At 44.3% G+C, this 520,059-nt stretch overlaps 6 protein-coding genes, 1 long non-coding RNA gene, 1 other non-coding gene and 2 pseudogenes across 37 annotated transcripts; 6 read left to right on the top strand and 4 right to left on the bottom strand.

Annotated features, from left to right (window-relative positions):
* Positions 1-24,550: 24,550 nt before the first annotated feature.
* DYRK3 (dual specificity tyrosine phosphorylation regulated kinase 3) lies at positions 24,551-36,196 on the bottom strand. Of its 7 annotated transcripts, none has more exons than XM_078357012.1 (5): positions 35,969-36,196; positions 35,690-35,804; positions 34,786-34,879; positions 34,013-34,121; positions 24,551-26,339 (listed from the first exon to the last, which is right to left on the bottom strand). In XM_078357012.1, the coding sequence occupies exons 4-5, from the start codon at positions 34,091-34,093 to the stop codon at positions 24,783-24,785; spliced, it is 1,638 nt and encodes a 545-aa protein (XP_078213138.1). In that variant the 5' UTR covers positions 34,094-34,121; positions 34,786-34,879; positions 35,690-35,804; positions 35,969-36,196; the 3' UTR covers positions 24,551-24,782. The 7 variants fall into 7 exon arrangements, with proteins under 7 accessions (XP_078213138.1, XP_035136523.1, XP_035136518.1 ...); XM_035280632.3 differs by lacking the exons at positions 34,786-34,879; positions 35,969-36,196 and adding exons at positions 27,191-27,307; positions 30,289-30,473 and having other exon boundaries at positions 35,690-35,771; XM_035280627.3 differs by lacking the exon at positions 35,690-35,804.
* An 11,626-nt stretch (positions 36,197-47,822) lies between these two features.
* On the top strand, positions 47,823-68,304 carry EIF2D (eukaryotic translation initiation factor 2D). 3 transcript variants are annotated; one of them, XM_002760731.7, is made up of 15 exons: positions 47,823-48,008; positions 48,915-49,105; positions 50,550-50,633; positions 51,603-51,693; positions 54,341-54,448; positions 56,629-56,882; positions 57,378-57,495; positions 59,437-59,482; positions 59,905-60,008; positions 60,129-60,278; positions 60,649-60,738; positions 62,393-62,488; positions 63,886-64,006; positions 66,165-66,339; positions 68,101-68,304. In XM_002760731.7, the coding sequence occupies exons 1-15, from the start codon at positions 47,953-47,955 to the stop codon at positions 68,169-68,171; spliced, it is 1,755 nt and encodes a 584-aa protein (XP_002760777.2). In that variant the 5' UTR covers positions 47,823-47,952; the 3' UTR covers positions 68,172-68,304. The 3 variants fall into 3 exon arrangements, with proteins under 3 accessions (XP_002760777.2, XP_078213136.1, XP_035136981.2); XM_078357010.1 differs by having other exon boundaries at positions 47,823-48,175; XM_035281090.3 differs by lacking the exon at positions 60,129-60,278.
* Positions 68,305-70,633: 2,329 nt separating this feature from the next.
* On the bottom strand, positions 70,634-152,127 carry RASSF5 (Ras association domain family member 5). Of its 2 annotated transcripts, XM_002760730.5 has the most exons (6): positions 151,599-152,127; positions 121,497-121,618; positions 76,473-76,583; positions 75,207-75,504; positions 74,567-74,682; positions 70,634-73,067 (listed from the first exon to the last, which is right to left on the bottom strand). In XM_002760730.5, the coding sequence occupies exons 1-6, from the start codon at positions 152,050-152,052 to the stop codon at positions 72,915-72,917; spliced, it is 1,254 nt and encodes a 417-aa protein (XP_002760776.1). In that variant the 5' UTR covers positions 152,053-152,127; the 3' UTR covers positions 70,634-72,914. The 2 variants fall into 2 exon arrangements, with proteins under 2 accessions (XP_002760776.1, XP_008983813.1); XM_008985565.4 differs by lacking the exons at positions 121,497-121,618; positions 151,599-152,127 and adding an exon at positions 102,007-102,535.
* A 54-nt stretch (positions 152,128-152,181) lies between these two features.
* On the top strand, positions 152,182-156,916 carry LOC144580405 (uncharacterized). The gene is made up of 2 exons (XR_013529865.1): positions 152,182-152,793; positions 154,434-156,916. It is a non-coding gene; the product is annotated as an uncharacterized LOC144580405 (long non-coding RNA).
* On the bottom strand, positions 156,802-189,641 carry IKBKE (inhibitor of nuclear factor kappa B kinase subunit epsilon). Of its 3 annotated transcripts, none has more exons than XM_054248215.2 (22): positions 189,578-189,641; positions 188,404-188,493; positions 185,894-186,012; positions 185,101-185,241; positions 184,577-184,706; positions 183,199-183,380; positions 182,588-182,748; positions 181,576-181,686; positions 181,100-181,279; positions 180,319-180,509; positions 179,506-179,570; positions 179,330-179,421; positions 179,091-179,177; positions 174,648-174,723; positions 174,415-174,527; positions 171,355-171,431; positions 168,413-168,452; positions 167,502-167,603; positions 165,828-165,924; positions 165,574-165,686; positions 164,967-165,038; positions 162,139-162,914 (listed from the first exon to the last, which is right to left on the bottom strand). In XM_054248215.2, exons 3-22 carry the CDS (start codon positions 185,978-185,980, stop codon positions 162,881-162,883), a joined length of 2,151 nt encoding a protein of 716 aa, XP_054104190.2. In that variant the 5' UTR covers positions 185,981-186,012; positions 188,404-188,493; positions 189,578-189,641; the 3' UTR covers positions 162,139-162,880. The 3 variants fall into 3 exon arrangements, with proteins under 3 accessions (XP_054104191.2, XP_054104190.2, XP_008983811.2); XM_008985563.5 differs by lacking the exon at positions 189,578-189,641 and adding an exon at positions 188,944-189,161; XM_054248216.2 differs by lacking the exons at positions 162,139-162,914; positions 164,967-165,038; positions 189,578-189,641 and adding exons at positions 156,802-160,278; positions 188,944-189,161.
* Positions 189,642-194,763: 5,122 nt separating this feature from the next.
* Positions 194,764-466,328, bottom strand: SRGAP2 (SLIT-ROBO Rho GTPase activating protein 2). 11 transcript variants are annotated; one of them, XM_035280593.3, is made up of 25 exons: positions 466,218-466,328; positions 463,787-464,404; positions 365,306-365,498; positions 326,830-326,992; positions 274,423-274,485; positions 265,729-265,944; positions 264,963-265,091; positions 256,312-256,536; positions 252,616-252,717; positions 251,419-251,616; positions 242,749-242,833; positions 239,408-239,435; positions 237,212-237,236; positions 228,557-228,617; positions 221,442-221,519; positions 220,383-220,517; positions 218,408-218,513; positions 212,425-212,649; positions 208,283-208,362; positions 205,740-205,920; positions 204,121-204,267; positions 200,782-200,820; positions 200,243-200,567; positions 199,511-199,605; positions 194,764-198,154 (listed from the first exon to the last, which is right to left on the bottom strand). In XM_035280593.3, exons 2-24 carry the CDS (start codon positions 463,851-463,853, stop codon positions 199,516-199,518), a joined length of 2,961 nt encoding a protein of 986 aa, XP_035136484.1. In that variant the 5' UTR covers positions 463,854-464,404; positions 466,218-466,328; the 3' UTR covers positions 194,764-198,154; positions 199,511-199,515. The 11 variants fall into 11 exon arrangements, 9 of the variants coding, with proteins under 9 accessions (XP_035136484.1, XP_035136480.1, XP_035136485.1 ...); XM_035280589.3 differs by lacking the exon at positions 199,511-199,605; XM_035280594.3 differs by lacking the exon at positions 200,782-200,820.
* Positions 301,821-306,224, top strand: LOC118149441 (melanoma inhibitory activity protein 2-like; annotated as a pseudogene). The gene has a single exon (XR_013529863.1). The product of XR_013529863.1 is annotated as a melanoma inhibitory activity protein 2-like (transcript).
* LOC118149607 (small nucleolar RNA SNORA19) lies at positions 352,180-352,309 on the top strand. Its single transcript, XR_004737179.1, has one exon. It is a non-coding gene; the product is annotated as a small nucleolar RNA SNORA19 (small nucleolar RNA).
* Positions 465,381-495,837, top strand: FAM72A (family with sequence similarity 72 member A). Of its 8 annotated transcripts, none has more exons than XM_035280603.3 (5): positions 465,381-465,468; positions 467,869-467,993; positions 470,582-470,659; positions 474,452-474,576; positions 483,028-484,046. In XM_035280603.3, exons 2-5 carry the CDS (start codon positions 467,929-467,931, stop codon positions 483,120-483,122), a joined length of 363 nt encoding a protein of 120 aa, XP_035136494.2. In that variant the 5' UTR covers positions 465,381-465,468; positions 467,869-467,928; the 3' UTR covers positions 483,123-484,046. The 8 variants fall into 8 exon arrangements, 6 of the variants coding, with proteins under 6 accessions (XP_035136494.2, XP_035136497.2, XP_035136493.2 ...); XM_035280602.3 differs by lacking the exon at positions 465,381-465,468 and adding an exon at positions 466,852-466,951; XM_035280601.3 differs by lacking the exon at positions 465,381-465,468 and adding an exon at positions 467,250-467,355.
* A 14,759-nt stretch (positions 495,838-510,596) lies between these two features.
* On the top strand, positions 510,597-513,136 carry LOC100391783 (large ribosomal subunit protein eL22 pseudogene; annotated as a pseudogene).
* The last annotated feature ends 6,923 nt before the right edge of the window (positions 513,137-520,059 follow it).

The following is a 520,059-nucleotide window of genomic DNA, read 5'->3' as shown; positions in this document are numbered from 1 at the left end:
AAGCGTATTCAATTAGGAAAGGAGGACATCAAATTGTCTCTATTTGCAGGTGACATGATTGTATATTTAGAAGAACCCATCATCTCTGCCCAAAATCTCCTGAAACTGATAAGCAACTTCAGCAAAGTCTCAGGATACAAAATAAATGTATAGAAATCACAAGCATTCCTATACATGAATAACAGACTAACAGAGAGCCAAATCATGACCAAACTCCCATTCACAATTACTACAAAGAGGATAAAATACCTAGGAATACAACTAACAAAGATGTAATGGACTTCTTCAAGGAGAACTACAAACCACTGCTCAAGGAAATAAGAGAGGATACAAACAGATGGAAAAACATTCCATGCTCACGGTTAGAAAGAATCAATACTGTGAAAATGGCCATACTGCCCAAAGTAATTTATAGATTCAATGTTAACCCCATCAAGCTACCTATGACCCTCTTCACAGAACTGGAAAAAAAACACCTTAAACTACATATGGAACCAAAAGAGAGCCCATATAGCCAAGTCAATTTTAAGTAAAAAGAACAACGCTGGAGGCATCATGCTACCTGACTTCAAACTATACTACAAAGCTACAGTAATCCAAACAGCATGGTACTGATACCAAAACAGAGATATAGACCAATGGAACAGAACACAGGCCCCAGAGGCAACATCACACATCTACAATCATCTGGTCTTTGACAAACCTGACAAAAACAAACAATGGGGAAAGGATTCCCTGTTTAATAAATGGTGTTGGGAAAACTGGCTAGCCATGTGCAGAAAGCAGAATGGACCCCTTCCTGACACCTTACACTAAAATTAATTTAAACATAAGATGTAACACCATAAAAACCCTAGAAGGAAACCCAGGCAAAACCATGCAGGACATAGGCATAGGTAAGGACTTAATGACTAAAACACCAAAAGCATTGGCAATAAAAGCCAGAATAGACAAATGGGATCTCATTAAACGCCAGAGCTTCTGTACAGCAAAAGAAACAATCATTAGAGTGAACCAACAACCAACAGAAGGGGAAAAAATTTTGCAATCTACCCATCTGACAAAGGGCTAATATCCAGAATCTACAAAGAACTAAAACAGATGTATAAGAAAAAAACAAACAAACCCATTCAAAAATGGGCGAAGGATATGAACAGACACTTTACAAAAGAAGACATATATGAGGCCAACAAACATATGAAAAAATGCTCATCATCACTGGTCATTAGAGAAATGCAAATCAAAACCACATTGAGATACCATTTCATGCCAGTTAGAATGGTGATCATTAAAAATAATCTGATGACAACAGATGCTGGAGAGGATGTGGAGAAATAGGAACACTTTTACACTGTTGGTGGGAATGTAAATTAGTTCAACCATTGTGGAAGACAGTGTGGCAATTTCTTAAGGACCTAGAAATAGAAATTCCATTTGACTCAGCTATATCCATACTGAGTATATCCATTACTGGGTATATATCAAAGGATTATAAATCATTCTATTATAAAGAGACATGCACACATACATATGTTCATTGCGGCACTGTTTACAGTAGCAAAGACATGGAACCAACCCAAATGCCCATCGATGATAGACTGGACAAGGAAAATGTGGCACATATACACCATGGAATACTAGGCAGCCATAAAAAACGGTGAGTTTGTGTCCTTTGTAGGGACATGGATGAATCTGGAAACCATCATTCTCAGCAAACTGACACAAGAACAGAAAATCAAACACTGCATGTTCTCACTCATAAGCGGGTGTTGAACAATGAGAACACATGGACACAGGGAGGGGAGCATCACACACTGGGGTCTGTTGTGGGGGAATAGGGGAGAGAGAGCAGGGGATAGGGAGTTGGGGAGGGATAACCTGGGGAGAAATGCCAGATATAGGTGATGGGGGGGATGGAGGCAGCAAACCACATTGTCATGTGTGTACCTGTGCAACAATCCTGCATGTTCTGCACATGTACCCCAGAACCTAAAGTGCAATAAAATGTATATTTTTTTAAAAAGATGAGGTTCTTTAGTTCCCTACCTCTTTTCAGGGCCAGTTACTTCATTTGCAGGCCCCAGTGCAAAATAAACATGCAGAGCACCTTGTTCAGAAATTATTAAGAATTCCAAGTGAGCATTAAAACCAACACAGGGTCCTTATAAGTGCAGGTCCCTGTGCAACTGCATGGCTTGCGTGCCCATGAAGCTGGTCCTGCATCGAACCTCCCTGAATCCTTGCACAGAACAATTGTGCTGTCTTCTGTTATCCCACCTGGTGCATGCCCAACTCCTGCACAAGGAAATGGGTGGGAGAATACACACCCTACCCCAAATACATGGGCTGTGTGTGGATGGCTTTGTTGAAGAAGTTATTCCTCAGCTAAATGAAAGTTTGAGAACCATGATCTAAATGAGTTTTTTCTTCTTCTTCCTATCCTCCCCACACACCTAGAAGATAATACAGAAGATTTGTTAAGATCTCTCTCATTGTTGTATCAGGAGGTTTGTCTTTTTATTCACCCCTCTGGCAATTCTTGCTGACGCTGTCTCAGCAAGGCCTCCTGTATCCTGCCCTCTTTTCCTTCTTCCTGGCCACTGCCCTAGATTTCTCTCACCTAGAATATCTCACTAGCTCACTAACTGGATTCCTTGCCTTCAACACCCTGCTTGTCCAGCCATCCTTTATGATGCTTGTCATATGTGGGCTTTTATTCATCACTTTTGAGGACTTTTTTCCTTCCAGGTTGTCAATTTCTCAAGGGCAGATATTTCATTCCCAGTCACCTACGCCCTCCTCAGTTGCCCCAAGGGGAGCAGCCTGTGCTTGCCTAGTACCCCTGCAAGGACTCCCTTGCAAATATCCCTCCTTTTCCATCAGGCTCATGTTCTAGACAACAGCTAGACATCCTAAGTCCTATCTTAAAAGCATGACATCCTAAGTCCTATCTCATATTACAATCACAATGCAGCCAATTGGAATGATTAGGAAGATTTGCTTCCCAATGGATCAATAAGGCATGGTAATAATTATGAGAAGCTATGGAAAGGACTAATGGGTGTTTCTGTGCTTGGAAGGCTGCTTTGACTTGGCTTCAACCAGAAAAGGCAGAGAGGCCTGATTTCCATAATTTTCACTACCCATAGCAAAGTAATTGGTCTGTTTAAACAATCAGGACTGTTTTGAAGAATGATGGCCTTGAGTGCTACTTTAGGGAAGAAACCACAATCAAAGATGGTTTACCTCAACATTTCAAAAAGTCTTACTGGTACCCTAACGTCACTTTAAAACAAACCTGGATCCAGAATATGAGAACCATCCTATATCAGTTAGGATGCATGCAGCTTAAAAGATACCTGGCAATGGCTTAAACCATAAGAAAGCTAATAGGTCCTTAATAAGACTAAAGGGAGGTGATCTCAGGTTGTTCAGCAGCTCAACAAAGTCCTCAAGTTCCATCAAGGATCAGGGTGTCCTCTGCTTTGCCGTGCTCAGCAGACAGGCCCTCTCCACAGTCCAGATCAGTGTATCATTTCACTGCTGCAACAGCTCTAGGCCTCACGTCTTCACATGGCATGATTCAACAGGGCAAGAAAAGAGGAAAGGGTGAAATACAAAAGAAAAGTAAAATTAAAAAAAAATTGAAGTCTCAGTTGGGCGCGGTGGCTCACGCCTATAATCCCAGCACTTTGGGAGGCTGAGGCAGGCAGATCACCTGAGGTAGGGAGTTCAAGACCAGCCTGACCAACATGGAGAAACCCTGTCTCTACTAAAAATACAAAATTAGCCGGATGTGGTGGTGCATGCCTGTAATCCCAGCTACTCAGGAGGCTGAGGCAGGAGAATCACTTGAACCTGGGAGGCGGAGGTTGTGATGAGCAAGATCACGCCATTCCACTCCAGCCTGGGTAACAAGAGTGAATCTTCATCAAAAAAAAAAAGAAAGAAAGAAAAAGAAGTCTCAGCTGGGAGCAGTGGCCCACTCCTGTAATCCTGGTCCCTTGGGAGGCTGAGGCATGAGGCATGAAAATCACTTAAGGCTAGGAGTTCAAGACCAACCTGGGCAACATAGAGAGACCCCGTCTCTATAAAATATAAAAATAAATCAGCTGGGAGTGGTATTGTGTGTCTGTTCCCAACTACTTGGAAGGTGCTGAGGTGGGAGGATCGCTTGAGCTGTGGAGATCGAGGCTGCAGTGAGCCGAGATCGCACCATTGCACTCCTGCCTGGGCCACAGAATGAGACCCTGTCTCAGATAAATAAATAAATAAAATTTCCTCCTGTAACTATCTTATTTACCAAGGGAAAAATATGTCCCAGAGAACTCCAATCAGCTTCCCATAATGTCCCATTGGCTAGAAGTGGGTCACATTCCCACTCCTAAACCAACAGCTCACAAAAGAACAGGAATGTCTCCTGAGTTGGGGAGGAACCAACCTTCCCCTGGCACTTCCCCACCCACCTGCTGAACCGGGTAAGGGTTCTGCCACAGGGAAGGAAAGGGGGATGGGTTTTTGGTTCTGGTATTTTTTTTTAGAGCAGAGAGTCTCATTAGGTTGTCCAGCCTGGACTCAAACTCCTGGGCTCAAGGGATCCTTCTGCTCTACTTCCCAAATTACTGGGATTACAGACACATCACCAAGCCCAGCCAGCGAGGGGATGGTTTTGAGTATAGAACAGCATTTCCTCCATTTCTCACTCAAGTGGCACCTTCCCCTGAGTCTGTAACATCTTTAATATTTCTTGCCCGCAGTCCTGCCTCTCCCTGACACCTGCCCGGTTTCCTCTTTCTAGTTTCCCTTCCTAGCAAACTCACTGCAGGAGCAATGTAACTGTACTTTCATTCTTCACTTCAACCCCTGAGCACTCAACCCTTCTGAAATCCAGCTTTTGCCTTGGCCACTTGCTCCTCTGACCTCCTTATCTTAGCTCCCCTTCTCAGTTTAGATCTCTTTGCTGAATTTCCCACTTGGCCCCAACCCTTCCTTCTTCCTTCAGACTCTGTCCTGGGCCTGTTTGTAGTGCCCCTTCATTGTCAGGAGCTCACACTCTGAATTCTGCTCCTGCATCCCGGCACACTTCCGAGGTTCCTCCAGTCGCTCTTCTCCCCTGCCTCCCCCTCAAATGTCGAGGTTTTCCAGGGCTCCTCCCTTGATTGTCTTCACTAATCATTTTATACTATTTCTCAGGTTTCAACTACCAGTTAATCTACACCCTGTGACCCCCAAATCTACAAATTCAACCCAAATACTTTTCTTAAACTCATACCCATAGTGGACTTTTACTACTATTTTCAGACAGCTTAAATTCAATAGCTACAGAACTGACTCATTATCTATAACACACACACACACACACACACACACACTCCTTCATCCTGCCACTCAGAGCAGGTACCACTCTCCATCTGGTTGCCAAAGGCTGAAGCTCGTGATCTCTCACTGTCTCTCACCCAGTACTCAGTCAATTACAGTTCCAGCTAATCTCACCTCCCCACTGTTCCCTTCCCTCCATTCCCATGCCACTGTCCTGCTTCAGGCAATCACCAGCTTCCATCTGGATTATGGCACCAACCCACTGACTGGCTTCTGGTCTTCCCCTTTCCAATCCATTTTCCCAATATCACCCCAGTAATTTTTTTTAAATGAAGATCTGATCACATGATTCCAGAAGGCTTAAAAATCTTTCAATAGCTCTGCAGAGCTTAGAAAAATGGGCTGAACTCCCTAGAGTACATGGGACTCTTCACAGTCTTGACCCCTAAGTAATGAGTACTATTTATATAAACAGATAGTGTTGTGTAGATTAGATTGAGGAGGGGACAAATGGTGACTAGGATATTAAGAGACTATTCTAAAATACGATTTTAAGGTCTCTGCCATCAGATTTGCAGGTTTCATAAGCCCATATTGCCCCAAAGCTTTGAATGTTCACAGCACCCAGTGAATATTTACTGGTTTGACATTGAAGTGCATTACTTTCCTCTGGGCTAACTTTTCCAGCTACTTCACATGATAGACAGAGTCATACATCCAACGGGGCATAGACTTGAGCCAACTCACTTAATTTCCACAAATTATTTACTCCATGCCTTTAGCTTAGAATTTGGAGGTGAGAACAAATGTGCCAAGTAATTGGAAGGAAGGGGGGACTCAAAGAGGCACTGTGAATGATTGATACTTCCTGGCTACTGTTAAAACCTGAGGGCCTATAGTAAGCACTATGCCCTCTGTCCCAGGGGAATGTGGCCAGCTTCTTGGATTTGGAAATAGTAAAAGACATGATAGTTTCAGTTCAGTGGATAAGAGGAGTGTCCTGTGCCAGTGATTGTGCATTGGAGGCAGGAGTGGGTGGTGAGGGTGAGGGCAGGGAGAGAGAGGAAAGGAACACATAACATGCATAAGAAAACACAAATCCAGCCAGGTGCAGTGGCTCATGCCTGTAATCCCAGCACTCTGGGAGGCTGAGGTGAATGACCAGAGGTCAGGAGTTTGAGACCAGTCTGGTCAACATGGCAAAACTCCATCTCTACTAAAAATACAAAAAAAAATTAAATAGCTGGACACAGTTGCTCATGCCTGTAATCCCAGCACTCTGGGATTCAGAGCAGGCAGATCACTTGAGGCCCGGAGTTCAAGACCAGCCTGGCCAACACAATGAATCCCTGTCTCTACTAATGTACATAAGTTAGCCGGGTGTAGTGGTGCATGCCTGTAGTCCTAGCTACTGAGGAGGCTGAGGCAGAGAATCACTTGAACCTGGGAGGCTGAGGTTGTAGTGAGCCGAGATCACACCACTGCACTCCAGCCTGGGCAGCAGAGTGAGATCTGTCTCAAAAACAGAGAGAGAGAGAGAGAGAGAGAGAGAGAAAGATAGATAGATCGTTGGGTGTAATGGCACACAACTGTAATCCCAGCGACTTGGGAGGCTGAGGTGGGAGAATAGCTTGAACCCAGGAAGCGGAGGTTGCAGTGAGCCAAGATCGCACCACTGTACTCCAGCCTGGGTGACAGAGCAAGACTCCAGGTCAAAAAAAGAAAAAAGAGAGAGAGAGAAAAGAAAACACAAATCCATCCAATACAATAGAAATTGAGGAAGCTCAATTTCAGACAAAGAAAGTATCGTTTCCCTTTCACATTTTAAGAGCAGTGGAATCCTAACTTGAAAAGGCTACGGTTAGAGTTCAGACCATAGGGAGGATTCCCTTTCTTAGGAACTGACAATAAATGAGCCAATCAGAAAAGGAGCTGGCATTGAGAAGAGAGTCATTTCTGGAGACGCATCTGTGAGATTCTCTAGCAGATAAAAGGGAAACAGAACTAACACCATTGAGCTTCTACTCCTCTAAGGTAAAGTACCTCATGTACATTGCCTCATTCAAACTGCACACCATACGGTAAGAATCATTATTCCTATTTTGTGGCTCAACAACAACAAATGAGTCACATATTTAGTAAGGAATAGGGCCAGCACATGCACCCAGATCTTTCTGACCCCAAAGTGCATGCCCTTGTCAATTCATTGTGACCATGAGCGGCCATAAAGTTTCCTTTCCCAGGGATGGCAAATCTATCTGTCCAGATTCATTTATCAAACAAATCTTTATTAAGTGCCCATTATATGTCAGGCCCAGAGCTAAGCTATGGGTTGGCTCTGGTTCTGCTTTGGGGAGAGGCATTCAGGACCCCTGGAAGCACATATCTGGCCAAAGAAGTCAGTACCTATAGGAAACTGAGGCAGCCCCAGCCCCCTTCTCTGCTGTATTATCTGATTAATTCCCCTGGAGAAGGGGCCAGAACACAACAGCCACTAGTCTTGTGCCCAGTCTAGGGAGACCAGAAAGAGAGAATGCAGTTGAAAAGATAATTAGCAGTGGCTTAAGCCATAAAGAAGGTAATAGTTTCTTTATGGTTGTTTAATAGTGGCAGCCCAGTACAGAGTTTCTATTGGAGATGATGAAACAGTTCTAGGCTGGGCGCAGTGGCTCGCGCCTGTAATCCCAGCACTTTGGGAGGCCAAGGCAGGTGGATCACCTGAGATCGGGAGTTCAAGACCAGCCTTCCCAACATGGCAAAAACCTGTTTCTACTAAAAATGCAAAATATTAGCCGGGCATGGTGGGGCCCACCTGTAATCCCAGCTACTCAGGAGGCTGAGGCATGAGAATCGCTTGAACATGGGAAGCAGAGGTTGCAGTGAGCCGAGATCACACCACTGCACTCCAGCCTGGACAACAAGAGCGAAACTCAGTCTCAAAAAAAAAAGTTCTAGAGACAGATGAGACGGTGATAGTTGTACAACATTGTTAATGTACTTAATGCCAATGAACTGAACGTGTAAAAATCATTAAATTGGTAACTTTCATATTGCATATATTTGGCTACAATAAAAAAAATCAAGGTACACCCAGCAAAACTCTTGAAAATAACTTCTAAACACACAGTGCAACATTGCTTCCAAAGAATTGACCTTTCAGACCATTGAGACCACTCAGGTCACTTTTGTTTTGAAGCCAGCAGTACAAAAAAAAAAAGAAAAGAAGCTATACAAAGGCTCCACTAACTGACCGGTGGAAAGAGAGTGACAAGCATGGGCAAAGTATTTCCCTTAGGGAAAACAAGAACTGGTTCTCTGTCTTGTGTCCCACCAATAAGATCCAGCATCTGATAGACAAAGAGTCACAGTGCATAAAAGAAATGTCCAGTAAGATGTCTAAAAATGAATGGAAATAATAAGACTGTGAAGTGGCAACAACTAATAGACCTGTGACTCCTCCCCATGTCTTTCCAGCCTGAGTGCCATAATCATCATGTCACTAAGTCCTCCCCTGGCTGTCAGCCGGGGCGGCTGGAAAGGTGACTTTCTGACCAGAATGGAAGAAACCTGGCAGCCATGAGGAGCTGAGCCTTGTGGGGTACCTCAGGACCAAGCATGGGTGACGATGATGCTGGCTTCTGACAGGGAAGACCACCCCAGCCAGCAATGGAACCAACTGGGTCCTGGGACCAGGATGCATCCCTCTTCCCCTGTCTGTGATTAGTGGTTCACATTGGATCTCACAGCCTCCCTGGGAGGCAGACAGTGCCTCCAGCGTCATCTCCAGATTACAGATATGGAAATGGAAACCGCTAGGCTTAAATAAAGGAATTCAAACTCAGAGCACAACACCAACGCTTTCGAAACACTGTGCCATAAAGTTGATCCATAAAGCTGAAAGCCTCTGGCTAGGGAGCATAACTGCCAACAGGAGAAAGAGAAAGGAGCTAGAAAGAAAAGGAATCAGCCCTGAACTCACAGCACAGGCTCCCCGTCACCTTTCAGAGCCCTGGGAGAGAAATTGCAAGGCCAAGTGAGGGCCAAGTCAGTCGCCCCGGTGTAACCTTATCCCGATATTCACCACCAGGGGGGGTAGTTGCTCCACATCGGTGGTCTTTCTGTGGCGCTAAGGAGGTATTTGCTAAGGGTGAAAGACCCTCGGGGCTCTAAGGGGTCTTTTTCTCTTTCCCCCTGCCCGAGTGCTGCCTGCATTTGCTTCGCACGCGTCACCCTGTTTTAGATATGGAAGGCATTGCAGAGATCAGCTGGTCCCAGGCAGCTGGCCGTTCCCCTTACTCTTAAGAGCTCCAAAAATAGACTCCAGCACCTCAGTTGGCTGCTGCCACCAGGCTCCTGGTGTGGGCTGTTGGCTGCCCACAGCCCTGAAACAGGAGCCAGACTAGGGCGGGTGAGCCCCAGGCCACCCTGCTTTCGCCCTTGCGGAGGAAGCAGCGGTTCCTCCTACCCTAGAGACCCTGCGCAGCGGCCCCGGCACCTGTTCCCACCCTTCTGGCCTCCTCACTGACCATGCCAGCTCCCCTCAGTGCCCAGTGCCTGAGACTCTTGGCTTGAAAGCCAAAAGGCTGCAGCCCCTTCGTCTCCTCTGGGCTCCTTGCTCTGAGAAGCAGCCTTGGTAGAGCTGAGCCTGGGCGCATAGAACCCCATTTAGCAACAACTTCTGCCTTTCCTTGCCCACATGCATCTGCTCCTTCTTCTCTCCACCTGGCGTCCTTGGAGGAAGGGCTAATTAAATGGAAAAGAGCTGGCCTATATATTTTTTTTTGGACGGGGGGGTCGTTTTTCAGCTAAGACCTGGGGGAATTGCCACAAAATGTGGAACGAGCCCCAGGGAGACTGACAAGCTCTGGGGTTGGCTGGTTCTTCTAGGATTGGCAGGTCCTGGGTCCCACAGACCGGCTGTTCCACTTAAGGTTTCATCCCATTCTCTCGGTCGTCAAATTTGGGAATGGGGTAAAAACTGGAGGAAGGGAAAATGTCCTTCTGGGTGTTCTCAACCCACACTGTCCTAGGAGGGGAAATACACTCATTTATTTGGCCCTGTTCTTTGATTGCAAAGTCAGGATGGCAACAGATTTCAAATAACTGTTCTCTAGAGAACGATGGGAATGGGGAGGTGAGGAGGTAGGATATGGGGTGGGTCCCTGAAAGGAGCAGAGGAACTGATCCCTGTCTCAGGTCCCAGTGCTTGTATTTGAGCAGTGTCATCTCCTCCTAGAAAATTGCCTTCCAAAAAGAAAGCTCATTATGACCCTCCCTCGTGTTAGAACATCTTCAGTTCCTTATCTGTCAGCTTAACTGGTGAACTCTGTAACTGGAGCTGTAATATCCCTTTAAACCAGCCCACATCTTTTTCACTAGACTCAATTACTGCCATCCTAGGCTCTGGCCACCCTGAATTGTTCATCATCCTTTCTCACCTTCTTGCTGTTTCCACACATTTCAAGTCCTCTGCCAGGAATTCCCTCCTCTGCCTAGCAAGTCCTGCTCATTAATGGAGCTGCAGCGCAAATATTACCTCTCTGAAGCTTTTTTTTTTAACACCTCTAGGTGTTAGTCACTCTCTCCACTGTATTTCCCCAGAACTTTGCTCATACCTCCATTACACCTCCTACCAAACACATTTTCATCATTTCTACATGCCTCTGTTCTATTAGAATATGAGTTCATTGAGAAGAGGTGTGGCCCAAGTTCCCAGTGCCTCCTACTTATGAGGCCAGTGAATTTTTATTGATGGATTACTTGATTAATTAGGACATCACTCTTGGAGTTGGAAGAAAGCTGTTGTCCAGAGAACCCAGCAGGAATGACAAGCATTTAGGCAAACTGGTCCTTCCCAGGTGAGGTGAGAAGTAACACGTGGAGTCGCATGGCTACGGTCAGTTGGGTATCTTTGGCCATCCCAATTATGTAAAATCTCAGGGATGGAAGATCTGAAAATCGACCTTGGGGTGGATCGAGTTGCTGAATGACATTCTGCTACAATGAAGGAAAGTACTCCCAGCGCCCTGCTCACTTGTCCTCCAATCCAATCCCCCACCTGTCCATCTCACATTCCCACTTCCTCCATGAAGCCTTCCCTGAACACTCCTGCTTCTGTCTCCCAGCTGGATACCAGGTTGCTGAAAATCCATTTCTGTGTTTTATCTTTGGCAAAATATGCCCGTGCATGGTTTGTGCTAAAAAAAAAAAAAAATGTTTATTGCTGGGTGGGTGCAGTGGCTAAAACCTGTAATCCCAGCAATTTGGGAGGCCAAGGTAGGAGGATTGCTTGAGGCCAGAAGTTCAAAACTATCATGAGCAACATAGCAAGACCCCATATCTACCAAAACAAACAAACAAACAAATTAGCTGGGCGTGGTGCCACGTGCCTGTGGTCTAGCTACTGAGGAGGCTGAGGCGGGATGATCACTTGAGCCCAGAAGTTCAAGGTCATAGTGAGCTGAGATTGTACCACTGCACTCCAGCCTCGGAGACAGAGCCAGACCTCATCTCTAAAATAAAGAAAAACAAAAAATGTCTTGATGCTGATGAAATTGCCTGCTTAGGATCATAATGACTTGCTGTACCTACTCCTTGCCTCTCCGGGTTCACTCTCCACCCTTCTACACTGTGCTCCATGTGCCAGGGAATGGCATTTTTTTTTTTTTTGAGACAGTGTCTCTCTCTGAAGCCCAGGCTGGAGTGCAATGGCATGATCTCAGCTCACTGCAACCTCTAACTCCTGGGTTCAAGTGTTTCTCCTGCCTCAGGCCCTCAAGTAGCTAGGACTATAGGTGCCCACCACCATGCCTGGCTACTTTTTGTATTGTTAGTAGAGATGAGGTTTCACCATGTTGGCCAGGTTGGTCTCGAACTCCTGACCTCAGGTGATCCACTCGGAGGATGGCATTTTTTTTTTTTTAAAGAGATGGGGTCGCACTCTGTTGCCCAGGCTGGTCTTGAACTCCTAAGCTCAAGTGATTCTCTCACCTTGGCCTCCCAAAGTACTGGGACTGCTGGTGTGAGCCACCTTGCCTGGCTAAGAATGGCATTTTTTGATGGTGCCAACCAGACTCCCTTGTCTACCGGCTTCTGATTAGGTTAGGCCAATGGGAGGCACAGGAGTAAAATAAGCTGGCACGAGGGTGAGGCCAGCACACGCATTCCCTAGTTTCTTCCCACTGACCGCAGGTTGCAGTGCCTGCCTTCCTCTAGCAAAAGCCACAGCTTCTGCTGGGCAGGCAGCAGCCCTCTCCCATAGCCTTTTCCACAGCTATTGCATGCTAAGATTTAGCAACCACTCCCTTCCTTCTGCCCCATGTGCTATCCTGGGTGTACCTTACTGTCCCTCAGTAGTTTCCCAAAACCCCGTCCACACTTTATAAATGGTGTCTTCATGCAACTCCCCAATTGTACCACCTTGAGGGGGATTAGACCCAGTACCCTCAGGAATGTCTCTGACCCCCACGCCTAGCTCCGTGCTGTCAGAGCTCCCAGAGGCCTGCTTGACGTTGGTGCACTGAGCCCAACTTGGCTCAGAATCAAATGTGTTGATTATTTTCCAGGAAGTCAGATGCTTCTGCACATGGCCCAGTTCCACCATGATTTCTTAAATTTCCCAACAAGAGAAAATGGACATTTGTCCCCAATGTGAGGAGTAATCTCCGTGGAATTTGGAGTTCCAGAATAGTACTTGAAATTATAAATGATACTGGTTTCCCTCCCTATATGTCCAGTGCTTTTCTAGACCAATTATATATGCAAACTTGCAGTTGTTTTTTTTTATACGGGAGGGACAATTTCTCTCCTGAAAAATCTATCGGTCAGGGGCGGTGGCTCAAACCTGTAATCCCAGCACTTCGGGAGGCCGAGGCTGGCAGATCACTTGAGGTCAGGAGTTCGAGACCAGCCTGGCCCAATGGTGAAACCCTATCTCTACTAAAAATACAAAAAATTAGCTGAGCATGGTGGCACATGCTTGAATCCCAGCTTCTTGGGAGGCTGAGACAGGGGCATCCTTGAACCTAGGAGGCAAAGGTTACAGCGAGCCAAGATTGTGCCATTGCTCTCCAGCCTGGGTGACAAGAGCACAACTCCATCTCAACAAACAAACAAAAAACTATCACCTAGTTGAGAGCTGTTGAATGTGTCCTGCCTGCCCACACCATGGCCATCATTCTAGCTCAGGCTCTTGGAAGTTCAGGCATCTCAGGGCCTACAACAGCTCCTGTTCCCTCCGCCTCCCCATTCCGCAGCGCCATATCACCCACAGAGCAAGTTTTCTGTCCCCTGAGGATCCCTAGACGCCCCCATCCAGCCAACCCACTGCGACGAACAGATGCTCTGGGAGTTGCGCTGGTCCAACCACAATATATGTGGTACTTTTCTCACCAGAAGGATCTGAGCAAATGAGCCTCTCGATTCAAGGTGCCCCAACATCTCAGGGAACTCAGATCTGAACAGGGAGGTCTTCAGCTTACTGAATCCTTTAACCTAGTTCTGGGACTTCAGTAAAAAGAAGTGAAACTTCTCCCAGGAGCCTCCCACTGTCTCCTGGCCTAAATTGCCTAGAGGGCCCTGGGAGTGGGATCTGAGACATGCTGCCTAAGGGGAAACTGAGGCCTAGAAAGGAGAAGCTGCCACAGGCCTAAGTCCCCAGGAGGGGTGTGGGAGGAGGGAGAAGTGTCTGTGTTGTTGGAGATAGACAGCTGCTAGCTTTCGGAGCTGGAAGGGGTGGAGGAGGGGGCAGGACTGCAGGAAGGGGGTCAAAGCTATAGGAAAGAAAAAGATATGCAGTGTGTGTGTGTGTGTGTGTGTGTGTGTGTGCGCGCGCGCGCGCGCAGGGGGTGGAAATAACAGCTTTGGCCAAATTAAGATTTAGTCCTGGAGTTTCTGCCAAGCTTTTTCTCCCTTCCAGTCATCTGCCCTTACCAATGTTTAAGCAGTCACAGTGTCCTTACCAATGTTATCACCCTTTCACAGTGCCCAAAGCTGGAGACTGATAGCTGGAGGCAGACCGGCACCGGGGCAAAGTCTGCCTGTCCCACTCCCTTCCTGGCCCACTCCCTCCCTGTCCCGAATTGCCCCTGCCCACTGGGTCTCCCTGTCCACCAGGCCCTGTAAAGAAGAGCTGGCACCCTCACCCCACAGCTTCTAATGCCGGGACAGATACCTGAGCTGGGAGATCACCCGAGCTCTCTTTTTAACTCGCCTCGGCTCATGTGATGGGCTGGAGTCCAGGCAGACATATGCAGGCCAGCCATCCAGGCAGGGTACACAGCGCTATTTATTTCCTACTGGGTTCTCTTCAGGCAGAGCTGGCAGAGTGGGACTTTCTCATTGTATTTAAGTCCCAGCTGGCGCCACAAAACTGCCCCAGCTGCAGCCTTTGCCCCTTTTCCAGCCCAGTAGGTAAAAATAAACCCATCTGGCAGCTTTGGGGAGTAGGATGAGGACTGCTGAAAGTGCACTGTAAACACAGCAGTGGGGGCAGCAGGGGTTGGTCGCAGCAGGGAGGGGTCTGGCTGGAAACTCTGGCTCTGCTGTGAACTAAAAGGATGGGGTGTTTGGTCTCTCCAGCTGGGTGCTCTGCCTCCCACTTCTTCAGCTGGGAAGAACCTGGGCACCATTCATTTGTAATCTCTGAGGCAGGAGGCACTGGAGATAGTGGGTGGCCACTGCTGCTGTGGGGTGGTGGATAGGGTAGAAATAAGGGAAACACAGGAGAGGAAATGCACACGTGGCTGGCGAGGGACCCTTCATCCCAATGGCTCTTTTGAGGAACACTTGGTTTCTAGGGCACTAGTCCATGTCGACCATCTTATGTGTCTCATGGTATCTCAATTCTTTACATGTTTGACCTCCCACTAAATCTTTAGTTCCCAGAGAGCCAGGACATGTGTGTTCTTTATGTTTGAATGGATCCAGCACAGCGCCTGGCCCACTGAGTACACTGGGCATTTACTGAGACTGAAGAGATGGCAAAGAAAGGTGGAGGCTGGGCCTGGCGCCCCCTGGGGGAGCCCTGTGGAAGTGCAGCAGTGGGGGTTGGGGAGGGAGGACACTTCCCACCCAGGAGGCTCCCACAGCTGTTCCCTACCAGGTTTCTAACTTTACAACTGTGACTCTGTGGTCTGGGAAATCTCTGCCTTGTGTCTCCCTCCAGTCCCAGCCCAGCTTTCCCAGCAAAAGCAGTGCCTCCCCTTCTGAATGTAGTAGAATTTAAGGCTGGGACTAAATAAAGAACAGAGGGAAGCCCTCTCTTTGAAATGCAGCTGCCCCAGGCCAGGTTGGGCTGGGAAGGGGTAGCAGTGACTTGTGTGACACAGCAGTTGGGAAACAGTTGTGCCTGCAGGAAGACCCACCACGGAAGCGCCTGCCCCTTGTTATTTTAGCAGCATTGAGGGGAAGCACCTGTGTTCCATCTGCTCCTCTTGGTCCCCGAAAAAGCTCTGAAGCCTCCTCCCTCTCACCCATGCCACTTTGCCTGGACATCTCGCTGGCATTTTAAAGGAGCTAGTGACTTCAGTTCTGAGGGGAAAAGGGATGAACGAAGAGTGTTTACTGAGAGGGGAATGGAACCAGGACAATGTGGGATAGTGAAAGATCCCACTATCCCACATTGTTTTTCACCTGAAAAACTCGGGTGAAAGATCTCAGGGATGAGGTTTTTGAAGCCATCCCGCATATTCACCCTGGTCTCAGGCTCTGGCTGGGATTGTTGGTGGGACAGAAGTAAGGAATGTTTATCTAGCAACCAGAGAAAACAGCGATGCAGCCTGCTACTTGTTGAGGGAAATGAGGGAATCAGGGAGGAGAGGTAGGGAAGCCTGGTCTGCTGTTTCCTCCTCGCCTGAGAGCCTCTGGATGGCTAATCTGGGAGATAATCGGTTTGATGAGGGAGCAGAAAGAGCCAAACTTCTGAAGTCATGGCAGAGAAACCTGAAGGGTAGCCCTATCTCATCTTCAAGGTCAGACATGGTGGGAGGGGAGAGCCATGTTGCTATGGATAGCATGTCTTTCATGCCTTTCAATCCTGCCATCTTTTCTCCTCCACCTTCAACTCAGGACACAAGCCCCTTACTACCATGCACAGACTCAGAGAACATTCTCTTCTGAAACCATCTCCCCTCCCATCCCATTCACTTACAGAGAGTTATACAAATTTTAAACCAGAACAGTGCAGGCAACTTGCTGGCAAGTTTTTTCCAAAGCCACTGTCTAGCTTTTGTTAAGTTCTAAACATATGGTCATCAATGCTGCTGATGCTCCCATCCTTGACAAATGCCACTAGAGTGCTCTTTTTGCACACAACAGTTGCTCAATTAGTCACTGGTGAAAGAATCAATGTACCAACCAAGGCCTATATAGACATGCTTCAGAACAGCAGAGGTGAGTGTAGCTTGGCTCTGGGCTCCGCCCTGGGAATGATTAAGAATTCTCTGCAGTGGTTCAGATTGCGTGTGCTGGATCTGCTCCTCAATCAGATCGACAGCCAGATTCAAAGGCAGGGCTGGGCGGCCTCTGCAAAACAAGGTCAAATCATGTCCAGGCTCACTCTACTGGAAGGTCAAAGTCAGTCCTTAGCATCTGCACAGACTAACTGCAGTCACTTTACATTTCTGCCTTCGAACTGAGAAATTCCTTCCTAGAAAGTAAAAAGCAATGGGCAATGCACAGTAACCCTCACTGCCATCTTCAATGCCTTTTCTAAGCTCTGTTAGTTTTTGTCTTAAAAGGCATAAAAGACCATGGGAGTATCCTGGCTTGTGGTGCATTTGATCATGGGTGAATTTTAACAGTCATATTGCAGGCTGAATGTTCTTTTAAATTCTGCCTGGCCTATAGTTCCTCTAGTAGCAGCTAATGTCTCTAACGTGGAGTTGCTCCATGTGAGTATGGGAAGGTCCATTTCTAGCTTTAGGCTGGGCTCCCACAAGACAGAAACCCTGTTCAAGAATCCAGGGAAGGCTGGACACGGTGGCTCATGCCTGTAATCCCAGCAGCACTTTGGGAGACTGAATGGGCAGATAGCTTGAGGCCAGGAGTTCGAGACCAGCCTGGTCAACATGGTGAAACCCCATCTCTACAAAAAAGAAAAAAAAAAAAATTGGCCAGGCATGGTGGCTCACATCTGTAATCCCAACACTTTAGTAGACTGAAGTGGGTGGATAACCTGTGGTCAGGAGTTCCAGACCAGCCTGGCCAACATGACGAAACCCCTTCTCTATTAAAAAAAAAAAAAAAAAATTAGCTGGATGTGACAGTGCAGACCTATAGTCCCAGCTACTTGGGAGGCTGAGGCAGGAGAATCACTTAACCTGGGAAGCAGAGGCTGAAGTGAGCTGAGATCATGCCATTTTACTCCAGTTTGGGCGACAGAGTGAGACTTCATCTTAAAAATAAAAATAATAGTAATAAAAACAAAATTAGCTGAGCATGGTGATACATGTCTGTAGTCTCAGCTACTTTGGAGGCTCTAATAGGAGGATGAGCTGAGGTCAGGGAGGTTGAGGCTGCAATGAATTGTACTCATGCCACAAGAATCTAGGGGACAACTCAAAGGTAGCAGAGGGCAGACCCTGTTAGGTATCCAATTAGCTCCTGTTGCCAGGGCAATCATGGCTCAGGGCCAGATCAGAAGCACGCTGGAGCAGAGCCCACAGCCCCTAACATTTGTTTTCCTCTTTCATTTGCCCTGTTCCCTCAGGCTTTCAAAGTCATCCCATGGACAGAGGCCCCCGCCTAAGAAAAACACCCAAACTTTCCTAATAAACTATATTCCTCAAAGTGAACTGTATTCCTTAAAATAAATTGTATTCCTTAAAGTTGCCTGTCAGGTTTCATCCTTAAGCTCAGCTTGGGCCCCCAAGAGGGTAAATGGGAGAGCTGCTGGTTCGGGCTCCTGGAAGACTGTCAGCCCTGAGAACTCCACATGGTTTCCTATGTCCCTTCTCCACAGCAAGCGGGGAGCTCACAAACCAGACTGTGAACAGAAGCTCTGGGTACTGAAGGAGGGATACGAGCGGAATCTCTGTAAGGCTGTTTCTCATGGCAGCGTTTTCCCGTCCCAAGATTTTCTTTCTCTATCATTGTCATCAAGTGAGACAGGCTGTACCTGCAGCACAGCCCTAATTGCCCAGTGACTGGTGCTCACGTCCTTCAGAGTACCATCCCCGAGTCCTGGCCTGGGACAGTTCTCAGCCTTGGTTTTCAAAAAATCAGGAGATGCCGAAAGATTCTCAAAGCAATTCATTTTTATTTTTTAAAAAACCACTGATTCATTCATGCCAAACTGCACTTTCCAGAGGAAGCATGTCAGCAGACTCAAATGAACAATGACAGAATCCCATGACACCAAAGTCATTCAAACTCGGTGCTTTAGAGGCTGACATTCTGAGCTGAAATAGCCACAGGTCACCACTTGGCCTGATCTGGGGCTCTCCTTTCTTTTTAAGTCTATTCGTGTGGTCACAGTGTGAACTCTTTCTAGTCTCCAGTCAGGAAGGCTTCTCCTGTTACAGAAAAGGATTCGAGGCTAGGCTTAAGTTAGGGGTGGGCGAGCTCTATTAAGAATCATGTCCTGCTCCCTCAGCGTCTACATGATGTGCTTGTAGTTCTGACTTATCTCAGGGGTCGTGAATCTCAGCCACCAGAGAGCTTTTAGTCCTTTTATGGATGGGTTCACTGTGACTCTTAAAATCTTTTCTCATTGAAATTAGCAAGCATAATTTGACAGACGCTCAGAAAAACACTCTAATCATATTAGGATGAAGGCCAGGTCTGGAAGTCAATTCTTTAAAAGTTTGGGCTTCAGGAAGTATAGGTCAAAAGTGAAAATGGGATATTTAACAAAATGGGGATGTCAAAAATATTATTTAAAACTGGGAGGCTAATCCCCGGCAGAGGAAAACTCTTCTTTGATTTGCCAGTCCCTGGCCTTTTCTTGCTCCTTATTTGTCCTGACTCCAGGTTCTCCATAGCGTGGATGCCTGCTGCTGCTCTACAGACCGGTCATCTAGACTGAAGACATGGAGGAAAGCATGTTCTGGCAATTCCACCTGGCTCAAGGGATACGTACAGATTTTTAATTCTCAGAGAAGCAGCAGCACACAGAGGCAGTCTAGAACAATCACTGTCACCCTTCCAACTTCCGTGCTGATGACATCAATAACAGATGCAAAAGAAATAATTAAAAATAAAGGAGAGAGAGTCTTCCATGATTCACCAAAGTAGTAGGAGTATTCTGTCAGTGAAGCTTAGAACCACTTATCAGCTGCTACCTAAAATTTAGCATTTAACTTTAATTATGCCTAGTTATGAATTAGGCAAAACAAGAAGTATTCTAACATGACCAGCTGCTGCAGATCGAAATAGTTTCACAGTAGAAATTTTTATTTTTTTTATTGTTCTTTTTTTGATTGTGTAATAAGCCCCTTCTTAACAGATTAAATGTCACAAAAACTAAAATGTAATGACATTAGCCAGCTAATCTGTCTGCCCCAACTCCCTTAAACACCTAGGAACAAAGCATACTAATATGGTCATAAGCCAAACTTCCTCTGAGAAGCCTAGACTCTTTCAGAGCCCCTGTGGGGCAGAAGCAGAATTCTTATATCATAGTTAGGTTTTGGTGGTATTCACTTTCCTTTTCATTATTATCAAGGTAACTGTGTCTAACACTGAACCAGAAGAAAATGTCCTCACATGATCCTTATCTGATTACCCTTTCCCAAAAAGAAGACATCAGCGATTGTGTGGGTTAACTTAAAAGAAGAGGTGAGCATGCTCCTGGTTCATGAAAGGGAATGAGCTTTCATCATCTGCACATGATCAGCAGGCATCAAAATCTGTTCCTTCAGAACATTATGAAGACATGGGCCTGCCCATTTGAAGCTTACTTTTTAATCTCAGGAGAAGTCATATAGTACATGATGAAAGAGTGCATCAGTCGCTCAGAGGGTAGAAGGTAGGATAGAATACAAGATGAGCAGGTGTTAGCTGGATTAGCAAATTTTCCATACAGAAAGAAAAAATGAGGCTGGGCATAGTGGCTCGTGCCTATAATCCCAGCAATTTGAGAGGCTAAGGCACGTGGATCATTTGAGCCCAGGAGTTCAAGACTAGCCTGGGAAACATGGTGAAACACCTTCTCTACAGAAATACAAAAAATTAGCCAGGCATGGTACTGTGTGCCTGTAGTCCCAGTTACTTTGGAGGTTGAGACGGGAGAATAACCTGAGACTGGGAGGTTGAGGCTGCAGTGAGCCAATACTGCATGACTCCACTCCAGCCTGCATGACAGAGTCGGGCTCTGTCTCAAAAAGAAAAAGAAAAAGCGACTTGGGGAATGAAATAAAAATTCTAACCCAACTCTCGCCATGTCAGAAGCAATGTGAAAATTCATTTTGTCAATTTAGAAATCAGTAAGTCACCCAACCCAACCAGTTTGACTGAAATGACTAGAAGAACAAAAATGGCTAAAGAACAATCCAGTAACTGAGGAAGAGAGAGTCTCAATTTCTGCTCCAACTCGGATCCAGTTCAGTCGCTCATTGCCATGGCTGGGCAGGGATCCAAGTGGAACTTTAACAGTGGCCAAAAAGGTGGCATAGGGTTACTGCCTCTAAAAACCACAACTTGTCCCTAAGCTTGAAACTCTATGCACATAAACTCCCTCAAATCCATCTGCACAAGCACCATGTTTTAAAGCAGCCCACTCTCCTCAAACTTGAATTGGCCTGCAGAAGACAGGCATGCCAACTTCAATGACTCTGCTCTGCATCACTCTCAAGGTTGCCAAATTTAGGCAGAAACATCCATCCGCCTTCCCGTAGCCTTCTAAAATCTGTCTACAGTGTAATGAGTTGTCTTTACCCTTTGGCTTGGCCCAGTGTTGGTAACCTTATTGTCTATTCGATGCACAGAAATAGAGCACACACCAACCTCAGCCATAGGCTCCTGTCTCTGCCTAGTTCAGGCACAGTACTGGCTAACTGAGATCTCTCATTAAAAACACAAACACCAACACCCAGTGTACGTCAGATGCGTTTGGGCTGGCAATCCTTTTAACACAGTTGCTTACAGGAGCAGTTCTTCAACACTGATAACAACCAGCAAAACAACCTCAGCATATGTTCCGCCCAGATAATACAGGAGACCCTTAAATTTCTCAAGTTAGAAAACTCAGGCCAACAGCAAGATGGTGTTAGAGACTGAGATCTGTGTCAGTCAGATATCAGCCTTGCTGCACAGAAAGATGTGCTTGCTGCCTCACACGTGGCTTTGGTGGCAACTCCAAAGGCCAACACATTCACTCTCGGAAGACAGTGTCAACTGTCCTGACACTGCTGCTGGCCACATCTAACCAACTCTGTGTTGTGGTACCAGAGCCCAGGAAATATATCAAGCCAGATCGTTCTGTCCAAACTTCCCAAAGAAACATGTGCCTTGGACAGCACCCGAGTGGGAACAGGCTGCTAATGTTGATACAAAATGCAAAATAGTGAAAGCACCATTTTCCCTAATTTACTATTCAGTGAGAATCCCAAGCAGAAATCCAACATAGCAAATTGTAGAGGTTCAATGCTCCCTTATCTGCAGTTAAGCCAGGTGTGCCACCTCCTTCATCTGACTTGGATCCTGCTCTGGACTTTAAGGAAACACCTTCCTGGCTAGCAGTTCAAGGATTCAATATAAAAATAACTCATGCTTTGTTTCCCCAGCTACTCGGGAGGCTGAGGCAGGAGAATTGCCTGAACCCGGGAGGCGGAGGTTGCGGTGAGCCGAGATCGCGCCATTGCACTCCAGCCTGGGTAACAAGAGCGAAACTCCGTCTCAAAAAAAAAAAAAAAAAAGTCACTGTCTTGACTAGCAGATCATGAGGTAGTAGACGAGGCAGTCTCACGACCTCCCGTCAAGAAAGCCGTGATGAGTAAACAAGACGAGCATGGGTTATGAGCAGCATTTATACACCATGTGAGGAGATCCACATGGCACTACCGGAGAAGAAAACCAATGACCAGACCAATTTCACACAGCTTCTTCAGAAATGGAATCAAGAGACAAGATGCAGACTTAGAGCGAAGAAACTTCTGTAGGAATTAGAGGGATCTAAAGGAGTTGTGTATTTATTGCATTCTGTAAAGCCGGAGTAAAGGAGATAATTAAGGTCTTAAATAATCCAGTTTCTTAGTCACCAAAAGTACCAAGACTTCCTCCTATTGATGAGGCTGAAGGCTCAGTTTAAGCTGTTCTCTGCCATCCGGCCCCTGCACCCGGGAGACTGAAGCCACTCTGGACATTTATCATGCTACCACCAGTGAGATTTGCGCTCATTCTTTACAGCCTATGCTACAGCAATCATGACTGCTTTTGGATAAGGCAAACGTTCCTTAAACAATATACCCATGGTATTTTTCTTTTCTTGTTACTACATTGCCCAACAAAAAGAGCCTCTTTCCAACCTCACTGAGTTTGCCCTCTACATTCTAGAATAAGTGAAACTGGATCATTCTGAGAACTATGTTGTGGAAAGCAAATATTCTAAATTTTAAAGAGCACACTTTTTTTTTTTTTTTTTTTTTTTTTTAAGACAGAGTCTCACTCTGTTGCCCAGGCTGGAGTGCACTGGCATGATCTCAGCTCAAGTGATCCTCCTACCTCAGCCTCCCAAGTAGCTGGGACTATAGGCATGTACCCATACTCAGCTAATTTTTGAACTATTTGGAGAGGCAGGGTTTCACCAGGTTGCCCAGGCTGGTCTCAAACTCCTGGGCTCAAGGGATCTACCCACCTCAGCCTCCCAAAGAGGACACATTTAGGATAGAACCTGAGCATAATTTTGTTCTGGAAAAGGACAGAAATGGAGGAAGGGACAGGAAAAAAAAAAAAAAAAAAAACAAATAAAACCCAGCAGCTGATGAACTCACCAGCAGCAGTGAGTTAGGTTCTGTCCCACCTCCACGCTTCTAAGTAAATAAAATTTATTTTATTTTATTTTGAGATGGAGTCTCACTCTGTTGCTCAGGCTGGAGTGCAGTGGTGCAATCTCAGCTCACTGCAACCTCTGCCTCCTGGGTTCAAGCGATTCTCCTGCTTCAGCCTCCTGAGTAGCTGGGATTACAGGCATGTCCCACCATGCCCAGCCAATTTTTGTATTTTTGGTAGAGAAGTGGTTTCACCATGTTGGTCAGGCTGGTCTTGAACTCCTGATCTTGTGATCCTCTCTCCTTGGCCTCCCAAAGTGCTGGGATTACAGGTGTGAGCCACCGTGCCCAGCCTAGCAATTAGTTTTATTATCAGCCCTCACTGTTTAAATCTTATCAGAGAAAAAGAAAAGCTGCCTAAGAGAATAAAATTAAGGAACATAAAGGGGAAAACTTGATTATCACTGGTTTCTGGATTTTTAGTTTTCTTCTTCTACCTGAAGTTCACTCAGATCTAGGGAATAGCATTAAGCTTAAAGTGAAAGTGGGAAAAAAGGTGGCACATTAAGGTGGCAGGTAGCTGTAACGAAAGGGGAAAAATGTAAAAGAAGCGTTTTTAAACCGTAGTAAGCTTTCCCTGAGAGTGATTCCTTTTATAAGGAAGAGACTCCATGAAAATGCAGCAAGGAGGCTGGTCCGTGGAGCACCAGAAAGCTGGGGAACTGCAGTTTTCATGCTTATTCTCTGTCTTTACCACTCTGGCTCAACTGGGGCAGAGAAGCTGTTTTATCTTCCTTGGGCATGGGAGAGGGAAGAAGAAGGGGTGAATATGACTGAGTTTTTAAATCAGCACCTTACAGGGTTATTTGGTAAACTGGTATGACATCTGTAAAATGCCTTGAGTGACTAGGAAACAAATCAGAGGCAAAATAAAAAACATGATAAAAAAAATAACACCGAACATCAGAGAATTGAAGGGAAGAGGAATGAGTCATTGAAAAACAGTGACACCAATTGTCCAGGTCACCAACAGCTTCCTGGTGCTCCCTCACCCCACAGTCTGCTGTAAGCTCTTTCACCTAGAATGACCCTAGAGGATGGCCTACTGGGGCAAGGGACCTAGCACTGGCTCTTATTCACAGCTACCACCACATCCCAAATTACCCCACCAGAACAGATGCCAGGGGACACTAGAAGTGAGTACTTAGGATACATTTTTTGAAACACCTTCTACACTGAGAGAAAGAGATTTAAACCAATAGTATATCAGTTGAAATATATCTGACAATAATAACAAAGATGCATTGACCTATAAAAAGTCATTTAATGCATATTCCAGATAGCCAATACAAGCTGGTTAGGTAATTAGCCCTTGAAGGATTCTTTTATAGTCATATAAAAATGTTTTGTCTTGTTAAAAAAAAAATCTAGTCCAACAAAATCATATCCACCAATGGGCTTGCATTTTTTTCCATTTGCAGGTTTGCGAGATCATAAAAATACATACATATGCATCTCTGGGTATATCTCTGTCTGCTAGCTAATCAGTTTTGGCAATACACTGCATAGAGGTATACTACCATTGGTTTCTGACATTAAGTTAGCTTTAAGCTTATTGGCTATTCCAACGACCGGAGGCAGCTTAGAACCCAATCCCTGGAAAGCACTTGTAGGATTAACTACACGTTTCCCTGACACCTTGTCTATGGTGGCGAGAGGTCTGGGGACAGACTTGCTAATCCAAGGGTGTCTTAACGCTTGAGCTGGGGTCAGGCGGGCAGAGGGGTCCCAGTGAAGACACCTTTTCAAAAACTCTATAAACAAGTAGTCATCACATCCTTTCAGTGCTGTCCCCCAGTCTTTGCTGCCTGGGGGACCCCGCTTTTTACCCCTACGTGAGCGACCCCCCACAAGCACAACCCTTCCATCTGCCTGAGTAGTCACGGAGCAGTAGCGAGGTATACCCTTGGAGTTAATAAAGTACTTGGCACGTTTGGATTGCTCCAGAAGTTTTGGTGGTGGCATCCCTAGAAGCTCCATCATGCAGGCCAACTGGTCTCCTTCATCCTCTCCAGGGAAGAGAGGCTGTCCTGTTAAAAGTTCTGCAAGGATGCAGCCAAAACTCCATATGTCAATAGGTGTGCTGTAGCGGCTTCCTAAGATGATTTCTGGAGCTCTGTAGAACCGAGACTGGATATATGTGTAAAGCTTCTGGTACTCAAAACAGCTAGACCCAAAGTCAATGACCTTAGTCGAACTGCGCCCGTGGTGTTTCAGGAGAATGTTTTCTGGCTTTAGATCACAGTGAATAATCTTATTTTTGTGGAGGGCATCCAAGGACTGCAAGATGGACTGAGCAAACTTGCGTACTAACTGGACGCTAAAACCCTGAAACTTGTTTTTTTTAATCAGCTCATAAAGGTCCATGCTCAGCAGTTCAAAGGCCATGCAAACATGGTTTCGGAATGTGAAACTTTCCAGCATGTGGATAACGTTCATACTACCAGTTTTATCCTGTTTTTTAAGATGCTCCAAAATCCGGATCTCCTCGGCTGCTTGGCGATGAAAGCGCTTCTCGCTGCGCACCATTTTTAGGGCCACGTACTGTCGGAGTTTGTGATCATACACCCGGGCCACCTGCCCAAAGCTCCCCTTACCAATAATCTTCAGCACCTCATATCGATACGCTAGATGGTCTCGAGGTACATGGATATAGGCTCCGTCTGCATCGTCATAACCCCCATTATTAGGACCACCAATAACTCCGTGTCTTTTTTTGGCATTTGGACCTACAAAGTAAATTTCCGGATAATTAGTGATTTCCAGCTTCTCATAGGCAGTGAGGTGGTTTTTATATTGCTTCAGGGCTTGTTCCGGAGTCAGAGGCACCACTTTGGGTGCCTTGGATGAACTGCTGGGTTTTACTGTTTTCAAGCTAACTGTAGGAGAGCATTTTTCAGAGTCACTGATACCATCTGACTGAATAGTATTGGATTTTCTGTTGCCAAATTCTTGAAACAGCTGTTCTACCTTCATCTCACCTCCATCCAAACAGTGCTGAGTATGATCTCTTGTAAACTGCTCAGTGGTCATCTATTAAAGAGAAAATGAATCCAATGTTAAAGTCATTAAAACATGAGAAAGATGGAATAATCCTCCCTCCTCCGACTGAATAACAAAACATGTCCAGTCATGTTTATTTTAAAGTTGAGATGACTCAAAAAGGAGTTAAGAAAAGCAAGAGTCTCTAGCAACTTGTGCTATTTAGTTTTCAGACTCCCTGAATACTGCAGCCATCCCTGATCCCCATACACGCCTTGCTTTGTTCAAAACAAGATGGTCTTCCCACGCCCCCAACATGCCAGGTTCCTTCTTATAGATGTGTCCTTGTACTGAGAATCCTTCCACCCCCTCATCCCCTCAACTTCTACATTCCTTCAAAGCCCAATTCAGTTCCTCTCTCTTCCACTTAGAACTACTCTGAGACCATACTAATTAACTTCACATCCTAACTGCAGCTTCTCCAGCTTGTTCCCCATAATTTGGTATTTGATTATGTATAATACATGCACTGTCTTGTACTGTTTACTAATTGCTTTGAGTATCTTCCCAAATCTTAATGGCATGTAGCATGATCAAAATAATGCATACGGAAGTGTAAACAAGAAGGTACTATCAAGTGACAGAAGCAGAATTTGAACCTAGGTCTTCTGGCTCCTATTCCAGGGTCCTTCCCATTGACATAGCTCAGCACCAGGTTCTCCTAGTACCTGTAGACTAGCAGAGCTGAATGCTCACTATGGCCTGGAATCAACAAAGTGCTCAATCATCTACTCCCAGGCCCCCATATAAATTACTGCAGCCTTTTAACTCAGTTCATTGAGTCACAAAAGCTCTAAGTTAGAGAGAACTCTTGGGGTCATGTGGACCAATTCTTCAAGTACCTGATAACAGTGAGGATCCAAGTTCCTGGGGTGCTTCTTATAAAACTCTTCCCCAGCAAGAGCCTCTTTGATAAAGGAGTACTACTCCTTAGTGAATAAGTTCGGCACAACCTTTTCCTAGAAGGGATAGTGACCCACAGAAAAAAGCTCTACTTACTCCTGTGAATTAAGATTCTTTTAATTGAAACAAAGTTTTTTGAAATAAGACAGAGGAAAAGAAGGACAAAAACAACCAAACACCTAAGTAAAATTAGTATTAAGAAAAAAGGGTAACTATGTGACATGATAGGTATGTTTCATTGGCTTGACTGTAGTACCATTTCACTGTGTATATCAAAACGTCATATCGTACACATTACAAAATACAATTTTTTGGTCTCACACCTATAATCCCAGCACTCTGGGAGGCCGAAGCAGGTGGATCACCTGAGGTTAGGAGTTCAATACTGGCCTGGCCAACATGATGAAACCTTGTCTCTACTCAAAATATAAAAATTAGCCAGGCATGATGATGCACGCCTGTAATCCCAGCTACTTGGGAGGCTGAGGCATGAGAATTGCTTGAATCCGGGAAGTGGAGGTTGCAGTGAGCCAAGATCATGCCACTGCACTCCAGCCTGGGCGACAGAGAGAGACCCCATCTCAAAAAATACATAAAATTAAAAATTAAAAATTTGGTTAAACATGGTGGTTCATGCCTATAATCCCAGCAGTTTGGAAGTTTGAGACCAGCTTAGCCAACATGGCAAAACCCCACCTCTTCTAAAAAATACAACAACAAAAAAAAAGCCAGATGTGGTGATGCATGCCTGTAATCCCAGCTACTCGGGAGGCTGAGGCAGGAGAATAGCTTGAACCTGGAAGGTGGAGGCTATAGTGAGCCAAAATCAGGCCACTGCATTCCAGCCTAGGCAATGAAGTGACAGACTGTCTCAAAAAAAAAAAAAAAAAGAAAGAAAGAAAAAGAAACAAGTGAAAAATATTAAGAAGGGGCTGCAAAGATAAAAATGTTAAATCTGTTGTTAAAAATAAAAGGAAGCGTAGGATACTTAAAAGAACAGCTATTTTTCTCAATGGACCCTGAAAAATGTCCTTTGTCTGTCTGATAATTTTAGAGAGCCTATAGTATGAGGAACAGATAATGCTGGAGGAGCTCTGGGCTGCAGTTATAATCTCTAAAAATATAAGCTAAAAAGTGGCCAAACCTTGAAAAACTAGAAATTCTAATATAACCTAAGCAAAACAAAAATTGTGTTTATAACTTACCAAAAATAAATAACAAAAAACAATATTAAAAAACATAAATGAGGCCGGGTGCAGTGGCTCACATCTGTAATCCCAGTACTTTGGGAGGTTGAGGTGGGAGGATCATGAGGTCAAGAGTTGAGACCACCCTGGCCAATATGGTGATACCCTGTCTCTACTAAAAACACAAAAATTAGCCAGGCATGGTGGTGCAGGCCTGTAATCCCAGTACTTGGGAGGCTGAAGCAGGAGAATCACTTGAACCCAGGAAGTGAAGGCTGCAGTGAGCTGACACAGCACCATTGCACTCCAGCCTGGGTGACAGAACGAGACTTTATCTCAAAAAAAAAAAAAAAAAAACATAAATGACAAAAATTTAAGTATAGGCATACCTCAAACAGCCCCCGTTTCAGTTACAAAAGTCCTGCTTGCTCCTTTTTAAAAGTCATTTGATCAATTTAGATATTTATAGAACACTTATATGATCTTAAATAAAGTCACAGAGCCAGTTCAAATGCAGCCATGGCCTTAAAATAGTTTTAAAATAAAGGGGCCAGATACAGTCTCTCTGATACCAAAGTAGAAAATTATCACTGGTCAAGAAAATAAACAGGCCTGCATATAGAAGCTACATATTGGCCGGCCGTGGTGGCTTACTCCTGTAATCCCAGCACTTTGGAAGGCCAAGGTGGGTGGATCACTTGAGATCAGGAGTTCAAGACCAGCAAGGCTAACATGGCAAAACCCCATCTCTAATAAAAATACGAAAATTAGCTAGGCGTAGTGGTACGCATCTGTAGTACCAGCTACTTGGGAAGCTGAGATGGGAAAATCACTTGAACCCATGAGGCAGAGGTTGCAGTGAGCTGAGATTGCACCACTGCACTCCAGCCTGCAATCTATTTGGAAGTAAATTTGGTGGAACTAGGAAAATATTTTAATTGTTTGGTTTTAATTAGATTTAGTTAATAAAAACAAACATCTGCATGCATCTTGGCTAGTTTTCCTAAAAATCGTTACTAACTTTAATACATCTAAATATTTACTGCCTAAGTCTTTGAAACACATCCTGAATAAACAAGAAGTCAGAAGGCCTGGGTTTGGGTCCTGGCTACACTACTTGACGCTGTAGGTCCAGCTGGGTGTGGTGGTTCATGCCCATAATCCCAACACTTTGAGAGGCCAAGGTGGGCGGATCACCTGAGGTCAGGAGTTTAAGACCAGATTGGCCAACATAGTGAAACCCTGTCTCTACTAAAAATACAAAAATTAGCCAGGCATGGCGGCACGTGCCTGTAATCCCAGGTACTTGGGAGGCTGAGGAAGGAAAATCACTTGAACTCAGGAGGCGGAGGGTCGCACTGAACAAGATTACATCACTGCACTCCATCCTGGGAGACAGAACAAGATTCCATCTCAAAAAAAAAAAAAAGAAAAGAAAAAAAAGCTGTAGGTCCCTGTTGCCTTCCTGAGCCTCAGTTTCTTCATCTGTAAGATGTGGAAATTAATACCTACTTGCAGGATGTTGTGTGGCTCACATTCTAATTAGTAATTCTAATTTTACCAACCATAAAATATTTAAAAGACACTGATTACATTTTGGCAAAATTCTCAATACATTAAAGTTTAAATTCTTATACACCCTTCCTCTTCCCCTTCTCTCTTCTCTCTCTGGTGGCTTCCTCCATTTCTCTAGTCTGAGCTCCCTCCAGCAAGCGTCTAGCACTAACTGTGCCTTTTGCTTAATGACGACACCCACAATAGGCCTTCACTTAGGATACATGGAATTGCCTCACCCACTTTCTTTCCATATAAAACATGCTTTCCACCCGCTATTCAATTTACTGTGTTACCTCTCCATGGATAGTTGAACTTCAACAGAACATCAATGCCCTAACCCAAAGGAATGCCTCTCTAGGAACCGCAGTCTCCGGTGGCAAGCTGCTAGGAAAGGTATTAGTGGTGCAGGGTCTGTCCCTGGGAATTTCCTCTATTCTGCCGATGTGTAAGGCTGTACTGGCTCTGGAACCCTTCATTTCTGTTTGTGATAATAAGAACGTCTCAAGTACACAACATTAATAAGAACAGATACACCAGAAATGTAATTTCCACAGAACTATTACAATAATATTAAATATGCCATGATTGGAGTCCATGATTCATGGTTTTTCCTTAAAGTAAGCCTAAATTTCTCTCCTCACAAAATAAGTCTGACTTTGCCTTTCGGAACTAAACAGAAGTGTCAAAATTTCAAGCAGAAGACCTGTGGATACCTAAAAGGGGCCGTGCTGTGCCTACCACCACCATTGTGTAGGTTCCCCACTACACCCCCCTTACCTCACCCAACATGTCAGGCTCTCTTACTCTCCCGTTGACATTCTCAACATAGGCGGCACTTTATGTCTCTCTTGAAGCCTGCCTTCCAGAACAGAGTATGCTACTTCAGTGTAGTACACTATCGAATCATCCTCTCCAGTGAAACTGGAGAATTATGGTAGATAATTTTCTACACAGGGAGGGGTTCTCTTCTTAACTTTCTTTCCTTTCCTACAAATAACCCAAATACTGGCCTGAATCAATTACACATCAAGTCTGATGTGCTATAAATAAAACCTTCCTTCCATTATTCTAGAAAACTCTACAGTGTTCATACATAGTAAAGTCTAATTGTTTCAAAACACTAAATATTTCCCCAAAAGTCTATCAGTCAAGGAGTAGATAAATTATGGTATATATATACCATGGAATAAGACTTAGCCATAAAGGGAATGAAATAATGGCATTGACAGCAACCTGGATAGAACTGGAGACCATTATTCTAAGAGCAGTGACTCAGAAATGGAAAACTAAACATGGTATGTTCTCATTCATAAGTGGGAGCTAAGCCATGAAGAGGATGCAAAGGCATAAGAATGATACAATGGACTTTGGGGACTCTGGGGATATTGTGGGCGGGAGTAACAGAAAGACTACACACTGGGTCCAGTATACGCTGCTAGGGTAACAGGTGAACCAAAATCTCAGAAATCACCACTAAAGAACTTATTCATGTAACCCAAACACCACCTCATCCCCAAAAGCCTATTGAAAAAAACACTAGATATTTCTAGTCTAGGGCTATAATCACATTATAATCACAATAACCAAGCAATGTATATGATTGACTCTACCAAGTATTTACTTAACCCTATAATTATATTCAGACAGATGAATAATGTCAAATTTATCACATTGTATTTCATAAGAGTGCTTCCTAATTTCAACAGCTTGTGGCATTTCAAATAGAATCTTCTACTATATTAATCAAGTCTTAAAAATCTTATTGAGAAATTCAAAAGGAACATCCTTCTCATCCAAATTTAAAACCCTACCTTTTCCCCTGCTCCCAAGCCCTAAATCCCTGTAATGCAAAACTTAACTCAATAAAAGCATATGGGCAAATGGTTTATAGTTTACCCTGAGAACATAAGACCATCTTGAATAAATAAAGCTAGAAGACTTTGTAAAAAGAGCAACAGGATCTCAGGATAGAGTCATGGCACAATGGAATGTATGTGGTACCAAGAGGTCAAAAGACACGGTTTTCCAGCAAAATGAGTAAAGATGGCCAGGCATCGTGGCTTATACCTATAAACGCAGCACTTTGGGAGGCTGAGTCAGGTGGATCACCAGAGGTCAGGAGTTCGAGACCAGCCTGGCCAACATGGCAAAACCCCATCTCTACTAAAAATACAAAAATTAGGCTGGCATGGTGGCAGGTGCCTGTAATCCCAGCTACTCGGGAGACTGAGGCAGGGAGAATTGCTTGAACCCAAAAGGCGGAGGTTGAAGTGAGCCAAGATTGTGCCACTGTGCTCCAGCCTGGGCGAAAGAGCAAGACTCTGTCTCAAAAAAAATAAAAATAAAGAGTAAAGACATCATTGAGTTCAAATCTAAAGTCTTCTTGCTTCCCCACAAAAGTGTTATTCTGAACACCATTCATTTTGATCCTGAAACAAACAATATAAGTGACCTACTGGAAGGGAAATAGCCATGGCTAACTCTGAGTCAAAGTTAAAATGACTGAAAGTCAGATGCTAACACTTCAACCCAATTGCAAATAGTTTCCTACAGAGGTGAGCCAATTGGCGTAAGTAAGCAAGCAATCTGATGGTCAACATAAGGTGTATATGGTTCTGAAGTTCTTAGACATTTTGATGTATTAACGAAATAAACTTGCAAAGAATGGAAAGAAACCCCACTGCACTCCAGAAAGGGGATGAAAAATAGGGTTATCAGCCTTTAAAATATTTTTAGCTCACACTTTGTATATTAGTGTTCAAAGTGGGGAAAGAGCCGGACATAGTGGCTCATGCCTGTAATCTCAGTTGCTTTGGGAGGCCGAGGGAGGTGGATCACCTGAGGTCAAGAGTTCGAGACCAGCCTGACCAACATGGTGAAACCCTGTCTCTACTAAAAATACAAAAATTAGCTGGGCGTGGTGGCAGGCACCTGTAACCCCAGTTATCTGGGTGGCTGAGGCAGGAGAACTGTTTGAACTTGGGAGACAGAGATTGCAATGAGCCAAGATCACACCACCGCACTCCAGCCTGGGTGAAAGAGTAAGACTCCATCTCGGAAAAAAAATAAAAAGGTGGGAAAAAGGTGGCTTTTAAGCAAAAATTGTTGAAAATGGGGGAAAAAAATTAGCCAGCTATGGTGGCACATGCCTGTAATCCCAGCTACTCAGGAGGCTGAGGCTGAAGAATTGCTTGAACCCAGGAGGCAGAGGTTGCAGTGAGATTGTGCCTCTGCACTCCAGCCTGGGCAACAGAGCGAGACTCCAACCTGGGCAACAGAGCAAGACTACATCTCAAAAAAAAAGAAAAAAAAAAAAAAAGAAGAAGAAATATTACAAATGAGTCAATTCGATTATTCAGTTTGTTCATCTGATGACATACGCAGCAAATTTTAAAGTCATAGGATAGTCTCTCCTTGTTATGGAAGCTGGCCAAACCCTGCTCTGCCTAGTACTCTATCTATGCATGCTGAGGGAATGTGAATTAATTTTATCTTAAGTTAGAAAAAAAAAAAAGCTAAGTTGTCTGCAGCCCCCAAAACGATGCATCAAAAACCAAACTGTTTTATTTATGATCTAGCTATGAAATGGTTTGGTTCTCTTTAGCATACTAATAAACAAGGACTACATTTCCATCTTGCAGGGGGAAAAAAACCCTGCAGATCTCTGAATTCCGAGACGTTTTCTATTTCTTATTTTTGATAAAAGGAGCCTTCGTAATACCAGGTGTATATTATCCTATACACAAATAAGCATTACCTACATTTAAGTAGCATACTATTTTTTTCCTAGTGCTGTATATTTATCCCAGTGGAGACGGAAATAAAAGGGTGGGTTCCAAATCAAAACCATTCTGAAAAGCTAAATTTGGACTACAGACATTGTCATTCCAGAGTCAAGAGAAATCAAAAAGAAACAAAGTCTGGTTGTCAGTGAAACATAAGAGTACCTTGAGCATTAAGTAGCACTTCCTCCTTTTCAAAACAATTCATGTACAAAGAATTACTTCTTTTACTTACATTGAGTCTTCTGGGTGGAGGCGGTTCAGGATTGCAGAGTACATTTGAACAGGGTGGGCATTTGGTTTCATCTATTACCATGAAGGTATCATAGACACCATCCCCCAACCTAATTGAAAGGATTGCAGATAAAATCTGTCAGTAACTGAAGAATACAAATTTGTCTTTCCGAAACATCCTGTGTCTTAACTGCTTCATATCTGCTACAAGGAACAATAATAGAAATAAATGTCTACACTACATTTTGGCATTGAATACAAACAACCGGGGTATTTGGCAGAGGAACTGAGGAAATCCAACTTTTGTTTTTTAAGGACAACATTTCTAGGTTTGTATTTTAAAATAGTTAAGACAAGTTTTTCTGAATGTTGTTAAAAACAATAAGCACACAGAAGGATCTCATAATAATGTACTACTTGAAAATAAAGGCTAGTTTGAATCTGAAGCTCATAGAGAAAAAAACAGACCAGAAAAAAACTAACACAGGTAATCGTTTTTCAAAGTCAGTGACTTGGATTCTAATCTCAGCTCTAACACTGGCTGTGCTACCTTCTCCTCTGAGTCTGTCTTCCCCATGTTAATGGGAAGACTAGCTTCGGTCTACACACTTCTGGGTCTTACAGGCAAGAAATAAAAAGCCCTTTTCTGCCTGTCTTCTCTTTATTCATTTACTTACTTATCTATTTACGTCTACCTAACTTGTAGAAAAATACAGTAAGTACTACAGCAAACACGAAAAGGATGCTCTAAATCATAAAATGTATTGAATTTACTTCTCTTTCTACTTCATTCTCTGGTGGATGGTGGAGGCAAAATTCTAAATGATTAAGGACCACTTCTCTGTTCTTTAACACTGTGGCTCCACCACTGTAAGGGAACACAAAAGACAGAGAGGATTTATTTAATCCACAAGATGGCCCTGAATAACGTATTTCATCTGCTACCAAGAACACGGATTTCCCAGTTACATCAGCATTTCATTGTATCATTTGACATGATACACTATGAATATAACAATGACGATGTTGCAGAGGAATAATTTTTTAATGTCTTTTAAAATATCCTGGAATATCTTAGTCACCTTTAAAAGCTGTTTTGTGAAATTCGTTCTAGAGTTTTCTTTATAGATGTGTTATAAAAATACAAAAGGAAAAAATCGCTACAAATAATTTTGGAACGCTCTTTTAAAAAACATGCTCGCATTCTGACAGACTATATCTATATTTTTAACAGGGAACTGCTTCACCGACAGAAACCAAATATTCTGGATGTGACTGACCCTTTGCCATAAGCCTGATAAAACAAAGCAGGACAGGTGTCCACATTTATAAAGAAAAAGAAAATCTGCACGATTGCCTAGTGACTAACAGCCTGAGGAAATTAAAGAGTCTGTGTGCAAATAAAGCGGATAGCAGAGGTCTCTTCTCTCCATTTAGGTGTAAAATACAACGCCAGGTGGGGAATCTCTCAAAATAGGATCTGGAGAAAGCTGTACCCAGCACAGATCATAAACTGCACATCCGAAGCCAGACCGCACCCCTCACAGCAAAGCCCCAAGAGTTCAGCTCTCGGTTATCCGCTCTAAGCAACAGGGCTTCTTTCCAAGGTATTGCTCCCGGGCTCTACCGGTTTGCTAAAAAGCCCCACAAAAAGTCCTAGATTTTCGGAGCTCCTTACCATGATCCGCGATCTAGGGTTTCAGAGGTAATCCAGGGGTGGAAATTCTTCTTGCTCTAACTCTGCTCTAGCCCCCTCTCCCGCACCCAGTGAGTCGGAGGTGGCGGGGTAGGCCCTGATGGAGACGAGATGGGGGTGGTCCTGGGGAGTTAGTCAGACCTATGCCCTAGTCCCTTCTGCTAAGGGCTCACTCTACCTCCTCTCCGTCCCCAAGCTTCGCCTGCCAGCGCCAGCCGCTCTCTGTGGCGCCCCCAGCCCCTCATCCCGCGGCGCCGTTACCTCCGCTGCTGGGGCGGGAGCCCGGCCCCAGGCGGCCCCGCATCCTTCCGCCCAGGCCCGCGAGCTGTGCCTCCCATCTGCTAGTTCGGGACCCCGCGCGGGAGGGGCGCCAGTTGAAGAGTCCGGCCGGCCACGCCACCTACGCCGGGACGGCTGCCTCAGCGGCGCGACGGTCCCACGGGGACTGTCGGCCAGACACTGCAGCTCCGCGAGCCTTCGATCCCGACTGGCCGGGGCTGCGTAGTGGGGAGACGCAGCTGCAGGGGCGGGAGGGGGAAACGGTCTGGTCGCCTAGCAACTGCGGCAAGCCCCGAGAAACGCCTTGGCGCGGCTACGCGCTGACGCACGGGGGCGGGGCCCGTGGCCGGTGTAGGCCACGTGGGGTTCTAGCCGGAGCTAGCCCTGGCGCTGGAGGCGGGAGGCTAGGAGCCCGCGGCCTAAGCGGCTCGGATTCCCTGGCGGGAGCTGCGCACTGAGAATGGGGTCCGGCGGAGGAGGGGTGAAAGTAACAACCCGCGATTTCTGTCTCAGAAGGGCTGCCAGCCCCTTACGGTCCGCGGTCCCTTAAGTAGCACGTTGCGTCCTGGAAGTTCTAAAACCTCCGGCTTCAAGATGAATTTTAAATGAATGAAAACATGTGTATTATTTTAGGCTTTCCCACCGCGGGACGGCCCTCCGAGGGTTGGTGAATTACAGGAGAAAGCGCTGATAATAAACCCGTTTATTGACACTGCCTCCGATTATGAGCATTTGATCTCAGTAACCGTACCAGACGACTTTCGTCTTTTAGACTTAGCTGGGATCCAGAATAGAAGCTGGGCTTTGATTCCCCTACAACAGTCAGCCACAGACGGGAGGGCAGTAAACATGACCGTGAAGCGGCAAAACCTGGACTAGAAGCTTCTAACGCCTAACCGCCCTCCTGCCACATCTGGACCCCTGGCAGGCCCCTCCTGTCTTTTTCCTTAGAATCTGTGTATGTGTCTTTTTCCTTTTCTGATGCTAAGACACCTCAGAAACACCAATGTTAAGCAGATTTCCATCGTTGGAGGTTAAAACACCCGAACCCAAGTGTTTTCTTGTGGCATCCAGTCAAATGTTTTATAGGTTTGTTTGTTTGTTTTAAAAAATTTCCTAGAAGATGGGTAGTAAAAACCAGTCCGAGCTAGTAAATCTACCAAGCACGAGGCGGTCGGACCGTCCAGATTCCGGAGTCCAGAAGACTGCAAACGTTCTCGAAATGCCGAACACGGGCGCCACCTGCTGGGACTAGGACGCTCATTGTCCCAAATCAGCTTAGCACAGTTCCCATAAATCTTAAAAATTCCCATCCAAGGCTCATTTCCGTGTGACCGAAAGTCATATCTCTGTTCTCATGACTCCAAGTAAAAATGTCCGTAAAGAATCAAAGTCTCTTCACGCTATAAATTAAAAATCTATTGGTTTGGGAAATTTTATTTTTCGTGATCAATATTAACTTTAGCCTCCCTATGATATACATATAAATATAAAAGTTTTCTTCCATGATGATTTTTTAAAGTTTTCTAATTTTATAAATAATTTTTTGTTTCCCCCTCCCCCCACTCTGCAACCAGAGCAATTCTGCTTTCATAGGGGTTTATATTTGTGCTCATATGAAGCTTTTGTTTGAAGAAAGAGTTCCATGGCAACACAGAGACTGGATGAGGTGGCTGTTGAAGTCCCTCCCAGCTCTAAGATTGCAAAATTCTATTAAATTATCCCCATTCTCAGTACTTATGTGGACACCTCAGACCACTTTACTGCCCTCCCTAAACAGTTAGATGAGACACCCCCACCTGATTTCTTACCTCATTCTGAATCACTGCTTATGAGAGAATTGCATCCGCAGTTTGTGTTTAAGACACATCTTCCAGAGTCAAGTGGAAGCATTCCTGCTCCCCTTCTTGTTCCTAAGGTGGGAAATACAGAGGCCTCCATTATCGTTAGCCTGTTGTTCCCATGGTCAAGGGAAAGAGGACTGTTTGAGGGTGCTGGAGCTTCATAAATCTCTGACCTTAGTGACCCAGTGTTTCTTCAAAGAGCTTCCTAAGGTGGGAAATACAGAGGCCTCCATTATCGTTAGCCTGTTGTTCCCATGGTCAAGGGAAAGAGGACTGTTTGAGGGTGCTGGAGCTTCATAAATCTCTGACCTTAGTGACCCAGTGTTTCTTCAAAGAGCCCCTGTGTGGTAGGGTTAATGTCCCATAAGGTATCTGGCAGGAGCCTCCACACCACATGAGCTGCCCTGTCCCCTCCAGCTCCCTAGCAGCTTCCACATCATTCATGCCCTTTCTTTCCCTCCAAAGCCTCATTCAGGAGTAGTTTAAAGTCACTACTATCGTCCTCCATGCAGTTAAAGTCAGATTTACCCACCATGAATTAGCCAAAAGTCATATAAGATGCGTGTCTGTCCTTTCAAGCCAATTCTAAGAAATCTGAAAAGTAAGGTATCTGCCAGTTCTAATACATTGACAAAGTGAGGAAATAAACAACCACAAAAAAGATCCAACTATTCCAGGATCTTAAAACCCACTGAGACATTCACAATGTGACCACAGTTTCAAATGCACAGATGAAGAAAACATCCCTGTGGCCACATTTACCTGGAATTTTATGATAAAATAGCTGTTGGTAGGTTATGCTAAGTTTGAACGAGTTTCGCTGGTATACATTTCTATACAGCAAAATGTGCCATAATGTGTACTGTGACATGTGCATCACAAAATTGGAAAAAATATTTAAAAATCATCTGGAGAGAACCAGTGAAACTTACTCTTTCCTCTAAGCTATATTAACCTCAATTTCACCTGTTCTCCTGAACATAAACTTGCTGTCTTTTTCAGAAACACTGCAAACTAGCTCACTGGAACACTAAAGCCGTGGCTTATTTTTCTGGAGCCTCAGAAAACTACTCTCTTCTGCATTTCAGGCATCTCCTGTTCTTACGCCCTCCCCTCTCCACCAAGATCTGAAATATACCCCTTATTAACAAAGCAAACAAAAGCCGGGCCCGCAGTACTGTATTGCAGTACTGCCTCTTTCCACTACTATATATGCTTAGTTCTGTGACTCCTAAACCCGGAAGGTTGTCCTTATTATCCCAAACCCCTCACATATTTTATTTTCCAAAACTTTTTACCATCTTGTTCTGCTTGCTCCTCCTAAGTCAGAGTGACCAGTTCCACTTACGGCCCTGAGGAGTCCTATGAAGGTTCATTTCTAAAATCTTTTTTCTTTTTTTTTTTTTTGAGATGAAGTTTTGCTTTTGTTGCCCAGGCTGGAGTGTAATGGTGCAATCTTGGCTCACTGCAACCTCTGCCTCCCGGGTTCAAGCGATTCTCTTGCCTCAGCCTTTCAAATAGTTGGGATCACAGGCATGAGCCATCATGCCTGGCTTATGTTGTATTTCTAGGAGAGATGGGGTTTCTCCATGTTGGCCAGGGTAGTCTCGAACTCCTGACCTCAGGTGATCCACCGGCCTCGGCCTCCCAAAGTGCTGGGATTACAGGTGTAAGCCACTGTGCCCGGCTCATTTCTGAAATCTTCAAACCAAACCAGGACTCTTTGTAATCATCATTTGCTTTTATTATGTTCCAAGCACCATCTGAAGCACTTTAATATATTTGCTCATATAAAACGTGAGATAGGTATTATCTCCATCCTACACTCCAGAAAACAGTCTCAGACATTAATAACTTGCCCAAGGTCACCCAGCCACTAAATAATGAACCAAAATTCAAACCCTGGTCTGTTTGAAAAACCCAGCCTCTTGACTGCCTGTATTCCATCTGTATTCCCTGAGCCTCGCAGGCTAGCCCAGGCTAGACCACTGGACCCTTTGAATTCTGTGACATAGTTTCGCTTGATTTAAGATTCTGAAGGTGGTAAGCAGAATAATAGTTTCCCAAAGATGTCTGCATCTTTGTTTTTTTTTTTTTTTTTTTTTTTGAGACAGAGTCTAGTTCTGTTGCCAGGCACCAGGCTGGAGTGCAGTGGTGCAATCTGGGCTCACTGCAACCTCCGTCTCCCGGGTTCAAGCAATTCTCCTACCTCAGCCTCCCAAGTAGCTGGGACTACAGGCACACGCCACCATGCCCAGCTAATTTTTGTATTTTTTTAGTAGGGATGGGGTTTCACCACGTTGGCCAGGATGGTCTTGATCTCTTGACCTCATGATCCGCCCGCCTCGGCCTCCCAAAGTGCTGGGATTACAGGCGTGAGCTGCATCTTAATTCTAAGAATCTGTAAATATGTCACTTTGCTTGACAAAAAGGGACTTAACAAATGTGATTAAATTAAGGCTCTTGGGGAGATTTTCCAAGATTATCTGAGTGGGCCCACTGTAATCACAGGGGTCCTTTCAAAATGGAAGGGGAGGCCAGATGCGATGGTTTACACCTGTAATCCCAGCACTTTGGGAGGCCGAGGCTGGCGGATCCCCTGAGATCAGGAGTTCGAGACCACCCTGGACAACATGGTGAAACCCTGCCTCTACTGAAAATACAAAAGTTAGCTGGGCGTGGTGGTGTGTGCCTGTAGTCCTAGCTACTCTGGAGGCTGAGGCAGGAGAATCACTTGAACCCAGAAGACAGAGGTTGCAGTGATCCGAGATCACGCCACTGCACTCCAGCTTGGGTGACAGAGTGAGATTCCATCTGAAAAAAAAAAAATGGAAGGGGAAAGCAGGAGGGTCAGAGAGGAAAATGTGACTGTGGAAGCAGAGGTCAGAGAGAGTGATTTGAAGATGCTGTTGTTGGTCTTGAAGATGGAGGAGGGGACCATGAGTTAAAGAATGAAGGTGGCCTCTAGAAGCTGGGAAAGGCAGGGAAACAATTTTCCTCTAGAGTTTCCACCTTAATTTAAGACTTCTGACTTCCAGAACTATAAGATAATAAATTTGCCTTGTTTCAAGCCAGTAAATTTGTAGTACTTTGTTGCATTAAAGCTTAGGAACCTTGGGTACTGTAATAAATTAAACATGGCACATCCTTTGCAGTTGCTCCCAGGGAGTGGAGGGAACTATTTTCCTGGTTCTGGAAGCTGACTGGCCACGTGACTTGATTCGACCAATAACACATGCCGGAATTGGCAGTGTGTGAATTAGGAGCTTAGGCCTTGGGAGACCTCCTTACAGCTTTTGCTCTCCTGCCATTAGATGCTGCCACCATGTGGACAAGTCTGGGCTGGATTTCTGTAGTCCCCAGCTAATACCAACTGCCAGACAAGTGAGAGGCCACCCGGCTGAGTTGCCAGCTGACAGCACCCACGTGAAAGCTCCACACAAAGTTAGCGGAAGAACCTCTTGGCTGCACCCTGCCCAAATCAACAGCCCCTTGAGAACTGTGAACAAATAACATGATTAAGCCACTAAGTTTCGCTGTACAGCAATAGATAAATGATACGGGTACTTTTGAAAAATACCAATCATGCCTACCCTCCATCCCACCAGATCTAATGATGAACAGTTTCTTGGGGAGAAAGACAGCAAATCACACTGCCATGTGTGTACCTATGCAACAATCTTGCATGCTCTTTATATGTACTCCAAAACCTAAAATGCAATTAAAAAAAAATCCCTTGTAAAAAAAAAAAAAGAAGTTCTGCTCATCTTTTTATTGTGTCTGCTGTTTATCAGCTAGGTTTCGAAATCACTAGTGTAGACCTTGGAGACCAAGTCCTATTGGGTCACGTGGCTCTTGGAAGACCACTCTACCTGGCGGTGGCTCATGCCTATAATCCCAGCGCTTTGGGAGGCCAAGGTGGGCAAATCACCTGAGGTCAGGAGTTGGAGACCAGCCTGGCCAACATGGTGAAACCCTGCCTCTACTAAAAATACAAAAATTAGCCGGGCGTGGTGGTGGGCGCCTGTAGTCCCAGCTACTTGGGAGGCTGAGGCTGGAAAATCCCTTGAACCCAGGAGGCGGAGGTTTCAGTGACCAGAGATCGTGCCATTGCACTCCAGCCTGGATGACAAGAACGAAACTCAAAAAAAAAAAAAAAAAAGAAAAGAAAAAAGAAAATGTACCATATACATTTTTACAGTATTTTTTTAAAGCAGTAAAGCTAAATTTGGGTACGATGAGTGCCCATCATATCGTCCCATCTCCGTTTCTTGTTTCTGTATTCCAACTGGCTAGTTTCATTCTCAGAGTTCTTTTGTACAAGTAAGATGGCAACTGCAATTCCAAGTTCAACTCAGTAGAAAAGCTATCTCAGTCTCACTGTAATTCACTAGCTTTGACTGGGTCACAGTCTCACTTTAATTCACTGGCTTTGACTGGGCCCATTCTTAAACCAAATCTGCAGCCAGGAAAATGTAATAATACTCTGGTCAGGCCTGTGCCTCCTGGACCCAGCAGTGGAAACATATTGGACAGAAAGTTAGGAAAACAGTGACTTTCAGAGGAAAGTTGCAATAGCGGGTCCCCCAGAAAAGGTAAGTGAATATGGTACAGCGAAAACAACAGATATTCACTACCGCTGGGTGTTGGAAATCAGCTTTATCTGTGTTTTAAATCCTGAAAGTCCACATCAGGTCACCAGGCTACTGGAAGTCTTTAAAATTACCAAGTCTCAAAAGCCTGGACACCAGACTTTGAAATGCAACTCACCATGTCCCCCAAGTGATGGAACACAGGTTTCCCTCTGCCTCAAAAATGGCCCCCAAGCTCTGTAAAACAATTCATGAAGTACTTCCATGCATGCTAATCACAGCCCAGCAGCTGCAGGTCCTACCGCCATGCCTCTGTGTTCCTAATCCTCAAATTTCATTCACCTGTCTGTACTTTAATAACAGCTGGATTGGGGTGTTCCAGTCAAACATGTTTCCAGGAAGCTAATCCATTAGGGTAGTTGAAACTCAGTTGGAAATGTAAGAAGATGGAGAATATTGTGTTTATTTAGATTACATTCATGGAGACAACCATATGTGCCTAGAAGAAATGCTTGGTGAAGTGCCTAGTGGAAACAGCTGGGGGATAAGGGTAAGGCTCCCAAGAGACATTCCAAAAAAAAAAAAAAATTCCTGATGATCCCTATACTGCCTTAAAGCAGGGTAAGTCCGGTTGTCCGCAGGATTGGGAAGTCTCAAGCTCTCTGCCCTTTCCTCTGCCCAGCTCAGCCCCTTCTCTAATAATAATGAGCAAATGTCTGGGTTGGAGGGAAATTCAGGTATTTCTATGGGCACTGATTAGGATGATGTATGCATGGGTCTGTCTCACTCCTTGATTATTTATTAATAATCTTCGTATTCCCCATGCCAGACACTGTGGTTCTCAGCAAGGATGCTGATGTCAGCAGAATTTAGAAACTATTCTCCAATACACGGACATCTCTGTCTTCATTTGTCCTACTCTCCCAACATTTTGCTTGCTGGTCACCTTGGCTTGAGAAAGTCTTCACTTTGTTTATGTGCTTGCTTGCTGAGTTGCTTGCTATTTAAGAGAAAAGCCTGCTTTTGTCCTGGAAGCCTGGAAACACACACAGCCTTCCTAGGCTGAGACCCCTGCAGGCACTGCAGAGATCAGGAAATACGTCTCCACTAGCCCCTGGAAACCAGCCTCTTGCCTTCAGTATTCCCAGGCCTCCCTTAGCTTTCTCTGTTGTCTGGAGCTCTAGGAGCTGCTCGCTCCCCTCAGGCTCTAACATGTGTTGCTGCTTCTCTTCTTCTTTTTTTATGTGATGGTTTTAATAGTCGATACCAATCCAATTTTTTAAATTATGCTTTAAGGTAAAGGGAGTTGAGAGGATATCTTTCTGTATTCTAGCTTTGGATTGAGACCGGGATTTCCAGAATCCTGTAAAACTTGGTGGCCTCCAGGTTCCAGGCTCCTTTTCACCATCTTCAGAATCTTAGTACTGTCACAGGCTCTTGCTAATATCTGGAAAACCCCTAATAAGCTCAGCTGCACCAATGTTTAGAGATTGAAGTTGCTGTTCCTCCCAGGAGCATTTGTAGCTTTCAGGTTTTTAAGTGCCATTAACTCATGCCAGCCCGTGTCTGATAAAGACTCTGTGATCAGAACATTCCATCAGATAGCTGTAGTAGTTTGTTTTCATGGTGATAATAAAGACATGTCTGAGACTGAGTAATTTATAAAAGGAAAGAGGTTCAATTGACTCACAGTTTCACATGGCTAGGGAGGCCTCACAATCATGGTGGAAGGTGGAGGAGCAAGGCATGTCTTACATGGTGGTAGGCAAGAGAGTGTGTGTAGGGGAACTCCCCTTTATAAAACCATCAGATCTCGTGAGGCTTATTCACTATCATGAGAACAGCATGGAAAAGGCTTGCCCCCATGATTCAAGTACTTCCCACCAGGTACCTCCCATGACATGTGGGGATTATGGGAACTATAATTTAAGATGAGATTTGGGTGGGGACACAGCCAACCACATCAATTGCATTCTCTTTGGCTTGCAGTAAGGATGAGAACTCTTTACAGGTATCTGCACAGCCTTTGTTTGCTGTTTTATTATAAAAGATATTACAAAGAATACAGATGAAGAGATGGCTAGGGTGAGGTATCGGGAAAGTAGTGTGCAGAGATTCCATGCCCTCCCTGGGCATGCCACCATCTAGGAATCTCCATGTATTCAGCTATCTGGAAGCTCTGTTCTGCTCTTCTGAGATACAGATAGCACTACTGAACTAAAAAATCCCAGTTTTCAATGAGGCAGACACCTTTAAAGAACTCTATTTTTATCTGGTGTGTACTTCTTAATGATATTGAACACGAAGTTCAAGAAAGGCTCACTGAAGTAAGAGCAATATGTCCTCAGGTCATCTTTCCCCAGAGATGTCATAGCCCCAGGAACTGGAGAGAACTGGAAAGGAAATTTGGCTTTTTAAAAATCCAACCTCTGAAAGAACAATGAGACTGCGAGACATTGCCTATATTCATACAGTCTTTGATTAAACAAATAGCTAAACCTGGTACCGTGGCTCACACCTGTCATCCCAGCACTTTGGGAGGCCGAGGTAGGCAGATCATGAGGTAGGAGTTTGAGACCAGCATAGTGAAACTCCATCTCTACTAAAAGTACAAAAAATTAGCTGGTGCCTGTAATCCCTGCTTCTCAAGAGACTGAGCAGGAGAACCGCTTGAACCCGGGGGACAGAGGTTGCAGTGAGCCGTGATTGTGCCACTGCACTCCAGCCTGGGCGACAGCGCGAGACTCCATCTCAAAACAATAAAACAAAACAAAAAGACAAATAGCTTTACCTGTAGGCTTCCTGAACTTCGTAGGAAATGCCATCAACATTGAAGTGATCCAAAAACCATAGTTTCAGCTTGTTTTCTTCCAGATGTGTGCACCAAAATCAAACATATTGTATTTAACAAGTGTTTTCTTATAGGCGAGGCACTTTGCTAGGTTTACAGAAGGATAAATGTCTTTCGTAGGCAAAGCCCTTTGCTAGGTGTGCAGAAGGAACTAGATCCTCATCCACACCCCACGACCTCCATGGAGCCCCCGGCTTTCTCTTGCCTCTTTGTTTCTCACTCACAAAGAATCGGGTTCTCAGCTCAGTCACTGAATTTGTACCGTTTACAGGAACCTAACAGCTTCCATCCACTTTTTCTGAACGGTTCTCTCATTTTTCGGCTGTACCTGCCTTCCTTGGGCTGGACCTCACAAGTTTGGCATATCCCCACGGTAAGACTGGGATGTGTGTGGTTGGGTTGCCAGAAAAAAATACAGAATGCCCAGTACCTAATGTCGGCATGATCTTTTTCAGATTGGTGTCTTTCACCTAGTATAATAATATACATTTAAGATTTCTCCACGTCTTTGTTTATTTATTTGAGACTGAATCTTACTCTATCGCCCAGGCTGGAGTGCAGTGGCATGATCTTGGCTCACTGCAATCTCCACCTCCCAGATTCAAGCGATTCTCTATCTTGTGCCTCAGCCTCCTGAGTAGCTGGGATTACAGGCATGTGCCACAACGCCCAGCAAATTTTTGTATTTTTAGTAGAGACGGGGTTTCTGACATTGGCCTGGTGGCTGGGATTCTTCAGAATAAAGGCCTAGTGGGTTGCAAGTTTAGGAGAAGTTGGGGCTGGTCCCTAGGCTACTATAGGTGGTGGGCAAACATTGCAGAAGGCCTAATTCTTGGAAAGCCAGCGTGGAATCCTCTTTTGTGCAACTGTAACTGAATCAATTGGGATTTTTTATTGGTGAATGGGACACTTGGAAGTTTTAATATGCAAAAATTAATTTACTTTTATTATTACTTAAATTACATCATGTAATTTTAGTACACAAGATTTAATTTACTAGGAGCCAGGATTCTGGGTGTTTAAATCCTTGCTTCCAGGGAACACAGCTGTCCCTTTGAGGAAAACCTAATTTCTCTTCCCTGCCTGTGTAACTTTGGGGCAAATCTGGGACAATAGTGAATTCTCTATTACTGTCATTACCATCCATGTAAATTAAATATCAGGGACAAGAAAAATCTTACAGAAAATTCTAGCTGAGGCTTCTAGCTTATAGTACAATGAAAAGACCTTAATCGTAGGCCTTTAAGAAAAACATTTAGGGCCAGGTGCGGTGGCTCACGCCTGTAATCCCAGCACTTTGGGAGGCCGAGGTGGGTGGATCACAAGGTCAAGAGATCGAGACCATCCTGGTCAACATGGTGAAACCCCATCTCTATTAAAAATACAAAAAATTAGCTGGGCATGGTGGCACGTGCCTGTAATCCCAGCTATTCAGGAGGCTGAGGCAGGAGAATTGCCTGAACCCAGTAGGCGGAGGTTGCGGTGAGCCGAGATCGAGCCATTGCACTCCAGCCTGGGTAATAAGAGTGAAACTCCGTCTACAAAAAAAAAAAAAAAAAAACATTTAGGCCACTTGTGGTGGTTCACTCATGTACTGTAATCCCAGCACTTTGGGAGGCCGAGGAGGGCAGATCTCTTGACCTCAGGAGTTTGACACCAGGCTGGGCAACAAGGTGATACCTCTGTCTCTACAAAACACACAAAAATTAGCCGGTTGTAGTGGTGGGAGCCTGTAATCCCAACTACTCGGGAGGCTGAAATGTATAGATCACTTGTGCTCGGGAGGTGGAGGCTGCATTGAGCTGAGATTGTGCCACTGCACTCCAGCCTGGGTGACAGAGAGAGATGCTGTCTCCAAATAAACAAAATACAATAAGACAAAGAAAAATATTCAAAAGGCCTGCAAGGTCTTTTTGTTTGTTTGTTTGATACGGAGTCTCGCTCTGTTGCCCAAGCTGGGGTGCAGTGGCACCATCTCGGCTCACTGCAACCTCCGCCTCCTGGGCTCAAGCCATCCTCCTGCCTCAGCCTCCCCAGGCATGCGCCACCACACACGGCTGAATTTTTCTTTTCTTCTTATTTTTTTATTTTTTATAGAGATGTGTTTCACCATGTTGCCCAGGTTGGTCTCGAACTTCTGGGCTCAAGCGACCCGCCCCGCTCGGCCTCCCGAAGTTTGGGATAACGGGCTTGAGCCACCGCGCCCGACAGAGGGCTTAACTCATGTTTATGAGTTAATAAATGAACCAAACCGAATGGAATGGGAGCTTGCAGAGCTTCCACTCTAGGAAATTACTAGGCTGACGGACTGGAAGGAAATAAACCCAATCGCTGTTGGCGTGGCTGAGTCTCCACCGAGGCGCAAACACCAGTAGCTCGCGCAGGCGCAAACCCAGGCCCTCGAGGGGATGGGACGGAGGGCGGGGGAGGGGCGTTCCCTGGGCCCCGCCCCGCCCCGGCCAGCTTTAGTTCCCGGCATCGCCACTAGGGGCGGCCGCGGCCTCCCCAGCGGCAACGGCCAAGAAGCTGTGTGGCCCAGGTTTCCAGCCGGGCCCTTTTCGCTGCCGGGCCCCAGCATGGCTGCCTCCAGGGCTACGGGCCGGGCAGGCGCTTCGCTCTCGCTTTCTTGACATTCCTTGGTTTCTGTGCTCTCCTCTTCCCCAGACCACCCCAGCAGACATGTTTGCCAAGGCCTTTCGGGTCAAGTCCAACACGGCCATCAAAGGGTCGGACAGGTGAGGGAGGAAAGGGGCCTGCTCTGCCCACCAGAACAGCCAGACATCTCTTGGGCCCGGCTGGCCCATAGCCCTCGCTGGTCTCTGCCGACATCCTCGGATGAAGGCCGAGGGATATGCCAGGGAAGGGACCCTAGGAGGCACGGGTGGTTTAGATACATTTTGAGGTAAGAATGGAGAGGGGACCTGACTCTCTTTTGGATATTCTAGTGAGTTCTAAAGAAAACGTAGTTAGGTCAGCGTTTACTGACTGTAGACTATTTAAGGTGTTGTGGAGGATGCAGAAATGAAGGAATACAGGGTTCCTGCCCTCCCAAGAGCTTAGTGTCCCTTGGGAGAGATTGGATGGGATACCAATAATTAAAAGTGTGAGAGAAAAAAATGACCCGTGATTACTTCTGGCAGGAGAGACAGCTGGAAACTGAGGTGGGAGAGAATAAGGCACACATGGTAAGGAGAACTGTATCTGTTCAGACGGGGTCACAAATGGAGATTGTGTCTGGAGTTTTGTAACCAGTGCTTTATAGTTGTTTATAGGTGTCATGGTATAGTTATTTAATCGTAAACTGGCAGATTTTCAAAGCATATATGAGAAAGGAGTGGGCCCAAGGGCTAGGCATGCAGTCAGGAAGGCAGGGCTGTTTCCTGCGTCAGGCTAACTTGTGTTGTTCACTGGGGCTGTTTTCTCACCCATAAAATGGAAAGACATGCCCCAGGAATGAGTGAAAATAAATGACAATGGATGAAAACGGGTTTAGGATGTTTCCGAAGAGTGTGAGACTAGGACATCTTAAACCAGGAAATCTTTCTTTGGCCCTTGTGATTTTATAGGGAGCTGTTTTGTGTTCTTGATATTTATTAAAGCCCATCCAGGCAGGATTCACAGTGCTGGTGTGCTTTCTACAGGAGAAAGCTTCGAGCTGATGTGACAACTGCTTTCCCCACCCTTGGAACAGATCAAGTCTCTGAGTTAGTACCTGGAAAGGAGGATCTCAACATTGTGAAGTTGTATGCTCACAAGGGGGATGCGGTGACTGTATATGTGAGTGGTGGTAACCCCATCCTCTTTGAACTGGAGAAAAATCTGTATCCAACAGGTATGACAACAGGAAGAAGATGGCCATTATCATTAGGTAGTTCTTGCCTAACCTCTCCTTCTGCTTCTTCCATTAACCTGTCTCCCATAAAATAAGCACAAAATCTCCTAATACCATCCCCAAGGATCTTTATGGACCTAGGATTCCTAGAATTGGAACTTTCAATTCTATGATGCAAAAGGTTTTCTCCTATGCAAAACCACTATAGGAGGGATTAAAAAAGGGTTAACATAAAGGGTGGTTGCAAAGGGAAGTTCTGAGATGAAGGAACAGTGACTGAGAAGTTTACAGTGGGTCAACTAGGGATAGAGCAGAGGTCTTGAAAAGGATGGAATTTCACGGCATGTAAATACACACACACACACACAGAGATAGAGAGAGAGAGTTAAGGTCTTACTCTGCTTACTCTGTCACCCAGGCTGGAGTGCAGTGGTGTGATCATAGCTCACTGTAACCTCAACTTCCTGTGCTCAAGGGATCCTCCCACTTCAGCCTCCTATGTAGCTGGGACTACAGGCATATGCCACCATGTCTGGCTACTTTTAAAATTTTTAGTAGAGACAAGGTCTCGCTATGTTGCTCGTCCTCGTCTTGAACTCTTGAGCTCAAGTGATTTTCCTGCCTCAGTCTCCCAAAGTGTTGGGATTACAGGCATGAGCAGGGTGCCTGTCCTAAAAAATGTTTCTTAAAACTCTCTGCAGCAGGATTTTCCTAAAATACTGAAAAGAGATGCTGTGATAGGAAAGAAGCTGGATTGATAGGCTACATACCCTGCTGTTTTCATGATGTACTTTAACCAGATGTCTCACAGGGACTTTTTAGGCTGCCACTGGCTTTCTAAGATTCTTTGCCTTCTCTGTCACAAATCTCAGGGACAAAGTCTCCTTTTCTCTTTTCCATAGCTGCTGCACCTACTTTGTAACTTGGGGCTTTTCATCCTCCAGGGTTGGCTGCAGCCATGCAATGCAATATCCTTAGGCCACTCCTGCCCCTGATCTCACTTCCTTGCTGTACCTGAAGACAACCACAATGCTTTTTGACCTAGGAATTTTACTGCTAATCACTATGGAAACAGGGGATAAAAATTTTAAACATGGGAAAGTTTGAAAATTTTGTATAGCTGGCTCCCTGTTCTTAGGTTACTTGCTTCTGAAGCCATACATAAAAGCTTCATTGGTTCTTTGCTCTCACTTTTTTGTCCACTGTGGCCATTGCTGCTCCTGCAATCTAGGTACCTCCAAATCTCAAGTGACACCAGTTTCTTAGGTTTTTTTCTTCCTCAAAAATGAAACCTCTCTGGGCATTCCCTTACAACCTTCTCTTTAGCTTTGAGTTGAGTTTCTTTCCTTATTCTAATTAAAGCGACCATAGTGTTAGACCTTTCCATTTCTCTAGAAGATTGGATTTTTAAGTGGTACTATTTTCTGGATCTCTTTTTGGGCAGTGTACACGCTGTGGTCCTATCCTGATCTTCTGCCAACATTTACAACATGGCCTCCGGTACTTGAGAAACTGGTAGGGGGAGCAGGTAAGAGGATTTTCCTATGTTCTGGCTATTGGCTGGAAACAACTTAGCAAAGGCCAACTGATTTAATAAACTTAGCCAATTCCTGGTTTTGTGTAGTCGAAGAATGTTTTCCCCTGTGTGTTTTATGTTTCTCACTTGGCCAGTTCCACAGATCTCTGGGCCTCTCTGGCCCTGTTGTAAGGCTTAAATAAGGGTTGTAAAAGTACTTTGTGAACCACCATATGCTGTACTGTAAATCAATAAGCTGAGTTTAGGAAACTAGGACAAGACAGATCATGTTATAGGATACTCAAACTTTTTTTTTTTTTCTGAGATAAGGACTCACTCTGTTGTCCAGGCTGGAGTGCAGTGGCATGATCTTGGCTCACTGTAAACTTTGCCTCCCAGATTCAAGTGATTCTCCTTCCTCAGCCTCCCAAGTAGCTAGGATTATAGGCGTGTACTACCATGCCTGGTTAATTTTTATACTTTTAGTAAAAATGGGGTTTCACTATGCTGGCCAGGCTGGTCTTGAACTCCCAACCTCAAATGATCTACCTGTCTCGGCCTCCCAAAGTGTCAGGATTACAGGCGTGAGCCACTGTACCTGGCCAAGAGTACCTCTTTGATGCCAGAAGACTGTTTAGGAGCTGAGTCTGGAGAGGAAGTGAAGGTTCCCACTCCTGGCTTAGAAACCATCATTTGAATCAAAACAAATATCCTGCTATTGGATGGGCAAAGTGGTCATTAAAGGCGTAAGCCACAGGTGTGAGACACTGTGCCTGGGCCAGGACACTCAAACTCTGACCTTTAGACCCCTAAGGGGAGAAGGTCTGATACTGAAGTTGCCATTTTTCATTTTTATTGTGAATAACATCGTTGATACTTAATAACTATTTTTTTGTTGAGTGAGTGAGGAAATGATGAAGTAAAACAGAGTTAGGTGGAGGTTCAGTGCAGGTTGTGATGTTTTTGTTTTGTTCATTGCAGATTTGATGCTGCCTGGACTAGTGATGCCCCCTGCTGGTCTGCCTCAGATACAGAAGGGCGACCTCTGTGCCATTTCCTTAGTGGGGAACAGGTACTGTGCCAGGCCACCATGCCTCTGGGGGAAAATCTTACGTGAAAGAGAAGTTGGAGGGGAATGATAACTTGTAAAGCATGTGAAAAAAAGAGTGAAAGCAAAAATTGGTTCTGGAAGAAGCAGAGAGTGGGTCAGCAGGGGAATGGCCGCGAGCCTATGGGAAGTCCATGAGTCTGGGCCGAGTGTATTTGCTGTTTGCTGTTGCTGCTCTGTTTTCTTAGAATTTTCATTTTTTTAGATTTACAGAAGAGTTGCAAAGATAGTACAGTTCTGACTTGCTCTTTACCTGGCTTCTGCTAATGGTAGCCTCTTAAGTGACCACAATATATATTATTGCAGCTAAGGAATTAACATTGGCACAGTACTGCTAACTAAACTACAGACTTGATTCACATTTCCCCAGTTTTTTCACTACTGTCTTCTTTCTGTTCACGTATCCGACCTAAGATACCAAATTGCATTTAGTTGTCATTCTGTTTGTGACCTTTTTTTGGTCTTTTCATTATCTTTCATCACCCTCACACTTTCTCCCTATATCCATATCATCATCCTCATCTTTAAATTATTTTTGATAGCTTTATTGAGATACAGTACAGTTGACATACAGACAGGATCTCACTCTGTTGCTCAGGCTGGTCTCAAACTCTTGGCTTCAAACGATACTCCTGCCTTTGCCTCCTAAAGGGTTGGGATCACAGACATGAGTCACTGCTTCTAGCCTCCACTGCCTCTTTTTAAAAATAAGAAGTAATTGTATGAATCACTCTGAAAAATCAAAAGCCCCCCCTCGCCCCACAATCTTTTTCTCCTAGAAATAACCGTTTTCAATTTGATGTGTCCTTCTTGCTGTTGTTCTACACATATATACCTGTGCATATAAAAATATATGGCTTAGGGTATGTGTGTTTAAAAATTCAAGTAAAATTATACTGTGTATGTGGTATTTTTTTCACTTAATATAGTGCAGACATTTTCTTTTTATTTTTAAACTGTTACATCTTAGTATTTAAATATGGCATTTTCCATGTCAGAGGAAACAGATCTGCCAAATCTTTTGACCTTCTGTGTGATGATGGAAGAGGCCCTCTCCTGGTGGATGTTGAGTTGCCTCCAGTTTGTTTCTATTACAAACGTTATCTTATTGATGCCTTTAGGGACACCATTGCCAGTATTTTTCCAGAGTAGATATTAAAATGCAGAACTCTTAGGTTGAAGATCATGTGTATTTTCTGTTTTCCAACAAACAAGCTGTATCAGTTTTTACTCCTACCTGCAGTATATATAGAGCCTATTTCCCTGTACACTTGCCAATACTGGATATGATGGGTCATCTTCATTTGTGTTATGCTAGTGAGTGAAAAACGAGATCTCACTTGTTTTTTTCCATGGAGATGACCAAGATGGACTCATTATATTGATAATTTCTTCTTTGAGAGAGAAAGAAAGAGCGATGGTAGGCATGAGAGGGATCAGTGTTTAAAGATCTTATTTTTGCTACTCATATTCTTCTATTTTCCTTGAATGCTTTGAAACCAAGCATCTAGAAACTTTCATTTACCTATAGCAGAAATTACAGTTGAAAAGAATGATGGCATCACTGTTTTTCTCCCCTAATATTCTATCTGAGGTAGGAGGAAACTATGTAAATGGATATTTGACCTGTTCACTTTAGCCTTTGGAGTGTATACGGGGGTGGAGCTGTGGATGGTTTGTGTTGGGGCTAAGGGTATGAGGGGTTGTTAAAAATACAAGTCATGTTCAAGACTGGAGTTCTCAAGCCATTGACCTTTCAGGGGTAGAAGAGAAAAACCTTCTTTTAAGAACTGGGAAAGAAGCCAGATTCAGATTTTGTGGCAGGAACTGACCTATAGGTACGTTAGCACAGCTACCAGGTTTAGAGTAAGTTTAAGTGTTGGAAACTCCTACTTGGACCTTGGCTACCTTGCCAGGCTTATGTATTCCCTGACTGTTATCCAGCTAGTCACCCACCCTTACAGGTAATATCTGATTGATCAGTACTCGAGTAACAGAGATTTACTCATCTGACAGAGATTTCTCATCTAGGCTTTGGAAGTTACTGTAGTTACTATTTATGTGGTTGTTTTTGATATACGGGAAATATCCAGTTCTTAGATACACAGTTGCACTGAGCAACCCTCTTATAAAGTCAACTCAGGAGGAACTTCTCCACTTTGCCCTGCTGTGTGTCTCTTCTCTCTTCCCTGTGGCAACCCTCAGCCTAATTTATGATATATGAGTTGCCCCCACCTTAAAACTTCCTTATGGGATTGCTATGACTTCTTTAAGGTAGAGGAAATAATTTATATTTTTGAAATTAATGAAAGGGAACATTAAATATCCTTCCAAGTCTCACCTGGATTTAATTCACAGTAGGAATAAAACAAAGGCAGTGATAAAGTCAGCAGAAGAGTTGCTAACACAGAAGTTTAATGTTTGGTCAAAGGATTTTTGAAATTTATAGGTAATCTGAAGAAAACTGAAAGTGGACTGAGTTTGGTTTTATGATACAAGACCTTCACATTGGCAACCCTGGTATTTCTACCACATGTGTCAGAAGATGATCCTAACACGTGCCCTTCCTGCAGACGTTCTTGACCCTGGTCTCTGGCTTCTTTCTTTTTAGAGCCCCTGTAGCCATTGGAGTGGCAGCCATGTCCACAGCTGAGATGCTTACTTCAGGCCTGAAGGGAAGGGGCTTCTCTGTGCTCCACACTTACCAGGACCACTTGTGGTGAGTATAGAGTTTCTTCTGTTTCACAGACAGCCAAGGCAGGTGGGGAGAGGATGGGGCCTGAGATTCAGGAGTGAGAGTTTTGGTCCTAGCCATGTCATTAAGCAAGTTGCTGACTCCAGACTTTTATTTCCTTGCCAAATATAAAGAAAATAATTTTTTCCCCTGTTTGGACAAGTAATGAGAGAGAACTTTGGTTATTTTCTAAGTGAATTATAGAATCTTAGACCTGAAAGAAGACCTTAGGAATTGTCTGCTCTGCCCCTCTACAGTGATATTCATTTTTTTTATAGCCTTGGTCAATCTGGCCCTAGCTGCTGTGCACATTTTAGGCATCACATAGCCCCATGATGAGTGCTTCTGAATCCAAATCATGGCTGGGTAGACCTTTAGGCACCAGGACAATAACCTGAATACTTTTATGTTATTCAGATTTCACATTCCAGACTCCTCCCCGTCATGGAAGTAAAGCATTCTGACTGTAAAGGTTGCATTCTTGAGACATGTACCTGTTCGTTTTTCTGGTTATCTTCTTGTCAGTTTGCCAAAACAGTAAGCAACACTTTTCTCAGAAAACACATTTAGTCAAGTATTGTGGCCTGTTGGTACAGTCATTCTTACGTTTTATAACCCAGTCTTGGAATTATTAATTTTTTTTTTTGAGATGGAGTTTTGCTCTTGTTGCCCAGGTTCGAGTGCAATGGCGTGATCTCAGCTCACTGCAACCTTCACCTCTTGAGTTCAAGCAATTCTCCTACCTCAGCCTCCCAAGTAGCTGGGATTACAAGCATGTGCCACAATGCCCAGCAAATTTTTGTGTTTTTAGTAGAGACAGGGTTTCACCATGTTGGCCAGTCTGGTCTCAAACTCCTAACCTCATGTGATTCACCCATCTAGGCCTCTCAAAGTGCTGGGATTACAGGTGTGAGCCATCGCTCCCGGCCGGAATTGTTAATTTTACAAGTACTGGCCAAGTCCTCCTTTGCTGGAGATATAACCTCATTTTAGCCTGCTTTTAGATATTTGAGGGCTGGTGACTGATGTTTTCTTAGTACCTTGGTTTTTTTGTTTTTTGTTTTGTTTTGTTTTTGAGATGGGATCTCAGCTTACTGCAACCTCCACCTCCCGGGTTCAAGTGATTTCTCCTGCCTCACTCTCCCGAGTAGCTGGGATTACAGGCACCTGCCACCATGCCTGGCAAATTTTTTTGTGTGTGTAATTTTAGTAGAGACAGGGTTTTACCATGTTGACCAGGCTGTTCTTAAACTCCTGACCTCAGGTGATTGGCTGCCTCAGCCTCCCACAGTGCTGGGATTATAGGCATGAGCCACTGCGCCTGGCTGTCCCTTGTTTTTTAACTATCAGTCTGGGCAGCAGCAATCAAGGTCAAGAGTTTGTTTTAGCAGCAGCTGCTTTGTTTCTCTCCCTGCACCTCGAAAAAAATATTTACGGTATTTACCTGATCAGAATAGCCCTAACATACCCTTCGGCTTTCCTGTGAACAATACTGATAAGCATTGCCATATTTATTGGTTAAAACTTAGTTTGATTTGCAGAATGTTGGCTGAGATAAAGCTTTTTGCTTCTCTGTGTGCTTTGCTCTGTGGTATCGCTTTTTCCCTGTCTTCCTAAGGCTTCGTGGCATAAAACCATGATAACCTCTGCTTCCCAAGTTCGACTGCATTTGATGTAGCACAGATGCCATTGATTTTGCAGTCCTTGAGCAGTCCACGTGTTTGTGTTTTATTACATATGCTGAGCCTGGGTTTGCATTTCACCAAACAGATATTACAGATGCATTGGCGATCTTATTGTTCATATTTAATTCAAATTGGTTTTTTTATTAACTCAGATGGAGGGAACATTTTTGGGAGTCCATCGTAAACTGTTTTTTCTTTAATCTTTGTTAGTCCTGGGGTGTCTATTAATAGTATTCTTTTGGGATAGGGAGGGGACAAGACTTATTCTCTCCATCTCAGAGAGGAGGAAACTGAGGCATGGGACTTTTGGGGCCCAGAATTGAAAATGCACTTGAGATGAGGGCACAGGCTCTCTGCCCCTCCTGGCCACTCCTGCATGTTGGCTCTTTGCTATCTTTGACGTCACCGCTGTCTCTTCTGTGGCCAGGGTTGGAGAGTATTGTGGCTGCTGTTGGTGTTTCTGACATGAGATTTTTCCAGGCGGTCTGGAAACAAGTCCTCTCTACCTTCCATTGCTCCACTGGCCCTGAATTCAGCAGATGTCTGTGAAGAGAAGGGGGCTGTCCAGGTGGACTCCACCCTGCGGGGAGACATGAGGCACATGACTCTGGAGGGAGAAGAGGAGAATGGGGAGGTTCATCAGGTGTGTGAGGAGAAGTCCCTCTCAGAAGCCTCAGAAGACACCAGCATCGGGGGCCTGAACCAAGACTCCACAGATGGCAAAACGCTTCAAGGTATACCTCTGGGAGTAGAAGGGTCCATCTCCCTGCCTCTCAATTTGGGAGCCTGATGAGCTCCCCTTCACTGCTGACTAGAATGGCCCTGAAGCTCCGTGGGAGGAGGGGAAGGTACTTATCTTCTATGAGGGTGGTGCAGTAGCCCTTTCACATCTTGTTTTTGAGTCCTTTCCACATAAGTCACGTCTTCCTGGGCGCTAATCTCCCCTGGCATTTGCCTGTTTTCAGCTACAAGCCCTCCAAGGTTTCTTCTGGGTCGACTTCTCTGGGTGAACACTCCTAGCTTGGTGGGACTTTGTAGCTTGACCCCTTCTCTGGGGTCAACCCTCTTCAAAGGCTCAGTGCTCAAGAGAGTCTGGGAGCTTTGGTACCTGGGAATGGGTTCCTTTCAGAGCCAAGGGTGTGAGGTAGGGATGAAGCTGGGGGTCAGTTTCTTTTACCAGGTGTGCTGTATCCCTCAGGAAGGATGTGGCTCTTGTCTTTTCCCTGCAGAGCAAATGGATGAGTTGTTACAACGATGCTTCTTGCATGCCTTGAAGTGCCGAGTCAAAAAGGCTGACCTCCCTTTACTCACCAGCACTTTCCTTGGCAGCCACATGTTCTCCTGCTGGTATGGAAAGCACTGATGTGGGCTGGAGGATGGGGCCAGGGTCTCACGTGTGATCCTTGGCAGTAGGACAGAATGAGGCCGATGTGGGAACTGGCTGAGGGACATGCTGTGGAAAGAGTGGAGGGAGTGGCTTATCTAACAAATAAATTCGTTCTTGGGTTCTAAAAACTGAATTTTTAGCTTGCCAGGCTGTTAAAACAAAATCTTAAATTTTAACCAATGAAAGGATATTGAGGACTGGTAAGTTAAAATTCCTGATATTCCATGAACATTTCCTCTGCTGTGGGGGTTCTGGGCAACCTCACAAATCTGGCAGCCTGTCCTGTGCAGGAAGTGTCCCAGAGCAGCCTCTTTGTCAGGAGGTTTCTTCTAGAGCATTCAACCTCCTCACACTTCTGAAAAGTAGGTGGGGGCCCAGATTAGGTTTTATTAGGTGGATGAATTGGTGTGATCACCCCCCTCCATCCTGGCCCACCCCATCCAAAAACACAAGCCACCAGGAGAGGTAGTATTGCATGTGGATGGAACCTGGATTTTGAAGACAGCCATATGGGCTCAACTGCTAGCTCTCCAGGGTGTTTGAGCAAGGTGCGTTTTAGCTAGTTACTGGGCTTCTCTGAGTCCTAATTTCCAATAATCATGGGATTGCTGTAAAGATTATATAGCCTGACACATAATAAGCATTCAGTAAATCATATCAAGAGGTTTGCTTATTGATTTTTACCCTGAGATTTAATTAATTTATTTATTTTCTTTCTATTATTGTTTTGAGACACAATTTCACTGTCACCCAGGCTGGAGTGCAGTGGTGTCATCTTGGCTCATTGCAACCTCTGCCTCCCAGGTTCAAGAGATTCTCCTGCCTCAGCCTTCCCAAGTAGCTTGGATTATAGACACATGCCACCAGGCCCAGCTAATTTTTGTATTTTTAGTAGAGGCAAGGTTTTACCATGTTGGCCATGCTGGTCTTGAACTCCTAACCTCAAGTGATCTACCTGCCTCAGCCTCCCAAAGTGTTGGGATTACAGGCGTGAGCCCCTGTGCCCGGCCTGAATTTATTTATTTTTGAGAATCTGGCTGTGATTTTTTTAAAAGTGACTTTTAATGTAATCTCTTCCCATTCATACTTAGGCTTCTTTAAGCTATTCTGTGCAGGTGTGGTATCTGGAATGTGTGGAGGGATACTTCATTATTTGTCCTGACTTTCTTGAGTTACAAATAACTGAGAAAGGAGCCCCAGAATATTCTGTAGGATAAGATTCTAGGGTGGATTCTAGAAGGACTCCTTGAGAATCCACAGCACACTCTTCTGTAAAGGACCAGGTAGGAAATACGAATATTTTCAGTTTTGCAGGCCATACCATCTCTGTTGCAACTATTTGATGCCGCCATTGTAGCACTAATGTGACCGTAGACAGTAGATAAGTAATTAGTGGGCCGGACCTGGCCCCAGGATGCAGCTTGCTGGGCCCCACTTTGGGCCTGGCTGCCCACAGTGTGAGTTTGCTGTTGGAACTTTGGAGGCCACAGAAAGTTGTCTGGTCTGGGGGGAATCTAAGGCTGAATCCAATGCAGTAGCCACTGACCACATGTGACTATTTTCAGTTTAAATCAATTTACATATATAAAATTTAAAATTCAGTTCCCTTGGTCACATGAGTCACACTTGAAGTGCTTACTACCCACATGAGGCTAATGGCTGCCCTGTTAGACAACACAGAGAACATTCCACATCTATGGAAAGCTCTGTTGAACAGCACTGGTTTAGAATGTCCCATAGTCTGCACCCCTCTCTGATGCCACCCCTAGGTAGAGAGTGGCCTGTGGCCTCTCTCTGAAGGTGGGGGAGGAAGGCTGAGGAAAAAGGCCCTCGTCTCAGTGTCAGGCAGGTCCCAGCATGACTGCTCGTTAGCTTAACTTGCCTTTTCCATCTGCCATCAGCCCTGAAGGACGACAAGTGGACATAAAGAAGTCAAGCTACAAAAAGGTAAGCAGGAATCTTCTTTGCAGACCCGTGCAGAGAGTTGTGTAAGGGGCACGTACGACACAAGCCAGATGGATGCTGGGGAAGCCCTGTCTACCAGGGCTAGAATTAAGCTTTTTGGCTCCAAGTATAAGGGGGAAGAAAGAAACTCTCCCTGGGCTGAGGCAGTTGGTGGCACTCACTCTCCTTTCTTCTTTGAGTCCTTTATATCTGATTAGGGTTCTGAACGGCCTCACTGGTTAGTCTCTAGCAGCTTCTTGCTCCCTGGCCCTCAGGTTGGGGGCCTCCCAGTTTCTGGTTGATAAAGGCAGAGGCTGTCTCATATCCCTGCACAGTCCCTGCCTAGCTTACTCTGGCACATCCTGGGTGCTCAGTATGTGTGTGGAATCAATGAAGTCCCCTACCACTGGCCCTCTCTCCCTTAGCTCTCTAAGTTCCTGCAGCAAATGCAGCAGGAGCAGATTATACAGGTGAAGGAGCTGAGCAAAGGGGTGGAGAGCATTGTGGCTGTGGACTGGAAACACCCGAGGTGAGTGCAGGGGGCCTGTCACTGTAGCCCAGCTGGCCCCAGGGCACCTGGGCCACGGACTGGGGATTGCTGAGATGCTAGTATAAAATGTGTTTTTTCTTTCCTTCTGCTGGGTTTTAGGATTACATCTTTCGTCATGCCCGAGCCCTCCCCGACCTCCCAGACTATCCAGGAGGGTAGCAGGGAACAGCCCTATCACCCTCCAGATATAAAACCCCTCTACTGTGTCCCAGCCAGCATGACCCTGCTCTTCCAGGAGTCTGGCCACAAGTGAGTTTTTGGAGAGCAGCCCTTCTCTGCCTGCTTGGTGTTCCGGCCTACAGTTCCTCTCAACCTGAGTAGTGCTCTTTTGTGACTGGCAAAACCTGCTCTGCCCGTGTTCTCCCCTTCTCCCAAATCCAGCTCCTAGCCTCCTTCCCTGGGGAAGTTCCTCTGGACTAAATGAATGAGTAGGTCTCACCCTTTTCTGCCTGTAATTATTCTTTGTGTGGTCATGCTCACTTCAGTCAGGAAAAGGGAAGAAACTAGAGGCCGAAAGCTGAGGACAGTCCCCGGCTCAGCAGGGCGTAAGTCTGGGCATCTGTAGTTTGTCTCATGGTACAGCGTGAACTAACCCCCGGGGTCACTTCTCCTCACCTAGGAAGGGGAGCTTTCTGGAGGGCAGTGAGGTCCGATCAATCATCATTAACTATGCCAAGAAAAATGACCTGGTTGACACAGACAACAAAAAGTGAGTACATGAGAAGGAGTGCTAGATCTGTCTTTTTGGGTCTTCACCTTTATCAGACATAGACACATTTGGGGAGGATGTCAGGGAGGGGAATAGAAAACCATAGCATCTTAGAAGTAACCAAGAGCAGTGGTTTCCAAACCACATGCAGTGGATCCCCAAAGCTACTGTCTGGGGTGTTCAGATCCATGTATGCGGTCAACATCGACTTTAAACTAAGTGAATATTCTCTCACAAATACCCAGGAATCATCTTTAAGTGGCTATTGTAAGGAATAAAACGCAAGCTTAAAGAGAATTGACTGGAGTCATCATAGCTTTTAGTGTTTTTTTACTGATACATATTTGTACATATTTATGGGGTGTGGGTGTTATTTTGTTACATGCACAGAGTGTATAATGATCCAGGCAGGGTGTCTGGGGTATCGTCACCTCGAGTGTTTACCATTTCTATGTGTTGGGAACATTTTAAGTCCTCTCTTCTAGCTATTTTGACATATACAATACATTGTCGTTAACTATAGTCACCTTACTCTGCTATCAGAGATTAAACTTCTTTCTTCTAACTGTATGTTTGTACCCATTACGGTATAATTTTCTTTAAGGGGGATATAGATGGTAAACTACCAGATGAGCATTCCATTAATTGTTTTTTACTTTAACGGCTGGGCACTGTGGCTCATGTCTATAATCCCAACATTTTTGTAGGCCAAGGCAGGAGGATCGTTTGAGGCCAAGGGTTTGAGACCCACCTGAGCAGCATGGTGAAACCCTATCTCTACAAAAAATACAAAAATTAGCTCGGCATGATAGGGCGTGCCTGTAGTCTCAGCTACTTGGGAGGCTGAAGTGGGAGGATTGCTTGAGCCCAGGAAGTTGAGGCTGCAGTAAGCAGTGATCATGCCACTGCACTGCAGCCTGGGCAACGTAGTGAAACCCCATCTCAAAAAAAATTTTATTTTTACTTTAAAAGAACATCGTTATGATAATTAAGTTGAGACCGACCAGCCTAACACCTTCATTTTATTTTATGTTTTATTTTTATTTTTGAGACAGAGTTTTGCTCTTCTTGCCCAGGCTGGAATGCAGTGACACAGTCTCTGCTCACTCAACCTCCACCTCCCAGGTTTAAGTGATTCTCCTCCCTCAGCCTTCCGAGTAGCCTGGGATTGCAGGCACCCACCACCACGCCCAGCTAATTTTTGTATTTTTAGTAGAGACAGGGTTTCACCATGTTGGCCAGGCTGGTCGTGAACTCCTGACCTCAGGTGATCCACCTGCCTCAGCCTCCCAAAGTGCTGGGATTACAGGGGTGAGCCACTGTGCCTGGCCAACACCTTCATTTTTAAGATTCCCACTTCCTTTCATTCTTCCTCACTAGCCAATTGTGATGCTAAGCTTAGAAAGCTGTGGTCACTTCGTTAGTAGCAAAGGATCCTGGTTTTCGAATTTATCCCATCTCACTTTCTCCTCCACTTCCTGCTTTTCCTAGGAAAAATGTACCCATAAGGTACATTGCCGACTGGACTGTGGGCCCATAATTGGTTCGTATCCTGAATGACTGTAAGCGACATATGAGAGATGAATCCTGAGTTAGCCTTCAGGTCAGAAGAGACAAGTCTAAGATTTCTTCATTGCCTCTTCTTTCCCTTTAGTCTTGTGAAGCTGGATCCCGTCCTATGTGACTGCATCTTAGAGAAAAATGAACAGCATACAGTCATGAAACTTCCATGGGACAGTCTTCTGGCCAGGTAATAGGCATTGGCAGTTTTCTATCTCCAACTTTTCTATCCCCTCCCCTTAGTATCGATCACACTGAACTTAATACTGTCACTATCTTAGTCTTTGATTTTCTTTCTGTAATTCATACCAAGCCAGTCTATATAAACACAGGCTTGAGGAACTCTGATGTAGGGGGGTCTTTGGAACAATTTGAGCCAATATAACATAGGAGAACTTGAAAGGAACAACAAAAAGGAAATCAATTAAAAATAAGAACTTCAGGCAGGTGCAGTGGTGTACGTGCCTGTAGTCCTAGCACTTTGGGAGGCGAAGGTGGTAGAATTGCATGGGCCCGGGAAGTAGAGGCTGCATTGAGCTGTGTTCACATCACTATACTCTGGCCTGGGTGATAAGATGAGATCCTGTCTCAAAAAAAGAACTTATTCTGTTAAAGTGAGGGCATTTAAAAAAATAAGAAAAAAATAAAAAACTTCAATAAGATTCAGAAGCAAAAGAAGGCTGGGAAAGTTTCTTAAAGTCTTTAAAGGAAAGATTCTTAATATTCCTTCTTTTCCACCTAACCGAAAATAGTGTATTGTGAGGAGTCAGTGAGGGCATTTAAAAAAATAAGAAAAAAAAAACTTCAATAAGATTCAGAAGCAAAAGAAGGCTGGGGAAGTTTCTTAAAGTCTTTAAAGGAAAGATTCTTAATATTCCTTCTTTTCCACCTAACCGAAAATAGTGTATTGTGAGGAGTCAATAGACTACAGCCCATGGGTCAAATCTGGCCTGCCACCTGTTTTTGTAAATAAACTTTTATTGGAACACAACCATATCCATGTACATGTTATCTGTGGGCTGCTTTTGTGCTATGACAGCAGAATTGAGTAGTTGTAAGAGACCAGGTGACCGGCAAAACCCAAAATATTTACGGTCTAGCCCTTTATAGATAAAGTTTGTTGATTCTGATATATGTGATAGCAAGAGAAAACTTGGTTAGAGAAAAGGTAGAAATACCTCATGGTAAAAGTATTCTATAAAACATGTCAGAAATGTGAAGCAGCACTCGCAGGCAATAGGCTGCGGAAGGCACATTCTTGAAACAGGTAGTAGCCTCCACAAGGCAGACAGCAGATTCTCAGAAGGCCAGGTCACTGGACAGTTTCCGGGGGCTCAGGTCACTGATGTTCCTGTCTTTGAATCGGCGCGTGTCAACATTGGCTGCACTTTAGGGAGCTTTAAAAAATACGTAGCCCTGGTCACAGATACAGATTTCACTGATCTGGGCTGCAGCTCCCTAGGGATTTGAATGATTCTAATGTGCAACCAAGGTTGTGAACTTGCAGTTTCAGCTTACACCTAACTGCCTGCTGGTGGTCAGGTATGAGGAAATGCTTTCTGTTGCAACTCATAACTTCCATTTCAGGTGTTTGGAAAAATTACAGCCTGCCTATCAAGTGACCTTTCCTGGACAAGGGCCCGTTGTGAAGAAAGGGAAAATCTGTCCAATTGACATCACTCTAGCACAGAGAGCTTCTAATAAAAAGGTAATTTACAAAAGACACAATGTTCGAGGATGGCGATTTAATGTTCCTGCCAAGTTCTGGGACCTAATGTGATCGGAGGTTTTTAGATTGGCCTCAAATACATCAAAATTTTTAATGAAACACTCATGTTTGTCTGTCTGGACTGGGCTCTGTATGAAACAGGTAAAGCTGACCCCCCTTACTCACTGCCCTCTAGGATTTTGTTCTAGGAAACTTGCTAGTGCCTGATTACAAAAGTAAATAAGATTTTATTTTTATTTTTTTCTTAGAACTATGTTATGGGCGTTCAGCTCCCATACATGCTTTCACCTCTTAGGCTTTGCTCAACGAAAATAACTCGTAAAAAACTTGCTAAAGGAACTGAGTGCATTTAACTTAGCAACACAAAGTTGTGGGGAACCAATGATATCTCTCCTCAAATATGTGCAAAGCTGTCCCCTGGCAAAGTAGGGCACTTACTCTATGTGCCTTGAGAAGACAGAAATAGGATTATTAGATGGAAATTCCAAGAACACAGACTTGAGTTCAAAATAAAGAACTTTGTAGTAGTAGTTATGAGCATGGGCTTTGGGTAGAACCGGGTTCACATGCAACCGTTGACTCGCTGCCTGCCTTCAGCATGTTACTTAATCTCTTTTTGTCTGAGTTTTACTGTGTGAAAAATGGGGATAATGTCCATGGCTGAAGCACTTGGTATAGAAATACTTGGTTCTCAATCATTGAGAACCAGTAATGATAACCTTTATAATAATTAGTAATAGTATTTATTGAGTGTTATGTGCCAGACACATAATTTAAACAGTAATTTCCTGTTAATAATGAAAAATAGAATTGTCCAAAATTGAAGTTATTGCTTAATAAAATATTGAACATTTTTTCTGGAGGGTCTGCAAGCAAATATTAGGTGGCCACTTATTGAGGGAGGATGTAGTTGGGGCTTCATGCATCAGGTGAGCAGTTGGAAGAGATACAACCTCTAGTCTTATTGATTCTAAGATTCTCTGGGTCTGGAGCCCGTTGACAAGCATAAGGCTAGTTGAAGCTTTTTTTTTTTTTAATTGCATTTTAGGCTTTGGGGTACATGTGAAGAACATGCAAGATTGTTGCATAGGTACACACGTGGCAGTGTGATGGAGCTTTTATAATCTTTATTAATAGCAATCATCTCCCACGTATCTGATAGTAACACACTTTACCATCTGTAGTCATGAATGAGAAAGAATTTGTTTTAAAGTAACAAGGGGAAGAATTGTGATATTTTAAAAGCACTAACGTTTTTCTATTTTATTTCAAAGTCACATACTTGTCATTTGTGAAGTTGAATAACAGAAAAATGCTTGAGTTGCTGACTAGATATTTGATATTAAGGAACAATTGTTTGTTAATTTATTTTTAGGTGTGATGATGGCTTTGTGTTTATGTTTAAAAGAGCCTTAGGTTTTGGAGCTACCTACTGTAATATTTATAGATGAAATGGTCTGATATCTGGGAAGGTTTGCTTTAAAGTGATAGAGGAGTGGGGAGTAGACAGGGATATAGATGAATTGAGGTTGGCCATGAGTTGATAATTGTTGAAACTGGTGATAGGTGCATGTGGGTTCATATACTATTATACTTTCATTTATGTTTTAAATTCTTCATGCATCAGGTGGGCAGTTGGAAGAGATACGACCTCTAAAGTCTTACTGATTCTAAGAGTCTCTGGGTCTGGAGCCCATTGACAAGCATAAGGCTAGTTGGAGCTTTTATAATCTTTATTGATAGCAGTCATCCCCCATGCACCTGATAGTAACACACTTTACCATCTGTAGTCATGAATGAGAAAGAATTTGTTTTAAAGTAACAAGGGGAGAATTGAAATGAAAAAAATTTCAAATGAAACTTGAAATGAAAAAACTTAAAAGAAAGTAGACATTCTATGTGATACAGAGAGTATCTGTCCCTCTAAATATATAACATGTATTGGATGGGGTAAAGAGAGAATCAATTTAGAGGCACAAAAATAAATAAGTGATTTGGATTAAAAAAGTGCTATTATAGGAATGGTGAGCCATCAGAGAACACAGGGGCGGAGGAGGCTGCTGAGGCTCTGGAACGCCCTCTGGAGGGAAGGGAATGCAGTCACCACCGTCAGTCTATGTCCCCACTGTCCCCCCAGGTGACCGTGGTCCGGAACTTGGAGGCCTATGGTCTGGACCCATACTCAGTGGCTGCCATCCTTCAGCAGCGATGCCAGGCTAGCACCACCATCACTCCTTCCCCTGGGGCCAAGGACAGCCTTCAGGTGCAGATCCAGGGAAACCAGGTCCACCACCTCAGCTGGCTGTTGCTTGGTGAGCATTCCCTCTGAAGAGCCGGAGGCATTGGTCTAGCTCAGCAAAGACCTTCCTGCCAACTCTACTTGCATAATACATACACCACACACACACACACACACACACACACACACACACACACACACACACTCCATTTAGTTTTTAGCAGCTAGCAAGAAGATGGAACCAATGTTTGAATCAGATCCTTTGGCCCCTTCCAAATTCAATGCATTCTCTTCCCTATTAGAGTAGTTTTCTTCCTGGTTGGTCCCTTTTTATAAACATTTGGTGAGCACCCACATTTTTGTGCTAGGCCCATTGTTGGGGTTTTTGCAGGCATCTCTTTTAATCATAATGATGCTGCAGAGCTATTATCTGTTTTGCAACTGAGGAAACTGAGGCTCAGAGAGGTTCCGTGCCTTGCCCTGAGATCATCTGACTTGAGTGATACCACTGGGCATGGAACTTTTTTAGACTCCAGAGTCTAAGTTCTTTTTTTTTTTTTTGAGACAGAATAGTGCTCTGTCACTCAGGCTGGAGGGCAGTGGTATGGTCTTGGCTCACTGCAGCCTCCGCCTTCCAGGTTCCAGTGATTCTCTTGCCTCAGCCTCCCGAGTAGCTGGGATTACAGGCATGTGCCACCATGCCCAGCTAATTTTTGTATTTTTAGTAGATAAGGGGTTTCACTATGTTGGCAAGGCCGGTCTTGAACTCCTTACCTCAGGTGATCCACCTGCCTCGGCCTCCCAAAGTGTTGGGATTACAGGCATGAACCACCATGCCCAGACTAAAGCCTAAGTTCTTTCTACTAACTCTGGGTAACCCAGCCTCCAGTTTGTCCTCACTTCAAACCAGCCTTCACATCTCTACCTGAGTCAGCTTTCTTAAACAAATATGATCATATCACTTCCTTCTAAAAATCTTTATACGCTTCTTCAGAATTAACTCCTAGGCTCAGTAAGCAAGACCTCCCAGCCTGACCCCAGCCCAACCCCAGCCTTACTCCAGCCTTCCCTATAGGCTCTCTTTGTCAGGTCCTACACCCCTGTTGCAGGTACCAGCCGCTCTGGTGTCCTTGCAGTTCCCCAGATTCTCCTTGCCTGTTCACCCATGTGTGCTTCCACCTGGGCTATTCCTTTACCTAGCATGCCCTCCCACAGCAAGCCTGCCTGGCCTCACAGGCCCACTGGCCTAGCCCAGGGGTCCTAGGAAGCCTGTCCCTAAATTAGCATTTTAAACATTGCTAATATAGCATTTTCCACTTGTGTTTGTATTTCCAGTTAATATCTGCAGCTTGGCTAATTTTTTCTAATGTCTGAACTTCCTCTTACACTGAGCTGCTTGAGCCAGAAACCTTGCCTTTTTCTTCCTCAGGCCCTGGCATATATTAAGTGCTCAATTAGGCAAAGGTATTCCATGGCCTATGGCAGTCAGTACCTGGCAGTTAACTTATAGAGTTGAGCCCCTTTATGTGAAGAACCCTATACAAGGTACTGAGAAGAAATGTTATGAGGAAGAGAGAGGAGCATATGACTGAACAGACACGTTCTCTCCCATGGAAAAAAATTATAAATGCCTGAAATACATCCAGAAAGTAGCTGTCAGTGTGAAAATTTCAGAAATATACACATCAGCCTTGAGGTGTAAGGATAAGTGGTTAGTCCCAAAGTTGAATTTGAGCCGGGTGGAATGACATTGTGAGACAAACGGAACTGGTGAAGGGCCAGCCGGGGGCCAAGGTCGTGCTCCACTGAGGAGTGTGTGCTTTTTGGATTATAGAAGAGTATCAGCTCCCTCGAAAACACATCCAAGGTCTAGAAAAGGCCCCGAAACCTGGCAAGAAGAAGTGACAGACTCTTTTGTCTCACGTGGTGAATCCAGTGGAAATCCAAGCTCTGGGCTGGTAATTTTTATGAGCATTTTCAGCTTTTGCACATACAAAATATAATTCTTTACAAAAATAAATTTTTATTCTAATCTAAATCTGACTTCCCTCTTGTTTCCTCCACTTAGCTAAAATGTTGTACTAATTTTTTAAGTCGGAGTATTCTAAATGAACAGAAGAGGCTGCGTTGGCTGCCTTTGTGCCCATGTGGTTTCAGTGGTTTCATTCCTTCCCTGCTTTTCAAGTAGGCCAGCCCATTCAAAGTTCGGGCAGGTGAAGCCTTCCTGTTTTTAAAGACCTTCTACTAAATATCCTACTACTTAATTAACTTCCTAGCCCCAAAATAGTTCCTTCACATCTCTGAAGGGTTAGTCACATAGAAAACAGAACCCAGCTGTTCTCTAAAGCAACATAAGAAAGAATTGACCCTAAATTGCAGCCCAATTTAGGCTAGACAGAAATCAGAAACAGTACAAGCATATTAGGACATGGGTTTCTATAGGACAGTGATTCTAGTTTAGGACACTGCCGCTAACTGGTAAATTTGTGAAAAAACTCCAAGATGACAGTTTTGTTACAGTAAGAGTTTCATCCAACACATGCCCTCCTCAGCCTCAAATTCTTAACGTGGAGATCATGGAAGAGGTCTTTAGTAAGTCTTTAGAGGATCCATGAACTCCCTGAAATGGTGCCCAAGATTTTGTACGATCATTTTCCTGAGAGATGGACCATGCTTTGTCAAATTCCCAGAGAGATCACTTGATGCCAGAAAGGTACAGAACCGCTGCGCTGGCCCCTGCTCAGTCTGTGGAATCATTTCTCTGACTGGATCTCTCCTTGTAAAATAGGAAGGAGAACTGGGCTAAATTCCTTGAGTTCTTGGGTTTTACCATTAAGAGACAGTTGCACTTGAATTTACTTCCTTGTTTCTCTTCTGAGTTTTTCTCGAACTGAGATAAGAAAGCCTTAAAAATATCCACAGTATCCACAAATTGCCCATTTGAGGCTTCAAAAGGAAAAAAGGAATGGGTTTGAAAATGTGTATATGGCGCCTCCTACTGTCTGTTATCAGGCCCAGAATAGGCCTTTTTACTCGTGAGTAAACTCCTTAATTTCACCAATCATCTCTCTACTGGCATGAACTAGGAAAGGGATTTCCAGAAATTGAGCCTAAACAGGATCCTGTTAAAGCCTTTGGCCTGCCAGAGTCTGAGCTGAGGGCGCATGATCTGTATAGCAGTAGTGAACTATGGTCCTATGTGAATACAAGTGAAATGTAGCACTGTGTAAAGTTCTTTCACAAACTTGATTTGTTTTGCATGACCTTGGAGGGGGTGGAGGCTAAGAAAGGTCATGTCCTGCCTTGTTGATCTCTGCTGAAGACATAAAGCCAGTAAGTGGTAAGGCTGGGTCTAAAATGAACATCTACCCTTAACTGTGGTTTGACCCAGAATTCTGCCATGACACAGTGCTGTCCACATCTGTGCACGGAATGGTTTTCCAGTAACAGTGACACATTTGCATTGAGTCATCTTCCCCTTCCCCCTGTGAACAGAATAGGGACATGTTCAAAGGCAGAGTAGAGTCAGACTGTGTAACAGGTTATTTTTCCTATGTGCTAAGTCAGATAATCTTTATCACTGTGAAACATACAACTTTGAATATATTAATCCTATGCTGTAACCACAACCGTTTTACAGAAAAGCAGAAACGGCTTCATTTTTAGACTTTGGCAAAATCATTGAAAGATACAGTTCTTGGAGGTCTAGATGAACAAATGTTACAGATGTGCCCCATTCTGGGGTAATTTTAAGGATGTTTGTTGGACATTCATTCATTCTTTGGACCCCATTTATTGCATTCTGTGTGATCAGTACTGGAAGGCAGGCAAGAATTTCTTTTTAATAACTTTAATGTGGTTATTTCCATGATTACTGAGATGTTCCTTTGACGAAAGTCAGAGAAGCCTCAAGTGAAGGACTGTTTGAGCTAACCCCCTTCCTCCAGGTGAAGTGATCTTAAATTTTTAAAGAACTATTCCTTTCTACCTTATTGTTAAATAATTTCAGAAGTAGAAGAATCATGGCTCAGCTCAGCAGCCTGTCCTGGTGTCGAATTTCTTTTAGTTCCAGAAGGCCTTCCTCTTTCCCACCCTCAGCATCTCCGCCTGTAATCAGTCTCCTTGACTCTCCTGCTCTGTGGAGATGTGGAACAGCTGCTCACCCAGGCAGCGAGCGCCCTCCTGCCTACGCATTTGGACAATTTCCTCCAAATGATTTGAACAGTAGCCTTCGTTCCTCTGCTCACTGACAAAAGAAAATCTGACTCCACCAAGAAGCGTGTGACCATCTCTGTTCTCACCCTCTCCCCGACTCCCAATTTCCACAAGATGGTGAAGTTCAAGGGAGACATTTCTAACATGAGTCATTTTTGCAACAGGCTTTTATTACTTTTTTTTAAAACCCCTATAAGAAAGACATTTAAAAAGAAAATATCCTTGAAACAAACACTTACACATTGAGCAACACAACCAGAGAAGGCACTACCAGCAATTATTCCCACTTCTGGGAGGGAAGGGGTACCCTATACTATACATTTTTCAGAGGCTTAGACCTCAGCATAGGCCTTGGGTCTAACTGTGCTTTAGATAAAGTCTGAATTGTCCCATAACTTTCTCATTTCATAAACACCCTTATTTCTTTATATATAGCTATATGCCTTTATGTGTCTATATACATAACTTTTTTTATTCCTTCTCAAAAATAAAATAGCCATCCCCTTAGAGGGAGGTTCTCAGCAGCATTCACAGCGGTTGCAGCAGGAGCCATGCCTTCTATTAATGTTAGAGACATGCAGGATGAAGGGAAATGACTCTCCACCTGCTCCCTTTAATATACAGCAGGGAGAGGGGTTTTTTTAAGGGAGGGAAGTGATAAGGCTGAGCATGAGATGACTAACCAGGGTTTTTGTGGTTTAAAAAAATCTTAGAGTTTCGAGCTTGTGTTGTCTTTGTAGCTCTGGAGACTATGCACAGTTCATACGACGAGGGTCAGCATTCCTTCTGGGATTAGGGGCAGTATGGACTCAGCCTGGGTCAGGGAGGGAACTTCTGAAGCTACACAAACAAGCTTGGGCTTGATCCCACCCAAGAGGTACTTGGGAAGGCAGAGGATAGCCAAGAAATGGTTTCTCGGGGCTGGATTGGAAAACCAGCCCTGCTTTGAAAATTACAAGTCCTTCTCCCTCTGCGTTGGCGTGTCTTTGCAGTCCTGGCTACTTGTTGGAATTGTTTGGCTAATGTACTTTAGGATTCAGCCTAAACAAGGAGCCAGTACAAATGTAGAGTCAGGAATCTGATCCTCCCTGTCAATGTGGTCTGGTGTCACTGATTGGAGTCAAAACTCTCCAGGTACCCAGATGGGAGGGAGGTCTGTGACCCTCACCCCATGCTGAGCACAGGCTCTCCCGGCCTTGTCTCCCACACCGCGGCCATTGTCCACTTCCTGACAGGAGAAGCCAGCAGCAGAGCTTCAGGCAAACTCACTCTGCTCCCGTTTCTCTATGAAAACAAAAAGGCACTGAGGTTGACGGGGAGGACAGGCCCACCAGCTCTCTGCGTGCAGTGCTGGGGCCGGCCCGTGCTTCAAAACAGAAAGGACTCCAAGTTGGCTGAATTGGAGGCTCCCCTCTTTGTAATCAAGGCAACTCCTTGGGCAGCACCGGGAGATCCCAGAGTCCCAGTGGGAGGAGGGAGGCAGTGCTGGAGGCCGAGGGAGAACCCAAGCAGCCCAGGCCCTCCTCTGCTCTCTAGCTGGGGGAAGGCTGAAGACAGCTTGGACACGTTTCTCTGCATCACTTTTTGGCTTTCTCTTACTGCCTGATTTTTGTACTCAGCAGGAGACTTTTTAAATGGTCAATGGCTGGCTTCCCCTTGGGGAAACACTTGAGGATGATGACAACATTAAATTCAAATTTGTAACTTAAAAACAAACAGTTTGTTGACAAAGATGTGACTAAGTACCACACATACACAGATATATGCCTTTGGGTTTCCATGTGCAATATGGGCCAGGGCCAGGGCCAGGGCAGGCTGCAGCTTCTCCGGAGATCTCTGAGCCAGCCTCAGCTTTGGGGCTCCTTACCCTGAGCATCTGGGGCCAGTAGCTTTATAAGCTTCCCTTAAGTGTGAACAACAGGCACCGTGGGCCGTGGGAACAGTCCTTTTATGAGCATTATCCTGTTTTCAGGGGCTTAGCTCAGACCTGCAGAAGGAATGTGCTACAACTTTTTAAATAAAGGTACTGTAGGTGGCAAATAAGAGAACTCAAAGAAGAATCAAAGCCAGAGAAATAACACATCGCTTTAAAACCTTCCTTCCTTTGCCGGCTGGTGTGAGCTTCCAGTTTGGTGACAAGAGAGGCAGCTATTTGGTTGGTGAAAGGCTTGTAGACAGGAGAGGACGTTGGCTGTTTGTTTCACATAAGTTCTGATCCTTGGCAGAGTCTGGTGGGGCACAGTCTGGGGGCGGGCACAGCTGAACCCCCATGCAAACACTTGTCCATGGAAGAGACTTTTGCCACATCTGGAACTGCTTGGCAGGCACAAATGCACCCGCCAGAGGTGTCCTGAGAAGAAGTGTCTGTTGCAAAATAATAATTAATAATAAAAATAAATCCGAGTGTACCGGGAGGAGAGGAAGCAGGACCGGTTACCCAGGTTTGCCCTGGGATTCTCTTAAGGCCTCCTCCAGTTTCTGCCTAAACTTGTCATATTTCTTATGCACTTGTTGGATTTTGTCCTGCTCCTCTTTTTCCAGGATTGTTAGGAAGTTCTGAAGTTCAGGGATGGAGAAGGCGTCCCACTGTGAGGCGAGAAGGAGATTTGTAGGGAGAAACAGGAGGGCAGACAGGTTAGAAGTGGACATGACCCGAGAGCCCCGCTGCCTCCTCCTTCCCAGTTCACATCCGTGACTCACACACAGTTCACTACTGAACATACCGAATCAGTGAAGCTTGGGCTTTTCATGCCTGTCGTAGCAGCAACAAAATTCCAAATGCTGGCATCTCGTGACCGAGAGTTGCCAGTCCATGAACCATGTTTTTATTCTAAGACTCAATAATCTTAAGTTTGTGTCTAGCAGCTGAGATCTTGACAGTGATGCTGGAACCACCCAGGCTTCCGATATGCAGACCCTCAGAAAGCAGGTGGAGGAGTGGAACATGGACCCAGGAGACCGGAGTTGGGCCTGACTCCACCTCCTCCCAGCGGTGTAACCAGAGCACAGCTTGCCACTCTTCTCAGCCTGTTTTCTCATCTGGGAAATTGGGGTATCTACCTCCCATGACTGACAGGTCAGATAATGAGAGCTTGGTTGGCTCAGCCTCCCCTGAAAGGACCTGATCTCTGAGGGCAGAAGGCAAGTTGGACTTCTGGCGGGCTGACCCAAGAGCACAAGCCCTATTGAGACTCCTGAGCTCTTTGAGCATAATAGAGTACTAAGGTTTTATCTGGTGTGGTCCTCACACTCGATAAGTGAGAAACCTGAAGTTCACACAGGGAAGGTGGGGTAATCACAGAGCTTACTGCAGCGGAACCGGAACTAGAGCCCAGGCTGCTGCACTCCCAAATGCCTGAGCTTTCCCCAGGGCCAGCTGTGCTCAGACACTCTCTGTGGAATACTGTTCCAAACACCATCCTGCACAGTGCCAACAAATAAAGCAGATGGGAGCAGAGCTGCCTTTGTTGACACGGGGAGAAGGGACAGAGTCCCAGCTGCCTTGATCCCTAAATCTCCACAGTGACTCCCAAGACTGCTCCTTAAAACTCTAGGCCTCTACTGCACACAGTGTGACGAACACTGAGACCTTCCCCCGTCAGTCATTCTCAGGCCATGGGTGGCACCAGCCTGGTTTTACCACCGTTCATGTCACAAGACTGCACACTGGTCAGCTTCCCTTGGGGGATGGAGGTCAGTGTTCAAGAAAGGGGAGGACTAATGGCTCAAAAACGTCTACACCCAGTGAAGCCCAGAGGTGGAGCTTGGTAGGCCAAAGGCCATTGCTTAGAGCAAAACCAGCCTGGGCCTGAGCACAGGGAGTTCCTTGGTCCCCCTCCTCGCGGAGTTTTCAGAAATAAAACACATGAAATCCTTTCTTTCCACAGGCCTTGCCACACACAGGCCCTAACATGCTACTCCAGGGTGCTCAGAGGCCTGGCTGAAACACTGACCCCAGCCCCGTCACCCACCCCTGCTTACTTTCTCAACAGTCATCTTCCTGACCCTGTTGCATAGGGCAACACCCACCTGCACCCACCCAAGGTGCCCTGAGGGCTGGGTTTGCACAAGGGGCCCAGACCTACCTCCACCTCTCCGGTTTCATTCTCCTTTAGCACAAAGCTGAGGACCTCCGTGTCAGGCCCAGCGAGCAGGCGCAGGTAGAGGGGGCAGTCAGCAATTGAGAGTTTCTGGAAGAGAACTGCAAACCAAGAGACGGGGCTGGGAGCTCATCCCAGAAAAGGAGCGCGGGGCCCAGGCTTGGGGAAAGGACTGGAAACACAGAGGTGGGGTACTTATAACTGGAAGTAGATATAGGGGCCTTTTCATGAAATGGACATGACAATAACAAACAGGGTAATAACCTTTTATCTTGGGTGTCTGCTCAGTTTAAAGCATGATTCCCTTCACATCATCTCCTGAAAGATTAGGAATGGTGGGCAGATTCCTCCCATTGCACAGAACAGGAAATGGGAGCCTAGGGTGCAGTCTTCCTGAAGCCACCAGCAGAGTCAGGGACATAGTGAGCCAAGTAAGCTGCCCTATCAAGCTCTCTGCTCTTGCCTCCCTGCCCGGATTCCACAGATCTGAACACCATATGGGCAGCTGGACCCCTGGTGCTCAGGAGAAGCCTACAGCTCCTATCCAAGGCCGGTAGGAGTTTTAGTGGGTGGGCTTGCACACAGGTAGGAAGGGAATGGTCTGGTCGGGTGCACTTTCTCCTACCTTGTCCATCCTTATGTATCCGTTTAAAAAGTGCAAACTTCTGGGGATTGTCCACGACCATGAACTTCTTGAGCAGCCCCTGGATGACCTCACTGACAGTGGTGGTGCTGCTGATGTGCAGCTGCTTGATGGCATCGAGGGGCAGGTAGAAGGATGTCCGCTTGTCCGTGGCGGCTGCCAGGTTCACCTCCTTGATGGCGTCATAGATGGATGGGGGCCGGATCCCAGCAGGCACCGTCACAGGCCGCCGGAGCTTCAGATGCACTTTGATGAAACCCGTGTAGGTGCCGTCTTCACTCTGCCAGCGGGGACATGTCATGTGGGGTCAGGGCTATCCGCCTTGCATGATCATACCTGCCACTTGGGGCCATTGCCCCAGCAACACCCATCTGTCTCCTTGAGTTCTTTCCTGCCTCTACTGACCTGGGAGAGCTAGAGGAAGGAGCAGAGATCCCTTTCCCCACAGTGGGCTGGGAGAAGACCCTCAGGATCCAACTACGGAGACCTGTGGGGCTGCAGTGGCTTTCCCTCCTAGGAGGCTCAGACCAGCTCCCCCAAACCTCCTGCACCCAGGCAGACACCAGTTGCCTTTGGTGAGTCCCCACTGTAAGAGGCAGGGTGTAAGGTAGCCACTCTAGTGTGTACCTCTGAGCCAGGCAGGAAGCAGGAAGGTTCTATAATGACGGCCTTGGAGAACCAGCCCACTAGGTTTCCTCCTGCGTCTCTTTACTAAGAAACAGCCTTTAAGACTTAAACCCAGGACCATCTGTGACTGGATTTTCTGGTGCCCCATCTGGCTAAACCCTGAAGAGCCAGTTGGTGCCAGCCACCAGCAGGGGGCAGTGTTTTTCTACCTTCTCCCTTCCTTTCCCAACCAGGTACGAAGTTCTGTGCCCTCTCGTCTCTGAGCACTGCACAATCGAAGGGGTAGGAAGGGAAGCAGCTGAGTCCTATTGTCCTGGCTTCCTGGGGGCCACGCTGTACCAGGCCCTTGGTCACTGTATATCATTTAATCACTTAGTTTACGTCGAAGCTCAGAGAAGTTAAGAGAGCTTCCCAAAGACACAAGCAAAAAACGAAAGGGTCAGATCTATTTCCGTAAAGCACGTGGAAGGCACTGAGGGCCCTGGCTTCCAGACCCCTGAGGCCTCTAGAGGCTGGAGGAAAGGGAGGACCTGCCAGGCAGTAGCCACAGAATTTAGAGGGCGGGCAGAGGTGCCAAACCCTAAGCAGGTGGTGGAGTGGGGGCGGTGAGGGGGGGCTCACCAGCTTCATGCCCAGGCAGTTCTTCTCTCGCGTGTTGTAGCTGTCGATCTTCTGCTTGATTTCCTGCAGTGTGGGTGGACGCTGTGTCTCCTCCACAGGTTTACAGACATTCTAGAACAGACACAGAGTGGAAGTGGGGGTGCAGTGGTTCTCAGGGTGAGAAAGGGAATGACCACGCCCTCCCCAAAGCCTCTCTAACCAAGAAGTGAGCACCAGCCCTGCAGAGTTGAACTAACTGCACGGACTCAGAGTGAGACAATGAGAGGTCAAATTGCAGCTGTGCCAGCATCTAGCTGACTCTCCTGGGAAAGTAACTCAGATTTCTCTAAGCCTCAATCTCCCCATCTGTGAAATGGGAACAATAACTGCTTGTCTTAAGTGTGAAAGTGTCTGGCACTCAGGCACTGACTGTGAATCTGGTGAACAAGCAGAGCTGCATTTGCTTACGAAGGGTTGCTAAAAGATGCTTCTTTGATGCTGTGGGAGATGCAAAATACAAGCCATGCTGTCTCCTCAAGGAAGTACCAACACAGCTGGAGGGACAGGCATCTACCCGTGATGCCAGTATATGCTGCTGATGGGAAGGACAAGAATCCTTTTAGATCTAAAGGACCAAGGACACATGGACGCCAGTTCAGGCCCCACATCACTTGCCGCAGTGCTTTTCACATAGCAAGAAGTAAGTATCTATTTGTCAAATGAATGAGTGAACTGGCAGGGATGAAGGGGTGGAGCCCTCCACCATAACAGAGGAAACAAACCGCTACTGAGCACAGGGACACCCAGCATTTACTTAGCACCTCCCCTGTGCCAAGTACTTGGCATACATTCTCTCATTTGAGTCTCACAAACCAGAAGTCTGCAAGATCGTTTATTAAGATAGACCCCATCTTACCCTATCTTACAGGTGAGACTATTGAGGCTAAGAGTGTGTACAGAACGAAACAGAAATTCCAGGTCTGTCCTGTTGAAGTCCTTCTGTGAGACCACGTGTTCATTCTCCTCATATGTTCCCAGATGCCTCCTCCTCCCACCCCCTGGGAAGGATAAGTGAAGAATGAAGTTGAGGAGATGGAGGTCAATGCCCTCACCTTGTAGAGAGAGTACAGGGGTGAATTCTGGGGTCAAAGCCACTGTCCCTCAGTCAGTTCTCTGGATCTCCCTCATATTCACTGTTACCCACTTCCCGGTTTTATCTTCACACTGTCCCTGAGTGGCTGGGAGTGTTGGAACAGGTTGGTCGGAACCCACCCAGAATTTGCCTGATATTAGAAGTATAGCAGACTTGGGGTGGATCAGGATTCTTTTTCAGCAAATGAGGAAACTGAGGCCCAGAGAGGGATGACTCTAACACCATCTGACACTGTCCTGTGGGTGTTTGGGTTTCGCTGGGGAATTTCAAAGCTGCTGTGACATCATACCACCACCCCGCAGGACACAACGGGGCCCCCGTGACAGAGCTTTGCCCTACCTTCCTCCCTTCAGCAAGCCGTGTGAGAGACACACCACCCTGACAACCTGCCATCACTTCCTTCTCACACTTTCCAATCCCCACAGAACCGATACAACATCAGGCTCTGGCTGTCAAGAGGAGCTGGCATGGCTCCAGCCTCCCGCCTCCAACCCCTCAGCTCAGCACAGCTGACATCCTCTTTTTTTTTTTTTGAGACGGAGTCTCCCTCTGTCACCAAGGCTGGAGTGCAGTGGCACAATCTAAGCTCACTGCAACCTCCACCTCCCGGGTTCAAGTGATTCTCCTGCCTCAGCTTCCCAAATAGCTGGGATTACAGGTGTGCACCACCACACCCAGCTAATTTTTGTATTTCTAGCAGAGATGAGGTTTCACTATATTGGCCAGGCTGGCCTCAAACTCCTGACCTCAAGTGATCCAGCCACCTCTGCCTCCCAAAGTGCTGGGATTACAAGTGTGAGCCACCGTGCCAGCTTCTGATGTCCTCTTTCCATCATGGCATCATTCTCTGGCCTGTTGCTCCTTTGTACTCTTCCCCAGGACTCCTAATCTATTAATAAGAGTCTGTGCTGGGTACTTTCACATACAGTCTCTTACATACTATGTATGTCATTCTTATTTTACAGATTACAAAACAGGCTCAGAGAGGTTAAGAAACATGCCTATGGTCACCTGCTAGTAAGTGGCTAAGCAGGAACTGGAATCAAGTCTAAAGCCCATGTTCTCAATTCACCATGTAGCCACCATGGGACAGCATCTTTTGCTGAAGGGGCTGGCCTGCCACACCCATAGTGATCATTGAAACTCCATGCTGCAGGGCTGGGATGAGCAGCTGTTAAACCAAGGCCTGTAAGTTACCTGATCTGTGAAATGCTCATCTAAGATATGTCTAAGCCATGGGTCAGGCCCCAGAGGCACCATGTCACCTGTGATGGTGTCACCTGTGATGGTGGGAAGGAAGAACTTCCTAACTTGAGTGAGATGCAGCCACCAAGAAGCAGGGCCCAGCCTTCTCCTGTGTGTCTTCCCAGGTCTCTGGAACTGAACCTTGATTCTGTTGCAGACCACACAAGGGCAAGCAGCCCTGGCCACTTGCTGGAGGTGAGTAGGAAGTAGTGTGAGCCTCATAGACTCTCTTCATTCACTGTCAGCCCGTTAACCCAGGGACTCTCACAATGAAGCCTCTCATTCCCCATCCCTTCCCTTGGGTAGCTCCCAAAGCTTCCCAGCCTCAGTCCTCGCCAGCTGAACACGTGTCTGTGGCACCAGGTGTGCCTGGCCCTGGCCTTACCCCCATCCCACCTTCCCTCTGGAAGCTTCCAGTTGGAAAAACACCGTTGTCTGATTACTATTATACACTCCACTCTCTCTGAAGCACATAGGCTGTTGCTCCTCAGGAGCTAATAGCTTTCTCATACTTGTCTATAAAAAAGAAGAGGTAGAAAGAAAATTTTAGAAGCGGCTGGGCACGGTGGCTCATGCATGTAATTCCAGCACTTTGGGAGGCCAAGATGGGCAGATCACCTGAGGTTAGGAGCCTGACCAACATGGAGAAACCCCATCTCTACTAAAAATATAAAATTAGCTGGGTGTGATGGCTCGTGCCTATAATCCCAGCTACTCGGGATTGCCAGCTGAGGCAAGAGAATTGCTAGAATCTGGGAAGCAGAGATTGCAGTGAGCTGAGATTGTGCCATTGCACTCTAGCCTGGGCAACAAGAGAGAAAACTTCATCTCAAAAATAAATAAATAAATCTAGAAGCTCCTGGAAGATCTCCTTTCATAGTTTCCAATGAAGCTGGAGCCATTTCCCCGTAAGAAAAGGCAGCTGTGCCAGGGCTTTCAGAGGCTTGGTTTTGAATACGGTGAGAAGCAAAGCTGCCTGAGCCTAGGGTTTCTTCTTCCTGTTCCCCTTTTCTTCAGCAGATAGACTCATCTAGCTCTCCCTTTCCCACCACAAACCCAGGGAAGTGACGAAAGGGGCCACAGGCACCTCCGCCTTCCAGGGCTGATGCAAGACAGCAGCCCTGACCTCACCATTCTGAGGCCTGGCACTTCTGGCTGGTGATGGGGAGCCCTGTCTGGGAGTGCCAGGAGCCCCGTGTGTAGCCAACACCACGAATGTCACAGACATGGAATGTCAGAAGCTGGGTCTGGGATGGCTATTGCCCACAAAAAATCTGGCAGACAAGATATGACCCATGGGCCGAGTGAATCACCTCCCGAAATAGGCCAGCCAGCCAGCCACAGCCACGATGGCTCACCACTGGTCTTTTTCCACCCAAGAGCTGGCATAGGATCTAGACCAGTGGTTCTTAAATTTGTCTGCACAGTCCAATCATCTGGGGGATCTTTAGAAACTTAGCTGCTTAAGCTTTATCTCTGGAGATTCTGATTTAATTGGTCTGGGGTGCAGTCCGGCGATGGAATTTTTAAAATCTCCCAGTTGATTCTAATGCGCAGCAACATTTGAAAAGTACTGAAATAGACAGATGCCTCACAGCCATTCCAGACCTCAAGGGTCTTCATCCAGCTGCGGAATCAACACTTGGTGCCAAGAAACACACAAACACCCCAAAGGTTTACCTAACAGGCAGTATCTGCCTCGTGAGCAAGATCGATACCATAGCAATCTTCAGAGGCTGAGACAAAGACTCTGATTTCTATTCACCTGCCAGATTCTTAAGTCTTCCATCCACAGGTACAAAGCAAGAAACCAAGCAGACAGTTTCGCCTCTTGGGGTGGCCCAAGATAGAGACAGAATGGGGAACTCTGTTATGATTTAACCATTACAGACAGGTCTGTGACGTGTCTCTCCTAGGAGGCTCACACATCTCAGTGCATCTGGCGTGGAATTCATCTGCTCTGATTAAGCCCCTGGCATTGGTGGCAGATGGCTGAGCTGTTCCCAATGCACCAGGGCACTGGTGAAAAATAGGTTTGTGCTCACATGTCCTATGCGGTGGAAAAGGGCTATGTCCTCTTTCAGCTCTGGAGGTGACTGGGGAACAGTCAAGTAAAGAGGCTGGGTGCTAGGGGTTCACAGCAACACCCCCACCCTGAGTGATTCTCTAACGCTTCCGTTTAAATATTCCTAACAAAATAATACCCCTGTCATCTGGGGCCTAACTCAGAGCAGATTTGCCCTAAGTTATTTTGCTTTATCATTAAAGCAACAGCAACAAAACCCTGACTACTGCATTGTAATCAATGACATATGTAGTCTTAATTTTGGTGACTGGGGAATGACCCAGTGCCCTGAGGAGAGGCTCTGAGTGAGTCACATGGCTTCTGGTATTCCCAGGTAGGCACAGGGCCCCCAGGAATGCTGTGGCAATGAGAGGGGGCCCCCAGGATGAGGGTGGACTGAGAAGGATGTGTGTCCCACCTGCTGGGCCGCAGCCATCATATACATTTGTGCTTACTTTCTCTTGACCAAAATCACAAACCTCATTTTTGCTAAAAATTTCACTCTCTCCCTCTTTTTAAATGTGTCAGTCTTTTCAGCCCATGACTTGAATCATCTCACGCCTGTCTGCCCATCAGAAGTCCCTTCATTTGTCAAGCCCTTCCTGACCACTCCAGCCCTGAATGATGACAGCGATTCACTACAGCTAATATGTGGCATGCACTGTTCTACTCACTTAGCATGCATCAGCTCATTTCATCATCACAGCAAATGTATCACAAAAAACGCGATGATGATGCTCATTTTACAGTCAAGGAAAGTGAGCCACAGTAAGATTAAAGCCAACCTACATCTAAAGCCAGCACTATACCATCTGGCACTTAAGTCTCTGTCACCCAGCCGAGAGTGCAGTGGTGCAATCAGAGCTCGCTGCAGCCTCTACGTCCTAGGCTCAAGTGATCCTCCTGCCTCAGCCCCCCATGTAGCTGGGACTACGAGCATGCACCACACTCCTGGCCAATTTTTTTTTTTTTTTTTTGTAGAAATGAGATGTCTTGCCATATTGCCCAGGCTGGTCTCAAACTCTGGTCTCAAGCAATACTGTCACTTCATTCAGCCTCACAAAGTGCTGGGATTACAGGCATGAGACACCTCACCTGGCTACTTACATTACCTCCAAGTAAGTAGACCATCTGTCTCAGATTAATGACTTACATCATACTTAAGTTTGTTCTCTGTGCCTGGTGGCTTTGAGCATGAGGAAAATAGGAAATACTTGCTCAAGAATGTTTTGTGGTCCCCCATGGCCTATAGTTGATAAAAAGGTCTTAATTTCTCCTAGGAATTACGGTGCTGTGAGCCTTGCGTTTCCATTTAGACTGAGTACTGTGAGAGAGTGCCTGTCTTGCCCTCTCTGGCGCCAGATCCCAGTGCCAGCTTGACACATAGCAGAGGTTCAGTAAATACCTGCAGGATGAACGCAGTGTGTGTTTGGCTCCTGACTCCCAATACTAACTACGTGATGTTGAGAAAGTCAGATAATCTCTAAGCCTCAGTTTCTTCATCTATAAATTTGGGATAAAAATCCTTTATTGCCTCACAGGATTGATGTGAAGGTGAAAATCGAATGAGATAATGGGTACAAAAGTGTTTTGAAAATCACCAAACCCATCCAGAAGCATGCACTGTGACTATCATCCCAGGAAAACAAAGCCCCGCCCCTCTGAGCCAATCTCAGTTTGGATTTTTCTTGAGTACTTCTTCTGATTGGCCACATGCCCATAGAGTTCATTCATTCATTTCTCTGCACCAGTGGTTGGCAGACTTTTTCTATAAAGGGCCAGATGGTAAATACAGTAGGCTTTGCAGGCCATGCAGTCTGTTGCCACTATTCAACTCTACTATTGCAGCACAAAAGCAACCACTGGATGAGTGTGACTGGGTTACAGTAAAACTTTATTTATGGGCCTGATGTGGTGGCTCCCACCTATAATCCTAGCACTTTGAGAGGCCAAGGCAGGATGATCGCTTGAGCCCAGGAGTTCGAGACCAAACTGGGCAACATAGTGAGACCCCGTCTCTGCAGAAAATACAAAAACTAGCTGGGTGTGGTAAACCTGTGGTCACAGCTACTCAGGAGGCTGAGGTGGGAGGATGGCTTGAGCCCAGGAGTTCAGGGCTGCAGTGAGCCATGATTGTGCCACTGCACTCCAGCCTCGGTGACAAAGCAAGACCCTGTTTCAAAAGCAAAACAAACTGTATTTATGGAACCTGGCCATAGGCAGTAGTTTGCTCTACATTGTTTGTGCAGAGTCTCCTGAAGAGAATATTATTAGCCCTAGTTTCATCTTTTCTATGTCATTTCCCAGTGAAATTTCTCTCGTTTATAGCCATCTCTCCACTCTCTGCTCTCTTAATGTATCAGATCCCTGGCATTTTGATTCCCACATGGAGAAAGGTATGCACAGTTTTGTCCTGGTCTCCTTCTTTCTCCTGAACCATACTTCCTATGTTTCCTGTGCATTTCCTCACACCACCAGTTAATGGGCCTTTGTAACTTCACTCTCATTTCACGGACACTCTTCACGAGCAGACAAAGGCTTGGGCACCTCCCTGGATGTTGCTTACTTTCCTCCATTCTGTGACGAGGAGGCACCAAAGCTGGCTGGGGTAGGGATGCAGATAGATGGCTAGGATCACTCCCTTGCTCAACGACTCGCTCCCAAACACCAGCCCCATGGCCTCAAAGCCTCAGATTCCTATTGCAGCAAAAGTACCGGTTACCATCATCACAGATCTCTGTAGCTGCTGGCTAATGTTAAATCCATACTGCAGGAGCCTATCGAGGTGATTTCGGCGCCTGTATGGCTACAGTTGGCATCTAATTATATGCTGCCTTTTATTGTTTAATAATTATTTTACATGTTAATCCCATCTCCTGGTGAGATGCTCTCTGGAGGGAGACAGACATTAGTCTGGTGCCTAAGCTTTTTGGCACCCCTGTGGGGCATGGCTGAAACCTGGGCCGACCTTCAAGGAGGTGTCAGATAAATACCTGTTGACTGGGAGGCCAGGGAGGGCAAGGCAGCCTGGGGAGTCTCAGGCCAGAGCCCACCCCAGACCCCAGGTCACACTTGGCTGCACCCTGAGGGTCTGACGCCAAGAACACACATGGGGCGTGGGGCTTTGTCTTTAGCCCTGTGGCTCAGCTCTTGGCAGCTGGCTGATGCAAGACCATCGAATGACCTGTGACCTCTGGGGAGTTACTTCCCCTCTCAGAGCCTCAGTTTCCTTATCTGTGAAATCACGAAGTGATACTGGAGAAGCTCTAAGGCCCCTTCTCAGGACTAAGGTTTCACACATAAGATAGGGTGGTTTGTTGTTGTTGTTGTTGTTGTTGTTGTTGTTTTTATCATTGCTTCCTCTTCTATTTCAGAAAACTGAGTGTGGAGATGGGGGCCTCTTAGAGGCTAAATGGCTGAATGGCAGCAGGAATAACCAGTCTAAAGGACCACGGACATTTCTAATGGCTACAACTTTACTTTTTCACTCATTTTTCAATGACTTACTTTTTCATTGTCAGCAAGACTCTACCTTAGCCAAGCCCAAGCCAGTCTATGCATTCTTAATGCACACAACTCAAGAAAACAAAACAAAAAATATCCCGGAAGCCGTTCACCATTCGCCTTTGCCACATTTCCTCTTTCTCAGCTCTTAGCAAATCTGTCAGCAGCAATTCTTTCTCCCCTTAGATGGAAGCCATCTCCAGGCTTAAGTCAGGAGGAAAGCCTCAGGCCCCTCCCACAGGAGACTGTCCATTTGCAGTTGCCTTCCAGACCCTAAACACCCCTGCTTCTGCTGAACCTGCCCTAAAAGGGCACCTCTGCAGGCAAGGGGCAGACACGTATCTATCTGGGCTGGATTTGAAATACCCTGCTCAATGTCCAAACCACATTAAAAATGTGAGGTCAGGAGTTCAAGACCAGCCTGGGCAATATAGTGAAACCCCATCTCTACTTAAAAAAAAAAAAAATAGTTGGGCATGGTGGTGTGTGCCTGTAGTCCCAGTTACTCAGGAGGCTAAGGCAGGAGAATCACTTGAACCCAGGAGGCAGAGGTTGCAGTCAGCCGAGATCATGCCACTGCACTCCAGCCTGAGTGACAGAGTGAGACTCTACCTCAAAAAAAAAAAAAAAGTCATTGGTCCCTTTGCTTTGTGATGGTCTTAACCATATGAGAAAGCGGAAGCCCTATGGGGCCTCACTGCAGGGTCCCCTCCTAGGTCTTCAAGGGCCTGTGTTCTGAAATGGACTCCACAGTCCCACCCACGTCAGTAAAGGGGTTGATTTCCACAGGTCCCTCTATGGCACTGTCCATTGTCCCAAAAATAAAAGGGTTGGGAACTCCTTAACTGTGTTCTCTCATAGGTTATTTGCAGCAGAGCAAGGAGGGGGCTTTAGCATGGAGCTTGCTCCATGTGGAATTTGAGCAGCTCTGGTAGGGTGTGTTAATAGAGCAGAGGGAAAAAAGAGGTGACGGGTGGAGGTTGAGAATGGAAAGAGACGCAGGTCCCCAAAGACAAAAACATGGAGCAGATGGTCAACGTCGACAGTCCGTCAATAGTAACTGAATGAATTGCCTATGGGTGAGGATTGTGAAAGGCAACTTGGGAGATGAAGCAGATGGGGTGTGACACTGTCCTTGGGAGTCTGCAGGTGACCTGAGAAGGGAAGACAGAGATGCATGCACTGTGGCACACCAGAGCAAGCACCATGGATCTGGGGCAAAAAGTCTCAGGCAGCCCAGATCAGGCCACTCCAGCAGACTCCCTGGGTTGCCAGCATGCCCCAGAGCCTGGACACAGGCTCACCTCCTCTTTGAGGTGACCATCTCAGTCTCTGCACAGGAGCAGCTCAGCTAGAGTGGGTCATACTAGGGAACAGTAGCTCCCTTATAGGGACCTAGGTTCAAGCCCTGCAGGGCCTCATTATAATATTAAAAATCACCAACAGCCAGGCCCTGCCTTGAAGGCTTCAAGGTCCTGATCTCATTTAATCCCCTAAATAACAGGGAAGATGCTGTTACTTTTCATCATTAGACTGCGCTGACTTACACACTGGGCCACAGGTGGCCTGTGCTGGCCATGCCCTTGGTCTTCTGTGAACTTGAGCAAGTCCACCTCACTAAGACTCAGATTTCTATTTTGTTAAGAGAGGGGGCTCTCATTATATTGCCCATGCCAGTCTCAAACACCTGGCCTCAGTGAGTCTCCCTCTTCAGCCTCCCACAGTGCTGGGATTACAGGCATAAGCTACCACACCTGGCTACTGATATTAACCTCCAATAGACCATCCATCTCAGGTCTTCCCAACTAGACTGAAGCTCTTTAATGACTTACATCCACTACTACCTCTTCTTTGTGCCTGATGGCTCTGAGCATGAGGCAAATAGGAAATACTTGCTCAAGAAACTTGACTAGTACCCTATGGCCTACAGTGGATAAAAAGTCTTAACTTCTCCTAGGAATTACAGTGCAGTGAGCCTTGCATTTCTGTTTAGATTGAGTTCTGTGAGAGAAGCACCCATGCCTGTCTTGCCCTCTATGGCATCCCAGATCCCAGTGCCAGCTTGACACATAGCAGAGGTTCAGTAAATACCTGCAGGATGAACACAGTGTGTGTTTGGCTCCTGACTCCCAATACTAACTACGTGATGTTGAGAAAGTCAGATAATCTCTAAGCCTCAGTTTCTTCATCTATAAATTTGGGATAAAAATCCTTTATTGCCTCAGAGGATTAATGTGAAGGTAAAAATCAAGCAATCCTCCCACCTTGGCCTCCACAAGTGCAAGGATTACAGGCATGAGCCACCACACTGAGCCTGATTTCTTTGTGAAATGCAGTTTATACATTTGTGGTGAAGATGAAATGAGATCTCATGCCTGAAAGTGCTTAGCACAATGTAAGTACACAGGAAGCACTCCATAAATGCTGGCTAGTGTGTCCTCATCCAAATCATCATCACCATCATCATCATCATCATCTTCAGTAGCCATTTGACCAAAGCTTGGCCAGTGGGGGCCCAATATGAGACCTTGACCCCTGATAGGCCCTTCAGCCAAGGCCATATTATGACTTACATGGGTCCTAAGCACTTTTGTCTTTGGGGCCAAGGGCCCCTTCCTCCATTTAAAAAAAAAAAGAAAAAAAAAACACTGAAAATTATATTCTATGCTTATAGTGATATAAAGACAAATATATCAATATCCTATATTAAAACACTTTTTTCAACCTAAATGTTCATTTTGTTCTCATGATTTTAAGAAATTAAAACATTTTTATGGGCCTCTAAAGTCTTGTGGGGCCCTGGCACTATGCCTACTGTGCCTCATGGAGAAGTTGGCCATGCTTTCCAGCTGTTCGGTCCTGGGGGGCGCGACTGACTGTCCCAGTGTGCTGGGGCTGAGGGTTTCCTCAGGATGCAGGGCTTTCAATGCTAAAACCAGGACAGTCCTGGGCAACCCTAGCCCCAGGTCTAGACTCTAGACTTCCTTCCTCTCTGCTGCATCCCAGGGGCACTGTGTGCTCTTCTGTCCTCTGTAAAGTTGCACCCATGTACTTGATTCTGGAGGTTTTTCTGACATCCCATCAGCCATTCCAAGGCCAGGGCACAACTGTGGCCTAGGACCCAACTGTGTTGGCTGTTTCTGAAGAAGCTCCCTCAAGGCAGGCCTCTGGCTTGTTCACTGAGGCAGGTCCCAGAACAGTGTCAGGCACAAAATAGGGGCTCATTAAACATTTGCTTCATGTATTGAAGAAAACACAAAGACATAGTAACACACATGCACCCCAAAACCCAAAATAAATACAAGGTAATTAAAAGCTTCCAGAATTATATAAAGGTCTTGCAGGATTGCTAGTCCATGGACCTATTTACTTCTGAGACTGCTGAACATCAGACGAGAATTCTGCCCTCTGCTTCTGAGAATGAATGACCCAAATCCTTTCCATTTCTGTTCTCTCCTGCTCTAGGTCTTCATGAAGCCCTTCTTCTCACCTCAGAGGTCTAAAGTTTGAATCCAGACAGAATATGGTGACACTCATTCTTCTGAGATGGCCACAGGAATTTTTTCCTGGGACATCTTATGCCCTCAAGAGTTTCTAGAAGGTCTTTCTTCAGGTGTGTTTTTCTCCTTGGACTTCCGGCTAGGTCCCTGTCCCCTCCCCCAGCCTCACCTAGGTCAGCCTCCTTTCAGTCTCCCTGAGCCCTGCATCTGACCGGCCTGAGAAGTCTTTCTCTACATCTGACAGAATTGGCCTCCTGCCCCTGGAACTGACAGTGTCTTTTGGCTTACCCGCTTTTATCTAGAATTAGTGGATTTTCTAACAACATCAGCATATGCGCAATTATTCCAGCATTGCTTTGACCCTCTCTGTACATTAGTGTTAGTGGTACAAGTCTGTCTCTCTCATTAGCCTATGAGCACACCAAAGTCAGTGCCTGCACCTTTTCCATCTTTGTATTCCCCAAGCACCCTGAACCAGAGTACTGTGGAGTGAATTAAGGATGGATGATGGGTAGATGAGTGGGTGGGTCCCAATACCCCATCCCAGGCCAATTCTCTCTTAAGTTCTTTCAGTTCTTTCAGGCCAATTTAGAGAGTCTTCCTTTGTAAAGGATATATGCCATAAGGGATTGACATACAGAATATATAAAGAACTACTACAATACAACCAAAAAAAAAAACCTGATTAAAAAATAAGATAATGGACATGAACAGACATTTCTCCAAAGAAGATCGATACATAATCTATAAGTACATTAAAAAGCTCCGTATCACTCATCATTAGGGAAATGCCAATCAAAGCCACAGTGAGATGCCATTTCATGTCAGGATGCATATGAATAAAAAAAATGAACAACAAAATGACAAGCGTTGGCACGGATGTGGGGAAACTGCCACCCTGTGCATTGCTGGTGGGACTGGAAAAGAATGCAGTCACTGTGGAAAATGGTATGGTGATCCTGAAAAATTAAACAGGATTACCATGTGATCCAGCAATGACTCTTCTGGGCATATACGCAGAAGATGTGAGATTGAGGACTCAAATGTCAGAAAACCAGTATTTGAACAACCAGGTTCACAGCGGCTTGATTCACAATAGCCAAAAAGGTGGAAGCAACCCAAATGTCCACTAATGGATGAATAGACAAAAAGTGTGTTTTATCCATAAAACGGAATGTCATTCAGCCTTAAAAAGGAAGGACACATGCTATAACATAGATGAACCTTGAAAACATTAAGCTAAGTGAAATAAGCCAGTCACAGAAGGATTCGTACTATATGATTCTATATGTGAATCATACAGTATGAGGTTCCTAGAATAGTCAAATTAATAGAGACAGAAAATAGAATGGTGGCTGCCAGGGGTAGGGTAGGGGAAAATGGGGAGTTACTGTTTAATTGCTAAGGAGTTTCAGTTGGGGAAAACAAAAGTTCTGGAAATGGATGGTGGTTGCAAAACATTGTGAAATTATACTTAATGCCACTGCACTATATACACTTAAGAATGGAATCTTTTGGCTAGGTGCAGTGGCTCAAGCTTGTAATCCTCAAACTTAGGGAAGTCGAGGCAGGCGGATCTCTTGAGGTCCAGAGTTCAAGACCAGCCTGGCCAACATGGTGAACATCTGGAGTTCAGAGATGTTCTAGCAGGATCTCTAGGCCTCGAGAGGAGTGGCTTTAGGAGTCTAGCTCATAAGTTCTGCCTGCAGCCTGCATGGGGCTCCAGGTGACTGCGAGAGTTTTTTTTTAGTGGCCTGTCTCTACTAAAAAAAAAAACAAAAAACAAAAAAAACAATTAGCTGGGCATGCTGGGTCTTGCCTGCCGTCCCTGCCACTTGGGATACTGAGGCAGGAGAATCGCTTGAACCTGGGATGCAGAGGTTGCAGTGAGCCAAGATCACGCCACAGCACTCCAGCTTGAGTGACAGAGTAAGACTCTGTCTCAGGGGGAAAAAAAAGAATGGTAAATTTTATGTTATGTGTGTTTTACCACAATAAAAAATAAAAAGGGCAGGGAAAACCTGGAGGCCATGTCACTGGCTGGTTTTATCTGGTTCCCATAAAGTTGGGAGCTTCCCTTACTTTCTATATTCCAAGCAAGGAGTCAATTCCACATCTAAGCAAAGGGACCTCTGTCACGCCAAGCCGTCTAAAACCAGGCTCTATTCCTAGGACTAGGCCACTCTCCTGGGGTGCAAAATGAACATGAAAAATGACCTGGACAGCCCAGCCCACCTCAGAGGAGCTGCTATAGGCATAGCGGGCATGCCTGCTCAGAACCTCCCTGGGGACTGCCCGGAAAGGTCGGGGGCACAGAAACCTGTGATCAGGAAGGGGCCTCAAGATGAACTGGTCCACCTACCCAGATTCTAGAGCAAATTGAGTCATGAGGAGTGAAAGAAATAAAAACAGGTGACCCCAGAATACATTACTTTGACAGAATTTGAGATGGCTGCCACAGGGCCAGCAGACTGAGGCGGCCCTACAAAGCTGTCCTTTCTGGGGGAAATTTGCATCTGTTGAGAATCTCCTTTAACGCAGCCAGGCCTTCTTCCCTTGTCCAGATCTAGGAGAGATTAATGGAGTCTGACATCTTTAAAGATCTGAAAGAAACATTTACTATGTCGTCTCTCTGAGGGTTGCTACCTGTGAAGTTTCATCTACGTAACAAGACCACCTTGGCTAGCCAAGCCTCTTCTGCTTCCCCTCCCAAAACCTGTGTTGCCACTAAAACCTGATTTATCAACTATAACCTATTTGGGGCCATGCTCTAAGCCCACATGCTTTCTGTAACCTCAGGATGAGAATGAGCTTCTGTACTCCATGGGGGTCGGGTCTTCATTCGAAAGGCTCTCGCAAATACACGTTAAATAAATTTGTGTGCCTTTTTGCCCACTCATCAATTTTCCTCATACCAGCGATTTGCAGAAACCTTCAGAGAGCTAAGGGGAAGCTCTGCTTTCCCAGCCTTCTCCAAATGTTCTCCCACTACCCTGTCACGTCAAGGTCAGGTCAGGTCGACATCTGGCTTTCCAGGCTCATGCATCTAGAGAGATGGATGTGCCCATAGAGTCATGGCACACTCTTGGTGCCCCAGAGCTAGGAGCCACGTATTGGCTAACCATCGGAGCTATCCATCCCCACCTCCAAATCACGCCCTTGCCCTCACATAGTGGACTTCCCTGCACAAGAATGCTTTGAAAAGAGGGTTCCTCAGCTTTATGTAGAGTTCCAGATGCTCTGAGAGCCACAGAGTGAACTCAGCAGGATCTCTAGGCCTCGAGAGGAGTGGCTTTAGGAGTCTAGCTCATAGATTCTGCCTGCAGCCTGCATGGGGCTCCAGGTGACTGCGGGAGTTCTCTCTGCCTCCATGTCCTGGGTCCAGTTCTAGCTGGAGCTCCCTGAAGGAGAGGGCATTCAGCCCCATAAATGATTTAGATCATTCAGAGGTGGTGTGTGGGAGCCGAGTGGTCTCCTGAGGTGAGCCAGTACTCAGCACCACGCATACCCACACTGCCCACGCTTGCTAGGAGAGGAGAGGCAGCTTGAGACTTGCACCAGCAGCCGGGACACCAGCCTGTGCTGCCCACTGGAGAAGTGCAGCCCTTGCTGGCTTTCCTCCGCCTGTTGCTTTTGGGGCTGGGGTGCCTCTTCATCAGCCTACATGAGTCCCCTCCTCACATGCTACCTGCCCTGTTAACCCCATCCCAGGCTGGCAGTCTTGGCACCCAGGAGCTCAGAGATTAGTATGTGATAACTTAGTTATCCACTTAATAACTAACGTGTCCACTTAGTTATTAACTAGCTCTGCATCTTTTAACGTGTGTATCCACCCACTGTGCCAGAAAGGCCCAGGGGCAGGGACGTTTGATCTCCTCTGTCCCCTAAATGGCCTGGCAAAGGGTACTATCTTTAGTGACTCCAAGATGGTAGTGCTGTCATGAGGCTGCATTTGTGGGCATCTTTTGGCCCCACTGCTGGGCTTCGGCTACTTGGAGAATTCCGGAAAGAGCTACAGCTTAGTGGTTAGGAGCCCTGGCATTAGGATACTTGGGTCCAATTCCTGGATCTGGCACTTACTACTATGTGACCCTGGGCACATTATTTGACCCCTTCAGTTTCCTCTTAAGTGGCAACAATAATATACCTACCTCATATAGTCGTGAGGATTAAATTGAGTGTTTACCCATCAGGCATCTAGGACAGTACCCGACACATAGCAAGACCCAAGCACCAGCCATTACTATCACACATTCCAGCCATTTCCCCGCAGGCCCTGTGCCTGCCCTTATCTGTGAACACAGCCTTATACCTCCATACATCCCAGTCGTGAGCCCTACCTCCAGCACCTGTGTTTCCCAAAATGACCTTTAATATTCCCAGCCCCAGAGTTCAGCATGGGTTCTCACAACTGGATGTTTATCACCTACTCTCCACTGGCAGGGCAGGTCTTCTGGTCTTATGGAGGTGAAAGGTGAGGCCTAGAGTGGTGGTTCCCCGAGGTCACACAGAGTAAAGGCTGGGCGTGGGTTCTCAGGCCCAGGGACAGGCTCCCTTGAGGCCCAGGGCTCCAGCACAGCCTGATCCTGCCTGCTCCATCCATTGACTGTGGGTGCCCAGACCAATGGCACTGCCAAACCAGGACCTTTCGCCCACTCAATATTAAATTGGGAAAGTCAAATAAACAAAAGATTTATTGGTTTCTTCCTCCCCAACCTGCCATTCCTCCAGGCTGAAAGGCAGACAGGGGGAATCTGTCAGAGCAGGCTCCCCTGCCTCCTCCCATGGCCCCCTCTGCCCACCCCTCTCGGAGGCCCCACTTGAGGAACACCCAGACTGACTCCTACCAGCAGGTGCCAGGGCTTGGTTGCTTAGTGACCCAGCCCTGCCTACCCCCATCCTCCAGGGCAAACAGCTGAACAATCACAGCTGGGGTAGAGGGGGCTGTTCTAGGTTTGAAAAGTTCTCCTTGCATTTTCTGCTCACTCAGAGGGATTTTCCATTTCTTGGTAAGTGGAAAAATCCATTTATTCCACATCCAGAATCTTAGCAAGCTTCCCTTTAAAATAGTCCTGAGATCAACTTTCACAAGCCTTGTCCTAAAGTGCTTGCTCATATGTCCCCTGGGAAAGAAGCTCCAAATCCGCTCCTCCTCTGTCAAACCCACATTAAGCACCTACCACATGCCAGGGGACACAGTGATGAACAGCTATGGTCCCTGGTCCAGAAAATTACAGCCTATTGAAAGGAGAAACGAGAGAAAGAGAGGCCAGGTGTTTGGGGAGCAGAGAGAAGGGGGCATCCAAGCTACAACTGGAAAGGCCTCTAACATCTCGGCTCCACCAGCTCCCACATTCTCTTCCTCAACCCACATCTTCCCAGCCAAGTGAGACTGTCGGCATTCTAGGTGCCAAGTGTTTCTTCACTGTGCTCTGGCTGACAGAGGGGACAGTGCAGCTTCAGTTCTGGGGTGAGAAGACTTGCTTCATCCTCCCCGCTGCAAAGCAAGTGTCCTGCAGAGTGCCCTGCGTATCATCCACAGCAAAGCGGGGGAACAGTTGACCACTCAGCAAAGTGGGGGAGAGCCTGGAGATGAGGAGGATAATAAGGGGTTCGTGAATTGGAGGCTGATGAGATGATTATGGTAACAAAGTACAGTAATCCAGATTTCCCCAGACAGGAGAAAATGGCCTGAATTTCAGCATCAGGAAACTGAATGAGAAAAACAGCTTCCTACAGCAGGACATCAGAGCTTGAGAGGGGTGAGACTGGAGCTTATTGGGAGCCTTTCAAAGCTGGACTCTCCCCCAGCTGTACGTGTGGTGGGAAGAGCATGTGCTTTGGAGCTGGACAAGCGTGGGGGCTGGCAACCCTGCCCTTGGGGCTCACCCCCTTTCACGTGTTACCTCGTAGAATGTGTCAACCTTCTGGCTTGATGGCAGCAGAAATTCTGCCAGTGACATCTGTCAGCCATGAGCACTCTGCTGCCTCCCTCCCTGCTTTTCTTGCCTGGGATGGTACCCTAACTTAGCAGGGGTCCAACCAGCCTGAATCACATGGTATAGTGCCCTGGACAAGGGGGGATTGGTACATGGGTTGGTGGAGGATGGTGGTAATGAACACACCTTTCTCCCGCTCCTGTCATGAGTTAGGTGCAGTCCTGCTTGGGAACAGATAAATGAATGCCTGTGATAACCCCTAACCATCTCCTCCAGCTCCAGGAGGCTCTGCTTTTCAGAAGTGAGGTGAATCCCCTCCATCCCCCTCAGTGGTGGTGCAGCTCTGTCACTGCATCTGCTGGCAGCCTGTCCCCAGCTCCTCATGGGCAATTCCTGTTCAAACCCTTTGACTCTAGGAGTCAGCCCCTCTATCCTCCCTGTCTCAGGAGCTGCTGCCATGTCATGATAAAGGCCATGTGGCTGCAAGGCAGATGCTGAGAACATCTTCCACTAGGATGTCTCCCTGCTCAGGGCTCCCACCCAAACACTTGTTGGATGGGGAAGGGGAGCAACTAGGGTCTGTTACGCAACATGGCTGGGGGCCCTAAGGCCTTTAAGTGCAGAGACCCCATCTCATCCATCTGTATGTCCCCCACCTGTGGTGCTCAATGCTATACGAAAGTTAAAAACACAATGTTCTGACTGAGGCTGGGTGCTGCAGAGTTTGGATGCTGTACTAAAGAGGAAGAATCAAGTATGGGCTTCACTCTGGAAGCAAAGGGACCCTGGGAAGACTTTGGGATATGGGAAAAATAAGCCCCTGACAGTTGCAGGCAGGATACACAGAGGGGGAAAACACAGGTTGGAAACTGAAGGGTAACTGACTTACTGGAGCATCTCAGTGAGAGGCCATGAGCACCCAACACAGTGGGGCAGAGATGGAGAGAAGAGGCCTGACCTCTGTAGCACTGTGGGGAAAGATGTAAATAGAAGACCCCTGAGGTATTGAGGGTGGGGGACTAGGAGGGGTGGGGCAGAGACAGAGAGATAAATCAGTTATGGGCAAAGGAAATGAGTTAGTTCTGGACATACTAAATTTTAGGTATCTGAGACCTACAGGAGGCCGTAGAAAATATCATTCTAGAGCTAGGAAGAGAGGTGGGGCAAGGGATGTAGGCTGGAGATGATTAGCTAAAGCTGGGTGCTGTGGGAGAAGAGAGGAGATGAGCCCCCAGGACAGAAGCCTTCTGTGAACAGAAGCCACAGACAGGCTCATCAGTTCAAGCCTGAAGCCATCTGTCACTGCAGCTCTTTCCTTCCTCCTGGCCCTGAAATCAAGTGCTCCTGATTTGTGGCACTCATCCTCTTATCCCTGTGGAATATGCCAGGCTAGCTCTGGATCCCCGCCCCATGCTCTTTGGGGTAGACTGAACTATGAAGAAGAAGAAACCAAGGACCTGCAGACAGGGAGCTCCCAAAGCTGGAAGGTACATAGGTGTGGGTTACCTATGTAAGAGCGGAAGAGAAGAGAATTCAGGTCCCCAGGCTAGGACCCCTTCAAACTCCTAGGCTGGGAGTTGGATCCAGAGCCCAATCTGACAGTATGCAGTTAGACCTGGGATTCAGGGTTTGATACTGTCATAAAATCTTTCTTCTTTTCTCCCTAAACTGCTTGAGTGGGTGGATATTATGTGTCCCAAACTGTAACTGAAATTGCTTTATAGGGAAAAGCTAATTCTGGATAAACCATCTAAACTTGTGAAGAAAGACGGGAGGGCAGGAGGGGAGGAAGCGGAACAGAGAGTGAGGGATGTCTGGCCTAAGCGGCGTGTGAACGAGGATGTCTTGGGTGAGTTCCTGGTGTTCCTGGAGGAAGTCGTCTTTCTGACCCCTCAAGCCCTTATGGTTTAGAGAACTTGGGAGCCAATATCTAGAATCCCTATCAGGTTCATGAGAAACTAGTAAAAAGGGTCTGTTCCCATGCAAAGAGGCAAGGGACTCTCAGGGGGGAAGATAAGGCCAGGCTCACACGACAAGAGCGCTTGCTGAGACGGACGGGATGAAATACCTGAGTGTGAGGTTGAAGTGACTTGGCCATAGCCTCTTAGTGGCTTGAGCTGGATGAGAAGGCAGAACTTCATTTACAGTTAGTGCTGTCTTCCCTGACATCATGTGTCATCAAGATCTCAAGGGCCTGTCACCGAAACAGCCTTGAAATAAGAGTTCAGCATGTTGTGATGAGACTAGCAGAGAAAGCTCTAAGCAGGACCCAGGGGGCTTGACTCCTCGGATCTGTCGCTCCTGAGCTGTGTGACTGGGGATGAATTCTCTTCCCACTCTAGGCTTCAGTTTCCATCCTAGGAACCTCTCAGGAATCTGTGACACATTCTCATCTTGCATTCCAATTGGGGTAAGCAGTCAGTTACCAAATATTTCCTAAACAGGTGGTTCCTAGATTGCAGTATATATGAGAATCACGTGGGAAGAGTATTAGAAAAGCAGACTCCAGGGTCCCATCTCCAAAGAATCAGGAGCCAGAAGCTCCGGAGTAGGGCCCCTGAAACTCCATTCTCAAAGAGTAATTCTGGTGCAGGCGGCTGAGGCCACCTTGGTGCAACACTGAAGGTTTCAGATGCTACAGAGAAACCAGAAAAGTGCTGAGTGAGGAAAAGCATCCGTCCTGAAAGCGTTTCCAGTTTAGATGGGGGAGACAGGACCCAATCCCAAGAACAGAATATCCTCAGTGACAGATGAGAGAGAGGTACAAGGTCAAAGAAACAGAGGCCATGTCCTTCCCCAAGCAGGGACGAGCAGAGCTTCCCAGGTACCTGGCGCAGAGAAGATGGCAGGGGGCATGCGTGGCAGAGACAGCTAAATGCTCACCACAACCTGCTTCCTTTTCTGCCAGGGCTCACAGCTGTACTTCACTTCCCAACCTCCCCTGTGGTTAGGTGTGACCACATGGAGTTCCAGCCAATGGCCTGTGGGTGCAAGAAACATGCACCATTTCTGGGCCTGGCCCACAAGCCTCCCATGTGTTATCCTGATCCCCACCTGCCAATCTAACTTTAAGTGAAGGGGGAAATAAACCTCTGAGTACATTAAATGACTAAAAAGCAGGGGTTGTCTGTTTCAAGTTAGCCTATCCTGATTGCACAGGATGCAAGAGAGAAGATGCAGCAGTTCAACCCGAGCAGCGTTTAGTCGGTACCAGCTTTTGTAACCAAGTACTCGGTGTTGGACCTGAAGGAGATGCGAGTTCTGATCTTACAGGGCTGATGATACTGGGAAGGGCCAGAGGAGGCAGCGGGCAGTGAATCCCACTGGTGTGGAGTTTGGACGGTATCTCTAAATGAGTCTCTCCAGAGACTGTGCCAGTCTGAAATCTCTTTTGGAACTAGTCTTGAGCCATGTAAGCCTTTGAGATACCACACAAAGAACAGTCAAATGGGCCAATGGTTCCAAAGATTCTTGTTTTATTTTTATTGCTCAAATTTGGAGCTAACTTATTTTTAGTATTCTTTTCTTTTCTCTCATGCCAAGGTGGTGAAGGGCAGGTGCCATGCCTGAGGCCTGGATGTGCCTGCTGCTAGCAGAGAGATGGGAACCTCTCCAACTTGTCCCAGGGCTGTGGGGTTGGCTGGGGTCCCTAGATTACCACAGGGACCCTGTCCGGCGGGGGAGGAGCTGACTGGCCAGGCAGGAGATGAAAGGGAACAGGCAGGGAACAGGGAGTAGAGTAGGATCTGACCTCTAGGACCCTCTTCCTCTTGCATCTTCCTTGAAGAAAAAGAATTTAATGGTGTCACTGTAGACCAGAGAAGGCGTAGGTGGATGGAGACATGGGAGTGTGTTCTCTATGCACTTAAATATAACATTTAACTATAGGCTGGGTGTAGTGGCTTACACCTGTAATCCCAGCACTTTAGAAGGCCAAGGCAGGGGGATCACCTGAGATCAGGAGTTCGAGAACAGCCTGGCTAACATGGTGAAACCCCATCTCTACTAAAAAAATACAAAAATTAGCTGGGTGTGGTGGTGGGTGCCTAAAATCTCAGCTATTCAGGAGGCTGAGGCAAGAGAATTGCTTGAACCCAGGAGGCAGAGGTTGCGGTGAGCCAAGATTGCACCATTGCACTCCAGCCTGGGCGACAAGAGCAAGACTCCGTCTCATTAAAAAAAAGAAAAAAAAAAAAAAAAAGAAAAATATTTAACTATAAATATAGTCAACCTTTTGTTCTTCATATCCACAGACAAAAACACACATGAGGAGGAGTCTCCATTGGGAAGACAGATGTTTATTCAACAACATATTTCAATTGTAGGCCATATACCAAGAAGAACTTTAACAGTTCATAAAGTTGTAAGATGACAGGGCCCCCTGCTAGTGTCAAGTGTAGGGTAGATGTTCCCTTAGCTAGTGTGCCTTAAGGAATGGAGGGATGAGAAGAACCTTTCAAGACCTGACCCAGCCTGAGGTTGTTTGAGTGTTCTATTTTGCAGAAGGTACTGAGAGGACAAGGCCTGCAGTCTATCCTGGGTCACCTACTGAGTAGGAAACGACCAAGAAAAAGAGCACTTGACAAGGAGTCCTGAGGGGTTAGTCCTGTCTCTACCCAAGCAGATGTGTGGCCTGGTGACGTCCTTCCACCTCTCTAGGCCTCAGTTTCTCTCTCTGTAAAGTGAGGTGCTCTGACACTCTGCAAGCAGCAGGTTGTATGTCCTCAGAACACTCACCCCAACGCTCTGGGCCGGTGCCAGAGTCCTGGGGTCCCGGAGCCTGTTTAATAACATGCAGAGAGAGCTCAGAGCACCCATGTCCCTGCTCAGATGTCAAAACCCTAAATGGCCACCACCTGTAGGCATTTGGGAAATTGATGGGAATGGAAGGTTCTGGAAGGTACAATGGAATTGATGGGCATGGTCCCACTTCCAGGGTCAGATCCCTGATAGGAAAAAAAATGAACAAACGGCAGGGATGGACAGAGGACCTGGCCTGGCTTCACCAGTCCTACAAATCACCAAACCCTGTCTTTTATGGGGCCAAGGAAGAAAATTCTCTGGGCTAGGAGGCAAGAGAGTAAGTTCTAACCCTGGGTCCATCAAAACCTTGTCCTGTAACCTAAGTTTCCTACCCATCTAGCCAACACCTTAGATTGAGGTAACTATGCTGGGCTTACTGAGACCTTCTGCGTCTGCACTGCACAAACCCACAGGCTGGCTCTCCCTCAAGCCCCATTCGTGACATGCATGACCCAGAGAAACACGATCTAATTGTGCTGGCCAAGTGGGAAAGTACCACCTCAGCCTCCTAAAACTGTGATGTGACTCAAAACCAAGTCCCCAGCCCCTTTCAAAGGAAGCACGTGGCCCCAGGAAACTGCCATTTTCCTAAAGGAGAGACCAAGCTAGAGCCCACGGCCTGGTGCCCCCACCACGTTGCTGTCTCCTGACCTTGAGGCACCCCCTTCCTAGGAAATGAGGAGACTTTCCTCACCCCTCCAACCTCTCCCCAAAGGGCAATGGACAGGAGGCTCGGAACTCCTGGGACTGACTGGCGACAGCTCCCATGCGGTGGCATCGCACGGCAGTGAGGCTTCCCTGCAGCACCGTTCCAGCCAGGCGCAGACTGAGCAGGCACACAGGTTGTTCTGACAAGGCTATTTATAGAAGCAAGCTCAGCCCTTCCCAAATGAGAGCCTCAGTCTCTCAGCGACCAGGAAACACAGGCATTCCTTTCCTTGGAGACAGGAAAAAGAAATTCTCTGAGGAGCTCAGATGTGATCTTTCTTTGGGGAAGAAAAAAAAAGGACTGTAAGAGGTCAGAATGGGGTCAGAATATGGCAGAGCTCTTTAAAATCCCTTCCAGGAGTGATCCAAGGGAGAAGAGAGAGTTGAAAAGCGTTATTGAAGGTAAAAAGACACCTAGAAGAAGGAAGGACTGAAACCTTTAGAGAATGCTTCCCCAGCTCAGTCAGCCTCGCCCACTTCAGTCCGCCCTGCACTTGCTCACCCAGCCCTGCTCCTCCCTGGAGAGTTCTGTGCTGAAGGCCAGCCTGGTGCTGAGGAACACTGCCCCTGACCCCAGTCCTGAATATCCAGTGAAGACGCTTCCCGTAAGGATAAGAGGTGCTATGCCCACCACCCTGAAGCATTTATTCCTTATCGCCCTGTCTGGGGTTCAGTAAAAGGAGTTTCTTAGAAGGGATTCCTGTCTTCTGAGGACTCATAGACTCTGGCAAGATGAGGCAGGAAGACACATGGAGGCCCCAAGATATGAGGTGGATTCATAGGAAGTGTTTCTGTGTGCACCAAACCAAAGGTGTGTTTTCTGGAGCCAGACGAGGAAGGAGAATTGGGGGGAGGAAGGAAGAGAGATGGCTGTTTAGGCCATGGAGCAAGCTGTCCCCTGGCACCAACCCCATCCCAGTGTATTTTCTTGTAGGATATTTCGATTTCTCCCAAGAAATATCAGAAACAGGTATCTTTTCCACTGCCAAGTCAAAGAAACCCGTTTTTGCAGTGCCCCTTCCTCACCTTATTATGCGAAAATCTCACCCTCGGAAACCAAGGGCTTGCAGCCTGGCTGGCAGTGAGCGGCAAACACAGCAGCTAAACTTCGGTTTAACAGCAGGAACCATTTCCTTCCCAGGCAGCAACAAAACGCTCTAGAGACAGTTCAAAACCTCAGCTGTCTGTCAGAATTACCTGGGGAGCTTTTCAAAATCCTGATGCCCAGGCTGCACCCCAGACCAATTAAATCAGATGCTCTGGGCATGGGAACCAGGGATCACCAGTATTTTCGAAAGCTTCCTGTTAGTCCAGTGTGTAGCTAAGGTTGAGAACCACTGGTCTAAATACCTAGCTAGCTGGAGTATCTATGGGGGAAGAGGAGGACTTACATGCTGTGGCAAGAACCCACAGGAGGGTGGGACACCTTCCCTCTGCAGCCATGGTGTTCTGCATGAGCCCCCCACTACAGCCAGGGAAAGGGACGCCTGTCCCTTTGCCTCTTACCCTCCAGAACATCCCCTGCTCTCCAGCCTCATGACTGGTGCCCCAGAAAACAGGTGCTAGTTACAGAGGCCTATTTCAGTTGATTCCTTCAAAGGTAAAATCACAACCTCTCCTTTGGTTCTTGGGCCTCTTCTCACAATTGGAAGGTCCAGTGCATTTGCCTGACTTCAGAACCCAGGAAAGGCAAGGGCCTACAGGTAAGATGAATTATTAACAACAGAGGCTCCAGAGTCAGGCCTGGGAAGTTTTTGGTTCATTTGAATTGGTGTAGCACTGTTGAATTAATGATGAGCCCACCACACACCTGTGAAATGTAACAGCTCACTTCTGTCTATAAACAGCCCCTTCTAGGTAACCTCTCTAAGGACCTGGCTTGGAGCGCTCTCATCTAAGTAGCAAAACAAATAAACAAACTCAGCTTTGCCTCCACTCCCACCAAGATACTGACAGGCATAAGGCCTGCAGGCAATTGGGAGAGTGGCCAGGGCACCCAGGCTTGCTGGGTGTCTAGAGGGGGACACCTTTAGGAAACACATATGCCACATGCCATCAGTAAACACACACAAGCCCCTTTAGGTGACCCAAACCAACCCAGGAAGTTAAAGTGGTAGCATGACAGCAGCTTGGGCCACAAGTTTTCGTTTGCTTCTATAAACACCCCGGACTTCTGCAAAGTTGCAGGATTACGACTTAAGGTGGTTTCTGGCCACTTCAAATACGGAAGTCTCTACCGATGAATGTGTGTTGACGAATGTTTATCAACCAATGAATGTTTAGCCTACTGAGAGACTGGGTTCCATTCAGTTTCCATCTGGAACTTCTTAAGCTAGGATTTGGGGAGGGGGTTGCGGGGTGAGACCCTGCACTCAGGCACAGGTGAACCTGCAGCCAATCTACCAGCCAGGCGCAGGCCTCACATTCTAGAGAGCCATTTTGAAGAGATCTGGGGACGGAACTGCTGCAAGGAGGTCTGACCAGTTGAACAGTGCCGGTCCCTGAAGGCTCCAGGAAAGTGCCTGGCCACTTTCCTGACATTTGGCTTTGTCCCTTTGCTGGGAGCAAGGTTTCCCCTCTAGACCACAGAGGTTATTCCCCGCCACGAAAGGCTCCTGCATTCCATTATTATGTTTACCTTTGAAAGACGTTTGCTCTGCGCATTTCTGAAAAAGGTGGTCTTAGCAGTGAAGAAGCAGTCTTCCAGCTCCTGGTCCAGGCTGCAGTACTCACTGCTCATGCTGCTGTCCACGGTCATCTAGCCCGGAGCTCCCGCCTGAGGCCGCCAGCGCATCAGAGGGGGCCGGGCTCGGGATGCGGCGGAGGGAGGTGGGCGCCCCTCCCCGGGCTCTGCCCCAAGCCCTGAGCCCCAAGCCCTGAGCCCCGAGCCAGGAGCTGGTCGAGTACCTGGCCAAGCAGAGCCGGCTGGCTGCCTGCGTTTCCTTCACCCGGTGCGGGCGAGCGGCCGGGTAACCTGCTCCTGTCCCCGCGCCGCCTGCGCCTGTAGAGCCCCGGGTGCCTGGCTCGTACCTCACTCCCTGACTCGCCCGGGCTCTGCGGTTTCGTGTCCCCGGCACCAGCTCCCTCCTTCCGCCGCCTTGCAGAGCGCCATCTCCGCACCTCCCCCGCCTCCCGCGCCTTTCCTGCCCCTCGCGCACAGCAGTTCTGAAGCCACTTCCTCTGCAAGGTTCCTCAAAGCCGGCTGGGCTGTCACTGTCCCCCCTTCCCCGCCGCCTGGGTGCCACCCGCCCCCGGTGGCAAGTAGACTCAGGGAACCGCAGGTCCCATCAGGGATGCAGGGAAGGAAGGGACCAGGATGGACCCAAGGGGGAACATTCCCTCTGTTCTTTCTTCAACATGTACTTGCTTCTGGAAGGAGCCCATTCTCATCAGCTCCCATGACTCAGGTTCCACGGACTAGAACCTGTAGAAGGAGCTAGCTACAAGAGCAATACCCCCATCCCTCCTCCGTTCTCCCTAGTCCACTTCCTCATCCCCACCCGCCACCTCCCCCATTTGCCGGGTCATTCGGAGTGGCTAGAGAAGAAAATCAATATCTGCCCTGCCTGGGGAAACAGCAATATTTTAAGTTGGAAATTCCAGGAGAAACTGCAGGGTCACCACAAGCACATGGAAATCAGATGAAGAGTTATGGCAACCTGGAGAGCAAGCTGCCTTCCCACCCATAGAATTTGGCCCTCAGGATACACAGGAGCCTGCAAACACCGCCCAGGTTTTCTGTGCACCTTCCTGATAGTCTGGTCTTGGCCAGATCTTGTCACTTCTAACACTGAGGAGGGCTCAATTATACTTCCCCATCTGACTGGATAAAGGAACACCCAGGGCTGAATCCTTCAAAGCAGTTAAGACAATAATCCCACAATAGACCAATAGTAGTTATAGCTATCATTGTGTGAACAACTGTATGTGCAGGTGATTTACATGCACTCTATCACTGACTCTTTCCAACGGCCTTGAGACAGAGACTGTGTACAGATGAGAAAACTGAGGCTTGGAGTCACACAGGTAGCACTTGTGTGCTGGGACTCAGCCCAGGTGTGTGCGCCTTCCTACACTCCTAGTCACTGTTATATACAGACCCTCAGCAGCAATGAGGCTATTTGGGTGGGCACTTTGCTATCCTTTTTTTTTTTTTTTGGAGACAAAGTCTCGCTCTGTTGCCCAGGCTGGAGTGCTGTGGCGCGATCTCAGCTCACTGCAACCTCCGCCTCCCAGGTTCAAGCAATTCTCCTGCCTCAGCCTCGTGAGTGGCTGGGATTACAGGTGTGTGCCACTACATCCAGCTAATTTTTATATTTTTAGTAGAGGCAGGATTTCACCATGTTGGCCAGGATGGTCTCGATCTGCTGACTTTGTGATCTACCCGCCTCAGCCTCCCAAAGTGCTGGGATTATAAGTATGAGCCACCGTGCCCGGCTGCCATCTTTAAATACAGCAGTGGCTGGATTCCCAGTGGGGAAACAGGCTTCAGAGCCTGGCTTTGCTACCATGTTCATGGAGTCTGATGCCCCATGGACCCCAGAGCACCCTGGACAGTGGCTAAGAGGGATTATCAAGACTCTCTCCATGTCTGTATAGGTTTGCCTATAGTTCTGAAACAATCCAGTCCTGGGAAAGCATAAGCTTGGTGGAGGACTAGACTCAGCCCCCAGACACCAAGCTGCCAACTCCATGTTAAGCTCTGGCTTAAGGAACCAGAGAGGAGAGGTTTCAGGAGAAACCTTCTCCCACTCCTACCTAAGCCAAATTCATCAGTGCTCAGAAAGGTTTCAAACTGCAGCCCAATTTGGCTTCATCCTCCCACATAGTCTGCTTCCCAGAAGCCTGAGAGTGCCTGACAGGCACAAACACAAGAGAGCTGAGAGTCAGCACCCCAGCCGGCCGGCCGCCCTCGGTGCAGGAGAACTGTCAATACCAGTAGCTGTCTCATCTGGCAGGCAGAAAAGGGGAGGGAGACGGCCGGCGCCAGGGGCTGGGGTGAGCTACTGGGTGTTTGCAGGGGAAGATCTCACATTAATGGGGTTGAAAGTAGGTTCTGGCTTTGTCTGGATCTGCAGCAATCTTTTTTTTCAAATGGGTATTTTAGAGGCTGTTTTGGGGGGTTTTCCCCAGAGAGGTGGTTTCCTGTGACCCGTGGGCCATCAACAACAGCCCACCTGCTTTGTCCGGCCAGCTAAGAAACATGCTTTTCTTCATAAAAAGAGCCTCCATGCTCAGTGGGAATCTAATACTTAGGGGAAAAAAACAGGCCCCAGATTCTCTGTGGCTGCACTGTGTGTCCTTGGAGTCACATGGGGAAGCTCTGCAATGCAACGGCAACGACATTCACAATGTGCAGTCTTCAAATACAGCTAATAACCTATTCAAACACCAAGCCAAGGTACCCCGGGAGTCAGCACGAATCTCTCCTTACAAGCAACACCCCAGATGCCAGCCCTGGTTAGGAAAGTTCTCAGGGACGCTGTGTTCTTTCAGGGTGCTGCTCTCTGCCATTCCAAACATTATGAAAATCTGACATCTGAATAGGGCTTTTCAAACCCTTTTAGCATCCATTATTTCACCTGGGCTACTCTTTTACCTTAAGAGCTGGTACTACGCCCATTTTATAAATAAGGAAACTGAGGGAAGGAACTTGTTCATCACGGCTCATTACTTTAAAAGCCTCTTGACTTCTAGTTAATGTCTCTTCCCCTGCTCTACCCCAGCTGTCAATGAATCTAGGTTTGGAAGAAAGGTTTCTTCATGTGTCAGAAGTCAGCAAAACAGAGACTGTGCTGGCAGGGACTTTAGGACTAGAAGAAATACATAAAGATCATATATAACATACCAAAGTTGGCCAGCCTCCAGGAGGAAAAATCCAGACTGAAGCCCCAGGGTCTCAAAGGAAGGAAGACAGGACTCCCTTCAGCATCTAATGGCCCTGTCTGAACCTCTGAACCTCTTCCCTATGAATAATCAGTAACAGTGATAGCTTGGCCAGAGTAAGAGGGAGGGAGCACGGAAGAGTCTGAACAAGAGACTGTATCACACAAAGGAGGAAACTGGCTGTTCTTGTGTCTGGACTTAGGAAGAGGAGGCTGGATCTAAAGTTGTAGCAGCCACAGCCTTAAATCCATGGCACCGTGCTGGGGTTCAGAAAGCTCCATTGAAATGATGAATGGGCCACTTTCCTAAGTCAAAGCGTCAGATGATGAAAGATACCATTTTAAGCTTTTTTCCTTTCTCAAGTACAACCCTGTCATGTGGCCAGATCCTCTTGTAAGATCCACCCTGTAGTTCTGCATGTACCAGAAAAGCCGTGATACAGGCCTGGAAGTCAGGAGCTTGTATTCTCGTCCCAGCTCCGACTCCAGCTTGATATATACATATATCAAGCAACCTTGGACATCAGGTTTCCTCATCTATCCAATTGAAGGGTAGCAGGGGTGGAGATCAGATTTAGGGCCTATGACCTTATGATCAGATTTACTGGCATATAGAAGAGGTTGAAAACCAGGGTAGGTGCCACCCTACCCCGGAGACATATTTTGAAGTCACTCTTAGCTAGTATGTGCAGGCACTGTGCTAATCATTTGTTCATAATTTAAGCTCTACAACAAACCTATGAGGAAGCTACAGTTACCATCTATATTTCACAGAAAGAAAAGGGAGGTTAAGGCAAGTAACTTGCACATATCCACACTGTTAGTTAATGATGGAGCCAAATATCAATCCGGCTGTGTCTGAGCCCAGAACCCAAGTCCTTGAACTCTATACTCTGCGGCCTCATGGTTTACCTCTGTGATTACTCTATGATAACCATATTTCTGAAATTATAGTCCATTATAAACAAGTTAGGAACCACTTTCTCCATCCGCCTATGCCCACCTTCATTTCAGCATCCTGGGGTTTCTCTTCTCCTGCTGTGTACCCTTGCTCTCCCTGGGGGGTAAGTTTCACCTAAGCCAATGGTATCAACCACATCTAACAGACTCAGGGCTTATAATTCTTTCTCTCCCCGGTATCTCCAGGTGGGTACCTGCAACAGCTCACTGAGTACCCAGCCCTTCCTATTGAAGTTTCACTCTCAACAGGCTCAAAATTGAGTCTGTTATTCCATGCCTTGTCCTCTACCTGCTCCTCCTCTTCCTCCTTAAGTATTTCCTATCTTGATGAATGTCATTAACTGAGATTAGTGCAAAGCCTTCCAAGAGTTCCCCTTGTTCCCGCCTCTGCCTCCTCCAAACCCCTCACCTCCTTGTTGCCACAGTTATCCTTCTGAGATGAAGATCTATCTGATTGTGGTACCATAACAACTTCTATTCAGATTTAAATGAAAAATTATTGAAAAATGACTCTGTATCAAGTTCTACTGGCTTATTCTTTCATTCATTCATTTAACAAATATTTACTGAGCACTTTCTGCAGGCAAGCACTAGTCTGGGTGTTTGAGTTTGGGCATGAATAAGGCACTGGCTTCTAATAATGTACAGTCTAGTGAGAACAACATTGAATAAGACGGTCTCCTAAAGTAACTGAATGCAAGTTACACATTTCATTATCTCACTTAATCCTCAGAACCCTGCAAGAAGGCATTTTGCATACGAATAAACAGATTCAGAGTAAACTTGCCCAAGCGAGTAAATGGTAGAATCAGATTCAAATCCAGAGCCCCCATCACTTTCCATCACAATTGTTGTCCTTTCTCCATCAGCTCCCAGTGCTTATTCCAAACTCTTGAGCAGTCCTCCAAGACCCTTCACGGTGCACACGCAGCCAACAGTTTACACCTGCCTCCAGGTGCAATCAAGCAACCCTCGTTACAGCTGCACAAAATTCGATTCCCATTGCCAGAAGCCACCCTGCCCTCTTGTGGCCTAGCTCTTGCTATTCCCTCCTCTGAAGTCAAAATCATCCTCCTCCTCTGTCCTCCCCACTTCCTGACACATATTCCCCATGACAACCATACCTCTCACACCTTCCATGTGACCCTGAGAAGCATCCTTAACCAGATGTCCTATCTGAATTAAATCTTAAGATGCTGCCAGTCATCCCTAGGGTAGCATTTTTCAGCATTCAATGGCTGTGTACAGCAGAGAGCTGAGTGTCTCCCCTGATGACTTCCTGCTGTAAGAGGTGAGTAGCGGCACACCATTTAGGTTAGGCTCACCCTGGAGTCGCTTTCTCAGCCGTGCTCACCCACACCACACTTCTGATTGGCTGCCAGGCTAACAGCTTCAATAGGCCTTGACACTGAGACTACTGAAGATAGTTGAGTTACCCTTGTTGTCCACACCCTCAAGAACTCATGGCAGGGTCTGAGTCAGGCCCGGGGGCTCTGCCTTCTAATTTTCCTCCCAGTGAGAATAGAGAGTGACAAACGATGTTTCCGATCTACAGCTGTCTCCCTCATGTGCCCCTCTCCAGGCAGGGCCAATCCTCCAGCACCCCGGGCAGTATGGTCAGCAGTGTGAGACTTGAACAACCCTTGCACTGCTACATCTAGCAAGGAGGGTGTTGCTGCCTCTCGCCGCAGAGCCTCAGAGCTGACCTAGCTGAGCTGGGGGTCATCTCAGGCTGGAGGAGCCCAGAGAAAAGTCTCAGGGTATAAGGATTTCTAGAGAAATATGCACCAGAGCTCTGTCCCCTCCTTGTGGCCAGGACTTCAGGTGCCTCCTTTTTGGGAGGCATTTCCACTCTGCCTAATCAGAAGTACATCTGCATGGGCTGGCCCACCTGGGGCTGATCAGATCGGCCTTGGGGAGGCTCCTGTGAGGGCGGCTGTCCAGTGCAGATGAACACTGACAGCTTTGGCCAGCACCCTGGCTTCCAGAGTGTGGTGGGAATCTGTGAAGGAGCCATGGAGAAAGCTGTCCCAGGTGAGATGGCCTAGCCAGGGGAAAGATGAAGGATGTCCTAGTCAGGGGAAGGTGGAGGGAGTAAGGGACTGGCTCCTTCTCTTGGCTGGTGTGCATCTGGTACCTCTGGAATCCCCTGGGAGCAATCATTAATTCTTTATTAAGGGAAGGAGTCAGAATATAAATCAGTGCCATATTTGGGGTTTAGAAGCTAGGGAAATATTGACTGAGGGGCTGGGTGGGGTCTAGTGTATTCCACTCCCCATCCTCACATCTACCAGGAAAGAATGGATGTGGGACCCTAGTTTCTGACTTTTCTGACATCCCTGCCACGTCAACTAAAGGTGGTGAGTCTCTTCTCATTTCTGGTGGCCAGAAAATAACAAAAGATGCTGTGAGTAACAATTGATTGCTAGATCATAAAGTTATTCAGCTATCGAAAGCCAGACTTTAGAACTGGGAGCGCTAAACTTGCCCCAGGGTGGTAGAAAGGGGCTGTCAGCAGCCTCAGGACTGGGCACCAGGACGGGCACAGTGGATTTGTGACTGTGTGCTCAGGGACAACACAAATCCCATTTTGGAGTGTTAACATATTTTAAGACAATGAGAGCAGGCATAGTCCACATCCGTAGCTATCTTGAGGATAATGTGTCTACAGAGGGCAGGCAGCCTGCTAGGCTGAAGGCTCTCAGACACCATGGGGGCAGGGGGAACTCTGCTATGTGTGACAGGTGCTGGGGACACACTGGTAACAAGACAAACAAGGCCCATGCTCCTTGGAGTTTATAAGTACTTTTTACAGTTGCCACAACGACCACACTGGTGTCCCCATGTAATAGCTAAGAGAGGTTAGGTACTTTCCTAGGGTCATAGTAAGTGGGCGAACCAGCATTCTGAATGTAAACCCTGCACAAATCCAAGTTCAAAATCAAATGAAATGAAGGACTTCTTGAGCAACTACTATGTGCAAGGCCCAGTGCATTATGAAGAAGACTAAATGGCAGAAGATAGGATCCCTGCCCTCAAGGCATTTACCTAATGCATCGGTCAGGGTATTAAATGAACTCATAGGAATTAGTATTAGAACAGTGCCTGGGGGAGTTCTGCTCCTGGCAGAGATGAGGTAATAGGATTCAGATATATCCTCCTGATTCAGATATATCTATCCCCTAAACTGTGATACAACTTATGAAATTGTGGTTTTTAAAATGCTGGCCATCAGGCAGTGAGGAATAATAATCCCTGAGAGACAGGAAACAAATGAGTTGATCCCTAGATTTACTCCCAGTTTATTTCCAGGTGTGAGGTAGAGGGGGTACTAAGGTGGAGCCTGGAAAACTTCCTGAAGCTGAGGAGATGCTGCTCAGAGTCTAGGGGGACCAAGGCAGCCCAGGTTCACAGGACAGAGTAACTAAATGGAGACAGCTGCAGAGAGACAGAATTGCAGAGGCCCCCTGAGATATTCACCTGGGTACTGATCGGTGTGTGCACGGAAGAAAGACTCAGGCTAGAGAAAGGCCACCCAAAAGGATTACAGGTAACAGAGTAACTAAATGGAGACAGCTGCAGAGAGACAGAATTGCAGAGGCCCCCTGAGATATTCACCTGGGTACTGATCAGTGTGTGCGCGGAAGAAAGACTCAGGCTAGAGAAAGGCCACCCAAAAGGATTACAGGTAACAGAGTAACTAAATGGAGACAGCTGCAGAGAGACAGAATTGCAGAGGCCCCCTGAAATATTCACCTGGGTACTGATCAGTGTGTGCACGGAAGAAAGACTCAGGCTAGAGAAAGGCCACCCAAAAGGATTACAGGTAACAGTGTCTGCCCTCATACAGGGCAGGAAGAGTACCTGTTCCTATGAGCCATACCAGAAAACCTCATGATTTATGAGGCACTGGGTAGAATGCAATGGCACAATCCCGGCTCACTGCAACCTCTGCCTCCTGGGTTCAAGAGATTGAGTCTTAACTTAGTGGTAGGAAATAATTAGCTTTAGACTGAGCACTGTTCTAATCCCGACAAATCTTAAAGAGAATCTTAAAATCTTAAAAAGGATCGAACCACTTCTAAGTAATTGAACTGAGTCCTAGAACAAAACTCAGGAATATTTCCACAGGGCTGGGTGCAGTGGTTCATGCTTGTAATCCAAGGACTTTGGGAGCCTAAGATGGGAAGATCACTTGAGGCCAGGAGTTCGAGACCAGCCTGGGCAACTTAGCAAGAGACCCTGTCTCTACTACTGATCACAGCTGACACAGATATTAGCACTGGGCAAAGACACTACCAGCACTTTGGGAGGCCAAGGTGGGTGGATGGATCACGAGGTTAAGAGATCAAGACCATCCTGGTCAACAAGGTGAAACCCCGTCTCTACTAAAAATACAAAAATTAGCTGGGCATGGTGGTGCGTGCCTGTAGTCCCAGCTACTTGGGAGGCTGAGGCAGGAGAATTGCTTGAACCCAGGAGGCAGAGGTTGCGGTGAGCCGAGATCGCGCCATTGTACTCCAGTCTGGGTAACAACAGTGAAACTCCATCTCAAAAAAAAAAAAAAAAAAAAAAAGACACTAACAGCTATACGTATATGCTATTTATTCAAAAAGTTAAGTAGAGACATGGAAAATATAAAAAATAACCACATCAAACCACTAGAGATGAAATTTGTAATGCCTTTGATGGATAATATACTAGATGGAGATTAATGGCAGATTAGACTTTGCAGAAGAAAAGATCGTGAACTTGAAAACACAGCAATAGCAATGATCCAAAATGGAGCACAGGCCAGGTGTGGTGGCTCACACCTGTAATCCCAGCACTTTGAGAGGCCGAGGTGGGTGGATCACCTGAGGTCAGGAGTTCGCCACCAGCCTGGCCAACATAGTGAAACCCTGTCTCTACTGAAAATACAAAAATTAGCTGGGCCTGGTGGCTGGCTCAAGCAATCCTCCTGCCTCAGCCTCCCAAAGTGCTGGATTATGGGCATGAGCTACCAAACCCAGCCTGCTATTTGTTTTCTATGCATATTCTATGTGTTCTTGGTTCCCTTTTTCTTTTATTTCTTGACTTCTTTTGTATTAATTGAATAACTTTATGACTGCATTTTATCCCATTTGTTGCCTACAAGCTTTAACCCTTCATTTTGTTATTTTAGTGGTAACCCCAGCTACTTGGGAGGCCGATGCAGGAGAACTGCTTGATCCCAGGAGACAGAGTTTGCAGTGAGCCGGGACTGTGCCATTGCACTCCAGCCTGGGTGACAGAGTGTGACTCTGTCTCAAAACAAAACAACAAAATGAAGCACAGAAAGACAAGAGAATTTTTTAAATGAACAGAGAAGTACGCTGTGGAACAAATTCAAGCAGTCTAATATACATGTAAGTGGTGTCCTCAGAGTGGGGGACGATACAAATATTTGAAAAAAAATAATATTCCCGATGTTTCCAATTTTGATGAAAACTATAAATCCACAGATCCAACAAACTCAATGAACACCCAGTACAAGAAACATAAAGAAAACTACAAAAGGCAAGTTGTAATCAATTGTTCAAAACCAGTGTGATATGTTTGGATATCTGTCCCCTCCAATGAAATGTTAGAGGTGGGGCCTGGTGCTGAAATGTTAGAGGTGGGGCCTGGTGGGAGGTGTCTAAGTCAAGGGGTCAGATCCATTATGAATGTCTTGGTGCCTTCCCCATGGTAATGAGGGAATCTTGCATTGTTCCTTCATGTGAGAGCTGCTTGTTCAAAGGAGCTTGGCACCTCCTCTTCTCTCTCTGGCTCCCTCTCTCACCATGTGACATGCCACTGAAAGGTGAAAATATATTAAGTCAAAAATGCATTTAATACACCTCACCTACCAAACATGATGGCTTACTCTAGCCTGTCTTAAATGTGCTCAGAACACTTACATTTGCCTGTAACTGGGCAAAAATCATCTAACACAAAACCTATTTAATTACAAAGTGTTGAATATCTTATGTAATTTGTTGGAGGCTGAACTAAATTTTGGTTTCTATCAACTGTATATCTCTCTAGCACCATCTTACAGTTGAAAAATCGTAAGCAGCGCCATCGTAAGGAGGGAATCATCTGTACATCTTCAGTTCATCACAGTCTACCTGTCAAGAGATACTATACCATTTGAGTGACAGATCATCAGACATTAGATTCTCATAAGGAGCTCGCAACCTAGATCCCTCGCATGCGCAGTTCACAATAGGATTCAGGCTCCTCTGAGAATCTAATGCTACCATTGATCTGACGGGAGGCAGAGCTCAGGCGGTAATTCGAGCCATGGGGGGTGGCTGGAAATACAGACAAACTTGGCTTGCTCTCCAGCTGCTCACCTCCTGCTGTCCAACATGGTTCCTAAAAGGCCATGTGTGTGGCCCTGGGGGCTGGGACCCCTGACTTGTAGTGTATATATAAAAATAAAATACAAGACAAGAAAGGTCCATAGAGGAGAAATGCAAGGATACTATTATGAGGTTTTTCTTTTTTCTAATTATTTTTTATATAAAATAGAGAGAGGGTCTTACTGTGTTCTCCAGGCTAGTCTCGAACTTCTGGGCTCAAGTGATCCTCCTACCTTAGCCTCCCAAAGTGCTAGGATTACAAGTGTGAGCCACTGTGCCTGGCCAGGTTTTTATACTATACATGAAGAGGTATAACATCACTTGACAGGTAGACTGTGATAAGCTAAAGATGTACAGATGCTTACCTCCTTACAACTTATGATTTTTCAACTGTAAGATGGTGCTAGAGAGATAAACATTTGATGGAAACCATAATTTAGTTCAGCATCCAATAAATTACGAGATTTCCTATACTTTGTAATAAAATAGGTTTTGTGTTAGATGATTTTGCCCAATTGTAGGCAAATGGAAGTTCTGAGCACATTTAAGATAGGCTAGAGTAAGCCATCATGTTTGGTAGGCGAGGTGTATTAAATGCATTTTCGACTTAACATATTTTCAACTTTCAGGGGTTTAGTGGGTGTACTCCCATAAATTAAGGGGCATTTACATATTGTAAACGCTAAGACAACCACTAAAATCACAAAATGAAGGGTTAAAGCTTGTAGGCAACAAATGGGATAAAATACAATCATAAAGTTATTCAACTAATCCAAAAGAAGTCAAGAAATAAAAGAAAAAGGGAACCAAGAACAGATAGAATACTCATAGAAAACAAATAGCCGTCTGGGTTTGGTAGCTCATGCCCATAATCCCAGCACTTTGGGAGGCTGAGGCAGGAGGATCACTTGAGACCAGCCTGGGCAACCTGGCAAAACCCCATCTTTACAAAAAATACAAAAAAGTTATCCAAGCATGATGGTGAATGTGTAGTCCCAGTTCCTCAGGATGCTGAGGTGGAGGATCTCCTGACCCTGGGAAGTTGAGGCTGCAGTGAGCCATGACTGTGTCACTGCACTCCAACCTGGGCGGCTGAATGAGATCCTGTCTCAATAAAATGAAAAGAAAGAAAGGAAAAAATGTAGTAAGAAGATAGACTTAAAATCTAGCTATATCAATAATCACACTAAATGCAAATGATCTAAATACTCAAAGGGTAACGATGAGGAGGTTGGTTAAAGAAAAACAAGGTCCAACTATCTGCTGCCTATAAGAAATGTTCTTTAAACATGAAGACACACGCAGCCTAAAAATGAAAGGGTGGATTAGGGAATACCATGCTAACAGTAATTAAAAGAAAGCTGCAGTAACTATGTTAATATCAGACAAAGTAGGTTTCATAGTAAAGAATGTTAACAGGGATGAAGAAAGTCATTTCATAATGATAAACAGGTCAATTAACTAAGAAGACATAATAACCCTAAAAGTAGCCATATGTGGTGGCTCATGCCTGTCATTCCAGCACTTTGGGAGGCCAAGGTGGGAGGATCGCTTGAGGCCAGGGGTTCAAGATCAGCCTGGGCAACAGAGAAAGATCCCATCTCTACAAAAAATTCAAAAATTATCCAGGCATGGTGGCACACACCTGTAGTACCAACTACTTGGGAGGCCGAGGCTAGAGGATCATTTGAACCCAGGAGTTCAAGGTTACAATGAGCACCACTATACTCCAGCCTGGGTGAAAGAGTGAGACCCTGCCTGTTAAATAAAAAAAAAAAAAGATACAAAAAGTTTATGTACCTAATAATGGAGCTTCAAAACACAGGCATATTAACCATAAAGAGAAATAGGCAAATCCACAATTATAGTTGGAGGTATACCTCAACAAATGTCAGCTGCTGTTGTTACCAGTCACAGTTCAATTAACATGTGTTGAAGCTTTCAGAAGAGACCCAAGACCCTGCACCTCCTGAGAGCTGTGCAGGTAGGTCTATCACGCATGTTAGGGAGCCCAGGGCCTCAGGCAAGGACTCATTCCCCCACACCCAGCTCCTGCCCTTTTAGGCATATGTCTTCTTGCTCTCCAGCTCCCCCATGTGGTCATCCTGGGTTCAACACGTGGCTGTTGGGCTGAGGGACAAGGGAGGACTGGCCACAGGAGCTTCCTTTTCTCAAGGGTCTGGAAAGGCAGGGACCGGGTTAATGGACAGTGGCATGTGTGCAGGAGGCTGGGAGCCAGGAAACACAGAACTCCAAGCCAGCTGAGTCACCACTCTGCTGCAGGGGCTGAAGAATGATTGCAGCAGGGGCCCTGCTAAGGCTTGACGGTGGCCAGGTGGGTATTTGTGGGTGCTTGGGGTTGCGGGTGTAGGCAGAAAGGCAGCAGGGACCTCCAGGGCCGAAATGCTGGCTGCCCAGGCCGATCTATCCTGGAGCCCTGGAAGCCATCTGTCCCTTTGGTGAGTGGGGACAGGGCGTCATCCACAGGGTGGAAGAGTGACTTGGGGCCTCAATGATAATCATAAGCCTTATAGCAAAAAATGTCCACCCAAACCACAAAGTCAGAGAGTCATGGTTTTGTGTCCAGGACAGGAACCCCACTTTCTGGTGTTTTGGAGAGTTCACAGAGCCAGACCATAATGGTTGTATGTACTAATCTAGATTTAGACTCATTCTGAAGGCAATGGGAGGCCACTGAGGGTTTTCATCACAGGAGTTACAAAGCTTAAGAATCCAGTAAGCCCCTTAGAGGTACCAGAGATGGCCCAGGACTGTAACCTAGAATACTGCTTCTGACCACTCACACTCTCACAGACTTCTTCTCACCGGAACCTCACAGGGTCCCATTTCTCAGAGGAGACACCTGAGGCTCAGAGAAACTAACAGCCTTGTCCTGTCTCATCTATCAAGTATTTCCTCTACACAATGTGGATTAGAACCTAGCTCTTCATTACCCAGGCCAAGGTCTGTGTTTTAAGAAAACAGCTACTGACTTTTGAAAATATGACACTAGGAACACATGAAAAGCATTTGGCATTCAAACAACATGGAAACAACAGAGCAAGATCCCATCTCTAAACAAAATTAAAAAATTATCCAGGCATGGTGGCTCACACCTGTAGTACCAGCTACTTGGGAGGTTGAGGCAAAAGGTAAGAGTCTCACTCTACCACTTTCAACATCCTCCCAGGGTGAAATCTCTTTCAGTAGTTAGCTGAGCACTGCCAGGCCCTCATTCTGCATTTACACACACACACACACACACACACACACACACACACACACACGTATATATGTATATATACATGCAAAATACAAATGGCCTTGTCCTATATGTACTATGGAGGGACCTGCTTGCTTGCCTGCCTTCCTTCCTTCCTTCCTTTCTTTTCTTTCTTTCTTTCTTCCTTTCTTTCTTCTTTCTTTCTTTTTTTTTTCGATATAGAGTCTCCCTCTGTTGCCCAGGCTGGAGTACAATGGTGCAATCTATGCTCACTGCAACTTCCGCTTCCTGGGTTCAAGCAATTCTCCTGCCTCAGCTTCCCAAGTGGCTGGGGTTACAGGCGTGTAGCACCACGCCTAGCTAATTTTTGTATTTTTTTTAGTAGATATGGAGTTTCACCATGCTGGCCAGGTTGGTCTCGAACTCCCAACCTCAGGTGACCTGCCTGCCTTAGCCTCCCAAAGTGCTGAGATTACCAGTGTGAGCCACTGCACCTGGCCAGGGACCTGCTTTCCCTCTGCACAATTCTGTATCAGTACATACAGATCCATGTCTCCTCTGAAAGGGCACCTTGGTATTCGTAAGAACAGCTGGCAGTTCCTTCTCAGCATCCCAGGAGTTCTCTCCACTGCTCACACTGCCCCTTAGACACCCCTTGGACCCAGTGTCCTGGCAGTCCAGGCATCAGATGGCCAAAGAGAGTGGCCTCTATAGGGCAGCATTTCCCACAAATGACACCTGAAAGGACTTTAGAATGGTGTCTGGAGTTTTTGTTTAGACAAGGTCTCACTCTGCCACCCAGACTGGAGTACGGTGACGTGATCATAGCTCACTGCAGCCTCCTTCTCCTTGGTTCAAGCTGTCCTCCCACCTCAGTCTCCCAAGTAGCTGACACTACAGGTGCACACTGCCACATCTGGCCAATGTTTTTAATTTTTAGTAGAGACAAGGCCTTGTTATGTTGCTCAGGCTGGTCTCAAACTCCTGGGCTCAAGCAATCCTCCTGCCCTGGCCTCACAAAGGGCTGGCATAAAAGGTTTGAACCACTGTGACTGGCTTCATAAGTATTTGTGGAGTCAATCTGAGGAGCCCTTGGACACATATTAAAAGAAATTATAAGTATTCATTTAATAAGTCCAGAGAAAAAATTCCTAAGTACATCATAACAGTGATTCAAGGATATTTTAAATTTTTCTTTAACATAAGTTTATTTAAATTTAATAAAATAGGTCTATTTGAAGAGAAATGTTAAGTAAATAGTAGACAGGTGGAATAGTAGCCAGAGTTCTGAGTGTGAAAAGTGCCTGAGTGCGGTCTGGGAACAGCCGTAGGAGGGGCTGGCCTTTGGGGCTGAGGGCCTGGGAGCCTGGTTTCTGAGGTTGCTGCCCAGGACTGCCTTAGTCCATGTTGTGTTGTTATATAGGAATACCCGAGGCTGGATAATTTATAAAGAAAGAAGGTTTATTTAGCTAGGGGTTCTTCATGCTGTACAAGCATTGCACCAGCATCTGCTTGGCTTCTGGGGAGGCCTCAAGAAGCTTTTACTCATGGTAGAAGGGGAAGGGGGAGCAGGTGTGTCACATTTGAGAGAGGGAGCAAGAGTCGGGAGCAAGAGAGAGATACTAGGGTCGTCTTAAGCAACCAGCTCTTGTGTGAACTAACAGAGCGAGAGCTCATTCATGATTGCAAGGACAGCACCAAGCCATTCATGAGGGATCCACCCCCATGACCCAAACACTTCCCACAAGTCCCACCTCTAACCCTGGAGGCAACATTTCAACATGAGATTTGGAGGGGACACACATCCAAACCGTATGAGGGACTCTGGAGGGTCAGGAGGAAGGGGAAGGACTCTGGGCCTGCCGGCGTAAGATCTCAGAACTCACTGCAAGGGATGGAGTGGGAGCAGGAGTGCTTATGTTTCTCTCTTGTGGTCTGTGCATTCCATCCAAGAAATGTGGCACCCAAGGCCAGAGGGACAGAGCTGCCAGGACTGCCCTGGGCTCCAGTGGGTGATAATGAAAATCCACAGCGGAGGGCAAGGACAAAGACTTCTCTAGGGTCCACCTTCTCCACAGGCAGCAAAGGGACTGAACCAAGCCATCAAAAGTCTCACTTCATCGTGAGAGCACCAGGAGCCACTGAGGGCTTTTTTCATTCCACGGGTAGTGACATGAGAGGAGTACCTCTAAGACCAGCAGAAGTACAAATTCTTTGGGGTGTAATCCTAAGTAAAAGAACTGCAGCTGTTGGGGTAACTGAGTGTGGTCTTTAGCCAATAACAATCATGTTCCCTCGCAAATGAGGCTTAAACTGGAAAAGGTGTCTAGGGTAGACTTGAAGGAGATTTGCTTGGTCACACATGGGTGTTCAATGAAAAGTCAGACATCAGAGACCTCAGAGATCTTTAAAGAGAGACTCCGAAACCACTGGTTCTGTGGTTGACGAGAGAACAGGCAGCTTCCAGCAGCCTTCCTCAGTTTCTGATGCCTGTTTCCGATGGCCTTGTGAGTTTGCCACTGGGGATTCTGAGTTCATCCCTGCCCCCTTCCACACCTGCCCCGCTTTCCTTCCCAGCTGCCTCCCTCTGGCATGGCAGAGACAAGACAGTTAGAACCTTGGGGTTGTTGCTTTTAAAATGTTGAGGCCAAATACTTATCTATAGGATGATCTCAACCATTTTTTGAAAAATGTATGAATATTCAGGAAGAACATGTAAAAATGTTAATAAAGAATGGTTCTGTCTGGATGGAGGAAAATCAATGATCTTTTTTTTTCCTTAAAGAGCAGAGAGGGCTGGGAATGGTGGCTCACACCTGTAATCCCAGTACTTTGGGAGGCCAAGGAGGGTGGATTATTTGAGGTCCGGATTTTGAGACCAGCCTGGCCAACATGGTAAAACCCTGTCTCTACTGAAAATACAAAAATTCGCCAGGCATGGTGGATGAAGCACCCTTGTAATCCCAGCTACTCAGAAGGGCTGGATGAGGCAGAATTGCTTGAACCCAGGTGGTGGAGGTTGCAGTGAGCTGGGATAGTGCCACTGCACTCCAGCCTGGGCAATACAGTAAAAAATCAGGGAAAAAAAAAATCAGAGAGGAGAAATGCCACCAAGATGAGACCCCCTAAGCCATATATACCTGGAACTAGCTAAGTGCAGATGTGAGCCCCTGCTCCCTTAAATCCCCCAAGAAAACAGCACTGGCACATGATGTTAGGTCGGCCCAGGTGATGACGTCAAGGTGAAAGCTCCATCTTGAGATTCAACAGAAAATCAAGCCAAGGCGGAAACAAGCACAAACAGGCTTTTTAGAAGAGGCGAGTGGGCCTGGAGCGGGGCCCAGGTTTTGTTGATAGAAGGCTGGGTCCTGCCCCAGTCCTCTTGAAGCACGCTGTCAGGCCTGTCCAAGGCAAACACAGCAGCAGCCTGATCCGGCCGGCCCAGGAGCAAACCCCACACCAGGCTGTTTGCCGACTGGGGGCCGTTCAGCTCCCACGCGGGGTTACTGGCTCCTTCCTCTGCAATATTTCAGTGGTGTTTCTGCTCTAGACAAGCCCTGATTTCACTTGCCAGAGGGTTCCAAGGTTGACTCCTCTCTCCAGCAGCAGGAAGGGGATCATTCTGTTTCTAAAAACTCAGACTTAAAAGCACCTCTTCACTGCAGATTTTTGGAAGAGGAGACAATGAGTCCAGCCAACTCCAGGCCTTCCCCGGCCTTTTGCCTGCCACACTCGGGAGCTGGCTAACCCGCTCCAGGGCGGAGTTTCTTAGTCGTGGCCCAATTGGCATTGGAGGCCAGATAATTCTTTGTTGTGGGGGCTCTTCTATGCAATACGGGCCAGCTAGCAGCATCCTTGTCCTTTCTAGAAGTCGGCAGCATCCCCTAAGTTGTGACAACCAAAATTGTCTCCAGACAAACATCTGGGGGGGGCTAGTAAAATAGCCTCCTTTTGAGATCTGCTGCTCTACAGGAAGGAATAGAAAGAGACTCAACAAGGAGACCCAGGAAGTAGTGGGGGCAGCCGGGCTCCAGGGCGGGGCAGGGGCAGGGCTGAGAGCAGGAAGGAGACACTTGGGAGCTCCCAGAGAGAAAAGCAAATTGGAACCAGAAAAGGCTGTTTCAATAAGATTTTTAGGCAATGTTGCCGTGCTGTGTAACTAACCTCCTCCCTCATCTTCTGAGGAAAACTTTCAGGTCACATCTGCATCACCTGCCAGTGCTTTTAGGGACCAGATGTGCCTCCCCTCCTTTCCCTGTCCCCAACCCTAGATGGACAGGTTCCTGCTAAGGGCAAGGCCCTTCCACGTGGCCTGGTTACATTCAGGCTCCACCAGAAATAGTTACGGTTCCAATGTTGGTAAAGGATGTACAGAATTTTAAAATATACATTTGGGAACCAATACAGTACACCCTTATAAAAACATATGTCCTTCTTGCTTTCTAATAATTCCTTTTCCAGGGAGAGAGAAAGGCATGGGGAACAGCTGGGAGGCTGGTAACACCCGTGGTGAATCAGGCGTTTGAACACTGTTGATTGTGTTCCAGAAAAATCACATGAAGGCTACTCTGGAGACCTGGGGCTGCTCGTGAGTCCCCATCCAGCACCTGGGCCCCCGGTACAGTTTCTCAGAGCATCCTGAGATTTTCCATCAGATACACAGGATATATCCGCTTAAAGTGTCACTCCCCTACCCGACTGTGAGCACTGGATGCACAGAAGCCATGTCCGGTCTTTTCATCATTAGCCCTCAGCCTTCCTGGGCCCTGGTACATGGTGAACACGCAAAACTTATTTGTTAAATGAGTTAAAGGATGATATTCTAGGAAACTTCTTACTTCCCTCACCAGCAACCTTCAACTCACACAGTAAGGCTTAGATCAAACATCACCTCCTCTGGGAAGCCGTCCCTGATTTCTCCCAGCAGAAACAATTGTAGTATATATCCAAACACTCGGTTCATACTTATATTGCAACATGCATCACAATATATGGTATTAGTAGGCATTCTGCCTCCCTTGCCAGAATATAAGCTATCCGAGGACAAGGACTGTGATGTATCATTTATTACCCCAACTCTCACTCATGCTTGGTACACAGTACACACTCAATAAATACCTGTTCAATGCAAGAAGCAATAAACACACTCCTCTGTCCCCATTCTAGATCCTAGAAATCAAAGTTCAGATACATGGCAGTTCAAGGGTCTTTACAATACCCAGAACCAAAAGTTGCTTTCGACACCAATTTTCTGGTTCTTTAACACAGGGAGGGAACATTTGCTCAGTCCCTCTGAAGGTTGGACTGGCCTGGTGGGACAATGTGCTAGTGATGTAGCTCAGCCCCAGCATCTCCACTGTCCCATGGCTATGAGGCCTTTAGGGACCGTCAGAAGGCTTCTCTGGAAGCCACCCCACTTCGTACCCATACCCACATCTCTGGCTCAGAGCCCTAAGCCACAATAGGCTCTGTACTTAGGGAGAACTACAGGGGACTTCTGAGCATCTTCAGAGTTCCCTGTGCCACTGCCCCTAGTCCCCTTGGAAAAGGGTATCTGCAAACTCCAACCAGTGCACGTGGAATCTGAGGCCTCATGCCACCTCCTGCTCACCAGAGCTCCTGGGAGAGAAAGTGGAGCCCGGGGCACCTGCAGAGGCTGTTTCCATCGTGGTCCCTGAGCTTTGCCACCTACCTGGCTGAAGGTCAGGGTGAGGGTGCTTTCTGGAGAGGATCTGTCCCGGAATGAGCCCTCCTGCTGACTGCAGTCCAGCTGGATCAGGCTGCGGCACTCTGGGTGACAGGTGAATTTACAGTCTGGAGGGAAAACACCAAAGGGACATTAGGGGACAGGCAGGACTCCTCCCCACTTTCACCCAGAAAAACAGCCCGGGAGATTGCATTTGTTCCCGATGGGAAGAGCAGCGCAGGAGAGAAGTGGAGGGGCAGGAGACAGCGTGAGAATGCCGCCCTGCCCTCGGAGCCTCCAGGAATGATCCAAGTTCAGTGCTTCACATGTTTGCAAACTGCCTTTGCCCACATTGCTTTGTGTGACTCTGTGATCATTATTATTTCCATTTACAGACAGAAAATTGGGGCCTAAAGACTTAGTGACTTTCCTGAGGTCAGATATTCTGGCTCCCGGACTGGGGCTCTTTCTCCCACTTCACATTAATCATCGGGGGTCATGAATCCCTGGGAAAGGACTTGACTTTTCTGGGCCTTGTATTGCTAATCTATAAAATACAGGTTGCGCATCCCCACGCTGAACATCAGATCTCCCAGATGCTCCCAGATCTGAAACTCTTTGAGCACCAACATGACATTCTGAGGAAGTGCTCACTGGAGCATTTAGGATTTTTGATTTTCAAATTTGGGACACTCAACTGGTATCATACATATTCCCAAATCGGAGAAAAGCCCAAAATTGGAAGCACTTCTGGTCTCAAGCATTTCAGATAAAGGATATTCAGCCTGTATGGGTAATAAATAGCTGCCCTGCCTGCTTCTGGTGATAAAGGAGGACACATCTTGAAGAATTAAGTGCTTCCAGAGACAAAGGCATTGTCATCAGCAGGAAGGGCTCTTACCCCTCTCTGACCTGGCCCGGCTAGAAAGTGGGGCTGCTGCTGTGAACCCCGCTGAAACAGCCCGCAGACCACATCCCAGATCAGGGGATTCAGCGAGGAAGCACATTCCATCGACACTGTTCACTCCCATGGAGGCAGAGGCTTAGTGACCAGAGTTGAAAAGAGCCTTGGGGACTACCTTAAAGATGGGGAAACTGAGGCCAGAGAGAAAATGTGAGGTGCCCAGTGACACACAGCTCATCAGTGGCAGCACCAAGACTGCTACTACTTTCCAGCTTTCTCAAGGGCTCTCTCTGGAGCCTCCTGGCAGAAAGGAGCTGGAGTCAAAGGGGGCAGGAGACATGGAGACTCAGCGAGGAGAGGGGAGGGAAGGGGAGCAAGGGTGGGGGGTAGTGAAGAAGAGGTGGCAGCAGAAGAAAGTAACACAAGTCCATCTGCAGGTAAAATGCTTGGGTCTGAGGTCTGGTCCCCACAGGTAGCTGCCCGGTCAGCCGGGTGACTTGTCCCGGAGATGCCTCAGCTTAACCAGAAGGCCCAGCCTTCCAGGTGCTGGACCATCATGAATTTTCCTTCCTGATTGTGAAGGCATGTCATGAGGATGGGCTGGGGTGGGTGGGCTTTTGTGGAAGGGGACATAACAGCCTGGACTTCATTGCATACCCGGGGATTAGGGGACCACTTTTGGTTGATAGGGGCTCAGGTACCCCCAAATGCTTTTCCTTCCTTCTAACAAGCTCCAAAAATTCAGTACCTTTGGTGTCTATTTTTAAAAGCCACCAGCACACTCCGTCTTGGGGGAGGGGTGGTGGCCCTTTTTCCCCCTGCTTTTGGGGAGCTTTGGAACGACACCCCCCTCCCCAGCTGCCCCTTCCCTCAATCCCCCAAACATAAGCACCTGGGCTATGTTCCTTGCACAGGTTTTGCCACTAATGTCTGCAGTGGAGCACCCTGACAAATGTGGGGACAGGCAGAGACCCCAGAACCTTCTTACCCGTGGCCTGGACCACCTTTCTGCAACAGTGTCTGGAAGCTCCACTACTCGTCTCCCTTGTGCTCAAAAGCAAGGCCCACTGATATCCTCTCCTTCAGATCCCACGCTTGTCTTATCCTCGAGACAGAATGAATGCAGTCAATTCCCCGGGGCGTGCACCCATCTACCTGCAGGTACCCACGTGCATTTCTGGGCCCTCCGTGGGAGACCTCTTGCTCAGCACAGAACAGCCTCCCCTTTAATAACGTGAAGGGTACAAAGGGAAGTGCAGGCCAAACGTCTGCCCGCAGTGCCCAGAAACACCAGGGCTTTGATAAGGGAGCACTGAGGCCAGAGCCCACAATGGGAAGCATTGTTCCCGGTGCTGGCCCTGGGATACACCTCTGTGGCTCTGGTAGAGCTCTGAGTGATGAAGAATGCTCTGGGGATGCCAAGAAGTGGGAACAAGGAAGAGGAGGAAGATTGAAAGCTCACCCAACCCCACGGTGATGAGAGATGCCATAACTCAGAAATGGGAAGGCACCAGGGAGAGGAGGAAGTTCTCTCTGCTCCTTTCAGCTCCTTGTCCTATTGGCACAGGCAGCCTATGTCCCTCTATGCATCGGAATCTCTCAATTTCCATCTCTCTCTCTCTCACACACACACACCCTGAAAATAGCACCAAAACCTCAGAAAGATCTTTTTACAGGTCTGATGCTGAGCCGGGCAATGCTAAGGAGCAGAAGCCTCTGAGAAGTGTTCTGGGATTTTATAAGAAGCATGTTTGAGCACTAAAGACTTTGTTCCATGGGACCATGTAATCACAGGCTGCAGCAAAACCTCTGGAGCACATTTTCATACTTCCTGGTCCTGGAAATGCCAAGCCCAGGGCTTTTAGGCCAGCAGAGATGAAGTCAGAGCCCCCATGCCTTTCTTCAAACCCAGAAGCAACCGCGTGCAGGCCTGATGTGTTCAGGGACTGGGAGACCCATGAGTTCCAAAGACAGGGCCACATTCCACTAGAACCCAGTGGTTAATCCTCCACAGACCACAGTTCTCTTAAGGCAGCTCATCACCAGCCGCTGCCAAACCAAACCAACCCTGCCCTTGATATTCCACTGTCCTCTGCAGCCTTCAGCTTGTGCTCAATTTATGTTTTGTCTTTTCTTTCTGAGACAGGGTTTCACTCTGCCGCCCAGGCTGGAGTGCAGTGGCTCTATCATGGCTCACTGCAACCTCCACCTCCTGGGCTCAAGCAACCCTCTCACCTCAGTCTTCTGAGTAGCTGGAACTACAGGCACTCGGCACCACACCTGGCTAATTTTTGTATTTTTAATAGAGACAGGGTTTCGCCATTTTGCCCAGGCTGGTCTTGAACTCCTGGGCTCAAGCGATGTGCCCACCTCAGCCTCCCCAAATGCTGGGATTACAGGTGTGAGCCACGGCATCCTGCCACGGTGCTCAGTTTGGATGAGGAAGGAGGGAGGGAAAAGGGAAACCCTGGGTGGCGGGTGGCTCCCAGGAAGGAAGGGTTCAGCCCTTCCTAGACAGCTAGTGCCATCATGTCTGGCAGCAGCATCAATGTCTGGAGCATGGGGATTTCCTCATGCTCTGTACTAGCCTGAGGGTGAAGATGAATAAGACAAAACCCCTGGGCAACCCAGGCTCGCTGTGCAGATAGGACCAAAATGGGAAAAGATGAACAATGGAGACAGCCCAAAGCAGGGGCTTGGCTGCTGCGCAGACCTTGGGAGCTTGCTCAACTAGAGATAGTTGCCAGCCAGAGCAGGCAGGGAGGGCTTCAGGGTGCAGGCATCTCTGGGGAGCTTCTGTAGGAGATCAGACTCCAGGTAACCTCTATGACCTTATCACAGGGGCCAAGAGGAGTCAGGGGACTCTGTCATCACTGAAGAGTTAGAACAAGGATCTCTCCAACAAGAGGGAGCAGCAGATTAGGGAGCAACATTTGTAGGTTCTAGCTGTAGTTTCTCCGGGAGAACAGGTATTTCTTGGTATTGACATTGCCATCTGTAAAATCAAATGATCCTTTCCTCTTTCTAGCCTTTCCTTCCAACGACAGCCCCTATCCCTATTCCTAGGGGATGCTTTGAGGCAAGTACATGTGCTTCCAGGTTTTGGAAGAGGGGCCTATGGAAATACATAAAGGGAACAACTATGAAGAGAAATGAAGGAGACCAACCACAATAGGCGCCCCTCTCCCCAGGAGGGAGCCACAACCAGGAGCCAGGAACGAAGGCCCAGGACCTCAGCGCCCAGGACCACTATAACCAAGTACCATGAATGAACCAAGTGACTTAGGCAGAAAATGACTGTCTTGCAGTTCTGGAGACTACACCCAAATGAAGTGTTGGTGGGGCCAGGCCTGGTCTGAAATATGGAGAGTCCTGCGTTGCCTCTTTCGAGCTTCTGATGATCTGCTGGCATTCCTTGTGACTTCAGCCTCTTCGTCCATCGCCATGTGGCGTTCTCCCTGTGCTTCTGTCTTTTTTTTTTTTTTTTTTTTTGAGATGGAGTTTCACTCTTGTTGCCTAAGCTGGAGTGCAACGGCGTTTTCTCAGCTCACTGCAACCTCTGAACCTGGGTTCAAGTGGTTCTCCTGCCTCAGCCTCGTGAGTAGCTGGGATTACAGGCACGCATCACCACGTGTGGATAATTTGTATTTTTAGTAGAGACAGAGTTTCTCCATGTTGGTCAGGCTGGTCTCGAACTCCTGATCTCAGGTGATCCCCCTGCCTCAACCTTCCAAAGTGCTGGGATTACAGGCACGAGCCACCGCACCCAGCCTGTCTTCTTATAAGAATACCAGTCATGCCAGGCGCGGTGGCTCACACCTGTAATCCCAGCACTTTGGGAGGCCGAGACGGGCGGATCACGAGGTCAAGAGATCGAGACCATCCTGGTCAACATGGTGAAACCCCATCTCTACTAAAAATACAAAAAATTAGCTGGGCATGGTGGCGCGTACCTGTTATCCCAGCTACTCGGGAGGCTGAGGCAGGAGAATTGCCTGAACCCAGGAGGCAGAGGTTGCAGTGAGCCGAGATCGCGCCATTGCATTCCAGCCTTGGTAACAAGAGCGAAACTCCGTCTCAAAAAAAAAAAAAAAAGAATACCAGTCATTACCCTACTCCAGTGTGACCTCATCTTACCAATACCTGCAGCTACCGTATTTCTGAATAAAGTTGCATTCTGAGCTACAGGGGGTTAGAACTTTTTTTTCTTTTTTGAGACAGAATCTCCCTCTCTCGCCCAGGTTGGAGTACAGTGGTGTGACCATAGCTCACTGTAACCTCAAATTCCTAGGCTCAAGTGATCCTCCCACCTCAGTATCCTGAGTAGCTAGGACTACAGGTGCATGTCACCATGCCCAGTTGATTTTTGTTGTTGTTGTTGAAACAGGGTCTCTCTATGTTGCCCAGGCAGGTCTCAAACTCACGGTTCCAAGTGATCCTCCCACTTCAGCTTCCCAAAGATTACAGGCATGATTCGCTGTGCCCAGCCTGGGCTTCAGGACTTAAGTGTATCATTTTTGGGGAAAGCCCAGTTCGATCCACAACACAGACCCTGGGCCATATTAGGAACACAGAGCCCTTAGGCCCAAACAGATGGCGGTTTCTAGTGGAAACCTCCTCCAGAGATCACAGTGGGCTGTCAGGACAGGACAGGGAGGCTAGAGAGTGATAAAATGAGGCCAAGACCGTCTGCCTACCTCTACCGGACCTGCTCCTGGCCTTCACAGTCCCTGTAGGTTACTGCCAAGGTCACCGCCTCAAACATGGCCCAGAGGCCAGGGTGGCCTGTGCTTGGAGATGGCGTGACTGCTTTCACTTTAGCCCTGAAGAGTTAAAGCCAGCAGGTGGAAGTACATAAGAGTTCCACAGCTAGGGAGACTGTTTCTCCAAACTTCAGAAGCTGCAAACCTCCCCTTAATCCCCAGGGCTGCCAATGTTAGTTTTTGCCCCACCCCAGTGGCCAAATGCGCGCGCACACACACACACAGGCACACACATGCGTCCTCTGCCATGTGGTTGCATGGCCCGAGTGGCTGTTTTCTGAACCAGAAAACGGGTATGTTGATAAGAACTTATTCTGTTGATAAGAAACCCTTAAGGCCCCTTCACCCTAGAGTTGCATGCAAGATAGAGAGACAACATAGACCCCTCCACTTAACTCTCCCCCTCCTCCAGCCCAGGCAAGGTGGGGGTGAGGGCAGGGCAGGCGCTGAGGCTACTGAGCCCAGATGACAGCAGAGCTACCAGCCTCTCCAGTGGTCAGTCCCAGGTCAGTGAAGAGCAGCTTCTCACTCTGCACAGACAAAGCAACTTCTGATGCCTGAGGGGAAGCAGGACAGCTTCAGAATCCAGGAACCTATGCCCATTCTCTGAACACCCCTAGGCCTTTTTGAAGAAAGCCAGTCTCATAGTAAACCTTCCCACCTGCTTCCCCACTCCCCCTGAGGACCAGCAGCCTGGCCTGTGCTATGATGTCGTGGAAAGAGAATGGACTTTGAAGAAGCTGTGGCCTCCAGGCCCTGCTCAGTTAGTTCTGTGACCCTGGGTAAATTCAATTTTCTCTACTGTAAAATAGGAATCGTAATAGCCAGTTCCCAGGGCTGCCATGAAGATCAAATGGGATCTTGATGTCAAGAACTACATAGACGCCCTGGAAGGTGGAGGCTTCCAGTTAAGAGTTAATGACCCCAGCCCAGTGGCTCACACCTGTAATCCTAGCACTTTGGGATACTGAAGTGGGCAGATCACAAGGTCAGGAGTTTGAGACCAGCCTGACCAACATGATGAAACCCCGTCTCTACTACAAATACAAAAATTAGCCAGGAGTGTTGGTGCATGCCTGTCATCCCAGCTACTTGGGAGGCTGAGGCAGGAGAATCGCTTGAACCTGGGAGGCGGAGGTTGCAGTGAACTGAGATCGTGCCACTGCACTCCATCTCAAAAACGAAAAGCATATAAGCTCAAACTGATTGGCAAAAAACAAACAAACAAACAAACAAAAAAACAAAAAGCAACACTCCATCTCAACAAAATAAAAAATAAAAAAAAATTTTCAAAAATGATCCATCCCCTACCCTCTTCTTCTACTGCTCTGCTATGTGGATTCCCAAGTCTCACCAACCTTACTCCCATAGTTATTTCCGAAACAAGCACACAAATCACTTTTAAAGATAATTTTGTTCTTAGGCACTACAGGGAAATCTGAAAAAAATAATATGCATTGGAAAATTATAATTTACCAAAGTTTTAAGAAGGCAGGTGCAAAGGGTATTCTGATCCTCTTGAACAAATCAGTGGGGACTGTTGCCATTTCATAGTGCCTGTCTTCACTCCCTTCTCAAGGGATTCCTTTAAGAATCCCCCATTTTTGCACTGGGGGTTGCCCCACTGGAGCTTCTGGGTTGGACCAGCTATGGCAGCTCCAAGACCACCCAGAGAGGGTCTCCAACACCCTCCTCGCACAGATCATCCCACGGCAGCTCCACCACCTGCAGTGCCCTGCACCCTCACCCTGCAGCCTCTACCTTGCCAGCCCCCCCAGCTAGGACATCCCCTCAGGCTCTCATACAATAGACACAGTCGTTCCCACTGCAACCTCATCACCCACTCTAGATCTCCTCAGCTCAGTTCCTGAATGCGACCCTTTCCCCAGCCCTTTGCTCTGGGCTCTGCTCCGAGTTTGGAAAGCCCATTCACTAGCAAGCACTCAGAAAGGGACTATGACAAATTGGTTGAGTGAATAAAGGAAGGAATAGTTCTCTGCCTTTTGCTGCAGTGGAGGGACCAGAGTGCGAGTGCTGATCCCACCCCAGGCCAGTGTCCTTACTGCTACTGGCCTGTTTCCTCATCTGTTAAATGGAGATCATAGCGATACAGTTGCTGAATTAAATGAGGAAGTTATGGAAATTAACAACACAACACTTGCTACGCACTCAGAGTTCAGTAATATCAGCTTTTTTTCTTACCTTGCAAATGTCTAAGCCTGTCTGGCCCCTTGGCCACAGCATCAGACATCCTCATCTCGAAAGCCCATCTGTGAACATCCCAACAGTGTCCACTGACCTTAGGATTGAAATGGAGGCACATCTCAATCCTAAGGAAAAGGTCTTGATCATCCTCAGACCTTCCACGGCTCCCCTGTGAGCAAGGGAAGCCCCAGGGCTCAGCTCGTTACAGCAGGGAGGGGCTAGGTGTACTTGGAGTCTGTGAGGGGCAACCCTGGCCCACCTCACCGAGAAACCTCTGTCAGCTCCCTGGGGAGGTCCCTCCTCCCTGCCTTTCTACTTACCTCTCCTCCAACATTTGAACTTCTAAAATGTCCCTCTAGTTTTAGAAAAGAAAATTGTTAACCAAAGTTAATAACTTCCAGTATTAAAGAGGATGTGGGGAAATGAGAAGGTACTACCTTACTGGTGGCATCAATTCCCTGCAGGAATTTATTCTGAGTGTGTATTTACTCATATCTAAATGTATTGTCACTAAAATGTTCATCACATAGTTGTTAATGCAACAAAATGCTAGAAATACCCCCATATCCATCTACAAAAGACTAGTTATAATTATATTTAAAAATGGAATACTATGTAACCATTACATAAGATAATACATATCAATATTGGTCAGTATGAAAATATGTCCACAGCATATGTATGAAAAGGGAAAAAGGTTGTGTTTTATGATTTCAATTATATAAAATCTACACATACATATATATACGTTGTGTAGAGAGAGGTCTGGAAGGCAGATTACATGTTTGCTCTGAGTGATGGAATTTCAAGTGCTTTATAGTTTCTAAATTGTTTAAATTTTTAGAATAAAAACTTTTTTTTGAGACAGAGTCTGACTCTTGTTGCCCAGGCTGGAGTGCAATGGCGCAATCTCAGCTCGCTGCAACCTCTGCCTCCCAGGTTCAAGTGATTCTTCTGCCTCAGCCTGCCGAGTAGCTGGGATTATAGGCATGCGCCACCACACCCGGTCAATTTTTGTATTTTTAATAGAGACAGGGTTTCTCCATGTTGGTCAGGCTGGTCTCAAACTCTTGACCTCAGGTGATCTGCCTGCCTCAGCCTCCCAAAGTGCTGGGATTACAAGAGTAAGCCACCTCGCCCGGCAATGTATTCTTTACCAATGGAAAAATGCCACAAAAAGGGAAGAAAGAAAAATCAGGTCCCCACATTGTGATGCATCTGGAACCATTACTCGCTACCACAATGCACCAGGTATTCTACATGCATTATTCCATATAATCCATACTATGACTGCGCGGTACGTATTTCTACCCCAATTTTTAATTTACTGTATTTCTTTTTTTGAGACAGGGTCTCACTCTGCCACCCAGGCTGGAGTGCAGTGACATGAACACGACTCACTGCAGCCTTGACCTCCCAGGCTCAAGCAGTCCTCCCACTGAGTAGCCAGGATTACAGGCACACACCACCAGGCCTGGCTAATTTTTAAATTTTTTGTAGAGATGAGGTTTCATCATGTTGTCCAAACTCCTGGCCTCAAGTCATCTCCCTGCCTTGTATCCCCAAAGTACTGGGATTTACAGGTGTGAGCCACTGTGCCTGGCTACCACTAATTTTTTAAAAATAGACTCCTTTTGAACAGTGTTGGTTCACAGTAAAATGAAGCAGGAAATACAGAGAGTTCCTTTATGCCCCCTGCCCCTACATAGGCTCAGCTTCCTCTATTATCAGCATCCCCCACTAGAGTGGTACATTTGTCACAACTGATGAATCTACACCGGAGCATCACTATCCCAGAGTCCACAGTTTACATTAGGTTCACTCTTGGTGCTCTACGTTCTCTGGCTGTGGACATACACATGCCATTATAGCACTAGACAGAGGAGTTTCACTGCCCTAAAACCTCCCCGTGCTCTGCCTATTCATCCCTTCTTCCTCTCTAACCCTGGCAATCCCTGATCTTTTAACTGTTTCCATAGATTTATCTTTTCCAGAATATCATATAGTTGGAACATAAGGTATGTAGCTAATATTCAGACTGGCTTGCTCACTTAGAACTGTGCATTCACTTAGTTTTACCTCCCTGTCTTTTTTTTTTTGAATTTAAGAAAATTATGGGTACATAGTAGATGTACATATATTTATGAGGCTTCTTGTCTTTTCATGGCTTGACAGCTCATTTCTTCCTATTGGTGAATAATATTCCAGTATCTGGATGACCATTGTTTATTTATCTCTTCACCTACCCAAGGACATCTTGGTTGCTTCCAAGTTTTGGCAACTGTGGATAAAGTTGCTATAAACATTAATGTGCAGATTTTTTGTGAACATAAGTTTTTAACTCATTGGGTCTATTCCTATTTTAGAGATGGGAAAATTGAGACTTGAAGAGGGAAATGACCTGTTGGCAGCCTCGTAGCTGGTGAGCGGCAGGGTGGAGAGTGAAGACGCACCATTCCTGGCTGCTCCTTGACAGCCCATTCCTCAGCACTGTCCCCTCCACTTGCTCCTGGTCCCCAACTCTGCACTGCTTGAGGCCAGGAATGGACTTCATCGGGGATGGGAGTTAGGGTGGCCCAAGGCTAGAAAGAGCGTAAATTGAAGGGATTTGGGCAAGGAGTGCTTTTTCCTCTGTCCTAGCAGGGAGCAGGGAGAGTGCCCCCCCCCGGGGGGGCCTCTGCCTTGTCTTTGGAGGGCCTGGGATGTGCCACTTCACAGCTCTCCTCCCAGCTAAACCAAGCCACTCGGCCTTGGAGGCTTCCAGCATCCCAGGGGGTTCTGAAGCCACCCATACTGTCTGCCTGCTCTGAACTGGTCCTCCATCCATGATCCCTTTGTCTCTGGGACACCACATCTGGGAGACTTGGAACTACCCAGACAGCAGACAGAGGTTCTTGTCCTGAGATCTCAGGACAGCTTCACCAGAGAGGCCAGCTCTGCAGTCAAGTTCAGGCTCCACAAAGCAGCAGGCTCTCAGCCACCCCAACTCAAAGAGGCCCAGCCTCTCCGAACCCACTCCCTACGACAGCAAAATGGACACCAAGTTCCCAGCACCAGCTGCCTCACTGATGGGTACCAGAGTGCATCTACTTACCAGCCATAAATCAGAAATCCTTACCCAGACGGCATGATTCCTTGAAACACACTGCTTAACACATGTGGTAGAGGCCTTGGAGAATGCGTAGAAAAGATCGGACACTCAGTCGGCTGCTAGGGCGTGGAAAGACTGGACTCTAGAGTCACATGAATCAGGGTTTGAACCTGAGCCCTCCCTCTAACTGACTATGAGACACCTGGACAAGTAACCTCAGTTATATATGGAATTTACTTAGCCTCGATTTCCTCAACTGCAAATGGCGGTGGTAATATCTTTCTTGCCAGCAAATTTGTTTCCAAAATTAGCAAGAATGTATGTGAAGCATCCAACAGTGCCTGGCATATGGTAAGTGGTCAATAAATGGCAGCTGTCAATTTCAACATTATGAGATGTCCAAGTCCACCCAGCTTCCCGTTGACTCAGCCTGTAATGCCAGCCAAAACCCTCTCAATGTTCAGGTCCTGGTCTAATGCATTAGGGTGAGAGGAATTGTGCAACTTTCCTGCTCCTCTAAGTTCCTCCCACCTGCTCCCACCTCCCTCCAACTTCTGCCTTTAACAGGTCCACAGGAGTAGAGCAAGGGGCTGGAAGGATAGGTCATGTTGGTGAGTGGGAGAGACAGTGATAGTCAAGCCTGGAGGTCTGCAGCCGTTGCCAAAATCAACACGAGCTATATGTTTTTCAAATGCCTGGCTAAACTCCTAGTGAGGCTGGCAGCAAGTGAATGGAAACTCCCCACTCCAAGGGTCAGGCAGCCAGCTCAGGACATCTGCATCCTTATGTTTGCAGGAAGACATGTGAACTCCAGCGCTCTTGAGACCACTTACTGTAGTTCCTTGTTTTAGAGGACAGACCACCCTGGGGGTATTCAGCATCCCCCACCCAGCCCAGCTCAGGGGACCTGGAGGCACACAACTCCTCCCTCCCTCCTTCCATACAACCCTAGCCCCAACTGCAACACACACACACACACACACACACACACACACACACACACACACAGTGCCAGAAAGCAAGCCAGGAAGCAAACAGGAAAGGTCAATGTCATGGTAAGACAAGTGACCTAGAACTCTAAGGTCAGAGGTGACCAGCCCCTCGCGTGGACAGGCAAGGTGGGCAGCTGACGTGCAGGGGCTGCTGTCTCTGTGGGAAGAGCCAAGAGGGGATGTGCCTGAGCACACTCCAGTTTGGCTCAGATGCTGACTTCCCATGTGAAAGTTGGGGTGGAGGGCTTTATGGAGGCAGGCTCATCAGGCCGACTGAGGAGGGAAAGTGCTGGAGAGGTGGGGTGAAGCTGGGAGCCTCTGCTGAACTGAGGCACGGGGGAGAGAGCTACCGACTACCCCAAAAGACCATCCTTTACTCTCTTCCAAAATGACTGTATGAGTTTTCTGTGTGGTAGGGCTGGGTGGGGTTGACACACATTTGTGAGCAACCATTTGGTACTAAAGGGAAAGGCAGAAGATCTGCTCAGATGTTGCTCAGAGACCAAAGCAGATCCTAAAATTCTCTGTGGCCCCTCAAGGTAGCTCACACCTGCAATCCCTGCACCTAGAGAGGCTGAGGCAGGAGGATTGCTTGAGGCTGAAATTTGGGACCAGCCTGAGCAACATAGTGAGACCCCATCTCTACAAAATAATTAAAACCTTTGTTGGGGGGTTGGGGGGGGCACGTGCCTGTAGTCCCAGCTACTCAGGTGGGTGAGGTGAGGGGATGGCTTGAACCCAGGAATTCAAGCTTGTAGCGAGCTATGATTGGTCCATGGCACTCCAGCCCGGGCGACAGAGTGAGACCCTGTCTCTAGCAAAAACAAACAAACAAACAAAATCTTTCTGGAACCTGGATCCTGGATCTAATGTATCAATAATATATTCTCCAGGCCACATTCCCAGGCAGGCTGGATGTGTCCCCTGTGCCCTCCTCCCAAACACACCCAGCCTGCCTGGCAGAAGCTGGGTGCCCCGGCTGGCCCGCAGGGGCACCATCCTGTCTCATGTGGGTGGGTGTGGGTGGGTGTGCCTCTCAGGCAGGCACATTAATCATCCATCTCCAACACAACCACGCACCCCTGAGCTGAAAACACCAACAAAAGGAAGGTACCATGGCCAGGCCAGGCTGGGTGTGCTGAGGTGGGGGTGTCTTGGGAGGAGTGGGTGGAGGAAGCAAGAGCAGGACAGTTCACAACAAGTTCAGACAAATGATGCAGGAAGTAAGAGCAGCCCCTGCCACACACCCAGGACCCCGGCACCTTTTCCACATGGCCTGTTTCCCACCACTTTGTTCTTTGCGGGTGCTAAAGCCTGAAGCATGTCCCCACTCTGCCGTGTGTGTGTGTGTGTGTGTGTGTGTGTGTGTGTGTGTTATAAACACATTTAATAGGGTTGAGTCAATTTTAACAATCCGTGCTACAACTTTAGACTGCATTAACTGATTCTCTGCTAGGACAATGTGAGAGCTCTCCTTCCAATCACTGCTGCCCCTATCCCCTGATGTTTTTACATATATACACACTTGTGTGTGTGTGTGTGTGTGTGTGTGTACATATATATAGAGAGAGAGAATGCGCTTTTTTCTTTTGTTTTTTTTTTTTTTAAGATGGAGTTTTGCTCTGTTGCCCAGACTGGAGTGCAGTGGCGTAATCTCGGGTCACTGCAACCTCTGCCACCTGGGTTCAAGCAATTCCCCTGCCCCAGCCCCCTGACTGGCTGGGACTACAGGCACACATCACCACACCCAGCTTTTTTTTTTTTTTTGTATTTTAGTAGAGCTGGGGTTTCACCATGTAGCCAGGATGGTCTCAATCTCCTGACCTTGTGATCTGCCTGCCTCAGCCTCCCAAAGTGCTGGGATTACAGGTGTAAATCACCATGCCTGGCCAGTTTTATTTTATTTATTTATTTATTTTTTTTAGGCAGAGTCTTGTTCTGTCGCCCAGGCTGGAGTGCAGTGGTATAATCTCAGCTCACTGCAACCTCCATCTCCTGGTTTCAAGCGATTCTCCTGTCTCAGCCTCCTGAATGGCTGGGACTACAGGGGCCCACCACCACGCCCAGCTAATTTTTATATTTTTAGTAGAGGTAGGGTTTCACCATGTTGGCCAGGCTAGTCTTGAACTCCTGACCTCAGGTGGTCTGCCCACCTCAGCTTCCCAAAGTGCTGGGATTACAGGTGTGCACCACTGCACCCAGCATATATTTTTTTACACTTCCAATGTTTATAACATTTCTGTTGTTTTAACCATTGCCCACTGTTGTCTAAAATTAGCCTTACTTTTAAATGGATCCAGTCTTCTTAAAATAGCTCACCTATTTTAAATTTTAATTTCAATCCATTTTTGGCTTGACTACATTGTAGGGGATTCTTTGCATTTTTTATATACATCATGTTTCCTGATGACGCTCTCTGCCCCTTGAAGAGATGCCCCTCTGTTTGATGGACCTTCTTATACCACAGCACTGTGGCCTCCTGCAGTGCAGCTTGATGATGTCAGGAGAAAATGTGGAGGGAGCAGAAAGAGGCAGAAAAGTCTGCAGTTCCTCAGTGTACATCACAGAGCAGCCCTGAGTATCCCCCCTTGGCCAAGAATGGTAAGAGGCAATCTATTTTGGGAGAAAGGATAAAAGTCGATGGTTTGGGGCAGGGTGCAAGCATGAGCAAGCCAAAGAGACCTCATTCCTCATGTGCAAGTGAATGTGACAGATTTGTCACCTGGACCCTCCAACACCGTATCGGAAAAGGTTCAAGCTGCATTTGGGGTATGGCCATGCAGAGAGAAGGCCAAAGACATGGCAATTAAAGGTTTTTGAACAGGGCAATTAAAGTCTGTGTGGCCATCAGGACATATGTACTCAGAGACACAGAAAGAGACAACTAAACCTTTTTCTATGGTTCCGTCTCCCCTCCTCCCACATCCCCCAGCTCCTCACCAGTTGTCCATTTGTGCATGTGTGGTCTGAATTCACTCAACATGTACCAACCGAGGGCCTGCCAGAGCTCAGCACTGTTACAAAGCACAGGCGGTCACAATCAGGACCCGTGCGACCGGAGAAGGGTATGAAAGGGCTCGAGAGAGAGAGTTCAGTAAAGATATCTACTGGTTTGATCATCACCACGGGAAAAAAGAAATCCTATTGCCAGGCCCCTTAAGAAAAGAAAAAACAATTTAAAACACTGTAAGCAGCTGGGTTTAAGGGAATTCAACAAACAGCAACAAGCCTGTGGTATCCAAAGTCAGCACGGAGCTGCCAAATACCCTCTCGGCCCCAGCCCCGCTCAGGAGGGGCCTCCTCTAGGCGCCTGTCACTCTGCTCTGGGTGTAAGAGAGACAAAGCAGCAGAGGTCCCCCAACCCGGGGCTCTCCCTGGGGCCCCTGAGAAGACAGATGGAGTACCCTGGGTGGCTGACAAAGCGTGTGGGCTCTAGAAGTGAGGGGCGCATATGGAAAGAGGAGAGGAGGGTTGTTTTCATTTGTTTGATGTTGTGTGTGTATGTGTGGGGGTGTGTGTGTGTGTGGTTTTTTTTGTTTTTTTTGTTTTTTTTTTTTTGAGATGGAGTTTCACTCTTGTTGCCCAGGCTGGAATGCAATGGCATGATCTCGGCTCACTGCAACCTCTGCCCCCCAGGTTCAAGCAATTCTCCTGCCGCAGCCTCCCAAGTAGCTGGGATTACAGGCATGCACTACCACACCCAGCTAATTTTGTATTTTTAGTAAAGATGGGGTTTCTCCATGTTGGTCAGGCTGGTCTTGAACTCCCAACCTCAAGTGATCCACCTGCCTCAGCTTCTCGAAGTGCTGGGACTACAGGCATATGCCACTGCGCCTGGCCGTGTTTTTGTTTTTGAAGCAGATATCTCCGAGAAGGGGCAAAAGGGCAGCCTAGCCTTGTTAACCTGGAATATATCCATGGTAGTATCCCACAGACCCCAAAGATAAGGACAGCCAAATAGGATTGTAAGGAGACCTGCCTGGGCAGATGCAAACCGCAGGATGGCAGATGAAGCTCGTGGAGAAGTACAGATATGAACGCACCACAGGTGTGCCTAGTTCTCATGCCAGGAGGTCACAGGAGGCCAGGAGTAGGCAGGTTCAGCCTGTCATGGGACAACCAGCCTACTACATCCAACTGGTTTTTCCACACCTGCTTCGATGTCACTTGCAGCCATTCAAAGTGCCAATCACCAACTGGGCAAATGCAGACTTTTTTGCAGTGAGAAGGAAAATAAATAGACTATGTCAGAGCCCCTCTCTACTGGAGACACACAAAGGCTTCTTTACAGCTGCATTGCTACAGCCAGGACCACCAGAGATTTCTGGAGAGACCCAGGCCTGTTTTCTGCAGACCCCCCCAGCAGCCTTTTAAAATGACATATGACATGCTCCTTGATGATATGCTTGCCTAGCTCCTAAAGATACCCGGTGGGCTAATCTAGCTCTGCTTGTAATCGTGTGATGTGGTAACCTCCGTGGTAGGAATTTTTCCAGGGAATGTGTTTTTGAATTTAGGGCTCTCCTCTACTTTTACCTGGGCAGCCTTCAAGCCCTGTCTCTCCCACTGAGATGCAGGCAGCGCACCCTAGCCCAGGAACAATGGAGGAGCAGACAGCTGTGCTGCAGGCTGACAGGAGCAGCTGTGAAAAGTCTTCCTGGGACCACTCAGCAACAGTAGCTCCCAATGCAAAGCGTTCTATGCACCAAGCATCGTGTCAACTGCTTGTCATTTAATCCAACCCATACCGGGCTGAGGTTGAGATTTTCTGTCTTACCTTATACTTGGAAAAACGAGGCCTAGAGAGGTTAATCTGTAGGAGGAAGGCCCCAGAGCCAGAAAATGGGAAAGTGGGAACTCCAGGATCCTGACTTGATGCAGGCCTGGAATCTTGCTCTGTCACCCAGGTTGGAAAGCAGTGACACAATCTCAGCTCACCGCAACCTCCGCCTCCCGGGTTCAAGCAATTCTCCTGCCTCAGCCTCCCTACTAGCTGGGATTACAAGTTCCCATCTCCTTGCCCGGCTAATGTTTGTATTTTTAGTAGAGACAGGGTTTCACCATGTTGGCCAGTGCTGGGATTACAGGCATGAGCCACCGCATCCAGCCACCAAGCCTGTTTTCTTAAATGCCACACTCCAGGCTGCTCACGGAGTCTTGCAAGTGAGATGAAGATATTCCAGATGTTCACAGTCTACAGTCTACCTTTTCCATGATCTTCAGCATCCTGTCTTCTCCCCGTCTCTTTAGTCAATTAAGCCCCAGTACTAACACAAGTTAAGCGAGCCAATCACAGTCACAGTGCAGTATGTGCGCTGACCTTAATGCTGCCACTTCAGGCCTGATTGATTTTACTTAAATCTATAACTCCTTGGGCTGAATAGCAAAGGAGCAAGGCAATGATCTGTTGAATAATTCTTAAAGTGAGAGAGAGGGAGGGGGAAAGAGAGGATGAATACCAACACGCTGGTGAGCATTTAAATTGAGGAACTCGGTGTCCAATTCTCTTCTCAGTGAAGGTCACAGTATGTATTAGGCTATTGATGAGGACATATTATTCAGGCTGGCCGAGGAGAATCTGTCTCCAAATGGGGATTAGGTCTAGTTCAATCAAAATTTCCACTTCTCAAGAGGTAATGCCTTAATCAGAAAAATCATATTTTTCATAATCAAGATCCTGTTGTTTTTTAAAACTCTGCTTCCAAAAACTTAGCCCAGAGATGGCACTTCATTCTAATCCCATCCCTGTGACTCATGATGGGGACCTGCCTAGATCTCCACTGATTCTTCAAAGTACATGATAGAATTACAGAGAAAAATGGAGACAGGGGCCCTAAGAAAAGTATGTATGCTCCAAAGAGTGTCAACCATTCAAGAGACACAGGTTCCATCCTGGCCAGATGACAATGACCTTTAACAAGAGGCCTTACATGTCTGAGCTGTCTCATCTGTGAAACAGAATAATCCCCTTCCCATTCCCACCACACCAGGATCTGGAGGGAATAAATGATATTAAAAGCAAACAAACAAATGCTCCGGGTCTTTAGCAGAGTGCTATAGAAATGGAAGATGCTGCGGACACCATGAGACAGCAGAGGGAATCCCAGGCTGGAAGGCAGGTGCCCAGGGTTCCCAGCCCTGGCACTGCCACCAGCAGGACCTTTTGTTGGTCCCAGCTTCCTTTCATTGAAAAAGGGACATGGGATGACCTCAGATTCTATGATAATTTGGATTACTATGGTCTCTTGTCTCTCATCTTTCACTCACTGCTCTGCTGTCCAGTTATCTTTCAGGTGAGAACTGTTCTTGCCCTAGTTAGTGCTCAGGAGAGGAATCACTGACCTAGCCACTTCCCGAGGCCAGGGGTCCTGTCTAGCTATGCTCCGCCCAGTAGCCTCCAGCCCCATGCAGTCTTCACCTTCACTAACTCTGCAGGTGAGAAGCCTTTGCCTGGGAAACGTCACTGCTCCCAGGTCCTCATAAGGCTGACTCAGCAGCTCGGCAGGGTCTGAAGGGCTAGAGGATGAGCAGAATGAAAAACAGTGGCCATCCTAGGTACCCACATTCTGCCAGCTCAGGGACCCTGATTAAGACGACCACTTTGCTCTAATTCTCAGCCAACAAAAAGTTGTTAAAATCCACCACAAACTCAAGGCCTCTAAAATAGGCAGACCATGTCATCCTTTGAATCTGGCACCCGATCCTTTGTCCCTGTGGAGTCAGGAGGGGCAAGGAGCGGTGCTGAGCTCAGCACTAACTAACAGGCTGCCAGAAGGATCCTGTACTCCTTTTCCATGGGAAAGGCCAGTAGCAGAGGCCTCTGAACCCCAACTCCCCCAACCAGATTGGCTTGGACCTACCCCGAGCCCTCCGGGCCTCGACGCGGAACCTCTGCAGGATCTGGTGCCTTTTGGAGACCGAGTGGCTCTTTGGGAGCCTGCAGAAGAGCCGCTGGAGCTGAGCAGTGACAGTCCCAAAGCAGGCAGTGGTGGCCTTCTCCTCCTGGCCCTCGGTCATCTCCATGCAGGAGATCAATAGCTTTTCTCCAGGCTTGGCGTCAGGGGTGGAGTGCCGGGTAGGGGAGGGCTCTGGGGCAGGCCCCGGGCCTCGTATGACCCGGACAGTCACCTGGGCCCTCAGGCTCTGGCACCTGCACTGACTGACTGATGCCTTCTCTCTTCCCACTGAGGTCCCTTCCCCTCCACCTCCCCCAATGGAAAACTTTCTATTCTTGGGGCTTTTGGCTTGATAAGATAAAAATACCCCCACCAAACAGGCTGCAGGGAAGAGCCTGCCCTAAGCCTCACTTCTCAGTCTGTGAGTCTGAAAATCAATGTCTCCAAAGTTTCCGACGACAGAAGTGATCGGTTACCTCACACCACGTGCCCAGCCCAGGAGCTCATTAATGGATTTCTTTGGGGATGGTGGGTTAATAATGCTTCACCAGCTGTACAGGCTCCTAGGGGACAAACTGGGGCTAATTCACATCCTCCCATCCTAAGCCCAGGGTGGGGGAAGGGCCCATCAGGAGGTAGTGTTGCTTTGAAGAGGGTCTGGCCATTCATTTATCTGAGACCAGATACCTGAGCAGAAACGGATGTGACCCTAAGAGTGTAGGGTGGTGAAAAAGAAGTCTCCTGCAAAAGGACAGAAATGCCCCAAAACAGTACTCAAAGAGTATTCCTTCACTCTGACTCCCAGAAGCTGCCAAGACCTAGTAGAAAAGTTCTGAGAGGCCCTGTTGCCCAGTCCAAGACAGAAGACTGGCACCAGACAGGCAGCAGAGCCTTCCAGAAAAGCCCCTAGAAAGTGGTGCCCCTCCTGGGCTGCCCAGAGATGACAGGACTCACCTGCCAACCACCCCACCGGCTGGGACCAGTTTAACATGAAGAAGGGACACTTGTTCTTTTTTTCTTTTGAGGCAGGATCTCACTCTATTGCCCAGGTTGGAGTTCAAGGATCCAGTCATGGGTCATTGCAGCCTCAACCTCCTGGGCACAAGCGATCCTCCCACCCCCCAGCATGTAGCTGAGACTACAGGTGGCACCACCACACCCAGCTAATTTTTATATTTTTTGTACAGTTGGGGTCCAACCGTGTTCTCCAGGCTGGTCTTGACTCCTGGACTCAAGGGATCATCCTGCCTCAGCCTCCCAAAATGCTGGGATTACAGGCATGAAGCCACCATCCCCAGCAGGGACACCTGTCCCTTAACCAGGGGAAATGCACCTCAGAGGACTCACACACTTGCAGACTCTCTGGTGGAAGATGCACTTAGGTCTGTGCTCAGGTCAATGTTAGGTCCAGGAAGTCCACACTCAGGAGTGCAGGCAGATATGTCATTCCCTGTGCACTCGCAACCACCAACCTCTGGCCCAATTCCTTTGTGCCGTCATCTTCCCTCAGGCCAAAGAGACTGCTGAAGTGCATCCTATCCCAAAGGCCATATCCCTGGGCTTACTCAGAGAAGGAATTGTTGGTGGAACAAATGTAAGCTACACTCTGGTCCTCCAACGAGGCTCCCCATCACCTGCCGCCCTCCTAGAAGGAGGAAATGGGACCAAGTCTCCATTTCGGTCACCCTGGACTACAGAGGGCCTTCACCCACACTATGGGGAGGGGGCTAAGCAATACACACACATTGTTTGTAAGTCAATTCTTTAATATAGAAACCCCCAAAATGCCACCGTTCCTCAGTTTTGGACTGGTTCTTTCTCCCTGATGCTTCCTCGGGGAGAAGGGAACTGCCTGTGGCCTTCATGGTAGCCTCTGTAGTTCACCAAGAACCTCTGGACCAGAAGAAGGGCAGAAGCAAGTCCAGGTCCTGAAGTGATACCTGGGACCATTAAGCAAGGGGTAGGAGCCAAGTTCCTTGCCCCACCGCAACTCTGGTCCTTGCACCCAAGATCTCCAAGAGGGCCCAGGAACTCCCTCCTGGCTGAGCACGGAAAGGGTTCATTCCCATTCCCACCCACAAAGAAGAGAGCATGGGGCATCTGGAGGAACTTTAAAATATGTATCACGGCCTGGCACGGTGACTCACTTCTGTAATCCCAGCACTTTGGAGGCCGAGGCAGACAGATAACAAGGTCAGGAGATCGAGAACATCCTGGCTAATGTGGTGAAACCCCATCTCTACTAAAAATACAAAAAAAATTAGCCAGGCATGGTGGCATGAGTCTGTAGTCCCAGCTACTCGGGAGGCTGAGACAGGAGAATTGCTTGAACCTGAGAGGCAGAGGTTGCAGTGAGCTGAGATTGCACCATTGCATTCCAGCCTGGGCAACAGAGCAAGACTCAGTCTCAAAAACAAAAAACAAAACAAAACAAAATGGGTCACATGTAATGGGGGGAAATCCCTTGCAAATTCCCCATTTGGGCTGGAGAATATGCTGACCTTAAGAACTGGCAGAGTCTGGGGATGGGGCTTTAGGAAGCTCTAGGATCTTCATTCCTGACCCTTGGAAAACTAAATAAATGGTCCGGGAGGAGCACTACCTAGAGGCAGGAGAATGCCTGCAATGACCTCTTGCTGTCTCTGACATGTAAGCCATGGCTCAATGACCTCCATGCTGAAGGGGAGCCCAGCCAAGGCTCAGCACAATTTGAAGCAACAGCCTTCACCATCTTCATTGCTGGGGTACAATATATGATCACCCTATTTTATATAAAGGTACCTCCAGATTGCTTTTAAAAAACACTCATCAACAGGATAGACATTCAGAGACAACATGCTCAACCTTTCTCTCAAAACTCTCAAGTTACAGCTAGAATATGTTGTTCCATTTGAATAATAAGGCATCTCTGAAGTTTTATTTTTTGAGGGGGGTGCTTAGTACTTTCTTCAGATGTTTAAAAAAAAACCCACATAATTGTTTCAGTAGAAACCACAAAGTCTCCAACTTCCATTCAACTTGGATGGAAAAAACAGCCTCCTGCAAGTTAGCAAGAGAAGTAAGAAATGGTACCTGTTTCCAAATGAGAGACAGTCCTAGAAGAATACACGGAGTCAGAGCTGGGTTGGGGGTGGAGATTTCCCAAGATGTACTGTTTCTCATGGGGCCACATCGCTGCCTGAGATTAGAACCAGAGGTCCATTAGGCGACCTCAGTTTATCGTCCAGTCCCATCCATCTCTTCTTCACCCTAGCTGTCCTCTTTAGGATCCCACTGGGTTTTTTGTTTTTGTTTTTATTTTGAGACAGTCTTGCTCTGCTGCCCAGGCTAGAGTGCAATGGCACAATCTTGGCTCACTGAAACCTCTACCTCCTGGGTTCAAGTGATTCTCCTGCCTCAGCCTCCAGAGTAGCTAGGATTACAGGCATGTGCCACCACACCCAGCTATTTTTTTTTTGTAGTTTCAGTAGAGATGAGGTTTCACCAGGTTGGCCAGGTTGGTCTCGAACTCCTGACCTCAGGTGATCCACCTGCCTTGGCCTCCCAAAGTGCTGGGACTACAGATCTGAGCCAATGTGCCTGGCAGATTCAATCTGTTAATTTCACTTTGGTTCCTGGCTAGTCCTGTGTCATGAACTCTGAGAGCTTGGCCATGGCAAGGAGGAGGAGTGAACAGAAAAAGGTCTTCTACCTGCATTTCCATGCCCACCCTCTACACACACTGAACACCTACGAGGTGAGGTGGGAGTGGGGAGAGACACACTTGTTTCTTCATCTTAGGATACAGAAAAACTTTACCCTTTGTCGAAAGAGCTCTTGATTTACATACGCTGATATCAATTTAGAAACTGATTGTTGAAAATTGGCTCAGTGGAGTCAACTCTCAATTGTCCGGCACTAGCTGATTCTCTAGCATGTATGTGGCTCAGTTTTTGTTTTTTTTTTTTTTGCCTGTACCTCCTATTTTTGGACATTTCAGCATTCACTGGCAGAAGGGCGGCAGATGAAGAAGTAAACTCAACTAACTTGTATCATCAATGATGTTAGCCTAAGTCAAAATCCCATGCTGGGTTCTGGTGCTGGTTTTGCTGCTAAGGATCTGGGTTATCTTAGTGAAGTCATTCGACTTCCCTGAATGTGCCGTTTCCTCATCTGTGAGATGGCCCATGATTAAATCAGCCCTACCGCCCTCACAAGAGAACTCCAGACCGGTCAGAGGCAGTTCCCATGGAAAGGCTTTCCTGACAGCCAAGTGCAATGGAATTTATTTCTGCTCCCACAATTTCTTTGCCATTCTGAACTCTTCCTATACTACGTGAATATTCTCATTCTAGCAGGTTCACAGAATGCCAGCTTTGCATCTTCAGCAAACACAATGATAATTCTTTTCCAGATCTAGCGTCCAGTAGAAACAAAACATAAAAGGATATAAAAAAAATAAAAACATCACTCTTCTTTTTGGCTTGACTTTCATGAACCTGGAGTCTAATTTCTTAAAGGTCCACATAAGCCAAGTTTTAATTTCCTAGCAGCCCCAGCCAATGGCCACGGCAGACATCTAAATAAGACCTGCCCTACTCTGGAGATACGTTTTTTTCAAAAACATATGGGGAGCAGAGGGAGAAGAACACAGGCCCTCCACCAAAGAATAAACCTGTCACAGGTAAATGTCATTCTCAGCCATCGGCCTACCTGCCCAGTGTCACACAACAAGAAATATACTGCACTTCCAACGCCACCCCTCTTATAGACCCTCGGCACAGACATCTGGCACTCCCCCCAACCCTCCACCCCATGCCCTCAAATGGGGCCAGGGCATTCATTATAGGTAGAAAAATCCAAAAGAAAATCTTGGAACCTACTACAATTCTCAGGGGTCACCAGACCCCTCAGCCAAAGTGGGGCATTCTCCCCTGGGAGGCTGGAGACATGCTACGATGCCAGGAGGGACCCCACTGCTCTTCCTCCTTCCTCTCCAAAAAGGGCAAAAAAAGGAGAATTGAACCTCAAAGATTTCCTGATGAGTACATCTCTCACAAACCTTTGTGTATGCTAGAAACCACAGATACGCTAAAACAGGCCCGGCACGGCCTTTGGGGCCACTTTAGCCAAAGACCACATCACGGAGAGTTCTTAGGGTCCACCAGGCTCGGCCCAGGTCTCCTTAGCATGGTTATGTGCTTCAGAAAATACCCAAATGTCACTTCCCCAGGTCTGAGTCAAGATAGTCTTGATCTTGGGGGCGGGGCAACCCGAGACTGCTTCCAAGCCTGGATTTTATTCCACTTAAACCAGTGCCCCCAGGAAACCCAGCCTCCTGCCTTGTCTAACATCATCACCTCCACCCCTAAAGCTCCAAAACTGGCTCTTCGTTCCTTCTGACCCTGAGAACCAGCCTGGAACATGTGGAAAGAGGCTTGCCAAAACTCTTGGAAAAAAACTGAAAATGACTAAATGCAAAACCATCTCCCCAGTCAGGCCCGGCCTTCCCAGCTGCTGCCAGCCATTCCCCACCCAGCCATGGAGAGTCAGAGCAGAGCTCTGCAGGAGGGGCAGGTGCCCAGAGTCAGCAGAGACCAGCGAGACCCTGCGGGGAGGCCGAAAGCTTCCTGCCACCAGCACAGACCCAGGTCTGCAAGCTCATGAGAAGGAGATCACACCAGCTGGTGCTGACTGAGCCCCGGAACATGGTTCCCGCAGAAGGGCTGGGTGTGGGGAGCCTGCATGCTTTGTATACCCACAAATACTTATTCACCCAAGAATACTCACCTTGCCATCTAAGGAATGCGAACAGGAAGGGCATTCTGGTGAGGCTAGAGATGTTTTTACACGTTCCTAGCAGCCTTCATAGTAAGCCTGGGTAGGGCAAGAATGCCAGCAGATGCCCTCCATGGGAAAACTGAGGAATGAGGGGCAGTTGTGGGAGCCAGAGAGAGCCCTGTGGGAGAACACTGGGGTGCAGGGGCTGGGACCCACCCATGACCATCCCATCTCAGGTAGGTGCCTCTCACACAGAGGTGCTGGCTACAAAGCCCAAAATGGGGGAAATGGCTTGAGGACCTTAGATGGCATCAAAGCCTTAAAGACCTGTCAGAATGAGGCCTACCTGAGACATTCTAACTTTACCACTGTCCTTGGCAAAGTCAGCAGGTAACTCCTGGCCAGGTAACTCTTTTTTTTTTTGAGATGGAGTTTTGCTCTTGTTACCCAGGCTGGAGTGCAATGGCATGATCTTGGCTCACCACAACCTCTACCTCCTAGGTTCAAGCAATTCTCCTGCCTCAGCCTCCTGAGTAGCTGGGATCACAGGCATGTGTCACCACACCCAGCTAATGTTTTATATTTTTAGTAGAGATGGGGGTTTCTCCATGTTGCTCAGGCTGGTCTCGAACTCCCAACCTCAGGTGATCTGCCTCCCTTGGCCTCCCAATGTGCTGAGATTACAGGTGTGAGCCACCACACCCAGCCAGGGTGAGCTCCCTTTCAATGTGAGTTAAGTATGAAGCTATTTTAAGCATGAATATAGCAGTGGGCATGAAAACACTTTGGGCTCTTCAGAGAAAAGGCACTACTAACATGCGAAGAATTCCTCTTATGCCCATTCTCAGACCTGGGCTCAGCCTGGCAGCAGCTTCTCCCGAGCCTCTGGCTCCTGACCTGCATATACTTCACAGGAGGTGGCTCCCTGACAGGATAAATTCACTCTCCCACCCAGGCAGGGCCCATGGGACTGGGCTGGGGACTGTCTTTTCTTTGTCACTCAGGGACTACCTACCAGGCTGGCACAGGCTGATTCACCAGTAGAATTGGGGAGAAGAGAGGGGATATCAGACCAAACCCTCATGCTGCAGGGAGATGTCAATTCACTTCCACCTAATAACTCCACAGGATCAGCAGGCAAACACACATGTTCATTACCAAGTCTAATTAGGCTGGCAGACAAGTGGCATTAATCATTTTTGACTGTACCTGGGATTCAAGCCCCCCACACTCCATAATCAGAAAATTTCATGCTCTGATGAATAGTGGGGAAAATTAAGCCCACATTTAATCCTTTCACTTTCATCTTTTGATAAGACAGGAAGCAGGGAGGAGAGGAAAAATGGGCTGCAGTGTGGGGAGCTGAGAAGGCCTCTTTGAAAGCATTCCAGGCTCGTTCCCTGGCCCCTAACACACACATCCTCCAATAGGACCTTACCCAACAAGAACCCAGTTACAGTCAGAGGTAGGAGAGGGCTTGTAGTGGGGGATCCCCACAATCTTGAACAACAAAATATCAATTTTTGTGCTTCATTTTCTTAAACTCTAAAGGCAAACACACTCAGTGCTGCTGGGTGCACAAATACCTTCCAAATGCCCAAGGCAAATAAATACAGAAGCCACCAGAACCACACAGGACAATTTCCAAGAGGCCTGCCATGAAGACCTTTCTCTGCTAGAGGAAGTCAATGCAGCGTCTGAGGGCTGTCACGCAGGTGGCTCCAGCTGTGCAGAAAGTGGGGTTGAACCCAGCCAACAGCACAGCAGCAAGACTAGAGAGACCAGAGTAGAGGCCCGGGGAGACATCAGCCATTCTCAACAAGAATAGTCCCGGTGCCCTTCCCTGAGGGCTGCATGGCAGGGCCTCGTATTCACAGCGTCATTAAAATCTACCACAGAGTGGGGAGGTTAGAAATGATGAGCCCTAGGCAGGGCCTCCCTTTCAACCATGTAATTCCAATCACTTAACACTTCGCAGCTCTGAATAACCCCCCTCTGGAGAGAGACTCTGACTCCAGGAGCAGACAGGTGGCATTCACTGACAATGGCCACAGTGTGTCTAAGCCCCTCCAGGAAGGTTTGAGTCAGGCTTGGGTTCTCCAAGTGCCAGACCATCCCCTGGTCCAGGATAGCTCATGTAGCCACGAAAATGAGATGAAAGGTAAAAGGCCACCTCCATGTGCCTTCTACAGAAGGAACAGTAAGGAACAGAATCAGCAAGGAAAAGTCCCTGAGAACAAAGCCAAAGGGCAGCCAGTGAGTTTCTCTGGTTATTCGCTGTTGACCATTCCCTCCTAGAATGCTAGAAATGGATTCTCACCATCACCACCCCCACCCCCACCCCAAAACACACACATGCACTCACACTACCTTTCTTTCTCTCTCTGTCTTTCCACAGATCCCCACTGGATTTCCTTCTCTATCTAACAACTATGATTTCTTTCATGCTAGAAATTCATATTGACCCTGAACTTCCCTGTTCACAAATCCAGCATTCACCAGAGCTTGGTTACAGATCTTGAAGTAGGGTAAGCTTAGGTTAGATGAACTTTTGCTAGAAAGGTAGACAACGAGAAGGGTGTTTCCAAAATGCTTTCCTTGCTAAAAGCCCCTTCTGCCAACATGGTTCCCACCCAGTGTCAGCCCCCTATTAAGACAGATATCATTCACAAACCTACTGCCCTTCTGCTTGTTTCCAAGGGCAGGGATATTCAATAGCACAAAGAAGCCATCACTCTCATCAGTCACTGCATAGTGAGACCCTGCTCTGTGCCTGGCACTCTGCTGGGTGCAAGAAACACAAAGACAAGGAAGCAACGCCTTTGAGGCCCCTAAGCCAGGCACAGAAGGGTCTCCTCAGCCACAGCAGGACCTTGGGTAGGAGTGGCATTCCTAGAGGACACCTAATAGCCAAATTTTCTGGGATGCCTATGGCAGTCACTTCCCCAGTGAGCTCAGCAACCAGGCAGAGTTTGCAAATTGTTCTCGCTGCTTAGAAAGGTAACCCTAGGAGGTGTCATGAGCCCAGACTAGTTGTTATAGCTGTTGGATGGGAGGTGACAATAATATTCCTATTGAATTAAAGATTTGTATTGCAGTTTGCTGGGCCCTGTTCTGAGTGCCTTATGTATATTAATCCATTTAATTCTCACATTAACAAGATGAAGTAGGTAATATCATCTTTTTTTAAACAAGGAATCAGAACACAGAGCTGTCCAGAGGTCACATGGGGACTAAGTGTTAGTCAGGATTCAAACCCAGGGCTCTGGTTCCAGTCTATACTCTTCATTACTGCGTGGTATGGCATTTTAAAAGTTCTCTTTCTGACTGTTGCTTTTAAAAATGAAGACAAAGCAACCCCACCACGGAATCAGACCTTCAACTTAAAGAAAGATGCTCAGCGAGTTTGGCCTGCTGTGACTCCACCTGCCAGCCCTCATCTACACATCAGAATATTTCTCAACTTTTGCCATCCAGCCATAGGTTCACAATTAGTTAAATATTAATAATGACAAACAGAGACTTCTTTCTGTAACCCTCGGTTCCAGTTTGGCTTCCTCTCCAGTGTTCAGACATCGATAGCATTAAACCAACTATGTGGGGGCTGTGAGAACCCGGGAAAGTAAAAAGACCTCGCCAAGTCACACGAAGTCAGAGGTACTGCACGGAGGGCCTGGATCTTCCTGCCACTAGAAACGATGTATGACTTAATCAAGGAGATCGACGATTCTGACGTCACATGAGAATAAATTCACTTAATTGTGGAGTATCACACACAGGCACATGCAAATACACACAAATGCACCATTATCACCAAACCAAAAAAAAAGGAAATGACAAAACTGTGCTAAATCTTAGTCCCCCAAAGTCTAAATACAAAGTAGAATGCCAATGAAACGGATTTCCTGGGATTCCAGCTGTAATAAAACCCATTGTAGTGAGGTTCCCACCTCTCTCCCTGTGTGTAGGGTTGTTGGATGCAGTAAGAGAATCTTGAAATTGCAAACGCTGCCGACACGTCCAAAGGCAAGTTGCACTGGATTCTACTGCAGTCAAAGGCATTTACTGAGGGACGACTACCTCTACACAACAGCCCCTCTACCCGAAACATATTCCTCTACACACCTTTGCTCCTTCCTTCTTAATGAGCACCTGAACTGGGGGTTCTGGTGGAGGAGGAAAGAGCAGCCCCCACTTGCCCTTCCACTTGACCCAGGCTTAGACTCTGAGCTCTATTTCCCTGCAGCCAGCTGCAGTGGGTGGCACACCAAACACCGAGCAGCCTTGGCTGCAGACTGCAGGCAGAAGATAGGGTTTTCCTGACGTGGAAATCGCTGCTGCTGCCCAACGCTGCAGTGGGATGGGAGATGTGAGGCTGCTGTCATGGGGGAAGGGCCTTTGCTGAAAGATGCAAACCACAATCCATTTCCAGAGATGCTTGTTAGAGGCTGTACCATTGTCTGTGCTTTGGGCTTCAGATATTTGAAATGTCCATGTAAACACATGAACACATGGCTATGGATAGCCTTTGCTAATCATGCAAGAGCAAATACCAGGGCAAGGGTGGAGGGTGGACATCTATTAAAGGCATACACACCCCTAACTGAAGGAGGAGAAAAATAATAAACCCCCAAGAAGACTGAAGATTGGCTCAGAAAATCTATACACTGGGAGTCCCAGTGTTTCCTGGCTTTGAGAAGAGCCTGGCTCAGGAGGTGACTGGAGGACCCTGAGAGCTGGGGAGAGGAAGGGACCCTGTCAGGAGTTGAGTAATGTTAGAGCATGATGATGGGGACAGGAACCCAGGAGGAGGAGGGGGAGGAGGCAGGGGACAGCCAAACATCGGAGCACAGTCCAAAGGTTTGAGGGGCCAGAGGTGAAAGGCAGGAGGGGGTACAAGTTCAGGGTGACTTCGGGCTCTCTTCAGCCTCACAGCCTGCCTTTATCCAAAGCCTAACTAGGTCTCTTCTCTGTCCCAATAGGTCCCCCTGGAAGATAGGTCTGAGCTTGTACCATAGGAGGACAAACAAGCGTTTTGTCATTAACCCTAATAAGCCAGGGTCAACCGCTCATCTCAACAGCAGCCTCACAATCCACTCCCAAGAACTCACAACAAAAGCATGAGGATGCATAGGTAGATGACATAATGACCTTGCCGCCGAGGCCAACACCCCACACCACACAACCTGCGTGCAAGAGTGTGTGTGTGTGTGTGTGTGTGTGTGTGTGTGTGTAGGGCGGAGGCACGCACCTGTCAGGAGACAGGTATCTATCTGTTAAATACCGCATAACCATACCGAGGCAGTGGGCAGGCGCTAAAGGATACTGGCCAGGGAACTAAGGAGCAGAGTGTTCCCAGACATTACCTCCTTATGGTCGGGGCTCCCCTGGAGCCAGAGAGGGTAATGGCCCCTCCCTCCCTGCCCCAGGGCCCTCGCAGTCCTTCGCCCCCAGACTGCGGTGTCCCCGCGCGCCCCTCATCTGCTCTGACACTTACTAGTGCAGCGCAGCGCCTGCCGCAGCACCTCTCGTCCGCACAGGTCACACCAGCCGGGGCCTACCGGCAGCACCAATTTGGCGAAGCTGTGCCCCTCGCCTCGCTCAGCCGGGACGCGGGGATCCTGAGGCTGCTCGAAGATGCTCCGCACGTCGCGGGGTCGCGCTCCAGGGCGCCGCCGCAGTCTCTGCTGCAGTCCAGGCCGGAGCGGGCGAGAGGGTCGGGAGGCCCGGGGTGGGGGCTCCAGGTTCCCCCGGGCAGTCCTCCGGGCGCTGCGCCCCTCATGCGCCCCGGGCGCAGTGGAGAGGGGCCCCGGGACACAGCAGCGCGAGGACCGGTCGTGGGGCGGCGGCGGCGGCTCCGGGCCGCTCAGGGTCTGCAGATAGCGCGGCGGCTCGGGATCCAAGAGTAACGGGTATGAGCGCTGCCCGACAGCCGGGGACGCCATGGCCATGCCCGGCTGGTGGCTGCGCCTTCCGCAGCGGCGGCTTCTGCAACAGCGCTACTCCCGAGCCAGCCCCGAGAGAAGGGGCGGCCCTACACCACCGCGCCTTTAAAGGGACCGCAGACTGCTGGGCGGGGCGGGGGCGGGGCGATTCGGAGTGGCAGGAAGGAAGACCCGAGGGAACCCCCGACCGACAGAGGGGTAGGGTACGTGCGGGGCGACCTCTGCGCCACTGTGGATCTGGGGGCGTCTTCACTGGGAGCAGCTGTAGGATTCCGCAGAGTAGCGCCTCGGTACAGTAGAGTTCAGAGGGCGCATTTCTGCTGGGGGCCCTCGGCCTTCAGCCCTGCCTCTTACCCGGGGATCATTCCCCGCAACACCAGGTCCGCGCCACCCCCCGCACCCCCACGCGCCCCGAAATGGAGCAGGTCGGAGGAAAAGGCTTGGGAATTGGCTGGATGGGGTCGGAGGAGGGCCCCTCCGTCTAGGCGTCCGCCCGCCCCGCTCCCGCTGATCACGCCGACTGCGGGCCGTGATCCTCCGCCCTTCCATTCTCCGCTGGGCGCCGCCCGCCGCCCCCTCTAGAGCCGAGCTCCACGCGGACCTGGAATGCCCCGCGCGCGCTCCCACAGCCGCTCCTGGTCCCAAGGCTGGACCGCAGGAAGTCGCCAGCGCAGCCGGGGCTGGCAGAGCTGTCCACGTGCGACTTTCGCTCTGATTGGATTTCCCCTCCCTTCGCAGCCCTGCCTGGTAAGGAATTCCTCTTTCCCGGAAGACTGGGCCCCCCCCCCCGCCCCCCCGACTGAGAGAACACTCCCGCGCCCCAACAGCTGGGGGAGCTTTATCCTCCTTAGCCAACCCTCCACTCCCCACAGCTGCTCGAATAATTACTGTGGAGATACCGCTTCCCCTAAATGCCCTATTGGTACCTGGTATGGACGGTTCACTCGTGGGACCCAAAGAGAGAACTCCTTTCTCCCGGCACTTTGTCCCATGGATTTGCTTCAGGGACCCCTGTCTGGTTTATTGCTCTGTGGTTACCATCTTGAAAGTCACTTTTTGAACAAAGGTCTGGGCGTTTTCTTGTTGCACTGGTTCCCACAAATTATGTAGTTGCTCCCACAGACAGGCACCTTTGCCCATGGAAATTGGCCCATCTCATGGATAAAGAGGACTCCTGGAACTCTGAACCCCAATTTCCTTAACTGTACATTGGGCTGGAGGTGGGGACACAGCTGAGTGGTAATGTGGGCACTTAACACCGGTACGGTCTGGTCCGTCTAGCATGGTCGCTCTTTGGAAGAATAGTCGAAATTCTTCTGGACCTCGTCTCTCCGGTCTCTTCCCAGACCAGAAATGAGTCTCCCTCTAGTGCTTCCTAGGGGAATCTTCACTTTTGCTTTTGCCTTTTCCCTAGGAGGTAATTCCTAAAATTTCCAGAGTCCAGTAACCAGGGAATTCCCAGCCAGCTTTGCTCCATGGCTTCTCCCTCGTGGTACTCATAGTCCTCTGCCTCCCAAATCTGTAGCAAAGGAGAGGTTCCTGGGGTTCTGGGGCTCACCAGAGGCCGGAGCTCACCCTACGAGGTGGTTTCTGAGGAATGACCTATAGGACAGGTCAACCCCACAGTGCTACCAGAGGAGCTCCGATGACGGATAAGGTGTGTGAGCCACAGGCCACTACCTCTGCCCCACTCCTCCTCTACCTTTCCTCTTCCCTCTCCTAACCCTGCTTTTGCTACATCAAACCTTGGTATACATCACAGTCACCTGGATTATTTAAGCCCAGTTAAGACTATTGGGCTCCATCCCCAAAGTTTCAAAATTTATAGGTCTGGGGCTGGGGTTTGAGAGGGCTCCGTTTTAGCAAGTTCCCAGGTGTTGATGCTGTAGATCCAGGGCCCCCACCTGGGAAACCATTGCTCCGGGTCTGAGGTGGTGATCAGAGAATGGGCTTCTCTGTTCCTTCTCCCCAGGATGAGTGTACTTCAGTGGACATGACAGAGAAAAGCCCAATGGGGGCTATTCCTGAATACTTTCTGCTGAAGGTATAAAAGGGAAAATACAATTTGCCTTTGTGTTCTCATTTCCATCTCCCACTTTTTCTGCAAGCACTTCTCTTGGGGTTGTTGCAGAAAACTGTATTCCATATGAATATTTGCTGGGTCCACACTCTGTTGCCCATCTCCACACACTTGAGACTCATTCCCTCCCAGGAATGCAGTGGATGGGTGAGGTCCTGGGCATGGACCCAGTTTGAGCTCTGAGTGACAGCCTGGTGGGGCAAGAAGCAGCAGAGATCTGACAACAGGTGCATCCCTGGAAGATCGGTTTTGAAATGCCATTTGTGAAATAATTGCTAACAGTCTCCATCTCTGTCCTTCCTGGCAGCCTCAAAGCATGGTTTGGGCAGTCCAGCCCAGATTTCCTGGATAGAGAGACTCATGGAGAGAAGCGTCAGCTCTGGCCATGGGAAACTGAGGACTATCTGGAAGCATCAGGCATAAAACTCTTCTCCAGTTGTCTGGGCTATACAGAAAAATGCTCTGATTTTTGTTTTCCTCTTGCAGCTCTGGTTTGGGAGTGGCAGTGGCTGCTCTCAGCATGAATGTGGGAGGAGATTGTGCAGGGCCAGAGCCCTGCATTTGGCTTCTGGGGTGGGAAAGGAGATGAAAATGGAGATATTAATAATGTAATTTCATGTAACCAATCCAAAAAGTTTATCATAAAGTTTATCTTAAGGTTCATCTCCCTGAGCCAAGAAATTAGAGTCGGGGCAGGTAGTTGCCCTCCTCAACCTCAGCATGAGGCTCCCTGGCTGGGAGGTGTCTTCTCCGATGCCAGTTTTCCAACCCAGTCTCCTTCTTCCCTGAAATAGCATTCCCCCCTCCCACAACACACACATAGACCTCTCTCTCTCTCTTACTCTCTCTCTTTCTTTCTCTCTCTCTCTCTCTCTCTCACACACACACACACACACACACACACACCCTACATAAATAGCAACTTACTCCTTCTTCCCCAGGGAAAAAGTGCTAAATAAACTCTGGTCTCATTATAAGCTCAGGACATTGCTGGGGTAGTGTCAGATACCTGGACTTTAACATTTTTTGGATCTGTCTGGTCATCCAGATGACAAAGGTAAGACTACAGCATCTGCTGAAACACCTCCACTGGGAGTTTTCCTTCTTGTTAGTAGATCCCCTTGGCTCAAACCCATCAACTTTTTTCTGTTTGTGACTCACTCCCAGCAGAGTGCCTGTGCTGCTTTTATTTTTGACCAAAGGGAAGGATTACGACCATGAGTTTGGAGTGTGTGGTCAGGGGTGAGGTCACTTCAGAGGTGGTCCCAGATTGTGTTGGTTTTCCCGTTGGGTGAGTTGTTTTATTGCTGTCCCCCAGCCTCCCTCCCGAAGTCCCCCAGTAAGAAGGAAAATGGAAGGACAGAACATGTCCTGACTTCCTGAAGGGGAAGTTTTGGTTTTGTTTGGCTTTGAGGCATTTGAAGTTGTCTGAAATCCCCGAAGCTTTCAGGGAACTCCCAGGGATTCTGACAGTTGCACAACTGTCTACATGGAATCCCTGTAAGAGTCAGGACAAGTTAGGCTACACCACAGTAATAAGCGCCACAGCTCAGTGCCCTGAAACAACAGACTCCCTTCTCGCTCACGTGACTTGCCTTTCGAAGGTTGGCATGGGCTCTCTGCTCATCAGACTCACCACGTCTAATATTCCCAGTCACTGTGCCAAAGGGAAATTGAGAGCACCTGGAGGATCCCACCTCAGCATTTATAAGCTCCAGTCACTTTCGCTCACAGCTTATTGGCCAGAACTAGTCATATGACCCCATCCTACAAACAGGAGCAGAAGTACAATTCTACCATGTGCTCAGAGGGGGAAAGAGCTGGAAACAGTTGGCAATCAGCCTTAATGACCGGTGCAATCTTTGAGGGCATAGAGCGGTTATTCATTCATTTAATGAGTAGTTCCTTGATATCCACTATGTATCAAGCGCTGTTCTAGGCACTAAAGGTGCAACAGTAAATGAACATGTTCACAAAGCTTACTTTTAGTGAAACAGCCAGATGACAGACAAACATAGGAGTAATATGATGTCAGGTTGTAAGTACTTTGATGAAAAATAAAGCACATTAAGGGGATGAAGGTGACAGAGGCTGCTCTATGAGACTGAGTAGTCAGGAAAGACCTTCCTGAGGAGCAGACATTTAAACACAGACCTGAATGAAGCAAGCCCTTCGTCTGTCTGGGAAAGAGTGTTCCAGACTAAGAGAACAACAGGTGCAACAAACTCCCAACACTTTCCAAGTTTTATGAACCTGAGTTTGTGCAAAATGCATATTCTTCTACCTGATCTTCTGATTCAGTATGTCTGGATTTTGGCCTGCATTTTGCAAAAAATTTTGGTTCACATGGCTCACAGACCACCTTTTGAAAATGGGGTTACAACAGTGAATAGTTACAATTGTGTGACCCCGCCCCCGGCCCACAGACATTTGAAAAAAATGTCCTTATCTTTGTTAACTATGAAACACAGGTCTCCAGCGCCGCTTCCTTTCCTTCTGGGCCAGCATGTTGCATGTGGAACTTAGCTTTCCAAATAAGTGAGTGCTGTTTGCAATGTGTGATGGGGGTCAGTAATACTTTACATTACTAGACTGAGACAGGGACCCTGACAAAATGTTGTGGGAGGATCAAAATGTGTTTGTGAAAGAAATCCCTTGTAAAGCGCTCCATGTTACATGTATTTGCTCAAGAAACATTCATTGAGCATTTATTATGCACCAGGCACTTTTGGCTTGAATGATTTCATCTTCATGGCAACTCCATTAAATGGCTGGCATTCCCATTTTACAGATGAGAAAATCAAGGCTCAGAGAAGTCATGTGACTGGCCCAAGGTGTCACAGTCTGGGCTCATATCTACTCAGATCCATGAATTTGCCTTTGTCCTGCCCAGGTGCTATGGTAGAAAGGGCAGGGCTCAGAATCTCTGACCTCGCCTTGTAGGTGCAGTTTGAAGAATCAGCAAAATCTTTCTTCAGTTTCCTCTCCCTATGGAAAGCCCACTCTACGCCAAAGGTCTAGTCCAAATACCAGGCCCTCCAGAGCATTCCCAGAATCATCCAGACCTCACTCATGGCTCCTTCCCTGGGATCCCACAAGAAGTCACTTGTGCCTCTGACATTCGATCATCCTCACGAGTTGCCGTTCAGTTTGTACACGTTCGCTTCCCTCGCTTGTGTCTTAGCGGTCGTTCTGATCCCCTTGTGCAGGGCTAACTGGAGGTGCTCATTAACCTGTGCCTACTCCAGGATTTTTTTCTTCACATCTCTTCAAGCCATGGCCCCTGTATCCAGGGATGGGGAGATGGAGGAATCGTTTGGTTTGGGGACCATGGAAAGTCCCCAAGGACCTGCTAGGTAGAAGTTGGGGTAGTATTGGGAGCTCCATTTAAGACTCATGTAATTCCTCCAAGATGCTGGTGAATTTCCTGCCTCCAGATGTTTGTAGCTGGCCAGGGCTGAGGTATGGGGCACCATCTCCACTCTTGGTGAGATGGGCTTTCTGTGTGTCACCAAACTCTAGTGTCCCCAAGGGGATCTCCTAGGTCCTTGACAGTACTTGGGGACAAGAAAGGCAGATCAAGGTGAGGACAAAAGCAGGGAGGGATACAAGGGCTCCAGGAAAGGTGTCACCATGTAGAGTGGGGGCAGGTGGGGCTTGTTTTCCACCAGTTTTAATGGCACCTCCTCCATCTACATCTCAATTATAAAATTTTTCCATCCTGAGCTGCTCTGCCAGGCTTATGATAAGACTGCGTGTGTGTGTGTGTGTGTGTGTGTGTGTGTGTGTGTGTGTGTGTGTGTTTTCTTTCCGTGTTGGAAAAACTCAGATATTCCAGGCAGATTTGTCAGCAATTTTTTCCCCTCAGCCAGGGGGGAGGCTCCAAGCCATGGCCACTTGCATTCCAGCACTAAGCCAGCTCTGGGCCCACTGCAGTGGCAGGAAGCCATGGACTGCATTATGACAGACCAGCAAGAGCAGGGTGGCCTGGGTGACCTCATGGGCTCTCCCTGCCCCACCTCGGCCCCCATCTGTCTCCTCCTCTGTGTCTCCCTGTCTTGCCACTCTCCTTTCCGCTCCCTCTGTCTCACCCCTCCTCTGTCTCTGGTGGAGAGTGAAGGGAAGGAACCCATACGGCTCCAGCGGCAGTCACTCTGAGCTTCCAAGGAACATAAACTGCAGCTACTTCAGGTCAGCCTGGCTCTTCCCTTAACACTTCCTATGGGGGTTGCCTGACTAAGGACCCTTTGTGAGATGGAGGGAAAAGAAGCCAGAACTCCACCCTTTAAAAAATCATGAAGCATGGCTGGGTGTGGTGGCTCACGCCTATAATCCCAGCACTTTGGGAGGCCGAGGCAGGCAGATCACCTGAGGTGAGAAATTTGAGACCAGCCTGGCCAAACATGGCAAAAACCCCATCTCTATTAAAAATGCAAAAAGTAGGCAGTTGTGGTGTTGGGCACATGTAGACACAGCTACTCTAGAGGCTGAGGCAGGCGAATCGCTTGAACCTGGGAGGTGGTTGCAGGGAACCGAGATCACGCCATTGCACTCCAGCCTCGGTGACAGAGTGGGACTGTCTCAAATAAATAAACATAAAGAAAAAATCAATGAAGCAGTTTGGAAGTGAATCCAAAATGACCAGTTGCAGCAATCCTTTGAGGACACTGAAGCAAGGTGGCTCCACAAAAGCAAATGGCGGTTCCAGTAGGAGGGTGGCCAGGCCATGCTTGAGATCCCTCCTGTCGTTAGACTGGCTCCCCTGGGCTCAGCTCTCAGGGTGGGTGTGGGGTGGGGTGCCTGGTCCAGTGTACCACCCACTGCCAACTGGCCTCTGTTGGGGCACTCACACGCCCTCTGTGGCATCTTTGTAAACTCTGCCTTGGTGTTCTCAGACTTGAACTGGTGTGAGACTCACCAGGGAAGCTCATCGATAATGCAGATTCCTTGGCCACACCCTTACTGATTCAGGCGCTGAGTGGGGTCCCAGAATATGTGTTTTGAAACCAGGACACCAGTCTCAAAAGAGGAAACTGTGTGGATTCTGGGAGAGAAAGAGAGATAGCCCTGCGCACCAGGCCCTCCAGAGCTGACTACTTCCGACAGGCCCCCTCGTCCTTCCAGTTAGGCCCCCTTTTCTCTTGGATCGGCCTGTTTTAAGAGGCTGCCAGCCATGAATCTGAATGCCACGTGGAATCTTCCCAGATATCTGTGACTGATCTGAGCCCCTGATTTGCCTCATCTGAGACAAGAACTTCTGTTTCCTCTATCTACCCTGTGCAGGCACAGCTAAATGAGGTGGGGAGGGGGCGGGGAAAGTGAGCAGAGTCTGCAGAGAACTATCGTGTTAATAATATTGTGTTGTAGGCAATTTTTGGACCTAGCTAATCTATTACTACCCATAACTTTCCACTCACCATAGGGCACCAAAGAGTAGTGCCTTTAAAATACCAGTTGGACTTGACTTAAACCTGTCTGTGGTCCCCTGGGGTAGAGCCCAAGTTGCTTAGTGTGGCCTGCAACGATCTTTTGGGCTGGCTCCTCCCTTTCCATAACACTAACTTCCACTTTAACCTACTCTCCAGTAATACAGAAATACCTGTAGTTCTTCCCACCCTTGTGCTGCTGCGGCTCCCACAGCCAGGAATGCCTCCCAAGTCGTCTTTGCTATGTATCACCTGCTCACCTGCTAAGACAGCAGGAGTCACCTGCTGTCAAAGTCATTCATTCCCTGACACCTTCCCCTGTGAGGAGGGTCACCTAGTGCCACACTTGAGGTTTGCATTCCTATCCTGGCACCTCCTCCGTGGTGGGGAGTTACCTGTGGCATACCTGCCTTCCCCCATAGAGGTGAGCTCCCCATGAGCCAGAAAGGTGGCTTAGTCGCCTCTGTAATTCCCACACTCCATGGGCCTGGCACACTGCAAGGCCTCAGTTCACATCTGATGAACCGAATGAGCTCTCTTCATTTTAAGTGTTATGTTAGCAATCACTGCAGAGAATGGAGAAGTATATTTAAGACGTCTTCAGACACCTGAAGATCTTATGGGTCATTCTGGGCCATAGTCCAGTCCCTCATTTTCTACTGAGATGGAATCAGCAGCTCTGCAGAAGCTCAGATCCGGGGAGGCACGGATGTCAGCAGCTCTGCCCTGTGTAGAAACAAACTGGAGGCACTGGGCGCAGTGGCTCATGCCTGTAATCCTAGCACTTTGGGAGGCAAAGGAAGAAGGATCACTTGAACTCAGGAGTTCAACATCAGCTTGGGCAACATAGTGAGACCTCATCTCTACAAAAAAATATAAAATTAGCTGGGTGTGGTGGTACATGCCTATAGTCCCAGCTACTTGGGAGGCTGAGGCAGGAGGATTACTTGGTCATACAGTGAGCAGTCACTACAGTGAGCCCATGACCTGAGCAACAGAGCAAAACCTTGTTTTCCAAAAAGAAAAGAATAAAAAAAAACCTGAACTGAAGCCTTTGTGTGAGTTTGTCCGCCACATCTCATGGGCTTTGCTCATGAGATCATACAGCCTGGATCATATCATCTCCCAAAAATCTGCATTTGGCGTTCATGAATCCCTGGCGCTTTCACTGAGCTCCACCAAGCACGTAGGGTCCAGAGCAGCTGCTGTTGCCAGGGAAAACCCACTGTGGGACTTCCCTGAAGGGCCACTCATGGGCCGGAAGTGTTGGCCAGAAATTCAGGCCAGCAGAGTGGACGAGAGGTAGTCTAGTACCCAGGCACTTCAAGGCTGCAGCAGGTGTCTGAGGCCACAGGACGTAAACACATGGGATTAAGTGACTCCATGGGCCTGAAGCCCAAATAGCAAACATGAAGGCACTTAGGCCTCATGCAAGGAAACAGCCTCCAGCCACCTTCCCCTGGGCCTTTAGAGTGCTGGTCTTTCCACAGAGAAGCAGCAGAGAGGACATCAGCCTCCAGGACTCACCCTTCCTCATTTCTGACCCTTCCAGGTCAGTAGAGTGGCCTCAGAATGTGGGGGCTCCCGTGAAGATGGGCAGGAAGGATCTCTGGGGTTATCTTTGGTCAAGCATAATGCTATCTTCATGCCTCAAAGCACATACTGGGACTTCCCCACTCATCTTTCTCTCCTACTGGGGCTACCTTACTACATTTCTCCTTCCCTTTCCTTCACTCACCCAGGCAGGTGGGTAGTCCAGCTCTGGTTTTGGGAAGGCTGGAGGTAAATTTGCAAGCAGTTTGCAAAAATCAGAATGCCTTGCTCAGGCACCACTCTGGATTCTAGACAAAATGAAGGAATGCTTAAAATAACCCATAATAGGCCGGGCGCGGTGGCTCAAGCCTGTAATCCCAGCACTTTGGGAGGCCGAGGCGGGTGGATCACAAGGTCAAGAGATCGAGGCCATCCTGGTCAACATGGTGAAACCCCGTCTCTACTAAAAATACAAAAAATTAGCTGTGAACATGGTGGCGCATGACTGTAATCCCAGCTACTCAGGAGGCTGAGGCAGGAGAACTGCTTGAACCCAGGAGGCGGATGTTGTGGTGAGCCAAGATCGCACCATTGCACTCCAGCCTGGGTAATAAGAGCGAAACTCCGTCTCAAAACAAAAATAAAGAAAAAAAATAAAAATAAATAACCCGTAATACTATTCAAATCCACTGTTTAGGACACAGCGTAGGTTTTGAATAGTGGTGGAGATGGGGAAAAGGCAGTAGCCACTGAGATGGTGAGTTTGAAGCAAAAAAACACCCTTCTTTTTCCCTAAGTTCCAGGCCACTTACATGGCTTTCAAAATGATGGTGGGGGAGGGCAAGAGAATGGAAGGAATGGGAAGGGCACCCCTTGGGTTCTTCCTTGAAATTAGGGCCCATTTAGGGAAACGGCAGAAACCAGGACATTACCAATTCCCACCCCATTTCCCAGCACTCCTCACAGATCCCCACCCAGGCCTCACTGGTTGCTGAGCACACCCAGCTGAGAGCTTTCCCCGACTTGCAGACACACCCCAGGGAGAGCCACCAGAAACAGAAATGAAGGCCACATTTATTCCACTTCTTGAAGGTGCAGGCCTTGGATCTGCCTGAAGTCACAGGCCTTTTGCCACTGGCTGCATGTCCCAGGACTGGCCAGAGCCTCAGGGAGGGAGGGAGAGGAAAAGGGGGAGCCCACAGCCCTGGCACTGGCCCTGGCCACCCATTTTCTCAACATCAGACCAAGCCTAGAAAAAACAGGAGGCTCTATGTTGCCTGGGGCTGAGAAGGGTGACCCTCGGAAATCACAGGGGAACAGAGACTGCTGTGTTCAACATGAAACGCTTGAAGGGGAAGGAAGATTGTGACGAGGTCACCTGACCTAGTACCCTGGGGACTCCCCAGGGGCCACCTCTCCTGCTGGCTACGGAGTGAAGCTCTACAAACCAGAGGGAATGGGAGGGCGTATGGGAGCCTCTTCTTCCCATGGCCAAGCCAGGGGCACGGAGGAGCAATACCTGCGCCTGGATGAGATGGAAAGGTCAGCCCAGGCAGTGTCTGTCATGCTCTCCCGTGGGTCCCAACAGAGGTGGCCTGGTGCCCAATCTCAGCTGTGCCACTTCCCAGGGAGAAAGGCAGTGGAAGGTAATGCTGGCGACATCCCAGCCAGCAGCCAGGAGGGAGGTAGGCTGATGTGATGGGACAGGATCTTGTCCTGGGTTGGTCTCACAGTGCGGGAGAGCAGTGTTCAAGTCATTCTAATGCTTCAGGATGCCTCACACGCCCCATGGAGCTCAGACATCAGGAGCTGCTGGGACTCTACTTAGCCTACAAGGAAAAGGTACAGGCTAGCAGTGCACACCTGCTGGAGAAGCTGCAGACCGCATTCCAGGGCCCAGCACAATTAGCTCTCAAGAGCACTGAGCCATTCAAGTCCTCAGCTCTCCCCTTGTAGCACCCTCGTTCCCTGCCAAGAACCCACTGGCTCTCACCTCTGACTATAGATTAGAATCACTTGGAAAGCTTATAAAAATCCTAACCCCAAGCTGCACACAGAGTCTCTGGGGCAAGACCTAGGCATCTGTACTTTTAAAAGGTCCCCTGGTGATTCCAACGTCCAGCCAAGGTTTAGGAGGAGGGGAAAGGAGTTTCAATTGGTTCATTTGGCCCTTTGGCTACAGCTTTGAATAAGAAAGTGAAAATTCACTAAAGTTTTGAGCTATCTATAAATAGATTACATATCACAGCAAGAACAATTTATGTTGGCACTAAAATTAGAACTTCCTGACCAAGAGGGCTGTTTTGGAAAATCTTTCCAAGAAGCTGTCAAACGTCCTCTTTATGGGTGTTTAAGAGGATGAGTTCTCTTGCCGGAACAGAACAGGGAGGAGCTGCCTCCCCTACCCAAGGACCCTCTGAAACTCTGGGGACAGACCACAAACTCTGCTCCTGGTGTCTCTACTGCCTGGCCCCACTGCTAGTATCTCAGATTAGAGTGGCCCCTGGAGAAGAAGTAACATTTAGTGAGTCCTTCCCTCCACACCCCGCTACCTGCAAGCACCTTGCATATCTCATTTTATTCAACCCCTACGTCAACACCATGGGGTAGAAATCATTACTCCTGTCTCCCGGGGAGGGAACTGAAGCTCGAAGTGGAACGCATCTCCCAGGGTCACGCGGTTGGTAAAACGCAGTCAGGACTGAAGTCCTGTAGGGATCTCTGCCGACTCTACCTTGCCCTTGGTTCCCAGATAGGAAAATGACAGACACGAGGATGACAGGGGAGTGGGAGATGTGTGCACGTGTGTACATGTCTGTAAACAGGGCTGCTGGCCTTCGGGACAAGCAAGGACCTTTCTTTATCCCGAGATTATCTCTTGGGTGGTAAAAGGCGCTTTTAAAAGTGGGGTTACTAGATGGCAGGGCTTTCTTTTCCACTTCTAATGTGCCTGCTTGGTTACGTGAGCAGCTAGTAACTCCACGGTTTTCCAGTTTTCTTTTTCTCTTTTCTTTTTTTCTTTTGAGATGGAGTCTCACTCTGTCGCCCAGGCTGGAGTGCAGTGGAGCCATCAACCTCCGCCTCCTGGGTTCAAGCGATTCTCCTGTCTCAGCCTCCCGAGTAGCTGGGATTACAGGCATGCGCCACCACACCCGGCTAATTTTTGTATTTTTAGTAGAGATGGGGTTTCACCATGTTGGTCAGACTGGTCTCGAACTCCTGACCTCATGATCCACTCACCTCGGCCTCCTAAAGTGCTGGGATTACAGGCGTGAGCCACCGCACCCGGCCTCCAATTTTCTTTTATCTTTTACTGGTATGCAACATCCCAGAGTCTGAGCCCTGTTGTGTTCCCACACCAACCTCTCACGACCCCTCAGCACCCCAAGGAGGGGAGTCAAATCAGGAGATGATCCTGCAGCTGCTGCTGGCCCATGAGCATTGGCAGGAAGACGGGAGCCCCACAAGGCCAGAGAAACACCGGCCTTGGTCATCCTACCCAAGCGGTGTGTGCTGTGGCTTCCTGGGGTAGGACATGGGGATGAAAACAGCACTGACCCCGATGATGGCTGTAGGTCAAGGACGTCTGGGGCAGCTTGGACAGAGTCCATGTGGAGTACAGAGCTGGACACAGGCACAAACGCCACGCCTCCAAGGCCCCCAGCTCCCTGACAGCACGGGGATTCACCTTAAAACCTCAAAGTGAACCCTATACCTCCTGAGGATGTCAGCTCACTTGTGGACAGGGCCCTTCAACAGGGCTGCTCGGAAAATGGACAAGCGCCATCACACTGGTATGGGCAGGCTTGGGGACTCTCCGCGCCCAGGCAGAGGGAGCTTGAAGACGCAGCGCTGCCGCACGCAAGGTGAAGGCCCCTCACCGTTCGATGGTGCGGTTGTTGTCCAGAAGGTCAGATGCCAGCAGCTTCATCCCCTGGCAGAGCTCTTGCATGCTGCCAAGGCAGAGGCAGGGGAAGCAGCTGAGGCTGGAGGTGGCGATGCCTGGACCCCTTTCCTGGGAGGCCCACCCTCCTCTGCAGCCCCACGGAAGCAGCCTCTTTATTCTTGTTTGTTTGTTTATTTGGGGCGGAGTCTTGCTCCCTTGCCCAGGCTGGAGGGCAGTAGTGCCATCTTGGCTCACTGCAACCTCTGCCTCTCGGGTTCAAGCAATTCTCGTGCCTCAGCCTCCCGAGTAGCTGAGATTATAGGCACACACCACCGTACCCGGCTAATTTTTTGTATTTGTTGTAGAGATGGGTTTCATCATGTTTGCCAGGTTGGTCTCAAACTTCTGGCCTCAAGCTGATCCACCCACCTTGGCCTCCCAAAGTGCTGGGATTACAGGTGTGAGCCACCACACCTGGCCAGTCTCTTTATTCTTGCCTCCTAGGCCTGGCATGAGGCAAAACTCCTCAGGCGCCAACCTCAGCATGCTCCCTGAAACCCCCTTCCACACAGATACACACCCCCTTTCTCCCCAGCACTTACTGGAGAAGCAGGTCCTTTGGTGTAGGGCTGGGATGAGGAGATATGGGCGGTGAGGAGGTCAGAGCCCCCCGTGCTCGGTCCTGAAGGAGCTGGTGAGAGAGCTCTTCCAGGATCTGCAGGGAAGCCATGCTTTGGTCAGCAAGTAGTAGCCACCTTCTGTGTGGCTGGGTAGGGGAGTGCTGAGGAGGGGAAGACACGGGTAACAAGCACCCCAGCCTGCATCCCCCAAGCACCTGGAATTCTGCCCTGCCCACCTTGCTGAGACTCTCCTGGACCCCCTGGGCTTCTGTGTTACAGGCAGCCACAGAACAGCCAACCAGGCGCAGGTGGTTCCTGGTCTCGTGCACCACCCTAGAGAGCAGACAGAGACTTAGAATCACAGCAGGACTCAGCCCGCTCCCAGGGCTCCCCTAGGATGTCGGGTCTGCACACAGACACAGGTGGGTCCTGGGTATTTGCCTCCCTCGCTGCCTCTGCCCTGCCAGCTGTGCCCTCCATGCTTGCTCACCCCACTGCAATAATGCAGATACACACAAGGGCCTGAGGCCAGGAGGGGCCCTTGAGAGCCACAGTGGAAAGCACCACCATCGTGCCTGTGGCTGGGGCTGGGTGACGCACACCAACTCTGGTGAGTGTGGCACCAGTCAGGCTGTAGAGAGGCAGCCCACACCAGGACTCTCCATGTGGGGAAATGCCCACACTCTCATTTCCAGTGTGAATTCTCTTCTGTCTCTAAGTGGAGGGAAGGAGCAGGAACGTTTTCCCCAAGGCCCAGAGCTGTTCCACCAGGGGTTGGTACTCAGCCCTGGCCACACATGAGAATCAGCTGGAGGAGCTGTAAAACCCCAATATCCAAGCCTACTCCAGAGCAATGACACCAGGATTTGTGGTGGGTTGAAGTAGGAGAGGCAGGCATCAGTGTTCTCATATGAGGGCAGGTGAGTGCCAGGTCTCAGGCCCATAACAAGCTGAGGTCCTACAGGCCACCGAACATGGCAGCACGTGGGAAACTGTCCTCTCTTCTCAGGTGGGACGGATGTTCACACAGGCAAATCACGGAGGGTGGGCCTGATCTGAGAAGGCAGAACCCAAAACTCCTGAAGGGGACAGTGTGACAGAGGGTTCTATGTAAGGGTCACTGCCACTGTCCTTATCCTGGGGGGCTTGTGTTCTCCTAAAGAGATTTCTCAACACAACTAGCTGGATGGTGGAAAGCATCCAGATTTGATTTGATTTTACCCTCAGAAGCCCTGAGGGATCCAGATTGTAGAGGCAGAAAGAGCCACATATGAATCTTGGGTCTGCCACTTACTTACTAGCCCTGTGACAGTGCGGGAGAGGCCTGTTCTCAGAGCCTCAGTTTCCTTATCTAAGAAATAGGTGGATAATATCTCCTGCATAGGGCGGATTTTGTGGGATTAAAGCTAAGGTAGAGAAATCTCCCAGCCAGGCCGGGCGCGGTGGCTCAAGCCTGTAATCCCAGCACTTTGGGAGGCCGAGGCGGGTGGATCACAAGGTCAAGAGATCGAGAGCATCCTGGTCAACATGGTGAAACCCCGTCTCTACTAAAAATACAAAAAAATTAGCTGGGCATGGTGGCACGTGCCTGTAATCCCAGCTACTCAGGAGGCTGAGGCAGGAGAATTGCCTGAACCCAGGAGGCGGAGGTTGCGGTGAGCCAGGATCGCGCCATTGCACTCCAGCCTGGGTAATAAGAGCGAAACTCCGTCTCAAAAAAAAAAAAAGAAATCTCCCAGCCAACTGGTGGACCCTGCCTGGTCCACCCAGGGACACAAAATCACTCATCTTCTCACATCCATTTGCTCACTCCTCCCTCTCCCTTGGGGTCCCACAAAGCCATGAGTCCTCTGAAGCTTCAAAGTACCAGGCCAGGCCCTGGGCTCCATGAGCTCAGGAGGGGCTGTTACCTCATCCTCTTGCCGTGCGTGACTAGGGACGCTTGATACTTCTGCACGCACTCCTCTTGGAACACCTGCAGAAGCCTTTTGGCTAAATGACTGAAATTCACCCTAGAACAACAGGGACCAAGGTACAGATGCACCGCCAGAACCACCTGTGCATAAGCCCACCATCCCTCGGTCTCCATCACCACCTCATCATAAGTGCCCAGCCCTGCATCCACAACAGGGCTATGTCTCCGGGAAAGGAGGAAGGATGGTCACACACTTGGATTGTAAAGGCCGATGTGGCCAGCAAAGCCCACATTAGCAGGGACACATGGGAGACGCACAGCGAGTCCTCAAGAAACACACACGTGCTCACGCTTAGTCCTCAGGAAACGGGAGGAAGGTGAGGCAGCCATGGAAAGCAGGTAGAGGTGTGTGTGTGTGTGTGTGTGTGTGTGTGTGTGAGTGTGAGTGTCAGTGAGAGAGAGAGAGAGATCAGCGGACTTGTAGAACTGGGGGAGTGAGTTCCCACATAACCATTAAATCAGGGAGGGCCTCCTGGATGTGAGAGTGTCTGGGAAGCATGGGAGACAGAGGAGCAGTGGGGAGGCTCGGGGAAGGTTCAGGCAGAGGTCGGAAGCAGGAAGTGGTAAGTGGTCCATTAGTACAGTTAGAAAAAAAAACCCCTGCAAACAGCCTCATGCATACCAGAAGTAAATCCAGTTACATCAAGATTGCATCTGAGAAGCCTCCCTCCCACTAAGCTATTTACACTCCCTCCCCTGCCCCAGATAACCTGTTAGCCCCAACTCTGCGCAGCTGCAGCCGGAGCTCAGGGCCCTTCACCACCTCTCCTCTGGCCTTGAGGATAGCTCTGCCCTGCGGGCACCCACCCTCCTGCCCACCTGCCTGCTGGCAGACAGGCAACTCACTTATCCAGCTTGTGAATTTGCTCCTCGTTGTAGCCGAGCCCTGAGGAAACAGATAGGAAAGATGTCAGTGAAACAGAGTGCTGCAAGGGCTTGGAGAGAGTTACAAAGACAGACAGCCCAGGCTGCTTTAGGGGAACTCATGGCCCAGGGGAGGTAGGAAGGGCAGAAGAGGAAAGCCAGCACCCAAGTTGCTGATTAGGACAAGGCCGGGACCTCAAGAAGCTGTGGGGAAATTGCGTGAGGTCCCCTGGGGGAAGGCAGCCTGCAGTGCAGGGCCAGGGTGGGGAGGGGGGGGATGCTTAGGGGGCCTGGAAGGAAGCTTGGTCAGTCATAGCCCCTTATCCATCACCCTCCCAGAGAGGCTGATGCCTGCAGGTGGGTGGTCCCATCCCTGAATATTCATGGTCTCTGCCTGCAATGAGCTAGAGAAACCAGTCTGCCACCTTTTACCTACCCACTCTGCCCAGCTGCTTTAGCCAAAAACGCTGAGGTTTTCATGGCCTTGGCTGCGTCCTGAGGGCCCTAAGGCTCATTTACTAGAGAGATGCTGCCCCCTCCTGGTCTTTGCAGGAATGGGCCTCCAGCGTGGCAGCAGCCCCAAGATGAAATGATGCCGGTTCACTCTGTGAGCCTCCCCATCCCACTCCCCTAATGGCAGAAGCCCCCTCCTGGGCCCTGCACCCGGCCAGCTGAGAGCATGTGTGCAGTCCGAGAGGCCTAGGACAAACCTCAACCCTTCCTCCTGTTGGCAGGTGGCGCTAGGCGAGTGATTTCACCTGGCTCAGCCTGTCTCCTCAACCATCACGGGTGCCACCTGGGAGTCCCATGAGGCTCAGCAAGACAGTGCCCTGAAGACCACTAGGCATTTTAAAAGATGGTATCTTTCAACACACAGGGTTTTAACAGTTAGGGGTTCATTTTTAATTTTAATAAAGGACTCTGAAAGACCAATAGAAGGAAAACTCCTTTGAGGCTGTAAAATGGGATGGTTAAGAGCAGTTGGACCTAGATTACTTGGGCTACTTAACCTTTCTGTGCCTTGGTTTTCTCATCTATAAAATGGGGAGGGTAACGATGCCTAGAGGTGTCATTGTTGTTGTTGTTCGAGACAGGGTCTGGCTCTGTTGCCCTGGCTGGAGTCCTGCCATGGTGTCATCTCAGCTCACTGCAGCCTCAAACTCCCAGCTCCCAGGCTCAAGTGATCCTCCCACCTCAGCCTCCCAAGGGACTACAGTCACGTGCCCACATCCAGCTAGTTTTGTTTATTTTTTGTAGAGACAGGGTATTGCTGTGTTGCCCAGGCTGGTCTTGAATTCCTGGGCCCAAGTGCTGGGATTCAGGCATGAGCCACTACACCCAGCCTCATGTACATGTACATGTACATGTATATGTATATGTATATGTGTGTGTACGTGTATTCACACACATATTTATAACACATCTCAATTGGGAAACTAAATTTTTGCCAAAAAGAAATATAAAACAATAAAGCAGGCTGGTTGTGGTGGTTCACTCCTGTAATCCCAGCACTTTGGGAGGCTGAGGGAGGCAGATCACCTGAGGTTAGGAGTTCAAAACCAGCCTGACCAACATGGAGAAACCCCATCTCTACTACAAATACAAAATTAACTGGGCAAGGTGGTGCACGCCTGTAATCCCAACCACCTGGGAGGCTGAGGCTGGAGAATCACTTAAACCCTGGAGGCAGAGGTTGCGGTGAGCCAGGATCACGCCATTGTACTCCAGCCTGGGCGACAAGAGTGAGATTCTGTCTAAAAAACATAAGTAAAGTAAAAAATAAAAGAAAGCAATGGGAAAGCATCCTGTAGTCCCAGCTAGTCAGGAGGCTGAGGTGGGAGGGTGGCTTGAGCACAGGAGGTTGAGGTGACAGTGAGCAGTAGTGATCCTGCTATTGTATTCCAGCCTGGGCGACAGAGAAAGGCCCTGTCTCGAATATATATATTAGCATGTAATCATTATGAACAGATCGCTAAGGAAATAATTGATGTATTTATGTGTATATATACACATGGGATTTGGAAGACGCCACACAAAAAGAACACAAAGTATTTCTGTAGTGATTTTGTTTATATTGATTACATGCTAAAATGACACTGGATATATTGGGTTGAATAACACATTAGAATTAGTTCCACTTGTTTCCTTCTACTTTTTAAAAATTGGCTGCTAGAAGACTTAGAATTACCTGTGTGGCTGGCGTTCTATTTCTAGTGGACAGTGGTTTTTAGATAATCCCAAGGAGAGAAGAGAATTTGACAATCAAGCCCAAGACCTTCAGTCTACGGATTAGGAAATGCTTGGGGCCTGGGAGGGGAGAGGGGGGTTTGGTTCCCAGTGTGTTTGTTCTTCAACCTAAGAGTCAACCGGGTCCTCCACAGGCTCGCTCCAGTCCCCATCACTGGCCCTCCCTGGGTTCCGCCCTTGCACTACCCCACAATGACAGTCACTTTCTCGAAGCAGCTTCTCACTTCCAAGCCCCTGCCACAGTGTCCTTGTGAGAATGAAGGAATCATGCAGCCAAAATCCCTGGCTCAGTGACTCAAAATGGCACCTCTCCTGATTCCCCACTTTTCCCAAGGACACCGTGGTTAGGGACACTATATTTTAAAGTGCCCTGCCAACGTGAGGGATCTCTTTCCAGGGCAACTTCTTCTAGAGCACCCAGGCCCCAGCCCACTGCATCCCCCACTCATGTGATCCAAGCCTCTCACGTGGCACCAGGCAGGTGTGTGAAGGTTTCACATCCCCCACTGGCCTGCAGGCAGCTTGCAGACACGGTCCCTGCCCTGGACCAGCTGAGCAGAACCATCCACTTAGCGGGCTTCCAGCAATACCAGCTGGAGTAGCAATGACTAACCAGAGAAAAGGAAGAAAGAAGGGAGACAGGAGAGAGTGGGGGCATCCTGCCCTCCCGGGCTCACCTGGCCTCATCCTAGACTTCTTGAACTGTTTGTAGATGAGGTTCATCTTGTCCACACAGCACTGAATCTGCTGGATGCTTTGGTCAGGGGACAGAGAGCAGGTGTTAGAAGAATCTAACAGCACAGAGCAAAGAGGAAGCGAGGGGAGGGGTGGCAGTGAAATGGGGGAGGAGCTGTCTCCCTGCAGGAGGAGCCTCACTGCCACAACTGTGGGGGATCAATCTGGGAGTGGAGGCGACTGTTTTGTCTCCAGGTTTATTTGAGACCTTGCCATCAGCCGGCCATCTCTCATTCTCATGGCTTACTCTCCCTCTCTCTCACACACATGCACTCACAGCATGAGTTAAACAAGAGATAAGAGAGACAGGAAGCCAAGCAGGACAGGCAACAGGCACGCGGCCTTTACTACGCGAGAAGCTGTGACACTAGGCCCGGGGAAGGAGCCTAGGCCCCTGAAACCTAAGAGCATGTCTGGCTGTGACAGCTGGGGATGGAGAGGAGCTGAAATCTCTCTCTGGTCATCTGGAAAAAGCAGAAGAGTATAGCTTCTTGGTTTACCCAATGCCTGGCACAGTGCAGAAACTTAACATAAATAATGAATCAATAATCCTTGTTGAAAACAAGAATGAATCAACAGGCTCAGCCCTGCCCAGAGGCAGGAGAACCAGGGAAATGTTCTCCCAAGGACCTTCTCCGTCTGGGGTTGAAGGTCATTATTATTTCTTCCTTCCCCTTTTCAGGCTGGATACAAACACTTTGTTTGAGAAGTCAGGAGTGTGGTGTGTGCGGAAAGTTCTTCCTTACCCACAGGCCTATGTAGCTCCACCTCCTCCCTGCAGCACCTCCAAGTGACCCCATCTCTGCTATTTCTGGAGCTGGACTCTGAACAGACCACAAGCTCGTTCCAGGGCTCTGTCAGTTGAAGGAGCTTGCCCGCCAGGAACATGCGGGTGGAAGATGAGGTAGCTGGGATGGGGCCTCAGATCCACTGCCTTCATCCGAAAGGACGGGGCCTCGGATCCTCAGCCTTCATCCAAAAGGACGGGGCCTCGGATCCTCAGCCTTCATCCAAAAGGACGGGGCCTCGGATCCTCAGCCTTCATCCAAAAGGACGGGGCCTCGGATCCTCAGCCTTCATCCAAAAGGACGGGGCCTCGGATCCACTGCCTTCATCCAAAAGGACGGGGCCTCGGATCCACTGCCTTCATCCAAAAGGACGGGGCCTCGGATCCTCAGCCTTCATCCAAAAGGACGGGGCCTCAGATCCTCAACCTTCATCCAAAAGGACGGGGCCTCAGATCCTCAACCTTCATCCAAAAGGACGGGGCCTCAGATCCTCAACCTTCATCCAAAAGGACGGGGCCTCAGGTCCTCAACCTTCATCCAAAAGGACGGGGCCTCAGGTCCTCAACCTTCATCCAAAAGGACGGGGCCTCAGGTCCTCAACCTTCATCCAAAAGGACGGGGCCTCAGGTCCTCAACCTTCATCCAAAAGGATGGGGTCTGGGATCCTCAGCCTTCATCCAAAAGGCTTGGGGTCTGGGATCTGCAGCCTTCATCCAAAAGGACGGGGCCTCAGATCCTCAACCTTCATCCAAAAGGATGGGGTCTGGGATCCGCAGCCTTCATCCAAAAGGACGGGGCCTCAGATCCTCAACCTTCATCCAAAAGGCTTGGGGTCTGGGATCCGCAGCCTTCATCCAAAAGGACGGGGCCTCGGATTCTCAGCCTTCATCCAAAAGGCATGGGGCCAAATGTACTCCAAATTCAAGATTGTCTTCTGATATTAAAAGGCAGTCTGGTACCCGCCCAGTGTATTGTGCAACGCCCCGAGCAGGGCAACAGCTTCTAATCAAACACATTCCCGTCTCCAAAGAACCACAAGAACCTTCACTCTAAGTGGAATAAAGTCTACAAAAAGCTTCATTCGGTTTAGGTCAGGTTTTATGGCCAAAACAGTTAAGAAAAACTCCTGTGGTGTTCAGAGCTGTTTGAATTTAGAATTGAGGGAATGGGATGATGGTTGCAGATAGGCCCAGATTACAACAGGCACCAAAGAGAATGGGAGGAGGTCTGCTCTGGGCACCACCCTCTCCCTGGTCAGAGGTGGCAAGGGAGGCAGCAGCTCCACACGGTCAGCTGGGGGTGGGTGGGGCTTTTCGTGTCTGTTAAAAGGGAGAGTGGCGTTTTAAAGGTTGTGAATCCCTGACTGGTGTAGGCCAAGAACATCAGCTTTGGAGGTGGACAGACCTGACCTGAAGCCACTTCTGTCATTTGTCTTTTACTGGCTGTGACTTGGGTAAGTTAACCTCACTGACTCGGCTTCTTCTTCTATAAAAAGGGCTTTAGCAGCTGGGTGTGGTGGCTCATGCCTGTAATCCCAGCACTTTGGGAGGCTGAGGCAGGCAGATCACGAGGTCAGGAGTTCAAGACCAGCCTGGCCAATATGGTGAAACCCCGTCTCTACTAAAAAAAAAAAAAAAAAAAAAAAAGAATTAGTCTGGTGTGGTGGTGCACACCTGTAATTCCAGCTACTCGGGAGGCTGAGGCACAGGAATTGCTTGAACCCGGGAGGCAGAGATGGCACTGAGCCAAGATCGCGCCACTGCACTCCAGCCTGGGTGACAGTGAGCCTCCGTCTCAAAGAATAAAATAAAAATAGCTGATTTTATAAAAGGGCATTATCGTAGCATTATTATTGTTTTCAGGATTCAACGAGATGCTGTACATGAGAGGACCTACACAGAGGACCGACACAGGGAAAGGGAGCTAAACTCTTCTTTCATTCAGAATTGTTGCACCTGCTATGATTCCCAAGGCGTTCCTCAAACTCCCAGATGGGGGCAGGACCCCAGATCCTTTTCTCCTGGCTGGTGTCTGGGGCGGCGGCGGTGGTGGGGAGGTTCATTGCAGGATCTCCCTCCATGCCCCCATGCCCTTACATTCTTGCCAAGAGAAAGGAGAATGCCAGCTGATGTCTATAAAAGCTAAAGGCTCCTGGACCTTTTGAGCCGCACGCTCCCCCGCTCCCACCCCACAAAGAAGGAAAATCCCACAGACCTTCTTTCCTCATGTACCTGATCCCGGCTCTTCACCAACTCCAAGCGCAGGCTGCTCAGGCTCTCCTGGGTCTCTATGATATTTTGGGAGCATCTGGAGAGGACCTCAGCTAGCTGTGGGGCAAAAAAGCAGACCCCCATGGAGTCTTCAGCCTGGGAACAGATGGGCAGGCTGGCTGGACCACAGGCCCCAGCTCTGATCCTGTTAAGCCCTTGCCCTCCAGCTTCACTCACAGTCCGCAGCCTGGACCTCAGTTCTGTGGCTGCCTTGAGTTCCTGGATCTCAGGTGTTCCAGCCATGCTGCTGAACCTTGAGAGAAGCAAGGAGAAAAGCCATATTTGGGGGCTTAGGAACAGCCAAGGTGGGAGGCAGTGAGCTCTGTGGGCACCTGCTGGGCACAGCATCTGCAGGACAGCCTTGCTGGCTCTCCGGGTCCCTGGGGAGTTTTGTGTTTGGGACAGAGGCACCGTCCTGAAGAGGGCCCCACTCACCCAAAGTTGTGACATGGTTGAGCACTGCAAAGAATAAAGGTTGAGGCAGATTGTAACACCTTGAGTCTATGAAAATTCATGGGCCCGTGATGCAAGGCTGCTATTAATGATCTCCTTACCAGGAAAATTTGTAACTAAAGGGAAAGAATTCAGTTTCTGTCCAGTAGAATCTGTATTTCTTGATAACCAATAACTTTCTGATGAGGAAAAAGATATCTTTGGTAGACTACTAGGCAATGATGTGTCAGAGGTGAGAGCATTGACACCCTGCGGCCCACTGAAACTGTTCCCTAGGGCACAGCACTACTAGCAATGATGAATGACAAAGGGGTGGCCATTTGCACGGTGACAAGGCCACAGCACTCTGCTTCTTTCTTCTACAAGGAAAATACAACTGTACAACTGACTCCGGCTGCCACCAGCCAATGGTTATGTCAACATGCAGTACCCGGCATCAGCCGGAATGTATTCTCACAAAAAACATTTGGCTGGAATCCATCTAGCCTGTGCCCTCCCAGTTTAGGCCTGGCACAGTGGTTCACGCCTGTAATCCCAGCACTTTGGGAGGCAGAAGTCTCAGGACTGCTTGAGGCCAGGAGTTTGAATTCAGCCTGGGCAACATAGTGAGACTCTGTCTCAAATAAATAAATAAATAAATAAATAAATAAATAAATAAATAAATAAATAAAAGTAAAAAACAAAAGCATGGCACGGTGGCTCATGCCTGTAATCCCAGCACTTTGGAAGGCCGAGGTGGGAGGATCACTAGGCCAGGTGTTCAAGACCAGTCTGGTCAACATAGAGACCCTGTCTTGAAAAAAAAGAAAAGAAAGAAAGTAAAATACTAAAAAATTTTTTTTAAAACCTCCCAGTTTACAGGAAATGCTGATAAAGAAGGACAAACAACTTCGAGGGGAAGCTCTAGATGAGTCCGGAAGGTGGGACAGTGGACGTGATCCCAAAACAGGTTATAAACAGCAGATACGCTATACTCTTACGCTGGTTATTGTTTACTCACAGCAGAAAAATATCTAGAAGGATGTTTACTCCTAAGGTGTGATAACCTATCTCTGGGTAGTAGATACGGGATTTTAATTTTCTTATTTTTGCTTATCCGTTTTCTAACTTTCTACCATTAGCATACACGTTTTTAGTAACAGTCACGATGCTTTACAAGCATCCTGTGTGTTTTGGCTTGGGAATGGAGAAGCAGGGGAGGAGAGAGGAGCTGAGCGAGGAGAGAATCGGGAATGAACTGCAGGCTCCTTGAAGACGGGGTGCTGCCGCCTTGCTCCTCCTGCCTCTCCAGTGCCCAGCCACCTGCTCAGTACACAGTAGTTCTGCAGTGCACAGATGCTGAAGGCGTTACTGAGTGTACAAATGGATTTTAAGGCATGGGATTTTTTTTTTTTTTTTTTTTTTTTTGAGATGGCGTCTTGCTCTGTCACCAGGCTGGAGTGCAATGGCACAAACTCAGCTTACTGCAACCTCCATCTCTCGGGTTCAAGTGATTCTCCTGCTTCAGCCTCCTGAGCAGCTGGGACTACAGGCATGTGTCAGTATGCCTGGCTAGTGTTTGTATTTTTTTAGTAGAGATGGGGTTTCACCAACTTAGGATGGTCTCTATCTCTTGACCTCGTGATCCGCCCACCTTAGCCACCCAAAGTGCTGGGATTACAGGCGTAAGCCCCCGTGCCCAGCTGGCATGGGATATTTGACAGCAGAAGAGGGTGAGGCTAACCCAGCCCATCTCCACAGGGAGTCAAGAGACCTGGGTCAAGCCCTAGTGCTGAAGCCACACTTGCTATCTGCATGATCCTGGATTAGTCCTTCAGCTCACCAGGCCTCAGGCTCTTCATCCATAAAACAAGATGAATTTCCTTCCTGCGACCTAATAAGGTGTTCACAGGGATCAAAAGGGACCTCAGAGAGAAAGTCTTGCCTGCAAAGTCTTGCCTGGCGATGGGGCTAGGGAAAGCCCTAGGATCCCTGAAGTCAGTCCTGGCTGCCTGAGCAGTGCCTCCGGATGGCAGCAGCTGCCAAAGAGGGCCAGGGAGCTTTGGGACAAAGGCAGAAGTTGCTCTGTCAAGGGAGCTGTCCTGGGGAGCCTGAGGCAGGAGGAGCACACCGGGGCAGAGGCGAGTCACCAGGTGGGGCAAAGGTGCTGGCCTCCTCCAATGTGACATTCAGATAATGGAAATACCTGGTCCCACTGGGGGCGGAGCTAGTGTCTTCAGACCTTAGGAGAATCTACAGGCCTGAGGATATCCAGGCAAGAATGGAACTGCAACATGTGAGAGGCCTCCAAGATCATCCAACCCTCTGGTTTTGAAAATGAAGACGCAGAGACCCAGGTAGGGGAAGGTAACAACAGGCTGGAGTCACACCCATATGAAGAGAAGAGGCTGCGCATGCCCTCTGGCTTGCCTGCTCTCAACTCTTTGCTTCCCATCCTCCTCCTTGATAGGAGGCTGAAATGGGCTTCAAAGCAGCTGCTTGTCTGACCCGTGCTCGACAGACACACCATGGAGGCCACTTTGGAGGAGGCTGCAGAGCCAAATGGGAACAGCAGCCAGCAAATGCCAGGATGCCAGACCCAGGCCAGTATGCCATTCCACCTGCCTCATGCATGTCCAACCTGGGCAAGTGGGCAGACACACCCAGAAAGCTTCTCAAACACATTTTTCCAGATCAAGCATCCACAATGCCTCTCTATTGTTTGTTTTATTGGGGTCCAACCTCCCTCTAGCTGGACCCCTCCAGGGCCTCTATGCATTCTTCCCTCCCCTCTTTACCCCCACCTGTGTCCCCTCTGACTTCACTCTGGGGTATCTGCCATCATGACTGTGGCTTCAGTAAGCCTCCCCAGCACCTCTCCTTTCCCCATGAACAGAGCCCTAATCTCTGTCTCTGCACAGACCTTCCTGCCTGAGGTAGTCTCCTTCCTTCTGGCCCTAAAACCTCATCTTTCAGGAAGGCCTCCATGGTTGCTTCTATCCATCTTTAGTCTCCCCTTCCCCAACAATCCCATCGGCCCTCACATGTCCAGGAAGGGCTAGCTGCTCCAGAGGAAGCATGGGCCTCTCTGTATGACACAATGCCACATCTACCCTGGAACCCCCTCTGTGCCCTGGACAGAGCCCTGCTCAAAGGTGAGTCACTTGCAGTTCTGCTGACTGCACCCTGCTCTCTGTCACCGTTTGATGGGAGCTCAGCCTGGATGGAGACTCCATCCCTGTCATCTGGAGATGCTCTGTTTCCCCCTCCCTGCTCCTCCACCTCCAAGCTGCCCTATCATCTGCATTGCTGCTGCCAAGCAGAAGGCGTATGGGGCTGCATAAGTCAACGCACAGCTGGGAAACTCCCTAGAGCTCCCTCAGGGCAAGGACTGGGGGATGGTGGGAGGATGGGGCCTTCCGGCATATATGGGCAGGCTCTGATCTTCTGTCTCCAAAGACTTCTGCCACCAATGGCATCTCTAGGCTGCAGAGCTCCCACTCCTCACCTGCCTCAGCCATACCATGGCCTCATGCCTTCCAGGATTTGGGGTGCGATGCCCACTTCTCAGCCATGCTCTGGCCAATGAAGTCTTCCCACATTCCCCATCTCTAGATGCTTCCACTTGGCTTCCTCCTCCCTACTCTCTCTCCTTTTCCAACCCATCCTCCCTAATATGCCTGGAGTGGAGGGAATGGGGTTCCAAGGATTGGGGCAGGGAACCCAAGGAAGGCAAGGGTGAGTTGAAGACTCAGAGGAAGCAGGAGATGGGGCAGGAGAATACTGGATTCCCATTCCCGGTTACATGCAGGGACTGTGTAACAAGGTGTGAGTCCTTCCCGAGTTCTGCTGGCACTTGGCATAGGGTGATTATTCTAAATCATTCAGAGAAGGACTTGGCAGGATATAAGCCCCTTCGTGGGAAAGGGCAGCCACCTTGGTACCTGGAGAGTCCATGCCCCAAGGGGCCCCTTCTCCTGCAGGTGAGGGACTGGGTTTAGGAGGAGCCATTGCTGTTATTTGGTGAGTGGGGAGAAGGGATAGGACGGGTGTGCCCTGTATTCTAGTAGGGCAGAGAAGGCAGGAGCTCTGGGTTGGAGAGGAGAGGTGCATTGTTGGAAGTATCGAGAGTGAGGAGCAGACAGAGCAGTGTTGAGAGGTCCCGGCTGGCCCGGGCCAGACACCCACCTCTCAGTGCCCAGGCTGCTGCTAAGGAAGAGGAGGGATGTCCTCGCCACCTCCAGAGTCCGCCTGCATGTGGCCTGGAGCACCTCCCTGTCCAAGGGGAGACTGAATCAGAGCTGCTTTGATCAGGGGACTCAGAGCACCGTGCATGCAGACAGAGACCCAGGGTGCCTGCCTCCCCTCCTGCCGGCCGCCACCTCCTGCCCACCTCCTGCTCTGTGCCCGGCCCTCATGGTACTCACAAGACCTGGTGCAGCCCCTGCAACATCAGCTCCTGCCCATCCAGCAGGGCCCGCGCCAGCCGCAGGGCCTGGTAGCCGGCTCCCAACACGCCCTAAAACAGAGGTGCACAGGACCAGGTCCCACACCTCCTTCCCTAGGCCACACTCCTCCCTGCCACCTGGGGGCTGCCCCTCACCTTGGCCGTGTTGTAATCTGCCTGCAGGTCCACTTTGGGGACGAACTTGGGGACATCCAGAGCAGCTGCAAACAAAGACCCTGTCTGAGGGACCTGCCTCTATGGTGCTGGGTGGACTCAGAGCCCATCTTTCATTATTTCCAGCTCACACTCACCCCTCACTGCCCATCTCCCACCTCAGGCTTCGAAACTCACCCTGAGCCCCGAACCTTGCAAGCCTCAACCACACTTAAGGTTGTGATCCCTCACTGCCACCTTGTGGCCACTTTTGAGAACTACATCCTCATGTCCACGGGCTGAAAATGAACTAAACTATCCTCTTGCCCACAGGTTTTGAGGTTAGTATCTCTTCCTAGCCTCAGAGAAGGAGGATAAAATTGGCATTCTTCAAATGAGAAGAAATGACACTTTTATGAGAATTTATGGAAAGGCCAAAGCTCTGGACCCCTGACCCCCTTCCCTTCTTTCCACGAGCTCATATTTGCGCTTCTTACAACACAAACTGCCTAAGGCTTCCCCACAAATCAGAGATTATGGAAACTGTATGAAATTCAGATCTCCCTGTTTCCACTGGAGTTCTTTCCACAGCTCTGAGGATGCTGGGAAGCCCCAGGGAGGTCAAGCCACCAGCCCACGTCACCTGGCATCTGAGGCATCTGCAGAATTAATTAGAACCCACATCTGCCTCCGGCTCCCTATAGCCCCGAAGAAACACCCACAAGGAAAAGTAACCCATGCCCTGGATTGCAAACCCCTGTCTCTCGGAGGAAAAAGCTGGGAGGAGGAAGATCCAGCCCAGGTGGCTCTACTCACGATCCCTGAAGGCCAGCCCCTTGAGGATGGCTGTGCTGAAGAGGGTCAGAGGGCTGCTTGCTGTTGTGTGGGCGATGTGCTGTGCTGAGATGCTGGGCTCGAGGACACAGAGGTGACCCTCAAAGAGGTACTCCTGGTGCCGGGGGGCCACGCTGGTCTGCTTGTGCACAGCCTCCTGGAAAATGGCTATCCTAGACACAGCGGTGGTGGGGGCAGAGAGCAGGGGGTGTCAGCAGGCAGGACGAGGGGCCAGGGTAGCCTAAGCCCCAGCCAAGTGTTGCCCATAGACAGGGCTCTGTTTTGCAGATGGAGGGATGTGGGTGGTTTTCTCACTCATTAAGGGTAGAGAGACCAAGGGGAGAGGTTGTGAACTCTTGTCTTATAGTGGATGGAGACAGCATGGAAACAGGTCCCAGGAGTCCCAATACCCAGCCTCTGGCTCTGCACCTCTTCCTGTCACACTGCCACTGAAATTTACCTGTTCCCTAAAATTCTTCAGGAATCAGGGGTTCCATGAGCAGTACGTTTAGGAATGTGTGGCCAACATGCACCGTGCACACGCTTCTCAGATGTGTAATGCATATCAGCATAGAGAAGGTGCTCGCTCTCTGAAGTACGTGCAGGAAAACCTGTTTAGCTTTAACTGTGTTGAACTAGTATTTTTCCAGACTGCGTTTGGACCCAGAACTGCTCCTACGTACGCACGCCTCAGAACATACTTTGGGAGATGCTGCTTGGGAAGAGAAGGTTCTCACTGCTTCCCTCCCTCGCCCCTGCTTACGTGTTGTGGGCATGGATGTAGATGTGGTGCAGGACTGCCTGGGACAGGGAGAAGACATGGACGACAACTCGCTGCAGGATGTCACTGGTCTCCGCAAAGAACTGGTCGAAGCCCCAGCACTTGGCCTGCTCCACCTCCAGGATGTTGGCCAGGATGGGTACCAGCTGGCTCTGCAGCCCCCTGCCCTCCCAGGACATGGAGACTGTCAGGGTCAGGCCCAGACTTGTCCTCCATAAGCAGGCAATAGGGGCATTCTAGGAGAATGTCCTGAAGAGCTAGGGCCAAGGCGGTGGGGCAAGGTGGGTTGGGGAAGAGCTGGAAGAACTCATTCCAGCATCCAGATGGGAAGGTGCTGTACCCAAGCCCGCGGCATGCCTAGAACCTGCTGGAACAGGCCTCAGAAGTCCTGACTCAGCAGAGAGAAGTGATACCCAGCCCAGACTCCAGCATCACCCACCCAGTAGGGTCCCACTCACAGTGACAGCTGGCAGGTGATGGGGAGGGTGTAGCTCCACTCCAAGGGACCGTTCTCCCGCCTCTGAGTACCAGCAATGGCCCCAGCTGGCTTCTCTGTGGTGATCCGGTACCTGGGGGAGCAAGACTGGGTCAGCGGGATTCCCAGCCATCACACTGCCAGGCATGGCACACTCAGCACAAAGGGCTGGGAGCACAGGTTCAAGTCACCCAGCCACCCCAAGGTAGCCTGAGAGAGGGAATGTGAGCCACCTGGCTCTCAGCTATGACAGCACCTTGCCTCAGCATTCATCCCAGAGCTCTTTGCTTCAGGTAGAGACATCTGTGCCCTGTCCACTGCCTCTCCCCCGCCATACTTCCCCCAGCCTGGCCAGCCTCCACACCTTTGCCCAAGCTGTGTGTGGACCCAGTATCCTCTCCTCCTCGTTCTCTCCCTCCAAGAGTCCAGCCTTCCCTGACAGCCCCCGTCCATACTGGTCTCCTTCCCCTTTTGCAGGCCTGATATAGGTTCCATACAGCGGGACCCCTGGGCTGAGTGGGGGTGCAGCAATGTTCCTGCTACGCCAGCTGACACCTCCTCTGCTCTGGGCAGTGAGCTTAGAGGGAGCCAATACTGCCTCCAGCCACTTGCTACTTCCCTGTCAGACAGCAGGAAACCATGGAGAGACCTTGGACCTGGGAACAGGAAGCGGCCACCTCTACCCCTGGCAGGCTCTGCCACCATGGGCAAGTCGCTCTTTGAGCCTCAGTTGAGAAGAGGAGAGCAGTGAGCAGAGGCTACAGCGAAGCACTGAACTAAGACGGGGAGTATTGGCAGACTCCCGTCAGCCTGGGCAGAGCTCAGCTGCTTGTCTGATCCAATTAACAAAAAAAAGATCTATAAAGAGCCTGGGCGGGGGTGGACCAGAGGGGGGCCATGGACTGTGAGGGGGCCAGGAGACACAGCAGGGACCGGTGAGGAAGAGCCAGGTGACTGCCAATCCACCCCACTTCCCTGCCCCGCAGTTGACGTACATGATCTCCTTGTTCCGACGTGGCCCACCAAAGGGAATAAAGGGCAGGCTGCCGGTGGCTGCATGGTACAGGGTCACGCCAATGCTCCAGAGATCCACAGTCACCCCGAATGCTTTTTGCTGGGGCTTTCGAAGCACTGCCCGCTCATACATGTCCGGGTGCTGGCAGAGAGGACCAGAATGTGGTCATGGAGGGGGAGGGCTGGCAAGGGCCTGAGACCCGTCACACCACCTTCCACCACCTGCAGGTGAAAACAGAACTGTTCAAATCCTTCTCCTTTGTCATCTTAAAAACAGGTGTTGTGTTCACCCTACCCAGAGCGTTTCCATCGGCCCACCCTGTGCCCTGGGGAAGGTGGAGACCTGCACGCCCCATCTTCCCCAGTGTCCGGCAAGGAGTTAATTGCACAAGCCCGGGTGGCCTGGCCAGGCTGCAGCCTTGCCTTTTCCATCATAGAGAACAGAATGCATTCTTCTGGTTGGGGGACAGGGGAGAGACATAACCCTGTTGGAAGCAGGAGGTGGCCAGGCCCTCACATGGGGGCTCTGAGGGGTTCACAGGGCAACAAGAGCCCTCAGCGTGGGGCAGCGGGTCCCCAGCAGCTCACCCACCAGGTACTCCTCAGTCCCATAGACCGAGACGAACTTCTCATCATCATCCAGCTCCCGGGCGGCCCCGAAGTCGGTCAGCTTGTAGATGCTCTGCCCCTCCTCCCCCATGAGCCGCATGATGTTCCCAGGCTTGATGTCGCGATGCACAATGCCGTTCTCCCGCAGGTGGTTCATGCCTGCCACTGGGGACAGACGGCGGGGGGGGGGGGGGCACTAGCTGGCTCTGGCCGGGGACAGTCTAGTGTCTGAGGCTCATCTTGGTGGGAAGGGTGTCCTTTCGTTTAGAGAGACAGCAGGTCCCATGGGCTGACAGAGCCGTGGGACAAGCAGAAGGGCAGAGATGGGCATGGCTGAGGAGGGCGTTCCAAGGACACTAGGGTATGGAGGTGCCATCTGGATTCTCTAGGAAACTGAGAGGGATGGTGGCTCTGCCTCCCCAAGGGTGGCACCCCTCTGTCTATTACCTCATTTTATTATGTATTTAATTGTGGTAAAATATGCATAACCAAATTTCCCATTTCAATCAATGTTAAGTGTACAGCTTGGTGGTGCTAAGCACAGCCATGCTGCTGTGTGACCAACACACCATCCATCTTAGAACTTTTCTCATCCTCCACTTTCTTCCTTTTTTTGGCGGGGGCAGAGTCTCACTCTGTCACCTAGGCTGGAGTGCAGTGGCCTGATCTCGGCTCACTGCAACCTCTGCCTCCCAGGTTCAATCCATTCTCACGCCTCAGCTTACCAAGTAGCTAGGACTACAGGCATGCACCACCACACCTGGCTAAGTTTTGTATTTTTTTAGTAGAGGCAGAGTTTTACCACGTTGGCCGGGCTGGTCTCAAAACCCTGACTTCAAATGATCCGCCCACCTTGGTCTCCCAAAGTTCTGGGATTACAGGCATGAGCCACTGCACCTGGCCTCATTCTCCAAAATTGAAACCGTGCTCATTAAACAACCCCATTCTTCTCTGCCCCCAGCCCCCGGCAACCACCATTGTACTTTCTGTCCCTGTGACTGCATGAGCGGAATCACACAGTTATTTGTCCTTTTGTGTCTGGCTTTTTTCACTTAGCACAATGGCATCAAGGTCCATCCATGCTGTGGCAGGTGTCAGAACTTCTTTCCTCTGAAGACTGAATAATATTCTGTTTTAGGTTCTTCCCACCTTTTTTTTTTTTACACAGTTAGGCTATTTCCACCTTTCGGCTATTGTAAATAATGCTGCTATGAACACTGTGTTCTTTTTTAGATTGAATTTTTAAGTTGGAATTTTAAATGGAATGATTAGCAGGAGTCAGATGCCTGTGTCCTGCCCATGAGCATCTGTCGCAGGCCTGTTGCTGGTCTAGAGGGGAGGCAGGGAGGGGAGGGGCTCACCCACACAGCGCAGCACCACCAGGAATTCATCCTCCGGCAGCCCGAAGGCATTCTCCGGGCTCTCCAGCATGCTCAGCAGGCTCCCACTGGAGCAGTATTCCATCACCAGCACCTTCTGCCGGCTGCCCCCCTGTGGTGGGACAGAGAGGGGCTCGGGAGGACGGCACTTCTCCTCCCCACTCACTAGAAAGAAGTGGCTCAGCCTAGAGCTCAAAGCCCCCACTCTCCAGGTCTCAGCTTCTGGCGTGGCCTTTGCTCCGTGGCCTCATAGTGATCCCACACACCTGAATACACAGTCACCTCTTCCAAGAAGCCCTCTCTGCTTAGGCACTGATTCTGTCCATCACTCCATTCCTGTGCACTGCCTCCAGCCCCGTGCATCTTTTGCTTCCTTCGGCAGTCTGCCTGCTCTGCCTGACCTACTGACGAGCATGGGACCAAGTCTCTGCTATCGTGTGGCCTGACACTCCTCAGACCATAAGGGTAAAGGACAAGACCATCCTCTGACCAAGCACCGGACCCACCGTCTCCTCCACTGCAAAGAGCTTGACGATGTTCTGGTGGTTCAGCTTCCGCAGGACCTCAAACTCCCTCACCTGCACCTCTCGGGGCCGCAGGTAGCTGACGGTATTGAAGACCTTCACAGCAACTAGCTCCCCGGATTTCTGCCATTGGGGAGGGAGCAGTGGGAGACAGCACGGGGATTAGGGCAAGTCCCACTCCCGCAGGGCAGCAGCCAACCTCTCCTGGGCCTCCATTCAGCCTCTCTGGCCAACCCAACCCCAGAGATGAACCTGGTTGGATGGAGGCGGCTCCCACCCACACCTCCTTCCCCTCTCAAAGGGTAGACAGTCCAGCACTGGGAGGTGACGAGGCACCCTGACCTCCTGCAGGGGACGGCTCGTCGTTATTACTACAATCCCTATTGACAATCACCAGGGGCAGCTAGCACTCCTTGGGGAAGCGAGCAGCAGGGAAGGGATTAGAACCTGGTGTGTCTGGCTCCCACTCTTAAGTAAGGCAGAGTGGGTATCATCTCATATATTCCCACAGGATAAATCCAAACAAGGCTTAATTACCCCCCTGCTATTCCTAGATCCCATTTGCTGTTACCTCCCTCAGATGTGTGTCTTGTGACTTCATCTTTCTCTTCCCCTCCTTAGGGAGCCGTTTTCAGCTCCCCATTCTCTGCTCAACCCACCGTGTGAGTGTGCCGCACAGCGCCCAGAGGTCCCTGTCCCACCACCCTCGAGGCCCACGGGGCGCTGACTGGGCCAAGGCTGGGCTGGGCAGGGCCTGGCCGGGGCTGCTCCCTACCTTGTTGCGGGCCTTGTACACACTGGCAGTGGCCCCCTGCCCCAGCAGGTCATCTGTGTGCCACAGGTAATTGGCGGTGCTCTGCATCTCCTGCCCTGGCCTGGCTGGTCACCTTCCGCCTAGAAAAAGAGCATGCTGGGGCCCCGGATTCCATTCCTGGTGTGGGGTGGCCACAGGTGGCCTGACTGTAACTGTCCCCCAAGACCACCCTAAGAAGGGCTCCATGTAGAAATTCCACACGCAAGGGAGCGGGGGACGTGTGAAGCACAGAAAGGTTAAGTAACTTCCCTATAAGGACACACAGCACAAGCGAGCCCCCACTGAGCCCTCAGCCCACAGCTGCACCTGTTCCACCTGAGGGGCCTGGCCTTCTGCCTGTCCTGGCTCCCCAGGTCCCCTCGGGGCCCCTCCCCAGGCAGGTCATTCTGCAGAGACAAACCTCTTGTCTTTGTCACCTCTCCCCAGCCCTGAGGATTCTGGAGTTCTGGCATCCAGGCTTGTGATTGTCCCAGAAAGCAGAAACAGTATAGGAGGAAGGGCCCTGGGTCAGGCAGCATCTCTCACACCACAACAAATCTCCAGGATTGCAACATGAGCCTGGAACCACTCCCCCAGCCCCCACAGGGCCTGCCTGCCAGGCCCATCACTTCCTGCTGCTGCTCCAAGAGGGACAGGGCTGCTTCAGAGTGAGTGTGTGTGTGTGTGTTCATGTGTGTGCATGTGTGTGTGTTGGGGATTAGGGAGGAAGGTGTGAGTGCCTGTGTGTGTAAGTGTGCATGCATGTGTGTTGGGGAGGAAGGTGTGGGTGTGGGTGTGAGTGTGCGTGTGTGTGCCTGTGTGTGTTGGGGAGGAAGGTGTGGGTGTGGGTGTGAGGGTGTGTGTGAGAGCAGGGTATTGGGGAGGGAACTTCATCGCTCGGCCGCTGGGAGAGGCTGGACCCCCTACAACTCTGCTTCTCATGTTTGTCCTCATCTTTTCTCCAAACCCTGATTCTCCCACAGCAGTTAGTATCAGAAAGTATAGCCTCAGAAGTTACACTCAATTTCTCTCTGAAAAATAAGGCCAGGGCTGGCCTTTTTGGGATACCTGGGGACAGAAGCATTAGAAGGGCCACCATCCTTTAAATACTTCCTTTGTTTGTTTGTTTGTTTGTTTGTTTGTTTGTTTTTGAGATAAGGTCTCTCGACATGTCACCCAGGCTGGATTGCAGTAGTGCAATCATGGCTCTCTGCAACCTCCACCCCCTGGGCTCAAGCAATCCTCCCAGCTCAGCCTTCTGAGTAGCTAGGACCATAGGCATGTGCCACCACACCTGGCTGATTTTTCTATTTTTTGTAGAGATGAGATGGGTTTTTGCCATGTTGCCCGGGCTGGTCTTGAACTCCTGAGCTCAAGCAATCTGCCCACACTGGCCCCCCCAAAAAGTGCTGGGATTACAGGTGTGAGCCACCATGCCCAGCCACTTAAGTACTTGTAAATAATGCTAGACTAGAAAAGGTGTCTTCTTGTTCTAACATTCTGTAGACCTATAACGACCTAGAGTTCTCAAACTGAGGGCTGTCATGCCTGGAATCCTACATTCCTTCCCTGTGAAACTTTACTTTGTGTAATCTTATTTTTTCTTTCTTTTTTAAGACAGAGTCTCTCTCTGTCACCCGTCTAGAGTGCAGTGGTGTGATTTTGCCTCGCTGCAACTTCTGCCTCCCAGGTTCAAGTGATTCTCCTGCCTCACCCTCCTGAGTAGCTGGGACTACAAGCACGTGCCACCACACCCAGCTAATTTTTGTATTTTTAGTAGAGACAGGGTTTCACCATGTTAGCCAGTTGGTCTTGATCTTCTGACCTTGTGATCCTCCCGCCTCGGCCTCCCAAAGTGCTGGGATTACAGGGGTGAGCCACCATGCCCAGCCTGTGTAATCTTTTTTAAAAATACAAATCAACAAGAAAAAAGAAACAAATTTTAAAAAAAAAGCAAATCCTTGAGAATGTCAGTTCATTGATCCAGAGGCCCCTTGAAGAGATTGGTGGTCTACTCCTAGTTTCAGGCCAAGTCGGAGTGTATCTTACACAGAAGCAAATGAGGTACTGATAGGCTTCCAGTAGCTCAGCATGAAATAGGGGGTCCGGTTTTCCCCTCCAAGGCTTTAGCCAGCCAGCAGGGCTGGGGGCTGGGGCTGGAGCAGAGCATGCTGAAATCAAGGCTAAGGGCTCTGATACTGGGGCGAGGAACAGCTGAAGACTCTGGGGTAATAGGCAGTGAGGTGCAAAGGACAGGCGGCGTGCCCCTGGGTTCTGTGCCTGCAAGCTCTGGTTGTGACACATCTGGCTCAACTCTGCACGCTTGGCCTCTTCCCAGTACCACCCCGTGCACCTGGTGCTTAGAAGGGCTCAGTGGCCCTCAGCTAGTGGTTGGATGAATGAGCAGTGGACAGTGAAGCATGTGAGCCGACACCAACCCACACACCCCTCCCCTCTCTCCTCAGGGCTCTGCCGTGGCCAAATGCACTTACCCCACACTCTGAGCCGCCCTGAGTCAGGCAAAGGCTCTTCCTGGCAAGCGTGTGTTGTGTTTTCTGTCTGTGGCACGTCCAGGCACAGAGCTACACCGGAAAGAGGAGGGCGGATGAGAGGCGCCCCTCAGTGCAGCTGCTTCTCAGCCTCCATCAAAGGCCACTGGCCCTAGCCCTTTAACCCTTTCCTGTTTATCACTTCCCTCACAGGGCTGGGGTTTTCCAGCTTTATCCCCAAACTGTTCAGGGAGACTTTCCTGGCATCTCCTACTCCTGAGATTCCTGTCAGGGAGAAGGATCCTGGGAAAGGTGAGGGCAGACACTGGGAGCTGATCGCTGGCTTCGGGTGTTGGTAAGCGGAGCCCAGGGAGGGCTTGTGGTTGGCCCAAGGTGGCTCACCTCTATGCCACACACAACCCTCTATATGAGAGCACTGCTGCCAGCCTGCCCAAACCCCTGTGCCCGGCTGAGCTGCCCTGCAGCTGCCCCTTGCCTGCCCTCCTCATTCCACCCCGCTCCCTCCACACGATGCACACTCACCCCATCTCCACTGCAGGGGATGCAGGCTTGTGGAACTGGGTGGCACCCCCAGAGCCCTCAGGGCTTGCTGTCATTCATGGGCAGTATTCTTAGCCTCCTGGTGGCCAAGGGCCCCTAGGACCCACAGACAGGGCCAGTTGCGATGGCCTGTGCCACCGCAGGAGCTGGGACTAGCGGGTTTCTTCCCTGCCTCCCTGTGGCGGTGAAAAACCAAGCTCAGTCCTGAGTCCTGGCTCTCGGCACTCTTATACTTCCTGATTTCCGTCTCTTGCTCTCTCTTTCTCTCTTAAAGAGACAGAGGCAACTCAGTGCAGCCACCACCTCAGCAGAAAGGAGAAAGAGGATGCACAGAGTTCCCAAGTGTAGGCGATAGGACCAGAGTCTGAGCCACAGAGAAGCCAGGAACTGGGGCCCTTCTGGTAATTGTGGTGGGCAGCCGGGTGCTGTTTTGGCATCTCCCACAGTTCGCTGGAGCAGGGAAGTTCAGGCAGGGCTCTGCCCAGAGTCGACAGAGCAGGTTGGGCAAGTTAACTAAGTGGAAAGCTGCCTGGGAAGTCCACGCTCCCACACCCAGGAGCCCCAAGGAGGTCTGGGAGCTATGCCGATCCAGTCCTAGAAGTTGGATCTGACTCACCTTCCCAGGAGGACTGCAGAGGTCCAAGAGCAAGTGCAGGGACCCAGCTGATGCCCTCCAGTGTGACCTGAGCACAGCACGCAGCCCCTCCCAGCCAGCTTACTCAGCATGAATGAAGAGGTCAGGTTTTCCCCGCTGAGGCTGGAGCCAGCCAGCAGGGGCTGGGGTCTGGGGCTGGAGCAGAGAACGCTGAAATTAAGGAGCAAGAGGAGGAGTGGAACAGCTACTCCATGGGTTGACTGGATGGCATGAATGTATTTGGAAGTGTTTGGGACCCTAGAAAGCATTTTACAGACAGGCATTGAAGGCATAGAGGTCCACACACTTCAATAATTTACTCATGCTCTTCAGAGACTGCTGGGACTGGAACTCAGGTGCCAACTTCCCAGCCAGGACTCGATGCCCCAAATCAAATGTCCTAGGAGGCTGGAGGGGTCTGTGCTGCTCTGGTCAGCTCTGAGATGGCAGGTTGGAAGTAAAATGGTTAAAACCAGGAAATTCCATGTTTCTTTAGAACGTCGGAGGGACTTTCCCATGGCCACACCTGGTGGTTTCCTCTGCCAGCCCTGCTCCTCCCACAGTGACACAGAACAGCAGCAGAGCTGAGAACTTCCTAGTGCCCAGAAAGAGAGACCTGCCCATAACACCGGCAACTGAAGGCATTGCTGTAGCTTCTCATAACAGAACCAGGAGGAAGGTGCCCGAGATCCTGGTGTTCTACCCAGCCGTCACAGCTTTCTGCCTGCCGGCACACGGGACAACTTCACATCCTAGTTACCTTGTGATGGGGGAGCATGTGAGTTCCCCACCAAAGCATTTAGTTCCTGATGCAAGACCCTCCCAGAGCTCTGCTTTCTGGCAGTGTGATTCTGTTAGTCTGGGTCCCTGAGTGACTGTTCTGAACAGAGTACCCCTGCTGGTCCACAAAGGACATTTGGCTTTGGTGAGAAAGCAACCTTTTCGGCCTTAGAGCACTGAGGTTTGCTACAGAACCTAGACGATCCATAATGTTTACCCACTTTTTTCCCTGATGAACCTGCTGGGTCCTCACTAGCACTCTCACTTTCCTCTCCCCAGCAATCTCTTTCCCAGTGTATACTTAGCACATTCAAAGGCAACTAACATGTGTCTAGCACCTACTATGAGGCAGGCACTGTGTGCTAAGGATGCAAAGGCTGGGCATCCCACCAGGAGCCTGGAGGTCCAGGACAGCATGGCAGATGCTATGAGTGGCAGGCAGGCAGCGGGGAGGAAGATGATCAAGAAGTGCTTGCTAGAAGGGTTGCTCGACCAGACTCTAGAAAGAGGGGAGTTAGGCAGAGGAGACGGGGCTGGGGGAATGGAATTCCAGGCTGTGGGCACATGTGCCGAGGCACAGAAGCACAAGAAGAGCCAGACTGAGGCTGAGAAAAGGGAGAGAGGCAGAGGTGGCTTGGAGCCATGTGCCGTGACAGATCAAGTTTCCTTGAGCATCCTCTGTGAGGTCACATCCTCTGTGTGGACAAAGTGAAGCAATGTCTTGTCTGTGTCCCAGCCAGGCAGCACAGCCAGTTTCACTCGGGAAGGTGCAGGGGGCTGGTGGGCTCCAGAGGGAAGAGGAAGTCTGTACAAGCCTCTACCACATGTTCCCAAGCGGCTCTGAGGAGCCCTAGAAACAGAAGTGGCAATCTAAGCGTAGTGCAAGGACCAGAGGTGGAAGAGGGTGGCTCTTGACAGCAGCTGCCAGAAAGAAAATCTCTTGTGACTTCTACAAAGAGGCTGAATGTATAGTGGGAAGGGCAGGGGCTAGCTCCAACACAGTGGAGCTATGGGTTCAGACTCTACCACTACTGACGGTGACCCTGAGCAAGTCACTCAACGTTCCTCACAGGGCTGGTTTGAAAGCAAAATGAGATGAAGCTCCTGGCACCTGGTCTGACCTGAAATGGTATTAGTGGTTTTTGATGCCCCTACAGGGCCTGCCCAGTGCCTTAAAGGGGAGGGACTAGGGTGCTGGTGGGGGTGTATATGGAAGAGGCTGAGGGCATTGCCAGGCAATGTGTGTTTGCTATGCTCAGTCACAAGGGTGAAGGGCTGAGCGATGAGATCTCGGAGCCCGGCTCCTTGTCACCTTCAGGAGTCAGCTCTGGCCAAGAGCTTTGCATGTGGAAGGAGGGTCAAACACTGCCGCCAGGCCTGCTGCCATGGCCCCAAGCACTGGGACAAACTGTGGGGCAGCATCCAGGCCACTGAAGGAAGTCGGCGCCTGTGCCAGCATCGCCTCTCTTCGAGGAAAAGCAAGTGTTTCACTCATTGTCCTCACTCTTCAAACCTCCTCCACACCATTCCCTCCCACACTGTCAGCTAGGGACTTTGTCTTAAACCTTGCTGAGATAAAAGAAGCAATCAGAAGGGAGTTCCCTCATTTCCTCTCCCACATCCACTGCCTGCCCTGTGTCTGCACACACCGGCCTTCCCTCCCACGTGACAGCAGGAAGTGCCTCTTCTTGAGCCTCTTCTAGTGGCCATGGCTGACCCTCCCGCTTGTGCCCTGTAGCTCCCCTTCTCCTCTCCTGCACGTTCATTGTTTCCGTTCTACTGCATCCTGCCCACCCCACGGAGGAAATGCGCCTCTGTGCTGTCTGAATTACCCTTGTCTCTCCACGCTCCCCATTCAATGAGCTGTCAAGTTACTGCCTCTTCTTACCTTCCCATTTGCCGCCTAGTCCGCTCCAGTTGTACTCACTCCCTGTCCGCTGAAAATGCTCTTGTCTAGATCACCAGATTCCCTTTCTACGCCAGCCTCACCTTACCCCACTGGCATTCAACAGCAGATTCCCCGCTTTGTTGAAGCATTGCCATCTCCTGCTGTCTGTGACCTTGTGCTCTCCCAACCACCTACCTCATTGCTACTTGCTCATTCCACCTTCTTCACTGGCCCCCTTCCTCTGCTGCATTTTCTTTTATTTCTTGAGATTGAGTTTCGCTCTTATTGCCGAGGCTGGAGTGCAATGGCACGATCTCAACTCACTGCAACCTCTGCCTCCCAGGTTCAAGCAATTCTCCTGCCTCAGCCTCTCAAGTAGCTGAGATTACAGGCACTCACCACCACACCTGGCTAATGTTTTTGTATTTTTAGTAGAGATGGGGTTTCTCCATGTTGGTCAGGCTGGTCTCGAACTCCTGACCTCAAGTGATCGGCCTGCCTTGGCCTCCCAAAGTGCTGGGATTACTGGCATGAGCCACCGTGCCCAGCACCTCTGCTGCATTTCTAATGATCAGGACCTTCTCTTTTTCCAATCTCCATGTTCTTCCCAGGAATCTGGGTTTGAATAAATCTATAATGTAATAATAGCTTCTAATAGGTTTTTAGGCATTATCTCTCCTCAAAACTCCAGATTCATACATCCAAGCGTCTACCTGATATTTCCACTTAGATGTCTACCAGTCATTTAAGCCTTGCCAGATCAAGCAGAATTCTTCATTTCCTGAACAATTCCTATTACAGTTTCATTTTCAGAGTGATACTTATTTTGCTTTACGTCCTCCCTGATTAGAAAGCTCCATTACCTGTTTTTTTTCTGTTCAATACTGTATGTCAGTGCTTGCACAGAAAGAGGCTTAATGTTTGCTGATTGACTAAATGAGTGTCTTTGGTATATCTAATATACCATGGTTGCTAACTCGTGAGTAAAAGGAAACATCATATACCTATGAATTTAAACCAGGGCTCTCCAGTCTTTTGGCTTCTCTGAGCCACACTGGAAGAACGGACTTGGGCCACACGTAAAATACACTAACATTAATGATAGCTGATGAACTAAAAGAAAAAAATTGCAAAAAAAATTTCGTTTTAAGAAAGTTTATGAATTTGTGTTGGGCTGCATGTTGGACAAGTTTGATATGAACATTTAGATTAGATAATCTTAAAAGACTGTTTCCTAAATTCACATACATCTGGTCTCCATTTTTGGTTTCTGATCTAGATGGGATGGGCTTGTGTTTTGAGTGTCATTGCCACTAGTTTCCATCCAGCCCCCATCAGGACATACGAGATAAAGAGGACCACATATGGATAAAGAAGACCTAAAAAGCACAGCCTGCCTTTGCCTCAGGACCCTCTGAAAAGGGGCTTTTTGTCCCCTGCTCACGGCCTACGAACTGGCTCCATGTCACAATTATTATGGGGTGCTCCCGGCCATCCCCATTCTCCCTGCACTCAGGGAGTGAGAACTCACTGCTATCACAGGGCGGCATAGCAACCTTGGCCTTGACTTACCTGAGGCAAAGGGCCCAGCAAGAGATGCTCAAGATGTAGCTTTTCCTTGAAAACGGGAAGGGAAGAGACAGTAGGTTGAAAGGACATGGCAGAGCTGAGTAAGATTTACTAATAACAGATGGGAGTGATCGACCTAATAAGGGTTGTGAAGTGTCCTGTCTAGAGCTGGGGGTAGGATTCCTTGCATTGCCACTGAACACAGGGTACCCACTTGGAGAGGCTGATCCATCCCCAGGGGCATCTGGTATTATAACAGCCTGTTACAAGTAAGTGTGGGCCCTAGGAGCATTAGGGTTTGTTTGAAGTTGTTACCTTTGAATAACTTCACCCTTTTAACTTTAAGGTCTGCTAGACTCACAATCTGTAGAAGAAAAACATCACCTGTGTCCCCCACTCCCAGCAACAGCAAAGCATATTGGTCAGCTTTTCTTCCAGAGGCAGGGGGCTGCCAAGGACAGAATGACTCAGGGCATTGGTTGTGGAAGAAAGAGAACCTCTGGCCATCCTCAGTTGTATCTTGCCAAGTTTCTAAGCAACTTCTTAGGCCCCACTCCCTGAAGTGGGGAAATCTGACTAGACACAGAAATGAGAACAGTCCTTATTGAAAACAGGGAAGGTGGATTCTGTGAAGGAAGTGGTTCTCATGGCAACAGGTGGTTCAACGGTAAGCTGGAAGACTCTCCACAAAACCTACGAGAATCCACATATAGGCTAAATAGAAATGCTGGCGAAAAACTTCCCATTCTAAATGCAAGTGTGCTGTGCCTCGGTGGGGAAGGAGAAGGTGGCTGGCTGTAAGACCGTCTCGTTGCTGTCTCTGTTGCCAGGTAGGGCTCTGTCGGCACAGACGAATCAAAATCCCTCCTGGACAGGGGGAGTCCTGAATCAGAGATTTTAGAGAGGAGAGAAGGGATATGAACTGCAGCACTGAAACCTAAAAATGTATTTTATTTTGAAGTTGTGCTTTGGATTTTCCTCAATCCAACATCTGTTGAGTGACAGTCTTAGGTTCACACAAAGCATCTCCAAGCATACATACAATATTCCAGTTATCAACACTATTTTAAAGAATATACCATTTTACACAAATGTGACATACAAGTCGGACGCCACAACATTGCGATTCCCTGGAAGATCTGACTTCTCTTCTGCATGGGAAGTAGGTCTACACCAGCCCTTCCAGTGCTCTGCGCATCCCAGTGCTGGCATCACCGCTCCTCATCTCCTTGGGGAGAAGCCAGGGCGCCCTGAGGAGGTTGGCTGAGACCAGTGTTTCCAGTTTACAGGCTGCTGGCTACAAACTCCTCTATTTTCTAAATGGGGATGCTGGTAGCCCCACCCCACCTCTCTTCCCCAAAGACTGACCCTTCAGAGTCCATGCCAGGAAAAGGATCCATGCCATGAGGGGCGGAGCAGGGCTCTTTGAAGCATCATGCTGGTTTCGGCAAGCATAGCTGAGGAAGGCTGGTCTCCCTGGGCCCTGGGTGGCCAGCTCCGTTTGGCTTTTCGGTGTAAAAATCAGTGTGCAACCTCAATTCCAGTTGTTTGCAGTGAGCTCTGCAGAGAAGGACTCTCCTCCTATCGGTTCCTAGTCCTCTGGACAGGACCATCTCACAGGTGTCGAGAGCACCAGAGATGGGGAAGACAGCTCTGCCCCTAGAGTTGGGTTTAGTAGGTGACCACTCACACACTGTTCAGTTCATGATGCAAATTAGCGCGGATGGACACCGATCAGGGGATGGTGAACACAAGTCATGTACGGGGTTAAAAGAGAAATAAGGCAGGAGCAACACCACAGGCCCAAAGCATTGTCATTAAGAAAGGTTTGCTTTGACTTTCTTAGAGGGGAGTGTGCCGGAGAGAGGGAGAAAGGGCAAGTGTGGGTACCAGTTTTGATAAGTTGGACTGAAAGGAATGTAAAATGAAAGATGGGGTTCCATTTTCAGCAAGGAAACAGATCCTTGGGTATGAAAGCCCCCTGTTGGCTCAGAACCTGTGTAGGCCCAGGTGACAGACAAGAACGGATCAGGAAACAGAGCAACAAAACCCGAGAATCCAAGACTGTGGGTTGCCTCTTCTAGGCTGACTCGCTTCACTGATGGGGTTCTTCAGTCCTCCCTTGTAGCACTTGGAAACGTTCTCTGGTCCTGCAGGTTAGCCTTCTCATGAGTAATTTCCCACAAAGCTCTTTTCCTTTGCACAGGCTAAAAAAAAAAATCCTACACTTTCCATAGATCCAACTACCACTTTCGCATGTTGGTCCCAAAAGAATCTCTTCTAGGTCAAAGATAAGAAAACTCAGATTTTTCTACCTGAATGGCAACCCACCATCTTTCCTGCACTATAGAAAACAATAAGGCTAAAATGTAAGTGCAGCTTTTAAACCAGAAAACATACAGAAGAAGGATGAGTTTCAGCTTTAACTTGAGTTGCAGTCTGACGCCCGTGAGCCTGGCTGTGGATGACTCTGGTCCTGGCACTCCCGGGGTAACACGATGCCAGGGGGGCCAGGACCAGGGGCACCAGGTTTGGAGACTGGATTGGAGCAGACAAGGGTATCATTTGTGCATTTTGGAAGGGAACCAGAAAAAGGCCAGAGTAGAGTTAAAATATTCAGTGTTCAAATTTTAATTTTCTTTAGATTCTGGCCTCGGGAAGACTCGAAAGCCTGTGGGGCCAGAGCTCCCTTAGTTGTCCTTGTTTGGATAAATGAAAACTGGTCTTAAGAGGCAGCGTCTCCCCTTAGTCTAACCAAGGCTCTCTAAGTCCCTGTTGGTCCCTGAAGAGAGACCTTTAAAATAACCAAACTAAGGGGTGGACTTAAAACACGTTTCCGTTTGGGAACAATTTTTGGGTTAGCAAAGCTGAATTTAATTTTTAATAGGATAATGAATTTTATAAGTGCCAAAAACATTAGGAGGAAAAAGGACCCATTTCTTACCTTTTCCAAACCTGCCACAGACACAATAAAACTCTCTTAAGACTCTTTACCCTTAAAGGAACCAGCTATAAAACGGTCTTATACAGGAAAATGTCTTAAATGGAAAACGGTCCATCAGAGACAAAGGTAGGAACCCGAGAAATGTCTATACATTCAGAAAAACTTGAAAACCTTCTTAATAAGACTGGGGTGTATTTCTAGAGGATGGAGGACACCAAGAGCAAACACCAATGACCAATTCACATCAATGGAAAGAACACAGAGAGAAAGCCCCCAACCCCAAAGAAGTTACGAGATTGTACCATCCCGCAGTATTTCATATGATGGAGAGATTTCAAAGGCTAGGTTCTCTGGCCCAGACAGGACAAAGTTTGTAATGGAAACAGAGACCCCTGGTGGCTGCTGTGTGAACTGCCACAATAACTTACAAAGAGACTGGTCTATGACCAGGAGAGGCTCAGTAAGCCAAAGACTAGAAAAACATGTGTGTGTGTAAAATGAAGATGAAGTCTGGACTATATATGATTCTCTATAATTGCGTGTGTGTGTGTAAAATGAAGACTGGACTATATATGATTCTCTATAGTCAGTACCCAAAACAAGACGCCACTGAAAGCTGGATGGCAGTAGCCAACCATCTGGTCAAGGCATCCACATGGTCTGAGGGGACTGAGACTTGAGCCCACGTCCTCAGCACTGCCTTACCAGATTTCACAGTGACCTGATAATGAAAACTTGTCTCTGGCTAACCTAAGAACGGTATGGACTGCAGCTGGCTGAATTACGATGACTGGAGGAAGCAGAGGGCAGTGGGAAGGGAGAGGCGATACCAAGGGCTTCATTCTCAAGGTTTTGGGAGACGGGGAGGCTAATTCCTGCAAGAACAACTTAGAACCTAATTTTCAACTGAAGTCCCCAAGCTAGTTAAATAGGAAGATTTTAATAACAGTCAGTCCCTATAGTCCCCTTGTCTACAACAATTAAATTATATCCCTCAGACAGTACAAGACTTGTCAGTGGACTGTGGGGAAGTTGATGAGTTGACACCAGGGCTAGTGGCATTTGTTTTGGGGAAGACAGCGGGCTTGGGCCGTGTGGCTGGTGGTTTGACCGGGGCAGCCATCTTGACAGATTTCACAGGCCGGAAGGCGCAGGCGATGTCCCCAGCAGTACTGGCGCTGCGCTGGAAGGCGGGCTCGGGGTCCTTGAGGAGCTGGGTATGCAGGGGGCTGGAGGGCTCCGACGTGGGGGCCACCACTGGGGAGGTTTTGAGGGGCTCCAAGGTGTCCAGAACCACGTCAGGGGTGTGCTTGACGCTACTCTGCCGCTCTAGCTCCCGTAGCTCGTTCAGGGCTGAGTTCATTGTTGCCTCAATATCCTGCAAAACAGGAAAAAGGAGGAGGTGAGGCAAATGAAGGGTGATGTCCCCAAGGGGCCAGTTTCAACAACACAGGCCAAGGCATGAAGAAACCGACAGTAAGAAGATGTCCAGATTATTGTACTTGGCCCAAATCCTCTAACATATAAATGCTTAGAAAGGGGGGAGAAGGGGACAGAGGGATTTTCATTGTCATGAGATTTTTTTCTTTTTCCTTTAGAAAAAGTAGAGGTTTTTTTGTTTTTGTTTTTGTTTTTGTTTTTAGAAACCCTAGGTTTTAGAGAGAGATATTGAAATACTTATTGATGAAGTGACGTAAAATCTAGTGGGGAGGAGAAACGTGGATGGAACAAGAGTGGCCAGGAGTTTGGTCGCAGGGATTTGTTATCCAGTTCTCTCTGCTTTTGGGCAGGTTTGAAATTACACATAACAAACATTTTTTTAAAAAGTGATAGAGATGATGTATGGTCTTTATCCCCTTGGGTTTCAAGGCCAAAAGTTAAGAGGGTTAGTCTTTCCTCCTCAGGGGCTGAGGAAAGTTTCAGGAGCCCAGGACCCCTTCTCCAGCCCCTCCTCCCCATCTTTGGGCAGCGTCCAAATTGAAACTATTTGTTTCCAGCCATCACCACCGAGGGGACCAAAGAGTGACCAGGAGGGGGAGCCAAAGCCCACATAGGTGAATCAATCGCCTGCAAATCAATGGAACACTCTAGATCGTAGCCAACAGCAGTCCTAGCCCAGGGACTCAAGGCAGAACCAAAGAACCTTTGTATGTAAGCCAGCTGCCTCCCAGTGAGACTTCCCAGCTCCCCGCTCCCTCCCCATAAACCTGTGTCTGGCACCCTAAACTACCAAAGGACTTCTTAAAATTAGACTCACATTGAAAGATTTTATATATTCCAAGCAAAGTCCTCTGGTTAAGGTTTCTTTGTCCTACAGAGCGATGCATGCTTTCAATTTCACTCATCCCTATGACACTCTCAAACCTTTAAAATGCCCAGGAAGAACTCCATCTCTCTCCTCAGTTGCACTCTGCAGCTAGTCTGTCCCAGCTGTCTGCCTTTCCTGACATTCCTATTAACACCGGGCCAAGGAGGGAGCTGGGAGGATTCCCGTAGCGCAAGCCAGATTGCAGCCAAGAGCTTATGTAGAAGCACAGAATAGAAGGCTAGCAAAGCAAGACATCTCAGGCCTGTAGCTCAATACAGGGCTTGCCAGGTACACCTCCTTAAGCAGAGAACCACAATTAAGCCAATAGAGACCATACCCAGCCTCTATTGCCCCCTGGAAGACGGGGATAAGGAGAATCTCAACTTAGTTGAGACAAGGGGGCAACAACGAGCCCTTAGTTCCTACCTGGTCTAATGAAAAGAATATAGTTGGGAGAGACGTCTGAATGAACTGCTTGGAGTGGCCCCGGCAGTTGGATTTTTAGAGGTGGGGTTGGATCTCTAATATTTCATGGAAAACAGAGAGGCATCAGTGTGGTGCATACACAGAAGGAAGACCCTGCAACCAGGGAGCCCATCTCCACTGCCTCTGGAGGCTTGGGCTGCAAATCCTTTCGGTACCAGAGCTCTCTGCAGCCAGAGTATTTTTTTAAGTCTTTAAGACCAGGTGCAGGTTGTTAATTGATCATCTGCCCACTTAGTACCAGAGACCAGCCTTAGGAATTGAGATGATGCTGATGGGCACAGAAATATGAAAATGTGGCCAGGATTACATCTGAGCCTCAACAGTCAGACAGTTTCACTAAAGTCTAACAGGGTCTTGAGACCCAAAACTTGGGCTATCAAAATACCCTTAATACTGGCTTCAAAAATTACAACAGCCTTCCAGATAGCCAGTGTATGAGCAAGAAGCTAGGTTTCTTTTATTCTGTCTTTAGGTTCTTCCCGGGGAGGGAGGGACAGGCAGACTGCTTACTAAGCTGCCTTACCAGGTCCACATGTCCAGAATGGGCATGTACTCAGTACATGATGTACAAAACAATCATTCTGCTTCAAGCCCTGTCATAATTAGGTAGGTGGCACTAAGAGGTGGTGATGAGTGTAGACTCATGCTGTCTGTCCAGGGGCCCACAGTTACCTGAGCAATGACCTCAGGATCCATGGGCCGATGGTTATTGAAGCTTTTTGACCTTCCTGCTGTGGCAGTCTTCCGGATCTGTGGACTGTCCAGCCGATTCTTCAGGGATGAGTGGCGACTGATGGAGTTGAGGCTCCCATGCCCACTGATGGAACACTTATCTGACCCTTCCTTGGGGAGACTCTGGCTCATGATGGGCTGGGAGGATGGGCGGCAGCTAGCCCCCACCCCTGGGGAGGAGGAGTCAGTCAGGGAACTGCTCAGCCCATGGCTGTCACTCCGAAAAGTTTTCCGGATGCTCCCAGATTCTGGACGCTTCCTTTGCCTTCAATCACAAACAGAAAGGGCAGTGTGATCAGGGAGCCCTGGCTCCAAGGAAGCTAGGACAAGTGGGAGGGGTCAGATGTTGGCACCCAGGGACTTCTGGAAGGAGAGGGACACAGAACACGTTCTCTCCTCGGCTTCATCTTCTCCCACATTCTCCATGTCTTCATTCCCTTGCCACCCCCAAGCTGGGCAAAGGAGAAATGGATACTTACTTATTGGTCACAGGCTTTGTGTTGTCAAGATGTAAGCTGCTGTCAGAAAAAAGTGTCTGATTAAGCGAAAGTTTCTAATGCGAAAGAGATTCCTGGAAAGGCCCCTTCTGTGACCTGCTATGCAGAGAAACCTAAGGCCCCAGGTAGGAGAAATCTCACTATCATCAAGGAGGTCTGGAATTGCTGTAAGAGGACAGTAAAGTTTTCTAAATTAAAGCATGTCTCTTCTTCCAACAAGACTGGAACTATTCTGGGCTCTGGCAAGCGGCTGTTGTTGCTTATTCTGTAGGCATGGAACAGAATAGCTTTCAAGAGGCAGCAATGCTGCAGAGTTAGGGCCCAGTTTGTGCATTTTCTTAGTGTGGAAATACCTCTACATGACTCCCGAGTCACCGAGCACTGGGCTGAACCCTGGATCTGGGTGAATTTGTTTCAGACCACTTCGGGCTCTCCTACAAAATGGCTTGGCAGAATCCCAGTTACATGGGTGTTGCCTGCTGCTGGATAATTTCATTTTCTCTTGGAATCAGATTTGAAAAGATCTAATCTAAGAGGCAATGAAACTTCTGATTCACATGGCCACTAAACAGCTCTGATCTTGAATCTAAGGGAGATGGGGACTGAGGCAGGAGCTGAGGTAGAAGGAGGGAAGGGGTCAGACTCTGAAGATAACGAGCTGGTCTATGAAGTGGGGACAGTGCTCTAAGCCAGTCCTGGTCCTGTTCACTGCTGAGGTCTTCTTCATCTTTCTGCCTGCAGGGCCTGGCCCAGGACCTTGCATGTATCAGCCACTCCATGAATCTGTCCATTTGGCAGTTTTAGGCTTGTGAGTCAGCCTTCTCAAGTGGAAAAAGAATGTTCTCAGAGTCTTCTAAGGCCTTGCTGAAATGATCCCCCACCCCGCAAGGATTTCCCTGGCACCACTTACTCCAAATGCACTGGCACCACTACACCACTTTGCAGGAACAATGGACCCCTCCCTCCTCTGTGCCTTCAGAGCATCTGACACTACCTTTCAGTTACCTGTCTATAGGGTCTTTACCTTGCCAGACTGTGAGCTCTGAGATCAGGGATCCCATTTTTTTCATCTCTGAATAACCACCAGCAGTGCTTGGCACAACAGTAGATACTTAAATGTGTAGAATTAAATGGAAATGCCACACCCATATAGCTCTTTGCTGATTTCCTTTTTCCGCTTGAGGTTGGCTGACTCACAGGCTGAAACTGCTGAGAAGGCAGATTGATGGGGTAGCTGTGGTGTGCCATGTCCCAGGCCAGGCTCTGGGGATGTGAAGACAAGGAACACATAGTTCCTGGGTTCAAGGACCTCAATCTGGTAAGGGATCCAAGTACAGTGTGAGTACCAAGAGGTATGCAAAGTGCCTTGGGAATATAGCATAAGGGTACCTCACTCAGCCTGGGGAACTCAGGGATGTTAGAAGGGCTTCCCCAAAGAGGTAGTCTTTGGACTGAGTCTTGAAGGGAGAGGAGGAGGTGACCAGGTGAGAGGAGACAGCAGGCGTGAGGGCCTAGTGGTGAGAGAACCTGGGCACTCAGGAAACTGAAGGAGCTTGGGAGGAGGAGTGGTGTAGGGGGCAGGAGGCAAGACTGAAAGGCCGACTCATTCCTAAGGGCCAGACATGACCAGGGGCTGCCGCTCACCCACCAACCAGCTGTGAAGTTTGTCCCTCAAGAACCCATTACAAGACTCCTGACACCAGCAAGCAAGGAGTTCCAGGGAACCACCTGAACTTTTTTTTTTTTTTTAACCATTTCAGCTATTACTCTACAATTTCTAGGCACAAATGGCGTCACATACATGCTGGCTTAAAAATATGTACTAACTAATTACCTGACTTCCTCCACCAACCCCGCCTGGGTTTCCGGGTTAATTATAAGCTTACAACTTTAGATTGTAGGGTTATAATTAACATACGCTCGTAAATAAGGGAAAAAATGTGATTAGCCCACAGTTACTTGATACTGGCTTGCCCTCCCAGCTGGGTAGTGTGCTGGAGGGAAACAGAAATGCCTCAATATTTTTAAAAACTGGTCTGAATTAAATTATAACTACACTGGGTAAGTGATCTGAATAAACGACTTTACTAACTTGAGGGTGAAAGAGATGGAAAAGAGCCACGTGCCCCAACCACTGCCCCTGCTACCATCTGAGTGGAAAAAAGCCAAGAGATCTGGGAAACCTGGTATAGTTTAAAAACAACAAGCATCCTTTATTCTCCTTCCAGTCTCAGTGTCCAGAGGCTACGGTTAACAGGTTTTCAAAGTGCAAATCATTTCATTCCTCCAAAGCCAGAGGGGAATAAAAACTGTACATCATCTCCAATCCATATTCATCAGGAGCGCCCTGGGGCTTGTCATCCTGCTGGCACGGGGCCAGGTTTCAGGGTCTGGCAGAAAGAGGTCTGTAGGCTTTGGGACTTGGTGTCTGGCCCCTTGAGATGAGATTAGTTCTCCAATAACCTGAATGCCTCTTGGGGAGGCGGCAGCACGCAGGCGTAGAATCCCTCTAGACAGCCAGATCAGGCGTGGGTGGAGTTAAAACCCCAGGATGTTGCTAACAGCCACAATGAAAGCTGGGGGTCAGAGGTAAGAGCCTGCTAAGCAGGAGTGGGGACCTGCAAAGGGACTAAGGGGGTAGAATAATACACAGGGCCAAAGCAATAGGAACAAAATGGAAAATTATTTCTCCTGGTGTGAAAGGGCAGAAGAAAAGGGAGCTAGGGGTTAGGCAATGAATGAAGAGCTCAGGACAAAGCTTTCCTTAGGGACATTGTGACCTCCTTTCCTCCACGGGAGTGAATGCGGGACAGCGGGAGGAACAGACACATGATATCTCAATAAACCCACCTGGGGTAACATCAGCCTAGTAGAAGCCACACACAGACTTTGAATCTTTGCACGAACACAGATAAAGGAAGACAGACATCAAAGACTTTATCTGATATGGATTGGAAAAAAGAAGGCACCCCTGAGAAACAGTACAAAACCAGGTTGCATAAAGTGACCAAAGCGTTGGCCCAAGTTTTCGCTGTAAGACTGCCACAAAGGTCTGGGTGGACAGACACTGCGGGAACACACAGTAAAGCACCCTTCCACAGCGTGAGGGCAGCTAGCTGGAGACCTGGACCTGCCCCGAGGCCTGTAGCAGCATCCTCAGCCCCGTCCGCCCTGCAGCAGCAATGACCACGTGCAAACTGTTAGGCTGGGGAGCTGGGCGCCCTACGTGCAGCACAGGAATGGAGATGGGGGTTAGGCCAGAGGGTGAGGCTGGGTGTTGCAAGTCATTCAGGGGAGCAGAAAATGAAAAGCAGAGCTTACTTGTTGATGTTTGCAAGATAAATATCGGCTACATGACCCCCACTGGGACAGCTGGCCCCCGCTCTGGCTGTCACCTTTTCTTCAGGTGGCTCAGAAATGACCTCAATCTCAGACTTGGGGCTGGACCTCTCCACGACACCGTCCTCGCTGGGGGAGAAGGGGCAGGCAGGCAGGGAGGAGGGAAAACAACAACAACACAAAAAGCAGCGTTAAATCGGCAAGATGGCCCCCCGACACACACGCGACCCCACACAGCTCTGAGGCAGCAGCGACACCTGGCCGGACTAGTTCTGTGAGCAGAGGCAAGGAAACCTAAGGGCCTTTGAAGGGTCGTTTAAATAAAAATAAATAATCTGCTGAGTTCTGCAGGCTCCTCAGCTCCTCAGGAAAACGTGGCTAGGGGACACCTGGGTTCCAGGCATCTGCTTTCTACCCCATGCTGCTTCCCGGGGAGGCCATGCTGGGGCGGCCTCCTGGAGAAGGAGGTGCCAAGTCCAGGTTGTGGTTTATCAGCTGAGGTCCTGAGCACAGTCAACTGTGTGGTGGCTCTGGAGATGGTGGCGTGGAGGCAGGATACCGCCACACACTGTCGTAGCGCCTCTAGCCCCGCTCAGAGCATCCAAGCCGGTCCCAGGTCTCTCCACTGCTCTCCTGGCCCCTCTGGCTACTGATGACAAAGAAAGCCCCTTCTCCCCCACAATTCATCTTCTCTTGATCCTGTAGTGAAGTCATAATGCTAAATTTGGGAGGGTCCTGTCCACGCACAGATTGCCACCAGGTTTTCGATGCTATCAACAGAGGGAGGATTTCCCTGCAGAACGAGCCGGGAAGAGGCTGGGAGGGTGCAGACTCACTCAGGATATCAACCTTTAAAAAATAATATTAAGGGAAGGACTAAAAACACTGGCAGCATTGGATCCAGGGGAAGGGAGCTGGGGACAGAGGCAGGGCAAAGGGACAGGGGGCAGGCTTGGGTGGGCCCACGGAACAACTGCTTCAAAGTGTGAGAATCAACCAACAGCCTATCAGATGAGATCTCTCTGGGACCAGTTCAGGTTTCCTTTGTTCCGTGACATCCTTTTCCCTCCTCCCCCCATCTCACCCCAAATCAAACCTCCTCTGAGTTGAATGAACTAGGTCACTTCCATAAGGCTGCTTAAGCCAGATTTCTCCTAGAAAACTAGTCATTTCAATTTGCAAGTGGAAGAGTGACTCAACAGGTTGGGGTGGGCACAGTTGTTTAAAAAAAACGCAGAGAAGCAAAAATGTTTTCCCAGCCTGATGTTTTGAGAAAAGAAATATAGGTGGTCAAATAAAAACCCCTTGTTATCACTCATCAGGTATAAATGTGGATGAGTACTGGCTGGCTGGCAGGTTTCTAAAATGACTGGATCAGGGAGTGATTTGCGGGGGCACAGGTAGTGGAGAGATTTAAAAAAATTTTCCACTGAGTGCAGGGAGTGGAGAGGGAGGCTTCTTCAAGGAACTGTGTGAGCCTCAGGACTGCACTGGTACCCCCAGGGGCTGGTCTCTCTCATAGTCCTATGGCTCCACAAATGAAGTCTCATTCCCACAGAGTAGTTGGGGACTACCCCCAAGGTGCCAGGGGCCCAACGTACGTGTCTTGGACCACGATGTACTGATGGGGGATGAGTCCGTCGATGCCATTGTGCCGGCCTTCCCACCAGTCGTCAGAGGCCCGCTGGTAAAGCAGCAGGGATGCTCCCTTCTTAAAGGACAGCTCTCGGGCTGTCCGGCCCACGTAGTCAAATTTGGCAATGGCCTCGATGGGCTCACATTCTGAGAAGGGTGGAAAAGAAGTAAACACATGTTCTTGGGACCTGCAGACTCAGGAAACTGGGTGGAAAAGCTGAATTAGCTGAACTTATAGCGGTGGGAAGATAACTTAGTGGGAAAACAAAGTCATGGATAATCTATAAAGCAAGTAATTCACATGGAGACTGTGCCATTATCTTGAAAGCACTGGTATCACCTTTTACCTGCCTTTGCTCACACTGTTCCCTCCACCTGGAATCCCCTTCTCTCTTATCTGCCTGATGAAACACATCAAAACACAACTCAAGCATCCCGTTTTCTACAGTAACTTCTTTGGTGTTTCCAAAGCTCTTCATGCTTTGATGTCTATTCTCAAACTTGCCATACTATCCTATATCTTTAAGCATTCTTTTCTGTTTATGTAATAATTCTAATAATTGTAGAGAACATATCATACTGTATTCTAAATTGTTATCCATTGTACATAGTATGTAGAATATAGGCATTTCATCTCTATAAAGAGAAAATAACTTGTGCAATCAACTTTCCAAGGAGCAAAATGTGAAAATATATTTTGTGACCGACCTATGAAAAAATGCACATGAAAGTCATCTGAAAAAGTAAAAAGGGTTTACAGATGCAGTGTATCTTTATTTTTGTGTGGGCTTCTGTTTCCTCATCTGTAACATGGAAACAATACTAGTGTCTTTCTCATGAAGTCGTTATGAAGAGTCAATGAATCACAATTTGTAAAAGTGCTTAGAACAGTGTCCAGCCCATAGTGAGTGATATGTGTGCATGAGTTATTGTTGTCATTATCTTCATCTGTGCTAGGCTGCAGGCAGAGATCAAAGAGCAAAAAGAAGGCTCCCTGAAAGCTGGATCCTGAGATGAAAGTCAGCTATTCTGGGTAGCAGAGAGAAAGGCTGCTTAAAAATAAAACCATACCTAGACAGCCCTAGCTGGTGGGTCTGCTCCCGAATAGGAGGGGTTGGAGATTTCATGATAGGAGGCTGGTCAGAGAAGGCCTGTCTAAATATACCCATGTCAATTCTCTACAGCCTTGGGTACGTTACTCGACCTCTCTGACCTCCATTTTCTCAACTGTAAAATAGCGGCCATATCTCTTTCACTAGGGATTAAGAGATAATATATAGAAAACCTCTAACAGAGCTGGCCGCAAGATAGGCTCTAACCCACTACTCATTTCCCTAGTTCACCTACCCCCCTCCTCAAATGTAGCAGATGATTATATGGATCCTTATGACATCAGGATCTAAATAAGTAGTCCTAATTTTTTTTTCTCCTTTAAAAGCTGGCTAGAATTGCAGAATTCTCAGCAAGGCAGGGAACAGGGAAAGCTCCACAGACTGTGGCATTTCATTCTTGTGCCCAGAAAATTCTGAGGCCCCTTGTCAGCTGCTGAGACTTCCAGAGCCCAGTTGATCCAGAAAAGGAGGTGTGGAGCTGCTGGAAGGAGGAAAATGTGCTGGCTGGACAGACCCTCATAAAGCATGGGCACTGCTGAGGGGCCTGAGGATGACAGCTGAGCATTCCTCCCCTTGATGCACGCCCACCAGCCTGCTCAGCACTCGCATGTCTGTACTTTGGAAAGGGTCAGTTTTTCCAGTTGGTAGGCGTGAAAGCATGTGGTTTCTGCATCCTCATTCCCTCTCCCTCTGGCTTGCTTCTATTGGGTTCTGGGCACCCAGCTCTGCTATTTCCCACTCCAGGCTGTTTTTTTTAGATAGTATCTCACTCTCTCACCTAGGTTGGAGTGCTGTAGCACAATCATATCTCATTGCAGCCTTGAACTCCTGGGCTTAAGGGATATTCCTACCTTAGCCTCCCGAGTGGCTGGTACTACAGACGTGTACCCACTATGCCAGACTGGGTTTTGTTTTTGTTTTTTTTGAGACAGTGTCTGGCCATGTTGCCCAGGCTAGTCTTGAACTCTTGAACTCAGTCATCCTCCCACTTGGGCCTCCCAGTGTTGGGATTACAGGCGTGAGGCACGGCACCCAATTGCTGTTTTTCAAATGAACTTTCCTTCACTTTGTTCTCCAGCTGCCTGGCAGGAGTCTAGGCTATGATAAGGGACCAGCATCACTCAGGCCAGACAAGGAGCTGGGAGGTGGCGCAAGAAGGCTGAAGGGCTATGGAAGGCCTAGTTCTTCGCCTCTGATTTAATGCAGAGACCATTCTATTTGAGAAGGTGGGCTACCTTTCCAAGGAAGGAAGGGAATGAAATTGAGACAGGGGAGCTTCCTGCCTGTCCTCAGGGGACTACTGGACAGACAGGTTCATCAGATGTGCAGGATATATAATCACTCTCCTTCTGCCTCCCCGCTGGCGTCCCCACTGACCAGGAAGCAGGGCCTCATACCATCATCGCTCGTGTGGTGCTCTGCAGTCACATCCTGGGTTGAGTCTTCAACCGAGGTAGTCTCTCCATGAGGGCTATCACTGCAACAGAAGCAAGAGTGACTGGAACATGAATATTTGCTTATAAAATTCTCATCGTCCCCTTCATACAGCCTCCCTGAAGTGAGGGCACTGACTCCATCTTATGTTCTCTATATCCTAACTACACACAATGGACAAATGCTTATAATGAAATACAAAGTTCTGAGTTTCTCCAGTCTATCTCCTGCTACCGAAATCACTTGAGACTACTTGGATCTTAGAGTATCTCGAGACAAAGGGAAGCCCTTATGAAGGTATAAAGTAAATTCTTCAGCAAATAGAGAACAACTCAACTCCTCAAGGGTTGATTCTCTACATGAATTCAATTCTGTTTCTGTTTGTTTTTTTTTGACATGGAGTCTTACTCTATTGCCAGGCTGGAGTGCAGTGGCGTGATCTCGGCTCACTGTAATCTTCACCTCCCAGGTTCAAGCGATTCTCCTGCCTCAGCCTCCTGAGTAGCTGGGATTACGAGTGCGCACCACCACACCTGGCTAATTTTTCTATCTTTTGCAGAGACAGGATTTCACCATGCTGGTCAGGCTGGTCTCGAACCCCTGACCTTGTGATCCACCCACGTTGGCCTCCCAAAGTGCTGGGATTACAGGTGTGAGCCACCGCAACTGGCCATTCCTGGTTTTTAAGGGGGCAGCATGATGGAAAGGAAACACTGGGCTTCGGCATCAGATAAAACTGGATCCGAAAACCACCTCCGATACTTGGTAGCTGTGTGATCCTGGGCAAGTTATTTAATCTCCTTAAGCCTCAGCTGCCTCATCTATAAACTGAAGATAATGATCTATATCCTCAGTTGTGTGAGAATTTAATAAAGCACTTTAGGAACAAGTGTGGCACAGAATGGGTGCTTAATAAACAGTACTTCCTTTCCTTCTTTTTCATTTTGCTCGATGCCTCTAGGTTGCTTTGCAGTTTAGACTGTGTACTGGTGAAAAAGTGGAAGGTGAGTCACAGGAGTGGGTAGGAAAGTAAAGTAGAGGAATAAGAATCTGCTATGGGCTACAGGGCAGGGGATAGAAGCTGGGTCAGGTTCTTGAAATAATTCATAAAATGGAAAAGGTCAGACACAGTGGCTCATGCCTGTAATCCCAGCACTTTGGGAGGCTCATTTGAGCCTAGGAGTTTGGGACCTGCCTGGGCATCTGAGTGAGACCCTGTCTCTACAAAAAAAAAAAAAAAGCCAGGGTGTATGCTGTGGTTCTAGCTACTCTGGAGGCTGAGGTGAGGTAGGAGGATTGCTTAAGCCTGGGAAATTGAGGCTGCGGTGAGCCATGATCGTGCCACTGCACTCTGGCCTGGGTGACAGAGCCAGACCCTATCTAAAAAAAATCATCCAGTGTAGGGAATCAAGAAAGGATAGGGAGGGTACTAGAAAAGTCATTTCTATTCCTGATCTCCTGGCTCATGGACTTCAGAATTTATGAGGATGGGTACCAGGAAGTTCTTATTTCCTAAAAAGTAGAGAAACCGCTTATTTCTAACGTTCTTTCTCTGGCAGTAGGAAGTAACGGGTGAGGCTTTCCAGGCAGCTGTGTGAAAGCACCATCACCCACTCAACTCCGTAGTCAGGCCACACAGTTTCCACCTTGGAACCCTCCAGCCTCTCTTCTCCATGGGATGGATCCTACACTCCCGGGAAGTTCCTCTAACACTGGGTGACCAGGTTCAGAACTCGCCCTATGTAGAGCAAGTCAGTTCCAAGGAGGTTTCTCAGGCTCCAGAGACATTCTAGAAGAATATAAATGGAGATTCCTCTTTGTCAAAAAATGTAGGCATAATTTCTCACTGTTTTCTAGGCTGTTGGTCCAGGGACCTCACTTTGAAAAATAGTGCTTTATGAGAGAGCCAAGAAGATGCTTTCTGAGGTTTCTACTAGCCCTCAAATCCTATGCTTCTCTTGAAACACACCTATCCCCAGCCTTTGCCCTTGCACACACACCCAGGTCCACTAATACCTGAGGTCTCAGAAGCAGCCCACCATGCCACCTTGCAGGTAGTTCTAGAAAACTGAGTTTCAGTTTCAGGGCTGGAAAGTGTGGTGAAATGGATTTGTCTCTCCTCTCCACAGCTGTGGGACACCATGTGGCCTGGTGCTCTCCTTTTTATGGCTGTTTGGGTCTCCTGGCCATTCTCTAGGCTTCTTAGGGCTCTAACTCCTCTTCTACCATCCTCATTCACCTCCTTCAATGCCTTAGCTCCTGGGGCTAGCACTTCTCTCGCTTCTCAAAGAAGGGAGAGGAAAGGCCATGAGCCTTCCAGGTGGGTATGAATCCAGTGGTTGGAAGGTCCTTCTCAACCCAAAGGCGCCGACTCTTGTTCCTCGGGTGCTCTGGCCTCCCACCCAGTCTGTGGATAGTAATGCTCCCTGACTAATCTTGTGGTTTTTCCAGAGGCTGCTAATAAATGCCGAGTGCACAAGAAACAGAGGTGGGTAGGTTCGGAGAATACCTTGGAGAAAACTGGAGGAAGGCACCCATCTGCCTGTGACCGTGAGCCACACCCCTCCAGGACTGTGCTCCACTGGGCTGGAACTCAGGGGCCAGGGCTGAAGGGGTCTCTGTGCCCTGGGCACCAGGCCAGAGCCGGCAGTGGTTTGATATTTGAGAAGTGAGGGCAGAGGTTCTGCCTGACTTTAGAAGGAAGGGAATGCTATTCTACAGCTTTTCATCACTCATGCAAGGGGGGAAACCAGCGCTCTAAGTCACATGCACAAGGACAGCTCCCTGGAGCTCATCATCCAGTAGGCTGAGACCTAAAGTGACCAACAACCTCGCCAGTCACTACCAACCATCTGTCAGTGACAAAAGGCTTCCTCTCCCAGCTGGCCAGAATAGGTTCCTCCAGCTTGGACCCAGACGCTGAAATCTGCAGTACAGCAGAGAGGAGTGAACCCAGGGATGTCTCTGATATTACTGTGTTCACAGAACACAAATGCCACTTTCTTTACTCCTTGGGCAAGAGGCTCTTCTGTGGGGGTCAGGGAGAAGCGTGGACCAATTTGCCTTTAATTAAGTAAACAGCCTCCCCTGTCCTCCCCTACCTCAGTCGATAGCAATGAGGCTGGCCGAATTGGTTCCAGATGTTGAATTCAGACAGAATCTGATTTGGGCTGGCTTGTGCTTTCAGCTCAGGCTGAAACATTATTTAGGGGAAGAAGGGAGGGGGAGGAGGATTGGGAGGTAAGGGAAGTTAGTGATTAAAAGAGAGAGGCAGTTGTCTTTGTGTTTAGTGAAAAAATGACACTGTATATGGTACCATGGCTGGTGGCATGGGGCATGCCCTGTACTAAGAGACAAGAGATTGGGGTTAAATCCCCATCACTAGAGTGGCCTAAAATACTTTCACTGGCCTCTCTGCATTGCACCAGCTTCATCCATAAAATGTAAATACTGATCTGTTCTTTGTCTAATAGAGGGGTCTAAAAAAGATATATCCCGAGGATTCCTTTTAGATCTCTCTTCCAAAGCTAGGTCATGGAAAACCAGCCCCACAGAACTGAATGCTGCTTCAGGGGAGGACCGTCCCTAACCTGCCATAAACAAGGCTTACCCTTCTTTCTCTTCACAAATTTCTAAAATCATTCTGAAGTGCCAGCTTACAAACTCACAGTCAGGAAATTACACCTCATATCTAAACTCTTCCCAATAAGAAGGAAATTCCCTGGGACCCAGGATGTTTTTTCTCACAGAGCACAGAGTAGAAGCCCGAGAGACACTGTTGTTAATAAAGATCACTTCTAGATGCAACTTTATAAAAAATCCTTTCCTAGAGATTATTTGTGTCACAATTAACACTGTCAAATATCTTTCAGAATAGTCCTTTGCCACTCAGAACTCATCAAAAAGGGAGGTGGCAAGAAGCGGCATTAAGTTTGTGGGTCGGGCTGAGGTGGGGGCTGCCTATACCATTCCCAGACCTGGCAGCCTGGGAGTGAGGGGTTGGGAGGATCTGGGTGTTTCCCTTTGGTTTTTGTGTGGCCATCTGGCCCCCATGCCAGTATGTGCTGGTGAATCCCTCCTCTCCTCCAGTCCCAAGCCCCCCTACCAGTAATCTTCCATGCTTCCTCCTCTGCTGTAGACAGGGCCCTCCAGCTCTCTGGGGCTTGGGAAGATGTTCTCATGCTGGATGATGATGGTTTTGATCAGCTCATTCACGTGGGCTTGGCAGGACACTTGGTCATGACCCTCTGGCACTGACATCAGCGAGGGCCCGAAGCAGATGGCGAGGTTGTAGGGGTCCATCATGTTCTCTTCACTGAACTGTGATAAACTGGAGGAGAAGGGAAAGGGGCAAGCTGCAAAGCCCTTGCATGAATGCCCAGAAAACACAATCACAGGAGGTGCTGCCAAGAGCAAGATCAGAAGGTCCACAAATTGCCACCTGCCTTTCTGGGTGTCAGTGGCTTTCCAGAAGTTGGGAAGAAGAGTGATCACCAGCATGGTCATTCAGGAGCTCAGGAAAATAAAACTAGAGATACTTGCTTGCAGCTCTGACCCCTTCTCTCTTTCCAGCTTCCATTTCAAATTCTACTTACCACCCCATCCTCATCTCTACCCCCCAGATCTTATCTACCAAAGGCCACATGACCTTGAGAACATGTCACTCTGCAGAGCTGAATATGGCTCCTACACACCAACACACTAAGTTGCCAAGGCAGATGGGGACCCTTAGGCTGCCCTGTAATGATATGGTCAGAGGCACAGGCACTGTGCATTGTGTACCTTCTTGCATAACAAAATAATCAAATGATCAGGGATATTCCTTTCTAGCCTCTAGACTTACTAGAAAATAGCCAACTGATTAGCTTCTGTATTCCATCAAGCCAGTAAATTTCTTCCTAGAATAGCGAATGCAATTGTTTCTTGTGTTCGTAATCTCCTCATATATTATTACACTCAGGATTTATTTAGGAAAAGGTCAGCACGCCATTTGGCTTCTGCTCGGGCTTCCTCTGATTGCAGGCTGACTTCATTCTCGGGTATTTATTTATTCTGGGAACTCTCCCCTTCTCAGCCAGCAGCTGTTCCAGCCACAGCTCCAACCTTGGCCAAGGACCCAAGGCCTTTAATGAGCCACTGCACCTGATGAGTCCCATTGGGCCTTGCCTGTCCAGGCACAAGGGCTGGGCCAGCTCTGGATACCTCCCCTACACAGCCTGCAGAGCTGTGAGCTCTGCTGAGGAGTGTCCCTTATGGGCATCGGCAGGATTTGATTCTGAGAAGGAACCAAAGGTCCTCTGTTGGGAAACTAGAAGTCTGAGACTCAGCTGTCTCCATCTGAGTAGCTGTTCTTCAGAACTGATTTCTACAGTGTACATCCAGTCTCACATTACAAAGTCCATTTTCCTCTGATTCAATAGTTCTCTCCCATCCTGGAGATTCCGATATGCATCCCCTGCCCCTTTGCGAATCACTGCAGGATTTGAGGAGTGGTACTACGGATGTGATGGGAAGAAAGGTTGAGAATCACTGTTCTCTAGGGCCTAAAATCAAATGCAGGAGAGGCCAGCAATGGGGGAGGTTACAGATCTCATTGGACTGCTTCACAGGAGTTCTTAAAGATTTAAGTGCATAATCCTTCTCTGGATCCTGAGTTCAAAGAAAGCAGAGATTTAGAAAAAAAAGGGGAAAGTTTCTAAGTCTACTTCCTAGTCAAATTAAAACTGGGAGAGACAGGAGCCGTAATTACCTTGGTAACCTGAGAGGGGAAAAACTGAGGCATGATGTGCCACAAGGCCTAAGCTGTAACTAATCTAAGGCTGGCCAGTTCCTGGTGTCATGGAGGGACAAAGAGGAGGAAGGCCTTGATTCTTTAAAGTGATCTGACAATGTTTTGGTAACATAAAGGAAAACCAGTAGTGTCTGGGAAGCCTGATGGTCAAAGGGATACCAACTCTAGCCCTGAGGGTCCTGAGTCAAAGCTCTGTGAAAGATGAGAAATGGTGGGAAGCCTGCTAAGGTAAGGACTGTTCAATTCATAGGTGACTACAATGATCAGGAGCTTGAAGAGGACTGATCTTCGTGGACTGTGGTCTTTTCTTACTCCCATCAAAATATAGACTAAAATCCATTTTTCTTTTCCAATGTATAGTGAGAACATCTAAGTTTAGGGGCTGAAGCAGTGGGTTTTTTTGGACAGAGTCTTGCTCTGTCACCCACGCTGGAGTGCAGTGGCATGATCTCGGCTCACTGCAGCTTCCACCTCTTGGGTTCAAGTGATTCTCCTGGCCTGGCCTAAAGCAGTGGTTCTTAACTATTTGGGGGACAAAAGCTCCTTCAAGAACTTGACAAAAACTTGGGATTCTCTCTCCAGAAAAATTCATATATGTGCACATACAAATGCACAAAGTTTTGTGTAAAATATCATGGTGTTAATAATCTTTGAAGTCCCTGAAGGCTGTGTCTAGTGTAAAAGTATTAAAAAACTGGATTTTTGTTTTTGAAGAAATATCTAGACCAGGCACAGTGGCTCACGCCTGTAATCCCAGCACTTTGGGAGGCCAAGGCAGGCGGATCACCTGAGGTCAGTAGTTAAAGACCAGCTTGCCCAATATGGTGAAACCCTGTCTCTACTAAAAAATAACAAAAAATTAGCTGGGCATGGTGGTGTGGTGGGTGCTTGTAATCCCAGCTGCTTGAGAGGCCAAGGCAGGAGAATTGCTTGAACCTGGAAGGCAGAGGTTGCAGTGAGTCAAGATCATGCCATTGCACTCCAGCCTCGGTGACAAGCAAAACTTTATTAAAAAAAAAACAAACAAAATAAATAAAAAAACAAAGAAATATTTAAAATGGATAACATTAGTAACAACTCCCTGCTTTAAACTTTTTGGTGTCGCCTTATATTCACTCATGTCATTTTCTCAAAGAGTTCTACTGTATTTCTGTAGTTTCATTTCATATTATTAGTGAATTCTCCTAACTTATTTGAACTCACCATCTTTTGTGCTTCATAAACATGTTCAGCATTGTGGTCAGAACGGAGGCTTTTGGGGGGCACCAGGATTGGTGTGGGGAACTTGCTTTTTAGCATGTACTTTTCTGGATTTTTAACTTTTTTATGATGTGCAATTACCTCTCCAGAGGGCCCCAGCTGAGCCGTACTTGGATTCCCGACCCACAGAACTGAGATACTGGCTTTTTGGGTTCCTTGAGATTAAGAATGTGTCCAATCCAAGAACAAACCATAGCCAGGAATAAAGTCCACACACATCCAGGACCCACAGGCAATGAAGAAAAAGGATCCCACAGTCTGGGCTCAGGCAGAGTCTACATTAGGAGCTACCTGCCAACTATTGCTATCCCTGTCCGGAAGTGGTCTGCTTTATCATATGCGTCCTGCATTCTATTTATTATTTTAGGAAACACTTTCATTATTAATGCTGCATTTTTTAAAATGTTAACTTTGATGAGCAAATCAATCTTGTTTCAATCCGAAAAAAAACCAATAAAAATAAAACAAAATGAATAATTGGAACTGGTGCAAATCCTATGCTTTCTTCAATAGTGGCTGCCATTTCTGCACCATCTCTGCAAGCACCAACTTGCATGATGCATATTCTATTGTTTCTCTCCATTGTACTTTCACACACAGTCCCACAGCCCTCCCTGTTTTCCCCTCATCCCCATTTGCTCAACACTGTCAGGCTCCTAGCTCTGGGGGCACAGACTAGGCTCCTGTTGAGGGCAGGTATTGGTATCTGAGGGGAGACAAAGTTGGTGGCCCTGAAGGGACTAACTTGAGAGTAATTAGCAGAGTTTCCAGGCTGCATGCCAACATGCTGTGTGAGTCACTGGAGTATTCAACCCAAAGGCAGTGGGGGTGCTTTGTCAGGGCCTGGCCAATGAATGGAGCAGACACAGCCATGTGGAAGAGACAAGCTGGGGAACAAGGATGCTCTGTAGCTCTGCAGGGCCAGCAAGGGGGCTACATTATAGTGTGGGTGCCCCAGAAAAGGTCTCAATCTGTGACCACTAACCTAGATACCTATACGGTCAGGCTGACCACGAACTTGGAAGCAAGGTGACACTTAGGAAATGGCCTCTAAAGTTGTATTCCTTTTAAGCCGAGACTAACCTTGTAGGAAGGCTCTTCATTTTCACAAAGAAATAGGTGTGAAAACACCTTGGCCACTTGGCTTATCTTTAGTTTCCCCCACTTTGATAGATTCACGGATCCAGAGAAACATTTTTGTACTATATGAAAGCCACAAAGCAAGGGTGATGAAAAATGGCAACTGAATTCAGCCACGAGACTGGGGGGCAACGGGGAGGGCTGAGGATTATGGTGAATTGGGGAGTGCCTACACCATCTAGGGGGCAGCCCTTACTCTATGGAGAATTGCTGCCACCTGGGACTTCAGAGTCAGTATTGCCAGATCTAACAATTTTCCAAAAGCAGCTAAAATCTAGATTTTCAAAAGTGACATCTCCCCAAATGTAAGTATGATTTCAATGTTTTTGAGACACAACAGATGCCTGAAGGGAAGGCATCTATGGCTTTATCTGGCTCTCAGGGTGCCCATTTGTAACCTTTGGTCTAGGTTGTTGAGGGTGAAACTGCAGCAAAGGCAGAGTGAAAAGACAGTGGTGCCTCAGAGGGAAAGAATCACATGTCCTTGCTTGGTGCCTTTCCTGCCATGTGGGGACCCCAAAGCTTGCTCCACACAAGGACAAGCTGCTTGGACAAGAAGGAATGCCCCATCCATACCCGTGGTCCCTCTGCTCTTCAGACCTTTGTTGTAGCCACACCCATTCCCTAGGTGATTAGCTAAATACCACCAGTACACAGGCGACTCCCGCACCGCATCTCCGCTCTTGGTTTCTCTCCAAGGGTTGGATTCTAGGTCCAATTGTTCAAAATCTCCACTTGGACATCCCACAAGTGCCTCAAATGACCATGTCCACATTGACACACTGTTTTGATTCCTTCTCTACACCTTGTCTTCTCCAACTCCATAAATGACCTCCCTATTTCCCTGCTGCTCATGCCAACAATTTAGGATTTCTCTCTTCATATTCAATGTATAATCCATGAGCAAATCCTGTTAATGCTACATTCAAAATGTATCACAGACCTGACCCTTCCTTACCACCCTCCAGACTAAGCCACTAACACCTCTGGCCAGACCACACAGTAATCTCGGGATAGGGGCTCCCTGTTGCTCTTCACGACCCTCTCCAGTAACTTATCCACAAAGCAGTTGGCTTAAACACACACACACACACTCACACACACATATAAAAATCAGATAATAACATGCCAGGCCTAGTGGCTCACACCTGTAATCCCAACACATTGGGAGGCCAAGGCGGGAGGATCATGAGGTCAAGAGATCAAGATCATAGTGGCCAACATGGTAAAATCCCGTCTCTACTAAAAATACAAAGATTAGCCAGGTGTGGTGACGTGCGCCTATGGTCCCAGTTACTTGGGAGGCTGAGGCAGGAGAATCGCTTGAACTTGGGAGACAGAGGTTACAGTGAGCCCAGATTGTGCCACTGCACTCTAGCCTGGCGACAGAGCAAGACTCTGTCTTAAAAAAAAAAAAAAAGATTCCAATTGCTTCTCAAATTCAAATCCAAATCCAAACTCACTATTATCACGACTCTGAGGTTTTGAATGGCCCCATGACTCACTTCTTTTTCCTTCCTCTGGGCTGCTGCGTGTACATTGTCTTCACAGACAGGCCTATGCTGTCTACCTCAAGTACCGTGGTTCTCCTTCCTTTCATTCACACCCCTGTACTCTCTCCCCTTTCTTTACTCTTTTTTATTTTATTTCTAACCATTTATTCCCGCTGATATATCTGTTATTGTCTGTTTCCTTCCTGGGAACAGGAACTAAATGATATCAAGGCTTTCACCTTTAATTTAACAATGTACTAAATAAGCATAGCACTGTGGCTAGCACACAGTAGGTGCTCAATAAATATTTTGTTGGGATGGATGAAAAGGCATAAGTCCATAGAGGAACTTCCAGTAGCCCAAGCCAAACAACTTCCCAGCTGTTCACTGGGAAGGCTACTCACTGACTGAGGAAGGCAAAGAGGTATCTCATGATAATCAGAGTGGTTTTGGGCAGGACCAGGAGGACCTTCCGGATGTGCAGAGCTCTCTCCTGCAGGTTGTCCATTGCTGAAAAGAAGAAAGCCATCTGTTATCCTCCACTGTGACTGGGATCTCAAGGATTAATGATCAGAAGTCTCTACTACCAGCATGAACAGCACAGACAGCGTCGGATCAAGCCCACACACAGCACTGGTGCAGCGACAGGAGTGTCATCCCTGTTGCTCCTTGGGATAGGGCTGCTAGAAGAGGGCACTTGCTGGGCTCCAGATATTTATAATACAGGATGTAAGGTGTATACTTCTTGGGCACAAGGAACTGTGCCAAATCCAAATCCAAACTTGTTATTACACATTATTAATATTAAACTGAACTAGGGTTGTTGTAATCTTGTTATTAATACCAGGTTTGGATTTGGGCACAGGGAATGGGGTTAGAAATGTTCCTCACAGCATCTACCACCCTCTTATTCAAACAACCACAGATAGGGAGCTGCCACCAACCTGCTACAACTGCTCAATACCCAGCCTCAGAGGGCCTACATCTCAGGGGGGCGGAGAGGCTGTGCAAGTCCTGTCCTGCTCACTCCACATGTCACCTCATCCTCTGGACAAGTCTGGCTTATCTTCCACCTCCCTTATCTGCATTACAAATGAGTAAAAAGTGGCTGGATGCAAGAGGTGGCAGGCTCCTGGGTATGTAGTGATATTGGGAAGGAGATCTGAAACGTTTTCTTGTGCTGTGGAGAGGTTAACTACAGGTCAATTACAGGTCCTCCATCATAGGCAGCCCCTCACTTCCACAGTGTGCCAGGTAAACTTTGCCATTTTCTCTGAGTGCCTTTATGTGAAAAGAGATGCAAAGTCCTGGATTAGGAGGAAGAGTGTATCTGTAGGCACGACCTGGGCAGCCAAGGGATCTTGAACTGTCTTGGAAACTCCAGTTCAGTTTGAGATACTTCACCTAGGTCCAGTCCTGGAAAAAGTCACAAAGACATGACCCAAGGGAATCATATCCTTAACCTCCCATGTAACTCACTTCTACTAGACTCCCACAAACAGAGGTCAACAAACCAAACCAGAGAGCCAGCTTCCCTAATACCCTGGGCATTTCTCAGGATAGCTGAGAGAGGGACAAGTACTCAGGGCAGATACTGAGTAAAACTGGAAACTCAGCAGGTATAACAATCTGGTCAACCTAGGAAGAAGGATCTTTTCTCCATTCAAAGGCACCACTCCCCCCAGCCTCTGGAGCCATCAGTCAGATGGTGCCTGCTTCCAGGCTGACCTGCATTAATCCAAGTTTTCATTAATTGTTTTCCCTGTCAAACAAATGAAAGGGTGTTCCAGTACCACAAACTAAACCAAATGACTAGGAACAGCTTTTCAAGACCCAGATTTTAGAGTAAGAGGCAGAGAACGTCTGAGAGGATAAAGTAGAGAATATATCTTTGTCTTTGGGAAAATATCCTATTACTACTTTTAAATGTGCAGAGAGCTTTTGTTCCTAGAACACATATTAATACATTTAGCAGGTAAGCCATGTCTTGTTTAGTGCAATAAGCACGAAATATTTGCAATGCTTGCTTATGCTTTTCTCCCTTGTACCATTAAAAGTACAAGCACTGTATTGAAAATAAAAGGTATTTTACTAAAAGAAGACAAAGTCCAGAGAAGCAAAAGTATTTAAGACTGAGGTGAATCAGAAGCAAAAAAAAAAAGCCAGGAATCCTGACTTGGGGGTCCTAGATTCTTACTGAAAAGTCACTCCTCCTCCTCTCCCACCAGGGGATGAAGGAGGATGAGGAGAAACTTCACTGGGGAAAAGAAATCTTTATTGAAAAGCTTACAAGAACACACAGACCCTGTAAAAACTTTTTATCTCTTGCTACCATGTGCTCTGACCCAGAAGTCAATCTGAAGCCAGGATGGTACTTACTGACGCAGGCCATCAGGTCATGAAAGATGTCCTTGGGGAAGAGAGGGTGTTCCAGCCCCCGGAAGTAAAGCTTCAGGACGCCAGCTATGGAATCCATGTCATGGTCATTCTGGTCCCCAGCCAGGGGGTCCTCTCCTGAGGATAAGCAAGCCCAGCAAAAAGGAAAGAGTGAGGGAGGCAAAAACACACAGGACAAACAGAGGTGGTGGGGAAGGGGTGAACCATTTATGTCCTGGTCCCAGTCCATCAGCTCTCTGCCCAGCATGGTGGCCATGAGTGGGACAGATCAGGGAACAGGTAAAGCAAAGACTGCTCCATTTCAGAGGCTCCAGGACCAAAGGACAGGAGATGAGCCCATCAATATAAACTCTTGTGCCAGCCTAGCTCAGGGACATTCCCTATCAGCTGTGGATGGGACACAGCAACTATCTCTCACAAGAATCGTAATACCAGGCTGGGACTAAGCCCCTGGGGGGAGAAAAATGAGGTCAAGGAGGCCAGCTCCTGAGACGGGCTCTTAGGTCTCCTGGACTGCGACCAAGAACACCTACGTACAGAACAATCATGATGGAGCTCCCTATGGAAAATTTCCTATCAGATGTAATTAGATTTAATCATAGGACCAGCCTCAAATTGAAACTATATATATCCATTACAGTGACGGAAATTGCCAACGCTTGTCCATTACCTTAATAGCCCACAAGATAATAAATGGGCTACAATGAACAAGCGCATTAGCCTTGATATTAACTGCCACCAAGGGTTCCGGATGAAGCCATAAACCGCCCAGATATCACAGTTAACTTCTTGGTTTTGGCAGATCATCCGCATGAGAGAGGCAGGATGGGTAGGGCCACAAAGGAAGAAGGAAACTGGGACGTACCCTGGTATTTCCCTGCATATCCATGGGGTGAATGTGTACAAGAAAGCAGGTGCCCCCTGAAGAGACAGGCAAGCTGGCTTCCTGACTTCTGGGGACCTCTTAGGGAAGAAAAGGTGGAGCCAATACCCCAGGGGGCTGGCAAATATTTGGTTTTATCTTCAAGACTGTTTCCTTACCTCTCTCAAAGGCATTTTTGATGTCATTCACTTCTACCTGGGATCCGGACACCCGAAAAATTCCTTCATGCTGTAGTCCTGGAAACGCACAGAAAAGTGATCAAGAAGAAAAAGCAAATTCACAAGCATAGTGCCAAGCTTAGTTGAATGCCTATCTCCTGCAGCCAGTATGTATGTAAGCACACTGTCTCTCTTCTTCAGGCCAAAGGAGAAAAACATGTACAAGGATATTGGAAAAGTCACTGGAATAATCTTGAGGCATTCATTTTCATTAGAAAGCACCAAGTTAGAGATTCCTTTGACTCCAAGGGCAACTATGAGGCAGGTTCCTTCCCTTGTCTTTGCCTCTCTGCTCTCATCTGTAAAGCAAGGAAGTGACCCATTGGTACTTTTTAAAAATCATCTAGGGTCAAGAACAGAAAAATGTACTCAGGAAACTGAGGCAGGAGGACTGCTTGAGGCCAGGAGTTTGAGACTAGTCTGGGCAACATAATGAGACCCCCGTCTCTACAAAGTGTTTTAAAGTAGTCAGGCACAGTGCTTGTAGCATGCCCATAGTCCCAGCTACTCAGGAGGCTAAAGCAGGAGGTTCACTTGAACTGGGCAGTCACAGGCTACAGTGAGCTATGATCACACCACTGCCCTCCAGCCTGGGTAAAAGAGTGGACCCTATCTCAAAGAAAAAAAAAGAATGGGAAATGGGTCAAGGCGTTAGTTCTCATCAGAGGAGTTTCATAAGGTCTGAGATTATAATATTGCTTTAGCTGTTCTAACATGGTTTGATTGTTCAAAGGGACAATGCTTTCAATACTTACGAAAAAGAAAGGACATGAAACTAAGTTAGGAGCGTCCGTCCAATCTTTCGGCTTCCCTGGACCACATTGGAAGAACTATCTTGGACCACACATAAAATACTCTAACACTAACGATAGCTGATGAGCTAAAACACACACACACACACACACACACACCCGTAATATTATAAGAAAGTTTATGAATGTGTGTTGCGGCCCATGGCCCATGGCTCACGGGTTGAACAGTTTGCTATAAATGATCAGTCAACAGATAGTATTGCCAGACTGCGCTAGGCACTGGTTCCTGACCACAGCTTTAGTCTAAAGACAAACATGCGTGAATGTTACACTATGATAATGTGCACAAAAACTTCTTAGTTTTGTTAGAGTAGAAAAAAATCATGAAAAAAATGCTGGCATAGTGACTGCTGCTAATCAATGCTGTCATAGAAATAAATTACTTGGTCCTCACAAGTAATGATGTCACAACAAGGTAAAGGTTAGCAACAATCTCATTTTCTGGATGAGGGGATTGATGAGTGTTGACCAGCCTTAAGTTGTACAGGAAGTAAGAACCAGGGCCAGGACTCAAACCCAGGCCTTGGGGCTGCAATCATACTCAGTCCTCAACATCAGGCTTGTGGAGCCTAGTGGAGTGAAACTGCAGAGTTTGGGAACCACACTGGTCAGTCTGAGCATGGACATGGCTTACAGACAGCACCACACACACAACTGCAAAACTGGTCAGAAATGCAGGAAGCACATCATCAGTGCCAGCCCCAGGGGTTGGACTGAATTAGCATCTCTGATTGCATCAGACCACTCAGTTTTTCTCAGGATCCCTGGGTTTCAATCTTAGGTATTTTGTCAAAATCCCTCTGTTATAGCACAATCTTTCAAAAACCTTGACATGCTAGAGAAATCTCAAATTTATTTTAGGAAAACAAAATAGACTAATGCTACATTTTGCCCACTGTTTGAGGGTCTCTCAGTGACGGGGCAGATGAATTCTATCAGTTAGATCTTTGGAGGTAAACCATGTAGGCTGGGACTGAAATTTTGAATCCAATTGAAACAACATTAAGAAGTAAGCAGAGGAAGTGTAGTTACCTGGCTTGTAATATGTCTTAAGTTGTCTGCTCCTGTAAGGGAATCTCCAGAATATTCCTCACAGAGTGGCAGGCAACATTAAAATCTCATTAGTACCAGTGTAATACGACTACAATATTAGTTACAAATGGGCTGTAAGAGCCAGATAATGTTGTTTAAATATAATATGTAAACAACAAGTGCTCTGAGAGAAATAGCCACATGTCACAACATGGTATAAGCAAATGCCATCTCAGAAACCAGGCTACTCACTATGTTCTGGTTGGTGAAGCCACTGCACAAATTCCTGAAAGAGAGTCACCATCTTGATACTTTTTGGTAGGTTAGAACACCAGGGAAAAGCAGCCTTGGCCTGGGAGTCCAGGACAAGAAGAAATGAGAGGAGAGCTCACTGGAAATCAGGCAGCAGGCCTGGAACACACGGAGCTCTCTTTGGGTCTGGTCTCTGCTTCCTCTTGAGAACTTAAGCTTTGGAGGGACTACCATATGTTCTTGCTCAACAGACAGAACCTCTAGATTCTGGAAGCAGAAACATTAATAAGTGGCTGGTTTCCAGAAAGTAAAGGGAAAAACCAGTTGGCTTTTTATTATAATGCAGGTGAATCCTTGCATAACCAAAGTGACACATCCATGATCTTTCAAATTTTTTCTTAGTTCACACTAAGATGAAAGTATAAAACTCATCGGGCTTGGAGAAGTTATTTGGAAATGGCACAAAAACTTCCATTATGCACTAGATCCAGCCATTGCCAAAAGCTGTTCTCCTGGAGAATTCTTGAAATGATTTCTACAGCAGTCATCTCATGTTCATGTTTTGGTGCTCCTTTCCTCATGAAAATGGTGGTTTGCTTTTTCCATCATGTTTCAGTTTCAATTGTTCCTCAAATCCCTTCTCTTCCTTTAAGCCCTCCTGGATCACCCTCACCTACCACTGAGCTTTCTCATCTATATAATGGGGACTATAATGTCTACCTCTCAAGGAAATTGAGGATTGTTAGGATGTGAAAATCCCCAGCATTCAGTGGGCCACAGACTCTTTCAAGGCTGACACAAGTTATAAGCTCTATTCTCATTAAACGCATATACACAAAAATTTTTACCATGGTTTTTTAGGGAGTTTATGAGGACCTTAAGCCCCTATTTGGGAAAAATCAATTTAGTGGGACAGATGTTTTTAAAACAGCTACTATGTGCTAAATTAAAAAAAAAAAAATCCACAGTAGGCCGGGCACGGTGGCTCACGCCTGTAATCCCAGTACTTTGGGAGGTTGAGGTGGGTGGATCACGAGGTAAAGAGATCAAGACCATCCGGGCCAACATGGTGAAACCCCATCTCTACTAAAAATACAAAAAAATTAGCTGGGTGTGGTGGCACACGTGTGGTGTGGTCCCAGCTACTCGGGAGGCGGAGGCAGGAGAATTGCTTGAACCCGGGAGGTGAAGGTTGCAGTGAGCCAAGGTCACGCCACTGCACTCAGCCTGGCACCTGGTGATGGAGTGAGACTCCGTCTCAAAAAACAAAACAAAAAAAATCCACAATATACTTATTTGCTTAATCCTAGAATATATATTAAAATACTTTTAGAATTGCTAATCCATATCTACGTAATTAAAAATTACTAATTACTGTAAAATATTTGTTTAGAAATCTTTTTACCTTCAGATTCATATTATATATCAAGGCAAATTTCTTAGGTTATTTTCTTCTTCATTCTCTTCATTGTGGTTATGTTATTCATTTGTAATACAGTTAGGCTTATTTACTACTGTTTGCATTCCACTTTGGGTTGTACCCTCACCCTGCCTTTCTTTATTTATTTGAGACAGGGTGTCACATGTCGCCAAGGCTGGAGTGCAATGGTATGATCTCACCACAACCTCTACCTCCTGGGTTTGAGTGATTCTAGTGCCTCAGCCTCCCAAGTAGCTGCGATTATAGGTGCCCAGCACCACGCCTAGCTAAGTTTTTTGCATTTTTAGTAGAGACAGGGTTTCGCCATGTTGGCCAGGCTGGTCTAGAACTCCTGGCCTCAAGTGATCTGCCCACCTCAGCCTCTGAAAGTGCTAGGATTATAGGTGTGAGCCACTGCACCTGGCCTGCTTGTTTATCTTTTGAGTATGGGAAATACTAATGTTGTTCTAAAAGTCAAAACTATACTAAGATATGCCAAGAGAAATGCCACTCCTTACCATTTCCCATTGCCCCATTCTTTTCACCTCTTTTCCATCCATCCCTTATAGGTAACCAGTTAAACCTTAGTTCCTAGATTAATCCTTCCTGCATTTCTTTTTGCAGAAATGAGAAGATACATGGATATTCATATATATTCTTCTCTCTTACATGAAAGGTAATAAAATGCAAAAGACTATCTATATAGTCCCTGACTTAGAATGGTCTGACTTAGGATTGTTTGATTTTATGATGATGCAAAAGTAATATGCATTCAGGAGAAATGCTTCCAATTTTGATCTTCTCTTAGGCTAGCAAAATGTAGTACAATATTCTCTTGTGATGCTGGGCAGCAACAGAGAGCCACGGCTCCCAGTCAGCCATGTGATTACCAGGGTAAACAACCCTCTATAGTGTATTGTGTGCCTGATAATTTTGCCTAACTGTAGGCCAGTGCAAGTGTTCTGAGCACATTCAAGGCAGGCTAGGCCAAGCTATGATACTCCCTAGGTTAGGTGTATTGACTATATTTTCAACTTAATATGGGTTTATCTGTATGCAACCCCAGCAGAGGTCAAGGAGCATCTGTAGTAGGTTACATGATGGAGACTCTTTCATATTTTGTTTTTTTCACTTAACATATCCTGGGGATCTCTCCACATCAGTTCACGGAAATCTTTCCCATTCTTGCATCCACTGAATGAATGTACCATAGTTTTTTCAATCACTCCTCTAAGTATGGGCATTTAAGTTGTTTCTAATATTTTGCAATTACAAAAAATGCTGCCATAAATAACCTTGTGCATATGCATTTTTGTACTGTTGGAGATATAACTTCATGGCAAATTCCTAGAATCTGCTAGATTGGAAGTTAAATGCACATAAAGTTTTGGCAGATACTGCCAAATTCCCTTCCAAAAGAAGGGAATCAGTTTGTGCTCCCATCAGCAACATAAAAGTGTGCCTGTTTCCCCAGACCCTCACCACAATAATGTTCTACATTTTTGTCTCCCCATGCACTGTGCCTGTAAGGGGCAGAAACAGGTACATTCAGCCACAGTATCTGGAACTTGTCCACTTTTCAGCAAATACCACAGCTAAAACCCTGGTCTAGGCCACCAGCATGTCCTCCTTGGGTTACTGCAGTAGCTTCCTGTCTCCTTCTTGCAGTCTTATCTCCATAGAGCAGCCAGGGATCCTTTAAAAAGATGACTCCCTGTTCAGAATTCTCCAGTGGCTTCCCCTGTCCCTCAGAATCCAATCCAATCCTAGCACATGAGGCCCTAAGTGTCTGGCTTCTGGCCTCATCTCCTGTCACTTTCTTCTTCACTTGCTCTGCTCCAGCTATGCTGGCTTCCTGCATATGGCAAGGGTCTCTGCACTTGTTCCCTCTCCCCAAGATACTCTTCCCCAAATATCCACAAGGCTTACTCCCTCACAACTCTGTCCTAACACCACCTTAGGAGAATTGTTTTCCCTGAACCAGCTTCAAACAGTGTCCCCTCTCCCTTTTCCATCCCCTCACCTTGCTTTACTTTTCTTAATGACATTCAACAATACCTGACATATTGCATTTACTGGCTGATCAACTGGTCATCTGCTTATCCACCTTTCAGTGGAATGTGAGAGTCAGGAAGCCAGAAACTTTTTGTTGGCATATAATAAGCAGTCAATATGTATTTGCTGAATGAATGAAATGTATGCTGAATGAACAGTGGCTCAGACTTGCTTCTTCCTATTGTCTCTTAGGCACAAATAATTTGTCCTCCCCTGAACTCAATTTGGACTTATCTTTGCAAATTGCTTGACTATTAATCATTACTATCTTGTGAAATTTCTTATACTCCTCTTCTAAATTACACAGCTTATCTCTTTTTATTTAACTTATCACTTGCTTACTTATTTTCTCCCAACTGTATCATAAAACCACTTACAGACAGGGAAAGTATATTAGTCCTGTTTCTGTTTTCCTACTTGGCAATGCATGGTGTCCAGCATTGATCAGGGACTTGATAAATTTGTTGATTGTTCAATACTGATATACAATGCTGTTACTTTAAATGAATGAGGATAAGATTAAAAATTATAGCTGATTAGAATGAAATAAATTGTAACCATGCTATAATAATTACTATTCCAAAAATGAACCTGAGCAATGTCCCAGTTTACAGGGAGAAAAAAAGGCAAGGGGAGGGAGAGAGAATAGCTTCCTCTGAATTTAGACAAGATTTATATAGTTTCTTAGCTCCAGAAAGGTCACACTGCCCTTTTTACTATCCAGAAAGGATAGCATCTAAAAACAATTTCTGATGCCCAGTTCCTAGAAATTTTCATAACACTAGTTCTGTCCTTTCTAAACACTCTAATCCTTGGGAAATCAATTCTCTGGCAATTATTTCCATTGTTAAATTCTGTCCAATGAGCCCAGTAACTGGTGAGGAATGGCGTTTATAAGATTCACCTTCATCCAAGTAGAAGAGAATAAGATTTCACTTAGGTCAAGAAGGAACCTGCCTTTGCAGATTCTCAAAAGCTGGATACAACTTTAAGACCAGCTACTAACTGAGCTCTTGGCCACACTGTATCCAGTGAGACCAAACCAGAACAAAAACTGATTATAAGGAATCACTGCAACATTGGGAAAGAAGTTGTTTTCCAGCCAGTCTCGTATAGAAAGTGACAGAATGGTCAGGCTGTACAATGGGAGATAACTCATACTTGCCAAGACTGAGTAACGGTCTGTTACCATGTAAGAGCAGCTGTATTTATATAACAGCTGTAATTTAAAACTGACTCTCAGGCTAAATAAATGCTGTGTGATAAGTGGCTGAGGCATTTTGGGGCAAAATATGTGATGCCTTTCTTTCAATGTCTAGGTGTGGCTATCCTGAGGTATCAAACATTATATGGACAAATAAGAATTTATTCCTTTCTGGAAATGTCAGGATGGAAAGTTAATCTCTATTCTTACTTTATAAAGAATTCCTGGAAGTTCTTTCTAATCTTTGCACAAATATGGACAAGGCTGTCATCCTGCTTACCGTGTCTGCTGATAAACCGGATACAGCTTTCCACCACCAGAGGAATTGCCTGGCTGGAGTCCTGAAAAGCCAAAGGGAAACAACATTAGAATCCTTGAATAGGTATAGCCCAGGGTCAGAGAAGATGGGCCAAACTGTGCAGAACTGTCTCAGTGGATCAGTGGTCAGTCTACAAAGAAGCACCTGGCCTGTCCTCCAAGTTCCAGAGCACAAAAATACAACCATCTACATGGAATGCTACCCAGATGCCTTGAAGTCCGCATGTCCTAAATAAAATCGATAATCTTTTATCCCAAACCAGTTTCTCACCGCCTTCCCCACCACCTAATCAATCAATGCATTCTGTCACGTCTGGCTTCTAAATATCTCTCAAATCCATTCACTTCTCTCTATCTCAACTGCCACCAACCCAGTTCAATCTACCAGTACCTCAATTCCCATCCTTGCCATCTTCTGAGCCACATTTCTCTTCCTTCACATAATGATTAGGTAATCTTTAAAAGTGTACATTTCATTATCTAAACTCTTTCAAAGACCTCTCATTGCTCTCTTTTATACAGCCTTGCATGTCGAGATCCTGCCTTTGCCTCCAGTTCCACTGTCTGTCCTCTCCCCTAGCTTCTGCTACAGCCATGCTGGCCACCTTTCTGTTCTGCAAAGTCCTCCTTTCCCTCGTGGCTCTGCATGAGCTGCTCCTGCTGAGGGCATATTCTCCTCAATCCTGATTGTGACTTCAATGTGTGGATGTAAATATCTGTTGGCACTTGTCACCACTACAGCTCAAGCTCCATAAGGGCAGAGATCCTGTGTCAATTCCTGGGTGTCCAGGGTTGGCCATGATGCTCTCATATAGGAGGTGCTCAATTATTTTCAGTTGAAGGTAGCAGGATGAACTAACAGAGGCTTCAGAAAGAGGGTTTGTTTGTTATAAAGGTAAGAAAGAAAAGGAAAACTAAATAGCGGGGACTGATAGGTACTAAGCAAAGAAGCAGACCTCCCAGATGTCAATTGTTGCTCTGTTGTTTTGCTTCAAAATCTGGCTCATGACACTGAACTTTTTTGGGACTCAATTTGCCTTCTACAGACTGAGGAGGGGACTGGAGGCAAAGAGAGTAATATTTCCTATTAGAACATGAACATTAGTGCCTACCATTTGTAGAGAAATTTAAAGAGGTGTGGGACCACGTACTAACTCCTTTAGATGGACCAATGCTGGTAACAATCCTATGGAGTAGGTATTATTATTATTATGCTCATTTGAAAAATGAAAAAGTGAAGCCAGGTGTGGTGGCTCACATCTGTAATTCCCACACTTTGGGAGGCTGAGGCTGGCAGATTGCTTGAGATCAGGAGTGTGAGAACAGCCTGGGCAACATGGCGAGACCCTGGTTCTACTAAAAATAGCCTGGCATGGTGTTACACGCCTGTGGTCCTAGCTACTTAGGAGGTTGAAGTGGGAGGACTGCTTGAGCCCAGGGGCCAGAGGTTGCAGTGAGCCAAGATCAAGCCACTGTACTCCAGCCTGGGTGGTGGAGTGAGGCCCTGTCTCAAAAGAGAAAAAGAAAAGAAAAGTGAAGAAATGAAAGCTTAGTGAGGTTAAGTAGCTGCTATGGTCACATAGCTGGCAGGTGGTAAACCCAGGATTCAAACCCAGGCAATCTCCCTCGAAGACCTAACACTTTACCACTACCCATACTGCACCCTAGGAGTTCAGCAAATGTTGCCAGGTGTGCATACCAAATATTACACAAAACTAGTAGGGTTTTATTTTATATTTTAAATTAATGTATTGTTTTTAGAGACAGCGTTTCCCTCTGTAGCCTAGGCTGGAGTACAGTGGTGAGACCATAACTCAATTTAATCTTGAGCAACTAATCTCAAGTGATACTCCTGCCTCAGCCCCCTGTGTAGCTGGAACTACAGGTACCCACATCACACGCAGCACATCTTTAATTTTTTCATAGAGATGGAATCTCACTATGTTGCCCAGGCTGGTCTCAAACTCAGCCTCAAGCAATCCTCCTGCTTTGGGCTCCCAAAGTACTGGGATGAACCATCGTGCCTGGTCTAAACCAGCAGGGTTTTATAATGCAGCAGAATCTACAATTATTCAGCTGTGTGGAAGAAAGATCAGCAAGAGGGGCCCAAACTTAACTAGAAAGGGCTTTAGACGTTAGGACAGAGATTGGACTCTCAAGTGGGATGAGTCCGTGTGGCTTCTGCCTGTTTGACAGGTTTGCGTGGATCCCTACCCTGGCTCTGAATTTGCCACTGCAGCCATAGGGTTTGGCCACTATTAGGCAAGCAGCTGGGCCTCACAAAGAAGTCAGGCTGAGAGAAGAACTGGCTTAGCCTCTAGCTCTCAAGCTTTCTGGGAACCAGGGATGAAGCCAAAGGGGAGTTGGTGTCGGGATGGTCTCAGCGACCCAAATGCTCATCTTCATGACCCCTAAACCCATCTGCCTTCTCCAGCTTTCCAGCTATAGCAGCCAGTGTCTGCCCTCTTGTTGGCATCATTGACTGGCCAATTAGGCTAGGGTGATCTCAGGGGAAGAATCTTTGTCTTCCTTACTCTAAGGAAGAAACTGGGTTCCACTATAAAAATGCCAAAAAAGCTCAATTTGGGAGAAGTCTTTTTATGTTTACAGACTTGTTATTATATTTCTCATTTATAAATAATGGCAGCAGAAGAACAAAACTAGAGCCTTATCTCTCACTATATAGATAAACAAATCAAAATGGATTAAAGACTTAAATGTAAGACCTGAACCATGAAACAACTGAAAAAACCCACTGGGCAATGCTTCAAGAAGACTGGTTGGGGCAAAGATTTTTTTGAGTAAGACTTCAAAAGCATAGGCAACAAAAGTAAAAATAGACGAATAGGATTATCTCAAGCTACAAAGCTTTTGCACAGCAAAGGAAACGATCAACAGAGTGAAGAGACAACCTTAAGAATGGGGGAAAGTATGTGCAAACTATCCATCTGATAAGGGATTAATAACCAGAATATATAAGGAACTCAAACAACTCAATAGCAAAAAAAAAAAAAAAAAAAAAAACCAAAAAACCTATCTAATTAAAAAAATGGGCAAATGATCTGAATAGGCATTCTCAAAAGACACACAAATGGCCACCAGGTATGTAGAAAAATGTTCAATGTCACTAATCATGAGAAATGTAAACTTTTAAAAAACACAGTGAGATATAATCTTACTCCAATTAAAAAATGGCAATTATTAAAAAGACAAAAAAGTAAACACTGGCAAGGATGCAGAGAAAGGGGAATGCTTGTACACTGCTGGCAGGAATATAAATTAGTACAGCCATCCCAGAAAACAGTATGGAAGCTCCTTGAGAAACTAAAAATAGATCTACCATATGATCCAGCAGGCCCACTGCTGAATATATATCCAAAAGAAAATAAATCAGTATATTGAAGTATCAGTATAACTGCACTCTCACATTTATTGCTGCATTATTCATAATAGCCAAGATATGGAAGCAACTTAAGTGTCCATCAATAGATGAATGGGTAAACCTTAGTATACACACACAATGGAATACTATTCAGCCATGAAAAAGAATAAAATTCTGTCACTTGCAGCAACATAGATGAAACTGGAGGACATAGTGTTAAGTAAAAAAAGCCAGGCACAGAAAGATAAATACTGCATAATCTCACTTGTATGCATAAGCTAAAAAAGTTGATCACATGAAGGCAGAGAGTAGAATGATGTTTCCAGAGGCTGGGAAGGATAGCAGGGAATGGAGGGGTGAAGAAGTGAGGTTGGGCCAGGTGAGGTGGCTCATGCCCGTATCTCAGGAATTTGGGAGGCCGATGCGGGTGGATGGCGTGAAGTTAGGAGTTCGAGGCCATCCTGGCCAATGTGGTGAAACCCCATCTCTATGAAAAATACAAAATTAGCTGGGCATGGTGGCAGGTGCCTGTAATCTCAGCTACTCAAGGGGCTGAGGAAGGAGAATTGCTTGAACCTGAGAGGCAGAGGTTTCAGTGAGCCAAGATTGCACCATTGCACTCCAGCCTGGGCAACAAAAGTGAAACTCTGTCTCAAAAATTAAAAAAAAGGTTGAGTTTGGGCATGGTGCAATGGTTCATGCCCATAATCCCAGCACTTTGGGAGGCCAAGGCTGACAGATCACCTGAGGTCAAGAGTTCAACACCATCCTGGCCAATATGATGAAACTCCATCTCTACTAAAAATACAAAAAGTAGCCAGATATGGTGGTACCTGCCTGTAATCCCAGCTACATGGGAGGCTGAGGCAGAGAGAATCGCTTGAACTGGGGAGGTGGAGATTGCAGTTAGCCAAAATAGCTCCACTGTACTCCAGCCTGGCCTAGTGATAAAGCAAAACTCGGCCTCAAAAAAAAAAAAGTGAGGTTGGTTAATGGGTATAAAAGTACAGTTAGATAGGTGAAGCAAGTTCTAATGTTTGATAGCACAGCAGGGTGACAACAGTTAACAATAATTTATCGGATATTTCAAAATAGCTAGAAGAGAAGATGTGGAGTGTTCCCAATACACACACACACACACACACACACACACACACACACACACACACACACGATAAATGTGAGGTGATAGATACCCTAATTTCCTTGATTTGATTATTACAAATTACATGCATGTATCAAAATAGTGTACGTACCCCATAAATACATACAATTATTGTGCATTAATAAAAATTATTAAAAACAGTAGCAGCAGTAATAATAAAGACAGGGATATGAGTGTCTGCATAGTTTTGTTGATCCTAGATTTATGTATGACCTAGAGCGAGGAAAGTTGGAAAGCTTACAGGCTACTGGCTTCAACAAATTATGTGAGTATAAAATTTGGCCTTCATGTGTAGAAAATGGAATGTCAGTGGTAGTTAAAGGTAAGTACGAAGGGTTGGAAGGAAGCAGGGCATCAAAAATATTAACCTGCACGTCCGTGGTTACCAGCAGCACTCACAGGCAGCCCCCCATTGGATAACCTGTGGCAGACGAGGGTAGGCTAGAGATGACCTGTCCTACTGCACAAGCACCTTTCTAGTCCCCATTGCTCCAGTGGAGTCTAAGAGTCCAGTAGAGGCACAAAATGGACAAAGTCACAAACAAAGGCTTTGAATGCTCCTGCCATCCTCCTCTCCCCTTGTAATGTTTCTGAGCAATGAGTAAATTCATTTCCCCAGGATTTGCCTGTGAGCTCCTGTGGTGCCAAGAAAACCTGCACTTCACCATTGTCCTTGCATAGACCTGATGGAGTTTGGTTTGTTTGTTTGTTTATTTAGAGATGGAGTCTCACTCTTGTAGCCGAGGCTGCAGTACAACGGCATGATCTCTGCTTACTGCAATCTCCACCTCGCAGGTTCAAGTGATTCTCTTGCCTTGGCCTCCCGAGTAGCTGGGATTATAGGTGTCCACCACCACGGCTGGCTAATTTTTGTATTTTTAGTAGAAACTGAGTTTTACCATGTTGACCAGGCTGGTCTCGAACTCCTGACCTCAGGTGATCCGCCCGCCTTGGCCTCCCAAAGTGCTGGGATTACAGGCATGAGCCCAGACGGAGCAGTTTCTACATTTTTATGCACTATGTCTCTTCCTTTTTACCTTCTCTTAAATTCTTGTCAGTTTAATTCCTTTACACACTTTGTTTTTTTTGGTCATGAAATCTCAGGTTTAAAAGGGGCCTTCAAGGAATCAGGCCAAATTCTCACCCAATCAGATAAAGGGAATTTTAAATCAAAAGTGGAGGGAGAAAGGTAGGGCCTAAGCTAGAAAACAGAATAAAGCAGTGGTCCAGTGATTTGCAGGAGAAAGCAATCAAAAAGGGCCAGCGAGGTGGCTTGGGCCTGTAATCCTAGCCCTTTGGGAGGCTGAGGGAGGGTGGATCATTTGAGCTCAGGAATTTGAGACCAGCCTGGGCAACATGGTGAAACTTGGTCTCTCTTAAAAAAACAAAAACAAAAACTAAAATTAGCCAGGCATGGTGGTGTACACCTGTAGTCCCAGCTATTCAGGAGGCTGTGGTGGGCGGATTGCTTGAGCCCAGGAGGTGGAGGCTGCAGTGAGCCAAGACTGTGCTACTGCACTCCAGCCTGGGTGACAGAGCCAGACCCTGTCTCAAAAAAAAAAGAAAAAGAAAATCAGAAAGGTGGCCAGAAAATGTCTGAATATGCATTATCTGACATAATTTCACATGAGTAAGAAGGTTAGAGTTTTTGTTAGGTACTAATTTGTACATTTGTCAATTTTCATTTTCACCAATGAAGAAAATACAAATCCTGACAAATTATATGTGAGTAACGAGAAAAAAAAGCATCAAAAATAAGATTTGGAGCCTCAGAGACTATGACAAATGGAGTCCCCCTGAACTTTAATCGAGACATGAGGGGAGGGTCTATGCAAATCGAAATGTGATGCGGGAAGGTGAGACCGATGCTGAAGGCAGAAGGTGCTTTCACAACTTTCAAGCATAAATGTCTAGTCGATCACTGAGGAGTTATACCCAAAGACTCAAAAGGACAGCATTATAGAACAAAAGAATGCTTAGGGGAGAAGAGAAAGATTCATCTAAGGGAACAAGAGTGACAAGGGAAAGAATACAGAGAGACATCATGAAAGGACAGAGCCCTGGAGAAATGCCTAAATTTAGAGAAATGGAGAAAGAAAGGCCAACAAAGAAGATATGAAGTCACAGCCAGGAGAGAAATAATGCTGAGCTTACAGGGAGCAGGGAAGGTCTGGAAGCAGCAGTAGAAGTGTCTTCTTCTTAAAAAAGATCTGGAACGGTTTAAACCTATTCTTTGACAGGGTCAAAAATGACTGGAACCCATTAGGGACCCTCAAAAACAAAAGTTACTAGCTTCTTCCTCTTGTTTGCCTGATTTGCCATAAACAAACAAACACACAAACAATTATCTCCTGCTTACTTATACGAGATGACTCATCATCTAAGTAACTTACTATTTTACCTTCCTGACCATTTTAGGAAAACTTTTTGCTGATCCACTAGTGATTCGAACTGCTAGAGAGAAACTGGGGCAACAGAATGAAAACAAAGTCTTTATTTGATTGGGGATTTTGGCGTATCCTGTAACTGCTATGCAAATCTAGCACCAGGCAAACACACTTTGCCTAAAACTGCTTAGGGGCAGCAGGATGCAAACCAGATGGGTGCTGTTCTCTTCCAATGGTGAGCCTAACCAAGGACACATATCACCTGCCAAACTGTGGTCTCTGGCACTCCTGCAGCCACAGTGGAGGCTGCAAAGCCCTTGCACACATGCTCCATTGATAAGCAAGATGTCTAGTTTCAGCCTAGGAACTGAAAAGAACCTGGCATCTTTCATTTCTTTTCTTAGTGTTAAAGGGAAAATGGCTTGCTCCCTCTACAAGATATGCACCTATTAATTTTAAATGCAATAAATTATCCCTAGAAGTCACTCCATTCCTCTCTAGTTTTAAATGAAATTATGGGAGAAAGAGGAAAAAGAAAGAGAGAAACAAGAGGAAGGAGAGTTGCAACTAAATTTTTATAATTTAAAAAATGTATAATTGCATCTGATGGCATTTGCATTAAGATAAGATCCAAAGTAGAGAAGGGGAAAATAATGACAGCAAAGCTAAGAAAAGTGAGGCCTGTATCATCCAAGTTCCCCAGCTTAATAGTCCACCCCATCAGAGCAGTGAGATGAGCTGAAGAAACGCTGGGGCTGCCGATACCACAGAAACCATGTGCCCTCTTTATTCGATTATCTCCCTGTCGCTAGAGCCACTGAGAATTACCCAAAATGATTTTTTTAAAGCCTGGATTAGCTTTCCCCTGAGCAGACACAAAGATATTTCTGAGCTCTCTCCACCTGCCCTCCTTGCTGTCTACTGCATAGCTGGTATGAGCTTAGGGGACATAAAATCATTTCAGTGTTCGCCATAAAGTATAATTAGGAAGTCAAATTTGCTACTGCAAAAAATACTTCAATTAATGTTTTTTGAACAAGCACAAGTGCTGTTTAGATTATCCATCGATGTGGATTATCCATGCCACCACCCTCTAAGATCCTTCCTAATATGGGTAAAGAGAGCTGGCTGCCCAGTGGCAGATTTTAATACAACACTGAAGATCATGTACCAAATTGCAGAGTTGAACAGCTCTTGCCTATCATTCCTAGACTGGATTTAATCTTTGCATTGTTAGCATATCTTAGGAATCCATCTAGAATGACTACACCACCAAAAACAATCAAACAAAATCTGCCAACTTAAAGCGAGATTGTCTGGTCTAGGTAATTAGGTGCTGAGTTACTGATATGTTAGCACATATGTAGGAAGTGTCAAGCCTCTTTTGCGGTCTCAGAAAAGGATGCCATGGGCAGTTCTGGAATAATCTGCACCAATCAAACCAAACCCTTAGTATGCAAGAGGATAAATGACCAGAAAAGAGAGGAACAAGACTACGGCCACTTCAACTACGAGTTAAATCAATGATGCTGCCACGGTATGAAATATACTGACTAAATGATACATTCCAAATGCAGGCATGAAGTCAGAGTGTCTGTCCTGCACACAGTGGTGCTCAATAAATGCCTGTGGGATGCATTATCTTTTCAGGCCAGACCAGCCTGGTCCTGGTTGGGCTCTTACCTGTTTCCTCACAGTTGAGCTGCGCCTGTGACCAATCCCGCCGAATCAGAGTGGACCAATCCAGTAACGAGGAAGAAAAAGAGAAAATTGGGACAACTGAGATAAACAACCACTTTTAAACCCAAAAGTAAAGTTTTCGATAATTAAAAACAATCTGTGTGGTGGCTAATGAAACATGTGACATTATTCAGTTCAGTCCCAGAAATGGCTAAGAGACTTGATACATTATTTCCACAATAAAGCTTTTTTCCCCCACAAAAGTACAGACGTCCCTGGCATTTGATGTCTACCACTACTCAGAATTAGAATAGGAGAGAACTGGTTCAGTTTGTAGTAAAATATATTTGGGTTAGACAGTAAGAGTATTTTTTTGTCTGCAAGGAAGCACTGGTAAACACCAAAGGATGCTACAGTTTTCCTTTTGTTTTGTTTCTCTAGGAAATCCTTAAAGATCGCTATCTTTACACAGGGCAATTTTTCTGGATTTAGAGTGTAGAATATCCAGTTTGGAAAGAACCTCAGGGATCCTCCAGGTCAATGTTTTTCCAAGCTGCATTTAGCCTCAGAAGACTTTTCTCAAAGAGAATCTGACTCAGAGGCACAACACCCAAACCAAGGAAGCCAGGGCTGTGTTGCTCCATGCGACCAGAGGGATGGGACCAGAACCTGGCTGCTGGTCACTGCTCTGCCCCTGCCACCAGGCCACTCCTGGGGAACCCCTTTGGAATCCTAGAGCTCCCTGAATGTGGTGAAGTGCTCTGGTCTTATAGAAGAGGAAACCAGAGTTCAGAGAGGGGAAAGATGTGGCCCAAGGTCTCACAGCAAAATAACTCAGCATCAGGAAATCCAACTCAGCTCTTTTCAGTCCCACAGAGCCTTCCGCAGAGTCAGGACCTCAGGTGAACTTACACCAAGACTCTAACACCAAAAAGATGTGTTCCAGAGAATCCTATTATCCTGGTTCCCTCCCATCATCAAGACTGGTATAATAACGGCATCTTTATTGTAATTCACAATGACAAAACAATGAAAGGCAAATGAAGCTATCTGTAAATAATGAGCCTATAATTGTAAATGGCCTCATGATTATTGTGTGTGTTGGGAGATATAAGTGGATGATATAATGGGCTAATCCAGGGTCTCTAAGGAGTCTAACCCATTAAAGCCCTTTCTCTAGTTAAATCAGCACATTTCTAGGCATCTGAGAACTGCTGGCTGAATGAATACTTTGCTCTCCACCAGTTCACAAATCTCATAGCAGCACCATGAGTGAGAGGGAAAATATTTGGCTGGGGTGGAGGAGGAAGGGGAAGGTGGGGAAAGATTGGGAGGGGTGCATACTTGTACATCAAGCAAATATTTCTACCAATGCTCTTTGGCAAGCCAATGCAATGTAATATTGCATTATCCAGCAACAGTCACTACTAATTAGAGGCTGCCTTCTTTTCTGGGCATAAAAATAATCAAATGCCATCTCCTGATCTTTTTTCTCTGGGTCAGAGACTTCCCAAAGCCCGTATGTTGAAGTTTAGCAGCTAAGGTTAGGTTACCAGGATCCTCTATAGTTGAATGCTATGTTCCTTGCAATGCACTGGCTTTTGGGGGTCTCTGGGACTATTTCAGCAAATGATAATTCCTTTCACTCAGTTCTGCTTAGCTCCTTCTCAAAGTCCCATAAAACCCCATTTCTTTCTTTCTTTCCTTTTTTTTTTTTTGAGATGGAGTCTCGCTCTGTCACCCAGGCTGGAGTGTAGTGCAGTGGTGTGATCTCGGCTCACTGCAATCTCCACCTCCTAGGCTCAAGCGATTCTCCTGCCTCAGCCTACCGAGCAGCTGGGACTATAGGCACGTGCCACCACATATGGCTAATTTTGTTTTTGAATTTTTAATAGAGATGGGGTTTCACTGTGTTAGCCAGGATGGTCTCAATCTCCTGACCTTGTGATCCACCCGCCTTGGCCTCCCAAAGTGCTGGGATTACAGGTGTGAGCCACCACGCCTGGCCGAAAACCTCATTTCTATCTGAAATCAGACGGGATCAGCAAGGCAAAGGGAAGGAAACAACCTCCACCCCAAGCCGTTGCTTTGCAAAGTTATTTGATGCCCTCACTCATTCCTTGGCTCTTTCCCAGACTGATTGCTCTACCCCTTCCTAGGCCTCCATCACTTCCCAGGCCTGTCCCGGGCCACACTCACCTGGCTAGACTGCAATCTGTCCTCTGACCTGTTGGAAAGACAAAGGCAAAAAGCATTATGTTAAAGGAGAAGGAGTGAAGGAGGGAGACCCACTCCTAGTAACTACCACGCCCATCTCCCCTAGACAGCCATAGTATAACAGTGTGTGGCAAAAGAGAGGAGAGACAGAGAGAAGAGAAAGCACCAAGATCCTCTTTCTGGGCAAGAAGTGTTTGTGATGCTGATTCCCAGTCCAGGGTTGTTGGTCCCCCTAAACTTTAGGGTCTGCTTCCCAATGGGATAATAGGAATAGATGTAGGGGAACAACAGCAACACAGATCATACTTAATAGAATAAATGATTAGAAGCTCTCCCAGAGATGAAATTTAGCTTCTCTTATGTTGGATGTGCGTGTGGAGGGGTGGAAAGCCAAGTTTGTTTGCTCCTAGTATATGAATGTTCACGTGCACATATGCACACACACATACACAGCTGGGGCATGGGAGAACAAGTAAGAGGAGTTGTTTATGGGAGAGAACAGAGAAGACATGGATGTTCTAGTTTTAGATTCATAAGAAATTCTCCTGTTAGGTTTGACTGAGGTGGCAAGGGAGATAGGAGAGACATATTGATACTGCTATCAAATCACAGTTCTCAATCCAATAGTAGACCTTAAGAGTTGAATGGGTCACTGCTAGCTTTTTAAAAAATGAAACTGAAAATCTTCAAGTTCATAAGAAGTATTCTCATGTTTTAAACAAATATACATATACATCTATATGGGTATTAATGAAATATGTATTGCTTTCTTTGGGCCCACAGTTAATGAAGCTTGATCTGTTCTAGACCTGCATTATTTAAACCAGGGGCAAACCCTAGCAGGTGCTGAGCTGGAGAAGTAGAAATCAGCTCCCACATTCCTCCTCATTCAAGCTCTTACAAAGGCAACTCCAAGGGCTGGGGGAGGGAGTGCAGGGCCTTTCCTCGCCTTTAAAGGTTCCTAATTGTTGCTTACGGTTCAGCCAATCTTAAGTAATGCCATCCGCCACCCCTGTCTCTCATTACCAAAGGCTCAGCTCTTACGTGCAAAAATATTATTCTGAGCCATTATTTTCAACATCTGTTCCATTTCCATTCCGGAATATTCATACACATCAATTATCCCTCCATGGCAAGAACACGGGGCTCTTGCATTATGGTGACAAATACATTCAGAAGGCAGGGACATGATGACTTGGACACAGGAAGATTTATAGTATTTTTTTTCTTTATTGCTAGAACTTTTCATCTTTAGATTATGGCAATTTGCAGTGCTAATGAATGGTCAACCTTAGTGCCTCCACAGTAGCACATTTGGCACATAAATGTGTGAGTAAACCCATTCACTCACACACACAAATGTGAGCGTACATGCACGCATTTGTATGACCCAACACTCTGATCTCTGTCTTACTTATGGACTGTGCTTAGATTGTCTTGATTCTCCTGGAGCAATCTGATAACCCAAGAGTAAAGATTTTCTATAAACAAAGTTTGGCTCTCAATGCTCAAACTTGTTTAGTTTGAGTCCTTTTGGTGGTGAGGAAGAGAAAATAGAAACTATCTAACAGGCTTTTGTCACATAAAAGAAAATACCTTAAAAGTCATAAGATCTGGCCGGGTGCGGTGGCTCACACCCCTAATCCCAGCACTTTGGGAGGCCAAGGCAGGTGGATCATCCAAGATCAGGAGTTTGAGACCAGCCTGGCCAACATGGCGAAAACCCATTTCTACTAAAAATACAAAATAAGCCGGGTGTGGTGGTGCATGCCTGTAGTCCCAGCTACTCAGGAGGCTGAGGCAGGAGAATGGCTTGAGCCTGGGAGGCAGAGGTTGCAATGAGCTGAGATTGTGTCACTGCACTCCAGCCTGGATGACAGAGTGAGACTCCATCTCAAAAAAAAAAAAAGTCTTAAGATTGGCCAGGAGTGGTGGCTCACACATGTCATCCCAACACTTTGGGAGGCTGAGGCAGGTGGATCACCTGAGGTCAGGGGTTTGAGACCAGCCTGGCCAACATGGCAAAACCCCATCTCTACCAAAACAAAAATTAACCGGGCATGGTGACACACACCTGTAATCCCAGCTACTCAGCAGGCTGAGGTGGGAGAATCGCTTCAACCCAGGAGGTGGAATTGGCAGTGAGCCAAGATAGCACCACTACACTCCAGTCTGGGCAACAGAGCAAAACTCCTACTCAAAAAAAAGAAAGTCATTAGATAAAAGATTAGAGAAAAATTAATCATCTGGGAAATCATGCAAGTCATGAAAAAGACAGGGCAAAAAAGGTGGGTAGGCGGCTCTGGTATAATAATAAGTGAGGTTCCAACTCCTGGGGCCAAAGAGCCAAGGAATATTACACATTTTCCTAAACTTTGCAGTTTGTCTAGAGAGTGCTCAAGAATTTATTTTAAAATGTTGGATATCTGTGTAAGTATAGGCTTGCCTGTAGCTGATGTTAGCACATATTCCCTGCAGCTTCTCCCTTCCTCTCTGTAAGTGAGGAGATTAGTGGGGCAGGGAGGAGTGGTGGGACATTCAGAGGCATCCCCAACCTGGGAATCCCATTAATCATAGGATGCTGAGAGCTAGGCAGGAAATCTGGGCAGGGTGCCAAGAAACCCTGGGGAAGCTTCTCTTTCAACCTCCACCTTCTGTTTGACAGCTGAGGAGAAAAAGTCCAGAGTGCCAGTCCAGTTCTCTGCCTCGCTACTTTCCAGGGTCTGGTTAAAATCATTGTATGAGACAAGACAGTCCATTCAGCACCATGGCCTCAGCATAGCCACAGGAGAGAGGGCTGCCACTTAAACAGCATTAGAAGCTTTCAAAGCAGAAGGAAACTGATGCTCTTTCTGGAAGCTATAGAAAGCAGCAGTCTGTCCATCCCTCCGGCATTTGAGAATTCTCTCCTCTCAGAGCAGCTGTGTATCTCATCTCACAGCTCCGTAACTTCTTGCTGCAGTCTCAATGCTGCCACAGATGAGGTAGGAGTTTTAACAAACTGTCTGGACAATAAATAACCCCTCAGCCTCTCTACCCTACTTGTGGCAGAGGAGGCGAAAGCAGGGAGACTAAGTAGAGAGCTGGCAGGCTCCATTTAAACAAATAGATGATGCATGTTAGTGCTTCATTAAGCACTGGTCTTTCCCCATTACTCAAGCATTCATTTGGGGCGTGTGCTTCCACATCAAACAGGCCAGGAAAAGAAAGGCATTCATATAACAAGATCGGGTCCACTTGGCTGAGGATGGAGGCGTGTGCTCAGCAAGAAAGCTCCAGCTGACCTCACTGCCAAGCCTCCAGCAGAGGGTTCCCACACTCACTTTCTCCCAGGGTTTTTTGCAGAAGGTCATGCTTGGCTTGTAACTTGGTAATGAGGTTCCTGCCCTCCAGGTACTCTTTCATTTTCTGTAAGAGAGGAGGAGGAAAAAGAGCAATCAGACTCCAGAAGAAGAAAAAAATCATAGATGCTTAGTTGGACAATTCCCCTTCAGAGAGGTCATTTTGTTTCTGACCCAATTTCCACCAGTCCATTTTTTTATTTCTTTAAGGCCCTGAGTATATGGGAAGCTGTTGATTTTCATGGTGGATTAATATCCTCCTCAATGTTTTTCCTGGGAGTTACATGATCACCAGTGTAAAGAAACTGTTTACTAGAGCCCGCCTGCAGTTTCACTGAGGAAGAGCAGGGAGGGCGGATGAACTCATCGAGCCCCGGTCTTCTTGGTGTGAGGACACACACCTGCTATCTGGCACCTCCACTGACATCCTGCCCTTCCCTGGCCCTGAAGGGGGGCATTCCATCACACCAGAAGCAGTGCCAATGGCAGGCTCAGTCCCTGCCTCAGCTGCAAGCCCGGCATGTGGAGCATCTTTGTTTGAGCCATATCCTCAACAGCTTCCTTCTCTATTCTGCATGGAGTCTTTATGGAAAGCTTGTGATTTCTGAGCACTCAGTGGAAGGGGCTGCCATCCCCCACTTGCAAACACACATCCAGGCCCAAATGCAAGATGAAGTTTTGGAAATGTGATCCCATCTGTTCTGACAGTCAAAATACGATTGCTGTGCTGCACTTTCAGATTTGTTCTCACTCAACCCTTGTCTTCCCAGTGAGAGACCATATGTCCCCAGACAATTCATCAAACCTACAAAACAACCCTAGAACTGTTATCATCATCATCATCTCTATTTTACACATGAGAGCACTGAGGTTTCGAGAGTTTAATTAAGTTGCTCAAGGTCAAACAGTAAGTGAGCGGTGAAGTCAGTACCCAAATGCAGGCAGTTTGACAATACAGTGTGTACTCTTAACTATTATAACAAAATGCCCCATCCATCATGGTACAGAGCAGAAGGAGAGAAGCAGAACTAAACTTCATAGTATTAACACTCTATACATGCAGCAACATAGGAGGTTTTAAAGCACTCTAGCACATATTCTCTCATTTGACTCTTATACAAATAACTCTGTATGGCACATAGGGAAGATATTATTTCCTTATTACAGATAAGATGATCTCAAGGAAGGGGAGGTATCAAATAAATTCCTGATAGTTGTAAGCTAGCGAGTGGTAGTGTCAGGCCCTACCCAAGGCCTTTGGACTCTTAACAAAGTATCTTTTCCACTCTCCTCCACAGCCACTCTTGGGGCCTTAGTTTACCTTGACTGTTTGCTGCTGCAGTGGTTCATCCTCCAAATCAGGGGCCATCTGCCTATGTCTGAACGCAGAAGTCAAATGGCTGGGTATTCCAAAATGATTCATGAATTACTGATGATATGTGAGATCATGGAGGTAGTTAGGTAGATACACCATTTTAAATTGTAATAGTTCCGTCTTTTAAAGTATAAAATTTGTTTTTAAGCAAAACACACAATTATACATCAAACCTTTGATTTCATGGATTACCACTTAGGATTAAGAGTGATAAAAATAAAAGGTAAATAGGGCCAGGTGCAATGGCGCAGGCCTATAATCAAAGCACTTCGGGAGGCCAAGGCAGATGGATCACTTGAGGTCAGGAGTTTGAGACCAGCCTGGCCAACATGGTGAAACCCCATCTCTACCAAAATAATACAAAAATTAGCTGGGCATGGTGGCATGCGCCTGTAATCCCAGCTACTCAAGAGGCTGGGGAGGGAGAATTGCTTAAACCTGGGAGGCAGAGCTTGCGGTAAGCCAAGATCATGCCGCTGTACTCCAGCCTGAGCAACAGAGCAAGACTCCCATCTCAAAAAAGGAAAAGAAAAGTGAACAAATATGAGTTACTTTTTACTCTATACTCTTCTGTACAGTGTGAACTTTTAGATAAGAGCTTGGATCTCTCTCTCTTGTTTATAAACAAAAGAAAAATCTGCTTTCTCTGGGATGCAGTCCCTAGCCCTCCCATGTTCACCCAGATGGTCCTGTGTGTACCTTGCAAATCTCCAGGACAGCACTTCTCATACAGCCCTGTCACGGAGGGTTTGTTACTCATATGTCTTTTTCTCCAGACTGCTTTCTCCCTATGGTCAGAGACCATGTCATTCATTTTTCTTTGCATCCCTTAGTACCACGCCTAGCAGATACTCAATAAATGCATGATGAATAAATGAATGAGCAGTCTCACTCTCCTCTGAGTTGACCTTTCCTCAGCAGTTACAAGCCAAGCCCGTAGTGTGCCCGTCCTCTCTAAATTAAAAATAAAACAAGCCAAAATCAAATCTTAAACTAAATCATTTCTTCTGCCTTATTCATGATCTGTTCCCTCTGTCCCTTTATGCTTTTCCATAAGAACATCTGCAAAAAAAGACACTCTGCTGTCACCTTCCCTTTCCCATCTGCTCCAGATGCCAGTTCACCTGCTGTCATTCTTCCCTGGGTGATATCTTAATCCCCAACCAATACCTAATTGTGGGCTTGGAACAGTACTGAGGGCCCAGAGGTGGAAAGCCTTCAGGAAATATCCATTGCCAACAATGCAAGCCTCAAAAGCTTCTCTTTGGAAGGTTATCCCAGGGGACTCTAAAAGTTTCCTAGAGAGGAAAAGTCACTGAGAAGTCTTAACCTTCAAAACAAGACCAGACTGCTCAGAAAACAGCCACAATTCTAAAAGGATATGGATGTAAATTCCTTCCTCTTACTCCTGTTTTCACTTGTTATTCTGGAAATCATATTTTTAATTCATGTTCACAATTCACTAGTTAACTCTGGCTGTCACTTGATGAACCATTAAAATAAATAACCTGGTAAAGAGGTATGAGGAATTACCTCTCCAGGTTCCATTAAATCCTGAAGATCATAACTGTGTCAAGGTATGAACTGCATCTCTAATACTGGCATGGAAACCACAGTTGGGAGTTTCCCATCCAGCCAGATATGGAAATGTAAAGGCATCTCAGAGTCTGCATGTATGTTATTTTATCACTCCCCCATCCCATCCACAAGTCAGCACTCATCCATATGAGAGATTCGCTGGGGCTAAGTGACCTTATCTTTAATTGTTGAAAGTGAATTAGAAGGCTTCTGTTCTGTTGGACAGACACACAGAGAAAGGAGGTGAGACTGCTAAAGAAGGCAAGGGAAGAACAGGTGGTTTTCAGTGATTTCTGGAGACCAGGGGGCCAGGAAAAGGACTGCATCTCTAACCTCCAAATTCCTTCCTTGGACAACATGGATCACTTTCTTTACTAAAGGCATGTTCCAACAATAGGTAATTCTTTTTCGTTCCATTCCCTACACCCAGCTTCCTTTACCAAACACCTAAAACTTCATTTTCCTCAATGAAGAAGCAAAAGAAAGGGTAATATTTTATTCTAGGTATCACCAAAATAAAATCAGGTTCCTAAAACACAGTCTAACCACTGCCCACCCCCAACAACTTTCATACTTAAAATAATCAAAACTGAGAATTTCTTCAAAAAGTAGGAAGGGAAGCAAAAATATATTGGATGTTTTCCTTAATGCCATTGTGAAATTTCAGTTTTCCATTTTTATGATCTCATTAATTCATTTCCTAATAATTCCTAATTGGTTATTAACTGTCAGCAGTGATCTTTATTTATTGAAAAGTATTACTATAATAACTTTTCTTTCTGCACCTTCCTTCCTTGACAGACAATTTAGTTACATTAAAATGAAAAAGCATGAGTTGGAATATTCTAGTCTTACCACTCACCAACTCTTCTAACCTTGAGCAAATCATTTAACCCCCTGAGTCTTAGTTTTTCCATCTGAAAAATGAGAATAATATTTTTTTCACAAGGTTGCTGAGAACGAAATTGGTTAACAAGCATTACTATGATTAGCACAGGGCCTGGCATAGAGCAGGCACTCAAAAAGATGTTCCTTATACCTGAATCACCTCCTCAGTGAACCTCAAAGCATCCCTTTCCTAAACTTCTTTGCTTTGTGCTAAAATAAAAACAGCATGAAAGCAGAAGGTTTGGGGCCTTAAAAAATATAGAGACACTAGAATGCATTTCAAATTTCATTTTTAAAAACTTCTTCCCTTTAAATACACTCTTACCATGGGGGTATAAAACTCACTGGACCTTGCTTATGCCTTGGATTTAATCTGTATGAACCCAAGACCCTAAGTATCCACTGCAGCAAGGCAGGAGGAATGAGTACACCTACCCAGCCCATGCTCAGAGATACACAGATGTCATTAAAGTGGCTGTTTCCCCACCACACAAGCACGCTGGCATTTCCCCTCCTCCCGTCAATTTTTAAAATAGGAAACAGCTGTCAGATAGAATCCATAATAGAGAAAACCTTAAATGGAGCACGTCTCCCCGGTTTAATTGACAACACAGGGGCATTCACTCATTTGCGCTTGCTAGCACACATTTACCAAGGGCCTGCAAGAGACTATCAAGATAAAAAGATCTCAGACCACAAGTTCTAAGTCTAGTGGTCTCTCAGTGCCCCAGTGGCCAAGGCATTGCCTCCTCTCCTGTTACCTTCCTCAAACCTGTCCCTAAGAATTCAGACTGTTTAGCTTTGTTACTTGATTGGTCATAATCCTTAACCCCTTCACTGCTCTATCCCCCATATAAGAACCTAATTCTTCATCTCCCCATAAAAGGAAATACTTAGGAGAAATGCCAGCCTTATAAAGCTTTGGTAAACCTTGGCTAAACAGCAAGCATCACCATTTATGAGCAGTGAGTTTGTTAAACGAATGATGGCACATTCATGCAGTGGAATTCTGTCCGGTCATTAAAAAAGGAGGAAGATCTTTTTGGACTAACATAAAAGTAAGATAAATAACGTTACAAAAGTAAAGAATTGTGTAAGATTCCTTGACATGTACAGGTTAAAAAAAAAAGGTAAGAACTGTATAAGTAGAATACTTCTATTTTGGCTTCCATTTTTTTCATTACATTTCTAATGTAATTTATTGTATTAAAGGGTATTTACAGATATGTCAGTTGTTGTCCATGCATAGAGTATCTCTGGAAGGACACAGAAGAAACTGGTTTGTTTCAATCACCAGCAGAGAGAGGGGAGTGAGGAATGGGAAGAAACATTATAGTACACTTTCCTGTATACCCTTTTGAAATCTTTGCATCCTTTAGAAATGTCTATTTTTAACAATCACAATAAAAAAGACAATGGGTAAAAAGTAGACATTGCTGAACTATGTGTTACAGAAGATAAGCGATAAACAAAAAGACAAGAAGATCAGGAAACATGTCCCCACTGAGGGCAAATAAGAGGCGAAAGTTGCTAAGCTGTTCTTCAGCCTTTCCCTTCACCTCTGCTTCTTCCACAGGGTGTAGAGTAGCAGCCTGTGACCAGAGACCCTGCAACCAGAGTGGTGGGTACAGCTTTTGTGAGCTACCCATCCTCTCTGGATTTTTTTTATTTCTTTATTTCCTTCCTTCCTTTCCTTCCCTCCCTCTCTCCCTCTCTCCCTCCCTTCCTCCCTCTCCCTCTCTCCCTCCCTCCCCCCACCCTCTCTTTCTCTCTCTCTCCCTCTCTTTCTTTTGACAGAGTCTCACAGTCACCCAGGCTGGAGTGCAGTGACATGATCTTGGCTTACTGCAACCTCTGCCTCCCAGGTTCAAGTGATCCTCCCACCTTAGCCTCCTGAGTAGCTGGAACTACAGGTACCCACCACCACACCTGGCTAATTTTTGTATTTTTAGTAGAGATAGAGTTTCACCATGTTGTCCATGCTGGCCTCTAACTCCTGGCATCAAGAGACCCACCGACCTTGGCCTCCCAAAGTGCTGGGATTACAGGCATGAGCCACCATGCCTGGCCTATTTATTTTTTTAATCTTTCAAATGAGAAGGTTGGATTAGATAATTTTTTTTTAAATCACTTAAAGTTTCTTAACTCCACAATTATTTTCCTGAGACTCTTGCAAGCAACTTTATAGGTCATGTCCAAATTCCCAATTGATGTTATCTGGGCAAATCAGTCCAATGATGGCCACACATGGTCAGAAAGCTTTCCTAGCAGCGCTCTTGATCACTAGGCACACTACCTAGGAGTTGAGCTGTGACAAGGGACCTCTTCCTAACCTTCCAACAGACAGGATCTTCCAGGATGCTCTGATGTTTTTGAAGGGCATAGAGAAACACATGGGCAATGTGTGCGGTGGCAACAGACTAAAGAAAGCACATCTGCAGTTGTATTGGCTTTGTATGGGTTGTACGATAAACAGGCAGTTACTCTGCTTAATGTGGGTATCCCATTTTCCATATATGTCTATTTCACCACCCAAAAAAACCCTTTTATCATAAAATTAATCATCTGATGCACTTCAAGCACCAGTCACAGAAATGATGAACTCGCACAGAATTCCAGTGCTGGGCAAGCCCAGACAAAACTGTTCTGTTAGGAAATTTGCACAATTTTGAGACAGGAAATGGGTTAGAGGACATCTATGTATTGAGACCGAAAGTGAAAGGATGGGCAGGATTTGAGAGGTTACCAGTTTGAATATGGCCATTCCTGCTTTACTAAAGGTCAACTTTGAATACAAATGTTACAGAATTCATTTAAGCCAAAAAGCAATTCTGACAAAGACTATCTTAAAATACAAGATTTTTAGTTCCAAAATTTCTTAGTTAACCTAAAAAATGGAAATCTTAGCAATATAATGAGATTGGGTCATTTAAATAGTGTTATATCTAAGCAGTCCAGACAGACCAGCTAAACAATCCTATTATTAAAAGCCTCTAGAGAGTGTTCAACAAGCTCCTTAGATAATGAAGCTTGGGGCAGCGGCACGTCCCTCATTATAGTCAGAAAGTTCTCTTAACATGTGAGCCAGGTTTCTGTGTGCATTTATATTTTCCCACATGCTGCTCTTTCCTCAAGGAATGCCATTCTCCTCCCGACTCCCTGCCTGCTTCACTCATTCTTCAAGAACAAGCACAAAAGTCACTTTGTGTGTGATGCTTCCCCAACTCCACTCATCCTGGCTGCCACAAGTGTATGCATTTTTACATTTTACATTTTTTAAATTACAAAAATCAACCTAGTATAACTGTTTAGATACACATGAAGTAAAAATAAGTTCTCCCTTTATATGACCTATCCCCCATCATGTCCCTCTTTATCTTATACTTGCAGCGTTCCCGGCTTGTAGCACAGCGTCTGGCCAATAATAAATCCTCAAAAAATGATCAATGAATAACTTAATAATGATTAATAAATATAATGATGATGGTGAAGATAAATTTTTAGCATTTATTGAACACTACAAACCAGGCAAGTCTGTCAAATATTTTACAAAAATGAAAGAATGAGCCAAAATGGCATTCTATTATTTTTTGGTATAGGTTTTAATATTTTACTCATAAATATGCTTAAAGAGTATTATATGACTTAGATTGTAAAACAATATGTATAGCAGTATCCTATTTTTTATAATAAAATTATAAATGTATGCTCACATATGTGTTTGTGCACACATAGAAAAAAGATGAGAAAATAATATATTCTAATAGCATTATCTCTAGGAGGTAGAATTATGGACAGTTTTTATTTCCTTCTTTTTGCTTCTAAATTTTATATAATGAGCATATTTGGCTTCGTATCATAATTTTTAAAAAGTTGTTTTAGAAGAATAGTACTGACAAATTACTATTACTAAGAGGGATACTATTACTATCCCTTTTAGCAGTTTTTGCTAGGATTAAAACAAATGAGGAAGTCTAAGCTTAATTAAAAAAAACAGATTTCTTTAAAAAACATTAGCAAATCATTAGTGTTCTTTAAATAGAGAAAGGGCAGTGTTCAAAGAAGAATTAAACAAACTGCTCCAGTTGCAGGAAAAATTCAATTTACTGCATGCAGACTGTTTCTTGACTGAAAAGTTAATTCCTTTCATTCAGAATCAGTATGCATATTCACTGGCTATATTTCATGTCACATCTACAAACTTAATTTTTCCCTTCTTGGTCATCAGAAGATTAGGAAATAAGTTTTAGTCCAGGCAAGATCCTACTTGGCAAGCTCAAAATAACTCAATTATTAAAAAGCACCAAAGACCAGTAGCAACCTCCCAAAGGACTGTTAACAATACTTAAAAAAGAAAAACAGAAAAGAAAAAAGGGTCCAACTGCTAAAAGAAGACTAGAGACACATGAGTAAGAAAATACGATGTTTTGGAATTATGTGCAAAACAGTAATGCTGCATATGACCCATCCTTTAAGTTCTGGCAATAATCAGAAGTTCCCCTTTCACAACCCACTGTGCCTGAGAAGGAAATAATGAAAGCCTACTAACTTGTTAAAAATTTCTTAAAAAAGAAAATCTTCTTAGTGGTATACTTGGGAGCATCTTTCTCTGTAGGGGCCATGTTAGTCACATACAACTTGTAAATGTTTGCACCTTTAAGTGCAAGGATGGCCTCTATGTATGCCCACATTCATATCTGAGATATTCAACAACTGTCCGTTAGACACTTAACAAGGACTCTGAGTTTCAAATCTCCCTTGTGCGCTGCAGTACATGCTGACACTCTTTAAAAGCCATAGCACCCCCTTACTGTGAAATAAAACTGCTCTGTCTCTTGCTGGTTGGCTCTCCTCTTAGCAATGCTGGGCTTGCTCATGAAGGTTTCGGACACCGTGGACTTGACAGACTCCATGGAGTTGCTGTACTGGAAGCAGTCAGACACATCAAAATCCTCGACAGTCACAATGTCCTGGATGGTCTGCAGGGTGGCCTCCATTGTCTTTTTCACCTGCCATGACAAGGGTCAACAGAATGCATGAAGGGTTGCAAAACAGCAGGTGATGGAGAAGCTTGAAGAGAGTGGGCTGGGGAAGGCCAGAGGATGCCATCAGAGTGTGCAGCTTTGCTTCCCATTGGACAGTGCTAAGTGAGAGATAAACATCACGTGGACTCTGCTACAGCATGCTCCTCTCTACAGTGAAAACCTAAAAGCCATTACAACCTCTCATGCTATGTACTTGACCCAGATCTTTTAATGTTTACTTTTGAAATTTAATATTAGCATTATAATACAAGTATTAAGGGAAAGGGAATAAAATAAATCTGAACCAATCCCATCATATAAACAGCTAACTAAAATGTGTGATGAGCCTAGTATCGCAAAGCCTCAGGTTCTGTTTCATGACCTTCAACAAACTGATGAACTTGTTTGCTCATTTGCAAACTAAGTGACCTATCCCTATTTCTTCCTGATCTTCATGGGGAAAGTAAGATTTACTGAGACACAAGGTAAGAAGCCATCTGAGCTCAACAGAAAGCTGGATCACTTGCCCTTTTGAACTGCCTTCTGAAGGCAAATACACTGAGTCCCGAAGAAACTCACCCTTTCCTAAGAGGACGGAGATGTTTGAAGTGACAAAGTCAAAGGCCTCTGTTTGTTTGAACATGTTGGAAAAAGCTAGGCATGAGGGGGTGGTTTCGGAGACACAATATTGTTCACACAGCTGCCAAGTGCCATTTTGATTAAATGTGTAGAGGGGAAAAAAAGCACTTTGCAAAAGCTCAAAATAGAGCACAACCTTTGGCAATGCAAGAGCAACTTCCTGAAGTTCAAGGGCAGGATGTAGCAGAGGGGGAAAGTCCAAGCCTACATTTGGCTAGGAAATGTTTGCGGCCGCCCGGACATTCTCTGCATGCTCCTTCCACCTGCTCCCAGACGGGCAGCAGCAAAAGTTTCAACAGGGAAACTTAAGAGTGTGGCTTTGAACCTCCTAAGCAGGAAACTCACCTCTTCGTTTTCAATCTTTAGAGTGGATAAGCGAGACTGCAGTTGTTGGCATCTCTGTACCAGCTCGCTCTGGACAGGCTGCTGGGCACAGAGCTGGGAAGCCTAACAAAAGAAAGCAACACCAGGTCAGAAAAAGAATACAGTTCCTTTGGCAGTTCCAGAGTTCCTATTACTGGCAATGAAACTACCCATATTCAAGGTATAAGGCTTGTGGTTTCTATGCTGAAGCAAAATCCAAAGCCAACTTATGTGAGCCTCTTCCAGGACCAAATAGTACATGAAAGGAATGGGGAGGAGAATCTGTTTGGAGCCCGGCAGGAGTAGGTCTGTGCAGGGTTGGCAGCTTCATGGAAGGCCGAGGAGGCTGGAGAAGAGTGCCTCAGGCAGCCCCAGCTCCAGAAACACAATGCTTTGGCACAGTGAGGATTTCCTGCCAAAGGTCCAAGTGGCCACCTCTCTGGCTCCTCCCTCAACCCCCTTCCTACACCAGAGTGAAAGCAGAAGAGAAGTAGGTCAGGAGGCTAACTTGTCACTGCTGGCAGCCAGCATGTGTATATAAATCCAGGCCATGCATGAGAGCTTTGATTCAATGAGAAAGTGTGAAGCCAAGAACAAGTTCGTTGCCTATGCTAGAGGGACTGAGAGGGCATGGAATCTGGAGGAAGTTGGCATTTTCCAAAGTGCCATCATTTTACCCCAGGCCTTCCCTAGATCTGTAAGAGAGAAGTCTGCCCTTAGCTGAAGGATTATTGCCAATTAGCTTTCTCCTGTGTGAGGGAATGGCTATTCCACTGTCTCCTGATGGGGATGTAGTTAAGGGATGAGGTCATCCACAGTCCCCTGGATGACAGATGAGGAGCAGAAGGCTGAGAGAGGTGGGAGGCAGGACCCATGTGGAGGCAGCTCCTGTCACCTTATTACTGTTCGTCCTCTAGCCTCTTGTCTGCAGACAGACATCTGGATAGAAATGGCCTCCTTCCTCCTCAGCAATGAGTGGGCACATTCACATGCCCACGGACCATTCCCTTGCTTGAAAGGACAAAACCTCTCTTCACATGGAGGGGGCTGGGACTTGACCTTTTCCTCCATTGGTTTTTAAGCTCTCAACTGACTTGACCTCCTCCCTCAGCTGAGAGGCTAGCCTGAGCCAGCTCTCAGATCTGGAGAGAGCTGACTTCACTCTAACTCTTGGACAAGTAGATGCAATGGAGAAAGCTCAGTGGCCAGAACCGGTTAGCGCCAAGAGTGAAACTCTCTGGCTGCCTGATGTCACTGGTCAGGCATCCAGAGTCCCACAGCTTCTGAGGGCACCAAAAATGGAGCCAAGCACCTCCTCCTAGTACATCTGAGAGCACTTGGCATCAATTCATGTGCTGTGCACCCCAGAAAACCAGTTAGTGTGGGATCCTGGCCAATTTCAAGGCTTCCAGTCAAAATGCCACCCAATCTTTGGCCCTATTTCAACAACTTCCAGGCAGCTCCCTCCTGTTGCCTCCACAATCTGCAGACAACCCACACTGATGGGGATAGACTGGCTGTAGAGGCCAAGAATGACCCACCCTCTCTTCTCTTTCTATTTTTCACTCATATGAAGGCTAGGCTAGAATGTGCAATCTTTACAAGCTCCAGGACTGGTCCTGGCCCCTGCCTCGCTCAGCCACTGATCAGCTATATCACACAAAGGGATGGCCCCAGCAGAGGAGTAAGCTATTGATTTTTAAAGTAATCCAGACCTAGCAGAGAGGAATCATGGAGGGAAAAACCACCTCCAAGCCTGTTCCTTTAAGAAGTAGCAGAGCTGATGATGATGCATGCTTTGGCAGTGGTCTGCTACCGGGGTGCAAGGTAATACATTCCAGCTGCACTCTGGAGTATGAAAATAAGGCTCTGACAGTGGGAGGAGGGGGCCTGAGCACCCAGCATCTGGATTCCCTCTTTATGAAGACAAGCTGTTTGGCTCAGAAGGCAACTCAATCACTAACACCGGAAAATATATCACTCCACTCAGCTGGTCCCCAAGTTCCATAGATACCTGGGAAGGAATCTCAGTGACAGCTGGAGAAGGGGCTTGGAAGGCAAGTTTGACCAGAAGCCAGGGCAGGTGAGGAATGGGGCTTCCTGAGGCTTGGTGACACCCCTTCCCCCAACTCTAATTGCACATGCTGCCATCTCACTTCTCCATCTGTTCAGACACTGACAACATTTCCTAAGCCACAGCAATGGAAATGAACTGTAAATGGTTTGATTTTCCCCAAGAAGAAAAGGAAGGAAATGATGTCCACGTTTCTGTCTCTAGGACAGAGTCTCACTCTCCATAGAGGCTGACTGATGACAGCAAATCCTCTGGTTCCACTGCCACAGCTGTCATTCTGGAGCAGGGATTTCTAGACTCTGGATACTAATCTTAAGGGAAGCATCATTCCTGAGTAGTACACATGTTGCTGTTTTTTGGTCCTCTGGCTTCCACTCATCTCTTTTTGGTAGCTTTGGTCTGACTGTCCTCAGCGGGGGGAGCCTCCTACTCTACAACTCAGGTCATGTGCTCTGCATGGATGCAGGCATAAGCACTTCACCCAATCAAAACCAATGAGACACATGAAACTTTGTGGGGGCTTTGAGGAGAGAGGCAGATACTCTTTCCACTAGATTTCGTCCTACCAGGAAAGGCTGGAAATGCATTCACCTTGCCTCCATGGGAGAATGGCTTGTCTGAGAATGGAACTAACACACAGGAAGTGGTACAGAGACAGCAAAACAGTATCTTGGTAAAATTCCTCCTCCTAAAACCAACTATACCCAAAGGTCCATCTTGATCTTTTCTATCACATAAGCCTATACAACCTCCTTCTGATCTCACCAATAGGTGAAATGATGGCTCTTACTCACAGGAATGAGGTTCACTCTGACTTGTACACACAACCACACAAGTAGAACCAAAAGATTTAGAGCAATGAAAACCCAGGGGCTTCTCTTGCCTCTCACTTTATTTAGGCCCTTCTTAGTCTAGTCACTGGAGGCAGAGTCCAAAACAAAGCCCCATGTTCATGCTTCCCCATCTGGGCAACCAGCATCAGGCCTTTGGGATGGCATCTTAGCTCCTGTCCTTCCTGCAGGTACCTATTCTTTTTTGTTCAATACCCCAAGCAAAACTCTACACTTTATCACAATCTTCTAACCTCTGGACAGTAAGATTCTTCCGAACTCTGCCAAATGGCAAAAGATCACAACATTCCCTGCCTAGCCCTCGCTTCCCTACTAAAGCCTCTAGGATGTGGGCCCACCTCAGCTCTCATTTTTTCTAGCCTCACCACTTCCTCACTTTCCTTTCACCATTCTGAACTGTTGGTAGTTTTTAGAACACACCTGCTATTTTTAACCTTCGTTGATCTTGCTGGGTCCCTTTGGATGCCCCCTCTCTATGCATAGTTCTAACTCTCTCCAAACCTTAGTGACCTTATTCCCCAGACTGTAAGCTCCCCGAAAGCTTTAATTCCTCGTATCTGCAGCCAAGCCAGAGTGTCTGACAGCAGGCACTCACTAGCTGTTTGCTCAGTTAGTGGAATGTGCCTCACCCACCTGACAAGAAGCCAGGCCCAGGCCTTTCCCACCCCAGAATAATGTGGCTTCTGTGTAATGAATTTAGACACGAGTCCACTCAAGCCCCTTGAGGATGGGGGTATAGGAAGAAGGCCTCACCATATCCCCCATGTGGGGCTGAAACTCAAACTTCATAGGGGGGCAGAAGACATTGTTGTACATCTCCATGAGGCGCTGCTTATCACTGGTGGCATCCAGGTTTTCTACTGCATTCTCGATGGCATCCAGACCCTCGTGCTTCGACTGTTCCAGGTTTAACTCAGCAGAGAGGAAGGTGCGTAGAGCCCGGTTCAGACTTGCATGGTAGCCTAAGTCACAACACTGCTGTGGGAAGGAGAAGGTACATGAGCACACCATGGACAGCCCCAAGGCTTGGTGGAAAGGGAGGGTGGTCCAGAGGGCAGATCTGACCACATCAATAGGCCTGGCTGTGCAGTAAAAGAGAGTTGACATCCTGACTTCTAAGGCCTAGGTGAGAGTTTTCCATTCTTGACTCCCAATTCACTAGTTAAACACACCATTTGAGGGCTGTGAGGTGGTTAGAAGGAAGAAGATTCATAAGGATAAAATGGCATTATTTAATTAAGTGCAATTTCATAAACATGAGAAGAATTGAGAGTTAAACAGAACCCTCTTCCAGTTTTAGGTTTATCTGGGGTTACCATTATAACAAAATTCAACAATAAAAATACAACCTGCCACTCACTGAGGGTTACTGTGGTTAAATCACTATACAGCAACCAAGCCAGGCCATTTCAGGGTTCTGAAAGCAGGAGTGTTGCAACAGCAGCTAATGTATGCAAGCTCAACTCTAGGTGGGAGAAGGACAGAATGGGGAGCTGACTCTGGCTCATCATCCCCACCAACTCCCAACATCTTAGGATAGGCCTGAACTGCAGACTAGGATTTCTGACATGCCTCCTCCTTCCTGGCATCTGACAACAGATGCCCCTGCACTACAGAAATAGCATTTATAAGACTAAAAAGCTCTATGCATAAATATTACTGGGGAAATTCATGCCATGTAAAGGATTCTTGATTTTTTACAACAAAATGCAAAAAGAAAAATGGTATGAAAGAGGCAACTGTATTAAAAAAAAGCACTGGTGGCAGAATCAAGCAACCTTAGAAAAGCCACTCCCCTTCTCTGAACCTGTTTCTTCCACAGTAAAATGAACAGATTTGGCCAGGCCAGTGGCTTTCAAGCAGTAGACCAGTGCTGGCACTGAAGCTGCCCTGGAGAAGTGGGTAAAAGGACAACCCAACTGCTAGGACTTGGAGCCTTCTATTCCTCCTTCAACCAAGCCAGCTCTGCTCTTTTTTTTCTATTTAATATTTAGGGATTCTATATAAGGTCTGGTTTGAAGAAAGAAATCTTCTGTTAGAGAAAAGTCTGAAAATCCCTGGACTAAATGTAAACCTTAAGGCCTTCTTCAGCAATGGCATTCTGTAACGCTATGATAACATTCCCCATCCCTCCCAAAGGACCTAGAGATCCCAATTCCTTGGCCATCCATCACCATCCTCTCTATTGCTAAGCAGCTTTGAGGTCCAGGTCCTGAGAAGAAACATCAGAGAAGAATCCATGCACAGAGTAAGGCCATCTGCCTGATTGCCATTTCATTGCACAAGCAAGCATCAAATTGACCCTCCCCACAGCCTTTTCCTCTCATCATCATCACATTGGAAGCAGCCACTATTGGGGAAGAAAAGGCATATGACATGCCTCCTCTTTCCTGGCATCTGACAAGAAGCTCAGTGAGAGCATCAGTTGGGCTGGGCTCTGGGTTTAGTGCCAACAGGCCCTGGCAGCTGCCTGGCTACAGCAGAATAACAGCAGTTACAGCTTAACTAGAGGCATAGGATGGAAAGATATTAAATTCAGTTGGGAGGGAAGAGCAAATCGAAGCTAGACAAAAGTGGCTGATTAGGAGGCTGCACGTGCACGGGCCCTCTGGGAGATGCTGCTAGTCTCACCAGGCTGCCCTTGAACCTGTAAACCTTCCTGACTAGCTCTATGTAGACCATGTTGATGAGCTCTATGCCTGTAAGACTAATGAACAGAAGTAATACTGCCCACTGAGTATGTGTGTGGGTAAAGAGGGTGAGAGCAGAGGGTAGAATCTGGGAGAGGAAAGGTGCCCTTCAAAAAGCCTTTAACTATTTTTGGTAATTCCCCCTTCCTCTCTATTCTCAGTACCTCTACCCCTATTCATACCCTTACTGTCTTACACCAGTGCTATCTGCTTCACTGTCCTAAAATGTGACTTTAATTATGGCACTTTCCTGTTGAAGAATCTAAAATACCTTTCATTTTTTTCCCCCAAGGTAAAATCCACCTTCCCCAGTTTTAAAATTAAAAAAAATGCTTCTATTTCACTAAGTGTGCTGACTATACATCAGTCCATGTGCTACGGGCTTTATATACATTCTACATTTTAATCCTTATAATAACCTCAATGAGGTTGATATTATCTAATTTTCCAGGTTCGAAAGCTGAGGCTGAGTGAAGGTAAATAATTTGAGAAAGCTTCAGTGGCCAGAACAAATTGCAATCTGTCTTCAATCTACCATCCTACGCCAACTCCCTTTATTTTCTTCCTCAGATTCATCTGCTCTAATCCAATAACATACTCTCTGTTTAGGGCAGAGTTCTGGGCTTCAAATCAGCTACATGGCCATAAGCAAGTTACTTAATCCCTTTGGGCCTCAAATGAGGATAACACCAGCCTCATAGGTTTTGTAGGCTAACAGGCAATATATTTACATATATTTGGTACCATGTAGACACTTAAAAAAATACTAATATAGCTCCAAATCCACTGATCTCTCCTCTTCAGCTCCCAGAATGTCCTCTTCCTTAAATGCTTCCTACGCCTCTCACCTATTGGAATTGGACCAGATCTTCAAGATCCAAATTAAAATTCTCAGCCTCTGAGAAGCCAGCCAGCTCTGCAATCCTGGACTCTAATGACCCTGGCCTCTACTTAGAACCATACTAACCTGTAGCTCTCATATGACAAGGAATGCTTCTTCATTCTATGACTTGCCATGTCATATCACCCAAACCAGACTAGCTTCTAACCCTTCTTTACGTCCCTCAGCAATAGGCCTTGCTCACAGTAGGCACTTAATTTCAGTGACTGACAGCACAAGTACAAATTCCAGCCTCTCAGGAAATAAAACACTTAGGTTGAATACTGACCTAAGTCAAGTGGGTAGATGGAGCCAGTGAAGCCTTTTGTTTTGCTCACTCTCTGGCCAAAGGAAGGCTGGGAGTTTTCTCAGGCTGGAGCACTGTCTCTGTTTATATAACTGTTCTGTAGCTTCTTTGTGCCAGTGAATGAGGGTCTGAGTCACAATGTGCCCCTGGCTCCTCCACACCACTAGCCAACCAGGCAGATTCAGAAGAGGTTCTCCAGAGCCTTGACTATCTACCTACCTGCAAGGGCAACAGCCAGAAACCCAGCCTTTAGCAAAGAAGCAATATCTGGCAAGGTTAGGTAAATGAGATTTGAATATTTCATCCTGTTCCGAGGAGAATCCCAGTAAGTAGAGGAAGCACATTATTTTGCCCACAATGGGGACAAAGCATGCTTTCCATGGCTTCTGATGAGTTCTGTGGCCACGCTGGGATCCCCTGGCCATTTCTGAGTTATATAAATGTTTGATGAAAAATCTCTCAGGGGAAATCAAATTTTTATAAGAATTTAATGACCGCCCATCCAGATGTATGATGACTTGAGTTCATAGCTCATTAACCCTTTCCCAGCTGATATCCTCACCCAGAGACTCCAGAAGTCCTGGAAAAGAAAAATGGATGCTTCACAACAGCCACTTCAAGTTCATACAGAAGAGAAAAATAACTGCCCTTAATGCTATTTCTCACTGAAACAGCCAAGTTCCCTCATCTCAGACTTGGGTGCACATGGCGTCACAGACCTTCTACACATGTACACGGCACTCACAACACTCCAGCTATGCATGAGGACAATGCCCTGTTCTTCATTCATCCATCTGCTCCTGGGTTGAGAGATCCACAAGAGTACGGGGGAGGAAAATTACATTCCAGTGAGCCTACAGTTCTTAGATGCTATCAAATGAGCTCAGAACGTCTTTTTGGCCTGAAGTCAAGGTTTCCCCAATGTGGCAGATGCCTCGTGGATTCCTACAGTCTGAAGTTTAAATCTTACACTCTACTATAAAAAGAAGTCAGAGGCTAGTCCTTGGTCAATGTAATGACATCAACAAAAATAACTTCTTTTCACTTATCCTCAATGCCTTATGCACACATTTGGCTTCAAAACCACTAGGAAGGAGGCAGAAGGGTGTACATGACACAGATGGCAATGGACTGAAACAGGATTCATCCCATGTGTAAAAGCAAGTTCTGGATACTGTTAAGATCAGGATGCCAATATCCCAGGCTCCTCACTTAGTCCTGCTCTAACTGCATCCTTTTGGCCCTTTTTATTGCATAGATCAGCAAGAAAAAGTAAGAAACTACTGAGAGATGCAAACAACATGGACCAAGTTCAAAAACATCACGCTGGGCAAAAGATGCCAGGTCCAAAAACGGATAATCCCATCTTTGTGAAGTTCTACAACCGGCAAAACTAATTTATGTTGAAAGAAATCATAACTGGTTGCCTCAGGGTGGGGGATTGACTGGGAAGAGACAAGAGAAACCTTCTGAGGCAATGGAAAGATATCTCTTTTTTGTTGTTGTTTGTTTTTGAGATGGAGTCTTGCTCTGATGCCCAGGCTGGAGTGCAGTGGTGCCATCTCAGCTCACTGCAACCTCCGCCTCCCGGGTTCAAGCGATTCTCCTACCTCAGTCTCCCAAATAGCTGGGATTACAGGCACCCACCAAAGTGCCCAGCTAATTTTTGTATTTTTGGTAGAGACAGGGTTTCGCCATCTTAGCCAGGATGGTCTTGAACACCTAACCTCGTGATCCACCTGCCTTGGCCTCCCAAAGTGCTGGGATTATAGGCGTGAGCCACTGCGCCTGTCCAGTGGAAAGATATCACTTATAAAAATATTTATTCTATATCAAATATTTGACAAATTTGTCAAAACTCTTGAAACTGCAATACTTAAGTTTACTGTATATAAATTATACATCAAAACAATATTGAAAGGTACAAAAAGAAAAACCAATCTTAGCTTAAATGATCATCTTCCTTCTCTTTCTATTCCTTTCTTTCTTCAGTAAACACACTATGTGCTCAGCTAAATATTAAGCAGTGAAGGCTGCTAAGCTAAAGAAAACTCCTGGTTCCTGCTCTCACAGAACTTAACAGAGGAGACTGAGAGCTTCCTCTGTTCATAGAACAGTGGCTCACAAGCATTTTTTTGGCTCCCACTCACAATAAGAAACACATCTTCTATTGTCACACACCTCCCACAGATGTGCAAGTGTGTACATACACATCTAACATAAAAGTTTCACATAATCTTACCGATGTGACATATACTCTAATATTTTCTTTCTTATTCTGGTCTTGTCTAGTCATTGAAAAACACAGGTTAAACCAATAAAAGTGATTTCCTGACTTCCCTAAGGGATCTGACTGATGGTTTGAAAAATGCTGTCTTAGTGTCTATGAATACCTCTAGGGCAAGAACTACTATATTCCATTTCTACCCCTGATACTGAGCACCTGGCCTCTCTCTAAACAAATACTTTCTGAACATTTACAGAGCAGAATAATACAACTTCTTTTTTTAAAGTAATGAACGTATCTTCATCTCAGGAAAAACAACAACAGAAACCCAAGCAGCCAACAAAATAAAACAAGACACACTAAAACATAGCAGCAAAGAAACATACGAAACTTTCTTACCACCTGTGTAGTCTTTCGATCAGTGATCTAGACCTGCACCTGCCAAGCACTAGGGCAGCTTCTTTTTCAGTGGCATCTCATACTATATCCTGTGAAATTAGGCTCTTAACAGACTTTTTTTTTTCTTTTTAATGATGGAAGTACAGTACAAAATACCTCGCTTCTTGGACTGATTTTTTTTTTTTTTTTTTTTTTAGATGGAATCTCGCTCTGTCACCAGGCTGTAGTGCAGTGGTGTGATCTTGGCTTACTACAATCTCTGCCTCCCAGGTTCAAGTGATTCTCCTGCCTCAGCCTCCTGAGTAGCTGGGACTATAGCTGCGTGCCACCACTCCCAGCTAATTTTTGTATTTTCAGGAGAGATGGGGTTTCACCATGTTGGCCTGGATGGTCTCGATCTCTTGACCTCATGATCTGCCCCCCTTGGCCTCCCAAAGTGCTGGGATTACAGGTTTGAGCCACTGCATCCAGCCACTTCTTGGACTGATCTGAAAATACTTGCTTATACCTGATGGAGAATCTATGCTTTGAAAAGGTGGTGGCTGATACAGCAGTAGCCCCCTCCCTTTCCCTGAGATCAGCATTTTGATGAAAAAGGTAGGGAAGTTGCTTGAGGGCAAAAAAAAAAAAAAAAAAAAAGAGAAGAGGGCAAACCAATAGTAGAGGTGTGGCAGACGACACAGTCTGAACTTTTACTAAATGCGAGATAAATAGCTGAAATTGTACATAAGAAAGAATGGACTGTCTTCCTCATGCTGAGAACAGGCCTCTCTCTCCCAACAATGAGGAGCTGCTTCCCTGAGGAGGAAAAAGGATCTTGTTTAGGGCTTTGACCTCCATTGAAGGACAGTGTTCAGATTGTCATCAACAAGCAGAGAGAACAAAGAGGTACCAGAACCAAGGAACAAGGCTCCACTAACCCAGTGAGACAATGACAACTGGGGCATTAAGTGGCTGCAATCTACTGAATCAAAAATCCTTCGCTAAAGGGAGACTGGAATCTGTATTTCATAAAAGTTCCCCAAGCAACTCTTATGTGAGGCCAGATTTCAATACTAGGAAATTAGTACAATTCTTCAGTTAGCTAGAGGAGGTTGGGAGTGGGGTGGGAAACAAAGCTGGCTTCCAGAACAATTCAGTGACAAGCTTAGATGACCCAGGCAGTGATGTTACAGCAAGACTCGGATCCGAACCCTATATGATGTTGTGAGGTGTAGTAGGTTTGCTTGTGGAGAAACCAAGGTGGGAAAGCATGAGTGGTCTGGCCAGAGTTTTGCAAAGCCCAACTGCTGCCACCAAGACTCTGAAACAAATGGCAGCCCACAGAGAGGAGATACACTTAAAGCTCCAGAGACTGGGATGCTAAATCAGCAGGCACCAGATGCCTCACTTTGATGACTGGAGGGAGAGATGAGAAAGGGTGTAATTACATAGCTTCAGTTAGGTGTGGCTGAGGACCTGGGCCAGATTGGAGTCTGCAGGTGAGCGGGCTTAGAAGACCTAACTGTAAGGGGAAGCAGCAGGAAAAACAAGGCCAAGAATAACTTACAGGCCAAACACAAAAAGCACAGTTATCCCTGTGCTTGCCTCTTGCAAAACACATGTGCCTATTAACCTGCTTTCCTCAATCACCTTTGCATTGCATATTTTTAAAAATTGGCCAGATGTCGGGGCAGCTAGACACCTTCCTGACTGGACCCTAATTTTCAGCATAACCTTGGACAGGTGAGTCTCATAGTCCTCTGGATCCCGAGCTTCCTTATTCAGCAAATGGAGATAGCAATGCTTACCCATAATGGTGATGTGACGATCAGATGAGAACACTGAGAGAACTTAAGTGCTATACACATGTAAGGTATGGCATTGTAACTCTTTTTTTGAGACGGAGTTTCGCTCTTGTTGCCCAGGTTGGAGTGCAATGGCACATTCTCGGCTCACCGCAACCTCTGCCTCCTGGGTTCAAACGATTCTCCTGTCTCAGCCTCCCAAGTAGCTGGGATTACAGGCATGTGCCACCATGCCTGGCTAATTTTTTGTATTTAGTAGAGACAGGGTTTCAACATGTTTGCCAGAATGGTCTCGATCTCTTGACCTCGTGATCCACCTGCCTCGGCCTCCCAAAGTGCTGGGATTACAGGCGTGAGTCACCACACCTGCCCTGTAACTCTTTAGTTAAGTTCTTGCCACTCACTTCTGTGCAAGAGAAGCAAGCTGATGTAATCAAGTATTTCCTAGGCCGGGCACAATGGCTCATACTAGTAATACCAGCACTTTAGGAAGCTGAGGCAGGTGGATCACCTGAGGTCAAGGGTTCAAGACCAGCCTTGCCAACATGGTGAAACCCTGTCTCTACTAAACATACAAAAATTAGCTGGGCATGGTGGTTAGTCCTAGTTACTGGGGAGGCTGAGGCAGGAGAATCACTTGAACCTGGGAGGTGGAGGTTGCAGTGAGCGGAGATGGCACCACTGCACTCCAGTCTGGAGGCAGAGCAAGACTCTATCTCAAAAAAAAGGAGAAAAAAAAACAATAGTATTTCCTGGCAGACAGACGAGCATAGTGGTTATAAACCTGGGTTGAGTAATCAGACCTAGGTGCAAAGGTACAAATTTTGCCTCTTTCAGAGGCAAACCGATTCAGAGTAAGACATCTAAACTCTGTTAATCTGTAAAAATACTGATAATAATGCCTTTCTCCCAGAATTGCAGTAAGGATTGAATAGTGTGAAGTGTTTCACCTGGTGCTTGGTACATGGCAAGCCCGCTGATGGATCATGGCTGTTATCTTTACAATTGTTCTCAAAATGTCCCAGATTCCTGAACAACAGTATCGGAGAATGTCTGACCAGGATTCTGAAACTAGAAAAGAGGTGCCCTCAGGCCCTCGGCTTTAAGCACTTACATCAATAAGGTCAGATAGGTCGTGGATGTAGTACTTGAAGACAGATGCATTGGTGGCCTCCAAAGCCAGTAAGTACTCATTCCGGGCTTTAATGGCCTTCAGCTTATTCTCCGTGTACTTGGCTTGGCGCTAAAAAAGGAACAGAGGTTCAATTTTACTTTTTTTTTTAAGGGGAGACTGTTCTCTAAAACATAAAAGTACAGTGTTTTCAAGAATTACAATTGTGCTGCTACTCCCTATGCACATCTGCCTTAAATTGGGTTCTAATTCTGTTTAATGAGATTCAAGGGCATAATGTAGATCAATTCAGGAAAGGTTAATGAGGCTCCCTACTTAAGATGCGTGCCCCACTTTGATTCTGTCTTCAAATACCAGTCTTCATTCTTGCAGTGCCACTCTGAAGGAGGTACCACTCCTCTTGCCCCCAAACACCTGACATCTGAAACCAGACCCTGGTCTACAGTCACCCCAAACCCCTCCAAAGCAATAGGATATTGGGCTCTATTTGGAAAATGTATTGGGAAAGGTGACTACAGTTTCTTTGGTTTCTGCTAGAGGTTAAAAGCATGGAGTTCACGTGCCCAGTTCTTCCAATACCTGGTATTCCTGCCAAGGCACAGAGCAAGGACTCATTTTTATTCCTTAGGCACTAAAAGAACCCAGAGCTTCCTAGTCTGCTCTTCCTGGTGCCTACTGGGAAATTCCTGTCAGTCATGTCTGACAGAATGCCACTTCCCAGCATCCACAGCTGTGGGAGCATACGCACCTTCTCCTTCATCTTTTCAATCTTCTTCACTGAGCTCCTCCGGACATGTTTCTCTTCAATGCGAACGTTGGCGGTGGAGTCAGGGGAGCGTGGGGTCTGCCGGTCCTCCTGCTTTACCGATTTACCAATTTGCTTCTCCTCCTGCTTCTCCGCCTCCTTTAGTTTGCTCTGAGCACTGATGCTGTCGGCATTGTACATGTGATATGTCTTCATGACCTGCAAGACATCGCCCACCCCCACCCCCAGAGGTCAAGCCAATCGGGTCAATTCTCTACTTTACAAACTAACAGACTCAGCTGGACCTCTCCCCCTTGAAGCAATATCCTCACAACGCTAAGGGAAAAATTCAGAAGTGTTTGGTTCAGCAAATACAGATGAAAGACCTCTCAAAGGACGGGAAAGCAATATGTGAACTGAACCAACATTTCCTCTTACTGAAATAACTTTGTTTATCCATCATGTATTTATTTACTTCTATTCATTATCATTTGTAATAATGTCTCTTTAATATAGGCCAGGTGATTTCTATCACTTAGTCACCTCATAATACCAAGTAGATAGGAAACAACACCACCATTCTCAGACCCCAAGGGCAAAGTTCCCAGACTGGTCAGGAACCCTGAAGAAAACAGTGCAGCCTATGGAGTAGCCTATGCTTTCTGTACCTTTCAGATATAAAACAGGGAAGAGGAAAAGGTTCTAAATGCTCTTTCTACTGACAGATTCTGGTGATCTGTCAGTTCTGCTTTATCCAGATCAAACACTCTCCCTCGCAGAACTAGAGTATCAGCAGCAATCACAATGCCAATTATCATTTACTGAGCACTTAGAATATTCCTGGCTTCATGCCAAGTACTACACACACAGTTTCTCATTTCATCCTTATGGCAGTTCCACAATCTGGACAACAACCCTATGAAGACTGTAAGCCTTCAAAACAATTCAGGTAAGAGTCTATGAAGGAATAAAATCCATATCAAGTATAACCGGAATTGCCGCAGGAGGGAAGTAGTATAAAAGGTGAAGGATGTAATTTTCAAATTTTCCATCAAAGCAACTGTCTAGGAGTCCAATCCTTTATCGTAACAGGGAAGCCAGGAAGTCCAGAACTCAAGCTTGTTTCCAGTCCTAAACATACTACTTCCAGCCACCTAGTGCATGCTCTCTACTCTGTGGGGGCTTTCTGTTTCCACACAGGGAGTTAAGCGTGCTCAAGCGTGATGCCTTAAGATTTCTTTGAGATAGAGAACTAGAGAGTAGAAGTTGGGTGGATGTGTGCGTGTGTGTACACGTGTGTGTTTGTTTGGGGGGGTGAACAACTGAGGAGTGCAAAGGTATGACATTATTAATCTCTACCACTTAATAAATGCTGTGTGCCAGGGGCTTTATGTACATTACCTCATTTAATCCTTACAACAACTCTATGAAAGACAATGCTATTATTTTTATGTCTAAAGATAAGGAAATAAGGCTCAAAGAGAGTAACTATTATACCCAAGGTCATGGAATGAGGAAATGGCGGAATGAGGATTCAAACCCAGGTCTGTCAGACTCCAAAGACTACATTCTTACCCACCAAGCAACACTGACTCTCCTTTGGATAGGAATGGAGCTGAATTGGTTGGGAGGAAAGATTAAGTATGATCAAGATGTTCCTGAAAAGAGAAACTGGTTCCATTTATGAACTTGAGTTTAGAGCAGTGTTCCAACTGGGGACTATGTTGCCCCCAGGGGAAATCTGGCAGTGTCTGGAAACATTTTTGATGGCCACAATTTGGGGAATGCTACTGGCATCTACTGGGTATAGGTCAGGGATGCTGCTGAACACCCTATGCACAAGACAGCCCCCCACAACAAATAATGATCTGGCCCAAATATCAATCAATGATGCTGAAGTTGAGAAAACCTAACTTAGAAAGACTTCGTGGGTATACTAATCTAGCCCCTATGATCAGCTGGAGGCAGACGAAGGAATAAAGAATATGGGAACACTGACAAAATCAAAGTACATTAGAGCCTAAATTATGTCTCATTTTGGATGCAGAATGTTTTAAATTAGCTTCACCTTATTCTGAACCTAACAATACTTCCCATAAATTTTACCAGGATAATACCCTTCATACTTTCTATACAGAAGAAACAATATTTAACAACCAACGGCATTTAAAAGCCTTTCTAAGTAATTCAGACAGACCCCCGGCTTTCCAGGTTGATTAAGAAGTGGAAAAGAGGCATCTGTTATCCCAGGTGAAGTGTATAGGAGGCTCCTTTTTTTCTCTTCTTTTGCCTGACCCTGACCATGGGATTCAAAAGCTTAGTGAACAGTTACAAAAGTGAATGCTTTTTCTTTTTTTAAAGTGATTTCCTATTTAATGAAGGTGCATGATAAAGAGGAAACACTATGAATAAACATGAGATAAAAAAGAGGTCAAAGAATAGTGCCACCAAGTCAACAAATGAAGTAACAAAAATCAAAAACGTACGTTGTTCCTTTTCCCTAAAAAAACTTAAAGAACTGTCATGTTAAAAGAGAGTAAAACACTACTTTGTCTAAGAAACTCTACATTCTTCAGGGTAAGCTCCACTTCTTTTGTGTTCTCTTTTCACAGTGGAGAAATATGTCACATACACAATGGTGGTTTTACAAAGTGGTTGCCCAAATGACTGAGTGACACTGAATCTCTCTTCTGGGTAAATATGGAAGAAGCATTATTAGTGCCTTACAGCTCAAGAGAAATCTGAGGAACCCAGAAGCTGAAGCTTAAATAAGTGATGCCAAAACAACTGGGAAAATAGGAAATTCAAGATAGGACTTAGAGAAATATGTATGTATATAAAGATATACATATATAAAATATTTATATTTATAAATATATATTTATAGTCAAGATAGGACTTAGAGAAATATATATGTATATAAAGATATACATATATAAAATATTTATATTTATAAATATATATTTATAGTCAAGATAGGACTTAGAGAAATATGTATGTATATAAAGATATACATATATAAAATATTTATATTTATAAATATATATTTATAGTCAAGATAGGACTTAGAGAAAGTTAAGGTAGGACTTATATATATCTATATAAATATATAAATATATGTGTTTCTACATATCTATGTCTTAGACAAAGCTGTACATATATGTATATGTATAGTAAGTGTACAGATAGATATACATATACATACATCTACATATAGATAGTGAGGCAAATACAAACTATGGGGAAAAATCAAAAAATCTAAATTCTCAATTCTACTTTACTTCAAAAACTAAATATTGAATTCATGTATTTAGCTCTGCTCCCTATGATGGCCACACTAAAATAATAGAAAAAAAAAGGTTTTAAAATTATCTTTTAGGTATAAACTGAGCAAAACTAAAAGAATAAAAGCAGAAGCTGAAAAGCAGATGGGCAGGTAGTAACTGATCTACTTGAGTCCTAAACCAAAACTAGAGTGAGCCAAGAAGCAATCAGATTTAGATCACAGAAGCCCAAAAAGAAAGAAGTGGCAGTGGGATTAAGGTAAAGCTAAACACCGAAGAAGCTATCAAAAGTCTGAGAACAGTGAGACCCCACATCCCCTCTCCCACTGCAGTGAAAGACTACATGAGAGGTTTATTTTATGAGAGAGTGTCCATGGACTAGGGGATACAAGGTTTCGCTGAGGATGGGGTATACTGAACTTCAACAGGAGGATTAGCTGAAAAGTCTATGTTAAATGTTGAGATGGTCCAGGCCTCTTTACAACTCAGCCCCCAGACATGAGTGGGAGATCAAAAGTGTGTTCTCTTGGCAATATGACCATCCAAGTTAAGAGACCTAGAAATACTGATGTTGGAGCTTCCACAAGGACACAGCCCACTTAGAACACCCTATTGTGAAGGCCACAGCTGATACACAATCTTTTAGTGCCTCACTTTAAAGTGTGAACAGGCAGCAAAGGATGATCAGGCATTTAAAGGAAATGTCTAATATGAAAGACCAAGACTAAAACTAGCAATTTAGAAGAAATATTATACAGCAAGAAGTTTGAAAACAGTCTTTCAATAATAGCCCTGGACAGCTAAACGAGAGAAAAAATGATACTGCCTCATTAAACAAGAGTTGGATGGAACCAAAAAGGGAACATGTAGAGAACAAGAAGAGATTTCTTGGCAATTAAGATTCAATTTAAGTATCTCTTCAAAGATCCTGACTTCATCCCTGTCCTCTGTGCAGACATGTAAATGAGTTCTTGTCACTTCACTTTTCACTTGATGCTTTACTTTTCTGTCTCTCCCTATCAAAACGAAATGCCTTGAGTTTAGGAACATCTCTTATTTGTTCTTGTCTCCCTAGTGCCTATGCCAGGGTCAAATAAGCAAGTAGAGTTGAGGGACTATTAAGTGCCATTGTTTCAAGGGAACAGATGCTAAATACCAGTCTGAAATAGCTCTGCCAGCAAACAGCTGCTGCTCCAAGCCAAGGGGATATATATTCAGGGGGAGTACAGAAGCATAAGGCAGATAACATCAGCTTGAGAGTGTCCCAATGTTTCTTCTTTCTCAATTCTAGAGTTTCCTTGACTCTTCACACTCAGCCAATCCACATTGGCTTCAGTGCCTCCATGTATACTCCTTCCTGTGGGGGGTTGCTGGGTTTTTCCAGACACGACCTCTGAGTACAATTGAGGCAGAGAATCTCAGAGTTCTTTGGGAAGCAGTGTGTCCTGACTTCAAAGGCATTATCAGTGCATGAGTCAGAAAATGAAAACCACTTATGCCATGGCTTACATACTAGCCAGCTCATTACTAGGGGAGAAACACGTGGAGAAGAATGCTTGCTAGGATTGCTCTCTGAATAGCAGCTGTGGGAAGCCGTCTCTGGCACAGAATGCCAAGTCAGGGAAATCAAAGGCCTTTCAGGCAGAAAAGAGGAAGGTGCAGAGGGGCAGCTGGCCACTTAGAGTGGCATTCTGGGCCTCCTGCCCAAAGGCATCTTTATTTGGGAACACCTGGACTGTGCTCCTTGGATCATCAAGGTTCGAAAGTACTAAAATTACCAACCCTTGGATAACTAGTCCCCTAAAAAGAAGTATTCATGGGCATTAGGGGCAGATGTGAAGTAACAATGACACTGAAAAGACTGGGTGGGTTTCTTACATCCTTTGTTTCCTTTTTCCAGTGCCCCCAAAGAAATTCTATTGCCTACAATGTCATTGAAATGAGAGGCCCTTTCCTGCCTTCCTGACAAGCAAATAATGGGAAAGCTACTTATAAGAAACTCATACGGGTCGGGCATGGTGGCTTACACCTGTAATCCCAGCACTTTGGGAGGCTGAGGTGAGTGGATCAACTGAGGTCAGGAGTTCGAGACCAGCCTGGCCAACATGGTGAAACCCTGTCTCTACATAAAAAAATAAAATACAAAAATTAGCCAGGCATGGTGGTGCACACCTATAATCCCAGCTACTCAGGAGGCTGAGGCAGAAGACTCACTTGAAACTGGGAGGCGGAGGTTGCAGTGAGCCAAGATGACACCACTGCACTCCAGCCTGGGCAACGAGAGTGAAACTCCATCTCAAAAAAAAAAAAAAAAAGAAAAGAAAGAAACTCTCCCTTGTTCTCTTGACTCCTCAAGGTGTGCATGCAGCAAGTAGCTTCCCAAAGCTAGCATGTAACAGTCCCAGCTTTCCACCTGATAAAACCACTGTCCCATGCAAGGTGACCAATTACCCTTTTTAACCAAGAACTTTTCAAGTTTCAGCATTGAAAGTTTCATTTTCCAGGAAACTCTTCAGCAGTAGCAAACAGGGACAGCAGTCACCCTAATCCCCTGGCGCATTATTCAGACCAGTCCTAAACTTACCTTAAACTCCAGAAGAAATAATTCTGTTCTCTGAATTTTCTTTCTCTCTCTCTCTCTCTCTCTTTCTTTCTTTCTTCCCTTTCTTCATTTCCTTCTCTCTCTCTTTCTTTTTCTTTGACAGAGTCTCACTCTGTTGCCCAGGCTAGAATGCAGGGGCATGATCTCAGATCACTGCAACCTCCCCCTCCCCATACAAATAATTCTGCTGCCTCGGCTTTCCAAGTAGGTGGGATTACAGGCACCCACTACTAGGCCCAGCTAATTTTTCTATTTTTAGTAGAGACGGGGTTTCACCATTTTGGCCAAGCTGTTCTCGAACTCCTGACCTCAGGTGATCCACCTGCCCAGCCTCCCAAAGTGCTGGAGTTACAGGAATGAGCCACTATGCCCAGCTATTCTCTGAACTTTCTAATTGACTACAGAATCTGGAAACCTACTTGATCCTTAGCCATAGTCTAGTATTTCAGGAAGTATAATTCCCCCAACTACTCCACCCACCAGGATATAGAAACACCAGTGCATGGAGTGTATGTAGACACCAAGGTCATAGAGGTCTGGGGTATCCAAGTTCATACAGCAAGTAGTTAAGGCAGGGGTAGAATCTAGGTTGTCTAATTCAGAAGACTCTGGTTACTACACCAGCATTTCTCGATCTTGGTATATTGACACTGTGGGTCAGATAATTCTTTGTTGTGGGGGGCTGTCTTGTGCACTGAGGATTTTAGCAGCATCCCTGGCCTCTAGATCATTAGATGCCAGTAGCACCTTCTACTCCTCCAGTTGTGACAATCAAAAATGTCTTCAGACATTGCCGAAATGTCCCTTGGGATAAAATTCCCTCTGCTTAAAACTCCATCTGGACCAGAATGCTCAGACCTCTCTGAAACTTCCTAATGTACTCTAATCTTTTTTTCCTCTTTCCACTGCCTGCTACAGGAAAACATCACATTTTAATTTTGGCCTTTAATACATTATGAGGATGTATTCCAATTTACCTCTTGGCAGGGGACACCACACTCAGGCAATTCTCAGTTTGAACATCAATGGGAAGATGTTATGCTGTTGACTGTGGCCTCAAAATGGCCAGTAAAGCAGTTGGCCAATATTGGGCTGTCTTAAGTCTGCAGTTAGAGGTAGCAGGCCGGCCCTCTGCAGACCAGAGAAATAAGTTCCAGGGTTTTTTTCCTCACTACAACACAGCTTATGCTATCTCACCTATTTTGTTTTAAAGCACAGCACATGAAGAGTCATAGGACTCTGGGTAAAAGCTAACAGATCCTTAGACACTAGTCTTCTGCTGCCTTGAGTCCCACTGCAAAGTGGCAAGGTTTGTTGGTTATCCAATCTACTCCTCCCCAGAAACAGCTGCAAATAGTACAAGGTCAAGATACTTACAGGAAATAAAGGAATTTATATAATTACTACATGTGTCACTTTCTATCTTAGGGAATTCTCTGCCAGGAGAAAGGAGTAATAGCTCTTCTTGGTGCTGAGAAAATGCTCTAAAAGAGCAGAAGTAAAGCATTAAAAAGACAGAGTTCAGGAAACCCATCCAGTCTGAAAATGGTTAACATCGATGTGTTTATGTTCTTAAAAACTCTTAACTTCATTTGAGAGAAATGAAAACTTGGGAGCTGAACCAAAGGTACCATCTATCTATACTTGGCTTCAGAGCAGAAGAGTCACAAACTAGAAATTCAAAACAAACTGAACATCACTGGAGACAAGTCAAATGACTACTCTACCCTATTTACTTGCTTAAGAGTTGCCATGACAATATGGCCACACCTAGGCTTCTGGATCAGCAACATGGAATTCTCTGATCCCAAACGCCTGTCACACATGTCACCACTGCCTGTACTTTCTGTGAATCAAAAAAAAGGAAAGGAAAGGAAGGAAAAGGAAAGAAAACGGAGAAAGAAAAAAATGCAGCAAATAAGCAAGTAAACACCAGAAATCAATTATCACCTCCAAACAGGATGGAGAAACCCTAGAAAATGACACAGAAGGCTGGCACATCCACGCTGGAGAAGGGGCCTTTGAAAGGCATGAGCTGTACAACTTAAGTATTCCCTGTATAAAAACAGGAATTTTCTTGGTGTGTATGTGTGTGAGTGCGTGTTTGTTTTCATTATAATTAGAAAAACATGGCTGGGGAACCACTACCACCACCTCTCTGTGCATGAATTAACACACACCAGCCACAGGCATCACGTGCCTGAAGCACCAGTCATCTCAGAACAGATTGTGTTCTCTTCTCCAAGCCCGCAGCCTGTCTCGTCACTGAGGTTTGGCTGTGTAAAACTCCAAGAAGCCAATGCAAAGCTCTTTCTGCCGGAACTGGTCCCTCTTATTAGGGGCATTTAGGACTCCGTGCTGCCCTCTAGAGCATTTGTTCTAGTCTCAAAGCAGATCAATCCAAGATCTGATGTAAAAGCTACAACGATAAAGTCTTTCTGACAGGCACATATTAATAGTGCAATGCAGGCTATGTTCCTTGCTGTTAGATTCAGGGTCCCTTGTTTGCTGCTAATGGGGTCCGTTGTGCCAGTGACCTAGACTTTGGCTGGTCTCTAGCAATTATGCGCCAAATAAAGTCAGGGTGAGCTTGCACAGCTGAGGAAAAAACTTATTTTGAGGAAGTATTTTTTGACTCATTCAGTTTTGAAAAGATGAGTGTGAAAAAAGAAGATGGGTGGGGTCACCCCCAGTGGGGACCATGCACTTGTCCTCAACCTCAGTTCAGTTCTGCGCTGACGTACTGGCTGCAAGCTGCCAAATGCTGCTTCCTTCTGCTTACTAAAGAGCCAAGCAACCCATCTGATTTACCGAGTAGAGCTCGTTCAGGACCTTCATCAAATCATCTTGGAGCTGCTGGCCGACTTCTTTACTCTGCAAGGAAAGTGAAATGAAGGTTAATTGGGAAACAGAAGAGAGAGGAGGGAGCAATGAAGGCAAAAGCCACACTGGCTCTACAAATAACCCAGACTCAATTAAGGCCCATTATTTAACCCAGCAAATCAGATAACCATTCCAATCAGACCCAATTATGGTCAGATTACTCAAAGAGTTTTAATAAAATGAAATGTGCCCTTTCTATAGCCTAGCAAAGGCAATTGTGTGGAGGGAAAAAGGGTGGTAGCCTTTGATTTTTATACTGGGCCCCAAAGAGGAGGCCTGAAAGCCACATCCTACCTAGCAACTTTTGTTAGGTGGAACACGGTTTCTCAGATACTTGCAGTCAAGCATTCCAGAAGATTTCAAAGGAAAGCAAGATGTGTAATAGGAAAAAGTATGTAAACATCCAGGGACTTCTAAGTCCCTACCTAAATAGAAAGCTCCAAGCAGGATGGAACTATATTTCTTACTTGCTTTATTTCTACCCAAAATTCCCAAGGCAGTGCTATCTCAATATTGACTGCTGAGAGATTAGCTGTTATTAGATGCTGATCATATATGTTAAGGGGTCTCCAATTAGTTAATCCTGAGAAGTGGTGGCTCCTGAGTTCCTTGCTGCTGCCACCCAGGGCTGACATCTAACCATATATCTAGTGAGCCTGAGCATTTTAAAAACTGTTTATCAGTCATTTTCATTTTTCTTTTATGATCTGTCAATTTTCTATTAAGGTATTCATTATGGAATATAACCTATGTGTGACCCCTGTCGTGAGTAGGCATGAATTTTTATACCCGATAGTGGGGAAAGGGGTAGAAGGAGCCCTAAATTAGCAATCACAAGATTCTCTTTCTATTCCTGGCTCCTGCATTACCAAAGAGACAACTCTGGACAACCTGGTTAACCTCTCTGGCCCTCTATTTTCCCTTCTATAAAATGAAAACCTTCAGCTAAAAAACATTTCTAAGGTCCTTTTCCACCTCTGCCATTCTATGATTCTACATGATCTTCTGCCTGGCTTCTAGAGTTCATATCAGCTTCAAACATCACTCTGGTTAATGTACAGCTGGTTGGCTCAGAAGATGAGTAAGTTCTCCTTGGGGACCCAGATACTCTACAAAATGGACCAGTTCAGGGGCATCTTGCCAGTCTTAAATTTATCATTTCCAGGGTCTCTCATTCAATGACCTCAACTGCTAGAAGAAGCCACAAGAGGGAATGCCTTTCATCTATGATCTCACATACTAGCCTCTCCTTCCCATTGAGAGGAAAGCTGAGCTCAACTGAAGCAACAGAGGCCCAAGGAGATGAAGTGAGGCAACATGACTCACCTCCAGCCCCAGAGTCAGCAATAGGGTCAGGAAGTGACCATGAGTATCACTTCCTACAGCCCTGCCCTCCTGCCTCTGGGCCAGCTCCTCCTGCCAGCTTCCTATCCTTTCTTAACTCCTCCTTATGTTTGAATCGCAGAGGTTAAAGGAGACCGCTCCTATCCTCTACCTTGTTGCTTACTCACGACTTAAATAACTTAGCCCCAGAGTGGGAATGGGGGAAGAAGAAGAGGGAAAAGTGTAACGAAAAAAAATGGCAATTAAGCCCAGGCAGATGTTTCCTTTCATGTCCTGATTAGCTGGGAGGACCACTCAACTATTATCCCTGTTTATTTGAACAGGCTGCTCAAGTGATCTGACTTACCGCTCCCTCTGGCTGAGGGTTGGGCTGGGAATACATGTGTAGTGAGCCCACTTAAAATGTACAATACAGCCTCTAGCAATCAGGAGAAATTCTGACACAAGGCCAGAGGCAGGAAATTGCCAGTGTCTCCCTTTTCACAGATGATAAAAGGCCATTAATTCATTCTCTGTTTCAGAAACCTTAACTGTGTGCCTTTGGGGAAAAGCGTGGCCCCAAGAAGGGCTTCCGTGCTGGCCACTACAGCAGGGTTGACAGAGCTAGTAAGCCACAAGGGGGCCCCCACCCAAAGACAAGGGGACATTTATTCCTGGGAACAACAAAACCTGATGAGGTGGAGTATGTGACAATGAAGACTGTAGAGCTTTTCCATTCTCTATAAAAAGCCAAGGGGTTTCTAGACAGGGAAGAAAAAGAGAATTACAGAGCAGTCTTTGTGTACTAACATACAGCCTGGATCTCTTTCCTTTAAAATTTCTTGGAAGAAAATGAGTCATCTAAACATTGCAGGAAACCAAATAGAAGTTGGGGGGAAAAATCACTTTGGGCAAAGTTTTTCTTTTAAATGTTTGCATAGTAATCTTTGCCCAGGAAAAAAAAAGATGCCTAAATTTAGAATAGAGATGTGGCACAGTTAACAATGCTGGTTCTATGGGATGGGAAGTGTGATGGTGCACTCAGGCTGAGCTCTCTTATTTTGAAACTTACCACAATGTGTTTCACGGGGCCTCCACTCTGATGGCTGCCAAGGAGGGGCTGATCGGAAGACAATGAGATTGCAACAGCTCCTACCAGTTGTATGCTTACAAACTGGGTAGGAAAGCTTCCTTTTCCGACAGATAACAGCATTGGAAACAGGACTGAAATGCACAGTGTCATCTCATCTCTCCAAGACAAGGCTGCAATGTTTCAAAGCCTTCTTGCTCACAGAAGGGATGTAACAGCAGAAATGTATGGAAACATGAGACTCCTAGGCATCTGGGATGCCTGGCCACTGGGTTGGTCACTCCTCCTTGGACCTCATTAAATCAGTACATTTCCAAAGCTTGGATGGGTTTGTCTATTAGCGTTTCCCCAAGAACACAAATTATGAAAGAGGTTTCAGACCTGTTCTCAACAGGTAGGTTACTTGTTACTGATTCTCTAATTATTCAGATCAGCACTCATGTGCTTTCCCAGTTGGGGGTGGGACTATTGTTTATTGATTATCTATATTTCAAAGCTGTATTTTTTGACAGGCACAAAATTACTCCCTATTTGTATGAAAGAAGAAAAAATAAGAGGAAGGCATGTCTCTGCCATGTGGTGAGGGCTAATTTCAGCCCCATCCCAAGGCTGAGTCTGTGAGCAGGTAGAAACAGTAGAGTCATTTAGTTCTCTGTCATTTAGCCTGTGTCAGCAGTTTTCCAACAAAGAATCCAGTTTTCAAGGGCACATATCTACCCCACAACCACTAGTATCCCCTCCTCACCCTAAAGATTGTTCCGAGTCCAATTGTTAAAAAAAAGTCCAGTTTAAAACTGAATATACATGACAGATTTCAGAGGAAAGGAGCATGACCCCGTAACAAACTCTGGCAGCAGGAGAGGCACCACCATACATAAGGTGGTGGTTTCAGGGGCACTCACTCACCACTTCAAAGAGGCCAAGTTTCATGAGCCGGCGCTTTGCCTGAAATGCTTTTGGTGGGGAACAAAGGTCTAAAAGGAATGACTGTTTGGTAGCAGGGCCAGTGCTAGGTGATGGTGGGCATTGTGTCTGGTTCTCTCCCTCACCTAACTTGGACCACCAAAATAGGTGGTACAGTGTGAAGCTGTATGCCAAGGCTTTGGGGGTTCAGAGGGCGATGATCCAGCAGGTCAGAACTCAGAAATGACGTCTAGATTTCCCTTCCACCACACTACCTGCATATATGCAAGCAGGGCTCTTTCTGTTCAGCATTCATTCATGTGTTAGGATACCATGTGATGGCTCTGAGAAAGACTGAGCTCCAGTTAGGACCTTATGCTATGGGAAATCCAAGGATGTATAAAACACAAATATATTGAAGTGCAAAACTTTTATAGAGAGGTGGGCTAGGAGATGCCACAATAGGGACACCAGAGGTGTCCTTCTGAAGACAGGTAGAGTAGGATGGTCAAAAAGTACATTTTTTATTGCAATACAGCAAAATATGTGCCTATAATAAAAGTACTTATGTGCTGTGCATTCTGATATTTCCTATTCTTTTATCTTCCTTCCCTCCCTCCCTTCTCTCTCTCACTTTCTTTCTTTCTCTCCCTTTCCTTCTCTCTCTCTTTTCCTTCTCTTTCCTTTCTTTCTTTCTTTTTTCTTTCTTTCTTCTCTTTCTCTCTCTCTCTCTTTCTTTATTTCTTTCGAGGCTGGATCATGCAGTGGCATAATCATAGCTCATTGCAGCCTTGAACTCTTGGGCTCAAGTGTCAAGAATCCCCCTCCCTCAGCCTCCCATGTAGGTGGGACTACAAATGTGTAGCACCATGCTGGCTAATTTTTTACATTTTTATAGACATGGGGTCTCACTATGTTGCTCAGGCTGGTCTCAAACAATCCTCCTGCCTTGGCCTCCAAAGGAGCTGGTACTACAGGCATGCCACCATGCTTGGCTAGTTTTTAAAAATTGTTTTTAGAGATAGAGTCTTGCAATGCTGTCCAAGCTGGTCTCAAACTCCTGGCCTAAAGGTCCCCCCACCTCAGCCTCTTGAGTAGCTGGGATTATATTCTTGAGTGACTGTGCCTGGCATTTTCTATTTTTTTTATGTAGGATATAACTCACTACATTTATTTTACACCTCATTAATAAGTCATTATACACAGGTTTAAAAAGACTAGATACATACAAAAGTCTGCAATTGAGGAATTAATAAAGAAAATAGTGGTTTAAGGACTGGAGCCCACTAATTTATTTAGACAGGAGCTAAAATAACTTGCCCTCTCGAGGTGGCTGATCGGATGTTTCAAAGCAAGTTCAATTACTGAATTCTGGCAAGGAAGAAATGGCTGGATTTTAGGGACTGAGCAATAAAGAGTCCATCAGCAAATATTTATAGAACATCTATTAAGTGTCAGGCACTTGTGGTCTGAATGCAAAACAGAAAGTTTAAAAGTTTACAATCTGCTGAGAAATATGGACATTAATCTGACACCTGGGCCCATCAGAATGTAATTCTTCCACTCTCAAAGATATTACTAGAAATGGAATATCTTAAGTTAGTTTTTTAGTTTAAGATCAATTTTTTTCCTATCCCAGGCAAGAGGTTTCTACACTATAACCTAACTCCACAGCAAGCTAGATACTGAATCCAGCTTACCAGAAAAAAAAAAACAAAAAACACCTGATTTCAAAAAAATCCAGCTATTACATAGTAAATTCTTTTTCTTTGAGTTTGCCTTTCTAAGTTACTAATGGATATTTCAGGTTATAATGAGCCAGCTTCGGTATTAGTGACTCCCAAAGCAGACATGTTCCAGTTTTTAAAGAACCCCTTGAGCTTGTAAGCACCATGAAAACTAATCTTACCAGAAGCTCCTTCACTCAGTAGTTAATGGATATAAACTATCCTAGTGACAAAAGTTATATTTTAAAAGAAATGTCAGAAATTTGACACAGTCTAAGCCCCAATACCTATTTCAGGATTCCTCTTCTGGAATATTAATCGTTTTCCAATTTGATTCCTGTTTAATTATCTGAAAGACTTTGTCTAAACAAACTCAAAGCAACTAAAATATGAAACCATCTAAAGCTAATGAAAGAGATAGATTTTAACTTTTTAAGCATTTTTCTGAACCCTCTGTGGTACCCAGTCCATTGTTTTGTGCACAGTGGACATAAAATAATCAGTTCCTCAATCAATGAGATCAAAGTTTAAATACTATGTCTTCACATAATGACAAGAACTAAACAATATAGCTGCATTTCATCATATAAATTATTAAAAGTGGAAACTCCATCAGAGGTTAGCCACAATGAACTCCCTTTGGTTGCGGTTCTCTGATGAGTCCTAAAACTTGTTGAAATGACTTTTCCAGGGTCACTATTCTATCAGGGACCACATGCAGTATTAAAGGAGAGCTGAACATGCAGGCTCTGGAGCAGGAATTGAATCCTACTTCTACTCCCCAACTGATGACCTTGAGTAAATTCTATTTCACTCTTTCCTTCAGCTTTCACATCTGTAAAACAGGATAGTAAGAATAGTGAGATAATCCACGTAAAGTACTTTAAACAGAATCTAGCACCTAGCCTGTTCAATAAATGTTAGCTAATATTGATATTAGAATCCAGCCCCCTCAACACCCACTCAAGTGTTCTTTCCACCGCACTATGCTGCCTCCTTATACTCTCAAACATGTTAAAAGTGTTACATGGAATTGCGAAGGTCCTGGAAACTACTTCCCAGGCAGGAGTGTAGCTGAATCCCTCCAGTGAGCTCTGTGGGCCCAAAGGGAAGAAGGTTCTCTGTTTTTCCTTATGCCTGCTGTTGCATAATCTTTTTCCTCCCCAGTTTCAGTAAGAATCAAATGATTCTATAAGAAATAATTCAGCTTTCCTGAGGAAAGAAAGCAAAAATAAATAAATAAATAAATTTTTAAAAACTCCCAAAACAAAACAAAGAAAGACGATAAAAAGCGCTTCGCAGAAAGGAAGAAATGATGGGGGGGGGGGGGGGCAGAATGAAAATAAGGAGGATACAATTACCTTCTATTTCTTCAGATAGATTAAACAGAAAAGCTCTTTCTTGGCTGTACAACTAGGATATGGTATGACTGTGGTCATAAAGAAACATCCAAAGGTAGGAGCTCCCCACTACCTAGGTCACAGAATATCAAACCCACCCATCTAATTCTGGTTCAGTGAAATCCAGGACCTCTCTCCTCTAGGATACTTCTTTCTGAAAGCCATTTCCTTAAGGCTTTTCCAGAAGCTCTGGAATGTGTGAGCAGTAACACTTGATAACTCACAAGTAAAGCTAATGGCCCTGGGAGAAAATCTATTCCTTGGCATGACATGAACTCCATGGACTCAGCTTCTACCCTCTGTGAATGCTCGCTAACATCTGACCAAAGTCTCTTCTCAGCAACAGGCATACTCAGGACAAGGGTGGGAGTTCAGAGGAGTTCAGGGTGGGGTCAGAAAGAGGCTAAAGCTTCTGCTCTCCCAGTCTGAAACACAGTCCTATAACAATCTGAATGTTTCTCAATGGTTGTTCCAATCTCTTTGAATGACCTATGCTAATACTAAGAAGCTCAAAACAGCATCTTTTAAAATAAAACAGACAATCAAATCTAAGCTTTCATTTCTTAAACTACCACTGTGATCTTTTTCTTGGCACATTTCCATCTCTTACTCTTTTGGATAATGATTTGGGTGGGGGCGTAATGTCTTAGGCCCTGATCGCTCATGCCAAAGCATTTCTTGAGGTCATTCTGAAGATGAGTAATCACCCCATTTTCCAAGCAAGATACTAAAAGCACAGAATAGAAATGGTATCTAGGTGACTGTGGGTATCCTTAAGTAGACTGGGATATAAGACTGGGATAAAAGACACAAAAGCAAACAGGCAACATGAGAGCACAAATCTCTCAGCAGCTGTAAAATGAACTAAGAAGGAAAAGCAATCAATGGCTTGGAACTGGGAGAGAAAGGGGGGGGGGAAGAGCCAGAATGATAAGGTATTTGAAAACATATGCCCTCCTACAATAAGAAAATCTAGGAGCTGGGGGATGGGAAGAATGCCTGTGTGGCTCCCAGATGGCTGGGCCAGGAGGAGGCTGGAAGAACAGGAGTTAATAGAGCTCATCTGAAAGTTGGAAGTGTGAATACCAAGAGGAGGAGGGCAGCCTGGTAGGAAGTAAAGCAGTCAGCAGCACTAGTACAGGAAATGCCTGGGGCACTGGGAAAATCGCTGATTAAATATTTTTAAGAAAGAGGAACCCAGCAGCAAAGTCAATTCATCGAGAGATCTGTCTAGTTTTAGAACTCTTGGGAGTAGCCTTCAGAATCAAGAGAGGAAGAGGCTCCAGAGGGTTATGAAGATAGCATTTTCTTGACAACTCAGGTGCCAGGGTTGGACCTAAGAAGAGCACAAAGCAAACTTTGGGGGACTGAGTAGAGCCCTTTACTGACAGAAATTAGAATGCATTGCCTAGGGATTGGGATGGAGATTTGAGCCTGGATCAGCTTTCTTCAGCTACCATGGTGGTTTGCAGCCTCTTGTCTTTGTCCACAGTAAACACATGAGCAGCCATTCCCATTAGTCATGGCCCACATATAGTTGAAAAAAAAAGATCAATATTCTTGAGAGAGGGTACCTTCCCTCTTGCCAGTACCCCACTCCTATTGAAAAATCACTGAATCATGAGAAGGAGAATTCAGACTTTGGAACTGGAGCTTTCCCATCTCCAGCTCTAATTTCTCACCTAAGCTCTTCAATTTGTCCTCCCCATTTCAGGCTTAAACCTTATAAATGTTCCATGCACACTTGAAAAGAATGTGTATCTACCCACAGTTGTCAGGCACAGTATCCATACACATCATTTAGGTCAAGTTTGTTGTTTTTCAACTCTTCTGTATTTTTACTGACTTTTTTGGTCTAGTTGTTTAATCATTCACTGAGACAGGTATGTTAAATCTCTCAATGGGGCTGATGATTTATCTAGTTCCCATTTTAATTCTGTCCCATTTTTTGATTTATATATTTTAAGGCTATGTTATTAAGTATATACTTCTTCCTGGAAACTTGAGTCTTTATTAGGAAATGTCTCTCTTTATAAAGAATAATATTTTTTTTGCATTAAAATCTACCTGGTCTGGCTGAATGCAGTGGCTCATGCCTGTAATCCCAGCACCTTGCAAGGCTGAGATGGGTGGATCACTTGAGGCCAGGAGTTTGAGACCAGCCTGACTGACAAGTGAAACCCTGTCTCTATTAAAAATACAAAAATTAGCTGGGCATGGTGGTGCACACCTGTAATCCCAGCTATTCGGGAGGCTGGGTTCAACTGCTTGAACCCAGTAGGTGGAGATTCCAGTGAGCTGAAATTGCACCACTGCCCTTTAGTCTGGGGGACAGAACAAGACTTCGTCTCCAAAAAAATAAAAAAAACAAAAACAAAAACAAAAAGAGAGAAAAGAAAAGATCTACCTGGTCTGATTTTATTGCAGCTATCTTTTCTTATCACTTTGCTTTAAATCTTTCTTTATCCTTATAAAGTGTATCTGTTCTCTTACAAGCAACATACACTCCAGTTTTGCTTTTAAAAAAATCTGCCTTTAATTTGCGTAAGTCAACTTACACCTTACATTAAGGTTTAAACTCACCAACTTGTGAATTGCTATCTATTTGTCCTATCTCTTCTATGTTCCTCTTTCCTCTCCTTTTCTACCTTCTTTTTTTCTTCCATTTACAAAACATTCAGAAAATTCACTCTTGTTGGCATACAGTTCTATGTGCTTTGGCAAATGCACGGAGTTGTCTAACTACCACAATTAAGACACAGAACAGTTCCATCACCTGCCAAAAATCTCTTGTATCCTGCACCTTTGTAGTCAAACTCTCCTCTACCTTAACCACTGGAAGTCATTGATCTGTTCTGTATCTCTATAGTTTTGCCCTCACCAGAATTTTTCTTTCCTTCTTTTATTTTTTTATTAATTGAATTTGTCCCTGTCTTAGATTGGTAGAGATACTATTCTTTGAGTGGTTACCAAAAATTAACAACACATATTCTTGAATTGCCAACATCTAATACAAATTACTACTTTTACCATGTTCTGAAAATAACTTTAAACCCATTTCCCTACCCCCACACAGACACAGATTCTATTGTTGATTTAATTGTTCACACGTATATTAATTTTAGATATATTTAAAACCTCACAGAGTTGGCCTGGTGTAATGGCTCATGCCTGTAATCCCACCACTTTGGAAGGCCAAGGCAGGAGGATTACTTGAAGTCAGGAGTTCAACCAGCCTGGGCAACAGATAGACCCTCTCTATAAAAAATAAGCCAGCCATGGTGGCACACACCTCTTGTCCCAGCTGTAATACTTGGAAGGTTAAGGTGGGAGGATCATTTAAGCCTAGGAGTTCAAGGCTGCAGTGGGCTATAATTGTGTCACTGCAGTCTAGGCTGGGCAACAGAGCAAGCCTCTGTCTCTCCCACCCATACCCCTAAAAAAAGGAAAACCTCACAGATGATTATTAGTGTTGTTTTCAACTGTGATTATTCATTTAGATTTATATTATTACATACAGTTTCTGTTGCTCCTCATGCTTTACTGCATTTCTAAGCTTCTATTTGGGATCATTTTCCTTCTGCCTAAATAATGCCATTTAGTATTTCTTTTAGTGCAAGTCTGCTGGTGATCCATTTTCTCATATTTTTCTTGTCTGAGAATATCTTTAGTTTACCACTTTCAAAGGCTATTTCTTTCTACACTTAGAGTCCATCGTCACCTGCCTTCTATTGCTTTTGTTCAGAAGTCAGCTGTCAACCATGCTGTTGCTCTACTGAGGATAGTAAGTCTTTTCTACCTCTAGCTGTTTGTATTTTCTTTGTATTTGTTCTATTTGGGACTCATAATACTTCAGTCTGTGGCTTTAGGTCTTTTTTAGTTTAGGGCAATTCACAGCCATTATCTCTTCAAATATTGCTTCTATCCCATTCTCTTTGTTCTCTTCTTCTGAGACTTCAAATAGAAGCATGTTAGGCCTACTCACCATATCCCACAAGTCTCTTACGCTCTTTTCTGTATTTTCCATCCTTTTATCTCTCTGAGGTTCAGTATGCATTATTTTCTGACCTTTCAGGTCATTAATTATTTATTCAGAACTATCTAATTTGCTACTTGATCTACACATTAAATTCTTTTAATTACTGCATTTTTTGTACTAAAACTTGTTTACATTTTTAAATTATTGAGATGTAATTCACATACCATACAATTTACCACCTCAAGGTACACAATTCAGTGGTTGTTAGTATATTTGCAAGGTTGTACAACCACCACCACTATCTAAGTCCCAAACATTTCATCACACCAAAGAAAACTCAAACCTGGGAGACGGATCCAAGATGGCCGATCACTAACATCCCGGGATTGCAGCTCTCAGGGAAGGCGCGGAGAACTAGAGGACGCCACACTTTCAGACAAAGTCTGGTCGCTCACGGAGCAGGAGATCCCCCAGTGGAGGAAACACACGGGTGGCCAGCGCGAATCTCGTGGCCGGTGCAGCGGTTCTGCTGGCACCTCAGCGCGCAGCTCTCGGAGCAAAGTAAACAGGTTTGGAGGACCCGCACGGGTCCCCAGCAGGACACCAGAGCCCGGCACAGCCGCTGAGACGGCACCTCGGCGCGAGAGCGCTCAGCGCAGAGTAAACAGGACCGGTTTCCCTTCTGACCGAGGTTTGGAGCCCCGGGAAGGCAGAGTCGCCTACTACGGAAACAAGAAGGAAACCCGACAGGAGAATCCTGGGCAGAAAAGCACCATCAGTTTTAACGCCGCTGCTCTGGCCCTGGGAACTAACAACCTGGACATCCACTCAAGAGACCTAATCTGAAAGTTGGTAATTTCAAAGAGACAGGAGGATAAATTTACAATGACGGGAAGAAACCAGCGTAAAAAAGCTGAGAATACTCAAAATCAGAACGCATCTCCCTCTAAAGATGATCACAGTTCCACATCAACAATGGAACAAGGCTTGATGGAGAACGAGCGCATCCTGATGACAGAATCACTCTTCAAGGAATGGATAATAACAAACTTTGGTGAGTTAAAAGAACATGTTGTAGCCCAACGTAAAGAAACTAGGAACTTTGAAAAAAGGTTTGATGAAATTCTATTGAGAATAGACAACTTAGAGCGGAGTATGAGTGAATTAATGGAACTGAAGAATACAATACAGGAACTCCGAGAAGTATGCACAGGTTTAAACACTCGAATTGTTCAAGCAGAAGAAGGGATATCAGAGGTCAAAGTACAACTTAATGAAATAAAACGTGAAGAAAAGATTAGAGAAAAAAGGATAAAAAGGAATGAGCAAAGTCTCCAAGAAATGTGGGACTATGTGAAAAGACCAAATTTACGTTTGATAGGTGTACCTGAATGCAACGGAGAGAATGAATCCAAGCTGGAAAATACCCTTCAGGATATTATTCAGGAAAATTTTCCTAAACTAGCAAAGCAGGTCAAAATTCAACCCCAGGAAATACAGAGAACACCACAAAGATATTCCTCAAGAAGAGCAACCCCAAGGCACATAATCGTTAGATTCACCAGGGTTGAAACGAAGGAGAAAATACTAAGGGCAGCCAGAGAGAAAGGTCATGTTACCCAAAAAGGGAAGCCTATCAGACTTACAGCAGATCTCTCAGCAGAAACTCTACAAGCCAGAAGAGTGGGGGCCAATATTCAACATTCTCAAAGAATAGAACCTTCAGCCCAGAATTTCATATCCAGCCAAACTAAGCTTCACAACTGAAGGAAAAATAAAATCTTTTATGAACAAGCAAGAACTCAGAGATTTTATTACCACCAGGCCTGCTTTACAAGAGCTTCTGAAAGAAGCATTACACACAGAAAGAAACAACCAGTATTAGCCTTTCTAAAAATACACCAAAAAGTAAAGAGCACCAACATAAAGAAGAATTTACACCAACGAATGGATAAAACAGCCAGTCAATATCAAATGGCAGTAACCCTAAATTTAAATTGACTAAATCCCCCAATCAAAAGACACAGCCAAAACCCAATGGCATGTTACATCCAGACCTGTTTCACATGCAAGGATACACAAAGACTCAAAACAAAGGGATGGAGAAAGATTTACCAACCAAATGGAGAGCAAAAATAAATAATAAATAAATAAAAAGCAGGAGTTGCAATTCTCGTATTGGAGAAAATAGATTTTAAAGCAACAAAGATATAGTGGTAAAAGGATCAATGCAACAACAAGAGCTAACGATCCTAACACCCAGATAGGAGACTTAGATTCAATGAGACAGAAAATTAATAAGGATATCAAGGACTCGAACTCAGATCCGGAACAAGTAAACTTAATAAATATTCATAGAGCTCTCCACTTCAAATACACAAAATATACATTCTTGTCAATACCACATTACACCTACCCATAAGTTTAAATGAAACATTGATTGGCCATTATTAATACTCAATCTTTTTCAAAATAAAGCAATATTTCCATTTATTCTCCCTCTTTCTCTTCCTCTTTCTTCCTCTCCTTTACTTACTTTTTTTTTTTTTCTTTCCTTCTCTCAAAAAAAAAAAGAAATCAACTTGTAAACCTCTAGATCCAGGTCGGCAATGTCTCTCTCATTGCTTGATTTCCTTCCTTCCCTTCCCTGCCTCCCTCCCTCCCTCCCCGCTTCCTCCCTTCTTTCCTTCCTTCCTTCTTCCCTCCCTTCCTCCCTACAGTCCTTCTTCCCTCCCTCCCCCCTTCCTCCCTTCCTTCCTTCATCCCTTCCTTCCTCCCTACCGTCCTTCTTCCCTCCCTTCCTCTCCCCCCCCCAAAAAAAAAAAAAAGAAAACTCAAACCTGTTAGTAGTCACTCCCCATCTTCCCTTCCCCCAGCACCTGGAAACCACTAATCTACTTTCCGTCTCTATAGATTTGCATACTCTGGCTATTTACTATAAATGGAATTATATACTATGTGGCCTTTTGTTTCACTTCTTTTACTTATGTCTTCAGGGTTCATCCATATTGTAGCATATATCAGCACTTCCTTCTTTTTTATGACTAAGTACTACTCCATTGCATGGATACAGCACATTTGGCTTCAATTTTATAGGCATGCCATACTTTGTTTAGGTTTGTTCCATAAAGCACTTCATTAACATTTGGGTGGCTTCTACTTTTTGGTTATTTTGAATAATGCTGTTATGAACACTTGTGTACAAGTTCTTGTGTGAGCATGTTTTCAATTCTCTTGGGTATGCACCTAGGTGTGGAATTGCTGGGTCACGGGGTAATTCTATGCTTAAATTTTTTAGGACTTTTCAGTTTTCCACAGCATCTGCACCATTTCACAATCTCACCAGCAATGTATGAGGGTTCCGATTTCTCCACATTCTCTCCAAAACTCTTCTTTCCTTCTCTCTCTTCCTTTTTAAAATTATAGCCAACCGAGTGGTAGCGAAGTGGTAGTTCACTGTGGTTTTGATTTGCAGTACCCTAATAAATAACAGTGTCAAGAATGTGCTTGTTGGCCATTTGTATATCTTCTGTGGAGTAATGCCTATCAAGTCTTTTGCCGATTTTTAAACTGGACTGGTCACCTTTTTGTTGCTGAGTTATAAGAATTCTTTGTATGTTCTGAAATTAGACCCTTATGAGATATATGTTTTGAAAATACCTTCTCCCATTCTATAGCTGTATTTTCATTTTCTTGACAGTGTCCTTTGAAGCACGCAAGTTTTTATTTTAATGAAGTTCAATTTATTTATATTTTCTTTTGTTGCTTGTGCCTTGGTATCCTATCTAAGAAAACACTGCCTAATCCAAGGTCATGAAGACTTACACCTATATTTTCTTCTAAGAGTTTATAGTTTTAGCTCTTACATTTAAGTCTTTGATCCATTTTGAGTTGATATTTTTATTATTTCCAGGTTTGTTTTTATCATTTAATTTCATAAACATTAAACATAGCTAATTTAAAGTCTGCATCTGAGAATACCATTACTAGGATCTCCTGTGGGTCTAGCTGTTTCTCTTAGCTTTTGGTTACAGTTCTGACTTCCTCATAGGCCTAATTATTTACAACTGAGTGCCAAATATCATAATGAAAAATGATGAAAGATATATTAGGCCTAGGATGACAGTATCTTCCATAGTATCTTCCTCTAGAGAGGATTTAAATTTCTTCCTAGCCACTGGCTATCCTAAATCACCCTAATCCAATTAGAGCTTAAGGTAATGTGAAGCTAGGCTTTAGTCTCTATGAAACTGTCTTAGTCTGTTTCTGGCTTATCCGTACTTCTTAATTGTATCCCTTTGGTGTCTCAAAGCCTGGGGAATTTTACCAAGGCTACCCCTCCTCAGCCTTAAATTCCAATATTTGTCCTGCTAGCCCTACAAGTCTATTAAACACTCTGCTCAGCTTTTTGACACTCAGTAATATTTTCTGGAATGGCAGAAGCCTCTTCAAGAGAAGCAGCTCCCATGAAGCAAAAGTGTTGGTCTGAATTTGCTTCTAGAAGAGCTTCCATTTCTAGAAGCATAACTCTAAGCTTAAACTTTGAAAACAGATTGTCTTTTGTTTCTTTGTAGCCCTCACCAGGCCCAGTGCAATTCTGAATACCTAATAAGAACTGAAATATGTTTTGATGATATAATGAACAGATACTGGTGATAGTGAAGGCTTGACACACTTATGGTTTTAAGTTGTTCATTTCCCAGGACATGGTAACTGAAGTATTCTGGTAAAACAAAAGAGAAGCAAGCCTGAGGTTTTAAATATGGTTTCACATTACTTCCTTAGGGACTTTTCAAAAACCACACTCCAACAAAGAGAAAAAGGAGGCTAAATCTACCTCAAAGAACATCTCTGAAATTAGCTGAGTGATTAAGAATCCAGATACTAATCTCAGAGATCCTCTGGTGACTACCAAAAGGAGGAACTCTATAAGAAACTCTAAAAACTGGCACATATAAAAGCTCTATATGGGGCCATCTGGGGTCTGAGGAAGATTTGGGCATCTAGTTCCTGAGACATATGTGAAAATGTCAGCTTCACCAGCCACCTCAAATTCTATAACAGCACACTGGCTTTTTCTAAGTGGCACTAGCATAAAAAATGAAAAGAAGTAATCACTGACTTGAAATTCTCTTTCCAATAAGTGGCCATACGCTGTTCATTTCTCCTTCATGATATATCTGGCATCTGTCTTCTTCTTTTCATTCCCCCTGCCACTGCTACCACATCTCAGGCTCTTATTACCCTGTTCTGGAATTAGAGGCCCAGGCTTTCAGAAACAGCAGCAATATTTTATCATTTTTCTACAAGCAGATCTTTCATCGTTCCCTCGCGCTCTCAGAATGAAGTTCAAACTCCTTAGTCTGGCATTCGAGGCTCTTTACGGCTTTGTTTCGGCTGCTCTCCTCATTAACACTCTGATTTAGCCAAACTATTTTTACTCACCACCCTCTGAATAGTCCTCACACATTCCTGTGCTCTCCTTCATACTGAAGCCTGTTCCTCCATATGGAATGTCCCTTGACTTCAGCTCCCCCTCCCTGCTCACAAACTCCATACTTTTTCATCTTTAATTTCATCTCATTACTGAAATCATTTTCATTCACTAAAAACCCAGCTCAAATTTCACCTCTCTACAACTTTCTGCACAAAAAGCACTTAGTACTTATAGATGCTAAAGCTCAGAGAGGTCAAGCAATTTGTCCATGAAAACAACTATTAAATGGCGAAGTTGGAATTGAACTCCTAAACTCCTTCAATGCTATTTTGTCTTATCTGTAGTCTCCTTATCTTGTATAATGCCTTGCATATAGTAAGTACCTAATAATTATTGGGTGAAGATAGGGAAAAGAGAGGCCATAAATTTTCACAACAAGAAAGAGATTATACAAAAGAATATTCTTGATATATCAGTTTTTAAATTCCTCAGACGTATACTGCTGAAAAGGTTGTGATTCCATCTGTTAAAAAAAGAATCATATAAGCAGGGCTATAAAAATAAGCTGCTAGAATATTCTGGTTAAAGGAAAGAAATCTAAAACTTAATCAGCTTTTAAATCCATTTGCTGCATTGGGATTGTTGGCAGTTCAAAGGGCAAATGGCAAAAGCATGTCTCACCAAGCACCCTGGCCACAGTGCAGATGGCACTCAGCCAAGGGGGTTATCCAGCTAGAAAGCATTACTGCTTTCTCACTGACCCAGGCAGTCCTGTGGAAGCCTTCAACAGTCCATGTGTTCTTTGCTTTGGTCTTGGGACTTAAGGATAAATGAAATGAGGATGGTGGGTAAATGACAAGGGCGGGCACTGTCTTGGGGGCACTGCCTCTCATTCTTGCCCTACAGAGTTCAGGCAACAATCTTCTTGGGGAGCCCCGAGGAAGGGGGTGGAAAGAGGCTGAAGACAATGGGTGCTTTCAGGAGTCCCCTACTACCCAGAGAAACAAGGATCAGAGCAAAGGTTCAAATACCCAGGGGAAAGGAAACCACTTCTTGATCCCTTCCAAACACAAGGACCATAATCAAAGAATTGCTTGCTGTAGTTATAGCAAAAATAAAGCAACAGCAGGCCTTCCTGCATTCCTGCCTTTCCATGCCAGGCTGTCCTCTCCCCATGATCATCCCCACCCCCCAAATCCTGGGGACAATTGAGCTGTGTCTCTGGCATGTGTGGAGCTGCAGGTCACAGCCATATTTAACGAGAACATTCATTCTCCACAGGCGCTACAGAGCTCCTCAAAACACCCTTTGTGTCACTGTGCCTTTCTCTCTACCCGCCTTGACACTGATTTAATCAAGATGTTCTTCTAGCTTGTAGATGGGGCGGACTCGTCAGTTCCGCATTCCTCCTGGCATTAGGTTTTGCAGCCAAATATTTAGAGTTGAAACCAGCAAGTTGAGAAGATGGGGTCAGGGTGTTCAAGCCAGAGCAAGTGGACCTTTTGGGTAAATCCTGGGCATGAAGAGTGCACTAGGTCTGTGGTATGTTTTTATAATTTTTAGTTAACCTAAATATTCCAGAGGAGCTGAGAAATATTTTCTTAGGCAAGTATACAGAAAGTTAGAAGCATTTTTTTCAAAGTAAGAAAAAACAAGATTTTATCCATATATTTTTGGACTCATCAGCACTGTTTCTAGAATGCAACTAGAAAAGAGAGCTCCTCTGCCTGTCCTTTTTCTCCTAGTCTGTACTCTATAATTTTGCAAAAGCTGAAAACTTCAGTTCTTTCTCAAGAACCAGATTTTAATTCAGATTTGCCTTCCTTAGCTGTTCTCTGGACCATAGACAGCATCCAGAAGAGAATGTCAAAACCGTGGTAGGGAATTTAACCAATAAGAAAAATAAAGAAAGAAACCATCTGGAGCCCTGGGTCCCTACCCAGGTTACCTGATTCTTGGTCTGATGTTCATTTCCTATGCTGTGGTATCTCCCAAAGAGGGCATCACTGCCCATCAGTAACCCCACCTCACCCTGAGTTGATCTGTGGATGCCAAGCCAAACTTTCGAAGCGTAAGTATTATGGGCCAGAAGGAGTCAAATGCATTTGAGAAGGGAATGAGGCAGGCCCAGGGAACTCAGACAATCTATCTTAGGAGCTGATTTGAATATGTGTTGAAATTCCTCTGTCAACCATGTATCCAACTGTCATGACCTCCCGCCTGGGACATGTAACCATTCCCTCCATCATCTGCCTGCCAATTTAATCCGCTCACATCAGCAGCGGCAGAAATACATTCAAAGGGCTATTGTTTCATGACCCACAAGGGCATTTTCAGAAACCTAGTAAGGCTCCAGAATGTAAGAGGGGTATACCCTCTGTAGCTTTTGGAGCAAAAAGCTCAACTCCCTGTCCTTAACTCCTTCTTCTCTTGCCTAGGTCAAGTAGACCATTGACCTGGGGTCAGGAACAACCCTAAGTTCTTAAACCAATTTCAAAGTTATCTTCAAGTAATTTTACAAACCAAATTAAACTCCCAGTAATGAAAAACTGAAAGGCTCTTCCCAACTTCCTCGCAGAGCTATACTACAAAAGTTCACCACCCTTAAATAAACAAACATCTCCTCCATTTTGTTTCTTAAAGTAAGAACTGAGCCACTTCCCTTTCCCCTCTCTCTTTTTGCTGGCTTCCTTATTTGCTCTCTTTCTCTGGAAAAGTCAATAATAAATGCTTCCCTGATACTGTCAAATCATAAGAATGTGGTCTACAGATCCAGATTTTGTATTAGAGCAGGCATTCTGAATGCAAGAGAGGATACTAGCTAAGCCATAAAGTGGCGAAAATTTAGGGAAAGGGCTAATGGAAGCAGCCTATGGGCTAGGCAGAGCATCATCTCATTTGCTCACATCCTATAACCAAATGATGACACATCCACATTGGAGATTAGAAATAGCTATCAGCTGAACAACAGGAATTTGTCCAAGAGAAGCAACAGCTTGTGAAACATCATTTAATGAAACCTACGATATGTTTAATAAAGTCAGGTATTCTTAGAAGAGCAACCTGGGGCCAGGCACAGTGGCTCACACCTGTAATCTCAGCACTTTGGGAGGCCGAGGTGGGTAGATCACCTGAGGCCAGGAGTTCAAGACTAGCCTGGCCAACATGGTGAAACTCCATCTCTACTAAATATACAAAAATTAGTCAGGCATGGTGGCACATGCAATAATCCCAGCTACTTGGGAGGCTAAGGCAGGAGAATCACTTGAACCTGGGAAGGTTGCAGTGAGCTAAGATTGCACCATTGCACTCCAATATGGGTGACAAGAGCAAAACTCCATCTCAAAAAAAGAGAAGAGCAATCCAGAGGTTATATAGATACCTGGTAATCTATAAAAAAATGTAAGTTTTATCACACTGCCATGTGTGTACCTATGCAACAATCTTGCATGTTCTTCACATATACCCCAAAACCTAAAATGCAATTAAAAAAAGAAAAAGAAAAAAAAATGTAAGTTTTTTCCTATTTAAGAATTTTTCCAGCATTTAAATCTATAGCACAAAATATAAACCCTGCTTATTCTGATTCCAAATATAGCCTAAATGGCTCTCCCATCTTTCTTCTGTACTCCTCCTCCTTTCACTGCCTTAGATCAGGACCCCTTTCTTAAATGAACTATTGTAGTAACTTTTTCCCTGTTCCCGTAGTAACTATTTCCCTCTTCTCACATCTCTCTCACATCCAAACATTTCAGAGTAATCTTTCTAAAAGGCAAATCTGCCCATACACTCTCTTGGTAAAATCTTCTACTAGAATTGTTTCAGTTAAAAAGCATGCTAAAGATTAGTAAGCAAAGAATGAGGAGAAATAGGATATTGACATAATACCTTCACAAGACACTTATTACAGTGCAAAGGGGAAGGTAGCAACTGTACAGTAGATAAACTCGGGAGACACCCATCCTCACTGAGTAATCAAAATTATCACCATCGGTAATGGGACAAATCAACAGCAAGTGCCTCCTGATATAAAACACTAAGAAAAATATGACATTGCTTCTATGATGTTCTTGCCAAAATTGCTTAAACTGAATCCAATCATGAGGAAACCAAACAAACCAAAACTGAGGAACATTCTACAAAGTAACTAGCCAGCACTCTTCAAAACCATGAAAGCCAAAGTGACACAGAGGAGGTCAGAAATTAGAGGAGGCGAAGATGACAGTTCACCTCAACATCATATGTGACCCTAAACTGGGCCCTGACCCAGAAATTTGAATTCTCTCCTCTTCCTGTGCTTCACTGGAAAGAACCCACCCAGAAACAGCAGTCTGTGCTAGGCTACTGACTTGTTAACCAAATTCAGAAACTTGAAGAAAGTCCAGAACCACCCTACTAAAGCCTGCGTACTCATGATCAGAGTGAAGAAGGCATTAAATCCACATGTTTTTGCCAGTGGGAGCCTTAGCTTAATAATGAGTCCCCATTTGGTACCTTCCATCTCTGACTTGAAAATGCAAAGTAAACATTGGAATCATCCCATTCTACTGTCCCCACCCATCTTCCTTCACACACACACATACACGCACGAATCCTCTGTGCTGACTGAGAAAGAATGGAAATAATTACAAGTATGAGAAATTAGTCATCACCACTTTGGGAAGTGAAATATGAAGGGGGAATTTGATGGCAATAATAATTTTAAGATAGGAAATTATTTCTAAGTTTTCTAATGAATGGGGTGTGTCTACAGCCATAGCACCCTGAACATATCTGATCTAATGTATGGGGTGGCTGACTTATCCTATAAGACAGCAAACTAAATTAGTATTCTCCAGTAAGTCATTTCCTTTGTCATTGATAGAATAATGGATGGGACAGGTTATAATCATTACAACAGAGTAGGCATTTGGTTTGATTTGCTTTAAATTAAGCTGCAGGTTGCTGAAGGTGAAACATACACATATAATACAACTTGATATTGGGCCGAATGCAGTATTTCAAGGTTTGAGTGATATTACCAGGAAGTTTTCTGGCTAGAGGCCCCTGAGGGAGCATTCGCTAAGTCAGGGTGGCATATCTGCAGTACACAGACCCTGAATTTCCTGCATGAGTTCAAGCAGTCATTACTAATCAAGCACATCATTCTGTCAAACTAGTCGCAGATATGTCCCTAGGATCTTGCTCAGCACAGAACCTTTTCTCAACTGTTAATGTATTGAAGTTAGCATATAGATTAAAATCTACTTGGCATCCCTGATGGAGGTGAATTTACCTTAATTCAGAGTCTTGGTTCTTGGTTTTCTCAGTCTCCCAGACTCAGACTCAGGGAGAGTGATTCAAGTTCATCAAGTTACTGGGGACCAAATAAATGAATATAGTCATAGATGAATCGATAGATAGATAGGAAGTGGATATGATTTTTCAATGGCAATAACTCTTCGATATTGGGGGGAAATGCTCCCTTCTTGCTGTTATAATCCTTGGGAAAGTGGTTTCATGAATATGAAATGAGAGCAAAAAAAAAGGTGAAGAATTTTAAAGGCTTTTCCAACCAAATGTGTAGCCTAATCTGAAATATATTTCCTTTCCCACAAAAAATATAAAAAGTAGAAAGTGCTTCCTGCAGCCATCATCTAAGGGACCTGAGAACCTCTGGCTCTTGGATTCCCTTTCCAGCTTCCTAGGCCCATGTTTTTCAACTTTGAGTGTCTGGAGGTGAGCCAGGCAATACAAGAAGCCACAGGATAAACATGGTGACATAGGACATCAGTGTTTTCTTAGGATCTGGGAATAGGGGAAGAAGAAAAGGAAAAACTATTATATATATATATATATCAAATGCCTTTTACATCTGCGAATTAATATTTAAACTGTTTTAAGTTGAGATTTAGTTAACAAACCATAAAATCCATTCCTTAAATTGTACAATTCACTGGTTTTTAAGTATATTCACGAAGTCATGCGACAATTATCACTATCTAATTGCAGAACACTTCTGTCACCCCTAAATGAAAAGCCATGCACGTTAGTAGCCATTCCCCATTCTCCACTTTCCTGACACCTGGCAACTATTCATCTATTTTTCTCTGCATGAATTTGCCTATTCTAGACATTTCATATAAATGGAATCCTACAGTAGATGACCTTTTGTGCCCAGCTTCTTTCACCTAGTATAATATCTTCAAGGTTCATCCATGTATCAGTACTTGATTCTTTTTCAATGACTGGATAATGCCATTGAATGGATATACTAACACGTTAATTCATTCATCAGTTGATGGACATTTCGGTTGTCTTCACTCTGGGGCCATTATTAATAATACTGCTACGAACATTTGTGTACAAGTTTTGTAAGAACATATGTTTTTATTTCTCTTGGGTATATACCTAGAAGTGAAATTGCTAAGTCATATGGTAACTCTATGTTGGACTTTCTGAGGAACTGTCAAGTTATTTTCCAAATCAATTACAGTTGCACTAGCAATGTATGAGAGTTCCAATTTCTCCACATTCTCACCAATATTTGTTATTACCTGTATTTTCAGTTACAGTGATCCTAGTGCGTATAAAATGGTATCTCATTGTTTTAATTTGAATTTATTTAATTGCTAAGGATATTGGGCATCTTTTCTCGTGCTCATTAACCATTTATTTATCTTTTTTGGAGAAATGTCTATTTAAATCCTTTGCCCAGGTTTCAGTTGGGCTACTTATCTTTTTATTGTTGAGTTGTAAGAATTCTTTATATATACTAGATACTAGACCTTTGTCAGATATATAATTAGCAATTATCTTATTCCATTATATGGTTTTCATTTTCACTTTCTCAATAATGTTCTTTGAAGCACACAAGTTTTATAATTTTGATGAAGTTTTATTATGCATTTTTTCCTTTGGCTGATTGTGTTTTAGCTGTCATATCTAAGAAACCATTGTCTAATCCAAGGTCATAGGATATTTTGTAGCTTCATTGAGGTATAGTTGATAAACACAAAACTGCACATACTTAATACATATTTTGTTGAGTTTGAACATGCATACACATGGGATACCATTTAGTACAATCAAGGTACTAAACATATTCATAACTTTCAAAAATTTTCTTGTATTCTTTTATGTGCGTGGTCTTTGTTTATTGTTATTTTTGTGTATAGTAAGAAGACAACAAGAGATCTATCTTCCTAACATGTTTTTAAGTATACAATGCCATATTTTAACTGTAGGTACTATGTTGTACAGCAGATCTCTAGAACTTTTTCATCTTGCATGACTGAAACTTTATACCCAGTGAGCAACAATTGCCCATTTTCAACTCATTCAAGACCCTGGTAATCACAATTCTATTTTCCTCTTCTGGGTGCTTATTTTAAATATCTCATATAAGTGGAATTACCTAGTGTCTGTCCTTCTGTGACTGTCTTATTTCACTGACCTTAATGTCCTCTGTGTGCACTCATGTGACTGCAAATGGAAGGATTTCCTTCATTTTTTAGGTGGAATAATATTCCATGGTATGTATATGCCCCCACTTCCTTTATCCATTCATCTGTTGACAGACATTTAGTTTGTTTCCATATCTTGGCTATTACAAATAATGCTATGGTGAACATGGGAATGAATGCAGATAGTGCTTCAAGATCCTGATTTCAATTCTCTTGGATGTATACACCCAGAAGTAGGATTGCTAGATCACAAGGTAGTTCTATTTTTAATTTTTGGAGGAGCTTCTATACTGTTTTCCATAGTGGCTGCACCATTCTCTACATTCCCACAACACAGTAAAAATGGTTTCAATTTCTCAACGTTCTCGCCAACACCTGTGATATGGTTTGGCTCTGTGTCCCCATCCAAATCTCATCCTGTAGCTCCCATAATTCCCATGTATGGTGGGAGGGACCCAGTGGGAGATAACTGAATCATGGGGGCAGGGTTTCCCACACTGTTCTCATGAAGGTGAATAAGTCTCATGAATTTGATGGTTTTACAAAAGCGAGTTTCCCTGCACAAGCTCTCTCTTCTCTTGTCTGCTGCCATATGAGATGTGTCTTTCACCTTCTGCCATGATTGTGAGGCCTCCCCAGCAATGAAGAAAACTGTGAGTCCATTAAACCTCTTTCTTTTGTAAATTACCCAGTCTCAGGTATGTCTTTATCAGCAGTGTGAAAATGGACTAATACAACTTGTTATCATTTGGCTTTTTTCTTGATAATAACCATCCTAACAAGTGATATCTCATTGTGATTTTGATCTCCATTTTCCTGATGATTAGTGATATTGAGCACCCTTTCATATACCCATTGGCTGTTTGTATGTCTTATCTTGAAAAATGTCTATTTTTATAGACAGCAGGCACTACATTTACCATCAGAAATCTTCATTTTGTATTTTTCTTTAAAATTTTTATTTTTTATTAAAATTGCATATATTTAAGGTGTGTGACATGATGTTCTGATATACATATACACAGTAAACTGAAAGTATACTACAGGCACTACTTAATGTATTCCTGTCCTCACATAATTATCCTTTTTTGTGGTAAGAACACTTACAATCTACTCTCTTAGCAAATGTCAAGAAAGGTTATTAAGATTTATGCCTATGCTTTCTTCTAGGAGTTTTATAGTTTTATCTCTTGCGTTTAGGTCTTTGATCCATTTTGAGTTAATTTTTTAATACAGTATAAAGTAGGGGTCCAAATTAATTTTTAAACATAGATATCCAATTTTCTAGCACAACTTGTTTAAAAAGGGTGCCAAGATAATTTAAGGAGAGAAAGAGTCTTATCCAGCAGAGAGAAGTGAGTACTAAAAAAGAGATTAAAAAATAACCCCTTAAAATGTGAAAATTCAATTTCTACAACACATGGATTCTTTAGAAAGGCAACTTAAAAATCCCCACCAAGCAGAAGATGAATGAAAATGAAAGAAGACTCTGAACAATATTTACTTGGGGTTTGTCTAAGAGCCAAAGGGGGCAAAAATTTGAAAAGAACAAGAAATACGAACATTCGCCAGGCGTGGTGGCTCACGCCTGTAATCCCAGCACTCTGGGAGGCCAAGGCAGGTGGATCACTAGGTCAAGAGATCGAGACCATCCTGGTCAACATGATGAAACCTTGTCTCTACTAAAAATACAAAAAAATTAGCTGGGCATGGTGGCGCGTGCCTCTAATCCCAGCTACTCAGGAGGCTGAGGCAGGAGAATTGCCTGAACCCAGGAGGCGGAGGTTGCGGTGAGCTGAGATCGCACCATTGCACTCCAGCCTGAGTAACAAGAGAAAAACTCCGTCTCAAAAAAAAAAAAAGAACAAGAAATACGAACATTCAAGAAGACAAAATTACATATGTAAGAGAAAAAAATTAAAATTAAAACAATTAAATATCTTAGAAATGACAAATATGGTCAATATAAATAAAAGTAAGAAATCTCAATTGATAAAATAAAAATATTAGACTAATGAAAGTGAGAATGCATAAATATGATGCTAATTCATTAATAAGAAATTAATAAGTTAGCGACAGTAAGATATAAAAAACATGAGAACACTTATGAAACTTGGAAGATAAACTAATAGACTTAACAGGATTTTAGCTAATAAATGTTGACAAATAGCCAAGCAGAGAAAGACAGTAGAATAGTAACACTCAAAGTGATAATGACACAGAGTTTACTAGAAATTAAGAAAGAAATGTCTCTAGATGGGAAATTAGCTGTAAGTGTTGATAATAATAAAATTAAGTCAGCTACCAAAGTAAAACTGCAGAGCATCATGAAAATGGGAAAACCTTAAGATACTACCAGAAGTAGGAGACACTATCTACAGAGGGAAGACAATGGTATCTAATCAAACTTCTCATCAGCAACAAGAGTAAAATCTTCAGACTACTAGCGTAATATATAATTCTATAACTGACTAAATTATTAAAGATGGAGGGAAATGATGATTGTTTTAGAAATATAAAAGCAGTAATGGTATATCTATATGGTCTCACTAATAAAAAGAACATAAATGGAACAGTTTCAAACTTAGAATAGTGGCTTCAAATGCCTGAAATTCAAATTAATGAATTTTACATTTTACATTGTAACTTTGTTTTAGTTTCAGCAAACAATATGCTTATTTTGTAGTATGCATTCTGATGTTTTGTTTTAAAACATAGCATAGAGATTTTTTAAAAAGCAAACATTGCTTAATATAAATTCAAAAGGCGTTCCTGCATTCAGTGACCAATTAAGAAACGTGATTAGGCTGGGAGCGGTGGCTCATGCCTGTAATTCTGGCACTCTGGGGTGCTGAGGTGAGCGGATCACTTGAGACCAGGAGTTCAAGACCAGCCTGGCCATAATGGCAAAACCCTATCTTTACTAAAACTACACAAATTAGACAGGCATGTTGGTGCATGCCTGTAATCCCAGCTACTCAGGAGGCTGAGACATGAGAATCAGTTAAACCTGGGAGCCAGAGGTTGCAGTGAGCCAAGACTGCACCACCATACTTCAGCCTGGGTGACAAAGTGAGACTCTGTCCCCCCCCAAAAAAAAAAAAAAAGATTAAAAAAAAGCTATTCTTAAACTAGTAATAAAAACAAAGTATGTACAAAACATTAACATAGAAAATTACAAAATGTTTGTGAAGGACACAAAAGGTAATCTTAAAGGGGGAAAATGTTACTTTCATGATGCAAAAAGTCTATTTCCATAGCTATAGAAATTTATCTTAAATCATCTGTAAATATAATGCAATTCAAAATGCCAAAATGTCTCAGTGTGGTGGCACACACCTGTAGTCCTAGCTATTTGGAAGGCTGAGGTAGGAGGAGCTCTTGAGTCCAGCATTTTGAGTCTGTAGTGAGCTATGCACCACCGCACTCTAGCCTGGGTGACAGAGTGAGACCCTGTTTCTAAAAACAAACAGAAAATAGCCAAAATGATTTTTTTAATGAAACTTCACATGTTGATAGTAGAATTCACATAGAAGAGAAAAATGTCAATAATGGCCAAGGTAATTTTGAAGAAATATAAATTTGCAGTCTCTCCTTGACAAATAATTTTATTACTAAAAAGCTAAAGTAATTAATACACTATGATACTACCAATAAAAAAAACAGTTAAATGGGGGTCAGGCCCAGACCTGCACCGCCTCAAGATCTACAGTGTAACAAGGGTGTCGGGGTGGGCAGCGTGGGCCTGTGAGGCCTGTGGGTGTCCACATCCCCCAGCTCCCCCCGCAGCTGGCTCCACAGTGGTCTGCTCCAGTGGCCACGTGTGGATTCGGGTTCCAGACTGAAGGCTACCTGTTCTCTAGTGCCCTCTACCGCCCCCCGCCCCATGTCCACAGCTCCCCGCGCAGCCAGTTCCACAGTGGTCAAATCCAGTTCCAGACTGAAGGCTAGTATTCCAGGTGCCTACTGTGACCCCAACAGGCTGGGGTTACTGCGGCGACAACCAGAACAGCCTTGGCCGTATGTAGGAGCCCGGAGCTACTCCTCAGCCCTACTTGGGGCTGGTCATGGAGAAGCTACACAGGATTGTGGCAGCACTGCTGGAAAGTATGGTATCAAATTCTAATGGTTTTCCATGGGAATTAGTGATATGGGCAGGTGCTACTGGATTTTTCGCTATTCCCCTTTTTTTGTGGAGAAGTTTTACATCAGTTAGGAGTTGGCTATATGTGGGAAGACAGAAAAGGTTTGCTGTAGTGCTTTATGAACAAATTAAAGAAAAATGTAAACTACTTGAAAAATTTAGTTTTGTATAAAAAAGCTATGAAGGCTATGAAATAGAGTCATCTTTAAAGGATGTCAACTTTGAGAAGGAGGCAGCAGAAGCACAAAGTTTGGAGGCAACCCGTGAAAAGCTGAACAGGTCCATTTCTGAAATTGAAGATGAAATACTGTACCTCACAAAGGAGTTAAAAGAAGAGAAATATAAACATTCTATACACGATGAGTTGATGGCAGATATTTCAAAAATGATACAGTCTCCAGAAGATCAGTCAAAATCCCTAAATCACAAATAGCTGAAGCCAAAATGCCCTTCAAGATATTTCAAATGAATGGCAAACAACTGAAGATAGTGATAAAAGATGCTTTGAATGAAAATCCTCAACTTCAGCAAAGCCAGAAACATCTTTTGTAGGAAGCTGAAGTATGGAAAGAACAAGTGAGCGAACTTAATAAACAGAAAATAACATGTGAAGACTCCAAAGTACACACAGAACAAGTTCTAAATGACAAAGAGGAGCACATCAAGACTCTGACTAAACACTTGCTGAAGACGAAAGACTGGGCTGCTATGCTTGGAGAAGACATAATGGATGATAATAACTTGAAAGTAGAAATGACCAGTGAATCAGAAAATAGCACTTATTTAGCTGATCCTCCAAAAGGAGCTTTGAAGAAACTGATTCATGCTGCTAAGTTCAATGCTTCTTTAAAAATTTTAAAAGGAGAAAGAAACTAAATTTATATTCAGTTGTCCGAAATTGATAAAACAAAGAAGGAGCTTATGGGGCATATTAAACATCTTTAGTCTGAACAAGCATCTTTGCAGTTAGAAAACACATTTTGAAAGTAAGAATCAGAAGCTTCAACAGAAACTTGAAGTAATGACTGAATTACATCAAGAAACTACAATGAGACTTTACAAAACACTAACTGTAGAGGAAAATTACCAGTTAGAGAGACAAGAGAAACTCTCTGAACAAGACAAAAAGGTCAACTATACCACTGACCAGCTGGCAAAGTATAGAAAGCAAGTCAAATATCTTGAAGAAGAATTGGAAAGAATGATTCTTTCTTATCAAGAGCAGATTTTACTCCTTAAAAAAAAAAGCAGATGACAATTGTTTGGCAGCTTGGACTGCTGAAAGAAACCTCAATGGCTTAAGGAAAGAAAATGCTAAATACAGACACAAATTAACTGACACAGAGATTAAACTCAAATTTTTACACAAAGATCCTTCTGCAGTTGATGTTCCAAACACAGGATTTGGCAGAGAGTATTACACATATGTTACTGATATGAGAAGAGGAACTCCTTTCCCCCAACCTCCTCCAGGAACCCTGTTTGGAGTTTCTCCACATGATTTTCCACCAAGCGACTTCCCAGGTCCACCATATGCTCCATTTGCAATGAGGAGTGCCTATCCACCCAGGGGTTTTCCTCCTTATCTTCCACGAAGACCTGGATTTTCCCCCCAACCCCCAAATATTGAAGGTAAAAGCGAGTTCCTTTCAGGGTTTATTCCATCTTCTAATGACCCTGCTACTGAACAAAAATAATTCTGATTGATCTCGAGTTCCCTTCAAGATGCTTCTGCCTTCTGAGAAGCCTGCTATTGAACATCCAAAACAACTTGGACAGCTGGCAGTCCTTGTGTTCTCCAAAGTAGTTGTTATTGACCTTGAGTCTCCATCAAGATTGATTCCAACTTAGAGTGAGCCTGCCACTGAACATCTGACATCACAACAACAAAGCTGGCAGACTTAGTGTTCTCCTCCCAAGTAGTTGTGACTGATCTCAAGTTCCCATCAGGACTGACTGCCTTCAAGTGAGCCTGCCACTGATCATCCCACAACACAGCAAGAAAGCTGGCAGTCTTTGTGTTCTCGTCCCAAGTAGACGTGACTGATCTTTAGTCCCCATCAGGGTTGACTCTGCCTTCAAGTGAGCCTGCCACTGAACATCTGGCACCACAGCAAGAAAGATGGCGGTCCATGTGTTCTCTCCCAAGTACTTGTGACTGATCTCAAGTCCCTGTCATGGTGGACTCTGTCTTCAAGTGAACCTGACATGGAACATCCAGCACCACAGCAATAAAGCTGGTGGTCTTTGTATTCTCTTCCCAAGTAGTTGTGACTGATCACGAGTCCCCATCAGGATTGACTCTGCCTTCAAGTGAGCCTGCCACTGAACATCTGGCACCACAGCAAGAAAGATGGCGGTCCATGTGTTCTCTCCCAAGTACTTGTGACTGATCTCAAGTCCCTGTCATGGTGGACTCTGTCTTCAAGTGAACCTGACATGGAACATCCAGCACCACAGCAATAAAGCTGGTGGTCTTTGTATTCTCTTCCCAAGTAGTTGTGACTGATCACGAGTCCCCATCAGGATTGACTCTGCCTTCAAGTGAGCCTGCCACTGAACATCTGGCACCACAGCAAGAAAGCTGGCATCTTTGTGTTCTCCTGCCAAGTAGTTGTGACTGATCTCTAGTTCCCATCAGGGTTGATTCTGTTTTCAGGTGAGACTGCCACTGAACATCCGGCACCACGGCAAGAAAGCTGGTGGTCTTGATGTTCTCCTTGCAAGGACTTGTGACTGATCTCAAGTCCCTGTCATGGTTGACTGTTCCTTAAGTGAGCTTGCCACTGAACATCCCGCACCACAGCAATAGAGCTGGTGGTCTTTGTGTTCTCCTCCCGTGTAGTTGTGACTGATCTCGAGTCCCCGTAGGGTTGATTCCACATTCAAATCAGCCTGCCACTGAACATCTGGCACCAGGGCAAGAAAGCTGGCAGTTTTTGTGTTCTCCTCCCAAGTAGTTATTACTGACCTTGAGTCTCCATCAAGATTGATTCCAACTTAGAGTGAGCCTGCCACTGAACATCTGACATCACAACAAAACCGGTGGTCTTAGTGTTCTCCTCCCAAGTAGTTGTGACTGATCTTGAGACCCCATCAGGGTTGACTCGGTCTTCAAGTGAGCCTGCCACTGAACATCTGGCACCACAGCAAGAAAGCTGGCGGTCTTTGTGTTCTCCTCCCAAGTAGTTGTGACTGATTTCAAGTCCCCATTGGGGTTAACTCCACCTTCAAGTGAGCCTGCCACTGAACATCTGGCACCACAACAAGAAAGCTGGTGGTCTTTGTGTTCTCCCTCTAAGTACTTGTGACTGATCTCGAGTCCCCATTAGGGTTGACTCTGCCTGCAATTGAGCCTGCCACTGGACATCCGGCACCACCACAAGAAAGCTGGCAGTCTTTGTGTTCTTCTCACAAGTACTTGTGACTGATCTCCAGTCTCCGTCAGGGTTGATTCCATTTTCAAGTGAGCCTGCCACTGAACATCCAGCACAGGGCAAGAAAGCTGGTGGTCTTTGTGTTCTCCTCCCAAGTAGTTGTGACTGATCTCGAGTCCCCGTCAGGGTTGACTCTGCCTTTAAGTGAGCCTGCCACTGAATATCCAGTACTACAGCAAGAAAGCTGATAGTATTTGTTTCCTTACTTACTGTGGTTGTAGACAAATGTGAATGTAACTTCATGCTTAACGAAATAAATTTTTGTTGATTAAAAAAATAAAAAAGACTCTTTCTCCCATTAAATTTTCTTGGCACCCTTGTCAAAAATCAATTGACATCTGGATTCTCAGTTCTGGTCCATTGACCTATATGTCTATTCCATGCCAGTACATAGAATCTTCATTACTGTTGATTTGTAGTAAAATTTTAAATCTAGAAGTGGGAGTACTCCACTTTGCTCTTCTTTTTACAAAATGGCTTTGGTTATTCTGAATCCTTTCTATTTCCATATGAATTTTAGAGTCAGCTTGTTGGTTTCTGGGAACCAAAGCAACTTGAATTGTGATAGAAATTGAATTGAATCTGTAGATCAACTTAGGGAATACTGCCATCTTGATTATATTAAGGTTTTCAATGAATTTTAAGTATTGTCAACTTGATAATACTAAGTTCTTCCCGTATTAAAGAACATGTGGTGTACTTCCATTTGTTTAGGTTCTCTTAAATTTCTTCCAATAATCTTATTGTTTTCAGAATATATCTTGTGCTTCATTTCTTGGACTTATTAGTATTATTTTTTTCTTTTTCATGCTGTTATAAATGAAATTATTTTCTTAATTTCATTTCCAGAATGTTCATTTTAGGGAATAAAACTACAATTGCTTTGTGTATACATAGTTGTGCATTGGTATCTATGGGGAACTGGTTCTCAGACCCCCACAAATATCAAAAGTTGCACAGACTCAAGTCCTGCAGTTGGCTCTTTGGAACCCATATATACAAAACATCAGCTCTCTATCCACAGGTTTCACATCCGTTGAATTATGCATTTTGATCTGTATTTGGTTTCAGAGGTAGAACCTTTGGATATCAAAGGCTGATTGTATTTGTATATTGAGAGAAAATGGACGTTCCATTAAGACTCAAACATACTAATTCACTTCCCAACGATACTGATGTGAAAATGCAAGAGATACTCATTTTGATTGTTAATTGGTAGACTATTTGGATAAAGCAGTAAATGCTATAGGATGCCTTTGGGAGGGAATCAGCATTCACTGCTTATTGCTACGGAGCTGGGCCTACGCCAGATGCTCTGCATAAGTGGTCTTAGAATTTAATTAGCAACGCAGACAGAACTCCTTAGTGGCTGCTTATTGTCTTGAGGTTGAAGATCTATCATTAACACAACCCACAAGGTCCTGCTTGGTCTGGTCCCTCCCTGCTTCTTTTGCCTCATTTCTCATCAAGCTGTCCCTTGCCCTTTGGTTCCCACTTCCTCTCAGTTCCTTGGAAATGTCCTGCACCCTCTAGTCACAAGGAATTTGCCCCTATCTCTCTCTGCCTGGAGTACTCTCTGTGTGCCTCAGATTTTTCCTTTAGCTGTGTGTCCTTGATCATGGAAGCCCTCCTGGACACCCGGTCCATTGCCTGCTCATAGGCCAGGTCCACATTGTGCCCTCTGTGCTGTGCACTCAGCACCCTGGCTCTTCTGTAGAGCGCTTATTCCTGTGAAAATTCATCACTGACTGGTCTGATTATTACCAGTTTGTTCCATTGCACTGTAAACTCCATCAGTGCAAGATCACTGCTGATTTTGCTCACTGTTTTATCCCCAGAATCTGCCATGCTAGTAGTTAGCACATAGTGAGCACTCAATAAATTTTACTTAAGTACTTTGGTTTTCAAGCTTATTCCCCTAAGTTCCCCCACAGTATCTGAATTGTCTAAGAAATCAATTAAAATGAAAAGAGAGAGAATTAAATATGTTCATCACTTTCTACTTTGGGATATTAGGAAAAAAATTTAAGTATTTTTACCTATTAAGCAACTAGAATACAATGTGATGTGTAAATGGCAGTTTAAAAAATAGCATTTTTATATCCCTGTATTTAGAGAGACTATATTTGTGTGTACATTCTCACCACTGCGCCACGTTATTTCTCACTGTAAGCTCAAAGGCTTCTCATGTCTACCTATGTGTTCCTCCCTCTCAGAATAGTATTGCTGCATTAGTAACTACTCCATAAATGCTAGTGGAGCTGATTTTACTATTTAAGAAAAATACAGTTTTTTGAGGACTGGATGGTATAATAATTACAGATCATATAACTTATACTTTAAGATTTCAGAAGGATGCTTTTGTATCATATAATAGGGGGCTTAAAACCTGATTAGGGGCTGGGTGTGGTGGCTCATGCCTGTAATCTCAGCCCTTTGGGAGGCCAAGGAGGGTGGATCACAAGGTCAGGAGTTTGAGACCAGATTGGCCAATATGGTGAAATCCCATCTCTACTAAAAATACAAAAAATTAGCCAGGCTTGGTGGCAGACACTTGTAGTCTCAGCTACTCAAGAGGCTGAGGCAGGAGAGTAGCTTGAACCTGGAAAGTGGAGGTTGCAGTGAGCTGAGATCGTGTCACTGTACTCCAGCCTGGGCCACAGAGTGAGACTCCAGCACAAAAGAGAAAAAAAAGGCTGATTAAGGTATGAGGACAAACAAAAGAAATAGCTTAAGAGTCGGGGCTCGGGATCAGAGCAGTGGTGGGCATTCTGAAGGGATAAGCCTCTGGTCTCACTTGGGATCACTCTATCATGACATATTCTAGGAGGGGTTGGGAATCTATGTACCAGAATGGTCAGGTGACAGAATGCCAGTGGAATTTGCACTGAGGATAACAGAGCAAAATAGAGAGGGGCTAGAGAAGGGAGGTTGGGGGTGAGTTTCTCCCCATTGCTGACTAGCATGGAAAGATGATGAGTACCATTGGCCTCTTCTACATAGAATGAGAAGTTGCTGCTCTAAATCATGCTTTTTAGTGGCCCAGTAGTTGACTGCTATTTTTTTCACACACCATATCAATCAAGCAGCAAATATTATTGACTCCATCTTCAAAATATATCCCAGAATTTGACCACTTCTCACCATCTCCACAGCTCCACCCTGCTTCAATCCACTATCATCTCCTGCTCTAATTATTTACAGAAGCTCCCTTAATTGGTCTTCCCTTGCTGCTTCCACCTTGCTCCTCCTAAAGTTGTCTCTTCACACATAAGTCAGAATAATCCTATTTAAACAGGAGTCAGACTGTATCATGCCTTTCCAATTCTCCAATAGCCTCCAAGGCTTTTCCTGATGAGACCTGCTCCCTGCCCTGACCACATCTCCCACCACTCTTTCTCTTGCCTACTCTGCACAAGGCCTCCTTACTCTTTCTCTTATCAGATAAGTGCATTCCCAAGACATAGACAGGATTGAGTGGCCTTAGACATTCACTATTATCTCATACTGAAATACCTTCCTTAAGGAGCTAAACAGCAAATCCCTCATTTCCTCCAAGAATCAGTTCAAATGCCAGTTTATCAGTGAGACTGTCTCTGACCACCCTATATAAAAGAGCGAGATCCCTTGTACCCCCATCCTCTTTACTTTGTTTTATTTTATCATCATCTGATATACATTTATTTTTTTATGTATTATCTGTTTCTACTATTAGAATATAAGCTCCATGAAGGCAAGAACTTTCTGTTATCTGCTATATTCCAGTGCCTAGCACAGGGACTGGAACATGGGAGGCACACTGTAAATACCTGTTGAATGACTAAGTGAACTGTCGAATGACTAAGTTGAATGACCTCCTCCCACCTCATGTCAGGCCACTCAATCCTGTCTATAATGTCTTCCCTCTGTCTTTTGGTAAATCTAATTCTTTTAGTTCCCATTGCCATTATCTAGGAACTAGTTTCTATTATCCCTCTGAATTATTATCAGCAAGCTCCCACATAGTTTCTTCCATGCTAAACCACACTGAGTACTCCTACCATTGCCACTGGAAATCATGGTTTTCAAGATTTCATTGCCCTTCCTAAAATTGTCAGTGGCTCTCTTTGACCTGTAGTTTGAGCTCCTTGAGCTGGCATTCAAAGCCTTCCACACTCAGGCTACTGGCACTTTCCACGTATTTCACCTACTGCTGGTCAAAAGGAAGTCTCTGTTGTCAGACTGGTCTCATGAGTGACATTTCTAATGCGGACAAGGAGTCAGGAAAGGAACTTGTAATCAGATAATATGGAAATCTTCAAAAGATATTTCTGTAAGATATGAAATGGATCGCTAATTGAGAATCCTGGCAGCAGGTAATTAAAAGAGCATTGGCCCAATTCTTTCCCCTCTATGAAGCTCTCCTGACTCACTTCTCATGAATCTTTTACCAAGATCCTACAGACAACAGATTGTCCGTACCACTCATGACATTGCTGTCGAAATTGTAACCTGCTTCAGGAGTCTATGGCCTGTCTTTCCAGCTGAGATGTAAGAAATCTAAGATCTTGAACCATGTTTTAAGCTTGCTCTGTAGCCCTTTTTTACTGACAACTTGAATATTGAGCAAATATAGACAATCAAATAATATTATTAAATTGAACTGAATGGATTGGTAGTGGTTACTTGTGCTCCTAAATTTGAGTAAAGCAATACTTTTTTTTTTTTCTGGTCCCTGACTATGTGGTTTTCCTTGCCTGACAACTGAAAGGTCCAGAAAGACCACTGACTCTGAGAACAGCAATAAGAGAATGCTTTTTTCTACTTTCCACCCTCAAAACGAACATCAAAAGGAAAACAAGGTCATGGGAAGAGGCAAGGCAGGAAGGGATGCAATGCTTATGTGGGCAGAAGGCTTGGATTACCTTGGCTTTGGAGAAGAGATGATTAAAGTTGGAGACTGGATCGCCCAGTTTGCTTTCTGTATTTTCTTTCTAGCCTATATGATAACACACTGCTAAAAAAGATTAACTTAGAGGGTGCAAAGACCACCCTAGCTGGGTGAAGGTACAAGACACACACACTCTTCTACATGAATACAACCAGACACCATCTGACCATAACTTTGCAGAGCACTTTGTTTCCAGATTTTACTGATGCCTCTAACATTCTGAGAAGGAAGAGTGAGGGTATGAGTAATTTCATTAGTGTAAAGATGAGGAAACTGAAACTCAGCTGAGCCAGACAGGGCTCCAAGCCCAGGCTCAGGCGTAACACTGAAGCCCAGAGTCTCAGCTAAGCTCAAAGACAATTATTAAGACTGAAGAAGGAAAAGCAGCAGGGGAAAAGCCCTCTCTCCTTGCCTTATATTAAATGGAAGTAGGGTACTTCCAAATGAAAGCATTGGCCAGCCACCAAGTCATCCTAAAAACAAGTGATTTCCAAAAAGATAACAATGAGATTTTTAATTGCTTCTGGATGTACAGAGAGTACAGGTCCGGGGAGAGTGAAGATAACAGCCGGCTGGGCGTGGTGGCTCACACCTGTAATCCCAGCTACTTGGGAGGCTGAGGCACAAGAATCACTTGAACCTGAAGGGCAGAGGTAGCAGTGAGCCAAGACGGTGCCACTGCACTCCAGCCTGAACAATAAAGCGAGATTCTGTCTCAAAAAAAAGAAAGAAAGAAAAGAAAAGGCTATGGGACACAGAATACAGACTGCTGCTACAGGGTCATATAAGCACGATTTAAAAGAAAATGCAACGGCATGATAAAAATGCTTACTCCAAATATTAAATGAAAAAAATTACACTAAACTAATGTAGCTCTCATTTAAAAAAAATATGTACAAAAAACATTGGAAGGAAAGATATCAAAATGTTAATCATGATTCCAAGTAATTATTATTTTCTTTTTATTGTTTTCCCCACAATAGCTTGAAAAAAATGTTATTACTTTTTAAATTTTTTTCTTTTCTTTCACAGCCCTAACTGAAGCTCTGTATTACTTTAACAGTTGAAAAAAGTCTAAGCTGAAAGGTTTTTTGTGTGCTTCCAAATTAAAGAAAAAAATAAAATAAAAAATAAAAGAGGCTACTTCTCAGTCCTGTCTCTAAGCCTTAAAACTACTTTTTTTTTTTCTTTTAGAGATGGAGTCTTGCTCTGTCACTGAGGCTGGGGTGCAATGGTGTGATCTCAGCTCACTGCAAACTCCACCTCCCTGGTTCAAGTGATTCTCCTGTCTCAGCCTCCCAAGTAGCTAGGACTACAGGCGCGCACCACCACACCCATCTAATTTTTGTATTTTTAGTAGAGACTGGGTTTCACCATGGTGGCCAGGATGGTCTCTGTCTCTTGACCTGGTGATCCGCCCACCTCAGTCTCCCAACGTGCTGGAATTACAGGTGTGAGCCACTGTACCCAGCCTGTAGTAACTACTTAGCTTACCAAGAGGATGATTTCTTGAGACCAAGAAGAGGGAGGCTCCTAGCTTCCCATCGTCTTTTAAATAATTAGTGCAAAGAATTCAAATTAATCTATAACTAGAAGTTTCATGTTGAGTAAATGCTAGGAAAAGTTGGATGTAGACCCAATGATTTGTAGAGAACAGAGAAAAAGGAAAAAGAAAAAAGAAAAAAAAAAAAACCCCAAGGACTGGGCTTAAAAGCAAAGAAAGAAAGGACTCACTAGAAAAACTAAGAGACCAGACAAAGTTCAATATTGTAAGAAAAGAAGACAAAAATAAAAAAACTGAAGATGCTGTGTCAAAAGAAGGAAAATTTAAATTTTGTCCTCACTTTAAATAAAAATCATGCTTAGACAAGCAGGGAGAAATTCAAAGGAAAACTTGACAAAGATTTACTAGGAGAACAGCATGAAAAAAAAAAAAGATAAGTAGGTTAATCAACAGAAGCCTGTCCTGCAAGAAGGGTGGCCAAAATCAAAGGTGCCCACTCTGTCAGGACAGGCTGGGGAAGAAGCAAAATCAGAACAGCACAATGGGAATTCTGACCTGACAGAAGCACAGCGACAATTAGACTGCAGAATGCATAAGCCATTAATTCCCTGCACAAGCACTGGTTCTTACCAATATGACTGCCTTCCTACACGCAACACAGCAGAGCATGATGATGTGAAGAGTTCAGGGAAGGCAACTGCCTACGCTTGAATCCCATTTCTCCCATCAACCAGCTGTATAATCTTGAGTAAACTGCTTAAACCCCCTGCCCATGCTCTTATCTACAAATGGGGATGATAAAACCAGTACTCATCTCAAAGTGTTGTTTTGATGAGATTAAATAGGTTAATACATGTAAAGCACCTAGCACAGTCCCTCGGCATGGTTAGCACTCATTTAGAATTATACTTAAAAAAAAATTATTGCTGTGATTTTAATAGATACCTAGTCAGCCTGCACATTATTAGTGTGTGTACTCTCTCCGGAGATGAATGTTTTTACAAACTACTATTTGCATGATGCCTGATGATATTAATAATCCTCTCCTTTTCTCAGAGAAGCATCCTTTTTTTTTTTTGAGTTGGGAGTTTCACTCTTGTTGCCAAGGCTAGAGTGCAATGGCATAATCTCGGCTCACTGCAACCTCCACCTCCCAGGTTCAAGCAATTCTCCTGCCTCAGCCTCCTGAGTAGCTGGGACTATAGCCACCTACCATACCTGCCTAATTTTTAGTAGAGACAGGGTTTCACCATGTTGGTCAGGCTGGTCTCAAACTCCTGACCTCAGGTGATCCACCCACCTCGGCCTCCCAAAGTGCTGGGATTACAGGCATGAGTCACTGTGCCCGGACTCAGAGAGGCATCTTACAGTCAAGTAAGAAAGTTACAGTGATGACAAAAAGTAACTTGTTTAAAATTATCAACTGATATTAAAATTATCAAATGAATGACTGAACTAGCACCCAATATTTGTAGGCTGGCACCATGAATAACACCTTACAATCAGGTTTCTTTTATGTGGTGGAAAAAAAATGTAACTAGAAAATGGAAGGGTCACACTATCACCACTCTATTCTAAAGGGTGCCAATATTATCATCACTATTGGTGAACTAACTTGATGTTATGTATTTCCTGCTATGATGCTACGTGAAGTACTAACATCACTTATTATACATTCTAAGTCAGTTGAATCCATCTGGATCTTTAGAACCAACTTCCAATTTACAGAAAATATGGGATACAGGCAGAAGCTTAACAACACAAGTAAACAACTAGGCAAATCTAGAAGATGGGAGATTTTGCAGGACACCTGGCTTGGTCTCTTCAATAAATCAGTGTCATGGAAAGAAAACAAGACTAGATTAAAGTACACTTAAGGGACATAAAACTAGTGTGCATTAGATACTGGCTTGGACAAATCAGTTATCAAGGAGATTTTTGGGGCAATTAATGAAATCTTTACATGGCCTGGGTATTAGGTGAGATGAAAGTTTATTGAAATGTAAAGGGGAAGATCTTGACTAAAACAGTAGATTACAAAACAGTATGTACAATAAACCTGCTTTTTAAACCATATTTTTGCTTTCTGTATTTTTAAATTTTCTATAACATCATGTGCTATACATTTTAAAAGATTATTTAAAAGAATAGAGGGAAGGAAGGGAGGGAGCAAACAAGGAGAGGAAGAAGGAAAGAGGAAAAGGAGAGAGGAGAGGAAAGGGAAAGGAGAAGGGGAGAAGGAAGAGGGGAGAGGGAGAGAGACAAACAGAGGAGGGAGAGAAGGGGAGACAGAGAGAGCAAAGAAGGTTTTGAATTCACTATTCTTAAAGCCTGGCTTGTGACCAGGTTCAACCATACATTAGAAAGAATAAATTTCCAACATACTGTTCATAACAGAATTACTTATAATAGCCTCAAACTGAAAACTACCCAAATGCCATCAACAGTAGAACAGATAAAACTAAAAGTCTCATGTCCTAGGAACCCCCTCAGGCCAAGGCAAACAGGACAGTTGGTTGTCTTAAACACTGCCCACTGTAGGGAAGGTAGAATTTGGCATTCAAATTCTGCCAAGTTAGAGGGGCTTGATAAACATCTTGGGCTTCCCATGGAAACCCCAGAAAGGCCATGCCTTACGTATGTAGCATATTCCAAGATGAAGGGCAAAACCAAAATATATTCACTGTAACAAAGTATAAAGCCAAGCCCTCTTTGGCGGGCTTATACTTTGTAACTTTGTTACAAGTTCAAGGTGATCAACTAGTAATTTAATGGCCTCCTAGAACAAAACTTCATACTCTTAAGAGGAAGATAAGTACACCTAGAGTTTCTATGATATATTATCTATGATGTTTAATATGCAATAAAATATTAGTAGGTATGTACAAAAAATAAATGTGACTGATGGTCACAGGAAAATCAGTAAACAGACCCACAGATGATATCAATGTTAAAAACAATGGACAAGAATTTTTCAGTAATTGCCAATGTTTTAAGAATATACCAATAATAATTGAGAGGCTGAGGGGAGAGGATCACTTGAGCCCTGGAGTTGGAGTCTAGCCTAGACAACACAGTGAGACCCCATCTCTAAAAGAAGTGGCCAAACATGATGGTACACACCTGTAGTCTCAGACACAAGAGAAGCTGAGGTGGGAGGTTCACTTGAGCCCAGGAGTTTGAGGGTACAGTGAGCTATGATCATACCACTGCACTCCAACCTAGCAAGTAACAAAGCAAGTCTCCATCTCAAAAAACCAAAACAAAACCAATTATCTGAAATAAAAAAAAAAATTCATTGAATGGCATTTATAGTATCTTAGATGAACAAAAGAAATAACTGTAATTTTTTTTTCACATGGAGTCTCTCTGTCGCCCAGTCTGGAGGGCAATGTCATGATCTCAGCTCACTGCAACCTCCACCTTCCAGGTTCAAGCAATTCTCCTGCCGCAGCCTCCTGGGTAGCTGGGATAAAGGTTCGCACTACCATGCATAGCTAATTTTTGTATTTTTAGTAGAGACGAGGTTTCATTATGTTAGCCAGGCTGGTCTAAAACTCCTGACCTCAAGTGATCTGCACACCTTGGCCTCCCAAGGTGCTAGGATTACAGGTGTGAGCCATCGTGCCCAGCCAAATTGGTAAACTTTAGAAATCATCTAAACTAAAGCATACGGACAACAAATGTTTGAAAAAATGAACAGACCATCAACAAGCTGTGGGAGTGAATCAAATAGTTTTCTAAAATACACGCAGTTGATATAAAAGCAAAACAGGAAGGAGAGATGGGACGGAAAAAAATATTTGCCAGAAATTTTTCTCAAATTGAGGGAAAATTTGATAATTTTCCTACAATTTCTACAAATTAGATATCCTACAGATCAGGGATTGTCTGAGTATTATATTTATCCAAGCCAAATGAATACAATGAAAACCATGCGTACATTTTTATGATAGTCAAACTACTAAAAACCAAAGATAAAAAAGAAACAATAGAAGCAGCCAAATAAAGAAAGGTGGGCATGGTGGCTCACGCCTGTAAGCCCAACACTTTGGGAGGCCAAGATGGAAGGACTGCTTGATCACAGATGTTCAAGTCTACAGGGAGCTGTATCATGACATGGGACTCCAGCCTGGAAACAGAAACTCCATCTCTTTAAAACAAACACACAAAAAGATGATATATTACATACAAGTAAGCAATAATAAGAAGCCAAGAACTATAGCTGATTTCTCATCAGAAATAATGGAGGCCAGAAGACAAAAGAGTGACATATTTAAATTGTTGAAAAAATTATGATTGCATTTATATAAACAAATTTTTAAATGGGAAAATACTTATATTGTGTTAGAAGTCAGGATAGTGACTACGCTTCAGAGAGTAAGGATGTTTAGTGGGGAGAAGGAGAGTTGATGGAATACTAGTAACATTCTTTCTTCATCTGTGTGCTGATTACACAGTTGTGTTCAGTTTGTAAAAATTCATTGAGCTGTACACTTCATAATCTGTACACTTTCTCTAAGTATTTTATACTTTCATAAATAGTTTAGGGAAAAAACTTTGTAAAATAGATGAAAGGTTCAGAGAAAATACACATCTAGGGCCTACAGTGGATGGTATTCATAGTGTACATTTTATGAAAGGTTACTATTATTATTTTCTCATCATATCCCACAGAAAGTTTTGAGAGATCTAAATAAACCAAAAATCCCAAGCTCCCTTGGGAGGTAAATCTTACTCCTCAATTTGATTTTCAAGCTCTTCTAAGCACCTAGCAGCATGATGCTATGTATATAGCATTCACTAAAATACTTATGAAATTAGTATAATCTCCTAATTTAGGATAGTATTCAAATACAAGGTTGCAAATGGACACTTTTATTTTCTGTCTCCTGCATCTCTCTTTCCCATATTCCATTTTCCATATTCCATTCCTCTTCAGATTCCCTTAATAATCCTTTGATTTATACAAATCAAAGTACTATTATACCTTTGAATGTTCTAAATATAGTACCTTGAGCTCTTTTAGAAAAGACAGATACCTAAGAACTAAAACACCAAAAAGGCAAACGCACAAACTAACCTAAGCAAAAGACTACAGACATCTTTGATGCATGCATTCCCTTTGAGCTACATCTTCCTAAGTCCCAGAAAAAGCCTGGACCACCCAGAGAGCAGCCTCAAGGGAGAGCACACAGATGCTGCTGACCCAGTGTCACAGAAACCAAAGCTAAAACACCCCCAACAGCACTAGCTGCAAAGCTCCCCTCAGTGTTGGCTTTGGCAGCAAACCTGACGCCCCTTATCAGCAGAGATACCTTTGAAGTAGCTGGCAGCCTTCCATCCCCTCCTCAAATAAGCTCAGCTTCACATCCTATTCTTTTCTCCAAAGAGGATCTTTTCATCAGATATGAGAAAATAAAGCTCAATTAATTAGAACAGATTTTTGCTTCCAACAAGATAAATTGGGCAACTGGAGCAGCTGTCTGTAAAGCACTGTACAACACTGTTAGTGACCATGCCATAATGTGGAGGAAATTCAGTCCAATAACAGATACTGAGTTCAGAGAAGCAGGAGGGATATGGTGGATGGGGAAGGGAGGGAGGGTTAAATCACTCCATCTACTACTTCTCCCAAAAGTTAAACCCTTTCTTAAGGGGGCAGAGCACAGGGACACAGCCTTTGGAAACCCACACTTTTCCTCCATTCTCAATCAACAGCACCTCCCAGGGACATTCAACTATACCAGCCTTGTGAGTCATTTCTTCTCCTCTTCTTATTTATGATCATCATGCCACCCAACATGCCTTCTCACATTATCATTATCCTGTCTCCTCACACATGCCAAACAGGTGGACTCAAAACACACCATACGAAATCCTATCCCAGTCCAAAGGGATACCAGATAGGTAACATGCACTGCTTTGTTTTAAATCTTTATCCTTTTTAACTACCACACTCATTTCCTTACTACGAAAAGAAATCTGACTGTTGTGGCAATGCTCTTATGATCACTAATGGCAAAAGGACATGTTTAACATCTGAGGGCCTTGGAGAAAAGTATTAACCGAGCCTCTTACATTCCTTCCTATGCACTCTTCTTGAAATCTCCACTTCCTGCAGTGTGAAGGAAGCCAGATTCACCCTTTGTCACCAGATTTATTTATTTGAGGTTAACTTCACCCTTCCTCACCCTCCAAGAATAAAGTAAGAACCCACAATGGGTTGCCTAGAGAAACTAGCCTAGATGCTTTAACACTGTCAGTTGCAGAGGCAAACATGGCTCACATACAGACAGACAGGATCTTAGGGCTTCAGATACTCTCTGTGCTCTGCAGTTTCCCCAAGATGGAAAACAGTGCAGCAGTGATTCTCAGCCCTGGCTGTAGGCAACAATCACCCAGGCCCTATTCCAGAAATGCTGACTCAATTGTCCTGGGGTAGGGCTTTGGCATGAGTATTTTTAAATTGGATCAACTTTATTGAGGCATTATTTACATAAAATAAAATGTACACCATATTTTCAGTGTTCGATATGATAAATTCTGTGTAATGTACCACCATGATCAAGATTATATAACATTATAAAAATGTTATAAAACATCATTTAAAATGTTATATAATGTAGGCTATAAAAACCCTACCAATTCCCTTGTGTCCCTTAGCAGTCAATCCTGCATCCCCACCCTGGCTTGAAGGCAATCAATGACCTATTCTCTATCATATAGTTCAGATTTGTCTTTTCTAAAATTTTATAGAAATGGAATCATACAGTATGTACTCATTGTGCTTGGCTTCTTTTTATCAACATAGTGTTTTTTGAGCTCATTTACATTGTATCAGCATTTCTCTTATTCCTATTGCTGAGTAGTATTAATATACGGATACACCACAATATGTTTTTCCATTCATCTGTTGATGGACATTTGGGTTTTCTCCAGTTTGGGCTACTATGAATAAAGTACCCATGGAAGCTGTAACCAATTACTGCAAACGTGGTGGCTTTAAACAACATACATTTGTTCTCTTATAGTTCTGGAGGTCAGAACTCCAAAACCAATTTCACTGGGCTGAAACCAATGTGTCAGCAGGGCTGCTTCTGCTCCAGAGGCTCTCAGAAAGAATCCATTTCCTTGCCTTTTACAGCATCTAGAGCTGTATTCATTGGCTCACAGCCACTTCCTCTGTATTCAAAGCCAGCGGCATAGCATCCTCTCTCTATGACTCTGCTTCCCTTTGCTTCTATCACATGACCTTCCTCTCTTTTATCTGTAATCTCCTTCTTACGGGACATTTGTGATTGCATTTAGGGCCCACCTGGCTAATCAAGCATGATATCCCCATCACAAGATCCAGAAATTAGTCATACTTGCAAACTGTTACATTATTACATGCATTAGGTAACATTCACAGGTTCCAGAGGTTAGAATATGGACCTGTTTTTTTTTTTTTTTTTTTTGAGGGGAGCATTACTCAGCCCATCACAAAAGCTTTATGAATATTCAGGTGCATGTCTTTGTTTAGATGTATGCTTTTATTTCTCTTGGGTAAATGCCTATAAATACCTGGAATTGCAGGGTTATAAGACAAGTACATATGTAACCTCATAAGAAATTGCCAAACTATTTTCCAAAGAGGTTGTATCATTTTCATACTCTCACTAGCAATATATGAGGGTTCTGGCCAACTTCCTTAACACTTGGTATTGCCAACTGCTTTAATTTTAACCAACCTAGTGAGGCTACAGTACATCATCTTACAGTGTTAACTTGCACTTCCAAGATGATTGATGATATTGAGCATATTTTCATGTGCTGATTGGCCATGTATATATTTTTATTAGTGAAAGTTTGCTAATTTTTTTTCCATTTTTTAAAATTTGGGTAGCTTGTCTTACTATAGTACAGGGGGCCCTTCCCTTTCAGGTAGCCACTGCAAGGGAGAGAGGCACATATGTTAGCATTTTTCTACACACTTATCAAAAAGATCAAAGGCTTTTAGGATTCCCCTACTGTTACTTCTCACAACTTCTAAGAACTTAAAAGGAGAGCCAGGTGGGAAAGCGGAATGAAAGTGGACAAGGATGGTAACCATCGGAGCACAGCACCACAGAGAGGCATTTAAGCCCCTGGATGTCTGCAGACAGGCCTGGCTAATGTCAGGCCTTCCTCAAGAGTCCGGCAGAGCAGAGTGTTCTCTGAACTCCCCCAGTGAAAGGGAAACTCCCCTTCATGGTCTGCTAAGTAGCGGGTGCCTTCCCAGGCACTGGCGCTACCGCAAGGCCTGCCTGCTAAGTAATGGGGCACCTTCCCAGGTGCTGGCGCTACCGCAAGGCTCTCACTCTCATCTCCTGATCACTTCTCACAATGTCCCTTTGGTTCCTAATTCTGTTTCACCTGGTTGTTTCTATACTATAAGACTAAAATGTTTTTATGCCACAATACTAAAAATTAATAATAAAGAATAATAATTTAATAAGATTGATTATATAATTGAATATATGATTGTTTCTAAATATATTTGGTATCATTGTTAAAACTAAGTAATCTGTTATTTATTATACTGGGATAGATTGTGCCTTCACAGACTCTTTTCTTGGTACCTGGGCAACTTTCTTCCTTCATACTGAGTTCTCAGAGTTCTTTATTCTATATTCTGACATAATTCCTTGTCAGACATATATTATAGATATTTTCTCATGTTCTGTGTCTTGTCTTTCACTTTCTAAATAAAGTCTATCCAAGAACAAAAGTCCAAGACTTGATGAAGTCTGATTTATCCTTTTTAAAATTTTATAGTTCATGCTTTTTATATCCTAAGAAACCTTTGTTTATTCAAGGTCACAAAGATTTTTTTTAAACTCCCCAAGTAACTTTCATGCCCAGGCAAAGTTGAAAGCTACCGGTCTACAGGGAATCTGACTTGGCTTTTTCAATTTAACCTAAGTTTTTGCCATAGTAACTTAAGAGTCCTAATGGCAAAAAAAGGAGTACAGTTCATTGGAGTGCTATAAAAACAAGGATGCAACTGAGTCTTAGCACTGTCTGAACTGACCAGCTTCCAAGATTAAGTGTGAGCAGCTGCGAAGAGCTAGAAACTGGGATTTGAGAAAGCAAAGTCAGGGGTACTTTTAGTGTGCTCCAGCTAAGTAAGAAGAGAAAACAGGATTATCCTCTCTCCTACAGAAAAAAAGCACACCCAAGTTTATTTCCCTTTAAACAGAGCAAAGCAGAAAAATTATTTCTGTTTTTGGTGGGCTTCCTTAGAACATGCCTCTCACAGAGACCACAGGGAGATGGGAGTCAAACTTGGCAGGTTTTGGCCATGGTTTTTGAAGCCACCGCATTAAACAAATGAAGGTGGCAGCAATAATATTTGCCCAAACCTTGGTTCCAACAGAGGTTAGACAGACTGAGCTTTCATTACATGAAAGGAGATGTCAGGAGCACCTAATGGGCTCAATTTTCCCTGGAGTCCTAGACAAAGTCAGTCTGTTTCTAAGCTGCGGACAGGAGGCTACATTCTCCAGATGCTATATTTAGCTAAAGGAATCTCCAACATGGCTTCATGCAAAATGTAAAATATGCCCCAGCAGAATGACCACAAACCAGAGGGCTAGCAAAAAGCATCTCTTAAGAGGGTTCAATAGCATAGAGGGGCCAATTGTACACCCACCCTGACATCCCCAAATTAGCTAAATTAGCTGTGAGCCAGATTTTTGGCTAGTTCTCACATTTAATGAGTCCTTGTTTCCCTCTTACAGAGGGCAGAGATATTCTGCCCCTGGGGAGTGTAAACATGCTGCCCTATTTCATTCCCAACTTCCAGCTGCTTGCCCCAAACCCAGGCAGGAAAAACAATCCAATATTCATGTTCAACATCTCCACACCCTTTGAAGGTGTATGTGCAAAAGAAAAAATTAGGCTAATTCTATAACTAAGTGAAATATCTGAATTCAATGGAAAAGAGAAAGTCCAGGATTTTCTCATCTCTGTACAACATACTTAGAGAATACTAATACACTGTGTAGATGAAAACGTTAGCTTCTAGAGCTAGGTGACTGGAGTTAAACACTAGTCTCATCTCATTTTTCTTAATATATCTCTCTCTCTCTCTTTCTCTCTCTCTCTCTATCTCTCTTCTCTCTCACTTTTGAGACAAAGTCTCACTCTGTCGCTCAGGCTGGAGTGCAATGGCACAATCTCTGCTCACTACAATCTCTGCCTCACCGGTTCAAGCGATTCTCCCACCACAGCCTCTCAGGTAGCTGGGATTACAGGCACCCACCACCTTGCACGGCTAATGTTTGTATTTTTGTAGAGAAGGGATTTCACCATGTTGGCCAGGCTGGTCTTGAACTCCTGATCTCAGGTGATCTGCCCAGCTCGGCCTCCCAACGTGCTGGAATTATAGGTGTGAGCCACCGTGCCTAGCCTTCTCTCTCTCTCTCTCTTTTTTTAAGAGACAAGTTCTTGGTCTGTTACTCAGGCTAAAGTACAGTGGCATGATTATATCACTGTCGTTTCAAACTCCTGGGCTCAAGCAATCCTTCCTGCCTCAGCCTCCTGGGTAGGTAGGCCTACAGGTGTGTACCATCATGCCTGGCTTTTTTTTAGGAGGGGGCGGGTAGAGATGGAGTCTTGCTATGCTGCCCAGGCTGGTCTTGAACTCCTGGCTTCAAGTGATCCTCCCGCCTCAACCTCCCAAAGAGCTGGGATTACACGCTTGAGCCACTGTGCCTGGCCTGCTTAATCTCTCCAAGCCATGGTTTCTTCCTTCATAAAATAATGATGATAACAACAGTATCTATTTTATAAAATTATTTTAAGGATTAAAAGAGATAATACATATAAAGAAAGTGCTTAACACAATACCTGGCACATTTGGGTTCAAAATATAATGACTTCTATTATCGTAACTTTTGCAGTGAATTACTTAAGTTTTATAGATTAAAAAAAGATTTTTTTAAATGCTGACTTTTGCTAGAGTCAAACAGACTCAAAGTCACATAAAGCACAGGAATCAACAGCCATACCAAAAATTAAGGTATCTTTTCTAACCCTATGTCCCCAGAGAAATGGTTTATTTAGCCACAGGAGCCAAATTTACTAGTAAAATGTATCCATTTTATATATTTGAATCCAAATTTCTTTGTTTGCTGACACCGTAGATATCAGCATCTGAAAGAATGCTTCATTCCTCAAGAAATGTGGTCTTCATTTGCTTAAGCTAGCCCTCTCCACACCCATATTCACTTTTGTTTGTCTTTATCTCTGGGATTACAGTTTACCTATCACAACTTAACAAAGGTAGCCACACAACCATAAGGAAGCCCCCAGTGTAGGATCCCCTTATCATCACAGAACTGTGGTATCCTAATTTGGAAGGCACCAGGGAGAGCGTATAGACCACACTCTTTTTTTTAAAGTTTAAGGAACTGAGGCAGAGAATGAAGTTATTGTCCAAGTCATTAACGGCAGAACTAGGCCCAAAAGAAAGGGTCACTTGGAAAAGACCTTTCCTCTGACAGCACAAAGCAAATCCCAGGAAAGATTCCTGAAACTACAGAATGGCCAAGGACATTCCTTAGGTCTTTTATCTGATACTATATCTTAACCAGTAGGATTCGAATTCTTCATGTGCAACACAGTCTAAACAAAAGAGGGGTGGGGTGTGAAGAATGTTTCTTTGCCCATTACTAGAAAGCAGAGAAGCTCTTTATCCAGCCAAAACAGAAGGAATCTGTGTGTGTGTGTGTGTGTGTGTGTGTGTGTGTGTGTGTGTCTCACTCTGTTGCCCAGGCTAGAGTGCAGTGGCATGATGATAGCTCACTGCATCCTCAAACTATAAGGGTCTCGCTCTGTTGCCCAGGCTAGAGTGCAGTGGCATGATGATAGCTCACTGCATCCTCAAACTATAAGGGTCTCGCTCTGTTGCCCAGGCAGGAGTGCAGTGGCATGATCACAGCTCACTGCATTCTCAAACTCCTGGACTGGTGCAATACTGCCACCTCGGCCTCCCAAGTAGCTGTGGCTACCAGCACAGGCCACCATGCCCAGCTAACTTTTAAAATTTTTTTAGAGACAAGGTCTTATGACATTGCCCAGGTTGTTCTTGAACTTCTGGTTTCAAGCCATTTTCGCACCTTGACCTCCTGAGTTGTTGGGATTACAGGCACAAGCCACTGTGCTTGGCTGAATCTATTTTTACGATGTGCCAACCAGCTTCTACCTTAGAGTTCTCTGCCTACATGGGAACCCGCAAGGGAGGGAGAAAAGAGATTATTCACCCTGTGGGATAGTAATCATTGCCATTCAACAACCCCATGCATGTCTCTAATCAACTACAATTTAATCAATCCAAAGTTACAAAGATCAAGAGAAAGTCCTATGATGCTGCAACTATATACAACACTATGAATAAATCTCACAAACATAATATTGAGTGAAAGAAACCAGACACAAGAGTACATGCTGTGCAATTCTATTTATATAAGGTTTGAAACCAAGCAAAGCTAATCTCTGCTGTTAAAAGTCAGGAAAGTTATTATCCTTGGGGATTTAGGGTGGGGAGATGACTAGAAGGGAATATGAGGGGGCTTCTAGGGTACAGAAATGTTCTGTTTCTTGGTCTGGATACAGTTACACAAGTGTGAATTCAGTTTGTAAAAATGCATATAGCTATTAAATTATGATAGGCACACTTTTCTTCAGTGAGATGTAATACATAAACAGTCCTGTGAGAAATAAGAAGTTTTTCCTCACAATCTAGCATAGTAATATACAGCTTAAGGAGGTCAACCCTGAGCCCATGGCTAGGAATATCATTCATAGCTGAATTTGTTTTCTGGAGGTCATATGCCCCACACCTTGCGTACATGCCATGCACTTAGGCCTTTGGTGAAATATGCGTATGGCACTTGAAGAGTCAGGAACACTCGTGGCTTTGATATCTGGCTGCCTTCAGTATAAGCACCTCTGAGATCTGGAGAGGCTATTAAATTCTCTCAGCTTGGTTTTTCTCTAACCTTCTAAGGTTGGGAGAAAAGGGAGCTGAGAGACTGGGTGAAGTCTAACTAGGTGAACAGATCTTATAAAAGTTTTTTTCTGGCCGGGCACGGTGGCTCACACCTATAATCGCAGCACTTTGGGAGGCTGAGGTAGGTGGATCACAAGGTCAAGAGATCGAGACCATCCTGGTCAACATGGTGAAACCCCGTCTCTACTAAAAATACAAAAATTAGCTGGGCATGGTGGTGCACATCTGTAGTCCCAGCTACTCAGGAGGCTGAGGCAGAAGAATTGCTTGAACCCAGGAGGCAGAGGTTGCGGTGAGCCGAGATCGCACCATTGCACTCCAGCCTGGGTAACAAGAGCGAAACTCCATCTCAAAAAAAAAAAAAAAAAATTTTTTTTTTTTTTTTTTTTTTTTTTTCCCAGATGAACAAAGAAAGCAGAGAAGGAAGCGATCAGTCAAGCCCTTTCCTTCTTGAGATAGTCTAACTGGCTGTCAAGGTCATAGAGACGAGCTGTCAAAATTTCACCTAAATAGGTTTTAATTTTAGTCACACACACACATCACCAAGTATTGCAGAATAATTCAAATTATTAACAAGCAAGCTGAAGCTGATGCTGGAAACCATGGAGGAGATGGTGAGAAGTACCCTCACCCTGAAATGCGGTGTGGCCCCAACCACAGCACAGCCAGGCTACTAAAAAAAGCCAGTGAGCTCTGGGAGGAGTTGTCTTTCTCTGCCTTCTTTTCTTTGTCAGGTGATTTTTCTCAATATTCTGTCTCTAAGACATAGGAAAAACACCTTCTCGGATGCAATTAGGTAGATGGAAGATTCCAGCTCAGTTACTTGATCAGGCTGGTAATTACAGAAAAAAATTGGATATTAATTCCAGATCTAGTGAAATCTGGAAAACGTCCTAACTGAGAATTGGAAAACGATCAAGAGCTTTGACTATATAGACTATAATCCTGTTTATCAGAGTCCTTTATCTTATACTTTCAAATATTAATAATGGATTTTGTCACCTGGAAATTGATGAATTCTAAATAGCCCTCTATAATCTCTTTCTACCTGTAACTTATAGGAAGATTATTTGCTTTCTGGAAAGTCTTCCAGAAATGTCAAAACTTGAATGACAGACATGGAGCATCACATACAATGGTTGGGGCCTTCACCACTGTTTGTAACTAAACTTCGTGAATAAATGATTTCACTGTGAGCTCAAGCTGAGACAGCTTAGAAAACAGCTTCCTGGGTTTCCAAAAGGCTAGTTCCACCACTGACAGGTAAAGTGAATTGCTCCTTAAGATTTTCATGACTATTTTGAGTTTTCCTTAGTCAAACTGTTCAACCTATACCCAAGGAAGTATGATAACAACTGAGTTTCAGAAAGCATTCAGAGACCCAAAGACAAAGACATATCATATCAAACCTTTTTGTCTACCTTTGCCAAGATGAGAGCTTGGAAAGAAAACTAAACCAAAAACATAAACGTATATGAGTTTGCTAAATGAACTAGAATAGGAAAACATAAAATGACACTGTAGGCCCCTTAAGCTCAACAGCTTCACAAATCACTTTAAGAAAACTTCCCAAAACACAGTTTTTGTTAATAGATGCAGATTATGAATTACGGTGCCAGTCCTGGGTTTGTACCTTGCGAATGATTCCATTCCTAAGGCTACTATTATTTCAGCTCAGAAAGGGAGAAAAGAATGCCAATTCAAATATTTTTTCTCCACAAGTATGTGGTAGAGAATGACTAGTGGAAAGCCTATGAAGTAGGCCAGTAAGATACTCTTTTATTTTTTCTTTACAATTTTTATTTTAGGTTCAAGGGGTATATCGGCAAGTTTGCCACATGGGTAAACAGCATGTCACAGGGGTTTGGTGCACAGATAATTTTGTCACCTGGGTAATCAACGTAATACCTAATAGGATTTTAAAAATTGTATCTTTGCTCCACCCAAGACCCTCTGTGACTAGGAATATCTCTGTACCTTTTTAAAGAGTCTTCCTGAGTCCTCGCTGACTTGGACAAATCGAGGAATAATATTATTCAGGTAGATGTCACTCAGGGTGGTATGGTCCCTGCTTTCCCGCTTCACCTGGTTTAAGAGGAGATTCCAGCAGTTGACTGGAGAGAGAACATTCTGATCCTTCCTGTGGAGAAACATCAAGGAAAAAAAAGTCATTGTTGATATGCAGCCAGGGCAGCATCTACAACTATAGTCCATGTCCTCAAATCACAGCAATCAAAGCCAAACCAGAAATAAAGGCTCACCTGTCTAGTTTTCTCCTTTTTTTTTCTTTTCTTTTTTTTTTTTTTTTTGAGATGGCGACTTGCTCTGTCACCCAGGCTGGAGTGCAGTGGCATAATCTCGGCTCACTGCAACCTCCACCTCCTGGGTTTTCAAGTCAATTCCCTGCCTCAGCCTCCCATGTAGCTGCAATTTCAGGCACCTGCCACCACTCCCGGCTAATTTTGTATTTTTAGTAGAGACGGGGTTTCACCATCTTGGCCAGGCTTGTCTTAAACTCCAGACCTCGTGATTCACCCTGCCTTGGCCTCCCAAAGTGCTGGTATTACAGGTGTGAGCCACCGCAACCAGACTAGTTTCTGCCTTTTTAAAAACTCAGTGGAGAAAAAAGGAGAAAATAAGGACAAGAAGGAGAGGGAGGGAAGAAGGGATGTAGAAAGAGAAATGGGATTATCTGTTAGGTACCTACTCTGTTCTAAAAACTTGGTGAATGCTTTAAAGGTATTATCTCATCCAAGCTCTATCATTTCATTGTAAGAAAAGAACTACCATTATCCCCCTTCTACTGATTAGAAAACTAAACTCAGAGAGGTTGTCACTTATCTACAGTAAGTAAGACTAACACAGCAAGTAAGAGGGTGTCAGGGACTAGAACCCTGCATTCTCTGGCTAGACCAGGCCTAAGCTGACTCTGAAGTCCATCATTTTAGCCACTAAGTCATTTGGTTTGTCTCTAGGATTAGAAACCAAATCTAGAGATTTTTGTCTAGAGACGAAAATCACTAGAGCACTACAGACTTAAATCACCACAAATTTATAAATTGTAGAATTAAATAAAGGCAACTTTGGAGACATTTGCCCTTAAAAAGTTACTGAAAATGTTTGAGTTCCATAGAACACAGCTAAGGAAGTTTTGATTTCATTTATTAAGCCATGATCTCATGTCCCATACAATCAAGAACACAAACCACATGTCAACATATGTGTTCCTAAAATGCCTACAACTTGAGTGGAGCAGTAAAATGCTAAACTGAGATACTCATTTATTTCCTTCTGTCTGTCCTTCCTTCCTTCCTTCCTTTCTTCCTTCCTTCTCTTCTGTCTGTCCTTCAGCATGAGTGAAGCAGTAAAGTGCTAAACTGAGATACTCATTTCCTTCCTTCCTTCCTTCCTTCCTTCCTTCCTTCCTTCCTTCCTTCCTTCCTTCCTTCCTTCCTTCTTTTCTTTGTTTCATTCTTTTGCTCTTTCTATCACACAGTCTCCCTCTGTCGCGCAGGCTGGAGTGCAGTGGCATGATCTCAGCTCACTGCAATCTCTGCCTCCAGGGTTCAAGAGATTATTCTGCCTCAGCATCCCTAGTAGCTGAGATTACAGGTGCCCACCACCACACCCAACTAATTTTTGTATTTTTAGGAGAGATGGGTTTTCACCATGTTGGCCAGACTGATCTTGAACTCCCGACCTCCCAAAGTGTTGGGATTACAGGCATCAGACACTGCGCCCAGCTCTAGATGCTCATTTCTAATGGAAACATTGTGATCCAAATTATCGACTACCAACTTAGCATTAACTTAAGAAACAGAAAGTTCTGAATTTGGATGTTAGATTTATATAAGGAGAGAAACAAAAGTAGGAATAATGTGCAGTACTATTTATCAAGGGATACTGTACACATGTATGGGCCCTTTATACATGTTGTTTGACTTAAACCCAACAAGAATCTGATGAGGTGGGTATTATCAACCACATTTGGCAGATGAGGAAAAGTAGATTAAAAAATTTTAAACACTTTGCTCAAGGTCATATAGATAAAAAGTAGCAATTCAGGGATCCAAACCAAGCCTTTAACTACAAAGTGAGTACTCTCATTCACTGCAAATAATAACGATCTGTTTTTCCCCTTTCCTCTCTTCCTCCCTCCAGTCACACTCCTACTACAAAGTGAGTTGAGAGTGGCTTGGTTCTTGAGTCAGTACTGCCTCCTTTCAACACTAAAGGCTGCCAGGTACTTGTGATTTGTAAAGCATGAAGTTCAACTTAGAAAGGCTTTTCCAATTCTGTAGTAATAACTATTAACAAATAATCACGCCACACCTACTTGGGCTTCAGAACACATCAGACAAATCAAATATGTGGCTAACCCAAACCAAGAAGTTACTTCAAATCAATTAATAATAGAATACAAACTGAAACCGTTCTAAACCTATATCCAGGTCCAAACGCCCCACCCCAGACATCACTCTTTTGTAGCCAAAATCATTAACTCTTAAGAGTGCCAAGGGATCCAAGCTGGCCAAATAGGAACAGCTCTGGAGTGCAGTTCCCAGCAAGAACAACACAGAGGGTGAGTGACCACTGCATTTCCAAAAGAGTTTTTACTGCCCACAGACCAGGAGATTCCTGGGCGGAAAAGTTTCCAGCACGCTGGTTCAGCCAGTGCAGTGGGTCTCCATATAAAAACTCACACAAACCTGGGTGGCTGTTTCAACTGGCGCCTGGAACTCCTGGGATACAGAGCCTCCCATTCAACTGAAAAAAAGGGGGCTGAAATAGGGAACCAGGTGATCTGGCTAGGTGGGTCCCAGGCCCACAAAGACCAGCAATCTGAAACGCTCTGAATTGAGAGTTTCACAGCAAGTGCAGCTGGACCTGGGACAGTCCAGCTCTGTCAGGGGAAGGGCATCTGCCATTACGGAGGCAGTTTGCCATTACCAAAGGCAGTGCGCCATTACCAAGACAGTCCACCATTACCGAGGCAGTGCGCCATTACCAAAGCAGTTCTAACTATACCTCTATAAACAAAACTGCAAGGAAGTTCACACAGCAGCTGGGCAGAGCCCACAGCAGCTCAGCAATGCCTCTGCTGGCAGACTGTGACTAGGCAACCTCCTTGCAGGGCAGGGCATCTCCGAAAAAAGGCAGCAGCATGTCAGGAACTTTTAAATAAGCCCCACCTTCCCAAGACAGAGCACCTGGGGAAAAAAGGCGGTTATGAGTTCCACTGCAGCAGACTTAAACATACCAGACCAGCAGCTCTGAATGGAACAACGGAGCTCACAGCTCAGCATTTGAGCTCTGATAAGGGACAGACTGTCTCCTAAAACAGCTCCCCAACCCCCATATATCCAAAGAGACACCTCGTAAAGGAGAGCTCAGGCTGTTTATCTGGCAAGTATCCTTCTGGGACAAAAATAACAGAAGAAGAAACTGGCAGCAACCCTTACTGCTCTGCAGCCACCGCAGGTGATCCCCAGGCAAGCAGGGTGTGGAGTGTACCTCCAGCAGTCCTACAGCAGAGGGGCCTGACTGTTAGAAAGAAAACTAAAAAACAGAAAGAAATAACTTCATCATCAACAAAAAGGAGGTCCACTCAGAGAACCCATCCGAAAGTCACCGACTATGAAGACCACAGGTAGATAAATCCACAAAGATGGGAAGAAACCAGCACAAAAACAATGCAAACACCCAAAACCAGAACGCCTCTCCTCCTCCAAAGGATCACAACTCCTAATCTGCAAGGGAACAAAGCTAGATGCAGAATCGGTCTGATGAATTGACAGAAACAGGCTTCAGAAGGTGGGTAATAACAAACTTCTCTGAGCTAAAAGAACATGTTCTAACCCAATGCAAAGAACTAAGGACCTTGAAAAAAGGTTTGACGAAATGCTAATGAGAATAAACAGCTTAGAGAAGAATATAAATGAATTGATGGAGCTGGAAAACACAACATGAGAACTTTGCAAAGCATACACAAGTTTCAATAACTGATTTGACCAAGCAGAAGAAAGGATATCAGAGATTGAAGATCAACTCAATGAAATAAAATGAGAAGGCAAGATTAGAGAAAAAGGAGTGAAAAGAAATGAACAAAGCCTCCAAGAAATAGGGGATTATGTGAAAAGACCTAATCTATGTTTGATAGGTGTACCTAAATGTGACAGAGAGAACAAATCCAAGCTGGAGAACACTCTTCAGGATATTATCCAGGAGAACTTCCCCAACCTAGCAAGGCAGGCCAATATTCAAGTCCAGGAAATACAGAGAACACTACACAGATATTCCTCAAGAAGAGCAACCCCAAGGCACATAATTGTCAGATTCACCAGGGTTGAAATGAAAGAAAAAATGCTAAGGGCAACCAGAGAGAAAGGTCAGGTTACCCACAAAGAGAAGCCCATCAGACCCAGAGTGGATCTCTCAGCAAAAACCCTACAAGCCAGAAGAGAGTGGAGGTCACTATTCAACATCCTTAAAGAAAAGATCTTCCAACCTAGAATGTCATATCCAGCCAAACTAAGTTTCATAAGCGAAGGACAAAGAAAATCCTTTATGAACAAGGAATTGCTGAGAGATTTCATCACCACCAGGCCTACCTTACAAGAGCTCCTGAAAGAAGCACTAAACATAGAAAGGAAAACTAGTACCAGCCACTCCAAAAACATACCAAATGATAAAGAGCATCGACACAATGAAGAAACTGCATCAGCTAATGGGCAAAATAACCAGCTAGCATCAAAACAGCAGGATAAAATTCACACATAAAAATATTAATCTTAAATGTAAATGGGCTAAATGTCCCAATCAAAAGACACAGACTGGCAAACTGGATAAAAAGTCAAAACCCATCTGTGTGCTATAACCAGGAAACCCATCTCACACACAAGGACACACATAGGCTCAAAATAAATGGATGGAGGAAGATTTACCAAGCAAATAGAGAGCGAAAAAAAAAAAGGAGCTGCAATCCTAGTCTCTGATAAAAATAGACTTTAAACCTTGTTTCCTATGATCCATGTTAGAGGAAGTAAAAAAAAAAAAATAGACTTTAAACCAACAAAGGTCAAAAGAGACAAAGAAGAGCATTACATAATGGTAAAAGGATCAATGCAACAAGAGCTAACGATTCTAAATACATACGCACCCAATACAGGAGCACCCAGATATATAAAGCAAGTTCTTAATGACCTATGAAGAGACTTAGACTCCCACACAATAGTGTGAGACTTTAACACTCCACTGTCAATATTAGACAGATCAAAGAGACAGAAAACTAACAAGGATATCTAGGACTTGAACTCAGATCTGGTCCAAGTAAACTTAACAGACATATACAAAACTCTCTACCCCAAATCCACAGAATATACATTTTTTCTCAGCACCACATTGCATCTACTCTAAAATTAACCACATAATTGGAAGTAAATCACACTTTAGCCAATGCAAAAGAACGGAAATCATAACAAACAGCCTCTCAGACCACAGCACAATCAAATTAGAACTCAGAATTCAGAAACTAACTCAGAACCTCACAACTTCATGGAAACTGAACAACTGGCTCTTGAATGTTGACAGGATAAACAATGAAATGAAGGCAGAAATAAAGATGTTCTTCAAAACCAATGAGAATGAAGATACAACATACCAGAATTTCTGGGACACATTTAAAGCAGTGTCTAGAGGAAAATTTATAGCAATAAATACCCACATGAGAAGCAAGGAAACATCTAAAATCGACACCCTATCATCAAAATTGAAAGAGCTAGAGGAGGAAGATCAAAAAGACTCAAAAGCTAGCAGAAGACAAGAAATAACTAAGATCAGAGCAGAACTGAAGGAGATAGAGAAACAAAAAACCCTTAAGAAAAATCAATAAATCCAGCAGCTGGCTTTTTGGAAAGATCAACAAAATAGATAGACCACTAGCCACATTAATAAAAAGGGAAAGAGAGAAGAATCAAATAGATGCAACAAAAAAGATAAAGAGGATATCACCACAGATTCCACAGAAATACAAACCACCATCAGAGATTACTACAAACAACTCTATGCATATAAATCAGTAAGCCTGGAAGAAATGGATAAATACCTGGACACTTGCACCCTCCCAAGCCTAAACCAGGAAAAAGTCAAAACCCTGAAAAGACCAATAGCAAGGGCTGAAGCTTAGGCAGCAATTAATAGCCTATCAACTAAAAAAAGCCAGGTCCAGATGGGTTCACAGCCAATTCCTAGTCTACCAGACATATAAAGAGGAGCTGGTACCACTCCTTCTGAAACTATTCCAAACAATCCAAAAAGAGGGAATCCTTCCCAAATCATTTTATGAGACCAACATCATCCTGATACCAAAACCCGGCAGAGACTCAACAAAAAAAGAAAACTTCGGGCCAATATCCATGATGAACATAAATGCAAAAACCTTCAATAAAATACTGGCAAAAACAATTGCAACAGCACATCAAAAAGCTTATCCATCACGATCAAGTAGCCTTCATCATGGGGATGCAAGGCTGGTTCAACATATGCAAGTCTATAAATGTAATTCACCACATAAACAGAACTAAAGACAAAAACCATATGATTATCTCAATAGATGCAGAGAAGGCCTTTAACAAAACTGAACAGCCCTTTATCCTAAAAACTCTCAATAAACTAGGTATTGATAGAACGTATCTCAAAATAATAAAAGCTATTTATGACAAATCCACAGCCAATATCATACTGAATGGGCAAAATCTGGAAGCATTCCTTTTGAAATCTAGACACTAGACAAATTTTGGCACTAGACAAGGATGCCCTCTCTCACCATTCCTACTCAATATACTATTGGAAGTTCTAGCCAGAGCAATCAGGCAAGTAAAAGAAATAAAGGGTGTTCAATTAGGAAAGAAGAAAGTCAAATTGTCTCTATTTGCAGATGACATGATTGTATATTTAGAAGACTCCATCGTCTCAGCCCAAAATCTCCTGAAACTGATAAGTAACTTCAGCGAAGTCTCAGGATACAAAATCAATGTGCAGAAATCACAAGCATTCCTATACACCAATAACAGACTTAAAGAGAGCCAAATCAAGAATGAACTGCCATTCACAATTGCTACAAAGAGAATAAAATATCTAGGAATACAACTAACAAAGGATGTAAAGGACCTCTTCAAAGAGAACTACAAATCACTGCTCAAGTAAATAAGAGGGGACACAAACAGATGGAAAAACATTCCATGCTCATGGTTAGGAAGAATCAATATTGTGAAAATGGTCATACTGCCCAAAGTCGTTTGTAGATTCAATGCTATCCCCATCAAGCTACCTATGACCCTCTTCACAGAACTGGAAAAACCCACCTTAAACTTCATATGGAAACAAAAGAGAGCCTGCACAGCCAAGACAGTTCTAAGCAGAAAGAACAAAGCTGGAGGTATCACACTACCTGACTTCAAACTATATTACAAATCTACAATAATCAAAACAGCATGGTACTGGTACCAAAACAGAGATACAACCAATGGAACAGAACAGAGGCCTCAGAGGCAATGCCATGCATCTACAACCATCTGATCTTTCATCTGACAAAAGCAAGCAAGAGGAAAGGATTCCCTGTTGAAAAAAATGGGCTAGACATGTGCAGAAAGCTGAAACTGGACCCCTTCCTGACACCTTACACTAAAATTAACTCCAGATGGATTAAAGACTTAAACATAAGACCTAACACCATAAAAACCCTAGAAGGAAACCTAGGCAAAACCATTCAGGACGTAGGCATAGGCAAGGACTTCATGACTAAAACACCAAAAGCATTGGCAACGGAAGCCAAAATAGACAAATGGGACCTAATTAGACTCCAGAGCTTTTGTACAGCAAAAGAAACAATCATTAGAGTGAACTGGCAACCAACAGAATGGGAAAAAATTTTTGCAATCTACCCATCTGACAAAGGGCTAATATCTAGAATCTACAAAGAACTAAAACACATTTACAGGAAAAAAAACAAACAAACCCATTCAAAAGTGGGCAAAGGACATGAACAGACACTTTCCAAAAGAAGACGTATATGAGGCCATCAAACATGAAAAAATGCTCATCATCACTGGTCATTAGAGAAATGCAAATCAAAACCACATTGAGATACCATCTCATGCCAGTTAGAATGGTGATCATTAAAAAATCTGGAGACAACAGATGCTATAGAGGTTGTGGAGAAATAGGAACACTTTTACAATGTTGTTGGGAGTTAAATTAGGTCAACCATTGTGGCAGTGTGGCGATTCCTCAAGGATCTAGAAATAGAAATTCTATTTGACCCAGCAATCCCATTACTGGGTACATATCCAAAGGATTATAAGTCGTTCTATTATAAGGACACATGCACATAAATGTTCATTGTGGCACTATTTACAATAGCAAAGACTTGGAACCACCCCAAATGCCCATCAGTGATAGACTGGATAAAGAAAATGTGGCATATATACATCATAGAATACTATACAGCCATAAAAAGAGATGAGTTCATGTCCTTTGTAGGGACATAAATGAATCTGGAAAGTATCATTCTCAGCACAAGAACAGAAAACCAAACACCACATGTTCTCCCTCTAGGGGGGTGTTGAACAATGAGAACACATGGAGACAGGGAGGGGAGCATCACACACTGGGGTCTGTTGTGGGGGAACAGGGGAGGGACAGTGGTGGGTAGGGAGGTTGAGGAGGGATAACATGGAGAGAAATGCTAGATACAGATGACGGGGGGATGGAGGCAGCAAACCACATTGCCATGTATGTACCTATGCAATAATCCTGCATGTTCTGCACATGCACCCCAGAACCTAAAGGGCAATTAAAAAATATATATATATAAAATCTACCATCAGCATTAATTGGTTCTGAGGCAAGTATCGAACCTAAGATAGGTTGAGCTAGATCTAAAGATTCATTAACAATAAATTACGGATGGAGAGCAAAAAAAAAAAAAAAGAATGCCAATCACTTGGACAACACTTACCTTGTTAGGGAAACTAAATATTTATGGAAATCAAAAATATACTAGCTGAGAGGAAGAGAGACATATAATTAATGTACTCCTTTCAAAATGTTTAGTATCTGGGAGAAAAAAAACGAACAGGAAACAATCCTAAATTCAAATAGTAAGATATCTGAACACATATCTTCCATGGCATTTGATGTTTCCATTGTAAGAAAACTTTCAAATGGATTCCAATTAGATTTCAGTCACAAAATTCTATATAATCTAATTTACATTTTTATCAAGTGGTGTCTCTCAGCAAGGTACCCCTGTCCTCAGTAAGCATGCTTTTTAAGAGCAGATCTCATAAGAGATCTTACATTGACAATTGGTTTCAATCTATTTCTTAACAGAGAACATGGATTGGGGGGGGGTCTATACAGGTTCTTTCTCTGTACTGCTTTACATACACACAAATGATGCAACAATTTGATTCCACAAATATACAAACATTTGTATCTTAAATGAACAAGGCATGGTGTTAGATGCTTTAGTGGTTATAAAAGTGCTAATGTTACAATATAGTATGGGAGACAAAGGAAGACCTATAATAAAACAGAACTTTAATGGCGGTAGAAAGGGTCAGCTAGCTCAGAAAGGTAGACTGAAGATCAAAAGAGGAGGCATTGGAAGCAAAACCAACCTAACAGCATGGGAAAGGATGCACGGCACATATCCCCAGGGTACCCTCAAAAGAAGGGATAAATAAGCAATGATGGGTCAATAAAGAGATAAGTAGAATTCTTTTAAAATAGAATGCCTTCTCACTTAATGCTAATAAGATTTATTAAGAACTTGTAAGGCGTAGCTCACGCCTATAATCCCAGCGCTTTGGGAGGCCAAGGTGGGCAGATCACTTGAGGTCAGGAGTTCGAGACCAGCCTGGCCAACATGCAAAACCCCTTCTCTAATAAAAATACAAAATCACCCAGGTGTGATGGTGCCCACCTGTAATCCCAGCTACTCGGAAGGCTGAGGCAGAAGAATAGCTTGAACCTGGGAGGTGAGTTTTGCAGTGAGCCAAGATCATGCCACTGCACTCCAGCCTGGGTGAGAGCAAGACTCAGTTTTAAAACAAAACAAAAAAAAGAAAAAAGAACTTGCAAGGTGCTTTAAGTACTTTTACCACATGTATTTGTTCCCATCCTTACAGTATTTTGTGCAAAAGTTACAGCGTTAGTATTGGTTTCAGTGAGGAGGAGCTCTTAAGCTGTGTTCTGATATACCCTGGAATTAACAGAAAATCACATTTTAATTAAAAAAAACCAGTGACATATCCATTCAAACAAGTAACCCTCGTTGACACAAGCAAGAGACCCAGGACCCAGTTCCCTGCATTAGATACCACCGAAATGTCTCACAGGCTGCTAGCATTGTTTTATGCAAACCCTGGCATAAAGAAACACTGTATGCCTTGGAACTTCTGAACAATCTGCTATTGATTAGAATACACATAGTTTTGCATAGGCTTATTTTTTATTCAAGCCTGTGTGTGCCTCCTCCAATAAAGCTGTATAGGTGAGCCTATAACTTGACACACAGTCACAAGGTTCAATCACATGCCATGGAAGGCTCAAGGGCCTAGGCTGGGTTCATATTAGACTGTGGTTGGGTAGTGACAGTCAACATGCTTAACATCATACCATCCCATTATCAATTGTTGCAATGCCTATTATACATGTTGGGGTTTATCCAATTAATATTTATGAAGGGGAATAGATGCTAGGTGATGACAGCGATTCAACTTAAAAAAAAATCTTTTTTCTATCTCAATCAGTTTAAAGCTCAAGATTACAATAACACATCTATGTGAATCAGGATTTTCTTGATACTGGACTACCTAAACCAAAACCAGAAATATCTTGGATGCTAAAACAGATATAAAACTATAACTGATTCATAATCCTAATCTCATTTTTATTTCATAGACAACCTAATTGTTCTCACTGACTGACGCTATAATAAGTACTCTATAAATATGTATTTTAAAAGTAGATTTATACCAATAAAAACCCTGCTTTTATCTCTTTCATATAGCAGGGCTCTATGCAAGATTTTTATTTTAAAAAAGGAGTCTGTGCTTAGAAAACCAGCACTAGATCCTGCTGTCTTTTTCTTCTCGGAGTTCTCATCCTCTCCTACTATTAATGCAGCTTTTCATACAATATTTTTGGTCCTTTGAGTCTGTAAGCTTTCTCAGACATAGTCTTCCTTTCAACTGAGGTGTTTTAATTAATTCATTTATTTATTTTTGGGTAGTGGTAGGGTAAGTAAAGTAGAAAGAAAGTGGGAGGAGGGGGATCGCAAATATACAGACAATTTTCCCAGCCAACGTGAACAAAGATGAAACACACTTCAGTCTGGAAAATAAGCACGGCAACGAGACGTGATTTCATAGGGAGCATATTAAGGCTCTGCTAGAGTGGTTTCCTGCTCCAGAAGCTTTGCAGCCTCATTTTATTTGGGACCGCTGGAGCCAAGGGAACTTCATTTGGTTAGGAGATTGAAATCTGTCTTTATATCTTTTCCATCTATCATTTGTTTGCACAGTCTCTTTACTTTCCCCACTCCCAGAGCCTTTAGGTTGTATAATACTTGGGCATTTAAAGAAAAGGGTTTACATCCCTTAGGAATGTGCTGAACAGCTGTGAACCTCCTCAAATATTAATCCCTAAAAAGCAGACAAAAAATCTAGGAGTATTTTTCTTACTTAAAATTTTTTTCAGGAGGAAGATCAAGAAAACATCATACTGTACTTGAGAGGGAATGATTCTGGAGTCAAAAGAAAGGAGACCTGGAAAGTCACATGCTGCCTATACATCTGCAGAAGACATTATCACTATAAATGCACTGAACGAGATAAACCTGCACAGCTGAATCATTAGCTTTGAAGAAATTAGCCCAGCTTTTCTCCCTCAGCTTGGACTATTTATGGATGTTCAACAAACTTAGCAACAAATGCTTAAAGGGACTTCTCTAAAATATCCACGGTGAAGAGCCAAGTCCATAAGGTCCAAGTTGGCCACTCTATTATGGTTCTTTTTTTTTCCATATCCTCTCTGTTTAGTCTTGACTATCTCATCTATAAAATGGACACATGCCCTGTCGGTGTGCATCTCACTCCTTACAGATCTTCAAAGTGTGGTTGTAAAATCCTGGATGCTCTCCTGACCTAAGGTGCCATTTAATTACTAATCGCTACGTTCATGGCTGTGCAGATGGAATGCATGGCATAAGGCTGGCATTGCTGGAATATAGCTTGAGCTTCTGCACTGCTATAGTGAGGTGTGCTTCCTTTTGGGCCAATAGTCTCTGTGTTGCTCACCTCTCACGGCTGTTGCGTGAATCAAATGAAATGATGGATGCAGAACAACTATGCCAACAGTACCACACTATACAAATGTGAAGAAATATTATTATTTTTATTTCCAAACAAACTAGGACTCGGCTTTCATCAATTTCCAACATGCTTCTCACCCAGCTCTGGGCCGGTGCCAAGATCGCTGCCTGCTGAAAATGCACAGCCTTCAGCAAATAATGGTTGGAGTAAGACAACAGCAACAGGCAATTAACAAAGCAGCTGTAAGTCTCTGGGAAGACGTGAGAGAGATACCAACAGGAGAGCAGATTTTATTCTCCCACTGTCCTTTCCCTAAGGGACAAGGTAGAACAATCAGTCCTGCATTCCACACTGGGAACTGTGTGCTGAGGTTGACAGAAGGGAATCCAAAGGGAGCCCAGATTGCCAGAACCCTACTTAATTCAATTTATACTAAGCCCCAGCCCCGATCCCAGAATTCCTATCAAACCTGCCAATCTGCACAGAGAGATGGTAACTATCAATACATCTAAGCAGAATATCGTTTCTCTCTCACTTCTAAAAACAGACATATCTGTGATGATAGACAAAACCTAAAGAGTTAAACACATCATTCAATATATGTTACTGAACACACAAGTATGTGGTAAATGAAAAAATAAAGGTATATGCATGATAAAAGGAATCATTTAAGTGATGGTTGGACAGAGAACTAGTGACAAGAAGGAGGTTGGATTTTTTAACCTAAATTCCCTCCTGGCACCTTGATTAAAATGAAATGAACTGAGGCAGCCAAAGAGATTATTTTATTCAGATGAGTGTTATTAGCCTTTCTGGCTTATTTTCTCTATTATGCATTTCGCTGATGCTGACAGAAGCAGACAGGCTGGATAGAGAGGCAAAGCTGCAGAGGATTTATGGTCTGACAGTGCCATGCATAAAATCAGACCCTTGCTGACCCAGATAAGCCAGAGGATGGATTGGATTTGCTGGGGAAGGTGTTAAAAGAAAGAGAGGGTAAAAATCACCAAGGTAGGAACTGACTTGAAAATGATTCTGCCTATAATGGTGGATGCTAGTTTTGTGACCCAGTAGTACAGCAGCAGCCTGAAGGTATCTTTCAAAGACAGGCGGGCAGGCAGGGGGTGGGCACACTTCTCTAGGCTTATCACAGCTCTGGCTTCAGTTTTGCCAGAAATGAGATCAGAGGAGGAGAGTTCAGAGACAGATAAAAGTGCCAAAGGCAAAAATAATATAGTCTACATATGGAGAAATGAGCTTTCAAATTTTCAGGGACAAGTGAGTACCACAAATTGTCTTTGGTAGCCTAGACAGATGATTAGAAAGGATTCAAGCAGTGGTAGACCCACCCTCTCAAAATAGCCTAAATTGTCCCCTATAATCAGGTTTGGGGGAAGAACTGTATGGAAATAGGATTCTTGTGGCTCTGGATTAGTTCTACGGAGCAGAGCCACACACTTGGGAGAACAGCATGCCCAAGAGCTGGAGCTTAGGAATCTGCCTTGAAGTAGAGAACTAAACTAGCACCATGTCTGACATCTATTAAGTGCTTAATCATGATTTCCTGAATGATTACAGGTTCTTGTGGGTTAGGTCAGAGAACTAGGAATGGCCCCCAGATATAAGCCATTGTAGACACTAACTGGACATGTCTCCATGAATTTATGTTAAGTGAGAGATTTTGCCTTCCTTTCGACCACTCCTATGACACCATATTCACAGCAGAAAAAAGGCAACTGGAGGGTCTTCATATCACTTAAGACAGATATATGGATCCTATAAGACCAGACATAGGGGTCTACAAAAGATTTGAATCTTTGCCATCCATATTTCTTGCCTAGTTTCTGATATCTTATTGGCCAGCGTCCTTCTCTGAGTCTCTGAGAGTCTCTGATCTCTTCTTTCATTCATTCATTTAACAAATATTAATTGAATGAATGGGGGTTTAGACCCTGTTCTATGGGGGCTAGACACTGTTCTAGACACTTATCTAGGGATAAAAGGGTCAACATTCCTTCTTCTGACCTGCTTCTCCCATGTTTGCAGACTTCCTGGATCCAAGACATGGCTTTCCTGATCCTAAACTGTGCATCAGCCACAACAAACATCTTATCCTGGTCTTGCAGCTCGTGTGTACATCGGCTTGGATGAACCCATTTTGAAACCCTGATTTGGCCAACTTAGAAAATCTGCCTGCTCACCAGCTCTATAGCCTCTATAGACCTGGGACCTCCCTTTTGTTTACATCCCAGGTATTAGCACTAGCATTCCCAGAACTATAGGGAGAAATAAATAAAGAGGCTATTAAGCCCTCTTGGTACAATCTACATGCTAGAGAACAAGGACTATGCACCCCACCCCAATATGATCCATAGAACTAAGGTCCTAGAAATTCACTTAGGTGTTAAATATGCTCCCTGAAAGCCCCCCAAAATAGGCTGTGATCACATCAAAGGCCTGAGCTGACTCATTCCTTCAATTAAACTAAAACACCATAACAAGGGTAAAAGACAGAACAAAGGTGTGATCAGTGACCAAGGAACATAAAATTTATACATTTCTCAGCTTAAAAAGAATTCGTAACCATGTCATGTGACAATTGGATCTGCAAATTCCATAGAAAAACCTGTGAACAACTCTACAATTATATCTTAGTTTTTTTCTTTTCTGGTTAATTAAGATGTCACGAGAAGCCCCATAAGTAATTATAGCACATGACAAACATACAGAGCAAAAAAAAAAAAATACACGCAGATGTGTTAGCAGATTTTTAAAATAAATGAAACCTTGGGAGATGACTGAGGCAGACAGTCTGGCTCACCCATGGTAGTTCATTCTAGAGAAGTAAATACCTGTCTGTGCCAAAGCAGAATGATGTCACTCAGAAATCCACACACTTATTATCAAAGTAGTAACCACCCCCTTAAGAGCAAGCATCTCCCTGGCACCAGGAATGAGCAGAGAAGCTTGATCTATAGCCAGAAACTCCTCCTGGCTAGCAAACTGTACTTATATATGCCAAGTAGCAATAAGCCACTGAGAAGAAAGGGTATCCATAAAGATATCCCCGTCCCAAATACCTGTCCCTGGACAATGAGTCCCCTTACATGGCTCATAACAATAATGAAAAGGAGGATAAAAATGAAATATGTGATGCAGTGAAACTACAGATCTAAAAGGAATGAAGTCTACATAATCATCAGACTGGCTGCGTGTGTCATTACCAGTTCTCATGCGTTATTTGGATATTTAGATTGCTTTTATTAGAAGGAAGTCTCTTTTTGTGTGGGGGCGCAGAAGGAACAACCCCGAGGCCCAGTAAGAAATTCTCTTGAGGACAGGGTATATTTAGAATGTTTAATGAACACCTATCACCAAGAATAGGTGGGTACCTAATCAGTATTGACTAACAACAGATGCTAGAGCCAAAGCAATCCTGTAAGTGTTAAGCATAGAAAGACCGTGATTCATTTAATGACTAGTTAATATCTTCAGACTCTGCCAATCTTGCCTAATCAGCTGTTCCAGTGTGTGTATCTGTGCCCACACTCTGGGTGGCTACTGAACGACCAAATTTGTATGTCCGCTGGCTTGCGTGCGCTAAATTACAGCATAATATTAACCATGTTGATACTTTACTGGCTAAACTTTAAAGGGTTGAGTGGTATATGAGATGCTTAATACTTTACTGGCAAAACTTTAAAAGGTCGAGTGGTATAAAAGATGCCCTAGCCAATTTCCAGGTTAGTAGGTCGAATTATCAAGTTCAGGTCCTTAAGGAATCTGGATGAAAAATGTGAAACCCCATCTATACTCCGTGGAAAGCACCCTGAACTATGCTTAAGACCCCAGAGTCCAGGCTTAGCTCTGCCACTTACCAGCTAGGTAACTTTGGGCAAGTCACAAATGCATTCTGTTTCTTCACCTGTTAAAAGTAAATGGAAGCCAGGTATGGTACCATGCCCCTGCAGTCCTAGCTATTTGGGAAGTTGAGGTGGGAAGACTGCTTGAGCCCAGGAACTAGAGGCTGTAGTGCACAATGATTGTACCTGTAAATGGCCACTGCATACCAGCCTGGGCAACATAGTAGGACCTCATCTCCAAAAAAATAAATAAATAAACGGGATAAACAGAGACAGCAGACCTGCCCTGCCTAACACACGTGACTTTTGTGAAGATCCAGTCAAGCAAGGTGATGCCCATAAAGCAACTTCATAAACATGCAAGTGTTCTACAACTATTTATCAGTATCAACCTCATTTCTGCTTATTATAACAACTATTATTACTCAACAGCCCACACAATGAATTCATACCCACTAAACAGTGACCAGAATCATGTCTGAAAAGACGAACACATATCAAAAGTCCTTTTATAATAAATTTGTTTCATAAATTTCCTAATTCATTAGTATACTAAATAGGAATACCTTTTTCTTTCTTTTTTTTTTTTTTTCCTAAACGGAGTTTCACTCTTATTGCCCAGGCTGGAACACAATGTTGAGATCTGGGCTCAACTCAACCTCCACCTCCCAGGTTCAAGAGATTCTCCTGCCTCAGTCTCCTGAGTAGCTGGGATTACAGGTGCACACCACCACACCCAGCTAATTTTGTATTTTTAATAGAGACGAGGTTTCTCCATGTTGGTCAGGCTGGTCTCAACTCCCGACCTCAGGTGATCCACGCACCTCAGCCTCCCAAAGTGCTGGGATTACAGGTGTAAGCCACCACACGCGGCCCATACTTTCTTTTTTTTTTAGAGAAATGAGGTCTTGCTCTTATTGCCCAGGCTGGAGTACAGGGGCATGACCATGGCTCACTGTAGCCTCAAACTCCTAGGCTCAAGTGATCCTCCCGCCTCAGCCTCCCGAAGTGCCAGGCCCACAACTGTGAGCTACCTTGACTGGCCAGGAATACATTTTGTTGCTATTAACTTATAAACTGGTTCTCTGGAAATTCCCAAACTCAGTTAATCTTCTGTGCCTAACCTAGCTGAGACTTTAAACAAAAGACTCATGGCAAAGAGAAAAGGCCAGAGTGTACAAAAATAGAATCATGGAATTTCAGAGCTAGAAGGGACTTTCAAGATGGTCTAAAGTCTAGACCAAGCCTGTCATTTTCTGAGTAAGGAAATTGAGGCTCAGGAAGCATGAGGTCACACAGATAGTGGCAGAGCAAGGCAAGAATCCAGCTCTCCTGACTAGTAACCATTTTCTTATTTCATTGCGGTGGTTATGACATTTCATTCAAAAAGCTCTTGGCATCTCAAAGGCCTGGTGCTGAAAGAGTTAATGGACAGTGCTCAGAGCCCCAGAGTGCAGAGCTATTCTAAGACAACACATAACAGAAATACCAAGGGTCCATGAACCCAGAGGGAGCAAAACTGCTGCTGCCTAATGGCGCCTAAAAAGCATGTTGACACACTGCATGTGGTTACACATGAAAGGCAAGTGAATAGGAAAAGCAGTTTTGAATCCCACCCCATTCTAATTTTGGACTGGCTCTGGGCACCTACTGGAGGGCTGAGCCACACCCCAGCCACTTTGTAAAATGACCCTTCAGTTTCTTCACTCTCTCTATTCTGCGGCCTCCATTAACCCCTCCTCTGCCTTCTTAAGGGCCATAAGAGATATCAGTAAAAGAGGACTATCAAGGAATTATCAAAATCCAGAAGTAAACCTAAGTGACTGGGTTCATTCTGTAAAAAGAAGATTCTCACTCTGGTGTAAGATGATCCCCACTAGTATCTCCCATCTCCAAGCAAGTATGTGATCTGAAGCTTTAAAAACCCAAGTTCATAACTGCAAAAGAGAGCAGTTTCTGTAAGTGTGAGGCTTCAAGACCCCAAATCACCTTGCATCAGAATCACCTAGAACGCTTATTTAAAATGTGGATTCTTATGTTCATCTGCCAGAGATTATAACTCACTAGGGGTGGACTGACGCCCAGGAATCTGCCTTTTAAATCAGCTAAGTTTAGTCACATCAAAAATTGAAAAACCAATGCTCTTAAAGCAATGTTTTACAAACTGTGAAATACAATCCATTAGTGAGGTTTAAAAAAATCAACTTACAGGTCACCTAGCATTTCTCAAAAGATTAAGCAGAAACAGTAGAACAGAATAACAGAATAAAGTAGGCTGGGTGCGGTGGCTCATGCCTGCATTCCCAGAACTTTGGGAGGCTGAGACAGGCAGTTCACTTGAGGTCAGGAATTCGAGACCAGCCTGGACAACATGGCAAAACCTCGTTTCTGCCAAAAATACAAAAAAATTAGCTGGGCATGGTGGTGTGCACTTGTGGACCCAGCTACTCAGGAGGCTGAGGTAGGAGGATTGCTTGAGCTCAGAAGGCAGAGGCTGCAGTGAGCCAAGATGGCACCATTATACTTTAGCATGGGTGAAAGAGTGAGACCTCATGTCAACAACAACAAAAAAAGAATAACAGAACCAAGTAGAAAATCTCAGAGTACATCACAGTGAGAAAAGATAAGTATTGTTTTGTGAAAGTGTTGTTCTCAGTTATTTATGTGAATATATGTATATTCTAGCCTGTAGTGTAAAATGTAGAGATTTATGATCAAAAAGTTTTGAAGTCACTGCTCCAGAGTAATGGTCTTAAATTATGGGAGATAATTATGTATCTCAGATCCTTTTGAGAATCTTTTTTTCAGTTACCATCCATAGGACTCTGCTTGATACTTTTTGAGAATCTGAGGAATCTCTTCTAAGTATTCTCTTCTCAAGAAGGGATAGAGGAAGGAAGGGAGGGAGGGAGGAAGGAAGGAAGGAAGGAAGGGAGGAAGGGAGGAAGGGAGGGAAGGAGGGAAGGAGGAAGGAGGAAAGGAAAGGAGGGAGGGAAACACTATAATTTGCATAGATAAATCCAGGGTGTACCTGAACGTCTAGAAGCCTATCCCCCAATGACTTCTCTTGAGGACAGTTCCTACAATGTCTGGTCACAGTGGGTACCCAATAATCACTGCACCATGCCAAAAGCTTTCTCCCCATGCTCTGTAAATTACTGCCAGTGTCCTCCTTATATACCCGTGAGATATGTGGTTCCACTACGTTGATTGTTTTCCTCTTATTTTTAGGGTGACTAGGAATGCCAATTTTCTGCTCCCAGTGAAAAAGTCAATGGAAGAATATATACTTCATTCTCAAGTTGGTGAATTATTTGACCTATAAATGTACCCACAGACACAGAGACCCCAGCCTCACCTTCTCTATATGACCAAAGGACATAAAGTCCCTAGTCCCAGATGGAAGATTTTTAAAGGGTACAGACATTTAAAATACAACCAACAACCCTAGCTTGATTATCAACACAGTCTCATCCTAACGGATAAACCTATCAGTACATAGAAAGAGTAAAAATGAGCACAAAGATTTTGGAAACCAGCCTTTGCCAAGTGAGGAATATAAAGAAGAGATGGAAAGTGGCAAGGTATAATGAGAGGGGTGAAGAGAAATGGAAGAGTCAGGGAGGAAGGACCATTGAGAAGACAGAGAGTCAAACCCCAGAACTATTCTAAAATTTCCTGATGCTTTTCAGTAATTTGTTTTCATGTGGTGGAAATTGGCACAGCATCTAGGATGCTTTGGGCCCATCTGTTTTTGAACTTAAGTTGTAGACAAGATTCAGAACAGCTGGAATCGGCAGCACTGAACAGGTTATATGTGTCTGAAGAAAAGAGCAATAAAATGAGTGTGTGGGAGATGAAGGAAGAAGGTTAAATGGGGCAGAGGAAGGGGAATCTGGAGGCCATTCCCAGACAGAGAGGAGAAAATGGCCAGGTCATCAGAACTGATGCAAAAGAGCTACTAGAGAAGCCAAAGCATGTAACTGAAGAAAACCCAGGAGGAAAAATTTAAAGGGTGTCAGAACAGGGCATTAACAAACAGTCTTACAAAAGGACTTAAAATTCTGCAAGTTTGGGTGTCAATGAGCAGTGCCCTGGGGCTTCATGTCTGAGAGGCTAGATCAACATCATCCTAAGGTCCTACATCAAGCATATTACATGAGCTGCTGGTCAACAGTTCACATAATCATAGCCTACAGCTGAGCAGATGCTGATGCTGATGCTGAATTCTTGGTTCGCTAAATGCAAAAGAGGTGATCAGGAAGAATGGCGAGAAGAACCTAGGAGTAGGCTTAGGAGAAACTGGCAAGGGTCTCAATCTATAAAATGGCTTGCCTAGAGACAGGGCTGGCCCAGAAGTAGGGGGAAATGGTTGGTTTGTTCGCAGTGCATGTCTAGCCTACATCTGCATCACTGATTTCTGCTAAAACCCTGACTTAATCTATGGATAAGTGGGTCTCTCACTTCTCCTGAATCCGAACCATCTTTTGTCAAGAGAAAGGGTTTGGCAGTGAGAAATGTTCATCAAAACCCCATTCTGGAAGGGAAAACATTAAATACAAACAAATAAATAAACTAAATCATACTTCAACAAGTAATTTAACTACATTAAAGGTCTGGAGGTTGAGGGATGCTATGGTTCGAATATGGTTCATTCCCTCCAAAATTCATGTTGAAATTTGATTACAATTGCAAGTGGTATTGAGAGGCGGGGCTATTAGGGAGATGTCTGGGTAGTGGCAAGAATCCTTCATGAATAAGATTAATACTCTCGTGGAAGTGGGTTCTAACTCTTGTGGGACTGGATTAGTTTCTGAGAGAGTGGGCTGTTGTAAAGCAAGCTTCCTCCCAGTGTTTGCTCTCTTTGTACTGGTTTCCTACCCTTTCAGCTTCTCCTGCCATGTTGTCAGGTAGCACATGGCCCTCAGTAGGAGTTGAGCAGATGCTGATGCCACGTTCTTATACTTTCTAGCCACCACAGTGGTGAGCCAAATAAACTTCTTTTCTTTATAAATTACCTGACTCAGTTATTCTGTTATGGCAATACAAAACAGACTAAGACAGGAAAGAAAGAACTAGTCAACTAACTTTTGAACACTGTGTTTTGGCCTTCAGGGCTAAGAACAAAAAGAACTCTAAACAAGTATTAAAATCTAGTCAGTAGTCACCTTTTCAGAGGCATAGGTTAGTAATTCTGAAACAACTTTCTATACACTCTAGGACTGAGCAGTTAAGTGAACATATGTGATATGGATAATAGGAGCCAGGTTTCTTACTGTTCACAGAACAGAAAAGGGGAGAAAATTAAAAACATGAGGTGTTGGATTGGAATGAAAGATACTGATGTGAATTCATAGGCTTTAATATACATAAGTAGATAGACAGATAAAGAAATAGTTATAGAAATACATTTGGGTTTGTGCGTGTCTATGTGTACATACATATATCACTGTACCATGCCAAAAGTTTTCTCCCTATGCTCTATAAATGACTCCCAGTGTCTTCCTTGTATACCTGTAAGATAAGTTGTTCTACTACATTGACTGTTTTCCTCTTATTTTTAGGGAAAATAAATCTACTACCTCTGTCTGCTGAAAGGGACTATAAATAATGGTACTTGAGTAACCAAGAGCTTATTTAGCATCCATGGCTTCTAAATACGAATTCCCAATAAAAGCAACCAAGGTTCTCTGAAGAAATGGCCAACTCCAGAGCAAAGGCAAGGAAAGTACAAGTTAAGCCTGGAACAGGAACATCTGACAGTGCCATAAGTAAGAAAGTGCTCTAAGAATGATGGGAACATATCAGTAAGACACAGGAGCCAGCTTGAAGGGACTCCACTGGCCAAATCTAGAATAATATGAACATTAAAATAAAGATGGTAAAGGTATATAACCTGTTGAATAAAATAATAATCCACAAGTCCACAATGATATAAACCAACAAGCAGACCAAAAAATGGGGGTGATGGAAAAGCTCTTCCTTACAGTAGAATTTCAACTGATAAATGTAGAAGATGAAAACTGGAAAAATGACTATTTGGTAACTGTCATGATAAAAACTGGTTCAAGAAAGAATTATAATGGGTGCTAAAACTAGTGAGTGTTAAGAGCTGAAGGGTAAGCCGATATTCACGTGGTCTCAAAGTATCTCTCCACAGTATATGGATTAATTACAAAGCTGAAAGAATGGCTTTATGGTGGAGAAACCTAGCAGACACAACTGTAACCAAACAGTCAAATTTAACATCACCAGTGATGGCACAAATCATCAGCAAGTGCCTCCAATATGATGCACTGAGAAGAATTTGACATTACATTTTATGGTTTTCCTGCCAAAAGTGTGTGACTTGAATCAAATCATAAGGAAATATCAGAAATTACCAGAAATATCAAGTTAAGGAACATTCTACAATATAACTGGGTCAATGTCAATGCCTTGAAGTATTAAGAAAAACTTGCAAATCATCCCACAGGAAAGGAAACTGAAGAGATAAGACAATTGAATGAACTGCATAATCTTAGACTTCCTTTTGCCAAAAAGGACATTTTTAGAACAACTGGTAAAATCTGAATGTCTATTGGTTAGATAATAGTATTATATCAATCTGTATGCTCTGATTTTGATGACTGTACTACAATTATGTAAAAGAACATACTTATTTTTAGTTAAGTATAGCCTAAAGTATGCATGGATAAAAGGGTATTGTGTCTGTAATTTACTCTCAAGTGTTTCAGAAAAACAAAATACATGTGTGAGAATTGGGTATAAAAAGGGAGAAGTATAAAGTAAATGTAGTAATATGTTAACATTTCTGGGCAGTCTGGATAAAATGATAGTATACAAAAATTCTTTGTGCTATTCCTGCAATTTTTCTGTAAGTCTAGCATTATGGCAAAATTTTTTAAATGTTTAAAGATTGCATTCTGGAGAAAAATGAAATCATTTCTCCCATCTCTCCGTTGGCAGTAAGTGTATGTTATTTTGTATTATCTTTTTCATGTAAACCCTCTGTCTTCCGCAGGACACCATGAGCTTCCTGAGAGAAGGAGCTGAATCCTATACTTCTTTGTGACCCCCAAACCTGCAGTGATTAGGGATGAGAATGAAGTCAAGTGCTTATTACTGATTCACATACAATAAATGTGACGAACAGGGTGACTCATCACCCAACAATTCTGTATCCTCAACCTTGAAGTCTATGCCTCATCAGAGCACACACACATATATACTCACAAACTTAAAATATTTCACATCAAATAGTAACTTCCATGAGCTAGAATGTTAGTGTATTCTTCTATGTTTAATCCCGTGCACAACTCTTGGCACAGAATAAATGTTCAATAAACGTTTGCTGAAAGATTAAGTGAACCTCACATACCAGGATTGCTGCTCACCAAAACTTTTCATACAAATGGACAAAAGAGCCAGAAGTAGACTTGTTTTCCAGAAGGCTTAATAGTACAAAGATGGGCTGGGCGTGGTGGCTCACGCCTGTAATTCCAGCACTTTGGGAGGCCAAGGCAGGCAGATGACCTGAGGTCAGGAGCTCAAGACCAGCCTAGCCAACATGGAAAAACTCCATCTCTACTAAAAATATAAAAAGTAGCCAGTCATGGTGGTGTGCACACGTAATCCCAGCTAGTTGAGAGGCTGAGGCACGAGAATTGCTTGAAGGTAGAAGGCAGAGGTTGCAGTGAGCCAAGATGGTATCACTGCACTCCAGCCTGGGTAACAGAGTGAAAGACTCTGTCTCAGAAAAAGAAAAGAAAATCATACAAAGATGTTCTTAGCCTCCAAAAGAATAAGTGATTTTATCAAAGGCTTTCAAGCCAGTTGTTTCTTGCTAGAATGGCTCAAGAACATTCCCAGATCTGATAAATTGCTTTTTTTTCATTTGATTTATGGTAAGAACCTTTCTGAAGTCTTCTTTAATTTGGTACCAAGGAAGCCTACTAAAGATGTATTATATTTTTTCTATTATGACTTCACTGAACTATGATGTTCAAAGTAGAACATTTCCTAAGCACTCATCATCTGGCTGGAAACTTGGTACGTATGCTTGGGGACTAGGGAATGGGGAGTAGCACTGAAGTCTTCGTAAGCCATCTTCTCATCACTCACTCACCTCTGTTTAATGATGTAATTAATATCTAGCAAAATCAACATTGAGAAAGTACAAGAATAAGGTTAAAGTCCAAGACAAAGCCCATAACAACAACCCATTAATCAGTATATCATACAAACCTGAGTTGCATCCTTTGGAAGACACTAAGGGAAAAGCACCTGTGTGCTCTTCCTGTGTGTACCTGCATGTGTGTTATGGTTTGGACGTTTGTCCCCTCCAAATCTCATGTTGAAATGCGATTCCAAATGTTGGAGGTGGGGCCTGGTGGGAGGTGATTGAGTCCTGAGGATAGATCCTTCAATGAATGGTTTAGCACTATCTCCGTGTTGATAAGTAAGTTCACGCTCACTTAGTTCACAAGAGATCTGGTTGTTCAAAAGTCTGGGACCTCCCCCGACTCTTGCTCCCACTCTTGTCATGTGACATGTTGGCTCCCCAGTGCCTTCTGCCATGATTATAAGCTTCCTGAGGCCTCACTAAAAGCAGATACCAGCACCATACCTCCTGTACAGCCTGCAGAACCATACGCCAATCAAACCTTATTTCTTTAGAAATTACCCAGCCTCAGGTATTTATAGCATTGAAAAAATGGCTGAATACACTGTGTGTCTGTACGCATGTACATATAGGACTCTGTGGTAAGAAAGGGCACACATTTGGCTGGGCACGGTGGCTCATGCCTGTAATTCCAACACTTTGGGAGGCCAAGGTGGGTGGATCACCTGAGGTTGGGAGCTCGAGACCAGCATAACCAACATGGAGAAACCCCATCTCTACTAAAAATACAAAAATTGGCTGGGCGTGGTGGCGCATGTCTGTAATCCCAGCTACTTGGGAGGGCTGAGGCAGGAAAATCACTTGAACCCAGGAGGCAGAGGTTGCAGTGAGCTGAGATTGCGCCATTGCACACCACCCTGGGCAACAAGAGTGAAACTCCATCTCAAAAAAAAGGTTTGAAGTACACATTTCATTGTCTTTTTTCTTTATTTCAAGAGAAAAGGTATTTCCGATGTGCTAAACAAACATTTTGGAGGTTAATTAGCAGTATGACTAATTTAGTCATTGCTGCTAGTCACCTTCAAACAATAAAAAACAAAGGGCACACATTTTCACCCATTACCACAGACAACAGAAGCAAGAAGGAGGCTGACAAATCCAGTCCATGTATAAAAAGGGGTGAGGGAGGAGGAGGAGGGCAGGAAGTCAATACACCTAAGAAGCCAACCTTTTCTTAACTGTGCCTGCCTTCCTGGGTTCACCTCACTCTGTTTTAGAATCCACTCAATAGCCTGTGCTTTGTCTTCAAGGAAATCCATCTGAGGCATCATGTCTACCTGTACACTGCAGAAATCAATTCTGTACAACTTCCTCCTTTTGCTAAATCCCTGAGATGCTGCCTATAAATTCAAAGAATTTCAAGCATCAACAATAACCCCTACCCCCACCCTAGAACTTAGTTATGAACATCTGTTGTTTACAAGGGTTCAGGCTGAGAGCTGCCAGACTTGTTCTGCAACCTCTACTTTAACACAGAGGCTGCCAGGGAGGGATGTCTGAATTTCATGCAAGGATGCCCTGTCCCGACTGCTTAAGCAGGAATCAGCAAACACAGCTCAGCATCCTAGTTTGAAGATAATCCTAGCTTGTTCGATTCATTTTCTAATCCTGGCTCTTTAACCAGCTGCACCCTAAATATATTAAGAAGCAGAACTGTGCTCATTGATTCTCCCTGAATTTAAAACCCAATGAGCAATGATAGTGGCAATGTATAAAAGAAGGAGCTAGCAGAAAAGATGAACCTATTTCAACTCTGAAAAACCCAAACCTTACTTTTTTCTCATTCTCCCTAAATCGTTCATTAACACTGAGTCCTTCTCATGTCACTATGTTTCTCCTCACTGTGTAATGCTTCTGTGCAGCATAGGAATTAGATATTAAAGTCTTTACTTCAATTAACTAGGGAACAAATCTAATTGAGAACATAACTATATTCTCTTTTACCTTTCCCTGACTGAACTAAGTACAAGTCCCTCCTGAGTACTCCACCTTTCTTCTCTTCCTGGCGACTACTGGAAACTGCTTTAAATGGGGTGCTATTTTTAGATTCCTGTGCACATGTATTCTTATTATTCTCTGTCAGCCTGCCCGATTTTCCCCAGTTCAATTATAAAAGCATGTATGGCAGAGACTGTCTTTTCTTCTTATATTGTAAACCCTCCCACTTAACACAGTCAGCTCCCAATAAGATGACACAGCTTTTGCCTTGAAAAGAGAATTGGATCAAAGTAAATTCATTTAATCGGCGGCGAATTCCTGAGAATTAAAGATCCCAAGAACACATTGCTTAGTAGTAGTTAGACACATTGCTTCCTGTGTCTGCTATGGAATTATTATGGGGCTTATAGGAGCAGAGAAAATGAAAACCAAAAGCTCGCCACACACCAGCACTGTTGTCAAGAAACATGATCACCACTGTCTTTGCTCCATGGAACTGAAAGCCTGAGGTATGGCCTGCTGACATTCCAGTGGCAGATCCTAGGAGACAAAGCAAACTCTCAGGAGTCTCTAGCATCCTCCCAGTTACTCATAAAAGCATGTTTTGCTTCTGACATGCCCTCTTATCATTCCCTACCCTAAAAGGAAGATATAAAGCCATTTATGTAGAAGCTTGGGAGCTTTTGTTTGGCCTCATGAGACAAACAATCTAGTAAACCATATACTGTTATACTCATGACTAAGGTTTGTACTGCCCTGGCCTGCTGGCCTCGATGGTAGATAATACAGGAAGCTGAATAGGACTGGCCTTCTTTTATTTGCCCAAGTCAAAATTGGGACCTGTGGGCCTCAACAGTATATCTTTATAGAAACTCAGCAATTTGGCAATGGGGCTAACTATTAACTCTAAGAGGATAAGAAAATCGGAGAGTGGCTATAGACAAATGTACTCTTCTTCATGATTATAAGCCTGGATCTAAAAGTAACCCACCAAGGTTGAACTATATGACACCTTACCGAAAAAAAACATATAATTGCTGAGTTTTTATAGGGACTGACCATGCAATTACATAGAGTCACATAATTGTATATGTCCTGCCCAATGTGGCTATACCATAAAAATCAGGGTAGGGGATGAATTTCTCATTCATGAGGACCCACAGGGATCTGAAGAAAATGGAAACTGACGTCTTACCTGGCCAAGCTTAGGAATGCTAAACTCTTAACGGAATGACCAGTGCACCTAATATACCAGTGTTTTACTCACCATAGCTGTGCTCAGGCCCAAATCCTGAAAACAAGGATAATACTTGCTATTATTTACATTTACTATGTGCCAAGCACTGTCCTAAGTGTTTCACATTTTTATGAATTCACTTAACCAGCATTAACAATTCCATAAGGTAAGTACAAATATTATCCTCATTTTGCAAATGAGGAAACTGAGATGATTGAAAACTTTCATCTAAAACTCACAGAGCAAGTAAGTGTTAGGGAAATCCAGGATTATGAACCCAGGAAATTTGGTTCCCAGAACCTGTGATCTTAACTACCAGGGTTGACCCTTCCTGATAATTTTATCAGCTACCATTTATTGTGCATCCATTAAGTCACAGACATTAGCTAGTGCTGTATATACAATATATATGTATATATAAATCCTTAGATGAACACTTCAAGGTAAGTATTACTCTCAACATTTCACAGGTTAGAAACTGAGGCTAACAGGGTTTGCTTAAGGCCACACAGGAGTAGAATAGACAGGATTCAGACCCAAGTTTTTCTGGCTCAAAGCTCTGGTTTTTCCCAGTAAGTCACAAAGCTTCCCAAAGAACTTTTAACTGCATTATTACTCTCTTCCAAAGACTGGATCACCCTATCTTGCTGATTCCCAAATGGCCTTCTGTGTCTCTTCCATTCTGCTTTACCAATATGTGAGAAGTCCTCCCAACTCTTCTCCAAAAAGTACTCAACCACGATATAAGGTTCTATATGAACTGGGCCCATGCAAAACACACCAAGGAACCTTCTGTTAATTTCTCAACAAAGGCATCTTGAGCCATGGGGAAAGGAAGCCAATCCTTGCAACACCAGATGCTACATCTGGGCAAAATCTTTCCTGGGGGAACAAACAGCTCTCAAATATATCCAAAATGAGTAAGTGACGCACTGGTCCAGGAAGTCAGGGTTTCTCCCTTCCGGCAGCTTCATGTTTCCTAGTACTTCCCTCCTGAAGGTCAATTTATATTCAAGGAGGAACTTTCTGGTCCTCCACCCTTTTCTGATTTGCAACCACAGCTATAACATTTTCCATGGCCACCTACTGACTCTACGCTTTTCAACCCAATGCTATCCTATGAGACTGGTGAATGACTTTGAACTCAATTCCAGAGGAGGAATCCATCGGCAGTAGTGATGTAACTACAGAGATGGTGCACATTCAAATACCGGGCCTGAGGCCAAGAACATGGACTCTACATGAATTTTTCTTTAATTAATTGTGTAACTAACCTCCCACTGAAAGGAGTATTGCAGGTTGAATGTCTACCAAATTCTTGAGATACCTAGGCCCTGCTCCCTCACATCCCTTCCAATAGTGACACAACTGATAACCAGCAAACAAGCAGGTTTACTTTCTATGTCAACCTCCTGGATATTCTGCTAATTTAATATTAGTGAAAATTGGATATTGTCTTTTCTTCTCTATCTCCAGTAGCAAGCCCAATTACTGATACATAATTAGGTTCCTAAAATATATACTGAATGATGCAGAAATAAATATATCATTTAAATTCCTTTATACACTCTCTAATCTGAGTATCACAGATGATACAAAGGAAGTTTCCCCTTTGTCCTTCTAAACCCTTACTATTGGAAATCACAAATATATTTCCACAGTTTCAACCATCCCCTCTCTGTGCACATGTGCAAATCTCTACCAACAGCCAAAAAATCTCTTTAGCCCTGTATACAGCCATTCATTTTGTCAATCACTAGAAATTTCAGCTTCGATACTCTTCCAAAGCCTTAAACTTAAAATCCAAACACCAAATTTCTCATATTCTACCCCTTCAAAAACAATTCCTTCTCCTAACTCCTGTTTAAAATGTATATATTTCTTTTAAAGGTACCAATAAATTATCAGTCACTCAAGTCAAAATGATACGTCCAGACCTCCTTCTTTTGTGGCTTCCAAGCTCACTGGCAACTTGAATCCCACCAGTCAGCAATTCCTGTAGATTCTTCCTGTACCAGGTGCTTTCCATCTGTCTCTAGACTGTAAGCTTTAGGAGTACAGGGGTGGTATCTGGCATGTGTCTGGCACATGGTGATAAGATATGTATTTGCTAAATGGACAGAAAGATAAATTCCTCTTCTTTTTATTCCTACCGTCCCAACCTAATTTAGATCCTTATGATCTACTGCAGCAACTGGTTTCCTTGTCTCATGTTTCTTGTCATTTAGCAAACTACCACCAGGTTAATCTTCCTTAATCAGAGTTCATACGTATTTAAACCATCAGTGGTTTTTAGTGTCTATTGTGTAGAGCCAAATCTCTAATCAAGAGTCAAGGCCCGGCCAGGCGCGGTGGCTCAAGCCTGGAATCCCAGCACTTTGGGAGGCCGAGGCGGGTGGATCAGGAGGTCAAGAGATCAGGACCATCCTGGTCACCATGGTGAAACTCCGTCTCTACTAAAAGTACAAAAAATTAGCTGGGCTTGGTGGCGCACGCCTGTAATCCCAGCTACTCGGGAGGCTGAGTCAGGAGAATTGCCTGAACCCAGGAGGCGGAGGTTGCGGTGAGCCGAGATCGCGCCATTGCACTCCAGCCTGGGTAACAAGAGCGAAACTCCGTCTCAAAAAACAAAAAAAAGAGTCAAGGCCCTCCACAATACAAACCTATTTACCTTTGTCCATTTCCTCCATATCCACTTACTCTCCCAGCTAAACCAGTCTACTCACTGTACCTCAAAAGTGCTTTGTTCTTTCATCTAGCTATACCTTTTCTTCTTAGAACATCTTCCCCCTCCCTTCTTCTCCATCTATCAAGAGCCATTTTCTTTAAAGCTTTGTTCAAATCTCATTTCCTTATTGAAGTTTCCTGACCACATCAACTGAGCCTCATCTCTTCTGTAGTGTTGGTACTTAACACATACAGCCTTATGTTAAAGATTTGTATTCTTGTATTTGAATTTAATTTTCCCCTGACTAGATTATAAATTCATATGAGAAAGAACTACTACTTTTATTTCTTTGGATCTCTGTCCTCTATGAGTTTAGAACAAAGCCTCTAAAACAGTGAACAAATATGTGTTGAGGAGAAAAAGAAGCTGAGAGAAACACTGCAAAGATATTGACAGTAGGTTATAAAATAGCAGAAGGTCTCTGCAAGGAACACAGCAGGATAGCAATGTAGAAGTATTCCTCTAAAACCTCAACAGAAAAAAAAAGCTACCTAAAAAAATGAGCTATTAAAAGCAGGAGATCAAAACCAAGTGAGCTATGACTGAAAGGTAATTTACAGCAAGTCTATTAAAAAAAAAAACAGCCAACGCATTATCAATTAGAGTCCTGCTGGGCAATATTAACACAAATTCCACTTAAAAAAGACAATCAAAGGCTCAGCAACAAATAGGAATACATTTATGCTCTTCAAGGAGCCAAAGAAAATGCAAGAACGTCTTCCCTAGAAAGGCTTCCTACCCTTGCATAATACTTTATCACTGCTCTTAATCAAATCAGGCTGACAGAATTTCAGACATTAGCAGGGTCTTCCCACAATTCACAGGGATGAGGGAGGCCATGTTACCTGTCTTAAAGCAGAATAAGGTAGAGTCAAATAATCGCTACAGTTCTATCCGCAACATCTCTCATCCTCCAGGGGAAGGGGAAAGGAAAGGAATGGAACCAGAGGGTCAGACTCTGCAATGGAGTCAGAACTGTGCAGGCTTTAATGAGGATGTTTGTACTAAGCATAGTGTGAGAGAGGACAAAAGGTGAGCAGGAGCAGAGCAGAGTAGGAAGCAAAGCCAAAGGGTGACAGAGTAATGGTTTCCAGGGGAGGAAATGTCCAAAAGACAAAGAAAGCAGTTCAGCAGCGTCCATCCCTAAAGGCAGTCACTTAGAACTGTAAGAAAATACCCAACCTAGCCCAGTATGAGTGGCTGAAACCTAGCCAGAATGAGAGAGTGGCCTGGAAAATGGTGAGATGAATCCATGTGGACCAAATTCAGCCCGGGCCAACCTGCCGCATCCCAAGTTGAATACTTTCCACGTCCCTGAGATGGGTTTGTCCAGAGCTGCCGCTGGCAGCTGCTCTCCTGGCAGCACAGGAAGACAAATTCATGGCATTGCTAGGCCAACAGCTGCTACAGCTCCGGGGGAGGTGATGAGTGCCCGCTGAGATGTTCTGGGCAGAGAATAAACTATTCTGGGATCAGTCCTAGAGTCAGCAAAATCAAGGCTACAGTTCACCGATTGAATGAAAATACAGTACTATTGTCACTCCAGAGACCCAGGAAACCAAGAGCACTTTCTCTGTTCCAGCTTCTTTGACTTCCATTGATTCTTGCCCTCACACTTGGCCCCATCTTGTCTATTTCCAAGGGTATGACCTCTGTTTCGGCCCACATTAACCTCACCACTGGACTCCTTTCTTAACAGGTCCTTGTCCTTCCAGTCTCTCTGCTCCAATTGATCATATGCATTGTTGCCATAGTTACCCTTCCAAAGCACAGCCATAATTATGTTCCTTGCTCAAAACTATCAATGGTCCCCATGCTTACAGAATAAAGCCCAAACCCTGCCGCCTGGCATTCATAGACCTCTTTAATCTTCTGGCCCCTGTCTCTTCCAGGTTTATTTCACAATCACATTTATAATTCCTGTTCTTTGGCAAAACAGATGAGTTATCCACCAGCCTTTGTCCCCACTTCTGTTAGCCTTTTCTAACTGCTCTATCTAAATGCTTCCTTTCCCATTTTTTCACCTTCTTTCTACAACTTCTGCATTGTCTCAACTGTCTTGTGCTTAAAGGATCAATACCCAGCATTGGCACTTTTATTTTTTCATTTCGCATGCATTGAACTTGACCTCCCTAAAGCCCTCTTCGGTCCCCCAATCAGAAGAAATCTCTCTTTTTTATGCAACTGTGGTACTCTGTACGGATGGGTAGACATGGTCTTTCCTACACTTGTCCTTCCATATACCACACATGGACAATGTGGTGGATGCTGCTGATTGTCCCCCAATATTTCCCCTTCTTCTACAATAATAGAAACTCTATAGTCACCCAGAATAATAACTACACTTCACAGGCTCCCTTGCAGTTCAGTATAACCATGTGACTAAGTTCTGGCCAGTCAGATTATGAGTTGAAGAGATGTATGTGCCACTTCCAGACTGTACCTTTAAAAACTAAGGCCATATGTACCCCTTGTCCTGTTGCCTTTACTGCTGGCTGGAATGAGAACGTGATGGCAGTGAGCCATCTTGGGTCATACAGAAGAAGACAACACTCTGGGGATGGTATAAGAAGCCTGACAGCCCTAGACGGCTAACAGCTATACTACTACATGAGAGAAAATCAACCTCTGTCTTGTATATGCCATTATTACTTGGGGTCTATTACATCAGTCAAACTTATATCTTAACAAAATCAGACATGCCTAAGATGCCTTTTTTATGCCAAAATGTCAAATTTTCAGTTGCCAGCAAATGTTTCAAGCTTGGCTTATGATGCTGACTGCCAGGTACCAATTCTGCTTCAGCAGGATGGTTATCTCCGCACAGCAATGCTTGTGCTGTGCAATCATCTGAACACTTGGTTATCTTTTGCAACACAAAAACAAGTGGAAATGGATAAATCAAAGTGCTGTTACTAACGTTGCATTAAGAAGTAGAGGTCTCATCATTGTATTACTAAAATAGGGGTAGAATTCATCAGCTATGTAAACTCTTGAAGTATTCACTGGACTTAAGCAGGCAGGCCATGAGTTTAACTGTGGAAAAACAAACAGAACTAAAGACAAGGTATGCAATGCTAACAATATATCAGGTGAGGTATAATTCAGAATGTCACATATACACTTATTTATAATAATAGAACCCACCCACTCCACATAAAACTGTAGTTAGACATTCAACCATTTGACTTCTGTATACATTTTTAGGAATAAATTATGCATGAAGGTAGGATGTTGCCTGAACCTCTCTTATGGAGTTTCTCACCACCTTGCCTGTATTAAATGCATTTGTACATATGTTCTATCTCCTCTTCTGCCAGGCTGTACTATATAAAATTGCCTTTTTAAGTTACAAAAAACCCAGCTATTTCATATGTTTCACCCTAAGAGGTTGAAAGCTTTTGGGTTTGGGCTCCTCTTAGTCATCTCTGCATCTCTCACAATATCTTATACATGAGAGGGTATCAATAAGAAATTGCTCTTACAGGTCTTCTACTTGAAACACTTCTAGTTCCATCAGACAACACTTTCCCACCTTACCTTCTATTCTCTGCCTTAAAAAAACAAAACAATTCTCTATCTCTTCGGGTAGCTTTTGCTTCTCCTTGTAGTAACTTTTATTACCAACCCGTAGCTTTTATTCCCTAAGCATGGGGTCCTGGATTTAGCTCTTTCTTCTCCTCTTTCTCTTCCCTGAATTCATATACTTTCATCTCTTCCACAATCACTTTTACCCTGAAGATTCTGCTAGCTATGCCCAGTCATAACCTCATACCTCAGCAATACGACATCAACTGGATACCTGCTGGCCTCATGCTGCTGCAAACCCAAAATGTTCAAAGTAGAATCACCATTTAAAACAGATCTCCCCTCAACACCCCCACTTCTATCTTGAATGCCACAGTTCTTCTAGGTTGCCAGGATAGAGACACTGAGTCACTTCTGACCACTATGGTTCTATTCTTTATCCAGTCAGTTATCCAGTCCTGTTAAGTTTCTTGAATATACTCCTACTTCCTTTCTGCTCCCCTTCCTTTTCTCTTTTTTGTTTTGCTCTTACATTGTGTATAGATTACCCCCAAAACCCTCATCGCAGCCTTCTCTTTCCCTCATGTTCTCTCCTCACCCAAGAACCCAGAGGGTCCACTACCAAGCTGCCACACCCAATCTGAACTTCTCTACTTGCTACCAAAGAGCTATCATTTGGGGTCTACTCTACTTATTTAACCTTATCTTCCACTGCTCTTGAAAATATCTGTGTTCTCATATCTCTACTAAAGCACATTTCACATTATACTCTTTACACAGCTCTTTTTCCTGTTAAGCAGAGATTTTTTTTTTTTTTTTTTTTTTGAGACAGGGTCTAACCCTGTCATCCAGGCTGGAGTGCAGTGGTGCAATCATAGTTCACTGTAGCCTCCAACTCCTGGGCTGAAGCGATCCTCCCAACTCCTGAGATGCTAGGACTACAGCATGCATCACTATGCTGAGCCAATATTTGTTTTTTGTGGAGATAGGGTCTTGCTATGTTGCCCAGGCTGGTCTCAAACTCCTGGCCTCAAGAAATCCTCCTGCCTTACTCTCTCCAAGTGCTGGTGTTACAGGCATAAGTCACTATGCTCAGCTTAACCAGGAATGCCTAAGCTTATGTTAGTTCCTATACGAATCGAAACAGAGCATAGTAACTCATAGGTATTTAAAAGGAATTTGTTGAATAATTAGATTGATTGTTACTCAGGATACGATCAGACAGGAAGCTACTGGAGTAAACCAGCTATAAAGTGGAAAAGTTGCCTCTTCCAGGTTCTTGTACCACCTTGTATCAAATACTTTCCTTCCACACTTATCCTGACTTTAAATTACATATCTAATTGTGTGATTTGTGTAATGCCCATTTCTTCATCTATTATAAGTGCTATGCAGAAGAGGCAGTTTGCTCCTTGCTACACCCCAAGGCACAAAGGAGTTCAAGGAATGTGCAATGAAAATTAGACGAATGTGTTAGGAACCTTCCCTTTAATAAAGCTGGATCCCACACTAGCCCCTACACCCTCTCATCACCAAATATTCCTGCTTCCTCTCACCTGCACCTGCTGTTCTCTCCTCTCCTACACAAAGCTACCTCTCCAGCCTGGGTCCCACCTGCTTCATAACAACTTTCCTGACTATTCCAGACCCTTTATCCATCTCGAACTTTTCATCACATCTATGTTGTACATAACACCAGTGATCTCTTAATAAGATCATTACTGCTTATACTCTAATTGCTTCCTGTATCCGAAATATTCTCTCCAACCACATATGAACCCCTACACTTCTCTTCTATCTTCCAATACCTTGTACAAGCACAGAATTGGTCAATCAATAAATACTCACTAGGTATTTGAGGAAAAAAAATGATGCCAGGTACCATCTTTATCAGAAACCAAATCAATTCTTCTAGCCTTGGAGAAACCACCCTATTCCTGGTATAGGTGATCCTAATCAGAGCAACTCAGATGACTTGGAGATTAACATATCTGAACCTTAATTTGTAATAAATATGTCCATAAATTGAGAATATGATATAGTATCAAAAATCAAATGCTACTTTAAATTAGGAGGAGATTACCAACAGAATAAATCCATGAATCATTTTCTAAAGCAAATGATTCCTCCCCTAAGTCTTCATTTATCACATCCTAAAATAACATTTTATTATCAGATGATTATCTTATCATAAAGAGAATAAGACTTGGGAAAGATAAGAAACTCTGAGGAGAAAACATCTGGAGGAAATTCTCATTCTGGCTTAAGACGTCATGTTCTCCTCAACCTTAACCCCATCTTCTTGCACAGAGCTGGCTTTTAAAGGATAATTTGTGTCCTGTATTATTAAGGCAATAAACAAAAATAGAAAATGAGGAAAATAAGATACACTTGGCATTAATTCTTAAATTCATTCATTCATTCATTTATTTATTCCACAATATAGTGGAATCTACAATACAGTAAGCATCAACTACACACCACATATTATACTAGGCACTGTGGGACACTAGACAAACTTATACAGTCCACTATGGGAAGATAACAGAAGGCAGACAGTGCAGAATGCCCTAAGAGAAGAACAAATAGAATGCTGTAAGAATTCAGAAGACGGAGAACTTTCTTTCTTCTGGGAGAATCAGGAAAATTTCCTGGAACAAGGAGTACCGGAGATGGGTCTTAAGACATAGGCATGGCTTAGACATGCAAAGATATAAAGACTGACCACATAGCTCAAATAACAGGATGCCAGTGACCCACTGGAGCGAATGTTCTGTTTGGCTAAGGTATGGTGGAACAGAAACAAGAAAGAAGGTTGGAAAGCTGTTTGAGACCAGATGTAGAGGGGCTTAAAAACCAAGCCAAAATGCATGCACCTCTGTTACAGACAGCACTTCTCAAATGTCAGTGTGCACACAAATCACCTGGGGATCTTGTCATAGTAGGACTGGAATAGGACCCCAGAGTCTTCATTTCTAACTGTGCAGATGATGCTGACACTGAGAGACTACGATTTGAATATCAAGAACATAGATGGGCTAGGTATGATGGCTCACACCTGTAATTCCAGCACTTTGGAAGGCTGAGGTAGGAGGATTACTTAAGGCCAGGAGTTTGAGACCAGATTGGGCAGCATAGCGAAACCCTGCCTCTAGAGAAAATAAAATAAAATTCAAATAGCTGGGTATGATGGTGCACAACTATAGTCCCAGCTACTCAGGAGGGAGGCTGAGGCAGGAGGATCCCCAGAGTCCAGGAGTTTGAGGCTGTAGTGAGCCAAGATCATGCTATTGCACTTCAGCCTGGGTGACAGAGCAAGACCTTATCTCTAATAATAATCATCATCATAATAAAAAGAATATAGACAATGGGGAGACATTGAAAGTTTTACAGAAAAAAACTCTCTGATCACTAGCGTTTTCCAGAAGACTACTTACAATCACAATGAAGCAGGCAGACTGGAATGGGGAGAAGCTGCAGATCAAACATGTCCAACCCACCGCCTGTGGGCCACATGGGGCCGTCCAGCCCAACACAAATTTGTAAACTTTCTTAAAACATTATGAGGGATTTTTTTTTTGCAATTTTTTTTTAAGCTCATCCACCATTGTGTTAATGTATTTTATGGGTAGACCAAGAAAATTCTTCTTCTTCCAGTTGGCCCAGGGAAGCCAAAAGATTGGACACCCCTGCTGTGGACTGTGGTCCTCAATGCTGGCTGTTCATTAGACTCACCTGGGAAGCTTTTACACCACCCTGTTATCAAGGCCCCACTCATTTAATTGGTCTGGAGTGGGGCCCAGATTTCTGTATTTTTTTAAAGTTCTCCAGGGAATTCTAATAATGTGCAACCAGGGTTGAAAATCTCTGCTACAGAAGATATAGTAAATACTGCAATCATTCAGGCAAAAAAGATAATGATCTAAACTAGGGCAATGGCAGTGGGAACCCAGTGAAGGGGCCAGCTGTATAAAATGAAGTCAATGTAGAAGAAATAGACCTTAGCAATGCCTAGACAGGGATTTAAATATAACAGCTTCAACATCATTTATTTCTTCTAGTTAAAGACAGTTTGGTGAAATGGTTAAAAATATAGACACTGGAGCCAGACTGCGTGGGTTTGAATTCCAGCTCTACTACTAGGGGTGTGTGAGTGAGTGTGAGTGTGAGAGTGTGTGTGTGTGTGTGTGTGTGTGAAAAAGAGAGAGAGAGAGAGAGAGAGAGATTGACAGACCCTGAGTTAACCTCTATGTCTCAGTTTCCTCATCTATAAATTGGGGATGGTAACAATAACCATCATATGGAGTTGCTGGAATTAAGCAAGCTAACATATATGTAAAGCCCTTAGTAGTATGCCTGGCAGTAGAGCTATAAATGAGTTTGCTGTTATTATTAGCATGGTTCATCACCTATTCTCATCTCTGTGAAGCTGAATTGCACATAAGACTGATCTGGAAAAGGAGAAGTCCTTGAGGGCTTTCAACCAATCTGAATCTAGTAGCTCCTGAATCCAGATGAATCTAAGTGGCGTACCCTGCCCACCCACCCTGGACCCCATTCCAAGGTCTTTGAGAGTAATAGCCACAGAGCCCCTACTTGAATTGCTGGTCCTTGGTGCTGCGTGTCTTGGCCAGGAAGCGTTCAGCCAGCTTCTCCAGGTTGCGGGAGTAGTCCATCTCAATCTCTGCCTTCTTTCGGAAGAAGTCCTGGAGGTCCTGCAACAGCTGTACTCGGAGCTCACACTGCTGGTCCAGGCATTTCATCTGCTCCGTGAGCTGAGCACGGATCTCTACAACAAAAACAAGAGAAGACAGTCAGAAAGACAGCCTTAAATATAGCAACCGTGCATATCAATATTCACCCACCTTCCATTTACTTATTCCCTGTGCCCCAGGAAATTCAAAGCCCTAAACAAAAAAGCCTAAAGTCTAAACTAGCCATATGATATGAGCCACTTCCAAAAACTCCAACCCTTTTTACACCATTAAAGAACACTGTGAACCAGGAATCTGCTGAATCACTTAGGAGAAGCTCCTTATTAAACATAATAATATTCCTATCTACCATTTAAATTACTGTATTTCTAGTAGCACAGAGCCAGAATCTGGCTGTCTTCTGGAAGAGGGCCCAAATGAATTATCAACCCAACCATCCTATGAGGCAGATACCACCTCATCTCCATTTTAAAAACGAGAAAACTGAGTCTTAAAGAAGTCAAACTTTTAAGTGGTAAAGCTGGGATTCAACCAGACAGACTGACTTTAGAGCTCATGCTCCTACTTTTTGCACTTTTACCCATCATTTCAAAATGTTGTTTAGCATCTTCGTGAAGTAGGATGAAGGTCAGGATATTTTAATGGAGATAGAAAATTTCCCAAGCTCAAACGGTAGCAATCAAGACCAAAATAAGCACAAGAACTTCTAGGCAAGCAAACCATTCACTGTCAATCAGATTCCACAGTTTCCAATGTCACAGAATGAAAATCATTTTTTAAGAAGACTTGGAAAGAGATTTTTTTTTCACTAACAAATATCACTCATATCTGTGTTGCTTAATCTTCATGGATGCTGAAGTGCCTCTGCAGTGTCATAGCTAGAAATATTTCTGGTTAAGCTCTAGCATGCAGATTTCTGGCTGGTCAGTCCTTGTAGGGAGCTAGCAAATACTCTCTCTGGAACTGTTGCAAAGGCAGCTACAGATGCGACCAGATCTGCCTCAAATGCAGCACTGCATTTGTTACTGACAAGAGACCTGGCAGTCACAGGAAGCAGTCTGCCAAAGCCAGACTGATTTTCAGCTCAGAGAAGGCCTGCAGTGTGTATCCTGCTGAAGTTATGTCCCAATCCCCACCTGAGTCAGAATGGAGCCATTTCTTTCATCCTTTTCCTCTGCAAGCCTGCTCAGCTCCAAGTACATTAGGATGTGACAATGACTCCAATCCCCCAGAAAAGGAGCACCTAAATTCTGCCTTTTCTTATTATGCGCACCCCAGATTTATTCCCAAATAGTACAGTTGTAACAATACTTTCTGTCTATGCTGTGTAATGCATCATTATGGGGAGAGGGGGTCTAGAGTTTTCACATAAGCTGCAGATACATCAGAGGCAAATCAGGATCAGAATTATGATGCTGAAATGTTCATGAAGCAATGAGGATGGGTAAATGATGCATTTGGCTTTTCCTTGAAATAGCTGAGGCTCCATAATCCATCCCCATCTACATTTTTCTTTCTGTTTTTGCAAATATCAGTATGTCCTTTGTGGATGATCTCAGGTGATCTGTAAGCACAATTCCCACCCTCTTCATCCTCATATCTCTCCCTGTCAACCACCAATGCCAACCAGCCTGCAGTAACCTCACCTGAACTGAAACTGAGCTCCAAAGGATTGTTTCAAGCAGACAGAAGGCTGTGCAGAAAAGCTGCCTACCTCATCACTCATCAAAGCTCTCTTATTCTGCGTTTTATGGAGTCTGATTACAAGGGTTTTGAGGGTAAAGATCTACAGAGGTCATGTCAGGCATCTGGTTCTTGCCAGGGTTTTTTTGGTCTCTTAAAGGTAACGGCCCTTATTGAGACTATGTCCTCCTTCAATGTATCAATGAAAAGCTGACTGTAATAGACATTGGGTGAGCAGACCATGCAATGAGAGGGCATTCAGAATGCTAATTAATATTACTTAAATCTCATCCATGAAGTAAGAACCAGGGCCTCTTAGGATGTAAAGGCTTTCCAGGTACTGCTTCAGTAACAGACATACAGGGGATATGGATGGGCAGTAGGCTGTCAGGTCCCTCTGAGTTCCCTGTAACGTACTTAAGATTTTGGCTCAGTCATCTCACTAACCAGGGGAATAGAAAGGAACAGTTAGTTGGATGACAGCCACCTTCTGCCAAAAAAAGAGGGAACCAGGCAAAGTCCCATGAAGTTCCAGAAGCAGGCCACTCCAGAGTTATCCTGTCTACGGAACAAGTACTTCATAGGATGCCTCTGAGATATATGATTTAATATAAGAAACCCCCAAGCACATCCAGCCAGCAAGGAATTCCAGCCTGACTATGTCAGGTGCCCCAGTGAGGGCATCACAGTATATGCTGCATCACAGGTACTCCCTCTGGGACCCTGAAGGAAAGGAAGCATGTGTTTACTGAACATATTTTATGGGCCTTTTAATATATCATCTCATTTAATTCTCACAGGTAGTCTGTAAGGTAACCACAATTATCCCGATTACACTAAGGAGAAAACTGAAGTAAGACTCACTAAATAATTTACCAAAGGGTCAACAGTTGTGCAAATGGAGCTGGAGCTAAATTAAGGTTGGTCTGACTTGTCAAAGAGGTTAATAATAGGTCAGAGAAACAAAAACAAGAGAAACAGAACACCAGTTTGGAGTCTCTGAAGGTATTCATGGGTAAATCATGACCAAAGTGACCGTGCCTCTTACTCCTGGAACATCACCTTTTCCACCTTCCAGCTGAGGGTTGAGTCAGGCCCCTAAGACAAGTTTGGACTCGCCCACCAACTCATTCGCTAGCTATGTTTCAAACTGTCCACAACCAGACTGGATCCCTTCCCCACTTCCTAGATCTACTCTACAGGACAGCTTAATAGGAAGTTCTTCTCTTGTCCTGTGAGTGCACCCTGAGGTCTACCAGGAAGCCTAGAGGACAGAGACTGTGAGAAAGCAATATCCACACCCCTGACCCAGGAAAAAACAAAGGAGGGGGGCAGGCTCTGTTAATAGATACCACCTGCCAGTGTGGTTTATTTGTGACATGACACCACTGAGCAACTTCCCTCCCCCACAACTGACCAAAAAGGAGAAGGGGAACAAGAAGGAGGAGGAGGAAGGAGGAGGAGGTGGAGAAGGAGAAGGAAAAGGAGAAGAAAGAGAAAGAAGAAGAAAGAAGAAGATGCCTCTCTTGTTACCATCCTCAAAGCATCCACTCAGGCATTTAAAGGAAATTCTAACCACTCGCACTCTTAGATGTACAGCTCCAAGACAGGACAATTGTTCTATCCAGAGCAAAATGTGTTCCCTTAGGCGCTGCTGCTGCTGCTCCTACAAAGACAAACAATGGTCCCCAAGAAGGCAGCTATGCTGGCCCCAGTCCCCATCCATGCACACAAGGGGCAGGAAACAATGGGCCAATGAATACCAGCACTCCTGGGCCATGTGCCCAGGCTGGAGGCCCCTCTGAACCCTGGCCTATCAACAAACAAAAGGGTAGAAAGAAGAAAGAAGCCATTATAAAAACAGAGGAATTCCTCACAGTTCCCTCGTGTGCTTAGGCGAGCATGCATATGCACATCATGTGTGCACACTCAGACTCACACCACTCATACCACTTACACCATGCTTCATGATACCAACTCAAGAAGGCTTTACAAATCTGGTGTACAGTTCAATGAGAGAGTTCTTTAGAGTTATGGAGACGGTTGGGTCCTTGCCAGTTGCTTCCCTAGAGATACATGGGAAGAAGTCAAACTTTCACTTTCTAGAAGCAGCTATATCTTAGGGGTATGAACCAATTATTTGGCTAGTCACAAAGCCAAAGTACTAAGGTCACCATGAGCCACCTGGAGTGCTACATACTCCCAATTGGCCTCCACTGAGCACCCAATAGAGCCCATTTATTCAGCAAATCTTACTGAGCCTCTTCTGTATGGAGGCACTGTGCTAGGTGATGGTGACAAAGGAGAAAAAGACAGGTTTAAGCCCTATCCTAATGAGGCATGGCTTGACAAAGAAGAAAAGGACAAAAGAACACAGAAAGTCTTATTGCTTCTGCTTTAAATATTCTTTACTGTAACGAAGCTGTGGATATGAGCCCCAACCTGAAGATCTAAGATTTAAAAATCATCAATAGCAGAAAGAAATCACATAACAAGCCTAAGAAAAGTCTAATGGCTTCTGACATTTTTTCCTGTTATACTTTTCAAAAATGACACTTGAATAAAAATTGTAGCTTCCCTTGCAAGAGAAACCAAAAATTTTTTAAAGGTTCTTGAGAATCAGAGTTGACCTCTGGTTGATATTTCATGCAGATTCAAGACAAATTTAAACCTCGCTGTTTTGAAATTGAGATAGTGATGATTGTTGCTCAATTTTGTGAATATGTTTAAACAACTGAACTGCACACTTTAAAAGAGTGAATTTTACAGTATGAGAATTATATCTCACTGAAAAAAAAGATTAAAAAATTTAACCCCACCAAGTAACATATTCTGTTGAGCACCATCTACCAGTGAAGGAGAAAATAACCCAACAAACAGGAACCAAAAGGAGGAACGGATTCTTGGTTTCCATTTCCCCAGGTGTATAAATTAAACAAATTCTGCATTGACTATTCCTACTACAGCAAAGCTTGGATGCTGCCCCTCTAGGCAGTGGGCTTGGCCATGACCTGATCCACTGGTGGGTCACCATTCCATCGTTTCTAAAGGGTGTCAGATAAAGACCTGGCAGGGAGTGTTTTTACATGTGAATTCAAATCCAGGATCACAAGACACACTCACAAAGTTTCCCCCTGGAAATGCTGCCTCCTTGTCCATGCTTGGCCACAGCTGAGATACTAACTACACTCATCCTGGTATTTAGAGAGAGGCTTATTTCCTTTTCAGAAAGATGCTGAAGGGTCTCAATAAGCATGCAACTGGAAGAAAAAAACGAACCCTAATAGGATACTGGTCACTTAACAAAAAACAGGCAGGGCCCTGCCAAGCTGACAATCACGTAGACTCTAAATTATAACACCTGCCAATGCAGATGACACAGTCCTCTGAAAACTGCCCCCACTTCAGAGAACATCCAGGGAATTTACCAGTCAGCAGAGTACAGCGGGTGAGGGAGTGAGTGTTCAGCCTATTGCTTTTAATCCAGAGATTCCTCTTTCCTCCCTTCAAAATTCATCTTCTTCTTCAGGAATTTTCTCTGATTAAGTCATTAATACCACATTTCTAAGGAGAAAATGGGGGAGGAAGGGCAGGCCAGGATACAGACATAATCTTTCAGGAGAGTCACACTGGCATGTCCTTCCTTTCTCCTTGATGTTCCAGCACCCAGGGGGCAGGAGCTGTGACTCCCACAGGCTCTATTGCCAGCACGCGGAGCAGAAGATCAGCCCGCACTCCCCACTGGGAACCTGGTCTGACTGCCAGTCTTTTTCCAACCAATCTGCCTCACCTGCTTTTAGCCCTTTCACAAACACATGATGTCACCTAAGCCATCTCAGGAATATTAATTCCTAGTACCTTTCCAGAGAGTGTTACATAAGAATACAATTGAGGCTTTCAGGCTCTACCCTCCGTATCTCTTACTAAGACTTCTTATCACAACAGTAATCAGCCCCTCTCAAAACTGTTCCCCAGGAAACAAAATACCAGAATGCCCTGCCAAGTCTTGCTCTCTACTCTGCTAGTTTGCCTTTCTATGAACTTAGTAAAGGAAGGACTCAAAAATCCTTGCTGGACAGATGTGAGAACCAAAGCTCAGAGAAGCAAAGGGGATTGACCAAGATCACAGAGCTATTTAGCTGCAGATCCAAGACTGAAATGCAAGTCACTGAGTTCCCAATGTCCTTTCTAACTTTTACTTACTCTTACTGCAAACATTTAAAGTACCTTTCAGGTGCTCTCGGAATAGAGACAAGAAGTCCTTCCTTAGAGTTAGCAGAGTAGTGGGGAAGAAAGAAGAAAAAACCTGGTAGCAAACAAGGTTAAATAATAATATAAACAAATGAGTATACACACAGGGCAGAGAGAGACACGGCACCGCCCTCAATGTGTTAAATACACCATAACACATCTTCAGTGACTGACATTACTTATCTATGAGTAGTCAATTTTCCAAGAAAAGGCCATCGAGATACTTTCAGTAAACTAGGAAATAGCAAATATTCTTCCTCAAAGAGTGTGACTGATAGTCTTCTTCCATATCACTTTATTAAGTAAGGCATAAACAGGCCAGGCACAGTGGTTCACGCCTGTAATCCCAGGACTTTGGGAGGCCGAGGTGGTCCGATTGCTTGGGCTCAGGAGTTTGTGACCAGCCTGGACAACATGGCAAAACCCCAACTCTACAAAAAATTTTTTAAAGTTAGCTGGGAGTAGTGGTGCATGCCTTTAGTCCCAGCTACTTGGCAGGTTGAGTTGGGAGGATTGCTTGAGTCCAGGAGGTCAAGGCTACAGTGAGCCTTGATTGCGCCACTGTACTCCATCCAGCCTGGGTGACAGAGCAAAACCCTGTCTCAAAAAAAGAAATAAATAAGGCACAAACAACCAACAACTAGCTATTATGTTTCTAAAATAATTGTTTTTCATTCCTTATATCCATGTTTTCCCCACTAGCAGTCCACATGCTCTCGGTAAAACTGATTCCACCCCTGCCCTCTCCCAAGACAGTGTGCTTTCTCCAATCCAGGCCTAGGCTAGGAGATGGAAGACCCGGGGACAAGAGTGTGGCACTGCTGCTGCCATCTTGCCACCATAAGTGGAAAGCCCAGTTAAGAATGGAGTTGGCCTAGAGAAGCAGAGTTGAGAGATAGGGAGAAGGAAACACAAGTATTTGAATCAAATCACGACAAGAAGCCAGCCCTATCCCTGGACCTTCCAGTCATACAAGTCAATTCATTCAATTTTTGCTTAAAACACTTTGCCTTAGGCTGGGCACAGTGGCTCACACCTGGAATCCTAGCACTTTGGGAAGCCAAAATGGGAGGAATGCTTGAAGCCAGAAGTTTGAGACCAGCCTGGTCAACATAGCAAGACTTCATCTCAAAAAAATAAAATAAATAAAATTTTAAAATACATTAAAAAAACAAACAAAAACCCACTTTGCCTTGGATTTTGGTCACTTGCAAAGGGGCCCTAATAGATACAGTGAGAATTTCTGAAGTATTCAGAAATATGATAGGAAGATCCCTGTTCTCAAGAACTTTAATTGTGAAGACATTATCCAAATATATATTTCAAAATTTTATATAACTATTCATATTACATACTTATACAAGATATATAATTATATAGCATAGAAATTATGTTATTGTATACTATAAGTACATGAAATCAAGAATAAATACTCCAATAAAAGTGTTGCGGGCTCAGGAAGATCAGTGGGGACTCCCATTACTAAAGTCAGGCTTCTGGAGGTAGTCTAAACTTCTTGAAAAGAAGAAATCTGTCTGTTCAGTTGACGAATGTACTCGTGGGACCCAGAACAAACCTTCTCATTACAGTAGACCTCCAAGTTTGTGAAAGGAAGACAGGAGAAAAGAAGACAGAAGAAAGGATATTCCAGAATGAGAGAAAATGTACACTAAGAGATGGGAATGTTCAAACGTGGCCTCTCTGTGGGGTAGTGAGGAAGATGTCCTTACTGGAACAAAAGGTGGTACTGGGGCTTGATCAAAGATAAGGGTGCAAGGGGAGGAATAGCTCTGAAGGCTAATAGAGTAGTTTGGATCTCAAGCAGCCTGAAATGGAGCTAGTAAAACTTTGTGTCATGATGAATGCAATAAACGGAGTTGAAGCAAGACCACAGTGGAGGATGTCTGCTAGATGGAGTCCTGTGCTGTCTAAACGAAGAAATATAGTGAACATTAATGAGCAATACAAGCTGAATGGTAGAGAGGTCAAAATGAGTAGGAGAATTCCACAAGTGGAATATAACTGCACACACCAACACCAATCATTAGCAATAACACGTACTTTAGAGCCCACGACTCTATAGTGTGATTAACCATCCTTCTCTTCAGAGTAGTCAGCAAACTGAAACCATAAGATACGTCCTTGGGTTCAAAGGTAAGTCAGTAATCTCAGTGGGAGGAAGTGGGTAGTGGGGACAGTTGTGACTGGAGCCCTTGCCACCCTGGCTTTCCTTTTGATGGCAGTTCTCTCTAATGGACTTTAAACATGGCTGTCTTCAAAACTGTCTGCCCTGTGTGGCAGATTATCCCAAAGTTATGAAAGAAAGAACCACTCCTCTCCTTACATTAACTCCACACTAACTAAAACCATTGCATGCACCTTTGGTGACAAAGAAAAACCAGCCAGTGGGAAAGAGAAGAAGAAAAATGGCCCTATAAGTTTTCAAAGGATGTTCAGTCATCCATTAACTTTCTAGCCCCCAAGTGAACGCACAGAAGGCAACCTCATAAAGCGGATGAGAGGGATATCTCAATGAACTTTAATCATCGCGACTGCTCTGGCAGGCTGCCTTAGTTCTTTTAAGTGACTCAATAGCAAGTTAAAGACAAAAGGCTCCCAAATGAACAAGCTGGCACATCAAATGCCAAAGTAGTAATTTTAGCTCCTAGGTCTTGCCTGAAATGTTTAAGAAACAGAATTCTCAAGGTCCAACATTTAGAATTAACTTGTACCACAAACTAAAGATGCAGGATGTGAAGACCAACAGCTCCTCTGGGGAATGTCACTTACTCTGATGCTCCTGATTCATTGCTATTGACAAGCTGCAAGTCAGGTCCCAAGGGCCACAATAATCAACCAACAAACCCAGCAAATATTTATCTAACACCAACTCTGTGGAAAGATCTGGGTGATGAATCATTGGAACACACATGAAAATGTAAGAAATCTGCACAACAGGGTCCAAAGTGGCTCCCGCCAGAAGTCATAGCGCTCGCGAAGGCGAGGTCATCAGTTCAAGGCTAACCTGAGCAACCTCATAAGCTCAAACTGATTGGCAAAAAAAAAAAAGAAATCTGCACAAGAAAATGTAAGACAGTCTCTTACTCTCAAGGAACTTACAATTCAATTGGAGAAAAGGAGGCAAAAATATTTAACAGCATAAGACTGTGTATCCTAAGTGCCAAAATAATGGTCCCAGACTATGTGAAGAGAGGAAGAAATCAGTAAAATCTAACGTGGACCTCTTGAGATCTTGGGTAGGGAAGGATTTAAACAGAAGTGAGGGTGATGACAGATGAAGGGTTGTATTAGCAAAGTCAAAGGAGCTAAAATGGGCAGATGAAGCTCAGGAGGCTGTGAGAAGCCCTGTGACTTGAAGGTTTACACAGAAGAGTAAGAAGAGAAAGGGTAGAAAAGGAAGCCAGGGCCAGCAGAGAGGGCCCTGCATGCCTGTTGAGCAGAACAGATACAAACACAGTTCTAAAGGGCTCTGTAAACTCTGGACAAAGCAAGACGAGAGTCTTGAAAAGCAGGATGGCCCAAGAAGAGTTAAAGCCCAAGGAGAGTCAAAACCCAAGGAATTTCCTACCAAACAACTGAAAAGACCAAATGTCAGTTCAAACATGTCCACTCTCCTAGAGGACAATGGCACACTGTATATGCTCAAGGCTCCAGCACAATCAAGTTGAAAACAAACCAGATCAATATTAAAATCCAGACCTTAAGTTCCTATAGAGCTGGCTCTGGAGAGTTTACTTCATTTTGTGCAGGACCCAGCTTAGCATACAGTACTGGCACATTGTTTCAAGTTCAGTTCAACAAGCAAGCACCAAGTACCTATTCATTACTAGGGAGAAAGCAAACAAAAATGATTAAGGAAGACCAAGAGGTTCAGTTGACCCATGAAATGCCTACGAAGCCTCCTACTGGAAAAGGCAGTTGTATTCTCCTGTTCTCAGGAGAGGCCAAGTCTAGAAATATACATTTGGGAGTCATCAGCAAGTATGATAGATGGCAGGTAGGAAGTTAACCATGAAAATGAATGCAGCTGTCCATGAAGAGCATGTAGAATGAAAAAGATGTAGGCTTACAACACCCCCATTTAGGTGGAAAGAAGGAGAGAGGAAAGTAGATGAAGAATGAAGAGAGATGTACAAAAGTTTCATAACTACAGAGTATTTAAATAAGACAGCAGGGTAAAGTGCTCATTAACTTTGACAATGAGAAGTCCATCATTATTGAGGGCCTGCTCTACCAGATTGAGTTTATGAATCACCCAAAGATGAACACAACTACCTTGCCGCTCACTGAAAACAGTCTGCCCAGTTCCAGTTGCAACGGCTGTTCTTGGGCCTTCATATGTTGTTGGTGGACCAACCTGACATTGCTTTGCCTTGTACCCATGCTGCATGCCTCTCAATCCCAACCCGGGCTTTCTCTATTGCCACTGGAGCATGAGACTTGGAGGGACCTAGTCAATCAGCAGTCATGTCAACAACATGAGAAGTGGGGGCTCCAAGAATCAAACTTTGACCTATAGGAGATAGAAACTGATGAATGAATTGAAATATTTTCCCTCCTTGCCCCAGTATAATGTTCAAAGATGCAGCAGCTTCACATAGTTACGTGAAGATGTCCCACAAGACCAAGCAATCACCCTCTCATGAAGCTATAGTCAACTTATAAACAATCTCTTGTTTTGTTCCACCTCCTTCCCTTTGTCCTCATTCCTACTTCCCTGGGATGACTCTCACAAATGAAGTGTATGCTTTTGCCTCTCCCTCTATTTTCTATTTTCAAGGACTCTGGACTAAGACACCTACCTTGTGACAGGTACTGTTCTGGATGTTGGGTAGACAAGTCCCATCCTTGAAGAAATTTATTCCAACGGAAGAATCTGCCCAGCAGTTCCTTCAGAAGAGCTAACCATTTATTTTTCAACAACCCAACATATATATTAAGTGATTGACTCATTATAAGAACTGATTTAATTGACTATAGAAAGGTAAACTTTCCCCACAAAAGTTATAGGCAGGCACATCTTATATATTTACTAGTAATCACATATACCATTTATTAAGTGTTTATGACGTGTCAAGTAGGCTCCTATTGAGTCACTATTCGAGTGTAAAGGGACATTATCTCACTTAATCCTCAAAACACCACAAGGAGATAAGTTGGCAGCAAAGCTTAATGATTAAGAGGATAGACTTCATTCAGAAAAGCTTGGATTTTAATTCTAGCTCTGCCACCTGGTACCTGTGTCTCCCTGACCAAGACACTTAATCTCTGAGTCTTTTTCATTACCTACAAAATGGAGTTTGTAATAGCAGTCACTTCACTGGATTGTTATGAAGAGTAAAAGAAATGGAGAATGTAAAGTGCTTGCTACATGCCTGATGCCTAGTAAGCCTCCATTAAAAGGCAGCCACAATTCCTCCCATTTCACAGACAGGAAACCACTGAGGTTCAGAGAGATCAGTTAACCACCTGAGGTCACTCAGATAGTGACAGATCACAATAGGATTTGAACCGAGATGTGTTTAATTCTAAAACTCAATGCTCTTATCCACTCTCCCCTATCCATTTGTTTCTAATGCTGAGATATGGCCTCGTGTGATTGTCTGTCATAGTGGAATCTTATAGTTCTAGTCCGGCACATTGATTGGTTAACAAAAAGAATCCCTGAATTCCTTCAGCTTAACCAGTTAAGAATCCTTATTCTTGCTGTCTTAATTCTGAATGTTTAAGTGTATGTGTTGGGGAAAGAGAGAGAAACACATTTTTATCATTTCTTCTTGAAGCCAATAGGAGAAAAAAAGTACATGCCATCACCTAGAGATGCTATCAACTGGAGAGGCAGCACAGAAAAGTCTGATCCTGGAACTGGACTGCCTGGGCTCCAAATGCCAGCTCCACCACCTGTCCGCTGTGTGTGACCTTGGGCAGGTTACTTATCTCTCTATGCCAGAATGTCCCCATTCTGTAAAATTTTGATAATAACAGTACCTACCTCACAGAGCTTTTATGAGTTAATATTTATAAAGTTATTAGAACAATTCCTGGTACACTTTAAACACTATATACATTTCTTTCTCTCTTTTTTTTTTTTTCTTTTTCTTTTGTTTTGAGACAAGAGTCTCGCTCTGTTGCAATGGAGCAATCTCAGCTCACTGCAACCTCTGCCTTCTGGCCTCAAGCAATTCTCCTGCCTCAGCCTCCCAAGCAGCAGGGATTATAGGCACCCGCCACCATGCCCAGCTAATTTTTTGTATTTAGTAGATGAGGCTTCACCATGTTGACCAGGCTGGTCTCTAACTCCTGACCTCAGGGGATCCACCTGCCTCAGCCTCCCAAAGTGCTGGGATTACAGGTGTGAGCCACTGTGCCTGGACTAAATACATTTCTGATAATACACAAAATCTATCCCACAGGTTCTTTAATCCTTTAACTTGTAGGTGAAGAAGGTATAGAAAGTGATAGGAATTGAACAAAATTAGTGGTGTCAAACTTTGGCAATCCAGCACACACCTGCACACACACATACACATGCACAACTGAAAAGTGTCATGAAACGATATTTATCCTTAGTCATGAACTCTGATTTTTTTATATATATCTTTTACAATGCTGGTTGTGGCTCACTAATTTGCTTTCATCGTTTAGTAAAAGGTCTCAACCTGTAGTTTGAAAAGCTCTAGAATAAACCACATGCCCACCAAAGGCAGAACTACAACAGTCTTCAAGCCACTCAGCTCCTTCTTCATGTGTTATTATTAAATCAGAAAGGGCCTAAGTTTCACTTCTTGATGGAAAAGAAACTGTACATTCTGTATCTGCCTCCTTTTCCCTCCATAGTTCATATGAGCACTAGAAATTCAGAGAACACCAAGGAACCAGTGGGCACTTCCTATGTATGCAATTCATGCTTCTGTTGCCCAATCTACTAATGCCGTTCAGCATCAGGGAGAGTCCTGTGGCCTGTTCTCTCAGTTTCATCTTCCTGATTTTGAGGCCCAGCAACCATCGTCATTCACTGTACCTTTGGAGTAAAGAAGTTGTTGATCTCAACACCACAAGGCAATATTGTTATATATTTAATAAAGATTATAAACAGACTAGATGAACCTTATTCATGGTTAAGTTTTAAAAACAAGTCTTTATCTCTTAGAGATAAATACTGAAATATTCAAAGATAAATTATATCTAGCATTGTTTCAAAGTAATGGAAGAGAGTGGGAATGGGTGAAGGATACAGATAAAACAAAACTGGCCACAAGCTGAAGGGTGATGAGTATGTGAGAATCCATAACACCAGTCTCTTGACTTCTGTGTATGTTTGTAATTTCTGTGTATGTGAGAAATTTTTTATAATAAAAAGTTTTTAAAAATCTAATTAATGGTGTGTAAAACTTAAGAGACTCACAATAAATGCAGAGGAAGAAGATAAATAAAACAGAAAAAAAAATCCATAGAACTAAATCTGTGAATAGAAAAGGCCCATAATGTATCATGAAATGAACAGAGAAAAATCAACAAAGACTTATAATGTTTGAATGTTTGGCTTTCAAGGATAAAGAAAGAGTTATTTAAGAAGCAATGTATAGAAGGCAACTCTTCTATCAAAATAGAGGAGAAACCCAGATTGGTCTCAGACTTCCATAGCAATATTCAAGGAAGATAATGTAGCCATGTCTTAAAAAATTCTGATAGAGAGCAACTGTGATCCAAGAATATCAGGACAAGCTGAGTCATCGCTCAACTGTAAAAAAGGGGCAGATATCTCTCTTTCTCTGCAACTTGAAAGATCTCAGCCTACGTAGCACCCATGAACTCGACTTGAGAAACAGAAATCTTGCGCCCAGTAGATCAATCAAAACAAAAACGACAGGAACAGGAAAGCCATGATAAAAGAAAAAGTGGCTACATATGGCACCAAGACCAAAAAAATGGGAGTATGCAACTTGGAATATAAATGTTAGAAACTTGACAAGGCAAAAAAGAAACAAATAAAAAAGATAGAAGCTATAAAAATTGAGAGATAGGGAAGAGAAGTGCAAGGAAGTTTGAAAACATGAATTACCTAATTCTTCTAGACAATCATCTAAAGGGAAGATATAACTAAAAATGTCTTTAAAAATATTAATAATGGCTTTAGCCTTCTAATGGTTTTCATAATCATTTTTTTAACCTTAGAGAAAACTTTTAGGAACTATTATCTTTGGTACAGAAAAATTATTAAGTACAGCAGTTTTTTTTTCACTTTCACTTCAGCTTCTTTTTCTTCTGTTAAATTCGAGTAAAAAGAAATTCAATTATTTTTATTTTTATAGCACATATGGTATAATGCCATTCTTATAAAATTATTTCACCCTCACGAGCCACCCTTCTGTTTATGTGTACCAAATGTTAACACTGGAAGAGACAGTCCATATGCCCCATTACCAAATTCACAGCCTTCCCCTCCTACCTGCCTGCCCTGTCTCAGCCTCTACCCTAGGTTTATCTTTCTACCTGCAAACCAGAATCCACCCCTTCTTGCTTACTCAAGCCCTTTGCTCCTAAAATTATACACTCTTTTTTTCTGTATCACCATTTTCCATCTCGACTGGCCCATTACCATCAGCAATCAAACATGCTGTATTTTCCCCCATCTTATTAAACACACACACATATTTTCCTTGATCTCTTCCCTTCTCCCACCCCAGCTACCTTTTCATCCAGACTTCTCTTTACATTGAGACTCAAAATGGTATTCACACACCCTGCCTCCACCTTCTTTCTTTCCTTTTTCTCCTTAGCCCACTGCAACCAGGCTCTCACTCCTACCACTCTGGTGGTGGGTGGTAATGACCTGCACGTGGCTAAATACTGCCGACTCTCAAGACTCCACCACCACGACCACTGGCCCCAGGACACCACCCTCTCTTGATATGCTACAGACACATATTCTGTCTCCTTTGTTGGGCCTTCTCTTTTTCCAGCATCTAAATGCTGAAATGCCCCATGGCTCAGTCATAGTACCTGTTTTCTATCTCTCCTTGCTTCCTATCAGATACCATTCTGTTCTGTGTCTGGTGATTCCCAAATGTATATCTAGAGTCTAGACCTCTCCCTCAACTCCAGCCTCCAACTGACTCACCATTTCCTCATAGCCATCTAACGGGTACCAAGAACTTAATATGCCCAAACCTGAACTCTTGACGCCCCATCCTGACCCCAACCCCAGCACGTTCCCTATCCCAGTAATGGCACCGCCATTCATCTGCCAGGCCACAAACCTTCAGAGTTATTACTGACTCTTCTCTTACAAATTCCCAATCCAATTCATGAGCAAATCCTGCTACCTCTGCCTTCTAAAGGAGTCTAGATTTCAACCCTTCTTATCCCTTCCACCTTTTGAACAGTACAACGCAGCCTCATTTTGTTCTGAATTGCTGTGGTAGCTCCTAAATGGTCTTGCTCCCTCCTCCCTTGCTTCCCTGCAGTCTACTATCCACACTGCAGCCCTGCTCATCATCTTCCAATGGCTTTCCAGTGGAGAAAAGCTAAAGGCTTTATTAAGTTCACCCTTACTCACTAGTCCCAGCTACATTGGCCTCGCTGGTCATAGAACATGGCAAGCACACTCCCACCTCAGGGCCTTTGCACATGCTTCCCTTGGCTAGGAGCACACTTCCCCACAGTCATGTGGTTAGCTCCCTCACTTCACTCAGTTCTCTGCTCAAAGAAGCCTTTATGGCCACTCCATCTGAAAGAGTCCCTGACACTCTCTAACTCATTTTTATTTTTCTTCCCGCCACTTGTAAATCTACGTAGGTGTTTATCATTTTCTCCTCCCACTAGAGTGTAAGTTCCATGATGGCAGAGACCTCGCTTTGTTCCTTGCTGATCCCTGATGCCACAGTGCCTAACACAGAGTAAGCACTCAATGAAGGCACATGGAATGAATGACTCAAGAGCTGTTTTCGTGTAATGGGATTTGGAACAATTTATCGCTGACTTCTTTTTACTTTTCAGTTTTGCTTGAATTTTTTATAATGAGTATTTACTTTTTAAAAAATAAGCAAGAGTTATAATTCCAGCACTTTGGGAGGCCGAGGCGGGTGGATCACGAGGTCAAGTGATCAAGACCATCCTGGTCAACATAGTGAAACCCTGTCTCTACTAAAAATACCAAAAATTAGCCAGGCATGGTGGCGCATACCTGTAATCCCAGCTACTCAGGAGGCTGAGGCAGGAGAATTGCCTGAACCCAGGAGGCAGAGGTTGCGGTGAGCCAAGATCGTGCCACTGCACTCCAGCCTGGGTAACAAGAGCAAAACTCCAGCTCAAAAAAAAAAAAATTAAAAAAGGAAACCAATCAAAAATCAAAGGAGAGATGGATTATCTAGTCAGCTCTGCTATATTTTGACAAGTATTCTTCTTTCATTATTTATGATAGCCACAAAAGGATTCACAATGTAATGCCCAGGGAATTTTTCATAATTAATGAAACCTCTTTAGAATGAAACTTTTACTGGAACAAAAGTTTTAATTGCCCAGGGCTGACCATGGAGCATGCAGACAAAGCTCCTCAGTAAGAATAAAAATTGGCAAGGTTTTCCTATATTTTACTCCCCACTATAATATTTTTTTCAATATTGCTACCATAATCTAGATACCAGAATCCAGGACCTGTTAGATCCTGAAAACCAAAAAGTGTGATGAGCCAGGCGTGGTGGCTCACACCTGTAATCCCAGCACTTTGGGAGGCTAAGGCAGGCAGATCACTTGAGGCCAGGAGTTCAAGGCCAGCCTGGCTAAGATGGCAGAACCCCATCTCTACCAAAAATACAAAAAGTAGCTAGGCATGGTGGCACACACCTGTAATCCCAGATATTCAGGAAGCCATGCCATGAGAATTGCTTGAGCCCAGGAGTCAAAGGTTGCAGTGAGCTGAGATCACACCACTGCACTTCAGCCTGGGCAGCAGAGCAAGACCCTGTCTCAAAAAATTTTAAAGAAATAAATTTTTTATTTTAAAGTGTGATGGTCTTTGGCAACGTTTAAATAGAATATAAAAATACCCCTTTCAAATAAGCTGACACTTTTTGAACATGTAATAACCAGGGTCACAGAATCACTAAGGCCAGTGAGAAGATTAAAAAGTACCCCTGTGAGCCCCAGTGACACATGCACCAGCTGGAGAATTTCCTGTCCCTGTCCCTCCAACTGAGCCACAGCAACATGATGTCAGCAGTGGCATAATCTGCCTCCCCTTCCTCCAGGCAGTCACGGGGAAGGTAGAGAGCAAGGTGACCATTCCCTGTGCCACTGATAAGGGAGGCTCGATGTGAAATACAAGGTATGAGGGGTGTGCAAATGTAGGCGATAAGCTCAGTGTCTCCCCTTTATCTTTCTGTCTCAGGTATAATCTTTATCTTCTGCTGTTTTGGTGATAAGAAAAGGAGCAGCAATAGCATGTCTACCATGCAAATGTGGACTACTAATCTGGCATCATGGAACTTAATGTAGAATTTTATGCAACTCTGAGGAGGTTTCGAAACCTAGTCTCCCAACACATTATGCTTAAGTTTTCTAAGGCTCTTGACCAAGCAATAGACTGTGAACACCCCAGGAGTTCACGCAGGTCTTCTGGGGCCTTCACACTGCTAACCACAATCATGGCAACTCCATTTCCTTTTTTTAAAAAATCAACAACCTTATTGTTTTCCCAATTATCCCTTTATAATTGGGCAGTTTAGAACCTCAGATATATCAAGTGAGTAAGCACAATGATTAGCAGCGATGAGCTAATAACATCATCAACTAGGCCATGGTGGTTTTTCAACCACCACTTAGGCCAAGATGGTATGAGCAGTCTACAGTTTTTCACTGCTCTTATTCTTTGTCATATATCATAAAATGTTCAATCATAGTGGACTGTGGATTAAAAACAAGAAGTGGGCCGGGCACAGTGGATCGAGCCTATAATCCCAGCACTTCGGGAGGCTGAGGCAGGAGGATCACTTGAAGTAGGAGTTCCAGACCAGCCTGGCCAACATGGTGAAACCCCATCTCTACAAAAAAATACAAAAATTAGCCGGGTGTGGTGGTGGATGCCTGTACATCCAGCTACTTGGAAGGCTGAGGCATGAGAATCACTTGAACCAAAGAAGCAAAGGTTGCATGAGCCGAGATCGCACCGTTGCACTCCCGTTGCACTCCAGCCTAGGCGACAGAGTGAGACTCCACCTCAACAACAAAAACAACAACACGAAAAAACAAGAAGTCTAAGACACTGATAAAACCCATCCAGTTCACATCTAGATGATTTTCACCAGATCACTGTGTTATGTTTATCTGATTAAATCTTCAGTATTTCTAAATCCAATGTTAAAGACATAAGATAAAGGGATAACCATATCCAAATTTGCTTTGTAACTGTTAGAGGAAAGGCATTCCATAGCTATAAGGTGTTACTCCCTTGTAGATATACAGCTGAACCTCTCTGTGGTAAGCCCTACCATGTAGAAACAAAACTTAAAAATTATATGTAAGAAGTCATTTTAGAGTCAGTTTAGTGAAATGCAAAAATTCCAAACATTAGGTCAAGAATGCAGGTTTCTCTTATTTTTAAAAAAATGTATTAGTAAGTAATTAAATTTCCAACTATGTTTTAATGTATAATTAGTCCCAAACCAAGCACTATATTTTATTAAAAAATTTTTAAACAAATCATACTTTCTTGAATAATGTAAATAAATTAAATAGTATACATCAACTATTAAATGAGAAAATATCTTTATATAAAATGGAGGTTATTAAATTTTAAAGTTTATATTAAAATATGCTGTATAATAATTTAATAATGTTGATGTAAAAGAAAATATTTTCCATAAATTTGCTTATAATAGTTTATAAAAGTAATGACATTATTTTTTAAATTCCTAAGGGGGTTCACAAAATTATATTACTCTGAAAGAAGTCTATAATTTTTTTTTTTTGGAGAGACAGAGTCTCACTCAGTTGCCCAGGCTGGAATGCAGTGACACGATCTTGGCTTACTGCAGCCTCCACCTCCTGGGTTCAAGCGATTCTAGTGCCTCAGCCTCCCAAGTAGCTGGAATTACAATAGTGTACCACCATACCCAACTCATTTTTGTATTTTTAGTAGAGATAGAGTTTCCCCATGTTGGTCAGGTTGGTCTTGAACTCCTGGCCTCAAGTGATCCGCCCACCTCAACCTCCCAAAGTGCTGGGATTATAGGGGTGAGCCACCATGCCCAGCCCAAGTTCATAAATTTTTAAATGTTGAGAAATACCAGTCTAATATAAAAGTCTTCTTAATCAAAATCAGTAACTTAAACCAGTTTCTTGGGCCTGCCTTCCAAAGTAATCTAGTCTATCAGAGAAGACAAACTATAAGAAGTAATTGTAATGTAATAAGCCCATCATCAGGGAAAAAGACAATGCTGTAGAAATATATAGAAATTGGTCTAGGACTCAGCAAGTGGCTCCCAGAGGAACAAGGTTTAAAGGATTGGGATCAGCTATGGGAAGAGGGCAGGAAAAGTGCTCAAGCCCAGAGGGAACAGCATGTTCAAAGGCCCAGAGGCAAGAGAAAAGAAGCTGCTTGCAAGGAACTGAAATAATCTAAGAAATTCAGGGTAACCAGAGCATAGAGTTTAAATAAGAAGATGAGACTGCTGAAAGTGGCAGGGGTCAAGCTCTGGAGAGTATCACAAATAGTCTGAAGAAGTATGGAATTGTTCCTAAGAGCAATGGGAAGCCATTAATGTGAACACAGAGTGGGAATTAGATAAGCAAACTACAATGTTTTTAATGACATATGTGTTCCCCTCCAACAGAGAGCCAAAGTAGAGGGGAAATGTGAAACTTTTCATTTTCAGAGGGCTCGAGGGTTCCAAGGATCTTCTCTAATAATGACTCCCTCAACCTGAATCTTCCAAATAAAGCAAAATGCAAATACTCCCCCTCAAAATACTGATAGCCTGGTGATCCAAAGGTTAGCAAGAAAATGATCACATGCTCTGAACTTGTAAGTAGATCAGTCCCATCGTTTAGATATTAGAGACAGCAGCAGGATCACTGTGTGAGTCAGAATATTTAGGCCTCTGAGTTTCACTTTCCTCATCTTAGAAACTGTGGTAAAAACTTACCCCTTGCCTACCCACCTCACACCATTTAAAGGCCACTTCTCACTACATGCCTCAATAACATAAGTAGGAAAGATTCTACCAGCTGCATTGACTCAATCCACCAGAAAAAGACAACAAGAAGCAAGCAAATGCTTCATAGCTTTATAACATACGGTATGTCTAAAGTTATCAGGCCGCCTAACCAATTCACACCTCTGAAAAAAACATCCTACTGTTCAAATCCATAGATGGGCATATTCAGAATTTGCTTGAGGCAGGAAAAAAATTCAGAGCCAAGTCAGCTAGCAGTAAGAAACACTGAACTAAATAAAAGAACCAAATGAAAGAAAGACATTAAAACTTAGCACTTGATTCAATTTGGTTCCACAGTCAAGGGCCAGACTTAGGCTTGATTCAGCTGACAAAAGTGAACCAGCTAGATAGAGCTGGTGAACTCAGATTCTGGACCCTGAACACACTACATGACTTGCTTTAATAGAACTATTGTAGAATCTGTCATGATTTTACATGTCCCAAAAAGTTATGAGTAATTTCAAAGATCAATGAGAAAGTAAAAGCAAGGTGTTACAGGTTCCATCAGAGAAAAGCACTCAAGTTTTTGGGAGCTTTATTTTTGTTTTTGTTTTTTGAAGCAGAGTCTTGCTTTGTCACCCAGGCTAGAGTGCAGTGGTGTGATCTCAGCTGGCTACAACTTCCACCTCCTGGGCTCAAGTGATTCTCATGCCTCAGCCTTTGGAGTAGCTAGGATTACAGGTATTTTAGCAAAGACAAGATTTCGCTATGTTGGTCAGGCTGGTCTCAAACTCCTGACCTCAAGTGATCTGCCGGTCTCAGCTCCCCAAAGTGCCGGGATTAAAGATGTGAGCCACCATACCCAGCCTCAAGTTATTATTATTATGATTGCCAGTATTTTTAAAGGATATTATAAAAAATTATTTTAAATTATTTTACAAGTTTCTAGGCTCTCTGAGAGGCTGTGTATTATGTCAAGTTGATCTAAAATTTTTTAACAGAATACTTTTAGATAAAAAGACACAAAATAACATAATAGCTCAACTGGATGAACCTGATTCCCTTGAAAATTTCATTTTCCTTTTCAATAGAGTAGACTTCCCCAGATTTTAGAAAAGAAACCATATCCCAGTTCTTTATTCTTAAATGGCACATTTCTCAGAATAAAAGGCTGAAAGCACAGTTCCTCTAATTCATAAACTGGAGCATTTTACACTGTATTATGACACTCAGCACAATGTACAATAATTAGCAATTTACATCTGTCTTCCCTGCCAGGTTAGGAGCACCGTAAGTCCAAGACCACGTCTTATTCATTGTTATATCCCAGCACCTAGTGTAGAGCTGGCATAAACATTGAACTGAAATAAATGGAAATGAGTCGTGCTTTCCCTGTCTTCAACAGTGAGTCTTTGGCAGATTCCAACAAAGCCTCAGAGTTAACTGATGTGCCGATCCTGGGTCAGCTAAGACTCACAATAAAGATTTCTACCTAATTGCCCCTATCTCTACTCTTCCTTCCCCTTCCCTCACCACCTCCAAAGGGGAGTTCCTGCTGGAAATTGCATAATTCTTTGTGCAGAGAGAAACAACAAGCTTAGTTCCTGTTGACCTGAACAGCATAATGTTCTGGCACAGGATCTTCCACCATCATAGAAGAGCAACAAACTCAATTGGGATTGTTTTTCTAACTAAAACTGTCATTCGATGTCTTCTTTTATCTCACCAAGATAAAACTTTCTGAGCCGCTAGTCTTCTATCTCCTCAGTCCCATAATAAGCAAATACAACTTTGAGGCAGTCTGAAACAGACTGTAACAGAGCAATACATGTTATAATGTGATCCAGTATGTGAACATATGCACACCCACCAAAACAAAGTTTGTCACAACAATATATACCCTTTTTGCATCCAATTCACTTTATGATTTTTCAATCCTATTCCACTTACATTTTGAAGAAAGCTGGTGAGTAGTCGGCTAAAATGGTTCCACAACCTACTCTGCAAAGGAATTGCAATCTGCACTTGGAAAAACACAGGTCTGTGGACAGGGCTTTGGTCAGTGTTCTCACTAACAGTTTAAAGACTTAAAGCAGTAACATGACAGCTTTCAAAAACAAAACAAGGGCTAGGATGTTCCTGTAATCCCAGCTATTCAGGAGGCTGATGGTGGAGAATTGCTTGAGCCTTGGAGCTGGCGACCAGCTGGGGCAATATAGTGAAACCTTGCCTTAAAAGAAAAAAAAAAAAAAAAAAAGCCAGGTGCGATGGCACGTGCCTGTAGTCCCAGCTACTCAGGAGGCTGAGGCTGGAGGACCTCTCGAGTCCAGGAGTTCTGGGCTGTAGTGTGCTATGCCGATCAAGTTCAGCATCAATATGGTAACCTCCTGGGAGCGGGGGACCACCAGGTTGCCTAAGGTGGGGTAACCAGACCAGGTCAGAAATGGAGCAGGTCAAAACTCCTGTGCTGATCAGTAGTGGGATCGCGTCTGGGAATAGCCACTGCACTCCAGCCTGGGCAACATAGCAAGACCCCATCTCTTTTAAATTAATTAATTAATTGATTGATTAAAAAGGAAAAAATAGAAAATCAGGTACACAAAATGAAATCCCCATCTAAAATAAACCCTCTATATTCTTCCTTGAAAAACCACACCAACACCGGACTTGGTAGCACAAAGGAATCCAAGGACTTGTAAGGAGGTCAGGGCTAGACTAGATCCAGATATGCCCAATATTCAACTAGGCTAAAAGAACTCCCGCCCTCAATGAAATGAAATGCCTTCAAAGTGATCCTCTGGCTATGTACATCCTCTGGCATGCAGGTGGGTAATGAAGAGAGTCGAGACAGCCTGCCGATTTCTTCCTGGGCTTTGAGTTTCAAAATGCTTTTACTTCTATTATTTCATTTAATGAGATACTGTCAAAATGTTCATTTCCAGAACTGCAAAGTATTAGGTGGTATAGAAAAGTGTTTCAGGGCCAAGCACAGTGGCACTTTTGGGAAGCTGAGGCAGGAGCATCACTTGAGTCCAAGAGTTCAAGACCAGCCTGGGCAACATAAGGAGACCCTGTCTCTACAAAAAATTTTAAAAATTGCCAGGTGTGGTGGTGTGCTTCTGTGGTCCCAGCTACTCAGGAGACTGAGGTAGGAGGATAGTCTGAGCCCAGGAGGTCAAGGCTGCAGTGAACCATGATCATGCCACTACACTCCAGCCTGGTGACAGAGACCTTGTCTCAAAAAAAAAGAAAGGAAAAGAAAACTGTATTTCAAAATGCTGCCTGGGGTAAGAGGGTTAACAATGGAGAAACATGTTAAAAAATTCAGTAAAATAATGTCAAATATGCCAAAAATTGTAAGTATTTGAGATTCCTGAAGCAGACGATGGGAAAGGTTGGGTTGTGAATAAGCTATGTAAGTCTTCCAGTTCTGTGTGCCAAGGAATGGGGGGTAGGGGTACATGGAATCTCATCAGTTTACCAAGTCTCAAAAAGAGTACGTTCCAGGTCTCTAGTAAGGCTTCGACGCAAGGTTTTGTATATTCTCCCTTATAATCCACTTTCCCCTCAATTCTTATAAAGATCTTATGAAGTTCAGAAGACAGTAAAGACGGAAAGTTGTAAGATCTGAGAGTGCTTACATGATAGAGATATAATTGATGTAGATATAGATATTTACAGAATAAAAGCCAAAAGCCAAACATGGCATGATGTGATCAGGCATCTCCCCGCTTCCTCCTAAAAACCCCTGTCCTGTCGGACCTCTCTCCTAGTACTTCCCCCTCATCCCCACCAGACCACTCTGCTTTAGCCATAGTGGCCTTCTTGCCATTCCTCAAATACACCAAGCACACTTGGGCCTTAGGGCTCCACCTTAAAAGCCTTTAAACTGGCTGTTTCTTCTGCCTGAAATGCCCTTCCCCCAAAATCCACACAGCTTACACACTCACCTCCTTTAAATCTTTGCCCAAGCGGGCCAGGCGCGGTAGCTCAAGTCTGTAATCCCAGCACTTTGGGAGGCCGAGGCGGGTGGATCACAAGGTCAAGAGATCGAGACCATCCTGGTCAACATGGTGAAACCCCATCTCTACTAAAAATACAAAAAATTAGCTGGGCGTGGTGGCACGTGCCTGTATTCCCAGCTACTCGGGAGGCTGAGGCAGGAGAATTTCCTGAACCCAGGAGGCAGAGGTTGCGGTAAGCCAAGATCGCGCCCATTGCACTCAAGCCTGGGTAACAAGAGCGAAACTCCGTCTCAATAAATAGATAGATAGATAGATAGATAGATAGATAGATAGATAAATAAAGGTAAGCATCTGAGGTGATGCATATGATAATCAGCTCAGTTGAGCCACTGCACAATGTATACATATTTCAAAACATCATGTTGTACACAATAAATATATTCAATTTTTATTTGCCAATTAAAATTCACAAAATAGCTTTCAAAAAAAAAAAATCTTTGCCCAAATGTGAATAGCCACTGCACTCCAGTGGCTATTCCATGAGGCCTCATCTAAAAGCTCCCTAGCCTTTATTTCAAAATGCGACCTGGGCGAGGTACTGGTGGCTCACACCTGTAATCCCAGTACTTTAGGAAGCCGAGTTAGGAGGTTCCTTGAAGCCAGGAGTTTGAGACCACTCTGGGCAACAAAATGAGATCCTGTCTCTACAAAAACAAAAATTTTAAATTTAAAAATTCGCCAAGCATAGTGGTACGTGACTATAGTCCCAAGTACTCAGGAGGCTGAAGCAGGAAGATCACCTGAGCCCAGGAGTTGGAGGCTGCAAGGAGCTATCATGGTGCCACTGCACTCCAGCCTGGGCAACAGAGAGACGCCGTCAAAATAAAAAAGAAAAGTGAAGAAAAGAATTTCAAAATGCAACTCTCCTAACTACTAACCAGCATTCCTGATGCTCCTTGCTGTACTTACTACCTTCTAAATACTAGCAATTTACATATTCATCATGTTTGTTTGTCTCCCTCCTCCTCCACTGTAATGTTAACTCACAGAGAGATCTTTGTTGTATTGACTGAAATAAAGCACCTAGTGTCTGATACATGATAATCAAAAAATACCTGTTGCATAGATGAGTGAATGAATAAATGAATGAATAATCACAAAACATAAAATATAAATATCTCTTCACATACTTCGTAGTGGCTAAAAAAGAAGAGGGCCTTCTACTCTATTTTCTTCATTTTTTTTTTTTTTTTTTTTTTTTTTGAGACAGTCTTGCTCTGTCGCCCAGCCTGGGACAAGTCCAGTGGCACAATCTCAGCTCACTGTAACCTCTGCCTCCCAGGTTCAATTGATTCTCGTGCCTCAGCCTCCCAAGTAGCTGGGATTATAAGCATGTACTATCATGCCCGGCTAATGGTTTTGTTTTGTTTTGTTTGTTTTTTGTATTTTTAGTATTTTTCATCATGTTGGCCAAGTTAGTCTCGAACTCCTGACCTCAAGTGATCTGCCTGCCTCAGCATCCCAAAGTGCTGGGATTATAGGCATGAACCACCACTCCAGGTCAGAGGGCCTTCTACTCATGGAAAAACAACTGAAATGCAAACGTTCACTGATAACATTACAACGGTCAAACTACCAGGATAAATGAATAATATCAGATCCTCTTCTGTTTTCATGAGATGGGAGTTATCTGCAAGGTAGGACTGGCATCCACCCCAAAGGAGGGGAAAAGAGCAAAGACAGGAGAGATTTAAGAAAAAAAAAACAAAAACTTTAAAAAGTTCACAACTTATCCACGAGCTATTTCTATTAACCTTTAGCAAAGCAAGAACAAACAAGTTTTAAGAAGATAATTTTGTCAAGTTTCTGAATACCACCATCTAGAACGATTTATAAAGAAATATATCTTTACCTATTTAATATAGCCTTCCTTATAGAGCAGCATGACTCTGAAACATGAAGAAAAGCAATTTCATCTCATTCTGGCAAGATCTGAAACCAAATTTATCCAATAGCCAGACTGTGAAAGTCACCAACATTTTGGGTGTGACTATTGGTCAAAAAGAGTGATAGATGACCATTTGGGGATGTATCCTAAAAGCCAACAGCTTGGATATCCAATCCTGCAACTTCCACAGGACTAGGCAGCAAATACTCAGCTGCTGTGCAGTAACAAATTCAGAATCCTTAGCTTGCTTCCCTGTGGGAAGGGCACTACCTTAAAAATAAAATAAAAGGAGATTCCTCATCCGTCTACTCCTCAGTTTCACTGTAGAGCTCGTTCCCTGGAAAGAGGTAGGTTTATTTCTCACCAGCAAGCAGAGGTCCCAGCCTAAGGAAAACCCCAGAAAGGATTTCAGGCCGCAAGGGGCAATTTCAGAAAGATGAGACCACAAAACAATTAAAGAGGAATGGGTTAATCTATATCTGGTCATAATCCATATGCCCAAAGCAGCATCACTACGAGGTCACTGGCTTTTCAATCCAGGCAATTTTCTTCACTCCACCTTCCCACCCTCCCTCACCTCTACTCCCCACCCAACCTCACAAAAAAAAAAAAACAACAAGTTTTATATAAGGGAAAGGAAGTGGTAAGAAGGCAGAGGGTTAAATTTCTCACATCTAAGATTCTCTGGCAACCTGAATTTACTGAAGCCACTCTCCCAGGAGGGGGCATATTGTGACCAAGCTTTCCTGCTTACCTCCTGCCATCTGCAAAATTAAATTAAATGGTCCTTCGCTTCTGAAATCCTGCCATTAATGTACCAAAGGAACATCTGAGTATACCAGTCGGGGATGATGGCTTTTCTTTGTAACCAATACACACAAATCATTAGGAGATTAAGTTTCTGAAGGGCTAATGTGCATTTTCATAAAGAAGTTAAACATTCAGTCTAACATGCACATGGAAGGGGTTGAAAGGGACTAGAACTGTACTTGCTGCTGCCTTGGAAGATGATTAAAAGCAGGAAAGGCAGAAAGACCATGGCATTTCATCTCACTTTCATGGAGTTGGGGTGTTGGAAATGGACATAGGAAGTCAAGTGTCAAGAGCTAAAGGGGAAGAGAAAAGGGCTAACAGAAGGCAATGGGAAGGCCCCTGAAATGGAAGAATATTCCCCCAACTCTCCTCACCCCAAAGGAAAGTTGATCTCTAGGGGGGTTAAACCCATAGACATTAGAAAGCCTGTGGTCACCACACTGCAGATGACTGCTCTAAGGCAAACAGAGATTTAAAGCAAAGCAAGGTATTCCTGACACTTTTTGCTTTTTGCTCTACCAGTTTCCACGTTCTGACCCTAAAACGCAGACAAAAGATTCTTATGTCTTTAGCCATCTACCCGCATCTTCCCGACTGAACAATTTAATTCGACAGTTATTTCCACACCTACCTAGTCTCACTTCCAACATGACTAAATTTGGAACAATGGAAGCACGTGGGTGAAAAGGAACAAAGAAAATAAAATTCAGGAAATGACAATCTTCAGACAACAATATATAATTTGAAAAGTAACTCAGACCAGGAACAGACTTTATTTGAATATAAAATTACATACAAATCATATTTAATTCAAACCACTTCAATGCAACAAGTCTTTACTGAGCACCTACGACTATGCCCTGTGGGGAAAGACAAAAAATAATTGGTCGGAGCCCCATCCAATGTAAAACATAGTGGGTTCCTATTTGCACAGAGACTTTGAGGAGAACCTGTAAAGCCTCCTGATTAAGGATCTATGATAAAGAACCTGTGTCCACCTAAAGATCACTCTTAACAGCATTTTTGGACCAATTTATCACCCCTACAACTCCAGAATCAACAAAGAGGAAAGTTACAGGGGCCAAGGCAGACAGAAAAATCACACAGTTGCCAGCAAAGCTCAGGAATACACACTTTTTGATGAGACACCCAGAAGGAAAAGTAAGAGAAAGAATCTTTACATCATATTTTTCTTTGAGAAATTATAATCCACAAGAGAGTTTGTTCACCAAGATTTTTTTTTAAACCACCATAGTGTTTTGTTTGTTTGTGTTAGACAGGATCTTGCTCTGTCACCTAGGCTGGAGTACAGTGGCATGATTATAGCTCACTACAAGCTTGAACTCCTGGGTAAGGCAATCATCCCACTTCAGCCTCCAGGATTAGCAGGGACTATAGGTGCATGCCATCACACCCAGCTAATTCTTTTTTAGTAGAGATGAGGTCTCACTATGTTGCCCTGGTTGGTCTTCAACTCCTAGGCTCAAGTGATCCTCCTATCCTCCTGCCTTGCCTCACAAAGTGCTGTGATTACAGGTGTGAGCCAAAATGCCCAGCCCATCGTAGTAATAAGCTCATTTCTCTTTTCCCTTATCTTGTTCTGAAAGATATAGAATTTTCAGAGGGAGAATTAGGAATAAAAGTATCTCTGGATCTGGTATCTAGGAAAAGATACTAGGGCATCAAAATCAACTGAATAAAGGGATAGAAAAAAAAAAATCAAAGAAACCGGGAACAAGGGAAGTCTGCAAAGCTCCTGGTCCCACGACGTCTACACTCCCAAGCCCAATATCCAGTTGTAGACGCACATATTCTGATATCATAAAAACAGTTTCAATGTTAAAGGCTCATAAATTCTCATCCCAATGCAGTGACAACCCACAGAGGGGTTTTTATGAAAGTGGCTCACGCCTGTAATCCCAGCACTTTGGGAGGCCAAGGCGGGAGGATCACGAGGTCAAGAGATCGAGACCATCCCGGTCAACATGGTGAAACCCCGTCTCTACTAAAAATACAAAAAATTAGCTGGGCATGGTGGCACGTGCCTGTAATCCCAGCTACTCAGGAGACTGAGGCAGGAGAATTGCCTGAACCCAGGAGGCGAAGGTTGCAGTGAGCCGAGATCGCACCATTGCACTCCAGCCTGGGTAACAAGAGCGAAACTCCGTCTCCAAAAAAAGAAAAGAAAAGAAAATGAAGAGTTCCCCCAGAAGCTTTAACTCTGAGGGTCATCAAAATAGGACAATCTCTTTTGAGCTTACACACTGCTGTCCTCAAGGGGTGCTCCAGGGTCGGTCTGAAAATGAAGTGATATTGGGACCTCTCTGACACTTATTTATAGTGTCAGCATCTGCCAGCGACTTGCCAAGAGCAAAAGTCCAGGGAGGCCTTTCAAGGAGAAAGATTCTCACTCTGGATCACAATCCCACTCTGAAAATTTCAACTATACAACTAGTATTTTACAACAAAGAGCTTCCATTTTAAAAACTCAAGGACACAGGGGGGACAGCCAAGGTGACAGGGCTTAAATTATGTTAGACAATATATCCTCTTCCTCTGTCCAAGGGCGAAAGCTGACCAGGCCTAGGGAGAAAAGACTCCTATACAGTATAGTAGTATAGTACACACCACTCCTACTCATTCCTTCCAGCAACCACTCTTCTTGGGAGATGACTACAGTCAAATGTCCTCCAGTGATGCAGAGCATTCTCTCATTCTGCAGGGCTTCAAAACAAAGCCAAGGAGCTGCCTGCTGTATTTCTGTACTCCTATAACAGTGAGATCCAGAGACTTCCAACCATCTGTGTGCCAACCCCCAGCTACTCTAAGATGTAAAAAGTGGAACAAAGGATTTTGTGGCTGCAAAGATGGAGAGAAAATGATGGCTTAAAAGAAAGGCATATTGGTTTCTTTGATCATTATTTTCTTCACTTTGCTTTTCTGTATTTTCCAAATTATCTATGATAAACATGTTACTTGTATAATTAGAAAAAGCAGAAAATATTATTTTAAATTTAGAATCAGCAGAGCACTACCCTGAATGCTTTGAGGCAATGCTCTGGGGGTACCTAAAACACCCCTAGGGGATAGGAAGCGGAAAGAGAAAGAATGAAAGAAAATCCAGCTGTTTAAGAAAGGAAAAGAAAATCTAGGGGGTTGGGAAAAGGTGGGGATTTCCTATGTATTGGTGTGCAAACTTAGACTAAAGAAAAAAAATTCCGGGCATTGTGGCCCTCGCCTGTAATCCCAGCTCTTTGGGAGGCCGAGGTGGGTGGATCAAGACCAGCCGGGCCAACACGGTGAAACCCCATCTCTACTAAAAATACAAAAATTAGTTGGGCATGGTGGTACATGCCTGTAGTGCCAGCTACTCAGGAAACTGAGAAAAGAGAATCACTTGAACCCAGGAGGTGGAGATTTCAGAGAGCCAAGATCATGCCACTGAACTTCAGCTTGGGCGACAGAGCAAGACTCCATCAAAAAAAAAGAAAAACGAAAAAGAAAAAAATTAATTTATAGCAATAGGTACCTGATTAGTATATTGCACAAAAAAGTACTCAGAATAGAGAATGATGATTTCTGGGTATGTTCTGAGAAGGAAGATTTCTTAAACTCCCGTCCTCAGGTGATCAGGCCCGCCTTGGCCTCCAAAGTGCTTGGATTACAGGCGTGAGCCACTACGCCTGGCCCCTGAGAAGGAAGACTTCTACTTGGATATATGCTACCCCTGGGCACGTCCAGGTTATAAGGCCCAGGTAGATAATACAGTTCTAAAGACTCACGATTTTTCTCTACTATCTCAGTAAAATGGCCAGAAGCAGCTACTGGTCACTGCCAACAGACAGGACAGGAGCACTGCTTCCCCTTGCAGTGCTCAGTGCTCTGAAGCGCACCCTCCGTTCTGCTCTCCTTCTGGCCTCCTGGAAGACTAAGGTCTTATAGGTTCTTCCCCATGAGTCTTATGAAAGAGCCTTCTAATGATAATTCAGTGTTACATGGGCCTGGGCTCAGAGGAAACACACGCCACAGTGAGGGGAGAAACATATGCCCGTTTCCAACAGAAACATCTGTTCCTTCCAGCTCAGGAAAATCCGTTGGCAGAGAATCATGTGGTAAGATTTTTTTGTTAGAAAACAGGCTAAAAAACACACCACAGAAAAATGGACCAGAGCTATTATGATGCAACCAATCCTCATGCCTGCCTGCCTGCCTTCTTTTTTTTTTTTTTTTTTTTTTTTTTGATGGAGTCTTACTCTGTTGCCCAGGCTGGAGTGCAGTGGTACAATCTCGGCTCGGCTCACTGCAACTCCCACCTCCTAGGCTCAAGTGATTCTTGTGCCTCAGCCTCCCGAGTAGCTGGGGTTACCGGCATGTGCCACCATACCAGGCCAATTTTTGTATTTTTAATAGAGATGGAGTTTTGCCACGTTGGCCAGGCTGGTCTCTAATTCCTGACATCAGGTGATCTGCCCACCTCAGCCTCCCAAAGTGCTGGGATGATAGGCATGAGCCACGACACCCAGCCATCCTCATGCTTTTGAAAGCGAGGGAACCAAAATCCTGCTTCCTGAAATCTTGCCCAGTGTTAACAAAAATCTAAAGGCCACACTTTTGCCCACACAAGCGCAACTCCCACTTAGATACAGCTCCCTGACCAGTCACTGCTCCAGGGCAAAGTCCAGTGTCACTGAATGAAAACCATGAGTTTTAGAAAGGAAGTTCATTCATGTTTTTCTCTAAGTAAAGGTCCACAACTGCCCGTGTCGGTCAAGACCCTGCCAGGCCAACATAACCTGGGAACTGGGAAACCCTGAAGAGAAGTTAGATTGTTTTAGACTCAAACAACCACACCACCCCAACCCACACCCTGGCCTTTTCAGAAATCTGCAGGGGCACATTTGTTTGTCAGTGTCTAGGGAAGTCCTGCTGGCATTTACTGCAAAGGGAAAGGAAGGTAATGTCTTAACTGTGTGGAACAGTGCCAAAATGCATCCAAAATGCCAATGGCATATCCACTAATAATCACTAGAGACTACAGAAATTATTTGGTTTTATTGGTTTTGTCTTATGTTTTCCTAAAGGGGTATAACATTCATGCACCTGGGGAAACATTCTCAATACAAAATAGTAAACAATGACAAGTAAGTTTCCCTCTCATTCCTACTCTTCCCCAAAGTTCTATATCGCTGAGGAAACCAGTTATCATTTTCTTATATACCCTTCGAGAAATGTTCTCTGTGTATACAAGCATCTGTGTATATGCCCTTCCCTTTTTAAAATGTGGCACATGAACCACATTTTTTTTCATTTAACAGTGTATCTTTGGAGATTTTTCATATTGGTACATATCAATCTGCCTCTTCTACTGGCTGCATAGCCTTCCACTGCATAGCTATGCATTTATTTATTCAACCAGTCCCTTTTTAATGATACCTGCCATTGTTTCCAATTTTTTTGCTGCCATAAACAATGCTGTAAAGAATGTAGATGTGGGTGTACCTACAGAATAAAGTCCTAGAAGGGAACCAGTAAGTCAAATGGTATATACACTGTCCACCCAATAATGTATGAGACTTCTTGCTATTGTACTCAGAATGCAATGTATGAGCAAATGTTTCTTATCTAATATGTGAAAAATGACTACACACTGCAGTCGTAATTTAATTTGTATTCCTTTATTATGAATAAGACCTAGCATCACTCATTTCCTATGTTCATAGGTTTCCATGTTGCAATAAGTCTTTGTGGGTGTTATTTAGTTAGTCTGTTTGCTTGAAACAACAGTTCATGTTCTTTGTTCATTTTTTCTTAGGATTATTGATCTTTTTTGACTTTTTGTTGACTGTGTGAACACTTGATAAAGGAAATTAGCCCCTTCTCATGTGCTGCAAATATTTTTCCCCGTTCATCTTTTGGTTTTATGATATTGTTTTTAACCATGTAGAACTTTTAAAATTTGTCCAGCTTTTCTTAGCTCCGGAATTTTCAGTCAGGCTTATGTTATAGTCCATGGTTTAAAAATATATACCTCTATATTTCCTTTTAATATTTTCATGGCTTCATTTTGTACATGTATGTTTTAATCAATATAAAATTTACTTCCATATAAGGAGAAAGACAGGATCCAATTAAATTTTTTCCCAAATGGCTACCCAGTTGTCCCAAAACCAGTTATTGAAAAATCCATTCCTCTCTCCCATCCCACCAATTTGAAATACCATGGTTTACTCTATGCCAAATGCCTTTGTATATTCGGCTGTACTTCTGCATTCTCTATTCTGTTTTTCTAGACTCTGTTTTTAATATGGAGATGGCAAAAAGAAACCTAGGGAGCAACCTCGAGGTGTCATAAAGAAAAGAAAATGGCCTTTAAAAGCCTAGAGGCAGTGTTCATATAAATTGGAATTAAAAATCATTCTCTAAGTCCAACAATTCCATGGGACTTTACCCAAAATCTCATCTTTTGCTTGTAAATAGTTTATATTTTTAAATGTAAGCCTTTTATTAAAATGTAACATAGATACAGAAAGAAACACAACCCTTAAGAATCAAGCTTAAAGAATTTTCACAAAGTGAACAAAATCATGCAACCAGCACCCAGATAAAAAACAGAGCATCATTAATGCTTTAAAAGCCCCTTTGGGTCCCCTTCCAGTCATTACCCTTCCATAAGGGTGACCATGATATGGATTACTATCACCATAGATTGACTAGTCCTGCCTCTTTTGAAATTTTATATAAATGGAATCATATAGGATGCCCTCTTGTTCCATGCCTCTTTCACTCCTTATTGTATTATGAAATTCATGATACATGAAATTCATGGGATTATAGGCATGAGCCACTGTGCCCTGCCATATTTTAAGGTAGATATGAGACTCGAAAGCAAAGGTAAGGAGAGAGTGGAAAAATAATGTATGTAAATGATATTGTTGTTTTGTATAATTCTAATTCATATACTCCCATTATATACAGTAGTATTCCACTGCATGAATACATCACACAGTGAATATCATTCTCCTTCTGAAGGATATTTTGGTAGTTGAGTCTTACAATTAACACTGCTAAGAGCATCCTTGTATATCTATAAGTCATCCTACTAGTTTTAGCATTTCTGAATCCTTTCGTTTTAGGTATGTCTCTTGTATAGGGCAATGAATTTGTTTTGCTTGAGAGCCAATCTGAAAACATTTTCCTTTTATTGGCTGATTTTCAGCTCATTTATATATTCATATTACTGATATATGGAGTCTCAAGCCTGTCTTATTTTATATCATTTTTACTGTTTCTATGGTATTATATTCATTCTGTGATTTGTTTTATTTGCCTGTTTTTGTATTTACAGGAGTCTGCATTTTTGTTCTAGTGGTTATCTTTATACTAATACTTTTTATAATTACCTTAGCCCCCTTTTGCTCTACCATCTGATTTGTCAATTTTCAATGAATCCTTTGATTCCCACTTATTTATTAATTTTGTAAAAATCTGATTCTATTTTCCCCTTTTTATTTCTCTTCCTCCATTCTCCTCCCATTTTTATTTGCTTTATTTCTATTTTTCAGAACATGTATCATTTACATACATTATTTTTCCACTCTCTCCTTACCTTTGCTTTCGAGTCTTATATCTACCTTAAAATATGGCAGGGCACAGTGGCTCATGCCTATAATCCCAGAACTTTGGGAGCCTGAGGTGGGCAGATCACAAGAGCAGGAGTTCAAGACCAGTCTCGCCAACATAGTGAAACCCAGTCTCTACTAAAAATACAAAAAATTAGCCAGGTGTGGTGGGAGGCGCCTGCAATCTCAGCTACTCAGGAGGCTGAGGCAAGAGAATCACGTGAACCCAGGAGGCAGAGGCTGCAGTGAGCCAAGATCATGCCACTGCACTCCAGCCAGGTGACAGAACGAGACTCCATCTCCCAGATAAATAAAAAAATAAATACTCTATACACACACTATACATAAGTAATAAATGTATTATATATATTTTTATTTTCATGTTCATCATCAGCCCTTTTGTTAAAATTTTCTTCATTCATATTTGCAAGGAAGAACTTGTCACCTTCATTGTCATGCTGCATAGGATATTTTCATGCTGTACAGAATTGTATTTGGATGTTATTTTCTTTATTTTGAAGATATCAATCCATTTTTTTCTGGATTCCTTTTTTTTTTCTATTGAGAATTCATCTGTTACTCTTTTATATTGACTCTGCATTAAACCTATCCACTAAATTCTTACTTTCACTTATTATACTTTTAGTTTTATACTTGTCACTTTATCCAGTTTTGAATTTCCAGTTCTCTGCCAAAATAATCAATCTTGCTTTTATCTTACCCTTAAACATATCTTGAAAAGTTTTTGATGACTTCATTATCTGGATACTCTGTGGATCTGTTTCTATTGTTTATTATGTCTCTTAGTTTCAAATTATATTGTTATGTTACCTCATATGCCTGGTTGTTTTTGACTGCATACTGGACATTTTATATGAAAAATTATAGAAATTAGAGAAATAATTTAAGACTTCTCCAAAGAGGATTGTCCTTTGCTTCTGAGATGAAGCTAAGAAAACTGGCCATCAAATCAAGATACTTAGCCCAATCAAGGAGTGACAAGGTCTGAAGCTGGGCCTCAGTCCCTATGAGGGCTAGTCAATTTTCCATTCATGCTCAATCCTAAATTTCAGCACCTCAAAATATCAACCCAAAGTCAAAAATATTTGCCAAGGCCCACTCTCCTTGGCAGGTCCTAAATTCAATTTTGAACCTCTAGTACCATGAATGTATGAAAGTTTTACTAGAAAGGTTTCTAGCCTCTAAGCTGCCTCTTTCAGAATCAGAAGATATGCCTCTAGGGGAAACTTTGTCCCAGTGCCACTCCCAATTTCCTTGTTCTCCAAGATCTTGGCTCCACAATGCCCTACTGCTTTGTTAGCTCTCCACTGACTTCAAACAGATTATTTAAATGTTGTCCCAATTTTGGGTTGTTCCATATGGAACTACCTTGTCCTTGATACCCAGAAGAAGAACTCCAATGAAGAACCCTAGAGGAGGGACAAGCATAGCTGATAAGACAGCTTGATGATTGTAATTAGAGATGCAAGGCTCCATCTATTTTTCTTCAATGAGTTAACACAGCACCTTATATCGCAAGATGGCAGCTGAATGTCCAGGCATCTCATCATATTTTAAGAAATAAAAAACATATTGCTTTTAAGAAATGGGCCATGCCAGCCAGGTCTGTTTCCTTTTCCATATTTTTTAATAAAAAGAATGTTTTCTTTGAGTTATGTTTGCCCTATTCATAATAATTTGCCTTCTCTTTTATTAGTGGGGACTATGAACAGTCACATAACCTCTCCAGGTCTTAGTTTCAGTCAAATGAGTGACCTGCACTAGATGATCTCTAAGCTCCTTCCAGCTCAAACATTCTTAGATTCTATTAACTTGCTTATCTTCTCATTATTTTTAGGAGAAAAGTAGAAAGAAATAGGAGAGTTTACCTATTTAAGAGGCAAGAACTGAAGTCTGAGAATGTAGAATGTCCAGAGCTTTAACCCCTGAATGGCAGAGGTCTCAATTTAAGTTAAATCAATATACCAAAACCTAGGTTTAAAAATTAAACTGGAGAGAAAGAAACATGTTCACTTTATGAAAAGTAATTGTAATCTTCTGGCAGGTTTTGTTATAATGCTTTTCTAATGCCTTTAAATTATTATTAGATACACAGTAATTCAATTTGCACACAACTTTCAAGAATATCCACATGCTCTTTTGTTCATGTCTAATGACTATTATTTTTCTGAAACAGATCAATACACTATTTTTAGTGATCAATCACCAAAAATATCAAGCATTCCTTCTCTCTTGGTATTTCTGTGACCCTCTTTCTATGACTTTGGGAGCAATTTTCTACACGTTTCTCAAGCACAAATCTTCAGCTATTAATGAACATTCAGAGAGAACACCTTTAAATCTTCAACTTGAAGTTTTATATTTACTTCTTTAGAGGCAGAATGTTGAGTGATTCCATATATTTGGTTAAAAGAAATATGAAAAGATTCCTTATTTTTCTCCACCCTTGCTCACATTCCTCAAGACCAACCATCCTCCCAAAAGGAAGGGGGTTATAATAATTATGCCAAATATTTCAGCTTTTATTTTCACCATGGAAAAAGCATTAAACTCAGCTGAATTATTCATGAGACCCCAGGTAACATGATCATTGTTTCTGGCCTTCGGCTTCGATACTTTCAGCCTCGCAACTCATTTTAGAGTTTCTGAATGGGGCTAACAAGGGGCTTTGCTATACACATCATTAAACTGTCGGCATGTGTCCTGGCATGGAAATTTACACTATATCAATTAACCCATATATTTGTAAGGATGTGTGTGTGTCTTCAATGCTGTTCTTACTTTAATCAATTTTTCCTACTTCCCTGGAGTTTCATCCAGATCAGATTTTTAGAGTATGTGCCAACATGAGATGACTAAAATATTTGAGACAGAAAGAAAAATCTGAGCTCTAATTTAGAGATTCTAAATCTTCCTCCAAAGGATGATCATAAGACTGGCTTGATGGATGAGGGGCAAATGTCACCATGCACATCACTCTGAATTCCCTTCATTGCAGTTGCAAAAGCATGTTTCTGAGTTCAGACATAGAATTATACAGCCCATACTCTTCCAGTGCCCAAAGTTTTTGAATGAAATTGGTTCATTCTTATAACTGTCATTTAGACAAGCCTCCTCTCCTGACCTTCTCCTATTCTCATTGCTTTGGTTTGCCCCAAAGAAAAGGAAGAAAAGAAAAGCAGATAAAGCTCTCCTTTCCCCATTATAACTCCCAAGTAACAGTTTTCTCACTTCTTCCTATCAAAGCAGAATGGGTGCTGCCTACCCTTGTACCAAGAGATTTCTTACAGTCACACAAAGTAAATCATCATTGCCAAATGGCACTGAACCTAATGTTCCTCAATGACCTGAGCTCTATCCCTATGCTTCTTCCAGAAAAGTTATAAACAGTCTCAAAGTTTTCACTGGAGAGCATTTAAGTAAGACTTAAGGAAATATGTCATCATTCTATTTCCTTCCAAAATTATATTATGCAAGATATAAGGATTATGCATCAATTTACATTCCACTTCTCCCCAGTGAAAGAGCCTGGTTAATACAATTAAACTGAACCAGTACCCACTAAGCAACTAGATCGCTGGAAAGTCTGAATTCTGAAGATGGATGCTCTCAGGGAGGGGCATAACACAGCACATAAACAAAGCTTAGATTTCACCTTCCACTAAACCCAGTGGGATACTAATGAGTTTTTAAAGATGCAGAGCAAACTAATATCATTCTTGGCTGTCATTTATTTCGGAGTATACTAGTTATTTAATTTTGTCACAATGCTACCAAGTAATACAACACATTGCTCTCTTGCCTTCAGTGTTATCCCCTTTCTAAGGCATAAGAAATTACTCTAAAAGTATCCAGAGTCTTAAGACATACAGGGAAATATTAAAAGTCAGTAACAAGGGTCCCGGGGAATTCCCATTTCCTTCCCATAGCCTCTTTGTTCTTTGGAGATTTTTCTATCCCATGATCTTGTTTATTTTCCTATACAGCATTTATCTCAATTTTAATTATCTTTGTTTATTTATTATCTGTCTCCCTCACAGAATGTCATCTCCATTAGAGGAGACCTCTTCTGTCTTGTTCACTGTTATATCCTCAACCTAACAGTGCCCAGCACAAAGTTAAATACTCAATATATATATTAAATGACTAATGAAGCAGTAAGAATGGGCTGGGGTTTGCTGAAGTAACAACCAACCCCCAAAATCTCAGTGGCTTAACATCACAAAGCTCATTTCTTTTTTATGCTGTGTGTCCAACAAGGGTCAGGGAGGGGCAATCTGTCCATCATTATAGTTCAAGGGCTCAGACAGACAGAGGTTCCACCTGCTCACAAACTTTCACAATCACCAAAAAAGGAAAAGAGAGCACTGAACTGTCCCTTACTGGCAACTGCTTCTGTCCAGCATTGCCATGTAAGGCCACATTTTGCTGGCCAACACAAGTCAAATGGCTACCTCTAACTAGAAAGGGAAGGAGCAAAGTAGATGTGAATAAGCACTGGAAGCCTGTAGAAAATTAAACAGCAAGTCTAGCCAGGTGCAGTGGCTCATGCCTGTAATCCTGGCACTTTGGGAGGCTGAGGTGGGCAGATCACAAGCTCAGGAGTTCGAGACTAACCTGACCAACATGGTGAAACCCCATCTCTACTAAAAATAGAAAAATAAACCGGAAGTGGTGGCACACTCTTGTAATCCTAGTTACACAGGAGGCTGAGGCAGGAGAATCACTTGAACCCAGGAGGTGGAGGTTGTAGTGAGCCAACATCACGCCACTGCACTCCAGCCTGGGCGACAGAGTGAGACCGTCTCAAAAAAAAAGAAAGAAAGAAAAAGAAAGAGAAAAAGAAAATTAAATAGCAACTCTAGAATCTTGCTGTTTTAAGGGGTTTATTTGGTCCAGTCCTGTTTCTAGGCAAGATTACAATCAGAAGGTAACAGGTAACAGCAGATGTACTAAACGATCAGATAAACTAACAACAGACATTATGTACATCATACCAAGAGGCTTTTCAAAATCAGTAATCAAGTGGCACTATCAGAAGAACCTTTACAGGAAAAAAAAAGTCTTAATTGCCCAATCAAGAGGAAATACTTGTATCCATTTTATCATTTACCTTAGGAACAAGGTAAATGATTCAGGTACACTCTGTACTCATGCTCTTTTACTAAAACCTTCTTGGGGACTAAACCAACTGTAGGGAAATATGCAACAATTTGATGTCATATTTTCAGATGACCAAAAAAAAAAAAAAACCCCCATGAAAAAACCCAGTTCATTGAAGTCCCATTCATACATTTTTTTTTTTTTACCCAAGTAATACATATGAACAAAAGCAATAAACTGGTGGCGACGTTTAGGCCCACTAAGACACACCCATCCATTACCGAAGAAGGCCTGCACATTCATTCTGACTCATTTTTGGAACTTTCTCTAGAGCACATCTCTTGGTATTTCCTGCAGATATACAGCAAGCAAGATTTCATTCCTGCCAGACAAGCTTTTCTTTTTTTTTTTTATCTCCACCAGTCCTTCTCTTACAGTGAGATAACCTCCAGTCACAACTCCCTCCAAATGAATTCCCAAGTTGCCATGGCAACTAACACCTTCGTCCAATACTGTCAATATGCTTCCCAACCCTAAAGGCAGCTTTTGATTTACTGCCAGAAGTACAAATCTCCTTAAGTAAAAGACAGTGCCTTCCTTTGCTCCAAAACTATAAATGACACTGTTTAGAAGACTCTCTGTTAATAATATTAATAGTATCAGCTACCACCTATTGAGAGCCAGCTTTATTTTTATTATCTCATTTAATATTTCAAAAAAAAATAAAACCACTGCATGGTAGATGTCACTCTCTGTATTTTACAGATTAAAATAAGTTGACCAAGAGGCAGAAACAGGATTTGAATATAGAATCTTCTGGCCCAGATTATCTCTGAGGCTTCCTCCTTTGACAAGATCTTTTCCAGCTTAGAGGAGTAACCTCATCTGTCTCGTGCTCTCAGCCTAACCTTGCTCCTTTTCCTAAAAGGGCTTTCTGCACTTCAAGACAATTTAGTGTGCTTTAACATCAACACAATGCTGCTCTAAATCCAATGGCACTTAAAGGTGTGTTAATACTGATTAAACATTAAGAGAGAAAAGACTTCATTCTCCTGCTCTTCATCTCCAAGGGCTTTGGTGGGAAAGAATGAGATAATGGGTATTAAGTGTTTTGTACTGAGAATGAAAGTATACAAGACCAATACCTAGCAGATGTTGAGGTGTCCACAGTGTGACCAGGTGCCAAAGAATGTCCATAAGGGTGGAACTGCAGCCCAGTCTCCTGAATTTGCTTCCCTGGGCTCCTTCCTTGGGCCCCACACCTACCAATATAACCACATCCTCACTATTCTCCCCTAAACAAATCAAGGGACACACAAAGTAAGCACTGTACTTACTTCTTAACCGATCTGTCCCATCCCCCATCCCCAACACACAGGGAGACTTTATGTTAGCCTAGTAAATAAGAAACACCATCCCACAGTTATTTTTCCAGTCTGCCTTTTTTTAACCACTTACCTGGCAGAAATTGTTATTCTCCTGGCCAGCAGTTATTTGTAAAACTGGTCTGCCTCCCTATTTTCATACCAAAGATACTAATTCTTTAGTAGAAAGGGGAGTATTCCAAATAAGACAATTAGCAAATCACCTAGAATTTCCACCCACTCCACAGAGGCACACAAATGAGAATTAACCCAATTTTTTGTCTATAATAAACAGGACGTTCTACCCACCACAGCCCCCAGAGATTGCTACAAGATGACTAATTCCTAGTAGTAATGGCTACAATGGCCCAGTTCCCTATTTTATTACTGTGTGCTGAAATTTTAAAGGGGCTCCTCTCCCACCCCCATCTTCCCTTGCATACTTTTGCATATCAATCCATTAAGAATCTGAAGTGTAATTTATCTTATTCACTATTATCCTGTTAAATTGCTCTACAGCTGCCATGGCAGTAATTGCAGTGATCAGTGATTCAGATTTCTTAAGCAAAGGGCCTTAAGTAGGTTTCATTATTAAAATTTCCAAAGGTTTTATTATTGAAATAAACCTGAGATAGAATAGTATGTCTCCATGGGGCAGTCATACTAATGATTGTTAAGTTATGAAAAGATGTCAGACTCATCATCAATGTTGCACTCATGAATACAAATAATTGGGAATTTATCAGCCAATAAAACCAACTGGCATTCTAAGAATAAAGAATAATAATCTCATTTTAAGTAGCATATGCAGCACTGTGCAACCCTTTAAAAAGCTGCCTTTGTCCACTGAAGTATTGCTTGTAATAGCAAATACTGGAAACAACTCAAGTGCACATTTGTAAGGAACTGATTCAATGAAGTAGGAGGTAGCCATCTACAAAATGGAATACTATGCAGCTCTGATAAGAGAATGAGACAGGTTTCTCTGTACCAACAAGGAAAGATCCCCAAGATCTGTTAAGATACTGTTAAGGACAAAACGGTACAGAACAAGTTATAGAATTAGCTACTTTTCATGTAAAAGAGTATGAGAGAGGTAAGAACACATGTTCATACCTCCTTTTATTTACATAAAAGACACTGCACAGATATAAAAGGAACTTTTAAGAGTGACATATAAGAAGAAGCAGGGGTTCTACAGGGTGAACCAGACAGGGGTAGAAATAATATTCATCAATGTATGCCTTTCAATTTTTTTTTTCATATTTTAAATTTACCTTTACTCCTCCACTTTGGGAGCAGGGAATCAGGCTTCAGACTACTTACCTCTGTCAGAAGTCATTAACCTCATGATAGGAATAATTTAGGTTAGAAGTGCAGTAAAGCTATTACTCAACTGTTTCCTCAGAAAAGGGGAAACTCATAAAACATGTGGGACCCTAAAATTTGAACATTATATGTAAGACTGGGTTAAAATGTGTTTGAAATATGTCTTCTAAAATTGTACAAACAGCAGAGGTGTGACAGTATGCTAAAAAAATATGAGGGGGTGACTTCATCCTTGGGTTTTCATAATGGACTTTTGTAAAGAGGGCAGATTTGCATCCAGTTTTAAGAACATTTTCAACACAAGTGCTTTTTTATTAAGTATTTCTGTGGGTCCCCTTTCCCAGACAAAAAGAAAAAAGAGAAAAGGAAAGGAGAAGCTATTGTTCAAGACACATAAGGGGTTTGTCTAGCTTTGTGGGTTAAAAAACCCACAATATCTAATATATTTAATAATATTTAATAAATTTAACAAATTTATTAATATTTAACAATGTTTAATAAAATTTCGCCACTTGCCTAACCCGTGTGTCAAAGATCTTGCTCTAACAAAACACCAAGGACAACTAGGCCCTCCTACCTACCCATAGCCTCAACTAGATAAATGCAAACATGCTGGTTCACTTCTGTAATCCCAGCATTTTGGAAAGCCAAAATGAGAGGAATACTTGAGCCCAGGAGTTTGAGACCAGCCTAGGCAACACAGGGAGACCCTGTTTCTACAAAAAATAAAAAATTAGCTGGGCTTGGTGGCATGCACCTGTGGTCCCAGTTACTTGGAAGGCTGAAGTGGGAGGATCACTCGAGCCTGGAAGGTCGAGGCTACAGTGAACTATGATCATGCCACTGCACTCCAGCCTGGGTGACAGGATGAAATCCTGTCTCTCTAAAAAAAGAAAAACAAAAGATAAATGCAAATATGAATCACCTACAGAGTTAAAAGGCCACAAATGTTCCAGTGTTAGCAGAGAGCCTGGAAAGAAACCTCCACAGCTGCCTCAGTCAACCCAACTAAGAGAAAGAGGTTGGTGGCCAGAGGAACAGATAAGGCAAGGCTTCATCTAAGCTTATCAGCTTCTGCAGAAAAAATATTCCATGGTCATGGGATGACCTGACTGACTGATGCAAACTGTCCACACAGCTAATTTACCTTTGCCGCTTCTCTGGATCTAAAATGTATTGGAAATGAATGCCACATGAAATCTATCCCTGACCGCATCACACAGTCTTAGGAGAGCTCACACTAGCTGATGATTCCGGAATTCTGGTTACCATGAGTCTAGGCATCACGCCACTGGACTCTGTCTTTCCATCTACCTTTTAGACATCTCTACCTGGATGTCCCAGGCATCTCACATCCAAAGATTAATTCCTTCTTCCTGGCAGCATATGCTCTTTGTATCTCCACTTCCTGTCTCAGTTAATGGCCTGTTGATTGACTGATTCCATTCTGCATTCATGGAACACCAACCATGCACCAAGATCCCTGAACCAGAAACCCGAAGGGTATCCTATAGTCCTCCTTCTACCCTACTTCTATTTCTATTCACTTTGTCAACAATAAGCTGTACTGATTTTTTTACCTCCTAAATATCTCTCAAAACCTCACTTCCCCTTCATGTTCACTGGCATTCCCTTAATCAGCATCTCATCATTCATTCAACAATATTTAATGAGTATAAAGCATAGCTAGGTGTTTCTAAACGGAACAAAAATGGTGTGCTCTTTGCTTTCTGGTGGCTTAAAATCTAGTTATTTCTTATCTGAACTATTCAGATATACTCTTGTCTCCTACCATTCATTCTCTCAACAGTACCCAGAGTGTCTCCTCAAAACTTAAATTACATCATTTAATTCAGGGGTAGTAAACTTTTTCTATAATGGTCAAATAGTAAACATTTTAGGCTTCTGGGCCATATGTTCTCTATTGAAACTACTCAACTCTGCTCTTGTAACATTAAAAATAGCCATAGACAATACGCAAACCCATGGGTGTAACTGTGTTCCAATATGGTTTATTCATAAAAAATAGGCAGCAGGATAGATTTGACCCCCTTGATTTAATTAATTACAGTGCTTCTTACTCCACTGGAATTAATCCAGATTCCTTCCCATTCTTTCCATCCTTATCTGAGTATTACTTGCTCCTCCAGGCTCCACTATGCTCCAGCCAACCTGACGATCTTTATGGCGCTTAAACACTGTGCCAAATCTGTTCACATCTTAGGTCCCTGCATTTGCCATTCTACCCTTCAGGACCACTCTTGCCCAGATCTTCTCAGAGCTGCCTCTGCTCAAACATCACCTCTTCAGAGAGGCCTTCGCTGCCCACCCCAATAGGTCAGTACCCATCCCAATGCCCAAACATTCTAACTCCCATGGCTCTATTTATTTTTTTTTTCAAATTACTTATCACCATCTGAAAAAATATCATTTGTTGCATGTATATAGTCTGCTTCCATACCACAACACTACCCCGCCACCACTAAACGTAAGCTCCTCGAGGGCAGAGACTATCTTACTCACTCACCCCCCTAGGTTCTCAGCACCTGGATCTATGCCTAGCACTTAGCAGGGGCTCAATAAATATCTGCTATCTAAACTGTTATTGCCTCTAGTCTCACTCCCACCAACCCACTGGTATCTTCACTGCCACCAGAGATCTTTCAAAAACACAAATGGGGCCAAATACAGTGGCTCACGCCTATAATCATAGCACCTTGGGAGGGCGAGGCAGGAGGACTGCTTGAACTCATGTGGTTGAGGCTGCAGCGAGCCATGATCATGCCACTGAACTCCAGCCTGGGAAACGAGTGAGACGCTGTCTCAAAAAAAAAAAAAAAAAAAAAATTTGCAGTATGTGGTGATCAACTATAGTCCCTACTGCTTAAGAGGCTGAGGCCAGAGGATCACTTGAGCCCAGGAGTCTGAGGTTACAATGAGCTATGATCACGCTACTGCACTCAAGCCTGGGCAACAGAGCAAGACTCTGTCTCATAAAAAAGAAAATGTAAAATACAAATGAATCATGTCACTCTCCTGCTTAAAATATTTCCATGGCTCCCCACTGCCTTTAAGATACAAATGCAAATTATATGGCAAGACCACTACAGCTCTTATCACACCTTCCTACACTCTCCCAGTAGTAGACTGTGAACCAAGTGGTAAGGACCAACTCCTGTTTATCTTTTTATCTCAGGTGCTCAGCATAGTACCAGGCACACTGTTGGTGTTCCATGAATGTAGAATGAAACCAATCAATCAACAGGAGTACAAAACAAGCACAATGCACGATTCTAATGTAGTAACTCAATAACTACCCAATTTAAAGGCAAGATTTTGCACAGCACTCTTCCTTTCTTTTCTTTGGAAGCAACTTGGGTGGGGGCTATGCTTAAAACTCTGAATCTAACTTTGGATTATGTCACCCAGATTTTACCTGGCAGGCAGCCACTCACCACTTTCTAAAAGCATGGCAGGAGGAGGCAGGGAGATAAGTCATGCAAATCTATCATGCTGTTTCCCGTGATCAGCTCTGGTAAAAAGGTTAGAAAAGGAGACATAACACAAAGACTAAAATGCAGCTTAGGGATTCTCCATGGATTCCAAGTGTCTACATTCTCCCTGTCATCTATTAGCAAAGAAAACCCAATGCTGACTCTTTTGCTGTATAAAATAACTTAAGAGGTTCAGGGAATTTCTACAGAACTGCCTCACCAATAATATGGGAATTGTTACTACTAGAAGAATTTCCATTAGCCCTTTAAAATCCTTCAACATTCATTAAGGCCAAAGAGTTTTTACCTAATTTAGTCTGATGGGTATGTGAACAGAGTCTTTCTAGGGAATACAGACTCCCAAATTGTTCAGCTGGGAAGTGAGGAGGGAATTTATTACTCAAAATCAAAGGAAAATGAAAAAAGGCCAACCCGGAATTCATTACTCTCCTTCTTGGGTGGGGTAATGGGCTCCAGAGTCACTCTGTTACCTTTACTATGACCTCCTTACTTAGCATCTAAAAGCTTCCGGTGTTGAATGCAGCCAGCTAGGTTCTCTTCTAATGTAATAAAATCTTTTTCAGCAAAGCTTATATGGAGCCATCTCCAGACTCCAGAAATAATAGGCTATAAATTACTGGATCTCCCATTTGATATAATGAAGTGTAAGTTAGAACAGTCCTGAATGATCACTCTACATGCTACTCTGAGTGGCTTGAAGTGAATTTTAACATAAGGACTGGAGCGAGCACAAAGCAGAGCTAGATCTGGGATTAATTCACTTGAGCCCAGCTCCTCACTATTCACCTATGAGTCCAGTTCCAGAACCCAAGTAGAGGATGGGGGAACAAGGCTCCTGGCTTTTTCACTAATGCCTGCATCTCTTTCACATTTCTTATCTTCTTATGAAGAAGCTAAACAGGCTCAACTGAAATAACTAAATGATTAAGCCCTATACACAGAATCTCCAGAGATTCACAAAAGTGTACTCAAGACAGTTACACAGACAATTTTGAGGATGACTTGATGTACTAGCGACTTACCATATTTGGGGCCATTCAAAATACCTGTCAAGGATCTGCCTACATCAACATGGAAACCAAGAACCAACCATTTAAATGAGTCCTGCTACCAAGCCTCTTTACAATGCCATCTCTTCATATTGTTCCATTTAACAAAACTGTAGCCCATCACCTAACCTTAAATCCCTTTGCCAATGATGCAGAACCAGAGTATGCTACTCACTAGCAGGAAATCAACAAGATGACCTACTAAACACCATTCAGAAGATGCTGAGACTCATGAATTACAATGGGAAAGAAAAGAGAGAGAAGTAGTCACAGCCAGGTACATGCTGTGCCAAAAGTACATTACAACCCCCATCCCACTCTGCCTAATCCTAGCTGGGCTGACACCAACCTAATGAGATAGACCAATAAGATCTCAAACTGAAACAGGAACTCCTAAACTGAGTTCTTTAGAACCCAGGAAGCAGCAGAGTAAATCATTAAAGACCAGAAAAGATCTTGGTGAAGTGAGGGAGGGTTTCAGATAAATGGAATGTTGGTAAATCCCAGGGCCCAAAGAAGCAGAACCTTGCTTACTAGAGTATTAAGCATGAGTTGGGACACCCATTCTCACCAGAGAAATTGGCTTCAGTGAGGGCAGTGTGGCAATCCAAGGTTAAGGGAAAAAGTCACAATAAATTCTTTACTGCAGACTACTTTATTAAAAGCAGCTAAAAAAGATCTCATTAGGCCAGGCGTGGTGGCTCACTCCCATAATCCCAGCACTTCAGGAGACTGAGGATAGCAGATGACAAGGTCAGGAGTTCGAGACTAGCCTGACCAACATGGTGAAAACCCATCTATACTAAAAATACAAAAATTGAGGCCAGGTACAGTGGCTCACGCCTGTAAACCCAGCACTTTGGGAGGCCGAAGCAGGCAGATCATGAGGTCAAGAGATCAAGACCATCCTGGCCAACATGGTGAAATCCTGTCTCTACTAAAAATACAAAAATTAGCTGGGTGTGGTGGTGCACGCCTGTAGTCCCAGCTACTCGGGAGGCTGAGGCAGGAAAATCGCTTGAACCCGGGAGGCGGAGGTTGCAGTAAGCCAAGATTGTGCCGCTGCACTCCAGCCTGGCGACAGAGCAGACTCCATCTCAAAAAAAAAAAAAAAAATTAGTCAGGCATGGTGGCGGGCACCTGTAATCCCAGCTGCTCAGGAGGCTGAGTCAGGAGAATCTCCTGAACTTGGGAGGCAGAGGATGCAGTGAGCTGAGATGGTGCCACTGCACTCCAGTCTGGGTGACAGAGTGAGACTCTGTCTTAGAAAAAAAAAAAACTCATTAACTTCCCCAACTCACCTCCACCCACATCTAGAGAGCCTCACACAGTACCACCAAAGGCAGCAGAATGAGAACAGCATTCTCTTCTACAGACCAGCTGTGAGTATCCAAACAGACACCCGACCTCGACCTCGACAGCTCCGGAGCAGCCCCAGAACAGCCCCTCCCTAACCACCACTCAAGTAACCAGCCGGGAAAGTATTCAGAAAACCCGCATCCTGACACACCACTGCCAAACAACTTAAACAGCAAAGAACAACCCATCTAAACAGCAATGCTGGCTGCCAGGAAAAGTTGTGTAGGGACAATGAATAGAGGAAAAGCAGATCCCTTGGGGTCAGCCAAGAGACCTAGTCTCTCAGCTTCAGCACTTCCAAATGCAGAATCCATACACTCCTGGGGACTGTGGATCTCCACGAGGCATACTGCCTCCTTCCATCTCCTCAAAGATAAATGAGCAGGCAAGCTGGCCAGAAAACCACTCAGGGTATTACTCTTTAAAGAATCTTTATAGGGTCAAAGAGGAATGGGTCTACAGGCTATACGTATTCCCCAGAGATTCTCAGAATGATGTCAGAATCCCTTTCCAGATGTGTTTAACACTTTGTGGTCACTCGTATTCCTGCCACTGAGCACAAGTGCTTTGCTAATTTGAACTGATTCCAGCTCACACTGACCCCAGCTCCCTGGATCTGGGTACCATTAGCCAAGACTGCCATCCATACTGTACCCTTTCAAAGAGTCCTAAAAACAGCTCTTCACCTACTCTTTCAAGACAAGTAATAATGTCTGCCAAAGAATGGAGAAAAAGGATTCAGAGAGAGACTACAATTAGCATACTACCAAGAGAGCAAAAAGTGAAGGGAGAGGAGAAACTAAAAAAATTATATGTGGGCTCACACTATTTCCAAAGCTGGGCTAATATCCTTTTGCTTGTGTCTAAATAAGGCACCAATTTTAAACTGCTGCTGGGGAAAAAAAAGAGAGAGAGGGAGAGAAGGCAGGGAGGGGGGAGGGAGGGAAGGAAGGAAGGAAGGAGGGAAGGAAGGGAGGAAGGAAGGAAGGAAGGAAGGAAGGAAGGAAGGAAGGAAGGAAGGAAGGAAGGAAGGAAGGAAGGAAGGAAGGAGGGAAGGAGGGAAGGAGGGAAGGAGGGAAGGAGGGAAGGAGGGAAGGAGGGAAGGAGGGAAGGAGGGAAGGAGGGAAGGAGGGAAGGAGGGAAGGAAGGAGGGAAGGAAGGAAGGAGGGAAGGAAGGAAGAAGGGAAGGAAGGAAGAAGGGAAGGAAGGAAGGAGGAAAGGAGGGAAGGAGGGAAGGAGGGAAGGAGGGAGGGAGGGAGGGAGGAAAGGAAGAAAGGAAGGAGGGAGGGAGGGAAGGGAAGAGGAGAACGGAGGGAGGGGAGGGGAGGGGAGGGAGGGAGGCCTAAATTCTAAAGTAAAAATTTTGGCATAGAAAATAAGAATTGGTGAGAATTTCATTCTCTGGTTATTTACCCCATAGGCTGAAGAGCTGCCTCTGCCTCTAAGGATCAGGGCATTCTGTATTTGAAGGCAGAACCTAACTCAGAATCCAGCACAATCCCTGACAAGTGAGAAGAACCTCTGGGTGAGTTGTCCTGACCTTGAGATTGCTTCTCTAGCTCTTCAATTAAAAACATATATAAGGCCGGGCAGGGTGGCTTATGCCTGAAATCCCAGCATTTTGGGAGGCTGAGGCAGATGGATCATCTAAGGTCAGGAGTTCGAGACCAGCCTGGCCCACATGGTGAAACCCTGTCTCTACTAAAAATATAAAAGTTAGCTGGGCATGGTAGCAGAAACCTATAATCCCAGCTTTCAGGAGGCTGAGGCAGGAGTATCACTTGAACCCAGGAGGCAGAGGTTACAATAAGCTGAGATCGTGCCATTGCACCCCAGCCTGGGCAACAGAGCAAGTCTCTGTCTCAAAAATAAAAATAAAAAAATAAGATTTCTCTTCCCCTGGACAGAAGAAAAAATTTAAAAAATATAATAATAATAATAATAATAATAAAATAAGAACCAAATGGGAGATCTCCTCTTTCCACCTCAGCTGTTTGAGCTCAGCTACTCAAGGTCCAACTTGTCCAGATCAAGGGCTCCCATAAGTGACTGTGAGGCGGATCTGATCACTTAGAGGGCTAAAGGTAACCTTACAAAACCTGAAAATGTGCCAGGAGAATGCCACTGCTGCTCGAAACTCCATTAGCCCAGCTTGAAAAGACATCATGTATAAACAGAGTAATACAGTTCCCAATTCTAGGCCTTACAGTTTTGCTGGGTGTCTCAGAAAACTGCTCTAAACTTTTCTGGCCTTTCTTATTTTGCCCACCTAATGTAAGAAAACTAAGCTAAAATAAATTTTGTCACCAAACCAAAATGAAGCTCTCTTGGTGGTATGGCTACTATACTCAGGAGACTTGAACTTCCCTTGACCCAAAAATGGCTATCTGGAAGTCAGCATCCTCAGAGTACACTTCAGATGCAAACTAGAAATATGTCAATGTAAACTATGCAAGTTCAGAGCCTTTGCTTGAGTAAAACTAGATGCAGCAAAACCATAGGCTTTATGCATGACTGGTACTGTAAGAGAGGCCATAGGGAGTAGAATTAATATGACACCTTCTTGACATATGATCAAACTTCCTTCTAAACTCAATTTGGAGCACTATATATCACAAACCAGACAGCAAGAAATTAAGCAAATGTAAGTGTTCTTTGATGCCATCCCAATTACATCTTGGTCAGTTCACAAACGTGTTCCAGCAAATGCTGGAGGAGGTTTTCTCTCTTTAGGAGTCCTCTCTCACTTTACGCTGCTTAACAAAAGACCTCACACACTTAGAAAGAGGATGGAGGCAGGCCAGCTTCAAGACATGCTGTACGGGGAGAACTGACTGTCCCAAAGAGAGGGCTCTACACCCCTCTGACAACTCCACAATAGAGCAGCTACACACAAATGCCTGAAATAAGGAATTCCATCAAGAAAATGAACAGTTGGCGAGATCAAGGCTCCTGGCCCAAAGGGCCTGCAGCTGGTCTGGCCATTCATCAAAAAATCTGAATTTAAATGGAGACACATTCGACTGTGACAAGTGATAAAAGAACTGGAACGACAAAGGGTCTTGATTTTGGTTTCCTTTCCACCCTACACATCTCCTGCCAATGGAAGAGTGAGTGTGCCTGGGGTGTTCCTGACACATCTGGGGGAGTTCCCATTCATAGTGGTCACCCTTTGGGATTTTCCACACATTACAGGGTCATTGTCCATCTATGCTAACCTAGAATATCCAGATAATAGCTCCTGTTTAGAGACCAGAGAGAAATTGTCAAATCGGAAAGCTCACGAGCTGTCTCAGCCAGGGGGAACACATGTAGGAAAGACTACAGAATCAGGTGTCAGAAGCCTAATTTCAGACCCCTACAGTTTTATGACTGTGAGTAACTCACTTACTTTTTCTAGGCTCTGTTATTCTCACATCAATAATGAGAAAAGCGGACCAAACAGTCTCCCAGATCCCTTCCAGTTTTAACATTCTCTGACTTTATGATTAAAGAGCAATACTAATAAGGCTAAAACTGTGGCTTAACACCGATAGGAGTCTTCTGGGACTATGCTAAGCAAAACTATTCCACACAGACAGAGCCATTCTGACCATGTCCCTTCCTACACCAGCCATCCTACAGATACGTGCCACTGGTATGAGAAGTCCCTTTTACAGAGGACATTGACTAATTCAATAATAGGCCAATTTATTCATTCAACCTACAAATATTTACTGAGCACCTTCTTGGTAGTTAGGGATACAACAGAACCAAACAGACAAAATCCCTTCCCTTATGTAGCTTACATTTTAGTGAAGGAGGAGTGGGAGACAGACATCAAATAGGAAATATGAAGTGGGGGTATATTTTATGCAGAGTATCCTGGAGGGTCTTGATGAGGTGACTTTGTTTTTCTTTTTATTTTATTATACTTTAAGTTCCGGGATACATGCGCAGAACATGCAGGTTTGTTACATAGGTATACATGTGCCATGGTGGTTTGCTGCACACATCAATCCATCATCTACATTAGATATTTCTCCTAATGCTATCTCTCCCCTACCCCACACCCCCTGACAGGTCCCAGTATGTGATGGGTCCCTCCCTGTGCCCATATGCTCTCACTGTTCAACTCCCACTTCACAGTAAGAACATACAGTGTTTGGTTTTCTGTTCCTGTGTTAGTTTGCTGAAAATGATGGTTTCCAGCTGCATCCATGTCCCAGCAAAGGGCATGAACTCATTCTCTTTTAAGTCTGCATAGTATTCCATGGTGTATATGTGACACATTTTCTTTATCCAGTCTATCACTAGTGGGCATTTGGGTTGGTTCCAAGTCTATGCTATTGCAAATAGTGCCACAATGAACATATATGTGCATGCGTCTTTTTAGTAGAATGATTTATAATCCTTTGTGAAAGGCCTTTGGTGACTTTTGAGCAGCAATCCAAAGCAGCCAGAGAGTGAGCCATGCAGACACTATGGGAATAATGCTTCAGGCAGAAGCAACAGCAAGGCCCTGAGACAGGACAGGGTCAAGCATGCCTGGCATGTTAAAGGAAACACCGTGAGCTCAGTGTTCATTAAGAGAAAGAGCAGGAGAGTGGTAGGAAACACAATGAGATAGACAGTAGGGGCCAGATCATGTAAAAAATGGAAAGTCACTGGAGGATTTGAACAGAGGGGTAAACATGATCTGAATTCCATTGTAAAATTATTTTTCCAGCTGTTACATTGAGAGTAGACTGAGGGAGGCAAAAATGAAAACAAGGAAACCAGTTAGGAGACTACTGAGATAATCCAGGTGAGAGATGATGGCAGATGGGCCCAGGGCGGCAGCAGAGAAGAGTGAAGCGGGACAGAGTCTGGGATATATTCTAAAGTTGAATCAATAGGACACTGGAGGACAGGATGATCCTGAAAAATCTTGGGACTACTGCAGAATCTAATAAAGCTAAATGGCACTAAATTCCAACATCCACTGTGAAATCCTAAGATTAGGGATTTGTTCATATCTGTCACCTAGTGTCCAACCCAGTACCTGGCACATAATGGGGATACAAAAAATCTTGAATGAATAAATGTGGAACTGAATATATTATGAAACCAAAAGATCTGCAGTTTGATAGGTCACTGGGAAACCAAGAAGCATCTGGTACTAGACATATTTCACCAACAATAAATACCCCTCCCCTAAGAAAATCTATTTATTTTTATTAAAAGTTCCTCTAGCCAGGTACAGTGGCTCACACCTATAATCCCAGCCCTTGGGGAGGCCGAGGTGGGCAGATCATGAGGTCAGGAGATGGAGACCATCCTGGCAAACATGGTAAAACTCCGTCTCTATCAAAAATACAAAAATTAGCTGGGCATGGTGGTGTGTGCCTGTAATCCCAGCTACTCTGGAGGCTGAGGCAGGAGAATTGCTTGAACCAGGAAGTCGGAGGTTGCGGTGAGCCAAGATAACACCACTGCACTCCAGTCTGGTGGTGACAGAGCAAGACTTCCACTCAAAAAAAAAAAGTTCCTCTTTTTTTTCACAGTAGTAAGCAATGAAGCTGACAAACAACTTCACATAATACAGCTAAAAATCTGAACAACTTGGCCATTTCCCTGAGAGGCCAGATGTAGTTACCAAACCTTATGCCATCTCAGCAACTCCCATATAAAATACAGAGACAAATGTTATCCAAGCAGTAAGCTCATGTGTTATAGATAGTAAATCATGAGGGTAACTAAAAAGGTATGCTTATGAATAACAATATTATAATAAGCAAGGAATAAAATAAGCCAGATCTCTACTATCCCTATAGGAGAAGCCAATGGGCTACCCTTGAATGTGCTCCACTTCCTCTGTGAAGCTGATAATAAAAATATCTAGATTTCTTTTCCCAATAGCAGTGCTCTGAGAAAGGTGACAATTACCAACTACAGAAGCTCCTCTGTCAAGGTGACTCTTGAGAGTCCCAAAATTCTTAACCCACAGAAACTGACAGTATACAGAATATAGAGGCAGAAAACTGAGCACAGGAAAAAAGGTACGTTATAAACTACATTCTGGTAGCAGTTTCCTCGGTTAAGTCGCTGATCATCTTGAAGGGCTAAATTAAAACCCAACATTTATCAGGGAATAGGGATAAAAAAAATCTTATTTACCAAAATAGAAAAAGGAAGAAGAAAAACAAGACACGTCAAGTGTTTGAGATCAAATTACACTGTAAGGGCAGCTGCAATATTTGGGAGATGGAGACCTAGACAGATTCATCAGCTGAGTTGGAAATCATTTGATGTGACGTTGGACTAATTATTCAACTTCTGTGCCTCTGTCTCCCATCTGTGCCTGGCTCTCCCCTTCCATGTGAAGGAGAACAAATGATTTCAGCCCCCTCCTATCTTAACAGGGATGCTATGAGGCTGAGATCTTGTCTGGTAGCTCCAGGGGTTCCCTGCAGAAAGGCACTCCACAAACAGATACGGTCTTTGGTAGGATAATTAAGGACTATCCTACCGGCTGCTCTTAGAAACACCCTCACAGTATGGAGGCTACCTCTCCCCGACATCATTTGGCTTCAGAGTTGGGCAAGCAAATATGCCCACGTAACATGACAAACTCAGGGTTGGGGCCAGTCTCTTGACAGATACTGTCAGGAGCCCTCGATGTGAATCCATTCTCACATGTATAATAACTACATTCTAGTGTTTAACAAACATTTAGCAATGCTTTTAAGTCATCAGTATCTCAACAGAAATGACCACGCTGTTGCACATCTATTAGGAGAGATGGTGTTCAAAGTATGAAGTAGAAGGTTTGTGATCATGAACCCCTGGGCAAGTTAAGATCCTCAATTTCACCCTCTGTATATTGGGCCTAACAAGTAAAGTGCTGCTGGCATAACCCTGGGCTCACAGAAGAAGCAAAACAAGCACTAAAGCCCTACTTCCCTCCCATGGTTCTGCTCAATAAATAGCAAGTGCTGTTAATTCTTTAATTGTGGATCCAAGGAAAATGAAACAGGGTTCACCCGTAAACATCTTACCTGCCTTTATTCCCCTGTAACTCCTGGACTGGAGCAGAGTAAACAGGTTGAACTTTAATTAGTATCATTACATGGAAATGATCCCAGGTAAGCCAAGCTCATAAACTCCAGACAATTGGGAGGAGACTGGTTTCTAATGGACTGCCCCATACCTGGTCTAGTCAATGACAGAAACAGACCCAGTCCTTTGTCCCAGCTTCCCAAAGAAATCCATTAGCCAGGCCCACATGGCCTCAGTTCGGATGTAGGTTCGGAGGCTTTCTATTCCGGTGATTGTGGTCTAAGAATAGTACTCCCAAGCACAAGGCAAATGGACTCACAAGAATTGTATTCATCTACTCTCCACATTACTATTTGAGGACTATTTAAAGCACAAGGCCAGAAAGCCCCTCTCGGAATGGGAGGATCGACAAGGGGAAACAGGCAGGGTGTATTTTTAATATAGTTTGCCACAACTTAAAATTTAGTACAACTTGTAGAGCCCCAATTTGGATGCCAGGATCTTGAGACACACATCCATCCTCGACAGCTCAGATATCTCACTTGGCTACCTGTCAACCATTAAGCAAGGAATGTCCAGTCCATTTGACAAATGGGCAAGTGGGAAGCATGGAGGGACAGATTTACACAGTGCTAAGTCCACTGCTAATAACAGAAACAGCTAATGCTGATTGTGTGCTTCTACATGCCAGGCCCTTACTAGGCACGTCACCTTCACTCACTCTAACTTCACAACCTCCCTATAAGGTAGCCAGTTATTCTGTGCACATTTAGCAACAAAAACACTGAAGTTCTGGGAGATTAAGCAATTTACTCTCATAATAAAACTTACAGGTGGCACAGTTAGGATTTGAACCCAGGTCTCTCTGACACTAGCACTTGTTTGGGGTTTCATTTGTACCATGCTGCTTCTCTTGGTTTCTCTCTGTTAACCTAATAATGTAAGGAACCTATAATCCAAAACCATACTCTAAACATTAAATCTCATAACTTGTAACTTATGTCAACAATTTGGTGAGGAAAGAGAATTAAGTAATCCAGGGCCAACAGCAGAGTCTTCAGGGACAGAAACCAGATTATAACTCCAATTAGGTGGGCTAAATGGATAAATTCTACATCAAAGGAACCCTTACTAGAAAAAAACCAGGTGACCTTCAGCCTCTGATAAGACTTCATCTCATCATTTCTCCTGTCCCGACACCCCTACACTTCAAATGGCTTCAAATATTCTGTATCCACACCAAAGACTGATTTAGCACTCTGCAATCACAAACCCAAAGGCAAGTTCTTTGGGAATGCATCAATATGAAAATTTTATTTTGCAAAGCTACTTCCCTGACCAGCCTCCCTGCTGCAGACCTCTTCAAATTTCCCAGCTTAAGAACACATCTGAAGTGACAACTCCAGGCCTTACCATGTTCAACAAACTGGTCACAGTTTGTCAGATGAAGGGCAAGACAATCCTCTGGGCCTCTTGCTTCTACATCTCTTATGGAAAGTTACCATCATCAAAGTCCTTAGCGTTCACTCAAATCATCAATAATAGTTAGAAGAACAATAACAACAACAACAAAAAAAATCAGGCCGGGAGTGGTGGCTCATGCCTGTAATCCGAGCACTTTGGGAGGCTGAGGCAGGCGGATCACGAGGTCAGGAGTTCCAGACCAGCCTGGCCAATATGGTGAAATTCCATCTCTACTAAAAATACAAAAAACTTAGCCAGGCATGGTGGCACATGCCTGCAGTCCCAGCTACTCAGGAGGCTGGGACAGAAGAATTGCTTGAACCCAGGAAGCAGAGGTTGCAGTGAGCTGAGATCATGCCATTGCACTCCAGCCTGGATGACAGGGAGGTTGCAGTGAACCGAGATCATACCACTGCGCTCCAGTCTGGGCTACAGAGCAAGACTCTGTCTCAAAAATAAATATATAAATAAATAAGTAGCAAAAATAGGCCAGAACAAGTAAGTGTGACACAGTCCAAACCAAGCTGGGCACACACTCATAATCCCTTGGAAATGACTTTACCTGAAGGCAATGTGATTCATTTAACTCACCACTAACATGGAAAGATCTAGGGCTCTACAGAAGCTCCTGGTAGAAAATTCCATACTTTTCCAAGCCAGGTCTCCAGGGCCTGGCTGTGACATGGTTACCATTTCCATGGAGAAGTTGACAGCAACTGGTCACATTCTTTTCTCTACCCTGTTCTTCCCCATCAAGTGAAGATAGCTAACTGCCACGTACCTTATCTAAGGAGGCTAACTTGCAGCAATGTGGACAAATGAAAAGTATGAGGATTTTGAATAGACAAAGTACACAGTTAACATGAACAAGGACATACTGTTAACCAAGTTAACAGCTGTCAAGTGTACAGCCAGGATTCTCCCTATACTCACTTCTCATAAATCTATATCAATTCAGGAGAGATGGTGAAATGAGACTCTAAGGTTCCATGCACCATTTTTTTTTTTAAGTTAGCTTTTGTTACATTATAAACCACCTCACCTTTATTTGGCTTAAGATAGCAATCACTTGACCATTTGGGGGTGGGTTCAACTGGGAACATTTTTCTCCTGGTTTCTCCCAGGCTCATTCATATAGCTTCAGTTAGCTGATGAATCAGAAGGGTGAGGTCTTGCCAGAAGAAGTCTCACTTATATCTTTGGTGGTTGGCTTAGGCAATGGGGCACCTGGTTCATGTATAATATCATAAGGATCTGGCAGGCTAGTCCATGGCAACTGGGTTCCAACAGCAGCAAGACAGGTCAAGCTCCTTTGCTGTGGTCTCACTGTGTGCCTGGAACAAGTTACATGCTAAAGCTGAGTCAGTGCTGAAGTTGGTGATGAGGATGCAGGAAGGGGGATTATGACATTATTTTTGAAACATCCTATCACATTATTTTTAATATTCTTCAAAATTCTGTGAAATAATACTATACTCAGATTTTTGGCTTCTATAAGAGAAATTTGACTTTTTAAAAAATATTATTTGCATTCGGTTTGATGCCCTCCTTTCACCTCCAATTCTCTCATTCCAGCCTGGGGGATTTAAAAGAACTGAAGAGAACAGAAATGAGTATTAAATCTTAGATCACATAGACTAAGACAAATAGGTCCCATCATGCACTGAGGATGTTCAGAAGGCTCTCTCTCATCTCCCAGTTCTCTCTTTTTTCTTTTTTAATTATACTTTAAGTTCTGGGATACATATGCAGAACGTGCAGGTTTGTTACATGGGTATACATGTGCCATGGTGGTTTGCTACACCCATCAACCCATCGTCTACATTAGGTATTTCTCCTAATGCTATCCTTTCCCTAACCCCTCACTCCCTGACAGGCCCTGGGGTGTGATGTTCCCCTCCCTGTGTCCATGTGTTCTCATTGTTCAACTCCCACATATGAGTGAGAACATGCAGTGTTTGGTTTTCTGTTCTTGTGTCAGTTTGCTGAGAATGATAGTTTCCAGCTTCATCCATGTCCCTGCAAAGGATATGAACTCATCCTTTTTTATGGCTGCATAGTATTCCCTGGTGTATATCCATGCAGCAATCTTAAGGGGAAAAAATATCCTTTCTTCTAAGAGGGGTGCCCTGGCTGTAACCTCTTTTGAGGGGGTTGCATGGGCTTGGTGTTCTGAGTAAAAAAGGAACAAACCAAAAAAAAAGATTTTTTTTTTCCATTTAGAGAAATGGAGAAATTGAATGGTTTATATACAGACCCAATCACTTTCACAGAGTTTGCTTGGCAGTAATATGACAATTTCAGGCCCTCTCTGAAGAAATCTCGTCTCATGTTGGGTTCCAATTAAAGATATGCTATTTTAAAACGTTAACCTTAAATAATAAGTGTTTAGGGTAGGAGCTGGATGTATACTACTAAACTAAGTTCAAGAAAGTTCAAAATAAAGAATACTCAGTGACAGTGGCAGTGACAATACAGACCCTGGGTAATGCCATCACCATCCTAATCCTGGGGAAATGCTACCTGGAAACATTTCTATCAACCATACCATCAGATAGGGAAGCCGGATAATTCGTCTAATTTCCAGATATTGATATATTCAAATCAATCAGGAGTCACCAAGTGACTAAAAAGTGGACAACACTCCACTGTGTGCTATAATATACATCAAGCATTTCTAGTCCTAGTCCTGTTCTTTAACTTTCAAAGGCAAATCAGGTTCAACCTCAACGTGAAAGAGTAAACAATACATCAGAGAGCATTTATTATAAATTGTCAAAGGTTTAGTCCAGTCAACCATGGTGCCCTCTATTTGTCAAATGCTAAATAAACCCACTCAGAATAGAGGAGCTGCTCCATCAACCAAACAGATCCAGATTGTCTCTACGGAAGAAACAGCACAGCTGAGAAGTCCACTGCTCAAGACCAGATCTGTCCTTTCTCTTCAGATCCCTTAGACAAGAGAGACACCCCCTCCTCCATCTCAGTCTGAGACGCACAAAGAATGAAACTTTCTACAAAAGAGGAAGGTCTGAAGGACACTAGCAACTGTCATGAGTTTCCCTATGACTCGAAGCCTCTTGGCTCTAGCCTAGGGCAGCCGTAGTCCACATTCAGAAGCATCTTGTTTCCTGTTCTCTAGGTTAGAGCCCCAGCTAAGAATAGCACCCCATTCATGCTGCTGTGTACACATCCTTTTCACTTGCTATTTTCTCTCACACATGCATGAAGCCCGGGTCTTGTACATTCTCCAAGGTAAATGGAAATATTTATAAATGGGCACAGAGCACCGGTTTTATTCTCTGTTCAGTCTACAAAAAGGCACTACTTAGAGGAATCCACTCCAGAGCTGAGTGACACAAAAATAGATGGGCCACAGGCTCCCTCTCTGAAGTTCCAAACAGAGACTCACACTCGAAGATGGTAAGCCAGTGGCAATACATATAGGATGCCCCGTACCTGTGCAGAACCTCACCCCTGTGCAGGTCCTAAACTTAAAGAAAACTAGAAGTCCGTAAAATTGGTCCCTTTTTATTACGCTGAATCACGTGAAATTATCAACAAAATGGTAACTTCATATGATTTAATCTAATAGAATCCTACAAAGCAAATCAGGCATTTTGCCAACAAAAAAGAAGGCAAAATCTATTGTTTCCCAGTAGCTCCACTAGAGAACACCTTGTAAGACAGGCCTGGCACTGATAACAATCATCTATTCGCTCATGGTTCCACGTCCATATCCATATTTGTTCCTGGCCCTTAAGAGCTCACAAAGAAACAAACAAGTGAACAGACAAATGCCACACAGCATGGAAACTACTACTCTACAGAGAAGTGTAAAATAAGAACTCCATATATAACTCAATTATGACATTTTTCAATTACACTGAATTCTGCCTGGTTGTCTGTATGTTGGCCTCACCAATGAGATGATGCACACTCAGAGGCAGGAATTGTATTTTCTTTGTCTTTGAATCCCCAGCATACAGCACAGTTCTTGCACATGGCCAATGCTAAATGATGTTTGTCCAATGAATCGATGACTTAAGAGGCCAAGTGGCCTCTGTGAAAATGAGGTGAGTAGTGATGTTTCCATTAATAACTTTCAGGTTCTTATATTTTAGACCAGACGATTAATTATAGCACTGAAAAGAGAATAACAGACTCCTGATTACAGAACTACAAAGAAGAGCAGACAGGGAGTGGAGGCGGGAAGACTACACTTTATAATCAAAATAAATCTGAAAATATAGACTAAAGTCTGCCTATAACTGGGAGTGTGGCAGCATCTTTTTGTCTCTCAATTTACTATCTTTTTATTTCAATTGATTTTCCTTACAAGTACAACAGAACTGTCAAATGCAAAAGGAGTAAAAGGTGTTCTGCGAACAAAAGCAAAGGGGACAAACCCAAACCACCACAGCTCAGGGTACTTGCCACGTGTCTTTTGGAAAAGACTGTCCACTGGCAGATGCTGGGAGATGGGCACTGTGCCCTCCAGGGACTGGGATGCCTTTTATGAGTTCAAAAAAAGACAAAAAAAAATCAAATTCATATGGATACCAAAATAGGTAACTAAATGTTGAACTAAAGGATCAACACAAGGTCAGAGATTAGGCTGACTGCCAGGTGGTCAGAACTGAAGGAGATAAAATATACACACACACACACACACACACACACACACAGACACACCTCCCAGAATTAAAAAAATAAAAATAAAGTCATTGGGTCACCTTTTAAACCCATAGAGCAACCATTTTTTAAAGAAACAGCAGGTAGAAAACTAGCCTCAAGAAAAACCCTCATCTTTCAAAGCTAAATATTCTAACATAGGTTCAAGAAGTCTTTCCCTCCCATCAAATAACCAAAGTTTGGGAAAGGGCAGCACAGAACTCTTCCTCACATGAAATCTTTTATCTATATATTAACTTCTAAAGAGACACTGACCCGAGCACCACGCTGCTTTGGAAGTAGAAGTCTTTATCCTAATGAATTGATCTCATCAATTTAGCTGCACATTTGATCCCAAGACCCTTTGTGGACCTGATAACCCTGGGGAGGCCCTTAAGTGAAGCTATCCCTAGGATAGCCCACTTCATCACAGTAACCAGCAGACAGGAAAGAGTCACTTGGGAGATTCTTATTTTATTATGTAAGTCAGAGGAAGCCATGTTTAGCTCCTCTGCTCTACTACAGCATCCCTATTTCTACCCAGTACAACCAGTAGAGGTAGAAAAGGAAATCTGTCTGCGTAAATGAAACCAAGGCTAGCCATTCCCATCCCCATCTGATGGTGGATGGTCCTCCTCAAGTACCTAACTATGAACACTCACAGTTAAGTTTCTCTCTTTTTCTCTCTCAAACCCATTTCTTTTATTTTTGGAGGTTTTTGTTTGTTTGTTTGTTTGTTTTTGAGACAGGGTCTTGTTCTGTTACCCAGGCCAGAGTGCAGAGGAATGATCACAGCTCACTGTAGCCTCTACTTTCCATGCTTAGGTGATCCTCCTGCCTCAGCCTCCTGAATAGCTGGGACCACAGGAGGGTACCACCAAGTCCAGATAATTTTTAAGTTATTTGTAGAGATGGGGTCTCCTTATGTTGCTCAGGCTGGTCTCAAACTCCTGGGCTCAAGCAATTCACTGCCTCAGCATCCCAGAGTGGTGGGATTCCAGGTGTGAGCCACAGCACCAACACAAACCCATTTCAGTTTACTTCAGGAATGGAAGAAGTAATATAAATAGCAAAGGGCAACAGTCAAGTGCAGCAGCTCTATAGGAAAAGCATAGGCTTTAGAGGCAGACTTTGGGATCCTGGATCCCAGTTCCTAGGACCTGTGTGACCATGAGCACGTATCTTAATTTCTCTGAGCCTCGGTTTCCTCATCTTTAAAATGAGGACAATAATACCCACCTCAATAAGATGGCGTGGGATAGTTGCTATGTTTTGTTTTGTTTTTGTTTTTAAGCCTCTAAGGCCAGAGGTTTTGTGAGTGCTGGATGACTTCATTTCTGTCTCAGGCAAGCAGAAACCGGATATGAAACTGAAGAAGAGTGGCATCCAGATATGGCCTAGGCGTGAACAAATTCTGCTTGCTCGCATGCATGCATGGCTGGGATGCTAACATTTCAAGGAGCCAGCTCCATGAGTTTACAGCCAAACTGGTGAACCCTTCTATAGAGATGAGCACAGCACATTTCCAAGGACACGTTCAACGGCACTGCAAAATTCTCTCCCTAGTCTAGAATTCTTGAGTTGCTCAACTCTACACAGTTCAGAATGAAACCCAAAGACTGCCAAGACCAGTCAATGTCTTTCTTTTTAAGGAACATAAAGTAACCCAAAAAAGACCTAGAGAATTCATTCTAACATGAAATCAGCCTTGCTAATAAAGTTACTCTCTCAATCAAAATCTATACTCTTCTCAAGATATCTCAAAAATTGTAACTGCTGCAGACAGGTGGAAAAACTGGCCACACAGCAGCATAAAATCCCTCTGGCTAAAAAGTACATCAAAAATCTTTTCATTTAGCCAAGAGCTGTGGCTCATGCCTGTAATTCTCAGCACTTTGGGAGGCTGAGGCATATGGAACACCTGAGGTTGGGAGCTGGAGACCAGCCTGGCCAACATGGTGAAACCCATCTCTACTAAAAATACAAAAATTAGTCGGGCATGGTGGCACATGCCTGTAGTTCCAGCTACTCAGGAGGGTGAGGCACAAGAATTGCTTGAACCCAGGAGATAGAGGTTGCAGTGAGCCAAGATCATGCCACTGCACTCCAGCCTGGGTGACAAAGCAAGCCTTCATCTCAAAAAAGAAAGAAAAGGCCAGGCATGGTGGCTCACACCTGTAATCCCAGCACTTTGGGAGGTTGAGGCAGGTGCATCACAAAGTCAGGAGTTCAAGACCAGCCTGACCAACATGATGAAACCTCATTTCTACTAAAAATACAAAAAATTAGCCAGGCATGGTGATGCATGCCTGTAATCCCAGCTACTCAGGAGGCTGAGGCAAGAACCCGGGTTTCAGTGAGCCGAGATCGCGCTATCACATTCCAGCCTGGGCATCAAGAGCAAAACTCTGTCTCAGTGGGGGAAAAAAAAGAAAGGAAAGAAAGAAAGGAAAGAAATCTGGTAGTGAGTGTATTTGTAAAGATTGGATTGGTGGTATCTGTTGGGTCCCAAAAGTGTGGAAGGACAAAAGACCATAGCCCTCTCTTAAATTCAGCTCAGAACCAACCTCATGTCTCAGCTAGAAAAATTAGTTCCATCAACACTGCTCCCAAATGGAGCCCTTCCACCCTCTGCCCAGCTTCCAGCTCAGGCCCTGAGACCCACACTGCTGTTTGTTTTGGCACCTGCAAGCAGCTTGTCACAAGTATACAGACTACCAAGCAAGAGGAGTTTCAGAAGGGCCCTCCAACATGGGAGTGGCCTGGGAGGAAAGTAACAGGCAGGGTCTAATGTCCCACAGTAGTTTGTTTTCATTGCCACTTTGGCTTCACATACAGGCCAGAAGCTATTCAAACACTTTGCCCAATGACTGACCACAGGATCCTATTAATGCTCTGGAATCAAGAGAGTACCTACCCTGGTTCCCAGAAAGCCAAAAGCAAGTGTCAGTTTCTCCCTCTAGGCAGTCTCTAGATTTAAGGGTTCCTTTCACCCTCCCTAGAAGGGCCCTCCACCCTGAAAATAAGAAGCAGCACTATGAAAACAAACTACCCATTTCTCAACTTTTCAAAGATTAGACCTTGTACCACCTCCTTGCTGGCTCCCAAAGAGTCCTCATCCATAAATGAAAATAATAACACAACACGCCTTGTTGTATCTTCTTTCAGGGCTGTGAATATGAACTAAGATAACATACACTCAGCATACGGCCTGTGACATAGCATTCAATAAATATTACTTAATATTGATAGGATTTTAATTATTCTAAGACTAGTTGTAGTTATTATTAAGAGAGTAATCTTCCTAAAAGACATATTGTTCCAACTGAAGCATAAAACTCCACAGTCAATTTTCAGTTTCTCATGCAAACACAAGGAACCAGTATGGCAAAAATCCTAAACAATATACTCTAAAATACTCAAAAATATTCTATAGGTTCTCATTTGGATTTTGGGTACATTATGTGCAGTAATACATATGTATATCCATCTACTCAATAAAGAGCTGTTTGGCACCAACCAAATGTATAGTACGGAACTGAGAGAGAGAGAGAGAGAGAGAGAGAGAGAGAGAGAGAGAGTGTGTGTGTGTGTGTGTGTGTACATGATACATGAATATATATGCACACATACACATATACTTAAGAAGATACATTCATAGATAGTTAGTACTTCTGAGCACCTACTATAGGCCAAACACTGTATTAAGAGACACCGGAGATACACAGATAAATAAGACAAGGGCCCTGAGATCAAAAGATTAGAGTCTAATAGAGAAATTATGATTACAGGTGCTAAGATAAAATTCCCACAGCAAGCAGTGGATGCAAAAAGGAGAGAAACATACAGGTGATACTTTCTTAACTGACTTGCCAAATTCTGTTACATACTTCAACTACTCTTCAAAATAAATTAGCTGAGTTACACAGCACGCTGGAGGCTAGTCGTGTATCTACTCACATCTGCTCCCACCAGCCAGGCGGGCTGCTTCCCCAGGGTCAATAGTTAGCTCATACTAGGTAAACTTGTTATTTTAATTACATATTAAATTATTACATAATACAAACCAGTGAAATGTGAGTGTAAAAAAAGGTTTTTCTCTGAAAAAGGGGTTGAATGCTTGGGAAAAACTTGAAGGCAAGTTGCTAAAAAAAAATTGCTGCTGAATTAGAAATGGCAAGACAACAGTAAAAGGTTGTAGTGGCAGAGCTTAAAAATCTGAAAGAATTCTGCTCTTCATTTCTCAAATGTATTTAAGAATTTGCTTCACTTGAACTGAAACTGGAAATCACAGATCAAATGTTAAGCATGTGGTTATGAAAGCAAGTCAACAGAACTCTACCTGGAGGATCCACGCTTTAAGAAAAAGACAGGGCCCACATAAAACGATTTGTAAATGTATGTACATTTACTTTTTTTTTTTTCTTTTTTAGACAGGGTCTCACTCTATTGCCCAGGCTGGAGTGCAGTGGTGTGATCTCAGCTCACTGCAACCTTCACTTCCTGGGTTCAAGCAATTCTTGTGCCTCAGCCTCCCAAGTAGCTGGGATTACAGGCACCCCCACCATGCCTAGCTAATTTTTGTCACCACGTTGGCCAGGTTGGCATTTAAGTTAAAATACAATGCTAGCTGGAGGATGACTCCAGTGCCTATAATCCCAGCTACTCAGGAGGCTGAGACTGGAGATGGCTTGAGCCCAGGAGTTTAAGACCAGCTGGGGCAATAATAGAGAGACTCTATCTCAAAAATGAAATGCTTGGGAACTGTTTTGTCTTCATTTTGTTTTGTTTGGTTTGAGACGGAGCCTTACTCTGTCACCAGGCTGGAGTGCAGTGGCGCCATCTCAGCTCACTGCAACCTCCGCCTCCCCGGTTCAAGCAATTCTCCTGCCTCAGCCTTCCAAGTAGCTGGGACTACAGGCATGCACCACCACACCTGGCTAATTTTTGTATTTTTAATAGAGACAGGGTTTTACCATGTTGGCCAGGATGGTCTTGATCTCTTGGTCTTGTGATCCGCCCACTTCAGTCTCCTAAAGAACTGGGATTACAGGCGTGAGCCACTGCACCCAGCCTATCTTCATTTTTAAAGACTCTGTTTTAACTGTCTTTTGGAATTAACTGACCAATTACTAGTCCAATTGCCCCAGATAAGAAGGTGTTTCCAGTATACCCGCCTATTTCTCAGGTTGATAGCAAAATGAGTTTATATTCACCTAGCCCAATCCAACCAGGTAGTAGAAAAAGCGGCCTGGGGATTTATAAAAATCCAGGACATAAATAGACCTGTTAAATACTTCTCAAGTAGATAAACAGTGCCTGTGAACATGCACTACATATTAACTACTCATGGCCTGAAGCACAGACTAAAAGGTGAGGGATTTCCTAAATGCACCTCGGTTTTGGTCACAGGTCTGGATACAACTCATTGGTTGATTCAAGCATCTGATGTTCCAATTTGACATGTGATGCTATCTTTGGAAGAAGAAAATATCTCAGGTGTTAAGAAAAGGTACAAGTACCAACTATCAAACAGTAGTAAGATTCCTTCCCAAGACCCCTTTATAGTCAGGTTGATACCTTTCGGTTTATTTGCCTAGAATGCTGGACTTTCATACTACATAACAAGATTCCACACACTGAAATGGAACCAAAATCATTAGCTTCTTACCAGTGTTCTGCCATCAAGATGCAGTCTGTCAAGAGAAGCAGCACAGAGTCTCATGTCAAGAGAAGTCGGCAGCAGCAGAAAGACAAGTAAAAAGGGAGCCTTCAGTGGAATTTGAATCACCTGACATTAGTCTTAAAAGAGATATTTAAAATACAGAGAATCCCACTGATGTAGGAGAGAAAAATAACACTTTTTTTTTTCTCTTTAAAGACAGGCATTGGTATGACTGAAAGGAAGAGACCTGGGGAAGCCTTTGTATATTGAGAGCTCAGTTTATTTTTATTCTCTGCCAGTAGAGGCAAGGTAATTTTATAAGCATCATTTAACTTTCTCACTAGAAACAAAATAGAGTAAGTCGTTAATGCCTTGCATCTACACTTCCAACTCCAGAATCAGTTGTTTTTTCCCCAACAATTAAATTGATTCTTACAGAATGGTACCCAAACGTGTGATTTCAAAGGCAGATTCCAAAACTGATGGGATCCTCAATGAGAGGATGAGGAGGCATTTTCAGTTTCAACTTCGACTCATTTTCTTCATTAGGGGTAGGCCTAGATGAGTTCTGAGATCCTTTTCTTTCCCAAACTCTGTGATTTCAAAGAAACAAAAGGAAATGAGTTTCAATTATAGCTGTCAAATTTTAAGTCAGGTATCGGCAAGAAATTCCTAATGTGAAAGCTGTCAATCAATGAAACAGGTTTCAAAATAGGTTGTGGAATCTTCTTCCTCAGAGACTGTTAAAAATAGGCTAGGCAGCCATCTGTCTTGGTGGGATACAGCCCTTCCAGGAGGTCTGCTTCAGAACAAAACCCTTCTTCTCTCCCTCCCAGGGAGTCCACAAATGAGAAGTGATTAAGGTTTATGAAGAATAAAGGAAGGAGTTGGCAGCCATCAGGGCCCAGGTAAAGCTATGGGCTAGGCAGCTGAGATTTTCTATAGAAAGGGAAGATACAAGCTGTAAAGATGAATATGCAAGGGAAAAAAGACAGGAAATAACCACAGGGCTGTGAGTTCTTTGGGGAGGGCTGAGCCAATCTGCTTCCCAGCTGAGGCAGCTCAATTTGGTCCTGGGGACTGGGAGCTCAGCCACAGCTCCTTGGGGAGGGTATTATTCCCCTCCCTTGCTCCCAAACCCGAGTATACATGAAGCCTAAGTGGAAAATGAGAACTGTCAAATAAATCCAAGATTTCCTCAGATGACCAGCAGCATCCATGGAATAGCTCCTAAAAGTTTTCCTTTAAAATACATTGTCTTGGCCAGGCGCGGTGGCTCACGCCTGTAATCCCAGCACTTTGGGAAGCCAAGGCAGGCAGATCACCTGAGGTAGGACGTTCGAGACAAGCCTGACCAACATGGAGAAACCCCGTCTCTACTAAAAATACAAAATTAGCTGGGCATGGTGGCACATGTCTGTAATCCCAGCTACTCGGGAGGCTGAAGCAGAAGAATCACTTGAACCCGGGAGGCACAGGCTACAGTGAGCCGAGATTGATCAAGCCACTGCACTCCAGCCTGGGCAACAAGAGTGGAACTCCGTCTAAAATAAATAAATAAATAACATTGTCTTTTTTTATTCCTTGCCACCTTCCTTGGCCGTCTATAATCTAACTCATTGCCTGCAGTTCTCAACATTTCTCTCATTACTATGGAAAGCTCTCTTGGGGCATGAAAACACATAAAACCTTCATGGACCTTTAGAAACTTAACTCCAATGGGAAATGGAAGAGAGGGCATTGCTATGGACTGTCACCTCTGCAAAAGTGGGACTGTCCCTCTTTGCGGACATGAGCAGCTTTCTGCCCCCATCTCTGTACAAACACTTCAGATATACACACTTGGGGCTTTCAACTTTTTTGTCCCTTCTACTGTGTCTCCTGAAGAATACTGGAGTCAGCCATGCAGCATTGTCATATGGGTATTCAGGTACCCAGCTTTGCTGGTAGACAAAACACAGGAAGCCCATGGTTTCCTAAGATCGCCATAGTTCAACAGTCCCCTGCAGGGGAAAGAAGATGGCTGTAAGGTCAAGGAGTCAACACCAAGGACTCAACAAGCTGAGGTATGCAGCAAAGTAAAGATGGAGGCGAGGAATGGCCACCAGCTGTTGAGAGCTAGACATCGGGGAGTACACGGCAAAACCAGTGCCTGAGGCTTAGTGCTCTCAAATATAATTTTTTTTGGTTGAGGTTGCCAACTAGGGAGAAACCTGAAGCTCAAGCACGCAGCCTGGTGATTTTTTTCCCCTCTTTCAGCAAAGCCAGAAAAATTTGTAGAGATAACAAGAAGAAAATCAATACCATAAGGCCCAAGATTTGAGATGAGCCTTTGCAGGGAAGAAATCTGAGTCTGTTCTGTCTTTGCAGCTGTCTCAGATCAGAGGAGACGGAGCTTTTACTCTAATGTAAGATATCAAACTTATCGAGAAGAACAGGGGATAATGGGTAGGAAAGGGCCCTAAAAACTCAAGTAGCCCAAAACAAGTGAAAGAGATTATCATAATAGCACAGGGCTGCTCCCAAACTGGGTGGCTAAATGGGAGCAAATGTCACCTAGGAAAGTAGAGACCACCATTCTGGATCATCTCTTGTGGCCACCTGAGGGACTTAGTGAAGGCACCTATTTTCCATTTTGCTGGTCTGGAGGCAAAGCTGGCTATGGAAAGGAGCAGGCCCCCAACCTGCCTTTGCTGGATGCCACACAGCAACGCCGGGGAACAACTTTGGTCCAGCACCTGAGTAAACACTGTGACCCTCTGGAATGTCCCAAACACTGCAGTCAAAATCTAAGACTTAGAAACAGTGTAATAGGGAATATCTCTCCTCAAAACCTAAGTCAGGTACAGAGGGAGGGATCTGTCTAGGACCTGATCTGCTATGAAAGTTTCTATTATAAAACTTGGGGTTTGCTCATTTTTCAGAACTGGGATCTTCAACACCTTTGGGATTCATTCATCAGATCTGAAATTCAGACTGCTTAAAGCCTTGGGGAACTGCAACTAGGCAGCAAAGAGCTGGTTTCTAAGGAGGAGACTGAGCAGATGATCTAGAAGTTGAGCATCCTCTAGAGATCGCCTAGTCCACCACCCCATCACCTCCTGCTCGCTCAAACCCCTCCCTGGTAGCAGGGTATCAGGAAGCAAGAGCAGACAGGTGAGCTGGTGTCCTGTTTTTCAAGCTCTCCTAGGAAGGAGAACACACATTATTTTTCTATAGCCTGGAGCTGGTAAAAGAAGGGAAGGAAGGAACTAACAATGAAGTAACCAACCCACTAACTTCCCATTCACTCTCATAACTCAACATGATGAGGCTGGTTGGCTGCCAGCCAGGATTCTCTCCAGAAGGATATGGCTGAAGGGCTGTCAAGTCTGAGTGAGGGACAGTGAGTGAAAAGAGCATTGCATTAGACATCACAAGTAGGGAGACTGGGGGAAGGCAAGAGTAAGATTAAAGCCAAAGAGCATGAAGGGACTTTTCGGGATGATAAAAATGTTCAACCTACTGATTATAATTGTGGCTACACAAGTATATACATTTGTCAAAACTCATTGAACTATAGGTTTAAAATAGTGAATTTTATTGCACATGAATTATACCTGAATAAAATTGTTTTTAAGAGAAAAAAACATGCATTGTAAGTTCTGATTCTTCCCTATTAACTGTGTTACCTTGAACATGTCACTTAGCCTACCTAATCCTTCGGTTTTCTCATATTTTAAATGGGATTACTAATTTTTGACCTGCTGACCAGGCAAGGCGGCTTACGCCTGTAAATCCCAGCACACTAGGAGGCCGAGGCGGGTGGACTGCATGAAATCAGTTGGAGACCAACCTGGCTAACATGACAAAACCCCATCTCTACTAAAAATAAAAAATTAGCCAGGAGTGGTGGCTCACACCTGTAATCCCAGCTACTTGAAAGGCTGAGGCAAAAGTATCACTTGAACCCAGGAGGTGGAGGTTGAAATAAGCCAAGATGATGCCACCACACTCCAGCCTGGGCAACAGAGCGAGACTCCATCTCTAATAATAATAATTTCTGACCTGTTTACTTCACAGGATACTTAAGATCACATGATCTATGAAATGAGACCCATTTTAAAAAGCACAAAATACTAAGCAAATAGGAGGTAACTATAATTAGGTTGGTTCCACAATACTTGGGATCTCCCTGGCTATGTATTTTCCGGTTATCTTAAGAAGAGAAGATTCTGTTCTATTTAAATGACAATGGTTCAGAATCTTTCCTCTGGCAAGCCCTGACCTGAGTGTTCTTTCTATGTGCTTCAGACTGTCTGCTTGCTCACCTCTTCACTATGTAAAGGTAACTTACTGTGGGCACCCAGGCCCGTCTGGCTACTACAGATAAGCAGCCCAGCATGGGAGCACAGACACTGAATACAGCCACCTGACCAGAATGCAGACACCAGGGCAGATACCATTATGAAACTGTGGACTCTTCCCTTCCTGGGGAAATCAGTGAGTTGACATTTTCTATGTTGCCACAGAGAGTTCTTTCTGGCAAAGGCAAAGGCAAAGAAAACACAGGATCTCCTCACCGAAGCACAGAATGGGGAAAAACACCAAAGCCTGGGCAGTTGGGCAGTTAGGTACAAATCTACCCGGTGAGCAGAATTAGCTAAAAGGGACTGTGATGATCTACTCCAACAATTTCACTTTTAAAATTAGAAAACTAGGTCAGGCATGATGGCTTACATCTGTACTCCCAGCGCTTTGGGAAGTGGAGGCAGGTGGATTGCTTGAGGCCAGGAGTTCAAGACCAGCCTGCTCAACATGGGGTACCTCTGACTCTACTAAAAATACAAAAATTACATGGGCGTGGGGGCACCTGCCTGTAATCTCAGCTAGTGGGGTGGGTGGCTGAAGCACAAAATTCATTTGAACCCGTGAGGCAGAAGTTACAGTGAGTTGAGATCATGCCACTGCACTCCAGCCTGGGCAACAAAGACTCTGTCTCAAAAAAAAAAAAATTAGAAAACTAATTTTCAGAGAGGGCAAGAGTTCAAGGCTAAGCAAAATTATTAAGCAGGTCCAACTGGAGGTGCCTCAACCTTTTGATTCTAGCCCCATATACCTGCTTACTTCCCCCAGAATACCCTCCCCTCCCTAAACTGGCCTTTTAGACCCTTATCAAAACCTTGCAAAGAAACAAATGCAATCTCACACTAAAGTATAAACAACTAACCTTTTGAGTGAGATACAAGAAAAGAATGTTTTAAAGAGATAAAGCTACCAGTAGAAGAGATGTCTTCAGTCCATCTACCTCCAGGGGATCTTGACAACAGCCCTAAAATCATACCCAGTAGCTGGTTTTGTACCCAGCTGTAAGCAAATAGGTTACCAAAGCTTGAAACTCTTCCAGGTTAGTTCAAGTGGACTTCCAAAGAAGTTCAAGTGGACCTGCAGAGTGGTGGGTCTTAACTCCAAGATGGAGCAGTAAGTAGCAACACTATTCTTCAGCAAGGCATTATACATCTTGCATAAATGAGAATCAGAGCTCCCCATACACCCCTGCTACTGCCACTCTTCCTTGAAAATGCTCCTTTTAAGTCCATATGTTAAGAATACCACTCTGATTTCACCTAGTAGAGAGATAAAACAAGCTCTCCAGCTCTCTTTTCCTGCCAGCCACCCTCAAGCATACTACCTTGTTTCTATATCCTTCGAAACACTCGACTACTTTAAATTATCCTATTCATTTATCCATTTACTTGTTTATTATATATTTCTCTCACTAACAATACAGCTCCAATAAAGCAGGGACTTGCTCTGTCTTGCTGATAACTCTATCTCTAGCACCAGACCAGAGCCTGGTACCTGGTGTGCATACATGATTATGCGTTGAGTACATGAATGAATTCGTAATTGAATGAATGAGTTGTTTTTTTTTTTAATGCACTGAGTCCAATGTCTTTGAAGACAGTGTAGGGCCCTCTGGTACCACAGAGGCTATGTTGTGGGTCACACCAGCACTCACAAGAAATGCCAACCCTGGCATACACTTCACCATCAGGCAGATATATCTATAAGATCTAGGGGTAAGTTCATGTGCTTCCATCAGGCATTTCCATAATTAATCATTAGCATTCATAGGCTAGATTACCTATAATACCAACTTCAGCATCGATCTAAAAGAAACCTATTCATTTCCACTGACAAAAACATGCTGTCGTTTTTATTTCCATTACAAAGCATGCCAATGGAGCAGAAACATTTCGATTGATTGAATGGCTTTCTCTCAATCCACGTGGCAATTGATCAGTTTACCAAGGGACAAATAGTTCAACAATTCAAGTCAAAAGCAGAGAAACCTCTTTTCTTTACTTATTATTATTATTATTATTTTTTTTTTTTTTGAGACGGAGTTTCGCTCTTGTTACCCAGGCTGGAGTGCAATGGCGCGATCTCGGCTCACCGCAACCTCTGCCTCCTGGGTTCAGGCAATTCTCCTGCCTCAGCCTCTTGAGTAGCTGGGATTACAGGCACGCGCCACCATGCCCAGCTAATTTTTTGTATTTTTAGTAGAGACGGGGTTTCACCATGTTGACCAGGATGGTCTTGATCTCTTGACCTCGTGATCCACCCGCCTCGGCCTCCCAAAGTGCTGGGATTACAGGCTTGAGGCACCAAGCCCGGCTTTTCTTTACTTATAAGTCATAAATAAATAAGCTATTTAAAATATACAAAAATTACTAATACTAAAATTCTCTTTTGGGAGATCCTAAACTATGACACTGTCCCTTATTCTGTCTGGAATAAGGTAAGATGTATATTTGTGTGCGTGTGTGTATATGTATGTGTGTGTGTGTGTGTGTGTGTGTATCAACAAGTAACCAGAAGAACAGCTACTGCAACTGCCTGTGGTAGACTGCCTCCACAGCCCACTTCATCTCTATCAAGACCTTAATTCCTGCCCCTAGAGAATGAGGTAACAAAACTAAAAGCACTTTCAGTCTCTAAAAGAAGCTATAGAAATCCTGAAAGAAGAAAAGAACAAATACAAATAGAATTTCTGACAATACAAAAAAAAAGTGTTGCATAAAAAGAGAGTCAAGGTGTTAACTGCTGAAGAGTCCTTCAGGTTGAAGAGAAGGATCCTTGACTATCCTGTATCCTGCAGCCCCTTCCTTCTTTTCAAGGATCTGCAGAGATTATGTCTGCCATTCCTATCAGTTTCTTTATAATTCAGTGGCCTTTTGACAGCCAAAATGCTAGGAGCTGCTCAGGTGGCACAGCAGAGCAGGCCTGCACAAGTTTCCACCACACCCAGGCTTCAGCTTGGTAGAAAATGAAAATAGCCAAAAGAGTTTTAATGAGTTGTTAATGATTTAAGTACTCACAGTGATATGCTTGCAAGATAAGACAAAAGGGAACTTAAGAGCAGCGAAACCAAATCAAACCAGTAACACATTCAACAGTGATGAAAACAATTACACAACCTCTGCATATATTTAGGAATTTATACTGGAACATCCCCAGGTCTAGCCTGCTGCCTCCACTCAGAAGCCCACCCATACCCTTGTGAACACAGTATCCTACCCTTTTCTTTAAACTCTCCTGGAATTCAATAGCTTCCTTCATAATTTTATCTTACTGCTCCACAAAACCTTGGCTTCTGTCTAACATCAACCCTACCTCTCATCTGCTTACTGAGGACAGGATGAAACTTGAGTTGTTCCCTGCAGACAAAAGTACAATGGTCGACACTAAAGATCACCTATTTGAAGTAAAACTGGTTTTAAGCAGGTTAATAAACTCCAGACTTACAGGTTCTTGCACTTGGTATATTTTTCTAACACACCCCAACAAGATAAGAGATTGGAAAATGGCTCTAGTGACTGGTTGAGAAGGAATGTAATTTTTTTTTAAGGCACTGATGGAATTACCCTGCTAGGGAACCAGCATACATGTGCAATTCCTCTGTACAGTATTTTTACAAGTCTTTGATTTTGTTTACCCTAATTTATCCAACTCGGGGATAAAAAGAAATAGTACACCACCAACACAGATCTCTGAGAAGGACCTCCAATTTCTCATTCTCAGCTTCAAAACAAATTAGTCAGTTTAACATTAGTCAAAGCACTTAGACTGCTGTTTAAATAAGAAAGATTCTAGGTCATGATTAAGGTGGCTCTCCAAACTATCAACAAGACTGTCTAATCACCTGTTACCAGTCCAACACTATGTTAAACACCAATGGCAGGTACAAAAGAAGTATGAAATAAAGTTCCTGTCATCCACACCTAACAATCTAGAGGCAGCCTTCAATTAATTTACTGATAGGGTGCATTACATAGTAAGTTTTGTAAACTTGTTGTTTGAAGTTCAAACACATTTCGCCATAAAAGGCATGTTATGTATGGTGTTTTAGTTCTCATGCTGGTAGAAAACTATCTTAGCCTCTAATGTAATTAAAATATCAAGTATGTATGTGCAAATGAAACATAATATTAAAAACTGGTGTAACATTAGAAATATCGGACACGAATGAATATGGTGCTTTGTTAGCTTGGAAGAGTTCTTCACATACATAAACCTGACTACATCACAGTGTATAATTTGGTAATACATGGTAATACTGCCAACTGTGGAAGAAATTCAGGCACAGAAAGCCTAGAAACTTTTCCAAAGTCACATAGCTACTAAGTGGCGGCAGGACTCTCACTTTGGCCATCCAACTCTAAATCCTGTTCTCTTTCCACCACTGTAAAACTGAGAAGAAGGAGGTGTGAAGTGTTTTGTTTTGCTTTGTTTTTTTAAGACTGGTGGCTGAGAAAGAGGAAATTTTATTTGGGAAAGACAGGGAGGTAAGTGAAGGCTTTTAGTGATTCAAAAGGAGGCTTAGGGGCACTTTCAGAAGCTTTCAAGGTTGAGGAAGCTGGTGTTTATGAGTTTCATTTCACTTGGAGCCTTGTGGCCAGGCTTTTCCTCCTTTCAGGTTTCTCATTGGCTCTTTTCAAGTTCAACTGCCCTGATTAGAGTATGTTTGGTTTGGGTTTTAACTCATGAATAGGAATACACCAACAGCAAAGAAAGGTTGGAAGAGATTTCCTTGAGGTTACTGGATAAACATTGGAAAACAGAAGAAGTGGAATGAGGAAGACAAAAGTCCAGATGAGAAAAATTGCCTAAGGCAGAATTAACTACACAGCAAGCCTTGAAAGGAAGGTACAGGGGAAAAGGAGCTGAGGGAGGATATTATTCTATGAAAGAGACATGGGACAGATGTTGAGACAGCCCTCACCACCAGGGCAGCAACAGCTATAACTCAACTATGCATAAATAGGTCTTGCACTTATGTGAAGGTTACAATTAAGAAGACATCTATGAAATTAGCAGGTGACAGCAAAAATGATCCCACATATATATCTTTCACAAAAATCTCTCTAATTCAATAAAAATACAAAGAATTTCATTCATTCACTCATTCATCTAACAAACATTTATTATATGCTAAGCAGTGCTAGATGCTAGAAAACAAAGATAAACACAAACAGTGCCTCCTCTCAAAGAGTTCATAGTTTAGCAGACAAGGGAGATGTGTAAACAAATATGTGCAAAATAGTGTGATTGGTACGACCTCATTTTGTTAAATAGCGAGTACAATATTGGCACAGTCATACTTCAAGCATGAACAGAGCCCAAGAGGTTCCCCAACGTGCTCTACTTGGCAGACTTGCTATTTATCATTTAGCCATCCATATTCAGAGGCTCACACTCATACTTAGACCGAATCTCCACTATTAATCACATATTTACCAGCTAAGTCACTTTCCTAATGTCTACCCTGCCCAAGTCACTGTTTTGTTTCTAAGAAGGAGGAAGGTATGTGTTCCTATATCTCGCCCGAAGTGTGTCAGAGCGACCTTAACTTGGGGCAGTGCAAAAGGGGTTCACCATAGCATGGCATGTCATTTCAAGCATGGCCCAGAAAGCAACAGGTGATTCACTTTAACAAACATACTTGAACCAATGTTATATAGGTCAAGTTTCATCAAAACAAACACCAAGAGACGGTCCACTCTCTTCTGTTGCAGCAAATAAAATCTTAATATATATTTGTTTGGGGTATGTAATTTGCAAAGCTGATACATAAGCATTTCATTTAGTCAACACAGCTCCCCTAGATGTAGGAATTATATGTTCATCCTATATCTGAAGAAGCTGAGGCCAGGAGCGGTTAGAGACTTACCTAGGGCCATGTAGTTAGTTGATAGCAAGGGTCATAGCTACCACTGGTACCCAAGCCTCTGACCTCCAGCTGGGTGGTCTTTTTCCTACCAAACTGCAGCTTAAAATTCTCAAGCTGCTGGGCTCGGTGGCTCATGCCTGTAATCCCAGCACTTTGGGAGGCTGAGGTGGGCAGATCATGAGGTCAGAAGATCCAAGATCAGCCTGGAATACAGTGAAACCCCATCTCTACTAAAAATACAAAAATTAGCCAGGCATGATGGCACGCACCTTTAGTACCAGCTACTCAGGAGACTGAGGCAGAAGAATCGCTTGAGCCCAGGAGGCAGACGTTGCAATGAGCTGAGGTCACACCACTGCACTCCAGCCTGGGTAATAAGAGTGAGACTCTGTCTAAAAAAATAATTTAATTTAATTTTTAAAAAAATTCTCAAGCCAACTGTGGGTAATTTGTTATACAGAAAGAATTTAAAAAGGAGAGTAGTAACTCCTATATTCTCCTTGGATTGAACACATTGGATGAGAAGTACTCAGAGGCCACTCTTTTTTTTTTTTTTTTTTTTTTTTGCATCCTTATTCTCTGGAGAACTCCTCAAAATAGAAATAACACTAAAAATTCAAAGCCTTTGGAAGTGAGGATGGAATACATTAAGTTCAACTGCCAATATCTGAAATATAATTTCCTGTAAATGGCTTTAGCCTGATCCCCTCTTTCAACATAATCCTACAATCACAATCTCCAATCAAATCCTCTATCAAAGAGCCATCTCACCATCCCAAAGTTATTCAAATTAAGGAGATTAACCACTCCTGCCTCCACACCCCGAAAGAGCACCAGCACCACCCAGTCATGTTTTGCTGAACTCAACTTCTCCCACACTCCCTGGGGTGCCTTTAAAATAACTTGTTCATTAGCCAGCTCTTCAGTCATCCATGGGAGGTCAGGTGGTGGAGGGTGCTGGCAGGGCTTGGCTTGACTTTTCTTTCATTCTCAGCTGCCCCTCATAAGGGGCCTCCAACCAAACTCAGAGCAAGGCAGCCCAGAACTCCAGCTTTTCCTCTCCTCGTTTAGCTATGCTCTTTCCCTACAGGGCATGGGGAAAGAAAATGCTATTAATTCCTGCACACAAACATGAAGTCCCCTTCAAGGGAAAATATTTCTCAAAGTGAAAGGTAAGAAGCTGCAAAAGGAGGTCACGTACAAAAGGTGTCATCTATTTCACAGTTTCTCTGTAATATTCCCAATTTAGAAGAAGAGAAAATGACAGATTTAATGAAAGGCGGATGGGGGTGGCATTGTCACTTGCCTAATGAAATTCCTGCTTGAATGGAACTGTCATCTCAAACTCCGGGTGTCTAAAATAACGCTCATTCTCTCACCAACTGCTGCACCTCTTCCTGGCTTCCATATGTCTATTTCTGCAATTGCCACCATCGTTTTCTCTGTCTCCCAAACTAAAAACCTCAGGCATTCCTGACTCTTACTCTACCCCTAGGTCCCACACCCATCTCTGCAGCTCATCTTCTCATCTTAGTGGCATCTCTCGATTATAGTGTGGTCAAATATGGTATCCAAGGTAAAAGGACGAGCAGACTTTGGAGTTGGACAGACCTGAGCTGCAGTTCCCATTCCACCATGTGTCACTGTCACCTTAGATCATCTGCCTGAACTCAAGTTTCTTGTTCAGTAAATGGGAACTCACAATTCCCTCATTGGTGACTCTAGTAATTGATCACGTTTAGCAGCATGTTTGCAGCACCCACTACAGGGCCTGGTATGCTGTGTGGGCAGGAACAAGCCTCTTGCCCCAGCCAGGCAACTCAAAGCAACCAGGGAGTCCCTCTGAACCGACTTCATCATTCTTCAACTCAGAGTGCCCCCATTGTTCTCTGTTGCCCCAGTATGAAGCCAGACTCTGGCTGATCTTCAAGGTCATCAAAAACTATCCAGCTTGGTCTTACTCCTCTGTCTATGACTCCTCTGCTCCAGCCCAAGAGTCTACTCACTCAGCACACATTTATTGGGTGCCTACCATGTGCAAACATGGTGCTGGAGGCTGGGAATGTTGAAATGACAGGCAGCCCACTGCCCACCCTCAGAGAACTCAGAAGCTTTCTGGTAGTGAGTGTGGTCTGGGGGAAGGAGCGTGGGGGTGGGGGTGAGGGTGAATAAAACCATCATTGTATTAGGGTGTAGGAAATGATGCAGGAGCAGTAAGTATGGTGGGGGCTGTGGGAACTCCACTGAGGGAAGACACACTGCTTCTGTTCTTTCCTCCTACTCCCGACTTAGCCAAATCCTACTCCATAAATCAAGGTCTTATTCATTCTGGCCCACACCTCTCCCATCTCAAAATTCCTCAAGTTCTTATCAACACCACTCATTTTCAGTCATCCACTGGCTGATGTCATTTCTTGTAGTGCTGTGGGTTAATTTTTTTTTAATTACTTTCGTATAGGTAGGCTTTTTTTCTCCATGAGTTTCTGTGATCATAGAGGATAAGGACTAGGCTCTAGACAGCTCCAAATCTCTCTTGGAAACCACATACTCTTTATTTGTGGCATAGTTGATATATTTGGAACCACTGACAACTGCAAAATAACGTATTCCTTTCATTTTGAAAAACATGGACTTCCCTCGCTGCTAGGTCCTGAGTTCTGCGTGTCTTATGCTTTCCATCAAACCCAAGATGAATGAGGAAACCCTTGCTATCTCAAAAAACTCTCCAAAATGTAATCTGTTTAAAAATGGTAGTTTTAAAATTTTAAAATTGTTGTCTCAAAAGTTCTTCAAATAAAATCTTAGAAAGACACCCAATATCATAAACATAAAAGCAGAGCTATTCTAGTTGGAGCTATGGGGACAGCCTAGTGCCACTACCTCAAAGGGGAAAACATCAACCCCCTCATCAGCAACCCCTGATGCACTGAAGGGGCAGCACCACTACAGCATGATGGAGAACTCATCTTACCTATAAATATGTACAATAAACTTCATATATGTACAAATGAGACATTACAAATCAACAGGGGGAAAGATGAACCTTTTAATAAATACAGCCACATGGAATATAAAAAAAAGTTAGATCCCTACCTCATGCTGTTCACAAAACTTTTCTCCTTGTTTATTCAAGACTGATATGTGAAAGTAAAAACTTGTAGATGAAAATATAGAAGAATATCCTTATGATTGTTTGTGTTTGTCTTTTAAATAAATAAAAATGATAAAGTTAATTTATTTAACAAAAAGTAAATTTGACTACATTAAAATTTGAAATTTCTCTTTTTTTTCTTTTTTTGAGACAGGGTCTCCTTCTGTCACCCAGACTGAGGTCCAGTGGAATGATCATGGCTCACTGCAGCCTTGGTCTCTCAAACTCAAGTGATCCTCCCACCTCAGCCTCCCAAGCAGCTGGGATTACAGGAGCACATTAGCATGCCCAGCTAATTTATTTGTATTTTTGGTAGAGATGGGGTCTTACTATGTTGCCTACGCTGGTCTCGAACTCCTGGACTCAAGTGATCCTCCCACTGTCGCCTCCCAAAAGTGCTGGGATTACAGGTGTGAGCCACCGTACTTGGCCTTGGAATTTCTTATACATCAAATAATTCAATTAAAAATAAGATGATAAGCTAAATCTAAGAGAAGGTATTACAACCTATAATTGTCAACAATGAGTAAGCAAAATATATAAGGAACACCTATACATCAATTATTAGAAAAAGCGAGATGGCCTAAAAGAGTTGTCTCTAGATTACAATTTAAAAACTACTCTGGGGTGGGGCATGGTGGCTCACACCTGTAATCCTACTTTGGGAGGCCAAGGTGGGAGGATCACTTGAAGTCAGGAGTTCAAGACCAGCCTGGCCAACACAGTGAAACCCCATCTCTACTAAAAATACAAAACTTAGCCAGGTGTGGTGGTGCACACTTGTACTCCCACCAACTGTGAAGGAGGCTATATATTATCTCAGTTTATCTATACATGGGATGTAGGCAGAATATATGTTATGCTAGTTTATTGATAAGGAAATTGAGACCAACTTAAATGATCAGTCCAAAGGGAGAGAAATATACATGTATCTTCCCTAGTAGGATGCAAAACCTACTTTTCTACCTTCTAATGTACAATCTTTCCATTAAAAAAAAAAAAAAAACTACCTCCATCTCTTTTTTTTTTTGGAGACAGTATCTCACTATGTTGCCCAGGCTCATCTTGAACCCCTGGCTCAAGAGATTCTCCTGCCTCAGCCTCCAGAATAGCTGGGACTATAGATACACATCACCATGCCTGGCTTACCTCTACATTCTAAAAAATACCTGTTCACACAAAAATCTGTACATAAATGTTCATAGCAGCTTCATTCATAATAGCCTAAAATAGGAAACAACCCAGATATCCTTCAGTGGGTGAAAGGTTAAACAAACCATCATACATTCATACCATAGAATACTGCTCAGCAATAAAATGGAATGCACTATTGATATCCACAACAACCTGAACGAGTCTTCAGAGACTTGTGCTGAGTTAAAAAAAAAAAAATTAAAAGGCCAATCCCAAAAAGCTACATGCTAATGATTCCATTTTTATAATTTTTTTTTTTTTACCTTGAGACAAATTCTCACATTAGACTCTCACCCGGTTGGAGTCTAATGGCATGATTTTGGCTCACTGCAACCTCTGCCTCCTGGGTTCAAGTGATTTGCCTGCCTCAGCCTCCCAAATAGCTGGGATTACATAGGTGCCCACCACCAGCCTGGCTAATTTTTTATATTTTTAGTAGAGATAAGGTTTCACTATGTTGGCCAGGCTGGTCTCGACCTCCTGACCTCGTGATTCGCCCACCTTGGGCTCCCAAAGTGGTGGGATTACAGGAGTGAGCCACTGTGCCTGGCTTTTTATATTTTTGAAATGACAAGACCATAGACATGGAGAATAGATTAGTGTTTGCCAGTAGTTAAGGACTAAGGACTAAAGTGGGGTGAGATGAAGGAGTGGACTGGGAGGGGCAGGACTAGAAAAGGACAACATGAGTGATCCCTGTGGTGATGGAACTGTTTAGAATTTTGACTGTATCAATATCAAGATCCTGATTATGATATTGTATGATAGTTTTGCAAGATGTTAACCATCAGAGGAATCTAAGTAAAGGGTGCATGCAATCTCTCTGCATTATTTCTTACAACTGCATTTGAATGTATAATTATCTCAAAATAAAATATATTTTTAAAAAGGCTAGATATTATCCTGCCCCATGTTGTACAATTTTGAGGTTAAATGAGATCAAGTAAGGCAAGGCACTTCACAGGCAGCCCTGTGCCCTGTAAATACTAGGTAATATCATCTTCTTCCTCTATCAACCAGGCACATCAGCATTGCTCGCTGTTAGACTATTCCTTTTCCACAGGGCCTTCGACATCTCTCTTCTGTGACCCTATCGCTATACTTGTGTAATCTGTCTACTCTTCTTGCAATCATTTGAATGTCCCCTCCAAAATTCATGTTGAAACTTAATCCCCATTGTGGGGCCTTCAAGAGGTGACCAGATCATGAAGGCAGGCCATCATGAGTGAATTCGTAGATTAAAGGGTTATCTTAGTAGTGAAACTAGTAGCTTTTTAACAAGAGGAAGAGGGACCTGAGCCGGCATGTTTAAACACCAAGCTCCCTCTCTGTGATACCCTACACCACCTCGGGACTCTGCAGAGAGTTCCCATTAGCAAGAAGACCCTCACCAGATTTGGCCCTCGATCTTAACTTTCCAGCCTCCAGAACAAAAAAATAAATAAATTTTGTTTCTTTGCAAATTACCCAGTTTCAGGTATTGTGTTATAACGAACAGAAAACAGACTAAGACATTTCTAATAGATTGTAGCTCCTTGAAGGCAGAAATTTTTTTCTGTATCTCTCTATGCTCACAACTTAGCATAGTGTAAAACATACAGTAGGTGCTAAATAAATGGGTGCTGGGTTGAAATTAGCTCATGATCTTCTTGTTCGATACAAAGTGTCCCAACACTGGAGGAAGTGAGGAGGGGAGGCGACTAGAAAGAACACTCCAGTAGCTATAAGCCAACGCCTCGAAAGTTTCCTCAATAGCATCCTCCTTCCCAAGTTGCTGAGCACCCAAATGAAGCAAAGGTGTGTACAGAGGGTGTGGCGGCGGCAGCAAAAGCATGAGTTCAATTCATCAAGTCTCTTCTTTAAACTATTTCAAGTTCTCCAAATGAAGGAACTGACCATTTATAGATTGGGTCACTGGAACAAGAAGGGAAAGTGGGCTGTGGTATACTATTCTAGAAAGAATTTTAAAGGTTACCTGACAGCCCTTCTCCTGAAACGATTAAGACTGAAGAACTGCCGAGGGCAGAAGAATGTATTAAAATACTCTGTCAAGATCTCTCAGAGACCTGACACTCTCTGCCTAGGCAAACATATTTGGCTAGTGAGGTTGGGAGGGGGTTCCCACGCCCTGAAAACAATGCTAGCTCCTCATTCCTACTCCAAATTGTTTCTAACATAAAAAAGCACAAGCAGTTGCTTTACTGCTCCTAATGCTGGATAATTTTTCAAATTCTTACTCAATTACATATCAGGCTCTTATCTGCAATCTCCACAGGCCAAATAGCCTTGCTTTCACATCATGCCCACTAAGGCTGCAGAACACAAGTATTCCTCCCAAGTAATTCCAGCTCTCATAAACATGAGATCATTTTACATTGAGTATTTGTGTGTATGGTGTATGTGTGTGTGTAAGTGCACGCATAAGTGTGCATATGCCTTTTCTTCTAAGGAGATTTAAGGCAAGGGAAGGTTAGAAACTTGGGAGGTTTCTGTTTCTGCTTAGTGATTAACTCTTTTGCTCCTGAATCCAGAAGAGCTGGCCTTTCTGGACTAGCAGTCCTGCTCCCTGACCAAAAGAGCAAAGGAAAGCTCAGACACCTTCGCTCTTAGAAAGAAGTAACTGGCACAGATCGGTTTCATCTTTGGCAGCGAGAACACTATTGTAGTTTTAAAGAGAATTCGGTGTTTCCACATTGGATTGTTACTGGCCTTAAAATATCCAGATCAAGAACCTCATTAATCAAATTAACAAGTCATCCACCCCAAATGCTTCAATGTTTGATTTAAAATTGTTGACAACAAAGAACTGAGATAATGTACATAACCACAAATCACTGAATAAATAAGAGAGATCAAGAGATACAGCACAACGGACTCTAACAATGGCTAAAAACACAAAACCTAATTAATGTTGTTTAAAGATGAAAGCTGTAAGAAGAAAACAAACAAACAAACAAACAAACAAAAGATGAAACCTTAAACCAGAAGTAAGGGAGGGAAGTAGGAAGAACCTATGCTATCTATTCTCTGGTTTCTATCCTTCCCCCAGGACAGTAATCAACATCTAGGCTCTATGTGACAACTCACTTAACAGTAACCATTTTTTGTTCATATGTCCTAAAAATGATGAAGCAAGGAACTAGTAATCCATCTTTCCACTTTACGGCTGAGAAGCTGAGAATCCCAAAGGTGGAATGACATGTTCAACATTACATAGCTGATCCTCCATTACCCTTAATTTCTTCCTTCCTATGAATATTTTTTAAATGTAATGATAAAAATATGAGCTGTCATTATTATTAATAGTACTCTTTTAGAACAACAGACTGTTACTTAGCCTATTCATTAGGTGAAAAGAAAGCAAATATAAACATGAAAACATTTCAACTCCGCATTACAGCATGCTTCATCACGATCCTTAAAGAAATCCCTTAGTTGACAAAGGGCCTAATATATAAAGAGCAATGTAAGAGGCAAGAGGCCACCCCACATCCTAGAAGGGCCTGAGGTCATTTCCCCAACAACCTAGATATCTAGATCAACCCTATACCAGTTCCACAACCACACCACCTCCCCAAGGTTTGTCCCAGCCCAGATGTCAGAGAATAAGAGCCTCCCACTTCCTTATTTCTTTAATTTTCATGAGGACAATCAGTCAACTTCCTTTTTCTTTTAAATGTAGGTACTGCACACAACCACATAAATATCTATAATACCAAGAGTTATACAAATTCCATTTCTGGCTCACCAACATGAACAGGGAAAATCATACAAACCAGTTACAGCAGGGAATTTTCTGACTCTAGAAATTTCTGACCTTAGTGGAAGTCCAAAGTTCAATAGTTATCCTGATTTAAACATTCATTGTCCCTAGTGATCCAGTCACAAGTTCACCTCTAGGCCCATCAAGTGACTCTCTCCTCCATGCTTGATTCTTCTCCAGCTATAAGTCATATCTTCCTAGCAGATCATGATACTTCTACAGTTATCACTTGAACTGCTCTCCAGGCCAGCTGCCACTCCGCTACTACCTACCACCTGGGGCCTACCCTACGTAAGTGTGGGGCAGGCATGCAGGCATGGCAAGTGCTGGGGGTGGAGAGAATGTCGTTCAGAGAATGTAATGGTTTTTGTACTTCTAAGTGTGTCTACTTAAAAGGGACAAATCATCATCTTCAATTTTTTTTTTTTTTTTTTGAGATGGAGTCTTGCTGTCACCCAGGCTGGAGTGCAATGGGGCGATCTCAGCTCACTACAAGCCTCCTGGGTTCAAGCAACTCTCCTGCCTCCTCCCGACTAGCTGGGATTACAGGTGCCCATCACCACACCCAGCTAATTTTTTGTATCTTTAGTAGAGACAGGGTTTCACCATGTTGACCACACTGGTCTTGAACTCCTGACCTCGTGATCCACCTGCCTCAACATCCCAAAATGCTGGGATTACAGGCGTAAGCCATCACACCCAGCCCCATCTCAACATCTTAATAAGCAAGAATCATGAACCCTGAAATCTGGAAGGATCTTAGAAAGTTTCTAATGTTTAACCCCTAGTTTCTTGGATGAGAAAACCAAGGTGTAGGGAGGCAGAGTAAGTATGTAACAGGAAGACATTTAAAATACTGCATTCTTTATCGTACCAAGTTACTAGGAAATGAGGACAATCAACTGAGTGTGTACAGCATTTCATAGTTTCAGCCTCACACCAGTGTCAAGTCAGCTTGGGTTCATAGTCTGTCCATCATCACTTACTAGCCACGTGCTTCAGAGCAAGTTATTTAACTTCATTGTGCGTCATCTATAAAATGGGGATAATAATAGCAGCTACCTCACAGGGCTGTTGAAAAATTCATGAGTTAATATATGTAAAGCACCTAAAACAGAGCTGAGACATAAGACTAGACTTGACAAACGCTAGCCATCATCACCTTCATTATTATAAGAGACAAGAATTGTTGTCTCTTCCCATTTTATAGGGTTTTTATAGGGAAACTAGGTATTTTGAGACCTTAGGTGAGTTATCTCCAAAATCGCACTAGTAAATGACAAAGCCAAACTAGAACACAAGCTTTCTGCCTCCCAACCCAGCATTCTTTCCCTTAGGATCATTCTGCCTATGTAGAATCCCGTAGCTCAATGTGTTACAAAGTACTCTATTGGCCCAAAAGAAATGTTGCTCCAGAATAGGTACCTCAGTCAAGATGTCTTCCCAAAGAGGAGCTTACTCATCTGACAAGCTCTGGTGCAGGATCTCCACCACCTACCAAAATAATAAACACACGGACACACAAAAACTAACGGGTAAAGGAAGCAGATTTCTAAGGGACTTCAATGTTTGGAGAAATTGTTGCCAACTCTTCAGAAACACGATATATTTCTTAAAGCTCATGGCGTGGCTTATCGTGGCCAGCTCATAGTCTTGAGTCCCTTTGTTTTCTGTACTTTGTCCTCCTGTGGAACCCTAACCACCCAGCCACCCATGGCTGACAGGGTCATCTTCTCCAGGGACAGCATTCAGATCCTGCCCACCATGCTATGATTCTAAATGCAAGATTTGGGCTCAAACAGCAAAGATAAGGTCCCAACTTTCACAGTGACTTTTGGGTCACCTCCCCATTGATTAATGCATTTAGAAGATATGCTTAAGAAAAAAAAAAAAAACACGCAAAAGAAGCTGCCTTCTCCCTAAAGGACAGCATCCTAAAACATACACCAAAATGGAGGAACACCTCCAACTGTTTTTCCTTCCTCACGAATATTTCAAGTTCAGAACCATTCATTCACAATGTATAAATAAGGTCAAGCCTATTTCATGCCAAATGACTTGAAAAACCATAAGGGACCATTTTCCTGCTTGCCCCTTAGGACCTTTCCTTCCCCATTTACCAAAGATCTCACAGCTGCTTCTAAACAGACAATAGCTCTCTCCACACCATGCTTCGAAAAAGTAATAAAACAGTTCCTTTCCTTTTTCAAGTCAACCCAGTTTTAACTCCTGGTCAAGACAGACAAACTTTCTCAAACTTAGACTTTTAGTGCCTGATAAAAATGGTGAATAAATCCTGGACAAATGTAGAATGTGTTTTTGCTTCAATTACAGAAAGCCTTACATTTGTTTTAAACTCTTGGGAATTTCAGTACTAACATTTTTCTTGGTTTCCAAGAAAAAACATGTGACTGAAGAAATGTGGTCAACTCAAGTATAGCTCTAGGGCAGTGATTCTAAAGAGGGCAATGCCCATAATAAATTTAAGGAGAAACACATCCCTGTGAGGGAGGATCCATAAGGCTATGTAGTTTGTAGTTGTCCTTGTATAATGCAAATATATTTACAATGTTGAATCTACTTCAAATTTCAAATAACATTAATATAGGGCATGGGTTTCTTAGGAGTGGGGGAGAAATGCAGAAGTGTGGCGTCATGGCACTGTCACATCCAAACTCAACTCAGAAGACAGTTCAACTCAACTGATAAACATTTTAGCGCTTACTATATATCAGGAGCTGGACATGCAGAAATGAATAAAAGACCATTATTTCCTGAAGATGCTCAGTCCATTGTAAACAAAGAGATGTAAATGAAGAGATTGCAATGTAATACGATGAGTGCAATAATACAAGTGCGCACAAAGACACTGCAGAGGAGATGCTGAGACCATACTGATTAACGCTGGGCAGAAGGCAAGGGGAGATGTTGAGGAATCCTGCTAGGGATCCTACACAGGGGAGCAGGCAAGGCTTCCTGGAAGGGTGGCATCTGAGCTGGGCTTTAGAAGATGAGTAAGTTTTCCAGGTTCAAGGAAGAGGAAAGAGCACAGCATGGATAGAGCACAAGCCAAAAAGAGGGCACAGCATGGATAGAGCACAAGCCATGACACAACATGATAAGGAAAGGAAACTAGAAGCAGTTCAGCTGTAAGGCAGTATAAAATGTAAGCAGGGTAAGTGGGAAGTGATGAATATTAAGTCTTTTATGCTATGACCTTCGCAAAAAAAAGTGAGTTTTTAAAAATCACTCTGAGCTGGGTGCGGTGGCTCACACTTGTAATCTCAGCACTTTGGGAGGCTAAGGCAGGCAGATCACGAGGTCAGGAGTTCGAGACCAGCCTGTCCAATATGGTGAAACCCCGTTTCTACTAAAAAATACAAAAATTAGCCAGGTGTGGTAGAGCATGCCTGTAGTCCCAACTACTCAGGAGGCTGAGGCAGGAGAATCACTTGAACCTGGGAGGCAGAGGTTGCAGTGAGCCAAGATCATGCCACTGCACTCCAGCCTAGGCAAGAGTGAGACTCCATCTCAAAAAAAAAAATCACTCTGGTGACACCGTGCAAGATATAGTGTTGAGATACAATTAAGAAACTATTTCTTATTTGTATTAGTTAGGATTATTTGTAGTAGTTAGGTCATTCATTCATTCATTCATTACTAGAGATGGTGTTTACTGAAGGCCACCATTTGAGCTACAATAGTATTCTAGACACATTTCCTATCTGAAGGGACCTTATAATAAGCTATTTATCAGCATTTAATATTTGCCATACACTTAGCCAGTACTCTAAACACAACTGCCATTAATAGCAAGACAGGTCTCATCTCCATGTCACAGAAGAGGAAGCTTGGAAGAGAAGTTGAGTGACTTCAGCAAGGTCATACAGCAAGGAGGTGATGTTGACAAGACGTCAACTGAGGGCTGGTTCCAAAGCCTGTATTATTTGCATTGCACTACACAACCTCAATACATTCATACATTCAGAAGTCTCATAGAAGAAAGAAGAATGAAATACAAATTTTCCAAACATAAGGCAGTATGAGATCAATGCCATATGAGATCTATTAAGAGAAGCACCATGTGGGTGAAATAGAGACAAGGGTTATTTCTGGTCAGATCAGTTGAGGAAGGCATTCCAAAAACGTTAGGCTTTAACAGAAAGGTGAGATTTCTTTTTTTTTTTTTTGAGACGGAGTTTCTCTTGTTGCCCACACTGGAGTACAACGGCACGATCTCGACTCACTACAACCTCTGCCTCCCAGGTTCGAGCCATTCTCCTGCCTCAGCCTCCCAAGTAGCTGGGATTACAGGCATGTGCCACCACTCCCAGCTAATTTTATATTTTAAGTAGAGATGGGGTTGACCATGTTGTTCAGGCTGGTCTCGAACTCTCGACCTCAGGTGATACACCATGCCCAACAGAAAGGTGAGATTTAAATAAGTGAAGATATGGGACTGGGTAGAAAAAGGGCATTCCATGAACAACAGGCAGAACTTAAGACTCTGGCAACAACCAAGGTTCCAAATCCTATTCCATCACTCAGTAGCTGCAGACCCTGGGGAAAAAGCTGAATGTCTTATACCTCACTTTTCACATCAGTAAAATAGGCTAATAGTAACATATTTTTCCTAAAGTTGGAGTAAGTATTATGAAATAATGTATATAATGTATTTAGCATAATGCCTAGAAAGTGGTAAGGATCCAACAAACAGCAAATGTTAGCTAATAGTCTATGTGTTTAAAGAATGGTAAGCAGTCAAGTTAGGCTTCCTCTTAAACCAAAATAAGAAATGTGGTTGAAACAGGTTGCAGCCAGATTGAGGATGGAGCTCATGTCTACCTTAGAAAGCTGGTCTGCATTTAGCAGGCAATAGGGAGTCAATCATTAGAAGAAGCCATATTAAGAATATTTTGAGCACATCTCCAGTGGGAGCCCCCAGCCCCTCTCCTGGGCATCTAGCTCATTTGTGACCCCTTCTAAAAAGGCATAAGCCCCTAGAACTGGTTCAAGCCAGATCTATTTTTTGTTTTTTTTGTTTGTTTGTTTCTGAGTCTCAGCCTATCATCCAGGCTGGAGTGCAATGGCGTGATCTCAGCTCACTGCAACCTCTGCTTCCTGGGTTCAAGCGATTCTCCTGCCTCAGCCTCCAGAGCACCTGGGATTATAGGCACCTACCACCATGCCCAGCTAATTTTTGTATTTTTGTAGAGATGGGGTTTCACCGTGTCCGCCAGGGTGGTCTTGAACTCCTGACCTCAGGTGATCTGCCCACCTCGGCCTCCGAAAGTGCTGGGATTACAGGCATGAGCCACTGTGCCCAGCCAAGCCAGAACTACAGGAAAACAGACACTGTCATTTGTCCACTCCTAACATGGCTAAGATTTTTTTTTCTTTTCTTGTACCTTCCCCCCTAAAAGCAGAGTAATGGCTGAGACACAATTATTCACCTGACTTCCCTTGGAGATTGTCTTGGTTAAACAAATTTTCCAGAAACTAATCTGGGTAGCTTAGGTCATTATTTATTTGTTACTTTTTAAAATTTGTTGATACCAGGCTTTTACTTATTTATCTTGAAGCTAATGTCTTTTCCTGAATTTTTTTTTTTTTGAGATGGAGCTTTGCTCTTGTTGCCCATGCTGCAGTGCAACGGCACAATTCCAGCTCACTGCAACCTCTGCCTCCTGGGTTCAAGCTGGGATTACAGGCACGCCACCATACCCAGATTCTCCTATCTCAGCCTCTCGGGTAGCTGGGATTACAGGCATGTACCATCACGTCCAGCTAATTTTGTATTTTTAGTAGAGGCGGGGGTTTCTCCATGTTGGTGAGGCTGGTCTTGAACTCCTGACCTCAAGTGATCTGTCCGCCTCGGCCTCCCAAAGTGCTGGGATTACAGGCATGAGCCACTGTGCCCAGCTAATTTTGTTTTTTCTTGCAGACACGGGGTCCCATTATGTTTCCCACTTTGGTCTTGAATTCCTGGGCTCAAGCGATCCTCCCATCTGGGCCTCCCAAAGTGCTGGGATTACAGATGTAAGCCACCATGTCTGGCTGATAGTACCTGTTTATTAATACATTATAATGAAGAAAATTTTGAGGTGATAGTTAGATTCATTATCTTGATTGTGATAGTTTCATGGGTATATATATGTCAAAGCCTATCAAATTGTGAATCTTAAATATGAGCAATTTATTAAATATCAACGAAACCTCAATAAAGCTATTAAAAATATGGTAAAAGTTTAGTAATTCATGTAATTAAAAAGGTGTACAACTTTATAATTAACAATATACTAATACACAAGCTAATACACACATTAAAAACCTTAAAAAATTTATCAGGGCAAGTGATTATATAGAAATATACATACAAGCTTATAAAACTATGGCATAGTGTACATTTAAAAGAAGAATAACCAGCCTAGGCAACATAGGGGGACCGTATCTCTACAAAAAAAATTTTTTTAATTAGCCAGGTATAATAGCATGTGCCTACAGTACTCAGGAGGCTAAAATGGGAGGATCACTTGAGCCCAGGAGGTCAAAGTTGCAGTGAACCATGATCAAGCCACTGCACTCCAGCCTGGGTAACAGTGAGACCCTATGTGGAAAAAAAGAAAAAGAAAGAAAGAAAGAAAAGGAATATATCTGTTACACCTATGTTCACGGCAGCATTATTCAAAATAGACAAAAGGTAGAAGCAACCCAAGTGTCCATCAGTGAATGAATGGGTATACAAAATATGGTATATATATACAATTAAATATGATTCAACCTTCAATCTTAAAAAAGAAAGAAATTCGGACATATGCTACAACATGGATGAACTTTGAGGACATTATAGGAAGTGAAATAAGCCAGTCACAAAGAAAAAAAACATACATTATGATTCCACTTACCTGCAGTATCTAGAGTTATCAGATAGAGACAAAATACAACGGTGCTTGCCAGAGACAGGGGCAGGAGAGAATGGGGAGTTGTTGTTTAATGGGTATAAAGTTTCAGTTTTACAAGATGAAAAGGGTTGTATAGATGGATGGTAGTGATGGTTGCACAACAATGTGAATGTACTTAATGCTACTGAACTGTACACTGGATGGTCAAACTCCTGTGTATTCTACCACAATTAAAGAGAGCAAGGGAGATATGAGAATTCCTACCCATTATTGTAAAATCAGTAAAGGCGTTAATTTTGTAATTTTTTCAAATGTTTTTAAGTGATCCTTTTTTTTTTTTTTTTTTCTGAGATGGAGTCTCACTCTGTCACCCAGGCTGGAGTGTAGTGCGCTATCTTAGGTCACTACAACCTCAGCCTCCTGGGTTCAAGCAATTCTCCTGCCTCAGCCTCCTGAGTAGCTGGGATTACAGGCACATGCCACCACACCTGGCTAATTTTTGTATTTTTAGTAGAGGTGGGGTTTCACCATGTTGGTCAGGCTGGTCTTGAACTACTGACCTCGTGATCCACCTGCCTCAGCCTCCCAAAGTGCTGGGATTACAGGTGTGAGCCACTACACCCGGCCTATTATTTTTAAATTAAACAACTTCTAAGGCAACTTTCCCAGATTCCCCAAAAAGTCAATTCTGGAGCTGACACCAGGTTAAAACTCTTCACTTGAATTCTATTACTATCAGAAATCTACATATCAACTGCTTTTTCCCTTAAATATGACATATATTCCTAACATAGCTATCAGAGGTTAAGGGTGTAAGGTAAACACAATTCCCATGAAGAGTTTTTGCTTCTGGAAAGAGAACTCTACAGGTGCCAACGGGCAGCCTAGTTTATCTGGAGTGAATAATGGGAGTCAGGGTCTGTGCACCTGCTGATTTTAATAGTGGGGGCACCTATATACTACAACCAGGCCAAACTCTGGAAACCTCATAGCAGAGAAATGATCAGAGCCTGTCTAAGCTTTCAACCTGCATGATACATAACGGATGTGGCCCTAACTACCAGATAGGCTTCTTCAAAGGCAATTTTTGTTCTCGTTCCCCAAAAGAACACCTAAAATTGGAAAAGCTAAGGACCCTCATGAACAGTTTCCAACCACTGCTTCTTTGCACGGTACACTGCATCCCCCTGACTCCTTACCCACCACCTTCCTCCAAGGTCTTTCAATTCCAAGATATAGAGTATGGTACTTGAATGTTTCCAAGAGCTTCATTTTCTTCCAGGAGTTCACCTTACTACTGCAAAGTAGCTTTTTGTCCCCCTGTCCCCCCCGCCCCACTCCCTGAGCAAGGCACAAGGAGCCCTCAATCATCTTGCAGGAAGATGATAGCATCTGCTGGAGGATCCCAACTAAATATTTTACTGCAGCTCTTCAAACTGATTATATTTCACTGATATATTTAAAACTGATTAACTGATTATATATAAAGCTCCCTTGGGGAATGGGGGCTGGGAGGAAAGAAGCTGTGGAGAACACCTTTGTTGGCATGAATGAAGAATCACTCAGACCTCCCAGGGGAGAGAGCTTGTTTAAATACCTGCCATCAGCATTCCCAAGTACATATACACACACAATATGACTCCAGTTTTAAATTTCATCTCCTGCTCTTGAATGGTCCTGAAAGCGTTAAACTATTCCAGGCAAAGGCCTGCGCTTTTTCTATCAAAATACTCCAGATGGAAATTACAAAATTTCACTTCCAGCTCTGCAGTACACACACACACTGCTCTCCTAAGACTTAAAAAAAAAAAAAAAAACAAGACCCCTAATGTTCTCAAGAAAGAAAATTTGACTGCTCAACATACAGTGCCACTCTGTTTCAGACTATTTCTCCTGGAATATTTGCATGAACTGTCAATCTCAAGCTTTCTGGGAAGCTGCAAAAACTCAAGGTAAAGGAAAGGAGCCTTAAATAAGGAAAGAACAATAGCTGGGACTGTATGCAGTCATACGCATTCGCCCAAATACCACCCGGATTCACAGCTCTGGTAACCATGCCCTGCACCTTACCACCTTTGCTGCTCCAATCCCAGCAACAAGCTAACAGTCTAAAGCCTGAAGGCTTCAGGTTATGACCATGAATCTGACCAGGGTTGTAAAGAATTTCCAGAGATTAAGGCACATCAGCCCTCCACACCTGCAGGTTCCATATCTGCAGATTCAACCTAATGGGAATGGAAAATATTCAGGAAAAAAATAAAAATAATAATAATACAACAATTTAAAATAATACAAATTTTAAAAGCAGTATAACAACTATTTACATAGCATTTACATTGTATTAGGTATAATAAGTAACCTAGAGATGATTTAAAGTATACAGGAGAATATGTATACATAGGTTATATGCAAATACTACACCATTATATATCAGGGACTTGAGCATCTGCAGATTTTGCTCTCCTGGAGGAAGTGGGGCCAGTCCTAGAACCAATCCCCGGAGGATTCTGAGGGACAACTCCATATGAAAGTGCATTGTAAATTGAAAAGAGCTATGTAAAAAGACTAAGAATATTATTGCTTTCAAGTCAGACACTGAGAAGCATTAACTTTCCAAGGAATCTGGACACCCACAAACCAGAAACACACTACGAGGCAGGCTGACTAAGGAGGCCCACCCCTCACAAAACCCTTCTGGGGGAGGGTTGAGGCTAAAGCCTCAGCAGTTCCTCAGGGCACATGCAAGCAGAAACAAAAAGCAAGGGATAGAGAGGGTCCTCGAAAGGGTCCCATGAGATGAGGGTCCCATTTAGAGTCCATTTGACTCAAACAATTCTGATTGAAAAAACAGGACCTGGGACTCTGGTCAAAGACATGTAGAACTAGAGTGGCCAATAATTAGTTGACTTGTTCACTGACAGAAAAAGAAACTGAGGTCCACAGGGTTTAAATGACTGACCCAAGATCTTTTGTTACTGCTAGATGAACTTAAACTAGAACTCTTTGGGAGTGAATATGCAATGCAACCTCAATAGTCAGCCCAATTCAGCAAAAGAAAGCCTGCTCACAGAGGAGTAGACTATACCATTATTGAGCACTTAAAAGTGCCAGATACTGTTCTAAATAATTTATATATCTCATCACCAACTCACTACTACCTTAGGAAATCTATTTTATTTTACCTGTTTTCCAAATAAGGAAACTGAGGCTCAGGCAAGTCATGTAACTTGCTTGAAGTGAAAGGCAAGCAACTGGCAGAACCAAGATTTAAACCTGAATCCCTTTGACTCTAAAAATTGCACTTAACCACCAAACCAAACTGCATAGCTGTTAAAGCAATTTTCTTTTTATCTTGGCATCTGTAAGAGAAGTAAGTCTGGCAGCACCATGAGTCCCATATAATACATAAGAAGCTGACACTCATAATATTTCTGACCCAGGGCTTCTAGCTAGTGGGGGGCAGAGCCAACCCAGATCCCAGGCCCTTTGTCTCCAAATTCTGTGCTGTTCCATAAGAGCCTAGCTTCCAGAATATAAGCTCCACAAAGGTAGAGACTTTTTCTTCTTCATGGCTGTAGTGCCAGTCCCCAGAACACATAGTAAGCACTCAATAAATAGTTAATGAAAAAAGGAATGAAGTCAAGCTGCCATCATTTGGCTGTGTGACCTTGGAAGGACTTCTTGTCCTCTCTAAGCCTCAGTTTCCTTATATGGTGAATGGAAGGTGACAATAATACCCACTTCCTGGGTTGATGTGAGGATTAAACCAGACCATTCATTTAAAGCACCTGGGACAGACCAGAACGTAATGAGCAACCAAAATGTAATCTACTGTGATTATCATTATCATTATTACTACTATTATTCATTGACAGATTTGGGCTCCTTAAGAATTTTTCATGTTTTCTCACCCTGGTCAGATGATGTTTCATAGTAAAGATACAGAATAGGGAATTGAGAGTTGGTAAATCTGCTTCTAGTTTCAGATATGCCACCATCTAGCTGTGTGACCTTGGACAAGCCTCTTCAGTTCTCTGTATTCTCCTCAGCTGTAAAATGAAGGACTGAACTATTCAAATCAGTTCCATAAGCATTCATCAGGCACCTTCTCAGGGTAAGACATCATGCTTAGCCACGTTGAGCATTCAGGATCAATTTCTATGATCCCGAATAGTATCAATGGAAAAATATCAGAGCAAAGCAAAACAGTCTAATGCTGTCGCACGGTTGAAGAGAAAACCCCAATAGCCAACTGCATTACATCATCTCAATGAGCAATGTTTGTAAATATCCAAAGTGTTTAATTTTGAGACACTCTTGAGAAATCCTTTGCCAGTAAGAAATTGGCAGATACAGTTCTATTAACACCTATCAGCCTTGAACCTTCCAAAAAATAAACATTTAAAATCACTTTGCACCTTAGTCAAATGGCATGCTTCTGGAGAGAAATCTGGGAAGATCAAAGTTATTAACACTCCTGATGGCAACAGTTTTAAGTAGAGGATGTGTTAAAAAAAAAAAAAAAGACATATTTGGTTAAGACTGCAGGGGGGATTCCAAGAGCAAATTGCAGTGCACCTGGACAGGACACAAAGGCCAGTGGCCTATTGTTTACAAAAACAGGCCTGGATTATGAACAGTAACAAGAGGCCAAGACCTCAATTATAACTCACAACCATATCTCTCTCAATCCCAGTTCAACTGAAGCTATCAATCTCCCCCATCTCTGTAATAAACCTACCAATGTCTGCAGCCAAGTGGATAGAAGGCCCCTTAGGGCACCTCCAGCATTGACCAAACTAATGACATAAAAAAGATCCTGTAGGTACAATGAGGACTTTAGACAACCTTCCAACCTCCCAAGAGATAAGGGAGCTGCCCATTTCAAACTCTAGCCCTACCCCCAAACCCCAGCAATAATTTAAGGGGAGACATGGCCCTTCTCAAGTCCTCTCTGATAGGAAAAGGTCTCCTTGCACTGGTGCAGGGAAAGGAGGGGCCCCTCCCTTGTACTCTGAAACAAAGGAAAACCCAGAGCTCCAACCATGTGGTGTAACATTCAAGGCCACCCACCTCTTCCACTCCCTAGCTAAGGTCTCAATGGGCTGCAGCCACATGGCTCTTTCCAGTGACTGACCAGGAAAGGACAGTGCCTTGCACAAACACATGCTGCAGCTCTTTAACAGGCAGGAACCCTTCCTATGGGAATTGCTTGTTTAAAAAACGCTATCTGAGTAAGGGCTCTTATTCATGAGTCAAGTCAGACAGTCGACTAGATAAGGAGATGGGTCACTTGGTTTCTCCAAGCCTACATTTTGCTTTACCCTTCACATTTTTCCGGAGAGGAAAATTGGGCTTTAAAAGCATGTCTTCTGGAGCAGAGGGCCACAGCACAGAAGGGTTAAACAATTATGTCTTCCTATTTTCCAGAATCAGCACCAACCAGCAACCCTAACATCCTCCCAACTCTATTCAGATTTAGGTGAGGGCGGAGACCCAGCGTGTGTGGCCTTATTCTTTCTGTTCTCTGATCTCTGATTGTATTCAGGGCGACCAGAGACCAGACAGGTACAAGGTACATCCAAGGTAGCAATGGACTTTTGGAGTCCAATGCCATAGCAAATCTCATGTCTTAATATAGTGCATCAGAAAAACCCTGTCTCTCCCAAGGGTCTCCAAATGGTACACCTTCTCAAGGTTGCCTTTCTGTCTGGACTCCTCTTGAATCTCTGAAATAAATGTCCAAACACCTGTCAGATATCAGTTGTATTTGAAGGAAATCTGACCCAGAGAACCGGAGGCAAATTGTGCCTTTCTCTCTCCAAGAGCCTCCTGCCCCTCCCCCGACCCTGTCAGCTTGGGGGAAAGGGCTGCCAAAATCACGGTCAGCCCCTCAGATACTCCTACAGCCCACTCCAAAAATTCCTTTCCAGTGCCAGCAGCCCCTGGCACTGCCCATCCTTTGGAGGTTCAGACCCACCTATGAAACCACCTCTGGGGTCAGCCTGCCCCCATCTGCTCCACCCAAGGAAATAAACAGCCTGCAAATCAGGGTGGAAATACATGCCTCACCAGTCCACACAGCATTTGCAGTGTGCTATTTTTCAAAGCCCTTACCTTTGACCTGAGTATCGTACTCTGCTATGATCTCCTTATCCTTTTTGAATTTGGCTGGAGACGTCATGTTTTCCTTTTTTCTTCCAAATTTGAATTGTGAATTGATAGATCCACGGAAAAAATCCAACCACCTAAATCAACACCTCCAAGACAGCTTCTCTAGAGGGCAGAGGAGCCCTCCTACCCACCCCGCGGTGGTCTCCAGCGCTCCGTGGAGCGCGGGCTGCGGGCTGGGCAGGCGGCTACGGCGGGCACATGCAGACGGTGGGTGCTGGGGCCGGGTGCCGCGGCGGCTGGTGCCTGTGCTAGAGCTGGAGCCGCAGCCTCAGCATTAGCCGGGAGAACTGCAGCACCCGGAGGCTGGCCTGGGGTCTGACATCAACGACACAAGCGGAGAGTGGAAGTCCTTCCGCACAACATGGTGTGGGGCTGCGGGGGTGTGGACGCGCCCAGCTGTGTCCCCGGGAGGGAGTGGGTGCTTTTCGGGGTGCCGGGGGAGGGCTGGGCGTGCTTCGCGGTTTTTTGTCGTAGAGGCTCGAAGATGCTGCAAATCAAATCCCAAACGGGAGCCGCAGCAGCGCAGACTGGATCGGAAGTCGTTTGCTTCGGTTCACTTGCCTGTAAATGCAGGAAAAGGGGGAGGGGGCGATCAGCCAGAGAGCAGATCCTAATCACAGCGGGGGTGGGGTAGGGGACGTCGTTCGGAGCCCGCCCTGGGCCCATTCCAGTCCTCCAAACGCCGCCGGGTCGGCGGAGCCCGGCGCTGCGAGGTGGGGAGGAAGGAAGCTCCCTCCGGATTTTGTTTTAAGGCTGAAAGAAAATACTTTGGAGCAGCCGCCTGCGCGGGCTCCGGGCGGGGACTACAGGAACGCGGGGCACCGGGCGGGGACTGCGGCACTTCGGTGGCCTCCCAAGCTCTGCAGGCGCTGGTCAGCAGCCAGCCCGTGGGAGCCCTCCCGACCTAACCCCCAGACTCAGCCCCAGACCCCCGGCTGAGTCACCTCCCTGGACATCAAAAGGGATCAAAGCCGGGGAGGGGCAAGCCACCACGCACAACTTTTCTTCCCCTCCCGCCCCTCCTCCCAGTTGTTTTGTGTTTGATTACTAGCTTCTCTTGGCAGCAAAATGTTGGCGGGGCGGGGGGGGGGGGGGGGGGGAGGGCGGGAGGGGGAGGTGCGGAGGGGTGGCAAATCTGCAGGAAAAAGCCTGCTCGGCACGGGACACATCCAGGAAAACAATGTGGTCAGCTGAAGCAGGAAACGGGTTAGAGGATAGGGTCGGGGCTGGGAAAACCGAGGGGCAGCGAGCGGAAGGCAGCCGTCACCTCCCCCAAGTTAGGGACGATAGTGACTATAAATGCCACCTTCAATATTTTTTTGCCACCCAAGCCGAGAGATCCCAGATTTCGCACCCAATCCCAGGCTTGGGATGGGGGGAGGTTGGTGAGGTCGCAGTCCCGACTCCTCGCACCAGGAGGTGCCCGAGAAGATCCTAACTCGGTCTAGGCCCAGGAAGCAGGAGGGACGCGACGGGAGCGCGGGGCCCGGCGTCTAGCTCCCCCGCGTGCCGTAGCGGCGACCCTTCCTCCTAGGTTGTTCCTTTTCCTCCAAGCGCCGGGAGGAGGAAGCTCCTGCTAGCGTCTCCCACTTCTCGTGGCTGGAGGAAGGGGCCACACTGAGGAAGTAAGACAGGGAGCAAAGGCGGCAGGGTTCAGGCGGGCAGGAAGCGGGAGGCGGGTGTGAGATAGGGTCCAGAGGCTGGAAGGGAGCCCGGGGACAACTGGAGCGGCACACGCTCGGAAGGCGGGAGAGGGCAAGGAAAGGCTGCCTTGGGAGTGAGGGGCATTGGGGACGATCATGGGCCACGATGTTGCGTGAAGATCGAGGATGTTAGGAACTGTGGGGACCGAGATGTGGTCTAGGAATGGGAGTGGGTGAAGAGAAGTCCATCGCGGCAGGCGGAGGGGTGGAACTGGGAGAAAGCCCCGGAAGCTGCGCGGAACACCCATCCTCCTGGGTCCTGGGCTGGGATCGAGGCTGTACGCCAAGGCTGGGAGGCAGGGAAAGAGGCCAGCCGATGGTTACACGCGATGCCAACGACTACTGCCCCACGGTGGACCGCGGCTGCCCGTGTGCGGAGAAACGGGGGAGGCGGCTGGGTGCGGGCTGCGCTTCGGTGGGTGAGCCAGGACAGAGTCCCAGGCTGTACAGTGATGGGCGGAGAGACTCGCAGTCCCGAGAAGTATTATGGGCTGTACTGGGAGATTTGGAGAGGGTGGAGGGGCGGTCTGAGGGATTCCGGGCGGCACCGCTAAGGCGATGCCGGGAGCAGCATCCGCGCCCTCTCCTTCCCGCCCCAGCCCAGGTCTGTTCAGTCAGGGCTCCAGCCCGGCGGCCGGGAGGAAGAAAAGCAAGAGGGAAGGAGCCTTTACCTGGCTCTGACGCGACGGGTCCCAGGCCCCCGGCTCCGCTTCCCACTCAGAGCTCTCCTCCCCTCTCTTCCCCGCCACCCGCTTCTACGCAGATCGGTGCCCCAGTCCCTTGAGGAGCCTCCGCCAACTCCGCAGGACCCCGCCGGGAACCAGAGCCCACCCCTTTACCAATCACCGCCCGCTTTCTATCGACCGATGGGGCCTATAGCCAATAGGAAGAGCGGATCCCGAGAGGCCCGGAATGAGGGGGAGGAGCTGGCAAAACTTGGAGGTGCGACTGGCGCTGTTGAGGCGTGGTCATAGATTAAGCTCCACCCCAGGTTGTCGAAACCTTCAGTAGAACTGATGGGCGGGATTAAGATGGAGCGGACGACCAAACACAAACTCTTGAGCGAAGGCAAGGCCAATTGGGCCGGGGTAGAGAGGTGGGGTGTTGCGGAGAATTATAGCCAATAGACAGTAGAGACCGGCGGGGACTGTAGATTCTCTTCCAATAAGAAGCGGGAAGGGCGCACCTTGCCACTTTCTCCAGGGCTAAGGGAGGATTTGCCGAAACTTCCCGAAACCAGCCAATAAGATCGGAGGCGGAGCCAAGCTCGGCCAACCAAAAAGCCGAGCTGATCTCAGCACCGTTACTGGGGCGGCGCCGATGGTCTTCAAGCCACTAGCTCTTGTCAGGGGAGGCCCGGAGCCTTCCAATGCGGGACGGAGGCGAGCTCTAGTTCTCCCAATCGGTGCGTGGCGCTGGCAATTCAAACTGACACCAGGTTGGAGAGGCAGGAAAAGCGGAAGAGGGAGCAAAAACCAACGTGTTTGGTGACAGACCCCGGCGCCGACTGAGCCCCAAAAGCGACTTCAGCCCTGCCCCACCAACACCACCGCGCGCCTGGGAAGGGCCGCTCCGGGAAGAGACCTGAAGGGACTGCGGGTGGCACGGGGGACAGCTGAGGGGAGGGAGGACGCGAGAAAAACGGCGCAAGCGCGAGCACGCTGAGGGCTGGGGACTGCCAGGAGAGGGGCCCGCGGACCTACAGAGCGTAGGAAGGTCCGGGAGAGAAGGGGGCGGGAAGGAGGAGAACGCGGGATCTCCCGGCTGAAAGAGCGAAGGGAGTTCCTGAATCCTGGGAAGAGGAGGCTGGTAGGGACGCTAAGCCTGAGATCCCTGAGCTGGGAACGGGAGCGTTCTGGGGGAGGGGCTTAACGTTGGGAAAAGGACGTCTCAAAAGAGGAGAAGCTTTAAATAAAAGACGATCGGAGGAGGCTGAGGGAATTGCTGTGAAGGGGTGGGAGCTGAGGGGTAGAGGACTCCTTCAGACAAGAGAAAGGGAAAGCTGTTGAGAAGTTCCCTTCAGACCCCACCGCCTCCTCTCCAATTCAAACTCCACTCCCTTCGAAAGTTTAAAAGGAAAGCCAGTTTGCCGCGCTCCCCCGTTTCTACTCAATAAATTTTGCTTCTACTCCTCCACTAGGAGAACAGAAAAGAACTCATTTCCTTCCCAGTTTTAGGGCTTAGAGAAGCTCGAGGTCTCGCAACTTGGTTTTTAGCCTAGGGGAATCAAAGTAGTAGGAGCATTGCTCTTGTTTCTTTTTTCAAAATCCTACACCTCATCCTTCCTGCGACGCCATGACTACCAACATTTGTAATTTCAAGGACCGGTGCGTGTCCATCCTGTGTTGCAAATTCTGTAAACAAGTGCTCAGCTCTAGGGGAATGAAGGCTGTTTTGCTGGCTGATACTGAAATAGACCTTTTCTCTACAGACATCCCTCCTACCAAGTAAGTCATGCTAGAGGTGGGCAACGGTAGCTTTTAACTAAATGGGAAAACTTATGGCTTGGATCCCTGGGAGTCAACAAGGAGGTTATCGTTTCCAGCCACTCCCAACAGTTTGATGATCCCTTTGGAATATATCTAAGTGGGCAGACTGTCTGGACAAAGTCTGTGGTTTACCCAAGATGGTCAGTCCTGATGTAATGCTTCTAACTCAATTACAGTCATGCGACCACATATCTCTTAAGTTTGATCCCTGTTCAGTGTCCTGCCCAACCATCCTATTTCACTGAGTCAAGTTCATGACCTAGACTCTAGGTAAATTCAGGCAAATTTTCTGTACTGTTGGACAGGAGAGGTATTTAAGTTTTTCATTTTTATCCATGAAATTTCGCACCAGAAAAAAAAACAATTAGTTTTCTATTATTATTTGCAATTGGCATCCTGAATCAGATCCGTTGTTCATCAAATTCAGTTTTCTTTCCTCAAAACTCTTTCTCTCTGAAAGAGATGTAAATAGAGTTTTATGGGATGAAAAATAGAGACTTAGCCTTAATCCTTATTTCCCATAAAGCCTATTTTGGATATTACACATTTGTTCCCATAATTGAACCCTTTTAAAATCTGTTTGTTTTCAGCCACTAATTGCTTTTGGGTATAGAGTCCTTAAGAATTTGCTTCCTATTTGGTAAAATAGCCATTTTATTTGATTCAAGTAACCTTTTTCTAGCTCTAAATGGTACTTTCTCTTTCCATAGTCAAGATGTATATGCCCTACATGAATCTTCAAGATTTAGTTCTTTATTGAAATTTTATTATTAAAACGAAAGTAATTATCGAATCTATGAGTGGATAGGTATTCTCTAAGTCTTTGGATATAGAGCCAGAGGAAGCAGGCTAATAACCATAATTCATTTTAAATGAATTTTATGATAATGATAGAAACTTTACAAGTTTTTTAATTTACCCAGGTAAAGCTTTGTACTCTGTACTCTTCCTTACTTGAATTCTTTTCCGAATTTGTCTAAGTGTAATCATGCCTATCAGCAAAGCCAAAGGCTCTCATTTATTGCAGAGATAAATGGGTTATTTTTAAATCTTTTTAATGTTTTTAAATTAATAGTTTGTTTTTTGTGTGTGTACATTGTATATGTATTGCAAAAAAAGGAAAAACACTAGACAATAAATCATAGAACCTATTGCTACAGAGTTCTATGATTCATTATCCACTGCTTTTTCTTTTTAGTAGCTCATATACAAATTTAACCCATTCATCTTTGCAATAGCTGTGGTAAGTAATAAGGCAGTCATAAGGAAGGCTAGGTGAATTGTTAGGGGTCAGACCCAAGTCTAGAATAGGATCAGATTTTTCTTATTTTATGCTCTTCTTTTTAGGGGTTAAAATAATAATGATGAATTAATGTGCTAAGATGTATACGTATCAATGAACACATAAAAATTTTTTAAATGGAAAATTTGTCAGATGTTTATGGTGACCTCACAAATAGAAACTGACTTTCTAAAAATATACTTCTATGTTAGAATCTTTTTCAGCTCTTTGGATTGGAAATATTTGTGCTAAATCAAGCATAGAATTTCTATCTGATCTAGCAGTTCTGGGTATATAGCCAAAAGACTTCAAAGCTGGATCTTGGAAGAGATATTTGCATACCCATGTTCATTAACAGCATTATTTACAGTAGCCAAGAGGTGGAAACAGTCCCAATGTCCATTGACTCTACAGGTGAATGGATAAACAAAATGTGGTATAGGGTGACTATAGTTCCACCCACTTGGGAAACTGAGGTAGGAAGGTCACTTGAGCCCAGGAGTTCAAGTTCAGCCTGGGCAACATAGCAAGACACTCTCTTAAAAAAAAAAAAAAAGGTCAGGCTCACACCTATAATCCCAGCACCTTGGGAGGCCAAGGTGGGCAGATCACAAGGTCACTCCTGGTGACCACCCTGGCCAACATGGTAAAACCCCGACTCTACTAAAATACAAAAAAATTAGCTGGGTGTGGTGGTGTGCACCTGTAGTCCTAGCTACTTGGGAGGCTGAGGCAATGGAATTGCTTGACCCCAAGAGGCGGAGATTGCAGTGAGCCAAGATCGCGCCACGGCACTCCAGCCTGGCAACAGAGCAAGACTGTCCCCCTTCCCCCCCAAAAAAAGAGGTATATAGATAAAATAGAATATTATTTACTCTTTAAAAGAAAGAAAATCCTGTCACATGCTACAATATGAATGAAACTTGAAGAATTTATGTTAAGTGAAATAAGCCGATTACAAAAAGACAAATACTATATGATTTCTCTTAGATATCTAAAGTAGTCAAAGTCATAGGAACAGAAAGTATAATGGTGGTGGCCAGGGGCTGGGAGAAGGGGAAGTTGGGGGTTGTTATTTGATAAGTATAGAGCTCCAGTTTTGCAAAATGAAAAAGGTCTGGAGATTCATTATGCAACAGTATGATTATATTTAATACATCTGCCCTGTGCACATAATAATGGTTGGTAAATTTTGTTAATTTTTTGCCACAGATAAATTTTTGGTGAAGTACATTTGACTATCATTATACCTTTCTCTCTCCAGCGCAGTGGACTTCACTGGACGATGCTATTTTACCAAAATCTGCAAATGTAAACTGAAGGACATCGCATGTTTAAAATGGTAATTTGTGGGACTATTCTGGATAGCCCTGGGTTTGGAAGATGGATATTGACACCAACACATAGAGAAAGGTTCAGTGGGCTGAAACAAGCAGTGGTATAAAGCATGCAATGAGCCACTGAAAAGGCATTTATTACTTAGAACTATTTTTTAAAAGCATTTTGTGATGCTTCATGTTAGTGTATAATTTTACAGTTTTCAAAGTACATTCACAGTATCTGCTTCAATATTCAGAACAAGGCAATGTAGGTTAGGGAAAAAAAACACTTGGATTTACAATAATAAAAATCATGTTTGAGGTCTGACCCTACTTGGGTGAACTCCTTAAGCCTCTAAACTGATGAACCTCTGTTTTCTTATTTTAATTATTATGTTTTTATTCTTTTTTTATTTTTAGAGGGGTCTTGTACTGTTGCTCAGGCTGGAGTGCAGTGGCATGATCATAGCCCACTGTAACCTTGAACTCCTGGGCTCAAGTGATTCTCCTCCCTCAGCCTCCTGCAGAGCTGGGACTACAGGCAAGTTCCACCATGCTTGGCTAAGTTTTTTATTTTTTGGAGTGACAGGGTCTTGCTGTTGTCCAGGCTGATCTCAAACTCCTGGCCTCAAATGATCCTCCCTCCTCAGCTTCCCAAAGGGCTAGAATTACAGGTGTGAGCCACTGCATCTTACCTTAATTTCTCTCTTATTAAGATAGAAATTTAATAATTTTCTGTATTTGTTTTATCAAGTTATTATAAAGATCAAACATGAATGTTACAAGGTTCAATAAACTATCAATTACAACACAGCTGAGATCTATTACTATAATATTTTGAGAAGTAGACAGATGTGTTATTATTTTCATTTTAGGAGGTAAAAAGTTGAGATGTTCTCATTTAGATGGGGTTTGTATTATAACTGACAATCCTAATAATTTAAATTGGCAAACTCTTCTTATGTGCTGTTTGATTTCATTCCTTCATTTATTCAAGCTATACTTATATTGAGGAACTAGTATGTGCTAGTCATTGTTACAAGGACTGGAAGTACAACAAAAAAGCTAGATGAAGTTACTGGCCTTTGGATGTTATTTTCTAGTGGGAAGATGATCAATCAATAAGGTACTTAAATAAATATTTAATATGGTGGAAAGTACTCCTAAAGAAATAATAATAATAAAAGACAGAGAATTATGGAAGTTGAGAAATTGAGAGCTATTTTAGATATCATGGTCATGGAAGTCTTGTTATAAAAAGTCAGAGAGAATAGCAGATGCAAAGAACTCATGGCAAAGAGAAGTTAGACATGTTCAAGTAATGAAAGATGATGGTTGGTGTGGCTAAGATGTGAACGTGGAGGGAGGGTAGTTTGAGTAGGTTAGAGACGTAGTGAGAACCCAGATAATCCAAAGCAGTATTGTCCAATAGAAATATGCAAGCCACATATATAATTTAAATTTTTCTAGTAACAACGTTTTGTTTTATTTATTTTTGAGACAAAGTCTTGCTCTGTCATCCAGGCTGGAGTGCAACGACAAGATCTCAGCTCACTGCCACCTCCACCTCCTGGTTTCAAATGATTCTCCTGCCTCAACCTCTCAAGTAGCTAGGAGTACAGGCATGCACTGCCACGCCTGGCTGATTTTTTGTATTTTAGTAGAGCCTGTTTCACCATGTGGCCCAGGCTGGTCTCGAACTCCTGAGCTCTGGCAATCCACTCGCCTCGACCTCCCAAAGTGTTAGGATTGCAGGCATAAGCCACCGCACCCAGCCCACCTGGCTAATTTTTGTATTTTTAGTAGAAACAGGGTTTCACCGTTTTAACCAGGCTGGTCTCAAACTCCTGACCTCAGATGATCCATCTGCCTCAGCCTCCCAAAGTGTGGGATTACAGGTATGAGCCACCACGCCCAGGCAACAACATTTTAGAAAGAAAACCAAAACAGTAAAGTTACTCTTAATCACATATTTTGTTTAACCCAGTGTATCCAAAATGTTATTTTAACATGTAGCCCACATAAATTACTAATGTAATACTTTATGTTCCATTTTTTGTTCTTACTCTTTGATATCTGGTGTACATTTCACACTTACAGCACATCTCAATTCAGGCCAGCCCCATTTCAAGTGTATAACAGCACATGTGTCTAGTGGCTATTATTTTTGATAGCATAGATCTAGACCTTGGTATGAAGGGGGTTTTATTTTCATTTTTGGCCATCGAAGGGGTTTTAACAATGGAGCAGAATGATCTAATCTACATTATTGGGCCGAGAGTGGTGGCTCATGCCTATAATCCCAGCACTTTGGCAGTCCAAAGCAGGAGGATCACTTGAGCCCAAGAGTTTGAGACCAGCCTGGGCAACATGCTGAGACCTCATCTCTACAAAAGCATACAAAAATTGAATGTTAGTTAGCTCCATGAGAACAAGGGCTTTGTTTGCCACTGTATTCCTAGCACCTAGAGCAGTGCCTGGCAGGTAGTAGGTACTCAATAAATGGTAGTTAAATGATGAATCAATGGATGAATGAATGAGTATAAGTGGTAATTAAACCATGGAATTTACCTTGCAATATAGTCTTACAAATAACTGTCAGTCCTAGTCCAAAAATTACTTTTGTTTTCATTTGTTTGTCTTTCAAGCAAGTTATAATTAGAAGACATGTTTTAGGTAGGCTGGTACCTTTTATAGTAATCTTTATAGGTTCTCATAAAAATGACTAACTTTCAAATCTTGCAGAGTAAGACTAAGCTACAATAAGAATTTTTACAATCAAGGTATAAACAGTCCGTGTTGCCATTTTTTTTAAAGTACTAGCTAAAACATTCCCTGTAGGTTCACATTAAATAGTCACATATTTAATAGGTGACTAGCTAGTTTAAAAAAAATGTGAAAGAGTGAGGTACTTATAATCAGCTGGATAATTCTGAAAACTGTAAAAACTTTTGCAACTTTCTCTAGAGGCTGTAGATTTGCTTTATTTCTGAATTCCTTCAAAAACACTGAAACTAAAATTAGAGCAGCCAGCTTGTATTTGGTTTACAGGGACTCATGCTGTCTTCCTACCTCTCCATCTGTTGAAACAGTTTTTAGGTGCTGGCATGAAACCAGAACATGTCAGAACCCAACTTACCACAGTCCTGGGATAGCAAAAACCTTTACCCACAAAACTGAGTTTCTTTAATTTATTTTGTCTGTACAGCACATCAATTTGGGTGGTTTATAGAACAAATCACAACCTTATGGCATCTAGAAGCTCACTTCTGAAGGGAAATACATAAAATGATACTACCAGGCCGGGCGTGGTGGCTCACGCCTATAATCCCAGCACTTTGGGAGGCCAAGGTGGGTGGATCACCTGAGGTCAGGAGTTTGAGATCAGCCTGGCCAACATGGTAAAACTCCATACTCTACTAATAATACAAAAATTAGCTGGGCATGGTGGTGCACGCCTGTAATCCCAGCTATTCTGGAGACTGAGGCAGGAGAATTGCTTGAACCCAGGAGGCGGAGGTTGCAGTGAACCAAGATGGCACCATTGCACTCCAGCCTGAGAGCGAAACTGTCTCAAAAATAGTAATAATAATACTGGCAAAGAAATGTGAGAATATGTTACTATTATTCACTTAAAGACTGCTTTCCCACTTGATGGTAGAGCTGCACCCTCATCCTATCCTGAAGATTTCAGCAATGAAAGTTGTTAGGAGAAAATGAGATCTAAATACTATGGTCTATTTATATAAGCACATAAAAATAATTATCTGGCCAGGTATTACATGGTCGCTAGTAACATTTACTTTCTTTCCTAGTGGGAACATTGTAGGTTATCACGTGATTGTTCCATGTAGTTCCTGTCTTCTTTCCTGCAACAACGGGCACTTCTGGATGTTTCACAGCCAGGCAGTTTATGATACTAACAGACTAGACCCCACAGGTAAGAAACAATTGACTTGGACATTCCTGTAACATTTCTCTATCAGTACCTGAATAAATTCCCAATAGATCATTTCAGGATTCCTTTTAGATCTTCTTAGCTGGATCGGCTAGAGTGAAACTTCAGTTCTTTTATCCCAGACATTCACTTATGAAAACTACTGGGCAAAATTCATTGTCATTTCTATGTTCATCCTTGTACTTAAGGCCTTTAGCTGGATCGGCTAGAGTGAAACTTCAGTTCTTTTATCCCAGACATTCACTTATGAAAACTACTGGGCAAAATTCATTGTCATTTCTATGTTCATCCTTGTACTTAAGGCCTCAAACATGGGGAATTTCTTGGTGTTTTAAAATGAATACTGCAATTGCTCTTAACTGCTGTCTTGATATATATTCTGACTCCAGAGAATTTTTGAAGATTTTAGATTTCATAGTCGTGTGTGTGTGTGTGTGCGCGCGCATGTGTGTAAGGAAAGGAGAGAGGACAGGCTAGGGTAATGGGAGTTGAGAGGAAGAGGACTAAGTAACCTCTGTATTTGGTGATGCTTCAGAATAAAAACAGACATTTTGACATCTATGTTAATAAATTAGGATAGAATTTTAGTCAAGGGAAATATTTAACACCAAAGTATAAAGTATGTTGTACAGGCACAGTTGAAGACGTTGTGTGTTCAGTTCCAGACCACCACAATAAAGCAAGAAAATATCCCAATTACAGCAAGTCACACAATTTTTTGGTTTCCCAGTGTATATAAAAGTTATGTCTACAATATACTGTAGTCTATTAAGTGTGCAGTAGCATAATATCTAAAAAACAATGTGCATACCTTAATCAAAAAATATGTTATTAGTCCAAGAACAGAGTGATGCCTGGAATCCTAGCACTTTGGCAGTCCAAGACTGAACCCAGGAGTTTGAGACCAGCCTGGGCAACATGCTGAGACCTCATCTCTACAAAAATTATATAAATTAGCCAGGCATGGTGGTACATACTGTGGTCCTAGCTACCCAGGAGGCTGAGGTGGGAGGATCACTTGAATTTGGGAGGTAGAGGTTGCAGTGAGCTATGATCATGCCACTGCATTTCAGCCTGGGCAACAATACAAGATCCTGTCTCAAAAAAGAAGAAAAAAGGCTTTATTGCTAAAAAATGCTAATGTTCATCTGAACCTTCAGCAAGTCATAATCTTTTTGTCGGTGGAGGGTCTTGCCTCACTGTTGATGACTGCAAACTGATCAGGGTGGTGGTTGCTGGAGGTTAGGATGGCTGTGGCAATTTCTTTTTTTTTTTTTCTTTTCTTTTTTTGAGATGGAGTTTTGCACTTGTTGCCCAGGCTGGAGTCCAATGGCATGATCTAAGCTCACTGCAACCTCTATCTCCTGGGTTCAAGCGATTCTCCTGCCTCAGCCTCCCGAGTAGCTAGGATTACAGGCATGTACCACCACACCCTGCTAATTTTGTATTTATAGTAGAGATGGGGTTCCTCCATGTTGGTCAGGCTGATCTCGAACTCCTGACCAGGTGACCCGCCCTCCAGGGCCTCCCAAAGTGCTGGGATTATAGGCGTGAGCCACTGCACCCGGCCTGGCAATTTCTTAAAATAAGACAACAATGAGGTTTGCTGCATGGATTGACCCTTCCTTTCACAAACGATTTCTCTGTAGCATGTGATGCTGTTTGATAGCATTTTACACATAGTAGAACCTCTTTCAAAATTGGAGTCAATCCTCTCAAATTCTGCTACTACTTTGTCAACTATGTTTATGTAATATTCTAAATCCTTTGTTTCCATTTGAACAATATCTACAGCATCTTCATCAGGATTAGATTTCACCTCAAGAAACCATTTTCTCTGCTCACTCATAAGAAGCAACTCCTCATCGTTTCAAGTACAATCATGAGATTGTAGCAATTCAGTTACATCTTCAGGCTCCTCTTCTAATTCTAGTTCTCTTGCTCTTTCTACCACATGTGCACTTAGTTCCTCCACTAAAGTCTAGAACCTTTCAAAGTTACCCATGAGTTTTGGAATCAACTTCTACCACACTCCTATTAAAGTTGATATTTTGATCTCCCATGAATCAGGAAGGTGCTTTTCCAGAAGGTTTTCAATGTACTTTGCCCAGATCCATCAGAAGAATCACTAATCTATGGCAACTATAGACTTATGAAATGTATCTCTTAAATAATAAGACTTGAAAGACTAAATTACTTCATGGGCTGCCAAACAGATTTTATGTTAAAGCATTAAACCAACATTTATCTCCTTGTACAACTCCATCAGAGCTCTTGGGTGACTAGGTCCATTGTCCATAAACAGGAATATTTTCGAAGGGATCTTTTTTTTTTTTTTCTGAACAGTAGGTCTTAGCAATGGGCTTAAAATATTTAGTAAAACATACTGTAAACAGATTTGCTGTCATTCAGGCTTTGCTATATCATTGATAGAGCACAGGCAAAATATATTTAGCATAATTCCTAAGAACCTAAGAAATTTCAGAATAGTAAATTAGCATTGGATTCAACTTAAAGTCACCAGCGGCGCTATCCTTTAACAAGAGATTCGGCCTGTGCTTTGAAGTTTTGAAGCCAAGTATTACTTCTCCTCTCTAGCTATGAAGGTCTTTGATGATATCTACTTCCAATAGAAGGCTGTTTTGTGTATATTGAAAATCTCTGCCAGGTGCAGCGGTTCACGCCTATAATCCCAGCACTTTGGGAGGCTGAGGTGGGTGGATCATGTGAGGTCAGAAGTTTAAGACAAGCCTGACTAACACAGTGGAACCCTGTCTCTACTGAAAATACAAAATTAGCCAGGCATGATGGTACATGAGGCAGAAGAATCACTTGAACCCAGGAGACGGAGTTTGAAGTGACCTGAGATCACACCATCGCACCAAGAGCAAAACTCCACCTCAAAAAAATAAAATAAAATAAAATAAAATCTGTGGTTTAGTGTAGCCACCTTCATCAATGATCTTAGCTAGATCTTCTGGGTAACTTGCTGCAGCTTCTCCATCAGTACTTTTTGCTTCATCTGCATTTGTATTTTGTAGAAATGGCTTCTTTTCTTAAACTCTACAAACCAACTTCTGCTAGCTTCAAACTTTCTTCTATAGTTTCTTCGAATTTCTTGCCCTTCATAGAATTGCAGAGAATCAAGACCTAGCTCTGGATTAGGTTTTGGCTTAACAGAACGTCATGACTGGTTTAATCTTCTATCTGGGTCACTAAAACTTTCTCCCTATCAGCAATAAGGCTGTTGCACTTTCTTATCATTCATGTTTTCACTAGAGTAGCACTTCTTGTCCTTTAAGAACTTTTCTTTGCATTCACAAGTTGGCTAACAATTGGGCACAAAAGGCCCAACTTTCAGCCTGTTTCAGCTTTCAGTATGTCTTTCTCACTATGCTTAATTATTTCTAGCTTTTGATTTAAAATGAGAGACTTTCTATTCTCACCTGAACACATAGAGGTCATTGTAGGGATTTTTACTGGCCTCATTTCAATATTGTTGTATCTTAGGAAGTAGGGAGGCCCCAGGAAAGAGAGAGAGAACAGCTGGTCAGTGGAGCAGTCAGAACACACAAAATATGTATTGATGAAGTTTGCATTCTTAAGTGGGTGTGCTCTTAAGTGGGTGTGGTTCATGGCACCCCGAAACAATTTTAACAGTAACATCAAAGATCACAGATCACTATATTATATATAATAATAATGAAAAAGGTTGAAATATTGATAGAATTATCAAAATGTAACAGACACAAGGTGAGCATATGCTGTTAGACTTACTCAATGCAGGATCACCAAAACCTTCAATTTATAGAAAGCCCAATATCTGTGGTATGCAATAAAGTAAAGCACAATTAAATGAGGTATGCCTATACTGATTATTGTAGCAAGGCCAGGCATAGTGGCTCGTGCCTGTAATCCCACACTTTGGGAGGTCAAGGCAGATAATCACCTGAAATCAGGAGTTCGAGACCAGCCTAGCCAGTATGGTGAAACCCCGCCTGAACCCAGGAGGTGGAGGTTGCAGTGAGCCGAGATCGCACCACTGTACTTCAGCCTGAGCAACAAAGTGAGACCCTATGTCAAAAAATTACTTTACTAAGAAAATACACTACCAATTCTTTTTTCTTTGTTCACTTTGTGTTAAGGTGCTAAGGTGCTGAATACTACGTACTAATTCTTTTTTTTTTTTGAGGCAGAGTTTCATTCTTGTTGCCCAGGCTGGAGTGCAACGGTGCAATCTTGGCTCACTGCAACCTCCACCTCCCGGGTTCACGCAATGCTCGTGCCTCAGCCTCCCTAGTAGCTGGGATTACAGGCATGCACCATCATGCCCGGCTAATTTTTTTGTATTTTTAGTAGGGATGAGGTTTTACCATGTTGGTCAGTTGGTCAGACTGGTCTTGAACGCCTAACCTCAAGTAATCTGCCCACCTCAGCCTCCCAAAGTGCTGGGATTACACATATAAACCACTGTGCCTGGCCTCAAGTACCAATTCTTTTTGTTTGTTTGTTTTTTGAGATGGAGTCTTACTCTGTCTCCAAAGGCTGGAGTGCATTGGCACGATCTTGGCTCACTATGACCTCCGCCTCCCTGGTTCAAGTGATTCTCCTGCCTCAGCCTTCTGAGTAGCTGTGATTACAGGCACACACCACCAGGCCCGGCTAATTTTTGTATTTTTAGTAAAGAAAAGGTTTTGTCATGTTGGCCAGGCTGGTCTCGAACTCCTGATCTCTGGTGATCCGCCCTCCTCAGTCTCCCAAAGTTCTGGGATTACAGGTGTGAGCCACCACACCAGCCGAAGTACTAATTCTTAAAGGGGATTTATATAATATTTTTTATATTGCCTGGAGCCATTCAGTTTTGTTATAAGGCACATGTTCTCAATGTCTAACATCTATTTACACAACAGACCAAGTTGATTTTAAGGAATTTTCCTTTTTCTTTTGGAGACAGGGTCTTGCTCTGTCACCTAGACTGGAGTGCGGTGGCACAATCTCATCTCACTGCAGCCTCAACCTCCCAGGCTCAAGGGATTCTCCCACTTTAGCCTTCTGAATAGGTGGGACCACAGGCCTGTGCCACCACACCCAAATAAAGTTTTATATTTTTCATAGAGACAGGTTTTTTGCCATTTTGCCTAGGCTGGTCTCGAACTCCTGGCCTCAAGTGATCAGCCCACCTTGGCCTCCCAAAGGGTTGGGATTACAGCCCTGAGAAACCGAAGCAGCCAACTTTAAGGAACTCAACAATCTAAGTTACACTAGCATTCTTGGGTTCCAAAATGCATGTTTTAGTCTCCTTTAGAACTTAAATATATTTTTTAATACATGATTTGCCTTCACAGACCAAAAGATCATGAATTGCAAGCTAGGTTGTCAGGGGTCTTTAAATGCTCCAATTATGCTTAGATTTTTATAGATTTGACTTTTTTTTAATCACCTGGGATTCAGCTATGGCTCTCAATCTGTCATTTATGGGGTCTTAATTCAAAACTTTTGGTATATTAAGAAGGCTATTTTCATGTAAGGACTTATCTGAACTCCCCTAAGTGGGATACAGTCTCCTAATTTAAGCCTCCAGTTTTATATTTGTGTTGCCCATGGGACACATTAAAGGAAGTTTCTGCTTTGATAGTATTTTTCCTGCTTTACAGAATTCAAAACACAGGGTGGAGATTTTTCAAGTTTGATTTACTTTTTAATATTGGTCAATTTTTCAAAGATAAAAGCCCAGCGTTCTTCCATTTGCACTGAATCTAATCCATAAGAAACAGATGTATCACAGGATTTCCTTCCTCCCTTCTTAACAGAGAAAGGAAGGTGCTGCTTCTGTCAGATCCAATCTCTTAGTTTATTTTTCCTCCTTTGAACCAATTGTGCTGAGCTGCTTTATGTCTCTGAATACTGACTCCAGGAATATCAAGCTTCTGCTTTGTAACCCTAATATTGTGATTTCAAGCAAAATTTTCTAGATGCTTGGTATCAAAGCAGGTTTCTAATGGCGTCGCCACTATCCTTGAATCACCTGAACCAGTAATGTCAAAGGAATTCATAGACAAGCTTTATAAATTCTAGAATGTTTAGACTGAAAAAGACTCCTGGAGTTTTCTAGACCTCTAGTCTTCACATAGAGACCTGATTTCCCAGAACTTTCTTGAGGAGGCTTGGGAAACCTCAGCTCAAATTTCTTGAAATTGGCAAATCCCCTCAGAGGCAACATGGCTTCAGCCCTCTATTTGCCTTTATGGGTTCTAATTTTTACTTAGATTTTTGCCTCACAATTCCTTACAGCTCTTCCTGTCAGCTCTTCCATGACATTTACCAGGAGCAGAACACCATTCATTCTTGGGGTGAGAGTGGGGTAGCGTTTTTTATTGTAAACAATTCAAATACAAAAAGATTATAGAAAATAATAAGATAGACATCTGTATCCCTACCAGCATCAAATATATGCCAACTTCTTGCCAGATTAGATTCCAGTATCTCCTTCAGTCAAGGAAAACAGTTGATTATTTCTACTATTTCAACAATGTCACACTACAAATCCCTGAGCATGTCTCCTTAGGCTACCTATGCAAGATGGGTGGCTGAGGAAGGAATGAACAGTGGGCTGTATTTGCAACATTTTTAAAAATTCACAAAATGGAATGCTCTCTAGAAGTAAAAATAAATGAGCAAAATCTACACAAGTCAACATAGATTAACCTCAAAAACATAATGTGTGAAAAAGCACATTAGAAAAAAACATATAGTATAATAACATTCTATAAAAAATTAAAATCCACAAAACAGTAATATATATTGTCTATGGTTGCATGCATTTGCAGTAAAACCATACATGGTATACTGGCAGTTGTGAACACTAGATTCAAACCAAATCTTCAAATCCTTGCTCATTCCACCATGTGGCTTCTATCTCAGCGTGTATGGAGTGGGTATCCAGAATTGCTGAGTACTCTTTGTGTCCACACTGATAACTGGACAGCTTAAGATCTACTTTTCTGGCCAAGCATGGTGGCTCATGTCTCTAATCCCAGCACTTTGGAAGGCCAAGGCAGGGGAACCACCTGAGGTCAGGAGTTCAAGACCACTCTGGCCAACATGCTGAAACCCCGTCTCTACTAAAAATACAAAAATTAGCTGGGCATGGTAGCACTTGCTTTTAGTCCCAGCTACTTGGGAGGCTGAGGCAGGAGTATCCCTTGGACCCAGGAGGCAGAGGTTGCAGTGAGCCAAGATTGCACCACTGCACTCCAGCCTGGGCAACAGAGCGAGACTCCATCTCAAAAAAAAAAAAATTTGCTTTTCTTGTGCAGTTAATTGACTATTCTAGTGGTTAGTTATTTTCTATTTAGTGCTTTTAACTTATAATGTAATATATGCCCAGAGTAATAAACCTTGTCATTATTCTCTACTGTATATTGAATCATTTACTGTATACCCTGAAGAATCATGCTGCATTCTTCAGTATGAAATCTGACTATTCTTTCTCAGTGAAGTTTTTGATTATTCTTTTGTTTATTGTAGTGGCTGCTGTAACCTGGTCCTAAATTTAGTTTACAGCTCCGCTTTTGGACTGAAACCCACTGGTATCAAGGATTGTAGTTCATATTATAACTGGCTCCAAACCCTTGCTTTTTTTCTGAATCAGAAAAATGGCACCAGCTACTTCTCTGCTTATTGAAGGGATAAGGAGACTTATTCAGGACTTTTCCCTGAACCCTCCAAAGAGGCACTTAATCTAAAAGGATCCTGTGAGATCTCCATTCTTAAACATCATTAAAATAGATCAGAAAATTATCAGTGTATAGTGATTAAAGCACAATGCAGCTGGAGGCAGGGTTTGAGTAAATGGACTCCTGAGAGCCTTTTGAGCTCTAAAATTCTAGAATTCAAGCTCTTGCTTAAAAGGATTTAAAGAATGTTTATGTCCTACCCCTTAAAAAAAAGTGTTTGCCAGGCGTGGTGGCTCATGCCTGTAATCCCAACAGTTTGGGAGGTCAAGGAGAGAGGATTGCTTGAGCCCAGAAGTTCGAGACCAGCCTAAGCAACAAAGTAGGAACCCGTCTCTACAAAATAAAATTAGCCAGGTGTGGTAGTACACACCTGTAGTCGCAGCTACTTAGGAGGCTGAGGTACAAGGATCACTTGAGCCCTGGAGGTTGAGGCCGCAGTGAGCAGTGATTGTGAGCTGTAATCCTGCCAGGCACTCCAGCCTAGGCAACAAAGAGAGAGCTTGTCTCAAAAAAATAAAGTTTATGTCCCAGATGGATAATATTAGATAATTTTATTTGCAGTTCATTCTTTAATGGCTGTACTTATTACTGCTAACACTATGGTTTATATAAGAATATTAACATATAGTTTTATAATTCATGTTCTGAGTTATACCAGTAGTGAGCATTAAACAATTTTGTGACTTTTTATTTTCAGGTGTAAATGTCCTCCTTTGGGGCAACTTGCCAGAGATAGAAGAGAGTACAGATGAAGATGTGTTAAATATCTCAGCAGAGGAGTGTATTAGATGAATGGAATTATGATATATAATATACAAACCCTTTTCTATTTAAAAATGTATTAATGGATCAACTTTAAAATTGTTAGTTTCCCAGTGATCTTTTTTAGAAAACAGAAATGGGGCATTTGTTGATGTATTTATTTGCTGTCTCGAATTAATTACCTCAGTTGGAAGCCAGTGGCATTGTGCCTTTCTTCTATTTCTACTTCCTCTCCCCTACCTTCTTCTGCCCTGTGTAGGTGTATTCTTCAATTCAGACAGGAGAAGATTCTTTCACATATGACTCAGTTACCTCCCAATCTGGGGGAGTTTTTCTTACAACTTGATACCAGATACCATTAATTTTACATTCCTGAATAAAGGCCTAGTATTCAGCCATGCATATATCGAGCTCAACCGAGTTTTAATAGAGGATTAGGAAAACAAGCTGTTAGGTTTCCATGGGCACTGGTTCTCATAGGTTCTATTGGTGATAACTGTTTTAATATGGAGCAAGACTTTGTGAATCAGCAAATAGAATAAATTAAAATTTAAAATATATGGAGGAATCCTCTTGATTGCTCAGCATGATGTTAGATAAATGAGTTTGTCAGAAAATATCAATATATATTGTTTACCAATGTTATTTCTTTACATTCTTCTAAAGCCATTATGGATATTGTATTATGAGAGCTAAACCTAAATAAGTTATCCTGTTCCCTAGGGCTTTCTCTGTAAATAGCAAATTTTAGAAGAGTAATCTGTCCTAATTCTTAAATAGAAAAAAACTAAAGAAGCAATTTGCTTAAGCCATTGTTCATTAGAAAGAGTTGTTTTGCTTTGCTTTGTTTTGTTTTTTTTTTTTAAAAGCTGCACTCAGAGCCACACAGGAATAGGAAAACGGGGTAGTGTTGGATTTTGGTTTCATGTGAAGCTAAAATAAATGTATCTCTTTAATATCTCAGTTGTAGGGATTTTGTCAATACCAAAGCAGACTGACTTGTGGTTTTGTAAATAAGGTTTGTTCTAAAAATGACCATTCTTTAATTTTTTATTATACCCACTTATATGTAAAAATACAAAGAAATAGTACTTAAAGTACAGAATATAAGGCTAAAGTTTATTGAATACTGAACCCTCCAAAGAGGCACTTAATCTAAAAGGATCCTGTGAGATCTCCATTCTTAAACATCATTAAAATAGATCAGAAAATTATCAGTGTATAGTGATTAAAGCACAATGCAGCTGGAGGCAGGGTTTGAGTAAATGGACTCCTGAGAGCCTTTTGAGCTCTAAAATTCTAGAATTCAAGCTCTTGCTTAAAAGGATTTAAAGAATGTATATGTCCTACCCCTTGCCAGGCGTGGTGGCTCATGCCTGTAATCCCAAAAGTTTGGGAGGTCAAGGAGAGAGGACCACTTGAGCCCAGGAGTTCGAGACCAGCCAAGGAAACATAGTAGGAACCCATCTCTACAAAATAGAATTAGCCAGGTGTGGTAGTACACACCTGTAGTCCCAGCTACTGAGGTATGTGCCATATGCCAGATGCTGTCCTAAGTGCTTTAGACATTTAATTCACTCCATACAATAAACCTATGAGGTAGGTACCATTCTCCTTTTTTGTTTTTTGAAACTGGTAAATCAGGTGAAACAGAAGTTAAGTAACTTGTTTAAGGTAGCATAACCGGTCAGAGATGCTCAGACAGAAGACTGACTCCAAAAGCTCCTGCTGAGATGAATTCTTTATGGTCTTACTCAGCCAGGATACCTGCTGGGTAAGTAACTACATTGTTATATGCCCTAGATGAGGGCAGAAGTGACTGACTTGAAGGTTGAATAAACTCATGCAGGGTCTTAGGGTATAAGTGGCCTGAGGGCATTGAAAGAGAAATTTACCACAAATCAAGATAAAAGGTGCTTGAGGAAATGCTATTACTCCCACCTGGAAAACTTTTCCAAAAATCTTTCACACTAACCATTAACACTGACAGAAGGCCATCAAAAGAACCAATGGAATGAGTATGAAATAGTTTGTTTGGGGATTTGGTTTTTTGGGGTGTGTGTGTGTGTGTGTGTGTGTGTGTGTGTTTTAACCTCAACCTCAAGTTCTTTCTGGAACAACGTGGGCTTAATCTATAAGAGGAAAATATATATATACTTCTTTAGTTAACTTGTGGCAAGTTTAAAATTCAATAGAGTCATCTGGTTTCCGTTCAGCTCATGCCTTCAAAGGCTATGATTGACTGAGGGTCTCTTTGAAGAGCAAAAGCAAGACAGAGGTGCACTGATTGAAGCAAGCCCCAAATGGGATTCCGTTCCAGCTGGGGAATATTTCAAATTACTCAGCTACCTTTGGCTAACTGGGTTTTGGGAAAGCCAATTCTAAACAGAAAACTGATTAATAAAATTTTATCTAAAGAATATATTCATGACGCTAGCGTGGTTTTGGTTTTTGGTTTTTTTCCTTTAGAGGCAGGGTCTCACTTTGTTGCCCAGGCTGGAGTGCAGGGTATGTTCATAGCTCACTAAAGCCTCAAAGTCCCAGACTCAAGCGATCCTCCTGTCTCAGCCTACCCTGTACCTAGGACCACAGACCTGCACCAGACCTGACTAAATGACACTGGTTTATGGGGGGTTTTGTTTGTTTGTTTTAGTTTTGTTTTTGAGACAGGGTCTCACTCTGTCACCCAAGCTGGCATGCAGTGATGTGATCTTGGCACATTGCAACTTCTGCCTCCCGGGTTCAAGCAATTCTCATGCCTCAGCACCCCCAAGTAGCTGGGAATACAGGCCCTCACCACCATGCCTGGCCAATTTTTGTAGTTTTAGTAGAAGGGATTTTGCCATGTTGGCCAGCCTGGTCTTGAACTCTTGGCCTCAAGTGCTCCACCACCTTGGCCTCCCAGAGTGTCGGGATTATAGGAATGAGTGTGAAGCCAACACTGTTTTTTGTTTTTTTGTTTTTGAGACAGAGTCTGGCTCTTGTTGCCAGGCTAGAGTGCATTGGCATGATCTCAGCTCACTGCAACCTCTTCCTCCTGGGTTCAAGTAATTCTCCTGCCTCAGCCTCCTGAGTAGCTGGGATTACAGGCATGCACCACCACTCCTGGCTAAATTTGCACTTTTAGTAGAGACAGGGTTTCTCCATGTTGGTCATGCTGTTCTCAAACTCCGGACCTCAGGTGATCCCCCACCTTGGCCTCCCAAAGTGCTGGGATTACAGGCATGAGCCACCTCGCCTGGACTACCAACACTGTTTTTTAATAAAAGCAAATTACATACACTCTGGTAAGACCAAAGCAGAATTACATATGTGGATTTAGGATACACCTTCTACCCCTTGTATAATTCCTAGGCCAAAAAGATCCATCTATGCTTTGGTCCTCTTTTAATATCTGATTCAATTCAACACACCTGTATTATTCTCCAGTAGTGTGGCAAGAATTGTACAATGACATGCTCACACTTGCCTTCAGGGAGTACACAGTAAATTGAAGAAAGGATAGCTAGAACTCAATGAGTCTATCTAATTCATCAAGTTAAGTGATTTAACAAAGGACTGCTTAAAGTGCTATGACTCAGAGATGAAAGAGGAATCATTTTGAGTAGCAGGAGTGGGAGTTGAGAAAGCTACTGAGAAGAAATGATACTTGAGGCAGGCTTTGGAGCACAGTTAGGAATTGCCAACTGGGATAAGCGTTTTGAGCAGAGAGAATCATGTAAACAAATTGATGGGGATTTAAAAGTATCTTGCTGATTTGTGAAGTTCTAAGTTGTCCCCCATACCTTCCAAGATATGTAATAAGAATTAATTCTGCCAGGCATGGTGACCCATGCCTATGATACCAGCATATTGGGATTGCTTTAGACCAGGAGTTTGAGACCAGCCTGGGAAAGACAGTGGGAAACCCATCTCTACCAAAAAATACAAAAAAATAAGCCCAGGATGGTGGCACAGGCCTGTAGTCCCAGGCACTTGGGAGGCTAGGATGGGAGGATCACTTGAGCCCAGGAGGCTGAGGCTACAGTGAGGCATGATTGGACCACTGCACTCCAGCCTGGGGGACAAAGTGAGACCTTGTCTCAAAAGTTAAAAATTTTTTTTAAAAAAAGAATTAACTACAGATGAAGTTAACAAGGAAGGTTAGGGTTATGTTATGAAGAATAGTCTATACCGTTGTAAGTTTATATTTGGTCCAGTAGCAATGTGGAGTTATTGAAGTTTCTTTGTTTTGTTTTATTTGTTCTTGTTTGTTTTTGAGACAAGATCTTACACTGTCACCCAGGCTGGAGTTCAGTGGTGTGATCTTGGCTCACTGAAACCTCCTCCCGGGTTCAAGCTATTCTGCTGCCTCAGTCTTCCGACTAGCTGGGACTACAGGTGTGTGCCACCATGCCTGGCTAATTTTTGTATTTTTAGCAGAGATGGGAGTTTCAGTATATTGGCCAGGCTGGTCTCAAACTCCTGACCTTGTGATCCACTGGCCTCGACCTCCCAAAGTGCTGGAACTACGAGTGTGAGCCACCACAGCCAGCTGAGTTATTGAAGTTTTTAAGCAGAGCAGGAGAATAAAATGATAAGATTGAGTCTGATGGTAAAGTATAATCAAGTTTAGCTTTCTTATATCTTTTATTTGATGCACTTAACAACTTGACCGTGGCAATTAAGTTTACTGCCTTTACCCTAAGAACCCCTGTGGTTCTTCAAATTCTTGGACTTTCTTGGGTTTCATGGAGCCTCTAGTCTGCAGTGGGGCATTGCCTTTTTTTTCCCCTTTTCCATTTTGCCATTCCTGCAGTTCAAGGAAGGGGCAGTGAGTCTCATCTCACCTGCCATGACATTTCTGCTACTTGAACTTCCTCCTTAAGCTAGTTTCTCAGCCTCAAACTTAGCCTCTGAGGAGGCATCTTGGGTGGGGTCTAATCTTAAAGCCATAATTTTTAAATAATCAACGGCTCTGAAAAACAGGTCCTTAAATATTCGTAATTTAGAGAGAATGCCCTGAAAAGAACACTCTTTTGACCTCTGAGTCACATGTGGCTGCTTGCAAATAACCTATATTCTTTTCCTTTAGTGAGGAAATGACCATGATATATAAGCCATGATCTAGACAACAACTATTTAACCACAACGCAAATAGGGAGTGAGGGGAAGTAGGTGAGAATACGGATCAAATAGTCTTGATTCAGTAGTGAATTGCTCGATGAAAGCTTTCCCTATTTTAACATTCCTGCTTATAAAAGGAAATAGTTTCCTTTTCTGCCTTTGTAAAAAAAAAAAACTTTAAAAGCAGCCTAAACCATAGTTTCTTTCTTGCCTGGTATTGAGCATATGCCAAATCTACCCTAAACTGCACAGATGGAAAAAATTAGACTATGTCTGTGGTACCTCTGGGGTTGAATATTTTTAGTACTGAAATCTTTAGCTAAAGATTCCTTTTTCCAGCACTCTCAAAGAATCCCTTTATTGTCATCCAATGGAAAAACTTACTGAGATAGAAATTAACATTATCATGTTTTTGTATATTCCTTTACAGTTTATTATGAGCTTTCACACACACTGTAATTTACTCCTTGGGATAACCTTAGAAGCTGTCATTCCCATTTTACAAATTAAGAAAGAGGCCAGGCATGGTGGCTCACGTCTGTAATCCCAACACTTGAGAGGCTGAGGCCAGAGGATCACTTGAGGCCAATAATATAAAACCAGCCTGGGGAACAAAGCAAGGCCCAGTGTCTACAAAAATTATAAAAATTAGTTGGGTATAGTGGCACGTACCTGTAGTCCTAGCTACTCAGGAAGCTGAGGTGGGAGGATCACTTGAGCCAGGAGACAAAGGCTGCAGTGAGCTGTGATTGTGCCACTACATTCCAGCCTGGGTGACAGAATGAGACCCTGTCTCAAAAAATGAGAAGAACAAGAAATAAATAGGAAATTGAGAAAGAAAATTCTAATTGCAATACCCAGAGAGTTGAAAAAATCTGAACTTCCATCAGGCTTCGCATCTTAGATTAGGGTTTTCTTCTACCTCCCTGACTCTAAACTGCTGTCTATTTTTTCCCTCACTAGCTATAAATCTTAGAAAAATTTTTCTTTGACTTTCAATCTCAAAGCCCAGTTATTTTTCATTAATCAATTTGTTCAACGGATATTTATTCAGTGCCTACTACGAACAAAATAGATGCTGGGGATACAGAACTAAGTAAGACAAAATCGCTGCCCTCACATGGAGCTGACATTCTAGTTGAGGGTAAAGAAGAAAGTTAGTTACCATTGATAGAGAGTTTACTGTGTGCCAGGAATTGTTCTAAGTGCTTCACATGTAGGATCCCTAACTGATGGATCCTATCCTCCCCAAAGAGATCAGGAAACTGAGGCACAGAGAGGTTAAATAACTTCTTCGTGATCACCTGGCTAGCAAATGACACCACATTAAGATTTGGAGAGGCCAGAATTAAGTAGCTTAATGGTGTTTTCTTTTTATTTTTCAATGCAGTTGTCTTCCATTCAAATAAATAAAATAAACGAAACTTTAAAAATTAAATTAAAATAAAATTAAAAAACAAAAGTTTTCCATTAGTAGTCTTCCTGTATGCATCTTTTCCTATTAGATCTTAGTTGATTTTTGTTTTAAATTAGGATGGGTACAACATCTCTCTTTTCGGTAAGGGAGATTTGGTTTATCTGTAAACCATAGAAATGCTAGTCTTATACACTATACAGAAAGAAAGAAAATTATGCAAACTCTTAATTTGCAACTTTGCTGTTCTATCTAGAAACAGTCTTTTTTACTAGTCCAGATTTTTATCTTAGAAGCCACAAAAGTGTACAACAGAGTAAACAAGCTCTTTAAGCTATTTGTATGTCTCAAATATTTCATCATAAAATGTGAATTAAATAACTGCCTTTTGCAAATTACTCTAATCTCAGCCTTCCTTATAAGCTTGTATTTTAAAATCTATTTATATAGAATGTCAGAAGCAGCCTTGCCTTAAATGAGCACTACTGACTCTTCATAACAAGATTATGTATTTGTTCTGTGGAAAGCAAAAATAGGTATCAAATTCATATTCAAATTTTGCATTTTGAGACTTATAGAGGAATGGGTTGACAAATAGCCGATGATTAATTGGATCTGCTAAATATGGGCACCATTGAAGTTTGCCCACCAGAATGCATCTCTACACCTCCGTTCACACAAATCACTTCCTTTGGACAGGCGCCCATGGTAAATGTAGGCATATGGGAATGATTCACTTAGGGAAAGTTGTACCCAGAATATCAAAACAGTTTGCTTTCTGTCTCTATATTCTTGCCATAATTTTTCTACCCAAAGGAACCACCTGCTATTATGGCTGTGACACCTGAAAGGCTTTCTGTGTATTGCAGGAGATTGCTCATGTGTGGGTGGATTTTCAGGCTGTTCAGTGGTATTTTAAAAAATGGTTCTTTGGGGAAAATATTCTCAGAGACTGGAACATTGCCTTGTCTTATCAAAATTGCTCTATAGTCATGTTCAGCAATGCCTTCAAACATTGAGCTACAGATGGAATTCAGTAGAAGACATACTGAGCTAATTTCCTTTGTGTGACATTACCCAAGGAAATCAAGCTGTCAGTATCCTGAAGAACAAGCCCTCAAAGGGAGATGGTGGCCAAAGCCATAGGAAGCAGAAATGATTGAAGGGCTTGCCCTTCAAAAGCTTCTTCACAGTCTCCCAAATTCATCTTTTCCAATTACAATTTATTACAAAACAAAACAAATAGACCCAGCATGTTTGACTTGGGGTGGTTGTACACTGATAGTAAAGATGGCAGAGTCCGCTGAAAAAAATCCTGAATCCTAAATCTTAATATTCCATAATATATTCATAAAAGGGAATTACAGAAACAGAGTTTTAGGCATACAGAATTTCATACTTTGGGGTAATAGAAACAGTCATTTCTTTTTTCCCAGATTCTTGTGCCTCAGCCTCCAGAGCAGATGGGATTACCGGCGACTGCCACCATGCCCTGCTAATTTTGTGTGTCTGTGTATTTTAGCAGAGACGGGGTTTCGCCATGTTGCCCAGGTTGGTCTCAAACTCCTGGCCTGAATTAATCTGCCCGTCTTGGCTTCCCAAATTGCTGAGATTACAGGCATGAGCTACCATGCCCAGCCAAGAGACAGTCATTTCTAAATTATGCCTTTGCTTTATCAAACTTTAGTTCAATCATTTAACAAATATTTAATGAGCATCTCTTTTGTGTGAACACTATTGAGAGTGCTATGCAGTGAACAAAGCATTTTTTAAAAGTCTTTCTTCTGTGCCTTCCCACAGTGCCTAGGTCAAAAAACCAAAAGTAAGCTGGGGCAGTCACTCATGCCTGTAAACCCCACACTTTGGGAGGCCAAGGCAGGAGGATTGCTTGAGCCCAGGAGTTCAAGACCAGCCTGGGCAACAAAGTGAGAACCAGTCTCTACAAAAAAATCAAGAGATTAGTTGGGCGTGGTGACACACACTTGTGGTCCCAGCTACATGGGAGGCTGAGGTGGGAGGATAGCCTGAGCCCACAAGGTCAAGGCTGCAGTGAGCCACGCTTGTACCACTGCACCCCAGACTAGGCAACAGAGAAAGGCCCTGCCTCAAATAATCAAAAAGCTAAAAGTTACAGGTCGCAGATTCTCTCGCAGCTAGGGGTTGATATATAATTTACTTTTTGCTAGTTATATTCATTTGCATAAGTCTTGATTTCAGAACAAACGTTAGTGGGGAAAAGGTAGTCACAGCACTTTATCCATTTTGCTATCTAAAATGGCTATGTGGTCTGATTCTAGAGCTGACAGAACTTGTAGAGACTTCCCGATATTCAGAGCATGACTAAGATAGTGTGTTTCTGAAGCCAGAAAATGATTGATGGCTTCTTGATCCTTAGCTTCTAGACTATGGCAGAGCAGTGATTCTTCTAACAGGCCAGTCTGCAATATTACTCTGTGAGTCATTCCTGGAGGCCACATTTACAGCCTGGCCCACCAAACTCCAATGGTTTTGTAATCCCTAAATTTAGTGACATTTCAGTTGTCTCTTACTATGTAATAGGCACCCCCAAAACTTAGTTTGGCTGGGCAATTCTTCTGCTGATCCTGCCTGGCCCCACATATGTGGATGTATTCAGCTGTCAGTGGCTCTACATTGTTTCCCTCACATGTCTGGGATGTTGACAGGGATGCCTTGAAAGGCTGAGCCCTCTCTCTCCTGTGGTCTCTCATCAGTAATCTAGCCTGAACTTCCTGATAGGACGGCTGCCTTCTAAGAGGGTAAGAGGGGGAGCCGCAGAGCCTCTTAAGACTATGTCTGGAAGTGACATAGCATCACTTCTGCCTCATTCCATTGGTCAAAATTAAACAGAGGGCTAGCCCAGATTTACAAGGAAACATAGACTTCATCTCTTTATGGGAGTTGTGGCAAAGCCCCATTGCAAAAAGGTGTGTGAAACAGGGAGGATTTTTGTAGCATCAATCTACCACAACTGTCTTGAATCCCTTTCTGCTTCAAATAGCTAGAATGGCGTCTCTTATCTGCAACTGAACTCTGGCTGATACAGAAGGCATGCTGTCATATTTTGATAGCAGCCTCCTATCTAGTCTTCAAGATAGAGGAAGATTTGGGGCATATTTTGAAAGTAGAGCTGACAGTACTCTGAAGGATTGGAAGTGAATATGAGAGAAAGTGAGGAAGATGCTGAGGATGGAGTCAAGAGTGACTTCAAGGTTTTGTGATAGTCATGATGCTATTTATGGAGATGAGGAAGGACAAGTTTGGAGAGAAAATTCAAGAGTTTGATTTCGAATATGCCTATTAAATGTCAGTCAGGCGGTTGGATATAGGATTCTGGAGTTTTAAGGAAGAGGCTGCAGATATAAATTTGAGAGCCATTTGCATACAAAAGGCATTTAAAGATGAGAGACTTGATTGAACAAGGCAGAGGTCTAGGGAGCAAGAGATTGAGCACAGCAATGTTTAGACCTAGGCTTCATTTCACTGTGTACAGGAATCCCCAGAGACACTTGCTAACAATGTAGATCCCAGGGTCCTAGTCCCATCAATTCTGATCCAGGTCTAATATTGAGACCTGGCAATCTGCATGGTCAACAATGCAGGTTATCTTGAAGCAGGTAATTTGGGAATATCCTTTGAAAAACACTGGAATAGATTACCATCATCTAAGAAAACATTTATGGGTCCTTAAATTTCAGGATGTTTCTTTTCTTTCTCCCCATTTTCTCTCATCCATTATGCATGAAAGACTTCCGTAAGATGCCGAAAGGGAAACCTGGGCTTTTTCTTTTTTTCTAATTGCCTTTACAGAGTGGTAGAAAGTTAACTACGAACTCCTGCTGGGAAAAGAAAAGAAGACATAGGCCTAAAAATCGTGTCTACTCTCCGAGAGAGGTATGTTCTCTTTTAAACATCCAATTTGATGACCAGTGGTAACACTTTATGAAGCAAGACCAAGAGCAAAGTGAACATTTCTTTGTTCCTTAATTACAAGGAGCATGTGAGCCTTGCATATGTCAGCAAGTGATAAACAGTCATACGCCCCCCAGTATTAAATGGAGGGTTGAGAAGAAGAATCAGTGAAAAACAAATGCTTAGCAGCCTGCTGTAGATTTTACTTTCCTCTCTATCAAAATTAATGCTGATTAAGCCTCTGTAAAGGGAAAATGCCCCTCCTGTTTATACTATCATTAATACAAGACTGAATTCTTATTGACAGTGAACCTGTTTTTCTAAAATACATAAATGTGAAAATATGTTCACTCCTATATAGTCTGACACTGTGAATCAAATGTTATTGATGGTAAAAATTATACCGACATATTCTCTTTTGCAGTTCGGTGGTTGCAAGAGGGCCTGAAGCTGCAGTAGCCATGTGCTGTAATAATGATTGCATTGATTAAGTGCCAATTCCTTCTGGAGACTTTTCAAAGGCCTCTGCTGCAGAGTTGAATCTAGGCTTTCTGTCTGATATTAGATACCTCTCTGTAATCCTAGGTGATGGCTGGTTTGGGATCTCTGGCAATTACTTCTGTCATGTACTTTAATCAACAGCGTGCCTACTATTATAACAAGTCCCCACACCCACTGTAAAGCATTACTCGGACTCTCTTTCCCTTAGCCCCCACCCTGCTCACATGCACCTGAATTTCTGACCCATAGATGATTGAGTCACTCTGGTGAATCATCCTCAGTGGGATGGGGCAGCCTTCCAACCAGAGCCAGATCTATACCACAACCAAGTGCTTGTCTGGAGGGATGATGGAGCTTATGGGCCCAGCCAGAGGTTAAGTGACCTGTCTAGCTATTCTGCTGGGTATCAGTTTTCTGGCAGGTATCCTATTTAGCACATGCTCCCATTTAGCACATGTTTCCACTAGCAAATATTTAGGAAGGACCTAGATTTGCATATAGTCCCCCGAAAAATTCTTTGCAACAAAGTTTTGGATCTAAGCACCATCATTGGCTGATTTTGCCACCATCTTTGAAATAGTTGGCAGACTGTGATAGAACACTGATGAACTGAAAGTTGAGCTAAAAGGGTGACTAAGTCACCAACTTGCTGTGTGACCTTGGGCATTTATTTCAAAACAAGAGGATTGAGCAATGTGTTTTCCAAGATCCCATCCAACTCTAGCACTCAGTGGATTAATTTCATTTTTGCAGTGAGCTTCTTATTCATTTGCCAGAGGCAATTGCATTAATTCACTAGGGCTGCCATAAAAAGTTCTTCAAACTGGGTGGCTTAAGCAGCAGAAATTAATCTTCTCACACTTCTGGAGGCTGGGAATTCAAGATCAAGCTATTGGCAGGGTTGTTTCTTTCTGAGGGAGATGAGGAAGGAATCTGTTCCAGGCCCCTCTCCTTGGCTTGTAGAGGGCCATCTTCATCTTCATATGGTGTTCTTCTTTGGCGTGCATCTGTCTCCAAATTTCCCCTTTTCATAAGGATACCAGTCATATTGGAGTAGAGATGCTCTAATCACCTCATTTTAATTTGATTACTTTATAAAGACCCTATCTCTAAATAAGGTCACATTCTGAGGGACTGAGGATCAGCACTTTAACATATGAATGAATACTTGGGGGACACAATTCAACCTATAACAAAAATTAAGTATGAAATATAGGTAAGAAATAAAGAATAATGCTTTGATGTTAAGGCTGGTAACTGACAGGGGCATGGTCAGCCAGCAAGTAAACATAGATTGTCAAATTTATGTTGTAACTCTAATGGCTTAAACCTACATTAACACTAATTTTATCTCCATATATAAATAGTGTGTAAGAGTCAGCTCTGAATTCTCTTCTACCTCAAAATTTTCAGCATTGCCCTGAATGTTCTTTCATCTGTTTTTATAATTGGATGTGAAACTTCTTGAGAAAGAGTCCTATGACTCTTTAACCAATTATTGTTCAAAGGAGTCCCCGATGTGTTAAGTAGGTAGGTCATTGTTTAATTAAATGACCCTGTGGCGATTTGATTGAGTTTGGCCCTCAGAGGATATAATTATGAGTGGAATATGCTTTCCTGTGCTGATATGGGTCTCCTGATTACATAATGTTATTTGTATATTAAGAAGAGAGAAAAGGGGGTCCAAAGTGGCTCCCGCCGGAGGTCATGGCGCTTGCGATGGCGAGGTCATGAGTTCAAGGCTACCCTGAGCAACCTTATAAGCTCAAACTGATTGGCAAAAAAAAAAAAAGAGAGAGAGAAAAGGAATGCATTAGATTCTGATGACTCACAGTTACACATTTGGCATTAATGGAAATAAATGAAAGATTTCAATCAATTCAAACAAGGACACATTGGGATGGAATAGGGTATCGTCAGTAAAGAAACTGACAATAATCCGGAAACTGACGATAATCCAGCCTCATTTCTTTGCAAATGTACACCCTTCTGATCACTAGAAAGGCCAGAGCCTTTCTAGCCTGGAAATCCACTAGGTGGAGCAAAGGACCAGGAATTAGCTGCCTAAGAGCTCTCACAAGCAAATAATCAGTACTGAAGCTATACCTTTTCCTCTATAAAACCTAGACAAAGGCTGGGGGAAAATTGAGTATCTGAAGCTGCTTGAGATCGAATGTTCTCTGTTCATTAAAATGGACAGTAGCTCAAGGAATAAGGAAACAGATTTGCTGAGCTGGACGTGATTACTAAACACACAGGAGGCACACCCATCTTGGACTATTTCCCCATTGCTTGGCTCTCATTACATATTTCCTTTCTGCTTTCACTGGTGGCAGATGGAATTTGAGACAGACCTTTCTTATCCAAGCTCCTATATTCGAAATATCCTATGCTTAGATCTTACATCTTTTTCCTGCCTACTCTCGGCATCCCAAAGTTTTGGTATTATCAACCTGGTTTCCATTTAAATATATTCTCTTTGATTCCAGGCCATTGGATTCTAACACTTCCTTCCTTGGATTCCAATCTTGTCTTTCTTTCTGCACTTATGTATCAGTTAGCTGAGCAGAAGCCAGGTTATTTGAGGATTTTTAAGGTGTAAAGGGAGACTGTCCTTGTTTCCCCATCAGTTCTTTGTTCCTTATGCAAAGTATACTCTGCCTTTGCATTCGAACTGCAGTTGTTAACTGTCCTGTATCTCAGTCAAAACCTGCTACCAATAGAAGGCATAGTTTATTTATTACAATCATCATCCATAACACACACGTCCAAACACGCAGAGGGAAACTTGAAATTGGAGGTAAGTTCCAATTCCAAAGTTATTCTGTTTTTCATGGCTATGACTCTGTGGCAGAATAATCTATTGAAATATCAATTTCTTTGTCTACTTCCTATACTTTCCCTATCCCTTTTATCTAAGTGACTTAGATAGGCCCTTAGTAGTTTCTCACTTTAGAGGTATTTTGCAGAATGATCTAGCTGTCTGTAGATAAAACCTGAACTCAATGAAGATAGTATTAACAATGTCTTTGAAGGCAGCAGGAAAAGGAAAGGAGAAATTTCCCAAGAATATAAAGAAGTTTTCAGTCTATGGGTGAGGGTGAGTAGGACTACATATGGCTGCAGGAGTACTGGACTGCAATGAACATGTCTGCGGAAACCAGTGTGTACTGACAACTGGCCGGATCTCTGCCAGGCTTTGGTGCCGTATAAGACTCCAGGACCCTGCAAAACCCTTGCAGCGGGGAGTCCAAATAGTGACTGAGATTATAATTTCTGCCAATCAAGCTGGATGAGGACTCAGTCAGATTTAAGTAGGTAAAAAGCAAATGAAGATGTGAGATATGGCCAGGTGTGGTGGCTCACGCCTGTAATCTTAACACTTTAGGAGGCCAAGACGGGTGGATCACAAGGTCAGGAGTTCGAAACCAGCCTGGCCAACACTGTGAAACTCCGTCTCTACTAAAAATACAAAAAACTTAGCCAGGCATGGTGGTGCATGCCTGTAGTCCCAGCTACTTGGGAGGCTGAGGCAGGAGAATTGCCTGAACCTGGGAGGCGGAGGTTGTGGTAAGCCGAGATTGCACCACTGTACTATAGCCTGGGCAACAGAGTGTGACTCTGTCTCACCAAAAAAAAAGAAGTGAGATATTTCTTGCACATCTGAGTCTATCTGAGTTTCCTATTGGCTGCACTATAATTAAGAGTTCATCATGAAGGTCTGCGATCTCAGAGCAATATAGCACTGTGGGTCCCTGGACCCAGGCTGCCTGGGTTCAAATCTGAGCTCTGCTACTGATTCGGTATGAATTTATTCAGCCTCTCTCTACCACAATTTTCCCCCTGTGAAATGGGGATAATAGTACATATCTTACAAGATTGTGATTGAAAAATCAGTACCTGACATATAGCAACATTTAATGAATGTAAACTAGCATTTCTATGGGGTTTTTGGCATCACTCTGATGGTTGTTGAAATTTAAATTAAGTTTTAATATACACAATACACACAAATAGTACCAAAGTTTTAAAAAGAGATATAATGAAAGATAAGGGTGTACAACATAAAAACGGTGTCCTAATTTTCCTCCCCAGATGTAACCGGTGTCACTAATTGTATATTAAACAAATGAAACTCCTTACATAACTTTCTGCACCTTTCCCCCTAACAATACATTGTGGAAATACAATACATTGTTCTCTGATAGTATTCCATTATATGAATATATTAACTTATCGAACTGGTCTTCCCCATGGACTGGTTTTTTGCTCTTAAAAATAATACTGCAATAACATCTTTGGACCTACATCTTTGAGCACATCTAGAATATCTGTGGGATAAGTTCCTAAAAGGAAAATTACTGACTCCAAGGCTCTGTGCACTATAAAATCCGATAGATACTGTCAAATTGTCCTCCATACAGCAAATTATACTCCCGAGGCTGAGGCAGGCAGATCCTGAGTTCAGGAGTTTGCAACCAGCCTGGCCAACATGATGAAAACCCATCTCTACTAAAAATACAAAAATTAGCCGGGCATGGTGGTGGGTGCCTGTAATCCCAGCTATTCGGGAGGCTGAAGCAGAAGAATCGCTTGAAACCAGAGGGCGGAGGTTGCAGTGAGCCAAGATCTTGCCACTGCACTCCAGCCTTCCAGCGTGTGCAAAAAAGCAAAGCTCGGTCTTTTTTTTTTTTTTTCTTTTTTTTTTTGAGATGGAGTTTCGCTCTTGTTACCCAGGCTGGAGTGCAATGGCGCGATCTCGGCTCACCGCAACCTCAGTCTCCTGGGTTCAGGCAATTCTCCTGCCTCAGCCTCCTGAGTAGCTGGGATTACAGGCACGCACCACCATGCCCAGCTAATTTTTGTATTTTTAGTAGAGACAGGGTTTTACCATGTTGACCAGGATGGTCTCTATCTCTTGACCTCGTGATCCACCCGCCTCGGCCTCCCAAAGTGCTGGGATTACAGGCTTGAGCCACCACGCTGGGCCACAAAGCTCAGTCTTAAAAAAAAAAAGAATGCCAGAGAAGATTGTTCATTTTTCTTTTTGCCAATCTATTAAGTCTTCTTATAATTTGTAATTGCATTTATCTTAATAATGAGATCGAACATATTTTTTCTCTTTTAAAAATCTCATTTCTATTTCCTTTTTGAGAAATGGTCTACTATAAAAAGCATTGTTCAGAGGTGACAATAACATATCTGCTGGTTATATGAAGATTCTTCTCATCTCATCACCAGGAAAATGTATTTCTGCCATCACAAGCCTCCTGACAGTTCCATTATGTGATGTACTCTGAATTCTTTGTGGTTATGCCTCAATTCCACTGCACCAGGGAGCTAAGAGGAGATTTTTGTTTCCTTTAGTGTATCTGGTAGTGAAAGGCACCTAGGGATCAAAGGATGAAAGTGATAAGATGCTTCCTGTGATAAGAGGCAGTCACTTCCTCAGAGAATATGGAGAATCCAAGAGCAAAAGAACTTGAATGAATCTTTGCATCCAAGACACCCCCGTAACATCTTTCAGAGGTGAGAGAAGCAGAAAGAATCAAATTTTATAAAATGTCAAAATAATTTTAAAATTATTACCTTGTGCTATTATACTCACTACAGTTTTTCTGTGAAAGTGAAAAATAAATGAAATGAGAATGGCTCAATCAAATGTCAGCCATTTATCAGAAAAGAACCTCAGGGAAACCATAAGCTCCTTTTTTTCTAGGCTGTTATCTGAAAAGGAAGAGACTCCAGAAGAACTGCACAGTCAGAGCTAACAATAATGCAAGGAAGAAGGAAAAAAAAATGATCAGAAGGGGCTGTTCTGTCTGACACATCCTATTTCTTTTCCAGGAAGGAAACATTGCTAAATAGGAAGCCAAATCCAAATTTAGAGATTTAATTAATTTTCCATTTGAAACTTACAGTTAGGATGGATAATCAGTGTCTACCTGCGGGACGCCCTCTCTGCCACCCTAAGCATTAGCATACCTGTGTGTAATTGACCTAGAAGGTAGACTGTTACTCCAACCATAAGATGGACAGAATCTAAAATTTTGGGTGGCATCTAGTTCATCATTTTACAGATGCCGGAATCTAAGATAGAGTCAAGTGGCTTTTCCAAGGCTGCTCTGTGGAGAGCGGGTACCATTGCCAAAAGGGGAATGTAGGCTTTTCCCCCCGCATTATACTGTAGCTTAGGGCTCTTTGTATCAGTAAAACCAGCTATGTGGCTTCTACAAAGTTCCTATTCTAAGATATGTTTACATATAAATCTGTATTAGTCTGTGAGGTTGCTGATAGCAAAACACCAACAAACTAAAATATACCAACACACCAAAACCAAAATATCAACAACAGACAAAATACCATAGACAAAATGTCTGTTAAACAACATTTAGTTCTCACAGTTCTGTAGGTCGGGAAGTCCAAGATAAAGGTGCTGACGCTTTAGTTCCTGGTAAGGGCTCTCTTCCTGGCTTGCAGTCAGCTGCCTTCTTGCTGTGTCCTCACAGGACCTAGAGAGAGCCCTGGTGTCTCTTCCTCTCTTTTGTTTCTTCTTTTATTTTGAGACAGAGTCTTGCTCTGTCACCCATGCTGGGAGTACAGTGGTGCAAACCATGGCTCGCTGCAGCCTCAACCTCCCACCTCAGCCTTCCAAGTAGCTGAAACTACAGATGCATGCCACCAAACTGCGCTATTTTTTTTTTTTTTTAATAGAGATGGGGGTCTCACCTTGTTGCCCAGGCTGGTCTCAAACTCCTAGGCTCAAGCGATCCTCCTCCTGCTTTGGCCTCTTAAAGTCCTGAGATTACAGGCATGGGTCACTGCACCTGGCTCTTTCTCTTCTTAAAAGGGCACTAATCCCATTACGAGTCCCCCCACCTTCATAACCTCTTCTAAATCCATTTCCCAAATGCCCCCACTCCAGATCCCATCACACTGGCAGTTAGGGCTTCAATATATGAACTTGGGAGGAGAAGGAACCCAATTCACTCCATTGCTCTCCCTCTGAATGTATTCCTTGTTGTTGGCCTCCTCCCCCCAGGAAGAAAGCTCCACTAGAGCAGGGGTTTCATCTGTTTCGTTGACTTTAGTATTCTCATCAGCTAAAACAGCAGCCACAACTATATTTAATAAACATTCATTGAATGAATGGATTTATCGAGTGCTTGCTGTATGCCAAACACTGTCCTGAGCACTTTCGATTAATTGTTAGAATCCTTATAAGGGCCTCATAAGCTAAGTAATATTATTCCCTTCATTTTATACATGATGAAACTCAGGTATGGAGGGGTTAAATAGTTGCCCTGGTTTCACAGGAGACAGAGCCGAGGGATGAAATAAGGCAGCTTAGCTCCTTAGCTCATTTTTTTTTTTTTTAGGCGGAGTTTTTATTCTTCTTGCCCAGGCTGCAGTGTAATGATGTAATCTCTGCTCACTGCAACCTCCACCTTCTTCTTTTATTTATTTTTTTTTTGAGATGGAGTTTCGCTCTTGTTACCCAGGCTGGAGTGCAATGGAGCGATCTCGGCTCACTGCAACCTCCGCCTACTGGGTTCAGGCAATTCTCCTGCCTCAGCCTCCTGAGTAGGTGGGATTACAGGCACGCACCACCATGCCCAGCTAATTTTTTGTATTTTTTTAGTAGAGACGGGGTTTCACCATGTTGACCAGGATGGTCTCGATCTCTTGACCTCGTGATCCACCAGCCTTGGCCTCCCAAAGTGCTGGGATTACAGGCGTGAGCCACCTCTCCTGGCCGCAACTTCCACCTTCAAGCAATTCTCCTGCCTCAGCCTCCCAAGCAGCTGGGATTACAGGCACATGCCACCACGCCCAGCTAATTTTGTATTTTTAGGAGAGATGGGGCTTCACCATGTTGGTCAGGCTGGTCTTGAGTGCCTGACCTCAGTAATCCACTCACCTTGGCCTCCCAAAATGCTGGAATTACAGGCGTGAGCCACCACATCTGGCCCTTTAACTCATTTTCTTACCTATTATGCTATGCACAGAGTATTATTTCCCCCTAAAACTACTAGGAGGTTCCTATGGAGTTTAAAATTTGCATAATTGTAAAGTACAATGTTGGCTAATGTGTTGACTTTTTTCCCTAATATTCCATAGTTTCTAGAAATGTTTCTGATTAAAATACCTAAGTTTTTGTATATAAAAGCTGTTCTGGCCGGGCGCGGTGGCTCACGCCTAAAATCCCAGCACTTTGGGAGGCTGAGGCAGGTGGATCACGAGGTCAAGAGATCGAGACCATCCTGGTCAACATGGTGAAACCCCGTCTTTACTAAAAAAATTCAAATATTAGCTGGGCATAGTGGCGCACGCCTGTAGTCCCAGCTAACTCGGGAGGCTGAGGCAGGAAAATTGCTTGAACCCAGGAGGCGGAGGTTGTGGTGAGCCGAGATCACGCCATTGCACTCCAGCCTGGGTAACAAAAGTGAAACTCTGTCTCAAAATAAATAAATAAATAAAAAATAACAAAAAAGCTGTCCTTATGGGGACAGTTTCCCCTGCACTGTTGTTATCCAATCCAGGCTTTTATTCTTGGTGTGTATTACTGGTTCTAGTCCTGTGTTTCTGGTAGCAAGGAGATGGGGTCCCTCCAACTCAGATTTTTCCCAACACAATAATGCTATTGGCTTATTCTTCCATTCTCAGGGGCTTCTCATGGTTATAAAAAGTATTAGTTAGTAAGATTGTTGATGGCAAATGGACTTGGGGTGGGGCAGAGGGCAGTGGAGAAGATCTTTAGAGTTGCACCAATAGCAAAATATGACACAGCTGTGTTTTAAGATAAAATGTCATCTTACTGGTCAGGATGGACATTCCAGGGGTATCACATAAATGCTGTTTACTGTGGGCTGAGCACTTTCATATTTTATGTTACATAATTCTTACTTAACTTTGATATGTGGCTGTGGAAAAGAAACTGAGGGCTCAGAGCTAATAAGAGGAAGAACTGAAATTTGAAGCCAGGTCTATGTGACTTCAGATGTCTGCTATTCCACTGGCCTGTTACTGCCTTCTTTCCAGGGAGAGCACCATCCCCCGAAAAAGTGAGATGGCAGCCAGGCGCAGTGGCTCACATCTGTAATCCCAGCACTTTGGGAGGCTGAGGTGGGTGGATCATGAGGTCAGGAGTTTGAGACCATCCTGGCCAAATGGTGAAACCCCATCTCCACTAAAAAAAAAAAATACAAAAATTAGCTGGGTATGGTGGCACATGCCTGTAGTCTCAGCTACCTGGGAGGCTGAGGCAGGAGAATCGTTTGAACCCAGGAAGTGGAGGTTGCAGTGAGCTGAGATCTTGCCACTGCACTCCAGCCTGGCGACAGAGCAAGACTCCGTCTCCAAAAAAAAAAAAAAGTGAGATGGCAACACCACACACCTCATCCACTCTCCCACTCTTTACTCTTTAAGGCAAGTATTTGCAGTTCTTAGGGATAGGAAGTGTGTGTAACCAAATCAGGAAGCATATTGTGCCACCATCATATCACAATCTGATCAAAAAGTAAAATTCATCAATGTACCAGGTCATATCTCTAACCAGTCTCCAATTCTTTTCTGTAGTAATTGCATACACTTTCTCTCTTTCTCTCTCTCTCTCTCTCTCTCCCCCCCCCCACTTCCCCACCCCTCGCCAATGAATAGTTACCTCAGGCTGGAGTGCAGTGGCACCATCATAGCTCACTGTGTGTTTGAACTCCTGGGCTCAAGCAATCCTCTTGCGTCAGCCTCCAGAGTAGCCAGGAATACAAGCACGTGCCTCCATGCCTGGCTAGTGTTTATATTTTGTAGAGATGGGAGTCTCACTAAGTTGTCCATGCTGGTCTTGAAATCCTGGTTTCAAGCAATCCTCCAGCCTCAGCCTCCCAAAGTGCTGGGATTGCAGGTATGAGCCACCCTACTCAGCCATTTTTTTCCTTTTTTTAAATAACTTTTTTGAGATAACTTACATACCATAAACTCCACCCATTTAAAGCATACAACTCAGTGTTTTCACGTGTATTTAAAGAATTGCTACAACAAAGCCACAGCTCATATGAAGGAAAAAAAAAAAAGAATTGCACATCATCACCATAATCTAATTTTAGAATATTTTCATCACTCCACAAAGAAACTGTGTACTCATTAGCAGTCATTCCCCATTCACCACCTCCCCAGACTCAGACAACCACTAATCTATTTTCTGTCTCCGGATTTGCCTATTCTGAAGATCTCCTATAAATGATTTCATGTGTTATGTGGTCTTTTGTGACTGGCTTCTTTGACCTAACATGATGGTTTTGAGGTTCATCCACATTGTGGCATTTATCAGTACTATATTTCTTTTTATTGCCTGCAAAGACCCCTTTTAAGAAATCCTTTCTTTATCCATAAATGTGTTCTGAATTTGGGCTGACCTCTCCAGTGAGCCCAGCCTTGACCACAGCCAGCTTCCTCGTGAACCAGCTTCCACAAGTGACAAGGACAACGTCAGAACAGGACATGTCAGAAAGGAACCTTGGTTCCTTTCCTGGCCTCTGCCAGTAGAAATCCCAGAATTTCTTAGAAGGACGAGGTGTGGCTCTGTAGATGGCGGGCAGGGAATAACGTCAGGATCTGTCGGGGCAGGGGCCAATGGCACCAGTTCTTCACTCTGTTTTGTTTTTGTTCTTGTGTTGAGTTTGGATTTTTAGATTAAAGATTTTTACTCAAAAGCTGCTTCTCCCCCGAAAATCATTTGAAGCTTTAGACAGCCGACTGGCTCCAAAACTTTCTACAACCAGAAAGCTTGATTCTGCTGCCACCTGCTGTCTGAAGTGAGAAACAACTTTGGATAAGAGGCCTTGTTCAGAACATGGTGGAATAAGGCGTGAGCGCAGTTCTGAAAAGACTTTTTCCCAATGCTATGCTAAATATATAAATATTTAGGCCTCTCCTTTATGTCTGTATTTTTCTGTTTTCTGCCTAAGAGTTCTGATTCCTTGAAAACCCACCAAAAGAGTGTTCCACTAAAGCTTTGTCAATATGAAGACCCATAAAAGCTTCTTTTCCTTTCTTTTCTTTTTTTTTTTTTTTTCTTTTTTTTGAGATGGAGTTTCGCTGTTGTTCCCCAGGCTGGAGTGCAATGGCGCGATCTCGGCTCACCGCAACCTCTGCCCCCTGGGTTCAGGCAATTCTCCTGCCTCAGCCTCCTGAGTAGCTGGGATTACAGGCACGCGCCACCGTGCCCAACTGATTTTTTTGTATTTTTAGTAGAGACGGGGTTTCGCCATGTTGACCAGGATGGTCTCAGTTTCTTGACCTCGTGATCCACCCGCCTCGGCCTCCCAAAGTGCTGGGATTAGAGGCTTGAGCCACCAAGCCCGGCCCTTTTTCCTTTCTTTAATCAGACCTCAGGTGCTAGGATTGCCCATGGAATCCGTTTATTCAATTCTTTCCCTCTTATGTCCTTCTTGCTTTTCATAGTAATTTGTTTAGTGTTTATTATATAGCAGGTTTTGTGCGTGCTGTGACAGTATAAAATGTGAAAGACTTGGGTCATTAGCTTCAAAGAAATTACACTCTGGGTGATGGTTATTCCCAGATAGTCAGGCTGGCCTGCTGGGCAGTGAATCCCCTAGACTTTTCTCTATGAAAAAAAAAAAAAAAAAAGGCATTAGGCTGGGCATGGTGGCTCACCTCTGTAATCCCAGCACTTTCCGAGGCCAAGGCAGATGGATCACCTGAGGTCAGAAGTTCGAGACCAGCCTGACTAACACAATGAAATCCCATTTCTTCAAAAAATACAAAATTAGCCAGGCACGGTGGCACATGCCTGTAATTCCAGCTACTTGGGAGGCTGAGGCAGGAGAATCGCTTGAACCTGGGAGGCGGAGGTTGTGGTTAGCTGAGATTGTGCCACTGCACTCCAGCTTGGGCAACAAGAGTGAAACTGTCTTGAAAGAAAGAAAGAAAGAAAGAGAGAGAGAGAGAGAGAGAAAGAAAGAAAGAAGCATAATTCTGCACATTTTTTTAACCTTTTTTTTAAATCTTAAAATGCTTTTCGGTGAGCCTTCCATGACACATAAATCTATTCCACTTTACAGAGAATTTCACTGTATTTATGAGTTGTGGTGAATTAAACCTTTTCCTTATTAATGAGCATTGAGATCGTGTTTTACTTTTACAAAGAATGTGTAAGGGAACTTTCGTGTACGTGTCTCTTGGAGGTACATTTCTGAGTATTTCTTTAGGATACACACCTGGAGGTAAACCTACTGAGGCAAACATAGCCACGTGTTTCATTGTAATAGATACTGCTAAATCATTCTTTTCAAAAAGCTGCCCAATTCACACCTCTGTCAACAGGTTCAAGCTTCTCATTTACACACAGCGATATGGACACTTTAAATTTTCAGACTTTAGTTTTGGCCAATCTGATGAATAAAAATTGGTATTTCATTATTTTAATTTGTCTTTCCCTGCTTACTTAGTAAGATTAAGAAAATATTTTCATATATTTATTGGTTATTCGTATTTTCAATTAAATGGCCTTCCCTGCCCAGTCAAGCTGGGACTCCTGCCTCTGCAGGTCACAGGGGAATGGAGCTCAACTAGACTTTCCCCTAGATTCATTCAGATCCAGATGTTATCAAGACCGAAAGATTGCCTGCCTCAGGCTTGATTCAGAATCTCACACATCATCATTCAACCTGTCAGCCAATAATCACTGAGTTTCAATTTTGGGTCTCAGTCACTGTCCTAGGCTTGAGAAGGATAAATAGTTATAAGTTACTGGCTCTGCCTCAAGAATTTTACAGTCCAATGAGGGAGGCAACAGGTAAATGAATATTTACAGCCCAACGGTAAGTGCTATGAAGAGGGGAGCCCAGGAATATGAGAGCCCAGATGAAGTCAAGTCATGAAAATTTGGGAGAGGTCATTTAAAAAAATTCTTTTTTCTTTTTTTTTTTGAGATGGAGTTTTACTCTTGTTGCCCAGGCTGGGGTGCAGTGGAGTGATCTTGGCTCACTGCAACCTCCATCTCCTGGGTTCAAATGATTCTCCTGCCTCAGCTTCCTGAGTAGCTGGGATTATAGGCGGGCCATGCCACACCTGGCTAATTTTGTATTTTTAGAAGAGATGAGGTTTTGCCATATTGACCAGGCTGGCCTTGAACTTCTGACCTCAGGTGATCTGCCTGCCTCAGCCTCCCAAAGTGCTGGGATTATAGGCATGAGCCACCATGCCCAGCCAAAAAATTTTTTAAATTGTATATATTTGAGGTTTACAGCACAATGTTATGGGATACACATAAATAGTAATATGGTTACATTTATGAAGCAGATTAACATATCTTATCATCTCAAATACTTTTTTGTGACAAAGGCAGCTAAAATCTACTTATTTCACAAAAATTCCCAATATGATACTTTTTTTACTTTAGTCTTCATGTTGGACCTTAGATGTGGAGACTTTTCTTTTTATTTATTTATTTTCAGAGAGTCTCACTCTGTCGCCAGGCTGGAATGCAGTGGCACAATCTTGACTCACTGCAATCTGCCTCCCGGGTTGAAGCGAGTCTCCTGCCTCAGTCTCCCAAGTAGCTGGGATTACAAGCGTGTGCCACCACACCCAGCTAATTTTTGTATTTTTAGTAGAGACAGGGTTTCACCATGTTGGCCAGGATGGTCGCCATCTCTTGACCTTGTGATCCACCCGCCTCAGCCTCCCAAAGTGCTGGGATTACAGGCGTGAGCCACCAAACCTGGCCTTTATTTATTTATATATTTATATATTTATTTACTTATTATTTAGAAATGGAGTCTCACTCTGTCGCCCAGACTGGAGTGCAATGGCACGGCCTCAGCTCACTGCAACCTTTGCCTCTCAGGTCAAGCAATTCTCCTGCCTTAGCCTCCCGAGTAGCTGGGATTACAGGCACCCACCACCATGACCCGCTAATTTTTTGGATATTTTTAGAAGAAACAGGGTTTCACCATGGTGGCCAGGCTGGTCTCTAACTCCTGACCTCGTGATCCATCTGCCTCGGCCTCCCAAAATGCTGGGATTACATGTGTGAGCTACCGCGCCTGGCTGATGTGGAGGCTTTTCATAGTACATATCTGCTACTTGGTATCTTTTGACCTACCATGCCTCATTTCCTTTCCCCGCCACCAAGCAGGGTAACCACTGTTTCATTCTCTATCTCTGTGTATTTGAGCTCTTTTAAAAATGCCACATGTAAGTGAGATCATGTAATATTTTTCTTTTTGTGTCTGGATTATTTCACTTAGTATAATGTCCTCCGGGTCCACCCATGTTGTGGTAAATAACGGGGTCTCCTTTTCCTTTTTAAGACTGCATAATATTGCATTGTGTGGGGGGCTTCAAAAGTTTCATGGAAAAGTGGAATTAAAAGATAAAAATTAAACATATAGACTATTTCTCAACATAGTCTCCATCAAGTTCAAGATGCTTTTAAAGCAATGATACCAGCCATTTAGTCCCTCTCTGAAGAACTGAGGTTCTTGGGAATTTAACCACATCAATGCAGTCCTTTTTACATTATTAACTGAAGAAAAATGGGTATACCTTATAGGGATTTTTTAAGATTAGGATACCAAAAAATGTCAGAAGAAGCCAAATCAGGACTGTAAGGTGGATGCCAAATGATTTCCCAATGAGATTCTCAAAAAATGGTCCTTGTGTGATGAGAGAAATGAGCAGGGGCATTGCCATGGCGGAGAAGGACTCCCTGAGGAAGCTTTCCCAGGCATTTTCTGCTAAAGCTTTGGCTAACTCTCAAAACACTCTCACGATTTGCAGATATGATTGTTCTTTGGCCCTGCAGAATGCCAACCGCAACACGCCTCGAGCATCCCGCAGGACTGTTGTCACGACCTTTCCTTTTGGCCAGTCCACTTTTGCTTTGCCTGGACCATTTCCACCCCTTGGGGGCCTCTGCTTTGGGCTTTGTCTTCAAGATCGTACCTTCAACATCGTAAAGCCATGTTTCATCTCCTCTTATAATTGTTTGAAGAAACGCTTTAGGAACTTGATGTCACTTCTTTAAAATCTGAACTGAAAGCTCTGCTCTTGCCTGCAGCTGATCTGCGCAACAGTTTTGGTACCCATTGAGTGGAAAGTTTACTCAACTTGAATTTTTCAGTCAGATTTACCCAAGTTTAACCAGTTGAGATGTCTCTGGTGTTGGCTGTTGTTTCTGCTGTTACTCATCAATCCTCTTCAATTAGGTGATGAACAGAGTTAATTTTTTCCTTGAAAATTGATGTGGATGGTCTGCCACTACAGGCTTCACCTTCAACATTGTCTCCTCTGCTTTTGAAATGAGTTGTCCACTTGTAAACTGCTGATTTCTTTGGGGATTATTTCCATAAACTTTATGTAAAGAATTGGTGATTTCACCATTCTTTCACACAAGCTTCGCTATACATTTGATGCTTGTTCTTGCTTCAATTTTAACAGAATTCATGCTGCTCCAACAGGGACCCTTTTCAAACTGATATGTTACCCTTAGTGTCTCAAACTAGATCCTGTCCAGACATGTTATAAACAAGTTAGTACTAGTTTATTTTGTTGCAAACAATTATGAAATCCATACATGGTTTTGTTTATAATGCAGACTTTCATGAACTTTTTGAAAATCCCTTGTGTATATGCCACAAACCCCATTTTCTTTATCCATCCAAAGTGCCAATGGGCAGTTAGTTTTTTTCCATATCTTGGCTATTGTGAATAATATTGCAATGAACAGGGGAGCGCAGACATCTTTACAAGGTGATGATTTCATCTCCTTTGGGCATATACTCAGGAGAGGTATTGCTTCATCATATGGTAGTTCCATTTTTAATTTCTTTAGGAACCTCCATACTGTTTTCTATAATAGCTGTGCCAATCTACATTCCCATCGATAGTGTACTATGGACCTGAAACCATAAAACTCCTAGGAGAGAACACAGAGGAGAAACTTGATATTGGCCTCAACAATGATTTTTTTTTTTTTCAAGATGGAGTCTCACTCTATCACCCAGGCTAAAGTGCAGCGGTGCCATCTTGGCTCACTGCGACTTCTGCCTCCTGGGTTCAAGCAATTCTCCTGCCTTGGTCTCAGAGTAGCTGGGACTGCAGGCACATGCCATCACACCTGGATAATTTTTGTATTTTTAGTAGAGACAGAGTTACACCGTATTGGCCAGGGTGGTCTTGAACCTCAAATGATCTGCCTGTCTTGGCCTCCCAAAGTGCTGAGATTACAGGTGTGAGCCACTGCGCCTGGCCTGTTTTTTTATTTTTATTTTTGATATCACATCAGAAGCTCAGGCTGTAAAAACATAAATAAATGGGACTACACAAACTAAAAAGCTTCTGCACAGCAGAGGAAACAATCAACAAACTGAAAAAGCAACCTATGGACTAGGAAAATATAATTGCAAACCACATATCTGATAAGGAGTTCATATCCAAAATACATAAGGAACTCTTACAACTCAAAAGCAGAAGAACAAATAACCCAATTTTAAAAATGGGCAAAGGGCTTTTCTGCCTCCACTGCCACCATGGCACCCATGAGAAAGCTTGTGGTGAAGGAGGGCAAAAAAAATGAAGTTCCCACTTGATTGCATCCACCCCATAGAAGATGGAATCATGGATGCCTCCATGCCGCCAATTTTGGACAGTTTTGCAAGAGAGGATCAAAGTGAATGGAAAGCGGTGAATCTTGGGGCAGGGGTGGTGACCATCGAAAGGAGCAAGAGCAAGATCACTGTGACACCCAAAGTGCCTTTTTTCAAAAGGTATTTGGAATATCTCACCAAAAATTATTTGAAGAGCAATAATCCACATGATTGGTTGTGCGGAGCTGCTAACAGCAAAGACAGTTACGAATGGCATTATTTCCAAATTGACCAGGACAAAGAAGAGGAGGAAGATGAGGATTACATTTTATTAATCTGGAATATTTTGTTTGAGTTCTTGAATAAAACTTGAGAAACAACAAAAAAAGAGCAAAGGATCTGAGCAGACATTTCTCCAAAGAAGACACAAAAATAGCCAACAGGTGTATGAAAAGGTGCTCACCATCACTAATCATCAGGGAAATGCAGGTTAAAACCACTCTGAGATGAGATAGCACTTCACACCTGTAAAGATGGCTATTATACAAATACAAGCGGTAACAAATGGTGGTGAGGGAATGGGGAGAGGTTTTTATGGATGTTTTCCTTGAAGAGGTGCCCCATGGGATATAATGACAAGTAGGAATTTGTCACAAGGAGGAGGAACAGCAGTGTGTCTCAGAAATGTGAGAAGCTCAGCAGTACCAGCTGTGTGATGGTTGGGGCTGCAGGAGATGAAATTTGAAGGGTGGGCAGGATTAGATCAGGCAGAGCCTTTTGTGTCCTCTTTTTGAGTCTGGTTTGGGTTTCTCCCAAGAGCAGAGCCTGAGAGGACAGCTTGCATTCAGGTAGTTTACCTTGGAACATTCCCAAGGAACTGGAGTGAAAAACTGGGCAGATGAAACAGAAAGGAGGAAAAACCATTCCAAGGACACGGTAGTAAGCTGGTCATAACTGTGAGCCACTGGGCCTTGATCCCACAGGGATTAGAATTGTTTGTCTTTCTTTCTTTCTTTTTTTGAGATAGTCGCGCTCTATCCTCAGGCTGGAGTGCAGTGGCTTGATCCTGACTCACTGCAACTTCCGTTTTCCGCTTTCAAGCGATTCTCCTGCCTCAGCCTTCCTGAAAAGCTGGGACTACAGGCGTGCACCACCATGCCCGGTTAAGTTTTTGTATTTTTAGTAGAGACGGGGTTTCACCATGTTGGCCAGGATGGTCTCGATCCTCCACCTCGTTATCCACCCGCCTCGGCCTCCCAAGTGCTGGGATTACAGGTGTGAGCCACCGCGCCTGGCAGAATTGTCTTTCTTAGACATCAAAGAGGAAGCATTGATCTACCAGCTCCTGACCCTCATTGATAAAGGCTTGTTCCTGCAGTGATAATTTTCTCATGCTTCCAGGTGCACAGGTGTAGATTATCTGAGCCAGTTCCTGCAAGTGTCCCATTAGCAGAGAAGTCCCGGGACAGAAGCGAGGGATGGACACAGCTGAGGAGAGCTGGTGTTGGGTCACACCAGCTAGTTGCTACAGCAATAGTGGAGTAAAAACGTAGGCCAAGGAATGTGAGCAGTACGTGGGAGGGAGGTGTCTCATGTACTTTACTAGGGAGCTTGAGGTCTTCCCTGAAGGTAATAAATATCCAACGATGCAATAAAATTTGTTTTTCAAGTTCACCCTGCCAGCACTATGGAGAACAATTTAGAAAGGATTAAGATGAGAGCTGAGGTCTGTAAATTAGCTTTTAAGGATTGTCCATTATATGTAAAATTTTGTGCTTATGTGACCATGTGATTCTTCCGTGGAGAGGGTTTAGAGTTATTGTTGGATTCTCAAAGGGCTCCATGGCCCAAATAGAGGAGGGTGATTATTCAGGCCTCAATGCAGCTGCGATGATGAGAACATGAACAAAGGCTGTAGGTGGTATGGCCAGGTGTACCTGGCGTCTCTCCAGGCATATCAGCCTGCAGGTATGGTTGGGGTACAAAATGCTGGAAGAACAATTATAGTCATGCACTGCATAATGACATTTCAGTCAAATGGACCACATATATGATGGTGGTCGCATAAGATTATCATGGAGCTGAAAGATTCCTACAGCCTAATAACCCTGTAGCTGTCATGAAGTCCTAGCACAATGCATTTCTTATGTATTTGTGGTGATGCTGGTGTAAGCAAACCCACTTGCTGCCAGTCATCTAAGAATCTAGCACATACAGTTATATACAGGACATAATACTTGATCATAAGAAATGGCCATGTTACTAGTTTATGTTACTATATATTTTGTTGCCGTAGAGTGTACTCCATCTACTTATTTTTTTTTAAAAAAAGGTAACTGTTAAACAGCCTCAGGGAGGTCCTTCAAGAAGAAGGCACTGTAATCACAGGAGATGACAGCTGCACGCATGCTATTGTCCCTAAAGACCTCCCAGGGGGACAGGATGTCGAAGTGGAAAACAGTGATGTTGATGACTCTGACCCTGTGGAGGTCTAGGCTACTGTGTGTCTTTGGGTCCTAGTTTTTAACAACAAAAAAAGTTGAAAAAATAAATAAGATAGTAGAATGAAGCTTATAGAGAAAGGATCTAAAGAAAATATTTTTGTACAGCTGTATAATGTGTTTGTGTTTGAAACTAAGTATGATTACAAGAATGTCAAAAAGTCTAAAAAACTAGAAAGTGCTGGGCGCGGTGGCTCATGCCAGTAATCCCAGCACTTTGGGAGGCTAAGGTGGGCAGATTACAAGGTCAGGAGTTTGAGACCAACCTGACTAATATGGTGAAACCCCATCTCTACTAAAAATACCAAAAAAATTAAACAGGCATAGTGATGCATGCCTGTAATCCCAGCTACTCAGGAGACTGACGCAGAAGAATCGCTTGAACCCAGGAGGCAGAGGTTGTGGTGAGCCAAGATCATGCTTTGCACTCCAGCCTAACAAACAACAAACAAAAACTAAAAAGTTTATAAAGTAAAAAATTTACAGTAAACTAAGATTTTATTTATTTATTTATTGAGACAGAGTTTTGCTGTTGTTGCCCAGGCTGGAGTGCAATGGCACCATCTCGGCTCACTGCAACCTCTGCCTCCCTGGCTCAAGCGATTCTCCTGCTTCAGCTTCCTGAGTAGCTGGGACTGCAGGCGCATGCCACCATCCCTGGCTAATTTTTTTGTGTGTACTTTTAATAGAGACAGGGTTTCACCGTGTTAGCCAGGATGGTCTTGAACTCCCAACCTCAGATGATCTGCCTGCCTCGGCCTCCCAAAGCTGGGATTACAGGCATGAGCCACTGTGCCCAGCTAATTTATTATTAAAGAAAAAAATGTTAAAATAAATTTAGTGTAGCCTAAGTATAGAGTGTTTACAAAGTCTACAGTAGTGTATGGTAATGTCATAGCCCTTCACGTTCACTTACCACTCACGCACTGACTCACCCAGAACAATGTTGGGTCCTGAAAACGCTATTTATGGTAAGTGCCTTATACAGGACTATAACTTTTTGTCTTTTAGACTGAATGGAAACATCAAAAACTGTTTTTACTCTGTTTTCACATCATGACCACAGAAGACTCCTGCAAATGTATGGAGGCTTTTCCCCACCACCAAGCAAGCAGTTGAATCTACAGAGGTGCTAGCTGGGTGTCCTCCAATCCAATTAATTCTGATGCTGTCTACCTGGAGACAGTGTCAGATCACACAGTCCTCAAGACTGCCCCTACTTCAGACACCAGTCACAAATCTGGCCTCTAGATCTTCCAACCAACTGGCTTCATGTTGAGATTCCTACACCCTCCTCTTTTGGCTTAATGAATTTGCAAGAACAATTCACAGCACTCAGGGGAACACATTTACTGGTGTATTATAAAGGATACCACAAAGGATGCAGATGCAGAGATGCACAGGGTAAGGTATGGGGAAGGGGCTGGGAGCTTCCATGCCCTGCCTGGGTGTGCTGCTCTCCAGAAACCTCCATGTGCTCAGCAACCTGGAAATACTCTGTACCCAGTCCTCTCGAGCCTTTATAGAGACTTCATTGAGTAGTCATGATTGACAACCATGCAGAAATGAGCAAGAAGGGTATGGTCTAATACTAATAGACTGATTACCAGCAAGCTCTGTTCAGATTCTTCTTGGCGTCTCTGTTCAGCATTCCTTCCTTCTGGGTGTGGGACAGGACTCCTTCTGAACTGGGGGTTCTTATGACCTACAATCAGATAGGGTGAGTACGAGAATTCCTTTGTTGTTGGCTCCAAGAGAGGTAAGAGAAGAGTCCTGCTTGGGGGAGAAAAAGGAGGGCAGGAGGTGGTCAGAAGGTCAGAGAGACAGAAACTCTCTTTTCTGAGGCCTACAGTGCCCCAACATTATATAACAAGGGCTCTGCGAGTTACGAGTTAGGAACTGTGATGAAAGCCAATATGTATACCAAAATACCACGTATACCATATTTTTACTGTACCTTTTCTATGTTTAGATATGTTTGGATACACAAATACTCACCATTGTATTACAGTTGCCTGCAGTATTCAGTACAGTAACATGCTATATGGGTTTGCTGCCTGGGAGCAATAAGCAACGCTATACAGCCTAGGTATGTAGTAGGCTCCACCATCTACATTTGTGTAAGCACATGCTGTAAGGTTCACACAGTGACAAAATCGCCTGTTGCTGCATTTCTCAGAATGCATTTTTAAGTGGTGCATGGCTGTATTTGGGGACTTTCTCCTTCCCCACTTGTATTGCTAGAGGGTGAGGAGAGGCAGAAGTCCCTAGGGTGTCTTGTAGCTGATGTCTTCCATTCTGTTTCCATGCAGCTCCTGACTTTGAAGGTGCTGTTCTGGTATCCTCTCTCCTCCTAACATATCAGGCTGTCTGAAGCCTTCACTGCCTCCGAAAGCCATGAGCTACTATCCTATCTATCAGCCTCTATACCAAGGCCTGGCCCCAGGGAGCCACAGTCTGTCATGAACACTTTCCACCTCTTCTAGGTACATGGCAGCACTATTCTTGTGTCTTTATTATTTCATTCGAGCAACAATTGAGTGCCTACCAGGTAGGCGGTACTATGTTTGGTGCCAAGAGTACAACAGTGAACTATAGACATGATTCCTACCCCATGGAAGTATAGACTAACAAAGGAAATGGCCTTGTAACCAACCAATGACAATGCACACTGTAAATGCTGTGATGGGGAAAACACAGGATGTGTCAGAGCACAGAGGAATGACACCTAATGCTGACTTCGGAGGTCAGAAAAGGCTTCCTGGGAGAGGTAAGATCTAATCTCAACCCTAAGGGTTAAATAAGTCAGCCAGATAAACAGAGAGAGAAAGCCTGGCCCAGGGGATGCAGCTTTTTTGTTTTTTTAAATTGAGACAGGGTCTCACTGTGTCCCCTAGGCTGGAGTATAGTGGCATGATCATGGCTTACTGCAGCCTTAAGCTCCTGGGCTTCGGCAATCCTCCTGCCTCAACCTCTTGAGTCACTGGGACCAGAGGCATGGTCACTAAGCCCTGCTAATTTTTAAAAATTATTCTTTGTAGATACAGAATCTCACTATGTTGCTGGCGCTGATCTTGAACTCCTTGAGCTCAAGTGATCCTCACACTTTGGCCTCCCAGAGTGCTGGGATCATAGGTGTGAGCCACCGTGCCTGGTCTGCAGCTTTTATTACACTCATTTTATGCATTCTTTCCCTGAGGGAAGATAGTTCAAGGGAAAGGCACCTGTCCTAGCACTGGTGTTTCTGGGTGCAATTCACAGTATCCACTCCCCTCTAATCCTGTGTCCTCACTCCCCCACATCAGCTAGTACATTCTAACTCCCTCTCCTCAGAATAAAGCCTTCCCCAGCTGGTAACACTGCTTTGGGGCTGGACCAGAATGAGACCTGCAAATACTTGAGTTGTATTTTCTTTAAATATTTCCTCAGCGCCTAATGGAAAAATGATAAAGAGGAGGCCCACCAGCTGCAAAGCCTCCAAAATTCAGGGATTAGCTCTGGCCCCACACTTATGACCTCTCTCCAAAACTACAGCTTTCTAGTTCACTTGACTATCCTTTTTAGAAGGACCATCTATTGTCACCCAGGCATATCCCTTGGGGTCTTACCTTCCAACCCCATCCCCAAGTGGCCTGTCAAGGTATTTATTCCAACCCTATTGAGTACTCTCTGTGAGAAGATTTCTGATAAACAAAAATTTCCCCTTTCAAGTTCTATTTCCAGTGATATTTTAGTGCCCTAGTGATGTTTTACCCCTCGTCATAGATTGACAGCAAAGGCAGTTGTTCAGCTGGTTGGTTACCCCTGAATCTAGGTTCTCTTTGAGAAGTTTGAAAAATGAGGAGGTTAAAAAGCAGCACCCACATGTCCAACACTATATCTTTCCGCAGGTTCCTCTACTAGTGATATAATTAGCTTTCTGGTGGGTCCATCTCTCTCCTGCACCCAGACTGTACCCTACCTCACCCACTTCAGGCCTAGACCTGTCTGAATTAGTTGAGTAAGTACAGATGAGGCTTACATGCTGGTGCCTTACTTGGCCTGTAACCCGATAGAGAAGGGATAGGGATTTATGATTAAGAGGCCAGAGAGGAGGCACTAACAACACCTGGGTTTTAAAAAATCAACAATACTAATACTAATACCAGAACCTTCCATTTTAATGTACTCTATAATGTTCAAAGATCTTTGAATTTTTTTTTTTTTTTTTGAGACGGAGTTTCACTCTTGTTACCCAGGCTGGCGTGCAATGGCGTGATCTTGGCTCACCACAATCTCTGCCTCCTGGGTTCAAGCAATTTTCCTGCCTCAGCCTCCTGAGTAGCTAGGATTACAGGCACGCGCCACCATGCCCAGCTAATTCTTTCTATTTTTAGTAGAGACAAGGTTTCACCATGTTGACCAGGATGGTCTTGATCTCTTGACCTCGTGATCCACCCGCCTCGGCCTCCCGAAGTGCTGGGATTGCAGGCTTGAGCCACCGTGCCCAGCCTGAATTTTTTTTTTTAAGACAAGGTCTTGCTCTGTCACCCAGGTTGGAGTGCAGTGGTGCAATCACAGCTCACTGCAACCTCAACCACTAGGCTTAAGTGATCCTCCTGCCTCAGCCTCCCGTGTACCTGGGATCACAGGCACCTGCCACCACACCCAGCTAATTTTCTGATTTTTTTTGTAGAGACAAGGTCTCACTTTGCTGCTCAAGCTGGTCCTGAACTCTTGGTCTCAAGGGATCCTCCTGTCTTGACACCCCAAGGTGCTGGGATTACAGGTACATGATTTGGTGAGTGAAAGAAGTAGGACTCTTTCAGCCTCTCCAGACACCACAGGCAGTGGCTGCTTCAGGTTGGGGACCTTTTGAGGATGAGTGGTGGTTAAGATGGGCTTCTTGCTAACATGTGTCACTCATTGCTTCAAAGGAGTGTGTATTCGAGAGCAAGAGCCTCTGCTTTTTTTTTTTTTTTTCTTTTTTTGAAGCAAGGTCTCACCCTGTCACCTGGACTGAAATACAGTGGCATGATCTTGGCTCACTGCAACCTCCGCCTCCCAGGCTCAAGTGATTCTCCTGCCTCAGCCTCCTGAGTAGCTGGGATTACAGGCCTGAGCCACCACACTAGGCTAATTTTATATATATATATATATATATTTTTTTTTTTTTTTTTTTTTTTTTTGAGACGGAGTTTCGCTCTTGTTACCCAGGCTGGAGTGCAATGGCGCGATCTTGGCTCACCGCAACCTCCGCCTCCTGGGTTCAGGCAATTAATTTGTTGTATTTTTAGTAGACATAGGGTCCCACCATGTTGGCCAGGCTGGTCTTAAACTCCTGACGTCAAATGACCCACCCGTCTCAGCCTCCCAAAGTGCCAGGATTACAAGCATGAGCCACCGTGCCCAACCCAGGAGGTTTCGCTTCTAACTCCTACAGGGCTACTAAAAGATTAGTTCTCTGTTTTAGTGTTTGATGTAGTCCCTTGTCTCCATTTTATGGGTTGGTAAAAGCACAAGTAACAATCTCAACCCGCTGTTACTTTTCTTTAACTAAAAGTTGTTGGTTACAACCGGAATACCATATGCATTAAGGTCAGGTCTCAATGGTTTCATTTCTACGTGAACAAATAAGATTAAAAGGTTTCAGGTTGCTATTTATAGCACTTTTAATTTATAAGCACTTTTAAGCAAATAATACATGTGGTGTATAAAGTCTCCATTCTCTGTAAATGAGAAGCCAAATCGGATAGGCCATTACAGGGTCCACCCAAGTCCCTTGCACTTGACTTTACAGCATGGGTCCAGGGTTGCAGTTCCAACGTACGTGGGACACTCTAGAACCAGTGTGGATTTCTTGCACAGGGAGTTCTCTGGTTTCTTGGTTTGGGTTAGTTTTATAGTTTTATTGTGTTTTGTTGAAGGACTGGGAGGCAGCTAGCCAAAATGGTTTCTGGCTATCCATTCATTGATTAGTTCAAGCACGTAATACAATTTCAACATCAAACAGGCAAAGATGAGGTGGAGGAGTGACTGCTTAGATGATCTCAAGCAGCAGGGACAGTCTGGGATTAGCTACTGCCACCCAGTTGTGACTGTGTCATAGATAGATTCAGGAAGCAACAGGAAGTTGAGATTCAAGTACCTCCAGAGAACAGTAAGACAGTGTTTCCTATCCAGTGGGACACGATCCATGACAGGTTTACCATGTCATCCCAGGGGCTTTACATCCCTAAGAGTGGGATTAGTGTCTATTTTATAAAATTCTGTAAAAGTAAATTGGTTTCTCAAATACAAGATGGAAGAATCAAATATCAGGCCTTGTAAGTAGTTTTTTTCTTGCTATATCACGTAGTAAATTTCATATGTATTTTAATATGAAGACCCCACACTGAACACTATGGAATATGTCTTTTCAAGACTTATTTGTTAACCAATTATCCCTTTTCATGCAATCAATTTAAAGTCAATTGAGGAGCACGCATCATTTGTTGAATGGGAAAAAACCTAAAACTGGCTCAACGTTATAGTCAAGTATTAGAGTAAAATGGACATTATAAGTGCAATCTAGTGAGATGGGAGAGTCCCAGATATAAAGAATATTTGAAAATAGAGGCCAGATTTTCCCAGCTTCCCTTGAAGTGAGGAAAAACTGTGGCACAGACTCCACCCATCAGTGCTCCTGCATGTGATTTCAGTGTGGAGGACACTGTCATGAAGACGGGATCCTGAGGGAATTTATTCATGTGACAGCACAGAGGCAGCAAAGAGACATCTGGTTTCCAGAGGGAATCAAGGCATGGGCTCTTCACAGCATGCCTGCCCACCATTCAGCCTGTGTTGAGTGGCAGGGACCATGGTTGCAGTATTGGTTCTTGCTGCCCAGACTAAGCTTGGTTTTCTGGTTGTCTCTCCTCGAGATT

The sequence above is a fragment of the Callithrix jacchus genome, chromosome 19, assembly GCF_049354715.1.
Source record: "Callithrix jacchus isolate 240 chromosome 19, calJac240_pri, whole genome shotgun sequence".
Taxonomy (NCBI): Eukaryota; Metazoa; Chordata; class Mammalia; order Primates; family Cebidae; genus Callithrix; species Callithrix jacchus.
Note: the sequence above shows the minus strand (reverse complement) of the source record. Positions and strands in the feature narration are given on the sequence as shown.

What these genes read in the sequence shown, in the direction of transcription:
- RASSF5 (XM_002760730.5), bottom strand. Translation starts at nt 152,052, where the DNA reads ATGGCCATGGCGTCCCCGGCTGTCGGGCAGCGCTCATACCCGTTACTC. An exon ending in GCAGGCGCTGCGCTGCACTA is followed by an intron (nt 121,619 to 151,598) that starts GTAAGTGTCAGA and finishes TTTTCCCTCCAG; the next exon opens with ACTGTAAATTCACCTGTCAC. An exon ending in TCACCCTGACCTTCAGCCAG is followed by an intron (nt 76,584 to 121,496) that starts GTAGGTGGCAAA and finishes TGTCTGTTCTAG; the next exon opens with AATGTCTGTAAACCTGTGGA.
- EIF2D (XM_002760731.7), top strand. Translation starts at nt 47,953, where the DNA reads ATGTTTGCCAAGGCCTTTCGGGTCAAGTCCAACACGGCCATCAAAGGG. An exon ending in ATTTCCTTAGTGGGGAACAG is followed by an intron (nt 51,694 to 54,340) that starts GTACTGTGCCAG and finishes CTTTCTTTTTAG; the next exon opens with AGCCCCTGTAGCCATTGGAG. An exon ending in AGAAGTCAAGCTACAAAAAG is followed by an intron (nt 59,483 to 59,904) that starts GTAAGCAGGAAT and finishes TCTCTCCCTTAG; the next exon opens with CTCTCTAAGTTCCTGCAGCA.
- DYRK3 (XM_002760732.6), bottom strand. Translation starts at nt 36,045, where the DNA reads ATGGGAGGCACAGCTCGCGGGCCTGGGCGGAAGGATGCGGGGCCGCCT. An exon ending in CTCCCGCCCCAGCAGCGGAG is followed by an intron (nt 34,122 to 35,968) that starts GTAACGGCGCCG and finishes CCTTTCAATTAG; the next exon opens with GTTGGGGGATGGTGTCTATG. An exon ending in CTCCACCCAGAAGACTCAAT is followed by an intron (nt 26,340 to 34,012) that starts GTAAGTAAAAGA and finishes TCTCTTTAATAG; the next exon opens with ATGACCACTGAGCAGTTTAC.
- FAM72A (XM_035280606.3), top strand. Translation starts at nt 465,876, where the DNA reads ATGCCAACGACTACTGCCCCACGGTGGACCGCGGCTGCCCGTGTGCGG. An exon ending in GAGACTCGCAGTCCCGAGAA is followed by an intron (nt 466,028 to 470,581) that starts GTATTATGGGCT and finishes TTCTCTCTCCAG; the next exon opens with CGCAGTGGACTTCACTGGAC. An exon ending in GACATCGCATGTTTAAAATG is followed by an intron (nt 470,660 to 474,451) that starts GTAATTTGTGGG and finishes TTTCTTTCCTAG; the next exon opens with TGGGAACATTGTAGGTTATC.
- IKBKE (XM_054248215.2), bottom strand. Translation starts at nt 185,980, where the DNA reads ATGCAGAGCACCGCCAATTACCTGTGGCACACAGATGACCTGCTGGGG. An exon ending in ATGGGACTGAGGAGTACCTG is followed by an intron (nt 182,749 to 183,198) that starts GTGGGTGAGCTG and finishes CCTCTCTGCCAG; the next exon opens with CACCCGGACATGTATGAGCG. An exon ending in CAGATTACAACACGGCCAAG is followed by an intron (nt 179,422 to 179,505) that starts GTGAGGGGCAGC and finishes CCTCTGTTTTAG; the next exon opens with GGCGTGTTGGGAGCCGGCTA.
- SRGAP2 (XM_035280589.3), bottom strand. Translation starts at nt 463,853, where the DNA reads ATGACGTCTCCAGCCAAATTCAAAAAGGATAAGGAGATCATAGCAGAG. An exon ending in CAGGAAGACTCTTTAAAAAG is followed by an intron (nt 274,486 to 326,829) that starts GTACAGAGATAT and finishes CTTTCCTTGCAG; the next exon opens with AGTAAAGAAGTCGGCCAGCA. An exon ending in TCCTGAACGAGCTCTACTCG is followed by an intron (nt 265,945 to 274,422) that starts GTAAATCAGATG and finishes GATGTCTTGCAG; the next exon opens with GTCATGAAGACATATCACAT.